Genomic DNA, 576,716 nt, shown 5'->3' with positions numbered 1-576,716 from the left:
GGATGAGGACGGAGCTCACAGGAATGGGGCAGGGACAGGAAAAGATGGGATGGGAGGGGAAAATGAGTTCCTGTGGGGAGGGGGAAAAATTTGTCCCTGTGCCATTCTCTATTTGGGAGAACAGTACAGAAAATTGAATAAATAGTGTGAAAAGTTTCAGCCTCTGATAACCAGAGCTGGCATTGTGATGTCATAATGCCTCTTTCCACCAATAAGAGCCAGCCTCATCAGTGATGTCACAATGGCTTGATTGCCCTTTACTTGGCTCACTTTTACTACACTTTGATTTCTAGAGTGGTGCAATGTAAAGAACTCACGGGGACAGATGGGAAAATGAGTCCCTGTGGGGAGGGGGAAAAATTTGTCCCCATGTCATTTTCTAGTGTGTCAACATCACATTGCATCCACGCATGTGCAGAGACCCTGCAGATGCGGCTCCGAGCTCAACGCTTTTCAAAACCCGGACGGTTTTTATTTATCACCTGCTGGTGGCCTTTTGGGGTTTTTTTTTTACATTCCTAATCCAGTGGTACCTCGGAATCCGAACGCCCCAGAACTTGAATGCTTTGGAATCCGAACTTTTTTTTTGTAGTAAATTTTGCCCCAGATTCTGAATGCTGCTTTGGAATATTTGTTAATATTTTACCTTAAAATCCAGTGTATTTACTGTTAAAATTTGAGTTTGTGGGACCCAGGAACGGATTAATCCAGTTTCTATTATTTTCATTGGGAAAAAATTGTCTTGGAACTCGAACGGAGTTCTGGAACGGATTAAGTTCGGATTCCAAGGCATCACAATACTAGTGTTCAAACTCAAGGTCATAAGGACAATCAGAATCGAATATACAACTCCCTTATTAACCAATCAGCACACTCACCAAATGACATGTATGTGCTAACTAGAAAAACATTTAGTTAAATTAAAGTGGCATGAGTCTCATCGGCTTTAAAAACTAGTAAATTGTCCAAGAGGTAGTAAAAAGCCTCAGAACCCCTCCCACACTAACCAATTAGAGAGCGGAAGAAGTGCACCTCATCGGCATAAAAAAACCCCTCCTCTAATCTAATCTAATCTTTGATGTTTTTATACCAATTCATCCTAACAGGAGGGCTCGACTCGGTTAACAAAATATTGATAAAATTATACAGATTAGAGCAGAAACAATATCTTTTAGGCCAGGGTTTGATCTTTTATGATTGATTATTAGAAAAAGAAGGCTCATTAGTAAATTTCTGAAATAAATACGTCTTCAGTACTTTACGAAAAGTGGGTGGATGAGAGAGAACTCTAATTCTAGACGGAAGGTCATTCCAAACTTGTACGAATAAAAAAAGAAAATGATCGACAAAAATTGCCCATAGTTTTTATTCATTTAATAGTGGGAAAGCCAAATTTATATTTCTGACAGCTCCTAGAATTAGAGATTTCTTGTGAATTAAATGAGACAGGAGCCAAAGGAGAAAAAAATACCTCTATTGGAATAATCACCAAAAAGCCTTGTACAATGCAAGAGACAAAAGTCATCTGGTTAGAAAAAGTAAAAATCTAATACATATTTGTTAGGAGAATCCACCACACAGCGAAGATGGCCAGCGCTTTGCCTGGATTGGCTGCCTCAGGATGTGAAGATACTAGCTGTCTCCTACAGAACACAAAATAGTTAAGATCCCACTTCTCACCATGTTTCAGTTCATAGACGACAAGTCCTTGTCATTGTGAAATATACCCACAAGTGCACCCTGCATGGCGTCTTTACGGTTCCACAAAAATTGGCTGCGGGGAACTCCGCCCGTAATGTACATCTGGTAGGCGGACCGACGTCATCAGTGAATAACCAATCCTGAACTAGAAACTACCTTCCAATGAAGAACAAAATGAAAATCTTCATAAAGCTGACGTATTTCTTACAATAACAGGTGAGCCATAAATCACCAACTAGGCAAAATGTTCTAAAACTCATATTATTTCATCATACGTATAAAGAATACATAAATCTCCATGACATCCAGCCCAGTGTCACATAACCTGACTCCATTCTGTTCTCGAATTAAGGCTCAATTTGGTTCTTTACTATCAAGGATGTGTATCCAAAATAACTCCCGTTGCTATAAGCATTATATTCTGCATTCAGGTGTTTGATCAATAGCACAACATCCAAGGTCTTTAAATGTGTGATCAAATTCTAAACAATGTGTTGCTATCGGAGCCTTTAGCTTGTTGCTATGTAGACAACTTTTGTGTTCAATTATAAGTGTCTTCAATGGGCATGGACAGATTGGTAAATGTACAACCTAGGACACGGTACAAGTCGTTCTGTAAGAAACCAAAAACTTTTTGCCAGTACCGGGATGATGAAAACTCAACTCAACTCAAGATGGATCCTTATTTAAAATATCCCAGTGGTGGTATGTTATAGAAATATAGAAACATGATGGCAGATAAAGGCAAAATGGCCCATCTAGTCTACCCATCTGCAGTAACCATTAATTCTCTCTGAGAGATCCCATGTGCCTATCCCAGGCCCTCTTGAATTCAGACACAGTCTCAGTCTCTACCACCTCTTCTGGAAGACTGTTCCACGCATCTACCACCCTTTCTGTAAAAAAGTATTTCCTTAGATTACTCCGAAGCCTATTACCTCTTAACTTCATCCAAATGCCCTCTCATTGCAGAGTTTCTTTTCAAATGAAAGAGACTAGACTACCTTTCTAATTGCTGGAGAATATTGCAAAATGCAGGTTATGGCTTGTGAATCTTGTGAACTATCACTAAGAATAAACAACAAATCCCTATTTGGGATTGGTATGCCCATCATCTACCTGGGCATACCACAAAAAACAATAAAAAAACTGAGATTATTACAAAACACCGCCGTTCGTCTAATCTTCGGACTAAGAAAAAACGACCACATCAGCCCCTACTATAAAAAGTTGCATTGGCTTCCAATTGAAGCACGAATACTATTCAAATTTGCCTGCACCTGTTTCAGACAAGCCTGGGGACTAGCACCTTCATACCTACAAACCCACTTCATCCTTCACAACCCCACACGAGTGACCAGAAACAAAAACATCTTTGCATACCCAAAGATTACTGGCTGCAGATACAAATCATTCCTGGATAGAACCTTTAAGTTCCAAGCAAACAGACAGCAAGTCTGGCTGAAAAACTACATAAACAAACCCAATCTGTCTTACAGTGCATTCCGCAAATCGATCAAAACCGCCCTATTCGCAAAATTCACTGACTAAAATTGTCCCCTCCCTCTCTAGGACTCCCCTCCCTGAAAACGCCTTTCTTTCTCTCCCTCAAGAAGCTCCTCATGTACTCATATATTCGCTGTTCCTAGAACTCCAATTCAAATGGAAGTTCTAAAAAAAAAAAAATACTCAGATATTCTTTACCCTCTGAACACCAATCTGTACGTAACTTTCCCTTCTACACTATTGTATTATATTTAGACTCATTGTATGGTATTGTATTAAGACTTATCAAGACTTAAGTATTGTATTGTATTTAGATCTATTATATTGTATTGTATCTAGACTTGTTGCATTACATTGTACTGTATTGTACATAGACTCATTGTACTGTATTATATGTTGACCTATTTTACTGTATTGAGACCTCTTGTTATTCGCTGAATGTCCAGCCTTCTTGCAATGTAAACCGCCTAGAAGTCGCCTGACTATGGCGGTATAGAAAAATAAAGTTATTATTATTATTATTATTATTATTATTATTGGTGTGTTTAGCTCTGCGGTATGCTTTCTTAACCACTAATGAGGAATAGCCTCTGGTTTTCAACCACTGAGATAAAAGACGACTTTGTCTTTTGAAATCTACCATGTCAGAACATAACCTTCGATATCTGAGAAACTGAGATATCGATAGGTTCCATTTAAGAGTTAAAGGGTGGGTACTTGAAAACTTCAAAAATGTATTCCTATCCATCGGCTTGCGAAAGATGGTAGTATCAAAATGGCCTCCTTTCTTGTTTATCAAAATGTCTAGAAGCGACTCTGGATGAATGGAAATCTCAAATTGAATGCTGGCAAGTCTTGCATTTAACCATTCATGAAAATCTTGTAGTGTCTCGTATGGGCCAGTTCATGCCATGAAGATGTCTTCAATGAATCTCAACCAGAGGCTGGGAAAAAGGATTTTGCTTAATCCAAACATCCTCAAATTTTTGCATGAATAGATTAGCTATTGAGGGGGGCCATGGTTCCTAGCAACACCTGAAAGTTGTTGAAAAAAATTATTTCCAAAATAGAAATAGTTTCTTTGCATTGCCAAGGCCAAAAGTTCTATTTAAAAAAAAAAAAAAAAATCAGTGGGAATGCATCTCTTTTCCATTGTTGTATTCAGAAATTCCCCGATGACGGTAATGGCTTCATCCTGAGGAATAACAGTATATAAAGACTTCACATCAAATGTAATAAGTACAGTAATGGCAGACACTTTTTGTGTCTTCTTTCGCATACTCCTGTGGGGGAATTCTCTCCTCTTTTATTTTGTCACCTCGCATGTGCCATTTGCGTGCATCATTGGCGTCAACAATCAGCAGTGACATATCGATATGCACTAGGCATTATTCTACAAAGGTAGCACTTAAGTTCTATAGCACATGAGTGCAGAGCATAAGTAGGCCATGGGCATCTCAACAAATGATGGGATACTATCGGTGGTGTATGTTGATTGGAACACCTTGATGTAGCTACTTACACCAGCCATTAATCTGGCATAAGCGATCGTGCCTACCCACGCTCCCCTCTTCGTTGCCTGTAACTTTGTTAAAATTTTGTAAATCCATGTGTCATCGTGGATCTTAATTAACGGATGTGAACCGCTTAGAACTTATTGGGTATGGCGGTATACAAGAATAAAATTATTATTATTATTGGTACACCCTAGTAGGTTTTTGACAGTATTTTAAAATGACTTAGGCATGCCTAAGTGCCTTAATAGAATTGGTGCCCAACGTACGGGGCTTAATTTGAAGTGCCCAGTAAAAGAATTACCTCCAATGTGCCGCCGAATCTTGTAATAATACTTGCTATGCTGCTGGTGACGCCAATCCTTGCTAACAAATCTTAGGAACGTGTAAGGTAAGTAAACCAATGATTGCTCTTTGCACGTCCTGGCCATGATGGAGCACGATGCAGAAGAGCCATGCTGGTCACTCGCTCGTCAGCCTCTGGACGGGAAGGAGGAGGTGGGGGGAATCCATAGCTGTAATAAAATTAATTTTCCCTTTAATATATACAAGACTTTCTGTGAGAGAATTATGACCTGGCCTGATCAAAGTGCCCATGCTATCAGTTTCAACCCCTTAATGCCTCGCTGTCAAAACAAGATCCCAGGGAGAAGCTTTGAGGCAGATCACGTGAGCATAATGGCTTTTGAAAGGAATATCCTTAAGTACTTCATAACGTATACAGAGCGGACAATTAGACGGGCCATTGTAATTCCACTTCTGGGTTAATGTAAACATGTGTTATATGAGCAGTATACATCTTCCCCGAGGGGAACTTCTAACCTTCTTGCTTGTGCTGCCTGCTTCAGAAAGTTATTGAAGAGACACTTTTGGAACTAGGAACAGCAGATGCTGTTAGGCCTGGTTCGGCAGTTTTAAACTGCAGTGTACTGGAGACTGCTTGCAACTATAGATTGCCTAACTCTTCCCCACCTGTTGCCTCAAATCACTAATTTGGTGGCTCATCTCTCTATGTCTTGTAATCCTAGCTTTCTCTTTCTTCTCACTTGTTATTTTATTTCTGATATTCTCATCTGTGTTTTTTGCAGGAATCAACATATCTCCTCTTATGGCTTTTGGGTTTTATCTCGTACGGACTCTTTTAATAATAATAATAATAATAACAGCAATACCGTGAAGTTCTATGCGGTTTACAAAGATTAAGCAAAGGTACAAATTGATTGACTTTAAGAGGGGAGGAAGGAAGAGGGTTAATAGGACAGGAAATCCATTTTTGAGGAGAGAGTGATCAATAGAACAAGTTAATCGCTATAGAGGGGAGAGAGAAGAGAGGATCAGTTGTCTAGATACTTTTACTGAGATGCCGTAAAAAGTGGCCTTATTGCCTGCTTGCGCAGGTCTATCCCATGCACTAAAACCATTTTTACCTTGTGGGTAGAATGGCCAATTTCTCGATTTCCAGCATTAATGGCCTGCCGCCCGCTAATTATCCCATTAACTCATGGCTATTAGCATGTGAAGCCTTAACCAGCAGTGCAATAAGGGGGTAGAGGGCAGACCACCCCAGATGCCATCTTTGCAGGGGTGCCGGTGCCTCTCTTCATTAGCACACACACACACACACCCCCACCCCACCCCCCTGCGGGACCAGGATGCGATGTTAGAAGGGAGTCGGCAAGAGAGTAAAAAATGCTGCTGACGCTGGTGAACATTTCAAGAGATATGCAGGGGAGGGGGCACACGGAACGGCAGAGAGGAGTAGGGAAGTGCACAGTGTAGCAATTCTGACCGCCATCGCCCCAGGGGCCAACGTCCCTCACTGTACCACTATCCTTAACTACACCTTCTATCTGTGTTTTGTGTGTAAAGAAGACATTCAAATTTGTTTTATGGGTGGTAGTAATGGGGAGGGGGGATATTGGGGAGAGGGTGCACAGAGGAGAGGGGATCAGGGGCTCCCTCCTTAATATCTGCCCTGGGCCCCAGCATGTCTGAAACAGGCCCTGCTTACAGAATATGTCTCTATCATATCTCCCCTCTCCCACCTTTGCTCCAAAGTATACAAATTGAGATCTTTAGGTCTGTTCCCATACACCTCATGATGAAGACCACGCACCATTTTAGTAGCCTTCCTCTGGACCGACGCCATCCTTTTTATATCTTTTTGAAGGTGAGGCCTCCAGAATTGTACACAATATTCTAAATGAGGTCTCACTGGCGTCTTATAGAGGGGCATCAATACCTCCTTCTTCCTACTGGCCATACCTCTCCCTATGCAACCTAGTATCCTTCTAGCTTTCACCATCACCTTTTCAACCTGTTTGGCCACCTTAAGATCATCACATACAATCACACCCAAGTCCCACTCTTCCATTGTGCTCATAAGTTCTTCACCCCCTAAACTATACCGTTTCCTCTGTTTTTTGCAGCCCAAGTTCATGACCTTGCCAAATTTCAGACCATTTTTCAAGCTTCGCCAGGTCTTTCTTCACACCATCCGGCGTGTCTACTCTGTTGCAGATTTTGGTATCATCCTCAAAGAGGGAAATCTTACCCTACAACCCTTCAGCAATATCATTTATAAAAATGTTTAAAAGAACAGGCCCAAGCTAACCTCTTATTCCTTACCTTCTCAGCTACTACTTTTGAGAACCAAAGCGACCTTCTTTTCCTCTTACTTTTACTTACTTGCCTCAGAAAAAGGTTTGTCGCCCTTACCATCGCTCCTTTCGGTTTTGCCCACCGCATTTCCACTCCTTCCAGACGTTCCCACCCACATAACAATTCCTTGACGTAAACCCCCATCCGAACAAAGTTAGTTTTTTTAAAAGTCTAGAACCTTTGCTTTTGAATGAGCCTCTCTATACCCATCTTAATATTAAACCGTACCATGCAGTAATCACTGGATGCCAGATGATCACCCACTGTAACATCAGAAACACTTTCCCCGTTTGTAAGGACTAAGTCCAGTATGACCCCATCCCTCGTGGGTTCCGTTACCAACTCCTGGAACAGTTCTCCTTGTAGAGAATCCAGAATCTCCCTACTTCTAGAAGACCCCGCAATAGAGATAACCCAATCAACATCCGGCATGTTAAAATCACCTATTAGCAAGACTTCCCCTTTTTTTAGATATACAGTATTCTAAACGTCTATTATAAAATCTCTATCTACTTCTTCCGTCTGTATATCACATCAATGTAAATATATTCACCATTCCCTCTTTCCAGATTGATCCATAGTGCTTCTTCCTTGCCCTGCAGATCCTGTAATTGTGTGGCTTTAATATGATCTTTAACATACAACGCTACTCCCTTCTCCTTTTCTTTCCCGAACAGATTATAGCCCGGTATAACTACATCCCAGTCATGGTTTTCCGTGAACCACGTCTTCCATGATCTCCTCTACTGTATATCCAACTCATCTTCTTCCATCACAGCTTCTAGATCCAGAATCTTGTTTCCCACCTCAGTTCTGGAATGTTGCTATGAGGGGGTTCTGAAAAGTTCCGAGCCCAACCAAGAAGAGAATAACGTGGATATGGTTCAATCGATGATCTGAAACAATGTCAAAACATAGAATATCGTTTCTGCAAATTTGTACTTAACAAAATAGGATAACATTCTTTTCAGCTCCTAAGGCAAAACAACACTCAGAATTTAAGAAGTTGGTTTCTTGGCCTGAGAACTTTTCAGCACCTCCTCGTAAATGCTGGCACCCAAATACCAACTTAGGGTCTATTCTATAACAGAATCTGGGCACGCAGATGGCTTTATAAAATTCTATCATAGGGCATAGATTTCAGACACCTAATTGTTAATGGCCTTTATAGAACTCCACCCCTCACCCCACCCTGCCCTCACTAACATTTGGGGTGCTTGGGTCAATTTTAGCAGGCAATGGGAAGGGTACCAGGACTCAGTACTGGCAAGTATCTCTGAGTATGAGTATACATGCATACAAAGATTGTGTCTATTTTTACATCATATGTACATAGGTGTTCCTGAGAACACAGTTTGGGAGTATATGCATAATTTCTAAATACATTACGATTGCATGCATAGTTTATAAATCCATAATAGGTAATTTAATTAACTTTTTTCCCCAAAATAAAGACTTTTACATGCAGGAAAGATTAAAAAAAAATAAAAATAAAACTCTGGGACCGCAGATTAGGTATAGATCCCAAAAGAAGAAACGCCATACGAAGTACTTATGTACTCTTATGTGAGTTGGTGTCTTAATGGAGCCCCTGAAAGCTGAGTCATTTGTCACTCAACGCAATCAATCACCATTCAGAGTCCGTAAGACATCTCGCTCGTTTCGTATTTTAAAATAATGCAGCCCCTCGCTTTTGATCGATGACCATCCTTCGGAGAATTTTCACACTGTGAAATATGGATTTTTCCACTTGGGATTACATTAGCTCTTAAATGTTTCACAGAGCCATCCATTTAAGGCAGACATATATTTATTGTAGACTTAAGTAACGTATACAGAATTCTGGGTGTATTTTGGAATATTTACACTATAAATCTAAATAGAATAGAATACCAAATGTTGGCATTTATGAGGCTGTGGTAGAAATTAAATGAACATTGTATCTTTGTGTAATTGTGTATTAAAACACAGTTCAAATATAGTGCACATTAACAGCCCTTGTGAAAAGGTGTAATGCTTGAAGCTAAGTTTAAATAAACAGTCTTTCTGAAATAAGCCAAGTGCTAGTAAAAATTGTCAATTAAAACCTCTGGTGGGCCACAGAGAGCCGGCTCTGTGAGTGCGATTTCAATAGCCCCCTTTCTTCTAGTCTACCACTATCCTTAAACCCAGGAACGAGATCCACTCGTGCGTGAAGCACCTTTTGGAGAACCAAGAGCAAATCTCAAGGCAAAACGAGAACCAGTGCAACAGAATTCTGGTAAAATTTCTAACCGAGAAGGCTAATGTGTTTTAAATGGGGCCAGTGGAACACGGTAAGCCAGGTACGCATGACAGGAAGGCGCTGGCATTTCGGGGATGGCACACTTACCTGGCTTACTGCAGCGCTGCACATTCCCCCCCCCCCCCCTTCCAACAGAGGGCGCAGGACACGGCCATGTTGGAACAGCAGCAGTTGTGGCAGCAGACTCGAGGAGGAAGATGGCGGTCCTGGTAAGGGCAGCAATGGCAGTGGGCTTGGGGGAGGGGATCGCTGGTGCATAGAAGCATGGGCGCCAATCACCCTAGCTCTATTCCTATTTTTAAACAAATATGGGGGGAGGGGGGTAGAGGGCTTAGGCCTCTTTTTCCCTTGTAAAAAAAAGCTGAGATAGATGTATGCAAATCAGCGCACAAGTCAAAGCAGCAATTTTAGAAAGGCAGTACTTCCTTTTTTATTTTAAAAAGTATTTTGACAAAGAAAAGACAAAGTGCAATACTATATCCAGAAAAAATATAGCGAATCGAATATATATATAACTATCATCATGGAAAAAAAGTAAAATGCAATATCATACATTCATCTATAAACCCCTAGGAGTGAAGAGATCCAAAAAGAAAAGAACATTTTCCCTACAGCTAAAGAAATATTGATTTACATGGGGTATATAATATAGAAACAGAGAAACACGATAAAGGCCAAATGGCCCATCTCCTCCTCTCCCTATTGGCTAAGGCTCATAACATTTGCATCTTCTCTTCCTATTGGCTAAGGCTCTTTGCACCTTCATTGTGATGTCATTGAGCTTTATAGTTAGAAACATAGAAACATGATGGAAGATAAAGGCCAAATGGCCCATCCGCAGCATCCACTATCTCCTCCTCTCCCTATTGGCTAAGGCTCTTAACATTTGCATCTCCTCTTCCTATAGGCTAAGGCTCTTTACACCTGCAGTGTGATGTCATAGAGCTTTATGGTTATAGAAACATGATGGCAGATAAAGACCAAATGGCCCATCCGCAGCATCCACTATCTCCTCCTCTCCCTATTGGCTAAGGCTCTTAACATTTGCATCTCCTCTTCCTATTGGCTAAGGCTCTTTACACCTGCATTGTGATGTTATAGAAACATTGTAACATGATGGCAGATAAAGGCCAAGTGGACCATCCAGTCTGCGCATCCACAGTAACCCTTATCTCTTCCTCTCTCTAAGAGATCCCACGTGCCTATCCCAAGCTTTCTTCAATTCAGACACAGTCTCTGTCTCCACCACCTCTTCCAGGAGACTGATCCATGCATCTAACCCCCTCTCTGTTAAAAAGTATTTCCTTAGATATCTATTCCATGTTGCTAATGGTGGATTAATACAGTAGGGACAGAAAGAGTATGTTTTAAAGCAGATCTTAGAGTTCTAGAAGGCTCATATGGAATCAGGAGTCTAATAATAAATGCCGGCTCATTGGACTTTAAATATTTGAAAGAAGAGCAATTTTGTATGTAATTCGATAAACAATGGTTACAGTAGTCCAGGTTTTCAAGTTTTATTAAAATTTTGATTCAATCGAAATATCATAATTTCAGAGCAATTTACAAATAAATGAAGGGGTCCATCAATGAGGGTTTTGACAGTGGGCTCAGAGAGGAAGGGTCTGGTTTTTAGCAATATTGTAGAGAGATATTCTCTGATCAAGGTTCATAGCTTAACTATTCATTGAGTGAAAAATTGTTTCTTATCTCCTACTTATTTGAAAAGTATTACCATGTAACTTCATGGTGTGTCCCCCTAGTCTTTTGTACTTTTTGAAGGGAGAATAGGTGAGCAACCACATACCTCTTCCGTTCAGGATTTTATAGATCTCTTCTCTGGGCAGAAGAGACCTAGCTATAGTTAACTCGTTGATTCCAATATTCTATCTATTGCAGCTCACTGACAATGGTCAGCCCATCTCTTTTGTAAACCGCATAGAACCGAAAGGCTTTTGCAGTATATAAATAAAAATCTATGTATGTATATGTATGTACATAGATTAGCTACTAACTTGGATAGAAAAAACGACAGATGTCTTCAATTAGATACTACTTTGTTTCAGTGATTGACTAATTTCTGGTTTCCTTGCGCTCCAAGTTTTTTCTTCCCCTTATAGGACTTCACTTCTGGAACCTAAGTTTAGGCATGGGTAGAACCTAAGAATTGTAATACTGGGACAGACCGAAGGTCCTCCTGTTTCCAACAGTGATTTATAGAATAGTGCTAAATACGTTTGGGTTTTTTTTAGGGGGGTTGGGGGGGGGGTAGGCACTGAGCTTTTCAGCACCAACAACGAACATAAAAATTCTTTGACAAAAGAGTGTTTTTTTAGTCTACTTATGTTGAGGAAAGTTCCATCAAGAACATTTTTCAGCATTGGTACAATCTACAGTGCTTGCCAAGCTAGACTACTGTAATTCAGTCTATTCAGGCACAGTGGCGTACCTAGCATATGTGACACCCAGGGCCCCATCATTTTTTGGCACCCCCCCCATCTGTACAAAAAACATAATTTTTAGTAACAAGCCACATGTCACACATGAGTACCTAGGAAAAGGCAGCATCTTACATACTGCAGTGAGCAGTACAACATCAATACACCCATTGTAAAACTAAACAAGCCAGACTAGTACATATCAATCCTACACCATCAATCCTAACAGAAAACCATGTCTTTTCGAACATACAGAACACAGAAAACACCTTCGCCTAGTATGGAATATGTCATCACAAACTAACCCCTCCCTCTTTTACAAAACTGTAGTGTGGATTTTAGCCATGGTGGTAACAGCTCTGACACTCATGGAATTCTGAGCATCAGAGCTGCTACCACCACGGCTGGTGCTAAAAAACGCTCCACAGTTTTGTAAAAGGGGGGATAAAATAGAAATACATAGACAAAGGTTAAATTGAACCAGCAAGAAGCTGGACTCTGCATATAATGCAACACTACAGAAACAGTGACACATGTCTCATAAAGCAATAAATAAATAGAAAATTTTTGTTCTACCTTTGTCTTCTCTGGTTTCTGCTTTTCTCATCTTCTTGTTACTCTCTTCCTTCTATCCACTGTCTGCCATCTCTCTGCCCCTATATGGCATCCTCTCTCATTCTATGCCCCTTCCAGAAACTGTATGCCTCCCCCTTTCATCTCTCCTTTCACCTCCATTGGTCTGGCATCCCTCTCCTGTCCTTCCCTCTCCCACATCTCTCCTCTGCAATCCCTTTCCCTTTTTTCCCACATTTTCCTTTTCAATTTAAATTCTGCATCTGTCTAGATTACGTTCTTACTACCCTCTCTCAATTTCCTTTTTTACTGTCTACCTACAGCTCGCCACCTCTTTTCCTCACCCCTACAGTATTTCCCTAACTCAATCCTTTTCCCCCCATCATGTGCCCTCCTTTTATTTATCCCCTCCTTCCATCATGTGCCCTCTTTCTCTACCCCTTCCATCTAGTACCTTCTCCTCTCTCTGTCCACTTCCATCATCTGCTCCCCTCTTTCTCTCTTCCCATTTCCTTCCTGCATTTGCTCCCTTATCTCTCCCATCTGTACTTCCATCCAGCATAGGCTCCCCCTCTACCCGCCACACTACCATCCAATGTCTGCCCTTTCTCTCTCCATCCACCCCTCTTCAATCAGGATCTGCTCCCTTTCTTTCCCTCTGATCCAATTCCATCCAGTATCCTTCCCCCTTATGTCTCTCTTCCCTTTCCCTGTACATCAATTCCATCAGCACCACCCTTCCATATCACCCTGCCCCCTTTCTCTCCCTGCACCACTCTTTCATTCCAGCAGTCCTGCTCTTTTCTCGCGATGACTGTAGCTGCCAGCTGCCGGTCCACCCCACCCCGATCTACAAGCTCTGGAGCAGAGTCGGCAACCACATGCTGGAAGGTCTCGCGATGACTCCAGGCTTTTCTCCGGATGAAGTAAGTTACGTCGAAGGGGGTTGTTCCGGCAGACGCAGGGAGTTGTGGCAAGGACCCGCGATGACTGCGTCTGCCGGGTCCACCCCTTCTGACATAACTTACTTCTTCCAGAGCAAAGCTGGCAGACGAGTCATTGGGGGACCTTCCTGCACCTCAGCGCAGCTGCCGACTCTGCTCTAGAACAGTGTTTTCAAACCTTTTTGCACCCGTGGACTGGCAGAAATAAAATAATTATTTTGTGGATCGGCAAACTACTAAAACTGAAATTTAAAAACACATTTCCGCATCGTCTCTGCAAGCTCAGTCTCCATCTGATCCCATCCGCACAAATCTCAGTTATGATTTTATATTGAACATATTTTATTAAAGTATAAAAAGAAACAATATTCTGTACAATTGTCATTTTATAAATATAAATATGCAGAGCAAGGACCAACAAAACCCCTGTCTCCCCTCCCCTTCAAATATATCCCCTCTAATATCAAGAAAACTGAACAAGCCAAATTATTTTAGAATGCTACACAGAAATATCTTGCTGACAGAATACTGCAGTCACACATGACAGGAATAGTGTTAGGGGAGTGCAACTAGGGCAACTGCCCCCTGGTCCGAGAGAGCCCTAAGCCAGCTAGAAGCTAAAGAAGCACTGCCTGGGCTTTGCAGTCCCCAGTTATGTCTCTAGCAGGATATATATTTCAAATCTGATATATTCTAATGACAAAATAGAAATAAAATGATTTTTTTCTACCTTTTGTTGTCTCTGGTTTCTGCTTTTATCTTCTTTTCACTCTTTTCCTTCCAGCGTCTGCCCTGTCTCTTCAATCCAGCATCTGCCCGTTCCATCCACTGTCTGCCCCTTCCAGAAATAGTCTGTCTTCCCTGACATCTCTCCTCTAGACCCCCCCCCCCTTTGGTCTAGCATCCATCATCTGCCCTTTTCTCTCTCCCCCTTCTCTCCACTTCCATCATCTGCCCCTTCTCTCTCTTTCCCCCCACTTCTATCATCTAGAACATAAGAACATAAGAAGCGCCATCTCCGGATCAGACCTTCGGTCCATCAAGTCCGGCGATCCGCACACGCGGAGGCCCCGCCAGGTATACACCTGGTTTATTTTATAGCCACCATATCTTTATATGCCTTTCTCAAGGAGATATGCATCTAGTTTGCTTTTGAAGCCTGGGACTGTCGATTCCGCAATAATCTCCCCTGGGAGAGTATTCCAGATGTCCACCACTCTCTGTGTGAAGCAGAACTTCCTGACATTAGTCCTGAACTTGTCCCCCCTTAGCTTCATTTCATGTCCTCTTGTCCGTGTCAAATTGGACAATGTAAATAATCTTCTCTGCTCTATTTTGTCGATTCCTTTCAGTATTTTGAAAGTCTCGATCATATCCCCCCGCAGTCTCCTTTTCTCAAGGGAGAACAATCCCAGTGTTTTAAGTCGATCCTCATATACCAGTTTCTCCATACCCTTCACTAGTTTAGTTGCTCGTCTCTGCACCCTCTCCAGCAGTTTTATATCCTTCTTTAGGTAGGGAGACCAATGTTGGACGCAGTATTCCAAGTGAGGTCTGACCATTGCCCTATAAAGCGGCATTATTACTTTCTCCGATCTACTCGAGATTCCTTTCTTTATCATGCCCAACATTCTATTTGCCTTCTTTGCCGCTGCCGCGCATTGTGCCGACGGCTTCAGGGTCCTATCTATCAGTACACCCAGGTCTCTTTCTTGTTCACTTTTTCCCAGAGTTGCACCTGTCATTTTGTACTCGTATTCCTTATTCTTACTGCCTAAATGCATTACCTTGCATTTCTCCACGTTGAACCTCATTTGCCCCTTCTCTTTCTTTCCCCCCACTTCCATCATCTGCCCTCTTCTCTCTCCTCACTTCCATCATCTGCCCCTTCTCCCTCCCCCTTCTCTCCACTTCCATCATCTGCCCCTTATCCCCACTTCCATCATCTGCCCTTTTCTCTCTCCCCTTTCTCCCCACTTCCATCATCTGCCCCCTTCTCTCAATCTCTCCATCCACTACAGGCCCATCTTTCTCCCTTCCTCACCTTTCCAATTTTGGCAACAAGATCGGCAATGTCCCCCCCCCCCCCTGCGATGACACTTAAGATCAGCAACGGGCCTCCTTCTACCCCCGGCATCAACAGAACTTCAGATCGGCAACGCGGTGCTCAGTCAAAAGCGGAAACAGGAAGTTGAGTCAGAGGGAAGCTATTGACATGAGCACTAGAGAATGACACGGGGAAAATATCTGTCCCCGTCACTGCACCATCCCCTTCAACGTCCCATCACCTCATTCCCTTCACCGCCCCGTCACCGTCCCCGCAGCATCCATACAAGCCTCAGTACTGCAATATTTAGCTTATTCCTTCCTTATAAATCAAAGTTCTGGCTGCTGAACTGGAGAAAGAGATGTTCAGCTGGCAGGGCTTTGTTTATAAATTTTTATCAACACAACTAATATACTTCTTTATCCTGAAGCAAAAAAAAAAAAAATGAATAGAATTTTTTTTCTACCTTTGTTGTCTGGTTTCTGCTTTCCTCATCTTCTCATTCAATTCCTTCCATCCATTGTCTCTCTTCTCTCTGTGTCTTCCATTTGCTCTGTTACTGTGCCTCTCCCTTTCTCCCCCCTTCCAAATTGGTCTGGCACCCATCTTCTTCCCTCCTCTCCCCCCCCCCCCATAGTCTAGCATCTCTGTCTTCTTCCCTTCCAGCATCTTCTCCCCACTCTCTGTTCCCCATTTCTCTTCAGCGTCTTCTCCCCACTCTGTCATCCCCATTTCCTTTCAGCGTCCTTCTCCCCCTCTGTCTTCCCCATGTGCTTTCAGCGTCCTTCTCCCCCCTCTGTCTTCCCCATGTCCTTTCAGCGTCCTTCTCCCCCTCTGTCTTCCCCATGTGCTTTCAGCAACCTTCTCCCCCTCTGTCTTCCCCATGTGCTTTCAGCATCCTTCTCCCCCCTCTGTCTTCCCCATTTGCTTTCAGCGTCCTTCTCCCCTATGTACTTTCAGCGTCCTTCTCCCCCTCTGTCTTCCCCATGTGCTTTCAGCGTCCTTCTCCCCCCTCTGTTTAACCATTTTCCTTCAGCATCTTTTCCTCTCCACCCCACCTTTCCTCCCTTTCTCCCTCCCTACCCCTTACATTTGTGGCGCTTTCACGCCCCCCCCCCCACCCAACAGGCCCGGTCCGACAAACCTCCCTGCCCTGTGGTTGGCGATATCTAAACTGCCTTCTTACAGCAGCCGAAGCATTGTAGTTGCATATGGCTGCCGTAAAGGTTGTCTCTGATGCAACTTCTGGTTGCGTCAGAGATGACCTTTACGGCAGCCATATGCAATAAGGACCATTTAAATAGTAGTCCTAACATTGCCTGGTTAGCTATGCAATGATTGCATTAAATATATGCAGTACCAGTGCCCAGATATGGTCTATCATTCAATATCCAGATCCATTTTAGCCAGTACTGATCAGCAGGAGGAATTGGGCACTCCTCCTGCTGGGGATTGTTCGGGGGTTCCGACAGGAGGAATTGGGCACTTCTTCAGCTGGGAGTTTCTCTGGGGGGATTCCAGCATGAGGAGTTGGGCACTCCTCCTGCTGGGGGATGCTTTGTGTGGGGAGATGCTTCGTTGGGGGGTAGCAGGAGGGAGTGGGCATCCCTCCTGCTACCTGACTTCAGGGGGAGTGAGTTCCCTGCTGCAGGTGCTCAGCTGATCATGGCAGTAAGATTTCTTTACTTTCAAAACAATGGTGTCAAGTCCCAGAAAATTGTAATCACAGAATGAGAAAGGACTAGAAATCACTTAGTGTAAACACTGTAGCCCTCAGATACCTGTGCTGCACAGTGGTCCAAAAGAACACACCGGAACGCAGTTTTTATCAGGTTGGCACGTTTTCTTTCATCGGGCTAACAGTGTATTTTTTGATGTTTTTTAACTGCACTTTTTTTAAGTTAAATTTTATATTATACGTTTTATGCTCAACTTATAGTGATAGCAAACAGAAACCAAAAAGTGAAAAAATCGTGACACTTATCTTTTGAAGTTTGAATGACTGTTTGCTGAGCAATAGTGGCTTCAGCTTGAGCTAATGGCCCTTACAGAGGCAACTATTATAGTACTACCCAAACCCGGAAAATCCACTCTCTCAGTGGCCAATTATAGACCGTTATCCTTGATTAATACCGATGCCAAAATCTTTGCCAAAATTGTTGCTAATAGGCTAATAGGTCGATAGTACAGACCTAATTTCATGTCTGCTCCAGATCCTCCCGGTAGCTTGACCCATAGTGATTCTAAGCCAACAACAGTAGGGGCTGATGGCTTAGAATCACTATGGGTCAAGCTACCGGGAGGATCTGGAGCAGACATGAAATTAGGTCTGTACTATCGACCACCTGGGCAATCGGAAGAGATCGACCAGGACCTGGAAGCTGAACTGAGGCAGATAAGCAAAAGCGGAAGGGTGATGGTGATGGGGGATTTCAACTACCCTGGGATAGACTGGAGTATCGGGCACTCAAACTGCACAAGGGAGGCCAAATTCCTGGAAGCCACAAGGGACTGTTTCTTGGAACAACTGGTCATGGAACCAACATGGGGAGATGCCACTCTTGACCTAATCTTCAACGGACTAGGGGGACCCGCAAAGGAGGTGGCAGTACTAGGACCACTGGGGAACAGCGATCACAATACGATCCAGTGCAGGTTAGAAATTGTATTATCGAAGGTGAAAAGGACCGCAACAACAACACTCAACTTCAAAAAAGGGAATTATGATGCCATGAGGAAAATGGTGGGAAAGAAACTCAACAACGCAAGGAAGACAGAGTCCGTAGAAAAAGCCTCGACCCTACTCAAGGGCGTGGTACACGAAGCACAGAACCTGTGCGTCCCCAAGTTCAGGAAAGGGTGCAAAAAAAAACAGAACGAAAAACCCAGTGTGGATAACAAATGCAGTGAGGAAGGCGATAAGTGACAAGAAAGCATCGTTCAGCAAATGGAAAAAGGATCAGTCAAAGGACAACCTAAAGGAGCATAAAAAACACCAGAAAGAGTGCCACCGAGTGGTTAGGAAAGCAAAAAGAGAATATGAAGAGAAATTAGCGGGGGAAGCAACAAACTTCAAATCGTTCTTCAGATACGTTAAGGGGAAGCAACCAGCAAGGGAGGAAGTGGGACCCTTGGATGATGGAGACAGAAAGGGGGTGGTAAAAGAGGAAAAAGAGATGGCTGACAAGTTAAATGAGTTCTTCACGTCAGTCTTCACGAGAGAGGACACATCCAACATTCCGGAGTCAGAAGAGATCGTAAATGGCGATCAGGAAGATAAGCTTGCCCAACTAGAGATAAGCCAAGAGGATGTCCTCAGGCAGATAGACAGGCTAAAGAGCGACAAATCACCAGGTCCAGACGGCTTTCACCCAAGGGTACTCAAGGAACTGAGGAACGAAATAGCAGAGCCACTTCGACAAATATGCAACCTATCCTTAAAAACTGGAGAGATCCCAGAGGACTGGAAAATAGCAAATGTCATGCCAATCTTCAAGAAGGGTTCGAGGGGCGACCCGGGAAACTACAGGCCGGTGAGCTTGGCCTCGGTCCCGGGAAAGATGATGGAAGCGCTGATCAAGGACAGCATCTGTGAACACATCGAAGACAATGGAAAGCTTAAATCAAGTCAGCATGGCTTCTGCAAGGGTAGGTCATGCCTCACTAACCTATTACACTTCTTTGAAGGGGTGAACAGACAGGTGGATAAAGGGGAATCCATAGATATCATTTACCTTGACTTCCAAAAGGCCTTCGACAAGGTACCACACGAAAGACTGCTTAAGAAACTATGGAACCACGGGGTACAAGGGGAGGTCCACCGATGGATCAAAAACTGGCTGGCAGGCAGAAAACAGAGGGTTGGAGTGAAGGGTCACTATTCAGATTGGAAATGGGTCACGAGCGGGGTGCCGCAGGGGTCGGTGTTGGGACCGCTCCTTTTCAATATATTTATAAATGACCTGGAGGCGGGAACAAAATGCGAGGTCATTAAATTTGCAGACGACACCAAACTATACAGCAGGGTTGAAACAACAGAAGACTGTGAAAATCTCCAAAAGGATCTGACGACACTGGAAGAGTGGGCCAATAAGTGGCAAATGAGTTTTAACATAGGGAAGTGTAAGGTCATGCATGTAGGAAAAAAGAACCCGATGTTCAGCTACAAAATGGGGGGATCACTGCTGGGGGTAAGTAACCTTGAAAGAGACCTGGGAGTAATGGTGGATACAACACTGAAGGCATCGGCACAATGCGCCACAGCCTCAAGGAAAGCAAACAAAATGCTTGGAATCATTAAGAAGGGCATCACGGCCAGGACAAAGGAAGTCATCCTGCCACTTTATCGCGCAATGGTGCGCCCACATCTGGAGTACTGTGTCCAGTATTGGTCACCACACCTCAAGAAAGACATGGCAGTACTCGAGGGAGTCCAGAGAAGAGCAACTAAACTGATAAAGGGTATGGAAAACCTCTCATATACTGACAGACTGAAAAAGCTGGGGCTGTTCTCCCTGGAAAAGCGGAGACTTAGAGGAGACATGATAGAAACCTTCAAGATCCTGAAGGGCATAGAAAAAGTGGACAGGGACAGATTTTTCAGATTATGGGGAAGCACAAGTACAAGGGGGCACTCAGAGAAATTGAAAGGGGACAGGTTTAGAACAAACGCTAGGAAGTACTTTTTCACCCAGAGGGTGGTGGATATGTGGAACGCACTTCCAGAAGCTGTGATAGGCCAGAACAAGTTACATGGCTTCAAAGAAGGTTTGGATAGGTTCCTAGAGAACAAGGGAATTGAGGGGTACAGATAAGAATTAAGGATAGGGATAGGAGTAGAGATAGATTAGAAAAATAGTCTAGGACCACTGCTCAGGCAATGGGCCTGATGGGCCGCCGCGGGAGCGGACCGCTGGGCGCGATGGACCTCTGGTCTGACTCAGCGGAGGCAACTTCTTATGTTCTTATGGGGCTGGACGCTGAAAAAGCGTTTGATCGCATAGAATGGAATTACTTATTTCAGGTGTTAAAATGGTATGGTTTTCCATCCTATTTCCTCTCTCTTATTCACATTCTCTATTCGGCTCCTACTACTAAATTATATATAAATGACTTTTATTCTGCCCCCTTTTTTCCAACTAGGGGCACTAGGCAAGGATGTCCGCTATCCCCTTTGCTGTTCGATATTGCGTTAGAACCCTTGCTGACAGCAATACGCATGGACCCTAATATCAAAGGTCTCCTCACTCCAACTGTACATGTCAAGCTCTCAGCTTATGCTGATGACGTGTTACTATATGCATCCCCTAATTCTATACCATACATCCTTACTCTGATATCTTCATACTCATTTGTATCGGGTTACAAACTTAACCAAACTAAAACAGAAATAATGCCGATTAATTGCCCTGAAGCTAAAGATGATATTGTCAAATATGGGTTTATCTGGTCCCCTACCAAAATTAAATATCTGGGTGTTTTCTTTGGACCTACTATTGAGGACAATATGGAATTCTCACTATCTAAACTCAAAATGCTTATCTCTCGTTGGTCACCTTTAAAACTTACCTGGTGGGGTAGATTGGATACCATAAAGATGATGCTTCCACCAGTCATAAATTATACATTATCCATGCTTCCCTGTTTAATGCCGATACAAAACTATAAGAAATTATTAACATCATTTTTGTGGAATGATAAAACTCCTAGAATTAGTCTAAGTAAACTTAAATGTGCCAAACAACAAGGCGGTGTTAACTTTCCTAGTACATACGATTACCATTTGGCCTTTTTACTAAGACAAAGTAAGAGATGGATGGAACTACCGTTAGTGACCAATGTCCCCATGTGGGTTCACTTCTGAAACTTTGCTTCTAAAATATGCCCCTGCCATGCATGGTCTTACATCATTAGCACATCATCCAGTGATTCATTCCACTCTTACTGCGATCAGATTCTAGGATAAACATACTGAACATAAATGGACCAATTCTTTAGCGGCACCGCTTTGGAATAATCCTGCAATTAAAATTCAGAATAAAATGATTTCTTGGAAACTTTGGCAATCCCATGGGTTGTGGAGCATATCACCCATTTGTGATGGATTGCAATGGTTCCCCTTTGAAACTATTTGTAGGAAATTTGATCTGCCGCCCTCCCAGTTTTTTCGGTGGCTACAACTGACCCACTGTATCAAAAATATATTTTCTCTCACACCTTATGACCTAGAATTGCCTTCCTATATGACGACTTGTGCTTTGATAGCATCTTCCGGAAAAGAAGCCTCCCGATGGTATAGGTCGATACGTTCACTGGTAGATTCTCCTCCTGTTAGTTCTAGAAATTGCTGGCATGCAGACCTCTCTATTGATTTACTGGATGTTGAATGGTCAAATATCTGGTTATCTGCAAGTAAAGCTTTGCACTCTGCCTCTATGCTTCAATCCTCAAAAAAGAGGAGACTGACTCTGTAATCAAAAACAACCTAAGAGGAGGGCTCGCTATACAAAAACTGAGCTCAGAGATATAAAACTCTAAAGAGGGAGAGGTAACCCCTTCTTGGAAAAAGAGTTTATCTTCCAATCATTGCTTAATCAATAGTAAAAGCGAGACCAGCTCAAAGGTGTAGAAATATATGTTTTCAATAGAATTTATATGTCTCTTAATTGCTTAAATAAATTGCTTGATTGAAATACTGATTGAAATACTGTATGCAATTAGGTCAAAAAAGATTTCTTGCATTCAGGTTGCCATAAATACTTTAAAGCACTTAGCTGAACTTGGTCGTGAAGTGAAAACTCATCAGGGTCCCGACGCGGCCCCGTTTCGGCGTCTGCTTCAGGAGACCCCGCCAGAAAGAGATTTAATGCTGATAGAGAGTAACAACCATAACAAAGTTCAAAAGAGGTCTGAAATGCAAAAAAATGTATGTGAAAATCGCTATAGATATGGGCAATGGACCTCACAACGCCACAAATCTATGCTAAATGTAATAAGCTTAACGGCAGACATAACAAATGAGAGCACATAAAAGTACATACCATACAAAATGTAAAAAGACTTCCATGCAACAGAGAACGCCGGCACCCGCTCCGATATTTAAACCAGAGGGGGGAAGGAAACCGGACGTAATCAGCGTGATGACATCATGAAAAATGCTGACGAGAGCAAAAACTTCACAGATACACTGCTCGAGCCAGACAAGGTTAGAGAAAAGCAACCCATTCAATATCATTGTTGAGACCATGTGGGTGTAGGGTATTTAAGTCAAAAATCCACTTCTGCTCTCTCCTCCACAGCATACGCGCTGTGTCACCTCCCCTGTATACCGCATCATCTCCACGTTCGTAGAGCTCGACGCGGTTTACAGTAGGAGAAATAGGAAGGAACTACAACAGAGGGTTAGAGGTAGAAGTGTGAAGAAAATTTAGAGGACTTGGGATGCCAAGATATAAGAGTTTCCTTGATTCCTAAGTTGGAGGGAGACTTACATTTTTTGAGAAAAGCCAGGTTTTCAGATGTTTGCGGAAAACTTGGAGAGAGCTCAAGTTCCAAAGAGGGGAGGTAAGGTTGTTCCAGAGCTCAGTGATTTTGAAGTGAAGGGAGGTCCCTATATCATGAAAAAGAGCAGACATGCAGTGTCTCAGTTGCAACCATCTATAGTGTTGATGTTGAGGAAGACTATAGTGTGTCTGTAAATCAGCAAAGGGGATCCATTGAGAGTTCTTAATCAAATCTTCAAGAGACCAAATACCATGCTTCTGCCACATTTTCCAGTCGAAAGCTCTGTCCTGAATCTTAATATGATCATTATGCCATAACAATATCCGACGAGACTCATGCCACTTGATTTCCATTAGATTGTCAAAAGCCTTCAGCACTACCAGAATGGAGTAAAAGATTGGATATTTTTTGTCAGTTGGTTGTGGAGTTTTTAAAGATTTATGGAAAAATTGAAACGAACTGGAACTCCTTAAAAAAAAAAAGAGGAGATCATTCCAGAGTTGGGAGAATTTAAAAACCAAAGATTGACTGAAGATCTTGACTCCTTTAATCCCTTTTTTAGAAGGAAGGGCGAGTTTAAATTGTTGGCTATCTTTCGCAAAGGAAGGAACTGTAAACGTTCCAAAATAAAGGAATAAGAGGATTAAAGATACCATGTAGAATTTTAAAAGAAATACAAGCGCATTTCAATTGAATTCTAAAATAAACTGGGAGCCAATGAAGACTCTGAAGCAAAGGGGTCACATGGTCAAATTTACATTTTCCAAAGATCAGCTTCGCAGCAGTATTCTCAATTAATTGTAATTCAGTAAATTAGGTATTTATCTGTCTCCTGAGGCTCACTATATAAGTTTATATCTGAGGCGATGGAGGGTTAAGTGACTTACCCAAGGTCACAAGGAGTGTCAGGAGAATTTGAGCCTGGCTTCTCTGGTTCTCAGTCTGCTGCTCTAATCACTAATCTAAGTCTTAAATTTATATACCATATCATCTCCTGAAATCAGGAGCTCGACTCGGTTGACATAAAAGTTCAATATACAGGGAATCAGTTGAGAAAATAAACATAAGAGTTAATAAAAAGGAGGGAAACACTCCTTAACACTGTTACCCAAAAACTGTTGAAATAGCACCGTTTTCATCGATTTAAGAAAGATTTGAAGAGAGAAAAGAGGGTTTTTAAAAAAATATATGTTTATTGAAAGTGGAAAGGGCACAGACAAGCAAAGTACAAACTCGTGAAAAGTGCCAAAAAACAAAGCAAAACAAAAAACCAGGCTTATACAACATGGAAGCATCAAAATCAGCAAGGCCCCCCCCCCCCTCAAAAAAAAGGAACCTGCCCACTGGAAAAGACAGTACGACAGGAAGACAGAAATCAAAACACTCCCAGAATTCATCAGAAAAACAAGCAAAATGCCCCACCACAAATTTTTGTTTACCCCTACCAGGGCTGCCCAAGTCCGGTCCTCGAGATCTACTGGCAGGCCAGGTTTTCAGGATATCCACAATGAATATGCATGAGAGAGATTGGCCTGCACTGCCTTCTTGGTATGAGGCATTATGACATCACAAGCTGAGCTCTAGAATGTTGCTGTTTATGATTTTAAAGTGTTTGAGGCTTGTGCAGATGAGGACGGAGCTTAGACACTGGTGGAAAGAGGCATTATGACATCACAATCTGAGCTCTAGAATGTTGCCACTTAGGATTTTAAAGTGTTTGAGGCTTGCACGGATGAGGACGGAGCAGGCAGGAATGGGGCAGGGACAGGAAAAGAACTCACGGGGATGAGATGGGAAAATGAATTCCTGCGGGGACGTGGAAAAATTTGTCCTCGTGTCATTCTCTAGTTCATGTCTCACTAGCACTCGGAGGGGTAGACCGCTTCCACACACCAAGCTTCCCAGAAGTGGCCTAGTCAACGTCCAAGAATTTCTCCCTTAGAAATTAATGCTGTTTCTTTCCATACAGTCTGATCATTATTTTGAAGAACAGAAAAAAAAAATGGATCCCTCCAACTCCTTAACCTTCACCCTCACCATCCACTCACTTCCAAAGTTTGTGGCATCTCCCCTCCTCCCTTCCCCCACCAGGAAATCTCTCTAAGCCCTCCTGAAGCCAGCTCATTAATAACAGCTCCATGAGGGAGCGCACAGGTTTAACCAGTCACTGATGCCAGAAAGAAAAATAGCCGTCAGCAACATCCAATCCACATCTCATTTGCTTTATTATCTACATAAAATATTTGGGGTTTCTCTTTCTAGTTTCCACATCCCTGATTATAGGAATATTTTTCTGAACAAGATTAATTTTTGATGAAATAATTTTCTAGCAAGAAGTGGAAACATTTTCATGAGAGAGTGGTGAAATTTTACAAATCCCACAAAAGTTAAAAATGATAAAGAAAAAAAAACCCAACTATTCAAGGCAAATCTTGTAAAAACCACGAGGGTAAATTTTCTTGAAGTGCACAACTGGCAATAATTCACTTCTCAGCCCTCACAACCCAACATGCTAGGCATAATCAAGAAGGGTATTACAACCAGAACAAAAGAAGTTATCCTGCCGTTGTATCGGGCGATGGTGCGTCCTCATCTGGAGTACTGCGTCCAATATTGGTCGCCGTACCTTAAGAAAGATATGGCGTTACTCGAGAGGGTTCAGAGAAGAGCGACACATCTAATAAAAGGGATAGAAAACCTTTCATACGCTGAGAGATTAGAAAAACTGGGACTCTTTTCCCTGGAGAAGAGGAGACTTAGAGGGGATATGATAGAGACTTATAAGATCATGAAGGGCATAGAGAGAGAGTAGAGGGACAGATTCTTCAAACTTTCGAATAATAAAAGAACAAGAGGGCACTTGGAAAAGTTGAAAGGGGACAGATTCAAAACGAATGCTAGGAAATTCTTCTTTACCCAACGTGTGGTGGACACCTGGAATGCGCTTCCAGAGGACGTAATAGGGCAGAGTACAGTACTGGGGTTCAAGAAAGGATTGGACAATTTCCTGTTGGAAAAGGGGATAGAGGGGTATAGATAGAGGATTACAGTTCAGGTCCTGGACCTGATGGGCCACCGCGTGTGCGGACTGCTGGGCACGATGGACCTCTGGTCTAACCCAGCGGAGGCACTGCTTATGTTCTTATGTTCTTATGTTAACATGACTTTCAAACTTAACACAAGATAAGGAAAAACAGAGGAATATAGAGGCAGCTGATTTTCCAAGAAGATAGACGTCCAAAAGGCAGCATAAACCAGCATTCTCGAAACAACTTTCTAGATATCTTTCTGGTTGTTTTGTCTCTAGTGCTTCCAAATCTTAAGGGCATGTCATGGGTGGAAAAAAAAAACCAACCCAACTTTTTACTCCCCCTTTTTCCTACTATTTTTACCGTTTATGTCCTCTCCTTTACCTAATAATAATAATTGTAGTCAGCCCTTCTTTTCCTTATGTATCTGTAAGTTTGTATGTCAGTCCGTTTAACCCATATTATTTACTGATTATTTTGATGCAAATGATATTTTACTTGTTTTAATTTGTACATCGCTTAGTAAAATTTAATAAGCAATTCATTAAGTTAAAAATAAACTTGAAACTTGAACTTGGGTTTAGGGTGGGCTAAGGACTTGGACACTCCTCAGACATAATCAAACCTTTAACAAGAGGTCCTGGGCTCTTATTTAAGACGCTTGGAAAAATTTGCATAAGCAGCAATATTCTAGAGCTCTGATTGTGATGTCATAATGCCTCATTCCAAACGTGTGATGTCATAATGCCTCATTCCAACGTTGGCTCTAGCCGGAAAGCCATTAAGATAAGTGTTGTGGCTCTTGTATAAAGTACATTTTAAAAGTGTCTAAATGCTAAAAAGGTACCCAAACTGATCAGATGACTACTGGAGGGATTAAGGAATGACCCTACCTTACTCCCCCAGGGGCCACCAACCCCCCTCCCACCACCCAAAGATATGAAAAAACAGTACATTCTAGCCCAGGCCAATCGGCTTTTCAGGCTAGCCCTAATGAATAGGCATGAAGCAGATTTGCATGCCTGTCACATCCATGATATGCAAATCTACCGGTATACTGTATATATTCTCTAAAAATGTCCCCCAAAGGCATTTACAACTCCTCTAAGTGTCACGTATCTGCACACTGGATCTAGAGTCTCCACCGGTGTCAGAGAGGTCAATGGCACTTACCACCCTGCAACCTCAATTCATGTCTTTTAGGAATATGGTAAAACTTGAGTTCATGGATTGGGGTTGTGGGACGGCAGACCTAGGAGTAATGTCAGGAAATTCTTTTTCATAGAGAGGGTGGCGGATGCCTGCAATGCCCTCCTGAGGGAGGCGATAGAGAGGAAAAAGATGGCAATTCAAAAAGATATAAACAGGGTGGAGTTGGTCTTCGTCATAAGGTGTATAGGGACAGACTTAAAGATCTCAAGCTGTATACTTTGGAGGAAAGGCAGGAGAGGGGAGATATGATAGAGACGTTTTAGAGATTGTAAACAATTTTTTATTGATAGAAAACAGGCGGAACCAAAGGAAAACATTTGCATACAAAAGACAACAAACAGAGGCACTTGAATGACTCAGAACAATACAAAATCATGCGTCATTTATACATATTATAGAGACATTTGAATAAGTAGGTGGCGTAAATGCACATGAGGTAAGTCTCTTTCATGTGAAAGGAAGCTCTGGAATGAGAGGATACAGGATGAAGTTAAGAGGTGAGAGGCTCCAGAGTAATCCAAGGATGGTAGATGCCAGGAACAGTCTCCTGGAAGAGGTGGTGGAGAGAGAGACTGTGTCTGAATTCAAGAAAGTGTGGGATAGGCACGTGGGATCTCTTAGAGAGAGCTCTTCCTAATAGTTACTGCAGATGGGCCATCATGCTACTGTTTCTAAAACCATAAAGTTCTCTGACCTCACAATGCAGGTGTAAAGAGCCTTAGCCTATAGGAAGAGGAGATGCAAATGTTAAGAGCCTTAGCCAATAGGGAGAGGAGGAGATAGTGGATGCTGCGGATGGGCCATTTGGCCTTTATCTGCCATCATGTTTCTATAACCATAAAGCTCTATGACATCACAATACAGGTGTAAAGAGCCTTAGCCTATAGGAAGAGGAGATGCAAATGTTAAGAGCCTTAGACAATAGGAAGAGGAGGAGATAGTGAATGCTACGGTTCATAGACAAATCCGCGAAAGACATAGGCGCGCGCCGACAACTGAGCGCAGCGCGGAGGCGTGCGTTGAAGAAAATGACAGTTTTTAGGGGCTCCGACGGGGGGGTTTGTTGGGGAGCCCCCCCCCCCACTTTACTTAATACAGATCACGGCGGTGTTGTGGGTGGTTTGGGGGGTTGTAACCCCCCTCATTATACTGTAAACTTAACTTTTTCCCTGTTTTTAGGGAAAAAGTGAAGTTTTCAGTAAAATGTGGGGGGTTACAACCCCTCAAACCCCCCCACAATGCCCCCACAATGCTGCGCGATCTGTATAAAGTGGGGGGGTTTCCCCCCCGCGCCCCCCGTCGGAGCCCCTAAAAACAGTTATTTTCTTCAGCGCGTGCCTCCGCGCTGCTCTCAGTTGTCGGCGCGCACCTTTGTCTTCCGCAGTTTTGACCTGACACCAATGCTACGGATGGGCAGACTGGATGGGCCATTTGGCCTTTATCTGCCATCATGTTTCTATGTTTCTAGGAACACAGAGGATCTCTAATTTGAAAATGAATGATATAAAAAAGCAAAACTTACGGTAAATGGTTGCATATGTGTTTGATGGGTGAAGTGGTGCTTAGATGGAAACTTCAGCTGTAAAGAACTAAGGCCGGTACTAGCCAAACTTGCACAGTCTGGGTCCCGTCAATGGCGATTTTGCTTAGGATGGGCTTGAGTGAGCTTCGACAGAAACTCCAGTCATTTGGAATATAGGGATAGTGCCAAGCGGATTTTTACAGTCTGTGTCCGGCAAATAAGATAATAATAATAATAATTTTATTCTTATATACCGCCATGCCCATCGAGTTCTAGGCGGTTCACAATAATTACATTAGGATCCGCATTGACATGCCGATTTACAAATAATGTTTTGGGTTTACAGGCAATGTATTGGGTATACAAACAATGTATTGGATTTAGAGCACCTTCTGCCGAACATGGCTGAAGAAGAGGGAGTGGGAAGTAGAGAAGGAGGAAAGCGGTCAATAAAGGGGGGGGGAAGGGCCGAACGGGCCGATTTACCATGATTTATTGGATTTACAACAACTTTAGCCGAACTTGGCTGATGAAGAAGGAGGAGGGTAAGTGAGCTGGAAGACAGCGATCAATGAAGGGGGAAAGGGGCGGGCGTGTGGCCAGGTAATTCCGGAGAGGGGGCGTTAGGGGGCTTGTTTGTTGAATAGGTAAGTTTTGAGTGTTTTTCTGAAGTCGAGGTAAGTGGGAGCCTCGAGAATCATTTGGGCGATCCATGGGTTCATCTTGGCTGCTTGGATGGGTTGGTTAGGCTGCAGTGGACTTTGTCGGCCACTCTGGTAGCTGGAAGCTAAGGACAGAGCCAGACAGACTACTAAACGCACTTTCTCAGTTTTAAAGACAGCTTTGACTTAAAACCCACTCAGCAAGTGAAATGTGAAATGACGGCTGCCCTCTGGGACTTTCACTGAGCAGCAGAAGTCCTGTAGCTCTGTCTACCTTTAGGGATTCCCTCCCTACCCCTTAACAAGAAAACTGAAAAGTCTTGGATGCTGTTTCTTATCAGAAGTGATGGTGACCTCTGACACCAGAGCAGCTTCGGCTGTGACTGGGTTTCATCTTGGCTAATCGCCTCTGAGAGAGATTGCGATGGGAATCCAGACCTGAGCATCCACAGAGGCACACACATGTTCATACTTATACGCACATGGACCCAAGCACACGCATGCATACATACAATCACACACGCTCACTCATATGCACATACACGTACAAACACATGCAGAGATATGCATGAACCATATTAGAACACATAGCACACACACATCCTGTGACAATCCACCTCTTTTGTCACTCTGGTCACCACCAGTCACTTTGAGTACCCATGGGCTCACTTTGGCTCCCACAGGGCAAGGTCTTTGGCCACACGCTAGCCATGTCAGGATCCTTTTGGCTTGTCAAGGGTTAGGAAAATGACAGCATTTATTCCTTTAAGGATCACCTGCGAGCTCTCCCTTTCCAGGTTACTAGTCCTGGGAGTCTTGTCTTCTAACCCCTTTTCCCCTTGGGGTGAGTAGCAAGCTCCCAGGTATTTTTGCAATGTCCATATGCAAATGAGCTCCTTCAGCATTGTCTCTTCCTGGGTTTTCACCCCATAGTGTCTTCTGATAACAGCTTCCCACGAGAGATTCTCTCTTCAGGTGTGAGAATCTTGGTGACGGAGAGTATATCCCGTTACACATGCACACACATATATCAACCACACACACATACACACTTCAGTGCACATACATGTCTATACAAAACACAAAATCACTCCATTAAAGCTACACCAAAGCAGTCTCACACGCGAAAGAAAAAGCCTCAGATAACCGGAGAGCTAAACGCACACTCTGCCACTCACACATCAGAGGCAAAAAAACTTTCTCAGTGTACAGACAGCGAGGTGAAAAAATAGTCAAAAATGATTGAAAACTCTGATTCTAAGTAGTCACTCTGAACAAAGAAAGCAACTGGCTGATGGTTGTTTCTGGCAACCGTCACTGCTTCAGGGCCACCGGAGGAACACAATGATTGTTCGGTAGAAAGGCATTTCCTTTCTCTGCACCTAAGCAGATATTTTTCCTCCATTCCCTATTCTTTAGTTTTTTTTACATACATGTATACATACACACACCCCCGTGTGCACACAGCACACAAATGCACACACATATGAACACATGTATAGCCATGCATACATACACAAACATACTCTCACATCCACTCATAAGCATACACGTGCACATACGCACAGAAATACATACACAGACACACGTAAACATATGCAAATGAATGATATTGACTAAACATACATAACGAATTTGGCTGGATATTAAGCATATAAACATAAGAATAGCCATACTGGGTCAGACCAATGGTCCATCAAGCCCAGTAGCCCATTCGCACATTGGCCAATTCAGGTCACTAGTATCTGGCCAAAACCCAAAGAGTAGCAACGTTCCATACAGAATCTCAAAGAACAGCACGATTCCGGAATCCCAGAGAATAACAAGATTCTAGAATCTCAAAGAGTAACAAGATTCCGGAATCCCAGAGAGTGACAAAATTCTAGAACTCCAAAGAGTATCAACATTCCATGCTACCGATCCAGGGCAAGCGGTGGCTTCCCCCATGTCTTTCTCAATTACAGACTATGGACTTTTCCTTCAGGAACTTGTCCAAACCTTTCTTAAAACCAGCTACGCTATCCGCTCTTACCACATCCTCTGGCAACAAAAGAAGCAGAAGTGATTTTTGTATAAATGACTCCTTCTCGCTTCTTCCCTCCTGTTACTCTCCTTTTTCGTACTGAGAAAACAAGTCAGCGGTTCTTTAATTCTCCCAGTATTCTGAGGATTTCCTTAGTTTATTCAAATTTGATATATAGCCCAAACGCCCATCTGAGCCATTTACAAAATTACCTTTAAAAAATGCATTAAACAGAAAGAAAGAGAATGTTACATAATCCAATATTAGAATCTGTTGGCGTCAAGCACAGCATTCAGAAACCTCACACCCTAAATATCACAATTCCTTAAACTTAGAGGATAGCGGGACAGTGGGTTGTTCTGGAGGTCAGTGGGATGAGGTGGAAAGGAGAAGTTTGGCGGTTTACAATTATGGGAACAGGCTTTAGAGTACTTCCTGTTGACACCCTACATACCCTCCAGGAAGTCAGATCCTTCATATAACATAGTCTTCAAGTTCCTACATTTAGAGAGATCGTACATGATGCATAAGAACATAAGAACATAAGCAGTGCCTCCGCCGGGTCAGACCATAGGTCCATCCTGCCCGGCAGTCCGCTCCCGCGGCGGCCCAAACAGGTCACGAGTGGGCCTCACGACCTGTCTGAATCACCAGAAGGGGCTCCCTTGCCACCTTGGTTTCTCATTGAAGTCCTATCTAGGATGCAACTAGGCATTCCATGCTCTCAGTACTGATCTCTGGAATAAGCTGCCAGTCTTTAGTTCTCAGTACTTTGGATTATTATAACTCAGTTCATAAGAACATAAGAATTGCCGCTGCTGGATCAGACCAATGGTCCATCGTGCCCAGCAGTCCGCTCACGCGGTGGCCCTTAGGTCAAAGATCAGCACCCTAACCAAGACTAGCCCTACCAGGAACTTGTCTAACTTTGTCTTGAATCCCGGGAGGGTGTTTCCCCCTGTAACAGCCTCAGGAAGAGCGTTCCAGTTTTCCACCACTCTCTGGGTGAAGAACTTCCTTACGTTAGTACGGAATCTATCACCTTTCAACTTTAGAGAGTGCCCTCTCGTTCTCCCTACCTTGGAGAGATTGAACAACCTGTCTTTATCTACTTTGTCTTGAATCCCTGAAGGGTGTTTTCTCCTATAACAGACTCCAGACGAGCGTTCCAGTTTTCCACCACTCTCTGGGTAAAGAAGAATTTCCTTACGTTTGTACGGAATCTATCCCCTTTCAACTTTAGAGAGTGCCCTCTCGTTCTCCCTACCGTGGAGAGATTGAACAACCTGTCTTTATCTACTTTGTCTTGAATCCCTGAAGGGTGTTTTCTCCTATAACAGACTCCAGAAGAGCGTTCCAGTTTTCCACCACTCTGGGTGAAGAAGAACTTCCTTACGTTCGTACAGAATCTATCCCCTTTCAACTTTAGAGAGTGCCCTCTCGTTCTCCCTACCTTGGAGAGATTGAACAACCTGTCTTTATCTACTTTGTCTTGAATCCCTGAAGGGTGTTTTCTCCTATAACAGACTCCAGAAGAGCGTTCCAGTTTTCCACCACTCTCTGGGTGAAGAAGAACTTCCTTACGTTTGTACGGAATCTATCCCCTTTCAACTTTAGAGAGTGCCCTCTCGTTCTCCCTACCTTGGAGAGATTGAACAACCTGTCTTTATCTACTTTGTCTTGAATCCCTGAAGGGTGTTTTCTCCTATAACAGACTCCAGAAGAGCGTTCCAGTTTTCCACCACTCTCTGGGTGAAGAAGAACTTCCTTACGTTCGTACGGAATCTATCCCCTTTCAACTTTAGAGAGTGCCCTCTCGTTCTCCCTACCTTGGAGAGATTGAACAACCTGTCTTTATCTACTTTGTCTTGAATCCCTGAAGGGTGTTTTCTCCTATAACAGACTCCAGAAGAGCGTTCCAGTTTTCCACCACTCTCTGGGTGAAGAAGAACTTCCTTACGTTTGTACGGAATCTATCCCCTTTCAACTTTAGAGAGTGCCCTCTCGTTCTCCCTACCTTGGAGAGATTGAACAACCTGTCTTTATCTACTTTGTCTTGAATCCCTGAAGGGTATTTTCTCCTATAACAGACTCCAGAAGAGCGTTCCAGTTTTCCACTACTCTCTGGGTGAAGAAGAACTTCCTTACGTTTGTACGGAATCTATCCCCTTTTAACTTTAGAGAGTGCCCTAGACAGATTACACAAGATTCAAAACGTAGCTGTATGTCTGATCTTTAATTTGAGAAAGTCGGATCACGTTACTCCTTATTATAGAGAGCTGCACTGGTTGCCTTTTGAAGCCAGGGTATTATTTAAATATGGGACTTTATGTTATAAAGCCTTACACGGTCAAGCTCCCAGTTTTTTGCTGGATCAATTTCCACTCTCTAAAGTGAAATGTCCGCTGCGGATTACTTCGATGGCTGCCTATGCAAGAAATTTTCACATCGAAACGATTGAATTCTAGGCAGCCAGTCAGGATTCCGAGTTACGTCTCTTGTTTGCTTCCTCAGGCTCCTTATCTGCACTTCCAAAAACTATTGAAATGATTAAGTCCCAAATTTTGTAATTCGCCATTTTGGACAGTCTCTTGCTTATGTAAACCGCATCGATCTGGAAGGTTTGGCAGTCTATAAATGTCAAATCGCAGACATCTCTAGATCAATCTAAAGCGGATTTTAAAAAGCTCTCTCCTTAAGGAGACCTTTAAATGAGTCCCAGCTCATGCAGACATTGGGATCAGAGCAACTGAATGACCTATAGAATTCCTATGAGCGTTGGCGCAGTTACCGCGTCAATCTTTACTTTCTGTCTAGTCTATAAGCTGCCCGGATGGTATCACTGATGGGCAGGATAGTTCGTGCATAATGAGCTGGAAACTATAAGAGCAGCCTAGTAGGACAACCCAAAAAGGGAGAGAAGGGCTTTGAGGAGATAGCACCTCCCAATAGAGGGGGGGGGGGGCTGGGGGGGGTCACCTGTGTGGTTAGCGTCTCTCATAATGGAATAGAAAGGCTTTGGGGATTCACCTATGTGAAAATAGCATCTCTCAATACAGGATACAAAGGTGTTTTTTTTTTTTGGGGGGGGGAGAATTACAGTTATTTTATTTTATATACTGCACTTTACTGACAAAAGAAGTCAAATCAAAGCCCCATTCCCCCTACTCTTATTTTAATTTTTATTCTCTTTAAGTAATTTTAAATATCTTCTTTTTTTTAATTATTATTCCTATTATTGTAAACCGACTAGATACCTGTGGTGGATGGTATATCAACGGGGAATAATTAGAAACCAAAACAAACCAACAGGGACTAAGCAAAGACATGGCGCAACCAGGCGATAAGGGCAGGAAAGTTTACAAAGTCTTAAGCTAAAAACAAATAGGAATGGAACAAGAAGGGAGGTCCGTTGAGGTGGTATATCAAGAGCCATGTCAGTTGACCGTGAGGTAGAAACAGTTATCAGGAATCAGGATCAAATGCCATCAAAGTAGTAAGCTCTCGTTTGAGACTTAAATGCCTGGAAGGATTTTTCAGAACGCAAGGAAAGCAGAAGAGAGTTCCAGAGAAAAACTAGAGTCTGTAATCTGTATGTGTGTGGAGATAATTTCTTCCATAATGGGACAGAGGAGCTTTGGGGATTCACATGGGTGAAGGTAGCTCCTCCCAGTATGAGATACCAGGGCTTTTGGGGTTCACCTGTGTGGAGATAGCACCTCCCAATACAAAGGATACAGGATACAAAGGCTTTGAAGGTTCTCCGCTATAATAAAACCCTAAGCGCGTATACGCAGTTAAAACTCCGTGCGGCCGTGATCCCTGATCCGTGGCTCCGTGGCGCCGCATGCGCAGTAGGAGCCTTGGGCGGTTTGCGACATGTGCGGCCGTTTCCCCAGCAACGTTCCTGCCCCGATCTCCGACGCCGGCTGATTTCTGACGGCGCCTCACCTTCTCACCCCTGGACCAGCAGCGGGAGCAGCCGCGGGGCATTTGCTAGGCCGGCCCACTTCGATAATGCGAGGCGGGCTGGCCTAGCAAAAGCCCCGAGGCTGCCCGGCCTAGCGGATGCTGGACAGTGAGCAGGTAAGGGAGAAGAGGTACTACTGGACAGGGGGGAGGTAAAAGTAAGGGAGAAGGGAAGACAGACAGGGGGGCAGAGAGAAAGAAAGACAGACAGACAGGGGGCAGAGAGAAAGAAAGAAAGAAATGCCTAAGTCTACACATCTATTCTAGCACCTGTTAATGTAAAGGGCTAAAAAACTAGTCTCCCAATATTTATTTATTTACTCTCACATCCATAAGGATGCTGTGCTTATTCTGTTATCACTATTAGAAGTCCTTACGCTAACTCTCGCTACCCAACGCTTCCAGCAAACACTTCCCGACATTCTCATCGCCAGCTTTATTAAGTATGTAAACTTGTAAAAAATTGACTAAATAAATAAACAAACAATGCAGGATACAAAGGTTTCTGGTAGGTTCGCATGTATGGAGACAAGACCTCCCATAAGGGGGCTGAAGGGCTTTGAGAGTTCACATGCATGGAGATAGCACCTCCCACAATGGGGTATTAAGGCTTTTGAGGTTCATATGTGGGTAGGGTTTCCAGATGTCCGGATTTCTCCTTTTTGTGGACATGTCTGTGGGTCCAGAGGGCTTTTCAAAACCCGGCACTTTCTCCGGGTTTTGAAAGCTTCCTCAAAATCGCATCGGGCAGGGGGGCATCCGCGCATGCGCGAATGTCACGTCATAATATCATGCGCACAAATGCATGTGTGTGACAGCATTGCACCGCATACACGCATGCGCGGATGCCCTCCTGCCTGATGAGAGCAGGCAGCGGGGGTGGGGCATGGGCGGGGCTAGGGCAGGATTGGGGGCAGCACTGGGGCCTAACAGGGCAGGGATGGTTGAATCTGGGCAGGTCTGGGGCGGGTCTAGAGGTCTGTATTTTAAAATCTGGTAACCCTATGTGTGGGGAGATAGCACCTCCCAATGGACAATGCAAGGGCTTTTGGGTTCGGTTCATAGTTATTTGCGCGCATTTGACTTGCCACCTTTGGGTTCACATATGTGGAGATAGCATAAGAACATAAGAACATAAGAACTGCCATCTCCAGATCAGACCCATGGTCCATCGAGTCCGGCGATCCGCACACGCGGAGGCCCAGTCAGGTATACACCTGATGTAGTTTTAGTCACCCATAACCCTCTATGCCTCTCGTAAGGAGATGTGCATCTAATTTGCCTTTGAATCCTAGCACAGTGGATTCCTTAATAACCTCTTTTGGGAGACCATTCCAGGCGCCCACCACTCGCTGCGTGAAGCAGAACTTCCTGGCATTTGTCCTGGACTTGTCCCCCCTTAGCTTCAAACCATGTCCTCTTGTCCGTGTCGCATTGGACAATGTAAATAATTTATTTTCCTGCTCTATTTTATCGATGCCTTTCAGCATTTTGAACGTCTCGATCATGTCCCCTCGCAGCCTCCTCTTCTCAAGGGAGAACAGTCCCAGTTTCTTGAGTCGTTCCTCATATTCCAAGTTCTCCATACCTCTTATTAGCTTCGTTGCTCGTCTCTGCACCCTCTCCAGCAGTTTTATATCCTTCTTTAGGTTGGGAGACCAATGTTGGACACAGTATTCCAAGTGTGGTCTGACCATTGCTCTATAAAGCGGCATTATGACTTTCTCCGATCTACTCGTGATTCCTTTCTTTATCATGCCTAACATTCTGTTTGCTTTCTTTGCCGCTGCCGCGCATTGTGCCGATGGCTTCAGGGTCCTATCTATCAGTACACCCAGGTCCTTTTCTTGTTCGCTCTTACCCAGAGTTGCGCCTGATATAGGAGGATAGCACCTCCCACTCCAATTCAAAGGGACCTTTGGAACTCAGAAACATGGAAATAGCAATTCCCACTGTGAGCGAGATGGATCATTTAGTGAACAGAGGTAGAGTTTTCATGCAGACATGAAACAGAAGCATCGCAGTTTGAAAAGAAGATCCAGTTGACAAGTGGAAGAGTAATACATGAAAGAGTTAACAGCACAAGCAATGCAGGAAGTGGCCAGCCCTATAAATTAACTCCTGAAGAGACATACCCTAATCATCATTAGTCATGGATCATTGGCCTCTTTAGGCTCTTCACTGAAGTTTATCTGTTGACTGGTGACCGCTTGGCAGACATATTTCATGCTCCTAAAACATATGACCCCTGAGGTCACTAAAATGAAAGTCAGATTCAGCTGGCTTCTGAGACGCTCGTCTTGGGAATATGAAAAGTGAGGGTTGGAATAACAGACTCAGAACTTCGGCTAATCCCACCTGTCAGGATGCAACATGCCTTTACCAATATATTAAATCAGATCATATATTTGAAATATACCATATTTGGAACATTTTCTAAGCCTGAGGTTTTCAAGGTCTTTCAGCCATGCTCATGAAAGACTTTTAAATATATGGCGTCGACATTGGATGGATGTTTGTACTCTCAGTTGGGTTACGCTCATAAACTAGCCTCTTTGATAATTTTGTAGGACTGAGTGCACAAATTTTTAAAACTTAAGATCCGATCTTGAGAGTGATTTAAATGAGGAGGAGAGTTTCCCACCCATCAAAATTGCTCTAAGCAAGCTGCTGACTGATATTCAGTAGTGCCACTGAATACTGGCACTAACCAGCCATCCTGAAACTAGGCAGCAGAAGGGTGTTGCAGGAGTGGAGATGAGGCGGAACTGGTGCCCGATATATTCAATGCAAGTGCCCACCTAGCTAAGCAGGCAAAATGTCCACATTAAAGCCAGTCCTAAATATGCCCACTTAGTTAGGCTCGTGCCAGCACCTACTTAGCTTTTGGATACCAATCCGTCCCCTGTATTATTCCAACCCCCCCTCCCAGCCATAAATTACCCCTGCAAAAGGACCCACTCTTCTCTCCAGACCCCTGCCTGCTGACAGGACCTAATTCTCTCTCCTGATCCTCCCAAAAGGTTCCAATCCTCTCTTGTAACCCCCCCCCCCCCCCCCCATCACTGGACCACCACAGAACTTAAGGTATACCCAGGAAGGCCAACCAGGACTTGGGAAGGTCCTCTATACCTGGAAGGACAGTCAGGAGGTGAATCAGATTCAGACAGGGGTGAAGAGGCCTAATAGCTCCTTATATTGGACCTGGCTGATATTCAGCTGAGGCCCATATGTTTAATGAGAACTAGATATTAAATGCTTGTACCTCAGCATGGTTTAGCACTGAATACCTGGGGCTAATTTAGTCAATCAGTGCTGGCTGACTCCAAAGTTAGGAGCATAGGGGTTTCTTTGTTTATTTTTTGACAATCGGGCTTATGCGTTTTAGCCATTCTGGTTTTCAAAGGCTGTGGAATCTAGAATTCTTTTAAAATTTGCCTGTATTAGTTATAAGACAGTCTTCGGGATGTTACCAATCTACCTCGCCTCCCAGTTCCTCCTGAACTGTTCCAACACAAGCACTCGTAGAAAAACTTTATTTAACTATTCCTCCCTGAAATCATGCCAATACCGTTCTTGATAGAACGGTAACATTCCAGGCAGCCAAACTGAATATATATGGTTTGGTCAACTCATAGCTGAAGCTCCCTCTAGAGCTGATTTCAGAAAACAATTGAAGATGCATCTGTTTGACGAGTTTCAATCCTAAATCATGTCTGTGGCCATAACTTACTTGAATCTCACGATTTTATCGGTGGCCTTTCCTTAATTACCACTGTTTCATTTAAACTATGTTATCATCTTAACTTTTGATTTTAAAAGATGTATTTTTATAGATTTTATTACACTTAAGATTGTATAAACTTCTCTTCAGGTTGCATTTTAAATTGACTGTATGCACTTTTGTTGTAAACTGCTTCGAACTTCTGGTATAGCGGTATATAAGAAATTAATTATTATTATTATTATTATTAAAGAGGAAGATGGTCAGGAGTAATCGAAGCCAGACAAGACAGTTGACCCTGGTTCCTCCACAAAAGAAAACCAACCAAAACAAAAACTTGCAGAGAGGTGATGTCCAAGATGAAGGCTTTATTACAACAAATAAATAATCCCCATAAAAATGTCTAGGGCCTGAACCACTGGAAACATATGGATCCAACACGTTTTATATTTAATCTACAAGCCTGCTTTTAGGACCTACAGGGACACCTGAAGAAGACAATAGTGTCGAAACACAGACCGTGTTGGGTCCATATGTTTTCAGGCCCTAGACGTTTTTATGTGGATTATTTACTCGTTGTAATAAAGCCTTCTTCTTAGACATCACCTCGCCGCAAGATTTTTGTTTCAGGAGTTATCTAAGGAAATACTTTTTTACAGAAAGGGTGGTAGATGCGTGGAACAGTCTCCCGAAAGAAGTAGTGGAGACAGAGACTGTGTCTGAATTCAAAAGGGCCTGGGATAGGCAGTGGGATCTCTCGGAGAGAGAAAGAGATAATGGTTACTGCGGATGGGCAGACTGGATGGGCCACTTGGCCTTTATCTGCCATCATGTTTCTGCTTCTATAACCACATTGCTCTATGACCTCACAATGCAAGTGTTAAGAGTCTTAGCTTATAATTAGAATGCTCGATGACCTCACAATGCAGGTGTAAAGAGCCTTAGCCTATAGGAAGAGGAGGAGATAGTGGATACTGCAGATGGGCAGACTGGATAGGCCATTTGGTTTTTATCATGTTTCTATATTTCTGTATTTATCACAAAAATATCATCATACCTATGTTAATTGATTTAATTTAGTTTAGTTAATTTTCTATAGTTTAATTTTGTTTGAAAGTCGGGTAGGGTCATTATTTTTGAGAGTACCATGTAAAATGTATGAGCCATTGATCAGGGGCTCCGCTTAGATGGGGGTTTAAGAGAGCAACCTCCCTAAGCCCTCTAGTACAAACACTTATCTGAAGCCTGATGTCACAGGTAGCAGTTGTCAATCTCGAATTGGATATTTTGGGACATGGAAGTGCATTTCTCCTCACCATATGCATGTTTTCCAGTTTTAGACATGTACATTCCATTTTTGTAATATAGAGATTAAGATATTTTTGCAATATAAAAGTCCAAACACAAAAGTCGTGAGGAAGAGACGCCACCAACCAGGAATATGTTTTTGTCGTGATGGCGTTTTTCTGGTCCTACTTTGGTGCAATATATATAAATCTCCATGCTGGATTATGCTCACATATAACATGTGAAAGCGTTTCTCAGATAGCCACCTATGCCACTCGTTTATTCAAATAAATTAATTAGGTAAGAAAGTGTCTGACAAGTCCGACAGACTGAATGAACCGTTCAGGTCTTTATCTGCTCTCATCTACTATGTTACTAAATAAATGGGATTTAAAACCTCATTAACATATACTTAACATGGTAGCATAGTATATGACAGCACATAAAGGCCTGAACGGTCCATCCACAGTCACACTGATTATACATTCATGTTTAAATGGTCTTTTCTTTAATATTTCTGGGCAGTAGACCATAGACGTCTACCCGGTACTGTCTTTAGGTTCCCACTGCTGGACTTGCCATTGAAGCCCTGTTCAGCCTATCCTAACCATCCTGTCACTGGAGCTACCATCAAAGCCCTCCCCAGCATATCTTAAACCAAATCACCATATATGGGACGCCCAGTACCGGTCTCAGCTTGTTTTATTCCATTCATTTTCTAATTAGAGATTCTCTAGGTCAGGGGTGTCAAAGTCCCTCCTCGAGTGCCGCAATCCAGTCGGGTTTTCAGGATTTCCCCAATGAATATGCATGAGATCTATTAGCATACAATGAAAAGCAGTGCATGCAAATAGATCTCATGCATATTCATTGGAGAAATCCTGAAAACCCGACTGGATTGCGGCCCTCGATGAGGGACTTTGACAACCGCGCTCTTTTGAATTCTGTCACCGTTTTCATCTCCACCACCTCCCTCGGGAGGGCATTCCCAGGCATCCGCCACCCTCTCCATGAAAAATCATTTCCTGACATTACTCTTGAGTCTACCACCCCGCAACCTCAAATTATGCCCTCAGGTTTTACCATTTTCCTTTCTCTGGAAAATATTTGAAACATGGATGTTGGAATTCTAGTTAAAAGTGAATTCCGACAAGACAAAATTCTTCTTTGCCTCACCTCGAAAGATATCATTTGAACCTTTCCTAACCTTAAATAATATACAATATTCGATTCACTCCTCCATTAAAATCTTAGGGGTTGTTGTCTTAGATCAAAATGTAACTGTGAAGAATCAAGTTTATGCTGTGGTCCTTAAAAGTTTGCAAACACCATGGAAACTACAAACCATCTTTCGGCATTTAAATCCTTGGTCCAGTCTTTGGTATTAAGCCACTTAGACTATTGTAATATCATATACCTTGCGGGTGCTAAGAAAAATATCTCTAGATTATGGATCATTCAAAATTCTGCGGTCAGACTTATATATGGACTGAAGAAATTTGAACATGTGACCCCCCTCCTATCATGAACTACATTAGCTTCCAATAGAGGCGTGTATAATCTTTACACTGGGCTGTATATATTACAAAATCGCTACTGGTCAGGCCACATCCTCTTTCTGTCAAGGGATGCAAATCCAAAGAAATAGCCAGGCAGCTACTTACAATAAGGATTTTCAGCAACTGTTACTGACCTCTTACTCTTATCTACATTTCAGGAGACAATTAAAAACTTTTCTTTTCATTTAATTTATAGATAATTAGATCATTCCCAGTGCACTCATCTAATGATGTTTATTCATTGTTTTTAATCTTTTGTAAACCACATAGAACCCCAAGGTGGGGCTTTAGGCATCTGAGCCAATCAGGGCCTTAGGCCCCTCCCCATACATCCCAGGATGCACTGCGTTATGTAGAGCTATGGGGGTGGTTCGGGAGGTGTGGGGGTGGTTTAGGGGGGCTGGGGGGAATCTAGTGACAGGAAGGAGTGGACATCCCTCCTGCCAAATTTTGTAAAGTGCAGGGAGTGGGGGAGGGATGTCCTGACGGGAGGGGGTCGGCTCATTGGCAGGAGGGAGTAGGCATCCCTCATGTCTCTATTTTTGTTCTGGGGGTCATAGGAGGGGGGTGCCATCATCGTGGGGGGGGGGGGGGTAGGCTCTACTTTTTAATTGGACAGATATTGTATGTGTGTTATATGCACACACGTACACACACAACATTTGTGCCCATAGAAAAAATTTTTTTTAACATGTCAGACCTGTCGTTTTTTGGGGTCGGTATTAGTGATCCAACTATGGCATTGCAATGTTGGGCCATCGATCAGATTTTTTTTTTAAATCAATGACCTTATTTTAATAGGAATGAGGTCATTTGCATGCCAGAGTCGGAGAATGTACAAACACATAGAAAACCATGCGGTGAACTAGTCAAACTGGTTTAGTGACCATCGGTACATGATCGGAACATTTAGTGGATCTGGGCCACAATCTTTCCAGTCCTGAATCCCAACAGCTCCCCTCCCTCCATCCCTTATTGGCTCTTTCAATAATGATATTGGAGACTTTTCTCAAACTACTTAAAGCCAATCTCTCTTCATTACTTAGATTTTTTTTAATTTAGAAAGTGTCTATTATCCTACCCATCTAGAAATCTGGGCAGCTTACAAGTTCACATATATAATGACAATATGATATACAACATTTAACAAGGTATCATAAAATATAAGAAAGCATCTTCAGAATCACCATTTCAATATTTGTTTATTTAGGAACCAAACTGAAGACTACTTAATTGTAAGACGGAAATATCACTTAAATTTTGTAAAAGGAAATGTACTTAACTGGATACGTATATTGTTTCTAGGGGAAAAAGAGACCCGGTCTTCTTTATTTAAAAAATAATAATTTTAGCTGTAAATTGCTTATAAATCCTTCAAAAATCAATCCAGACATGTTAAAAAATTTTTTTTTAATGACATGTCTCAAAGCAGGGACAAAGATAAGCCCTTCCTAAGAATAGACTCTTCCAAAGGAGACAAGCTGCTTTAGATAAATTTACAGCCCCTGATCTTCATTCCTCTGTGAATGTGTGTGTGGTCAAGAACACTGGGATCGGCAAGAAATATCTGTTCTCGCCAATTCTTCTTCTGTATATGTTCTCTGTATTTATTTCTAAAAAAGATTTAGTACAAGGAAACATGTCATCTTTGAAGTCTCAGCAGAAAAAAAACCCCAAACTCCTTTTTTTTTTTTTTTGTCTTCATCCGCATTAGAACGTTTTGGATGGAAGAATATTTAAGAAATCTAAGGAGTGAAGATTCAGTGCCAGCGGCTTCTGTTACCTCACACTGCCCAGAACCGTTCCCCAGATTCTATATATGGTGCTCAGAATTGCACATGGAAATTTGGTCATGGAGGAGTGCCCTAGTGATTAGAGCAGCTGCCTCCGCCCCCTGAGGTTGTGAGTTCGATTCCCACGGCAGCTCCTTGTGACTCTGGGCAAATCCCTTAACAATTCATTGCTCCGCTTTGATTGTAACCACACAGAAAAAGCAATATGTCAAGTCCTTTACAATCAAGCCATTGTGACATCACTGATGAAGTTGGCTCTTATTGGTGGAATGGTGCATTATGACATCACATATCTCAGCTCTGGTTACCAGAGACTGAAACTCTTCACACTAAGGAGGGGGGGGGGGTTAGCAACATAGATCACTGAGAGTGGAGGCGTGGCCAAATAGTTAGAGCAGTTGCCTCCACCCCCTGAGGTTGTGAGTTCGATTCCCACGGCAGCTCCTTGTGACTCTGAGCAAGTTATCTAACACTTCATTGCCCAGGTACATAACAAGTACAGGCAGGGCAGGATTAATTCTTCGAGGGCCCCTAGGCACACAAGTACACTGGGCCCCCTTCCCCGTTCTGACGTGCCCCGGCGGAAACAAGAAGTTGCGTCAGAGGGAAGCTTTGGGCAAGCAGCACCATTTGGAAAATGACAGTTGGTGTTGCCTTTCTTACCCGCGTTCCTTGCTCATCTTACTTTCCGTCGATGGGGGAAGGGGGGGTCTGTTGCCGATCGGTCCGTCGATGGGGGGGCCCGCGTTGCCAATCGGGGGGCTACGTTGCCGATTGATGCTGGGGGGGGGGCTCATCGCCATTTGAAAAAAAAAAAATAATACTCTTTCATCGGGCCCCCTGATTATATCAGGCCCTAGGCATGTGCCTACTGGGCCTATTCGTTAATCCTGCCCTGAGTACAGGTCTAAAATACATAAACCCCTTTGATTAACCACCTAGAAAAAGCAGTAAATCAAGCCCCATCCCCTTTACAATTTAATTGAATAATGAACCAATTAGCAACAATAATTGAGAACTAATAATCAATTAGCAGTCCTAATTGTCAACAATTAAAATTTATGCGTATATCCTATACCCTAAGCAGTGAAATCATTTCAAGCTGGACTTCTGTTTAGACTGTTTTGAATTTATTTGTCACTTTCTTTCCAGTTTATAAATTATTTTAATTTCATTCATTGTTTTGCCCTTATTTTGTTTTATTTTATCATTTAAATTTCATCAGAATTCTATTGTTTTAACGGTTCCTCCCTACTGCTTCTATTCCTGTCTCTCCTCTTTTCAACCTTTCAACGTCCTTAGATTAATGTAGTCATGCTAGAATGTTTATAATCTTATTGTTTTCCTCCATCTCTATTTTTACTTTTTTATCATTCTACTAATTGTTTTTTTTTTCCAGGGTACTTTAGTTAGATTGTGAGCCTTCGGGACAGTAAGGGAATTTCTAAGTGCCTATCTTACGTATAATTTTATTGGACCTAATGTATATTTTCTGTAAACCGCTTCGAACCTAACGGATTAGCGGTATATAAGAAATAAATTACATTTACATATAAAGGTGGTACAAATGTTAATGTGTGTGTCTGAAAAGGCGCATGGCCATGGGAGGGGCCTAGGCAGGTCATTTCAGGAGCCTATCGTGGCCCTAGGCAGATGCCTAGGGCCACATAAACTCGCCCAAGGCCACTTCCAGGTGAAACCACGCCCAGCCTTGGGCGAGCTTAAGTGTATCTACGCGTCTCCCTCAACTGTGACGTGATAGCCTACTGCCACCTACAATCAAGATGCCGTTCAGTGCGCATTAATGTAGGCACAGCTGTGCCCAATCTTTGCCCTCAGACATGACTCTTCCAACAAAAATTTTACATTTTTTTTTTACTGCACTTTTAGCATGCGCAGCTTTGGAAATTACCACAGGATGCCTGTTTGGCTCCCGCAATATGTTATTTTAAGATGCATTAGCACCTAATACGCCTTAGAAAGAAAAGCCTCAATGTTGGGTAGCATAAATCCTTTAAATGCCGGGCCCTATAGATTTATAACAAACTTGAGAATTATTTCACTACAATACACCTATGACTCATAATCGAAACGGAAATACATCTAAAAATTGGCCTAAATCGGCACTTGGACGATCTAAAAGACAAATTGTCCAAGGGCTGTTAATCGAACCGGGTTATAAACGTATCTAAAAATGACTTAGGCCTTCACAGTGCTGCTGTACGCCCAACGCTAAAAGGGACATTTCAGGAGGAGTGTCAAGGGAGGGATTTAGGTGGGATGTGGGCCATCCTAGGTAGGGCAGGACTAACCAATAGGCCAAGTAGGCATGTGCCTAGGGCCTGAAATGGTCAGGGGGGCCCGATGAAGAAGGGCATCAACATTGTTTTTTCCAAACGACGGTAGGTCCCTCCAGCATCGATTGGCAACGCGGGCTCCCTCCGATCGGCAACGCGGGCCCCACCCTGATCGGCAACATGCCCCCCCCCCCTCGATAGAAAGTAAGACAAGCAAGCAACGCGGGTAAGAAAGGCAACGGGAACTGTAATTTTGCAAGCGGTGCTGCTTGCCCAAAGCTTCCCTCTGACGCAGCTTCATGTTTCTGCCTGGGCACATGGTGGGGTAGGGCAGGGGGCCCTCGACGAATTCAAGGTTCAAGGTTTATTAACATTTGATTTATCGCTAAATCTGTTTACAAAGCGATGTACAAAAAAAAATTAACCCTGCCCTGGTCCTAGGCTTGGTCGTACTGCATGTATAACCGAAAGATTTACAACACTGCCTAGATGAAATTTGGACATTATGACTTAGGCCATCTAAAACCATGTCTAAGTCAGAAGAAGGTATCCAAAGTGACTAGATAAGCACTGCAGACACAAAGTACAGAGCCCCACACACTACTCCAGTGATCACTGACCCCACCCCCACCCCCCTAAAATTCGTAATAACAACTTTACATATCTGCCTCCAGAACATCAGCATCTGGCAGCCTGGCATAGGAAAGCCTAGTAGAGCTGCACAGAGGTGGCTTAAGTGGTCTTGGGGGTGGGTTACTGAACCATGGAGAGGAGGACCCAGGCCCATAAGCCACTCTAATCATTGCATTAATGGTGAAACATGTGCACCCCTCAAACCCCCCCCCCCCCAAACCCTTTGTACTATCATATGTGGCACTTGCAGCCATAAGAGCTATTGGGGTGGTATATAGGTGGGTCTAGTATATAGGTGGGTCTAGTCACTTCCTGTATCTTATTGTAAACATCCTGTAACTGTTCTCTTGTTGATATCTTGAACCTTATGGTAAACACCCCAGTACCCTCTACCCCATTGTAAACATACTGTAACTGTTTTCTCGTGCTAATATCTCGTACCTTACTTGGTACTTCCGGTCTCCTATTGTAAACATCCTGTAACTGTTCTCTTGTTAATATCTTGCACCTTATTGTAAACACCCCAGTACCTGCTCACTTTGTATCACCCCGTATCCTACTGTTAACACTGTACTCTCTCTAGACACGACTCCACTGTAAACCGCTTCGAACTTAGGGTATAGCGGTATATAAGAAATAAAATTATTATTATTATTATTATTAGTAGGTTTGGGGGGTATTTTGGAGGTTTCACCATGACCTATACGGGAGTTGTAGTGAGACGTTTATGTGGCACCCTTTTTTTGAAGTTCACAGCAGTGCCCTGTAAGGTACCCCACTACTCTGGTGCAATGTCTGGGTGTCCAGTCCATCACTTTGCCGATCCCGCCCACATCCAACAGGTCTTTTTCTAGGCGTTTTTGACTTGGATGAATTTTTGGACGAAAATGGGGTATAAAGATGGACGACTTAGCGGTCTGGATGATCAGACTGCAGGACGTACAGTTAGACGATTAAAAAAAAAAAAATGTTGGATGCGTTTTTCCAAAAATGGACCTTTTCCCATGTCCGACATTGGGCGACAATCGACTTTGGTCCAAAACGGACTTAGATGTTTTCTTCTGATTATGCCCCTCCAAGTGTTTTCACAATACTGCCCTGAATTGACAAAAGGAAGCAAGTGCTTCAGTAAAAATAGGCCCTTGGGGCTAGATTTTATAAATGGTGCACTCTGCAATAAAATTAGGTCAGGCTTCTGTAGTTGTATGCAAACTCAGCTGAACCTCTCATGAACCTTCTCATCAATTCTTGGTCCAATTCAAGCAGAAACATCAAGAAACTTCTTCCGATCTTCCCATCTCCTAAAGGAATAAAGTACAAGCGCATATTTGACACACTTATCACCCTCGTATATCGGCGCAAAGACCTGGAACAGCCTCCTGACAACCATATGTGATAACAGAACCCTGTTATCTCATATTTCGAAAGAAACTACAGACTCTTCTCTACGAGACAATTTATTCCATTGACAGTCAGCAGCTTGGTCTAACTCAAAGATTTCAAACTCCTCCAATGTAAACTGCACTTCTAAGATCTGCTCAATACCTCCCTGTAGGAGACTCATCGCAGCTCCTTCTACTCCTCCTGCTTACTGTCTCCTTACTCCTTATTTCTTCTATCTTTTTGCCCAACACTCGAATTGTACGTTGCATTGAATCTATTTAGGCATAGAGCAACTCACAAATTATAGATTAGATTAGATTAGTATGGCCTGGGAGAGGTGGCATACCAAGGAGGGGGTAGGGAGAACGGTCCACCCCAGGTGCCAGCCATGAGGGGGGTGTTCCCGGCCTGGGAGTCATGGTCCGGGAACTTCCCTTCTCACGGCCCGGTACCAAGGCTCTGGATAGTCCCCGTGGCCCAGCACGTTCCCAGCCTTCTCTCCCTTTACCTTCCATGAAGCTGAAGAAGAAGTGTTGGGTAGAGAATGACACGGGGGAAAAATTTATCACCATTCACACTCCGTTCCCGCGAACTCGTCCCCGACCCTGTGAGCTCGGTCCCCGTCCCCACCTTGCAAACTGTCGGATCCCATCCGCACAAGCCTCGAATAGTTATGATTTTATATTGAACTTATTTTATTAAAGTGTAAAAAGAGACTATTCTGTACAATTGTCATTTTATAAACATAAATACAGAGCAAGGATCAACAAAACCCCTGTCTCCCCTCCCTTTCACAAATATCCCCTCCACTATTGTGAAAACTGAACAAACCAAATTACTACAGAATGCTACACAGAAAAATCAAGCTAACAGAATACTTTAGTCACATATGACAGTAATAGTGTTTAGGGGAGTGCAACTAGGGCAACTGCCCCCTGGTCAGAGAGAGAGCCCTAAGCCAGCTGGAAGCTAAAGAAGCACAGCCTGGACTTTGCGGTTTCCAGTTATGTCTAATACCAGCTCTAGCAGGATACATATTTCAAATCTGAAATATTCTAATCACAAAATATAAAATAATTTTTTTTTTCTACCTTTTGTTGTCTGGTAATTTTATTCTTCAAATCACATTGGTCTCAGGCTTTGGTTTTGGATTTCTTCTGTCTTCATCGTGGCATGGCTGGCTCCTGAAGGTAAAATAGGCGCAAGAGGAGCTGGGGAGGAGATGCTGAGTCTGACACAGGTGCAATTTTTTTTACCACAGGAACAAGGCTTTTCACTGCTCCCATGGGGCGGTAAAAGGTCTTGTCCCTATTCCTGCGGTAAACCATTTGCAAATGTCTCCATTCCTGCGGATTTACTGTGGTGACCATGGTTTACCGTGGTAAACGGTCCCCGTGTCATTCTCTAGTGTTGGGTCCCGGTTTCCAACCAATCTGAACCATTCTTTGGAATGCGACGGTTTATTACTTTCAATAAAGATCCTGAATCATTTCTGCAGTCCTCTTTCTTTTTCTTTTTTGCTTTTGATGCAGTCTAGGCACTAACATTTGCACCTGCTCTCAGGGAAGCATATTGACTTTGCCTTGAACGTAGGCATTACTGCATTTCTGCCTATGGTGGCTGTTTTAGCTCTATTCATTTTTGGGATGTCTGAAAACCAGCATGTAGACATCCAGCTTACATTGACATCCAAACCCTGATTTGCTGAAGCCAGGAGATGGATGCTTAAAACTGTAGCATGTGTCACATGACCAGGGTGTGTGGTCTGGGCATGCCTTGAGAAGAACAAGGAAAGTATCAAAATATGGATGCCCAACTCTGACCACAGAAGGGTGAATGGACATCTATGTCCGGATGTCCATATCCAGACCATCATGCATAATCATAAATACCTAAGCCATCTGTTTACCTTAAAGCAGAACATTAGCCCCAGTATTTTTGCAATGAGATTTTAATTAAAATATAAGCATTTCTAATCCAGTTATCCCAATCGGCTCAAGGTGGCGTACAATAAAGGAATTAAATATTTTAATCTAAATGCAATCATAGCTATGGGTTCCTTTTACGAAGCCGCGTTAGCGGTTGGCGTAATAGCGCACACTAATTTGCCGGCCGCGCTGGCCGCTACTGCCTCCTCTTGAGCAGGCGGTAGTTTTTCAGCTAGCGCGGGGGTTAGCAGGCGCTAAAAGGTTGCATGCGATAAAGCCGCTAACGCGGCTTCGTAAAAGGCTTAGGCTTAGGTGCGTTAGGGCCTTAACATGCAGAATAGCACGCGCTAAAATGCCCCGTGCGCTAGCCGCTACCGCCTCCTCTTGAGCTAACGCACCTTTGTAAAAGGAGCCCAAAGACTATAATCCTTAAAACAGCGTCCTGCAAACCTTTTGGCCGGAAGGCACCCGGAAGTGTGCGGACGTCGACACAATGTCGTCACCCGCAAGCGTGATGTCATCACATCGATGTCCAAGCATGCGCGGAGGCCCATCTGGCCGAGACGCTGAACCCGTCACTTCGGTGGGGCATCCTGTAGGAGGAGAGGCGCGGAGAGACGCTGCCGAGGAGAAGAGACATCGGCGCTGGCTGCCTACAGGATATGCCTCTCGCCGCGAGGCCGTATCGAGGTGGAAGAGGATCTCTTTTTCCTTAAAGGACCCTCGGCAACAAGAGGGCATCCGTTGAAAATCAGGGGTGGGAAATTTCATGGCGACACCAGAAAATATTTCTTCACCGAAAGGGTGGTTGATCGCTGGAATAATCTTCCACAACAGGTAACTGAGGCCAGCAGCGTGCCAGATTTTAAGAAAAGATGGGATTGGAATGTGGGATCTCTTCATGGAGGTAGTTAGGGGGTGGGCCATTAGGGTGGGCAGGCTAGATGGGCCGTGGCCCTTTTCTGCCGTCATGTTCTATGTTTCTATTTGGCATGTGGGATCTCTTCATGGAGGTAGTTAGGGGGTGGGCCATTAGGGTGGGCAGGCTAGATGGGCCGTGGCCCTTTTCTGCCGTCATGTTCTATGTTTCTATTTGGCATGTGGGATCTCTTCATGGAGGTAGTTAGGGGGTGGGCCATTAGGGTGGGCAGGCTAGATGGGCCGTGGCCCTTTTCTGCCATCATGTTCTATGTTTCTATTTGGCATGTGGGATCTCTTCATGGAGGTAGTTAGGGGGTGGGCCATTATGGTGGGCAGGCTAGATGGGCCGTGGCCCTTTTCTGCTGTCATGTTCTATGTTTCTATTTGGCATGTGGGATCTCTTCATGGAGGTAGTTAGGGGGTGGGCCATTAGGGTGGGCAGGCTAGATGGGCCGTGGCCCTTTTCTGCCGTCATGTTCTATGTTTCTATTTGGCATGTGGGATCTCTTCATGGAGGTAGTTAGGGGGTGGGCCATTAGGGTGGGCAGGCTAGATGGGCCGTGGTCCTTTTCTGCCGTCATTTCCTATGTTTCTATGTTTTATCCTATAATCAGTCAGCCCATGCCAGCGCCTCTCCTCCTTACCGGCATCTCGTCAGGGCACACAGTTTGCGATACACTGCCTTAAAATCATAAAATTATCGATCAACATTTTTACAAAACAGTCACACATCTTCGGCCCCCACCAAAATGCATAATGATTTGACACAGTTCTCCAGTCTTCAGGTAGGTCATTCCATGCTCCAGCTCTCCCTCTCTCCCTCCCCTTGTAACACGAACCCATCTGGCAATCTTAGATAGATTTTCTCTGATTTGGGCTCTAACATTTGCGGATGGTGCGGTTTCTTCCGTCATTCTCAAGTGACCAGCGAAATCTAATGGGCTCCTGTAGCTATGTTGTTTAATTCTATTTGCATACCTATCCCATTCCTTTCACTCTTCCGCCTCACCCTGTCGGAGAAGAATGTGAAATCTCTGAGGACATAAGTCCTTTCCAAACATAGTCAGACACCGTGCCCTCACAGCCGGTACGTCTGCACCCCCAGCTTGCAACCGAGCAGTGCTAGTGGCTCCAGTTTCTGCCCCTCCCCCCTACCGCACCTTTCAACAACTCCGCAGCCCCCTTCAACCTTTTCTGACATGTTGGCGGGTTCAGGGCTCTTCAGCCATTTTCCCAGCACTCTAATCTAATAGCTCCAGTGGGAATGTTTACAGCACAGTACCACTTGAAAAGTCTTATCACAACCCTTTAATGTCTTCCCCAGCCCAGGAACCTGATAACCGTGGTGGGCCGTATGCTCCGAGGAAGGCCCAATTTAGGAGAGGGAGCTTCCGACTCAGAGAACATCACAGTTTTGTTTTGTTTTATCAATTCTTCATTGACCCCTTCAGGCTTCTAAAGACCTTTCCATGTCCAAGTCCAGTATGCATTTAGGAAAGGCATTGTGAATTTCATGAGGCGCTCCTAGGCAGGATCTCCTTTCCAGGCCATGAACTTGTGCAGAGCAGGTTGGTTCGTTTGCCTGGTAGAGCTCCAGTCCCACTTCTAGCCTGGCCCAGCCAACGCTTCCTGTTTTATTGTCTTGCTGTTTTTATGTCCATTTGTGATTAATAGGGTTACCAGACGTCTGGATTCCTCCGGCCATGTCCTTCTGTTGGCAACGGGGATAGTGAAAGAGCACCCCCCCCCCCGCTGGCAGGACTGCAGGTGGAGGACTCCCACTCAACTTAGAGCAGGGGTGTCAAAGTCCCTCCTCGAGGGCCGCAATCCAGTCAGGTTTTCAGGATTTCCCCAATGAATATGCGCGAGATCTATTTGCATGCACTGCTTTCATGGTATGCTAATAGATCTCATGCATATTCACTGGGGAAATCCTGAAAACCCGACTGGATTCCAGCCCTCAAGGACCGGAGTTGCCCACCCCTGGTATATACCATAGTACAGGAATGTCAAAGTCCCTCCTCGAGGGCCGCAATCCAGTCAGGTTTTCAGGATTTCCCCAATGAATATGTGCGAGATCTATTTGCATGCACTGCTTTCATGGTACGCTAATAGATCTCATGCATATTCACTGGGGAAATCCTGAAAACCCGACTGGATTGCGGCCCTCGAAGAGGGACTTTGACACCCCTGCCTTAGAGGGATTAGTGGCTGAATGAGTTTTATCAAGACATTAAATTCTATTATTGGTTCATTAGTGCATGGAAAGGGACGTAACGGGATCAATGATTATAACAATGGATGATTTTTAGGCAGCCAAACAGGTAGAGAAAGCAAAGGCAATTAGTCAGAGGAATTGTCAGCGAGAGAAAGAAGACAACCGTGCCTCTGTATAAGTCGACCGCTGCTGCTCATCATTTGTATTGTGCTGCTAGACGTATGCAATTATTCACTTATTCACTTATTCACTTATTCACTTATTACCCACCTTTATCAAAATGGGTCACCAAAGTACACACATAATTTAAATTACAGACATCCATAGACGACGGACAATTGCAAAACCCTCCTTATAATCACATCATCCAACACCAATCCAGACCAAAAAATAAGTGTTCAACACATATTTTATTTTACAAAATAAATATCGTTTTAACATGCTTTTAAAAGTATTCTCTGTTGCCTAATCTATAACGGAATATTATTCCAGTTATCAGGACCAGCGCAAGAAAAGGCACCTACTCTAGTGGTTTGCAAACTCATTTGCTCACGGTTGGTGTAGACAAATCTCCACAATTGGCTGAACGTAAATTGCAAGATGTCGACCAAATATTTCGGTGCTCTCCGACGTACACACAAATATGTTAACAACAAAGACCTCTAGAAACTCTACCAGGTTATTGACTCGAGAGACTCTCGTAGCTTCCAGAGCTGAGGACTCTCTCCTACCTGTGATGGACAGTAGTAGGGAGACACCCCCTTTTGAGGGAAATTGTGTTGGTGGAATTGCCAAGCCCAGGGAGAGTTTCTTGTCTTTGGCCCTTCTCCCTGGCCAATGTACCATCAATGAGAGGGGAGATAATGACTCTTTGCACAGGAGAAGGAGAGCAGTAGCGAACAGATCAAGCCTAAGAGGAGACTGAGAAGGGTACCATCTGTGGAGATTGCAACCAACAAGGACTTTGAGCTCGAAGGCTTGGGAACACCCTATTAAAGCATAGAGAACTTAAAGAAAAGCATAATATTTATGTATCTATTAGGATCTATTAGCCGCTTTTATGAAGAGATACACTCAAGGTGGTAACGGGCCCTCAGGTAAAGCTTTGGGACGACATTATCTGGAACCTCCATCCCAAACAGGGTCCTTAAGGAAATAAAAGCTGTAGGTGCTGAATCTGTGTTTTCCCGCTAAGGTACCTCTGCCTAGAGTTGGTTAAGACTGATGTTTCACAATGTTTTTGCCTGAAGAAATCCAATTTAAGTAAACCCTTGGCTCAGAACTTCGAATTCTAGCTTGGACTGACCTACTAGATGTGAAGAGGGTGCTGAGTGGGTAGATTACTGTTTCAATTGGCCTCCCATCTTAAGTTGATCCTGGTCCTGACCTCTCAATTAAACTCTAAACTTACTTAAAGAAACCCACCCCGATGTTTACCAGACACAAAAGGGTTATATATACTTTGGAAGACAGATGGGACAGGGGGAAATAGGATACAGACATTTAACTACCTTCTTTCAAATGAAAGGAAACTCTGGAGCGAGGGGGCATAAGATGAAGGCAAAAGAAGTAAAGACGGAGGGAAATATGTCTTTATGAAAAAAAGTGGTGGATGTGTGGAACAGCTGCCAGGAGACAAGGACTGTATCTGAATTCAAGAGTATGGGACATACACATATAATATCTAAGGGAGAAGAAGGGATAGAGTGTCTATTGTTAATTGAAAGCTTCTATATGTCTACTAATGACTGGGGTGTCAATTCAGAGGGGGTTTATATGAGCTTCTGTAATGGTGCTACAATACATGAGCTTCTGTAATGGTGTTATAATACAGAGTTAGCATTTTTGAGGTGTTTTTCAAAACAAATGTGTTTATACCATAATCAGTCCTTCTACATACTATATATCAGGAGTGTCAAAGTCCCTCCTGGAGGGCCACAATCCAGTCGGGTTTTCAGGATTTCCCCAATGAATATACATGAGATCTATTAGCATACAATGAAAGCAGTACATGCAAATAGATCTCATGCATATCCATTGGGGAAATCCTGAAAACCTGACTGGATTGCGGCCCTCGAGGAGGGACTTTGACAACCCTGCTGTATATGCACACCTTTATACCATTTATACAATCATCCTACTTATTACACATATACAGTGTTCCCCTTCAATTCGCGGTATGCTCCGACCGCCTCTTCCTGTTACTAAAGTCAGGCTACACTAATCAGGAGCTGCGTGTCAAAGCAGTTCCTGATTGGTGTAGCCTGACTTTAGTAACAGGAAGAGGCGGTCGGAGCATACCGCAAATGATTTTCTGCCCTCTCCTGCCTTTTGAAATTTGCGGGTGTTTCTGGAACATTTGCTCTTGCTGGTGTCAGGCCTTCCTCTACTGCATCCTGCCTTCACAGAAGGAGGAAGTAGATGGGACCAATAGAGAGGAAGGCCCAAAGCTAGCAATAACAGTGAGTTGTGAAGGTTGCCACTGCCAATAATAACAAAGAGAGAGGTACCCATCCCAGGGGAGAGGGTTGACAAATGCTACAACGATTGGGGGGAGAGGGAAGGGTAAGGAAGAAAGCTATCCAACTGGGGGAGAGGGAGATGGAAGACTAGGGAAGAGAATGGACAGGAGAAAGATGCCAAACCATGAGGAAGGAAAGGAGGGAAGGAAGGAGAAGAGATGCCAGATCATGGAGGGGGAGGGAGAGGAAGATATGTAAGGGAAGTAGAGGGGAAAGATGCCAGGGCATGAGGAGGAAAGAGAAGGAGACAGAGATGCCAGACCAAGGGGAAAGGAAGGAGAGGAGATGTCAGAGCATAGAGGGGGAGGAGAAAGGGAGATGGAAGGGAAAGGAAAGGAAAGGAAAGGAAGGAGTGGAGATGCCAGAGGATGGAGGGGGAGGAGAGAGGGAGATGGAAGGGAAGGAGAAAAGAGAGATGCCAGGGCATGGGGAGGGAAAGGAAGGAGACAGGGATTCCAGACCAGGGGGAAAGGAAAGACGGAGGAAAAGGAAGAAGAGCAGATACCAGAGCATGAAGGGGGAGGGGAGGGAGAGATGGAATGGAAGGAGAGAAGAGAAATGCCAGGGCATGGGGGAGGGAAAAGGAGACAGAGATGCCAGATGATGGGGTGGGTGGGTGGGATTGGAATGAAGGAATAGAGAAACGATAGATGCTAGAGCATGGGGAGGAGTTAGAGACAAAGAGATAAAATGGAGTGCGGTGAAGCTGAAATGAATCATGTGTAAAGGAGAGAAGGGTCACAGGATAGGCAGTTTATGGAAGGGGCATAGAAAGAGGGAAGCTGCCATATGGAAGGGAGAGAGAGGGCAGACATTGGGTGGAAGGGGCAAAGGGAGAGAGATGGGGGATGGACACTGGATGGAAGGGGCAGAGAAAGAGGGCAGATGTTGCATGGAAGGAAAAGAGCGAAGAAAAGATGAGGAAAGCAGAAACCAGAGATGACAAAAGGTAGAAAAAAAATGTGTTGCTTTAGAATAAAGTAGCTGTATTGATAAACATTTATAAATAGAAAATGGAAATAAATAATCTTTTTATTGAACTACTAACTTTCAGAGACCAAAACCCCCTTCTTTATATTTTGCACAGAGTTAGGAGACATGTGTCACCGTTTCTGTGGTATTGCATTGTTCAAGGGACCGCTGAAAAGTTCTCAGCCCAGCCAAGAAGAGAATGATGTGGAACCATGAAACTTGCAAGTTATTCCACACTTTTCTTGACACTTTATTTCAGTAAGGCAAATGCATCTAGTACATGGGCACAAGTATAGTGAGCAAAAGCATTGTGACATCACCAAGGAGGTTGGCTCTTGGCATTGGTGGAATGAGGCATTATGACATCACAATGCTGAAAAGTTCTCAGCCCAGCCAAGAAGAGAACGATGTGGAACCATGAAACCTGCAAGTTATTCCACACTTTTCTTGGCACGATTCATTTCATATCATTGAAAGATTTTCAGCAGCCCTTCGTATGCAGAGTCTGGCTTCTTGGCAGTACAGTTTAACTTATGTCTACATATTTATACTTTTAGTTAATGATTACTTATTCCATATTGTGTTCTTTGTGTGCATGAAAAGGACATGGATTTCTGTTAGCATTGACTGTGCTGGATCGATCTGTATTAATCACAAAAATAAAGTTATTATTATTATTATTATTAATCTGGCTCGTTTAGTTTTGCAATGGGTATATTGATGTTCGAGTGCTGCCTTTGTGAATTATGGATTATTACTAAAAATAATTTTTTATAGACAGGAGGTATGCCACTATTGTTCACACCAAGTGAAACTGTTGTGTTTGTTGGGCATGACTTAATGCCTTTTATAGGCTGCTACTACCACATTAATCCCCTCCACCCCTTTTATCAAGCCGTGTTAGGGGTTTTTATTGCAGGACAATTTCTAGGAACATCAGAGCTTTACCACAGCAGCCTATAAAAAGATGAAAAAATGTTCATATGAATTATCATTATTATGGGTCTACTTTGATTAGTACAAATGTTCTTTTTTTAAAAAATTTTTTAAATCTTTATTCATTTTATTTCTTTCAACAAGTGTACAATATTATTACAAATGATTCACATAACTCACTTGACATTCTTAAACAACGTTATTATACATATTTTAATTCCCCCCCCCCACCCACCTCCCATCCCTCCCCATAATTATTACCACAGGTTTATGTTCTTTTATAAAACCAGCCCCTTTCTTTTAATCTTTGAAATGATTTTCGCAAAACTCAGATCAAGGGAAATGTGTTCCAATGAACAAAGACACGTCTATTTTTGAGCATAACATGTTTATTTTCAGGGCTATTATATGCTGAGTCTCATTCGCTTCCCATTTCTTCTCCTTCTCTGCTTAAAAGTCCTTTTCTAGCTGTATCCTGAGCGAAACCACATGGAGTCGGTAGCACTGACCTCCCTCGCAAACGCCAACGCCCCGCTCATTCACAGAGGTTCAACTTTCTCATTGGCACAACATCAGGCTTACAGCTCACGAAGCAAATCATTTTTCACAGTCAGGAACCTCCTGGTGCAAAATATAATAAAAAAGATATTACAGCATGGATGAAGACATTTTAATTCATAAGATAAAGAGGATGTATCTGCTAATGGATAAGCACAAAACGCTCCCTCTACCCCCCCACCATGTTATGGGCTGTATCGAAGACAAAACAACAAAATCCAAAGAGCACCAGAAGGTTCCAGAAAGGAAATGAAGCAGCAACACAACAAAACGATTGTGGAACAGCGAATCGGATGTACCAGTTTGTAGCTTAATAAGCATCCAAATAACTTAAAAACAATCCACAAAGGGTTTATATAGTCACAAGTGACCCACAGGATAGAAACCAAATAATGTATACAATAAAAATGACCCAACACGGGCCGTGTTTCAGCAAAATAAAAATGCCTTCCTCAGGGGTCTTATGGGGTCCTTGGCTGAGTTAAATAGAATTCCCCAGTTAATGCATTTACAATAGTGAATAGTAACTAGCGAGGGTGCACTTAGGGCCTGATTCTGTATAGTTTGCTCGGTTTCAGCAGCCACCTAAGTGGCTTTTGAGAATTGCACTCGGGCCTCCTATACAGATGCCTAACCCAGCTTAACCACCCCGATTCTCTAACTGGCGAACATGTCACAGGAGATGTTTAGAGAATCGCATTGCCACTTAGCTGATCACGGCAAGGGAATCTCCCTGCCGTGATCAACTGAGCAGTAGTAGCAGGGAACCCTCGAAACCCACCGCAAGTCAGCCAGCAGAAGTCTTAGGCCACTTCTAGTGCATCCCAGAATGCACTGGGAAGGAGGTCTAAGACTCCAGTTGGCCTAGGTGTCTAAAGTCCCTCCTATGGGAGTGGCCTTAGGTACCTGGGCCAATCAGGGCCTTAGGCCCCTCCCCAGTGCATTTCAGGTTGCACCAGACAGGGGAAGTCCCACCATTCTGAATAGGCAGGTCTGTCCCTCCATCCGGCTTTGCTTATAAAGGTATGGGGGGTGTAGGTGGGCTTTTTGGGGTGGGGGTCATATGTTTGTGGGGGTGCCAGCAGGAAGGAGTGGACATCCTTCCTGCCGGGGATGTTGGGGGGGGTGCCGGCAGCAGGGAGTGGGCAACCCTCCTTCGGGGGATGTTGGAGGGGGGTCAGCAGGAGGGAATGGGCATCCTTCCTGCCGGGGATGTTGGGGGGGGGGGTACTGGCAGGATGGAGTGGGCATCCCTCCTGCCAGACAGCTTGTGGTGGGGTTTGGGGGTTCCCAGCCGCAGCCACTCAGCTGATTGCAGCAGGGAGATTTCCATGCCGCAATCAGTTTAGAAGCCACGTCTATTTGAAATGTAAGCCAGTATTTTGCTGGCCTACATTTCAGGTGTCTATCGTGGCTCTAGGGAGACGCTGAGGGCAGCTTAAGCTCACCTAAGGCCACTTCCAGGTGAATCCACGCCCATGCCCAGCCTTGGGTGAGCTTAAGCATCCCTAGGCGCCTTCCTGCACCCATGACAGATGCTTACAGTGTAGGCGGCTTGCCTCGGGTTACATATTTTAGAAAACGTACGTCCCGATTGGCTGGTTAGATAATGGTAGGATGCTTACTACCACCTACAATCGGAATGCCATTTATAGAATTTGGTTCATAGTGCACAGTCATTTATTGCTAATGGAGAAATGAGCATGGGGTCTGCAATAATAAGAAACCATTGGCACCTTAACCATGGACTTAGCGTGTGCTAGAATCCTGCATTACAATGCATTAAGTCCATATTTTAAAACATGGAGCCTTTATTGGTTGCCAAATTGATTGAACTGAGCTAAGCATCTTAGTTTGCCTTAATTATCAGTTATGTGCCTTAAATTGATTTTGCATGCACTAAAAAATTCCTATTAAAATGAATGTTCAAAATTAATACCCAAAAACATCTTTAAAAAATAGCCACTTTTTTTGCCTGTGCACGTCCCTAGCATAAAAATTTTGTAAGTCTATATTTTCACGGGTGGCTGTTGCTCAAATCTCTGACCTCCTGGGTCCCCGAGTTTAAACCCCAGGGCTGGCCCGAAGTCTCCTACTAGAAAGCGGGTCACTCGGTGGCTGTCTCGTTCCTAAACAAGACCTCATGAAGCTCAAAGGGCTTTGTTCTGCATTTCCCTCTGACTCCTGGAAGGCGAATGAGCAGAGCTTCAGGACTAATTGTCTCTTTCAGGTTCACTCCACACTGCACATGGCTTCAAAACAGAACAAAGCTGATGTATCCCTTCCAGGCAAGCAAAGCTCTCCGCACCACGTTCTGGAGCCAGCTCTAATGAGAGCAAATTTGTTTTCTCCAAATATCCAAAGCAATGAGATACAGCCTCTCACTGCTACCTGCTGAGAGCGATATTATTACCCAGTCAGCTCTAGTTAGGGAAGGAACACCCGGGCCATGGGCACTGCTTTAACCAAATGTGACAGCGGCTCCAGCTTTGCAGAATGGAATTAAGAGAAATGAAGGGGATCTCTGGGGAATTCATCCCCGCAGAATCCATCAATAAACTGGGTTGATCGACCTGCTACTGAGTGGACTTCTTACTACACATTAACGTGGAATAGAAAGGGCAGCGTTTGTTTGGAACTCATTCGAAATCTAGCTTACTCTATTATAGTCTGGGTTGTGCCGAGCTATAGATATGTCTTGTGCACCTCACCCCCCCCCCCCCCCACCCGTTTCGTTGTGCCAGTGAGAGTTGACAGTGGGCTGCGAACAATATCTACAGCTGCGCCTGGGCACGGGGCCGATGCACTCCAATAGCTTTATAACACCGGGCTGCAAAATTTGTGCAATGTTCCTTTTAAGGAATTCCATATTTTAGATTCTGTTGCATTCTAATCTAATCTAATCTAATCCTTAGGTTTGTATACCGCATCATCTCCACGTTCGTAGAGCTCGACACGGTTTACAGTAGGAGAAATAGGAAGGAACTACAACAGAGGGTTAGAGGTAGAAGTGTGAAGAAAATTTAGAGGACTTGGGATGCCAAGATATAAGAGTTTCCTTAATTCCTAAGTTGGAGGGAGACTTACATTTTTTGAGAAAAGCCAGGTTTTCAGATGTTTGCGGAAAACTTGGAGAGAGCTCAAGTTCCGAAGAGGGGAGGTAAGGTTGTTCCAGAGCTCAGTGATTTTGAAGTGGAGAGAGGTCCCTAGCTTTCCTGTGTGGGAAATGCCTTTTAGCGAGGGGAAGGATAGTTTTAATTTGTGGGAGGATCTGGTGGTATTAGGGTTTGAGGAATTCCAAGAAAGAGGGATAAAGGGAGGGAGGATACCATATAGGATTTTGAAAGTTAAACAGGCGCATTTATAGTGGACCCTGGCGATTATCGGAAGCCAGTGGAGCTTGGCCAGGAGCGGGGAGACATGGTCAAATTTACTTTTAGCGAAGATGAGCTTGGCCGCGGCATTCTGAATCTGTTGGAGTCTGTGGAGGTTTTTCTTAGTTAGGCTTAAGTAGATAGAGTTGCAATAGTCCAATCTGGAGAGGATGATGGATTGGACAAGGAGGGTAAAATTCTACAGCTAAATTCATGCACCTGTCCCTCTAGTCTTAGCTCTCCTGTTTGACTTTGGTCAAAAATGGTGTCTCTGCCACTAGAAACATAGAGCCCAAAACTTCGATGGCACCGAATGAAGTCTTTATTCTATCCAGTCCTATCTGTTACATATCCATACTAATCATCTGGATCTGGATTGTATGTACTTTTAGCATTCATATATTCTCTCAAAGGAAGCCTCAGCCCCACCACTCCACCGCTATGTCATTTTCAAACTGTGGGAAGCTTTACATGGTGCCTCATCATTGGCTGTCCCCAAAGATTAACTTTAGTGAAGCAAATAGATATTTTCTATGAATATAATACTTATTCTTGTTTCTTTAATAAATATACGTTTGCAACGATTTCAACTCATTTCTTCATATAAATAGTGGTTATAAAGTGCTTATGTACTTAGCTGTGTCTCAGCCAAAACCTGGGAGTCTGACCCGACATGTTTCGCACCAAATGTGCTGTATCAAGGGCCTCCCTGCATAATAAGGAAAAGACACTGTGAGAAACCGTTCATATCCAGCTACCTTTCCTACTATCATTCCCCCCCAACTTTAACTTATCTTATATGGTAAAACTCACCAAGGTTGCTGTCGCCATCCGACTCCAAGTTATGCGTAAGAGAAAAATGGCGGCGGCGTTCCCCCGGTATTTAAATCCCCATCAATGTTGTTATCACTCCCTCCGCCTGTGTCTCATTGGTTCAACTGTCGGCCAATAGCCGAAACCCATTCTATATCTCCATTCAACCCTCGTGGTTCCACCGTATCGAGCATAAAGATGTATCTCTGTTCCCTCTCGTTTAACCTTCTCTAATCTTTCCCACCATCCCTCCCAGTGACCTTAGTGATGACCCGCCATCTGATCTCCTCTACGGTATGGTTATATGCAATCCAGTGCTCAACTAAGGGGGCTCGAGTGACCTTATTCACGATGCGCGATTTATGTTCCGTCAGTCTAACTCGTATTTTTCTATTAGTCCGTCCTATGTACAATAAGTCACACGAGCAGACAATCACATAAACTACATCCTGTGAATTACAATCCGTATCTGTTCTAGCAGTCAGTATAACGTCTCTACCTGGAACCCTCCACGAATCCTCTTGGATAGTGGAGGAGCACCATTGGCACTTGCCACATTGAACATGTCGGCCCCCCCGTTACACTTGGCCGTACTCCGTACTTTTAAAAATTACATTTCTGTCCCAATGTCGCGCCCCTAGAGTACGCTATCCTAGGGAAATTTTGTAAGGAACGATGATTCTGTACTATGTACCAATGTTGTCTCATAAGTGTCACCACTGTATTTGTTACTTTAGAAAACGGCAACACACACGTCAAAATCTCATTTACTGTGTGGTCCGATCCCTCTGGTTCCTTTAAAAGAAGGTCCCTTTGGGCAAATCGAGCCCTTAGATAGGCTTGTTTTATTGATCTCTCAGGATACCCTCTCTTCCTAAGTCTACCCGAGAGAAGAGTCGCCTGCCTCTTATAATCTTCCACGGATGAGCACACCCTACGGACGTGTAAAAATTGGCCTATAGGTAAATTAAACCATAATTTAAAGGGATGAAAACTATCAAAATGGAGTACTGTATTACGTGTAACCGGTTTCCTATATAAGGAAGTATGAATTTTTCCTTCCTGTATCGAAATGGCGATGTCCAAGAATTCAATCTGTGTTTGCTGACATGTCATAGTAAATTTTATATTAGAATCCACAGTATTCAAATAGTGAAAAAAATGTTCAAGCTGTTCTCTCGTGTCCTGCCAAATTAAAAAGATGTCATCCAAAAATCGGCCCCAAAACAAAATTTGTGAATACCATGGTGTCCCATACACCAGTTCCTCCTCGAACTTTGCCATATATAAGGAGGCTACCGAAGGGGCCAAAGTGGCCCCCATTGCCACCCCCTGAATTTGTTGGAAAAATTGTTGTTGATATTGGCAGGTGGAACCCAAGCACAGTACTGGGTAGAGCTTTGGATTCTTGCCCAGAAATAGCTAAGAAGAAGAAGAAAAAAAAAAAAACCCAATAAATTTGTAGATTGAATCAGGTTAGGCAGACTAGATGGACCATTCGGGTTGTTATCTGCTGTCATCTACTATGCTACTATGTATGTTTCTATAACCATAAAGCCCTATGACATAACAATGCAGGTATAAAGATCCTTAGCCTATAGGAAGAGGAGATGCAAATGTTAAGAGCCTTAGCCAATAGGGAGAGGAGGAGTTAGTGGATGCTGTGGATGGGCCATTTGGCCTTTATCTGCCATCATGTTTCTCTGTTTCTATAAAAAATAACCAACAAATATTCAGAATAAAGCTGCTAATAGTGGAAGGAAACAGGCTGAAAGGCAAGTAACTAACATGGAGAAAAAGACCTCAGTGTTTCAAGGAAACAACCAAGAAACTATATGTTCAGTTATAAACTGCCATACAAAACACATCCCAGGTCAAAAAACTCCATGGAAAAAATTCATAAAGATACAGTTTAAAATACACAAGCTAAACTGCAAAAAAACCAGCAAAAAACTGTAAAAACTTGCACTTATCTTCCATTCATCTCCCACAAGCAGGGGAAATAAATATCCGTTGCTCCAATACGGAACCAGACACACTTTTCAAAGAATGAACTCAGTATTCTATGTTTCTATAACCATAAAGCTCTATGACCTCACAATGCAGGTGTAAAGAGCCTTAGCCAATAGGAAGAGGAGATGTAAATGTTAAGAGCCTTAGCCAATAGGGAGAGGAGGAGTTAGTGGATGCTGTGGATGGGCCATTTGGCCTTTATCTGCCACCATGTTTCTATGTTTCTATAACCATAAAGCTCTATGACCTCACAATGCAGGTGTAAAGAGCCTTAGCCAATAGGAAGAGGAGATGTAAATGTTAAGAGTCTTAGCCAATAGGGAGAGGAGGAGTTAGTGGATGCTGTGGATGGGCCATTTGGCCTTTATCTGCCACCATGTTTCTATGTTTCTATAACCATAAAGCTCTATGACCTCACAATGCAGGTGTAAAGAGCCTTAGCCAATAGGAAGAGGAGATGTAAATGTTAAGAGTCTTAGCCAATAGGGAGAGGAGGAGTTAGTGGATGCTGTGGATGGGCCATTTGGCCTTTATCTGCCACCATGTTTCTATGTTTCTATAACCATAAAGCTCTATGACCTCACAATGCAGGTGTAAAGAGCCTTAGCCAATAGGAAGAGGGAGATGCAAATGTTAAGAGTCTTAGCCAATAGGGAGAGGAGATAGTGGATGCTGCAGATGGGCAGACTAGATGGATCATTCGGGTCGTTATCTGCCGTCATCTACTATGTTAGTATGTTACCTACGTCACCTACTCTAACCAGATGCCGCTTAATGTATATGTTTTACGGTCATGTCTATATTGTAAATTATGTTATCTCTGAACTGTCTCGATTATATTGTGTATGTACGTTTGTAACCTGTTCTGGGCTCCTTTGGGAGGACGGGCTGAATAAATAATTAAATAAATGAATACATTTTCTCGTATTACTTAATGACACAATCTCGCATTATAGATATACCCTTTTGTTATATCTCTCAGGCTTCTCATGATGTGCTCACGTTACATTCTCATCTTATTTCCACCTAGAGCAGGGGTGTCAAAGTCCCTCCTCGAGGGCCGCAATCCAGTCGGGTTTTCAGGATTTCCCCAATGAATATGCATGAGATCTATTTGCATGCGCTGCTTTCATTGTATGCTAATAGATCTCATGCATATTCGTTGGGGAAATCCTGAAAACCCGACTGGATTGCGGTCCTCCAGGAGGGAGTTTGACACCCCTGACCTAGAGGGAGTGGCTTATGTGTCTCACTCTCCGTTCTCAGTCAGTGACTCCATTGCTTGGTTTTTTTCTACTGGTTGGAACTTTTCATGTTCCTTTTACCATTCGTTTAGAGATTCACAGTTCTCTCTATTTCTTTCACACGCATACTCTGTTTACCTAATACTTGTAAGCAAAACCAAGGTGGAAATGTCCAATCAGAATGGTGCACAAAAAGTGTCTTTCAACTCATCTGATTAATCCAATATCTTTATTCATCCAAAGTAACTCATTGACTCGACATGTACATGTTTCGGCATCTTGAAAGTCTTTGGGGATACAATGGGATATGAGATCTTATACCAGCCACTCAAAACGTTGTTACTTAGTGCTACGAAGATTCGAAGCAACGTTTTGAGTGGCTGGTATAAGATCTCATATCCCATTGTATCCCCAAAGACTTTCAAGATGCCGAAACATGTACATGTCGAGTCAATGAGTTACTTTGGATGAATAAAGATATTGGATTAATCAGATGAGTTGAAAGACACTTTTTGTGCCCCATTCTGATTGGACATTTCCACCTTGGTTTTGCTCTCTTGTATTTTGTGGATTTGTTTCCCCTGTTCCTGTGTACCTAATACTTGTATACTTTGCCCCTTGGGATCTGATTAGATTTCATGCTATGCAACTCACATGGCTAATTTAACGCTCTCGCCTATTGATGTGACAATGTAAATGGACTCAAGAATCCCATCAAAAGAAAAAAAAAATGTTCTAATTCACGTTAAGAAGTTAGCGCCTAGTATAATTACGCCGGGTTTTGAAAAGCCATCCGGACCCCCGGACGCGTCCTCAAAAGGATGTCTGGGAACCCCGCTTAAAACCCTGGCCTACATTTCAGGCGCCTAAGATTTCATATTCGGGCCTCAAGCTGCGATTCTGTAAACAATGGAGCTGGCCCCATTTTTCTAAGCGCTGGCCGATTTATGCACCGTTTATAGAATCAGCTTAGAGCTAAACCCTCAGCATACTCCCTGTGACCCTGGGCAAGTCACTTAATCCTCCAGGTACATTAGACAGATTGTGAGTCCACAGGGACAGATAGGGAAAATGCTTGAAGGACCTGTATGTAAACCACTTTGAATGTGGTTGAACAACTATAAAAAGGCAGTATACAAGTCCCAATCCCTTTCCCTGATGTCATAATGCCTGGCAGAATCCCAAAGAGTAGCAACATTCCAGAGCTGAGATTGTGATGTCATAATGCCTCATTCCACCAATAAGAGCCAACCTCATCAGTGATGTCACAATGGCTTCTGATATTCTATACTCGGCTCACTTCTAATATTCTATTGGAGGAGAGTGTATTGGAGGAGGAGCTACGGCCTCAGCACCCTGAGATTGTGGGTTCAAACCCCACCTTGCTTCCTTTGATCCTGGGCAATCACTTAATCCTCCACTGTCCCAGGTACATTAGATAGATTGTTAGCCCACCGGGACAGAGAGGGAAAATGCTTGAAGAACCTGTATGTAAACCACTTTGAGTGTGGTTGAACAACTATAAAAAGGCGGTATACAAGTCCCAATCCCTTTCCCTGATGTCATCATGCCTGGCAGAATCCCAAAGAGTAGCAACATTCCAGAGCTGAGATTGTGATGTCATAATGCCTCATTCCACCAAAGCCAAAGAGCCAACCTCATCAGTGATGTCACAGTGGCTTCATTGTTCTATACTTGGCTCACTTCTGATATTGTATTGGAGGAGAGTGTGGCAGAGTGGTTAGTCTCTGCACCCTGAGGTTGTAGGTTCAAATCCTGTGCTGCTCCCTGTGACCCTGGACAAGTCACTTAATCTTCCACTGTCCCAGGTACATTAGATAGATTGTTAGCCCACCGGGCCAGACAGGGAAAATGCTTGAAGTACTGTACCTGTGTGTAAACCGCTTTGAGTGTGATTGTAAAACCAGAAAAAGGCAGTATACAAGTCCCAATCCCTTTCCCTTGAACGGAATCATTCCTGTCTTAAGCACAAAGGAGATGAGGCAGGAGCTACAACCCCAACAATCTGCTAGAAGCTGCATCAGGAGATATCTTGTGAAATCCCCTGAGGTCTTTGATTTCTGAGTTTGAGTCAACCATCCCTTGACCCACGATGCAGCCTGGTTCGGTGAAACATGACCACATTGGTTGTTCCTTCCATAAAATTTGGGAACCTCATCATTTGGACCGTCTGATGCTATTTTCTCGTCTCCATCTGTCCAGTCATTTAAGAACATAAGAATAGCCACAGTGGCCAATGGCCAATCCAGGTTAAAAGTGCCTGGCAAAACCCCAAATAGTAGCAACGTTGCATGCTACCAATCCCAGGGCAAGCAGTAGCTTCTCCCATGTCTGTCTCAATACTTTTCTTCATTTCTTAATCCTTATTTGATAATTATGCAGACTACACAGGTGCCTGGCAGCATCTGATCCACAGAGGACACCAACTTCTACCAACCAGAGATGACTCTATGGACCAGACGCGATGCCAAAGTTTAACAAATTGAAAGAGAAGCTGTGCTTTTTGGCAGCAGTCTTTGGAGGGGGCTGTCTTTCCTCCCCTACATTCCTTGGGATGGATGGAGGAGGATCCTCCCCCTCCCTGTCTAGAGACATCAAAACTGAACATCCATCCCTGCCAACGAGACAATTCACCATAGTATGAATGCAGAGCTCTTGTCCTTTCTCATTCACTCTTCACCCATCGTAATGTGATTTGGGGGCACATTTGAGTGTTTGTGAGAGTCTGTTACTAGGAAATCTAACCCAAGATGGAAGATTTAACAGGAGTTTCCAAGTACAATTAAAGCCAGAGCTCCATGGTGAAAGTAAGAGATACTTGGCTTTCGCATATTTATTTAAGCAAATTAAAACAAACAAGTGTCAGGCCCTTATTTATAAGGGCTTTGTTACGAGAACATTGTGTTCATATAAACAACTTCTCAATGTCCCAGTAGACTCTTGTGTGGAAGTAATTCTTGGCACGTAAAATTGATATTATAAATACGTTTTAATGTAGTCCTGAGGGGGGCTCTTCATCGTTCTTTTATATAAATATCAATTAGTTAAGGGAAGCAAGGCACCTAATTGGCTGATACTGCTAAACATTTAATTTAATTTCTGGAATTTATAATCTGCTTTTATAGTTATTACACGAAATAAATCTGAATGCATCCTCAAACATATACTGCAATCCCCCAACCCAACAAAGCCTATCTACGGTAGATTGCCTTCGGGCTCCTTTTATTAAGCCGTGGGAAAGGTTTTTTTTCGCAGTCCGGCGAGGTAACTGCTCTGATGCTCATAGGAGGTTGACCCGTCCTAACCGCGAGGAATAAATGCACACCAACAATGGTGTGCTGACAATCGCGCGCAAGACTTATGCAAGATTAAAACAGTTACTGTAAGTGCTCTGCGGGGGAGGAGGGAGACACCCTCCCCCACTAAACTTAGAAATGTCTGCTCTTCCATGGTGGGGGGGGGAACCCCATTGCAGAGGAAATTGCCGATTACCCCCAAACGAGGTAAAACGGCAGTTTCCTCTGTAATGGGGGGGGGGGTCACCCCCTCCATCACCCCCCAAAGGGAGCGCAAACACTTCTAAGTTTAATTGAAGGGTTCCCTCCTTCTCTCCCCCCCCCTCAGAGCACTTACTGTAATTGTTTTAATCTGGTGCGCATAAGTCCCACACGTCATTGTCGGCGCACTTTTGTCCCATGCTTTGTGGTGTAGTGATTAGAGCTTCAGCCTCTGCACCCTGAGGTTGTGGGTTCAAACCCTGCACTGCTCTCTGTGACCCTAGGTAAGTCACTTAATCCTCCCCTGCCCCAGGTACATTAGATAGATTGTGAGGCCACCGGGACAGATATGCAAATGCTTGAAGTATCTGTATGTAAACCACTTTGAATAGCAGTATATAAGGTCTGCATGGAAACGGAGATCGCGGGAATCCTGCGGGTCCCTCGGGGGAACCGTGGGAATCCCCCCTAACCCACGGGAATCCCACGGGGACCCCCCTCTGGCCCACGGGACTCCCACGGGGATGGAAGGCTTTGGAAGCAGGGTTCGTTCATATAATATAATGGACACGTCAGCCTTAGTAAAAGAGGGGGGTTATAAGTTAATTACCTGAACAGAAAACAAAAAAAAGGGTTCCACCAAAGAGATTCCACAAGGAAAACAGCAAAAGAAACTGTGGAATTGATGATCCTGTCAGAAGTAATTGCTGCTTTTTATGGGGACGGGCGGGGATGGAGGTAATTTCTTGTGGGGATGGGTGGGGACGGAGAGGATCCTGGCGGGGACAGGTGGGGATGGAGAGGATCCTGACGGGGACGGGTGGGGACGGAGAGGATCCTGTCAGGGACGGGTGGGGACGGAGAGGATCCTGACGGGGACAGGTGGGGACGGAGAGGATCCTGACGGGGACGGGTGGGGACGGAGAGGATCCTGACGGGGACGGGTGGGGACGGAGAGGATCCAGGCAGGGACAGAGAGGATCCTGATGGGGACGGATGGGGACAGAGAGGATCCTGGTGGGGATGGGTGGGGACGGAGAGGATCCTGGCGGGGACGGGTGGGGATGGGTGGGATTTCTGTCCCTGCGCAACTCTCTAGTCCCAATCCCTAAGAATTCTATGATCACTAGAGCAGTTATCTCGCTGGGACATGATCGAAGCCTCTACTGTGGCCAGATTTAGTGACTCCTTCATCATCCTCTCTTGGTATTCCTGAGTCCTGACATCTACCAGGTCAGTCCATTCGCTTTGGCCCTAGCATCAATCTATCATAAAAATGAAAAAAAAATCAGGCCTCCAATAAGTTGCTTAAGCTCTCTTAATCGCATGCATCTATAAGGAGGGCCTCGCGTAAAAGGTTCCAGTCCATTTGAGCCTATGAAGAATTGAATATTAAGCTTCGCGGTTTCAGTTATTCACGGTTTTTAGCTTGCTTGCTCCTCCCCCCCAAATTACATCAGCTTGTATAGAGAAATCGCTGATTCCCAGCACTTTCTTCACCGTGTTTTGCCTCTCCTTCAGGAACAGACCAAGTTTCCCACCGTATTCGCGGTTTCACCATGTTCACGATGGTTTTTAATAGAAAACAGCAAATAACATATGAAAAAGTTATTTGTGGTTTTTCAGTATTTGCGGGTCTGTTAATTCCCTCTCACAGCAAATACAGAGGGAGAAGTGTTGGGATCTAATACCAATATACTTAGTACACTTCTCCCTCCGTATTCGCTGTGAGAGGGGATTAACAGACCCGCGGATAACTTTTTTATATGAGTAAATGAATGAATGAGCGAGTCAGATGACAGCGGTAATGAGTGGATCCCTGACGAAGCTAAGGCAAAACATGTCGGGTCAAATTATGAATAAGGGTGACTATTATCAAGTTAAGTGAAAATTTAAAAACTTAAAAGTTTAAAGAAGTATAGCAATTTATGAAGCTAAACATTGAGGACTTATAAAAAATAAAATAAAAAATTGATAAACTTGAGAAGCCTTGACCAGTGAGGATTTACACGGCATGCTCCCCGGAAAATAGTACCTCAAAGGACGGAGGAGTGGTGGTAGTTCTGAGGTCTTTGGCAAGACAGCTGATATGACTGTGGTATACGAGAGATGAAAGAAGTAGGATGAGAAGGTGATACCTTAGAGCACAGGTGTCGAAGTCGGTCCTCGAGGGCCGCAATCCAGTCGGGTTTTCAGAATTTCCCCAATGAATATGCATTGAAAGCAGTGCATGCACATAGATCTCATGCATATTCATTGGGGAAATCTTGAAAACCCGACTGGATTGCGGCCCTCGAGGATCGACTTTGACACCCCTGCCTTAGAGTATTATTTGAAAAGTTGCTGTGTAAACTCTAAGTGAATATTTAAGCCATTGACTTGTATTATTGACCTATCCAGGGAAAGCAGGTTTTGGAAAGCTTCCCGTCAAAATCACATCGGGCAGGGGCCTCCGTACATGCACGGACGCATCACAGTGAAATCACGTCCGCGCATGCGCAGATGCCTAGGCGTGGGGCTGGGGGGTGGAATGGGTGTGACACAGGCAGAATGGGGCGTGGCCAGGGGGGGTCCAGATTTTCCTTTGGCAAAACCTGGTAACCCTACCCACTCCCTATGACACAGAGGGGGCAGGGTGAGCAGAAACGGGATCATGCACACAGGTTCCAGTACCCTGTGCTGCTCTTTATTTTTATGTCTGTTGCAAACCCTGGAGCAGCATCAGTAACAATGAAGAAAATGGATTGGGGGGGGAGAGAGAGAAATGGACTGGTGATGTTGCATGGGGCAAGGAAAGAGGGAGATTCTGAACTTGGCTGAAAGATGGAAGGGAAGAGAGAGGGAGGTGCTGGACAATTTTGGGGAGAAGATAAGAGGAGAGATTCTGCGGGGCAGGAGGGCAGGAAGTGACGAGAATGAAGAGCCACTGGGCATAGAGGATAGAAAGAGGGAGAGATGCTAGACATGGAAGAAGGAAGAGATGCTAGACATGGAAGAAGGAAGAGCCACTGGGCACAGAGGATAGAAAGAGGGAGAGATGCTAGACATGGAAGAAGGAAGAGATGCTAGACATGGAAGAAGGAAGAGATGCTAGACATGGAAGAAGGAAGAGCCACTGGGCACAGAGGATAGAAAGAGAGAGAGATGCTAGACATGGAAGAAGGAAGAGATGCTAGACATGGAAGAAGGAAGAGATGCTAGACATGGAAGAAGGAAGAGCCACTGGGCACAGAGGATAGAAAGAGGGAGAGATGGTAGACATGGAAGAAGGAAGGGAAGACAGAGGGAAGATACTAGGCATGGATAGTGATAGAAACATAGAATAAGACGGCAGAAAAGGGCCTTCGACCCAACAAGTCTGCCCACTCAAATAACCCTCCCCCCTAAGTTCTTCTGTGAAGTGAACTTGGGAGTAAAAATAGAGGGCAGATACGGGAAATGAAGTGAGGGAAAGTGGAAAGAGACAGGGAGAAGAGAAGGCAAAAGAGCAAGAGATTCTGATGGGAAGGGGGTGGGAAGGGAAGGGCAAATACCGTTAATGCTTGCTATTAGCAAATAACTTTAGAAAATCTAGCTCAGAATTTTCATGTGAGGGTTAAGTGACTTTCCCCAAGGTCACAAAGAGCAACGGCAGGATATGAGCTCTGGCACTGCATCTATCACTTTTGTTAGTCTCACATGCTACGGGTCGCCTGTTTCCCCTCTCCCTCACTGCTAATGAGATGACGCAGCCCTTTCACATCGCTTTAGGGTGGCGACTGGTTTCCCCCATGAGTTTATTTAATGTAGACAGCTGGTGTGCCTAAATTTCTTTGAAGATTATGAGCTTTAATGTGCCTGAAAAGTGTATTTATTTTTTATTAATGACAGTCAAACATCTCCTTCTTCTTTATCTTTTAAATATGTTTCTCTGCACTCAGAAACGCAGTATTTCTCTTAACCTGGGATATGGATGTGTCTGTGCCCCAAGGGCCGGTCTTTGCATCATTCGTCAGCTTAAATGTATTAGTCTCTGCCTCTCAGCTAGTATTTTGGGCGAATTTCAGAGTCGTGACTCACGCTGCTGTGGAAAAATTAATGCCCTCTCTCCTTCCACAAAAGTCTAATTTCGTTCTGTTCCCTCTTTGTATGTCAGTGTTTGTTGTGAAGACTTTGAGAGCACATGGGAGTTCTTCCTTAATCTGAAAACAAGATTATTGGACATGTTCTGGCTGTTGGGGGGGGAGGGAGAATAAACGATGGACACAAGTAATCAATTTAGCCTTCTTTTGCTTCCTTCTTGCTTTAAGAGAGCAATTTTTAAAGTGTAAAAATCTCCCATCATCCACCCACCCCTGCAGGCAAAATAATAGCCACCTATTAAAACTTGGCAGCTCTACGTTGTCTTTCCAAGAGGAAGCATTACGGCAGGTTTCTGAAATTCTATGCAAGCCCGTAGCAAGCTAGTATACATTTTGAACCAGATTCCATAAACAGTGCCTATGCGAGCCTACAATGTAGGAGCCGCTTGGCACACTTGTCAATCAGCCCACTAGGCCCCGCTTATAGAATCCCACCTAGCGAATCCTAGGCATCGCTAGGGCGAATTTCAGAGATGATGGTATATTCGGCCAGGTTTTACATGGCCTAACTCGGATGCCTAGCGATGCCTAAGTCAACCATGCTTATTCTCCGCCCCCCTAACCACGCCTACTTTTCAGATAGATGTCATAAGGCATCGGAGGGTGTCTCTACTTAGGCATCGCTAGGTGGGATTCTATAAGCGGGGCCTAGTGGGCTGTTTTAAAACTTGGCCTAATTTACCAGAGCCTAACTCGGATGCCTAGCGATGCCTAAGTCAACCATGCTTATTCTCTGCCCCCTAACCACACCTACTTTTCAGATAGATGTCATAAGTCATCGGAGGGTGTCTCTACTTAGGCATCGCTAGGTGGGATTCTATAAGCGGGGCCTAGTGGGCTGTTTTAAAACTTGGCCTAATTTACCAGAGCCTAACTCGGATGCCTAGCGATGCCTAAGTCAACCATGCTTATTCTCCGCCCCCTAACCACACCTACTTTTCAGATAGATGTCATAAGGCATCGGAGGGTGTCTCTACTTAGGCATCGCTAGGTGGGATTCTATAAGCGGGGCCTAGTGGGCTGTTTTAAAACTTGGCCTAATTTACCAGAGCCTAACTCGGATGCCTAGCGATGCCTAAGTCAACCATGCTTATTCTCCGCCCCCTAACCATGTCTACTTTTCAGGTAGGTGTCGTTAGGCATCTGAGGGATTAGCTGAAAACTGGCACAGTCAATTAGGATGCCAATTAAAAAAAAAATAATTGATTGCAAATTCTGAAGTTAAGCATCACTGGCCATCCTCGATTAGGTTACCAAATGGCTCTAACATAGGCACCCTAGGCAGAATGTGGTCCTTTTATCTTACCAAATAAATATACCCCCCCACCACCACCACCAGATGTTCAGCAATTTTAAAAGCACTGTCTCTGGTAGGCTGGATTAAACCAGAATATTCAGTACTGGGCTGAATTTGGGTTCCAGCACTGAATACCTGGATGTTTGGAACATTTGCAAATCGGGCGTCCAGTGTCAGTATCCCTGGGCCACCAGCACCTTCCCCCTCCCTTCCGCACCCCTCCCTCAGCTTTTGTGCTTGCATGCATTGCTAAGACTGACCAAGTGATGTAGGCCAGCAGGGGCTGGTGGAGGCTGCGGCTTGAAGAAAATACCAGCAGCTGCCCAGGTTGCAAGGGCTCCAGCTGAGAGAAGGTCTTCAGCTGACAGGGCTTAGGGAGGGGCTATGAATTTTGGGCCCACCCACTTTGAGCTCCAGCCCACCCTAGAATCAGCCATCTGACTAAGCCACTGCCTGGAGGCACAGCTGATATATCAGAGCCAGATTTAGCAATTGCATTAATCTGTACAGTTCCCCCCTGATTTAAGATTTCAAATGATGCAATGGGAGGGGTTTAGAACATCAGTGCTGGGGAGCACAATTGTCAAGGGGGAGGGTTTGGAGAGAGAAAGGGACAGAGAGAGGTGGAGATGGAAAAGGACAAGAGCTGCCAGTTGCAAAGCTGACTCAGTTAAGCCTGGGGGCCTCTCCTCGTTAAGTCTGCTCTACGTGATATTCACTGATGGACCTAGATATCTATAAGAACATAAGAGCTGCCATACATGGACAGACCAAAAGCCCAATATCCTGTTTCCAACAGTGGCCAACCCAGGTCCCAAATACCTAGCTAGATCCCAAGGAGCAAAACAGATTTTATGCTGTTTATCCTAGGAATAAGTAGTGGATGTCCCCAAGCCATCTTGATTATGGCCTATCAACTTCTCTTTTAGGAAATTCCAAACATTTTTTTAAACTCCGCTAAGCTAACTGATTTCACCACAGTCTCTGGCAACGAGTTCCAGAGTTCAATTACACGTTGTGTGAAGAAATATTTTCTCCAATTTGTTTTAAATCTACTGCTTAGTAGCTTCATCGCATGTCCCCTAGACCTCAATCATATCCCCCCTGAGCCGCCTCTTCTCCAAGCTAAAAAGCCCTAGCCGGACGTAGAACAGCATTTTGGACTAAATTCTGTAAATGGTGCCCAAATTTAGGTGCTGAAAAATGTCCTCACCCCCTTTTACAAAACCGTAGTATGGTTCTGAGCATCCAAGCTGTTACCACCACGGCCGGCGCTAAAAAAAATGCTCGACAGTTTTGTAAAAGGGGGGATAAAATAGAAATATGTAGACAAAGGTTAATTTGAACCACCAAGAAGCTGTACTCTGCATACAATGCAACATCACAGAAACAGCGATGCATCTCCCCTAAAGCAAAAAAATTTATAAATAGAAAAAAATTTTCTACCTTTGTCTTCTCTGGTTTCTGCTCGCCTCATCTTCTTGTTACTCCCTTCCTTTCATCTTCTGTCCTTCTATGTCACTTCTAGAAACTGTATGCCTCCCCCTTCCATCTTTCCCTTCATTCCCATTGGTCTGGCATCCCACTGGTCTCTCCTCTCCTCTTCTTCCCTTCCCTCTCCCACACCCACACCCCCATGAACTGGCATTTCACTTTATCCTCTCCCTTCCTCCCACTTCCATCAGCATCAGCCCCCTTTCTTTCCCTTCAACCCAATTCCATCCAGTATCCTTCCCCCTTATGTCTTCCCCTTTTCCCTGCACACCAAATTCATCAGCATCAGCCCCTTCTTTCCCTCCAACCCAATTCCATCCAGTATCCTTCCCCCTTATGTCTTCCCCCCTTTCCCTATACACCAATTTCATCAGCCCCTTCTTTCCCTCCAACTCAATTCCATCCAGTATCCTTCCCCCTTATGTCTTCCCCCCTTTCCCTGCACACCAATTCCATCAACATCTGCCCCTTTCTTTCCCTCCAACCCAATTCCATCCAGTATCCTTCCCTCTTATGTTTTCCCCCTTTCCTTGCACACCAATTCCATCAACATCTGCCCCCTTTCTTTCCTTTCAACCTAAATCCATCCAGTCTCCTTTCCCTGCATACCAATTCCATCAGCATCTACCCCCTTTCTCTCCCTCCACCACCCTTTCCACACGGCAACGAAAACACCTCCCCAGAAACGGCAACGGGCCCCACACAGCAACGGGCCCCTACCCAGCATTGACGACAATGACAACAACACTGGCCCTGCCCCCCCCACCCCCCGGCATCGACAGCAATGCGGCCGGCTCAGCTCCATGAAGATCCCTGATGGCTGCGTCTGCCGGAAGAAGTAAGTGATATAGGAGGGGGATGGACTGGCAGATGCATTCATCATGGGACCTTCTTCATTGGCCGCGTTGCTGTTGATGCCGGCAGAAGGCTACATTGCCGTCCATCAATGAAGGGTGGGGGGGGGACGGCCAGTGTTGTCGTCGTTGTCGGGTGGGGGGTCCGTTGCCATGGAGGGGGGGCCCATTGTCGTCTGAGTATTTTGGGCCCTAGACACGTGCCTACTGGGCCTATCCATTAATCTGGCCCTGCTCACATACATACACATATGCATACATAAGAACATAAGAAGTTGCCTCCGCTGGGTCAGACCAGAGGTCCATCGCGCCCAGCAGTCCGCTCCCGTGGCGGCCCATCACCTGTAAGGTGATCGGAGTCTAAGCCCTTTTAATCCCCTTATCCTTCTCTGTAAGCCCTTTCATAACTTATCTCTACCTCTATCTGTATCCCTCAACCCCCGCGTCCTTCAGGAATTTATCCAATCCTTCCTTGAAGCCCGATAGGGTACTCTGTCCTATTATAACCTCTGGAAGCGTGTTCCAGGTGTCCACCACCCTTTGAGTGAAAAAGAATTTCCTAGCATTGGTTCTAAACCTGTCCCCTTTCAATTTCTCCGAGTGCCCCATTGTCCTTGTGGTTCCCAATAGGTTGAAGAATCTGTCCCTTTCTACCTTCTCTATACCTTTCATGATCTTGAAAGTCTCTATCATGTTTCCGCTTTTCCAGGGAGAAGAGCCCCAGCCTTTCCAAACTGTCTGCGTAGGAAAGGTTCTCCATCCCTTTTACCATTTTTGTTGCTCTCCTCTGAACCCTCTCAAGCATTGCCATGTCCTTCTTGAGGTATGGTGACCAAAATTGGGCACAGTACTCCAGATGTGGGCGCACCACTGCGCGATACAGCACAATGATGACTTCCTTCGTCCTGGTCATAATTCCCCTCTTAATAATACCCAACATTCTGTTCGCTTTCTTTGAGGCTGCTGCACATTGTGCCGTTGATTTCATTGTTGTATCCACCAGCACACCCAAATCTTTTCAAGGTTACTTTCCCCTAGCACTGATCCCCCCCATTTTGTAACTGAACATCGGGTTCTTCTTCCCTATATGCATGACTTTGCATTTCTCTATATTGAAGTTCATTTGCCATTTATTTGCCTTGAGGTCCCTTTGTAGGTCTTCGCATTCTTCCGCAGTTCTAACCCTGCTACAGAGTTTGTGTCATCCGCAAACTTTATAACTTCACACTTTGTCCCCGTTTCCAGGTCCGAGCACCGACCCCTGCGGACAGGGCTGCCATCAGAAATTTCTGGGCCCCTTACTGAGCAATCCTATTGGGCCCCCCACGCACCCCTTCCCCCCCCGACACCCCCCCCCCCTTCTTCCATGGGTCGAATACACACATACTTTTCTGCTAATGCTCTACCTAAGCCAGTCCCGTAAAATCTTCTCACGTCCATTGGGTGATTTGGCATAGAGGAGATATTCATAAAAAGAACGTCCGTCAAGATCTTTACTCATAGACTGTGCCATTTGCTTTAAATCATCTTCCATCATTAATCCAAATTGCACAATTCTTTCTCTGTCTTTGTCCTGAATGGCATCTGGCCACATTGCTGGATCCTTCCAGTCAACAAATTTATGAGCAGGCGCAGAGAACGCATTTTTAAACAAATGTAGTTTATCCTTGTACTCCTTATGTAATTTTAATCATCTATGGATATGTTTGTATGTTTATTGTTCAAATGGTTTTATTTATTTCCCCAAATTTATTTTTGTTATACGCATTGAAAATATTTGATACTAGTGTTTAAGCCCGTTAGATTAACGGGTGCTAGATGACCGCCTCTCCTACTTTTGAACCTGGGCAGGGGCAGAGGCAGAGCCGAGGCAGGAGGGAGTGACGGTGGGAGAGCAATTTCAAAGCCTCGGCAGCGGCGGCTCCTTGACCAATCCGCGCTTACAACGTCCCCACACTCGCGGTCTGGCTGGCTCCCCCACCAAAGCCCTTCGCAGCGGCAGCCCCTCCCGCATCCGTCCCCGCGTCCCAAGCCTCTCCGAAGGCCGGCTCCCACAAAAATGGTACCCCTCTGTCCAAAGCCGCGGCGGAAGCCTCCCTCAAGACACATTTCAAATCTGACATATTGTAATCACAAAACAGAAAATAAAATTATTTTTCTTACCTTTTGTTGTCTGGTCATTATTCATACCATGTAGGGGTCCCAGGCTATGGTTGGCTTTTGATAACTCGCTTGCCAGGGCCCCTTCTTTCTTCTTCCCTCCCTCCATCCCTGCAGCTGAAGACAGGCACCCCCCCCCCCCCCAGTGGTCTGAGACAGGAGGGAGCAGTTAGGAGAGGGTCTGAGGGCAAAGAGGGGCTCAACAGCGCACAACCACCTTTCCTTCCCTCCCTCCATCAGGTGCAGTGTAGCTCCACCAATGTTAAAAGGAGCCGCGTCGAAATCGGAGGCCTGCCACTGCCGTAGCACTTTCCCCTCTGCCTTGGTCCCGCCCCTTCTCTGATATATGGGACCGCGGCAGAGGGAACGTGTTACGGTGGCGGCAGGGCTCCAATTTCAAAGCAGCTCCTTTTAACATAGGCGAAGCTGAACTGTACCTGATGGAGGAAGGGAAGGAACGGTGGGGCAAATTTCGGCAACGGCAGGAATTGTTTGGCGGGCCAAGCACCATGAAACTTTGTTTCTTTAGGCAGCTCCAGTTGTTTACTTGGATTCAATGTGGTTCGAGAAAGGAGTCGTGGCGGCGGCTTGAGCATAAGCGCCATTGTTGTCCCCCTACCTAGCTGCGAGGCTGCGGCGGCCTTCCTCACCCGGCTCTCACGGCTGGCGGCCGGCGAACCCTAATGCTGACATTGAATCCAAGTAAACAACCGGGGCTGCCTAAAGAAACATGGTAATCATATTATGTCCTGAAAGCCCCCGCCGCAGCTCCTCTCTCGATCCTGCTGCAGTTCGAGAGAGGAGCCGTGGCGGCAGCTTGAGCATAGTGCACAGTGAGAGCCAGGGGCACGCATGCGCACTCGTTTTTCCGCGACGGATCGGGGAACATGACTTTTGAGTGCGCATGCGCGGCCTAGCATTTTATTATATTAGATTGCGTTTAAATCAAAATCTCAATAAACTTGAAACGAGTGCCCGTGAGATTGTGGGAGGGTTAAATACTCAAAACTTAGAAGAATAACAATTTACTTAAAGTTTTTGCTACGCCAGCTTTCTGGTATCTTTACATACAGTGGCGTACCTAGCATATGTAACACCCGGGGCCCATCATTTTTTGGCACCCCCCCATCTGTAAGAAAAACATGATTTTTAGTAACAAACCACACGTCACACATGAGTATCTAGGAAAAGGCAGCATCTTACATATTGCAGTGAGCAGTACATCAATACACCCATTGAAAAACTAAACAAGCCAGACCAGCACAGATCAATCCTACACTGTCAATCCTAACAGAAAACCATGTCTTTCGAACACATAGAACACAGAAAACACCTTCGCCTAGTATGGAATATGTCATCACAAACTAACCCCTCCCCCTTTTACAAAACTGTAGTGTGGATTTTAGCCACGGTGGTAACAGCCCTGACGCTCATAGAATTCTGAACATCAGAGCTGCTACCATCACGGCTGGCGCTAAAAAACGCTCCACAGTTTTGTAAAAGGGGGGATAAAATAGAAATACACAGTTTCAACGCTCTAGCTCAGAGGTGCCCAAACTTTTTGGGCTTGCGAGCTACTTTAAAATGACCAAGTCAAAATGATCTACCAACAATAAAATTAAAAAACACAAAGCACACTATACGCTGAGAAAATGTTAATTTTCATTCCTATTCTGGGTTTTTTTCAAAGAGGTCAAGGCAGATGACTCTATGCATTGTCACCTCAGTAACAACCATACAAAAATAGACAAATATACCCTCCATCTTTTTTATTAAACCACAATAGCAGTTTTTAGCGCAGGGAGCTGCGCTGAATGCCCAGCGCTGCTCTTGACGCTCATAGGCTCCCTGCACTAAAAACCACTATTGCGGTTTAGTAAAAGGGGACTGTATTGTAAAATATAGACAGCAGATATAAATTCAGAACTGTGCATAGTAAGTGAAGGGAAGTTTTCATCTCTGGGAATTTACCCAGTTAACTATTAAGTTATTTGGGCAAATTCCTTTGAAAACTGGTAATACTGCCTCCACTTTGCTAAATTTAAAATAAAATCATTTTTCCTACCTTGTCTGGTGATTTCTGGTTGCACTTTCTTCTTCTGACTGTGCATCCAATCTTTCTTCCCTTCTATCAGCCTGTATGCTTTCTCTCCTCCACACCTCATTCCCTCCCCCAACTTTTTCTTCCTCTCTCCCTGACCTTTCTTTCTTTTTTTCTGTTTCTCTTCTTTCCTTCTGTTTCCCTGCCTGCCCCCTTTCTTTCTTTCTCCCTGCCATTCCCCAAGCCACTGCCGCTGCCATCGGGGAACAGGACCCACCAATGGATAACAGGCCCCAAAGCCGACGCCGACGCATGCTCTCCCTGCTTCGGGCCGATCAGTCTTCCTCTCCCCGACGTCAATTCTGCCGTCGGAGAGGAAGTTCCACCCAGTAAAGGCAGCGATTGGCTGGCCCGAACTTCCTCTCCGACGGCAGAATTGACGTCGGGGAGAGGAAGACTGATCGGCCCGATAGATTAGATCGCCAAGACAAAGTGAGTCCTGGGTGATCGACTCACTTTGCCTTGGCGAGCTACTGGCGCCCCTGCCTTAGAACACTGCCTATGACCCTGGGGGAGCCCGGGCCCCCTGTCAGCTCCGGGCCCCTGAATGCAGGACTGGTAGTACTGCCCTGATGGCAGTCCTGCCTGCGGAACACCGCTCGTGACCCTTCTCCAGCCCGAGTAGTGGCCACACCCTCTCTCCTGCTTCAGGAGATGATACAGTCTATAAATCTAAAGATTAGATTAAATTGGATTAGAAGATGTTGTAAATTTTCACGTGATATTAGTCTCATCTCTCTCTATTACGAGCTGGTGTCATTAGCTCCCTCTGGTACAAACCTCTACAGCTTTCATTTATCACTCGCAGGTATGACTTTAGTAAGCCTCTCTTCCTTTCCAATCTCCTTCTCTCATACCAGATCATGCACGATTCCCCTCTCCTTTCATTCTTTTGTTCGGGTTTGTGGCATACCACTAAGTCTACGATGATAAATGAATAATTGATATAACCCAGATTTGGAAGCAGTCTATAAGGATACCCTACGCTGCCAGCCCTCGTATTACAAGCCTGTGATATTTCTTAGCTTAAAGAGAGATTAATTTAGCTGATTCAAAACAGCCTGCTTCAAAAGAAACCAATAACATAATAATAATAATAACAGTTTCTATACCGCAGGCCCATGAAGTTCTATGCGGTTTACAATGATTAGAAGATGTTACAGATTGAGCAGAATTAACAAAGTTAAGGTGTTAGTGATTAACAGTTCTGGGGATCAGTTGTTGTGGACTAAGATTAAGAACATAAGAAGTTGCCTCCGCTGAGGCAGACCAGAGGTCCATCTCGCCCAGCGGTCCGCTCCCGTGGCGGCCCATCAGGCCTAATTGCCTGAACAGTGTCCCTGTCTAATTTTGTAACTGCCTCTAAACCTCTAATCCTATCCCTATAACCTACCTCTACTCCTATCTGTACCCCTCAATCCCTTTGTCTTCCAGGTACCTATCCAAACCTTCTTTGAAGCCCTATAGCGTGCTCCTGCTTATCACATCCTCCGGTAGCGCGTTCCATGTATCCACCACCCTCTGGGTGAAAAAGAACTTCCTGGCGTTTGTTCTAAACCTACCCTCTTTCAATTTCTCTGAGTGCCCCCTTGTGCTTGTGGTTCCCCATAATTTGAAAAATCTATCCCTGTCTACCCTTTCTATGCCCTTCATGATCTTGAAGGTTTCTATCATGTCTCCTCTAAGTCTCCGCTTCTCCAGGGAGAAAAGCCCCAGCTTTTTCAGTCTGTCAGTATATGAGAGGTCCTCCATACCCTTTATTAGCTTAGTTGCTCTTCTCTGGACTCTCTCTAGTACCGCCATGTCCTTCTTGAGGTACGGCGACCAGTACTGGACACAGTACTCCAGGTGCGGGCGCACCATTGCACGATACAGTGGCAGGATGACTTCCTTCGTCCTGGTCGTGATACCCTTTTTAATGATTCCCAACATTCTGTTCGCCTTCCTTGAGGCTGTGGTGCACTGCGCTGACGCCTTCAATGATGTGTCTACCATCACTCCCAGGTTTCTTTCAAGGTTACTCACCTCTAGCGGCGAACCCCCCATTTTGTAAGTGAACATCGGGTTCTTTTTCCCTACATGCATGACCTTGCATTTCCCTATGTTGAAGCTCATTTGCCACTTTTTGGCCCACTCTTCCAGTGTTGTCAGATCTTTTTGGAGGTCTTCGCAGTCTTCCGTGTTATCAACCCTGCTGTATAGTTTGGTGTCATCCACAAATTTAATAACCTCACATTTTGTTCCTGCCTCCAGGTCGTTAATAAATATATTGAACAGGAGCGGTCCCAGCACCGACCCCTGTGGAACTCCGCTCGTGACCCATTGCCAGTCTGAGTAATGGCCCTTTATTCCAACCCTTTGTTTCCTGTCCTCCAGCCAGTTTTTGATCCATCGGTGTACCTCCCCTTGCACCCCGTGGTTCCATAGCTTCCTTAGCAGTCTTTCGTGTGGTACCTTGTCGAAGGCTTTATGGAAGTCAAGGTAAATGATGTCTATAGATTCCCCTTTATCCACCTGGCTGTTTACCCCCTCAAAGAAGTATAGTAAGTTTGTGAGGCATGACCTGCCCTTGCAGAAGCCATGCTGGCTCGGCTTTAGCTGCCCAGTGTTTTCGATGTGTTCCCAGATGCTGTCTTTAATCAGCGCTTCCATCATCTTTCACGGGACCGAGGTTAAGCTCACCGGCCTGTAGTTTCCTGGGTCTCCCCTTGAGCCTTTCTTGAAGATGGGCGTGACATTTGCTATTTTCCAGTCTTCTGGAATCTCTCCAGTTTTTAAGGATAGGTTGCATATTTGTCGAAGTGGCTCAGCTATTTCGTTCCTTAGTTCCTTGAGTACCTTTGGATGGATGCCGTCCGGACCTGGCGATTTGTCGCTCTTTAGCCTGTCTATCTGCCTGAGGACATCCGCCTTGCTCACCTCTAGTTGGACCAGATTTTCATCCTGGTCTCCTTTTATGATCTCCATGGGTTCCGGAATGTTGGTTGTGTCCTCCTTCAAGAACAGATATGTTTTTAGCACTGTACATCTTCGGACGCAGAAAATAATTTATTTATTTCGTTTTCTAGCCCCCAAAGAGCCCAGAAGAGGTTACAGATTTAGCATACATAATTTTGTCGCCTGAAATCCACATGGGAGCCATTTTGGAATTCTTTGACCTCCTTTGCCAGATTCTTTCGGACTGTTGTATGGGGGGGGGGGGGTGAAAGAGATAATAACTGAAAACTGTATTGTTCCGTGGATTTGTTGTACCTTGATTATGGCAGGGTTCTTTTTTCTCTCTCTCTTCTATGCTGTTCATTGTATTGCTCTGCCAATTTTTCAATAAATATGTTTATTTAAAGAAAAAAAAAATACATAATTTTTGTACCAGTTTATGATACAAGTTTTTATCCTAACTTGATATATGCCAGGGGCTAATAATAATATACAATTTACTGGTTACAATTTGCTATGGTTGTCCTTACGGGGTACAAGGTTTCCAGTACAAGTTATACCTAATTCATCACACAGAAAGTTAGTGTATGATACAAGTTATCCTTATGTGACTTACTGGTTCTGCTACCAATATACATCTCTTTGTAGTCTATCGGTCAAGGGTAGGGATTTAGGTGAAGATGAATGTTTTGATTGCTTTTCAAAAGCTCAAGAGTCCCTCAAGGGATCTGATCTGGGGGGGGGGGGGGGGCGCAATCGATTCCTGTGGCTCAGTATGAAGTGGGAGTAGGACCGTCGCTTTGCGGTTTGCAGTTGAAGAGCACGACCGGGGGGGCGTTTTGAGGCGCATTTCATCCTGGGAATGGAGGGACCGGTTCATCGCATAATTCTTACGGTAATTGATGGCTGACTGTGAGCTTTGTATCTGGATATTGCGTACTTCGGGGGTAATCTCACTCTTTGATGGGTCTATGAGGATAGCAGTAAGGAGCTGAACCAGGGCAGACTTTTTATTACAAATAGCAGTGATTTTGAACTCTTTTCTTTTTGAAACTTGAAATTGTTTTAATTGAAAATAATGAGATAAGTGATTTTGATTTCTAATGACATTTTTTTTCCAAGTTTATTTATTACTTATCGAATCGAACCTGTGGAGGCTCTAGGTGACTTACAGTGAGCAGGAAGAGAGAGGGGAAGGAGGGGGCAGGGGAGGGGCATGGGAAGGCCTTGAAGGAGGGGCCTAAATAGTGGGAAGAGAGATAAAAAGAAGAAAATAGCATCTATACCAACTTTCATATGGCACAGGGGTGTAAAACTCAATCACATAAGGGGCCGAAATCTAAAATACAGGCTAAGTCGCGGGCTGAACTTTTCATTAAGATACTTAGGGGTCCTTTTATTAAGATGCGCCAACCAATTTAGCACGTGCTAAATGATATTCCTATGGGCATGGAAGTTCTTCTTCACCCAGAGAGTGGTGGAGAGCTGAACGCTCTTCCGGAGTCTGTTGTAGGGGAAAACACCCTCCAGGGTTTCAAGACTAAGCTGGACAAGTTCCCGCTAAACTGGGACGCACGCAGGTGAGGCTGGACTCATTTAGAGCACTGGTCTTTGACCCGGTGGCTGCCACGTGAGCAGACTGCTGGGCAGGATGGACTGACCCAGCAGCAGCAATTCTTATGTTCTGCCATTGTATCGGGCGATGGTGCATCCACATCTGGAGTACTGCGTCCAATATTGGTCGCCGTACCTTAAGAAGGACATGGCGATACTCGAGAGGGTTCAGAGGAGAGCAACATGTCTGATAAAAGGGATGGAAAACCTCTCATACGCTGAGAGATTGGAGAAACTGGGTCTCTTTTCCCTGGAGAAGAGGAGACTTAGAGGGGATATGATAGAGACTTACATGATCATGAAGGGCATAGAGAGAGTAGAGAGGGACAGAAAGAGAGAGAGAAAAGGAGAGAGACAGATAGCGAAAGATTGGAGAAACTGGGGCTCTTTTCTCTGGAGAAGAGGAGACTTAGAGGGGACATGATAGAGACTTAAAAGAGCATGAAGGGCATAGAGAGAGTAGAAAGGGACAGAAAGAGAGAGAGAAAGGGAGAGAGAGAGAGAGAGAGAGAGAGAGAGAGAGAAAGATTGGAGAAACTGGGGCTCTTTTCCCTGGAGAAGAGGAGACTTAGAGGGGATATGATAGAGACTTACAATATCATGAAGGGCATAGAGAGAGTAGAGAGGGACAGAAAGAGAGAGAGAAAGGGAGAGAGACAGATAGCGAAAGATTGGAGAAACTGGGGCTCTTTTCCCTGGAGAAGAGGAGACTTAGAGGGGACATGATAGAGACTTAAAAGAGCATGAAGGGCATAGAGAGAGTGGAAAGGGACAGAAAGAGAGAGAGAAAGGGAGAGAGAGAGAGATAGAGAAAGATTGGAGAAACTGGGGCTCTTTTCCCTGGAGAAGAGGAGACTTAGAGGGGACATGATAGAGACTTACAAGATCATGAAGGGCATAGAGAGAGTGGAGAGGGACAGAAAGAGAGAGAGAAAGGGAGAGAGAGAGAGAGAGAAAGAAAGATTGGAGAAACTGGGGAAGAGGAGACTTAGAAGGGACATGATAGAGACTTACAAGATCATGAAAGGCATAGAGAGCGTGGAGAGGGACAGAAAGAGAGAGAGAAAGAGAGAGAAAGATTGGAGAAACTGGGGTTCTTTTCCCTGGAGAAGAGGAGACTTAGAAGGGATATGATAGAGACTTACAAGATCATGAAGGGCATAGAGAGAGTAGAGAGGGACAGATTCTTCAAACTTTCAAATAATAAAACAAGAGGGCATTCGGAAAAGTTGAAAGGGGACAGATTCAAAACGAATGCTAGGAAGTTCTTCTTCACCCAAAAGGTGGTGGACACCTGGATTGCACTTCCAGAGGGCGTAATAGGGCAGAGTACGGTATTGGGGTTTAAGAAGGAATTGGATAATTTTCTGAAGGAAAAGGGGATAGAGGGGTATAGATAGAGGACTACTACACAGGTCCTGGACCTGTTGGGCCGCCGCACAAGCGGACTGCTGAGCACGATGGACCTCTGGTCTGACCCAGCGGAGGCACTGCTTATGTTCTTATGTTCTAATGATACAACTTCCTGTTTTCGCCCAGGTGGACCATGGCAGACAGAAAGCAGGAAGGTGAGCTTCGGACAATGTGGCTGAATCACTGCCGAGGCTGGCAAATTTTTCAACGTGACGGCGACATCGGACTGGCGCGGGAGGGAAGACATGCTGGGCTGCGAGAAGGGGAAGTTCTGAGGGAATTGCTGCGGGCCACATAAAATGGCCGCCACAGGCCTTGTCTTTGACACATGTGATATAGCATATACCAACTATCTTTAATTAAGGGTGGGGAGAGTTATCAATGAGTGTTACTATTACGATGTGCTATTTTACTGTTAACCTTAGTTACTGCTTATATTACTATATATTATTTCTATAGTGCTACCAAACGCACGCAGATCCGTTCTTAGTAACTAGGTCTCATTCTATAAAATGGGACCCGTGATGAAACAGCCTGATTTAGTGGTGAAATAACACGTCTTAACAGTATCTCATGTTGATATCTTCTGTCCCCTTTATGGGCTGCATAGGCGTCTGGAATATGACTCTCCTGTGTGTAGCTGCTGGTGCTTATCCATGGAAGTGATTAAAATCGGCATTTCCGTGTACAGTTGCTAGCACTTATATAAGCAATGCCTCTGCTGGGTCAGACCCGAGGTCCGTCGTACCCAGCAGTCCGCTCACGCGGCGGCCCAACAGGTCCAGGACCTGTGCAGTAATCCTCTATCTATACCCCTCTATCCCCTTTTCCAGCAGGAAATTGTCCAATCCTTTCTTAAACCCCAGTACCGTACTCTGCCCTATTACTTCCTCTGAAAGCGCATTCCAGGTGTCCACCACACATTGGGTAAAGAAGAACATCCTAGCTTTCGTTTTGAATCTGTCCCCTTTCAACTTTTCCGAGTTCCCTCTTGTTCTTTTATTATTTGAAAGTTTGAAGAATCTGTCCCTCTCTACTCTCTCTATGCCCTTCATGATCTTATAAGTCTCTATCATATCCCCTCTAAGTCTCCTCTTCTCCAGGGAAAAGAGTCCCAGTTTCTCCAATCTTTCTCTATCTCTCTATTTCTGTCTCCCTTTCTCTCTCTCTCTTTTTTCTATCTCTCTCTATATATATTTCTCTCTGTCTCCCTTTCTCTCTCTCTTTCTGTCCCTCTCTACTCTCTCTATGCCCTTCATGATCTTGTAAGTCTCTATCATATCCCCTCTAAGTCTCCTCTTCTCCAGGGAAAAGAGTCCCAGTTTCTCCAGTCTTTCTCTATCTCTCTCTATTTCTGTCTCTCTCCCTTTCTTTCTATCTCTCTCTCTCTCTCTCTATTTCTCTCTGTCTTTGTCTCTCTTTCTCTCTCTCTTTTCCTCTTCTCCAGGGAAAAGAGTCCCAGTTTCTCCAATCTTTCTCTATCTATCTCTCTCTATTTCTGTCTCTCTCTCTTTCTTTCTATCTCTCTCTATCTATTTCTCTCTGTCTCCCTTTCTCTCTCTCCGTCCCTCTCTACTCTCTCTATGCCCTTCATGATCTTATAAGTCTCTATCATATCCCCTCTAAGTCTCCTCTTCTCCAGGGAAAAGAGCCCCAGTTTCTCCAAATCTCTCAACGTATGAAAGGTTTTCCATCCCTTTTATCAGACGTGTCGCTCTCCTCTGAACCCTCTCGAGTAATGCCATGTCCTTCTTAAGGTACGGCGACCAGTATTACATGTGGAGGATGTCCAGTGATCCCCTCTTCATCTGCATATTTAGGTTTATATCGCCACTCTGTGTGCCACAGAGAATACACCTGCATTCCTGCGTGTCCTCCTTCATATATGACAAGCGATTCTGCATATGACAGAGCCTTTTATAAAGTACTGGAGGAACTCTGAGCATTCCAACCTGGACATCCTATCACAATGAATGAATGGATGGATTATGCCACCACGCACAGTGAGGAATCCACCCCCTGATGTTTCAAAACAGCTTATCTCCGTCTTTAGCGAGGTTTCGAGCAGCCTCCGACACTGACATGCAAATGGGCTCTTCAACATTGAAATGAGCACTCCGGTGGATTCTTAACAATCACCGAGCCATTTTCTAAGAGCGGCATCGGCTTTTGGCGACAAAAATCAACAACTGGTCCAGGGGTGCCAGTAAAGTGACAGCACTGTTTAAAACCCCGGCATGGCAATGTCTGGGACTGCTAGAAAGCTAACTAACCCCCCCCCCCACCCTCCTCCCCAGCAGTGGGAGAGATGCCCACTCTCTCTCACCACAACCCACCCCCTTGCAGCAGTTACCCCCCCCCTCCCCCAGCAGCAGGACAGATGCTCACTCTCTCCTACCGAATTATCAATAAACATCTTGGTAAATGATTAGAGCACTCGAGACTATCCAATCCTTAAGTTTATATACCGAGTCATCCCCAAAAACTGGGGCTCGATTCGGTTAACATTATATTATAAAAGGACAATAATAGGACACAGAAGGAATGAAATCTATTTGCTTGGCATAATACTAGATAAGATCAGTTTTATATTCATCTATGGCTTGTTGGAAAAAATAGGTTTTCACTGATTTCCTGAATAGATGAAGTGAGACAAAAGATCTGATTTCGTAAAGGAATACACTTCCCCCTCAATATTCGCGGGGGTTGGGGGCAGAGCCGGCCCGCAAATATTAAAAGACCACAAATAACTTTTAGGGCCTATTCTGACCCACTCCCACCTCTCTCCCGCCTCCCGGACCTTTCTACAGCTTACCTGGTGGTCTAGCGGTGAAGCGAGCCAGCAGCGCTCTTTCTACACTCCTGCCCCATGCAGAACCATCCACAAAAATGACCGCTGTGAGTTCCCGCTGTGGTCTCGTGAGACCACGGGAACTCACAGCAGTCATTTTTGTGGATGGCTCTGCATGGGGCAGGTGCATAGGGAGAGCGCTGCTGCCCCGCTTCACCGCTAGACCACCAGGTAAGCTGTAGAAAGGTCCGGGAGGCGGGAGAGAGGTAGAACATAGAATCACATACAAAATTCTTTTACTAACCTTTAAAACTAGACAAAATAGTCAACCAGAATTTATCAATAACCTTCTTATTCTCTATAGTTCTTCTAAGACTCTAAGATCTTCTTCTAAAAATCTTTTATCTCTTCCATCTCTGAAGTTTATCAACACAATGAGGTCTGTCAGCGCTCCATCTCTTTGGAATAATATTCCGGTCCCCTTACGGGAAGAATCAACTCTTCACCATTTTAAGAAAAATTTTAAAACATTTCTTTTTCGTGATGCTTTTTTTTTTTTTTTTTTTTTTTAAATATTCTTTATTCATTTTCAAAATTATATTAAGTGTAAAATATATTCATTCACAGTAACAATAAATATATCACTTATAAACAATCATTGGTACATTATATAAATTTTTATCCCTTCCCCTTTCCCATCCCTCCCATCCATATCTTCCATTATTATATAATATATGTAATAATAAAAATACCCCCCTCCCTATATCCTGAACTGATAATTAAAAGGGAAATAATTTTACTTAATCCTTACAATATTTTGTTAATGGTTTCCACACATCCTGAAATTTCTTAAAGTATCCCCTTTGTAAAGCAATAAATCTTTCCATTTTATAGATATGGCATAAAGAATTCTACCAAAAGTTATAATTTAATCTCTTCCAATCCTTTCAATTATATGTAATTTGCTGAATGGCAACCCCAGTCATTATTAGTAGTAATTTATTGTTATTCGCAGAAATCTGACTTTTTGCTCTCATTTCCATACCAAATATCGCAGTATCATAGGATAATGCCACTGGGTTATCTAATAAATTATTAATTTGGTCCCAAATTGATTTCCAAAAATTCATAACACATGGGCAATGAAACAATAAATGATCTAAAGTTCCTACTTCTAGATGACAATGCCAACATCTATTAGACAAAGAACTATCTAATTTTTGCAACCTAACAGGGGCCACGAATTTGGTCTTGGAGGATGAAATGTACGGTGTCTGCATCTATGAGACAAACTTGGTTTTTTCTGTTACATAGAGCATTATGGATTTCTTGATGCTTTTGAGACCTAAATGCCCTTTTTAGGGCTACATAGTTTTATTCCCTCCCTTATTGTTCTTTCCCTATATGTTCTCTCTTTTCACTTGATAAATTGTAGTTCTATCCTTCTTGCCTTTTTTCTTCCTGTTTGTTTTGGTATTGTTTTTAAATGTTTTAAATAATGATTATTGTTTTAAAGGATGTATAGTTCCCCCATATATGTTTTTTAACATAATGTTCACCGCCTAGAAGGACGATTGGACGGTTTATAAAATTTTTGAATAAATTTGAAACTTGAAACTTAACACCCTTAACAGAAGAGAAAGAAAGCGTAAACATTTGGGACATTTGCATGTAAAATCTTAGCGAGGCTGGTGAGTAAATATGTCCGTTGTGCAAACAGATCGGTGGAGGCTGGGATCAAAAGGTCCCTGCCATGAAACTACAGTTCAACAGCAATGAAGAGGCCGAGGAGGAAGAAGGATGAGGATGTGTGGCTGAGATAACTAGGAAAACGTATGACCTCATCATCACCATCGCCGAGAAAGGGAAGAGGGATGGATAGGAAGGAGCTTAGGGAACGTGCGGCCAGCAGAAAGAAAATAAATAATTCCATTATCTCGGATTCATTTTTGTCTTTGATCTTTGTTTGTCGCTCATCACGCTCTTCCCGCTTTCTTTTGCTTCTCTGTCCCCTCCTTTTTTATCCTTTCCAACCCCATTGGACGTTGGAAAGAATGACAGAAAAGAGGTTGAGAACGTCTGTCTGTCTGTCTGTCTGTCTGGGTGAAAATAGTTCTGGAATGAGGGAAAACAATGCAATGATATAAGTTTGAAAATGGGCCAGAGCAGACTAGGGGCTCCTTTTACTAGCGTTTTTAGCGCACGCAGGAAATTACCACGCGCTACACCCTGCACTACGCTTCTAGAACTAACGCCAGCTCAATGCTGGCGTTAAGGTCTAGCGTACACAGAAATACAGCACGCGCTATTCCGCATGTTAAACTCCTAGCACACCTTAGTAAAAGGAGCCCTAGGGGTTCCAGAGAAATAGGGGCTCCCCCCACCCCCAAAAAAAGTCCCAATGCATTTTTAATGGAAGGCAATCCAGTTTCTTTTCTTTCTTTTTTAAATAAATTTTGAATATTTACAATATCCAATAATACAAAAGAAAAAAAGGTAATTTCGTAAACGGTACCTAATCAATCATACACAATCCCTTTTCAAGCCCACATAAATGGGGAGACATGATACATTTCTGCAAAACAACAATATAAGAAAAGATAGAAACATAGAAACATAGAAATAGACGGCAGATAATGGCCAAGGCCCATCTAGTCTGCCCACCTTAATGTCCCTCCCCTACCTTCGCCCTATGAATAGATCCCTCCCCTACCTTCGCCCTGTGAATAGATCCCATGTGACGATCCCATTTGGCCTTAAAATCAGGCACGCTGCTGGCCTCGATCACATGCATTGGAAGACTATTCCAGCGATCAACCACCCTTTCTGTGAAAAAGAATTTCCTGGTGTCAGCTCGTAGTTTCCCTCCCCTAATTTTCCACGGATGCCCTCTTGTTGTCGTGGGACCCTTGAAAAGGAAGATATCTTCCTCCGTCTCTATGCGGCCCGAGAGATACTTGAACGTCTCGATCATGTCCCCCCCTCTCTCTGCGCTCCTCGAATGAGTATAGCTGCAATTTGTTTAGCCGTTCCTCGTATGGGAGATCCTTGAGTCCCGAGACCATCCGGGTGGCCATTCTCTGAACCGACTCCAGTCTCAGCACATCCTTGCGATAATGCGGCCTCCAGAATTGCACACAGTATTCCAGATGGGGCCTCACCATGGATCTATACAGTGGCATAATGACTTCCGGCTTTCGGCTGACGAAACCCCTGCGTATGCAACCTATGACTTGTCTTGCTTTGGATGAAGCTTGCTCCACTTGATTGGCAGCCTTCATGTCCTCACTGACGATCACCCTTAGGTCACGTTCTGCTTCAGTTCTTGTTAGGATCTCTTCATTTAGGGTGTAAGTCTTGCATGGATTTTGGTTGCCCAGGTGCATAACTTTGCATTTTTTGGCATTGAAGTTGAGTTGCCAGGACCTAGACCAGCGCTCCAGTAGGAGTAGGTCGTGCATCATGTTGTTGGGCATTGAAACATCATCTATTGTGCATTTGCCCACTACATTACTTAGTTTGGCGTCATCGGCGAATAATGTTATTTTACCCCGAAGGCCTTCTGCCAAGTCCCTTATAAAGATGTTGAATAGGATTGGGCCCAAGACCGAGCCCTGTGGCACTCCACTGATCACCTCCGTCATTTCGGAGGGTGTGCCGTTCACCACCACCCTTTGAAGCCTACCTCCAAGCCAGTTCCCAACCCATTTCGTCAATGTGTCACCTAATCCTATAGAACTCATCTTGCTCAGCAACCTGCGGTGTGGTACGCTATCGAATGCTTTGCTAAAGTCCAGGTACACGATGTCCAGGGACTCCCCAATATCTAGCTTCCCCATCACCCAGTCAAAGAAGCTGATCAGGTTGGATTGGCATGATCTCCCCTTAGTAAATCCATGTTGACGGGGATCCCGTAGATTCTCCTCATCCAGGATCTTATCCAATTGGTGTTTGATTAGAGTTTCCATTAGTTTGCTATCGATGTTAGACTCACTGGTCTGTAGTTTGCTGTCTCCATCTTGGAGCCTTTCTTGTGGAGTGGAATGACGTTCTTCTCGACTCACCCACCGTGAGTCTGAAACCTTTCCTTACTTTAAAGGGATTCTTAATTTTTTCCTCATAGACTCAGCTCTGAAACTTAAAAGGAAAATAATTCATTTCTGTTCTCGAGTAATTAAAAATTGTTGTAGTTGAATGGGATCCCAAAAGACATAGTCAATGTCTTGTCATTTAACAAGATATTTGCATGGAAATTTTAGGTAGAAATTATTTTCTTCCACGACTCCAGCTCTTCCCCCGCCTACCCTTCATGTTCCTGTAGGTTTGGTAGGTCTGGGCAGTTCTCTGGCTGGTCTCCACGACGTAATTGAACTATGAGGATAAGTGCCTGACGCATATTCACTATTATTGAATGAAATGAGAGTTGACTTTTGGGCGGAGTTTTCTGAGAGACCGATGACTGTAACCACTCCCACATTGTGGAATACTTTACCTCTTACCCCGAGACAAGACAAGAATCTCAATAATTTTAAATCTTTTTTTTTTGTTTAAATCTTTATTGATTTTTGAACTTTACAATACAATTGATAAATCCTAAATACTGCATAAAAAGCACTAGCTATACAATTATTACACTAAACAACCATTTACTCCCATCCTCATCTGAATTACTAACACAATAATTAATAATAATAATTTTAAATCTAATCTCAAAACATTTCTTTTCAGAGATGCTTTTGAGATCTAGACCTAGGGCTCCTTTCACAAAGGTGCGTTAGGGCACGTGCTAGCCGCTACGCAGGCGGTAATTTTTTGGCTAGCGCGCGCTAATCTTGTTCGTGCGCTAAAAACGCCAGCGCACCTTAGCAAAAGGAGCCCTTCAGGCCTTACATCAAAGACTCCCCCCTCCCCTTTCTTTTATTCTGCGCAATGTATCCTCCCTATTTGCCCAATTGTATTGCAATTGTTTATGTGTTCCCTTTATGTTATATTTTTTATATTTTAAACTTTTTAACACTTTGTATTAATTGGAAACCGCTTTGATTATAAAAGCGGTAGATCAAGACTTTAAAACACTTGAAACTATGGGCTCCTTTTACTAAGGTGCGCTGGCGTTTTTAGCGCGGGCAAACCCCCGCGCCACGTGGAAAAACTAACGCCGGCTCAATGCTGGCATTAGCGTTTAGCGCACACGGCAATTCTGCGTGCACTGAAACTGCTATCGCGCCTTCGTAAAAAGAGCCCTATAACTCCTTTACTGGACTTGAATGTACTGAACATTTGGCGCTTATACGTTTTTCTGAGGTCTCTTTTTCTTGGTCTTTATAAGCTGTTTGGAAGAATATGCGGCGATTGCAACTGGTTCAGAATTCAGCGGTTATAACCCCCTCCCACCAAAAACTTCACTGGCTGCCCCTGGAAGCAAGAATACTGTTGAAATTTGCCTGTCTATGTTTCAAATCCATTCAAGGCTTAGCCCCCATTTATCTGGTTTCCCACTTCAACTTGGACTGCTCCACCAGGCCTACTCGCAGGGTACACAGGTTTAGCCACCCAACATTAAAGGCCTGCGGAACTCTTGCCTACCAGGAAGGCCAACAGAACGATTGGTTGGGTGACATCATTAAGCATGCCTCATCCAATTAGTATGTAAGGTTCCTATTGAGACTTATTGTTATTCGCTGACTGTCCAGCCTTCTTACAATGTGAACCGCCTAGAAGTCGCTTGCCTATGGCGGTAAAGAAAAATAAAGTTATTATTATTATTATCTTAACTTTAGAAAACTAGTTAAAACAAACCTGTTCAACCGATTTGTAACCAAGATCTCTTAATGCCTTACCATGTACGTTTCCTACATCTACGCGACACCTCTCTCTGTGTCTTTCACTCTCTTACTCCCACTCAACTTGTATCCTCCCTCTCCACTTGTACTTGATGATAATTATTCTTCGCCGATTGTCCGGCTCTTCTTGTTGTAAACCGCCTTGAACTACCGTGGCTTTGGCGGGATATAAGAATAAAAATTATTATTAATTATTAATACTTTGTGGACTGAAGAAGTTTGATCACATGAAACCTTCCTACCGACGTCTGCACTGGCTGCCGATGGAGGTTGTTTTTGCTTCACGGTACTTTACGGCTTAGCCCCTAAATATATAACAGACCTTTTCTCCTTCACAACCAACAGATTCAGGAGAACCTCACATCCAAACTTTGTTTCTCCACCGGTTAGAGGTTGTAAATTGAAAAGTCATCACCAACATCTTCTCTCACATCAAGCAGCATTATGGGGTAAAGACATGGAACAACTGCTCGTGCCTACTACCTATAGGGAATTCAGGAAACGCCTAAAAACACATCTGTTCCTGAAGTACTTAGGGAACTGACCTATACAATCCTAGTCCTCAACAAATGATCTTTGGAACTGTTATTCACCGACTCTGAACTTTGTTTATTCCACTCGATCTGTAATACCTTTTAATCATTGTAAACCGCATAGAACTTCACGGTCCTGCGGTATATAAACTGTTATTATTATTATTGATCAGAATTCTTGGATAAATCTACTATATTGCTGTCAGTGTCATTTTTATCGCAGGCACCATGTGCTAAATCAAACATTAGATCATAGCCTGCAAAATAAAAAAATAGAAAAAGCTTGAAAATAAAGGCACAGTAAATCTGGGTTTAGCATCAGGAAAGGCCCCTTACCCTTATGTTCTTTCAACCAAATGCACACCCTTAGACAACAGCGCGATGAATTAATTTTACATTTGCGTCAGATTTATGCTTCATGCCAAATATCCATTGTTTTGCAAAATGTTTTTAAAACGCTAAATGCTTTTAACCTGCACATTTTGGAAACAATGCAAAGTTAGGCAAGGCACAGCAATTTGGGGCTAGATTCACTAAACTCACCCATCGTGTCCCAACCGGTTTTGCGATCGTTTCCCGACCCCGACCCGATTCACTAACCTTCTGCCCGATCCATCTCCCACCCGATCCGATCCGCCCATGCAAATGAGGGGAAATGGCATGCATAAGTAGGAAGGCATCGATTCAGTAAGCAGAAGAAGGAACACCGATTGGGTTTGCCGATCCGAAATGAAGCGACTGCTGAGGACCAGTCGCTTTCTGTCCTTGCCGACTCTCCTGCTCTCTGCCGCCCTGAAATCCCAGTATTGAGGTTACAAAACAACCCTCAAAATAAAATAAAACTGTACATATGCATACAAACTCCCTTTTTATTCCGCAAAAAGCGCAGTGCGAGGCCGTGGTTTTAGCCCGCGAGTTTCAAGCATGTTCTGTTCCATAATCTGGCTGCACGAATTGAAATGATTCCTTTTAAAATTCCTTTTAAAATGTCCACTCGTAGGACCAGCAAGTAAACTGCAGCCACCCCTCCCCCTTTATTTTGAGCTCGCCTCTACGAGGAGCAAGCGCATGCGCAAATGGCATCTACAACCAACAAGGATAATCTGCGCATGCGTCTCGATCGCTCTACAGCGATCCATGGAATCACTTGTGGGCATGCATCCGATCAGATCATTTGCATGCGGAATCTGCAGTGAATCGAACGCTCGGCTAAACTCGCCCTTCAATCGTCCAACACCAATCCAGATCGGTGAGTTTAGTGAATGTAGGCCTTGGTATGTGGGAAATGTTATACTAAAAAACTGTCTTACTAGTTTGGGACTGGTTATGCTTCATCTACAGATGTCTGGGGTGGTTCCTTGTTGAATAGTTCACCGAGGGGCCCCCGTCTCTGTGGGCAAGCATGAGAGAACACAGCAAGCGATTGTACAGAAAGGCACTTATCTTTGCCCAAAACATAAGAGATTCCCCAACTTGCTGCCTTGGATGCGGCCTGACAAGTTTGTACATTAGCACGTTTTTAAAATGTGATGTCCACTTCTGAAATGGTAGCTGTCCAAAGAGTGGTCACTTGCCTTGATGAATGCCAGCGAAGACAGCTGGGTGCGTTTTTACAAAATCCAGCCCTCCTGCCTCTCTCTCCTCCCTTTCTGTCCTTTCAGAGAGAGAAAGCAGAAATAGAAAGACTGTCTCTCTGGCCCAACTCAGGACATAACCTGCCGTGCTCTCTGTCTCTGCGTACACATATAGGGCTGGATCCTGTAAACGGAGTCCAACCTTTGGCATCGAAAAATGTCCATTAAGCATCAGCCCTATATACGGAGCTCTGAGTTAGATGCCGTTAATAGAATAGTAGCAAAAAAGTAAACAAAACTAGGTTGGTATATTCAAAAGTGAATAGTTTTTCTGAAATACCTCAGCCCCACCACTCCACCGCTATGTTTGCTTCAAAACCGCGGGAGATTTACGTGGCAACTCATCATAGGTATTAAATTTATCTAAATGCTGTGGCAATTTTTCAATATTATTATCATTTTTGTAAACTAAAATAATGTATTTTTAATATAGTATATATACTTAGCTTTTAACCACACAGCTGGACCTGGGAGTCTGACCCGACATGTTTCGCACAAACAGTGCTGTTTCAAGGGTCTCCCTATGTGAAAGCAAAAAGAACAATCCTTAGGGAACCGGCAGTAAAGACTTTCCCTACATACCTCCCCCCCCATATAAGTTAATTCAAGATCACTTAGTCAAACGCTTACCGAGGCCGCCGTTGTCATCCGACTCACAAGTACAACTTCTGTGAAAGATGGCGTCGGCATTCTCAGGCTGCTTTTAAATACAAACCGGTGATGGCCACTCCCCCCTGAAATCCCATTGGGTCATTCATCCACCAATCAACGTAACCCAGTCAATCTCTCCATTCAGTCCCCCTGGTTCTACTGTGTCTAAAGTGAAAATCAGCCTTTGTTCTGCCTCATTTAGCCTCCGTAAATCCTTCCCACCGTCCCTCCCCGTAATCCTTTTGATCACTCGCCACCTAATCTGATCAACCCCGTGGTTATATCTCCGCCAGTGGGCAACCAGAGGTGCCTGAATAACATTATTAACGATACGCGATTTGTGTTCAGTGAGTCTAGTTCTAATCTTACGATTAGTCCTGCCTATATACACCATTTCACATGGGCATATGATCGCATATATTACATCCTGTGAAGCGCAGTCTGTAACCGCATTAGAATAGAGACTCACTGATCTTGCCGGAACCCTCCATGATTCACCACTAATGGTGGAGAGGCACCACTGACATTTACCACATGGGCTATGATAACCACTCCCCCTCTCTTCCCTCTTACCATACTTCAAGGGATCACATCTCTGCCCTAAAGTCTTACCCCTGGAATATGCTATCCGGGGGAAATCATCAAAAATTGAGTGGAGTTGTACTATATGCCAGTGTTCTCTCAAGTAACCCACCATTAGTTTAGTTGCCTTTGAATATGGAAGCACACATGTGAGTGGCTCGTTAACTTCCTTATCAGAATGCCCCGGCTCACCTAAGAGTAAATCCCTCTGGGCAAACTTTGCTCGCAGATATGCTTGGCGAATAGATTTCTCCGGATATCCTCTCATCCGGAACCTATCTGCTAATAGGCCTGCCTGCTTTTTATATTCGCTCAGCGAAGAGCAAAGTCTACGAGCCCATAATAGTGGCTCCCACGCTGCTCCCTGTGACCCTGGGCAAGTCACTTAATCCTCCACTGCTCCAGGTACGTTAGATTGTTCAAGTTTATTAAAATTTGATGCAAATGCTTATAATATTATTTCAAAGCGAAAAGATTGTGAGCCCACCGGGACAGATATGGAAAATTAAAAAGAGGAGGAAGAATTCAGAACTAATGCTAGGAAGTTCTTCTTCACCCAAAGGGTGGTGGACACCTGGAATGCGTTTCCAGAGGGCGTGATAGGACAGAGTACGATATTGGAGTTCATAAAGGGATTGGACAATTTCCTGAAGGAAAAGGGGATAGAAGGGGATAGATAGAGGATTATTATACAGATCCTGGACCTGTTGGGCCACCACGTGAGCGGACTGCTGGGCATGATGGACCTCTGGTCTGACCCAGCAGAGGCAACTCTTATGTTCTTGAAGTACCTGTAAAAAAGATGTGTAAACCACTGAGATCTCTGTAAGATCAGTTATTGGCATGAGGATTTACAACAACTGAACCCTAGTGGAAAGCCTTGTGCCTACATTCGGAACGGATCTGCCCTATTCTATAACACTGCACACAAGTTCTAGAAATGCCCCTGACCCACACATGCCCCTCCCCTGGCCATGTAAATTCTAATTGGTGCCAATTACCACCAATAATTGATTGTTAGCACCCAATTGGCTCTTTGATCAATTAAATTGCTTATGCAATTTGGGTGCCTGCTGAAATTTGCATCCACAATTTTGAGCACCATATATAGAATTTGGGAGATAACCCCCCACACACATATAGATTGCCTCCGGATAAAATAGCTGGGTTTAAAAATAGGTTCAGACAAGTTCCTGAAGGAAAAGTCCATAGTCAAGCCATTGCTTGCCCTGGGATCAGTAGCATGGAATGTTGCTACTATTTGGGTCTCTGCCAGGTACTGTGACCTGTATCGGCCACTGTGGAAACAGGATACTGGGCCATTGGTCTATCTATGGCTGTTCTTATGTAAGCCATGTATAAGACAGTCAAGCCATTGTGACATCACTGATGAGGTTGGCTCTTAGGCATTGGTGGAATGAGGCATTATGACATCACAATCTCAGCTCTGGAATGTTGCTACTCTTTGGGTTTCTGCCATTGTGACATCACTGCTGAGGTTGGCTCTCAGGCATTGGTGGAATGAGGCATTATGACATCACAATCTCAGCTCTGGGATGTTGCTACTCTTTGAGTTTCTGCCAGGTACTTCTGAACTGGGTTGGCCACAATTGGAAACAGGATACTCGGCTTAATGGACCATTGGTCTGACCCAGTATGGCTATTCTTATGTTCTTATGTGAGCCAAGTATAGGGCAATCAAGCCATTGTGACATCACTGCTGAGGTTGGCTCTTAGGCATTGGTGGAATGAGGCATTATGACATCACAATCTCAGCTCTGGAATGTTGCTACTCTTTGGGTTTCTATCAGGTACTTGGGACCTGGGTTGGCCACTGTTGGAAGCGGGATACTGGGCTTGATGGACCTTCAGACTGTCCCAGTACGTGAGGTTTCAAAAAACCAAAACAACTACCAATAAAAAAGATAACTGAACCAAAACAATTGGCAGTGGCTTTAGACTCCTGGTAAGAATAAACACCAGTGAGCTCAACCAATCCTTCGATCCGCATTTAGCCCCGGGCAGGTGCTCATTGGTGACTAGCACCAGACAGTAAAGTCTAAATAGACCCTGCCTGTACATCATAGCATCCTAAAGATTTTTTAAGATATAAATATCAGTGAAAAAATAATAACTGAAGAGACACTCGATGTAAATTCAAAGCGGGAGAAAAAAAAGACTGGAGAGCGCTTTAAACTCCCCATCTCAAAAAAAATCAACTCAATAAGGATTAGTTGAATAATACAAAAAAATAATTGAAGCAAACTTTGACCAATAATAGCTGAGTCCCATCAAATTCACATTGCCACTCTACCAACACTCGACAGAGCCCCGTTTCGGGAATCTTCATCAGGAGCAGGGATGCGTAAAGGCTGGAGAGACGAGGAAGCAACCAGTCCATTCCGTAAAGGCAAGGAACAATAAATCCTGCAGACGACAGCTTACCGCAATCACACTGACGCTGAAGGCCATGCGATGATGTCACGCGTACGTGCATCTGTGTGTGATGTCATCGCATCTCATCCGACGAAAGCAGGCAGCGGGGGCGGGGCTAGGGCGGGATTGGGGACGGGGCATGATGGGGTGGGGTGAGGATGGGTGGGCCTGGGGCGGGTCTAGGAGTCCATATTTTCCAAACAGAAAATCTGGAAACTCTTTATGTGGTGTCATTAGACATGATTCTTTAAATGGCGCCTACGTGTGATTGACATGAGGACAGCGCTGTTTTTCTAGGCAGCTTCCAATTTAGGCGCTGTTTACAGAATCTGGCCCGAAAGGTATCGGTGAAGTCCAAGCTATTCAGCCCCCTTTTCAGGTGAATCTCTTAGGTAGCCTCCAAAGTGTACCCCACTGAAATGTTTCCCCTACTGAGCTGTATTTGCAGTTCAGAAGGTTTAAAAAGTCCTGCGGCCGTGCTCATCACCATCCCCCCACTAAAATCTCCCTTTCCTGGTCAATTTGTAAATGGAAACATTTATTTTCATATATTCACAGTAGCCTAGTGTCCGAAGCACCAGATACGATCCAGGTGCGGTTGTTTCAAATGTCGCCTCTGCCCTTGTAGTCTTGGGCAAACCACTTGACTTTCCATTATCTCAGGTGCAAAATTAGATTATGAAGTCCCCTAGGGACAGGAAAATATCGAGTGTGGGGGTACTTAATAACCAAATGTGTCACCAAGGACAATGTGGTACAATGTAACAGCCAAAAAGAGTCCTCAATAATTATTAATTCAAATACAATGTAACATGGTTTTTTGTTTTTTTTAGTGCGGAGCTCCTTTTTCAATCACAGCCCAAACATGACTTTGCATTTGATAAGTTTTCAATAACTTGCTAGTTATATCTTGCATTAGTTACAAAAAAAACAAACAAAAAACCAAACTTATTTGCGTTGGACCGCAGCAAAGGCTTAGGCAGGTCTTGACGCATCCAGCTGCTTCAGAAAACCCGACACAGACTTTATTGGTGCTGGTCTCATGATCTGTTGCTTCTCTTCACTTCTCACAGATCATGACGGTTTTTCTGAGACAGCTGGATGCAACACGCGTCAAGACCCGCCTAAGCCTTTGCTCTGCTCCAGCGCAAATAAGTTTGTTGTTTTTTTTAATAACTAATACAAGATTTAACTAGCAAGATGTTGGAAAACTTATCCCAAATGCAAAGCCGTGTTATATGCTGCGATTGAAAATGGAGAGTTTTTCCTGCTGCTGGAGGTCCGTTCTAAAACCCCCTTTTATTAAACTGCGATAGCGTTTTTTAGCACAGGGAGCCGCGCTGAATGGCCTGCGCTGCTCCCGACACTCGTAGGAACTCTATGAGCATCAGGAGCAGCGCCGGTCATTCAGCGCGGTTCCCTGCGCTAAAAACTGCTATCGCAGTTTAATAAAAGGGGGCCTAAGTTTGGTTTCTCGCAAACGTTTTTTCTGAGCACTCAAAAAAAAAAAAAGTGATATTGTACCTGAATTTAACTCACCTTCAGCTACTACTGAGAAAAGTGTGAACACATTGAAGAAAAACTTAGATATCTTGTTAACAGGGGGAGTGTGTGGTGTGAGTTTCTATCTCCAGATGCAACTCATTAGATTCTCATGCGCCGTGGTCTCCACAGTAGCCCCAGACCTCAGCGCGAGAATTTTTTTTCTTGAAAGATTTCTTATCTAAAGCCCTAAAATATGTCTGGACTGTATGATCAGAACATAATCCATAAATTAAGTTTGTGGTTTCACTCAGAGGAGCTCTAGTGACATCTTGTGGTGAGAATCGATTCTTTCCGTAAACTCACATCGCACAACAGAAAGGGCACATTTCTATCACTTATCACTGACAGGTCGCGAGCCCTCTTGGAAAGTGGCCTGCCAACTGCACCCTGGGCTCAGATTTAGAAATCTCTAACATAAATCCAAAGCCCTTAGGGTTGCCATAGGGCTCCAGAAAAAGGAGGATGGATTGAGACATCCGGGTAGTACTTCCATTGCTTTCACTGGAAGTAAACCCCGGATGTCTCAATCCATCCTCTTTTATCTGGAGCCACATGGTAACCCTAGCTTACAGTATATGTGCGGTATGTTAGTGTGTTTCTCCCCACTCTGTGTATGTGTGTGTCTCTCTTTTTGTATCTGTGTTTGAGAAAGAGAGTTTGTCTGTCTGCAGAGGTCAGTTCACATGTTTTTTTTAACACACTGGTTAAAAAAAAACAAAAAAGAACATAAATTGTGCCTTTTATTTATTTATTCATTCAATTTTCTATACCATTCACCCAGGAGAGCTCAGAATGGTTTACATGAAATTATTCAGGTACTCAAGCATTTTGCCCTATCTCACAATCTATCTAATGTATCTGGGGCATTGGGGGGATTAAGTGACTTGCCCAGGGTTTGAACCCACAACCTAAGGGTGCTGAGGCTGGAACTTTAACCACTGTGCCACACACTCCCTTTACAGTGACCAAATTTGCAAATACAGTAAAACCTTGGTTTGCGAGCAGAATGTGTTCCAAAAACATGCTGGTAATCCAAAACACTCATATATCAAAGCAAATTTCTCCGTATGAAATAATGGAAATTCAGACGATTCGTTCTACAACCCTCAAAAACTTTAATACAAAATACTATATGTATTGCAAGACTTTCCTTGTTTAGAACAGTCACTACACTCCCGCAGCGTCAGAGAGAGAAGAACCATCGGCTCAGTTGTGATGATGTAATGCATGTATACTGTATGTACCGTATTTGCCGGCGTATAAGACGACTGGGCGTATAAGACGACCCCCCAACTTTTAGTTAAAATATAGAGTTTTGTTATATACTCGCCGTATAAGACTACCCCTTCTTCCGCACACCTTCTCTACCGCCCCGGGTGCAGCACAGCCGGCCAGGTCCCCTTACTTTTGTGGCACTTCCCCGACCGACCGACAACAGCCCCGGTCCGACAAACCTCCCTGCCCTTAACCGCGAATCTAAATTACCTTCTTACAGCTGCTGTAAGAAGGTAATTTAGATTCGCGGCTACAGGGCAGGGAGGATTGTCGGACCCGGGCTGTTATCGGTCGGTCGGGGAAGTGCCACAAAAGTAAGGGGACCTGGCCGGCTGTGCTGCAACCGGGGCGGGGCGGCCGCCCCTCTCTCTTGGTAGCCACTCGAACCGCGAGGCTACTCTCCTTCTCCTTATCTGCCTTGCCTGCAGCACAGAGCCGAACGGAAGTCTTCCCGACGTCAGCGCTGACGTCGGAGGGAGGGAGGGCTTTGTTTAAGCTTTGTTTAAGCCCTCCCTCCCCTCCGACGTCAGCGCTGACGTCGGGAAGACTTCCGTTCGGCTCTGTGCTGCAAGCAGAGAAGGTAGGGAGAAGAAGAGCCGCGTACATCCAGAAGACTGAGCATCCAGCCCCGCAGGAGCCCCGCGACCCTCGGAGGCGTCCCCATGGGATCCCCGCGACCCTAGGGGGCGTCCCTGTGCAGCTCTCTAAACAGTACCCGGCGTATAAGACGACCCCCGACTTTGGGGAGGATTTTAAGGTACTGAAAAGTCATCTTATACGCTGGCAAATACGGTACTCGTATTGCAAGACCTCGCTCTTTAGAACAGTCACTACACTCCCGCAGCGTCAGAGAGAGAAGAGCCATCGGCTCAGTTGTGATGATGTGATGTGTGTATACTGTATGTATTTGTATTGCAAGACATTGCTTGTATATCAAGTAAAAAAATTTTTGCTTGTCTGGCAAAACACTTGCAATCCAAGATTTTACTGTACTGAAAAGTTCTCAGCCCAACCAAGAAGGGAATGACGTGGAGTTCTGAGACTTACAAGTTATTCCACGTATTCACCCTTGAATTCAACACACTTGGCACATCGTGTCTGAAGTTTCTGTAACCCTTCCAAAAAATACTCTGATGTCTGGGCACTGAACTACTGCTTTGGTGCTGCAATCACCTCTGAGTCTGAAGCGCTCAAAAATTGTCACCCTGGAGCAAGATCTGGTGAGTAGGGTGGATGGTCTATGCGCTGAAACCCCAACTGCGTCAAAACATCCTTCGTTTTGCCAGCCTTGTGAGCAGGTGCCTTGTCTTGCAAAAAGAGAACCCCTTTCCACAGCTTCCCTCTCCTTTTTTCTTTCAATGTTCCTTTAATCGGCTCATCAAGTTACCGCAGTATTCTGCATTAACTGTTTGGCCCCTTGGAAGAGAGTCGGTCATTACAATACCCTCCTGATCCCAAAACACTGTGGCCATGACTTTTCCTGCTGACTTTTGGGTCTTGAATTTCCTTGGCCTTGGAGAACCTGAGTGTCGCCATTGCAAGGACCGTTGTTTTGTCTCAGGATCCTAGTGGTGTTTCATCAAGAGTAACGAGCTGTTCCGAAAAGCTAGCACCAGCTTGCTAAAAATGCTTCAAATCAACTTGGAAGTGTCCACTTGGCGTCATTTCTCATCAGCATTCAAACATTTGCGCTCCCATTTGGCTGACCGCTTCTGCACCCATGTTCCCTGGATATCTGTAGTACCTTAGCAATGGTTTTAACTGATATTTGCCAATCTGCCAAAATCAGGTCATGGGCATGGTCAACAATTTCAAGAGTTGTCACCATTTGAGGTCTCCCAGACCTTGCTGCATCTTCGGTCTCATAATTTCCACACAGAAAGTTTGCACGCCACTTCTTCACTGTGGAGTATGATGGGCGCTTGTCAATCAATGTTTGCATCATGCATTCACGGATTTCCTTTGGAGTTTTCTTCTGCAGGAATAGGAACTTCATGACGACTTGAAGTTCCACACTCGAAAATTCCAAACTCTATGTTGACATGGTTCAATCGATGATCTGAGACAATGTCAAAACATAGTATTATGATTCTGCAAATTGGCTCTTTGCAAAATAAAATAACACTCTTTTTCAGCTACAGTGGCAAAAAAATGCATAGAGGGGCATAATTGAAAGGGACGTCTAAGTCCGTTTACGTCCATCTCGCAAGTCGTCCAAACAGCTTAACACACATTTTCGAAAGATACGTCCAACTTTTTTTCGTTTCAAAAATCGTCTAATTATACGTCCTGCCGATCTGATCGTCCAAGCCACTAAATCGTCTATATACCACATTTTTGTCCAACTTTCCGTCCAAGTCCAATGTGCCTAGAACAAGCCCTGTTGGACGTGGGAGGGGTCTGCAAAGTGATGGACTGCACACCCAGACATGCCACCTAAACAGTGGGGTACCTTACAGGGCACCGCTGTGAACTTCACAAAAAGGATGCCATGGCTTCTCCTCACTACAGCTCCCTTATAGGTGATGGTGAGCCCCCCAAACCACCTCCAGAATCCCCTAGACCCACTTATCTACCACCCCAATAGCCCTTATGGCTGCAGGAGCCACTTATATGCCAGTCAAAAAGGGTTTTGGGGGTGTATAGGGGAGTGCACATGTTTCAATATCAATGCAGTGATTACAGGGCCTTATGGGCATGGGTCCTCCTCTCTAGGGGTCCCTAACCCACCCCCAAGACAACTTAAGCTGCCTCTGGGCTGGACGACTAGGCTTTTCTATGCCAGGCGGCCAGGTGATGATGGTCTGGAGGCTGAAATTTAAGTTGTGAATAAAATTTTTATGGGGGTGGGGGGGTTGGTGATCACTGGGGTAGTGTGTGGGGGTCTGTGTTATGTGTTTTCAGTGCTTATCTGATGACTTTAGGTGGATTTTTGTGACTTAGACCATGTTTTACATGGTCTAAGTCACAACGTCCAAGTTCCGTCTAGGCTCTGTTGTTAAACTTTCGGTTTTACATGCTGTACGACTAAGTCTAAGCCGGCCCACGTCCCGCCCAACTCCCGCCCTCGACACGCCTCCCGAAACGCCCCGTTTAGCTTTGGTCATTCAGCGGCACTATGAAGGCCTGGGTCGTTTAGAAATACGCCCAAAACCCGTTTTTATTATCGGCACTTGGACGTTTTTCTCTTTCGATTATGAGCCCCTTAGAATTTAGGAAGCTCATAATTTTGGGCTGAGAACTTTTCAGCACACACCCCCCCCCCCCTTAAGCTGTGCAAGAAATGAACACTAACATGGGACGCACGAACACACACTGGTCTGTGTTTTACACACAGAAAATCTGCACGCTGGGCTATATTTGTTTATTCTGCTTCATTTTCCTTCCTCCCTGAAAGCTCAGAACGGGTTACAAGTTAAAATACATGACTTGCACATCCTAGTGGGAGTTTAAAGGTAGTTCTGTATACGGAATTTACACATGCATTATTCTGTGCAAACAGTTTTTCGAGCATCAGTATTTATGTCCACAGCACGATGCCATATCGGCACCTATACAGATATATGCAGAAGAAAACCTGAGAGCGGACAAATGGTTTGCATATGCCAACAGTCCAGATCTTTCTTCTATGCTCAGCATGCTTCCTTCTCAGCATCTCATTCCTCTTTCATTTTCTTTTTCTTTTTTTCACCCATCAAAGAAGCCAGAAAAAGTTATGGTTCCTGAATGCTCGTAGTAAAGAGAAGAAACAGGCATGAAATCCTCACGGCAGAAAAATCCTCACACTCGCCCAGCGCCATCCCTACTTAGGAAAAGGCAGCCCCGCAAATATTCCATCAGGATCTAGAATTTCAACGTATCTTCTACTGTGAAAACAGACTAAGCAGGACTGCAACACATGTATTCATTTAAAAAAATGTTTATCCCGCTACATTCAACATTTCTGAGCGGGTAACAACCAAGGCAGAATTAACCAATAGGCCAAGTAGGGCCCGAAATGGCCAGGGGGGCCCGATGAAGGAAGGCATCAACACTGTTTTTCCAAACGGCGATGGGCCCCTCCAGCATCGATTGGCAATGCGGCCCCCTCCCCCACATCGACGGAAAGTAAGACAAGCAAGCAACGCGGGGTAGAAAGGCAACAGGAACTGTAATTGTGCAAGCGGTGCTGCTTGCCCAAAGCTTCCCTCTGGCGCAGCTTCCTGTTTCCACCAGCTTCCTGTTTCCTCTTCCTGCTTCCTGTTTCCGCCTGCAGCTTCCTGTTTCCGCCTGTTTCCTTCCTGTTTCCACCTGGGCCCATGGTGGGGTGGGGCGGGGCAGGGGGCCCAGTGTACTTGTGTGTCTAGGGGCCCTCGATGAATTAATCCTGCCCTGGTAACAACCAAACACGCATCATAACATAACTGACAAAGAGCATGCGACATTAAAAAAATCACTGGTAATATTTCAATTTAAAGCACAATTCAATGCACCTTTTACGAAGGCACGCTAGCGGTTTTACAATGCCACACGTGCTAGATGCTAACGTCTCCATTGAGCTGGCATTAGGTTTCCGCGTAGAATGGGGGTTAGGACGCGCTAATCAGCAGCGTGCACTAAAAACGCTACCACAGCTTAGTAAAAGCAGCCCTAAATGCTAACGCGTCTATAGAATTTTTTTTTCTGAGCTTGTTTTTATTTTATTATCTTGCCAATTTATCCTGAATTTTAGGACCCTCCTGCCTTTATTTAATTGGACCTTTATTTCACTTTAGTTTAATTCTCTCTATTTTTAAATTTCTAACTTGCTTAAATGTACTTTATTTTTAAAGCCGTTTTTGTTTTTGTTTCCATCCGTAATGATTACTTGTTAGGCTACGTCTATATCTGGAATCTTTTCTATCTGAATATGTTGAATGGAGTTATTTCTGTTTTTAACGGTTACATTGTAGATCAAATTCTGAACAAAACATAAACACCCCCTCTTTTACGAAGGCAGAGCGCGGGTTTTAGTGCCGGCAGTGGCGGTAACTGCTCCGACATTCATAGAATTCCTATCAGCGGAGCAGTTGCCGCTGCTGACGGCGCTAAAACCCGCGCTCTGCCTTCGTAAAAGAGGGGGACAATTACTTCTAATTACAAAATTCAAAATAAAATACTCGACCTTTGTTGCCGGAACATTTTATTTTTCCTTTCATGTACAGTAGGTCCCAGTCTGTCTTTTTTCTTCCCTCCGGCTGTTGTCTCCTAATTCTTTCCATTTTTCCTCTCCCAGTTTTTCTGCATTCCTCCCTTAAATGTCTTTGGTATCGATCTCTCCCTTTCGACACTTTCCCCACAGCTTTCTTCTCTGCCTATCAACTCCTTGCCAATCCCCACTCAAGGGCCTCTCTCATGTTTCCAGCATGATGGCATCTCACTTTTTCTCTCCGACTCCCACAGTCCAGCATCTCCTCTCACTTCCCCAGCAACTCCCCTTCGTGGTCTAGCTTTTCCTTTCTCCACATTTCCCCACCATCTACCTTAACCTCTCTCATCTTCCCCCACCAGACCAGCATCTTCCCTCTGTCTATCCCCCCAACAGTCCAGAATCTCCCTTCTCTCTATCTCCCATCAGTCCAGCATCTTCCCTCTCTATCTCCCAACAGTCCAGCATCTCCCCTCTCTCTATCTCCCATCAGTCCAGCATCTCCCCTCTGTCTATTCCCCCATCAGTCCAGCATCTCCCCTCTCTCTATACCCCCAACAGTCCAGCATCTCCCTTCTCTCTATCCCCCAACAGTCTAGCATCTCCCTTCTCTCTATCTCCCAACAGTCCAGCATCTCCCCTCTCTCTATCCCCCCAACAGTCCAGCATCTCCTTTCTCTCTATCTCCCATCAGTCCAGCATCTCCCCTCTGTCTATCTCCCAACAGTCCAGCTCTCCCCTCTATCTATCCCCCCAAAAATGTTGCATCTCCGTTGTCACTATCACCCCCCCCCCACACACACACACACACACACAAAACCGTCTCCTCAACCATCTAATAGTGCACCACCTCCCCACTCCAATGGGGCAGAAGAAAAGGCAGCACCAGCCCTGGTATTTTTCTCTAATTAGATCCCAGCTGTGCTCTTCAGCTGAGATACGAAGAAAGTCTTGTGTTTCCTTTTCACAAATTTGAGGTAGCACCAGAAAGTTAATAAGAAGCACCGCTTTGTTGCTGTGACCTGGCAAAGGATGACAGGTAGGATCTAACTGCAGAAAAAATGGGGGCTAGCGCGGCCCCTCCCACCACCAGGCTTTCCTAGCGTTGCTGCCCCTCCCATGCCGCATGCTGTTGCCATCCCTTCAGAGTCACCAGTGTGATGGATCACATTGAAGGGGTTTGAGCCTGTACCCCTCCATGTCCTCCGGTGGCAATACCGCTAGTTCATCCTTTGGGTCTTCTGCATCTGCATGGAATAGCTAATCCCTTCATTCCTACGAGATTTCAATCAGTTCTCTGCTGATGTCTACTGGAGGGTTTCTACGTTGAGGATATATTGAAACCCTTTGCGGCTAAGAAAGCAAATAGAATGTTAGGAATGATCAGGAAAGGTTTGGAAAACAAAGTTGAAAATGTTATAGTGCCCTTGTATCGCTCCATGGCACGGCCGCACCGCGAATACTGTGTGCAAAAAAGATATAGAATTAGAAAAGATACAGAAAAGGGCAACGGAAATGATAAAAGGGATGGCATGAGTTTCCTAAGAGGAAAGACTAAAGGGGGCTTGGAGAAGAGACAGCTGAAGGGAGACATGATAGCGGTCTATAAAAAACCTGAGTGGAGTGGAAAGGGTAACTCAAACTTTTGGAGTACCCCAAGGCTCAATTTTGTCTCCTTTACTTTTTAATATCTTCTTATCCCTTCTTCTCTCTCTAGCCCAATCAATAGGATTTTCAATTTTCGCTTACGCAGACGATATACAGCTGCTCTATCCAATCAATACATCAAACCCTTCAGATATTATAGATCTAAATATCAAATTAGATATTCTAAGTGATTGGCTCCTTTCTAACAAACTTTCACTCAATATTGAAAAATCTTGTGGTCTTCTTCTCCCGATTAAAACCTCTGAATCACTACCAGGAACTATCTACATTAAATCTATCCCATTACTTATGAAAACTCATATAAAACTATTAGGTGTCATTTTTGACAGTACGCTTTCTTATCATGACCACATAAGTTCTGTCGTTAAAACCTGCTTCTTCAAATTACGTATCATCCGCTCTCTCAGTTCTATTTTAAATACAGACTCAATTAATATTCTAATCCACTCCTTAGTCATTTCACATTTAGACTATTGTAACTCTCTTCTTAACGGTCTACCTCAAAAAGAAATTCGACGTTTACAACTCATACAACATACAGCAATCAAATTAATAAATAAAAAAGGCAAATTCGAACATGTCACTCCGCTCCTTAAAGAGGCTCACTGGCTTCCTATCACTCACCGTATAACTTATAAAATTATTCTCCTCTCTTTCAAAATTAAAAACTCTCACTTACCTTCATTTCTTGATAAATTATTAATACCCCAAAGTTCACCTCGCTCTTTAAGATCTACTGATCAAAAACTTCTATATATACCATCCTTAAAAGAATCCTATTACACTAGAAAAACTAATTTCGCAATAACAGCACCCACCTTATGGAACTCTCTCCCTCAATATCTTCGTGATGAATTACAACAACAAAAATTTAAAATCAGTCTCAAAACTTTTCTTTTTCAAGATGCATACGACAAACCCTAATCTCAAAATCATCTTTTTTTTTTTTTTGGAAACAGTCCACCTTCTTCTTTATTATGCCCCCACCCCTTATGTGTCATCCCCTTTCCCCTCTATATCCTTTCTTCTTCTTTAATTATGTAACTTTTTCCCACCTCCCCATCTTTCCTCACTTTCTAGTTTGTCTGTAAATGTCATACTCGTTCACTCTATCTACTCGTTTACACTCTTTTTTATTTCTCTCTATTGTTTTTTCTTTTAATTTTCTTTATTTATAATTGTAAACCGGTCAGATATTCATTTTATGATCGGGATATTAAAAACTAATAAACTTGGAAACTTGGAAGGGTAGATGTGAATCGCTTGTTTACTCTTTCCAAAAATACAAGGACTAGAAGGCATGCGATGAAGCTACTAAGTAGTAGCTTTTGAACAAACCAGAGAAAATATTTCTTCACACAACATGTAATTAAACTCTGGAATTCATTGCCGGAGAATGTGGTAAGAACAGTTAGCTTAGCAGGGATTTAAAAAAGTTTGGAAAATTTCCTAAAACAAAAGATGGACTTGGGGAAGTCCAGTGCTTATTCCTAGGATAAGCAGCATAAAATCTGTTTTACTCTTCTGGGATCTTGCCACCTCCTTGTGACCTGGATTGGCTACAATTGGGAGCAGGATACTGGACCAGATGCACCTTTGGTCTCTCCCAGTACGGCAACTCTTATATTCTTATGTTCTACTATAAGCACCCACGGAGATGCAACATTGGAGGAAGCTGTGCACAAAGCAACGCTCCCTTTATTACATCAGCCCCCACAATGTGAATAGAGAGCGGCCGAAAATGAAGGGAAGGCAAGACATTGGCCCTCTTTAACAAAGGCGCGCTGTTTTAGCGTGGATTTAGCACACACTAAATCAACGCGTGTGCTAACCGCTAACGCGTCCTTAAGATAACTTGCACGCGTTAGCGTTTAGCGCTAAAAAGCTTAGCGCGCCTTTGCAAAAGAGGGGGATTGTTTAACATAACAGTCATTATGGATGCTTTAATATTCTTCTGCTATTCAGATTTTCCTTCCTCTTTTAAAGATGTTCCGTAAACGACAACAGTTGTAAATTAATCTAATCTAATCTAATCTAAACCTTAAGTTTATATACCGCATCATCTCCATGAGAATGGAGCTCGACACGGTTTACAAGAACTTAAAATAGTGGGTAGAGAAGAAGAAAAAGGATTACATGAACTTATGTGTAGAAGGGGGGAGAGAAAGGGGGGAAGGATAGAGCTACAATTTGCTGAAAAGCCAGGTTTTCAGTTGTTTGCAGAATAACTGAAGGGAGCTCAATTTCCGCAGCGGGGTGGTGAGGTCGTTCCAAAGACCTGTGATTTTGAAGAGAAGGGATTTTCCCAGTTTGCCTGAATAGTGGATGCCGCGTGGAGAGGGGAAAGCTAGTTTAAGCCTTTGGGCAGTTCTGGAGGAGTCGGGACTGGAGGAGTTGAAAGACAGTGGGATAAGAGGAGGCAGGATTCCGTGAATGATCTTGAAAGCCAGGCAGGAACATTTGAAATGGATTCTGGAGATTATTGGGAGCCAATGAAGTTTGGCAAGGAGTGGGGAGGCATGGTCAGACTTGAGTTTTGAGAAGATCAGTTTGGCTGCAGTATTCTGGATTAGCTGGAGTCTTAGAATACTTTTTTAAGGGGTCTGGGGAGAACCTGAGCATAGGCATGATGCATTTCAAGTGTCAAATTCGTTTAAACCTCCTGAAGCGATTTCCTCTACGTCTACTTGCGTGCTCCTACCTTCTGATAAATATATAATTGGTGTCAGGTCAAAAGCGCGCCGGGACAAAGGCGCGCCCAGACAATTGAGCGCAGCGCGGAGGCATGCGCCGCTCAAAATTAATGTTTTTAGGGCTCCGACGGGGGGGGGCGTGGGGGGAACCCCCCACTTTACTTAATAGACATCGCGCCGCGTCATGGGGGCATTGTGGGGGGTGGGGGGTGTTGTAACCCCCCACATTTTACTGAAAACTTCACTTTTTCCCTGTTTTTAGGGAAAAAGTTAAGTTTACAGTAAAATGTGGAGGGTTACAACCCCCCATAACGCCGGCGCGATGTCTATTAAGTAAAGTGGGGGAGTTCCCCAACAAAACCCCCCGTCGGAGCCCCTAAAAACAGTAATTTTGAGCGGGGCGCGCCTCCGCACTGCGCTCAATTGTCTGGGCGCGCCTTTGTCTTTCGCGCCGTTTTCTATGAACCATATAATTACGTTACACGCATGTTTGTTTCCTCTTACTTCATGCTCATGATGTAATTCGCTGCACTCAAGCAGCCTCTCTTGTTGTAAACCCTCTTGAACTGAAAGGTTTGACGGGATATAAATAAAGCTATTATTGTTACTATTATATTCAAAGCGCTGGAAACTTCTAGAATGCTGATTAGTTGCCTAACAAAGAAGGTGGATAATGCCAGTCATGGCGCAGCTTGGAGCCATCTCACGTCATGGAATCATTTGACCATACGTGTGCCATGCTGTTCTCCTACATGGCAAGCAACTGGCTCCGTGTGTCTCTCGCTGCTCAATCCCAGTGCTCAGGAAGCTTTGAGATAAGATTATTACAAAGTTTGGCAGTCAGTTATGATCCTAAAAACTGCCTACCCCTAGTAAACACTTGATAGGGTTTTAACTCTTACCGTGCTGAGTTCCACAAGTCTGTAATTACGAGGCAACTGAAAAGGGAATGATTTAGAAAGAGAGATGCAAGGTGCCTCGGCCAGGCAGCTGTAAACTGTACATTGTAGAGGTCCAGCATTTGTCTCACAGTTGCTCCTGCTTTATAATAATTTATTTGGTTTTAGCATTTCCTTTTCACTGGTAACTCAAGAGAAGTGGGGGGTACAGAGAGGGCAAAAGAATAAATAAGTTTATAAAACCTATCACAATAGTAAAATCTAATCTAATCCACAATTTATTAATTGCACTATTCCAATATGGTTCAAGGCGATTTACATTCAAAGAGGCCGTAAAATCTACAGGAAAAAAAAAAAATCAATAATCATCATCATAAAATATCATCATAAAAATAAAATATCATCAAAAAAATAAAATATCATCATAGCATGAATATTACAACATGTCATATAAAAAAGTTTTCAGATTTTTACGAAACCTTAAGTAATTGATATCCATCCTAATATAAACAAGAAGATTATTCCAAATTGTAATGGCAGCATAAGCAAAAGAGGAGTTAAGCTGTCATTTGTACCGTACTCCTCTAATCTGTGGAAAATGTAGTAACAAAGTATTACATAATCTGGTGGAAGAATAATGCAAATGAGAAACAAAGCAAAATCAGATTATCTGAATTCAGTCTGTAATAAACGATGATCTATGCAAGCTAATTTGCCTCTCAATTGATAACTAATGAAGATTTTTATATGCCAATGCAACACTTTCACATCTTTTTAGACCAAAAATTAATCTAACCACAGTATTCTGGAGCAACTGCATTTTTTTCATCAGTTTTGATGTTAAGTTCAAATATAAAGAATTACAGTAATCAAGTTGAGCCAACACCAACATCTGAACCAACAGTGCAAAATGATGATCAAAAAAGCACAACTTCACAAGCCTAATATCCTCATAATATATAAAATCTTCCTCCTAAATTAGAAATTTGGTCTTCAAATGTAAGAGAAGGATCTAAAAGAATACCCAAAACTTAGACGTTTTATCTACTTGCAGGGTAGAACCGGATTGTAGAATAAGAAATGAAGAAACAGAAGATAGTGAATTGTGAGGAAGAGGAGAGGGACCTTGGGGTTATAGTGTCCGAAGATCTAAAGGCGAAAAAACAGCTGCTGCCAGAAGGATTCTGGGCTGTATAAAGAGAGGCGTAGTCAGTAGAAGGAAGAAGGTGTTGATGCCCCTGTACAGGTCATTGGTGAGGCTCCACTTGGAGTATTGTGTTCAGTTTTGGAGACCGTATCTGGCAAAGGACGTAAGAGGACTTGAGGCGGTCCAGAGGAGGGCAACGAAAATGATAGGAGGCTTGCGCCAGAAGACGTATGAGGAGAGACTGGAAGCCCTGAATATGTATACCCTAGAGGAAAGGAGAGACAGGGGAGATATGATTCAGACGTTCAAATACTTGAAGGGTATTAACGTAGAACAAAATCTTTTCCAGAGAAAGGAAAATGGTAAAACCAGAGGGCATAATTTGAGGTTGAGGGGTGGTAGACTCAAGAGCAGTGTTAGGAAATAATTATTTACGGAGAGGGTGGTGGATGCCTGGAATGCGCTCCCGAGAGAGGTGGTGGAGAGTAAAACTGTGTCTGAGTTCAAAGAAGCGTGGGATGAACACAGAAGATTTAGAATCAGAAAATAATATTAAATATTGAACTAAGCCAGTACTGGGCAGACTTGCACAGTCTGTGTCTGTGTATGGCTGTTTGGTGGAGGATGGGCTGGGGAGGGCTTCAATGGCTGGGAGGGTGTAGATGGGCTGGAGTAAGTCTTAACAGAGATTTCGGCAGTTGGAACCCAAGCACAGTACCGGGTAAAGCTTTGGATTCTTGTCCAGAAATAGCTAAGAAGAAAAAAAATTTTAAAAAAAAATATTTAAATTGAATCAGGTTGGGCAGACTGGATGGACCATTCGGGTCTTTATCTGCCGTCATCTACTATGTTACTATGTGAACCCAAAGAACCTTAATCTTACTTGCATTCAATTTCAACTTATTAGTAGAAGCCCAATCTCCAATTCTATTCACGCAGTCGGTGATATTAGCTGAAATGTCCTCATTGTTTGAATTTAATGGAATTAATAAAAAGATCTTCAAAAGCCCACCAAAATATACAGCATACCTCTAAGTCAGGGGTGTCAAAGTCCCTCCTCGAGGGTCGCAATCCAGTCGGGTTTTCAGGATTTCCCCAATGAATTTGCATGAGATCTATGTGCATACAATGAAAGCAGTGCATGCAAATAGATCTAATGCATAGTCATTGGGGAAATCATGAAAACCCAACTGGATTGTGGCACTCGAGGAGGACTTTGACAGCCCTGCTCTAAGTACATGGACATCAAACCCAGAGAACACCAACATGATCTCAGTACCTAATTCAATTGTCACTGTCCATAAATGGATAGGGAAGAGGGGGCTGTGAACCAGAGTACCATAGCCCTACAGCTACAAGGAACAGGTTTCTTTTGGGCTCAGGTATTTGGTGATTAGGCATTTGTCCACTTTGTCAATTCTCTTTGGCTACTGAAAAGCAGAGTCATTGACTCTTACCATCATCCCAACAGGAAGGATACAAGATACAATTTATTCTCATTTGTTCCAAAGTTTTCTTAATTAATTTTCAAGTATAGTTGGTGGAAATCATGCTATGGAAGATTATGGTAACCTGTGGATGTGTAGAACAGCCAACCAGCAGATGTGGTGAAGATGAGGATCATAGCTTACTTCAAGAAAACATAGCACAAAGACAGAGGATCTCTGACGGAGAGGAAGGGATTGTAGAGCTTATTAGCTGGTCTGGATGGCAGACTGGATAGGCCATCTCTCTCTATCTATAGGTTTCTATACATCCTAGCAAATAGCTCAACTGAAATTTTTTTTTAACATCTTATTTTACGAGGGGAATCCAATAATTTATCTACCTACGTAGGAAGCAGGTTGAAACAAGTCTATGCTATGTTGTGACATGTCTCAAAGTTACTCATGCTCAGTGTGAGTCTAACATTCCAAGAGACAGGATGTCAGGAGAGTCCTCATTGCAAATCAAGTAAGAAACTGCTAGATTTGGAGCACTGTTCAGTGATAAAATGTCTCACAAAAGAAGGGAGAAAGCCAAAAGAGATCCACAAACGCATGACTGCAGTTTATGGTGAGTCGGCCCCATCATCCTACAAAGTAAAATTATGGAGCAAGAAGTTTAAGAATCCATTGAAGATGACCCACACACTGGATGGCCTGTGGAAGCAACTTCCACAGAAATGTGCAAGAAAGTCGAAGATTTAATTTTGTCAGACAGACAAATTAAGGTTTCCCGAATAGCTGAAGAAATGGGTATCTCGGGAGGTACAGCGAAAGATTAGAGAAACAGGGCCTCTTCTCCCTCGAACAGAGGAGATTGAGAGGGTACATGATCGAAACATTCAAGGTACTGAAGGGAATAGACTTAGTAGATAAGGACAGGTTGTTCACCCTCTCCAAGGTAGGGAGAACGAGAGGGCACTCTCTAAAATTGAAAGGGGATGGTTCTTCTTCACCCAGAGAGTGGTAGAAAACTGTAATGCTCTTCCAGAGTCTGTCATAGGGGAAAACACCCTCCAGGAATTCAAGACAAAGTTGGACAAGTTCCTGCTGAACAAGGACGTATGCTGATAGGGCTGGTCTCAGTTAGGGCGCTGGTCTTTGACCAGAGGGCTGCTGCGTGAGCGGACTGCTGGGCATGATGGACCATGGGTTTGACCCAGCAGCGCCAATTCTTATGTTCTTATGTACAGTTTGGAAAATAATTCATGAAAAGTTGGGCATGTCTAAGGTTAGTGCAAAATGGGTTCCAAAAATGCTGACACCGTGTCAGAAGGCCACAAGGCTCCAGTGCTGTCAAGAGAACTTGGAGATGCTCCGTGAAGACCAAGTGAATTTTTTTCATCATTTGGTAACTGGAGATGAGACTTGGGTCTATCACAGAGATCCTGAGTCCAAAATGGAGTCAATGCGGTGGAAGCACAAGCCATCCCCCACCCCAAAAAAGTTCAAGACAGAAAAGTCTGCAGGCAAAGTCATGACAACTGTCTTCGGGGATGATGAAGGACTTTTGCTTCTGGAGTTCATGCCACACAAGACAACCATAACCAGGAAGAGTTACACCAATACAATGATCACTTTGCAGGAGTCAATCAAGAAGAAAAGATGAGGAAAATTCACAACTGGTGTACTGCTTCTTCACAACAATGTGCTGGTGTATATGTCATGACAATCACTGGCTGCCATCCGAGAATGTGGGTTTCAGCAGCTGAACCATCCACCCTACAGTCCTGACCCGGCTCCCTCGGGTTATTTCCTGTTCTGAGTTTTGAAGAAATCTCTCCGTGGACAGTGGTTTTCAAGTGATGAAGACATTGAGGAGGCTGTGTCATGCTGGTTTGAAAGTCAAAGAGAAGAATTCTTTTCAAAGGGGTTATAGTCATGGCAGGAAAAGTGGATGAAGTGTATGGAGCTATCAGGGGACTCTACTCTTTTCTTTCCTAATGACATAGATAAATTATTGAACTCCCCCCTCCTAGCAACATTCCATGCTATCGATCCCAAGGCAAGCAATGGCTTCCTCCATTTCTATCTCAATAGCATACTATGGACTTTTCCTCCAGGAACTTGTTCAAATCTTTTTTTTAAACCCAGCTATGCTAAGCACTGTTACCACATACTCTGGCAATGAGCTCCGGAGCTTAACTATTCTTCGGGTAAAAAAATATTTCCTCCTATTTGTTTTAAAAGTATTCCCATGTAATTTTATTGAATGCTCCCTGGTTTTTGTTCTTTTTTGAAAGGGTGAAAAATCGATTCACTCTTACCCACCACAGATATTTTACATTGAGGTAGGTTGTATTTAATTATTGTTTATCCATTTAATTTTTTAATCTACTTTGATATTAAATCATGAAGGAGAAACATCAATAATCAGACCAGAGATTCGCTGTTCTTTATGGGGAGTTATTTGACTAATGGCATTCAGTAATGCCAGTAACATACATTGGGACCCTCTTACTAAAAGGCATCAGGCCCTTAACAATATGTTAAATGCTCAAGATCATGATGGCATGTCTTGCATGGGGAGCGGTCATTCCCATGTTATCCAGATTGTGCTAACTGGACAACGTACAGCCGCATAACAGCCTGTTCAAGTACCTTTATGCATGGAGTATGGTTAGATCACGTAGCTTTCTTATTGGAATAAGTTATACTTTTAGCCTCCATGTTTTTTGCATGTATAATTTATATGCGTTATTGTCTTATTGTTTTTTTTAAAACGCATGCAGATTGTGAAAAATTGCAGGCAGACCTTAGGAAACTGGAAGACTGGGCATCCAAATTGCAGATGAAATTTAATGTGGACAAATGCAAAGTGATGCATGTTGGGAAGAATAACCTGAATCACAGTTACCGGATGTGAGGGTCCACCTTGGGGATTAGCGCCCAAGAAAAGGATCTGGGTGTCACTATAGACATTACGATGAAACCTTCCGCCCAAAGTGCGGCAGTGGCCAAAAAAGCAAACAGGATGCTGGGAATTATTAAAAAAAGGGATGGTTAACAAGACTAAGAATGTCATAATGCCCCTGTATCGCTCCATGAAGCGACCTCACCTGGAGTATTGCGTTCAATTCTGGCCTCCTTATCTCAAGAAAGATATAGTGGCGCTAGAAAAGGTTCAAAGAAGAACGACCAAGATGATAAAGGGGATGGAACTCCTCTCGTGTGAGAAAAGAGAAAAAGGTTAGGGTTCTTCAGCTTGGAAAAGAGACGACTGAGGGGAGATAGGATTGAAGTCTACAAAATCCTGAGTGGACTAGAACAGGTACAAGTGGATCGATTTTTCACTCCATCAAAAATTACAAAGACTAGGGGACACTCGATGAAGTTACAGGGAAATACTTTTAAAATCAATTGGAGGAAACATTTTTTCACTCAGAGAATAGTTAAGCTCTGGAACGCGTTGCCAGAGGATATGGTAAGAGTGGATAGCGTAGCTGGTTTTAAGAAAGGTTTGGACAAGTTCCTGGAGGAAAAGTCTATAGTCTGTTATTGAGAAAGAAATGGGGAAGTCACTGCTTGCCCTGTATTGGTAACAATTCAAACAGAACCCTCTAACAGGGGAGGAAAAATGTTGCAAACCAAGAATAATCTCCCCTGCCCCTACTCCACACCTCTGGTAACTAATGATTCTATGGACATGCCAGACTTTATTTCATATGATGTGCATCCACTACCTCTTGATATGGGGAATGAGACATTTCAAAAGCTGCTGAATTTTACTGAACTCCATGACTACATTGAACAACTTAAGAAAACCTCCAAAGAAGTGAATCATACCATCACTTTTGAAAATGGACAGATTGCACAAATGGTTGAAAATTTGCTACAAGACGCTCATGTCTCAGTTTGGGAACTTTTCTTTGGGTATTCGCCCACTGCAACCACATATTTAATGTTTTAATTCACCCTATTATTATCTTAATTATTGTACAAATTTTGTTATGTATTGTTATGATTTTCCTTTGCTGTAAAATGAAACACATGTACACTTCTTTACAACGCATATCCCACAAAGTTCCTTCTAGCTTTTAAGACAGTTATACATGAATTTCCAGCATCTTCTCTGACATTGGCTAATTTGGTTCTAATTTGGTTAATTTGGCATGGCCTATTGCATTGCATACCAGGGTCAGACATAATATATGATCTCATATCCCATACTCTCTCATGACATCTTGGTACCTTTATGCCTGAACCTCCTGAGAAAGATTCCTGCATCCCTTATGCACCGTTCATTCGCTCAACGACGGGTAATATATAGCATCTTGGGTTTCCTCGCCCAGATAACTATACAACCTAAGACAGAGGTTTGAACTCATAATGGGAACTGTTTATCTTCATAGCTTGGAGATTCTGCAGGACAGGGGACGTGAATGTTGGAGGTAAGCGAGGCATCTGCGAAGTGCAGACTGGCTGTTTAAGGGTTCCATAAGCTTGCCGTCATTTCAAAGAATAAAAATTAAAAAAAAGTATGGGAGATGTCAGCCTAGCATTGGGTTAGCCTAACCAATGTCAGCAAAGGCCTATGGGAAATTATATCAATCTGACTCTGGAATGTTGATGCAGAATTCTGGGCTCCTGCACAGAATTCACATCCATTAAGCATCCAGCCAGACTGGATTGTTTATCAAGAAGATAGGCTGCTTGAATGGGACAAAGAAGCCAGAGACTAATCCCACCTACCATGCCTGCAAGCATCACACCTTTGTTTCAAACAGTTTACAAATTATAAACAGAAAGATATAGACTGGGAAATAGAATAGTTTCTATATTCAGAATAAGATTCCAAGCTATAAAAGCCTCCTCTCTTGCTCTCTATCTCTGGAATCGGAAGCTTGGAACATCACCCACCCCCCTTTCTCTCTACCTCTCTGTCCTCACAGCACCTACTCTCCCTCATTCACACGAGCACAGAAGGAGTCTCTGTAATTGTAAAACTTATATCTCTCATTAATTGCAATGCTTAATTGTAACTTTTATGAATCTTGCTTTCTCTGCACAATATATCTATTCTTTATGCAAACACTGTTAGTGGTCTTTGTGAGTGATTTTACTTCCTGGCGAATCTTCTGTGAGGGTATTGAACTCGGGACCGCGGATTGTAAGGCTTACATTTTTTTTTGGGGGGGGGGGGTCCAACCATACAGAATGAATTACAGCTTTATATTTAAACACGTTGTTTCTAAAATCCCAGCCTAATCTACACGACCATCTACGTGGCGTGGTTTGATGGCGCAGTCATGCTTAAAATCTAATTTTGATTCTTGTAGAGAATGACACGGTGATGTTCCCGTCCCTCCGGGATCTATCTTCATCCTCGTCCTGTTCCCGTGAGTTCTGCCCCTGCCCCACCCCAGCAAACTCCGTCCTCATCTGCACAAACCTTGAACACTCTAAAATCATAAATATTTGATGCTTGTGCAGATGAGGACGGAGCTTGCAGGGTTGAGACAGGGATGGAGATAAATCCCAGCTCAGCTCTGTTCTTCGGGTACACCGACAAATCCACGGAGGACAATTCCGCGCAGGACAATTGCAGCCCGTGAAGGATGCCTGGAAGGCCGTGATTTGCTGAGACTCCTCAGGCCGCGTCCTTTGGGAGGGACTTGAGGCGCCTAAAGCCCCTCCCAGGGGACGGGGCCTGAAGAGTCTCAGCTAATCAAGGCCTTCCAGATATCCACTAAAAGGATTCCCATAATCATGCTGTAAACCTAACCCTAACACTTGATAGGAAGTGAATCCTTTAAATGTGTGTGTGTGGGGGGGGGGGCGTCCCCCCTGACCCCCCACCTCAAAAAGGGGTGCTCTCCACCTCAAAAAAGTATCCTGTCGGGGCAGACCTCTCGTGCACATATGTCGTACGTGCAAATGTCACGGCACAATTGTCAACATGCATTTGTCCTGTGTGCATTTGACAGGTCGAGCCACCCAGGACTTGGGGTATTGTGGAGATAGCACAGATGGACCCTGAGGGAAAGGGCTGGGTAGTTAGTGATCCCAAACATCACTTGAGAGCAGCATCTATTTACAGGCTGTCTACAAGGGAGTCACAGGCGATGGCTGAACTCCGACAGAGGAGGAGAGGGAGGGAAAAGGCAAGAAAGTCAAGGTCGATGCGATCGCTTGGATTGGATTGGATGACCAAAGGACGAAGAGAAGGCTGTGAAATAAAGGTACAGGGGGATTCTCTGCTCGTCTTCCTTAAAGCCAGTCACTCCTCAGGATTGCCCTTTTGACCTTTCCTATGGTTCAAATTAAGACGAACTTCTGTCAAGTCTGGAGTTGAGCACATAGGATGTCGCTGGGTTTCATTTCACTTCCGAGGGTCTCTGAATTTCATTTGGTTTCATTGCTAGGATGCATTACCAAGGGGGTGCTGAAAGGTTCTCAGCTCAGCCAACCAACTTCCTAAATTTTGAGCATTCTTTTGTCACTGGAGCTAAAGAGTGTTATCTTATTCTGCTAAGTGCCAATTTGCAGAAATGAAATTCTATGTTTTGTCATTGTTTCAGATCATTGATTGACCCATCTCCAGGTCCTTCTCTTCTTGGCTGGGATTAGAACTTTTCAGCATCCCCTTGTAACAACATTCCAGAGCTGAGATGGTGATGTCATCATGCCTCCTTCCACCAATAAGAGCCAACTTCACCAGTGATGTCACAATGGCTTGATTGTCCTAGACTTGGCTCACTTTTACTACACTTTGATTTCTAGAGTGGTGCAGTGGTTAAAGCTAAAGCCTCAGCACCCTGAGGTTGTGGGTTCAAATCCCCTGCTGTTCTTTGTGACCCAGGGCAAGTCACCTAATCCCCCCATTGTGCCAGGCACGTTAGATAGATTGTGAGCCCACCAGGTCAGACAGTGAAAAAGGCTTGAGCGTCTGCATGTAAACCACTTAGGCAGTAGGGGTGAACGTTTTCTGAGGTCTCTTTTTCTGCACAATTTTTATGTCATCAAGGCTCCCTTTTACGATGCCGTGTTAGGCTTTTTTTTTTTCATGTCCAGCCACATTAGAATGGAATGGTAAGATCTTATTTTTCCATAATTGTTTATTTGAGAAAGGTATGATAGGATAGAACTTTATCTTATTCAGGTTCCAAATATCCCCTCTTCGGGCACCACCAAGTTCCAATAATACACATTCCTCTTCCGATACCAGCTAATTATTTTTCCTGTGTAAGATGCCTTATAAGATACCTTAACGAAATTACAACATCTTAATAAGAAACCAGCAAAATTGCACCATTTTCACCCCTCGTCTCCCTCCCTTTCCATCATCTTTTAAAGGGGATGGCATCATTAATATTAAAAAGCGCCCCCATGTCATCTTCCAAAGATAAAGCCTCATACTCTAGGTCTTCGCTCCCCTAACTCCATGTCAAAAGCCACCCTCCCCACCTAGGGTTGCCATAGGGCTCCAGAAAAAAAGAGGACAGATTGAGATATCCAGGCTTTCCGTCCATTGCTTTCAGTGGAAGTAAAACACAGATTTCTCAATCCGTCCTCCTTTTTCTGGAGCATTTAGTAACCCTATCTCCACCCCTTCTGGAGACCTTAAATCAGTGATGGTCAGTGGCCCTAGAAATGCTTTCCCAGCATAGGGTTTAAGGTGCAAAAAAGGTTCCCCAAGCTCTTCTCCCTTTGAAAATAATCAAAAGTTTCTGGATCAGAGCCCCCACCCCCATCGCATCCTAGTTTTAAAAAACCCCCAAACCATTGTCCTTGCAAGCACATTTGCAGCGCCAAACTCCCCCAAAGAGGCCCTTTGAAAATGGAAGGGCTGACCTCACCCTGGGTCCTCCACAGTTTGCCTAGGGATTTTAAACTGAAAGCCCCCATGGGGACTGATTGGCTTCATGCTTCCCTCACCCCGAGACCTGCCCGGTTGAGAGGGGCAGAGGGTATTATCAGCCCCTTCCCCGTTCTAACCTAGTAAAAATGCCTGAACTTTGCTCTGAGCGTGTGTGCAACCCTGGAAGAGTGACAGCGAGGGCCCGAGTCAGGTTCAAACAGATCTGAGAAAATGCCAGGAAGGGAGACTTCGGCAGGGAGGGCTGGATCATGCTTCAACATGCTGTAGTCACCGAACAGCTTCTTTTGCTCTCGCCTCATTTAAGCCTCTGCTGTAGCTGTGTCCCTGGCTGTTCCTGTCATTGGGGGGGGGGGAATAAAACCTTGCCACGTTCTTCCCATAACTAGCGAAGAAAAGAGAGAGGTTGTCTCTCATGTTCTCCTTCTCCCCACCCTTCCAGATTTGCAAGATCCAAGACAGGACTGTTCAGGAATCATTCTGTTCAGGTAGGTGAGAAGGTTTCCACCCTTCTGTCGCTCTCCCATGACTGATGATGCACTCCACAGCCAAAGCAGGTTAAACCTGCTCAAGTCCATTCTTCCCACCACCATCAAGAGCCAGTCAACACACCGGGGAACCTGCTTTCACCAAGATTGATGTCCTAGGAGGACTTTTTTTTTTTTTTTTTTTTGCTTCTTGAAAAAAATATATTTACATATTTGCTTTGAACTTGTGAGAGAAAGTAGCTGAAAAAAAGAACCTGTCCTCATTATCAGGACGTGGTTCTTCATTTCATTCTTGCCCTGCGGACACCGAAGAGCGAGAGGGTTCTCTGCATTACGTGTGCTATGAGTTTAGCGGCCAGTGTCTGTCTGTTTTGAGAGATTGCCAGTTTGGCAATGACAACAACGGCTTTAAGATCCTCCCAAATCATTTTTCTTAAATGTTTATTCCTGAGAAGACGTTACAATATGAAATCGACTGCGCTATTTGCCCCTTAGCTGCGCCCAGAGTTAGGAATCCAGCCCACCCCACCCCCGTGCAGGAATCACCTTGATTACATGCAAAGTAAGAGCGCCTGCAACAGAAACATGGAAAAGAATAAGGTCAGAATGATAAGAAATGGAGCCTATTGGGAGAAAAAGGGAATAAAGACCCCAAAGAGAAACACGGCAGAATGGAAAATGAGACTGAAGATTCCACTTGTTATAAGGGAAACTCCCCCACCCCCACCCCCTGCGCTTTAAGCACAGATGCATTCAAAGGCCATTTTCAAAGCCATTTTTCACACCTAAAGCAGAAACTTTTGTGGGTTTTTAGCAAAATGTCCACCCTTTGTGCAGGTAACTAGACAATGATACGGGGACAAATTTGTCCCCGTCCCCACAGGAACTCAATTTCGCCGTCCTGTCCCCATGAGTTTTGTCGCTCTCCCTGCCCCATTTCTGTAAGCTTTTCCTTAACCACTCAAGCCTCTAACACTTATTGTTTTAAAGGGTTTGAGGCTTGTGCAGATGAGGACGGAGCTTAGGCATTGGTGGAATGAGACATTATGACATCACAATCTGAGCTCTAGAATGTTGCCACTTAGGATTTTAAAGCGTTTGAGGCTTGTGCAGATGAGGACGGAGCTTAGGCATTGGTGGAATGTGGCATTATGACATCACAATCTGAGCTCTAGAATGTTGCCACTTATGACTTTAAAGCGTTTGAGGCTTGTGCAGATGAGGACGGAGCTTAGGCATTGGTGCAATGAGGCATTATGACATCACAATCTGAGCTCTAGAATGTTGCCACTTAGGATTTTAAAGGGTTTGAGGCTTGTGCAGATGAGGACGGAGCTTAGGCATTGGTGGAATGTGGCATTATGACATCACAATCTGAGCTCTAGAATGTTGCCACTTATGACTTTAAAGCGTTTGAGGCTTGTGCAGATGAGGACGGAGCTTAGGCATTGGTGCAATGAGGCATTATGACATCACAATCTGAGCTCTAGAATGTTGCCACTTATGACTTTAAAGCGTTTGAGGCTTGTGCAGATGAGGACGGAGCTTAGGCATTGGTGCAATGAGGCATTATGACATCACAATCTGAGCTCTAGAATGTTGCCACTTATGACTTTAAAGCGTTTGAGGCTTGTGCAGATGAGGACGGAGCTTAGGCATTGGTGGAATGAGGCATTATGACATCACAATCTGAGCTCTAGAATGTTGCCACTTATGACTTTAAAGCGTTTGAGGCTTGTGCAGATGAGGACGGAGCTTAGGCATTGGTGCAATGAGGCATTATGACATCACAATCTGAGCTCTAGAATGTTGCTACTTAGGATTTTAAAGCGTTTGAGGCTTGTGCAGATGAGGACGGAGCTTAGGCATTGGTGGAATGAGGCATTATGACATCACAATCTGAGCTCTAGAATGTTGCCACTTATGACTTTAAAGCGTTTGAGGCTTGTGCAGATGAGGACGGAGCTTAGGCATTGGTGCAATGAGGCATTATGACATCACAATCTGAGCTCTAGAATGTTGCCACTTAGGATTTTAAAGCGTTTGAGGCTTGTGCAGATGAGGACGGAGCTTAGGCATTGGTGGAATGAGGCATTATGACAACACAATCTGAGCTCTAGAATGTTGCCACTTAGGATTTGAAAGCGTTTGAGGCTTGTGCAGATGAGGACGGAGCTTAGGCATTGGTGGAATGAGGCATTATGACATCACAATCTGAGCTCTAGAATGTTGCCACTTATGACTTTAAAGCGTTTGAGGCTTGTGCAGATGAGGACGGAGCTTAGGCATTGGTGGAATGAGGCATTATGACATCACAATCTGAGCTCTAGAATGTTGCCACTTATGACTTTAAAGCGTTTGAGGCTTGTGCAGATGAGGACGGAGCTTAGGCATTGGTGCAATGAGGCATTATGACATCACAATCTGAGCTCTAGAATGTTGCCACTTAGGATTTTAAAGCGTTTGAGGCTTGTGCAGATGAGGACGGAGCTTAGGCATTGGTGGAATGAGGCATTATGACAACACAATCTGAGCTCTAGAATGTTGCCACTTAGGATTTGAAAGCGTTTGAGGCTTGTGCAGATGAGGACGGAGCTTAGGCATTGGTGGAATGAGGCATTATGACATCACAATCTGAGCTCTAGAATGTTGCCACTTAGGATTTGAAAGTGTTTGAGGCTTGTGCAGATGAGGATGGAGCTTGCAGGAATGGGGTAGGCACAGGAAAAGAATTTGTGGGGACGGGAAGGGAAAATGAGTTCCCGCGGGGACGGAGAAAAATTTGTCCCGATGTCATTCTCTACAGGTGACCTTACATGTGTACCATATGCTGAGAGGGAGTTCCTGAAAGCAAAGTTTAGAAATACACATATGTACTTAAATATTGTCAAAAGTAAATGTATATGTTACCCAGAAAAATTATGCACTTTACACAGCAGGGGTATAAAAGTGTGTGTGCAGGTTTCCTACCTTAATTTACAAGTTGTCAAGTTTGTGTGCCTTTGCTTTGAAAATCCCCAGAGTCTATGGACATGTCTGCTTTTCTCTAACTTAAGCCAGCTGTAAAATTACCCCCCTAAGGCAACAACAGAATTGTGCAACAATAATTTCTGTACTAAATATTATCCTCCAGTCCCAGTGACATGACGTGGGCTTCTGACGATGTCAGCCACAGTGTGCAGTATATTGACGTACCATAAGTAAGGATTTGCAGCCGGAAAAACCAGCTGACTTGGAAAGGCTGAGCTCTTCCTCCTGTCGTGAATGCCGAGCCCTAGAGCGAAGATGGAAAAAAATCGAAATCCCCTTCAGATAGGCAATCCTGGAGAGAAAACATCAAATCCTACAACTCCGTACTAAAAAAAGCCAGGAAGATCTTCTATAGAGATAAAATCTCCAGATCAAAAAACCAAAACAGTACGCTCTTCCACATCTGGCGAAACCTAACTTCTAAAAACGACTCCTCCCCCTCCCCCACCCTCCCATCTCCAAATGACTTAGCCAATTTTTTCAACGAGAAGATCACTACCATAAAGAGTTCGTTCCCCCCAGCTATCTCTTACAACTCTCTTCCACTGAAAGACTCCGACCCTATCCCTGCTGACAGATCATGGACTACTTTCGAACCTGTATCCGAACCCCAGATCTCTAAACTCTGTCTGAAACTTAAATCCTGCAAGTGCATCCTAGATCCTTTCCCATCTTACCTCTACGAAAACATCCCAGCGCAGGCCATCTCTTCCCTTACAAACCTTATAAACAAAGCTTTACTATCGGGCCTGTTCTCCTCAGAAACTTTACTATCGGGCCTGTTCTCCTCAGAAATGGGTCACATTGTCTTATCCCCTTTTCTGAAAAAAGCTGATCTTGACCCTTCCTTACCATCGAACTACCGCCCCATAGCCAACATCCCTCTTTTAACAAAACTTCTGGAGACCATAGTCGCTACCCAGTTCTCCTCTTACCTAGAGAGATTCTCCATCCTCCAATACTACCAATTCGGATTTAGGCCCAACTTCAGCACCGAGTCCCTCCTAGTTTCCTTAATCTCAAAGGTGCAACAACTACACGCCCGAAACAAATTTGCTGTTCTCCTACAGTTCGATCTCTCCGCAGCTTTCGACGTCGTGCACCACGACATACTAATCTACCAACTTTCCGAGATAGGAATAGACTCCTTTGTCCTAAAGTGGTTCTCAAACTTCCTTCGGGCACGTTCCTACATTGTCAACGCAAATGGCTCCAAATCCGCTTCGTGGACACCATCCTGCGGGGTCCCACAGGGTTCTCCCCTATCCCCTATCCTCTTCAACATGTATATGACCTCCCTGAAGCTTCTCAAACTATCCCCCTTTGAAACAATATACACATATGCAGACGATATCCTTATCCTCCTCGAAACAGACCAGAACCTTACAAACCTCCAAGAGAACATCACCTCATGCATAATGAGACTTCATGCCTGGTCCCTCTCTGTTCAGATGAAATTAAATGAATCAAAGACAAAACTACTCTGGCTCGGCCCAAAGTTAGTACACCTGCCCACCCTCTTCACTCTACCCACAGGTCCCGCTCTTCACCTTGAGTTCTCAAGCAAGGTCCTCGGCATCATTATCGATTCCTCCCTCTCCCTCAACGATCACCTGAACTCCTTGGCAAAATCATGTTTTTTCAGCCTCCACATGCTGAGGAAAGTTAGATCCTATTTCCACCAAAAACACTTTACCGTCCTGGTACAATCCATCATCTTATCCAAACTCGATTACTGTAATGCCATTTACCTATGCCTAACAAAAAAAAGTCTTCACAGACTCCAGCTCATCCAGAATACTGCAGCCAAACTGATTTTTGCTAAACGCAAATTTGATCACGTCTCCCCCTTACTTACCAATCTTCACTGGCTCCCGGTACTTTCCAGAATTCACTTCAAATGCTCCTGTCTGGCTTTCAAGATAATTCATGGCATCCTTCCGCCACTAATCCCTCTATCCTTCCTCACCCAAACGCCTGCTACCACCAGATCCGCCCACAGACATAAACTATCCTTCCCCTCTCTACATGGCATCCCCCACGCAGGCAAACTGGGAAGATCCCTCCTCTCCAAAATCACGGGCCTCTGGAACGATCTCACTATCCCGCTGCGGAACCTGGGCTCCCTCCAACTGTTCCGAAAACAACTGAAAACCTGGCTTTTCTCTAATACATAACATCTCCTGCTTACTTCCCCTCTTTTTCATATGCTCTTGTAAACTCTCTCTCCCCTCTCTTCTTGTATTTTTAAGCTTTGTAAACCGTGTCGAGCTCCGCTTCCGTGGAGATGATGCGGTATATAAACTTAAGGCTTAGTTTAGTTTAGTTTAGTTTAGAATGTGCGTTGGGTGTAGATCCCGATGACAACCTCTGCTGGGTTTCTTCCAAAGGGAGACAAGATACACGAGTCATGGCCCGTGAACAAAATGGGTCTATCACTAAGGCCAGAACTCTCAATAATCCGCATTGCAAAGTGACGATCCGCTAACGCAGCCGTTTTGATAGCGAATCTAAAAAAACTATCAATGCTGTTTGAAGGGATGCCAGAGGGGAGCGCATGTGCATTTTCTTTTTTTTTAAGTTTAACTATTATATTTTATTTTATTCATTTTTTTAAAATTTTCAATCTTTGACAGTGTATTACAATTAATGTAACTTTAACAGATTGCATAAAATACACCACATTACACACATATAAAGAAAACATCCATTTCTCCTTCCCAGTTATTAATATATTAAATCATATTATTTATTACATTATATTTAAATATTTTTAAATTTTTCCAAATACTTTCCCTTCCCCTCCCCCCACCCTGGATGTGTCAGGAAATCTAAGAAATAAAAGATATCTCTCTATTATTGTATGTTAACCAATGCAGTGAATGGGCTCCATATTTTATTAAATGTATTTGCTAAGACCCAAGCGTTCCCCATTCATTCTTTCACACTTGCCCACCAGAATGTGTCGTTAAGTCTGTCCTTGTAATCATTTGGATGGCTATTCCTGCCTTGATCAATAAAAGACGGCTCTTGTATTTATCCAAAACAGGTTTTACCTGTAACAACATACCACAAATTATGGTTTCATAAGATAAAGGAATAGATGATTCAAGAATAATATTTATCTGTCCCCCAAATTGACCTCCAGAAATTAAGTATCAGTGGACAAAAATATAACATATGATCAAGAGTCCCAATATTCATATGACAATACCAGCATCTATTAGACTTAGAATTATCTATTTTTTGTAATCCTATGTAATAAAAATAACCATGTTTGTCTCATAGATGCTGACGCTGTACATTTCAACCTCCAAGTCCAAATCCGTGGCCATCGAGATACAGAAATGTGCATGTGCATTTTCAACATAAGAATAGCTATACTGGGTCCGACCAATGGTCCACCTAGCCCAGTATCCAGGTCACAAGTACCAGGCAAGACGCGCCCCTCCCCGCCCTCTCCTCTGCCCCCCAGCTCCTTCTCTGCCCCTCTTCTGTACACACACACCCTTTCCCTACCACGTACCTCTTTTAACTCCCCTAGTGCGAGCGGCATCACCAACTCGCTGCCATGTCGGCATCGCCAATCCCTCTCACTTCACTTCTTGGCGCAGGACAAGGAAGTGGCGTCAGAGGAAGAGCCGACACTGGTGCGAGCGTCAGGTTGGAGATGCTACGCCTGAAAAGGGGGGGTGGGGAAGTGAAGGCGCATGAGTGGCGGGGAGGAGTGGGGAGGAGCAGGGGATGGAGAGGTGGAGGGATGCCGGCACCCTCACCAAGACAGCGCCAGGGGCGGAACACCAAATAGTGTATAGTAAGGCCTTATGCATATATCAACCCTATGAGGCAGTAATGCAAACAAAATAAATGAAGGGAAGATCATTCAATAATTATATGGAATGATTAAATCGTTAACTCTAACAACATTCCTAATTGAAATCAAAGCCATAATAGCATCTAATACATCAAATCTAAATAAAAAAAATTTTAAAAAAAAATCTTCATAAATATTAAGATTTAAAAATTAGATCGTAATCCTTATTGAGTATTTAAAGAAAACAGTGGTGGGCATATCATAAATTATACAGACTTCAGTCTTTGGAACCTCTTATGATGTCTACCATTCCAAGTTCCTGTCTTATATATTGTTGATATCATCTTCTATATAAATATTTAAATAGATTAGTATCGGGAGTTTGGTTTTGTAGGCAAGTAATAATATTTTATATGTAATGCGATGAGTGATCGGAAGCCAGGGAGATTTTATTAGGAGAGGGGTAACATTTTTTTTTTTGCATTATGGATTAGTTTTACCACGGTGTTTCGAATAATCTGTAGTCTTCTTATTTCTTTTTGGATGATTCCTTGATATAAGGAATTACAGTAATCGAGTTGCGATATTACCAAGGAGTGTAATAAGATATTTAGAGATGAGGGCTCAGGTAAGTTCATAATACATCGAATCATTCTAAGTTTATAGAAACATCTCCTGATTACTAATCTAATCTAATCTAATCCTTAGGTTTGTATACCGCATCATCTCCACGTTCGTAGAGCTCGACGCGGTTTACAGTAGGAGAAATAGGAAGGAACTACAACAGAGGGTTAGAGGTAGAAGCGTGAAGAAAATTTAGAGGACTTGGGATGCCAAGATATAAGAGTTTCCTTGATTCCTAAGTTGGAGGGAGACTTACATATTTTGAGAAAAGCCAGGTTTTCAGATGTTTGCGGAAAACTTGGAGAGAGCTCAAGTTCCGAAGAGGGGAGGTAAGGTTGTTCCAGAGCTCAGTGATTTTGAAGTGGAGGGAGGTCCCTAGCTTTCCTGTGTGGGAAATGCCTTTTAGCGAGGGGAAGGATAGTTTTAATTTGTGGGAGGATCTGGTGGTATTAGGGTTTGAGGAATTCCAAGAAAGAGGGATAAAGGGAGGGAGGATACCATATAGGATTTTGAAAGTTAAACAGGCGCATTTATAGTGGACCCTGGCGATTATCGGAAGCCAGTGGAGCTTGGTCAGGAGCGGGGAGACATGGTCAAATTTACTTTTAGCGAAGATGAGCTTGGCCGCGGCATTCTGAATCCGTTGGAGTCTGTGGAGGTTTTTCTTAGTTAGGCTTAAGTAGATAGAGTTGCAATAATCCAATCTGGAGAGGATGATAGATTGGACAAGGAGGGTAAAATGTTTTTGATGGACTACTGTGCTTATATGTTGGTGAAAGGAAAGTTCGTCATCGATGATAACACCGAGAATCTTTGTATCATTAGTGATTTGAAGTGGGATAGATTTTAAGAGGATGGGGGAAATTGGGGGTGCCAGCACCTCGCAGAAGAGCACGCCCGGGGCAGACCGCCCCCCCTTGCACCCCCATTTCTATGCCACTGCGCAAATGTATCTATTTATGTGTGCTGATGCTTTTAAAATAAGGTCCGTTATTGTGTAACATGAACAGAAAACAACATGAAAAATAGCAAAAACTAAATAAAAAATATACATGATATGAAAAGATAAGGAAAGAGCAATGAATCTACTGCTTTAAGAAATATTCTGCCTTCCCACTCCAGGAGTTGACTACTTATGTCACAATATTAGACATACAATGGAAATAAGGATTAATCTCCCACTGGCGGTGTCAGAAATAAATGATTAATCTGCCAGCAGTTCAAAGGAAACGTCAGCGACCAATGAATTCGATAGAATGGGGATTCGCCTTCCAGTCTTCTGAGGGAAGCTCCGAAGCTAAGGGAAGGGAAACGAGAACTGTCCTCAGATTGCCAAGAGGGAAAGAGAAGGCAATCACTTACTCAGAAAATAATCCACCGTCCATTCATAAGTCGTGGCAACTCCTTTTTTTTCTCTTGAAAACGTGCCAACCTTGGAAATCTAATATATGCACTTCTTGACATTGCCACCAGATGAGAGATGGGTTTTTGCCAGGTACTTGTGACTTGGATTGGCCCCTGCGAAGATGGGATACTAGGCTAGATGGACAATTCTTATGTTCTTAAGTGAGCAGCAAAGCATAGGACAGTCAAGCCATTGTGACATCACTGGTGAGGTTGGCTCTTAGGCATTATGACATCACAATCTCAGCTCTCATTGGGTTTCTGGATGCTGGACCATTTGTCTGACCTAGTAAAGCTATTCTTATGTGTGCAGTGGTCTTTGGTAGGCGAAAAGCAAAAAATATGACATTTGAAATCATCGTTTTATTAACAAGTAATAAATGTTGACAGAACATCCTTCAGTGTTGTCCTGTAGGATTATGGTACTGTGCAACAGTTCTGGATGTTTCTACTGCAGGTGGTACTGCAGAAATGTGTCTCTCACGAACTGGATGACACACGAGACCACCTGGGAGACTCCTTTGAAGGATGTCAACAGTTAAACAGTTTGTACACTGCGGCCCTGATTCTATAAAGGGTGCCTAACTTACCCCTCCCCCCCTTTTACAAATCCGCAGAAGTGGTTTTTAGCGCAGGCCGGCGCGCTGAATGCTCATAGGGACTCTGTGAGTGTTGGACACAGCACGCCGGCCTGCGCTAAAAATCGCTTTTGTGGTCGTGTAAAAAGGAGGGATTAATTGTCAATAACTGTAATCGTGCGATAGTCGCCTATTTGATTCTATAAAAGATAGTTGCCTACTGTACGGTGTTTACTGGTGCCTGACACCTATGGACGGAGCGTAACTTAGACACCACCAAGTGGAGGTGTCTGTCTCAAACAGTGAATTTAAAATGAAATAAATATAGTTTCCATATTCAGCTGTCTGGCCGCCACGTAAAGAAGAGCGCATGCCATCCATTTATCTTTTTGCCTGATGTTCAATATATGTGCTCTTCAACTTAAATTAGTTATCTCTTAAGTTAGAACTGCTATTTGCGCTGTCATGCTAAAATCTAGAGAGGCTGGAGCCACTAGGGGCAGCAGTGAGTGGGGTTCACTCCTACCTCCATCGCCCCACTGGACCACCAGGAAATAAGGTAAGTCCAGGGGCAGCTTGTTCAAATAGGAGGGGGGAGGGGGATCTGCCACTGTGTCTGGGGGGAGGGGAGGTCCACAGGAGGAAGGGGAAGTTCGGACTGCTTTTTAGGTGGTCCTACATACAATACGAGTTCTTGTATCCCACAGTTTTCTAAATGGAATCGAGGCAGCTCACAGCAAGAGAGTTTTACACTAATGACTCAAGGTTTAGAGATAACCGATAGATAAGGACGGAAATGACGTCTGTGAACAGCGTTTAGTAGTTACAGTGGGAAAAAGAATGTGGTGGCTACGTTACCAGATTTTCCAAATGGAAAATCCGGACCCCCCCTAGACCCGCCCCCCAAGCCCGCACAGTTCCACCCATCCCTGCCCTGTTACGCCCCAGTCCTGCCCCCAATCCTGCCCTAGGGGCGGGTCTAAGGGGTCTGGATTTTACGAATGTAAAATCTGGCAACCCTACACAGCCATGTCCGGGGAAATCCGGACGTCTGGTATCCCTAGGCACAAGCAATTTAAACAAAAGTTCCAAAAGTTTGGAAGGAAAGAGGAGGTGCTGCTTTTGGGAGATTTCAACCTGCCAGATGTTCCGTCTGCGGAATCGGAAAGAAGTAGGGAGATTGTGGATGCCTTTCAGGAGGCTCTGCTCAGACAAATGGTGATGGAACCCACGAGAGAAAAAGCGATATTGGATTTGGTCTCTAATGTTCGAGTGGGTGCTCACCTGGGAAGTAGCGATCATCAAACGGTTTGGTTTGATATAACGGCTAAAGTGGAGAGCGGCCGCACGATACTTAAAGTCCTAGATTTCAAACGTACGGACTTTAATGCAATGGGAAAGTACCTGAAGAAAGAGCTGTTAGGATGGGAGGACATAAGAGAAGTGGAAAGACAGTGGTCTAAGCTGAAAGGAGCGATAAAATTGGCTACGGACCTTTATGTGAAGAAAATCAATAAAAACAAGAGAAAAAGGAAGCCGATATGGTTCTCCAACCTAGTGGCTGAGAAAATAAAGGCGAAAGAGTTGGCGTTCATGAAATATAAAAAAACCCAAGAAGAGGAGAGCAGAAAGGACTACAGGGTGAAACTGAAAGAAGCCAAGAGAGAGATACGTTTGGCGAAGGCACAGGCGGAAGAACAAATGGCTAAAAATGTAAAAAAGGGAGATAAAAATTTTTTCAGATATATTAGTGAAAGGAGGAAGATAAAAAATGGAATTGCTAGGCTAAAAGATGCTGGGAACAAATATGTGGAGAGTGATGAGGAGAAAGCAAATGTGCTAAACAAATACTTCTGTTCTGTGTTCACAGAAGAAAATCCTGGAGAAGGACCGAGATTGTCTGGCAAAGTTACACGAGAAAATGGAGTAGATTCTGTGCCGTTCACAGAGGAGGGTGTTTATGAGCAACTTGAAAAACTGAAGGTGGACAAAGCGATGGGACCAGACGGGATCCATCCCAGGATACTAAGGGAGCTCAGAGAGGTTCTGGCGAGTCCTATTAAAGACTTGTTCAACAAATCTCTGGAGACGGGAGTGATTCCTGGGGATTGGAGGAGAGCGGATGTGGTCCCTATTCATAAAAGTGGTCACAGGGATGAAGCAGGAAACTACATGCTGGTGATTGGGTGACCATAGAGCTGGATTGAGGACATATGCTAGATGTAATTTACTTGGATTTCAGCAAAGCCTTTGATACAGTTCCTCATAGGAGGCTGTTGAACAAACTTGAAGGGCTGAAGTTAGGACCCAAAGTGGTGAACTGGGTCAGAAACTGGCTGTCGGACAGACGCCAGAGGGTGGTGGTTAATGGAAGTCGCTCGGAGGAAGGAAAGGTGAGTAGTGGAGTCCCTCAGGGTTCCGTGCTGGGGCCGATCCTGTTCAATATGTTTGTGAGTGACATTGCTGAAGGGTTAGAAGGAAAAGTGTGCCTTTTTGCAGATGATACCAAGATTTGTAACAGAGTAGACACTGAAGAAGGAGTGGGAAATATGAAAAAGGATCTGCAAAAGTTAGAGGAATGGTCTAATGCCTGGCAACTAAAATTCAATGCAAAGAAATGCAGATTAATGCATTTGGGGATTAATAATATGAAGGAACCATATATGCTGGGAGGAGAGAAGCTGATATGCACGGACGGGGAGAGGGACCTTGGGGTGATAGTGTCCGAAGATCTAAAGGTGAAAAAAACAGTGTGACAAGGCAATGGCTGCTGCCAGAAGGATTCTGGGCTGTATAAAGAGAGGTGGAGTCAGTAGAAGGAAGAAGGTGTGATGCCCCTGTACAGGTCATTGGTAAGGCCCCACTTGGCGTATTGTGTTCAGTTTTGGAGACCGTATCTGGCGAAGGACGTAAGAAGACTTGAGGCGGTCCAGAGGAGAGTGACGAAAATGATAGGAGGTTTGTGCCAAAAAACGTATGAGGAGAGACTGGAAGCCCTGAATATGTCTACCCTAGAGGAAAGGAGAGACAGGGGAGATATGATTCAGATGTTCAAATACTTGAAGGGCATTAACGTAGAACAAAATCTTTTTCAGAGAAAGGAAAATGGTAAAACCAGAGGACATAATTTGAGGTTGAGGGGTGGTAGATTCAAAGGCAATGTTAGGAAATTCTACTTTACAGAGAGAGTGGTGGATGCCTGGAATGCGCTCCTGAGAGAGGTGGTGGAGAGGAAAACAGTGACTGAGTTCAAAGAAGCGTGGGATGAACAGAGAGGATCTAGAATCAGAAAATAAGATTAAATATTGAACTAAGGCCAGTACTGGGCAGACTTGCACGGTCTGTGTCTGTGTATGGCCGTTTGGTGGAGGAGGGCTGGGGAGGGCTTCAATGGCTGGGAGGGTGTAGATGGGCTGGAGTAGGTTTTAACAGAGATTTCGGCAGTAGGAACCCAAACACAGTACCGGGTAGAGCTTTGGATTCTTGCCCAGAAATAGCTAAGAAGAAAAAAAATTAAAAAATTTAAATTGAATCAGGTTGGGCAGACTGGATGGACCATTCGGGTCTTTATCTGCCATCATCTACTATGTTACTATGTTAGGCAGGATAGTAAACAGGCAGGATAGAGCCTGAGATGGGGCTTACATGATTATGCATTTGAGTGAAGCTGTCTGCTCACTAGTCCAGGCTCCTACCAGCATTTGAACAGGTTTGCTTTTCTCAGCCAGACCAAGAAAGCAGCTAACACATGACAGTCTAAATGGAACAGTGCCATCTGGTGGTTGCATCTTCAATATATAGCAGTAACTTAAGCTTTATAATTTGGCTTCTATGTCAACAAATTCTGCAGCACCCCCAAAAGGGAGAAATTTAAAAGTAGCCTAAAATGCTTGTTTTTAAAGATGCTTTTAACTGATTTTACTTCCGTACACACCTATTTTCTTATGAATTAAATCATTCCCCTTCCCTATTTTAATTTCCTTATTTGTATTCTTTTTTAAAAAAAAATAATTGTAGTTCTCCTATTTTTTTCCCAGTGTTTTCATGTTACCAGTATGTTTGTTCATGTTTATTATCTAAAATGTTTGTTCCCCAGCTATTTTTTAATTATTTTGTACAACGCTTTGTACCTTTGGATAAGCATTTAATCAAAATTTAAATAAACTATGAAACTGTCATTCTCTGTCTTAAAATTTACACGTAGTCCATTCTTACATGGGATGTGGATGAATGTGGATGAATCGGTGAAACTTGGTCACAGAACTAGGAGATGATGGAAATGTGCTAGTTCTTCAGGTGGCTCCATGTCAGATGCCTGTGACTGCCCATAAAATGGCCACAGATCCCTGCTGATGTCAAGAACAAATGACACACAGCTATTACGATCACAAGGCATCGTCACTGTCCAGCAACTGAGAAGCAAAGAGGAATTGGGAATTACTGGTCACCAAACAAGCATCCCTTGGAAGTCATAAAGGTAGGGTTACCAGATGGCCGGACATGTCCAGGGGTCCAGATGGCTTTTCAAAACCTGACACTTTGTCGTCAGGCAGGGGGGCATTTGCGCATTCATGGATGCCACGTGATGACATCATGTGCAAATGCATGATGTCATCGTGTCACATCCACGCATGCATGGATGCCCTTCTGCCCGATGAGAGCAGGCTGCGGGAGGGGGCAGGGCTAGGGTGGGATTGGGGGCGGGACTGGGGCATAATGGGTGGAACTGGGAGGGCCTGGGGAGTGGGTCTAGGGGTCAGGAGAGTGGTGAGCCCTGGAGGAATAAGTGACTTGCCCCGGATCACAAGTAGCAGCACCGGGATTTGAAATCACCACCTCTGGGTGCAAAGGCAGCAACTCTTCCAGTTGAGCCATAGCCCTTCCTGGGTCTAATTTAGACATAAATGAAACTGCACAATTACTAAAACTTCTCGTTATGAATATTATTACAAGGAACTTCATTGGTTGCCCGTTGTTTGGAGCAGGGGTAAGCAATTCCAGTCCCCGAGAGCCGGAGCCAGGTCAGGTTTTCAGGATATCCACAATAAATATGCATGAGATAAATTTGCATCTCAAGGAGGCAGTGCATGCAAATCCATCTCGTACATATTCATGGGGGAGATCATGAAAACCTGACCTGGCTCCGGCTCTCGAGGACCGGAATTTGCCTACCCATGGTTTGGAGAATTTGCTTTAATATTTTTGTTTTGATTTATAAAACGTTGAATGACGACACCCCGCTTTATCCTGCTACTTCTCTGAAAATATATCAATCAGTGCTTTTAAGAGGTTTGTTTTTTTTTTTAAATGGTTGTGACCTCATGATTGTGGCCAAATAAAATTGGGTGACCCACCGGAGTTGCGGAATAATGATGCACTTATGGAAAGCTCACCTAGATAGGCGGTAGAACGCGCTTCACCGCCACCTAACTGACCAATCTCAGTGCACGTTTTTTGAAAAAAGTTAGATGCGCCATTCTAAGGCGCCGGTCTCGCACCTACGGAGGTGCGCAGCGATGACTATGGATGCGTAAAGCAGGCAGAGGCGTGGTTTGTGCCAGAAGTTGTCTTATGTGTCCATACACGCTGCTATGCGCCTCCATAGGTGCGAGAACGGCACTTTAAATGTAAGCCTTTAAAGTGCTGGCCTACATGTAAGGAGCTTACACAAAATTATAGGCCCGATTCTATAACACGTCTAGCATATAGATTCACTAAGGTGCGGTTTGTAGAATCAGGGCCTTTGTGACCACATTTGGAGTTGCAACCCTCAGTTTGGGAAGCTGTGTGCTAGAACAGGGTTCTTCAACCGCCAGTCCACGGTGCGATCGATACGGCGTTATCTTCGAGCCAGATCCCTCTTCCTAACTGACTTAGTGCACAAAGCCACGGCAGTGGCTCCTACGGGCATCCTGCGCCTGAACCGGAAGCCTTCTCTCTGACGTTGCAACGTCAAGATGAGGCAAGGGACGTGCAAGTTGAAATTAGTACAATTATGTGGGCTGGGTTTGGGGTGGACATTGGGTAGAGATGGGGGGGGGGGGTCTGGCCCACGACTTAGCCCAGTGTTCTTCAACCGCCGGTCCACGGACCGATGCCAGTCCACAGAATAATTATTTTATTTCTGCCGGTCCATAGGTATAAAAAGGTTGAAAAACACTGTGCTAGAGCATTACATTCTGTTGAAAAGGGGCTTCTGGGTGTCCCTTCTTTGTGACAGATTAGATTAGATGAGAATCAGGCAGCTCTTTTTACGGTTAAAAGCCCAATTCTGTGAAATGCTTTGACTCTACAAATACACTTAGTACCATCTTAACTCTTTTCAGAAACCTTTAAAATAGGGTTACCAGATTTTATTATTGTAAAATCTGGACCCATGGCCCCTCCCCCAGGCTTGCCCAGTTCTGCCCTGCCACGCCCCCAGCCCTGCCCCCCTCAACCTGTTCTAGTGCTTGGAGTCGCATCAAGAGAGAATCTGTGCATGCTCAACTGTGATGTGATGATGTCACACGTATGACGAGCGAGGTGATTAAATTTGCAGACGATACGAAGTTATTCAGAGTAGTGAAGGCGCAGGAGGATTGCGAAGACCTGCAATGGGACATAAACACGCTCGAGAAATGGGCCCCGACTGAGGTTTAATGTGGATAAGTGTAAGGTGATGCATGTTGGTAGCAAAAATCTTATACACGAATACAGAATGTCCAGTGCAGTACTTGGAGAAACCCCCCAGGAAAGAGAGTTGGGAGTACTGGTCGACAAGTCAATGAAGCCATCCGCGCAATGCGCGGTGGCGGTGAAAAGGGTGAACAGAATGCTAGGAATGATTAAGAAGGGGATCAAGAACAGATCGGAGAAGGTTATCATGATGCTGTACTGGGCCATGGTACGCCCTCACCTGGAATACTGCGTCCAGCACTGGTCGCCGTACATGAAGAAGGACACGGTACTACTCAAGAGGGTCCAGAGAAGAGCAACTAAAATGGTTAAGGGGCTGGAGGAGTTGTCGTACAGTGAGAGATTAGAGAAACTGGGCCTCTTCTCCCTTGAACAGAGGAGACTGAGAGGGGACATGATCGAAACATTCAAGATAATGAAGGGAATAGACTTAGTAGATAAGGACAGGTTGTTCACCTTCTCCAAGGTAGAGAGAATGAGAGGGCACTCCCTAAAGTTGAAAGGGAATCGATTCCGTACAAACGTAAGGAAGTTCTTCTTCATCCAGAGAGTGGTGGAGAGCTGGAACGTTCTTCCGGAGTCTGTCGTAGGGGAAAACACCCTCCAGGGATTTAACTAGGGGGAAACACCCTCCAGGGACTCAAGACAAAGTTAGACAAGTTCCTGCTGAACCAGAACATACGCAGGTAAGGCTAGACTCAGTTAGGGCGCTGGTCTTTGACCTAAGGGCCGCCGCAAGTACGGACTGCTGGGCACGATGGACCACTGGTCTGACCCAGCAGCAGCAATTCTTATGTCATTATGCATATAACTTCACCGTTTTGCATCCACACATGCGCAGATGCCCTCCCGACGCAGTTCCAAGCTGGAAACTTTTCAAAACACAGACAAAAAGCTGGGTTTTGAAAAGCTGTCCAGACACCGAGACACATCCAGGTAAATCCAGACGTCTGGTAACCCTAAATTCAAAGCATACTTTTTTCATCCAGCTTTTCCTTTTGGGTATTCTAAACCAGTGGTTCCCAACCCTGTCCTGGAGGAACACCAGGCCAATTGGGTTTTCAGGCTAGCCCTAATGAATATGCATGAAGCAAATTTGCATGCCTATCACTTCCATCATATGCAAATCTCTCTCATGCATATTCATTAGGGCAGTGGTTCCCAACCCTGTCCTGGAGGAACACCAGGCCAATTGGGTTTTCAGGCTAGCCCTAATGAATATGCATGAAGCAAATTTGCATGCCTATCACTTCCATCATATGCAAATCTCTCTCATGCATATTCATTAGGGCAGTGGTTCCCAACCCTGTCCTGGAGGAACACCAGGCCAATTGGGTTTTCAGGCTAGCCCTAATGAATATGCATGAAGCAAATTTGCATGCCTATCACTTCCATCATATGAAAATCTCTCTCATGCATATTCATTAGGGCTAGCCTGAAAACCCGATTGGCCTGGTGTTCCTCCAGGACAGGGTTGGGAATCACTGGTCTAAACGATGCTTTATTTTCCAGCTGACGGTTTCATGTCATGTCATGTTTATGTTTCATCTTGGCTCTTGTTTTATGAGTGTTTTTGTGATTATAATATGTATTAGATTACTGGATTATGTGTGTCCTTTTTTTTTTTTTTTTTTAACTGCTCAGATTTGTAGATGGACAGGATGTAATATTTAAAAATTAAGAAAGAAAGGAGAGTAGCTTCACTGTGTCACCAAAAGGTAGAAAGAAAAAGCAGGAATGAGTTGCAAAAGCAGTAACTGAAGGTTGTGCATTGCATAAAGTCACCCTTAAACATCTTTAACTCACGAAGATCACTTTAAATCCATTTCTGCCCAATGTCCTTAGCACCTATGCGTCCCAAACTGTCTTGGGGACATGAAAGCCCTTTGTGTGCCCTCATTCGGATTCCAAACTAGCATCTTCCTTCATTCGCTTTCCCAGGGCTGGACGATAATTTCTGTCTCCACGAACAACTCATTATCAGGCAGCAACGCAGGGAAATGACCTCTAATCCGCCTGGCTTTTCCTTCACTGAACCCTTATCAGTCCATTTGCAACACACAAGGCCTGACGTTGGGCCCTGGATCACTGGAGCCAAACAAAAAGTCTTTCCTTGTGCAGGGATGCACTATGCATGGCTAGCTAAAGTACTGAGTGGTGATGTCTCCATTACTGTTTAAAATTTGTGACTTTGGGATTATCCCTCCTAGATAAAGGAAAACCATTTACAGGGGCTGGCTGATAACAGCAAAAGCGTCCAAGTGCCGGCAGGAGCAGTGAATGGTGAACAAACAGCCTTACTGAAATCCATAATCATGTAAGTCCTATCTCAGGCTTGTCCTTATGGACCAGGGTCACACTCAGTACCGGGGCCAAGTCTTTTGTCCAGTACAAAGGGGAAAGCAGGGGGTGAAACTCCAGAGCATCTTATCTTCTACTTAAAACATAACCCAACGAGGATAATTCTATTAAGCAGGGGGGCAAATATTTGCATGCCAGTTATGGGCATAAATCTGCCCATGCTGTCACCTCCTTTTTTTTTTTTTTTTTTTGCACATTTGTGAGATTTTGAGTAAAGGCAAGCCCCGGGTTAAGAACGAGTTACGTTTTTAAAGCTGTTCTTAAGTCGGCTTTGCATTATCTTTCCCCTCGTTAAAAGGCTATATTGTAAAATTAGGGAAATCTCTTTACTTTAAAATGACTTTGGAATAATTTTCCTATCCAGATGCGTAACTTGGGCTCTTTCCAATTACAGTATTTCGAAAACATCTGAAAATGTGACTATTTTCAAAAATGTAAATTCCGCTGCTCTCTATATAACCACTAATTCTTATATTTTTTTTTCTTAAACTCTTGTAAACCGTGTCAAGTTCTATCCTTATAGAGAAGATGCGGTATTTAAGCTTAAGATTTAGTTTAGTTTTAAGTTGGGTGTCTGTAACTCAGGGACTGCCTGTATACATTTACATACTTGCCCCTAGTCCTTTGAATATCGGGCCCTTAATTTCTCTGTTTGTGCTCCCATTAAGGGGGGGAGGAGTTATTAAGTTATTGCTGCACCTTATGGGAGTGACTAACCTTTGGTATCTCATTACCACTAGTTTATCAGTCCTGCGGTGCACGAATAATGCAGAAGATTGCTGACTGCCAAAATTCTTTCTACCCCCCACCCCCCTAAAACTGAACACCGGACAATGAAAAATTCATATCAAGAAACTGGAGTAGGGGGCGATTAGATCCAAGATGGCGGCTGTCTAGCTTAGCTGAATGCCACGCATCAGAGAGCTCTCTCTAGATCTGACCTTTTCCTCTTTCCTTACCTTAAAATTTGACATGCCAAAGCGGAAAGGAAGGAGTTCTGTTGCGACCTCGCAGAACACTGGAGCGGCTGCTTTGGGGAATATTGAGGAGTTCCTGCGGCGAATGCAGGGTATCTCACAGGCATTAGTGATTTCCCTGCTGGGGACACTCTGGACGAGCGGTCTCTATGGGCTTGAAACCACCCTCAGTCCCGCTATTAGGACGCCACTCCTTCATCCTTGGATTACCAGCTCCCCGTGGGTGGAGGAGCTCCCGGAAGTAGGAACTCAACTAACTCTGGAGGCCGGAAGAAATGCCGAGGGGAGCTTGGAGTTGGACTCCCTGCAATTGCAGGAGAGTTCACGTGTGGAGAACGACGACGTGACAGCGTTTGGGGCTGGTCGAAGCCAGGAGGGTGAGCAGCGAGGGGGAAAAAACCAGCTGGTGAGGACACAGATTCTAAGATTCATTCACTTCAATTACAGCAGTGATAAGATATCCCTTATGAATATGCATGAGAGAGATTTGCACATAATGGAAGTGACAGGCATGCAAATCTCTCTCATGCATATTCATTAGGGATATCTTGAAAACCCAACTGGCAGGGGGGTCCCCAGGACAGGGTTGAGAACCACTGAATTACAGAAACCCCGAGAGGTTACATTAGATGCAATTTGGGACCTTATTGCAAATTTTCCTTACTCTATTAATCCTCATTTTCAACAGACAGAAGAGAAAATAAAAATACAGACCAATGAAATTGAGAATTTAAAGACTGAATTAACTGGTTCTGAAACTGTTATAGATAATTTTAATCAGGAAATAAAAACGGCTAAGAAAGTGGAGCAGGAGCTTTGCAGATGTGCTCTTTCATCTAGACCCCTGCGTAGTTACACGGATACCCTCCCCCTTCACCCCCACCCCCTTTCTCTCTCTCAAATACCTGGTTTGTCCCAATAGGCTGCAATGGCGGGATGCTAGGAGTTAGTCAAAAACTTGCAGAATACAAATGGCCGGATCAAATTTTAACAAACATGGGTTAGGCAGTGGGGTTTGGGGTTGTTGTTTTTTTTTTTTTGTAAACAGCTGGAGTGATTCAGGTTCTTCTTCCCAACCTGCATCACTTTGCATTTGTCCACATTAAATTTCATCTGCCACTTGGACGCCCAGTCTTCCAATTTCCTAAGGTCCGCCTGCAATTTCTCACAATCCACATGCGTTCTAACAACTTTGAAGTTTAGTGTCATCTGCAAATTCAGTCACCTCACCGTCAGCCTGGGAGTTTTTGCGGATATAAGCTTAGAAAAACACTTGGGGGACACTCAAAAAAGACCTTATTATCAGCTCTGTAGGCCTCATTCCTTCTCGTTCAATATATCGATACAGAAAGATATGTAAAAGCTAGCACAGGAGAGGTAAGCAAGTCTAACTATAGGAGATGGGGCAGGATATAAACATGTTTCAGTTTACGCTCACATACAGAAACTGTTCTGCAGGGTCCTACGTCAGGGCATTATATATAACAGGACTTATAAATGAGGAGACTTATAATGGGTAGGGACGGTACGCCCATCCAGTCTCTTCTGTCTCCAGGCAACAGACCATTCATCACCTTCTCCCACTTTCCCCTTGGTCTCAGGGGAGGGCCAAGCAACAGCTGGCTTTGATCAGATCAACATCTGGGCAACTCCATAGTGGAAGAACACTGGCTAGTGATCAAAGGTGGATATCCTTTTGACAGCCAACTTTTGACAAAAGTCCGGTCACGTTAACTAGACGGAGCAAGGGGAAGAATTTAGAATAACCCCACCGGCGGGCAAATCCTACCTCTCGGAAGGATAACTTCCACCCCCACTTTGTTTATTGTTTGCTGTCAATGTACCTGTGAGAGAAGGAGGCGGGGCTTTTTACAAGGTGCCTGAGCTCAAAATCACCGAGGCGTAAAGTGTACTGAGATAAATTGGGGACATGAAGGGCCTGATTCTGGGAATGGCGCCTGCAAAACAAGCGTCGACCGCATGTTAATCACCAGTAGGTGCTGTTTCCAGAATCACGCCTATTTTCTTCTACGGACGCCATAAATGTAGACCAGTATTTTACTCGCGCCTACGAGAAGTGGCTAGGCACGCCTGTGGCTGCCCAAGGCCACTTCTGGCGCAAACCACGCCTATGCCGGCCTTAGGCATCCGTAGGCATGCATAGACACCTCCGTGCATGCGCAAACAACACCTACATTGTAGGCGTCCTTCGCCCCCATCGATTTTTTTTTTGTTAACTTGCTTCCCGATTGGTCCATTAGACAGCGGTAGAACACCTCCCGCCGCCTACAATCAGGACACCGTTTTTAGAATCAGGCCCAAAAAGTCTAAGCTAAATTCCATTAGAGTAGAAAACCTGCAATCCTCACGGACAACAGTATGCACAGGTTTACAGGACGTCCCTAATCAATATGCATGAAAAAGATTTGCATGCATGTTGTTTCATCCATGTGCTGTTCTCTCTCATGCATAAGGGTTACCGGATTTTTCCCAAAGGAAAATCCGGACCCATGGCCACGCCCCCCCCCCTGTTCTGCTTGTGTCATGCCCTGTTCCGCCCCCCCAAACCCACCCCCAGACAGCATCCACGCATGCGTGGACCAGACGCAGTGACCTCATGCGCGCGTGCGCGTGACGTCACCACATTGTGCCTGACGCAATTTCGAGGGAAGCTTTTCAAAACCCAGACAAAGTGCCAGGCTTTGAAAAGCCATCCGGACATGTCCGGGTAAATCCGGACATCTGCTAACCCTATTTATTAGGAAGATATGTTCTTTGGCTAAGTCTCTCTTGCCTGTACCCTTCTCCTCCACTGCCAGCTCCCAAGTCCGCCCCTTCTGCCTTGCTGCACCATATGCCTGGAACAACCTGCCTGAATCAGAATACCAGGCTCCATCTCTGGCGATATTCACATCCAGGCTTCCAATTTCCAATACACTATATCTGTTTCTCTTTACCTCTTCATCCCTTTGTATCCCTCTTCATGAACAGCATACCAAGTTTCCAAGTTTATTAGTTATTAATATCTCGATCATAAAACAAATGTCTGACCGGTTAACAATAAAATTTTAAAAATAGAAAGAAATGTATGGAGTGAACATAATTGACATAGACTGACAAACTGGAAAGTGAGGATAAGAAGGGGAGGGAGGGAAAAGTTACATAATTTAAATGAAATGAGGAAGAAGGGTAGGGATAGGACGAGAAGGGTAGGGACGCATTGTTGAGGTAAATATTTGTTCAAGAAGAAAAAAGAAAAAAAAAATATTATGACCTATCGAAGGCTTGTTGAAATAAGAAAGTTTTAAGGCTAGTCTTAAATTTGGGTAATTGTTGTTCGTCACGGAGATATTGTGGAAGAGAGTTCCATAATGTGGGTGCAGTTATTGCAAAGTTGGTTTTCCGAGTATAATAGGATTCTTTTAGGGGTGGAATGAAAAGAAGTTTTTGGTCCGTTGATCTTAGAGTACGGGGGGAACATTGTGGTATTAAAAGTTTATCAAGAAATGAAGGCAGGTGAGAGAGTTTGATTTTAAAGGAGAGTAGGATAATTTTGTAGATGATGCGGTGGGTGATAGGGAGCCAGTGAGCCTCTTTGAGAAGAGGAGTGACGTGCTCGAATTTACCTTTTTTGTGGATAAGTTTTATTGCCGTGTTTTGTATAAGTTGTAATCGTCGTAGTTCTTTTTGGGGTAGTCCATTGAAGAGAGAGTTGCAGTAGTCTAAATGGGAGATAACCAAGGAATGAATCAGAATATTGATTGAGTCGGTATCCAGAATAGAGCTGAGTGAACGAATAATGCGTAGTTTGAAGAAGCAAATTTTTACGACTGAACTTATGTGGTCGTGGAAAGTAAGCTCTCTATCGAAGATAACGCCGAGTAGTTTTCGTTTTTTTTTTCCAATTGTTTCTACTCTTGACTGTCAATTTTTTAAATCTAATGTAAACCGTCCAGATATTTGCTTGATGGTCGGTATATTAAAATCTAATAAACTTGAAACTTGAAACTTTAATTTTAGTTTCCATTTGTAGTGGTAGAGATTTAATAGAAATTGTTCCTAATAGTGATTCGGATGTTTTGATAGGAAGAAGGAGTCCACAGGATTTATCGATATTGAGTGAAAGTTTATTTAAGAAGAGCCAGTCGCTTATAATATCCAATTATTGTTTATTTCTTTTACGTCTGAGATGTTTGTAGTATTGATTGGATGGAGAAGTTGTATATCGTCTGCATAGGCGAAAATTGTAAATCCTATTGATTGGGCTAAAGTAAGAAGAGGAGATAGGAAGATATTAAATAATAACGGAGATAGAACTGAACCTTGAGGTACTCCAAAAGTTTGTGATATGGTTGAGGAAGTTTCGTTTTTTACATGAACTTTAGAACTGCGTTCATGAAAGTAAGATATAAACCAGTTAAAAGCGTGACCTGTAATACCGCAGTCTTTTAATCTGGATAGTAGAAGAGAGTGGTCTATGGTATCAAAGGCTGCAGATAGGTCAAGAGAAATTAGTAAAACGGACTTTAGATGGTCATGATAATATTGTATAGTTGTAATAAGGCTGAGTAATGATAATTCTGTAGAATGTGAAGCACGAAAGCCGGTTTGATATGGATGTAAAGCGTGAATTTGATCGAAAAATTCTGCTAGTTGAGAATGAATAATTTTTTCTGTAAGTTTAGAGATTAGAGGTAAATTAGCAATAGGACGGTAGTTGTTGGTTAAAGAGGAATCTGTATTGTATTGTTTGAGTTTTGGAAAAACAAGAGCTGTTTTCCAAGCGATAGGGACAACGCTGTCAGAAAAAGATTTGGAAATCATTTCCCATATATATGGGCCGAAGAAGGAGAAAATTTTTTTAAGAAGTATTGGGGGAATGCTTTCCAAAAGGTTATTGGGGGAGTTTAAGAATTGTAAAATAAGGAATAGATGAGATAGTGAAGGCATTTTGAAATTAGTATAGGAGCTGAAAGGTAGTTGAGTAGATTCGTTGTTAGGTTGGGCAGAAAAGATAGGTAATGAAGGTCCGAGGTGTGATCTTATAGTTTTGATTTTTGCGTCGAAGAATTGAGATAATTCATCTGCAGATGGTAAGGTTGAGACAGAAAGGTTTTTTTTTTTTTTTTAGAATATTTTGAAAGAGACTGAGCGATACTGAAGAGAGTAGAAGAATTACGAGTGGAAGAGATAAGTTTAGAATAATAATCTTTTTTAGTCTGTTGAATAGTTTTTTTTATAAAGACAGGCTTTTTCTTTATAGAGGAGGAGATGGCTGTTTTGGTGTGTTTTACGCCATTTGTTTTCAGCAGACCGAAGTTGTCGGCGGAGAAGAACCAGATTTTCGTTGTACCAGGGTTGTTGTTTCTTTGAGGATTGATTAGAGATGGGTTTTTGGGGTTTTTTTTTCAGATTTAGGTGCTAGAGAGTTTAATAGGGATTTTGTGGATGTTTCCCAAAGAGAAAATTGTTCAGTGACGGAAAGGGAGGAGAAATCTTTAAGATTTAAGTCAAAGGAAGACTGGAGAGCTGAAAGCGTTATATTATTGATATTAGTGAAAGGGACATTATTTGTTTGTTGGACATGGTTAGAATGTGTTGAAAGATCTAGTTGCCAAGTAATCAAGGTATGGTCTGACCATGGTATAGAAAGAAAATTGAAATTATGAAAAAGATGGTTAATAGCAGTTGGACATAGAACCATGTCAAGAGTATTTCCAGCGGAATGTGTAGGCATATGAATGAGAGGGGATAGTGATAGGTCAGTGAACAAGGTTAGGAGTTCGGAGGTATTATAGTGATTGGGAGAGTTAAAGTGAATATTGAAATCTCCGAGGATTATGGAGTCAGGATAGGCGATATTAAAATCAGATATGGTGGAAATAAGGGAAGAAAGTGAGGTTTTAGATACTGGCGGGGGTAGGTAGATAAGAAGAAAGTTAAGAGAGGAGGAGTGTTTTATTGAGAATTGGAGAGTTTCAACGGGAGCATAAGAGAATGAATTAGAGGTATTTGGTTGAAGAGGGATTGAGGAATGATATATAACGGCTAAACCGCCTCCTTTTTTGTTTGGGCGGGGTTGAAAAATTGCTTTGTAGTTGAGAGGACAGGCTTGAGTGATATAGGCTTCTTCTCCCTGAGTTAACCAGATTTCAGTGATACATAAGATTTGGAAATTATGTTGAGTAATGATGTCATGGATTAAATGATATTTATTTTTTGTGGAACGTACATTTATTAGACCTAAAAAGGTGTTGATGCCCCTGTATAGGTCGTTGGTAAGGCCGCACTCAGAGTATTTTGTTCAGTTTTGGAGGCCGTATCTGGCGAAGGATATAAAAAGACTTGAAGCAGTCCAGGTAATTTTCGACGGAGTGAAAAATCAATCCACTTGTACCCAATTCTTCTCCACATAGGATTTTGTAGACTTCAATCCTATCTCCCCTCAGCCGTCTCTTTTCCAAGCTGAAGAGCCCTAACCGTTTTAGTCTTTCCTCATACAAGAGGAGTTCCATCCCCTTTACCATCTTGGTTGCTCTTCTTTGAACCTTTTCTAGCGCCACTATATCTTTCATGAGATAAGGAGACCAGAATTGAATGCAATAATCCAGATGAGGCCACACCATGGAGCGATACAGGGGCATTATAACATTCTTAGTCTTGTTAACCATAGAAACATAGAATATGACGGCAGAAAAGGGCCTAAGGCCCAACAAGTCTGCCCACTCAAATAACCCTCCCCTCTAAGTTCCTCTTTGAAGTGAGCCCATCCCTTCTTCAATAATTACTAGCATCCTGTTTGCCTTCTGGCTGCTGCCGCACATTGGGCCCCTGACGCAGCCCTTGCGTGGGCGAAATGCAGCCTAGGTTGGGTCTTATTATTTAAAGTTACTTTGATATTTCATTTCGGCTGTTTTGACCTCCAACTTGGATTTTCCAGGCCACCTGCCCTGTTGTTTTCTGCACATTTAACTTATGGATATTCATTAGGGATATTCTAAAAAACCTGACTGGTTCACTGCCCTCTCCTAGAATCTGAGTTGCAGCCATGGTGGAAATGGCCCTGTCTGATACCAGTCTTCAGTGCTTATCTGTGGGATATTTGTAACTTTGCTTAAGTACTTGTCTGTATTTCTCTTTCTCTTTTTCTTTCTTTCTTTCTCTCTCTCTATCTTTCTCGCTTTCTCTTTCTTTCTCTCTCTATCTTTCTCTCTTTCTTTCTTTCTTTCTCTCTCTCTCTCTATCTTTCTCTCTTTCTTTCTTTCTTTCTCTCTCTCTATCTTTCTCGCTTTCTCTTTCTTTCTTTCTCTCTCTCTATCTTTCTCTCTTTCTTTCTTTCTTTCTTTCTCTCTCTCTCTCTTTCTCGCTTTCTCTTTCTTTCTCTCTCTCTATCTTTCTCTCTTTCTTTCTTTCTTTCTTTCTCTCTCTCTATCTTTCTCTCTTTCTTTCTTTCTCTCTCTCTATCTTTCTCGCTTTCTCTTTCTTTCTCTCTCTCTATCTTTCTCTCTTTCTTTCTTTCTCTCTCTCTATCTTTCTCTTTCTTTCTTTCTCTCTCTCTATCTTTCTCGCTTTCTCTTTCTTTCTCTCTCTCTATCTTTCTCTCTTTCTTTCTTTCTCTCTCTCTCTCTCTCTCTTTCTCTCTTTCTTTCTTTCTTTCTCTCTCTCTATCTTTCTCGCTTTCTCTTTCTTTCTCTCTCTCTATCTTTCTCTCTTTCTTTCTCTCTCTCTATCTTTCTCTCTTTCTTTCTTTCTTTCTCTCTCTCTATCTTTTTCGCTTTCTCTTTCTTTCTCTCTCTCTATCTTTCTCTCTTTCTTTCTTTCTCTCTCTCTCTCTCTCTTTCTCTCTTTCTTTCTCTCTCTCTATCTTTCTCGCTTTCTCTTTCTTTCTTTCTTTCTCTCTCGCTACCTGCCTATCATGGCTCTTCCCTCAAGCAGCAAGGTGGGTGGCAGGGAGAGATTAACAAAATCTGTGCTGTCCTAACACCTTTATCACGCCAGTAAGGATGAGGAGAAGGTGAAGGGTCACTTGCTATAAAAATAATCTACAACCAAAGAGGAAAAGCTCAGATCAATTAGCCCCCGTCCTTCCAGAAAGAAGGGGTTGCATGAATTGTCAAAAGTGGCCAAGGGGAGGGAACTGGATTTCTCCAAGTGACTGCCAGAAGGCATCATTAACTCTTCATGGGCTATATCTGAAACACGCCACTGACAAAGCCTCGGTATAGCCAATGGCCGTTCTGCACTGTGTGTAGAGAATGATAAAATCCTCACCTAACAAATGCTACCAGAAAACAAGAAGATAATTATAATAATAATAATAGCTTTATTTATAACCCATCATACCTTTCAGTTCAAGAGAGGCTGCAGGAGTGCAGCGAAGTTACATCAAGAGCATGAAGTAGGAGGAAACAAACAGGCGTGCAGCATAATTATATAGATCAGAAGGCAGGAGCACGCAAGTAGACGTAGAGGAAATCGTTTGAGGAAGTTTAAACAAATTTGTCAAATAAATGGGTTTTCAGTGATCTTCTGAATGATTGGTATGACAACAAGTTAAGGAGTAAGTCACGTTAGAGTATTGTTCCACCTTCCTGCTTGGAAGGAAAGTGTCTTGTCGAGGAATCTTTTGAATCGGCATCCTTTGGGAGTCGGAAAGGCAAATAGTAATGTTCTGCGTGAGAAGTGGAGTTTGTCTTGGAGAACAAAGTGTTTCAGAAGGTAGGTGGGTGCAGGGCCGAATAGTGTTTTGAAGCATAGGCAACAGAATTTGAAAATTATTCTGGCCTTGAATGGTAGCCGGTGCAGTTTTTTTGAAATATGGAGTGATGTGGTAGGATTTTTTCAGGTCACAAATCAGTCGTATGGCTGTGTTTTGGATTGTTCTCAAACTTTTGGTAGTTTTTTTTGTAGGATCCTAGGTAAATGATGTTGCAGCAGTCCAGCGAGTTTAGGATTAGTGATTGTACTAATAGTCTGAATGATGCCAAGTCGAAGTATGGTTTTATCGTACGTAGTTTCCATTGTAGGCAGAAGCATTTTTTTTTACTAAGATTTCGGTGTGGGCGTCGAATGTCAAGGTGTTGGTCTAAGGTCACTCCTAGGATTTTTATACTGGGGTTAATAGGAAAGTTTCTCTCTTGTAAGCTGATTGATGGTACTTTGTAATTGTTCGTTGGGGTGGCCATGAATATTTTGGTTTTGTCGGGGTTAAGTTTTAGTTTGAAGTTTTTTGTCCATTGTTCTAAGTGCTCAAAGATACCGAAATTTTCCCACTTAGGTTGGGCACCACCAGTCTGAGTACAAATGATTTCCAAGCACATCTTGAAACGTTGCTAGCATACAGAAAGTTTAGATTAGATTAGACAGAGGCACTCTTTAGAACAGTACAGGTGTTCATATGAGGTCTAGGATAATTCATTGAGGGCCCTTTAAGAACCACCAGCTCAAAGCAGCCCTACCATTACCACCAATTAAGAGCCGCCAGATCAGCTTTCATTGTGGGACTATTCAGTGCAGCCCTTTCAATGGTCCATCTAGCCCAGTAGCCCATCTTCATGGTGGTCAATCCAGGTCCCACGTACCTGGCAGAAACCCAAAGAGTAGCAGTAGAGCTGAGATTGTGATGTCATAATGCCTCATTCTACCAATTCCTAAGAGCCAACCTCATCAGTGATATAATAATAGTGGATTGACCTATACTTGGCTCACATAAGAATAGACTTACTGGGTCAGACCAATGTTTCCATCAAGCCCAGTATCCTATTTCCACAGTGGCCAATCCAGGTCGCAGTACCTGGCAAAAACCCAAAGAGTAGCAGCATTCTATGCTACCGATCCAGGGCAAGCAGTGGCTTCCCCATGTCTGTCTGAATAGCAGCGTTACAGATTTGGAGCAACGGTATGATCGTTTTACTTTAGACTATTTGTTACTCAAAGACCACTTGATACCCAAAGACTCCTAAGACTCCTGATGCAGGCCGGATGGCCGAAACATGATCATGTCGAGTCATTGAGTTGCTTTGGATGTATGAATAGTTTGGGATGAATAAAGACCATTGGATTTATCAGATGAGTTGAAAGACACACTTTTTTGTGCACCATTCTGATTGGACATTTCCACTTTGCTCTTGCTTGTCTGAATAGCAGACCATGGACTTTTCCTCCAGGAATTTCTCCAACCCTTTTTTAAACCCAGCTATGCTCACCGCTGTTACCAATTCGTTCCAGAGCTTAACTAATCTCAGAGTGAAAAAATATTCTCTCCTACAAATATCAACCTGTATTCCACAAAATTACCCTAACGGTTCAATAGTGCTACGTGCGTCTGGTAGCGCCATAGAAATAATTAATAGTAGTAGTAATTACAAAAATAATTAGCCTAGTTGTTTCTAGAATAGACAAAGGAAAAGTAGAATTAATAAGAAACGGTGTGGAGTTGCCTATTGGTTAGTGCAGCGGCCTATGACTCTAGGGAACTGGATTCAATTCTCATGGTGACATGGGCATGTCAAAACCCTCCATTGTACCAGGTACTGAACTAGATTGTGAGTCCACTAGGGACAGGGAACTTCCCAGCATATACTTCTCCCTCCGTATTTGCAGTGATAGGGGATTAACAGAACCGCAAACACAGAAAAACAGTGAATAACTTTTTCATATGTCATTTGCGGTTTTCTATTAAAAACCATCGTGAATATGGTGAAACCGCCAACGTTGTTCCTCTACATAAAAAGGGTTGTAAGGCTGAGGCTGCGAACTATAGACCAGTAAGCCTCACCTCAATAGTGTGTAAACTCATGGAAACGCTAATTAAGTATAAATTAGATACGATCCTGAACGAGGGAAATCTCCGGGATCCCAGTCAACATGGATTCACCAAGGGCAGATCATGCCAGTCCAATCTTATCAGCTTCTTTGACTGGGTAACAGAAAGACTGGACTCAGGAGAGTCCTTGGACGTCGTGTACCTGGACTTCAGCAAAGCGTTTGACAGCGTCCCACACCGCAGGCTGCTGAACAAGATGAAATCGATGGGATTAGGAGAGACTCTAACTGCATGGATTAAAGATTGGCTTAGTGGCAGACATCAGAGGGTGGTGGTTAACGGTACCCTCTCTAAAATGTCGGAGGTGACTAGCGGAGTGCCGCAGGGTTCGATCCTGGGCCCACTCCTCTTCAACATATTCATTGGGGATCTGACTCAAGGGCTTCAAGGCAAGGTAACCTTATTCGCTGATGACGCCAAACTATGCAATATAGTAAACGGCTATAATCTACAGGATGCTATGGAGCAAGACCTGCGTACTTTAGAAAGTTGGTCCTCGATCTGGCAGCTGGACTTTAACGCCAAGAAATGTAAGGTCATGCATCTCGGTAACGGAAATCCTTGCAGAACTTACACCCTGAATGGAGAAACTTTAACCAGCACTACGGCAGAACGAGACTTAGGAGTAATCATCAGTGCTGACATGAAAGCAGCCACTCAAGTGGAGAAGGCTTCAACTAAAGTACGGCAGATGATAGGTTGTATCAAGAGAAGCTTCGTCAACAGGAAGCCTGAAGTCATGATGCCATTGTACAGAACCATGGTGAGACCTCATCTGGAGTACTGTGTGCAATTTTGGAGGCCACGTTACCGTAAAGATGTGCTCAGAATTGAATTGGTTCAGCGGATGGCCACCAGGATGGTCTCGGGGCTAAAGGATCTCCCGTACGAAGAAAGACTGAGCAAATTGCAGCTCTATACTCTCAAGGAGCGTAGGGAGAGGGGAGACATGATTGAGACATTTAAGTACATCACAGGACGGGTCGAGGTGGAAGATGATATCTTTCTTCTGAAGGGACCCTCGACCACAAGAGGTCATTCGCTCAAACTCAGGGGAGGGAAGTTTCGTGGTGACGCCAGGAAGTACTTCTTCACGGAGAGAGTGATTGAGCATTGGAACAAGCTTCCAGTGCAGGTGATCGAGGCACACAGCATCTCAGACTTCAAGAATAAATGGGATACCTATGTGGGATCCCTACGAGGTCATGCCAAGGGATAGGGTCTCTAGGGTACAGACTTGAAAGAGCGGGTCAGTAGAGTGGCAGTATAATTACAATTATACTTAAGGGGTTCATTAGACTTAATAGGGAGGGTCAATAGTGTGGGCAGACTTGATGGGCTATAGCCCTTACCTGCCGTCATCTTTCTATGTTTCTATGTAACATGGTGGGAGACCTGGCCTGTTCCTGAAGGAGAGGCAAAACATGGTGAAGAAAATTTTGGGAATCGGAGATTTTCTCTGTAAACACTTGGAATCCGCGGTTTCTCTATGCAAGCTGATGTAAATGGAGGGGAGGAGCCAGCAAGCTTTAAACCGCGAATAATCGAAACCGAGATTGCTGAAACCGCGAATACGGATGGAGAAGTGTATAACGTATGTAAATTGCTTTGGCTGACCCACAGAAAGGTGGTATATCAAATCTATGACCCATTTACCATGAGATTCTACAAGGGATATCCAAATTAGGCGCAATCCTGAGTTGCATGAAGCTAAAATACTTAATGAGCATTTCCACTCAGTAATTCGCTGCTAACGATACATTAATTGAATTGAAAAGGGGGACCACAAACTAGGTACTCTGTATCAGTGGTATTCAACCCAGTCCTCAGGGACCACCTGGCCAGTCGGGTTTTCAAAGTCTCTGTCATCCATATTCATTGTGGATATTCTGAAAACCCGACTGGCCAGGTGGTCCCTGAGGACTGGGTTGAATACCACTGCTCTACACTGTGTGAGTGATCAAAAGAGATATGGGAAATCTGATACAAAATCACTGTGCTGTGTTCAGATGTTACTTTTACAAATCATATCAACTTATAATGAAACACTAGTCTTTAAGCCCGTTACATTAACGGGTGCTAGAATAGATGTGTCTGTCTGTCTATGTTTCTTTATCTCTCTCTCCTTGGCCGCTGTCTGTATCCTTCTGTCTCCCCCTCCCTCCGAGCAAAGCTGTCTGCCCCCAGCACCCACCTCCCCCCCAAATGTCTCTCCATGGCCCTCTTCTGTCTTCCCCCCCCCCAGAGCAAAGCTGTCTGTCCCCTTTCTCTATCTCTCCATGGCCCCATCTGTCTCCCCCCAGCACACCCCTCCCCCCAAAGCAGCCCCCTATCCCTCTCCCTGTCTCTCCATGGCCCCTTCTGTCTCCCCCCAGCACACCCCTCCCCCCAAAGCAGCCCCCTTTCCCTCTCCCTGTCTCTCCATGGCCCCTTCTGTCTTCCCTCCCAAAGAAAAGCTGTTTGCCCCAAGCACACCCCTCCCCCCAAAGCAGCCCTCTTTCCCTCTCCCTGTCTCTCCATGGCCCCTTCTGTCTTCCCCCCCAGAGCAAAGTTGTTTGCCCCAAGCACACCCCTCCCCCCAAAGCAGCCCCCTTTCCTTCTCCCGCTGACTCTCTCTCTGGCCCCCTTTCTCTGTCTGTCTTTCTGTCCCTCTCCCTGCCCCTGTGTCTTTCTTTCTTTCTGTCTCCCTCCCTCCCGCTGTCTGTCTGTCATTTTTCCCCATTTCCCTGTGCAGCAGCATAAGGGGTTAGGGAGTTTCTCAGGCTGGCAAACTGTCCTCTCCTCTGCCTCTCTAATGCTCCTCCTATGTTTTCCTTTTCTTTTCTGTTCTCTTCCTCCTTCCCCATCCCCTCCTCTTTGTCCTCTCTCTCTCTCTCTGCTTCTTTCCTCCTCTCCTATTTTCTTCTTCCACCTTGCCTCTCCTCCACCCTCTGATGCTCGTCTCTCCTGATTCCCCCCTCTGGTGCTGCCCCACCAGTGGTTGGCACCCATTGGCTGCTGCGCGTGAAACCTGCCAGCGGCCGGATCCAATGGGAAGCAGCCATCTGTTGGAGGCTGGAGTCGGGAGTCAGAGCCAGGAGCTTTAACGGCTGGTGGTGCCGCGTAGAAAGAATCCCGCGGCTCTTTGAAAACTGTCACGCCGCTGGAGCTGGGAGGCAACGGAGAGGGCAGGGGGTGCTAGCGGCTGGCAGCCGCCGCTCCGCAGGTGTAGAGCAGGGAAGGGCGCGCATGCGCACTTGTCTTGCCTCACGTGAGGCCAGACCGTAAGCTGCGCATGCGCACTTCCTAGCTACAGCTCACGGAAAACGGACGCACGCATAGGAAGTGCGCATGCACGGCTTACCATTTTATTATATTAGATATGCTCAGAAACATGGAGGCAAAAACAAGGGGCGAATCCCAAGAATGTCGCCTCACCACCCAATCATCACATATTCAATATATTATTCAATATGCTGTGTGACCACAGTCTATCATGTTCTCATAAGGTTAGAAGTTCCAAAATAACAAACTTATCTTATATTGCAGGTTACGATGTGGCCCGTTTCGATCCGGAACCAAATCCTTGATTCAAAACGTTATATCAAAGGTGGTGTTGTCTCAAAAAGTTCCAAATCATTTAAAGATGTAACCAACAGGTTTCCTTCCTTCACCAGTTTTAACGGCAAAAGCAACACCGTGGGTCTCTTTCAAAAACCAGCTGATGGACCAAAGTCACCTCATAGGTGAAATATATTGAATATGCAATGATTCTTGGGGTTCGCCCCTTGTTTTTGCCTCCATGTCTCTGAGCACATGTTTCATTATAAGTCGATTTGATTTCTAAAAGTAACATCTGAACACAGCAGAGTAATTTTGTATCAGATTTAACGACGTGTTAATTGGCACTACACGTCTTCCTCCGTATTCACTGTGATAGGGGATTAACAGAACCGCAAATACAGAAAAACCACAAATAACTTTTTCATATGTTATTCACTGTTTTCTATTAAAAACCATCGTGAATATGGTGAAACCGCGAATAACACGGTGGGAGAACTGGTCTGTTCCTGAAGGAGAGACAAAGCACGGTGAAGAAAGGGCTGAGAATCAGCGATTTTCTCTGTAAACGCTTGGAATTGGCGATTTCTCGATGCAAGCTGATGTAATTTGGGGGGAGGAGCCAGCAAGCTAAAAACCATTTAATAATTGAAACCGCGAATGTTGAAACCGCGAATACGGAGGGAGAAGTGTACTAAGTATATTGGTATTAGATCCCAACACTTCTCCCTCCGTATTCGCTGTGAGAGGGGATTAACAGACCCACAAATAACTTTTTCCTATGTTATTTGATCTTTTCTGTTAAAAACCATCGTGAATATGGTGAAACCGCGAATAACACGGTGGGAGACCTGTCCTGTTCCTGAAGGAGAGGCAAAACACGGTGAAGAAAGTGCCGGGAATCAGCGATTTTCTCTGTAAACACTTGGAATTGGCGATTTCTCGATGCAAGCTGATGTAATTTGGGGGGAGGAGCCAGCAAGCTAAAAACCACGAATAATCGAAACCGCGATTGCTGAAACCCCGAATACGGAAGGAGAAGTGTACATTGAAGTTGCACATGCTTATGTAGAGTTCTACTGTATAAAGAACCGTGTCAAAAATCACCTTGTGTGCAACCCAAAAGGAGGCGTAGCCACATGAAGACCACAGGCAGGTCACGAGTATTCCAGAAAGTTCCACGCAGTCTTACTGAGCTAGGGGGTTGTAAGCCTAACTTGCACACCAAGATTCACAGCAGGTTTCAGTTAGTGTGCAAAGTTGGGCGTGGGAATCCCGCACTAAACGATATCCTATGAATCCAGAGCACTCTTTATATAATTCGAGGGGTTGCTGAAAAGCGCTCAGCCCAACCAACTTCGTAAATTCTGAGCATTATTTTGCCACTTCAGCTGAAAAGAGTATTTTATTTTGCAAAGTGCCAATTTGCAGAATCATAATGCTACGTTTTGACATTGTTTCAGATCATTGATTGAACCGTGTTCATGAAAAATGTGGAATTTTCAAGTGTGGAACTCCGAGACATTATGAACTTCCTATTCCTGCAGAAGAAAACTCCAAAGGAAATCCATGAATGTATGATGCAAACATTGAGAGCTAGATGCACTACACAGAATCAGTAAAGACCGCTTGGGTCTGCTCTGAGCTGATTTTTGGCCGATTGTAAAAGAGCTATTAATGCACTAAAAATTTTGCATGCAAATGATTTGTGTGAAGGTTCATCATAATCCCCTTCTCTCCCATCACATATGCGCAGAGCCAGCAGGGGAAGCCCAAACAGCTGAGAGGCAGGGGAAGCCCCAAAACAGCCTCCTGCCATACAGCTGTTCAGGGCAGGAAACCTTTTTTTTTTTTTTGTAATAGGCACAGATGCTATGTGTGTGTTCCACATGCACAATATCTGCCCCATAAAAAAAAGAAGAAACACCCTCTCTCCCACCAATAACGGCCCTCCCCAACATCCCCTTCATGAACCGGCACCAGGGACCAAACTCCCCCCCCACACACACACACACACACACACCAGTAAAAATAAGCAAGAGGGATGCCCACTCCCTCCTGCCAATGGAGGCCCCCGGTGCAAGGTGCCACTCCCGAACCATCCTTTACCCTCTCCCTCTTCCTCCCAAAAAAGGAAGGAGGGATGCCCACTCCCTCCTGTCACAAATGCTCCCTGAACCTCCCCTCACCACACCTCCCCAATACCTTTGTGTGAAGACAGCAGGAGAGAGACTCAGGCTGTACAGCTCTATAGGCCACCAATCCAAAATGGCAGGCCTTCACCTCTTTGGTGCATCAGGTGATGCATGTGGAGAGGCCTAAGGCACTGATTGGCTCAGATGCCTAATGCCCCTCCCAAGGGGCGGAGCTTTAGGCATCTGAGCCAATCAGGGCCTTAGGTTCCTCCCTCTGTGCCCATTAAAAAAAGTGTGAGTAAGACAGGTAAGTGACTGGTCTTGACCAGTCGCTTTTTAAAAATTGCTTTCTGTAATCGCTTTTTTTGTGCATAAATCATTTGGGTAGTTTGCATAGGGTTTTAATATTAAATAGCTAGTTTGGATGGCCGGATTGGACAGTGGGCGATCGAGGGGAAAAAACACACAGTGAGCCATTTTGTGCATCAGGTGGGCAATTGCGAACATCGCTGAAGCAGCAGATTAATTTTGTTGGATTTAAAGTATAAATGTGTTGCCTGAACCAAGATATGAGTGAATTTTGTTGGATTTAAAATAAAGTGTATTTCTGACTTTGACTTCTGAGAAACTCCAGCCATCTGCTGTAAGTTAAGCATCTATTCAGTGGAGAATAAAGGATGGCAGGGTGTGTGTGCCAGTTTCCCCTCATACCACATTCAACTAAGGACAGTGTGAACCACCCCCACTCTGCAAGGGCAATCCTCAGCATTGGGACACAATCCATAGCGGGCTATAAACAAACAACCCATACACCATAATCCATTAAGTGCTGAATATAACGGCTATGTTTTTGCTGGCTCGAGCCCAGACATGGCCCATCATTGAAAACTCTGAGGCGACAGTAAACTGCTGAGCAGGCTGGCCAAATAACTACTCCATGGCTTTCAGGATATCTACAGTGAGCATTTGGGAAGAATATTTGTATGTGCTTCTTCTGTGAATCAGATTGGTGTGGATATTTTGATTATCTGATAAAGACATCTGTTTAGACATCTAAACTAAACTAAACCTTAAGCTTATATACCTAAGGTGATCATACGTCCCGTTTTGAACGGGACCGTCCTGTTTTTAAATCCCCTGTCCCGTTGTCCCCGCACACAGCTTCGGGATGCCGAAATGTCCCGTTTTCAGGGACAGCGTCCCGAAGCTGTGTGCGGGGACAACAAGAGAGGCGATCGCTTCCCCTCCCTCCAGCGCTCGATTCACCCCCCCCCCCCCGGGTCTGCCACTACTGCTTTCCAGCCTCTCTTCTTACCTTCCTCCAGTGCCGATTCAACCCTTCCCCCCCTGTCTGCCGTAGCTGCTGCTGCTTGCCATCCAGAAGCCTTCTTCCCAACATCAATTCTGACGTCGGAGAGGAAATTCCTGGGCCAATTGCTGCCTGGCTGGCCTGGAACTTCCTCTCCTACGTCAGAATTGATGTCGGGAAGAAGGCTTCTGGGCGGCATGCAGTGGCGGTGGACCGGGGGGAGGGGTTGAATGTATGCTGGAGGGAGGTAAGGAGAGAGGCTGGCAATCAGTGGCGGCTGACCCGGGGGGGGGGGATGTTTGAATCGTGCGATGGAGGGAGGGAAGGCTGGCTTTGGTGCGGCAGGTAGGGAAGGAGGTAGTCAGGCAGGCTTCGTGGGAGGGGGTGGGACAAAGGCTGGAAGGCAGTGAGGGGGACATAGGAAGGAGGCACTGAGGGCACTAAGGATATAGGAAGGGACACTAAGGACATAGGAAGGAGGCACTGGGGGCACTAAAGACATAGGAAGGAAGGAGGGAGGGAATAGAAAGGGACAATTGTTGGGCCTGAGTGCAGATAGAAAGGAATGAAAGAAAGGATGCACAGTCAGAAAGAAACGCAACCAGAGACTCATGAAATCACCAGACAGCAAAAGTAGGAAAAATGATTTTATTTTCAGTTTGGTGATCAAAATGTGTCAATTTTGAGAATTTATATCTGCTGTCTATATTTTGCACTATATTTTTCTATAGTTACTGAGGTGACAGTGCATATTTTAAAGTCATCTTTGAAAAAATGAATATAAATGATCATTAACATTTTCTCTGCGTATAGTGTGCTTTGTGGGTTTTTAATTTTATGGTTACCATTATGAATTAATAAGATATTATGTGTACATGAAAAATGAATGGAAGAAATTGGGGGCGGGACTGACAATTAATAGATGTCCCGTTTTGATGAAAAAAATAAATGGTAACATATAGTATAGTAACATATAGTAGATGACGGCAGATAAAGACCCGAATGGTCCATCCAGTCTGCCCAACCTGATTCAATTTAAATTATTATTATTATTTTTTTTTCTTCTTAGCTATTTCTGGGCGAGAATCCAAAGCTTTACCCGGTACTGTGCTTGGGTCCAACTGCCGAAATCTCTGTTAAGACTTACTCCAGCCCATCTACACCCTCCCAGCCATTGAAGTCCTCCCCTGCCCATCCTCCTCCAAACGGCCATGCACAGACACAGACCGTACAAGTCTGCCCAGTAACTGGCTTAGTTCAATCTTTAATATTATTTTCTGATTCTAAATCTTCTGTGTTCATCCCACGCTTCTTTGAACTCAGTCACAGTTTTACTCTCCACCACCTCTCTCGGGAGCGCATTCCAGGCATCCACCACCCTCTCCGTAAAGTAGAATTTCCTAACATTGCCTAACATAACGTTATATATACCGCATCTTCTCTATAAATATACAGCTCGACACGGTTTACAAAAATTAAAAGGGAAGTCCAGTGGGAGTGGAGGTAGGGGGAAGCAGAAATTTACATTTTTGAAAATAGCCAAGTTTTCAGGTGTCTTCGGAATAGTTGGAAAGAGCCCAGGTTGCGTAGCTGGGCAGGGAAATTATTCCAAAGCTCTGTCGTTTTGAAGTGAAGAGATTTCCCTAATTTTCCAATGTAGGTAACGTCTTTTAGTGAGGGGGAAAGATCATTTGAGCTTTTGGATCGATCTGGTGATGTCAGGTCTCGCAACATTCCAAGATAGAGGAATTAAAGGGGGGAAGAATTTCATGCAGGATCTTGAAAGTTAGACAGGCCAATTTAAAGTAGACCCTGGTAGCCAGGGGAGTTGTAGATCTCCATCTCCAAAGCTGGTTTCTGATCCTGTCTAAATCCACAGGCTGGGCTTTTCCTGGGTTCCCCCTTAGGATGTTCATTGGAGCCGGGCAATAGTTTGCGTATTTATCCTAGGGGGGGGGAAGAGGGCGCATTATCCTCAGATTCTACACAGATTGCCCAAAGTTGAGCAAATGTATGCGCAAATTAATTGAGGCATCAAGAATTGGTTTTAATTGGTTTTGGAGTTATGTTAAATGATATACCAGTTCCACAAGTTACATCAACTCGAATATAATTTTGGATTCAACTCTTTCATATGTGGCTCAGATATCATTGGTAATACGGAACTGTGTATATAATTTACGTTGTATATGTTCTGTTCATCCACTTCTACAACCTTCAGCCATTAATGCATTGGTCCATGCTCTCGTTATTAGCTGTTTAGATTACACTAATTCATTATATAAAGGTATACAGCTAAAAGACGTTAAAAGGATTAGAACTACACTTCTCCCTCCGTATTCGCTGTGAGAGGGGATTAACAGACCCGCAAATAACTTTTTCCTATGTTATTTGATCTTTTCTGTTAAAAACCATCGTGAATATGGTGAAACCGCGAATAACACGGTGGGAGACCTGTCCTGTTCCTGAAGGAGAGGCAAAACACGGTGAAGAAAGTGCCGGGAATCAGCGATTTTCTCTGTAAACGCTTGGAATCAGCGATTTCTCTATGAAAGCTGATGTAATTTGGGGGGAGGAGCCAGCAAGCTAAAAACCGTGAATATTCGAAACCGCGAATACGGAGGGAGAAGTGTAGTTCACAATACTGCCCATTGGCTACCTTTATCGCATTCTATTACTTATAAAATTATCTTACTAGTTTTTAAAATTCATTCTACGGATGTTCCTCTTTTTCTAAGCAAATATTTGACAGTCCTTACACTCCTCTTGAACAGTCAGGGCTCCTTTTACGAGGTGTACTAAGCGTTTTAGAGCACACATCGGATTAGCATGTGCTATAGCGCACGCTAGCTGAAAATCTACCACCTGCTCAAAAGGAGGCGGTAGCGGCTAGCGAGCGGGCGGCTATTCCGCGCATTAAGGCCCTAGAGCGGCTTTGTAAAAGGAGCCCTCAAATCTCTTCATCGCAACCGTCTGATCGTTCCTTCATTCTTTCCTTTCGCAGTTCCATTGTTCTGTTCAGGGACCTGAATTATGGAACTTGCTTCTAAATCATCTCAGATTACAAACTTCATTTAACCTTTTTTTTTTTTTAAAAAAAAGATCCTAAAACATTTTTATTCACTGATGCATATCTTTAAGATTTTACACTTAACTGTCATCTTATCAGTACTCCCCAGTTCTCCTGTTGGAGCCTATCGACCTGACCTTTTGTGCTATCAGACACACACACTTTCTATCAAAGATTCTAGCTCTTCCCCTTTTTCCTTTAATGTTATGTCTTGTATATTTATTTTATACTAGTCTTTAAGCCCGTTACATTAACGGGTGCTAGAATGTGTGTGTGTGTGTCTGTATTTCTTTTTTTTTCTCTCTCTCTCTCCTTAGCCTGTTTCTGTATTTCTGTATTCCTTTCTTTCTGTCTTTCTTTTTCCTCGGCAGTCCACCACCACCCCTTGCCTGCTCCCCCTGTCCATTCTCCCTTCCTTTTTCTTCCCCTGTGTCCACCACCACCCCTTCACTGCTCCCCTTATCCAGCAGCAGCCCTTCTCCTTTTGTTTTACCTCCCCCCCTGTCTAGCAGTAGGCTTCCCTTCCTTTTCCTGTCTCCCTTGTCCAGCAGCACCTCTTTTCTACTCCCCCTGTTCAGCAGTAGACCTCCCTTCCTTTTTTTGCCCCCCCCTGTCCATCAGCACCTCTTCCCCTGTCCAGCAGTACCTCTTTTCTATTCCCCTGTCCAGCAGTAGGCTTCCCTTCCTTTTTCTGCCCCCCCCAGTCCAGCAGTACCTCTTTTCCCCCTGTCCAGCAGTAGGCCTCCCTTCCTTTTTTTGCCCCCCTCCCCGTCCATCAGTACCTCTTCCCATGTCCAGCAGCAACCCTTACCTCCACTGACATCCGCCTGAAGCCGACACCGACAACTCTGCCCTCCACCGACATCCGCCTGAAGCCACCGCAGCACCGACAGCCTCTGCGGCCTGCTCTGACTCCCTCCTCGCCGTCGCTTGCCGTTCCCCCCCCCCCACCTTCGGGGAAGCTTCATGCGTTTCGGCAGCCTCCTGTCTGAGGGCCGCTCGGTGGGTGGGTGAGCAGGCAAGAGGGAGGAGGGTGAGAAGTAGATGCTGGCAGGTGCGCCTGTGCCCCCCTCCCTCCAAATCAGCGGCAGCAGTGAGGCGGCACTCTGGTGGTGAGTGACGGCGAGGGGGGAGTTGCTCCGTGTTCTGGCCTGCCTCCGTGTTCGAAAATCGAATTCGGCACGGAGGCACACCTCACGGCGCCAGGAATCACGAAGTTTCAAAAGCACATGCACGCTCTAGGGTTTTATTATTATAGATTCATTTTGTATTCCCAATATTAATTTGTACTGTAAGCCACTTAGATATTATTGGATTTGCGATGGGGAGTGTGTGGTGCAGTAGTTATAGCTCCAGCCTCAGCACCCTGGGGTTGTGGGTTCAAACCCATGCTGCTCCTTGTGACCCTGGGCAAGTCACTTAATCCCCCCATTGCCCCAGGTACATTAGAGAGATTGTGAGACCGCCGGGACAGACAGGGGAAAATGCTTGAGTACCTGAATACATTCATGTGAATCGTTCTGAGCTCTTCTGGGAGAATGGAAGAAAATATTAAATAGTGTGAAAAGTTTCAGCCTCTGATAACCAGAGATGCTATTGTGATGTCATAATATCTCATTCCACCAATAAGAGCCATCCTCATCAGTGATGTCACAATGGCTAGATTGTCCTAGACTTGGCTCACTTGTACTACATTGTGATTTCTAGAGTGGTGTAGTGGTTAAAACTACAGCCTCAGCACCCCAAGGTTGTGGGTTCAATCCCACGCTGCTCCTTGTGACCCTGGGCAAGTCACTTAATCCCCCCATTACCCCAGGTACATTAGATAAATTGTGGACAGACAGGGAAATATGCTTTAGTACCTGAACAAATTCATGTAAATTGTTCTGGGCTTCCTCGGGAGAACGGTATAGAAAATTGAATAAATAAAAAATATCACAACTTAAACACATCTAAAAACCCGCCCAAGTCGGCACTTGGATGACCTAAAAGACAGGTCGTGTAAGTGCTGACAATCAAATTGATTTTCTGGATGTGTCACAGTATTTTTTTAGGCCTCGGAATCCCGCTGTGCACCCAAAGCTGAAAGGGACATATCTGGAGGCGTGGCTAGGGCAGTATGTGGGCGGGATGGGGGTGGACCTAGACTTAGTCATCCTGCAGGGATAATCAAATGTTTTATTAGACATCCTGGACGAAACTTAAATGTGATGTAGACGATGTAAAAACAGGTATAAGTGCCATAAAGGTATCCTAAGTGACCAGTTAACCACTACAGAGACAAAGTAAAGACCCCCCCCACACACTCCCCCAGTGTTCACTGACCCCCTCACACCCCTACAAAGATCAGAATAAAAAAGTACATACCTGTCTCCAGAACATCAGCACCTGGTATAGGAAAGCCTAGTAGAACTGCATATAGGTGGGCTAGTGAACCATAGAGTGGAGGATCCAGGCCCATAAGCCCCTCTAACCACTACATTTATGGTGGAACATTTGCGCCCACCAAAACCCTACTCTACTGCCATATAGAACATAAGAACATAAGAACTTCCGCTGCTGGGTCAGACCGGTGGTCCATCCTGCCCAGTAGTCCACACACATGGTGGCCCCCAGGTCAAAGACCAGTGCTCTAAATGAGTCCAGCCTCACATGCGCACATTCCAGTTCAGCAGGAACCTATCCAGCTTTGTCTTGAATCCCTGGGGGGTGTTTTCCTCTGTAACAGACTCCAGAGGTGCGTTCCAGGTTTATCTATTGGGGTTGTAGATAGGTGCGCGTAGTGGGTTTTGGGGGGCTCACCATAACCTGGTGAGATGTTTATCTGGCACCCTTTTTGTGAAGTTCACAACTGTGCCCTGTAAGGTGCCCCACTGTTCTGTTGCTATGTCTGGGTGGCCAGCCAATTACAAGATTGGCCCCTCCCACGCCCAAATGGTCTTGTTTTGGACGTTTGGGAGTTGGATGAAATTTTGGTCGAAAATGTGGTATAAAGATAGATGTCCTGGCGGCCTGGACGTCCGGATAGACCAATTTCGGGGAAAAAAAAAATTCTAGACGTATTTTTCGAAAATGGGCATTTTCCCACTTCTGAATTTGGTTGTCGAGCGCCATACGCCCGAATCGGACTTAGACGTATTTTTTGATTACGCCCCTCCGTGCATACATCTGCCTCATAATTATTCTGTAGACCACAACATACCAAAACATACCTCTTCACTTAACTCCCCTGCGGATGGATTACAAAGAAATGCATATTGGTACCAAATCCCTGTACACTGGGAAAATCTTGCATTGTAACTATGGAAAATTGTAACCTGTAAACTGTATATCACACTTCTTGCTCCGTATTTGTGGTTTCAGCACTCGGGGTTTCGCTTATTCACGATTTTTCACATGCTGACTCCTCCCCCCCCAAATTACATCATGAGTAAAGGACCCGTACTGTACCGATAAAAAAGTTTGGCGCCTACCAGCATTCACTCAGAAAATTGCTGCTCAAAATCCTTCACCCTCAAAATCGCTGCTTCCCAGCATGCACGGAGAAAATCGCTGCTTGCCCGCTCTCAGCCTGAAAATCGCTGAAAAGTTATTTGCGGTTTCAATAGTAAAAATGGGTGGCTGTTAAAAAAAAAAAAATCCGTCAATAACATATAAAAAGTTATTCGTGGTTTTTCCGTATTCGAGGCTATGTTCAGCCCGCAACCACCGCGAATACGGAGGGAGAAGTGCAGTATGGGTCAAGTTAGCATAAAATCTTGTATCGTAAACTTGTACTGAAATCCAGAGCATATCGTAACCTGGTAACTCTATATTACGCATGTTTAACCTGTAACCCGTTCTGAGCTCTTTGGGCGCTAGGGGTTAAAAAACGAATTTAATTAATTAACTAACTAACTCCATAACAATCCCTAACACACCACCCCCGCTATTACCGCCGGGGCAAGCGCTACAAACCGCACTACGGTTTTGTAAAAGTGTGTGTGTGTGTGTGGGGGGGGGGGCGCTAAATCCAAGGGAGAATCTTCTTCTATATTGCTGGTGGAGGTTCAGTACCTCTTACTAGATAAAAGTGTTATCCCATGCAGATTGGGGGGAGGTGGAATAATTGCTGTTTCCCATATACCCTGGCCCTCCGCCCAGGCGATGAAGACGCCAACCTGGGCCTCTGGCAGCACTTCAACCCATAGTGCCAGAGCGTGCAAATGTAGCATCAGCTAGAAGGCAATCGAGGTCAATGACCCACCCTCCGGAGAGGAATCCAGGTTAAAGTTACCAGGCTCCTGATAAGCCTTAGGGAATGTTGTCTTGTGATCCCATTAACCCCCTCTTGTGCTTCCCCTGATAAGCTCTTGGCGCCCTGGGAGAGAGGGGAGTGGGATGCAAGGACGGGAAGGGTCAGATGTCTTTAATTATTGAAGCTACTGTTCTTTTGATGAAGGAGGAAGTTACAGGACGGTGGAGGAGGTGAAGAAGAAAGTGGGGGCCATTATTCCTATATCAGACAGAGGTCCGGGACCTGACCGGAGAAATGTTGCAAACATTTTGCTTCCTCACTCGGCATACGCTGATTAGTTTCCGATCCCCACCACCACCACCACTACCACCCATCTCACATTTAAACACACCTCTGGTAATCAACAGGAAGGAGCTGAGGCCAGTTTCCAGAGAAATCCTCTTGAAGTTTCTAGCTCAAAAACTTCATACAATAAGAACATAAGGGTCAGACCAATGGTCCATCAAGCCCAGTAGCCCGTTCTCACGGTGGCCAATACAGGTCACTAGTGCCTGGCCAAAACCCAAAGAGTAGCAACATTGCAGAATCCCAAAGAGTAACAAAAGATTCTAGAACCCCAAAGAGTAGCAACATTCCATATAGAATCCCAAAGAATAGCAAGATCCCAGAATCCCAAAGAGTAACAAGATTCTTGAATCCCAAATAGTAGCAACATTCCATGCTACCATTCCAGGGCAAGCAGTAGCTTCCCCCACGTCTTTCTCAATAACAGACTATGCCATTTATTCCAAACAGGTCCTGCCGGAAATGACCTACTAAAATATACATCTTATATTTTGCTCAGCAAATTGTATTTCTATACTATTGCCTCTTAAGGTCTCTGCTCTCTGTATTTCCTCTGAATATCTGCATATTGTATTTCGCTGTATGTCCAGCTCTCCTGATTGTAAACTGCCTAGAAGTCGCAAGATTGTGGCAGTATAGAAGTATAAAGTTATTATTATTATTATGGACTTTTCCTCCAGGAAATTGTCCAAACCTTTCTTAAAACCAGCTATGCTATCCGCTCTTACCACAACCTCTGGCAATGCGATCCATAATACACATAAATTTGTTCTCACAGTATAACTATAATCACCTCCTCTTGCCTAATACACCACAAACCCCAGCTCTTTCTGGACTAAGATGACAATTGTGCACTTCCTCAATAACAGACTATGGACTTTTCCTCCGGGAACTTGTCCAAACCTTTCTTAAAACCAGCTACGCTATCCCCTCTTACCACAACTTCTAGCAAAGCGTTCCAGAGCTTAACTATTCTCGGAGTGAAAAAAAAATTCCCTCCTATTTGTTTTAAGAGTATTTCCCTGTAACTTCATCGAGGGTCCCCAATGATGACAGTGTCTACACAGGAGAGTTTGGGACACAATTGTAGGAAAATAAGTCTGGGGAGATTTTTTTTCATGCCAGCCGAGAGGGTCTCCAACTATAGAAAATCAAAACAACACCCCCCCCCTTCTTTTATGAAGCCGCGTTAAAAGCTTTTATATCGCCGGCCCTGGCGCTAAAAGCTCCAAATCTTATAGAATTCCTATCGAACGTAGAATTACTTATAAAATCCTCTTCCTAACGTTTAAAACCAGAGTTAACACTCAACTGAAATTCATCAATAGACTTCTCATACCTTACACCTCCCCCCCCCCCCCTCAGAACCCTTCGTTCCATTACACAACATTTTCTCAATATCCCCTTTTTTTAAAAAAACCATTAACACGATGCACTCAAATATTTTTTTTCCGTTACTGCGCCTTCCCTTTGGAACTCTGCATCAAACTACATAAGAGAAGAAACAAACCTAAGTCATTTAAAGATGCTGTTGAATCGCAGCTGTCTTGACGTTCCTCTCCTTGGATTTCTCCCCTTCCATGTTGCAGTTCACCCCCTTTTTCCCTTTTGTGCAAGTTTGTCTTGTAAAACATTCCCCAATCATCTTTATTTTTATCAACTTAATTGTTTTCACTGATTGGTGCACAGTGTTCCCCCGCAAATTTGCGGTTCGCGAATCACGGACTCGCTCATTCGCGGTCTGCTCCGACCGCCTCTTCCTGTAGTAAAGTCAGGCTACACCAATCAGGAGCTGCGTGTCAAAGCCCGACTTTACTACAGGAAGAGGCGGTCGGAACAGACTGCGTGTGATTTTCCTCACCCGCCGGCGCTCCAGCTGCCCTCTCCAGCCTTTTGGCAGGCGAAAAACTGCATTTGTGGTTTTTCAAAATTCACGGGGATTCCTGGAATGGAACCCCACAAATTTCAGGGGAGCACTGTACACCACCTAGAAACCTGAATAGGCAGCTAATGCCGTCACGGCCGGTGATTAAAAAAAAAAGCCTAACACGGCTTCATAAAAGGAGGCCAAAAAGATTTCATTAAACCCTCTCTAAGCATCTGTCCAACTCGTTCGGTACAGCATGCGCCCCAGTGACCTGCGGCATATGCTGGTCTTCACCTTCCCCCTGTGCCATTGAGCTTATTTGCTTTCAGGCCTTCATCATCCACTCTGTGAACCCTATTCCCCCCCCCTTCCACCTCTGGCTTCCAATTCTTGACCCCAAAGCCGAACCCCACCCTGTCCCTATTTTTTATTTTTTTCAGTTCTGCAGTTTTATTAGTTATCATACTTATGCTATTATGTTAGTGTTTGTCCAAAGGCGAATGGGCATCTAATGCTGTCCCATCTAATAATAAAGAGACCCTTCTGCTAAGCTGAGTTAAATTGTTAACGAGGTGTTATCGGCGCGGTAGACAGCAGCGCACGATATAAAAGGGGCCTTGTATGCGGCCTATTTTCTAAGCAGTTTCCAAACAGTAAATATTCATAAATATAACTTGAAAAACATCTTACAACGTACAGGATTTTCTGCAACCTATATAACATACAATAAGAAGCAGCTGGAGTAGGAACTGACATATGGAACTTATTACAGCCCCTACATACAGTATAGGCGTCAACAAACAGCTGAGTTTTTCATAATCTAATCTAATACTTGGCTTTATATACTGAGTTTTCGTTCTAAGAAAGCTCAACTCGGTTTACAATAGTTAACTTAAAAAATAAGAACCATAAAAGAAAGATATCGAAAAGAATTAATTTCCAAAGTGTTTGGTGAATAAAGTAGTTTTCAAAAACTTATAAGAACATAAGAAGTTGCCTCCGCTGGGTCAGACCAGAGGTCCATGCTGCCCAGCAGTCCGCTCCCGCCGCGGCCCATCAGGCCTATCACCTGTGCAGTGGTCCCTGACTATTCCTATAACCTACCTCTACTCCTATCTGTACCCCTCAATTCCTTTATCCTCTAGGAACCTATCCAAACCTTCTTTGAAGCCTTGTAACGTGATCCGGCCTATCACAGCCTCCGGAAGCGCATTCCATGTGTCCACCACCCTCTGGGTAAAAAAGAACTTCCTAGCGTTTGTTCTAAACCTGTCCCCTTTTAATTTCTCCGAGTGCCCCCTTGTACTTGTGGTTCCCCACAGTCTGAAGAATCTGTCCCTGTCTACCTTCTCTATGCCCTTCAGGATTTTGAAGGTTTCTATCATGACTCCTCTAAGTCTCCGCATTTCCAGGGAGAATAGCCCCAGCTTTTCCAACCTGTCAGCGCATGAAAAGTTTTCCATACCTTTTATCAGTTTAGAATAAGAGAGAGCCAGAACTTCTTAAAAGGAGCGGAAGATCGTTCCAAAACTGGGAGAGCTTAAAAATCAAAGATTGGCCAAAATCTTAACTCCTCTAGTCCCTTTTCTGGAAGGCAGAGATAATTTGTATTGCTGATTGGCCCTTGCAAAAGAGAATCTGTAAAGATTCCAGGATAAAGGAACTAGAGGAGTGGAGGCGTCAACAAACAGCTGAGTTTTTCATCATGCCTTAATTGACCAGCCAGAGCGTTCCACAAATTCACTCCGGCGACTGAAAACATTTTGTGGCCACACAGCGTACTCCTCTTTCCAAGGCAGCTGTTAATTTCGTGGCTCCCGTTGATCTCGAAGCTCTTTCAGGCTCGTAAACCTCCCACCGTGATGGAAACCAAACCGATGCAATCCCATATAACACCTGGTGCGCTAATCATAACACCTTGTGTTGCCTCCGCTCTTTTATTGGCAACCAATGTGGCTGTTTTAACTTTGGAGTAACGTGAGCCGTTTTTCATAATGTGCGAGTCGCCCAGCTCTGGGCGTGACAGGGGAGGGAGGGAGGCTAGTGCGCAGATCTTCACCATCCGTTAGCTGCTCCAACTGCCTATCGCAGATAGTCTTTGGGCTCCTTTTACGAAGGTACGCTAGGGCCTTAACGCACGGAATAGCGCGTGATAAATTGCCATGCGCACTAGCCGCTACCGCCTTCTTTTGAGCTAATCCAGTGCGTGCGCTAAAAATGCTAGCGCACTTTCGTAAGAGGAGCCATTTATCTCCACCACTTCCACTGGGAAGATGTTCTATGTATCCATCGCCTTTTCCATAAAGGAATTTTCACTCAACAAATAGTTAAACTCTGGCAGTGGCGAGGTAAAGAGGGTACGGGGAGGAAGGTCCGCCCTGGGCGCAGTCTTCCTCAGGGCACTGGCACACCTCCTGCTCTCCGCCCTCCCCTCCCCACTCCTCCCCAGGCTGCGCGCGCACGTGACCCTTCCCTTCCCCCGCGTATCTTTTAAACATCGGCGTGAGCAGCCACGAACTGGCTACTCGCGTCGGCTTCGGCGCTCTCTCTGATGCCACTTCCAGGAAGGAAGTGACATCAGAGAAAGCGCCGAAGCCGACGCGGGCAGCCAGTTCATGGCTGCTCACACCGAAGATAAAAAAGTATGGGCGGAAGGGAAGGGGCACATGCGCACGTGCGGCACTGCTTACCCTTACTACGCCACTGAGCTCTGGAACTCATTGCCAAAGGATGTGGTAACAGTAATTAGTGTTGCTGGTTTTAAGAAAGTTTGGACAAGTTTCTGGAGGAAAAGTCCATAGTCTGTTATTGAGAAAGACATGGGGGAAGCCACAGCTTGCCCTGGATCGGTAGCATGAAATGTTGCTACTCTTTGGGATTCTAGAATCTTGTTGCTCTTTGGGGTTCCAGAATCTTTTGTTACTCTTTGGGATTCCGGAATCTTGCTATTCTTTGAGATTCTGTATGGAATATTGCTACTATTTAGGGTTCCGGAATCTTGATATTCTTTGAGATTCTGTATGGAATGTTGCTACTATTTGGGGTTCCAGAATCTTGCTATTCTTTGAGATTCTGTATGGAATATTGCTACTATTTGGGGTTCCGGAATCTTGCTATTCTTTGAGATTCTGTATGGAATATTGCTACTATTTGGGGTTCCGGAATCTTGATATTCTTTGAGATTCTGTATGGAATGTTGCTACTATTTGGGTTTCCGGAATCTTGCTATTCTTTGAGATTCTGTATGGAATGTTGCTACTATTTGGGGTTCCGGAATCTTGCTATTCTTTGAGATTCTGTATGGAATGTTGCTACCATTTGGGGTTCCGGAATCTTGCTATTCTTTGAGATTCTGTATGGAATGTTGCTACTATTTGGGGTTCCGGAATCTTGCTATTCTTTGAGATTCTGCATGGAATGTTTCTACTATTTGGGGTTCCGGAATCTTGCTATTCTTTGAGATTCTGTATGGAATGTTGCTACTATTTGGGTTTCCGGAATCTTGCTATTCTTTGAGATTCTGCATGGAATGTTTCTACTATTTGGGGTTCCGGAATCTTGCTATTCTTTGAGATTCTGTATGGAATGTTGCTACTATTTGGGTTTCCGGAATCTTGCTATTCTTTGAGATTCTGTATGGAATGTTGCTACTATTTGGGGTTCCGGAATCTTGCTATTCTTTGAGATTCTGTATGGGATGTTGCTACTATTTGGGGTTCCGGAATCTTGCTATTCTTTAAGATTCTGCATGGAATGTTGCTACTATTTGGGGTTCCGGAATCTTGCTATTCTTTGAGATTCTGTATGGAATGTTGCTACTATTTGGGGTTCCGGAATCTTGCTATTCTTTGAGATTCTGTATGGAATGTTGCTACTATTTGGGGTTCCGGAATCTTGCTATTCTTTGAGATTCTGTATGGAATGTTGCTACTCTTTGGGATTCTGGAATGTTGCTACTCTTTGGGGTTCCGGAATCTTTTGTTTCTCTTTGGGATTCCGGAATCTTGCTATTCTTTGAGATTCTGTATGGAATGTTGCTACTCTTTGGGATTCTGGAATGTTGCTACTCTTTGGGGTTCCGGAATCTTTTGTTTCTCTTTGGGATTCCGGAATCTTGCTATTCTTTGAGATTCTGTATGGAATGTTGCTACTCTTTGGGATTCTGGAATGTTGCTACTCTTTGGGGTTCCGGAATCTTTTGTTTCTCTTTGGGATTCCGGAATCTTGCTATTCTTTGAGATTCTGTATGGAATGTTGCTACTCTTTGGGATTCTGGAATGTTGCTACTCTTTGGGGTTCCGGAATCTTTTGTTTCTCTTTGGGATTCCGGAATCTTGCTATTCTTTGAGATTCTGTATGGAATGTTGCTACTCTTTGGGATTCTGGAATGTTGCTACTCTTTGGGGTTCCGGAATCTTTTGTTTCTCTTTGGGATTCCGGAATCTTGCTATTCTTTGAGATTCTGTATGGAATGTTGCTACTCTTTGGGATTCTGGAATGTTGCTACTCTTTGGGGTTCCGGAATCTTTTGTTTCTCTTTGGGATTCCGGAATCTTGCTATTCTTTGAGATTCTGTATGGAATGTTGCTACTCTTTGGGATTCTGGAATGTTGCTACTCTTTGGGGTTCCGGAATCTTTTGTTTCTCTTTGGGATTCCGGAATCTTGCTATTCTTTGAGATTCTGTATGGAATGTTGCTACTCTTTGCGTTTTGGCTAGGTACTTGTGACCTGAATTGGCTACTGTGTAAACAAGAAGCTGGTCTTGATGGCCATTGGTCTGACCCAGTATGGCTGTTCTTATGTAATACTTCCTTAGAAATATTTCCCGAGTCTATCCCTGTCACCTTCTTCCTATGTCCCCTTGTTGCAGAGCTTCCCAACTTCCAAAACTCCCCAAACTTAGGGGTCCTTTTACTAAGGCGGGCTAGACGTTTTAGCGTGCACTAAACGCTAACACGTCCATTAGAGTCTATGGGCGCATTAGCGTTTAGCGCGCCTTAGTGAAAGGACCCTTTATTTATTTATTTTGATTTATATCCGGTCGTCCCAGAAGAGCACAAAACCATCAACACCAGACCTCTATTCAACTTGGATCCCCAGTGAAGTGTATGTTAAAATTATTGCTGAAAATCCCACAATACAGTAGGGCAGGGCTATCCGAAATCCAGGACTGAGCTAAACTTTTCCTGCTGGACCTAAGAACATAAGTTAAATCAGATCCTACTCAGTGCCAGGTTCAACCAGCCCAGCACTCTGTTTCCAATATTGCCCAGTCTGGGTCACAAGTATCCTGCGGACCTGAAAAATGAACGGGTCAGCATTTTTTTTGATGGCGTTTAAGTAAATTCCATACATTCAATGCCACTATCAAGTTAGTGAGTGATACTTTTCAATATTGATCCAGACCTTACGGCAGTCTCAGTCCTTGTGGCTGCTTCATAATTTGTATATGTTATGTTAGATCCTGTCAAACCATTGCGGGTTATAAAATCATGTGATCTGTACTGGCTACTGCTGGAGACTTAAGAACATAAGAATAGTCTTACTGGGTCAGACCAAAGGTCCATCAAGCCTAGTAGCCTGTTCTCACAGTGGCCAATCCAGGTCCCTAGTACCTGGCCAAAAGCCCAAGAGTAGCAACATTCCAGAATCCCAGAGAGTAACAAGATTCTAGAATCCCAAAGTGTAGCAAGATTCCGGAATACTAAAGAGCAACAAGATTCTAGAACTCCAAAGAGTAGCAACATTCTAGAATCCCAAAGAGTAACAGATTCTAGAACCCCAAAGAGTAATAACATTCCATTCTACCGATCCAGGGCAAGCAGTGGTTTCCTCCATGTCTTTCTCAATAACAGACTATGAACTTTTCCTCCAGGAACTTGTCCAAACCTTTCTTAAAACCAGCTATGCTATCTGTTCTTACCACAACCTCTGGCAAGGCGTTCTGGAGCTTAACTATTCTCTGAGTGAACAAATATTTCCTCCTATTGGTTTTAAAAGTATTTCCCCATAACTTCATTGAGTGCCCCCTAGTCTTTGTAATTTTTGACGGAGTGAAGAATCGATCCACTTGTACCGTTCCACTCCACTCAGGATTTTGTAGACTTCCATCCTATCTCCCCTCAGCCGTCTCTTTTCCAAGCTGAAGAGCCCTAACCTTTTTAGTCTTTCCTCATACGAGAGGAGTTCCATCCCTTTGACCATCTTGGTCGCTCTTCTTTGAACCTTTTCTAGTGCCACTATATCTTTCTTGAGATAAGGAGACCAGAATTGAACGCAATACTCCAGGTGAGGTCGCACCGTGGAGTGATACAGGGGCCTTGTAACATTCTTAGTCTTGTTTTAATAATTCCCAGCATCCTGTTTGCTTTTTGGCTGCTGCCGCACATTGGGCGGAAGGTTTCATCGTATTGTCTACAATGATACCCAGATCCTTTTCTTGGACACTAACCCCCAAGGTGGACCCTAGCATCCGGTAACTGTGATTCAGGTTATTCTTCCCGAAGTGCATCACTTTGCATTTGTCAACATTAAATTTAATCTGCCATTTGGAGGCTCAGTCTTCCAATTTCCTAACGTCCGCCTGCAATTTCTCACAATCCGTATGCGTTTTAACAACTTTGAACAGTTTAGTGTCATCTGCAAATTTAATCACCTCACTCATCGTTCCAATTTCCAGATCATTTATAAATAAGTTAAATAGCGCCGGTCCCATTACAGCACTGGTCCCAGTACAGACCCCTGCGGCACTCCACTGTTTACCCTCCTCCATTGAAATAAATGGCCTTCCCTCTGTTTTCTATCCGATAATCTAATCTAATCTTCTATTTGTGCATCGTTCATAACTATACAGGCTCAAGGTGACTGTAAACAGAGGTAAGCGGGGAGAGAAAGAGGAGGTGGATCGGTAAGAAAGAGAGAAAGAAGAATGGGATAGAAAAAGAGGGGAGAGAGGAGGAAGGGAGGAAGGGAAAGAGAAAGAAGAGAGGGTAAAGGAGATGAACGGCCTCTTTTACAAAGCTGCGCTAATGGCCCCGAAGCCCTTTAAATCTCTATGGGCTTCGGGGCCATTAGCGCAGCGCAGCCGCTAGCGTGACTTTGTAAAAGAGGCCGTAAGTATCGAACAGATGGGTTTTCAGTTTTCTTCCTCATCCACAACTGAACATTGCATCCTATCAGGATATAAGAAAAAATGGACTTGTGACCATGTCTCACCAGACTTTCTGTTGCATTTTCAGCTATTGTAAATTACTTTGGGTGAATGTCTTCAAATTAAGGTCTGCTAAATCCTGATAAATACATTTAGTAATTAATCATGCTACAACCAATACACATGAGACTTGTGTTAGTCCCCCCCCCCCTCCCCATCTGAGGAGCGGAGGAATAGCACAAAGATTAAAGGACCAGGCTAAGAACCAGGAAAGCCCAGTTCAAATCCCTCTGCTGTTTCCTGTGATCTGGGTCAGTCACTTGACCCTTAATTCCCTCAGGTACAATTTTCAATTGTAAATGTGGAATTACAGAAGCAAGTTATATACTGTTGGAAATACTTTTTGTTTAAATATATAGTGTTCCATATTTAATTGCTTATATGTGGGTTGGTATGATATTGCCAACCAGTGTATAATGATAAAGGAGAATTACCTGCACAAAGTGGTGGGTTATTGGCTAGATTAGTCCCCGGTATTCGGTGCTAGGGCATATGCAGGCACCAGCAATGAAGGTCTGGGGCTAATTTCTCTGGAGCTGGCTACCTGGTTGGTACAGAGTGTGTTGTAATTCCTCCAGGGACAGAAAAATGCCGACTATGTCCAACTGAAAATAAGACACAAGTTAAATCCAAATCCCCTTCTCTTCTCCAATCATAGTAACATAGTAAATGACGGCAGGTAAAGACTGAACGGTCCATCCAGTCTGCCCATAAGTTATACCCATTAAAAAATAGATGATTAGATTAACTCGTCTCTTCTTTGATATTTCTGGGTCATTGACTGTAAAGTCTACCTGGTATTGTCCTAGGTTCCAAATGCTGAAGTTGTCATCTAATCAAGCCTTTGTGACATCACTGATAAGGTTGGCTCTTAGGCATTGGTGGAATGAGGCATTATGACATCACAATCTCAGCTCTGGAATGTTGCTACTCTTTGGGTTTCTGCCAGGTAACATACAGCAGATAAAGACCTGAACGGTCCATCCAGTCTCCCATTAGTTATACCCATTAAAAAATACATGATTAGATTAACTCGTCTCTTCTTTGCTATTTCTGGGCCGTAGACTGTAAAGCCTGGTATTGTCCTAGGTTCCAAATGCCGTCCAAGCTCACTCCAACCTGTCCAACCATCCCATTTTTTACAGGACACCTACCGTAAAGTCTGACCAGTAACATCATCATATTCCATATTAATGGAGTTCCCGTTGCTGCCCACCCCAGCTCATCCCACACCAAATCGCCATATATGGGACACAGACTGTGTAGGTCTTTCCAATACCGGCCTTAGTTCTTTACTTTACATCCTTTGTTTTCTAATTAGAGATCCTCTATTTGTATCCCACGCTTTTTTAATTTCCATCACCGCTTTCCTCTCCACCACTTCCCTCGGGAGGGCATTCCAGGCACCTACTACCCTCTCCGTGAAGAAGAATTTTCTAACATTGCTCCTAAGTCTTCCTCTCTGTAACCTCATCTGTCCAAGTATCTTTATTAAATTTCAGTTTAAAAAGAGAACAAATTAACCATCAAAAACAATGGCAAAGGAAGACATTGCATAAATTCTGCTGAAAAAGAAAATTGAATAAAGCAATAGGATCTTAAAATATTTTCAAATATTGTTCAATGGACATTCTTCTCCACCTGTTCAAACATCTGCTGTGCCTGTTGGAGATTCAAAAATAAGGCTGGAGCTCCATCTCCTGGCCATAGTGTATAACTGCAACAGGCCTGTTCTGGACATCCTGCTGATGGAACTTACATCAATTTAAGCCTCAAGGGATCCTTATCGTCACCAGGAGATGAAGTCATTCCAATAGGATTGTAAAGGACACACCTGTGGGGGAGAGGAGAAGGAAAGAAAGGCTAGCAGTGTTGCGGGAGGGAGGGTGATTTACACATTCAAGGGTCACATGGAAGATGGGGCTGTAATTTTCAGATTTTGGATGTCACAGCAGTCTCACCTGATATGACCAAGCAATGTCATGACTAGTGAAAACCAAAAAAACTCTGTGGAGTGATGATGTTCCCAAATGGACTTTATTAGAAAGTGTCAAAGTTCCAAAGGTACACTGAAATCATCCACATAAAATACAGTGGTACCTCGGTTTACGAGTGCACCGGTTTGCGAGTGTTTTGCAAGACGAGCAAAACATTTGCAAAATCGGCGCCTCGGAAACCGAACATGGCTCGATTTATGAGCGCCCCCTGTGATCCGGCACCCTCCCCTCGCGATCCGGCACCCCCCGACGTGATCTGGCCCCCCCCCCCCGATGCAATTGGGCACCCCCCCCCCCCCGCCACTTCTTACCGTCATCTGGGCACCGGCATGTCCTGTGCGTTGGTGCCGGTGCCCGAAGATCGGCCTCCTCTTCTGCTGGGCCTTGAGCATCTGCGCATGCTCAAGGCCTGCGAGTTCACGTTGGAGAGAACGTGAACTCGCAGGCCTTGAGCATGCGCAGATGCTCAAGGCCCAGCAGAAGAGGAGGCCGGTCTTCGGGCACCGGCACCAACGCATAGGACATGCCGGTGCTGGTTCTCAGATGACGGTAAGAAGCAGCGGGGGGGTTGTCCAATCGCGGCGGTGGAGTGCCGGATCGCGGCGGGGGGGATGCCCAATTGCGGGGGAGGGCCTTCAGGGGGAGCAATGCTGGTTCTCGTGGGGAGAGGAAACGTATCAAAGCGAGTTTCCATTATTTCCTATGCGGAAACTAGCTTTGATAAACGAGCATTTTGGATTACGAGCATGCTCCTGGAACGGATTATACTCGTAATCCAAGGTACCACTGTAATTCCATCCACATAAAAATAAATCAGCAGCAGCCTCGAAGAAAGCAAACTGAATGTTGGGTATTATTAAGAAGGGTATTACAACAAGGACGAAGGAAGTCATCATGCCGCTGTATCGCGCGATGGTGTGCCCGCATCTGGAGTATTGTGCCCAATATTGGTCACCGTACCTCAAGAAAGACATGGCGATACTTGAGAGGGTTCAGAGAAGAGTGATGAAAATGATAAAAGGTATGGAAAACCTTTCATACGCAGACAGGTTGGAAAGGCTGGGGCTCTTCTCCCTGGAAAAGCAGAGACTCAGAGGAGACATGATAGAAACCTTCAAGATCATGAAGGGCATAGAGAAGGTAGAAAGGGACAGATTATTTAGCCTACTGGGAACCACTAGAACAAAGGGGCACTCAGAGAAATTGAAAGGGGACAGGTTTAGAACCAATGCTAGGAAATTCTTTTTCACTCAGAGGGTGGTGGACACCTGGAGTGCGCTCCCGGAGGTTGTGATAGGACAGAGTACACTACCGGGTTTCAAAGAAGGATTGGATAAATTCCTGAAGGATAAGGGGATTGAGGGATACAAATAGAGGTAGAGATAAATTACGATAGGGTATAGATAGAAGCACAAGGGGGATTAAATGATTTAGAGAAGGATCACCTTACAGGTCATGGACCTGATGGGCCGCCGCGGGAGCGGATTGCTGGGCGCAATGAACCTCTGGTCTGACCCAGTGGAGGCAACTTCTTATGTTCTTATATATATATATATATATATATATATTCTGTTATCTTCATCTTATCGTAATTTTACATTGCTATTTATTCCCAACAGGTCCTGTCGGACATTATCTACTAAAATGTACATCCTATATTTTTGCTCTGCAAATTGTATTTCTATACTATTGCCTCTTAAGGTCTCTGCTCTCTATTTATCCTCTGAATATCTGCATATTGTATTTCACTGAATGTCCAGCTCTCTTGATTGTAAACCGCCTAGAAGTCGCAAGATTGTGGCGGTATGGAAGAATAAAGTTATTATTATTATTATTATAAGAGCCTTAAAGGACCTAGTCCGCTAGGGATACAGGACCCAACATGGTCCGTGTTTCGACAAAAAGTCTTCTTCAGGGGTCCCTGGGGGTCCTATAAAGGTGAGTACGTGGGAACCAATTGTGTGGTGAGCCAGAAGTAAGACACTGAACTGGTTTCTAAGTGGTGTCTGTTGGACTCATATTTATCCTGTGTCTTGAGTGGGATCTCTGTTGGTCTCATCCCTGCCGCTCAAAGGCATTGCTTAAAAGATCTGGGCAACAGACCCATAGGTCCCCATACCCCTCTCAGGTTTGGAAAATTTTAAACAAATCACATATCACCTCCTCCCTTCCAGCACAATCCTACGAGAACACATTCATTACATATAATACCATTTTATTCCATCCTTCAGAATATCTGCAAGAGATCCTAAGCCTCCTGGAGACCCTACTACAAATCATGAGAATCTAGAACAGGGGTGTCAAAGTCCCTCCTGGAGGGCCACAATCCAGTCGGGTTTTTAGGATTTCCCCAATGAATATGCATGAGATCTATTAGCATACAATGAAAGCAGTGCATGCAAATAGATCTCATGCATATTCATTGGGGAAATCCTGAAAACCCGACTGGATTGCGGCCCTCCAGGAGGGACTTTGACACCCCTGATCTAGAAAAAACAAAACAAAACCAGAGGTTATGATTTGCCAGAAAAAGCTCCAGCACAGATGCCATTTTCTTAAATAACCAAGAAAAGCATATCCATTGCATCTGTGACCTTTTTAAACCGGTTAGAAAGACAGCACAGGGGCACTTCTATATTTAAGTGTCTAGAGCGGTGCCTATTCTGTAAAGAAAGGTATCATCTATTTTCGGGGTATAAATATATCTATGTGGTTAGGCGCAAGCAGGGGAGTAGCTAAACCTCAGGGTTTGGGGTTTTTATTGGGGAGGACATGAGCCACCAGAGAAAGCCCACATTCCATGTATGCTTGGTTTTTATACTCAGTTTCACAATAAACGGTTCATAGACAATGGCGCGAAAGACAAAAGCGTGCGCGGAGGTGCGCGCCGCACAAAATTACAGTTTTTAGGGGCTCTGACGGGGGTTTTTGTTGGGGAACCCCCCCAATTTACTTAATAGACATCGCGCCGGCGTTATGGAGGGTTTGGGGGGTTGTAACCCTCCACATTTTACTGTAAACTGAACTTTTTCCCTAAAAACAGGGAAAAAGTTAAGTTTTCAGCAAAATGTGGGGGGTTACAACCCCCCACACACCCCCCAACGCCCCCACAACGCAGCACGATGTCTATTAAGTAAAGTGGGGGGTTCCCCCCCATGCCCCCCCCGTCGGAGCCCTAAAAACAGTAATTTAGAGCGGCGCGCGCCTCCGCGCTGCGCTCAATTGTCTGGGCGCGCCTTTGTCCCGGCGCGCTTTTGACTTGACACCCAATAAACAAGCAAGTGCCAGGGGAGCCATCATGGCAGTGACCTAAGAAATGGGGCAGGCTTGGGGATCCCCAACGGCCAAAGCAGAAGAAAGCACCTCAATTAGGGGGGTTCCAGGCCACCCAGGTCCCCCCCTGGTTGCAAGCACTTACGTCAGCTATAGAACTGGTAAGCCTAGATGCTGGAGGTACTTGTGTATACTTTCTATACATTACTCAAGTAAATGTAAGACACCCCCCCCCCCATGCAAATCCCCACCTATCACATATACACTAGGAGGTGGAGTTTGCAAAGGATATCCACACTGGAACTGAGACAGCTCAAGTTCCACTAGTATTTTGGAACGGGATCTGCCAACACGGATAAATGGAAGTTTAATTTGCAGCGTGAGATTCAAGTTTATTTAAAATTTGATATACCACTTATCAAATGTCTAAGTCAGGTGTAGGGAACTCCGCTCCTGGAGAATGAAGGGGTAATAAAATCTGAAAGGAAATAATTGAAGAAAATAGTGAGGTCAGTCATTTTTGGCCACAACCAGCCTCAACCTGGATATTCAATGCCGGGCCATGTCTGAGCTGGTCAGGTTTTCCAGTATCTCTGCCTAGACTCTCCTAAACCACAGCAGAAAATGCAGCACCGACAGCTTTTGAAGGTGAAATGAAACTGGTTATTCTGCTCCCCCAACCTGAGCCTTGTTACATCACAAGTGCGGGAACAAAATAAACCCTCAGTTCCCCAGGGCTCTACTTCAGCCCACAGCTAGGGAAGTTTCTCTCTCTGTCTCTCTCCCCTCCAGGAACTTGTCCAAACCTTTAACCAGCTACGCTATCCGCTCTTACCACATCCTCTGGCAACGCGTTCCCAGACCTTAGCTATTACTGAGTGAAAAAATATTTCCTCCTATTGGTTTTAAAAGTATTTCCCTGTAACTTCATCGACTGTCCCCTAGTCTTTGTAATTTTTGATCGATCCACTTGTACCCGTTCTACTCCACTCAGGATTTTGTAGACTTCAATCCTATCTCCCCTCAGCCGTCTCTTTTCCAAGCTGAAGAGCCCTAACCGTTTTCATCTTTCCTCAGACGATATCATTGATCAGTTAATGGAATCAACACATATATGTTGAAATCTACACGTGTAGAGTATTTCTGAAACCGTAATTTACATATGTACTGAATGTGCCAGAATATATATGATTATGTCAGCTATTTCAGAAACATATATGTGTATTTTTTTCTGAAGCTCATTATCCATTGCCAGTTTGCTTTTGAGGGAAAGGAGACTTCCGTCACTACTGTATTATTGGGGTGTCCTTGCCTAATCCAGTATCTAATGCACCATTTGGTCCAGTTTGTCTGTCTTGACTAGATTGTAAGCTCTTTAGAGCAGGGACTCTTCTGTGTTTCGATCTACAGCGCTGCGATCTACAGCGCTGCTATCGAAATGATTAGTAGTAGTAGAATGGAATGTTGCTACTCTGAGATTCTGGAATCTTGCTGCTCTTTTTGGGGTTCCAAATAACATCAACATTCCAGAACCTCAAAGAACGTTAACATTCCGGAATCCTGACTCGAAACGTCAGGCTCCATCTCTGGCAGTCTTCAAATCCAGACTCGAAGCCCACCTCTTTGAAGATGCTTTCAATTCCAAACTCCAGCCCCCCCTGCTAGGCGCCAACATCTATCTTACCGTTCCCTCTGTAATTCCTCCACCTGAGCCCTGTGTATTGATGCACCTTCTTGTCCAGTTTGTCTGTCTTGCCTACATTGTAAGCTCGTTTGAGAAGGGACTCTTCTGTGTTTCGATCTATAGCGCTGAGTATGTCTAGTAGCGCTATCGAAATGATTAGTAGTAGAATGGAATGTTGCTACTCTGAGATTCTGGAATCTTGCTGCTCTTTTTGGGGTTCCAAATAACATCAACATTCCAGAACCTCAAAGAACAATAACATTCCGGAATCCTGACTCGATACGTCAGGCTCCATCTCTGGCAGTCTTCAAATCCATGCTCAAAGCTCCCTCCTTTGAAACCGCTTCCAATTCCAAACTCCAATCCACTTTCTAAGCACCAATCTCTGTCTTACCGTTCCCTCTGTAATTCCCCCACCTGAGCACCTTCTTGCCCAGTTTGTCTGTCTTGACTAGATTGTAAGCTCTTTTGATCAGGGACTGTCTCCTCTATGTTTCGATGTACAACACTGCATATTTCTAGTACAGCCAACCTCATCAGGGATGTCAGAATGATTTCATTGACCTATCTTGGTTCACTTTTATTACCTAATAGCAGGAATTTCCATTTGAAAATACATTTTGGTTTTTCTTTAATTAAGTGAGAAGTTATCAACATGGACCAGCCTTAAGATGAGTTATTTCACTGTAAGTCCCAGCTATTATTTATTAATAATTAGATCTCATTGCATAAAATGGGATCCGTGTCAAAATAACATGTCTTAAAGGTAGCGCCTGGGGTTCACTGACTTGGCGTGCTGACGTGAGAGCTATGAGGAGGACCACTGTCCACGTGAGGGACCGCTCCTGTTCAATATATTTATTAACGACCTGTAGGCGGGAACAAAATGTGAGGTTATTAAATTTGCGGATGACACTAAATTATACAGCAGGTTCATAACCATGGAGGACTGCGAAGACCTCCAAAAAGATCTGGCAACGCTGAAGGAGTGTGCCAAAAAGTGGCAAATGAGCTTCAACATAGGGAAATGCAAGGTCATGCATATTGGGAAAAAGAACCCGATGTTCACTTACAAGATGGGGGGATCACCGCTAGGGGTGAGCAACCTTGAAAGAGACCTGGGAGTGATGGTGGACACAACATTGAAGGCGTCGGCGCAGTGCGCCACAGCCTCAAGGAAAGCGAACAGAATGTTGGGTATCATTAAGAAAGGTATCACAACCAGGACGAAGGAAGTCATCCTGCCACTGTATCGTGCAATGGTGCGCCCGCACCTGGAGTACTGTGTCCAGTACTGGTCGCCATACCTCAAGAAAGACATGGCGGTACTTGAGAGAGTCCAGAGAAGAGCAACTAAGCTAATAAAGGATATGGGGAACCTCTCATATACTGACAAACTGAAGAAGCTGGGGCTTTTCTCCCTGGAAAAGCGACGACTCAGGGGAGACATGATAGAAACCTTCAAGATCATGAAGGGCATAGAAAAAGTGGATAGGGACAGATTTTTCAAACTAAGGGGAACCACAGGTACAAGGGGGCACTCAGAGAAATTGAAAGGGGAGAGGTTTAGAACAAACGCCAGGAAGTTCTTTTTCACCCAGAGGGTGGTGGATACATGGAACGCGCTACCGGAGGATGTGATAAACAGGAGCACGCTACAGGGCTTCAAAGAGGGTCTGGACAGGTACCTAGAGGACAAAGGGATTGAGGGGTACAGATAGGAGTAGAGGTAAGGTTATAGGGACAGGATTAGAGGTAAATGGTAAAATTAGTCAGAGACCACTGTTCAGGCAGTGGGCCTGATGGGCCGCCGCGGGAGCGGACCGCTGGGCAGGATGGACCTCTGGTCTGCCCCAGCGGAGGCAACTTCTTATGTTCTTATGTTCTTAAATGGGGGCTTCAAGAGTGCCAATAGTACCACGTGGAGGTCCCAAGCTGCCGTGGGAGGTTTTAGAGGTCGCTTGATATTGTAAAGGCCTTTCATAAATCTGGAGATCAGAGGATGAGTTGCTAAGGGTTGGTTGTGTCGAAGTGTGTGAAAAACATTTCTAGCACTGAGAAAGACACGTGGGAAGCCAGCACTGGTAGCATGGAATGTTGCTACTCTTTGGGATTCTAGAATCTTGTTGCTCTTTGGGATTCTGGAATGTTGCTAATCTTTGGGTTTTGGCCAGGAACTAGTGACCTGGATTGGCCAATGTGAGAATGGGCTACTGGCAGGGCCGGATTTTCCTACAGGCTAACTAGGCTTCAGCCTAGGGCCTCAAGATCCATGTCACATTTTTTATAAAGGTTAGTACCAATAATAACATGTTTCATTTAACATATTGATATATATCACAGTAATGATGTATTTTATTATCTCTCATGTAATTTACAAACTTAAAAATGGAAGGTGAAAGGGCCTCATAAGTGGAATAGCCTAGGGCCTCTTTTCATCTAAATCCAGCCCTGGCTACTGGGTTTGATGGACCATTGGTCTGACCCAGTAAAGCTATTCTTATGTTCTTATAAACTCTCACTGAATTAGTTTTTGTGTACAGTGGCGTAGCGGGGGTAGGAGGCGCCTGGGGCGATGGCGCCCCCTTGCACCCTCTTCGCCGCCTCCTGCTCCTTCCGTGCCACACTCGTGCCCTCCCTTCCCCCCGCTGTACCTTTAAATCTTTGCCAGCGTGAGCAGTTTCTCTGGCATGCTGCCCGCGCTAGCTTTTCCTCTGACATTACTTCCTGGTCCCGCGACCCAGAAGTGATTTCAGAGGGAGCCAGGCCAGCGTGAGCAGGAAGTTAGAGTAGTTGCTCAAACTGACAAAGATTTTAAAAAGGTACAGGAGAGGGGGGACGTGAGGGCATGGGCGTGGGGGGGGGGGGCAGAGAGGTGCCGGCATCCCCAGCAAGTTGGTCCGGCGGAAATAAAATAATTATTTTGTGAACCGGCAGTTGAAGAACACTGGGCTAAGTCGTGGGCCAGACCCCGCCCATCTCCACCCGATCTCCATCCCAGACCCCGCCCCCATAATAGTACCATTTTTTCCATTCATTTTTCATATATTCATACTCACAATATAATTGTATTAACAACACATAATGGTTTCAAGTTTCAAGTTTATTAAATTGTTTGATTGAACGCCTTTCCAATTTCAAAGCGTTTTACATAAAATAAAACAAAATTTAAAATGGACTCACTTATACTTAATATTCTACTAAACGAACAAGGGTTACGTCCTTTAGACAAGAAGAAAAGTGGAAACAATGGGAAAGCGGGGAAGAAATACAATATTTGTTAAAAGAATACATAAAAGGGAATACATAAAAGGGTTAACCACAAAATTAAACTACACAAAGCACACTGTATGCTTTTTAACAATCCTTCCTACCAGAAAACAGATAACCCCATGCAAATGCAGGACCAAAAACTAAAAGTCCTAATATTCACAAACAAACCTTAAGATGCAAGACTCTGCATGCAGAACCACCCCAGAGGAAAAGGAACAAATGCATTTCTTCCTGAGCAGATAAATCAATCACTAAATAAAAACATAAAAGCATTCCCCCTACCGTTGTCTCTCTCCCTCCATGCTGTGCCTTGCTTTCTGGCCCCCCTCCCCCCCCCCCTCGGTGTTATCTTCGGGCCTGAACATGGTACGATCAACGCGGCGTCTTTGGGCTGGCTCCCTCTTCCTGAGTGCTGACGTGCATAACGCTGTGCGCAACGACTCCTCGCACGCGTCCCGTGCCTCATCTGGAAACCTTCCCTTTGACGTTACGACGTCAGAGAGAAGACTTCTGGTTCAGGCACAGGACAAGCGTAGGAGCGTTTTCCCAACGGCTTTGTGCACTGCAGCACTCAGAGAGCCCTGGCTGGAAGACGCCGCGCTGATTACACCGTGGACCGGTGGCTGAAGGACACTGTCTTGGGCCCGATGGACATGCTGGCCCTGTGGACCGGCAGAAAATTTCTGCAGACCAGCACTGGTCCACGGACCGACGGTTGAAGAACATTGTACTAGATGAACCCTAAACATCAATCCCCCTCGTAACATCACCACATACCTGAACTTGCAAACTGTTAACCCAACCCCCAATCACTAAATATGAACACTCTATTCAACTTACGGAACATTTCTACTTCTGTGTAAACAACTTGGCACTTCCTGGCCTTGCAACACACAAACTGACGTTGACATAATTAATGTTATCAGATGTACACTGCAATACTCTTTAATTCGTTGTACATAAAGTTTCTCTTTATTTTTATTGTATTTACAGTTTCTTGTATTGTAAACAGCTTCTTTTATTGTAAACCGCCTAGAAGTCGCAAGATTGTTGGCGGTATATAAAAATAAAGTTATTATTATTATTATTATTAAAGATATAGGACTCAATTTGGTTTATAATAAAAATATGTTTACAAAGACAAAAAAGAGTTTGGCAATAACTATAGAAAGAGCCCCCCCCCCCCCCACACACACACACTATATAAGCTAAAATGGGGAGAGCTTCTGCAAAGTGAAATGAATAAAGAAAGTGCAAAAAGAACAATAAAGAAAGAGACTAAAATGGTTCAATCAACTCGAAGTATAACCCCGGGCAGACCGATCTTTAGACTATAACCTAAATGACTTCGCCCCGAGCATCATTCGGTCTCCTCTATCGTAAAATATAGTCATCGTGAAAAAATGTCTTCCAATGTGGTCTCCTCATTTCGAAAATTACAAGTTTCTTTAAAACTACCGTCCTCTGTTTTCTTTTGCTGCTCAAAACAAAAATGCCATAAAATTGTATGTGAAAATTTAAACTTATCTGCCCGACAGAGCTCCGTTTCGCTAACTTCTTCAGGAGCAGGAACCCATTTATCCTTCTTAAACAATGGCAGGTTATAGTCCATCTTTCCAAAGCAACAAATGACTTGCCATAAATAACGTGAGTGAAGAGTTTGAATATAACTTTTTCTCCCCCACCCCCTGTCTACAATAAAGTTAACAAGAGCAATGGTGGCCGAAAAAATCAGATGCGATTAAAAGTCCTGCGTACGACATGGGGGAAGCCTCTGCTTGCCCTGGGTCGGGAGCATGGAATGTTGCTACTCTTTGGAGTTCTAGAATCTTGCTTCTCTTTGGGATTCTGGAATCTTGCTATTCTTTGGAATTCTGTATGGAATGTTGCTACTCTTTGGGGTTCTAGAATCTTGCTTCTCTTTGGGATTCTGGAATCTTGCTATTCTTTGGAATTCTGTATGGAATGTTGCTACTCTTTGGGGTTCTAGAATCTTGCTTCTCTTTGGGATTCTGGAATCTTGCTATTCTTTGGAATTCTGTATGGAATGTTGCTACTCTTTGGGATTCTAGAATCTTGCTTCTCTTTGGGATTCTGGAATCTTGCTATTCTTTGGAATTCTGTATGGAATGTTGCTACTCTTTGGGGTTCTAGAATCTTGCTTCTCTTTGGGATTCTGGAATCTTGCTATTCTTTGGAATTCTGTATGGAATGTTGCTACTCTTTGGGATTCTAGAATCTTGCTTCTCTTTGGGATTCTGGAATCTTGCTATTCTTTGGAATTCTGTATGGAATGTTGCTACTCTTTGGAGTTCTAGAATCTTGCTTCTCTTTGGGATTCTGGAATCTTGCTATTCTTTGGAATTCTGTATGGAATGTTGCTACTCTTTGGGGTTCTAGAATCTTGCTTCTCTTTGGGATTCTAGAATCTTGTTGCTCTTTGGGATTCTATGTGGAATGTTGCTACTTTGGGGGTTTTGACCAGTTACTAGGACCTGGATTGACCACCGTGACTATGGGCTATTGGGCTTGATGGACCATTGGTCTGACCCAGTAAGTCTATTCTTATGTGGAATGCAAAAGTTATGTTATCTTGAGCTTCAACTGAAAAAGTGTGAGCTAAGACATGAGTGTATGAACAAGGCAAGGCAAGGAAAATAATTTATATTTGGCATCATTTCTTTGCTCTGTTTATATTTTGATCTTGCTCTTCATGTGGCTGGACAGACTGGATGGACCATCTGACCTGTATCTGTCATGTCTCTATTTATGTTACTAAAACTGGTTTTTCTCTTCACATAGAAGAATGAAGGCAGATAAAGACCATCTGGCCCATCTAGTCTGCCCTCCTATGCCATCTACTACCCCCTCCTCTCCCTTAGAGATCCAACATACTTGATCCAAGCTCAATTCAGATACATATTTTATCTCCACCACCTCCACTCAAAACTGTTCCATGCATTCAACACTCTTTCCGTGAAAAAGTATTTTCTGAGGTTACCTCTGAATCTATCTCCTTTCACCTTCACCCTATGCCCCCCTCTTTCCAGAGCTTCCTCTCAATTGAAGAGACTCACCTCATGCGCATTTATGTCATGTAGGTATGTAAATCATATATCCCCTCTCCCGCCTTTCCTCCAGAGTATACAAATTGAGATTTTTAATAACTTAATAATAAATAATAACTTTATTTTTTCTATACCGCCATAATCTTGCGACTTCTAGGCGGTTTACAGTGAAGAGAGCTGTCCCCATACGCCTTATGACGAAGACCACACACCATTTTAGTAGCCTTCCTCTGGACCGACTCCATCCTGTTTATTACATTACACTACATTAGAGATTTTTATTCCGCCATCACCTGGCGGTTTAAGGCGGATTACAGAAGAGGATTTCTGGACATGTCCAGAGGCGTTACAGAGTAGAGCGGGTTGCTTCAGAGGATTGAAATGTTTCATACGGTGTTAATTAGTCTTCATGGATTTCTTGAATAGCAGGGTTTATATTTCTTTTCTGAAAGTTTTGTAGTCTGGGGTCGCGATTGGAGAGTTGATGGTCTAGTTTTGCTGCCTGTGTGGCTAGAAGGCCATCGTACAGTTTTTTCCGTTTGATGTCTCTGATTGGAGGGTATGTGAATGGTGTCTGGGTTCTCCTGTGTCTGGTTGTGGTGGTTTGGATTAGGCGGTTGTTCAAGTAGGCTGGGCTTTCACCATTTATGGAATTAAATAATAGACAGTAGAATTTAAATAGTATTCTTGCTTGAATTGGGAGCCAGTGTGAGTCGAGGTAAGCCTCGGTGATGTGGTCGTGTTTTCTTAGTGAATAGATTAGTCTCAGGGCTGTGTTTCGTACTGTTTGTAGTTGTTTTATCATAGTTGCGGGGCAGGGGAGATATAGGATGTTGCAGTAGTTGAGGAGACCTAGGACTAGGGACTGGACCTTGAGCTGGAATTGTTTTCTGTCGAAGAATTTTCGATCTTGCCTTAGGTTTCTCATGAACATAAGAACATAAGCCGTGCCTCTTCTGGGTCAGACCAGAGGTCCATCATGCCCAGCAGTCCGCTCACGCGGCAGCCCATCAGGTCCAGGACCTGTATATTAATCCTCTATCTATACCCTTCTATCCCCTTTTCCTTTAAATTATCCAATCCCTTCTTGAACCTCAATACTGTACTCTGTCCTATCACACCCTCTGGAAGCACATTCCAGGTGTCCACCACCCTCTGGGTGAAGAACTTCCTAGCATTGGTTCTAAATCTGTCCCCTCTTAATTTTTCCGAATGCCCTCTCGTTCTTGTAGTTTTTGAAAGTTTGAAGAATCTGTCCCTCTCCACTTTCTCTAGGCCCTTCATGAGCTTGTAAGTCTCTATCATGTCCCCTCTAAGTCTCCGCTTCTCCAGGGAAAAGAGCCCCAGTTTCTCTAATCTTTCAGCATGTAAAAGGTTTTCCATACCTTTTATCAATCGCGTCACTCTTTTCTGAACCCTCTGGAGTATTGCCATATCCGCAAATGATTTCTGTATTGTTTTGTTGATTTGTGGTTGCATGGTGCAGTATCTGTCTATCGTCATTCCCAGAAGTTTTAGAGTGGGTTGAATAGGGTATGTGATTGAGTTTATTACTAGGTTTGTTATGGTTGGGGTTTTATGTTTTTTTTCCGAGACGTATGAATTTTGTTTTGTCTGGGTTCAGTTTTACTTTGTGGTCTTTCATCCATGTTGCCACTGTTTCTAGAGTTCTGTGTAGTGTGTCTGTCATGGTGGGCGTTCGTTGTTCAAAAGGAATTGTACACAATATCCTAAACGAAGTCTCACAAGTCTTATACAGGGGCATCAATACCTCCTTTTTCCTACTGGCCATACCTCTCCCTAGGCAACCTAGCATCCTTGTAGCTTTCGCCATCACCTTTTCAAACTGCTTGGTCCCTTATCGCTTACTATCACACAGAAGTCCTGCCTCTGTTTCATGCACAAAAGTTCTTCACCCCCTAAACTTCACCTTTTTATTTCGACCCTAGCCTGCTAACCCCCCCCCCCCCTCTCATTCCTAGTGCCATCAGTCTACTCCAGGGCTGTGCTAGACAGCCTTATACCATCTCTCATTTCTGCATCTCTTTGGAGTATAGTCTTTCAGGAAATCTCATAGCCTGCTCCAAGATGTTCTGAATTTCTCTGTTCTGTAAATAAAGCTCTGTATTCCTCTGAGCCTGGAAAAATAAAAGGATTTAACTAAAGCCAGAAGAAAGCTCGCAGCTCTTACGTTACATGACTTGGCGATATCATTTCATTGGATGGAGGGCTTTAGGGATCCAGGAGAGATTTAGTGCACAGGCTGCAGGAAAGGGAGGAAGACAAGCCCGGGAGATAACAGAGACTCCTGTGGTAATGAAAGCCAAGAACTTGACCTGCACTTTACTCCGGTCCTGCTTTTGACATTCAGCCAAAGACAAAAAAAGACCTGAACCAGCAGACCTGAGACAGCACTGAGCCAGTAACACCGAGAATACGAAGACAGAAATGCATCGCTTCTTGCGCTGTGCCCAACACAATGATCTTTTCAATGGTTCTTAAACCTGTCCTGGGGGGGGCCCCCAGCCAGTCGAGTTTTCAAGATACGCTTAATGAATATGCCTAGGGTTGCCAGATGTCCAGACTTTAGAGGACATGTCCGGGCATCCGGACGGCTTTTCAGAACCCGGCACTATGTCGGGACCACGTCAGGGGGGCATCTGTGCACGCGGTTTTGCGTGTGATATCATTGTGTCCTACCTGCCCATAGGCAGATGCCCTCCCGACGCGGCTCTGAGCTTGAGAACAGATTGAGGAGGGCGAGGCTGGGACAGAATGGGGTGGGGCTGGGGGCGGGGGCATGGGTCCAGATTTTACAAGAGTAAAATCTGGTAACCCTAAATATGCATGGGGCAAATTTACATGCCTCTCACCTATATTATGTGTAAATTTGCCTCATAATCATATTCACTAGGGATATCTTGAAAATCCGTCTGGCTGGGGGCCCCCCAGGACAGGCTTAGGAACCACTGGTCTATGAAATGCATATTAGAGAATGACATGGGGACAAATTTTTCCCCTTCCTCAAAGGAACTCAATTTCACCGTCCCCATGAGTTTTGTCCCTGTACTCTTTGTGTAAGCTCTGCCTTAACCACACAAGCCTTGAACACTTATGATTATAAAGCGTTTGAGGCTTGTGCAGATGAGGGCGGAGCTTAGGCATTAGTAGAATTAGACATTATGACATCACAATCAGCTCTAGAATGTTGCCACTTAGGATTTTCAAGTGTTTGAGGCTTGTGCAGATGAGGACGGAGCTTAGACATTGGTGGAATGAGGCATTATGACATCACAATCTGAGCTCTAGAATGTTGCCACTTAGGATTTTCAAGTGTTTGAGGCTTGTGCAGATGAGGACGGAGCTTAGGCATTGGTGGAATGAGGCATTATGACATCACAATCTGAGCTCTAGAATGTTGCTACTTAGGATTTTAAAGTGTTTGAGGCTTGTGCAGATGAGGACGGAGCTTGCAGGAATGGGGCAAGGACAGGAAAAGAACTCACAGGGACGGGATGGGAAAATGAGTTCCCGCGGGGACGGGGAAAAATTTGTCCCCGTGTCATTCTCTACTTAGAGTCTTTCAAAGCTAGGATGTCAAGGGTCTTATCCTGGTCGGGGCCTATCAATGCAGCAAAGATCAGTTCTCTATTACCTTTGCAAAAATTTCAGCCAGTCCAGTCTATTGAATGGAATTTGAAAGCATATTTTCTTTATCATTGCACAGTATCAGACATTGTTCAAAATACAGTATTCTTTGAATTTTAGCCACTTCTTCAGATCTAATGGTACCCAGTGCCATAATTAGTTTTATTGCAGGTATCATTGCTTTAATTGCTTCCTGTAAATGGATATTAAGAGCGCAGGAGGGGATCATATCGCTATCAAATTTCAGGTTTCACATGTAAATCCAGCTGAATCCTGAGCTAGAATCAATAGCCTACTGCTTTGCAAATGCCAAATCCAACATTTTCTCTGTAAACTGACTTAGACAACCTCTCTCTCTCCCTCCCTTCCCCCATCCTCCATCATATCAGCCCTACCCCTCCCTAATTTTCTATCCACTGCTGTTCTTCCATCCCAGTCCTGCACAACTTTGGCCCTCGCCAGGCCAGGTTTTCAGGATTTCCCAAATGAATATGCATGAGATCAATATGCATACAATGGAAGCAGTGCAGGCAAATAGATCTCATGCAAATTCCCTGGGGAAATCCCGAAAACCCGACTGGATTCGGCTCTCGAGGTCCAGAGTGGTGCAGGCCTGTTCTATCCTATTTTCAATTTTAGTTCAGCCCTCCCTTCCTTTTGCTTCTGTACGTCGTGTTTTGATTTGTGTCTTCGTTTTATTCCCCCAAATTATATTTTTTATACGTTTTATATTGTAACCTTGTACACCGCTTAGACAGCTATTATAAGCGGATACAACCATGAAAGCATCGGCACAATGCGCGACAGCTTCAAAAAAAGCAAACAGAATGCTGGGTATCATCAAGAAGGGTATCACGACCAGGACGAAGGAAGTCATCATGCCACTGTATCATGCAATGGTACGCCCGCATCTGGAGTACTGTGTCCAGTAGTGGTCGCCGTACCTCAAGAAGGACATGGCAATACTTGAAGGGGTCCAGAGAAGAGTGACGAAAATGATAAGAGGTATGGAAAACTTTTCAAATGCCGACAGGCTAGAAAAGCTGGGGCTGTTCTCCCTGGAAAAGCGGAGACTTAGAGGAGACATGATAGAAATCTTCAAAATCCTGAAAGGCAAAGACAAGGTAGACAGGGACAGATTCTTCAGACTGTGGTGAACCACAAGTACAAGGGGGCACTCGGAGAAACTGAAAGGGGACAGGTTTAGAACCAATGCCAGGAAGTTCCTCTTCACCCAGAGAGTGGTGGATACATGGAACGCACTCCCGGAGGTTGTGATAGGGCAGAAGACACTACAGGGATTCAAAGAAGGTTTGGATAAATTCCTGAAGGATAAGGGGATTATGGGGTACAGATAGAAGTAGCGATAGGTTATAGGAAGAGACGGGGACCACTTGACAGGTCATGGACCTGATGGGCCGCTGCGAGTGCGGAGTGCCGGGTGCGATGGACCTCTGGTCTGACCCAGTGGAGGCAACGTCTTATGTTCTTATATCAAATTTGAATAAACTTGGAATCCTTTTTCTTTTCCAGTGGAAACTCAGAAGGCCCTTGGGAGCTGCAGGAAGGAGGTCCTGCGTGCAAGTTTAACAAGAACATGGACCTGGAGACAAGATAGGAGCATCCATCCATCATTGCCTCTGTCTTGACATCCCCCATTGATTTCTGCCACTAGGAAACCTCAGTCATTTCTGGGGAGACGTCAGCAGAGACATCAAACCATCCCTAGGAGCCTGCCAAACAAGTCAGGCAAATAGAAATAACATGAGAAGGGAAAGGGATGTTTGATTTGGACCTGTAGTTCAAAATGTGCTACATTCAGAAACAGTAGGTGTTCTCCTGTCGCCAGAAGGAATACACTTCTCCCTCCGAATTCACGGTTTCAGCAATCGCGGTTTCAATTATTTGCGTTTTTTAGCTTGCTGGCTCCTCCCCCCAAATTACATCAGCTTGCATTGAGAAATTGCTGATTCCAAGCATTTACAGAAAAAAATCGCCGATTCCCAGCACTTTCTTCACCGTGTTTTGCCTCTCCTTCAGGAACAGACCAAGTCTCCCACCGTATTCGCGGTTTCACCATATTCACGATGGTTTTTAATGGAACACAGCGAATAACATATGAAAAAGTTATTTGCAGGTCTGTTAATCTCCTATCACTGCGAATACGGAAGGAGACGTGTACAGTCTACGTTTGTACCTGACACAATAGAGGCTTGTGACTTGCCCAAGGTCACATGCAGCAGCAACAGGAGAATTTGAATTAGACAATGACATAAGGACAAATTTTTCCTCAACCCTGCGGGAACTTATTTTCCCATCCCATCTCGGTGAGTTCTTTCTCTGTCCCTGCCCCATTCCTGAAAGCTCTATCTTTCTCAGTACAACCCTCAAACACTTTAAAATCCTAAGCAGCAACGTTCTAGAGCTCAGATTGTGATGTCATAATGCCTCATTCCACCAATGCCTAAGCTCCGTCCTCATCTGCACAAGCCTCAAACACTTTCAAATCCTAAGTAGCAACATTCTAGAGCTCAGATTGTGATGTCATAATGCCTCATTCCACCAATGCCTAAGCTCCGTCCTCATCTGCACAAGCCTCAAACACTTTCAAATCCTAAGTAGCAACATTCTAGAGCTGAGATTGTGATGTCATAATGCCTCATTCCACCAATGCCTAAGCTCCGTCCTCATCTGCACAAGCCTCAAACACTTTCAAATCCTAAGTAGCAACATTCTAGAGCTCAGATTGTGGTGTCATAATGCCTCATTCCACCAATGCCGAAGCTCCATCCTCATCTGCACAAGCCTCAAACTGTTTAAAATCCTAAGTAGCAACATTCTAGAGCTCAGATTGTGATGTCATAATGCCTCATTCCACCAATGCCTAAGCTCCGTCCTCATCTGCACAAGCCTCAAACACTTTCAAATCCTAAGTAGCAACATTCTAGAGCTGAGATTGTGATGTCATAATGCCTCATTCCACCAATGCCTAAGCTCCGTCCTCATCTGCACAAGCCTCAAACGCTTTCAAATCCTAAGTGGCAACATTCTAGAGCTGAGATTGTGATGTCATAATGCCTCATTCCACCAATGCCTAAGCTCCGTCCTCATCTGCACAAGCCTCAAACGCTTTAAAATCCTAAGTAGTAACATTCTAGAGCTGAGATTGTGATGTCATAATGCCTCATTCCACCAATGCCGAAGCTCCATCCTCATCTGCACAAGCCTCAAACTGTTTAAAATCCTAAGTAGCAACATTCTAGAGCTGAGATTGTGATGTCATAATGCCTCATTCCACCAATGCCCAAGCTCCGTCCTCATCTGCACAAGCCTCAAACTGTTTAAAATCCTAAGTAGCAACATTCTAGAGCTGAGATTGTGATGTCATAATGCCTCATTCCACCAATGCCCAAGCTCCGTCCTCATCTGCACAAGCCTCAAACACTTTCAAATCATACGTGTTTCAGAGCTTACAGCAATGGGGTAGGGACAGGGATAGTGGCAAAACTCGCAGGGACGGGTGAGAAAATTGAGTTCCTACGGGGACAAATTTTTCCCCGTGTCATTCTCTAATGTAGAGGACTAGGAAAACAGAAGAGAGATGCTAGACGGTGGGGAGGGGGGTGGGGAACATATAGACATTCAGATTAGATTAGCACCATGTCTACTGTTTTCTGGTCACCCACTAATACCAAATGGCAGATGGGGAGAACAGAAATAGGTATCCCCAGTGCTATATTATGCCTGTGGCCAAAACCCAAAGCTCCTGGCTAAATAGCCACGTGCAGACACTGATATAGGGGCAGGGGAGAAAAAGGTTTGCTGCAGCACCTAAGCAAGGGAAGAAAGCATTTAGAATATTGGGTACAATTCTGGGGGCCACATTTTCTCAAAGGGCTCCTTTTACTAAGGCGGGCTAGGGCTTTAACGCGCGGAATAGCGCACGCAAGACCTTAACGCCAGCATTGAGCTGGCGTTAGCTCTAGAAGCGTAGCACGCGGTGTAGCGCGCGGTAATTTCATGCGGGTGCTAAAAACGCTAGCGTACCTTAGGAAAAGGAGCCCAAAGATATAAAAAGGAAGGCTAGTAAAACGGTGAGCGGTCTTTCTCATAAGGTGTATGTGGACAGACTTAAAGATCTCAATCTTTGGAGGAAAGGCGGGAGAGGGGAGACATGATAGAGACGTTGAAATCAAAAATGCATAAAATGTCGCTCACCAGCAGTGCGTTACCAGAATAAGATCTCACATTAAGATTTAAAAGCCTCAAAAACTTATCTCACGCAGCAATCTTTGATGATTTTCAGCTGGCGTTCTTATTGTCATTGGCAAAAAACTCACACCCGTAAGGCAACGGTGAAAGATTGCTGCGTGAGATAAGTTTTTGAGGCTTTTTCTCCACCTATTTTAAATCTTAATGTGAGATCTTATTGTGGTAACCCACTGCTGGTGAGACATTTTTTGAATTTTTGGTTTAATTGTCATTACAATAGTGTTCTTGAGAGACGTTTAAATACCTACGTAATGTAAATGCGCATGAGTCGAGTCTCTTCCATTTGAAAGGAAACTCTGCAATGAGACGGCTTAGGATGAAGTTAAGAGGCTCCAGAATAATCTAAGGAAATACTTTTTTATGGAAAGGGTGGTAGATGTGAAGGAAACAGAGACTGTCTGAATTCAAGAGGGCCTGGGATAGGCACTTGGGATCTCTTAGAGAGAGAAAGAGATAATGGTTACTGTGGATGGGCCATTTGGCCTTTATCTGCCATCATGTTTATATAACCATAAAGCTCTATGACATCACAATGCAGGTGTAAAGAGCCTTAGCCAATAGGAAGAGGAGATGCAAATGTTAAGAGCCTTAGCCAATAGGGAGAGGAGGAGACAGTGGATGCTGTGGATGGGCCATTTGGCCTTTATCTGCCATCATGTTACTATGTTTAACCATAAAGTTCTATGACATCACAATGCAGGTGTAAAGAGCCTTAGCCAATAGGAAGAGGAGATGCAAATGTTAAGAGCCTTAGCCAATAGGGAGAGGAGGAGACATTGGATGCTGTGGATGGGCCATTTGGCCTTTATCTGCCATCATGTTACTATGTTTCTATAATCATAAAGTTCTATGACATCACAATGCAGGTGTAAAGAGCCTTAGCCAATAGGAAGAGGAGATGCAAATGTTAAGAGCCTTAGCCAATAGAGAGAGGAGGAGAGAGTGGATGCTACGGATGGACTATTTGGCCTTTATCTGCCATCATGTTTCTATGATTATGTCCCAGGAGAGGGCAGGAACTCTGTACGAGAGCTACCATATAAGTCTGAAGTTTATTAGGACTTGATATACTAGTTTTAAAATGCAAAGCGGTTTACAATTATACAGAGAATTAAAAAATACTTTAAAAAATATTAAAAAGTGGGGAACGGACTGACATAAACAATACAGAAGTAACATGCTACATAAGGGAAAATGGGAAGGATAAGAACATAAGAATAGCCCCACTGGGTCAGACCAATGGTCCATCAAGCCCAGCAGCCCGTTCTCACGGTGGCCAATTCAGGTCACTAGTACCTTGCCAAAACCAAGGAGTAGCAACATTCCAGGGCAAGCAGTGGCTTCCCCCTTGTCTTTCTCAATAACAGACTATGGACTTTTCCTCCAGGAACTTGTCCAAACCTTTCTTAAAACCAGCTACGCTATCCGCTCTTACCACAACCTCTGGCAACGCTTTCCAGAGCTTAACTATTCTCTGAGTGAAAAAATATTTCCTCCTATTGGTTTTAAAAGTATTTCCCTGTAACTTCATCGAGGGTCCCCTAGTCTTTGTCATTTTTGATGGAGTGAAAAATCGATCCACTTGTACCCGTTCTACTCCACTCAGGATTTTGTAGACTTCAATCATATCTCTCCTCAGCCGTCTCTTTTCCAAGCTGAAGAGCCCTAATCTCTTTAGTCTTTCCTCATACGAGAGGAGTTCCATCCCCTATTCCGCCTTAGTCGCTCTTCTTTGAATCTTTTCTAGCTCCACTATATCTTTCTTGAGATAAGGAGACCAGAATTGAACGCAATACTCCAGATAAGGTTGCACCTTGGAGAGATACAGGGGCATTATAACATTCTTGGGGCCTCTTCTATTAAACTGTGCTATCAGTTTTTAGCACGGGGAGCCGCACTGAATGGCCCGCGCTGCTCCCGAGGCTCATAGAGTTCCTATGAGCGTCGGGCGCTGCGCGACTCTCTGCGCCAAAAACTGCTAGCGCACTTTAAGAGAAGAGGGGGTTAGTCTTTTTAACCATGAAACTAATAAAAAGGGGACAGAAAGGACGGAAGGGGTAAAGGGAGTCTTTAATGTTAAGCCAATAGTCTGGCTCCGTCAGTCCTTCTGTCTGCTCTCTTTTCTGACTGTGCCTTTCGCATTGTTGTTTGCTTTTCTTCACTTTCCTCTGCTAGAAACAGACAGGGAGGTTAAGAAAATAGATCATCTTTTATACTTTTTCTCTCCCCTCCCTACCATCCTGCTTCTTTCTTACTGTGAAATATTAGTTCCTCTGGCTCGTGCGGATGTTGAATTTGACAGGCTGGGGGTGCTGCTTTGGATAATTATATCAGGAGCTGAAGGATTAGGCCTGCTTGTCCAACATCATATGTAATCCAAGATGCACCGGTGGCTATGGGAGAGGAGGGGTATCGATTGATGGCCACTGCCGCTTCTGCTCTACCGTGGATTCAATTTCTGGTAATGTAGCAGCGGGCGGGGGGGAGGGGGGGACGAGACGGGGGGATGGGGGGGGAGTTTGACCGTGCAGTCGGCAGACTCCGTCTATAATTCTGCAACTCACAATCACATCAAGTTTCAAGTTGAATAAAAATTTGATTTGATCGCAAAATCTTCGTTGAATGTGATTTACAAGTACTAGTAAAACTGGGGTAAAAACCAAAACAAAACATATTGCTCAAACAAGACAATTAAGACAACTGTGGAACGGACAAACACAAGAAGGGACAAATAAAAAAGGATTAAATACAATTTAAAAATCAATTCAAAAAGGGTAAGGTATGAAACCAAAGGACAGGGGAAAGGTTATCCGCTCAAGTTTTGCTCAACAGAAAAGGAAAACAAGCATTAGCTGCAGTCTGAATGTGAACGGGCAATTCAGGGTGACAGACGGATTGGAATTTGATTTGGGGTTTTATCTCATCTGGCCATTAATATTGTACCAAGGCCTGTGTTCAGCTACCAGAACTCCCATTATTAAGATTTCAGCTTTTATTGGCCCAGCAGTTTCCTTCTCAACTTGTTCCCATTAGTGCCAGTTGTCAGTAGTTCCTTCTGACAAACACAGGACTTTCCTCCCTCTGTTATATCTTTCTTTCAAGTGGCCTAACCTAATCAATATAGAGATGGTATTCAGCTGGAGATGAGCCAGGCTAGGTTTGGGGGCTCTAACTGGCCATAAAGCAGTGGTCTCACACTCAAACCCTTTGCAGGGCCACATTTTGGATTTGTAGGTCCTTGGAGGGCCGCAGAAAAAATAGTTAATGTCTTATTAAAGAAATGACAACTTTGCATGAGGTAAAACTCGTTATAGTAACTATAACGAGTTTTACCTCATGCAAAGTTTTCATATAGTTCATAAATCTTTTCTTAATTGCTTCTGATAATTTCAGCTATGCACAGCTAAAAGCAGGGCAACATGCGGAAAGTGAAAAACTATCAACGTATCAACTGCAATAAACAAGATTTTGGACCAACTATTTTGAGGCCCTCGGTATTATAAAGAATGATTCTTTATGGAAAACTTGTGCCTTAAGTGTCCGGCGGTCGCATCCGCAACAGCCTTCAGCTCTCACCTCCTCCAGCATCGGACACACGCACAAGCTGCACTGCCTCCAAGGGTTACCTTATAGAAACATAAACATAGAAACATAGAAACAGACGGCAGATAAGGGCCACGGCCCAACTAGTCTGCCCACCCCAATGACCCTCCCCTACCTTTCTCTGTGAATAGATCCTACGTGTCTATCCCATTTGGCCTTAAAATCAGGCACGCTGCTGGCCTCAATAACCTGAAGTGGAAGACTATTCCAGCGATCAACCACCCTTTCAGTGAAAAAGAATTTCCTGGTGTCCTCGTGCAATTTCCCGCCCCTGATTTTCCACGGATGCCCCCTTGTTGCCACGGGACCCTTGAAAAAGAAGATATTTTCTTCCACCTCGATGCGGCCCGTGAGATACTTGAATGTCTCGATCATGTCACCCCTCTCTCTGTGTTCCTCGAGTGAGTACAGCTGCAACCTATCCAGCCGTTCCTCGTACGGGAGATCCTTGAGTCCCGAGACCATCCGAGTGGCCATTCTCTGGACGGACTCCAGTCTCAGCACATCCTTACGGTAATGCAGCCTCCAGAATTGCACACAGTATTCCAGGTGGGGCCTCACCATGGATCTATACAATGGCATAATGACTTCAGGCTTACGGCTGACGAAACTCCTGCGTATGCAACCTATGATTTGCCTTGCCTTGGATGAAGCTTGCTCCACTTGATTGGCAGTCTTCATGTTCTCACTGACGATCACCCCTATGTCTCGTTCTGCTTCAGTTCTTGTTAGGATCTCGCCATTAAGGGTGTAAGTCTTGCATGGATTTTTGCTGCCCAGGTGCATGACTTTGCATTTTTTGGCATTGAAGCTGAGTTGCCAGGACCTAGACCAGTGCTCCAGTAGGAGTAGGTCGTGCATCATGTTGTCGGACATTGAATTTATGTCTGTTGTGCTTTTGCCCACTACATTGCTTAGTTTGGCGTCATCGGCGAATAATGTTTACCTCGCAGCCCTTCTGCCAAGTCTCTTATAAAGATGTTAAATAGGATTGGGCCCAGGACCGAGCCCTTCGGCACTCCACTGATTACCTCCGTCATTTCGGAGGGGGTGCCGTTCACCACTAACCTCTGAAGCCTACCTCCAAGCTAGTTCCCAACCCATTATGTTCTGGCGTTGCCCGCCTCACTGCTGTAACCTCACGCAAACGTTTTCCTGCGTCTGCACGTGATTGGACTCCACCTCACAATTGCGTAAAGACGCAGAAAAGTGCTTGCGTGAAGTTACGACTGCCGGACACTTAAGGCACAAGTTTTCCATAAAGAATCATTCTTTATAATACTGAGGGCCTCAAAATAGTACCTGGCGGGCCGCGAGTTTGAAACCACTGCCATAAAGAGAATAATTTTATAAAGCTTATTCTGGGTGTATAGTCTGTATTACACATGAATCTGGGCTCTTACAAAACTTGGTGACTACATATGTGGATAAAATGTGTACACGTAGAAAGTATTGTCTGTATACCAAACATGCCCCAATGTGGAATTAGAAGAGGTACAGATAATAGAATTTATTTATAAGACTAATTCTCTACACAGAGAAAAATATATTTTATAAAGAGATTTTAGTCTGGGGAAAAGTCCTGCCTGTTTAAAACTTAGCTCTGTATTATATATATATTATATATATAATATATATATATATATAATATATATTATGTATATAATATATATTATATACATAATATATATTATATATATATATAAAATATATATTATATATATATATATATATATATATATAATAATAAAATGCTAAGCGCGCATGTGCACTCTTACCCCGTGTTCCCTGAGATCTGATCTGTCGGGCTGTGGCTGTAGGAGTGCGCATGCACGCTTACCAGTATATCTCTCTCTCTCGCAGCGGGCTTGAACACTTGCAATTACCTGACAAAGTTCATTTTTTAGCTCAAAGCTGCCGCGGTGGCTCCTCTCTCGAACCGCACCAGGCGGGGATCGAGAAAGGAGCCGCGGCGTCGGCTTTGAACTAAAAAATGAACTTTGTCATCTGGAGCCGGCAAATAGGACATCGGGAAAGCTACAGCTTTCCAGCCCCCATTTTCACATCTGTAGAGGGAGAGTACCTTTTACTTTCAGCCACACCTCCAGTTCTTTTCTACTCCCCAGCTTTCAAGCCCCTTCTCTCACACTTAAGATATATTTACAGAGCTGGGGGGGAGGCGCGAGGCTGCGGCGGCCTTCCTCCACCGGCTCTCCCACAGTGCGGCTGAGCGCTGTCAGCCAGAGATCCTCTTCCAAGATTTGCTCAAAATTGAGCATTCACTCCTTTTTAAAATCTGCCCCATAGACCCTACTATGATACATAAATTCTACCTCAAAGCCGCCACCGCAGCTCCTCTCTCGAACCGCACCAGGCATGGATCGAGAGAGGAGCCGCGGCATCGGCTTTGAACTAAAAAATGAACTTTGTCATCCAGAGCCGGCAATTAGGACATCGGGAAAGCTACAGGAAGTCTAAAAAAAAACGTTGCCAAAGTTCAACGGAACTTGCGGATCTGTACTGAACGATCTCAAACATAAAGCAACCGTGGCATGTATTTTTTAAACAACGATTTACTAAAAACAACTTACTCTGTGCAACTTCCGTTATTACAAAAAAAAAAAAAAAAAAAAGGTAGGTGAGAGACATCTCCACACACAGAAAATACACACACAGAAGGAGAAGGGGGCTACAGATACAGATTCAAAAAGACAGACACCAAAAGAAAGACAGACAGACAGACAATGGACAAGGAGACACAGAAAAAAAAAAAAAATACTGGAGAGACAGACAAACAGGGGGGAAAAAAACCACACACAGGACAAAGGAGAGAGAGACACATAGAAAAAAAACACACACATAAAGCAGCCAAAGAGACAAACACCAAAACAAACACAGAGAGACCAAAAGTAAGAAATACAGACAGCAGCCAAAGAGATAGACAGAAGGTGATAGTAAAAAAAAAAACCACACAGAACAGGGGTCTAAAGAGATAGATTTAAAGAAAAAAAAACAACTTTGGACAAGGAGAGAGAGACAAACAGAAAAAAAAGACACACACAGAAGGACAGGGGGCTACAGATACAGATTCAAAGAGACAGACACCAAAACAAAGACAGACAGGGAAGTGTGGGGGGGGGGGGAAAATGCTGCACAGGGAAGTTGGGTGGGAGGGAAATGCTGCTGCACAGGGAAATGGAGGGGGAGAGAATGCTGATGTGGCTATTGCACAAGGAAGTGGAGGGGGGGGAGAGAAATGCTGCATAGGGGGCAGGAGGAGAGACAGATAGTGGGAGGGAGGGAGACAGAAAAAAAAAAGAGACAGGGGCAGGGAGAGAGACAGAAAGAAAGAAAGACAGCGGCAGAGAGAGACAGAAATAAAGAAAGACAGACAAACATATATTCTAGCACCCTTTATTTCCAGCAATAATTTTATATTCACTAAATCCATCAAAATTCAATCATTTCTTGGCTCAGGCAATACATTTATACATTCAAATCTGACAAAAAATGATAAAGGGGGTAAGATGACTTCTTTGTGAGGAAAAACTAAAGGTTGGAGAAGGGATTGTTCAGGAGAGATATGATTAAGAGCACTATAAAATACTAAATTTAGTGGAGAGATAGATATGATTCACATGTTTACTCTTTCCAAAAATACTAGGACTAGGGGGAATGCAATGAGGCTAAGTAGTACATTTAAAACAAACCAGAGAAAATATTTCTTTACTTAATATGTAATTATACTTTGGAATTAATTTGCAGGGAATGGGTGGTGTTTTGCTTATCAGGGTTTAAAAAATGTTTGGCTAATTTCCTAAAAGGGAAGTCCATAAGTCATTAATTAGATGGACCTGGGGAAAACTGCTGCTTATTTCTAGAATAAGCAGCATAAAATCTGTCATGTACTTGTGACCTGGGTTGGCCACCATTGGAAAAGATACTGGACTTGATAGACCTTCGGCATTGCTTATGTTCCAGATTCCCTTAGCAAAAGTGAGAAGCAGACAATGAACAATATTTACCCATTGGTACTGGTAAACTAGGCAATACTTTCAGGGGCTGCATTTTGATTAACAATTTTTAATCACAATTAAAGCAGGGCATAGTCAGTGGTCCATAGGTAAGGGGTGGACAGAAGGGGTCACACATCCTCTCTTCCTCCTGCCGACATTAGGTATCATATCTTTGCTAGTGGGGATCTAATCTAATCTAATCTCCTATTTCTGCTTCGCTCTTACCTAGGCTCAAGGTGCCTTAAAGAGGGGGATGAGGAAGGAGAAGGGGGAGGAGAGTTGGGAGAAGAGGAGGGTAGGAGGGGGTAGGGAGAGGAGTGGAGAGGGGAGGAGAGGATACAGGTGATTAAGTGTCAAATAGATGAGTTTTCAGTTTCTTCCGGAATATGGTGTAGTTAGGTTCCGTCCTGGTCATTTCAGGAAGGTAATTCTAAGTTTTTATGCCTAGAAAGGTGAGCATGGAGTAGAAAACACGTTTGTATTGCAGATTTTTTGTGGAAGGGAAATTTAGAAATATTCTGTTGAGGGTTTTGTGGGAAGTAGACCATGCCTTGGAGAAGAATTGGATGAGAGAAGCCGCGGAGTTTCCGTAAAGTACACGGTGAATGATGCATGCAGTTTTGAAGGTTATTCGTGATGGGATAGGTAGCCAGTTCAGTTGCCTGATGAAGTCTATAATTGAGTCATATTTTCTCAGGTTCCAGATTAGTCTGACAGTGGTGTTTTGGATGAGTTGCATTAGATGCCATAGTTCAGCAAAGAAATTATTCCTAAAGCTCCTTCCTCCTTGTGCTGCCACAAGACCGAGAAATTACAGGGTACCTCCCGCTGACATTATCTGAGCATACATAGTTCATAGATGAACTCAGCATGCTTGGGGTGTGCAAGTGTTAGTGGCTGGAGGCATGCTGCTCACTTCTCCATTCCTGTGGTGGTAGGAGGAAAAGGGGAGACTCGGGCAGCAGATTTCTTTGGTTAACACCACCAGCTATTGAACACATACTGCAGCTTTGAAGAGGGCTGAGAGGAAGAGGAGTTTCATCTTCCTTTCTCCTCCCTCCCCCCCCCCCCTAGGTCCCTCTCTTCCCCTTCCAGCCCCAGGGTACATTTCTCTCTCTCTGCCTTCCTCTCTTGTTCCTTACCTCATGCCCATTTTTCTCCCTCCCCTCTCTCACTGCTCCATGCCCATATCTCTCACTCCTCTCTCCCTCCCTCCCCCAGCTCCAACTCTCTGTCTCACCCATTCAGTTCCCTCCCTATACCCCTAGCTCCCAGGTCCCACTCTGTTAATTCTTTCCCTCCCCGCATGATCTGGTATCTCTCCTTCCTGGATCTGACTGCTGATCGTGACCCTTCACCAGCACCCTTTAGCTTTGCAAATGAATCTTTGGCCCTGCAGCCGGCAGCAGCCCTGTTAAAAGACTGTCTACAGTCTGCACCAGGCCCTCCCTATGACCTGACCCACCCTCTTCTGACATAACTTCCTGTTTTGAAAAGAAGGCAGGCTGGGTTAGAAGGAGGGATGAAGGGTGCAAGCCACAGGCAGTCTTTCAATAGGGCTGTCGCTGGCTGCAAATTAATTTGCAAAGGTAAAAGGCGCGGGGTAGGGGGTTCAGGATCAGCAATCAGAACTGGGTCTGGGAAGGAGAGATGCCAGAGTATGCTGAGGGAGGAAAGAGAAAGGGGGCAAGGTCAGGCAGAAGGACTGTATGGGATTAATTATTGTGATTTTTCTTTTTTTGATTGTGATTAATAGTTAATGGATTAATCACAATTAAAATGCAGCCCTAATGCTTTCACTAAGCTCCTAATCTTCCTGACTATCATTCTGAAATCTAAAAAGTTCTAAAATTCAAATAAGTTAAGACAGTGATTCCCAACCCTGTCCTGGAGGAACACCAGGCCAATCGGGTTTTCAGGCTAGCCCTAATGAATATGCATGAGAGAGATTTGCATATGATGGAAGTGATAGGCATGCAAATTTGCTTCATGCATATTCATTAGGGCTAGCCTGAAAACCCAATTGGCCTGGTGTTCCTCCAGGACAGGGTTGGGAACCACTGGGACCGTGCATGTACCCAGGGACAGGGACACAGCGTAGGTACTAGGGATGCCAATCATCCAGATTTGCCTGGACCGATTGGTTTTGAAATTAGGAGACTGCAATTGGCAGGATGAAAGAAAACTGGCCAAAGTTAACCTCCTGTTTTCTTCTAACTGCTGAACCCAAAAAACCACAGCTAAAAATCCATGCTGCAAAACTAGAACTGGGTGAGCCGGTTCAGTTGACTTGGCATGAGCTGTCAACCTAGGAAGGGGTAGGAGCACTGGGGGATACACGTGGGCAACATGATCCGTCCCCCAGATTCCACTGTACATGTGATCATGGAACTGGAGGAATCCAAGAACTGATGCACTTGATGCAGGAACTTTATTTGAATTGATAAAACGTTGTATAAAAGTGGTCCACTTTGTTATTAGAATAGTCATTATGATAGCATATTCCACACAGCCCTCTGGTTCATCCTAATGGCACCGATGTCCACGAACCACTTTTCTTTTCTTTTTTTTTAATTCTTTATTTTAATAATTTTACAAAAAAAAATTGCAATAATCTCAATACACAATATAGATTACATTAACATAAGTAGCATAATTCATAGATAAGTACATTTTGAAATAATACATCTTAGTCTTCAAACATTAAAAATACCCCCCAACCCTTACCCCCCCCCCCCCCTCAGGAGACCAGGTATCTCTTTTCATAAGGATAGAATAATAGACAACTCAGATCTTTCAAAAATCTTTTTTTTCCAATTCAATATATTTTTCCCATATATCTGTAAACTTTGCCCATTGATTTGCTAAAAGGGCCGACAATCTCTATTTTTCACATACCATTCCTAAGCGGTCTCTTATATCTCTTATAGTGGGTAAATTTGGGGTATGTCATTGCTGGGCCAATGTTGAGCTATGAATGCCAAGTCCATGAGTTTAAGTTGAGAGGATGATAGACCCTCTACTCCGATTCCTAACAATGCCTTGTCAGCACTCATGTCGATAGGAATCTGGATTAATTTACTCGCATAGCAAAATACTTACTCCCAATATTTCTGGATCTTTTGACATTCCCACCACATATGATAGAATGTACCTTTTTCTCCACATCCCTTCCAACAATTGTTTTTCTCCTTTGTACATTTACTAATTAGAACCAGAGTAATATACCATAAGAACATAAGAATTGCCGCTGTTGGGTCAGACCTGTGGTCCATTGTACCCTAACTTAGACCAGCCCTACCTGCATACGTTCTGGTTCAACAGGAACTTGTCTAACTTTGTCTTGAATCTCTGGAGGGTGTTTCCCCCCTATAATAGCCTCCGGAAGAGCGTTCCAGATTTCCACCAGTCTCTGGGTGAAGAAGAACTTCCTTACGTTTGTACGGAATCTATCCCCTTTTAACTTTAGAGAGTGCCCTCTCGTTCTCTCTACCTTGGAGAGGGTGAACAACCTGTCTTTATCTACTTTGTCTTGAGTCCCTGGAGGGTGTTTTCCCCTATGACAGACTCCGGAAGAGCGTTTCAGATTTCCACCACTCTCTGGGTGAAGAAGAACTTCCTTACGTTTGTACGGAATCTATCCCCTTTCAATTTTAGAGAGTTCCCTCTCGTTCTCTCTACCTTGGAGAGGGTGAACAACCTGTCTTTATCTACTTTGTCTTGAGTCCCTGGAGGGTGTTTTCCCCTATGACAGACTCCGGAAGAGCGTTTCAGATTTCCACCACTCTCTGGGTGAAGAAGAACTTCCTTACGTTTGTACGGAATCTATCCCCTTTCAATTTTAGAGAGTTCCCTCTCGTTCTCTCTACCTTGGAGAGGGTGAACAACCTGTCTTTATCTACTTTGTCTTGAGTCCCTGGAGGGTGTTTTCCCCTATTTGAATCCCTGGAGGGTGTTTTCCCCTATGACAGACTCCGGAAGAGCATTCCAGTTTTCCACCACTCTCTGGGTGAAGAATAAATTCCTTACGTTTGTACGGAATCTATCCCCTTTTAACTTTAGAGAGTGCCCTCTCGTTCTCTCTACCATGAAGAGGGTGAACAACCTGTCTCTATCTACTAAGTCTATTCCCTTCATTATCTTGAATGTTTCGATCATGTCCCCTCTGTCTCCTCTTTTCAAGGGAGAAGAGGCCCAGTTTCTCTAACCTCTCGGAGTACGGCAAATTCTCCAGCCCCTTAACCATTTTAGTCGCTCTTCTTGCTAGAAGTTTAATAGCATTTTCCACCATAGCAGCTGCTCTAGCTATATGAAAGAGATGAGATATAATCATTCCCCACTCATCAATTGACCATTCCTTCCCCAAATCTTTTTCCCATGCTTTCATATAAGATGTTTTCATATATTCTTATCCTTATGTATAATTTTATATAGCCAGGAGATACATCCTTTAGCAACTGGTCTCCCCAAACCCTTTTCAAATTCAGATTTCCCTAAAACTTCTTTTCCTGTCCCCTTACATGTCATAATATAATTCTTCACCTATAAATAGGGGAAAAGATCTCTTGCTTCCAGATGATATTGATTCTGGAGATCTGCGAATACTTTAATCTCCCCATCCTCCATAAATTGGCTAAAACATCTCAGTCGTTTTATCTCCCACTTTTTAAAAATTCCTCCCTCCCTTCCAGGTTTAAAATCTTGTGCATATAATATAGGAGAGTAATAAATACTTTTTTCTTTTTGTAAAAGTTTTTTCCTCACACTTTTCCATATTCCCATAGAACATCTACTAAAGGGATTACTTATATTCATTATTTCTTTATCCCTCCAAACCCATGGCAGATATTTCAAATCCCTAATACCCTCTATTCCATCTATTCCATCTATTCCCTGTTTCTACCCTTACCCATAATTTAGGTGGGTTTGAATGCCATTCAACTATCACTCTCAATTGAGTCGCTCTATAATAATTTTCCAAAGAAGGTAAGCTTAATCCTCCTTCCGCCTTAAACACTGCATATCTTCCTACCCTTGGCTTCTTTCCTCCCCCAATAAATCTCATTATCATATTATTCCACTTTTGAAAGTACATTTTTTTAATTTCTATCGGTAATACTTGAAATAGATACAAAAATCTGGGAAGGATGATCATCTTAAACAATTCCATACGTCCTAGCCAGGAGATAAACATCTTATTCCACCTTTCTAAATCCCTCTGGATACCCATTACCAATGATATATAATTCTGCTCCCAATATTATTCCTAGATAGCCAGAATGTCATCAGCAAAGATCAAGGGGGACAACGGGCACCCCTGCCTTGTCCCTCTCTGAAGTTCAAATGTAGGGGACTATTGTATAATGGAAATATCCAATTTACGTATCTTTTCCCAAATCCCATATATCTTAACACTGCCTCCATAAATGTCCATTCTACTCGGTTGAATGCTTTTTCAGCATCGACCAATACTACCATCCATTCTGTTCCCATCTGGGCAGAAAAAATAAAGATCACAAGTATAGTATGTCAGGTGTAACTCTGAGAAAGACCGAACAGGAAAAGGACCTGGGTGTACTGATAGATAGGACCCTGAAGCCATTGGCGCAATGTGCGGAGGCAGCAAAAAAAGCAAATAGAATGCTAGGCATGATAAAGAAGGGAATTACGAGTAGATCAGAGAAAGTTATAATACCACTCTACAGAGCCATGATCAGACTGCACCTGGAATACTGCGTCCAGCATTGGTCCCCATACCTAAAGAAGGATATAAAACTGCTGGAGAGGGTGCAGAGACGAGCAATGAAGCTAGTGAAAGGTATGAAGAACCTGAACTATGAGGAACGACTTAGGAGACTGGGATTGTTCTCCCTCGAGAAGAGGAGACTGCGAGGGGATCTGATTGAGACTTTCAAAATACTGAAAGGATTCGACATAATAGAGCAGGGAAAGCAGCTATTTACAATGTCCAATGTGACACGGACAAGAGGACACGGACTGAAGCTGAGGGGGTCGGGTCCAGGACGAATATCAGGAAGTTCTGTTTCACACAGAGAGTGGTAGACGCCTGGAATGCTCTCCCAGAGGAAGTAATTGCAGAATCCACTGTTCTAGGATTTAAGAGTAAATTAGATGCACATCTCCTTAGGAGTGGCATAGAGTGACATGGGTAAGGGTATATTAGGTGCACATCTCCCTTGGGAAGCATACAGTGACTTGGGCACACCTGGCATAATCTATGCCAGGGCACACCTGGCGGGGCCTCCGCGTGTGCGGATCACTGGACTTGATGGACCCAGGGTCTGATCCGGAGATGGCAACTCTTATGTTCTTATGTTCTCTTTAGCCTTCCAAACCAGATCTAATACCTTCCTTATCCCATCAGACGCTTGTCTCCCGCTTGATCTGGGTGAATACGTGTTGGCATATGCGGTGAAAGTCTATCAGCAAGAATTCTGGCCATAATTTTTATAGCTATTCTCAATAACGAGATAGATACAATGCGTGCTAGTTATAGACCTATCTATGAAAGCGGGGGCATTAGTCTTTTGAAAGTCAATAAGGCGATTTCATATGAAATTCGATGCAGAATGGGTAACCAGTGGGTATTCTTTTGCAATGGAGTAACATGATCAAATCTTTTCAAGTTCGTCATAATTTTAATGGCCGTATTTTGAATGAGTTGGAGACGCCTAATATCTTTTTGACACAGCCCTTTATAAAGTGAATTGCTGCTCACTTACATTGACCTGGTGGTGTGACAAAGGTGGCAAGATGAGATTGGGGGAGAGAAAGTACAAAGATTTCATCTGGAAATCCCCGTGCACATTTTCAATTCATGCTTTTGCAACTCACTCAAAGCAGATACAGCATACCATGTTTCAGGGCTGACTTGAATTTTCACAGGCAAATTCTGTGGGAGTTCCCCTTGGAAAATTAGGTGGTAGGTCCACAGGTTCAATATGCTGGTAGGTAAGCAGACCTTATAGTTTATAGCCCATCTTTATCAAAGTGGGTCACCAAAGTACACACATAATTTAAATTACAGACATCCATAAATAACAGACAAGTGCAAAACTCTCCCCTTAATCACATCATCAAGCACCAAACAAACAAAAAAAAAAGTGTTCAACACTCATATTTCATTTTACAAAATGTGTGATAACTACAGGGGGAGTTCTTGGCATTTAAGGGAAGGCAGCTGTGCAGCTAATGCAGCCCTAAAGATCACTATACAATATAAACTGCGTTGGATCCCGTTAGGGACCACTGTGCCCTCCAGATCAAACATACACAAAGGTTGGAAAGAATGCTATAAACCACGCTCCACATGATTTCCCCATTTGGTATATAAGGGAATGAATAAAGGGAATATTTCATAACATAAGAATTGCCGCTGCTGGGTCAGACCAGTGGTCCATCCTGCCCCCGAGCAGTCCGCTCACGCAGCAGCCCTCTGGTCAAAGACCAGCACCCTAACCGAGACTAGCCCTACCAGCACCCATTCTTGTTCAACAGGAACTTGTCTAACTTTGGCTTGAATCCTTGGAGGGTGTTTTCCCCTATGACAGACTCCGGAAGAGCGTTCCAGTTTCCCATCACTCTCTGGGTGAAGAAGAACTTTCTTACATTCGTACGGAATCTATCCCCTTTCAACTTTAGAGAGTGCCCTCTCGTTCTCCCTACCTTGGAGAGGGTGAACAACCTGTCCTTATGTACTAAGTCTATCCCCTTCGGTATCATGAATGTTTTGATCATGTCCCCTCTCCGTCTCCTCTGTTCGAGGGAGAAGAGGCCCAGTTTCTCTAATCTTTCGCTGTCAAGTGTTTCAAATGGAAAAGATGTATTTATTAGGATTTATTAACCACCTTTATGAAGAGTTTCACCCCTCACACTGGTCCACTTGCTTAAAAAAAAGCACTGTAGAATAATCAAATAACAAAAATATGATGTCAGTACAAGTAATACAAGAACTTTCAAATAAAACAGATAAGATGTGCTTTCAGTTTTTGCAATGACCAAATGAATGTCAGAAAAGGATTTTAGGTTTCACAATAGAGCAAGCTTTTCCCCCTAATAATAACAAGTCCTCCCAAATTTTTGTAATCCAATTTAATTTCACAGAACCTTTTTATTTCCTCCCCTTTCGAGCCTCCTGCTAACCCTCTTACACCGAGAGCTGGAGTTGCCAATGTTCCACTTTGTACGTTACTTCACACCCTTCCTCCTCACGACGTCACTATGTCCTGGGAGTTCATTGGACATGGACCTCGAATGTGGGTCTCCTGTGCTGCAACGCTAAAGCCAAGCTATGCATAAAATAACAGGCATTATAACTTGCTTCCGTGGCAACCAAATTAAGACGTACGATCTTGATTCCAGGAATTCATCCAGAATATGATAGCTGTTCAGATATCGGCTTTCATGCCTGAAACCTGGATTCCAGCCCTCTTGGAAAATACTGGTAACATCTGCTGCTTCTCCTCCACATGCCACTGCCCCCCCCCAATACAAGCTTTTAATGACGAGAAGTTCTTACTACCTCTTAAAGGACTGCTCTACTGTAACAGCAGGGCTGTGGAGTTGGTAGATAAATCCTTCGACTCCGACTCCTCAGTTTCTGGTACCCACGACTCTGACTCCAGGTACCCAAAATTGTCTCCGATTCCTTGACTCCACAGCCTTATGAGTCCAGCTGGAACTGAGCTTGAAGCACAGGAAATGCTCGAATGGACTCCCCCCTCCAGGAATTGGTCAAAGTACTGCAATCCTTTTGGTTCCCATCTCCAAAATATCCCCCCCCTTCCCTGCTCGGTACAAAATCAGGGGCAAACCTCAAAGGTAGATGATGTAGCCCCTTAACCTTACCCAATAACTGTCGTGCATCCCCTTTCCAGACTCACAGAGTCCACCTAGCAAACCAATTAGGTACAGCCAGGAGGTCCTTTTCACCCATGTCCGGCTGTGGATAAAGCCTTCGACTCCAGGTACCCAAAATTGTCTCCGACTCCATAGCCCTGCATAACAGTACTGCAGTATCCACAGTATTTTTATATGATTTGGAGTAAAGTTTACCAGTTACTATAGGTTTCTGGAATTTGACTTAGGAAATGATATCAGAGACAAGGTACAGTCGCATGGACAAATGCGTGTACCTTTCTTGTACTGAGCAATACAATGTCTTAGGACTCAAAAAAAAAAAAAAAAAAAAAAGCATGATATAGGAGTGTATTACTTCACCTATGAAATATTTTTTTCAGTTTTATAAAGTTAATAAACAGCCATTTGCAGCAAGAGGCCTTTTTCTGCAGCTCCCTACTGCCCTCTGCTGTCCTTTATTCATTTAATATTTTTATCACTCGTAATACAGTGCTGTGTATCAAAATAATCCATCCAACCCCTAAGATTCCAGTTTTTTATTTCTCAGTTTTGCAGACATACATGTCTGGATGGAGGATGGGCAGGGGAGGACTTCAATGGCTGGGAGGGCGTAGATGGGCTGGAGTAAGTCTTAACAGAGATTTCGGCAGTTGGAACCCAAGCACAGTACCGGGTAAAGCTTTGGATTCTCGCCCAGAAATAGCTAAGAAGAAGAAAAAAAAAAAAAAAATAATAATAATAATAATTTAAATTGAATCAGGTTGGGCAGGCTGGATGGACCATTCGGGTCTTTATCTGCCGTCATCTACTATGTTACTATGTTTATTCTTCATGGTTTACAATTTTACTAAGCCATACCATACCATATAAGAACATAAGAATTGCCGCTGCTGGGTCAGACCAGTGGTCCATCAAGCCCAGCAGTCCGCTCCCGTGGTGGCCTTTAGGTCAAAGACCAGTGCCCTGAGTCTAGCCCTACCCTGCGTATGTTCTGGTTCAGCAGGAACTTATCTAACCTTTTCTTGAATCCCTTGAGGGTGCTTTCCCCTATAACAGCCTCCGGAAGAGCGTTCCAGTTTTCTATCACTCTCTGGGTGAAAAAGAACTTCCTTACGTTTGTACGGAATCTATCCCCTTTTAACTTTAGAGTGCCCTCTCGTTCTCTCTACCTTGGAGAGGGTGAACAACCTGTCTTTATCTACTAAGTCTATTCCCTTCATTATCTTGAAGGTTTCAATCATGTCCCCTCTCAATCTCCTCTGTTTGAGAGAGAAGAGGCCCATTTTCTCTAATCTCTCACTGTATGGCAACTCCTCCAGTCCCTTAACTATGGATTGTCTTATGTGCTCTTCCACCAAATCCAGCACTTCTAAACATGCTCTCATCTCTCACACGAATGCCTCAGATAGTGACATAATAAGCGGGGGAGAGGGGGTTGAACCATCCCAGGTGCCATCTTGGTGGGAGATGCTGGCACCTCTCTGCCTCCCCCCTCCCCATTCCACACTTGTGCCCTCCCTTCCCCACCCCTTGTACCACTTTAAATCTTCACCAGCGCAAGCAACTTCTCTGGCCTGCTGCTTGGCTCCCCTCTGAAATCACTTCCTGGTTGTGAGGCCAGGAAGTAACATCAGAGGGAAAGCCAATGCTGGCATGATCCAACGTGAAAGCTGCTCACACCGACGGAGATTTAAGGAGATGTGAAGGGGGGGAGGGGGCACCACCGCCCTGAGTACCTACATTTGCTACGCCACCAGCCTCAAACATATCCTGTATCTCTTTCTATAATGCCTATCATCATTTCTTCCCTTAAGTGCATTCTCTATAATCTACTTATTTATCCTTAAGAAACTAAAAAGCCATAAGATAAACTGTAATGTCTTGTTGTGAATGAGAATGGATTGAAAGATAGAAAAGAGATGGGCCAATATTCAAAGAAATTTAACTGGCCCGTTAAATTGCTTTTTTTTTTTTTTGGGGGGGGGGGGGATAACCGGTCATATTCAATGGCACTTTAAAAGGACAGTGCAGCTGAAAATGCCCAATGAGTGCCCAATTCAAAGCTGGTTATTTGGGGGCATTCCAGGGGCAGTTAGCACTTAACTGGCTAAGGCAACCAATGTTCTCTCATCAACCTATACTCTGTAATTCGCTGTCTCTACAGCTTTTCTTCATTGTGAACCACCTAGAAGTTGCAAGATTATGGCGGTATAGAAAAATAAAGTTATTATTATTATATAAACAGGAGCACATAAAAGCCAGTCCTATCTTTGTGCAGTTCGCCTTAGCCGGTTAAGTGTTGCATATTATAATAAGTTTACTGCGTAAATTTAAATTTTTATTGTCTTTTTAGCTAATATTCTTTTTTTTTTTTAGTTAATATGCTGTATTCTGATTTTAATATTTTGTACTTCGCTGATTGTTCAGTCTTTATTCTTTTATGTAAACTGCCTAGAATTCTTTTGATTGTGGCCGTATGGAGATGGATGAAGACATCTTTTTCCTTACAGGACCTACGACGACAAGAGGGCATCTGCTAAAAATCAGGGGTGGGAGATTTCAAATGGTAGTAGGAAGTATTTCTTCACCGAAAGGGTGGTTGATCATTGGAATAATCTTCCACTCCAGGTAGTAAAGGCCAGCAACGTGCTCGATTTTAAGAATAAATGGGATAAACATATGGGGTCACTTCGAGGAAGTGCTTAGGGGGGTGGGTTATTTGAGTGGGCAAACTTGTTGGGCCGTCGGCCCTTTTCTGCCGTCATGCTCTATGTTTCTATGTGGTGGTATACAAAAATAAAGTTATGTCATGTTAACTGGCATAAATATTCACTGGTCAAGACAATGCAACTGCAAGGTATATATTCACAAAAAATGTAACATGCAAATACCCCCATTATTATTAGGTTTTTTTTTTATACCGCCTATCAAGGTTATCTAAGCGGTTTTACAATCAGAACGAGATTTAGGAGTAATCATCAGTGCAGACATGAAAACTGCCAATCAAGTGGAGAAGGCTTCATCTAAGGCAAGGCAGATATTGGGTTGTATCAATAGAAGTTTCGTCAGCCAAAAAACTGAAGTCATAATGCCGTTGTACAGGGCCATGGTGAGACCTCATCTGGAATACTGTGTGCAATTCTGGAGACCACATTACTGTAAAGATGTGCGCAGAATTGAATCGGTTCAGCGGACGGCCATCAGGATGATCTCGGGGCTCAAGGGTCTCTCGTACGAAGAGAGAATGAACAAATTGCAGCTCTACACTCTCGAGGAATGTAGGGAGATGGGATATATGATTGAAACATTTAAGTATATCACTGGACGTGTTGAGGTGGAGGATGATATTTTCATTCTCAAAGGACCCTCGGCCACAAGAGGGCACCCGCTCAAACTCAGGGGCGGAAAATTTCATGGCGACACCAGAAAGTATTCCTTCACAGAGAGAGTGGTTGATCATTGGAACAAGCTTCCAGTGCAGGTGATCGAGGCAGACAGCGTGCCAGACTTCAAGAATAAATGGGATGCCCATGTGGGATCCCTACGAGGGTCAAGATAAGGAAATTGGGTCATTAGGGCATAGACAGGGGGTGGGTAAGCAGAGAGGGCAGACTTGATGGGCTGTAGCCCTTTTCTGCCGTCATCTTCTATGATGGGTCATTTGGCCTTTATCTGCCATCATGTTTCTATGTTTCTATAATCAGAAAGTTCTATGACATCACAATGCAGGTGTAAAGAGCCTTAGCCTATAGGAAGAGGAGATGCAAATGTTAAGAGCCTTAGCCAATAGGGAGAGGAGGAGGGAGTGGCTGCTGCAGACACCAGAAAGTATTTCTTCACAGAGAGAGTGGTTGATCATTGGAACAAGCTTCCAGTGCAGGTGATCGAGGCAGACAGCGTGCCAGACTTTAAGAATAAATGGGATGCCCATGTGGGATCCCTACGAGGGTCAAGATAAGGAAATTGGGTCATTAGACAGGGGGTGGGTAAGCAGAGTGGGCAGACTTGATGGGCTGTAGCCCTTTTCTGCCGTCATCTTCTATGTTTCTATGATGGGTCATTTGGCCTTTATCTGCCATCATGTTTCTATGTTTCTATAATCAGAAAGTTCTATGACATCACAATGCAGGTGTAAAGAGCCTTAGCCTATAGGAAGAGGAGATGCAAATGTTAAGCGCCTTAGCCAATAGGGAGAGGAGGAGAGAATGGCTGCTGCAGACACCAGAAAGTATTTCTTCACAGAGAGAGTGGTTGATCATTGGAACAAGCTTCCAGTGCAGGTGATCGAGGCAGACAGCGTGCCAGACTTCAAGAATAAATGGGATGCCCATGTGGGATCCCTACGAGGGTCAAGATAAGGAAATTGGGTCATTAGGGCATAGACAGGGGGTGGGTAAGCAGAGTGGGCAGACTTGATGGGCTGTAGCCCTTTTCTGCCGTCATCTTCTATGTTTCTATGATGGGTCATTTGGCCTTTATCTGCCATCATGTTTCTATGTTTCTATAATCAGAAAGTTCTATGACATCACAATGCAGGTGTAAAGAGCCTTAGCCTATAGGAAGAGGAGATGCAAATGTTAAGAGCCTTAGCCAATAGGGAGAGGAGGAGAGAGTGGCTGCTGCAGACACCAGAAAGTATTTCTTCACAGAGAGAGTGGTTGATCATTGGAACAAGCTTCCAGTGCAGGTGATCGAGGCAGACAGCGTGCCAGACTTTAAGAAGAAATGGGATACCCATGTGGGATCCCTACGAGGGTCAAGATAAGGAAATTGGGTCATTAGGGCATAGACAGGGGGTGGGTAAGCAGAGTGGGCAGATTTGATGGGCTGTAGCCCTTTTCTGCCCTCATCTTCTATGTTTCTATGATGGGTCATTTGGCCTTTATCTGCCATCATGTTTCTATGTTTCTATAATCAGAAAGTTCTATGACATCACAATGCAGGTGTAAAGAGCCTTAGCCTATAGGAAGAGGAGATGCAAATGTTAAGAGCCTTAGCCAATAGGGAGAGGAGGAGAGAGTGGCTGCTGCAGACACCAGAAAGTATTTCTTCACAGAGAGAGTGGTTGATCATTGGAACAAGCTTCCAGTGCAGGTGATCGAGGCAGACAGCGTGCCAGACTTTAAGAATAAATGGGATGCCCATGTGGGATCCCTACGAGGGTCAAGATAAGGAAATTGGGTCATTAGGGCATAGACAGGGGGTGGGTAAGCAGAGTGGGCAGATTTGATGGGCTGTAGCCCTTTTCTGCCCTCATCTTCTATGTTTCTATGTACTCAAGCATTTTCCCTATCTGTCCTGGTGGGCTCACAATCTTATCTAACTTACCTGGGGCTATGGAGGATTAAGTGACTTGCCCAGGGTCAAAGGGAGCAGCGCGGGGTTTGAACCCACAACCCCAGGGTGCTGAGGCTGTAGCTCCAACCACTGCACCACACACTCCTCCAAAATGATTCAAACCAGTTCATTCTATCAAGGCATGAAAAGACCTCAGAGACCTTTAAAAAGCCACAATGCTGCTTTAAGTTAGCAAGTGAAGCAGGTCATGTCTCAATCACTGGTCAAAACCCCATGTGATACTTACCCCCTCTTTCACGAAGGCGCACCAGCCGATTCAGCGTCTGCTATGCACTAACGCGGCCATAGAATATAAGGGGCGCGTTAGCATTTAGCGCGTGCTCAATCGGCTAGCACGCCTTAGTAAAAGTGCAAAATGCAGAATAAATTTTCAACAATAAATTAGTTTAAATGCAAAAAGATAGCGCAAAGCTTTAAGAACAGCCCTTGTGTAGTAAATGCCACAGTGCTGGCCATTTTTCTCACTGAAAAGTAGGACAAAGCACAAGAGCACTTTCCCTGAAGGAGCCTGGGTTATGCTGGTGAAACGGAGGCCACGGAGGGCTTGAAGAGCAGTGCTGCCGTTTCACTGTGGTGTTCACTACTCAAGGTAAGTGCTTTTTGCATTTAAACTAATTTAATTTAATTTCATGCAGAGCTCCACTTCCGTGGAGAGGATGCGGTCTATAAACTTAAGGTTTAGTTTAGTATTGAAAATTTATACTGCATTTTGCACTTTTCCCATTAAGGGCTTCTTTTACAAAGTTGCGTTAGGGCCTTAATGCGTGGAATAGCAAGTGTGACCATATGGCTCCAGAAAAAAGGGGACGGATTGAGACATCCGGGCTTTACTTCCATTGAAAGCAACCAAGATGTCTCAATTTGTTCTCCTTACTTCCATTGCTTTCAATGGAAGTAAAACCCGGATGTCTCAATCCGTCCCCTTTTTTTTGGAGCCATATGGTCACACTAGGACAGGGGTTTCAAAGTCCCTCCTTGAGGGCCGCAATCCAGTTGGGTTTTCAGGATTTCCCCCAATGAATATGAATGAGATCGATTTGCATGCACTGCTTTCAATGCATATTCATTGGGGAAATCCTGAAAACCATACTGGATTACGGCCCTCAAGGAGGGACTTTGAGATCCCTGCACTAGGAATAGCACACGCTAGCCCCTATCGCCTCCTCTTGAGCAGGCGGTAGTTTTTCAGCTAGCGCGCGCTAATTCGGTGTGCTAAAAACGCTAGCGCACCTTTGTAAAAGGAGCCCTATCACAGTGATCGAAACGTCACCTGCTGTGTTGTGGCTTTTTAAAGGTCTCTGGGATCTTTTCATCCACGTTTATTTCATCTTTGAGATACTGTTTATAAAAAACACCTTTACAATTATCAAATCCCCTGATAGATTGAAGTGGTTTGAATCATCTTATGGGTGTGTTTCTATGTTGCACTTTTTGTAAGTTCTCACCTGTCCCATAAACCCACAATTCAATGTCAGAGCCCAGACATGGCCTGGTGCTAAATTCACAGGCATAACACCACAGGCCAGAGGTCCCCAAAGTCCCTCCTTGAGGGCCGAATCCAGTCGGGTTTTCAGGATTTCCCCAATGACTATGCATGAGATCTAAGTGCATGCACTGCTTTCAATGCATATTCATTGGGGAAATCCTGAAAACCCGACTGGATTGCGGCCCTCAAGGAGGGACTTTGAGATCCCTGCTATAGGCTAAGTTTCTTTACACCTAAATTGTGATGTCATTGAGCTTTATGGATATAGAAACATGATGGCAGATAAAGGCCAAATGGCCCATACACAGCATCCATGGTCTCCTCCTCTCCCTATTGGCTAAGGCTCTTAACATTTGCATCTCCTCTCCCTATAGGCTAAGGCTCTTTACACCTGCATTGTGATGTCATAGAACTTTATGGTTAAACATAGAAACATGATGGCAGATAAAGGCCAAATGGCCCATCCGTAGCATCCACTATCTCCACCTCTCCCTATTGGCTAAGACTCTTAACATTTGCATCTCCTCTCCCTATCCAGGGGTCTCAAAGTCCCTCCTTGAGGGCCGCAATCCAGTCGGGGTTTCCCCAATGAATATGCATGAGATCTATGTGCATGCACTGCTTTCAATGCATATTCATTGGGGAAATCCTGAAAACCCGACTGGATTCGGCCCTCAAGGAGGGACTTTGGGGACCCCTGCCATAGGCAGTCAGCAAAACACCAAATGCCACTGACTGAATATTCGATCTGATTCTCTCAAAAAAGAAATGTTAATAATGGAGCATCGGCAGGATTTGTATTGAGACTGCTGATTTTTTTAACATATTTATAAAATGTTTGGAAACGGAAATGATGATTCTCTTAGGCTTCCGCGGCTGGCGTCATGATTGTAGCAGGTTTCCGGGTCTCGCAGCATCTGTGTACAAAGAACCAACGTTTCAGCCATCATGCTGTGGCTTTCTTCAGGGTGATGAGTGAGATCCAATCAGATATTTTTTCCTATGAACGTCTTAGTAGTTTCACAGCGTGCCCTGTAGTCTTTGTTCTTCTCGAAAAAGTAAACAGTTGATGCAGATTTACTCATTATGCTCCACTTAGGATTTTATAGACTTTTATCATATCTCTCCTCATCCTTCTCTTCTCCAACCTGAAGATCTCATTTTCCTTAGCCTTTCCTTTTTAATAATTTTGCTTATACTTCTGTGTAGCATTTCTAATTCTGTTGTATATTTTCTGAGATGAGAACTGTGTGCAATTCTGGTTACCACAAGTTGCAGTGACACCATGGAATAATAGAGAAGCATTATATTTTGTGGATTATTCTCTATTCCTTTCCTAAAAATTTGGTGTGGTGCAGTGGTTGAAGCTACAGCCTCAGCACCCTGAGGTTGTGGGTTCAAACCCCGCACTGCTCCTTGTGACCCTGGGCAAGTCACTAAATCCTCCATAGCCCCATAGATAGATTGTGATCCCACCGGGACAGATAGGGAAAATACTTGAGTACCTGACTGTAAAACCGCTTAGATAACCTTGATAGGCGGTATATAAAATCCTAATCAAACTTGAAAAACTTGTCCAGAATGACACCTAAATGCTTTTCTCACAGTCTGCATGCGTTTTAATATGTGAATAATTTTATGGGACATGCTATAAAGTTACTAAGATGTACATAGAAGAAAATAATTTTTCACTCGGTGCATTGTTACTTTGGAATTTGTTGCTTGAAAATGTGCTAAAGCACCCCCCCCCTCCTAATAATAGCTGGATTTTAAAAAGATTTAAACAAATTCTTAAAGAACCCCCATAAACCATTAAGGCAGACCTAGGAAAAGCTGCTGCTTATCCTTGTAGGTAAGAAACATAGAAGCTTACCAGATTTTGAGATTCTGCCATGTACTCTGCTGCACGACTGATTTTATAGCAACCTCGCTACACTCATGTCACCCCTCTCCTTAGACACTTCGCTAGCTCCCTCTCCGCCATCACATACAGTTCAAGCTCCTATTGCTGACTTACAAATGTGTGCATTCTGCTGCCCCTCAATATCTCTCCTGGCTTCTCTCTCATTATATACCTCCCAGCGAACTCTGTTCCTCAGATAAGCTGCTCTTAGCTGCACCTTTCTCCTCCACTGCCAATTCCAGACTTTGTTCCTTTCATCTAGCTGCCCCCTATGCCTGTAATAAATTATTAGTTTGTTCATCAAGCCCCTTCTTTTTGTTTAAAAGCAGACTGAAAACCCACCTTTTTGATATAGCCTTCAATCTTTAACCATACTCCTCTGCTCTCCAACCCAGCCAGCAGATTAACCGTTCCCCTTAACTGTATCCATGATATCCTGGCTCTTTCGAGCAGGGATTGTCTTCTTTATGACTCTGTGCAGCGCTGCATGCATCTGTTAGCGTTTTAGAAATAATTAATAATAGCAGTATTTGTGATCTGCACTAGTCACTATTTGAAAAAAGGATGCTGTGCTAGATGGATCTTTGGTGTTACCCAATATGGCACTTATGGCCTTATGTTATTAAAAGTAACACCATAAAAGAATGGAAAAAAAGTGGATCGATTTTTCACTCTGTCAAAAATGACACAGACTAGGGAACACTCGATGAAGTTACAGGAAAATAATTTTAAAAGCAGTAGAAGGAATTTTTTTTTCACTCAGCGAATAGTTAAGCTCTGGAACGCCGTTGCCAGAGGATGTGATAAGAGCGGAGAGTGTAGCTGGTTTTAAGAAAGGTTTGGACAAGTTCCTGGAGAAAAAGTCCATAGTCTGTTATTGAAAAAGACATGGGGGAAGCCACTGCTTGCCCTGGATCAGTAGCACAAAACGCCGCTACTCCTTGGGATTCTAGAATCTTGTTATTCTAAACTAAACTAAAAACTTAACCTTATATACTGGGTCTTCAACCAAAGGAAGCTCGAAGCGGTTAACAAGAAGTTAAAAGATAAGCTAAAATACAAGAGAATTAGTTTTCAAAACGTTTAGTGAATAAAAAAAGTCTTTAAAGATTTACAAAAAGATTGGAAAGAGCTGGGACACCTCAAAATTAGAAGAAGTTCATTCCATAATTGGGATTCTGGAACCTTGCTTCCTCCTTGAGATGCTGGAATGTTGCTACACCTTGGGTTTGGGGCAGGTACTAGTGACCTGGATTGGCCACCGTGAGAACAGGCTACTGGGATTGATGGACTGTTCTTATGTGAGCCAAGTAAAGGACAATCAAAATGACTGCTGAGGTTGGCTCTGAGGCAGTGTGAAATGAGGCATTATGACATCACAATCTCAGCTCTGGAATGTTGCTCTCTTTGGACTTCCGGAACCTTGTTTACTCCTTGAGATGCTGGAATGTTGCTACTCTTTGGGATTCTAGATTCTTGTTGCTCTTTGGGGTTCCGGAATCTTTTGTTATTCTTTGGGATTCTGGAATGTTAATACTTCTTGGGTTTTGGCCAGGTACTAGGGACCTAGATTGGCCACCATGAGAACAGGCTACTGGGCTTAATGGACCATTGGTCTGACCCAGTAAGGCTATCTTAGGTTCTTATGAAGTCACTGCTTGCCCTGGATTTGTAGCATGGAATGTTGCTATTGTTTGGAGTTCTAGAATCTTGTTGCTCTTTGGGATTCTGGAATGTTGCTACTCTTTGGAATTCTAGAATCTTCTTACTCTCTGGGATTCTGCATGGAATGTTCCTGTTCCTACTCTTTGGGATTCTATATGGAATGTTGTTACTTTTTGGATTTTGGCCAGGTACTAGGGATCTGAATTGGCCACCGTGAGAACGGACTACTGGGCTTGATGGACCATTGGTCTGACCCAGTAAGGCTATTCTTATGTTCTTATGTGAGCCAAGTATTGGACAGTTAAGCCATTGTGACATCACTGATGAGGTTGGCAATGAGGCATTATGACATCACAATCTCAGCTCTGGAATGTTACTCTCATTGGGGTTCTGGAATCTTGCTATCCTTTGAGATGCTGGAAGGTTACTACTCTTTGGGTTTTGGCCAGGTACTAAGGACCTAGATTGGCCACCGTGAGAACGGGCCACTGGGCTTGATGGACCATTGGTCTGCCCCAGTAAGGCTATTCTTAGGTTCTTAATTGTATATTATGTAACCCGTTTTGAGCTTTTTTGGGAACTAATGAATGAAGCAGGTAAGTAGGCCCTCCCCCCCCCCTTCACGCGCACGCACTCTCTCTCTCTGTCACGCAAGCGCGGCCAGGCCTAAGAGTTGCCAAGACGCGGCACTAAGGAGAGCAACGTGAGAGAAGGCGAAACCCTCCGTAGCGTTCCGTTTTGTTTTCGACTTCCTCCGCAAATCTTCCTCCCCCGTCCGTAGAACCAACCCTGGGGGCGCAGGCGCAAGGATGGCGGAACCGGAAGTTCCGATTTACAAACTGCGTCGGGCGAAGACGCCGCGCAGGCGCAGAAGCCAGCTACTCCTCCCTCTCGACCCGCGTGCGCTCATAGCGGTGAGGAAAAGTGGAGAAGAGCCCAAGAGCCACGACCTGGAGGGGGGACCCGCTGACTGGACGACGCGGCGGCTCTCGGAGGAAAGAGCAGCGGTCATGTCGCGCCTGATCGTGAAGAATCTGCCGAGCGGGGTGGGTGGCTTCGTTTCGAATCCGTTTCCTCCCCTTCACTTCCATCCTGAGCTCGCGACTCCTCACCCCCCCCCCCCCCCCCGTAGCTTGTGTCGTTTGGAGAACTCCATGAGCGCCTCTGTGGCAGCGACAAGACTTAAGACTAGAAGAGCTGCGAGATCACAAAGCGCTAGTGATGAACTTCTTCACCTGAAACACCTCAACATCCACCCTACCCCCAATGTTAGAAACACCACGGCAGATAAAGGCCATGCCCATCCACTGTCTCCTCCTCTTCCTATTGGCTAAGGCTCTTAACATTTGCATCTCCTCTTCCTATTGGCTAAGGCTCTTTACACCTGCATTGTGAGGTCATAGAACTTTATGGTTATAGCAACATGATGGCAGATGAAGGCCAAAGGCCCATCCACAACATCCACTATCTCCTCCTCTCCCTATTGGCTAAGGCGCTTAACATTTGCATCTCCTCTCCCTATTGGCTAAGGCACTTAACATTTGCATCTCCTCTTCCTATAGGCTAAGGCTCTTAACACCTGCATTGTGAGGTCATAGAGCTTTATCGTTATAGAAACATTGTAACATGATGGCAGATAAAGGCCAAATGGCCCATCCACAGCATCCACTATTTCCTCCTCTCCCTATTGGCTAAGGCTCTTTACACCTGCATTGTTATGTCATAGAACTTTATGGTTATAGCAACATGATGGCAGATAAAGGCCAAATGGTCCATCCACTATCTCCTCCTCTCCCTATTGGCTAAGGCTCTTAACATTTGCATCTCTTCTTCCTATTGGTTAAGGCTCTTTACACCTGCATTGTGATGTCATAGAGCTTTATGGTTATAGCAACATGATGGCAGATAACAGCCAAATGGCCCATCCACAGCGTCCACTATCTCCTCCTCTCCCTATTGGCTAAGGCTCTTAACATTTGCATCTCCTCTTCCTATAGGCTAAGGCTCTTAACACCTGCATTGTGAGGTCATAGAGCTTTATCGTTATAGAAACATTGTAACATGATGGCAGATAAAGGCCAAATGGCCCATCCACAGCATCCACTATTTCCTCCTCTCCCTATTGGCTAAGGCTCTTTACACCTGCATTGTTATGTCATAGAACTTTATGGTTATAGCAACATGATGGCAGATAAAGGCCAAATGGTCCATCCACTATCTCCTCCTCTCCCTATTGGCTAAGGCTCTTAACATTTGCATCTCTTCTTCCTATTGGTTAAGGCTCTTTACACCTGCATTGTGATGTCATAGAACTTTATGGTTATAGCAACATGATGGCAGATAACGGCCCAATGGCCCATCCAGTCTGCTCATCTGCTAGCATGAGAAAAGTGGAAAGGGATTCATAGGTGAGAAGGGAAAACCAGAGATGAACCGATGTGCTTCAGGAATGAAATTGTGCACAGTAGAGTGTTTATTTATTTATTTATTTTTCTGTATTCATGTAAAACTGATTTGAAGATGTGGAGATGGATTTAAATTTTGCATCATTAGAATCAAATGGTGCTTGGTAATATTTTCTCTTTGTTCCAGTTTTTACATTGTAATGTTTGATTAATATTTTGTAATATGGTTGTCAGACTATGATTAATTCATTAATGCATGGATGAACTTTTCACTTGGGCTGCTTTTTGAAATGAGCAATAGCCATGGACAAACCAAAATTAGGAGTTTATGACCCTGCATTATTTTATTTCAGACATTTAAAGAGCTTAAGTTTATAAAGGCATTGTATGTAGCTTTTACAAAATACAGTAGTTGTTTTTGGAAAGTTTAGATATCATATTATCAAATTCCCCAATGAGAAAAGATCTTTTGTTCATAGCCTCTTAAAAATATCCTGGAAATGTCCTCGTAATCTATAAATCTGCTTGTTTCTCTTGCTTTTGACACAAATTGCTGTTTTTTACCAGTGTAGGAAGAAATATTTAATGCTGAATCTTTACACCAGCTGGAGTAAAAAGATTATCTTAAGTGAAATGTAGCACTTCACCTCAGATAAAAACTTCTGGTAGCCCAAATAGGTTCTAAAATATATTCCCTGGTGGAACAAGGGGTCAGGGAGTCAGTGTCCATGTTGAGGTCTTTTTGTTTGTTTGTTTAAGAAGTATTTGGCTATTTAAAATTCATTTGCAAACCTATAATGATTTGTATGTTTTGGGGTTTTTATCGTTTGGAATGCAGTTATGATTCAGTGTAATTGAGAATGCTGATGTGGGTTTAAAATGTACATTTTGTTTTAAGCTTGATACTTTTCATTCTAAATTTTCTAATCTGTTTTATTGCATCCAAAATCAATAAAACTTTTGAATTAAAAAAAAAAATCATCCTGACTTTTGGCACAATGATACTACTGTATTCATTTCAATTGATTTACATATTAAACTTTATAATTTTTGAAACAGAAGGTTGCATGTCTTCCATTAGCTCTAACCTACAGTGATGTTTTGATACTAAATATATGTTTTTAGGATTGTAATGGAGCAACAATTACAACTAACCAATTTATTGGACAGACTGGATGATAAAATAGTAAAACGGTTTCTAAATCAATGTTTCTCATAAATGCGGTTTTAATTTCTTCATCCAGCTGAAGGAGCAGCGCTTCCGTAAGCTGTTTGCCGATTTTGGGACCTTGACAGATTGCAGCCTGAAGTTTACCAAGGATGGGAAATTCCGTAAATTCGGATTTATTGGCTTCAGCTCTGAAGAGGAAGCTCAGACAGCCCTGAGCCATTTCAATAAGAGCTTCATTGACACAACAAGGATCACAGTGAGTTTGTGTTAAGGAGGATTGCTCAGTGGGTCATTAGCTTTTGCAGTATAGCTGGGAGCCTGGGTTTTTGTCTCGGCTCAGACATTTTCATGACGATGAGAGCTGGCTATGGAAGATATAATGAATATTAATTGTTAATAAGCAGCCAGTTTTTAGCACAGGCTGTGGCGGTAACAGGTCCGATGCTCCTTTGAGCGTCACGATTCTCTGCTATGTAATTTTTTTGGAAAAATCCAGATATCTTATAATTGAATCCTCTACCACACCATGTAAAGTACCGTATTTGCTGGCGTATAGGACGACTGGGCGTATAAGACGACCCCCCAACTTTTAGTTAAAAAATAGAGTTTTGTGTTATACTCGCCGTATAAGACTACCCCTTCTTCCGCACACCTTCTCTACCGCCCCGGGTGCAGCACAGCCGGCCAGGTTCCCTTACTTTTGTGGCACTTCCCCTGCTGCTGTAAGAAGGTATTTAGATTCGCGGCTACAGGGCAGGGAGGATTGTCGGACCCGGGCTGTTATCGGTCGGTCGGGGAAGTGCCACAAAAGTAAGGGAACCTGGCCGGCTGTGCTGCAACCGGGGCGGGGCGGCCGCCCCTCTCTCTTGGTAGCCACTCGAACCGCGAGGCTACTCTCCTTCTCCTTACCTGCCATGCCTGCAGCACAGAGCCGAACGGAAGTCTTCCCGACGTCAGCGCTGACGTCGGAGGGAAGGAGGGCTTTGTTTAAGCTTTGTTTAAGCCCTCCCTCCCCTCCGACGTCAGCGCTGACGTCGGGAAGACTTCCGTTCGGCTCTGTGCTGCAAGCAGAGAAGGTAGGGAGAAGAAGAGCCGCGCGACTGAGTACATCCAGCCCCGCAAGTAAGGGCATGTAAACTGTACCCGGCGTATAAGACGACCCCCGACTTTGGGGAGGATTTTAAGGTACTGAAAAGTCGTCTTATACGCCGGCAAATACGGTACATGAATCACTGTTACGTAATTCTCTCGGTAATGTCCAGATCTTTTCTAATTTGTAATCCGCCTAGAACCGCAAGGCACAGGCGGGATAGAAATCACTAATGTAATGTAATGTTACTTCTATGGCTGTCGCTAAAAGCCGCGCTATGGTTTTGTAAAAGGGAGGGGAATAGTGTTTTATGTATAGAAAACAGGTCGCTGTTAAAGCTCAGTTGACTTATAGGGCTCCTTTTACGAAGCCGCGTTAGCGGTTTAACGCATGCTAAACCGCTGGACGCGCTAGCTGCTACCGCCTCCTCTTGAGTAGGCGGTGATTTTTCTGCTAGCGCAGGGGTTAGCGCATGATTAAAAGTCGTGCGGGCTAAAGCCACTAACGCGTAAAAGGAGCCCATAATGTTAAAACATCATCAAAGGGCAAAAAGTTACAATATAATTCAATACATTGTAGAGGCACAGTTAATTAGAATGAATTGTATTTGGAAAATTTAAGTTTTAAAGGTTTAAAAAATTATTGGAACAAATGGCTAAAATAAACTAAGGGGTCCTTTTATCAAGCTGTGGTAGGGGTTTAACTCGCGTAATACTGCGCGTTAAACCGCCTGCCGCGCTAGCCGCTAACGCCTGCATCGAGCAGGTGTTGGTTTTTTAGCCGGCTGCGGGGGTTAGCGCGTGATGAAATGTCCGACGCGCTAACCCCGCTAGCGCGGCTTGATAAAAGGAGCCCTAAGTCCCTTTTTAATACAGTAGTGCACACTCGTAAATGTTAATGAAAAAAGTTATTTTGGTGTTTTGCTGCTTGAAACTCAGCCCAGTGTCTATAAGGTGGAGACCATCGGCGACGCTTATATGGTGGCACCGGGGTTGCCCAAGCGCAATGGGAACCGCCACGCAGCCGAGATCGCTAATATGTCTCTGGACATCCTCAGCTCTATACTTATTTTTATCTCTATTTTTAGTTACTTTAATTATTATTTTAATTCTATCTTTAACTTATTTATTCATTACTTGTTGGAATATTCATTCCTATCTCTATCTCTACCTCTGTCTTTATATTTTTATCTTTAGTTTAGTTAGATTGTAAGCCTTTGGGACAGTTGGGGAATTTCCAAGTACCTATCTTATTTATTTTTATTTATTGTATCTTTTAATGCATCATTTTTGTAAACCGCTTAGAAACCTCACGGTTATTAGCGGTATACAAGAATTTAATTAAATTATCGCAGATTTTTGTTGAGGAAGTGGGATTTGAACCCTGGATTTCCTGGTTATCAGCCCTTAGTCTAACCATTACTTCACTCTCACTGATGCCAAAATCTGAACTTTTGCTCGACACAGTAGGCCCTGTGGGATACTGTATTTCTGTTAAGAGGAAATTTCTAATGTTCTTTCTTGCCTTAATATTTTAAATATGCATTAGAATATAAAATGAACACACTGGTACTAGATTAGCTTACCTTTTAGATGGCTTAGGCTTTCCTCATGATCTTTTTATCCATCATTTGGGTAATTCCTTCCATCCACAGGCTGCAGCATCGCTAAATGAAGACCAGCTAAGAAAGTGCAGAACCTTTATAGCATCAGGCACCTGACCTGTCACAAAGGCACCTCAGTTATTACATCATGCAGCTGTGACATCACAGATGCCAGGATACATGGTCCATAGCAGTGGTACTGATGGCTTAAAGCAGCAGCACCAACCAATCCACTCCCACAAGGAGAACCAACAGAGACAAAAAGGAGCGGAAACGACTCAGGAAAATGGACCAGCAAGTGTGTTTATGCTCAACGCTTGATATTATTTTCAAAAAAGGACTTGTCACTGCCATCCCAGTCTATTTTCCTGTAGTCATTCTCACTTTTTTTTTTGTCTCTTGTTAAAACTGCAGCAAACGCTCATTAAAGCCAGTTTCATGTACTCTATTTTTCGCTCCATAAGACGCACCCTAGATTTAGAGTAAGAAAACAAGAAAAAAAACATTCTGAACAAAATTGTGCCCCCAGCCTCCCTCAGTCCTTGCCAGGCTCTGCACCCTGTCCCACCGCCCTGCCCTGTACCCTCTCCTCATCTGCTTCTTGCACAGTCCTATCTTCCTTGCAGTTGCACTAATCCTCTCTTTCATCCCATCTTCAACCTGTACTTTCATTACCGGAAAGATGTGCTGAGACTGGAGTCGGTCCAGCGAATGGCCACCCGGATGGTCTCAGGACTCAAGGACCTCCCATACGAGGAACGGCTGGATAAGTTGCGGCTATACTCACTCGAGGAACGCAGAGAGAGGGGAGACATGATCGAGACGTTCAAATATCTCACGGGCCGCATCGAGGTGGAAGAAGATATCTTCTTTTTCAAAGGTCCCACGGCTACAAGAGGGCATCCGTGGAAAATCAGAGGAGGGAAGCTGCACGGTGACACCAGAAAATACTTTTTCACCGAAAGAGTGGTAGATGTATACCCTAGAGGAAAGGAGAGACAGGGGAGATATGATTCAGACGTTCAAATACTTAAAGGGTATTAACGTAGAACAAAATCTTTTCCAGAGAAAGGAAAATGGTAAAACCAGAGGACATAATTTGAGGTTGAGGGGTGATAGATTCAGGGGCAATGTTAGGAAATTCTACTTTACGGAGAGGGTGGTGGATGCCTGGAATGCGCTCCCGAGAGAGGTGGTGGAGAGTAAAACTGTGACTGAGTTCAAAGAAGCGTGGGATGAACACAGAAGATTTAGAATCAGAAAATAATATTAAATATTGAACTAGGCCAGTTACTGGGCAGACTTGTACGGTCTGTGTCTGTGTATGGCCGTTTGGTGGAGGATGGGCAGGGGAGGGCTTCAATGGTTGGAGGGTGTAGATGGGCTGGAGTAAGTCTTAACAGAGATTTTGGCAGTTGGAACCCAAGCACAGTACCGGGTAAAGCTTTGGATTCTCGCCCAGAAATAGCTAAGAAGAAAAAAAAAAAAAAAATTTAAATTGAATCAGGTTGGGCAGACTGGATGGACCATTCGGGTCTTTATCTGCCGTCATCTACTATGTTACTATGTTACTATGTTTATCACTGGAATGGTCTTCCACTTCAGGTGATTGAGGCCAGCAGCGTGCCTGATTTTAAGACAAAATGGGATCGTCACGTGGGTTCTCTTCACAGAGAAAGGTAGGGGTGGGTCATTAAGGTGGGCAGACTAGATGGGCCGTGGCCCTTATCTGCCGTCTATTTCTATGTTTCTATGACTTACTGAATCACTCCATCACCATCCTCTCCTTGTGCTACCCTATTCCTTGTTACGTCCTCTACACAACAGATGCATCCTGTCTCCTTACTATACCATCTTCACCCCATCACTGAACTGACCTAGCCCCGTTTTTGTGTCCCCCACCTTTCATCTTCGTGCTGAGCCCGCCCCCTCCAGCACAGTGGAGCAACCACGAGCAGGCACACGCAGCTGACAATCACACAGTGTGCTCCATGCCGCATGCTCATCCGGCTCCGTTTCCAGCAGCCGCAGTCTTCCAGAAAAGGTATTACATTACATTACATTACATTACGGATTTCTATTCCGCCTATACCTTGCAGTTCAAGGCGGATTACAAAAGAATTGACTGGACATTTCCAGAGATGTAAACATTTCAGAGGAGATTACAGGACATTTTCCAGTGAGGATGCAATTTTTTTTTTTTGGGTAACTGGAATTTTCTGGATGATGTGAGAGGTTGGTGAAGTGAGTTGGTGGTAGGTAAGGGGGTTAGGGTTTTTGGATGAATTTTTTGAAGAGCAGGGTTTTGATTTCTTTGCGGAACGTCTTGAAGTTGTCCGATGTTGTCAGCAGGTTGGTGACAGATTGGTTGAGTTTTGCTGCTTGAGTTGCCAGAAGGTTATCGAACATTTTCTTGCGATGTGTGCCCTTGAAAGGGGGGAAGGTGAAAGGGTTAGGGGTTCTTCTGTGTCTTTTTGAGGAGATCTGGTTTAGGCGGTTGGTTAAGTAGGATGGGGAAGAGCCGTGTAAAGCTTTGAATAATAGGCAGTAGAATTTGAATTGAATTCGTGCTTGTAAGGGTAGCCAGTGGGAGTCTAAGAAGGCAGCTGTTATGTGATCATATTTTCTAAGTGAGTAGATTAGTCTGAGGGCGGTGTTTTGTATGGTCTGTTTTGTATTTCCCTGGTATATGCGGTGTATGGGCCGGCAGGAGCGCGCTGCTGCCTGGGCCCGCCCCGCTTTCAGAATGGCTGTAGTCAGTTCTCACGAGTCCCGCAAGAACTGATGCAGCCATTCAGAGAGTGGGGCAGGTAGCAGCGCAGATGGCGCGCTCCTGCCAACCCATACACCGCTGGATCACCAGGCTTCGGGGGTGTTTAAAAAGGTATTGCGGGGCGGGGGGTGTTTTAAAGGAAGGGCCGGCGAGTGGGCGATGTTATTAAAGAGTACCGGGAAAGGGGGGGGTCGTCTACGCTCCATAAGATGCACCCACTTTTCCACTCCCTTTTTGGGGGTGGAAAAAGTGCATCTTATGGATCGAAAAATATGATAACTTTGATAGTTTAAAACATGAAAATCCCTAATTTTTATTTTGATGCTTGTTTCAATTTTATAGAGGCAGTTTTTTTGCTGGTGTGAATATAGATAGAGATGCTGGATGGATGCTTTTTAATTTAGGCCCCCTTTTATCAAGCTACGATAGAGCATTTTAGCACTGGCTGGCAAGGTAAATGCTCTGACACTCATGGGAATAGAATGAGCATTGGATCATTTAACTTGCTGACCAGCACTAAAACACTCCATCGTGACCATAAAAGGGAGTCTTAATCTGTATATCCAGTGCCATTATCCATATTGGTAGCAGCACTCAATATAAAGAGAGTACAGTAACTGTGCCAGCATTGTCTGTTTAGGTGCTGAATTTTTGGACTTGACCCACAACTAGGGCTGTGAAGTTGGAATGCGCATAGCGAGCACGGGAGTGAATCTCGGATTTGTAATGCGCATGGTGAGAAAATCACGGATTAACCCCATGCTCTTCTTGCGCATTGTACATTTCATATATCAATGCCAAATTTTTTTAAAAAAATCAAAAGCAAGTTTTAATGGCCAGCTATCCCTCCCCCCTTCCTTCCAGCTAGATTGTCGCGTGCATCTGACGTCACGGGGTCGCCTTTGGCTGCTTCGTGCTTCACAGCAGAAAGAGCCGCACTGCCTCCTGGGATTCGTAGGCTGTATGTAACAGCGCGTGATCCCAGCGCATTCAACTGCTGTTAACTGTTGTGCCTTCTAGCAACTTAACAGTTCTTTTTCTGAGAGTAATGCTAAGCTGTTTGGAAGTGCACAATAAACTTTGAGATCGATCCGTAAAAATAGGACGAATTCGATGAATTCCAGAGCTCGCTCACAAACCTCCGATGCTATTTCTCCTTAAACCTCGCCAACAAATTTTTCAAAAAGCTACGGTCACAGCTTAAACAGCTTGCAACAGCACTTAAGAAAAAAAGAGAGGTTGGTAAAAAATAGTTCTTATATTGCATTTTTTTACAACAACAATGCTTTGCGGTAGGCACATTCGGAGCCCGCCAATGACGTCCGCGATTAAACCCTGCCCCATTTCTATGCAGTGAAGTCCTAAAGAGCTAGCGCATGCGTTATGTGCTTCAAAACGAACAAGGATACAGTGCACACGCGCGTCGATCGATGTTACAGCGAGACTTGTGCACGAATGGGGGGCGTGTTTACGATTTGATCATTTGCACGGACAAGCTTTATTGAATTGATCGGCCAGAATGACTCGGAAACGGATAGGACACGAATCGGATCGATTTGTGGACTTTAGTGACTCTAGCTCAATGCCTCTACTGGAGAAGTTCGTAGGAATTAGCAACAAATGCAGGACGTGTTCCATTATTTCTATTCTCTGTTAGTACTTTTATGACAGTATCTCAGTATCAAACAATCTATTATCTAGACTCAAAAGTTTTAAACCTCTTTGAACATCAAAGGATAGAATATTTAACTAAAAAGAGGTCTTCAAATGTAAATTTTTTATAACAGTTTTTTATTTTCAAAACCGCAGACCTCGGAAAACCGTACTGCATGTATAGTGTCTTCAAAAAACATACAGAGTAATTACGGCAACCATGGTCGTCATAGGTCTCTAAAGCATTTTTATAAATATTTTTTGTTCTTTAGTACATTTTATTTAACTGCAAATAACAAAACTATATTATAACTTATCTTATTTAGAATATTTCTAAAAGATTTGTATCAATAAATATATTTATTTATGCAGGGGGATTCCTTGATACAGCCCATTCGGGGCGAAACATAGTCTATGTCGGAGTGCCTACCCCCGCCCGCATAGATATAAGATAAGTACTTCTTAAGTTAAATAAAATGTACTAAAGAACAAAAAATATTTATAAAAATGCTTTAGAGACCTATGACGACCATGGTTGCCGTAATTACTCTGTATGTTTTTTGAAGACACTATACATGCAGTACGGTTTTCCGAGTATCTCAGTATAGCAGGTTACTTTATATGCGAGTGGATACTCTTCCTGTCTGTTTCACATGTTCAAGGTAGCACCAACCCACATCATCTTCAGCAGTGTACTGTTAAATATACATATCAAGTTTCAAGTTTATTATCAAATTTGATTAATCGCCTATTTCAAATTCTAGGCGATGTACAAATAATTAAAATTACAGAGTTGGGGGTAACAGACACAGCTAACAAAAAACTAAAACTACTAAACATGATAAAAAACAACTTATACCAACATATTGAAACACGAGGAGAGGAGAGGAAAGAAATACAATCTGATTATAAAGAAAACAATTAAGGTTGAATACGATACGAAAGGGAAAGAAAAAGCAAAATATTTTGAGGATAAAAGAGTGCAAAAGAGTATAAGCAATTCATTTATTCATCGAATGCATCTTTAAAAAGAAAACCCTTAAGTTTGCTCTTAAATCTTTCCAAGTTTTTTTCCTCTCTTAAGTAAATTGGAAGAGAATTCCAAAGTTTGTGGTGCTGTAACGGAAAAAATGGATTGCCACCGTGTATTGATAATTTTGAGAGAGGGAATGACCAATAAGTGTTGGTCATTCGACCGCAGTAATCTGGATGTGGTAAGAGGAATCAAAAATTTATAAATAAAAGCTGGGGTTTTAAATGACAGATTTAAAGGAAGCCAGTGGGCCTTTTTAAGCAGCGGGGTGACATGATCAAATTTTTTAGCTTTCATTATAAGTTTAATAGAAGCATAATTTCCTTTAGAGCAGTGGTCTCCAAGTCAAACCCTTTGCAGGGCCACATTTGGGATTTGTAGGTCCTTGGAGGGCCTCAGAAAAAAGAGTTCATGTCTTATTAAAGAAATGACAATTTTGTATGAGGTAAAACTCTTTATAGTTCATAAATCTTTCCTTTTGGCTAAGTCTTAATCATAATATTGTCATTTATAGGTAGAGAGACATATGATGAAGATACTGTTTTATTTTACTTTTGTGATTATGATAAACATACCGAGGGCCTCAAAATAGGACCTGGCGGGCCGCTTGTGACCCCCCGGGCTGCATGTTTGAGACCACTGCTTTAGAGCTAATCCCTTAAATAGGGCATTGCAGTAATCGATTTTTGAGATGACCAGGGAATGGATTAGTATGTTCAAAGACTTTGGACATAAAAATTTAGACACCGAGCGAATCTGACGTAGTCTGTAAAAAGTTAATTTAACACCGTAGCTAATATGATCGTGAAAAGATAATTTATCGCCAAAGATAACCCCTAGAATCCTAATTCTGTTTATCAACTTAAGAAGGATGCCTTTAATAGAGATTGGAAGGGAAAGTTTATAACCATCTTTCCAGGGGAAAAGCATAATGTTTGTTTTTTTGATATTAAGGGCCAGTCTATTTGATTCAAGCCATTGATGGATCTGTTTCAGTTTTTCATTGATGGCTGATATTTCACAGGCACTATTAGGGTCCAAATGATGTATAAGCTGTATATCGTCTGCGTAGGCAAATACGGAAAAAACAATAGATTGGCAAAGAGTCATGAGAGGTGCGAGAAAAATATTAAACAGAAGAGGTGAAAGATTAGAGCCCTGCGGAATGCCATATGATGATGAGAAACTTTCTGAGGTTGTGTTGTTGAAGGAAACATATAATTGGTTATGATGAGGTGCTGAAAAATTCTTAGCCCAACCAAGAAGGGAATGACATGGAGCCATAAAACTTACAAGTTATTCCACATGTCCATTGCAACTTCCTGGGTAACAGATGTAATCCGACCGTGTCGCTGATCTACTGCTCCGCTTCTGCAATCGCCTCCGAAACACTGCGATCTCCTTATACTCTTCAGTATCACCCTTCCTTTTGTCCTTTCCCTAATTGTCTTATTTTCTCTAAACTATTGTATTTCTTACCCTCTTTCTTTATGATGCGCAAGTCTTGTCTGTCAAATATATCTTGCATGTTTTGTTCCCCCGAAAGTTATATGGATTTTAGCTATGTACAGTACCAGGGCTGTGGAGTCGGAGTCGGAGGAAATTTCGGGTACCTGGAGTCGGAGTCGGAAGTACAAAAAACTGAGGAGTCGGAGTCGGAACATTTATCTACCGACTCCACAGCCCTGTACCGAATCTTGAAAAACCGCAAATACAGTGGTGCCTCGCATAACGAACGCCTCGCACAGCGAACGCTGCGCACAACGAACTTCATGTCTTGCTTCCTACAACGAACTTCGTTTCACACAACGAAGTCGCCCGAGCTGCATCCTTCCGCGCAGGCACTGCGCTTAACTGCCCTCTCTCCGCCTGGCTCCCTGTGCAGTGGCGGACCGTCGGCTCGCAGGGGCCCGGCGCCTACTGCTGATGCGTTGGGGGGGTGCGGAGCTACTCTCGCCGCTTCCCCGATGCTAGAAAAAAAAAAAAAAAATGAACAGTTAAGTCCCAGTTTTTGCCGCTGAGACTCTGCCCTCTCTCACTGTAAAATTAGACTCTACCTAGTCTGTCTTTAAATTTAAAAAATGTGTGTTGTTTTAAAAAAACAATTATGTTTTTAGATGTATCTAAATAAAAATAATAACCAAAAATTTATCTTTTTTTATGTCATCTTAGCATATTTTATGCTACAGAACGAATTATTTTTTTTAACATGTATTGTTATGGGAAAACGCGTTTCACATAACGAACTTTTCGCATAACAAACTTGCTCCTGGAACCAATTAAGTTCGTTGTGTGAGGCACCACTGTACAGTTTTTAGTGAGGGAGACAGGAGAGGGGAGCAGGAAAGAGCAGCTGGAGTGCCGGCGAGTGAAGGAAATCACTGTGTGTCAAAGCAGCTTCTGATTGGTGTCGTGCATAAAGAGAGTTCCTTTCTGCAGCTTCCCTCTTCTTTCCTTTCAGTGCCTCCTTTAATTACATAACATAACATAACTTTATTCTTCTATATCGCCACAATCAGATGACTTCCAGGCAGTTTAAACTGGACAATCGGCGAAATAGAAAATATTTCAGAATAAAAGTACAATATGTTACCTAGAGAAATACAATATAATATTTTTGTTAAGAATAGAAACTTTGATTAAGAGATGAATTTATCAAATAGTACAGTCTTAATTTCTTTTCGAAATGCGCCGTAAGACAGCAGGGCTCCACTAATATAATTACCCAGCCAGGACTGTTGTTTACTTGCTTGAAATGCACGCATCCTATCCAAATAAGACCTGTATTTACAACCAGTGATCTTTGGGTAGGCGAATAAATTACAATTCCTGGGTTTTCCTCGCAGGGCTACATAGGACGAAGTGAGATAAAAGGTAGGTAGGGGCCAATCCCCAAACCAGCTTAAAACAAATACAAGAAAACTTGAATATTACTACTGGCAGCCAGTGCAATATTCGGTAGTAAGGATTTCTTCAACCCAAATATCAAACGGACAGCTGTATTCTGCACTATTCTCAATTTTCTCAAAATTTTCTTTGGTAATCCCAGATAAACAATGTTGCAATAGTCCAATATTGACATCACCAGTGCCTGCCCCAATAATCTAAAGGATAGAAAATCAGAATACAGTGGTATCTCGGTTTACGAGTGTACCGGTTTGCCAGTGTTGAGCAAAACATTAGCAAAATCGGTGCCTCGGAAACCGAGCGTGCCTCGACTTACGAGCGCCCCCCCCCTGCGATCCGGCACACCCCCCCCCCCGCCGCGACCTGAAATCCCCCAGACCCACCCGAACCCGCTTCTTACTTTCATTCTGGCCTCGGCACCGGCATGAGCGTGAACTCGCAGGCTTTGAGCATGCGCAGATGCTCAAGGCCCAGCACAGAAGAGGAGGCCGATCTTCGGGCACTGGCACCAAAGCACAGGACGTGCCGGTGCCGAGGCCAGATGAAAGTAAGAAGCGGGTTCAGGTGGGTCTGGGAGACTTCAGGTCGCGGCTGGAGGGAGGGTGCCGGATCGCGGGGGTGGGGCCTTCGGGGGGATAGAGAACGCCGCTGGTCTCGGGGTGTGGGAACGTATCAAAGCGAGTTTCCATTATTTCCTATGGGGAATCTCGCTTTGATATTGTGACAAACCCAGGTCTATTTCGGGTCTTACCCACAATAAACCCGGATCCGTTCCTGGTTTTGTCCCAGTGAGCAGGAATGTGCACAAGCCACCTAGGTGCAGGAGAGCGGATCAGGTGACTGACCAATTAATTAATCAAGCTGACTCTAGCTCTGACTTAGAAATGGAAATAGCAGAAACAGGGCAGGATAAGTTTGAAAGTTTCACTCTAGGCAAACCTCATCCTGACACTGTTAAATACCTCAGGAAATTTGAACAGCCAGTTAAAACCACAGCTAGAAAGTATCCCGTTTGTGAAAGCAGGAAGCAAGTCAGTGGGTGGAAAACCCTTCTCCCACAGTCTCAGAAGGGGAGTGGTTTTCCACCAGATATAATGAGCCTGCTGGGAACAGAGAGGGGGAAGCAGCCAAGGGAAACCAGACTCACAAGGCACCCGGGAGAGGAATACCCAGGAGGGTATGAAGCTGGTGAGAGCCAGACTCTCTCAGACTGGCCCATGCTAGAAGCAGATGATGCAGCCTTGGGAGCAGCCAGAGGAGGAAGCAATGGACACCCAGGCAAGCCAGGCAAGCACTGAAACTCAGCCCTTGCCTATGGAAATATAGTGAGTTTAAACCTGGATGTTTTCTCATGCTGTTCATTCCTCTGTGCTGCTAGGGAATTTGAAAGTTTAGAAACTTCAGTTTTAAAACTCTCCCTGAAAGCTTAAATACAGAAGTTTTCTTTAAAACCCTGAAATTATATAACGTGGTATGTGTGTTTGTACTTCCTGGCTGATTGCCAAGCTGAGCCAGCACGTTGTTTTCTCTCAGCTGTGGCTAATCCCAAGTGCACTATTGCAGAGAAGGGAAACGTACATGTGCTATTGAAGACTTGTGATATATCAATGATTTTTGAACATAACAATGAACTGCTTGGTCAAAAGAATATTGATTTAAAAACACTGTGGCTCTGGTGAAGAGAACTGAGACCCATAAGCTTGCAAGCCCAGAAGCAGGGACTGTTTGTAATTGCAGTGTTATTCAAGTTTTGTTTTTGGAACTGTTATGAGTTTGATGTCATGTGCTATAACTGCATACTGCACTGCAAGGCTGATGCCTGAATGCTTTTGAATTATGTTACCATTACTGAAATAAAGCTATTTTTGGTTTTTCACATTCTGACTGAAACCTGTGTTCCTTGCATGCATGCCTAAAGTAAGACCTGGAGGATCCCTTAGTAGCAAGGGACACGTAGGACTGGAGTTTTAGTCATTTTCCTGGGGCTTGCAACATCGGCAAGAACCCGGGGTGTGACAATATACGAGTATTTTGGTTTACGAGCATGCTTCTGGAACGAATTATGCTCGTAAACCAAGGTACCACTGTATTTTTTGATGGTCTTTAATTTCCATAGTGCAAAATTGGCAGAGCAAGTTGCAGTAGTATTCTGCATTAACTGTTTAGCCCCTTGGAAGATAGTCTTTCCCATACCTTTCTGATCCCCCCTTCTTCGTTTTTTTTCCTAAGGTAGAATTCTGTAAATCCTTTGGCGATCCATCAAAAGCCAAAGCTTGGAGCAAACACTCCCAGAAACCTGCACAGCCTGAGAAGTTGACAGAGAAGCCATGTCTGTCTCCAGATGCCCAGAAAGTAAGTTTTGTCTCTTTGACAATGTGATCTGAGCAATTATAACCAACCTACAGCAAGGTATCCTTCCGGGCTATAAATAATGAGACTAGTAGGTGGAAGGGATGTTCTGCTCCTTCTCCCTCTTCCCCTGTGTGTTGTGCCCCGTCTTTCTGTATTTATTTTCCCCTTGTACAGGTGGAGGTTCTTTCAAGTTGACCATAGAAGGGTTATATGGAGAATGAAACTCGTGTCTCTATCACTTTTTAGCATATTCTGAAAGTAATCTGTGCATAGCTATAGGTGGGCACAGACCTACCCACTTTGGGATCATGCCCACCCAACAGCGGCATATTGCTGCAGTAGCTGGCAGGGATCCCCAAGCCCCACCAGCTGAAATTCTCTCTGAAGGCCCCCAGAAACTCCTGTGCACAGCTTACATTACATTACATTACATTAGTGATTTCTATTCCGCTTGTGCCTTGCGGTTCTAAGCGGATTACATTAGAAGATGGCTGGACATTTCCAGGCGATGACAATACAATTATTTGTATAACTTTACAAACTTTGCAAACCTAACTTTACTTAACTTTTCGTACATAACTTTACATAACTTTACGTACATAACTTTACATAACTTTACGTGGAGTTACTTTGCGTTACTTTACATTATCCTTACCGTGCTTGCATAACTTGCATTAAGTTTACATAATTTATCTTACATAATTTATCTTATATAACTTTACAAGACTTTACGTAGAGTTATTTTATGTTATTTTACCTTATTATTCCAGTACATTGCATAACTTACATTCTTTAGCACTCTCCAGACCAGTAGAGGTTAACTTTACGATTGGGTATATATCTAATCATGACCAGCAGGTGGAGACTGAAAACAAAACTTTGGGACAGTATATCCTAGCCCCTCCTCTCTATTTCCCTCAGTCTTCTTTCAGTCTCCAGCAGGTGTTGAGTGATCTGTACCCATCTCCCTTGGTAGGGCTGTTGGAATTTGTTTAGAGGTTTATTGTCCCTGTTTTTAGCCGGACGGAGCTTGGACGGACTCTGTTTGGGGGTTCGTCCGACCTCGGGGGTGTCAAACCCGGCGGGTCACGAGCGGGGTCCCTCCCCCCACTTCCTCCACCTCCCCATATTTTTTTAGAGGAGCCTCAGCAGTAAGCCTTGCCCCCTAAATCAAGCAAGGCATATTGCTTCGAGAGCCTGTGGAGTCTGTTCTGTAAAAAAAAAAAAAAAAAAAAAAAAATCCTGAGGTAGTGCTGGTCTGGAGGGTTGTATCCCTTTAAGAAAACTGTATTTTACTGTATTTTTTCAACTAACCGGCACTTTTTTTACAGCTAGGTCGCGTATGGAGCAATGAGCACTTCTAAAGGGAAAAAGTGCTCATTGTGCTCCAGACGCGAGGCACTCGCGGCCGGCCTGTGCAAGCGGTGTTCAGGCCGGTGCGGTGGAGGAGCTCCGTCGGCAGCGGCTGCAGGCGCCCAGAGCTCCCCGCCGATGGTGCCTCGCGAGTCGGCAGGGAACGGTGGAGAAGCCCGGTCTTCTCCGTCCGCCCACGGAGGGATTCCCCGAGCCGCCGACGGTCGGGTTTTAGAGGATTCCCTCTCAGCTGATATTTTGACAGCTGATGCCGGCTTGCCTGTTTTAGCGGCTGAGACTATTCAGGTCTCTCAGCCGCTGCAGGCTATGGAGGGAGCTGTTTTGGCGGGAAAGACGCCATCTTCTCTGTCTGGCCCCTCCATTTTGTCTTCCACCTCAGGTGACCTTCCCCCTGTTTTGGCTAAGCAGGGGCAGGTTTCTGCTGGGTCCCCTGCTGTGGCAGGGAGTCCCTTGGGACCCTCGGGGGGTTTTTCCCCTGATTTTTTCTTTTCATTATGCAAAGCCTATTTTCAGGCGGCTGGGGGTCCCGGTTGCGCCCAGGGGGTCTCGGGGGGTGGGGTTTCCTCCGCGCTCCCTGCGGCTTTGCCTCTCTCGTCTGACGTGACGTCCCCTCCGCCGCCTCTCTTGTCCAAGCGTCCGCGGGTGTCGTGGGACGAGGATTTGTGGTCGGAGGAACGTGTCGGTCTGGAGGAGGACCTGGACCCTTCTGAGGAATTCCAGGACCCTCTGGAGGGGACGGAAGCTGGCGGCGGGTTGTCGGGTTTCCCGTTCTCCAGTGACGAGGCGTCCGTGGTGCGCCTTTTTCAGAGAGATGAGCTGCCTGACCTTATTCAACAGGTTTCTTCGGCTTTGCGTTTTGAGGACGCGCCGCCGGAGACTCCGCGTGTGGGGGACCCTCTGTTACGAGGGATCCGTTCCGTTTCCCGCTCTTTTCCTATGCATCAGGATATTCGGGATATTATTCTTGAGCAGTGGAAAACGCCGGAGACGCCGTTTCGGCTGGCGCGCAGCATGGCTCGCCTGTATCCCATTCCTGAAGGGGATCGGGCTACGTTAGCTTCGCCAGTCGTGGATGCGGTGGTCTCGGCTATTTCCAAGCGGCATACCGTGCCTGTTGAGGGCGGTTCTGCCTTGCGGGACTCTGAGGAGCGCAAATTGGAGACCATCCTTAAGCAAAATTTTCAAGTCTCTGCCTTTGGGGTCCAGGCGGCTATTTGTGGGGGACTGGTCGCTCGCGCCGTGTTTCGGTGGGCGGAGCGGGTCTTGGATCGAGAGTCTGACGACTGGTCTCTGGTGGATCAGGAGGTAGCGAAGATTGAGATGGCTGCCTCATTCCTCTCGGATGCTCTGTATGACTTGGTGCGGATCTCGGCTAAGTCCATGGCTTTTGGCGTGGCCGCAAGGCGTGTGTTGTGGCTGCGCGCTTGGGCGGCGGATGCTGCGTCCAAAGCTAAGCTTACTAAATTTCCCTTTCGGGGGTCGTTTTTATTTGGAGAGGACTTGGATAAGTGGATTCAGACTCTGTCGGACTCGAAAGTTCCCCGTTTGCCGGAGGACCGTGCCCGCCCGGCGTCTCGGGGTGGTGCGGCCCGGGGGCGTTTGCGGGAATTTCGCAAGTATCGCCCTGGGCGTGGGGCTGCTTCTTTCCAGTCTCCGGGGTTTTCCCGGGGTCGGTTCTTCCAGCGCATGCAGCCCTTTCGGGGGGCCCGTCGGGGGGCAGGGAATCCCTCCGCCGGTTCCCCCGCTTCCCGTCCTGCACAATGACGCCTTGCCGGCGCCCCCCTTGGTTCCGGTGGGGGCCCGGCTGCGCGACTTTTTTCCCAAATGGGCCGAGATCACGTCCGATCAGTGGGTCCTGGAGGTGGTGCGGGACGGTTATGCCCTGGAGTTCGCCCGCTCTCTGCCGGATTTTTTCCTCGCTTCTCCGTGTCAGACTCCTGGGAAGACGCTGGCGTTTCGCCAGACCCTTCAGCGCTTGCTAGATCTCAGAGCAGTAGTTCCAGTGCCCCCCCCGGAGTGGGGCACGGGCAGGTACTCCATTTACTTTGTGGTGCCCAAGAAGGAGGGGACTTTTCGGCCCATCCTCGATTTGAAAGGGGTCAACAGGGCTCTCAAGGTTCCCTCTTTCCGTATGGAAACGCTGCGGTCGGTCATTCTGGCGGTTCAGCCGGGGGAGTTTCTCACTTCTCTCGATCTGACGGAGGCCTACTTGCATGTTCCTATTCGGACCTCTCATCAGCGTTTCCTGCGCTTTGCGATCTTGGGTCGGCACTATCAGTTCTGTGCGCTTCCCTTTGGGCTGGCCACGGCTCCCCGGACGTTCACCAAGGTGATGGTGGTCGTCGCGGCAGCCTTGCGGTCGGAGGGCATCCTGGTACACCCCTACCTGGACGACTGGTTAATTCGGGCCAAGTCGTTGCAGGAAAGCTCCCGGGTTACGGCTCGGGTGGTGGAGTTTCTCCGGTCGCTGGGCTGGGTGGTCAACCTTTCCAAGAGTCGGTTGGTTCCGGCTCAGCGTCTGGAGTACCTCGGGGTGCTGTTCGACACCTCCTTGGGGAAGGTCTTCCTCCCAGAGGCCCGGGTGAGCAAATTGCAGTCTCAGATTCGCCTGCTTTTGGCGTCCCGGTGTCCTCGGGCGCGAGATTTCCTCCAGGTCCTGGGGTCGATGGCGGCGTCCCTGGACGTGGTGAGGTGGGCGCGGGCCCACATGCGTCCTCTCCAGTATGCTCTGCTCCGGAGGTGGTCTCCCCAGAGGCACGGGATGGATGTTCCGGTTCCCCTGCGAGGCTTGGCGCGCTGCAGTCTGCGTTGGTGGCTCCGGACCCCTCACCTAGTTCAGGGGGTGGGTCTGGATCTTCCGCAGTGGACGGTGCTCCTTACGGATGCGAGTCTCCTGGGTTGGGGGGCCCAGTGTCTGGGTCACTCAGCTCAGGGAACCTGGTCCACGGAGGAGGCCTCCTGGTCGATCAACGTGTTGGAGACCAGGGCGGTCCGGCTAGCGCTGTTGGCTTTCCACTCCCTTTTGTTGGGCAAGTCGGTCAGAGTCCTGTCGGACAATGCCACGGCGGTGGCTTATGTCAATCGTCAGGGGGGCACCAAGAGCACTCTGGTGGCGCAGGAGGCGGCTCGGCTCATGGTTTGGGCGGAGTCGCATCTTCTGGACCTCTCGGCCTCTCACATTGCCGGGGTAGAAAACGTTCAGGCGGACTTCCTCAGTCGTCACTTCTTGGATCCGGGAGAGTGGTGTCTCGGCGCGGAGGCGTTTCAGTTGCTAGTGCGTGCTTGGGGGCAGCCCCTGATGGATCTGATGGCTACAAGTGGCAACGCCAAAGTACCCCGCTTCTTCAGTCGTCGCAGGGACGGTCTGGCCGAGGGTCTGGATGCTCTGGTCCAACCGTGGCCAACGGAGGGGCTGTTGTATGTGTTCCCTCCTTGGCCATTAGTAGGCAGAGTACTGCTTCGCATTGTTCGCCATCCGGGGCTGGTGGTCTTGGTGGCTCCGGATTGGCCTCGTCGTCCGTGGTATGCGGATCTGGTGAGGCATCTGGTGGCGGATCCTCTTCCTCTGCCTCTCGAGTGCGATCTTCTGACGCAGGGTCCCATTCCCATGTTCGACCCGTCTCCCTTTTGTCTTACGGCTTGGCTCTTGAAAGGGGCCGCCTGAGTAAGAAGGGATATTCCGACAAGGTGATCTCTACACTTTTGGGGTCCCGGAGGCTTTCTACCTCTCGGGCTTATGTACGGGTTTGGCGTCTTTTTGAGGAATGGTGCCGAGCGCGGGGAGTGGTCTCCTTTCGCGCTTCTCTGCCTAACATTCTAGAGTTTTTGCAGGATGGCCTGGATAGGGGCCTGGCCTGGTCTTCTCTTCGGGTTCATCTGGCGGCCCTGTCGGCTTTTCGGGGGCTGGTGACAGGTCAGCGTTTGTCAGCCATTCCTGATGTGATTCGCTTTCTTAGGGCGGCCAAGTTGATCAGGCCTCCCATAAGGCCCTCGATTCCCTCTTGGGATCTCAATCTGGTTCTCTCTGTTCTAGTGCGCCCTCCTTTCGAGCCGTTGGATGGCTGTTCGTTGAAGGACCTTACGCTGAAGTCGGTCTTTTTGGTGGCCATTACTTCCGCTAGACGGGTGTCTGAGCTACAGGCTTTCTCTTGTAGGGCTCCCTTCCTGGAGTTTTCGAAGGAGCGGGTTGTTTTGCGGCCTGTTCCTTCCTTTCTGCCGAAGGTAGTTTCTCCTTTTCATGTCAATCAATCGGTGGTCCTCCCGGTCTTGGGTAGTCGGGAGGGTTCTTCTGAGCAACGACAGCTGCGCAAGTTGGATGTCGGTCGGGTCCTCCATGCTTATGTGCAGCGGACCCGGGATTTTCGGAGCTCCGATCATCTCTTTGTGCTTCTGGCGGGTCCTCGTCGGGGGGCTGGCGCTTCTAAGGCTACTATTGCGCGTTGGATCAAGGAGATGATTGCTTCCGCTTATCTTCTGAGTCAGAAGCCGGTTCCGGAGTTTCTCAAGGCTCATTCCACTAGGGGTCAGGCGGCTTCTTGGGCTGAGTCGTCGCTCGTGCCTCCGGTGGATATTTGTAAGGCTGCGGTTTGGTCCTCCTTGCATTCATTTGTTCGGCATTATCGGGTAGATGGTCAGGCGCGTCGGGACGCGGTGTTCGGTGAGCGTGTTCTGGTATCGGCCCTTCGGGGGTCCCGCCCGTGAGAGGGACTGCTTTGGTACGTCCCAATCGTAAAGTTAACCTCTACTGGTCTGGAGAGTGCTAAAGAAGGAGAAATTAGGTTCTTACCTGCTAATTTACTTTCTTTTAGCTTCTCCAGACCAGTAGAGGTCCCCACCCTGTCTGTTGTTGTTGTTGTTGGGGCTGTTGCGCGGGCAGTTTTTGGTTTTTGCTGCGGGTTCTAGTATTTTTCTAGGGCCGGGGAGAATTGAAGAACAGCGGCTGTGGCTCGGCTGGCTTAGCTGGCGAGCTGTGGGGACCTTCTTCCTTCGGGAATTTCTCCTCTGCATTTTCCAACAGCATTTTTGGGTATGTTATTTGTTACTCCCTTCGGAGTATTGTTTTTTCTCTCTGTTGTTTTCCAGTTCTTGGTTCTGCTTGGCTATTCGGCAGACTGAGGGAAATAGAGAGGAGGGGCTAGGATATACTGTCCCAAAGTTTTGTTTTCAGTCTCCACCTGCTGGTCATGATTAGATATATACCCAATCGTAAAGTTAACCTCTACTGGTCTGGAGAAGCTAAAAGAAAGTAAATTAGCAGGTAAGAACCTAATTTCTCCTTACATGATATTACATAGCATAACCTTATGTTATATTACAACGCATAACCTTATGTTACTTTACATAATATTACAACGCATAATCTTATGTTACCAAAAAATCGTCTGTTCCTAGGTTGCTATATCTGATTTTTTCGGTATTTGGGGAGACTGTGTTTCTAGATATGAATTGGCTTTACGCCCGATGCAGCTAGATTAGATGTTGCCTATGGGGACGAAGTTGCAGTTGGTTGTGAGTTGCAGTAGGTTATGAAGGGAGAGAAGATGATGGTAGATTATCTCAGCTCAGCAGGCAACACTGGTGTTCTATATATGCTGCTCATTGGTGAGTTGTGCACAGGAGTTTCTGCATGCTATGCTCCCTAAGCTACCCAAGTCCCCTCCCCCAAAACTATGTATGCCCTTTGTCCCTCCTGGTCCCCCTCTGTACATGATACCATGTTAGCCTCACCTTGTACTTAGATCCACTGCCTATGGAATATGTACCTTTCTTGATGATAATTTGTTAGCCTTTAATATTGTACCTAGGTTCCCTCTGTTCTCTGTAACCCCACCAGTCTGCGCACTGAGGCCGGTCTTACCACAGCTGGAAAATGACTGATTTTTCATTTTCTGAATTAATGACAATACGCTAATGTTGCCATTACCAAAAATTATCATGTGAACGTTTACTGTCACCTATTTTGATAGCGAGTTGTGCAGGGAGAGAAATCCCACCCATCCTCGCCCGTCCCCGCCAGGATCCTCTCTGTCCCCACCCGTCCCCGCCAGGATCCTCTCTGTCCCCACCCGTCCCCGTCAGGATCCTCTCCATCCCTCTCCGTCCCCGTCAGGATCCTCTCCATCCCTCTCCGTCCCCACCCGTCCCCGCCAGGTTCCTCTCCGTCCCCACCCATCCCCCATCAGGATCCTCTCCATCCCTCTCCGTCCCCCGCCAGGATCCTCTCCGTCCCCACCCGTCCCCGTCAGAATCCTCTCCATCCCCACCCATCCCCGCAAGGAATTACCTCCATCCCTGCCCGTCCCCATAAAAAGCAGCAATTACTTCTGATAGATCATCAATTCCACAGTTAAGTCTAGAAGCCTGGACCAATCAGGCCTTAGGCATAGAGGGTCCGCCCATCCCCACTAACCCTAAGGTGTGATTGGCCCAGGCTCATAGGCAACTGGGCCAATCAAGCCTTAGGATTAGTGGGGATGGGCAGACCTGCTATGCCTAAGGCCTGATTGGTCCAGACTTCTAGAGCCTGGGCCAATCAGGCCTTAGACTTAGCGGGGAAGGAGCGGGCCCATCTCATTTCGACGAGGCGGGCCTGTCGGCTGGACGGCAGCAAGACCCGTCCAGCCGACCAACATTTAAAGGTTAGTTGGGGGGGGTGAGGTTAGGGGAGTCATGGGGGGGAAGTCGTTAGCATGGGAAGTCCAGAGGGGGTCCGGCTTTCCGGCAGGAGGGGTTGGGCACCCTCCTGCCGGCGATTGTAAGTTTGGGGGGGCCGCGTTCCGGCAGGAGGGGTTGGGCATCCTCCTGCCAGCGATTGTGTGTTTGGGGGGGGGTCGGCTTTCCGGCAGGAGGGGTTCGGCACCCTCCTGCCAGTGATCGGACAGGCGGCCGTGGCCGCTATACTTATTGCGGCAGGGAGATCCCTTGCCGCGATAAGTATAGCGGCTGCGTCTACTTACAATGTAGGCCAGCATTTCAAGCGTCTCTTCCTCTACTAGGGAGACGCGTAGGGCCGCTTAGGTTCGCCTAAGGCCCTTAGGCGAGCTTAGGGCATCTTGCGGGCATCCCTAGGCTCCCTGAGGCGCCTTCAATATAGGTGGCCTGCCTGGGGAGCATTTTTTTAAAAAAACGTGCATCCTACAGCTGCCTAAAATCGGGACGGCACTTTTCAGAATCAGGGCCTAAGTCTGTACTTTGTTTATTCCATTCAATCTGTAACATTTCTAATCATTGTAAACCGCATAGAACTTCACGGTCCTGTGGTATATAAATTGTTATTATTATTATTATTTCCACAGTAATTATAAAATGGTTTTAAGTGGTCCAACCATGTTTTCCTTTTTCAGAAGAGAGAGAAGACAAAAGCATTGGGCGACCTGCAAGAGGTAAGTGTCTTGCAGCCCAACTCGAGCAAATACAGTAAGGATAATCTCTACTTCAAGGCTGGTGTTGGGGCAGGTGGCTGATGCGTTGAGTTTTGCCTGTGCCAAAGGATTCTTGTGCCTGCTTTTCTGAACATGTGATTTCAGAGCAGAAGGAAATATTCGATGAGCTAAAGTACGAAATGCTGTTAGGAAAAAAGCCACTGCTGATGTTCAGACTGTCTTTTTTTAAAAAAAAAACTTTATTGAGTTTCTAAAGCCAACAAAAATGCAATACAGTATCCACACAAACAATATCAATCATATATGCATTTACAATCAATCAAAATCCATACAAAATTACCCCCCCCCCCACCCAGCCAATATTTCACAAGGGAATCAAGCATTACTGAAATACCCCACCCGCCCTCCCTCCCCCTGGTTGTGTGTGCATTATACCAACAGAAATAAAGGAAAAGACAACTATAATGAATCTATAAAAGACGTCAAAGGGCCCCCAATTAACTTCAATTCCTTAGTATGTCCCAGCATATCCGCGTTCATTTTTTCAAATGAATAAAGATTTGGGGGAAAAAAAAAAAAATCTATAACTTAAACTTGCCCACCAAAAATTAAAGTTAGGGCGATCCCAGTGTTCAGACTGTCTTTATGAAATCACAGGAGGGAGTGGGGAAAAGGAGGAAGGAAAGATGGGATCTGGTATTCGGATGTTTGGCCTGTCCAGATTGCGGCTGGCAGTCATAGGAAAGCAGAAGTGAAATGGACGAACGTTGTTTGACGTTTCAATGGATCTATTTAGCATTACAATAAGACATTTTCACTCGCAAGCTGAAAATGCTCGATGTGTTTATTCTGTCAACCAGTCAAGAAAAGGAAGCTTCTTCCTACCCTCCTTATGTACTTCCCTTTTAGGTACTTTTTCTTTAAAATTGTATTTCCTCCCCTCTTTCCTACTGTTTCCCGTGGTTTTAAAAAGCAAATACCCAAGTATGTCTGGTAACGAATTATGTACCGTATTTGCCAGCGTATAAGACGACTGGGCGTATAAGACGACCCCCCAACTTTTACAGTTAAAATATAGAGTTTGTTATATACTCGCCGTATAAGACTACCCCTTCTTCCGCACACCTTCTCTACCGCCCCGGGTGCAGCACAGCCGGCCAGGTCCCCTTACTTTTGTGGCACTTCCCCGACCGACCGACAACAGCCCCGGTCCGACAAACCTCCCTGCCCTTAACCGCGAATCTAAATTACCTTCTTACAGCTGCTGTAAGAAGGTAATTTAGATTCGCGGCTACAGGGCAGGGAGGATTGTCGGACCCGGGCTGTTATCGGTCGGTCGGGGAAGTGCCACAAAAGTAAGGGAACCTGGCCGGCTGTGCTGCAACCGGGGCGGGGCGGCCGCCCCTCTCTCTTGGTACCGCGAGGCTACTCTCCTCCTTATCTGCCCTGCCTGCAGCACAGAGCCGAACGGAAGTCTTCCCGACGCAGCGCTGACGTCGGAGGGAGGGAGGGCTTTGTTTAAGCTTTGTTTAAGCCCTCCCTCCCCTCCGACGTCAGCGCTGACGTCGGGAAGACTTCCGTTCGGCTCTGTGCTGCAAGCAGAGAAGGTAGGGAGAAGAAGAGCCGCGTACATCCAGAAGACTGAGTACATCCAGCCCCGCGACCCTCGGAGGCGTCCCCATGGGATCCCCGCGACCCTAGGGGGCGTCCCCACGGGATCCCCGCGACCCTAGGGGCGTCCCCGTGCAGCTCTCTAATGTAAAGTAAGAGCATGTAAACAGTACCCGGCGTATAAGACGACCCCCGACTTTGGGGAGGATTTTAAGGTACTGAAAAGTCGTCTTATACGCCGGCAAATACGGTATATATGATTTTTCTAAAATCATATTTTTACCTTTTGTACAACGCTTTGTATTTTGGTAAAGCGTTCAATCAAATAATATGAATTATTAATGGCGCAAATGGGGACCGATAATACAAAACTCCAGGGAAACCCAGATCAAATCCAGGTGCTATTTCGTGTGGACATGGCCGGTCACAGGTACAAACGTAGAGCCCCTTTTACAAAGCCACAGAAGCGATGCTGCCGCGGTAAATGCATTTGAAGCCCATAGGAATTGAATGAGCTTCGGTATACAGCTCTCCCTCCGGATTCATGGTTTCCATATTTGCAAATTCGATTATTCGCAATTTTTTTTGTCTAATTTTTCTTCTATTTTTAGGCTATCCGAACCTCCCCGGACCTTACCTAGTGGTCTAGCGGTGACGCGGGGCAGGAGTGATCGTCCTATGCTCCTACCCTGTGCAGAGCCGTCATCAAAATGGCTGCCGTGCGTTCTCGTTGTAGTCTCGGAGGGAGAGCTGTATTTACAGTGGCAGCATCGCTACCGCAGCTTTGTAAAAGAACCTGTTAGATTGTGAACCTTCTGGGAACAGGAAAATACCTCCAATACCTGAATGTCACTCACCTTAAACGACTACTGAAAGAGGCATAAGCTAATTCCAGATGCTTTTAGGCAAGTATATTCCACAACCCAACTCAAGTAAATGTAATCCAATTGAATACATTTATTTGGATTTATCTTGCCTGTTATCATTGGTGGCTGAAGGTGAGTTATGTTCAGATACAGTAGATATTTCTCTGTGCCTCAAGGTATCACAGTCTGTACCTGAGGCAGTGGAAGGTTAAGTCAGAAGGCGCTTCAGCGGTCCAGGTTGCATCCAAACATCCTCATCCTTTGAGTTATCCCAGGACAAGCAGGCAGCATATTCTCACTGATGGGTGACGTTACCGACGGAGCCCCGGTACGGACCACTTTAAAAGTACATCGCCACTTTAAGAATTCAAAAAGTTTGCGATAGCCCGAATTGCGCATGCATGAGTGCCTTCCCGCCCGATGAGAGCACGCGGTCCTTCTTTTGTCTGTTTCTAGTCTCGAGTTTTATCTCTCAGACTTCTTTCAAGTTCTATTGCAAGTTTTCCCTTTGTCAGTCGAGGGTCAACCTCTTCCTGTTTGTTCTCTGGTTTCCAGGTTCATGACAGGGGTTTTTAATGTGTAATCACACCTCATGTTTTCCTCTGTCATTTGGGTCCTATTATAGCCTTTTTCACTTGGTTTCCAGGCTTATGATAGGGTTTTTTCCCCTAGTCCCTTCATGTCGTTGGGACCTTCCTGTAGTTCCTCTTTAGTTATTGCATGGCAACTGTTTTTCCTTATTGCTCTCACCTCTACCCGAAGGGTCGGTAAGTTACCTGTATTAGTAGCAGGTTCATCTTTCGCAGTTTTTCATCATGCCAAGGTGGTTCTGCGTACATGTCCAAAGTTTCTTCTACAAGTTGTCACTTTTCTTTTCACTCAGTCACTTCTTCTGCCTGTGTTTTCTTTCTACACCTCATTCTCCTACTGGAGAACCTGCCTTGCATATTTTGGACTGTAACTGGGTTTTTGGTCTGCTACTTTGACCGTTCAAAGTCTCAGCAAATTTTTCTCTAAGTTTTCTTTTGATCCACACAAGTTAGGGCATCTTGTATTTCAGAGAACGATTTATGCCTGGCTAGCTGTCTGCATCTCGTTCTGCTCTATTCAGTCTGGCCTGACACGAGAAAGTCGTGTCACAGCATTCAGAGTTAAAGCTATGGAAGCTTTTCTTGTTTTCCTTAGCTCTATACCATTTAGGACCTCTTACAGCTGCCATATGGTCCTCAGTTCATACCTTCACTTCTCCAGACGAGATGGGCACTTCGGCCATTATGTATTTTCAATTGTATTTTCAATTATATTTCCTTTGACCAACTCTCCCACCGTTCCATCTCTGTTGGCTTGGAGGTCACCCATCAGTGAGACTATGCTGCCTGCTTGTCCTGGGATAAAGTACATTTATTTACCGTAACAGGTGTTATCCAGGGACAGCAGGCAGATATTCTCACAACCCTCCCACCTCCCTGGGTTGACTTCTTAGTTGGGGTATTTTTAACTGAAGGACTGCATGCCCTCATCGAGCAGGAAAGCACTCGCACATGCGCAGTTCGGGCTATCGCAAACTTTTAGAATTCTTAAAGTGGCGATGCACTTTTAAAGTGGTCCGTACCAGGGCTCTGTCGGTAACGTCACCCATCAGTGAGAATATCTGTCTGCTGTCCCTGGATAACACCTGTTACGGTAAGTAACTGTGCTTTATGAAGTTTGGCTTCCCTAGTTCTCAGCTTGTTTTTCTAGTCAGTAGATTACTGCACTGAATAGGAGAGGAGGGGGCAAAATTTTTTATTATTTTTTTTACGTTTATTCTTTCCAGGCTTCTCACTCTTAGTGTTAACTATTTTCCACCCACCCGCAATCTCCAAATCCCACACTAGTCAATCAGTTACAAGCTGTTAACATTTGTTCTTTTTTTTTTTCCTTTTCCTGTAACAGCTGGAAAAAGAGCGTGATTTCAAAGAGTTTCTGGCCGTGCACCAGAACCGCAGTCAGGTGGCCATTTGGACTAATGACAGTGTGGCAGATGAGTCCAAAAAGAGCAAAAGGAATCCGCAGAATGATTATTTGAACTTTGATTCTGACTCGGAAGAAGGGAGTGAGAACGAGGAAGGCATCGATTCTGAAACATTAAAAAGTAATTCTGCCATTTTGTTTTTTTGATAAAATATTGAATTAAACATTACCCCCCCCCCCCGCATGGTGTTACTCAAACCTCTGTTAGTGGCAACCCCAGCTAGTCAGGTTTTCACAACTGCCACAGTAAAGCTGCATAAAATAAATTTTTGCATGATAAAACCTCCAGCAGAAGGTTTAAAAGCACAAGTCCATAGTGTATCTGGATTTTCAGAAAGCATTTGACAAAGTACCTCATAGTTGTCTTTTATCTTTGATATTTCGGGGCCATAGACCATAAAGTCCGCCTGGTACTGTCCTTGGGTTCCAACTACTGCAGTCTAAGCTCATCTTGTCATTTGTGGGATACAGACCATAGACGTCTGCCCTGCACTGTTTTCATGTTCCAAATTACTGGAGTTCCCGTCAAAGCCCTCCCCAGTCCATCCTAACATGGCATAAATGTGCATGAGCCAAGTCTCTTTCATTTGAAAGGAAGCTCTGGTATAGGAGGGCATAAGATATCTCGTTTATCTACAAATTTGGTGCGAAATAAATCACCTTGGTCATTCTTAGATTCATATGTTCATTCTGCCTTGTAGACACTTCTGCCTCTCTCTCTTTCTCTCTCTCTTTCTTTATCTCTCTTTTTTCTTTTTTATTTCAATTCATCTTCTCTGCTTTTCTATCCTTTCTATTTCTTTTCTTAGCAGTTTCAAATACTCTGAATTCTTCTTACTAATCTACTATATGCAAATAACAGCAATTATGGTTTCTTTTGTTTCTACATCACTATTTCTTATTCAATTTTTATGTATTTGAACTGCTTTCTGTATATTACTTATAATATTCAATAAAATTAATGAACTAGAGAAAATTGTAAAAAAAAAAAAAAAAAAAAAAAAGGAGGGCATAAGATGAAGTTATAAGTTCAGGAGTAATCTAAGGAAATACTTTTTCCCAGAAAGGGTGGTAGGTGCATGGAATAGTTTCCCGGTAGAGGTGGTGGAGACAGAGACTGTGTCTGAATTCAAGAAAGCATGAGAAAGGTATGTGGGATCTCTTCGGCCATATATGGGACATAGTCCGTGCAAGTCTGCCCAGTACCGGCCTTAATTCTTCAATTCATATCCTTCATTTTCTGATTAGAGATCCTCTGTGTTCAAAAATGGGTGAGATGAATTCCATCACCATTTTCCTCTCCACCACCTCCCTCGGGAGGGCATTCAGGCATCAACCACTGAGTATCACCCCAGAACCTCAATTTGTGCCCTCTAGTTCTACTTTCTCTTGGTTCTGTATTAATACTTTTCAAATATTTCAGTGTCTGTATCATATCTCCCCTGTCCCTCCTGTCTAGAGTATACATATTCAGGTCTTCTGTTACATAAACATAGGAGATGAATAGCCTCTATTCATGAACTGTTACAGAAGAATGCCAGTCACATCTTTCAACTCCTCCACAAGTGGAGTATAGCACTTTCTCCAGTTTTTCCTTTTGAAAGCAAACTGAGAAGCTGTGTTTTGATCTGCTCCTTTCGTGTTTTATTATTTTGGGATAATTTATCTGTTTCGAGAGGCTTCAGTGCCTAGAGGTCCCCAATTTGAGGGAAGACGCAGATTCCGCATGGGCGATCTGATGCTCACAGGGCAACCCCCAGGTGCACCTGTTGAGCCAGCCTGCTTGGTGCAATTTGGAAGCTTGTGGACCTTTCCCCTGGGAGCTAGCTCATCTTTTGATTTATCAGAGACTCGAGTGTAGGTTGTGGGGTCCCTGTGTGAGTCCCTTAGGGCTTCAGGGAGCTGGCTGCATTTTTCACTCCCCCCCCATCGCGGTGCAAAGATATGTGGGGATTGAAGTCTCAGTTGGGGCCAGTTTTAGATTCATTCTGGAAGGGATTTGAGGCAGAAAATCTTCTCCCATTAGTCAGGTTGCAGAAAAGCCGACGAGGCAGGCACCAGCACAGCACAGTGAGTACAGCCCATTATGCCCTATAGGCAAGTTCAAGGTTGAGGTAGGAATGCCGAAAGGAAAGAGAACCATAGCAACAACTTTTAATTTCAGGAAAGGAAACTACGAAGCAATGAGGGGAATGGTAAAGAAGAAACTTAGGAACACTTCCAAAAAATGGCAATCGGTAGAACATGCCTGGTCTTTTTTCAAGGACACGGTGTGCGAGGCACAAAATCTGTATATCCCCAGTTTCAGAAAAGGGTGCAACAAGAGTCGAACAAAAGACTCGGCGTGAATAACTAAAATAGTGAAGGAAGCGATAGGCAATAAGAGAAATTCATTCAGAAAATGGAAAATAGACAAAACTGAGGAAAACTGGAAAGTGCACAGGAGGTATCAAAAAGAATGTCACCGGGTGGTTCGAAAAGCCAAGAAAGAATATGAAGAGAGACTAGCCAGGGAAGCACGAAATTTCAAACCGTTCTTTAGATATGTTAAAGGAAAGCAGCCGGCCAGGGAGGAGGTGGGACCGCTAGACGACGGAGACAGGAAGGGAGTGGTGAAGGAGGAAAAAGAGGTCGCAGAAAGACTTAATATGTTCTTTTCGTCTGTATTTACAAGCGAGGACACAACAAACATACCGGAACCAGAGCAAATCTTCAGTGGAAATCAAGCACAAAAGTTAACATCCATGGAAGTGTGCCTTGACGATGTGCACAAGCAGATAGAAAAACTAAAAATTGACAAATCCCCGGGTCCGGATGGAATCCATCCATGGGTTCTGAAGGAACTAAAGGAGGAAATAGCGGAACTACTGCAGCAAACTTGCAATCTATCCCTGAAAACAGGCGAGATCCCAGAGGATTGGAAGATAGCCAACGTTACGCCCATCTTTAAAAAGGGATCAAGAGGTGATCCGGGAAACTACAGACCGGTGAGTCTGACCTTGGTTCCAGGCAAAATGGCGGAAGCACTGATAAAAGAACACATCGATGAACATTTTGAAAAAAATAAACTTCTGATAACCAGCCAACATGGATTCTGCAAGGGGAGATCATGCCTTACTAACTTATTGCACTTCTTTGAGGGAATTAACAAACAAATGGACAGAGGAGACCCCATAGACATCATATACCTAGATTTCCAGAAAGCCTTCGATAAGGTGCCTCATGAACGTCTACTCCGGAAACTGAAGAACCATGAGGTGGATGGAGACGTGCATAGATGGATCAGAAACTGGTTAGAGGGTAGGAAACAGAGGGTAGGGGTGAAGGGCCACTACTCGGACTGGAGGAAGGTCACAAGTGGTATTCCGCAGGGCTCGGTGCTCGGGCCGATGCTATTTAATATATTTATAAATGATCTAGAAATAGGGACAAAGTGTGAGATAATAAAATTTGCAGATGACACTAAACTATTTAATGGAGCTCGGACAAAGGAGGACTGCGAAGAATTGCAAAGGGACTTGGACAAACTAGGGGAATGGGCGACAAGATGGCAGATGAAGTTCAACGTTGAGAAGTGTAAAGTATTGCATGTAGGAAGCAGAAACCCGAGGTTCAATTACACGATGGGAGGGATGTTATTGAATGAGAGTACCCAAGAAAGGGACTTGGGGGTAATGGTGGACATGACAATGAAGGCGATGGCACAGTGCGGAGCGGCCGCTAAGAGGGCGAATAGAATGCTAGGTATAATCAAGAAGGGTATTACAACCAGGATGAAAGAAGTCATCCTGCCGTTGTATCGGGTGATGGTGCGTCCGCATTTGGAATACTGCGTCCAATATTGGTCGCCGTACCTTAAGAAGGACATAGCGTTACTCGAGAGAGTTCAGAGGAGAGCGACGCGTCTGATTAAAGGGATGGAAAACCTTTCATACGCTGAGAGATTGGAGAAACTGGGACTCTTTTTCCTGGAGAAGAGGAGACTTAGAGGGGATATGATAGAGACTTATAAGATCATGAGGGGCATAGAGAGAGTAGAGAGGGACAGATTCTTCAAACTTTCGAATAATAAAAGAACAAGAGGGCATTCGGAAAAGTTGAAAGGGGACAGATTCAAAACGAACGCTAGGAAGTTCTTCTTTACCCAACGTGTGGTGGACACCTGGAATGCGCTTCCAGAGCATGTAATAGGCAGAGTACGGTACTAGAGTTCAAGAAAGGATTGGACAATTTCCTGCTGGAAAAGGGGATAGAGGGGTATAGATAGAGGATTACTACACAGGTCCTGGACCTGTTGGGCTGCCGCGTGAGCGGACTGTTGGGCACGATGGACCTCAGGTCTGACCCAGCAGAGGCATTGCTTATGTTCTTATAGGGAGGGGGGGTCCAAAAAATTTGATTTTTGAGGGTTTCTAGGCACAGAGTTACAGAACCCCCCTCTCCATTTCCAAAACCTCTTTTCCTGAGTTTTTTGAACTTCAGGGGAGCCCCCACAGAATATTTTTGGTGCAAATTCACTGGTGGTGGCCATCTTGGATTTTAAACTATGGGCTCCTTTTACGAAGCCGCATTAGCGCGCTAATTTGCTGGCCGCACTAGCCGCTATCGCCTTCTCTTGAGCAGGCGGTAGTTTTTCTTCTAGCGCGGGGGTTAGCGTGCGCTAAACTAAACTGAACCTTAGGTTTGTATACCGCGTCCTCTCCACAATCGTAGAGCTCGGCACGGTTTACAAGAGTAGGGAGAGAAAGGAACTCCAATGAAGGTTAAAGGATATAGTGAGAAGAATATTTGGAGGGCTTAGGATGCCAGAGAAGGAGTAAGTGTTACATTTTTGGGAATAGCCAGGTTTTCAGATGTTTGCGGAAGAGTTGGAGAGAGCTCAGGATCCGAAGGGGGGAGGTAAGGTTGTTCCAGAGCTCAGTGAATCTGAAGGGGAGGGAGGTCCCTAGTTTTCCTGCACGGGAAATGCCTTTTCATGAAGGAAAGGATAGTTTTAGTTTGTGAGTGGGTCTGGTGGTATTAAGATTTAAGGAGTTCCAGGAGGGAGGATGCCGTGAAGGATTTTGAAAGTTAGACAGGTGCATTTAAAGTGGACCCTGACATTTATCGGAAGCCAGTGAAGCTTGGACAGGAGCAGTGAGACATGGTTGAATTTACTTTTTGCGAAGATAAGCTTAGCTGCGGCATTCTGAATCCGCTGAAGTCTGTGAAGGTTTTTCTTGGTAAGGCTTAGGTAGATTGAGTTGCAATAGTCCAATCTGGACAGGATGATGGATTGGACGAGGACAGTAAAGTGATTTTGATGGAAATAGAATCTTACTTTCCTCAGCATGTGAAGGCTGAAAAAGCATTTTTTTGCCAAGGAATTGAGGTGGTCGTTGAAAGACAAAGTAGAATGTGCGTGTGATAAAGCCGTTAACGCGGCCTCGTAAAAGGAGCCCTATGTTTTTTTTTCTCTGTAGCCTTCATCTGCCTCAAAACTCATTAATTGGGATGAATTCCTCAGGCTGTTCTACCTCCATATCGTTAGTATTCAAACTCAGAATATGTGAAAAATCCAAAATATATCAACAATAAACACTTTCACAAACATATAGTGGAAGGAAAAAATACTTCCATATGAGCCAAAAAGCCCCCACGGGGAGGAAAAGCCTCAGACAAAGCCCTCCCACTGCCACCGCAGTGGCCAGGGTGTTTAGGCGGAGAACCTCTTCGGCATAAAAACCTCCTGTGGAGACCACTGTGGCTCTATATTGTGTCGTAAATAAATGGTGAAGTTAATGGCTAAACAGTCACACTCTTAAAATTGTAAGGACTCAAAAAGTCAGCTAGAGTCACGGGGGAGCTTACGAACAAAAGATAAATTTTAAGTCACTCTAGGTGACTTTTTGAGTAAAATTATTTATCCCAGGACAAGCAGGCAGCATATTCTTTACGCATGGGTGACGTCACCGACGGAGCCCTCGGTACGGACCTTTTTAACTAGAAAGTTCTAGTTGGCCGCACCGTGCGTGCGCGAGTGCCTTCCCGCCCGACGGAGGAGTGCGTGGTCCCCAGTTTCTTCGTTTCCGCGGAGCGAAGAAGACGTGTGTTTTTCAACGTCGTTGAAATCCTCCTTTTGCCTTCCCGCTCGCGTTATTTTTTCGTTTTATTCACCTTCGGGTGCTTTTTTCTTTCAATTTACAAAAAAAAAAAAAAAAAAAAAATTTTCTTTTTGCTTTATTTTTCGTTCCTGCCCCGGCGGGGCCTGTTGTCACTATCCAGGCCTCGGGGTTTGATTTTGCGGAGGCCGTGTTCCCATTCATGCCCCCGCAGCCTGGTTTTAAGAAGTGCCAGCGGTGTGCACGCCCGATCTCCCTCACTGACCCACACAATTGGTGTTTACAGTGCTTGGGACCGGAGCATCGGGCGGACTCCTGCACCCGCTGTGCCACTCTTAAGAAACGCACTCTGAAGAATCGTCAAATCCAACAAAATCTGCTTTTCGGCACCGGCCCGACTATGGACTCGACTTCTTCACCTGCGGCACCGTCGAAATCGGCACCGACCACTTCGACACCGCCTGAAACCACATCGGCGCCACCGGCGCCAGGTAAGCCGGCTAAGAAGCCTTCCACCCTTGAGCGCCCTCCCACCTCGGTGGCGACACCAGTCCTTTCGGCTCCACGCCGACCCAAAAAACGCTCCGCCCTGATATCGGTGAGTGCCTCGTCATCGGCCTCCTCATCGCCGGGGCGTAGAGCGGCACCCATGGAACCAAAGCAGAAAAAAGTGGTTCCGGTGCCACCCCTGGATGACCGCATTGCGGCCATCCTCCAGGATAAGTTGCAGGAACAACTCCAACAGCAACTTAAGCAGCTCTTGCCCTCTATCTTGGCACCGCTGCTTTCGGTACCAGACCGGCCCGAGCCCCGCACCGTCCAACCGGTATCCACTCCATCGGTACCTATGGACTCCTCCATGCCCATTCTCTCGGCGTCGCATCTCCATACCCATGCCGAGACTATCGCCTTGACGACGACCGATCCTCCTCGGGACCGAACAGGGCACCGGTCTTTCCGCGACCCTGACCGGCACCGTTCTTCCCGGGACCGAGACAGACACAGGTCTTCATCCCCCGGTACCGTCTCGGTACGCTCAGGCAAGTCTCTGTCTAAAACTCACCATACCGAGCCTTCCACTCCGGTCTCTCGACACGCGCACACCGATGTCAGAGACCCGGACCTATGGGAAGAATCCCCTCCCGGTACCGAGGAGGATGCATCGTCGTCAGACGAAGAGCCTTCGGCCCCCGATACCACATCTAAACCTGAACAATCTTCCTTTTCTAAATTCCTCAGGGAGTTGTCGGGGGCCTTATCTTTGCCTCTGGAATCTGACTCTAAGAAGTCACAAGCTTTCCTAGAGGCATTGGATTTCGATCAACCTCCCAAAGAATTCCTAAAGTTGCCCGTGCATGACATCCTACGGGAAACTTTTTATAAAAATTGGGAGAACCCACTGACTGTCCCTGGGGCCCCCTGTAAACTGGATAGCCTCTACAGGGTTATACCAATCCCGGGATTTGATAAACCTCAGCTGCCTCATGAATCTCTCCTGGTGGAGTCCACCTTAAAAAAGTGTTTATGCCTCTACCCCTCCTGGCAGAGAAGGCAAAACAATGGACAAGTTTGGCAAGCGACTTTACCAGAATGTCATGCTTGCCAACAGAGCGAACAACTACTCATTCCATTTCTCATTCTACCTGAAACATCTGGTCATGCAACTCTCCGCCATGCAGAAGTACTTGCCGGAACACAAGGTTCCATTATTCCAGCAGCATATCTCCAGCCTGCTCCAACTGAGAAAATTTATGGTGCGCTCTATCTATGATTCTTTTGAGCTCACCTCCCGTGCATCTGCCATCGCTGTGGCTATGCGCCGTCTGGCCTGGCTCAGGGTCTCTGATTTGGACGTCAACCATCAAGACCGACTAGCCAACGCCCCATGTCTTGGAGATGAATTATTCGGAGAGTCCCTGGATACCACCACGCAGAAACTCTCAGCCCATGAGACTAGATGGGACATTCTCATAAAACCTAAGAAAAAGGCTCCACCTGCTCGTCCTTAAAGACCACAGGCCTCATATCAGCGCAGATTCTCCGCTAGGCCACTCAACCCACCTTCACAGCAACCTAGGCGGGCCCGTCAACACCAGCACACCCAGGCTCGTGCCCAGTCTAATCAACCGGCCAAGCCTCTTCCTCCTGCCAAACCTTCTCAGCCCTTTTGACTCCTCTCTCCAGGGCTTAGCCAGTCTTCCACCCTCATTGCCTCTTCCTCAGCCAATCGGAGGCAGACTACACATCTTCCTCAGCCGTTGGGAGGTCATCACATCGGACCAGTGGGTCCTCAACATCATCCGCCACGGCTACTCTCTCAACTTCCAGACTCTTCCACCAGACAATCCTCCCGTAGAGTCTGCTTCTCATTCAACTCAAACCCCCCTCCTCCTGAGGGAGGTCCAATCCCTCCTTCTTCTCAATGCCATCGAAGAAGTGCCTCCGGAACAAAGAGGCCGGGGATTCTACTCCCGTTACTTCCTAGTTCCAAAGAAGACAGGAGACCTCCGTCCCATTCTCGATCTCAGGGACCTCAACAAGTGTCTAGTCAGGGAGAAATTCAGAATGCTCTCCCTTGCCACGCTTTACCCTCTTCTCTCTCAACACGACTGGCTATGTTCCCTGGACCTCAAAGAGGCCTACACTCACATCCCAATCAATCCAACTTCACGTCGCTACCTGCGATTCCAGGTACACCACCGCCATTATCAGTACAAAGTGCTACCTTTTGGCCTCGCTTCATCACCCAGGGTGTTCACCAAATGCCTCATTGTGGTGGCGGCCTTTCTCAGGTCTCACAACCTCCAGGTGTTCCCCTACTTGGACGATTGGTTAGTGAAAGCACCTACGTCTCCACTTGTGCTACAAGCCACTCATCATACCATCTCTCTCCTCCATCTTCTGGGGTTCGAGATCAACTACCCCAAGTCGCATCTGCTTCCCACACAGCGCCTTCAGTTCATTGGAGCAGTTCTCGACACCACACTAATGAGGGCGTTTCTCCCCTCCTACCGTCAACGGACTCTGCTCCACCTTTGTCGTCAGGTGCTCCTTCATCACTCCATTTCTGCCAGACAGATGATGGTCCTCCTGGGCCACATGGCCTCGACGGTGCATGTGCTTCCCCTGGCACGACTCCACCTCAGGACACCTCAATGGACTCTGGCCAACCAGTGGTCACAGACCTCGAATCTTCTTTCTCATCCCATCTCTGTGACATCGTCTCTTCAGCGATCTCTACAATGGTGGTTGAACGCCTCAAATCTTTCCAGGGGCCTTCTTTTTCATCTGCCCCCTCATTCCATGATCATCACCACGGATGCCTCCCCTTATGCATGGGGAGCTCACCTGGGAGATCTACGCACCCAAGGTCTTTGGACCCCGCAGGAGCGTCTTCATCACATCAATTTCCTAGAACTGAGAGCCATGTTCTACGCTCTCAAGGCCTTCCAGCACCTTCTCTGCCCTCAGGTTCTTCTCCTGTGCACAGACAATCAAGTCGCCATGTACTACATAAACAAGCAAGGCGGCACCGGATCTCGCCTCCTTTGTCAGGAGGCTCTCCGCATTTGGACCTGGGCCACGGCCCGCAGTCTCTTCCTCAAGGCTGTCTATATCCAGGGCGAACAGAACTCCCTGGCCGACAATCTCAGCCGCATCCTTCAACCTCACGAATGGACTTTGGATCCCCCCACGCTCCTCTCCATCTTTGCTCGCTGGGGCACTCCACAGGTGGACCTATTTGCAGCTCCTCACAACCATCAGCTGCCCCAGTTCTGCTCCAGACTCTTCTCTCCTCACCGTCTGGCCCCGGATGCATTCCTGCTCGACTGGACGGATCGGTTCCTCTATGCCTTTCCTCCACTACCTCTGATGTTGCGGACTTTATCCAAACTCCGCAGGGACAGGGCCACCATGATCCTCATCGCTCCTCGGTGGCCTCGCCAACACTGGTTTCCTCTCCTGCTTCAGCTCAGCGTCAGGGAGCCCATTCCTCTTCCTGTGTTTCCTACTCTACTTACGCAACAACGTCAGTCTCTGCTACATCCCAATCTGTCTTCGCTCCACCTGACAGCTTGGTTTCTCTCGGGCTGACCTCTCCAGGAAATCTGTCTCAGCCTGTCCGTCTCATTTTGGACGCCTCCAGGAAACCGGCCACCCTCCAATGTTACCATCAGAAGTGGACCAGGTTCTCCTCTTGGTGCCTCCGTCATCATCACAACCCCACCTCTTTAGCGGTGGAAACTGTGCTGGACTACTTGCTCTCCCTGTCCAACGCAGGCCTCAAGTCTACCTCAATCAGAGTCCATCTCAGTGCCATCACAGCGTTTCATGAGCCTATCCTAGGAAAACCTCTCACGGCTCACCCTCTGGTTTCCTGATTTATGAGGGGCCTCTTCAATGTCAAACCACCTCTGAAGCCTCCTCCGGTCGTCTGGGACCTGAATGTGGTTTTATCAGCCCTCATGAAACCTCCTTTTGAGCCTCTTGCCACAACTTCGCTCAAACTTCTGACATGGAAGGTGCTTTTCCTCATTGCCATCACCTCTGCCAGGAGGGTTAGTGAGCTACATGCACTGGTCGCCGATCCACCGTTCACTGTTTTTCACCATGACAAGGTGGTTCTGCGTACCCATCCTAAGTTCCTTCCCAAGGTTGTTTCGGCTTTTCACCTCAACCAGTCTATTGTGTTGCCTGTTTTTTTCCCGAAACCTCATTCACATCCCGGGGAACAGGCATTGCACAGTCTTGATTGCAAGCGTGCCCTGGCTTACTATCTTGATCGTACAAGGGCTCACCGCTTGTCCCCTCAGCTCTTCCTGACCTTCGATCCTAATCGTCTGGGTCGACCGGTCTCTAAACGGACGCTATCCAACTGGCTTGCAGCTTGCATCGCGTTCTGTTATGCTCGGGCCGGTCTGTCACTGGACGGTGCTGTCACGGCCCACAGGGTGAGAGCTATGGCCGCTTCTGTGGCTTTCCTCCGTTCCACACCCATTGAGGAAATCTGCAAGGCGGCCACCTGGTCCTCAGTTCACACATTCACTACTCACTACTGTCTGGATGCTTTCTCCAGACGGGATGGGCACTTCGGCCAATCTGTACTTCAGAATTTATTTTCCTGATGGCCAACCATCCCTCCTCCCTCTTTGTTAGCTTGGAGGTCACCCATGCGTAAAGAATATGCTGCCTGCTTGTCCTGGGATAAAGCACAGTTACTTACCGTAACAGGTGTTATCCAGGGACAGCAGGCAGATATTCTTACGTCCCACCCACCTCCCCGGGTTGGCTTCTTAGCTGGCTTATCCTAACTGGGGACCACGCACTCCTCCGTCGGGCGGGAAGGCACTCGCGCACGCGCGGTGCGGCCAACTAGAACTTTCTAGTTAAAAAGGTCCGTACCGAGGGCTCCGTCGGTGACGTCACCCATGCGTAAAGAATATCTGCCTGCTGTCCCTGGATAACACCTGTTACGGTAAGTAACTGTGCTTTATAGGTTGCCTTCGTCTTTATTAATAGTGAGATGATTACTGCACCAATTGAATCAATTATGTTAAGTGGTGGTAAGACGCCTGTTGCCGCCTAACTAACATGCCATTTTGAGAATCTGGGCCAGAGTGACTCTCCTGAGATTTATTTCCTGGTATCCCTGATTCTCTGCTCTAAGCATTAGGCCACTCTGGAGATGGTGTTCAAGAGATGGTGCTTTTGCAGTCCTAAGTGGGTTTTTTTTGTAATTTTATTAAAAAATATATATACAGTGGTACCTTGGATTACGAGCATAATCCGTTCCAGGAGCATGCTTGTAATCCAAAATGCTCGTTTATCAAAGCGAGTTTCCCCATAGAAAATAATGGAAACTCGCTTTGATATGTTCTCACCCCCCCCCCACCAATAACTGGCATTGCTCTCCCCCGCTTGCAAAGGCCCCCTCGCTCCAACTGGCACCCCCCCCACGCGAACCGGCACCCCTGCCCGAACAACTTAAACTAACCCCCCCCCCCCGCTTACCCTCCCCCTCCCCGTCTAGCGCAGGCACAGATCGTATGCCTAGAAGATCTTCCGCTTCTGCCTGCCTGCCTGCCTTGAGCATGCATCTGCGCATGCTCAAGGACTTCTAATTCTCCCTCTCGCCGAGAATCTTGGCGAGAGGGAGAATTAAAAGTCCTTGAGCATGCGCAGATGCATGCTCAAGGCAGGCAGGCAGAAGCGGAAGCCGGAAGATCTTCTAGGCACACGATCTGTGCCTGCGCTAGACGGCGGGGGGGGGAGGGGGGGTTAAGTTTAAGTTGTTTCGGGCAGGGTGGCCGGTTTGCACAGGGAGGGGTGCTCGCTAACCGAGTCAACACTCGGTTTGCGAGTCAAAAGTTTGCTGAGTGTTTTGCTTGTCTTGCAAAACCCTCGCAAACCGGGTTACTCGCAAACCGAGGTTTGACTGTACATACCATTTGCTCATGGGAAATGGATATCTGGAGAGGTTTACAAATAAAACCCCCCAAATATAACAAAGCAAAATACAACTTTTGTCAAGAATCATAATACTGTCATGTGCCTTTCCTTGTATTTGACTTCCTTACACATCCAGTGGGGTGGGTGGGGGGAGGGGAATGTATTATTGTTTGCTATACTTAATTATCTATATTATTGAAATTAAATATATACGTCTATTAATTATGGGGAGGAGGGGGGAGAAAATGATTGTTTTTTAAAATTATTTGTGTATTTAAAGTGCGTTCTGTGTAGTGTTTATGTTTAAATTCATGGTATAGCACTGTTAACATTTGAAAATTAATAAAAATGTATTAAAAAAAAAAAATCATAATACTCATGGAGAATTCAGCAGCAATTTTAATATCCTCTTGCGCAATAATCACCTGTATCTGTTACGTTTGCTTGTTGGAAGCTCTATAAATCAATTCTGAAATAACAACTCTGTTCTTGGTTGATTTTAAGGTCTCCAGTTCCAAGGGGGTGGGGGGGGGGGTCACACTTTGATAAGACTCTGCAAGTGGCAGGGATGGGTTGAGGTCAAAATACATTCTCAGAAAAATTAAAATAGAAGATATTAACCTTAAGTTAAAATTGGTCTGAAATATACTAACATTTTTTTTCAAGTTAAAGCTAATTTTGACTTGCAAATCCAGCTTAGCACTATGCTTTCACTTTAGCTCATTCAATATGATATACTGGTCTATAAAGGCATTTCCTTTCTCACACTTTTTTATTACGGAAATGATGTTCAGTTTATTAAAGGTTTCTGCGTTTTCTTCCCTAACAGCTAATAAGAGCAGCACCATTAAAGCTGATGTCACCTCTCGCCTCTCTGATATGGATTACCTGAAATCTAAGGTTGTGAAGCATTCATCCTCCTCCTCCCCAAATGAGGAGGATGACGAAAGTGATGAGGAAGAAAGAGCCGGCACACCACACCTAGATAACACGTGTATAGAGCCAGATCCAGGAGTGAGAAGCCAGCAAACGAAAGAGGGGAGAGGAGGCATATCGGAGGTAGGTTTTGACAGAGCAAATGCCCACTGGGAAACCAAGGAGAAACTGCAGATGTGATGTAGAAAGTACGAAAACTTTATTGGAGAAAATGCAATGTAGCAATCAAGTTTATTTAAAAATGTGATTTGATCGCAAAATCTAAATCCAATGCGATTTACACATAGCTATAAAATCAGGGTAAAAAGAAAAAGTCATATTAATTGAATCAGACAATTGGTACAATTTTAACAAAACAATACATGAGAAAAAGGGGAGAAAAAAAAAAAGAAAGGATTAAATACAATTCATAAACAAATAAAAAAAGGGATAGGTAGTGATACAAGAGGTTGGGAAAGGTTACCTGCTTAATTTTTGCTTACCTGCACTATTAGTCCGCTGTAAAGTTTCCTAATTTAATAGAATTTGAATGACTCAGTTAAAGATGTCCTTAAAAAGCCGGCTTTTCAGAAGACTTTTAAACTTACTAAGTAATTTTTTTTCTCTTATATTAATCAGGAGCGAGTTCCAAATTTGAGGAGCCGTAACAGAAAATATTGTATCCCTTCTTAAATAAATGAATTTTAATGAAGGGACTAAAAGGAAAGATTTTTCTTCAAATCTTAGAGATTTTATGGGAGTATAAGGAATTAGAATCCTTTCTAGGAATGCAGGAGCTTTATTCATTAGTGTTTTATGTGTGAGTAATGCTATTTTATATGTAATTCTGTGATTTACAGGTAACCAGTGCTTTTCCTTTAAAAGGGGAGTTACAATAATGGTTCTCATATGTGAAGACACAGGACCCGACGTGGTCTGTGTTTTGGAAAACACGCCTTCCTCAGGGGTCCTATGGGGAGATGGAATGGGATGTGATATGGGTGCAGATAGTGTACACACTAAAAGGTGAATGTGAAGATGAAGGATTTATCATGAGTGATAGTGAATAAGTGAGATGTGGTTCCATTGTGAGTTTGAAGTGTGATAAAATCTACTCCCATGGAAAAAACACAGCAACTACCCTATGTGTACAATGAACATATGCGAGAATGAGATCAAATATGCTACTGTAAAAAAAACAGAAGAAAGAAGAATAAAAAGGTACTATATGGAGTTTATACCTAACATGACCATTTATTTTGTTTAGTCAAAATGGGCAGGATCCTCTCCCCCACCCCCCCCACCCCCCAGGTACCTTTTTTTAATCCTGGCAGCTGCCTCCTGTCCTATTATCTTCCGGCAGCGGCAGAGCGGTACGCCTGCCTGGTCACGCACCACTGCGAGAATTGACGGCAGCCATTCAGTGAGCGGCGTGGGACCAGGCAGGCGCACCGCTCTGCCGCTGCTAGAAGACAGGACAGGAGGCAGCCGCCGGGATTAAAAAAAGGTACCGGGGGGGGGGGGGGGATGTTTCTTCAATGGGCCCCTGAAAATGGGACATTTCTGTGTCCCGAAGCTGTGCCTTGGGACAACGGGACAGGGTACCTAAAAACGGGATGGTCCCATTCAAAACGGGATGTATGGTCAAGTTATTCATACCAAGTGTACATTTCTTATCTGCAGGGTCTGGGGATTGGTGAGGCCCAACTTTAGTGCAGGAAGAGGCGGTCGGAGCTTACCGCGAATGATTTCCTTCACTCGCCGGCGCTCCGGCTGCCCTCTCCTGTCTCCCCTGCTGAAAACCGTATTCATGGTTTTTCAAGATTCGCTAGTTAATGGCTTGGTGTGTATCAGAAATGCACATATACCAGGCTGTATGTTTTTGTCATAACTATGGAACTAGAGAATATTTCCTTTTTGCCCAGGCAATCCAACCAATGCTGTCCCCAGAATCTTTAAGATGGCTATACCACCTGGCTGATCGTACTGACCTCTCGGCTTTGTAAAGATTTCTGGGGATATAGGGACTTGGACTTCCAGAACAAGGCAGTGCAGTTATGGGCCAGCTCTTAATTCCATCTGCAAGGCCACAGGAACTAAGTCTGGAGTCTCTCCAGGATCAGAATAGATGTCATGTAGGACACCAGTCCATTCATACTAGGAAGGTCACCAGGGAGCTGATGCAGGAATAATAAATCTCTTAACAGTGTCTTTTGGGTGCTATGAGTTTTTTTCATCTTCTGTTCCAGGGTTCATGTAATCTGAATGAAGCCACCACACCTTATACTGTGAAGCTCCGTGGTGCCCCATTTAATATTACTGAGGTAATTAACTTTTCTTTTATATCAGAATATAAAGTTAGTGCCACACCAGCCAGAGGTTGAATTAGCAGAAGGAGTTTTGGAGAGCATGGATACACTGTCTTTCCTGGGCCATACTTGTATTGTGGCCAATTAACTTGTGTGTTGGGACTTTTTGATAGTCAGTGTGCAGTGGGATATGGGTGTGAAGATGCCATGGCAGCAGCATATTTCTGCCATCTGTTTCCTAATGATGATTGAGAGATAAAAGGACAGCGTGTCATTATGCATGTTATAAAGCACCCTCCTCCCTGACCTTGATCTCACATGCTTATGCTTATTACAATTCCGCAAAATCTTTCACAAGTTCTCAGTGGATTACATAAAAGTACAAATACATGTTAAAATAAATTGCATCTAAATGAAAAAATAAAATAAAAGGAACTCCATTATGGATAGAAAAGACCTAAACTCATTCACACCCAAGATATACTTGTGTCCAATCTCCTTGCTTTTGTAAACCGATTGGATCTTTACTGTTATGCAGTATAGAAGAAGGGGGAGATATGATAGAGATGTTTAAATACCTACGTGGCATAAATGCGCATGAGGAAAATCTTTCATTTGAAAGGTAGCTCCGGAATGAGAGGGCATAGGATGAAGGTTTTAAATTCTTTATTCATTTTTGCATATTACAACAAGTGTATTAGATAAAATCATATGAACTTATAAATACACACTTGATTAACTCTCATATAACACGTTAAATACAACATTTCATTACATATTTATATTCTATAATATCTTGAATATTATGTAAATACACCTAATATCTAAACAATTATTATTAAATATAAAACCCTCCCATCCCATCCTTTCCCGTTACAGAATTACATACTAAGAGGTGCTAGGCTCCGGAGTCATCTAAGGAAATACTTTTTTACAGAAAGGGTGGTAGACGCTTGGAACGGAGGTGGTGGAGACAAAAACTGACTTTAAGAAAGCGTGGGACAGTCATGTGGGATTTCTTAGAGAGAGGAAGAGATAGTGGATGTTGTGAATGGGCAAACTGGATGGACCATTTGGCCTTTATCTGCCATCATGTTTCTATTATTACCAACGAGCCCAAATTTCCTTCTGGCTGTTGGCAGTAATGAGAGATCGGATGAGGCTAAAAGTAGGCGTTGTCATTAACACCGTTCCATGGCATCTTCAAATATTTTTTTCACATGCAGGGTTATAGATGCACAGAATGCCCTTTGAATGGCTAGAAGAGGTTAAAATGTTATTGGACACAAAGAAGGCCTGGGATAAATAAGCTCCAGAGATCCTTAGTCACAAAATAACAAAGAGACGGTGTAGAATTGTTTAACTGCTGGGGCTGACTGGCAGGCTGCAGGGACAGTAATAACTGGAACACCTAGGACTCCTTTTACGAAGCCGCATTAGCGGTTTTAACGCGTGCTAAACTGCCAGCCGCGCTAGATGCTAACACCAGCATTGAGCTGGCATTAGTCCTAGCCGCATAGCACGGGTTTAGCGTACGCTAAAAAGCTGCGTGCGCTAACGCGGCTTCGTAAAAGGAGCCCCTAGTGGAAGTGCTGCCGTTCACATAGCTAGGTCAGTCTGGCAGGCTGCGTGTGCCATGCGCTGACCAGTTAGTATTGACAAAGTGCTGGAAAGGACACAGGAGTTTGTGCAAGAGCGTTGCTGTTTGAGGGTGTTTGGGTTATTGTGGGGCCTTGTATTAGAAATGGGAAAGAGGGGTACATTGGAGGAAGATGATGAAATCAGTGGTGGAGAAGGAGTACTATTTATATGTTCTTTGATGTTGTAGAAAAACGTGCAAGAATTCTTTGTGCCTCTTAAACCGGTGGCGATCAGGATAGTGAGAAACACCCATGGAAACAAGACAGGTGAGTTGGACTAATTCTGGAACTTTTAAGGTGAGAGATTTTTGGTTCAAAATATGCAGACCATTGGTCTGACACAATATAGTTATTGCTATATTCTTGTTTCAAATCTATACTTAGTTTGCCCCCCCTATACCTGATCTCCCATTTTAAATTGGGTTGTTCCACCAGGCCTACACGCAGAATACATATGTTTAGCCACCCTACAATAAAAACCCACTGATACAAAAGATTCCTTGACAGAACTCTTGCTTTCCAAGCAAGTCAACAGAACGGCAACATCATCAAACACTCCTCATCCTATCTCAACTTCAGAAAATTAGTCAAAACCAACCTGTCTAACTGATTTGTAACCAAGATCTCTTAAAGCCTTATCCCTGTATTCTACTTACATGTACTCGATGCTCCTACATTGTGACTTTTACTCTGTCTCTATCCCTCCCTACAAATACTCATGTATTCAAAGACTTCATTGTTATTTTTTCACTGACTGTCTAGCTCTTCTTATTGTAAACCGCCTCAAACTACTATGGCTTTGGCAGCATATAGAAATAAAATAATTATTATTATTATAGTCCTTCATAGGTCATATTATCACGTACTGCATTTTATTAGCTTTTCCTCTAAAACTTTGTACAGACACAACTACTTGTTTATTACAGAGAAGGTCTGTTTAAAAATTTGCTCTCTCCAGCTTTTCTTATGGTTTAACTGTCTGGTCGCTGCATGGGCCACAAGTAAGGCTGAGCAGAGCAGCACCTTTTCATAAATCACTAATGATTATTCTAGAACAGGTAGGCAATTCCGGTCCTCGAGAACCGGAGCCAGGTCAGGTTTTCAGGATCTCCACCATGAATATGTATGAGATGGATTTGCATGCACTGTCTCCTTGAGATGCAAATCTATCTCATGCATATTTATTGTGGATATCCTGAAAACTTGAAACGCCTGTGGCTCTCGAGGACCGGAATTGCCTGCTCCTCTTCTAGAACATAAGCACTATTGATTTACACATGTATGGTTTATGGTTTATTGCGCTTTATATAATGCCTTTTACAACAGTAACAAAGCGGTTAACAATATATTCTTTAGCACTCTCCAGACCAGTAGAGGTTAACTTTACGAATGGGTATATATCTAATCATGACCAGCAGGTGGAGACTGAAAACAAAAACTTTGGGACAGTATATCCTAGCCCCTCCTCTCTATTTCCCTCAGTCTTCTTTCAGTCTCCAGCAGGTGTTGAGTGATCTGTACCCATCTCCCTTGGTAGGGCTGTTGGAATTTGTTTAGGGGGTTTATTGTCCCTGTTTTTAGCCGGACGGAGCTTGGGCGGACTCTGTTTGGGGGTTCGTCCGACCTCGGGGGTGTCAAACCCGGCGGGTCACGAGCGGGGTCCCTCCCCCCACTTCCTCCACCTCCCCACATTTTTTTAGAGGAGCCTCAGCAGTAAGCCTTGCCCCCTAAATCAAGCAAGGCATATTGCTTTGAGAGCCTGTGGAGTCTGTTCTGTAAAAAAAAAATAAAAAAAAAAATCCTGAGGTAGTGCTGGTCTGGAGGGTTGTATCCCTTTAAGAAAACTGTATTTTACTGTATTTTTTCAACTAACCGGCACTTTTTTGCAGCTAGGTCGCGTATGGAGCAATGAGCACTTCTAAAGGGAAAAAGTGCTCATTGTGCTCCAGACGCGAGGCACTCGCGGCCGGCCTGTGCAAGCGGTGTTCAGGCCGGTGCGGTGGAGGAGCTCCGTCGGCAGCGGCTGCAGGCGCCCAGAGCTCCCCGCCGATGGTGCCTCGCGAGTCGGCAGGGAACGGTGGGGAAGCCCGGTCTTCTCCGTCCGCCCACGGAGGGATTCCCCAAACCGCCGACGGTCGGGTTTTAGAGGATTCCCTCTCAGCTGATTTTTTGACAGCTGATGCCGGCTTGCCTGCTTTAGCGGCTGAGACTATTCAGGTCTCTCAGCCGCTTCAGGCTATGGAGGGAGCTTTTTTGGCGGGAAAACCGCCATCTTCTCTGTCTGGCCCCTCCATTTTGTCTTCCACCTCAGGTGACCTTCCCCCTGTTTTGACTATGCAGGGGCAAGGTTCTGCTGGGTCCCCTGCTGTGGCAGGGAGTCCCTTGGGACCCTCGGGGGGTTTTTCTCCTGAATTTTTCTTTTCTTTATGCAGAGCCTATTTTCAGGCGGCTGGGGGTCCCGGTTGCGCCCAGGGGGTTTCGGGGGGTGGGTTTTCCTCCGCGCTCCCTGCGGCTTTGCCTCTTTCGTCTGGCGTGACGTCCCCTCCGCCGCCTCCCTTGTCCAAGCGTCCGCGGGTGTCGTGGGACGAGAATTTGTGGTCGGAGGAACGGGTCGGTCTGGAGGAGGACCTGGACCCTTCTGAGGAGTTCCAGGACTCTCTGGAGGGGACGGAAGCTGGCGGCGGGTTGTCGGATTTCCCGTTCTCCAGTGACGAGGCGTCCGTGGTGCGCCTTTTTCAGAAAGATGAGCTGCCTGACCTTATTCAACAGGTTTCTTCGGTTTTGCGTTTTGAGGACGCGCCGCCGGAGACTCCGCGTGTGGGGGACCCCCTGTTACGGGGGATCCGTTCCGTTTCCCGCTCTTTTCCTATGCATCAGGATATTCGGGATATTATTCTGGAGCAGTGGAAAACGCCGGAGACGCCGTTTCGGCTGGCGCGCAGCATGGCGCGCCTGTATCCCATTCCTGAAGGGGATCGGGCTACGTTAGCTTCGCCAGTCGTGGATGCGGTGGTCTCGGCAATTTCCAAGCGGCATACCGTGCCTGTTGAGGGCGGTTCTGCCTTGCGGGACTCTGAGGAGCGCAAATTGGAGAGCATCCTTAAGCAAAATTTTCAGGTCTCTGCCTTTGGGGTCCAGGCGGCTATTTGTGGGGGACTGGTCGCTCGCGCCGTGTTTCGGTGGGCGGAGCGGGTCTTGGATCGAGAGTCTGATGACTGGTCTCTGGTGGATCAGGAGGTAGCGAAGATTGAGATGGCGGCCTCATTCCTCTCAGATGCTCTATATGACTTGGTCCGGATCTCGGCTAAGTCTATGGCTTTTGGCGTGGCCGCAAGGCGTGTGTTGTGGCTGCGCGCTTGGGCGGCGGATGCTGCGTCCAAAGCTAAGCTTACTAAATTTCCCTTTCGGGGGTCGTTTTTGTTTGGAGAGGACTTGGATAAGTTGATTCAGACTCTGTCGGACTCGAAAGTTCCCCGTCTGCCGGAGGACCGTGCCCGCCCGGCGTCTCGGGGGGGTGCGGCCCGGGGGCGTTTGCGGGACTTTCGCAAGTATCGCCCTGGGCGTGGGGCTGCTTCTTTCCAGTCTCCGGGATTTTCCCGGGGTCGGTTCTTCCAGCGCATGCAGCCCTTTCGGGGGGCCCGTCGGGGGGCAGGGAATCCCTCCGCCGGTTCCCCCGCTTCCCGTCCTGCACAATGACGCCTTGCCGGCGCCCCCTTTGGTTCCGGTGGGGGCCCGGCTGCGCGAATTTTTCCCCAAATGGGCCGAGATCACGTCCGATCAGTGGGTCCTGGAGGTGGTGCGGGACGGTTATGCCCTGGAGTTCGCCCGCTCTCTGCCGGATTTTTTCCTCGCTTCTCCATGTCAGACTCCGGGGAAGACGCAGGCTTTTCGCCAGACCCTTCAGCGCTTGCTAGATCTCAGGGCAGTTGTTCCGGTGCCCCCTCCGGAGTGGGGCACGGGCAGGTACTCCATTTACTTTGTGGTGCCCAAGAAGGAGGGGACCTTTCGGCCCATCCTCGATTTGAAAGGGGTCAACAGGGCTCTCAAGATTCCCTCTTTCCGTATGGAAACTCTGCGGTCGGTCATTCTGGCGGTTCAGCAGGGGGAGTTTCTCACTTCTCTCGATCTGACGGAGGCCTACTTGCATGTTCCCATTCGGGCCTCTCATCAGCGTTTCCTGCGCTTTGCGATCTTGGGTCGGCACTTTCAGTTCTGTGCGCTTCCCTTTGGGCTGGCCACGGCTCCTCGGACGTTCACCAAGGTGATGGTGGTCGTCGCGGCAGCCTTGCGGTCGGAGGGCATCCTGGTACACCCCTACCTGGACGACTGGTTAATTCGGGCAAAGTCGTTGCAGGAAAGCTCCCGGGTTACTGCTCGGGTGGTGGAGTTTCTCCGGTCGCTGGGCTGGGTGGTCAACCTTTCCAAGAGTCGGTTGGTCCCGGCTCAGCGTCTGGAGTACCTAGGGGTGCTGTTCGACACCTCCTTGGGGAAGGTCTTCCTCCCAGAGGGCCGGGTGAGCAAATTGCAATCTCAGATTCGCCTGCTTTTGGCGTCCCGGTGTCCTCGGGCGCGAGATTTCCTCCAGGTCTTGGGGTCGATGGCGGCGTCCCTGGACGTGGTGAGGTGGGCGCGGGCCCACATGCGTCCTCTCCAGTATGCTCTGCTCCGGAGGTGGTCTCCCCAGAGGCACGGGATGGATGTTCCGGTCCCCCTGCGAGGCTTGGCGCGCTGCAGTCTGCGTTGGTGGCTCCAGACCCCTCACCTCGTTCAGGGGGTGGGTCTGGATCTCCCGCAGTGGACGGTGCTCCTGACGGATGCGAGTCTCCTGGGTTGGGGGGCTCAGTGTTTGGGTCACTCAGCTCAGGGCACCTGGTCCGCGGAGGAGGCCGCCTGGTCGATCAACGTGTTGGAGACCAGAGCGGTCCGTCTGGCGCTGTTGGCTTTCCACTCCCTGTTGCTGGGCAAGTCGGTCAGAGTACTGTCGGACAATGCCACGGCGGTGGCTTATGTCAATCGTCAGGGGGGCACCAAGAGCACTCAGGTGGCGCAGGAGGCGGCTCTGCTCATGGTTTGGGCGGAATCCCATCTGCTGGACCTCTCGGCCTCTCATATAGCCGGAGTAGAAAATGTTCAGGCAGACTTCCTCAGTCGTCACTTCCTAGATCCAGGAGAGTGGTGTCTCGGCGCCGAGGCGTTTCAGTTGATAGTGCAGGCTTGGGGGCAGCCCCTGATGGACCTGATGGCCACGGGTGGCAACGCCAAAGTGCCCCGCTTCTTCAGTCGTCGCAGGGACGGTCTGGCCGAGGGTCTGGATGCTCTGGTCCAGCAGTGGCCAACGGAGGGGCTGTTGTATGTGTTCCCTCCTTGGCCGCTGGTGGGCAGAGTGCTTCTTCGCATTGTTCACCATCCGGGTTTGGTGGTGCTGGTGGCACCGGATTGGCCTCTCCGTCCGTGGTATGCGGATCTGGTGAGGCACCTGGTAGCGGATCCTCTTCCTCTGCCTCTCTCGGACGACCTTCTGATGCAGGGTCCCATTCCCATGTTCGACCCGTCTCCCTTCTGTCTTACGGCGTGGCTCTTGAAAGGGGTCGCCTTAGCAAGAAGGGATATTCAGACAAGGTGATCTCTACACTGTTGGGGTCCCGGAGGCTTTCTACCTCTCGGGCTTATGTGCGGGTTTGGCGTCTCTTTGAGGAATGGTGTCGGGCGCGGGGAGTGACCTCTTTTCGCGCTTCTCTGCCTAACATTCTGGAGTTCTTGCAGGATGGCCTGGATAGAGGCCTGGCTTGGTCTTCTCTCCGGGTTCATCTTGCGGCCCTGTCGGCCTTTCGGGGGTTGGTGTCAGGTCAGCGTTTATCGGCTCTTCCTGATGTGATTCGGTTTTTGCGGGCGGCCAAGTTGCTTAGGCCTCCCCTACGGCCCTCGGTTCCCTCTTGGGATCTTAATCTGGTTCTCTCTGTTTTGGTGCGTCCGCCTTTCGAGCCCTTGGACGACTGTTCTTTGAAGGACCTTACTTTGAAGGCGGTCTTTTTGGTGGCCATTACTTCTGCTAGGCGTGTTTCTGAGCTGCAGGCTTTCTCTTGTAGGGCTCCCTTCTTGGAGTTTTCTAGGGAGCGGGTCGTCTTGCGGCCTGTTCCTTCCTTTCTGCCGAAGGTTGTTTCTCCTTTTCATGTCAATCAATCGGTGGTTCTCCCGGTCTTGGGTGGTCGGGAGGGCTCTTCTGAGCAACGGCAGCTGCGCAAGTTGGATGTCGGTCGGGTCCTTCGCTCTTATGTGCAGCGGACCCAGGAATTCCGGAAGTCCGATCATCTCTTTGTCCTCCTGGCGGGTCCTCGTCGGGGAGCGGGCGCTTCTAAGGCTACTATTGCGCGCTGGATCAAGGAGACGATTGCTTCCGCTTATCTTCTGAAACAGCAGCCTGTTCCGGAGTTTCTCAAGGCTCATTCCACTCGGGGTCAGGCGGCTTCTTGGGCTGAGTCGTCGCTCGTGCCTCCAGTGGATATTTGTAAGGCTGCGGTTTGGTCCTCTTTGCATTCCTTTGTTCGTCATTATCGGGTTGATGTGCAGGCGCGTCGGGACGCGGTGTTCGGTGAGCGTGTACTGGTATCGGCCCTTCGGGGGTCCCGCCCGTGAGAGGGACTGCTTTGGTACGTCCCATTCGTAAAGTTAACCTCTACTGGTCTGGAGAGTGCTAAAGAAGGAGAAATTAGGTTCTTACCTGCTAATTTACTTTCTTTTAGCTTCTCCAGACCAGTAGAGGTCCCCACCCTGTCTGTCTGTTGTTGTTGTTGGGGCTGTTGCGCGGGCAGTTTTTGGTTTTTGCTGCGGGTTCTAGTATTTTTCTAGGGCCGGGGAGAATTGAAGAACAGCGGCTGTGGCTCGGCTGGCTTAGCTGGCGAGCTGTGGGGACATTCTTCCTTCGGGAATTTCTCCTCTGCATTTTCCAACAGCATTTTGGGTATGTTATTTGTTACTCCTTTCGGAGTATTGTTTTTTCTCTCTGTTGTTTTCCAGTTCTTGGTTCTGCTTGGCTATTCGGCAGACTGAGGGAAATAGAGAGGAGGGGCTAGGATATACTGTCCCAAAGTTTTTGTTTTCAGTCTCCACCTGCTGGTCATGATTAGATATATACCCATTCGTAAAGTTAACCTCTACTGGTCTGGAGAAGCTAAAAGAAAGTAAATTAGCAGGTAAGAACCTAATTTCTCCATCTCTTACGTCAGCGCAGGAGTTATCCATCTATTGTCGCAAACTATGCAGAAGGATGTCAATCACATCTTTCAGTTCCTCCCCTCATCTAGTGGAGTATAGTGCCCTCTTCAGTTTTTCCTTTTGCTAGCAAATTGAGGAGGTGTGTTCTGCTCTGCTTGGTTTTCATTTCTTATTTTCAGACATTGTTTGCTTTTTTTGCATGTCTTCGGTGCTAGGAGGTCCCCATTCTTGGGGTCTACTCCGCTTGGGAGAGGATGCAGATTCGCAAGGGCAGGCTGTTGCTTGCAGAGCAACCCTAGTTATACCTGTGGAGCCAGCCTGCTTTCTGATCCATTGAGGCTTGGGGTATGTTACCCTGGGAGCTCGTTCTCCTGCTGATTTATCAGAGGCTTGAGCGCAGGCTGTGGGTTACTGTGTAACAACCCTTTGGGTATCAGGGAGCTAGTCATGTTGTGCGGCTCCCTGGGGCTGGAGTACTCATAAAAACATAAGAATAGCCTTACTGGGCCGGATCAATTGTCCATCAAGCCCAGTAGCCTGTTCTCACAGTGGCCAATCCAAGTCACTAATACCTGGCCAAAACCCAAGGAGTAGCAATACTCCATGCTACCGATCCAGGGCAAGCAGTGGCTTCCTCCATGTCTTTCTCAATAACAGACTATGGACTTTTCCTCCAGGAACTTGTCCAAACCTTTCTTAAAACCAGCTACGCTATCCGCTCTTACCAGATCCTCTGGCAATGCGTTCCAGACCTTAACTATTCTCTGAGTTAATTTTTTTTTCTCCTATTGGTTTTAAAAGTATTTCCCTGTAACTTCATCGAGTGTCCCCTAGTCTTTGTAATTTCTGAAGGAGCGAAAAATCGATCCACTTGTACCCGTTCTAGTCCACTCAGGATTTTGTAGACTTCAATCCTATCTCTCCTCTGCCGTCTCTTTTCCAAGCTAAAGAACCCTAACCTTTTAAGTCTTTCCTCATACGAGAGGAGTTCCATCCCCTTTACCATCTTGGTCGCTCTTCTTTGAACCTTTTCTAATGCTACTATATCTTTCTTGAGATAAGGAGACCAGAATTGAACGCAATACTCCAGTTGAGGTTACACCATGGAATGATACAGGTGCATTATAACGCTCTTAGTCTTGTTAACCATCCCTTTTTTAATAATTCCTAGCATCCTGTTTGTTCTTTTGGCCACTGCTGCACATTGGGTGGGAGGTTTCATTGTATTGTCCGTTCTGACTGAGTGGAAAACTGTCCAGCAGGAATTTAAGGCAGAAAAGTCCTTTCGTTCAGGCAGTTGCAGCAAAGCTGACTCAGACAGGCACAACAGAAACCAGTGAGTATAGCCCATTATTCCTTATGGGTAAAAATGATGGTGGTGGGAGGAATCTAAGATAAAGTCAAATTTAAGGGTTTTGAGGGCCAGGGTTAGGTTCTCTATCTTAACAGCCCCTTTCCCTGAATTTTTAAAAAGCTTCAGTAAAGCCCCCAAGGACCTATTTTGGCACAATTCTCTGGCAGTGGCCATAATGGATTTTAAACTATATTTTTCTAAAGCCTCCATCTGCCTCAGAAACCCTTGTTTTTGTTAAAGATCACCAAAGATGGAATCCTCATGCCAGTCTGCCCCTGTATCATGCCTGGTTTGTGCACTTTTAAAGGCAGCGGAGTGGCGATGTGCAGCGGGACATGTGAGGAATGGGTGGAAGCTTTGGGCTCAGCCTCCTTTGAGTCCTCCAGGACTGGGGAACCCCATAGTGTCCACATAGCAGAAAAATAATCCCACTCGGAAGCGGCAGAGAAACTCCAGTCAAAAGTCCTGGAGGGGTCCTTAGGTCTACCTATTCAGGGATTTGCCCCAGAGTTTGTGAATCTCTAGTGGAAAGCTTATTTCACAGACCCTGGAAGCTCTACACTGCCTGTGGGCTTGCCAGCATGAGATCAGGGAGTGTTTCCTTCCCTGAGGGGTTTCCGCCGCAGGGCAAGCTATCTCCAAGAATCAGTGACCAGTCCCAGACAGTTCCTTCTGAAGAGCTCAATAGAGTGGCTACTTAGGTTACTCTCCATACTTTTACATAGTTATATAGAATAGACTTGGCTTCTCAAGAGGATGCCGCTTTTGAGTCCTCGGTTTTAAGGCAGGCTCATCTAAGTGTCATTGTAGACAATATGATGAAACCTTCTGCCCAATGTATGGTGGCGGCCAAAAAAGCAAACAAGATGCTAGGCATTATTAAAAAAGGGATGGTTAACAAGACTAAGAATATTATAATGCCTCTGTATCGCTCCATGGTGTGACCTCACCTGGAGTATTGTGTTCAATTCTGGTGTCCTTATCTCAAGAAAGATATAGTAGCATTAGGAAAGGTTCAAAGAAGAGCAACCAAGATGATAAAGGGACTGGAACTCCTCTGGTATGAGGAAAGACTGAAAAGGTTAGGGCTCTTTAGCTTGGAAAAGAGAAGGCTGAGGAGAGATATGATTGAAGTCTACAAAATCCTGAGTGTAATAGAATGGGTACAAATGGATCTTACACTGTGTCAATGGGTACAAAAGACTAGGAGTTACTCGATGAAGTTACAGGGAAATAATTTTAAAACCAATAGTAGGAAATATTTTTCACCCAGAGAATAGTTAAGCTCTGGAACGCATTGCCAGAGGTTGTGGTAAGAGCAGATAGCACAGCTGGTTTTAAGAAGGGTTTGGACAATTTCTTGGAGGAAAAGTCCATAGTCTGTTATTGAGAAAGACATAGGGGAAGCTACTGCTTACACTGGATCGGTACCATGGAATGTTGCTATTCTTTGGGTTTGGCCAGGTACTAGTGACCTGGATTGGCCACCATGAGAATGGGCTACTGGACTTGATGGACCGTTGGTCTGACCCAGTAAGACTATTCTAATATGTTCGTATGTTCGTATGGGTTTCCAAGTAAGAAGAAATTCCTATGAAAAACAATGAGTGTGTTGTGCCTCAGGGCTCTTTATATATTAGTTCTTGTTGTACACAGCAGGTTGGTACCTTGATACAGCTAAGTTGCAAGTTCATGTTAATTGTTGTTGGGGAGTTTTCATAAGTTACAGAGCAGAACAGAAATGTATGATATCTCTGGGTAGTTCGTGCTCCTCCACTTTTCTTCTGTTTCAGTGGAGCTTGATTGCTTTGGTACAAACTGAAGAGGGAACGATACTCCATGAGATGAGGGGAGGAGTTGAAAGATGTGATTGACATCCCTCTGCAGAGTTCATGACTCTATAGTTCTAAGAGTTTGTGTGACTGTGGATAACATCTAAGGTACCGACTCCTGTGTATGATTAACAGAAGATTTACTAAGTAACCTAAACTTTCAGTATGTCAAGAAATGGAAAGGAACGAGTCTAAAGCCAGAAGTCAAACTGAATGCTGCACTCTGCATAATATGAATATATTTTGTGCATGCTTGTGTTGCTGCAACTGCCATCTTGCTTGATGTTTTCCAATGACGTTTTGGTGTGGGATGGAGGCGGATGAGGCCTTACAAGCAGGTTCACAGTTAATGACTAACAAGAAGGAGAGTGACTTCCAAATGGTTCTCTTGAGTGTCTCTTACTGGTTTTAATGTTTCAAATCCGTTGTGATGGATCTGAAACATCTTTTTACAATGAGTTAGAATCTCATCTGTACATAATGCTTTTATAAGAATCACTGAAATGTTTTCTTGTATTTGTTATACTTGATTTAACAAATTAACAAAGCCATTCTTGCAGAGACTGCATTAGCACTCACAAGGCTAACCTCCCCTTGCTTGGTGTGCTGAGCTAATCCTTCTTTGTACAGTTTTTCACCCTTCTTATCTTTTTTTCTTTCTGTCTTTTAGGCTATGTCTTTGTTGATTTTAAGAGTGAAGAGGAGGTACTGAAAGCACTGAAAAGAAATAATGATTACATAGGTGGGTAATGGTGCCTTTTAAAATGTATGGAGATATGATAAGTCTGATGGATCTGTTCTGTACACTTCCCCCTCCGTATTCACAGGGGTTCGGGACAGAGACGGCCCGCGAATATGAAAAAAACATGAATAATATTCGGGCCGGTTCTGCCCCTAACCCTCGCTTTCCCCGGCTATTTTAAGCCCTGAAAGCCCCCCCCTTTAAGCCTTACCTGGTGGTCTAGCGGGTTTTCAGGCAGGAGCGATCTTCCCACGCTCCTGCCCCGTGGGGATTGCTCACAGGAAATGGCTGCCTTGAGCTCCCATAATCTCTCGAGCCATTTCCTGTGAGCGATCTGCACGGGGCAGGAGCATGGGACGATCGCTCCTGCCTGAAAACCCGCTAGACCACCAGGTAAGGCTTAAGGGGGAGCTTACAGGGCTTAAAATAGTCCAAAAAAATGAAAGTGATTTTTTTCATTTAAAACCGCGAATAAGCGAATCCGTAGATACGGAATTTGCGAATATGGAGGGGGAAGTGTGCACTCAGATCCTGCCATCCTTTAGCTCTGGCATTGCCCTGAGGTATGTTGGGAACTATTGGTGAGCTTCAGTTGTAAATGGTTCTCAGCTCAGTCCTTGGGACACAGCCAACCTTTGATGGATGCATCTACAGTGAATCTGTATGAGAGAGAGTTGCATACGCTGGTTATCCTGAAAACTTAATTGGCTGCCTATGAAGTGGAGGAATAACTAGTGTTTTAGAACAGGTAGCTGAGAACCAAAGAAATTAAGGTTCAAATCTCAAGCCACCTCCAGAGAGACTGAATGGAACCAACTGGTCAGAGCATCAGCCTCACAAATGCACTTTAGAAAACTCTTCTCGAAGTTCAACAATCCGCCCTAGGACTCCTAGGTTATGTCCTCCATTATTATCACTCCTTCCATGCTAAGTCGTAGCTCAATCACATTGGTCATCTCTACCTCGTTGTAACCCTTCTCTCTGTAAAGATCGGTTTTACTGTGTTTCCCTAAAAATAAGATGGTATCTTGCATTAATTTTGGGTCCAAAAAATGCACTGGGACTTATTTTCGGGGGATGTCTTATTTTTTTCATGTACAATGATCATCTCTCCCTTCTCTCCTCCACCCCAATTCTTCCTCTTTCCTTTCTTCCCCCCATGTGCAGCATCTTTCCTCCCCCTCACCCATCCCCCTGCACAGCATCTTTCTTTCCCTCTCTCCCATCCCCCCGTGCAGTAGAACCCCACCGCCCCTCTTGCCCATCCCTTTGCACCACATCCTTCTATCCCTCCCACCCATCCTCGTGTGCAACATCCCTCCCTCCCATCCCCCCAAGCAGAACCCCGCTGACCTTCCCACCGCGAGACCGACATGCCTCCGCTCCAAACTGCAGCAGTGGCAGCACTCTGAACAGGCCGCTTCACGGCCTTCCCCGCGAGGGCCTTCTCTCTGCCTCAGATTCTCATGGTGTCCAATGTAGCGTCTTGTAAAGTGAGTGTTCACAAAAAGTGATTATTTAAGGGTTTAGCAATAGTAAATCAAAGTAGCAATATGGTTTTTAGTAGTAGGAAAAGCCATCAGAGGAGAAAGATGAGATAAACATCACTCATGTTAGGTGCCCCAAGTTCCTTGGTGCCATCTTTGTTTCCCTCCCTCCCCCCAAATGCTTGTTCCAAGGGAAGCTAAGTACTGCCCCTCCATCTTCTGTTCAGATGTTTGATACACAAAAGTGTGCTGTTCTTTCTACAGTGCATGCACAAAGTGGTTGGCCGGTACACAAATTGATGAACTTGAGCACGATGTACACAGAACATGGCTGCCTTTTATTTGCTTAGGATATTGAAATACCTGAGAGGTTCATACAGTGAAAGCAAGGGAAATGCCAGTAGGAAAATAGATCTCTCCAAATTGGAAATGAACAGAGTGTAGCGGCAGCAACGACAAGAGAACCACCTAAATAAATGCCAATGACTCGACGATGCTTCAATAAATAAATAAATAAGTTTATCCCAGGACAAGCAGGCAGCTATTCTTGACTGATGGGTGACGGCACCGACGGAGCCCCGGTACGGACAATTTTAGAGTGATTGCACTCTAAGAACTTAGAAAGTTCTGGTAGGCCGCACCGCGCACGCGCGAGTGCCTTCCCGCCCGACAGAGGCGCGCGGTCCCCAGTTTCTTAGTTTCCGCGGAGCTAAGAAGACGCGTCTCTCTCAACGGCTGTTGTGAGAGGATTTTTTGTGAACTTCCCGCTCGCGTAAACTTTTTGAGGAATATTATTTCCTTTCCTTTTTTCTTTATTTTCTTTCTTAAAAAAAAAAAAAAAAAAACTTTTTGTTTTTTTGCCTGTTTTTCGGCCTTGCCCCGGCGGGGCCTTTAGCCACCATCGAGGCCTCGGCCTTCGATTTGGCTGAAGCCGTTTTTACATTCATGCCCCCCCAACCCGGCTTCAAAAAGTGCCAGCGGTGTGCACGACCAATTTCACTAACTGATCCTCATAATTGGTGTCTCCAGTGTCTTGGTCCCGACCATCGAGCGTCAACCTGCACCCGCTGTGCAACTTTAAAAAAGAGAACTCTCAAAAATCGAGAGATTCAACAAAAATTATTGTTTGGTGCCGAGATGTCTGATTCTACACCGGCACCGACATCGGCACCGGCGCAGTCGGCACCCACATCATCGACACCACGCGATACCGCGGCGGTGTCGACTCCAGGTAAGCCGGCTAAGAAGCCTTCCCCGTTGGAGCGTCCTCCGGTCTCGATGGCAGCGAGTCCAATTCTGTCGACCTCGAGGCGCCCACGGAAGCGCTCCGCTCCAATAGAGGTGAGCCCCTCGACATCGGGGTCCTCATCCTCGGAGCGTAGAGCGGCACCGAAGGTACCATTAAAGAAAAAGACGGTACCGGTGCCTTCCCTTGAGGAGCGTATAGCTGCTGTTCTAAAGGAACAACTTAAAGAACAGCTACAGCACCTCCTACCTCCAGCCCTGGCATCGAATTTGCCGGTACCAGTCCGGTCTGAGCCACCGGTACCGATAGTGGACCGTCCTATTTTATCGACGTCCACTCTATCGGTACCGGTACAGTCGGTTTCCTCGGTCTCCATGCCGATTCTGGCGCCGGAGCCGAGAGCTCACCATCAAGCTGTACAAACTTCGGCTCCGGTGCGTACTGTAGCATCTCCCGGTACCGAATCGGGCAGGTCAGGGAAGTCTCTTCACAAGTCCCGGCATTTAGAGCCTTCCACTCCAGAGTCTCGAGACCGGAGTTCTCAGGTTCGAGACCCTGACTTATGGGGTGACTCGGAGGATCCTCTTCTTTCGGAGGGAGAATGCTCTTCTGGTGATGAGGACCCGTCTCTTTTAGAAGCCTCCTCTAAACCAGATGTATCTTCCTTTTCTTCATTTTTGAAGGAAATGTGTAATTCTCTCTCCATTCCTTTGGAGGCTGAGTCAAAGAAATCCAAGGCTTTCCTTGATGCCTTGGACTTTGACCAGCCTCCAAAGGAATACCTTAAACTCCCTCTCCATGATATATTGAGAGAGACGTTTTATAAAAATCTGGAATCTCCTTTAACTATTCCTGGAGCGCCTAAAAAGTTGGATTCCTTGTATAAAGTCATTCCTATTCCTGGGTTTGACAAGCCCCAATTAGCTCATGAGTCCCTTTTGGTTGAGTCCACTTTGAAAAAGTCCAAAGGGGCTAGTGTATATGCCTCAGTCCCTCCTGGCAGAGAGGGCAAATCTATGGACAAGTTTGGTAAAAGGCTATACCAAAATGCTATGTTAGCAAATCGATCAGGAAATTATGCATTCCATTTCTCTTTTTATCTTAAGCACTTAATACAAAATATCACTGCTTTTGAGAAATATCTTCCTGATAGGAAAAAGTCTGCTTTTCACCACACTTGTTCATCTCTTTTACAGCTTCGAAAATTCATGGTAAGATCTATCTATGATACTTTCGAGCTGACCTCCAGAGCCACGGCCATCTCAGTGGCCATGCGAAGGCTAGCCTGGCTTCGTGTTTCAGAACTGGACGTTAATCACCAGGATAGGCTAGCCAATACACCTTGCTTAGGGGATGAGCTGTTTGGAGATTCCATGGACTCCACTACCCAGAAATTATCAGCTCATGAGACCAGATGGGACACGCTTCTTAAAACTAAGAAGCCTCCACCAACTAGGCCCTTTCGTCCACAATCAACCTACCAACGTAGATTTGTGGCTCGCCCTCTGCCTCAAACTGCTCAACAACCTAGGCGTCAGAGGCAACAGCGTCCAGCTGCTAGACAACCTCAGCAACAACAGCAGGTAAAATCTACTCCTGCACAAAAGTCTACTCAACCCTTTTGACTTGGTTCTCCAGAACATAGCCAGTCTTCTCCCTTCTACTCAACTTCCACAGCCTATAGGAGGACGTCTTTCTTATTTCATAAGCCGTTGGGAACTTATCACGTCAGATCAGTGGGTTCTGAACATCATCCACCACGGCTACTCTCTCAACTTTCAAACTCTACCTCCTCCAAGTCAACCAAAGGAGTCTGCTTCGCACAATCAGTCTTTCCTTCTTCTCCAGGAGGTTCAATCCCTTCTCCTTTTGAACGCCATAGAGGAGGTTCCTCTAGATCAAAATGGACAGGGATTCTACTCCCGTTACTTTTTAGTCCCCAAAAAAACAGGAGATCTCAGACCAATTCTAGATCTCCGCGATCTCAACAAATGTTTGGTCAAAGAAAAGTTCAAAATGCTCTCTCTAGCCACTCTTTATCCTCTTCTAAATCAAGGCGACTGGCTATGTTCTCTCGATCTCAAAGAAGCATACACTCATATACCGGTCAATCTGGCCTCCAGACAATACCTACGCTTCATGATCAATCGTTGTCATTACCAATACAAGGTGCTACCCTTCGGTCTTGCCTCCTCTCCGAGAGTATTCACCAAATGTCTGATTGTGGTGGCTGCCTTCCTGCGATCTCACCACTTTCAGGTCTTTCCTTACCTGGACGATTGGTTGATAAAGGCCAATTCATCTCAGACTGTTCTCCTGGCCACCAACCAAACCATCAGGTTTCTTCAACTTCTGGGGTTCGAGATCAATCTACCCAAATCTCATCTCATCCCCACTCAGAGACTTCAATTCATAGGAGCTGTCTTGGACACAATCCTCATGAGAGCGTTCCTGCCGTCCAATCGTCTTCAAACGCTTCACTCTCTATGTCAGCAGGTGCTTCCACAGCGTTCCATCACAGCAAAGCAAATGATGATTCTCTTGGGTCACATGGCCTCCACAGTTCATGTCACGCCTCTTGCACGTCTTCACCTGCGCACTCCTCAATGGACACTAGCTACCCAGTGGTCCCAAGCGACGGATCCTTGCTCACGTCACATATCTGTGACATCATCTCTTCGTCAGTCTCTACAATGGTGGTTGGTATCCTCAAATCTGTCCAGAGGTCTGCTGTTCCATCAACCTCCTCATCAACTAGTCATCACCACCGATGCCTCCCCTTATGCATGGGGAGCTCATTTGAACGAGTTCCAAACTCAAGGTCTTTGGACTGCCCAGGAAAAGAAGCGTCACATCAATTTCCTGGAACTCAGAGCGATGTTTTATGCCCTCAAGGCCTTCCAACATCTTCTTTTTCCTCAAGTTGTCCTGTTGTGCACAGACAATCAAGTTGCGATGTACTACATCAACAAACAGGGTGGGACGGGCTCTCGCCTCTTATGCCAGGAAGCCCAAAAGATCTGGACTTGGGCCATAAATCACCATCTATTCCTGAAAGCTATTTACATTCAGGGAGAGGAGAATTCCTTAGCGGACAAGCTCAGCAGAGTTCTCCAACCTCACGAATGGACAATCGATCCGGTAACTCTACAATCCATCTTCGCTCAATGGGGCACCCCTCAGATAGACCTCTTTGCAGCTCCGCACAATCATCAGCTGCCCCTATTCTGCTCCAGACTCTACTCACCTCACCGTCTGGCAGCGGATGCTTTTCTCCTCGATTGGTCCAATCTGTTCCTGTACGCTTTCCCTCCTCTGCCTCTCATGTTGAGAACATTATTCAAGCTCAAGAGGGATCAAGCAACCATGATTCTGATTGCTCCGAGGTGGCCCAGGCAACATTGGTTCTCCCTTCTACTTCAACTCAGTTCCAGGGAACCTTTTCTTCTGCCTCTGTATCCTTCTCTGCTTACTCAGCATCAGGAAACCCTTCTACATCCCAACCTCCAGTCTCTGCACCTGACAGCTTGGTATCTCTCGGGCTGACATCTCATGATACTCTTTTATCTCAGCCTGTTCGTTCCATTCTGAATGCCTCCAGGAAACCGGCCACTCTTCAATGTTACCATCAGAAGTGGACACGGTTTTCTTCATGGTGTTTTCTCCATCATTATGATCCCACTTCCTTTGCAGTGGAGACATTGTTGGATTATCTCCTTTCTTTGTCAGACTCTGGCCTCAAGTCCACTTCAATCAGAGTCCATCTTAGTGCTATAGCAGCTTTTCATGAGCCAGTCCATGGAAAACTCCTCTCAGCTCATCCCTTAGTGTCCAGGTTCATGCGGGGTCTTTTTAATGTGAAACCACCTCTTAAAGCCCCTCCTGTTATCTGGGATCTTAATGTAGTTCTTTCCGCTTTAATGAAGCCTCCATTTGAACCCTTGGCTACTGCTTCTTTCAAGTTTCTCACTTGGAAGGTGCTTTTTCTTATTGCTCTTACCTCTGCCAGGAGGGTCAGTGAGCTCCATGCACTAGTGTCGGATCCACCTTTTACAGTCTTTCATCATGACAAGGTGGTTCTGCGTACTCATCCAAAGTTTCTCCCGAAGGTTGTCTCTGAATTCCATCTCAACCAATCCATTGTTCTGCCTGTCTTTTTTCCAAAACCTCACTCTCATTCTGGTGAACAGGCTTTACATACTTTGGACTGTAAGAGGGCTCTGGCTTACTATTTAGACCGTACTAAGCCTCACAGATCATTCCCTCAACTCTTTCTGTCCTTTGATCCAAATAAATTGGGACGTCCTGTTTCGAAACGTACGTTGTCTAATTGGCTAGCAGCGTGCATTTCATTCTGTTATGCTCAGACCGGACTGACACTGGAAGGTTCTGTCACAGCCCATAAAGTCCGAGCTATGGCAGCATCTGTAGCTTTCCTCCGATCCACGCCCATTGAGGAAATCTGCAAAGCTGCCACTTGGTCCTCAGTTCATACTTTTACATCTCATTATTGTCTGGACACATTTTCCAGACGGGATGGACACTTCGGCCAATCTGTTTTGCAAAATTTGTTTTCCTAATGGCCAACCTTCCCTCCATCCCTCTTTTATTAGCTTGGAGGTCACCCATCAGTCAAGAATAGCTGCCTGCTTGTCCTGGGATAAAGCACAGTTACTTACCGTAACAGGTGTTATCCAGGGACAGCAGGCAGATATTCTTGCGTCCCTCCCTCCTCCCCGGGTTGGCTTCTTAGCTGGCTTATCATAACTGGGGACCGCGCGCCTCTGTCGGGCGGGAAGGCACTCGCGCGTGCGCGGTGCGGCCTACCAGAACTTTCTAAGTTCTTAGAGTGCAATCACTCTAAAATTGTCCGTACCGGGGCTCCGTCGGTGCCGTCACCCATCAGTCAAGAATATCTGCCTGCTGTCCCTGGATAACACCTGTTACGGTAAGTAACTGTGCTATTTGAATGGTGGGGTGGACCCTCAGTTGACACAACTTCACAACGGGGGGGGGGGGGGGGGGCAAGAAAGTTGTCACAAAACGAAACCCAGAAGGGTAACCTATGCTACATCCCCAGGTCCTAACCCACCAAGTCAAAGTGCAAAAATAATAAGGTAAGTCAAAAATCGTTACTGTCACTAGACTCAAACAGCGACTAACTCAATAAAACAGTCACTGCCGAAGCAGAGCAAAATCAGGACCAAAACGATACTTATCTTCAGGTAAAGTAAATGTCCCGGACACCGAGAAACGCTGAGCCTTAAAGTTCAACGGACTCCTCAGGAATCAAGAGCGGCTTAACCAGGCTGTTTAAGCCGCTCTTGGTTCCTGAGCGTTTCTTGGTGTCCAGGACATTTACTTTACTGGATACCCGACGATAAGTACCGTTTTGGTCCTGATTTTGCTCTGCTTCAACAGTGACTGTTTTATTAAGTTAGTCGCTGTTTGAGTCTAGCGACAGTAACGATTTTTGACTTACCTTATTATTTTTGCACTTTGACTTGGTGGGTTAGGACCCGGGGATGTAGCACAGGTTACCCTTCTGGGTTTCATTTTGTGACAACTTTCTTGGTCCCCCTTTGTGAAGTTGTGTCAACTGAGGGTCCACCCCACCATTCAAATACTTATTTATTTATTGAAGCATCGTCGAGTCATTGGTATTTATTTAGGTGGTTCTCTTGTCGTTGCTGCCTCTACATTTTGTTAATTTCCACTTTGCAGAGATTTATTTTCCTATGATTAGTCATTTCTCCTATTGGGTTATTTTTTGATATAGAATAGAAAAAAAGTGACGGACCAAAGGAATAGAATATGAGGCAGAAGGGTGGATTCAGGAGTAGCGACAAGTGTGCTCTATACAGGTATATTCTGTAGAGATGGAAGGGGCGAAACTGGCAGTCAAGTTTCAAGTTCATTAGAGTCCTGATATACCCCTTTTATAGTCAAAGCGGTTTCCAATTTATACAAAGAATTAAAAAGTTTAAAATATAAAATAAAGGGAACAGATTCACAGTTACAATACAGATGCAACATAATACAGGCGAGATGGGGAGGATACATTGCAACACCATGGGGTGTGCACAGAGATCCTCACCAGTTAGGAAATAAGGTAGAGATCTTTATCTGTTGTTTGCTTTTATGTTTTAAAGGTGATCGATATACTCATGTTAGAGTTCAATGCACTATTTGGCTCCATCCAATCTGAGGTTGTAAATAGGGAATATTGTGTGAACATAAGAATTGCCGCTGCTGGGTCAGACCAGTGGTCCATCATGCCCAACAGTCCGCTCACGCGGCGGCCCTTAGGTCAAAGACCAGTCTTGCCCTTCCTGTGTACGTTGTCAATCCCTGGAGGGTGTTTTCCCCTACGACAGACTCCGGAAGAGCGTTCCAGTTTTCTACCACTCTCTGGTTGAAGAAGAACTTCCTTACGTTTGTACGCAATCTATCCCCTTTCAACTTTAAAGAGTGTCCTCTCGTTCTCCCTACCTTGGAGAGGGTGAACCAACCTGTCTTTAACTACTTTGTCTTGAATTCCTGGAGGGTGTTTCCCCCTATAACAGCTTCCATAAGAGCGTTCCAGTTTTCTACCACTCTCTGGGTGAAGAAGAACTTCCTTATGCTTGTACGGACTCATTCCCCTTTTAACTTCAGAGAGTGCCCTCTCGTTCTCTCTACCTTGGAGAGGGTGAACAACCTGTCTTTATCTACTTTGTCTTGAATCCCTGGAGGGTGTTTTCCCCTACGACAGACTCCGGAAGAGCATTCCAGTTTTTTACCACTCTCTGGGTGAAGAAGAACTTCCAGACGTTAGTGTTTCTGCCAAGAGCAGGAAATTGTTTGATATCTTAATCACAATTACCCAGAAGTTAATCCTTTCCAATTGGAAAACCTCGCATCTTCTTAATACCAGTGTATGGTGGAATTCAATTCTTTTTCACCAGAGATACGAAATGGCGACAGCAGAAAAACTTGGAACATGTAGAACAGTTTACGAATATTGGTCCCTTTTATCTACATTGTATGGTCTTTCCCCAACACAACAAAATTAACCTTGCAGTCCTTATGGGACACACTGAATTCTTCTCTTTATGAAGTGGTGTGTAATCTTTTTTTTTTCTTTTATATGCACTGTGCTTCCATATTTTGTATTATTTATTGTAATATTATCTTGTACTATATGTATTTATGTTCAAATAAGTTACTGAAATATGTTGTTGTATTTCTGATCTTTAAGTTTTCTCAACTTTGGAATAATCTTCCATTTCTTTTAAGGAGTTCCGGCTCACTTCAATTTTTTCACAAATTTTTAAAACTACTTTATTTGCTAAACATTTTGAAAATTATTTTCCCAAAATTTAGTCTTATTTTTTTATGGTTTTTATTTGTTAAATTAATTATTGTAAACCGAGTCGAGCTTTCTCAGAATGATGACTCAGTATATAAAGCCAAGCCTTAGATTAGATTAGATTAGATTAGATATATTTTACAAGATTCAATTATACCTTTTGGTGGAGTTCAGTACATTATATGTATAAGATGGAAAGAGTTCTTGCTTTACAGAATGGGAATTATGATAGGTTTAGAAAGATATGGGGGCCATTGATTGAATATTCAAATGATTAGATACCTTTAAATACTTGGAATTTTATAATAAGAAGGGATATAATACATATATGAATGAATTTTATTGATATAGGGAGGGCTGGGAAGATGGGATGGGAGGGTAATTTAAAGTATTTAAGATTTATGGTTAAGAATGTACAAGTGATTTTGTATAGTATAAGATATCATATTGTATACTTGTTAATTGAAGTGAAAATGAATAAAGAATTAAAAAAAAAAAAAAAGATTAGATATATTTTTCAATAAAATATCTTGGGAGGGAAAAAAAAGACATTCCTGTAAGAATTATTTTTAGAGAGGGTAGAACATGGATCGGTTCTAGAACTGAATCGAGATCTATGAGATCATAAACAATGAGGAGCCAGGGATGACTTTTTCCGGCAGTTTCTTGATGCTCTTGGGACTCCCCCTCCCTCCTTCTTTTTCTTCAGAGGCCTTGATCCTATTGGAGTTTCCAACTTCTGTCTTGTGTGTCATAGGTGGCCGTTATATTGAGGTGTTTCGAGACGAGCGTGTGCCAGTGAAAACGCCAGCCCAAAAAAGTGAAACCAGGCCCTGGCAAGGGCGGGAGAAGGCAACTGATGAGGAAGAGGAGGATCTTGCCGACTCAGGGAGGCTATTTGTGAGGAACTTGCCCTACACCTGCTCCGAGGAGGATCTTGAGAAAATATTCTCCAAATATGGTAGGCCATGAACTGGGTAATGATTAAGAGAGCTGAAGTAAAGTATCTTAGTGGTATAGGAATGTGGATTTGGTTAATGCTAATATTCTGTAACTTATGTGCGCATTTGGCGTGTAAATGTAGCTGCTAAGTTATAGAAGAAGGGCGTAAGCTCTTGGCACAGGCAAAGTGTAGCCACATGAATTATCTCATAAGGCTCATCAGTGATGTATTTAATATAATTATTCTTGCAATCAACCGATCCCTCTTATATTTTGTATAGAGTACAGTCGTGTTTTACAGTTTAATCCCTTCAGAAACGTTCACTCGGCTACTTCTGGGGAGAAGGACTTGAAGTACATTTCTTATTCCTGGACTGAACAAATCCTTCCTGAAGAGAGAACACACAGTATTCTTAGTAATAATAATAATAACTGTGTAACCATCGAGTATATTGTAGAGAGCTGCACGGGAACGGGGATGACGGGAATCCCAAAGACCTGCGGGGATCCCGCGGGTTCCCCCTTCGGGTCGCGGGGATCCCATGGGGACGCCCCTAGAGTCACGGGGATCCTGTAGGGACGCCTCCGAGGGTCGCGGGGTTGGATGCGCGGCTCGTCTTCTCCCTACCTGCCCTGCTGCAGCACACAGCCAATCGGAATGGAAGTCTTCCACGATGTCAGCGCTGACGTCAGAGGGAGGGCTTAAGCAAAGCCCTCCCTCCCTCCGACGTCATAGAAACATAGAAGATGACGGCAGAAAAGGGCTACAGCTCATCAAGTCTGCCCCCTCTGCTTACCCACCCCCTGTCTATGCCCTAATGACCCAATTTTCTTATCTTGACCCTCGTAGGGATCCCACATGGGTATCCAATTTATTCTTAAAGTCTGGCACGCTGTCTGCCTCAATCACCTGCACTGGAAGCTTGTTCCAATGATCAACCACTCTGTGAAGAAATATTTTCTGGTGTCGCCATGAAATTTTCCGCCCCTGAGTTTGAACGGGTGCCCTCTTGTGGCCGAGGGTCCCTTGAGAAAGAAAATATCTTCCACTTCGACACGTCCCGTGAGGTACTTAAATGTTTCGATCATGTCTCCCCTCTCCCTATGTTCCTCGAGCGTGTAGAGCTGCAATTTGTTCAGTCTCTCTTCATACGAGAGACGTCAGCGCTGACATCGGGAAGACTTCCGTTCTGATCGGCTGTGTGCTGCGATCGGCAGTGGTGTACCAAGGGGGGGCGGAGAGGGCGGTCCGCCCCGGGTGCAGCCATAGGGGGAGAGGGGGTGCACAGCTGGCCAGGTCCCCTTACCTATGTGGCGCTTCCTCCTACTGACCGACAACAGGCCCAGTCCGACAAACCTCCCTGCCCTGTAGCCGCGAATCTAAATTACTTTCTTACAGGAGCTTCAATACTCCAGCTGCTGTAAGAAGGTAATTTAGATTCGCGACTACAGGGCAGGGAGGTTTGTCGGACCGGGCCTGTTCTGTTGTCAGTTGGGCAGGGTAGCGCCACAAAGGTAAGGGGCAGGGAGGGAGAAAGGGAGGAAAGGTGGAGTGGAGAGGAAAAGACGCTTAAGGTAAAACTGAGGGGGGAGAAGGACACTGAAAGCACTGGGGAAGACAAAGGGGTGGAGAAGGACGCTGAAAGGATATGGGGAAGATGGGGGGGAGAAGGATGCTGAAAGGACATGGGGAAGACAGGGGGGAGAAGGATGCTGAAAGGACATGGGGAAGACAAAGGGGGGAGAAGGATGCTGAAAGGACATGGGGAAGACGGGGGGAGAAGGATGCTGAAAGGACATGGGGAAGACGGGGGGAGAAGGACGCTGAAAGGACATGGGGAAGACAGAGGGGGGAGAAGGACACTGAAAGCACATGGGGAAGACAGAGGGAGGAGAAGGACACTGAAAGCACATGGGGTAGACAGGGGGGGAGAAGGACGCTGATAGGACATGGGGAAGATGGGGGGGAGAAGGACGCTGAAAGGACATGGGGAAGACATAGGGGGGAGAAGGATGCTGAAAGCACATGGGGAAGACAAAGGGGTGGAGAAGGACGCTGAAAGGACATGGGGAAGAAGATGGGGGGGAGAAGGATGCTGAAAGGACATGGGGAAGACAGGGGGGAGAAAGACGCTGAAAGGACATGGGGAAGACAAAGGGGGAGAAGGACATGGGGAAGACGGGGGGGGGAGAAGGACGCTGAAAGCACATGGGGAAGACAGAGGGGGGAGAAGGACACTGAAAGCACATGGGGTAGACAGGGGGGGAGAAGGACGCTGACAGGACATGGGGAAAATGGGGGGGAGAAAGACGCTGAAAGGACATGGGGAATACATAGGTGGAGAAGGACGCTGAAAGCACATGGGGAAGACAAAGGGGTGGAGAATGACGCTGAAAGGACATGGGGAAGACGGGGGGAGAAGGACGTTGAAAGGACATGGGGAAGACAGAGGGGGGAGAAGGACGCTGACAGGACATGGGGAAGATGGGGGGGAGAAGGACGCTGAAAGGAAATGGAGAAGAGAGAGTGGGGAGAAGACGCTGGTAGGGAAGAAGACAGATGGTAGACTATGGGGGGAACGGAGGGAAGAAGATGAGTGCCAGACCAATTTGGAAGGGGGGAGAAAGGGAGAGGCACAATAACAGAGCAAATGGAAGACGCAGAGAGAAGAGAGATAGTAGATGGAAGGAATTGAATGAGAACACGAGGAAAGCAGAAACCAGGCAACAGAGGTAGGAAAAAAATTATATTTCTTTTTTTTTTTTTGCTTTAGGATAAAGTAGTATATTAGTTGTGTTGATAAAAATTTATAAACATTAGAGGCTCTGGTAGAAACCCGTTTACAAAGTATGTATTCTTCCCAATTAATATTTCCAAATTAATAAAGTCTTTTTGCTTATTTGTAAATGGGTTTCTACCAGAGCCTTTAATTCAGTAGCATAATTAAATGAAATAACTATTTCTGTAGTTTATAGGGACGGGTGGGGACGGAGGGGATTCCTCGCGGGGATGGGTGGGGACGGAGGGATTCCTCGCGGGGACGGGTGGGATTTCTGTCCCCGCGCAACTCTCTAGTATATTGGCAAAATACTTTCTTACTTAGTCCTCCACTACTTATCGATGTCAGACTGGAGACAAGCCCATGTCCTGAGATGTATCCCAGTATTTGCATCAGAAAAATAACAAGGAGCCCACTCTATCCAGCAAAATAGAAATGATCCTCATGTCTGAATTAGAAACATGATCGACTCCATCCTTTTTATATCTTTTTGAAGGTGCAGCCTCCAGAACCACTAGACCTGCCCAGCATATTTTCACTATCTGTCTCCCTGCAGGATGCATCCAACCTCTTCCTAATGCTTTGTAGGCTGCTGCTACTACTTCTCAAGAGACAGGCTGTGGGGATACCCGAAGCGAGTTTGAATAGAGTGGAGGAGTAGCCTGATGGTTAGTGCAGTGGACTGTGATCCTGGGGAACCGGGTTCAATTCCCATTGCGTTGCTCCAGGGACAGATTGTGAGTCCATTAGGAATAATAATAATCAGTTTATATACCGCAGGGCCGTAAAGTTCTATGCGGTTTACAAAAAATTTAAAAAAATTACAATTAAGAGAAAAGTTAGATAAAATTAGAAAAAGTTAGATAACCAAATAATTAAAATAGTACTATAATGATCTAGATCAGGCGTGTCCAACCTGCGACCTGAAGGCCGCATGCGGCCCTGTGAAGTATTTTGTGTGGCCCTGGTCGAGGGTGATATAGTGTTTTCCTCTACTGCCCCCGGGTGTTTACCGTCTTGCCGGCTCCCTCCTTTGTCTTGCTGCAGCGTTTGCGCGGCCCCAGAAACATTTTTTTCGGCCAATGCGGCCGAACCCTTGATCTAGATGGTTCTTTACAAAGTCCTTACCAATTAACTGCCTAAGTGTTTTGTGAACAAATATGTCTTTAAATGTCTCCTAAATTCCACATAGGACTCAGAAAGCATAATCAGATGTTCCAAATCCTTACCCCATAACGCTGCTTGATATGACAAAAGATATTGATGATGTTTTTTAAATTTACAGCCTCTAACAGGTGGAAAAACAAAATTCAAATGCTAATTTCTCTTATGTCTATTGGTTGCAAAAGAGAAGAGCTCAATAATTCATTTGGGAGATAAACCAAACAGAGCCTTGAAGCAGAAGCAACCAAACTTGAATTTCACCTGCGCCTCCATTGGCAACCAATACAGTATTCGATAGGAGGGTGTTATGTGATCATATTTCTTCAACTCAAAGTACAGCGATGCCTTGGAATCTGAACTTAATAAGAACCCCGTTCCAGTTCCAAGACAATTTTTCCCATTGAAAATAATAGAAACTGGATTAATCCGTTCCTGGGTCCCACAAACTCAAATTTTAACAGTAAATATTAACAAATATTCCAAAGCAGAGTTCGGATTCTGGGGCAAAATTTACTACAAAAAAAGTTTGGATTCCAAAACGTTTGAGTTCTGGGGCGTTCGGATTCCAAGGTACCACTGTACCTGCATTTAATAATAAATAATAATAATAACAATTTATATACCGCAGGACCGTGAAGTTCTATGCGGTTTACAATGATTAGAAATGTTACAGATTGAATGGAATAAACAGACTTAGTGATTGATAGTTCTAAAGATCATTTGTTGAGGACTAAGATTGTATAGGTTGGTTTCCTAAGTATTTCAGGAACAGATGTGTTTTTAGGCGTTTCCTGAATTTCCTATAGGTAGTAGGCACGAGTAATTGTTCTAGGTCTTTACCCCATAGTGCTGCTTGATGTGAGAAAAGATATTGGTGATGACTTTTAAATTTACAACCTCTAACCGGTGGAGAAACAAAGTTCGGGTGAGAGCTTCGCTTGTGTCTGTTGGCTATGAAAGAGAAAAGGTCTGTTATATATTTAGGGGCTAAGCCATAAAGTACCTTGAAGCAAAAAACACCAAACTTGAATTTCACACGTGTCTCCATCGGCAGCCAGTGTAGAAGTCGGTAGGAGGGTGTTACGTGATCATACTTCTTCAGTCCACAAAGTAGTCTAACCGCTGCATTTTGAACTACAGTGGTACCTCGGTTTACGAGTGCACCAGTTTGCGAGTGTTTTGCAAGACGAGCAAAACATTCGCAAACTTGGTGCCTTGTAAACCGAGCTTGCCTCGCTGTACGAGCGCCCCCCCGGCGATCCGGCATCCCCCCCCCCGCTCGCATTGCCCCCCCCTCCACCGTGATCCTACTTCCCCCCCCCCCCCGAGCAGTCAATGACACCCTTTACCGACTTGGCACCAGTGCCGGTGCCCGAAGATCCTCCCTCTTCTGGCGCGGCCTGGGCTGGGCAGTGCATTGGAGATCCTCCTTCTTCTGGTCTGGGCTGGGCTGGACTGGCTTTGAGCATTTGCCCATGCTCAAAGCCTTCTGGTCTCGCTCTCAATCTTGGAGAGAGCGAGACCAGAAGGCTTTGAGCATGCGCAAATGCTCAAAGCCAGTCCAGCCCAGCCCAGCCCAGAAGAAGGAGGATCTCCGACGCATCGCCCAGCCGCGCCAGAAGAGGGAGGATCTTCGGGCACCGGCACTGGTGCCAAGTCAGGTAAAGGGTGTCATTGACTGCTCGGGAGGGGGGAAAGTAGGATCGCGGTGGAGGGGGGGCAACGCGAGCGGGGGGGATGCCGGTTCGCAGGGGGGGGAAGCTGGATTGCGGGGAGGGGTTTGGAACAGCGTCGGATTCCTCAAGGGGAGGGAGAATGGAGCAGCGCCGGTAGCCTCGTGGAGGGGGGGGAGGAGGTGGAACCAATCAAAGCAGTTTCCCTTACTTCCTATGGGGAAACTTGCTTTGATAAACGAGCAATTTGGTTTACGAGCATGCCTCTGGAACGAATTATGCTCGTAAACCAAGGTTCCACTGTAGTTGCAATCACCGCATATTCTTCTGGGGGACTGCCAAATAGGCTATGTTACAATAATTGAGTTGACTCAGGATAAGGGATTGTACCAGAATTCGAAATGATGAGACATCGAAGTAAGCTCTGATGGACCGAAGCTTCCAGAGGGTGAGAAAGACTTTTCTAATCAAGGAGTCTACCTGGTCTTTCATGGTCAGGCTCCGGTCCAGTGTTACTCACAATAATGTGTACAGTGCTGTGTGCATTTAATAGCGCTATAGAAATGATTAATAGTAGTAATAGAAGACTAGATGTACTACCCAAAGGATTTTTCTGACCTCCCGACTGACTTAACAGTTTCCCACCTTCACTGGCTAGGAAGAATTTTGAAGTACTTTCTGGAAAATCCTTCTCTTTTCCAGGCCCAATCTCAGAGATCCATCTCCCCGTTGATGGCCTAACGAAGAGGCCTAAGGGTTTTGCTTTTGTGACCTTTATGATGCCAGAGCATGCTGTGAAAGCCTTTGCTGAGGCGGATGGACAAGTGTTTCAGGTAAAGAAGTTGGGATGGAATTTCATAAAACAAGTTTGCCATTTCATCACTAGTGGTTTGATATCTTGTAACGGTTATACTAGTCAAGTCTCATTTCCCTACCTGTGACTTTCTGTTTTTATTTATTTTTAATTTATTATAAATAGCCTTGATTATTCATTAGAATAAATTAAAAATGGCCCCCACACATCCTTAAATTTATTATAGTAACCTTTTTGAACTGCCAACGCTCTTTCCATTTTAAACATGACATACTGAATTCCACCATTCTTACATGTGGATGGGGGGGGGGTTTGGATTTCTATTAATAATATATATGAATGATAAGATATTATATTCATGTGGTATATTTTTTTTGTTGTATTTGGAAGCGGGAGAGGGTGGGGGTTATATATTTTTGTTGTATGATATGGTAGATTTTCAAGTGATATTGTATTCTAATTGTTTGATATTTACTGTACACTTGTTGTGAATTATAAAATGAATAAAGAATTTAAACAGAAAAAAAAATAAAATAAACAGCCTTGATTGCACCTCAACAAAGGCGGTAGATCAAGTTCAATAAATGATAAATGCTTTGCAGAAGAATGCAGCTCCAAACTCGAGCTCTTATGTATTTTTGCAGGAGTGGGAAAGTGTTTAGAAAAGTAAGCACCAGAGGGGGCGTCACGTGCCTGCAAATAAGATGGCCGCTTAGTGCTTCGTCTCCGCTGCAGCCTCGCCGATTTAACATTTTTTCAGCCCGAAAAAGCGCACGTTGCAACCACAAATCACTACCGGTACGTTCAGAGATGGCCAGCAAATCTAGCAAGACCGACTCCGCTCCCACCACGAGCTCAGCCACGACGCACCCGGCTCCCAAACGGTCCAAACATGAACCGCCGTCTCCCGGTAAGGCCCCGACCTCTGACTCCGCTGATAATGGAGCCTCGATCGCGCGCGACTTGCAAGTCCTGCGCGAACTTATGCAGGAAAACCTGGCTGCAACCGCAGACATTAAGTCTGAAATGACCACTATAGTTGTGCAGTTAAAACAACACAATGCCCGATTAGAACTCGTTGAAGAACGTTTGGCAGCCCATGATTCCCAGTACAGGGACATTAACCGAGACCTGCAAAAACTCACTGTTCTTCAATCAGATATGGAGGATTTATCTAATCGTATGCGCCGAAGCAATGTGCGCCTCATAGGCCTCCCTGAATCTAAAGAGGGGAAAGATATGCTTCAATTTTTACATTCTTTCATTCCTGACATCCTTAACCTCCATTTCTCTCCCCCTCTGGAAATTGAAAGAGCGCACAGGGTCCCATCAGGTCCTCCATCACCCTCTAAACCTCCACGTCCCATTGTTTTCAAGCTTCTACGGTACCCACAAGCCCTTCAAATATTACAAGCTGCAAAATCTGCTCAGAATCTTTCAGTGGATGGTAAAAGGATCCTATTTGTCCCTGACGTCTCCAAAGCCACCGCTCAAAGAAGAAAGGCCTTCCTATCTATGCGACCTCAGCTCAGGAGCATTGGAGCACAATATGGGCTCTATTACCCCGCCAGGATGCGTATAACCTACCATAACACTACTAAAAATTTTGATTCTCCGACGGATCTCCAAAAATACCTTGATGACTCAGTGGGAGCTATGTCTTGATTCATAGGCTCTACCTTTCTCTGTATGCGCAGGCTCTGAAAGGGCTGAATCTGATTCTTTTCATGGTTTTCTAGGGGCGAGCGATGGAGCGGTTCACTGAGCTCCTCTTAACAGCATGCGACCCCATTTCTTGTGCTTTGTTTGTTTTATCATACTAGTTCATTGCAAACATGAGTCCGTCACTTCCCCCTTACACTCTCTCCCTCACTTGGCTCATTGGTGTGATTACCTTTCTCCTTTTCTGCATATATTGAACTTGACCGCTCTCAGCTTATTATGGTCTACACTCAGGTCCTTCTCTATACATGGCTAACCTGAATATTATATCTCTGAATGTTAAAGGGATAAATAACCCAATTAAAAGGAAGAAAATTCTGCACTACCTTAAGCATCTCAATGCTGATATTTGTATGCTCCAAGAAACTCATCTCTCCTCCGAAGAGGCACAGAAGATGTCTGGTGGCTGGGTCCAACATTGCTTTTCTGCACCGGCTCAAGGAAAGAAAAATGGTGTTATTACCCTCTTGAAAAGATCTCTAAATTTCCAGCTTTCGTCTCATAAATTTGATCCTGCTGGCAGATGGTCCTATGTTGAGGGCTCTATAGCAGGTCAACCTCTGAATCTCTTCAACATCTACGCCCCCAACACTGATGACTCCGCGTTCTTCCAATCATTTCATACGATCAGCACAACTTCACTGTCATCCCACACCATATTTGCAGGGGATTTCAATTTCCCCATCGACCCCTTCATTGACAGATCCTCCACCTGCCGCCCAGCTAAACTGGGAGTCCGCTCTGCGCTTCGCCGATTAATGGATTCATTTGGATGGATTGACTTCTGGAGAATTTTACATCCTACTACTAGGGACTATACCTTTTACTCTGCTCCTCATAAATCTCACTCAAGGATTGATTACATATTGGGCTCTAAAGACCTGATGAGTCTAGTTTCTTCTGCAAAAATACATGACATCACTATATCGGATCATGCAGCTGTATCCTGTACTATTCAATGGTCTGCTTATCCTTCTTCTCGTCACTGGCGCCTCAACAATTTTCTTTTACAAGACGAGACTTTCCTCTCACACATCAGGACTGAATCGCAAGCTTTCTTCGACACAAATACTTCTTCAGTTTCGGACTTTTCCCTTGTTTGGGAATCCTATAAAGCCTGGCTCAGAGGAGAAATCATCAGCTACTCAGCCTTTCAACTCAAACAACGCAAATCTACTTTGAACCAATTGGAATCAGACATTCATACATACGAGACACAGCTTTACCATCGCCATGATCCTTCCCTATACAAAACACTGCAATCACTGAAGTTCCAGTACAACGAAATCTTCAGCTCAATGGCCTCAGCATCCATATTTAGAAGATCCGCTACTTACTATTCTTCTTCTAATAAATCGGGCCGTCTCCTTGCTAATTATCTCAAAGGTCGGCGCACCAAACAAAGGATCTCTCACATCAAATCCCCTAATGGTCTCCTGCGCACCTCTACCCAAGATATCCTTGAGGAATTCCGCATTTTCTACAATCAACTCTACTCCTCTGAGTCTTCCTCTGATGATAACTCCATATCGGACTTTCTTTGCTCTCTCAAATTACCCACCCTCTCAGCTCTTCAACAACAACCCTTACAACAGCCAATATCTACAGAAGAAATTCTCCATGCCATCTCCTCCATGCCCTCTGCTAAGACTCCCGGTCCTGATGGCTTGACTTCTGAATTCTTCAAATCGTTCTCCTCCTTCCTGTCACCATATCTACTATCATACTATCATGGTCTGATGTCCACCTCAGCTAACCTTCATCGATTTCTTGAAGCCAACATTATTGTTCTGCCCAAACCAGACAGAGACCCCCAGCTCGTTAAGAACTATCGTCCTATTTCCCTACTCAACCTGGACTATAAAATCTTCACCAAAATATTAGTGTTTCGACTAGAGAAAGTTATGCCTGCTTTGATTCACAGGGACCAAGTTGGTTTTATGAAGGGTCGATATGGGGCAGATAATACCAGATTGTTATGTCATGTGCTCCATTCCACCTCGTCAAACCCTGACCCAACCATTCTCGTTTCTCTTGATGCCGAGAAGGCGTTCGACAGGGTGGAATGGAAATACTTATTTGCTGTTCTGTCTGCATTTGGATTACCTCCTATGTTTATCCACATGATCTCCCTTCTCTACAATAACCCTACTGCTAGACTAATTGTTAATGATACTGCCTCCTCCCCCTTTACACTACACAGAGGCACAAGACAAGGATGCCCCATATCCCCTTTATTGTTTAATCTAGCCTTGGAGCCCCTTCTTGTAGCTATTAGGCAATCCTTAGATATCAAGGGAGTATCTATATCCAACAACGAATTCAAAATCTCCGCTTATGCTGACGACGTCCTATTATATCTCTCTGACCCAGAACCCTCCTTAACTTCCCTAATTCGCTTGATCTCCTCCTTCTCTCTGATCTCGGGATACAAAATCAACTGGGACAAAACGGAAATTATGCCTCTTAATGATTCGTGTATCCCTTTCAATATCTCCTCTCAGCCCTTCAAGTGGGTCCCCTCTGGAATTAAATACTTAGGTTTACCATTTGATAGAGATCTTCGATCATCTATGCAATTAATCTCCTCTAAACTATTTACACAACTAACCACCACTCTCTCTAAATGGTCTCCCCTACACCTCTCATGGTGGGGTCGATTGGACACTTTAAAAATGATGGTAGTCCCTAAAATTACTTATATTTTCAACATGTTCCCATTATTGTTCCCACCGTCTACATACAAACATTTGGAATCAAAAATGTCTCACTTCCTGTGGAATAACAAACCCCACAGAATCTCACTTCAAAAATTAAAAGCTTCTTCTCAACAGGGTGGTGTTAACTTCCCAGATCTTCACTGCTACCATAAGGCCTTTCTCTTGAGGCAGGGTGCTGAGTGGCTTTCCTCCCCTCTATCTTCGGACATACCCAACTGGTTAAGACTTGAATCCTCTCTCATGAGCCCCTTCCCTCTTTTTCGCTTGATGGGCACTAGGAACATACCCAACCTTCTTAACCATCCCATCATATCCACGACCCACAAAGTCCTTGCTGACCTTGACGCACGACTTGATATCCCCTGGAATCAATCCTCACTTTGTCCTATTTGGCATAATAAGCTGATTTTAATAGATAAGAAGCATATATCATGGCCCTCCTGGTTTCATCTAGGTATCTGGGATATCGGTTCCTTATGTCAACCAAATGGATCCTTACTCACGTTCCAAGAGCTGATGAGTTCCTTCTCTGTCAATGCTTCCCACTTTTACAGATGGCTTCAACTTCGATCCTCACTCAAAAAATCAGGTCTATATCCGATCTTACACACTACTGCTCCCTCCCTATTCACTCTCTCACACCAATTTCTATCCCTAGGTCACTCTGCCTCACACTTTTACAAATTACTTAAATCGTTCCTACCTGTCCCCCTAACTCAATTACAATCCTCATGGGAGAATGACCTGGGTACCCCCATATCCGAAGAAGCTTGGTCTCACATATATTTTTCCACTTCTCACACATCTCGTTCAGCCTCGAATCTTCAACATATGTTCTTCCTACTTCATAGAGCGCCCTGGACTCCACTCAAATCCCATAAGATTAACCCCGCTTATTCTGACCAGTGCTGGACTTGCCACTCAGAGGTGGGCTCTCTCAAGCATCTTCTCTTCTCTTGTCCAACTATTTCCTCATTTTGGTCCTCCCTCTGGGATACTGTATGTTCCATCTTCCACATAAATATCCCTCTGACATATCAAATGTTACTTTTGAAATCCTTTTCTGTTTCCACCCTAATCTCTGACTCAGATGCTTTTCTATTTGACTTGTTGCTATCCCTAGCCTTGAAAGTTCTTCTTACATGCTGGAAGGACCTGTCTCAAGCCTCTTGCTCTCAATGGTGGAACCTAGTATGTCTTACGTACCGAACTGAAGCCTATTTGGCCAAAACTTCTAACAAATCTCTGAATTTTCAGCAGAAATGGTCCTTATTAAGGTCCTATTTACATACCACTTCTCACCAATAGGACAGCTACTTGCTTCCACCATTCACACCATCCACATATACTTTCCTGTTTCTCACTTCTTACTCCTCCTCCCTCCCTCCTCCCCTTGTCATTACATTCTTTTCCACTGTTCTCATGCTTGCACACACATGGATGGACATCCAATTTTGTTATACACAATTTGTTTGGATGATTGATATTATTAATTGTTTAATTGCGCTCACTATGCTGAACCACTTAGAAAGCTAATTGTTTAACGTTGAGCATATCTAATGCTATTCACTTCATGTGTTTGTTCCTTCCTTGTTCTGTATTTTATAAAAAACTAATAAACAAACCTTGACTAAAAAAAAAAAAAGAAAAGTAAGCACCAGCTACAATCTTGAGGATCTGTGGCAAAAAAATAAGGTTTTCCTTTATCATCTTTTATTTCCTCTCTTGATGGGTTGTTTTTTTTAACCTTTGTCCTCTATCAGTTGTGGGACCATTGACATGGAGGTGGTATTGCCTGTTGTCAGGCCCGGGCTGAGATCAGGTGTCGGGTTTTAGATAAGTAGAGAAAGTGGCACCTGTGAGTATTTCACTCCTGACTGAACATCCTTCATCACCTCAGGGAGATTCTGGTAATAACCTACAAAGTACAGAAAAGAACTATTCATTTAAATTTTTCCCTTTGAGGATAAAGTTTCATTGGAACTTACTTACAAGTTGACTTCTTTCAGGGGCAAAGGAACTTCTTATAAGTTTGGGGGAGGTGATAAGATAGGCTGCAGATATTATCATATACACACAAATTCTCGCAATAAGCAAAAGGCAGCTCACATAAAAATAACATTGTACAGCATATTGGGCTACAAAGGATAGCATTCATATGAAATAGCAAGCTGATGTTCTTTTGGGTCTGACTCCTCTCCTCTCTTCTCTTCTCTTATGCCATCCGGCATGTCACTTATATACTTTATTTCGGTAGCCTAGAGTACCTCCTAGTTACTCACTTCTCATTGGTTTGTCACATATGCCATTTTTATCCCAGGACAAGCAGGCAGCATATTCTTAACACATGGGTGACGTCACCGACGGAGCCCTCGGTACGGACCTTTTTAACTAGAAGTTTCTAGTTGGCCGCACCGCGCGTGCGCGAGTGCCTTCCCGCCCGACGGAGGAGTGCGTGGTCCCCAGTTTCTTCGTTTCCGCGGAGCGAAGAAGACGCGTGTGTTTTTTCAACGACCGTTGAAACCACTTTTTTGCCTTCCCGCTCGCGCTTTTTTTCCTTATTTTTTCTTCCTTATCTTCGGGTTTATTTTTTCTTTGATTTGCAAAAAAAAAAAAAAAAAAACTTTGCTTTTTCCCTTTTTCTTTCGTTTTGCCCCGGCGGGGCCTGTTGCCAGTATACAGGCCTCGGGCTTCGATTTTGCGGAGGCTATCTTCCCCTTCATGCCCCCGCAGGTCGGTTTTAAGAAGTGCCAGCGGTGTGCACGCCCGATCTCCTTAACTGACCCACACAATTGGTGTTTGCAGTGTCTGGGTCCGGAGCATCGGGCGGATTCCTGCACCCGCTGTGCCACTCTTAAAAAGAGAACTCTTAAAAACCGAAGAATCCAACAAACTCTTCTCTTCGGTACCGAGTCGGCGATGGACTCCTCACCTTCAACGGCGGTACCTCAAAAATCGGCACCGTCGACCTCGACACCGACCGACCCCGCATCGGCGCCGCTGGCGCCAGGTAAGCCGGCTAAGAAGCCTTCCTCTTCCCTCGAGCGCCCTCCAGCTACGGTGGCGACACCGTCCTTACCGGCATCACACCGGTCCCGCAAACGCTCCGCCCCGATCTCGGTGAGTGCCTCTTCATCGGCCTCCTCATCGCCGGGGCGTGGAGCGGCATCTAAGGAACCGAAGAAAAAGAAAGCGGTTCCGATGCCACCCCTCGATGACCGTATTTCGGCCATCTTAAAGGCTCAACTCCAGGAGCAGTTGAAGAAGCAACTTGAACAACTGTTGCCCACTATCCTGGCACCGCTCCTTCCGGTACCAGACCGGCCCGAGCCCCGTACCGAGCCCCCGGTGTCCACCCCTTCGGTACCGGTGAACACCTCCATGCCGATCCTTTCGGCCCAACAACTTCAGGGCGATCCGGTGGTTCATTCTCAGGCCACATTGGACCCTCCTCGGCACCAGGCGGTACGGCACTCTTCTCGGGACCGAGATAGACGCCGGTCTTCCTCCCCTGGTACCGTTTCGGTGCGCTCTGGAAAGTCTTTGTCCAAGACTCGCCATACCGCGCCCTCCACCCCGGTGTCTCGACATGCACCAGAGGTCAGGGACCCTGACTTATGGGAGGACACTCCTCTCGGTACCGAGGAGGATCCCTCCTCATCTGACGAGGAACCATCGGCACCCGATGCCACCTCCAAACCAGAGCAGTCCTCTTTTTCTAAATTTCTGAGAGAAATGTCTGCTGCCCTGTCACTTCCTCTAGAATCTGACTCAAAAAAGTCTCAAGCCTTTCTAGAGGCCTTAGACTTTGAGCAACCTCCTAAGGAGTTCCTCAAGCTTCCCGTGCATGACATCCTACGGGAAACGTTCTATAAAAACTTGGAGAATCCCCTCACGGTACCGGGAGCCCCCCGTAAACTGGACAACCTTTACCGTGTCATTCCTATTCCTGGATTCGACAAATCCCAATTGCCCCATGAGTCCCTTCTGGTGGAATCCACCTTAAAGAAGACTCAGGGCTCCAGTGTCTATGCCTCTACCCCTCCTGGCAGAGAAGGTAAGACCATGGACAAGTTTGGCAAGAGACTTTACCAGAATGCCATGCTTGCCAACAGGGCAAACAACTATTCCTTCCATTTTTCTTTCTATCTGAAACATTTGGTCCAACAACTGTCTGCCCTCCAGAAGTACCTTCCTGAGCGCAAGGTCCCGTTATTCCAACAACACATCTCTGGTCTCCTCCAGATGCGAAAATATATGGTCCGCTCAATATACGACTCCTTCGAGCTCACCTCTCGGGCCTCTGCCATGGCCGTAGCCATGCGTCGATTAGCCTGGCTCAGAGTCTCCGACCTGGACATCAACCACCAGGATCGTTTGGCAAACGCCCCCTGTCTCGGGGATGAACTCTTTGGAGAGTCACTGGATTCCACCACCCAGAAACTCTCGGCCCATGAGACCAGGTGGGACACCCTAATCAAGCCGAAAAAGAAGGCTCCGCCTGCTCGACCCTATCGGCCTCAATCATCTTACCAACGGAGGTTCTCAGCCAGGCCACTCAATCCGCCTCCTCAACAATCTCGACGGCCCCGGCAACAGCAGCACCATGCCCAGGCTCGATCTCAGGCCACTCAACCCTCTAAGCCTTCTCAGCCTGCTAAACAATCTCAGCCCTTTTGACTCTTCTCTCCAGGGCATAGCCAGTCATCCACCCTCGCTGCCTCTTCCACAGCCTATAGGGGGTCGTCTCACCATTTTCTCAAGCCGTTGGGAAGTCATCACGTCAGACCAGTGGGTCCTCAACATCATCCGCCACGGCTACTCTCTCAACTTCCAGACTCTTCCACCAGACAACCTTCCCGTAGAGTCTGCTTCTCACTCCTCTCAAACCCCCCTCCTCCTGAGGGAGGTTCAATCCCTCCTCCTTCTCAATGCCATCGAAGAAGTACCTCCAGATCAAAGGGGTCAGGGATTCTACTCCCGCTACTTCCTTGTACCCAAAAAGACGGGAGACCTCCGTCCCATTCTCGATCTCAGGGACCTCAACAAGTGTCTGGTCAAGGAAAAGTTCAGGATGCTCTCCCTTGCCACACTTTACCCTCTTCTTTCTCAAAACGACTGGCTATGTTCCCTGGACCTCAAAGAGGCCTACACTCACATCTCCATCCATCAGAACTCTCGCCGCTACCTGCGGTTCCAGGTACTACACCACCACTACCAGTACAAAGTACTACCATTTGGCCTCGCTTCCTCCCCCAGAGTCTTCACCAAATGCCTGATAGTGGTGGCGGCCTTCCTCAGGTCTCACAACCTCCAGGTGTTCCCCTACTTGGACGATTGGTTGGTGAAAGCACCTTCATCTCAACTCGTGCTACAAGCTACTCATCACACCATCTCTCTCCTCCACCTCCTGGGGTTCGAGATCAACTACCCCAAGTCGCACCTGCTTCCCACCCAGCGACTTCAATTCATCGGAGCAGTCCTGGACACCACGCTGATGAGGGCCTTTCTCCCCTCAGATCGCAAGCAGACCCTGCTCCATCTCTGCCGTCAGGTACTCATGCATCCCTCCATTCCTGCCCGCCAGATGATGGTCCTCCTGGGTCACATGGCCTCGACGGTGCATGTCCTTCCTCTGGCGCGACTCCACCTCAGGACACCTCAATGGACTCTCGCCAACCAATGGTCACAGACTACAGATCTTCTTTCTCATCCCATCTCTGTGACATCATCTCTTCAGCAATCTCTCCAATGGTGGTTGAACTCCTCAAATCTTTCCAGGGGTCTACTCTTTCATCTGCCCCCTCACTCTATGATCATCACCACCGATGCGTCCCCCTACGCATGGGGAGCTCACCTAGGCGACCTACGCACCCAGGGACTTTGGACCCCACAGGAGCGTCGTCATCACATAAATTTCCTGGAACTCAGAGCCATGTTCTACGCCCTCAAGGCTTTCCAACATCTTCTCTGCCCTCAAGTCCTCCTCCTGTGCACAGACAATCAAGTCGCCATGTACTACATAAACAAGCAGGGCGGCACCGGATCTCGCCCCCTTTGTTTGGAGGCTCTGCGCATCTGGACCTGGGCCACGGCCCGCAATCTCTTCCTCAGGGCGGTCTATATCCAGGGCGAACAGAACTCTCTGGCCGACAATCTCAGCCGCATCCTTCAACCTCACGAGTGGACGTTGGACCCTCCGACTCTGCTCTCCATCTTTGCTCGATGGGGCACTCCGCAGGTGGACCTCTTTGCAGCACCTCACAACCATCAGCTGCCCCACTTCTGTTCCAGAATCTTTTCTCCTCACCGTCTGGCACCGGATGCATTCCTGCTCGACTGGAGGAATCGGTTCCTCTATGCCTTCCCTCCACTTCCTCTGATGTTGCGGACCTTGTCCAAACTCCGCAAGGACAACGCCACCATGATTCTCATCGCCCCTCGGTGGCCTCGTCAACACTGGTTCTCCCTCCTGCTCCAACTCAGCTCCAGGGAGCCCATTCCTCTTCCTGTGTTTCCTACTCTGCTTACACAGCAGCATCAGTCTCTACTGCATCCCAATCTGTCTTCCCTCCACCTGACAGCTTGGTTTCTCTCGGGCTGACCTCTCCGGAGAATCTATCTCAACCGGTCCGCCTCATTTTGGACGCCTCCAGGAAACCGGCCACTCTCCAATGTTACCATCAGAAGTGGACCAGATTCTCCTCGTGGTGTCTCCGGCATCATCAAGAACCCACCTCTTTGGCGGTGGAAACTGTCTTGGAATATTTGCTCTCGCTGTCCAACGCTGGCCTCAAAACCACCTCCATCAGAGTCCACCTCAGCGCCATCACTGCGTTTCACGAGCCTATTCTCGGAAAACCCCTCACGGCTCATCCTCTGGTTTCCAGATTTATGAGAGGGCTCTTCAACATCAAACCGCCTCTCAAGCCTCCTCCTGTCGTCTGGGACCTGAATGTGGTTCTCTCAGCTCTCATGAAACCTCCGTTTGAGCCTCTTGCCACAACTTCACTCAGGCTTCTTACCTGGAAGGTGCTTTTCCTAATTGCCATCACCTCTGCCAGGAGGGTTAGCGAACTGCATGCACTGGTTGCCGACCCACCTTTCACTGTTTTTCACCATGACAAGGTTGTTCTGCGTACCCACCCTAAATTCCTTCCCAAGGTGGTCTCAGCTTTTCACCTCAACCAGTCCATTGTGCTGCCCGTCTTCTTCCCTAAGCCTCACTCGCATCCTGGGGAACAGGCATTGCACACGCTGGATTGTAAGCGTGCCCTTGCTTACTATCTTGATCGTACCAGAGCTCACCGAACAGCCCCTCAGCTCTTTTTGTCTTTCGACCCCAACCGTTTGGGTCGTCCTGTCTCCAAACGGACACTTTCAAATTGGCTTGCTGCCTGTATTGCTTTCTGCTACGCTCGGGCCGGTCTCTCACTGGAAGGTGCTGTCACGGCCCACAGGGTCAGAGCTATGGCTGCTTCTGTGGCTTTCCTCCGTTCCACACCCATAGAGGAAATCTGCAAGGCTGCCACTTGGTCCTCAGTTCACACGTTCACTACTCACTACTGTCTGGATGCGTTCTCCAGACGGGATGGACACTTCGGCCAATCTGTGTTACAAAATTTATTTTCCTAATGGCCAACCATCCCCCCTCCCTCTTTGTTAGCTTGGAGGTCACCCATGTGTTAAGAATATGCTGCCTGCTTGTCCTGGGATAAAGCATAGTTACTTACCGTAACAGGTGTTATCCAGGGACAGCAGGCAGATATTCTTACGTCCCACCCACCTCCCCGGGTTGGCTTCTTAGCTGGCTTATACTAACTGGGGACCACGCACTCCTCCGTCGGGCGGGAAGGCACTCGCGCACGCGCGGTGCGGCCAACTAGAAACTTCTAGTTAAAAAGGTCCGTACCGAGGGCTCCGTCGGTGACGTCACCCATGTGTTAAGAATATCTGCCTGCTGTCCCTGGATAACACCTGTTACGGTAAGTAACTGTGCTTTATTGGCTGAATGGTCTATACACTTATCATGGAGCCATGCTGAAACGTGGCATCATCTAGTGCCAAAACTGACTTTTACTAATTCCCCTGACACTGCATTCCTAATACTAAGGCAATAATTTCTGAGAACAGAACACCCCTCCTTTCCTGAGCCAAATCGTAGTTCTGTTTGTTCTTTGGTAGTACGTTCTATCTTGGTGCTTGAGTTTATCAATGATGTCACAGTCAGCAGACCTCTGCCAGTCACTAGAGCAAAGGTGAATCTCTCGCAGACAAAGAGAAATATGAATGTCCAGAAGCATGAATTCATAAGCACAATGTCTCATTTAGAAATATAACTTTTTGGGGTCTCATGGGGGTGTCTTCCGCCTACAATATATGCAGGTCTCAGGGGTCTCTGCCTACATTTTCATGCAGGTCTTATCTAGATTCTCCTAAGAAGGGACAAAAAAACAAGCTCCACCTCTTGCCTCCAAGCTGTGTAGGATGAAATATTGGTGGGGCCAAGCCTTGGTGGTGCTCGCTGTTCCACTGACCAATGCCTACCTTAGAATGATTGCATTAAATGCTGAAATCTAGTTTGTATGGAAACTGTCTCAGTGTATCAGGTGAAATGTACATGTAAAATCTTGGGAAAAAAACATGTTGTAAATGGAAAAAAGTATAGCTATTTTACATTGAAAACTTTTGATCACAATTAATGAATTGCCTCATAAAAAATTTTGACTGCAGTTATTGCTTGATCCTTTTCATCCCCATAGGGCAGAATGCTTCATTTATTGCCCTCCACAATAAAGAAAGAAATGGAGGAGAAGGAACCTAATCTTCTGGGATGTTCTGACTTCAAGAAACAGAAGATGGCCAAGGACAAAGCGAAAAGCAGCAGGTATAGACAAAAGAGGGCTTTGGACAGGGCAGAAGGTTGTATGCTCTTTGTTCTGTGATTTGGGATTGTTCTTTGTTTCTGGGGCTCTGCTCTTACATCAGAAAGTCCACACACCAGTGAGGGAGTGTTAATTTTATGGTACAGGAGGTTCCTGAGTTACAGATGCTCGACTTAAGTACGGCTCGTACTTAAGAATGCAGTTGCGGCTTCATTTGAGTTCACTGAGCAGTATTTCCAGTGGCCTAGACTCCTATACTTCTCCTGTAGCAGATTCAGGAATGACGCATGGCCACATTAAGGACAGTGTGTGGTTGTGCATGCTGTACCTGAGGGAACACTGGTAGGGACAGTTGGCCCTTTTGTCAGCTGGGAGCAGAATCTTAAAATCTACAAGTACTGCGTTAACATGCAAATCCGACTTAAGAACGGTTTTAAAAACGTAATTCGTTCTTAACCCAGGGACCGCATGTATAGGAATAATCAAGCCATTGTGACATCACTGCTGAGGTTGGCTCTTAGGCATTGGTGGAATGAGACATTGTGACATCACAATAAGCTCTGGAATGTTGCTACTCCTTGGGATCTTGCCTGGGTTAGCCACTGTTAGAAACAGGCAACTCTTTTGTGAGTCAAATACAGGCAGTTCCTGAGTTACAGACGTCCAACTTCAGTATGACTCGTACTCAGGAACACGGTTGCGACTATTTGAGTTCACTGAGCAGTATTTCCGGTGGCCTAGGCTCCTATACTTCTCCTGTAGCAGATTCAGAAATGTTGCATAGCCACATTAAGAATAGTGTGTGGTTGTTTATGCTGTACCTTAGAGGGAACCCTGGTAGGGATAGTTGGCCCTTTTCGTCTGCTGGGAGCAGAATCTTAAAATCTACAAGTTCTGAGTTACATACAAATCCGACTTAAGAACAGCTTTAAAAACATGACTCATTCTTATCCCAAGGACTGTGGCTGTACATTTGAGGTGCCAGACCCATTTTTGCTGTTGAGAGTGCTGCTTAAATTTTGCTCACTGTCCCCAGGTGAGCCAGAACCAAGATGGCGCCACCTGAGAAGCAGCGTGGGCTGAAACTCTCAGGAGCTTCTCCCGGGCTGATCAACTGGAGGCCACCATCAAGGCTGACCTCTTAACTAGGAGTAAAAGAGGGAAGACATGGAAAGTATTTGGGATGAAAGCAGAACAGGACACGCAGGCAAATAGTGTCTGTGCATGGGAGCTGAAAACGTTAGGAGTTAGTACAGGTTCTGCTGTTGAGACTGTTTATTCCTTCAGTAGCTCCATAATGGCTGAGGGAGAGAGTTACGGTAAGAGTGACTGAGACTCTATGGGGGATTGAGAAAATAAATACCCCCCTCCCTGTTTTACTAAGCTGCTGTAGAGGTTTCTACTGCAGCTCGGAGTGCTAAATGCTCTGTTTAGATGCTCATAGGGATTCTGTGAATGTCGGAGCCTGTTCCCACAAGATTTAAGGTTCCAGACAATTGATATATACTTTTTTTTAACTTTCTTCCTTTTTCAGCTCCCATAACTGGAACACACTTTTCATGGGAACCAATGCTGTGGCAGATGCGATAGCACAGAGGTACAGCACAACCAAAAGCCAAGTGCTGGATCACGTGAGTACTGCGAGATCTGCTCTCGGTCTAGGTTTACTGCGCAATATGTTTCGAACAAAAAATGCGTCCCTATGTGGTTCCAATCTGCGCCCTTACCTGTGAGATTGCACTGTATACATAAAGACAGAGTCATTTTGGAAAAATCCATTTCTACTGGCAATTCACTGGAAATGGATTTTCAAATCTAATTGGAAACATCCTAAAATCATATTTTTCCATGGACACAAGCCAGTGAAGACACACTGGTTACTTCAGCCGCAGGCCGCTGACCCAGAGCTGCCCTCTCAAGCTCATGCATGCCGTTCTCTAGCCCATTAGATGTGATGGTGTCGCATCACTGAGCGTGAGCGTACCTCTTCAGTTTTTCAATTTAACTAAACTAAACTAAATCTTAGGTTTGTATACCGCGCCATCTCCGCAAGCGCAGAGCTCGGCACGGTTTACAGAAGTTAAGAGGAAAGGAACTACAATGAAGGGATAAAGGAGAGGGACTAAGAAGATAGAGAGGGACCGGATGCTAGAGAACGGGAGGTAATTAGATTTTTGAAAAGAGCCAAGTTTTCAAGTGTTTGCGGAAGGATTGGAAGGAGCTTGAATTTCTGAGCGGGGGTGTGAGGTTGTTCCAGAGTTCTGTGGTTCTAAAGAGGAGGGATGTTCCAAGTTTTCCTGCGCGGGATATACCTTTTATAGAGGGGAAAGACAGTTTCAGTTTTTGTGAGGGTCTAGTGGGGTGTGGGTTTGAGGAGTTCCAAAAGAGTGGGATAATGGGATTTACTGCTCGTCGCGGCGAACGTAGCCCCCTGTCTTCTTCAGAAAATTCTCACATCGTCAAAAAATTTCTACAATCGTGGAAGGAAAAAGTGCCGACCCAGAGGGCTCTCAGACAGCACCCATGATACAAAGTGCTCCGGTTCACTTCCTCCAGTGAAACCCCAGCACAACAATAAGCTGCTTATAGTCACTTAAAAATCACCAATTCCAAAAAAGAGAAAATAAGAACACCAGGCTCATTCCTCCAATTGTAAGTTACTTAAGATTTCTAGAGCAGACCCACATGACTGTAGTGACAGAGGAAGCTCTTCTTCAACACTCACCAACACAAGTCTACTCCTTCACCTTCAGTAGTTTAACAGCAAATCCTTCAGCAAACCACTAAGAGAGAGAAAAAAAACTACAAAACCTAAAACCACTTCAATGCAGCATTCTCTCATTTCTCAAACTTCTCCTAATCTTAAAACTTCAAGTAACAGGAAGCAACATTACTCATCATGCAACTTTTCCAAAAGATTTTACAACAATCTTCTCTTCCTCATTCCTCAATACAGCCTGCCTCCTACAGGGCACAACCACAAGCTCCAGGCTCTTTCCTACCTTCGCCTCACACCCCATCACCAAACATTATTGCTTAGATATTGCTTCCAGGACTGACAGCAGATCTGTGCAGTCTCTGTCTTCCTAATGATTCTGCCTCCACCCTTCAGCAAGCTCGAGCTGATACTGTTCCAGTGGGTTCTTTATTCTACAGCCCTCTGTTAGGGAGTCACCAGTGTGTCTGCATTGGCCTGTGTCTGCGGAGAAAGCAGAGTTTCTTACTTGTAAATGGCTGTTCTCCATGGACATCAGGACATGCAAGCATACTTTCCTTCTCCATCCCCTCAACTTTATAACGACAGCTACTGGAAACAACTGAAGAGCTACGCTCAATGCAAAAGGACACCATCGCATCTATTGTCTAGAAAACAGCATGCGTGAGCTTGAGAGGGCGGGTCCAGATTGGCGGCCTGCGGCTGAAATAACCAGTGTGCCTGCATTGTCCTGATAAGAACATAAGAATTGCCACTGCTGAGTCAGACCAGTGGTCCATCATGCCCAGCGGTCTGCTCACGCGGCAGCCCTCTGGTCCAAGACCAGCACCCTAACTGAGACTAGCCCCACCAGCGCACGTTCCTGTTCAGCAGAAACTTGTCTAACTTTGTCTTGAATCCTTGGAGGGTGTTTTCCACCACTCTCTGGGTGAAGAAGAACTTCCTTACGTTTGTACGGAATCTAGCCCCTTTCAACTTTAGAGAGTGCCCTCTCGTTCTCTCTACCTTGGAGAGGGTGAACAACCTGTTCTTATCTACTAAGTCTATCCCCTTCAGTACCTTGAATGTTTCGATCATGTGCCCTCTCAATCTCCTCTGTTCGAGGGAGAAGAGGCCCAGTTTCTCTAATCTTTCGCTGTACGGCAGCTCCTCCAGCCCCTTAATCATCTTAGTCACTCTTCTCTGGACCCTTTCGAGTAGTACCGTGTCCTTCTTCATGTACGGAGTCCAGTGCTGGACGCAGTACTCCAGGTGAGGGTGTACCATGGCCCGGTACAGCAGCATGATAACCTTCTCTGATCTGTTCGTGATCCCCTTCTTTATCATTCCTAGCATTCTGTTTGCCCTTTTTGCTGCCGCCGCACATTGTATGGATGGCTTCATCGACGTGTCGATCAGAACTCCCAAGTCCCTTTCCTGGGGGGTCTATCCAAGTACCGCCCCGGACATCCTGTATTCGTGCATGAGATTTTTGTTACCGACATGCATCACTTTACACTTATCCACGTTGAACCTCATCTGCCATGTCGATGCCCATTCCTCGAGCTTGATTATGTCACGTTGCAGATCTTCGCAATCCCCCTGCGTCTTTACTACTCTGAATAACTTCGTATCATCCGCAAATTTAATCACCTCGCTCATCGTACCAATGTCCAGATCATTTATAAAGATGTTAAAGAGCACGGGTCAAAGCACCGAGCCCTGCCGCACCCCACTGGTGACGCTCTTCCAGTCCGAGTATTGTCCATTTACCCCCACTCTCTGTTTCCTGTGCTCCAGCCAATTTTTAATCCACGTGAGTATTTCACCCTCAATTCCATGGCTTGCAATTTTCCAAAGTAGTCGTTCATGCGGAACCTTGTCATTAGCACTCAGACTTCATGGGGTGGGTCAGAAGAGTGGGCAGACTTGATGGGCTGTAGCCCTTTTCTGCCGTCATCTTTCTATGTTTCTATGAACGCCTTCTGAAAATCCAGATATACAATGTCGACCGGATCGCCCTTGTCTATCTGTCTGTTTACTCCCTCAAAGAAGTTCAGCAAGTTCGTCAAACACGATCTGCCTTTGCTAAAACTGTGCTGACTGGTCCTCATTAGCCCGTGTCCGTCAAGGTGATCAATGATGCTGTCCTTTATCAGTGACTCTACCATCTTTCCCGGTTCCGATGTCAGACTCACCGGTCTGTAGTTCCCTTCGAACCTTTCTTGAAGATCGGTGTAACATTCGCCACTTCCCAGTCTTCCGGAATCTTTCCTGATTTGATCGACAGCTTGGCTATTAGTTGAAGCAGTTCAGCTATGGTTCCTTTCAGTTCCTTGACCATCCGGTCCCGGGGATTTATCGCTCTTAAGCCTATCAATCTGCCTACATACCTCCTCTAGACTGACCGTCAATCCTGTCAGCTTTCCGTTTTCACTTCCAGCATATAGCCTGATGGGTTCCGGTATGCTGCGTATATCCTCTTTGGTAAATACAGATGCAAAAAACGTGTTCAGTTTGTCGGCGATTGCTTTGTCCTCCTTTAGTGCTACCTTTATTCCATGGTCATCCGTCAGTCCCACCGCTTCCTTCCTGGGTCGTTTCCCCTTAATATATCGAAAGAGCGGCTTGAAGTTTTTCGCCTCCTTGGCTATTTTTTCCTTGTAGCCTCTTTTAGCCCCTTTTACCGCTTTATGGCACCTGCGTTGATGCTGTTTGTGCTTATTCCAGTTTTCGTCAGTTTTTGACCTTTTCCATTCCTTAAATGAAGTTTTCTTGTCTCTGATTGCTTCCTTCACCTCTACAGTGAGCCACGCCGGTTCTTTGTTCTTTTTCCTCTTGGATCCTTTGTTGATTAGCGGTTTATATAGATTTTGCGCCTCGGTAACTGTTTCCTTAAAAAGCGACCAAGCTTGCTCTAGTGTTTTTACAGTGCTTATCCTCTTCTTAATCTTCTTCCCCACCATGAGTCTCATCCCTTCGTAATTCCCTTTTCGGAAGTTCAGTGCCGTGGCTGTCGTTCTGGACTGATGTCAAAGCGGATCATGTTGTAATCGCTGTTTCCCAATGTCCCTTCTACTTCTACACCTTGTGCCGGTCCCCGTAGTCCATTTAGAATTAAATCCAGAATTGCATTTCCTCTAGTATTTTCCTTGACAAGTTGTTCCAGGAAGCAATCGCCTACAGCATCCAAGAACTTGGTCTCTCTAATGCAGCCGGAGGTGCCTAGGTTCCAGTCTATCCCCGGATAGTTGAACTCACCCATGATAACTGCGTTACCTCCCTTACAGTTGCGTTTAATCTCGTCCGTCATTTCTCCATCAATTTCTTCGGACTGCCCTGGGGGTCGGTAGTAGATGCGATCTTCGTTTCCGTTCCATTTGTTCCCGGAATTTTGACCCATAGAAACTCTAACTTATCCGTCTGTTGTGGCGTGTTCTCTCCAGTAGATGACCACAGAGAACACCCATTACAGGTAAGAAACTCTGCTTCTTTTTTGTTTGTTTTAGCCATGGCAAGTGTTACTGAAACCATGCTCTGGGAAGTCCCCTTTCTTTCAATGAGTGGAATCCCTTAGACTACTGCTTTTAAGGGCAAAGTTTAGAAAGGCCATTCAAGTCTGTGCATTGCATAAGGATGTCCATTTCTCATGTATTTTAGAATAAGGTCTGTCCACATACAGCCTGTTTTAAACCGTCCCTTCAGATGTTCCGGGGAGAAAAAGTAGCATAGGAATATCCATGTTATTAAATGACCACGTACTCGAGATGTCCATGTAGAGCAGTGGTCTCAAACATGCGGCCCAGGGGCCACATGCGGCCCGCCAGGTACTATTTTGAGGCCCTCGGCATTTTATCATAATCACAAAAGTAATATAAAAAACAGTTTCTTGATCATATGTCTCTTTAGCTATAAATGACAATATTATTATTAAGACTTAGCCATAAGGAAAGATTTATAAACTATAAAGAGTTTTACCTCATGCAAATCGTCATTTCTTTAATAAGACATGAACTATTTTTTCTGAGGCCCTCCAAATCCAAAATGTGGCCCTGCAAAGGGTTTGAGTTGGAGACCACTGATGTAGAGGAATAACCTAGCGGTTAGAGCAGCCAAAGGAACCATTGCAGCTTCTTGTGAATTTCTTATTTCTTTGTTCTATTGTGACTTTTCTTAAGCCCTCCAGTGGAGAAATGCTGTAACCTGAAAGTGCCGAGTGCCAGGTCTAAATGCAGATGTCCATCTTTTTGTACACACATGTCCCTTCACCTTGTGACATCAGAGTTAGATATTTTGGCCCTTGCCTGATTCCATCCAAAGCATGCCCAGACTGCACTCCCTTGCCAAACAGTTTTAGAAGTCCTTAGTCTGTCTTTATAAAATCAATTGACACACTGTAATTAGTTGGGTAAAACCAGAATTTTAGTAGATAATAAATTAAATTACCGTATTTGCCGGCGTATAAGACGACTGGGCGTATAAGACGACCCCTCAACTTTTAGTTAAAATATAGAGTTTTGTTATATACTCGCCGTATAAGACGACCCCTTCTTCCGCACACCTTCTCTACCGCCCCGGGTGCAGCACAGCCGGCCAGGTCCCCTTACTTTTGTGGCACTTCCCTGACCGACCGACAACAGCCCCGGTCCGACAAACCTCCCTGCCCTTAACCGCGAATCTAAATTACCTTCTTACAGCTGCTGTAAGAAGGTAATTTAGATTCGCGGCTACAGGGCAGGGAGGATTGTCGGACCCGGGCTGTTATCGGTCGGTCGGGGAAGTGCCACAAAAGTAAGGGAACCTGGCCGGCTGTGCTGCAACCGGGGCGGGGCGGCCGCCCCTCTCTCTTGGTAGCCACTCGAACCGCGAGGCTACTCTCCTTCTCCTTATCTGCCCTGCCTGCAGCACAGAGCCGAACGGAAGTCTTCCCGACGTCAGCGCTGACGTCGGAGGGAGTGAGGGCTTTGTTTAAGCTTTGTTTAAGCCCTCCCTCCCCTCCGACGTCAGCGCTGACGTCGGGAAGACTTCCGTTCGGCTCTGTGCTGCAAGCAGAGAAGGTAGGGAGAAGAAGAGCCACGTACATCCAGAAGACTGAGCATCCAGCCCCGCAGGAGCCCCGCGACCCTCGGAGGCGTCCCCATGGGATCCCCGCGACCCTAGGGGGCGTCCCCACGGGATCCCCGCGACCCTAGGGGCGTCCCGTGCAGTTCTCTAAACAGTACCCGGCGTATAAGACGACCCCCGACTTTGGGGAGGATTTTAAGGTACTGAAAAGTCGTCTTATACGCCAGCAAATACGGTATATAGCTTTGTGTTCATATAGGTGAGCTGTGTTGGTCCTACTAACTATATTTTTAAAGTTGAGCCAGTGCTAGACATGCTATGGCCCGTGTAGAAATTAGGGAGAGTTTCCACTGGCAGACTGCACCTTCAGCTTCAGGCAGTCTTGGGGCCCCATGTAGAATAGAGCTCAGTGCAATGCCATGTTTTTACGCCCCCCCCCCCCCCCCACACACACACACACACACACTTCGATTCTGTTGGTATTTCTCTGCTACATGTCTGTGGTTGGTGCCTTTCCTGCCTGCCATAAGAAACCACTCTGAATCCTGGGATCGGTCTGTGTTGTATTTTGGCTTATGGCTGTGCTGTCTTTCCATGCAGGAAGAGAAAGGCAGCATGGCCGTGAGGGTCGCTCTGGGAGAGACGCAGCTTGTGCAGGATGTTCGACAGTTTCTTCTCCATAATGGTGTCAGTTTGGATTCCTTCAGTCAGGTAAGATCTCGTCAGTAGATTCAAGGATAGAATGGCCATGATAACTTTGCTTACAGAGGAAGGCTACTAAAATGGTGTGTGGTCTTCGTGATGAGGTGTTTGGGGGACAGACTTAAAGATCTCAATCTGTATACTTTGGAGGAAAGGCGGGAGAGGGGAGATAATGATAGAAATGTTTAAATACCTACATGGCCTAAATGCACATGAGTCGAGTCTCTTTCATTTGAAAGGAAACTCTGCAATGAGAGGGCATAGGATGAAGTTAAGAGTTGAGAGGCTCCGGAGTAATCTGAGGAAATAAGAGAAAGAGATAATGCTTACTGCGGATGGGCAGACTAGATGGGCTATTTGGCCTTTATCTGTCATCATGTTTCTATACATCGGTAGGGATCTCCCGTGCCAAATAACTTATGTGTCTTGTCTTGAACTTGTATTTGCAAAGGCAAGTAATATGAAATTGTATTTATTTCTAATGGAAACCATCATAAGAGTTTGAATTTTGCGCTTTAGACCAATGGTCCATCAAGCCCAGTAGCCCGTTCTCATGGTGGCCAATGCAGGTCACTAGTACCAAAACCCAATGCCGATCCAGGGCAAGCAGTGGCTTCCCCCCAAGTCTTTCTCAGTAACAGACTATGGACTTTTCCTCCAGTAACTTGTCCAAACTTTCCTTAAAACTAGCTATGCTGTCTGCTCTTATAATTAGCATGTTTCCATTAGTGATTGGCTTTAAGCATTGCTCTAATAAGCCAAATCATTTTTTGAAAGGGGAAGAGAGATGGGATATGATATACTGCCTTTCAAGGCCCTCTGGGGATTTGAGTCCACAGAGCACACTCTGCTTATACATCTTAATCACCTGCTTGATCATCTGTATCCTCTCCTCCCCCTTCCACCCCTCTCCCTCTGCCCTCCTCCTCACCTTTTCTCTTCTCCCACCCCTCCTCCCCCTTCTCCTTCCTCACCCTCCCCTCTTGAGCCTACCTAAGTATGAGCGACACAGAAATAGAAGATTAGATTAGATCTTAGCATAAACTAAGGCCAGGACTGGGCAGACTTGCACAGTCTGTGTCTGTATATGGCCGTTTGGTTGAGGAAGGGCTGGGGAGGGCTTCAATGGCTGGGAGGGTGTAGATGGGCTGGAGGGAGCTTTGACGGAGACTTCAGTAGTTGGAACCTAAGAATAGGACCGGGTAGAGCTTTGGATTCTTGCCCAGAAATAGCTAAGAAGAAGAAGGGGAAAAACCCCCAACAAATTTTTAGATTGAATCAGGTTGGGCAGACTAGATGGACCATTCGGGTCTTTTTCTGCCGTCATCTACTATGTTACTATGTTTCTGTGGTTATGATCAAAGCAATTTGCATATTCTATTCAGGTTGACCACATTTATTATGCATATGCATATTGAATATGCGCATCCAAAGTGGGGGGAGGAGGGGGTATTTTGGTTCTCTTATTAATGCAAATAATGTGGGAAGGGGGGGTTATTTTATTTGTTCTTATATTTGAAGAAGGTTATTGATTATGGGGGAGGGAGGGATATGTGATAGGAATTCGATTTTAATAAGATATTAAGGGCTCCTTTTACAAAGCTGCGGTAGCGGCTTTATTGCACGCAACTTTTTATCCCGCACTAGCCGAAAAACTACCGCCTGCTCAAGAGGAGACGGTAGCGGCTAGCGCGGCCGGCAGTTTAGCGTGCGTTAAACCGCTAATGCGGCTTCGTAAAAGGAGCCCTAAGTGATGTATTTAAGTATAAATTGATGTTATATGCTATTGCACTTATTGTAAGTTTTAAAAATGAATAAAGAATATTAAAAAAAAAACCCAAAAACATTTATTACGCAAGTAGTAACTGGTAGAAGGTTGGAGTAGATTATCAATTTAATTTAATCTGTCTGTATCACTCTGCTCCAACAAATTACAGCAATGCAACATCAGAATTTGAATATAATTCAATTATAAAATACAGTCAAATACATTAAAAGCCTAATAGAGGCCTATGTTAGAAGGGTGCCAGGATACATGACTTTGTAAGGATAAGGCTGCTTTAATATAACAGAGAGAGAATCCATAAGAACAGGTCCATGAAGCCCAGTATTCTGTTTCCAGCAGTGGCCAACCCAGGCCACAGGCACCTGGCAAGATCCCAAGGAGGAAAAAGTGTAGTTACTTACCTGTAACGTAGGTTCTCCGTGGACAGCAGGATGGGGGAGATCTCTCAATCTGAGGGCGAAAACCCCGATCTGCTGACTGCAGAGGCTGGCTTTACACGGCAGCATGCAGTGACTCCTGGAGAGATCTCTCGGTCTGGTGAGACTCCTATCGGCTGCCCTGCAGAGGCTGGCTGTAAGTGGCAACATGCAGGAACTCCGGGAGATATTTCTCTACCGGGCCGAGTGCAGGCGGGGGGATTAGCTGAGCCAGGGCATCCTGGAGGCTCCTTGCCGCTGTAGCTTGTGGATCCCCCGCTGCTGCATTCCGATGAGGATGGCTGCTGGAGGAAGATTCTCGGGCCTCACTTCTCTTCATGAAGCCTCTCAGTGCCCTCTTCCTTAGCTTGCGTGCACGTGGTGACATGTGCGCACAATGCAAGCAACACGGAAACCTCGAGCGCCGGATCCAATCAGTGGGTGCACAATTCATGAGGATCCAGTGTGTTCATCCTCCTCCTGCATCCCAGTTGTTTCTTTAGATGATTCAGGCATCTTCAAGTTGAGTAGAAAAGTTGTAATGGAGAGCTGTAGAAAAATCCGACCGATGGGAACGGGCGGAAACTAAAGACTGGGGATTATGGGGAAGCAGGGGTTAATGGGTAGGGCTCGGGCATGCCCAGTGGGGCCCGGGCACTGCACGTGCTCAGAGAAAAAAAAAAAAAAAATCTCTCTGAGCTATTGGAGAGCTTATCCGCAAATTGGGAGCTGTTGGGACAACACCCATATGTGGCTGACTCATCCTGCTTGTCCTAGGAGAACAGATTTTATGCTGCTTATTTTAGGAATAAGAAGTGGGTTTCCCCAAGCCATCGCAATAATGGCCTATGCACGTCTCTTTTAGGAAATTATTCTAACTTTTTTAAAGCCCTGCTAAGCCAAGATCTGATTTGTAATGATTTGACATCCTGTCTAGATCTGTTTAGAATTATATGGCAGAAAGCAAGGTGGATTTTCCAGTATGTTTCTTTCTGTCAGTGGAGAAGGGCAACACATTTTTACAATTAAAAGGACGTAAGAATGATTCAGCGTTGTTTGAATGAGGTCTAGGTAATAAATGAATCGGGTTGTAATCATTTTTTACTATTTTGTATTTCACTGATTGTCCAGTTTTTCTCTTTTGTGGAAACAGCCTAGAATTCTTTTGATTAAGGCGGTATAGAAAAATAAAGTTATGTTATAAAGTTTTGGGTGAGTATTGGAGACTGTTTTTGGAAGTAACGTCTTATATATACCCCAAAATCATCCTGCTGTACAATGGTTTATTTGCTGGTGTTTGCAGTTATGCTCTTCTTCTAGAGGTGACTAGGATTAGGAATTGCTTGCTAAGGATAAGTTTCTGGACTTGCAAGTAAGCTTGACTACCTGCTAGTGAAGTGGCTTACACTTCAAGTTTCAAGTTTATTAGGATTTTATATGCCGTCTATCAAGGTTATCTAAGCGGTTTTACAATCAGGTAGTTGAGCATTTTCCCTGTCTGTCCCGGTGGGCTCACAATCTATCTAATGTACCTGGGGCTATGGAGGATTGAGTGACTTGCCCAAGGTCACAAGGAGCAGCATGGGTTTGAATCCACAACCTCAGGGTGCTGAGGCTGTAGCTTTAACCACTGCCCCACTCTAGAAATCAAAGTGTAGTATAAGTGAGCCAAAGTCTAGGACAATCAAGCCATTGTGACATCACTGATGAGGTTGGCTCTTATTGGTGGAATGAGGCATTATGATGTCACAATACCAGCTCTGCTTATCAGAGGCTGAAACTTTTCACACTATTTATTCAGTGTTCTATACTGTTCTCTCAGGGGAGCTCAGAATGGTTTACATGGATTTATTAAGGTGCTCAAGCATTTTTCTGTCTGTTCTGGTTGGCTCACAATTTAATGTACCTGGGGCAATGGGGGGATTAAGTGACTTGCCCAGGGTCACAAGGAGCAGGGTGGGTTTGAACCCACAACCTCAGGGTGCTGAGGCTGTAGCTTTAACCACTGCCCCACTCTAGAAATCAAAGTGTAGTATAAGTGAGCCAAAGTCTAGGACAATCAAGCCATTGTGACATCACTGCTGAGGTTGGTCGTTATTGGTGGAAGGAGGCATTATGACGTCACAATAACAGCTCTGGTTAACAGAGGCTGAAACTTTTCACACTATTTATTCAATGTTCTATACTGTTCTCCCAGGAGAGCTCAGAACCATTTACATGGATTTGTTCAGGTGCTCAAGCATTTTCCCCGTCTGTCCCAGTGTGTTCACCAGGGGCTATGGGGGGATTAAGTGACTTGCCCAGGGTCACAAGGAGCAGCATGGGTTTGAACCCACAACCCCAGGGTGCTGAGGCTGTAGCTTCAACCACCGCGCCACACACTCCTCCGTTTGATTTTCATTCTTGATACGGGAAAAGAGGTTTGGGAAAATGAGTGTAAAAACACTTAGGTCTCCTTTTACGAAGGCGCGTTAGGGCCTTAACGCGCGGAATAGCAAGCGCTGGCCGCTACTGCCTCCTCTTGAGCAGGCGGTAGTTTTTCGGCTTGCGTTCGCCAATCCGGTGCGTGCGTAAAAGGAGCCTTTAGCTAAAAGGATAGCGCAGTCAGCAAGCAAAATGCTTCCAAAATTTCCTTTCCCCTGGTGACCCAGCGTACTGCATCCTTATAGTGGGGGTCAGTCTGGTGGCACCTAACCCCAGTGTCCTGCACGGTGTCAGGCACCATTCTTTTGAAGATGGCAGTGCGGAGGCAGGCGCAAGCACACTTTGCTCCTGCCGCTTGGAGATGCTTTTGTGTTTGTGGGGCAGCATCCAATGAGGAAAATATTCCATAATTCATAGGATATAAATGCAGAAATGGGGCTGGGGGGAGGTGGAAGTGAAGAAATATATGGCCATGGAGATGTCTTTGGGAGGCGCTGTTTAGAATTTGTATGGTAGAAATAGACTGGGAGCCAGGAAACAAGGGCTGAAATCTTATTTTTCCTACCAGAGGTCTTGGGTCAGATATTTAAATTTCTGTTGCTTCGGTGACCATCTTAGACTGTAAGCAGGTTGGGGTAGAGATTTGTGCTTGTAGGTAAATTGTTATAGAGTACCATGGTCTAGACCAGTGTTCTTCAACCGCCGGTCCGCAAAAATCTCCCACCGGTCCGCGAAGGACCAGTGTCCCCCGCAAGCACCGAGTTAAAAAAGTGGCTCACTGCAAACGCCTCATGGACCACCCAGGCAAAAACACCAGTGCAGCCATCCTCCAATACCTCCAGGCAGCGCCAGGGCCGCCAACGGGGAGCTCGCACGAACCCGGTGCAGTGGCCGATGGGCAACTCTGGGTCAAAGGCCACTGGAGAACTGGAGGCACGCGAAGCGGGCGCCCCGTGGCGAGTCTGCAGACCATGCTGCCCGAAGGCATCCACTGTGCATGCACAGAAAGCCACCGCCTCCCCAGCCTGCGCTCTCCTCTTGGTCCTCCCTAGAAGGAGCATAAGCTCCCCTCGCTTCCAGACCCAGCCAAAAGGAATGAAGGTCCCGCTGCTGCAACACGCAGCACGGAACCGGAGCAGCAAGACAGAGGTTTTTTGATCAATGAAAGATACCCACGCCACATTTCCATAACTGGATGATATTATTATGATCCTGGGAGTGGCAAGTCTGAGATCTTTTCCTTCATTTTGATTGATATCATCTGATTAGATGGTTTTTTGCTCAATAGATTAACCTTTTGTGGATCAAATTAATATTTAGACCACAAATAGAACATAGAAACATGATGGCAGATAAGGACCAAATGTTCCACCCACCTCCTCTCTCTAAAAGATCCCACGGACATGCAGAGCTGGATTAAAGGATAGGCATGTGCCTCGGGCCCGAGGAGGTCAAGAGGCGCAGTGTGCTTAGGGTTATGATTCAGCACTGATCTTTCTTCCTCTCTCCCTCCCACTTTCCGTGTGTCAGAAGATTAGTGGGGGAACATTTGACAACTGTCGATAGATAGGCTGTCAGATTGACTGGATTTAGAGCACTTTCTGGGAACTGTTGAGGCAGCATTTTAGTCCCTGTCCAGTCTCGCTGACACCTTGTTTTTCAGGATTCATCAAAACATCGTACCTTTCCTGAACTGTACCAGTGAAGCACTTTTCTGAACATAAAACTGCTGATTTAATGTCTGTCTTTGGCCTTCAGAAAATCATTTGCAATTTTAACTAGGCTTTGTGGCTGGTGTACACTCTTGTTTCTTTGCAGGCGGCAGGGGAACGGAGTAAGACTGTGATCCTCGTGAAGAACCTCCCTGCCGGCACTAAAACAACAGAGCTGGAGGAAGCCTTTGGCAGATACGGGGACCTCGGGCGTGTGCTGCTGCCAGAAGGTGGAATCACAGCCATCGTGGAGTTCCTTGAGCCCACAGAGGCTAAACATGCATTTACCAAACTGGCATATACCAAGGTAATGAGGCTGAGTGATTTGTTGCTCTCATGGCAGGGTATTTACTTGAAATGGTGCTGGAGTGACTAATATGATTTTCTGATATACACAGAGGCCGATTACAACCAATATGATACATGAGAACAAACAGAATACTTAATATGCACAACATCAAGTGATATAAACACAGAGAAGAGAACAAGATATAGGAGGCAGTTCTGTAAAGTGCATAAAAATTTAGATGCCAAACTTGAAGCGTACTGAGCACAAATTTTGGAGGGTATCCCGATTCAGTTATAGAATACGAGCATAAGTCAGCATTAGTGAATGCCCACTTGCTATTTATACAGCGGGCATAATTGCAGACACCCCAATGTAATACACTTCGCCCGCCGTATTTGCGAGAGATGTGGGCAGAACATAGCCATGAATACTGAAAAATCGCGAATAACTTTTTGTATGTTATTTGCGGTTTTTCGGTAAAATAGAACTGAAAAAGATAATAAACTGTGAATAACCCGACCTGCGATTTGCTCCGTACAGCGCCGGCAGCAGCGATTTCCAACGTGAAACGCCGGGTTCAGTGATGAAAATTAGGGGGCGGAGTCAGCAGCTGAAAAATCGCGAATCCGCACATACGGAAACCACGGATACGGAGGGAGAAGTGTATTCATGCGCATTAAGCGCTAGTATTCTAAAATCTTGGTGCGCAAATGGCGTTTGCATTTAGGTTGTAAGGTTACAGAAGGAGGGGGAGAGGCATGTCCTCTGCCAGAAACAATTCCTTGCCCTAAAATGCTGAATTTGCATATATTCTTATGAGCTCTGCCCCCCTAATCCAGAGATCCCAAATAAGTGTTAGCCAGTGTTTCTGCAGATGGTGTGACATAGTGGTTAAAGCTACAGCCTCAGCACCCTGAGGTTGTGGGGTCAAACCCCACATTGCTTCCTGTGACCCAGGGCAAGTCACTTAATCCATCACTGCCCCAGGTACATTAGATAGACTGTGAGCCTGCCAGGACAGACAGGGAAAATGCTTGAAGTACCTGTATGTTAACCGCTTTGAGTGTGGTTGTACAACTACAAAAAGGCGGTATACAAATCCAAATCCCTTTCCCTAACCACAGGTCTCATATGCTACTGTAAATGATGACTTTTCAGTGTTTTTTAAAGGAAGCAGTTCCACCCTGTAGTTAATGTGCACAGGGAAGATATTCCATGCCCAGTGCCCAGCTATAGAAAAGGCACAATTCTTTAGCATCTCTCCAGACCGGTACAGTTCACTGATGGGTAATAAATCATCATGACCAGCAGGTGGAGACTGAGACAACTTTTGGTTGTAGTACTAATAGCTGTGGCAGTTTTCCCTTGGTTAGAGTAGGGCTGTTAGATTTTGGGTAGTACTCCTTGTCCCAGTCTGGTGCCGGACTGAGTTGGAGGGACCCTTTCAGGGGTTCGTCTGTCTGACCTCGGGGTGTCACACTCAAAGAGTCATGATTTGAGTCCCTCCCCCCTTTTCCTCCACCTCCCCAATATTTTGTAGAGGTGCCTCAGCTGTAAGCCTTGCCACTGATACCGGCAAGGAACTAAGGAATGAAATAGCTGAGCCACTTAGACAAATATGCAACCTATCCTTAAAAACTGGAGAGATTCCGGAAGACTGGAAAATAGCAAATGTCACGCCCATCTTCAAGAAAGGCTCAAGGGGAGACCCAGGAAACTACAGGCCGGTGAGTTTGACCTCGGTCCCGGGAAAGATGATGGAAGCGCTGATTAAAGACTGCATCTGGGAGCACATCGAAAACACTAGGCAGCTAAAGCCGAGCCAGCATGGCTTCTGCAAGGGCAGGTCATGCCTCACTAACTTATTATACTTCTTTGAGGGGGTAAACAGCCAGGTGGATAAAGGGGAATCTATAGACATCATTTACCTTGACTTCCAAAAAGCCTTCGACAAAGTACCACATGAAAGACTACTAAGGAAGCTATGGAACCACGGGGTGCAAGGGGAGGTCCACCGATGGATCAAAAACTGGCTGGCGGACAGGAAACAGAGGGTTGGAATAAAGGGCCATTACTCAGACTGGCAATGGGTCACGAGCGGAGTTCCGCAGGGGTCGGTGCTGGGACCGCTCCTGTTCAATATATTCATTAACGACCTGGAAACAGGAACAAAATGTGAGGTTATTAAATTTGCGGATGACACCAAATTATACAGCAGGGTTGAAAGCAAGGAGGACTGCAAAAATATCCAAAAAGATCTGACAGCGCTGGAAGAGTGGGCCAAAAAGTGGCAAATGAGCTTCAACATAGGGAAATGCAAGGTCATGGGAAAAAGAACCCGATGTTCACTTACAAAATGGGGGGATCACCGCTAGGGGTGAGTAACCTTGAAAGAGACCTGGGAGTGGTGGTAGACACATCATTGAAGGCGTCGGCGCAGTGCGCCACAGCCTCAAGGAAGGCAAACAGAATGTTGGGCATCATTAAGGGTATCACGACCAGGACGAAGGAAGTCATCCTGCCACTGTATCGTGCAATGGTGCGCCCGCACCTGGAGTACTGTGTCCAGTACTGGTCGCCGTACCTCAAGAAGGACATGGCGGTACTTGAGAGAGTCCAGAGAAGAGCAACTAAGCTAATAAAGGGTATGGAAGACCTCTCATATAGTGACAGACTGAAGAAGCTGGGGCTTTTCTCCCTGGAAAAGCAGAGACTTAGAGGAGACATGATAGAAACCTTCAAGATCATGAAGGGCATAGAAAGAGTAGACAGGGACAGATTTTTCAAATTACGGGGAACCACAAGTTCAAGGGGGCACTCAGAGAAATTGAAAGGGGAAAGGTTTAGAACAAACGCCAGGAAGTTCTTCCTCACTCAGAGGGTGGTAGATACATGGAACGCGCTACCGGAGGATGTGATAAGCAGGAGCACGTTACAGGGCTTCAAAGAGGGTCTGGACAGGTACCTGGAGGACAAAGGGATTGAGGGGTACAGATAGAAGTAGAGGAAGGTATTAGGGATAGGATTAGAGGCAGTTACAAAATTAGTCAGGGGCACTGTTCAGGCAATTAGGCCTGATCGGCCGCCGCGAGAGCGGACCATTGGGCAGGATGGACCTCTGGTCTGCTCCAGCGGAGGCAACTTCTTATGTTCTTATATGGCTTAGAGAGCCAGTGGAGTCTGTTCTGAAAAAAAAAAAAATTCCTGTCTGAAGAGGGCCCTTTTCTTTTAGCTAGGTCACGTGTTGCACAATGAGCACTTTTTAAGGGAAAAGTCAGGGAAATAAGGTTTCCCTTCGCCGAAGCTGCTAGGGACTCCCTTACCGGTGCTGCCGGTTTGCCTACTTTAGCGGCTGGGAAGATTCAGGCTTCACAGCCACTACAGGCCTTGGAGGCGTGCTTTGCTCCGCTTTTGATGGGAAGCGCCTCCATTTTGTGTACGGCCTCAGGTGACCTTGGAGACAGGGGCAGGTTTCTGCTGGGTCCTCTGCTTTGGCAGTGAGTCCCATTGGGCCACCAGGGTTTTTTTCCCCTGATTTTGTTTTCACCTTCTGTAAGGCTTATCTTCAGGCAGCTGGGGGTCCTGCTTCCATCTTGGGAGAGGGTCCTCTGCATCCACTCTGGTTCAGCCCCCCCTTAGCACCAGTTTCATCTCCTCTTCTTTTGTCCAAGCGGCCGAGGGTCTCTTGGGACAGTGATTTTGGGTATGAGGAGCAGTGGGGATGAGGACCTAAACCCTTTAGGAGACCTCCAGGATCCTCTCGGGGGACGGTTGCCGCTGGCAGCAGTTTTTCAGGTCTGTCAGCTGGTGAGGATGCCTCGGTAGTGCACATCTTTCATTGGGAAGAGCTCCAGGAGCTTATTCTTCAGGTCTCCTCGGTGTTGCGTTTCGAGGAAGACGCGAAGGAGCTTCTGCGTGTGCTGCACCCTCTGCTTCGGAGGATCCACTCAGCTTCCCGCTCTTTTCCTGTGAATCAGGATATTTGGGATATTGTGCTTGTGCAGTTGAAAGCACTAGAGACGCCCTTTCGTTTTGCACGCTCTATGGCTCGCCTCTATCCCATCCCAGAGGGGGATAGGGATACCTTGAAGTCACCGGTGGTCTCAGCCATCGCGAAACAGCATTCGGTGGCCGTTGAGGGCGGCTCAGCCTTGAGGGATTCTGAGGAGCGTAGGTTAGAGTCCCTCCTTAAGCAGAATTTTGATGTCACTGCCCTAGCGGTCTAGGCGGCGATGTGTGACGGACCGGTAGCTTGGGATTGTTTTCGGTGGATCGAGCGTGTCCTTGATCGTGAGTCTGTTGACTGGTACTTGAAGGAACAGGAAGTAGCCAAAATTGAGATGGGCTCTCAGGGTGGACACTCGTCGAACATTGTGGCTCTATGCTTGTCGGATGTGGCATCTAAGGCTAAATGACAAAATTTCCCTTTCAGGGTCGTTTTTGTTTGGCGAGGATTTGGACAAGTTGGTTCTGACCTTAACAGACTCTAAGGTGCCCCGTCTTTCCTGAAGACCGTCCCGGCCCGCCTGCGCGGGGTGGCGTTGCTCAGGGGCGTTTGCGTGATTTCCTCAGATATCACCCTGGTCGAGGGGCTGCTTCTTTTCCTGCATCTGGGTCTCCCCAGCGCCATTTCATTCAGTGCGTACAGTCCTTTCAAGGGGCCTGTCATGGAGGACGTGATTCCTCTGCCTGTGACCCTGCCGCCCGTCCTACACAATGACTCCTCGCTGGCTCCTGATTCTGGTGGGTGCTCGGTTGCAAGATTTTTACCAGGGGTGACCTGAGATCACAACGGATCAGTGGGTCCTGGAGGTGATTCGGGACGGTTATGCTCTGGAGTTTTCCTGATTCTTGCCAGATCACTTCCTCGCTTCTCCTTGCCAGGCAGCATGGAAGAAGTGGGCCTTTTGCCAAACGCTTCAAAGGCTGCTCGATCTTAAAGCTGTAGTTCTAGTACCTCCTCGGGAGTTTTGCACCAGCCGGTATTCCATTTACATCATGGTGCCCAAGAAAGAGGAGACTTTTCGGTCCATCTTGGACCTGAAATGGGTCAACAGGGCTCTATGAGCTCCGTCTTTTTGCCTGGAGACCCTGAGATCTGTCATTCTGGCAGTTCAGCCGGAGGAATTTCTGACCTTTCTCGATCTGACGGAGGCCTACTTGCATGTTCTGATTTCGCGCCTCCCATCAGCGGTTCTTTTGCTTTACGATCTTGGGATGGCACTATCAGTTTTGTGCGCTTCCTTTTGGTATGGCCACGGCTCCACAGACATTCACCAAGATTATGGTGGTCGTGGTGTTAGCCTTGCGCAAGGAAGGCATTCTGGTTCACCCCTATCTGGATGACTGGTTGATCTGAGCAAAGTCTTTTCAAGAGAGCTCCCGAATTACGGCTCGGGTTGTGGAGTTCCTGCAGTCACTGAAATGGGTAGTCAACCTGTCCAAGAGCCGATTGGCTCCATCTCAGCGCTTGGAGAACCTTGGGGTTCTTTTCGACACCAGTTTGGGGAAGGTCTTCCTGCCAGAAGCCCGAGTAGTCAAGTTGCAGTCGCAGATTTATTTCTGATGGCTTCCTGGTGTTCTCGGGCGCAGGTTTTCCTCCAGGTTTTGGGGTCGATGGCGGTTTCCCTGTATGTAGTTCGGTGGGCCCAGGCTCACATGTGCCCACTTCAGCATGCTCTGCTTCAGTGGTGGTCACCCCAGGTACACAATTTGGATTCTCCCGTTCCTCTTCAGGTGTTAGTTCGTTGCAGTCTCCATTGGTAGCTACAGTCTTCCAATCTGATGCAGGGCGTGAGTCTTGATTAGCCCTACTGGACAGTGCTTTGCACAGATGCCAGTCTCCTTGGTTAGGGAGCTCAGTGTTTACGTTGCTCAGCTCAGGGAAGCTGGTCTCTGGAGGAGGCGTCTTGGTCGATCAATATTCTGGAGACCAAAGCCATCTGGCTGGCGTTGCTAGCATTCTGGACATTGTTGACAGGCAAGTCTGTTTGGGTTCTCTTAGTCAATGCCATGGCGGATCTGGTTTGTCTTTTCATGGCAGATCCTCTTCCACTGCCCCTCTCGCCCAACCTGACTCAGGGCCCCATTCCAATGTTCGATCCAGGTCCCTTTTGCCTTATGGCTTGGCTCTTGAGAGGGAACGCCTAGGTAAAAAAGGTTATTCAGATAAAGTAATCTCCACTCTTGGGGTCACGGAGGCTTTTCACTTCTTGGGCTTATGTGCGGGTTTGGTGGATTTTTGAAGAGTGGTGTGCCTTACATGGAGTGGTTTCCTTTTGCGCCTCTTTGCCTCACATCTTGGAGTTCTTGCAGGATGGCCTGGATAGGGGCCTGGCCTGATCTTCTCTCCGGGTTCAGCTTGCAGCTTTGTCTCCGTTTTGTGGTTTGCTGCAGGGTAAGCATTTAACATTTTTTCCAGGCATGGTTTGCTTTTTGAGGGCGGCTAAATTGCTTTGGCCTCCAGTGCAGCCTCCAGTTCCAGCCTGGGATCTCAATCTGGTCCTGTCCGTGCTAGTGCGCCCTCCCTTTGAGCCCTTGGGTTCCTGCTTGTTGAAGGACCTTGCTCTCAAGACGGTTTTCCTAATGGCCATTACTTCTGCGAGACGTATTTCTGAGTTGCAGTCTTTCTCTTGTAGGACTCCCTTCCTGGAGTTTTCTAGGAGCGGGTGGTGCTATGGCTGTTCCTTCCTTTCTGTTGAAGGTGGTCTTGCCTTTTCATGTCAATCAGTCCGTGGTCCTCTTAGTCTTAGGTAGTCGGGAGGGCTCTTTAGAACAGAGGCAGTTGCTCAAGTTGGATGTCTGTCAGGTCCTGTCTTATATTCAGCGGATCCAGGAGTTCCAGAAGTCGGACCATCTTTTTGCCATCTTTGCGAGTCCTCGTAAGGGGGACAATGCTTCCAAGGCTACCATTGCGCACTGGATCAGACTATTGCTTCCACCTATCTTCTTCAGAAGAAGCCTACTCCGGATTTTCTCAAGGCTCATTCCACTTGGGGTCAGGCAGCTTCTTGGGATGAGTCTTCTCTGGTGCCTCCAGTGGATATTTGTAAGGCCGCGGTTTGGGCTTCTCTGCATCCATTTGTGTGACACTACCGTGTGGACATCCAGGCACATCGGCGAGCGTGTTCTGGTGGCAGCCCTCTGGGGGTCCCACCCATGATGGGTACTGCTTTGGTACGTCTCATCAGTGAACTGTAGCAGTCTGGAGAGATGCTAAAGAAGGAGAAATTAAGTTCTTAACCTGCTAATTTTCCTTTAGACTCTCCAGGCCACTACAGTCCCCACCCTGTCTGTCTGTTGTTCTTACGGGATTCACATGAAGAGGGTGTTTTCTTCTGCGGCTTCTAGTATTTTTATAGGGTTAGGGAGATCAAAAGAACAGCTGACGAGCTATGGGGACATTTTGCTGAAGGGGCTTCTTCTATGCAATTTCCAACAGTATTGCTCTGTTAGTTTTTACTCCTGTTAGGAGTAGTGTTACTGTTATAATTAGCACTTATTAGTTCAGCTTGGCTATTTGGCAGACTGGTTACACTAGAGGGAAGCACAGCTGTTAGTATTACAGGCAAAGTTTTGTCTCAGACTCCTCCTGCTGGTCATGATGAGCTATTACCCATTATTAGTGAACTGTACCGGTCTGGAGAGTCTAGAAGAGAGAAAATTAGCAGGCAAGAACCTAATTTCTCCTTCCTTCAGGTGCTCTCCCATTTTACTAAAGTCCGTATGTTTGAAATCTAGGACTTTGTGTTTTGTGTGGCCACCCTCCACTTTAGCTGATTGCTACTTTCCAGGTGGGCACCAAGCATGAATATCTTCAATGCCACAGGCAGAAAGAGTATAGGGCATTTTGTCCCTGATTCTATAAAACTTGGGTGCCCATTATAGAATCACGCTTACCAGTGCCTAAGTGTGCCTAGGTGGCACTCAGCATCCTAACATTTAGGCGTACCATAATTAATAAGAATTGACATACTGGGACTGACCAAAGATCCATCTAGCCCAGTATTCTGTTTCTAATAGTCAACCCATGTCCCAAGTATCTATCTAGATCCCAAGTAGTAAAACAGATTTTATGCTGCGTAGATTTCCCCAAGCCATATGGCCTATGGACTTCTCTTTTAGGAAATTATCCAAACCTTTTTTAAACCCTGCTAAGCTAATTGATTTTACCACATTCTCTGACGACGAATTCCAGAGTTTAATTATTTGTTGTGTGAAGAAATATTTTCTCCGTTTGTTTAAAGTCTACTACTTAGTAGCTTCATCGCATGCTCCCTAGTCCTAGTATTTTTGGAAAGAGTAAACAGACCAAACGATTCGCACTTACTCCACTCCTGGGTTTTTTTCGCCTAAAGTTAGGCACTGATATCAGAACCTAATGGCACCTAATTCACAAAGAGGCATCTAACTCAAAAACATGCTCACGATCCGCCCCCTAACCACATTTAGTATGGGCACTGGGCTATATGCCAACTTTTTTTTTTTTTTTTAATCGAGTTTTTTTGAGTTAGGCGCCTAATGTTCAATTATGTCCAATTGAAATCGATTTTGAGTTGCTGAGCGCCAATATCGGCACCGATTAAGCCTATGGCTCAAGTAAATCGGGCGCCGATATTGGCGCCTAACTTTAGGCAGACTTTTTAGAATCGAGGTCTTTGTGTCATAGAAACATAGAAGATGACGGCAGAAAAGGGCCACGGCCCAACAAGTCTGCCCACCCTAAATTCTTCCCTGAAGTGATCCCACATGCTTATCCCATTTTCTCTTAAAGTCCAGCGTGCTGCTGGCCTGAAATTACCTGCAGTGGAAGATCATTCCAATTGGCAACCACTCTTTCGGTGAAGAAGTACTTCCCGGTGTCACTATGAAATCTCCCACCCCTGAGTTTCAACGGATGTCTTCTTGTCGCCGTAGGTTCTTTAAGAAAAAAGATATCCTCTTCTACCTCAATACGGCTCTTGTGTGTTAATAGCAAGATGTCTTGCTGGTGCCCCTATTTTTCTCCTTGATCCTCTCATAACCCTCTGTGCCCTGCATCCATTTCGTCTTTCTTTCTAGCTCTTTGTCTCTCAGTTTCAGCACGTCCCTCTGTATCTGGAATGGGCCCCTATGGGGGTCTTCAACCATCCCCCTTCCAAGAAGAAACAGAGTTCCGACTTGGAAGCCACAGAAGAAAGTCAAACAGAGCCTGGAGAAGGTAATGACCTTGAAAGGGGGGGGGGGGGGGGGTGGTATAGAAGAGAGCATAGACCGCGTTCATTTTGTTCCTATGTAGTTTGTGTGTGTGTGAAAACGGATGGTATTTCACTTCAAAATACGATATTTAATATCTAGAGTATTATATATATATATACATACATCTTGTTTGCTTTTTTGACCACGACCGCACTTTGGGCAGAAGGTTTCAGCATATTATGTACAATGTCACCCTACAACCTCAATTTATGCCTTCTAGTTTTAAAAAACAAAAGGAATTGACCCCAAAATATCCACAAAGACGAAAATCCAGAGAAAACCAAAAAACCTCTGTGGAGTGACGATGTTCCTAAATGGTCTTTATTTGAAAGTGTCAAAGTTCCAAAGGTACACTGAAATCATCCACATAAAATAATTCCATCCACATAAAAATAAATCATCCACATAAAATAATTCCATCCACATAAAAATAAATCATCCACATAAAATAATTCCATCCACATAAAAATAAATCATCCACATAAAAGCCTTATGTGGATGATTTCAGTGTACCTTTGGAACTTTGACACTTTCAAATAAAGACCATTTAGGAACATCGTCACTCCACAGAGTTTTTTTGGATGCCTTCTAGTTTTACCATTTCCCTGTCTCTGGAAAAGACCTGTTTATATATTAATATCTTTCAAGTCTGTATCATATCACCCTTATTTCTCCTTTCCTCTAGACCAGGGGTGCCCACACTTTTTTTGGCTTGCGAGCTACTTTTAAAATAACCGGGCCAAAATGATCTACCAACAATAAAATTTTAAAAAACACAAAGCACACTGTATACAGAGAAAATGTGAATTATCATTTGTATTTGGGTTTTTTTTTTCAGAGGTCAAGGCAGATGACTTTAAAATACGCAATGTCACCTTGCTTGGGGGGGGGGGCAGGGAGAGAGAAAGAAAGAAAGAAACTATACAAAATACACAAATATACCCCCTCCCCTATTATTAAATCGCGATAGTGTTTTTTAGCGCAGGGAGCTGCGCTGAATGCCCTACGCTGCTCCCGACGCTCATAGGCTCCCTGCACTAAAAAAACCGCTATCGCGGTTTAGTAACCAGCAGGCAGATTCTGGGTCATATTGGAATAAGGGGAGGAACCAGCTAGCAAAAGCTAGTCACAAACCTATTAAGTTGGCCCAATGTCACCTACATGAGACTGGGATATATGAAAGCCTCTCGGGACCCACTGCCTTAAAATGTCATGCTTAAGTAAGGTGCTCTTTTCTTGTATCCAGAGAAAGGGATATATACTTTTCAAGGAAGTAGTTTAGGCGGAAAGGAAACTCAGGAGCCAACTTTTCTAACTTATGTAAATGGCTTGTTATCCCAGGACAAGCAGGCAGGTATTCTCACTAGTGGGTGATGTCATCCGACAAAGCCCCGATACGGACGTCTCACAAGCATGTCTTGCTTGAAGAAACTCAGAAGTTTCGAGATGCCCGCACCGCGCATGCGCCAGTGCCTTCCCGCCCGATGGACCGGGCGTGTCTCCTCAGTTCTTTTTCTTCCGCGGAGCTGAGAAGTTTACTTCAATTCTGCGCCCATTGAATCTGTTTTTTTGCCTTCTGTATTGCCGCGGGTTGGGTTTTTTTGGCTCTCCCGTGCATTTATTTCTTTCTTTGATTTCTTTTTTCAAAAAAAAAAAAAAAAAAATTTTTTCTTCCGACACCGGGTCGGCCGCGTGGCTGGGGCCCCGCGCCTTCGACCTTGCGGCGGAGCTTTTCCGGCCTATGTCCCGGCCGATCACCGGTTTTAAAAAGTGCAGCAAGTGCCAGCGCGCGATTTCGCTCACGAACCCACATCGACGCTGCCTACAGTGTCTGGGTCCGGATCACTTTCCGAAATCGTGCCTCAGCGAGCCTCCCTATCCTCTGTGTTGGACTATCTTCTACACTTGTCTCAGTCTGGTCTCAAGTCGACCTCTATTCGAGTCCACCTGAGCGCTATTGCGGCTTTCCATCAGCCTCTACAAGGGAAACCTCTCTCCTCTCATCCTGTGGTTTCCAGATTTATGAAAGGACTTTTTCATGTCAATCCTCCTCTCAAACCGCCTCCAGTGGTTTGGGATCTCAATGTTGTCCTTTCTCAGCTTATGAAACCTCCTTTTGAGCCTCTGAGCAAGGCTCCACTAAAGTTTCTCACTTGGAAAGTGGTTTTTCTGGTGGCCTTCACATCTGCTCGCAGGGTCAGTGAGCTTCAGGCCTTGGTGGCGGACCCACCTTTCACAGTTTTCCATCATGACAAGGTGGTACTCCGCACTCATCCGAAATTCCTACCTAAGGTGGTCTCTGAATTTCATCTCAACCAATCCATTGTGCTTCCAGTGTTTTTTCCAAAGCCTCATTCTCATCCTGGAGAATCAGCTCTACACACTCTGGACTGTAAACGTGCTTTGGCTTTCTACTTGAATCGCACCAAACCACACAGAACTGCTCCCCAACTTTTCGTCTCCTTTGATCCAAACAAGTTGGGACGACCTGTATCAAAGCGCACCATCTCCAACTGGATGGCGGCTTGTATCTCTTTCTGCTATGCCCAGGCTGGATTACCCCTTCCCTGTAAGGTCACAGCCCATAAGGTCAGAGCAATGGCAGCCTCTGTAGCCTTCCTCAGATCGACACCGATTGAGGAGATTTGTAAGGCTGCCACTTGGTCCTCGGTTCATACATTCACCTCTCATTATTGTCTGGATACTTTCTCCAGAAGGGATGGACAGTTTGGCCAAACAGTGTTACAAAATTTATTCTCCTAAGTTGCCAACTCTCCCACCATCCCATTGAGGTTAGCTTGGAGGTCACCCACTAGTGAGAATACCTGCCTGCTTGTCCTGGGATAAAGCAATGTTACTTACAGTAACAGTTGTTATCCAGGGACAGCAGGCAGCTATTCTCACCCACCTCCCCTGGGTTGGCTTCTCTGCTAGCTACCTGAACTGAGGAGACACGCCCGGTCCAGCGGGCGGGAAGGCACTGGCGCATGCGCGGTGCGGGCATCTCGAAACTTCTGAGTTTCTTCAAGCAAGACATGCTTGTGAGACGTCCGTATCGGGGCTCTGTCGGATGACATCACCCACTAGTGAGAATAGCTGCCTGCTGTCCCTGGATAACAACTGATACGGTAAGTAACATTGCTTCATGGGACATAATCAAGGAACTGGTTCAATTTTGGCTCCTCTGGATGTAAATGACCTCGACTTCTGCTACGGCAGGAGAAAAAGGGCGGCGATGCAGCGTCATGGAATTGGGGCCGTGGTGGGATTTGAACTTGAACTGCAGCCACTCACCAGGCATCCGGGCTTCCTACGCTCCTGCCCTATGCAGATTGCCATGAGGAAATGGCTACTTGGGAGTTCCCGTAGTCTTTCGAGACTACGTCGGGAACTCCCTACAGCCATTTCCTGATGGCGATCTGCACGGGGCAGGAGCGTAGGAAGATCGCTCCTGCCCCGAAAACCCTCTAGGCCACCAGGTAAGGCCGGGAAGGCGGCAGGGAGGTGGGGGTGGGTCAGAGCCGGATAATCGCGGTTTTTCGGCATTGGCGGTCCAGCTCTGCCCCTATCCCCCCACGAATGACGAGGGAGAAGTGTACTAGCATAAGAAACGTGGTTCGGAGTTAACTGATATACAGGCGTCTAATATATTAAGCTCTCATTTCTTATCCTTCTCTAAGGAAAACAAAGAGAGAAAGGCCGTTAGTTGATATGGCTCAAAGAAAACATATTTCTGAGAATTATATTGTATTATACACTTGCATGGGTGACGAAGGTAAAAAAGTTGCCCCAAGAGCTAATACTCCAGGTTTTAATAATAGGAATTCTCTTCTATTGCCTTATATTTCCCGGCTCTCCTTCCTCTGCCCATGCCTGGAATTTACAGCTTTTGTCATATCGGGTACAGAAGTGCTGATCGCTGAGCCCAAGTGCAGGCTCCCTCAGGCTTTAATGGGAGGATGTAAAGGCACTGAACAGGAGAAAAGGACAGCTGATCCCCAGGCCAGTGAATGGGGCCTGCTCTGTGTATTAATTTCAAGGCCCAGTGAACTCCTTATGCAGGGTGAATTCCCAGTGTGCTTATTTCTAGGACATGACCTTACCTTCCCCAGCCTGCCACATCTCCCTTTTCACCCTCTCGCCTCCTTTACGGTCCCTCATGCGTGTCGCACTCCTGCAGCATCAATTTTTCTTCTTAATAACGGGGGCGTTTTGAGAATATTCCCCCCTCCCCTTCCTCAAGCAGTCTTTGAAAGATGAAGGCATAAAAATGAAAAGCTTTCTCCTTTCCCGCTTTGTGTAAGTGGGGGTTGCAAAAGAAGGGAGGCTGCTTTTATCTCCCCCTAACTGAAAGATAAGGAGCTTTAGCTTAGAGGTGGGGAGGGGGGGGAATAACTGCTTGAACCTGATAACATGTTCTGCTGGCATCCCCATGTGTTTGGGGTTGGGGAGTGGAAGAGAATTAATTCAGTCCCATGTGTTTTCTTGTGATAACTGCTCATGGAAGCATATTTCCCACCTATCTTTTTGTTTTTCTGATTTTTATTTTCTTTCCATTTTTCTCATTGTCTTTTTTAAATCTTATTTTTTTCTTCCTTTCTCGTACTCTGTTGTGCTTTTCCTGTTCTGTACTCTGCAGAGGAACAACTTCCTTTTCTCTATATTCTTTCATTTCACTTCTTCCTCCTCTCCGCATATTTGCTTTCCCTCTTTCTTTCAGGCATGCGCAGATGGGCCCACATCGCAACAGTTAAGTAAAGAAAAATTAAAATCTAAGCAATGCTCGAAGCGAATGATATTTAAATTTTGTGCATGGTCAAATCGCACTGTTAAACAGGAAGTGGAGGGGGATATGTGCCAGACCCATGTGCACAAAGGTTTTGTGGCAAACGCTGCTTTTGGGCATTTGCCCAGAGAGAAACGGAAGTGCCAGCACACATTGGCGCTTTTTCTTCAGGAATCTTACTAGCACATGGAATTTTGCATGGCTCATATTAAGGTGCAGAACAGGCCTGGATATCAGTGTCCTCTCTAAGCAAAGACTGAACTGATGGGAGCAAAAATTTTCTATTACATTACCCTTATGGAATAAACTAAACTAAACCTTAAGTTTGTATACTGTATCATCTCCACAAAAGTAGAGCTCGACACGGTTTACAGGAATTGATATTGAAAGGAACTCCAATGAAGAGGGGAAGGACTTAGTAAAGAGGAAGATAGAGGGACTTGGCATATCGAAGATGAGGAGAGTAGTTACATTTTAGAAAAAAGCCAGGTTTTCAAATGTTTTCGGAAGCGTTGGAGGGAGGTCGTACTCCGAAGCGGGGCAGAAAAGCCGTTCCACAGCTCGGTGATCCTGAAGAGGAGGGATGTCCCTATACACCCTGTACATTTATATATACACTTCCCCCTCCGTATTCGCGGGAGTTAGGGGCAGAGCCAGCCTGAGAATATTAAAAAACCGTGAATAATATTCAGGCCGGTTCTGCCCCTAACCCCCGCTTCCCCCAGCTATTTTAAGCTCTGAAAGCCCCCCCTTAAGCCTTACCTGGTGGTCTAGCGGGTTTTCAGGCAGAAGCGATCTTCCCACGCTCCTGTCCCGTGCAGATCGCTCACAGGAAATGGCTGCCTTGAGCTCCTGTAGTCTTTCGAGCCATTTCCTGTGAGCGATCTGCACGGGGAAAGAGCGTGGGAAGATCGCTCCTGCCTGAAAACCCGCTAGACCACCAGGTAAGGCTTAAGGGAGGGCTTAAAATAGCCTGAGAAATGAAAATGCATTTTTTGTTTTAAAACCGCGAATAGGCGAATCCATAGATACAGAATTTGTGAATCTGGAGGGAGAAGTGTAGATTAAAAAATGGAAAGTAAGATAATAATAATAATAATAACTTTATTTTTCTATACCGCCATAATCTTGCGACTTATAGGCGGTTCACAAAGATGAAGAGCTGTACAATCAGCGAATTACAGTACATGAATGCAAGCAAGGTGGTTGAAAGGAAAATTATACATAGGTTGAATTATAAGAAATTAACTATTTTACATTTTACATTGAAAATAGTCGGACACCAGCGAGTATCAGGATACAATTATGAAGAGGGAATTTTAGCAGACAGGGAATGTGGATACCTAATGTGAGGAAGAAATTCAAGGTAAGGTGTGGAAGTTATGTTCGCGGGAGAGTGTCTGGCTAGGACAAGAATTTCTTAAACAAAGTGGTCTTTAGTTCTTTCCGGAAGATGCTGTAGGTCAGCCTAGCGGTATCGATGAAATAGCCTAGCCATGATTGCTGTCTACCAGCTTGAAACTTGAAAGTTCTGTCCAGGAAGGTTCGATATCTGCAGCCAGCGATTTTCGGGTATGCAAACAGGTTGTGGTTTCTGGTAGATCTAATGGGGGAATAGAATTCGAAGTGAGGTAGAAGGTAATTGGGGGCCATTCCCCAGATTAATTTATAGCAAAAGCAGGAGAACTTGAATATAATTCTTTCTTCGATTGGTAACCAGTGCAGCCGTTTGTAGAAGGGACTAACGTGATCACTTTTCTTTAGTCCGAATATTAAGCGGACGACCGTGTTTTGAACTATTCGCAGTTTTCTTACGGTTTTTTTAGGTATCCCCAAGTAGATGATGTTAAAATAGTCCAGGGTGGATAGAATCAGCGACTGAACCAGTAATCTGAAGGATAGAGGGTCGAAATATTTTTTTATGGTTTTCAGTTTCCAAAGAGTGGAGAAGCATTTTTTTGTCACCGAGTTTGTGTGATAGGTCATAGTTAGTTGGGTATCTAGAGTGACTCCTAGTATTCTTATAGTTTTTAATATTGGGTGGTTGTGGCCGTTTATTTGTATTGCTGTTGTGGTGATTTTTTTCCTTTGGGCTAGCCAGGAAAATTTTTGTTTTTTCTGAGTTTAATTTCAATTTAAATATTTTATTTTATAGATGATATTTTATTGAAAGGACTTAAAACTTTTTTCAGTCTTAGAGGTTTTGGTTTCTGACATTTGATCAAAAATATATTAAAATTAGTCCAATGAAAAATATCATCTTAATTCTGTTTTTTATTTATATTTATTAACTTTTATAAACACAGGTACCACACTACTTTATCCTGAATTAAAAATAAATTATTTTTCTACCTTTGTTTAATGGCCATTTACTTCTCGGGTTTCTGCTTTCCTCTGTCTTCTTGCAAGGGTTTTTTTTTTAATGGTCTAGCTGCAACTTTCCATTCTTTCCCTTACCCTGGCTCTCCTATTTTACTTCACCTTATTCCCAGTTTTTCACTAACTCTGCCCTCTTTCTTGCCCCCTTCTATACAATGTCTGCCCCTATATCTCCCCTTCCATCATTATTTCCTTATCTCTTTTCCCCCAAATATCTTCTCATTTCTCTCTCATCCAACATCTACCTCCTCTCTCTCCCTTTCCATTCATCATCTTCACACTTTCTCTCCCATTCTGTCATTATCTCCCTCTGTCTCTCCCCCCTTCCATACAGTCTGCCCCCTCTCTCCCCTTTCACTTCCCCCTTCCATCATCTCCTTCCTGTCTCTCTCCTCTTCATCTAGGCTTCTTTTTTCCTTCTTCTATATAGCTTATTCCCCCCTATCCTTTCCATCCATCATCTCCCCTCTCTTACATCAATATTTCCCTCCTCTTTGTATCTCTCCCCTTCTATACATCTGCCCCTTCTCTCTTCCTCATCTTTCCATCCAGCATCTGTTCTTTCACTTCGTCTGTTCCATCATCTCCCTCCTTTTTGTAACCCACCCCTCAACATCTGTCCTCTCTCTCCCCTGTTCAATTTAAAATCTGTCTTCCTACTTCTATACAGAATCTGCCCCCTTCCTCTCCCCTTCCATCCAGTGCCAGCTACCTCTCTCTCTCCCCCACACACACACTTCTATACAGCATCTTCCCCCCTCTTCTTTCAGTCCAGCATCTTCCTTTTCACTTCCCCCCTTTTATCACCTTCTGCCTCTTTCTCTCCCCTCTTCCATACAGCATCTTCCCACCTCTCTCCCGTAATATGTCTGCATCCGTCCCCTCTCTCCCTTTCCATCAATATGTCATTGTGTCTCACCACTCTCTCCATCCAGCATCTGCCTTTCACTCGCCTCCTCTGCCCTTCCCTCACATATCCCTCCTGTCTGTTCTTTTCCACTGCCACACACCAAAAGTAGGCCTTCCCTACTTTCCTCCCATCCACCCCTCCCTCCCGGTCACCGATACTACTTCTTCAAACGAGCAGTGGTGGCAGAGGAGGCAAAATGGCCCCCCTCACTCTCACATAGGGATGCAGTCTCGACGTCCTCTTCTGGTTCCAGGCAGAGCCCGGCATATGAGCACACAGAGTCTGAGAGTGTCACTATTGCTGCTCATTTGGAAAAGCTGTAGTGGTGGCGGGAAGGAAGTGGGGAAGTTCTGCTTTTGGTGCACAGCGCCAAAAACTGCTGCACTGGGTTCTGCAAAAAAGTGCACAGCCGTGCAGGTTAAAGTTTTAAGGACAGAGCAAAACCAAAAGTAAAAGTACATATCATATCTATTAGATATGTACTTTTACTTTTGGTTTTGCTCTGTCCTTAAAACTTTCAGGATCCTCCTTCCGCTTGTGAAAGAAGACAAAGCTAGTAATTAATCTGAGCAATTGACAAAAATCTCTCCTCAAAGCCTTCTACATTGCTCCGTTTTGGCATTACAGGCTATCATTTATTTCTGTGCATTCATTCTAGTGCTCCCATCTTTGCATTGCAGAGAAATACTTACTGATCTTATTGCCATACAATTTAATACAATTTGTAGCCATCTTTACCATGCAAATTAACACCGCTGGCCAAACCCTCTGAGCATTCTGCAAACCCTGTGTTAACTGCATGTTTATTTATTTATCACATTTCTAGCCTTATTTAAAAGAATCTAATGGAGTTACAAGAATATGTACATAAAATAAAATACATTTAGAAACATGATGGCAGATAAAGGCCAAATGGCCCATCCAGTCTGCCCATCCGCAGCATCCACTATCTCCTCCTCTCCCTATTGGCTAAGGTTCTTAACATTTGCATCTCCTTTTCCTATAGGCTAAGGCTCTTAACACCTGCATTGTGAAGTCATAGAGCTTTATGGTTATAGAAACATGATGGCAGATAAAGGCCAAATGGCCCATCCAGTCTGCCCATCCGTAGTAACTATTATCTCTTCCTTTTTCTAAGAGATCCCATGTGCATGTCCCACGCTTTCTTGAATTGAGACATGTCTCTATCTCCACCACCTCTACTGGGAGACAATAAACATATACAGTATCAGACATTCCTGTCCTCTATTGTTAAAGCATACCCAGCTAATAACCTTAAGATAAAAAAGCTTGGTTAAACTGTTGTCATTTAGGAAATAGGTAAAAGCACATCTGATTTATATGTCTTATTTCTAAAGACAATTCATTCCACATAGACGGGTCAGCTATAAAACATTGTTGCTCTAATTTGACTTGTTGAAATGAGGGAATCTTCCAAAAGACATGTACCCTGAGAATGGAATGTTCTTGAAGCCCATAGGCATGACCCCTAGCACTTACACATCAACCCAGTGGCTTATAAATAAATCAAATTTAAAGAAAAGAATGCCAGAATAAAAAAGGTAAAAAGCTCAATAACTCATAATCTAAAATAACTACGTTTGCAATTACAGTTGCAGTCCTCCAGCTGCTACAAGATGGAACCGACAATAGTCATTTGTCTATGGATATAGTAAAGGCTTTTTGAAAATAAAATGCCTTTAATAATGATTTAAACCAGGGGTGTCCAATCTTTTGGCTTCCCTGGGCCGCACTGGCCGAAAAAATGTTTCCGGGGCCGCACAAACGCTGCAGCAAGACAGAGGAAAGAGCCGGCAAGATGGCAAACACCCGGGGGCAGCAGAGGTAAACACGGCATCACCCTCAACCGGGGCCACACAAAATACTTCATGGGGCTGCAGGTTGGACACCTCTGCTCTAAACCTTGGAAATGCAAGTTCTGAACGAATATTCGATGGGAGGTTGTTCCAATAAAACGGAGAAATAAAAAAATAAGCACAAGCATTGAGTAGATTCATAGTGAGCTAATTTGTTGCAGTCAAGAGAACGTAATGTTTGTGATGGGGTGTAAGGAATACGAGCAAAAGTGGTGAAATTGCACCTAAACTGCAGGTGTAGACATAGGGCTCCTTTTACAAAGGTACGCTAAGCGTTTTGGCGTGGGTTTAGCGCACACTAAATCAACGCGTGCTGTACGCGTAGGATAACATGCACGCGTTAGCGTTCAGCGCGTGTTTAGCTTGTGATAATATTTATCGCGCACTAAAAAGCATAGCGCACCTTTCTAAAAGAGGGGGCTAGTGTATGTTATAATCTGCATGCCTGCTTGTGAACTCCGCTCACGCTCTGCCCAAACTCTTCCCCATCAATATAATTTTTCATGAACTTTCCATCAATCTACTTTCAAGATCTTATACAATCCATCCAACGATTAAAATTTTAGGAATCGTAGTGGATCAACATCTTACGATGAACACCCAGATAGATGCTGTTGTACGTAAAAGTTATTTTACTTTATGGAGACTACGAACAATTAGACCCTATTTTGAATTTTCAGCCTTTAAATTATTGGTCCAGTCTCCTTGACTATTGCAATATTACTTATTTATCAGTTACTAAGAAGTTAGATTGATTTACAGATTGAAGAAATACGATCAGCTCGGATATTGTTCAAGTTAGACTGTTTTTGTTACAAGGTTTTATAGGGTGCAGCCCCTACTTATCTGGCTAATAGTTTTTCCATAATTACACACAAATGCAGTAAAAAAAAACCTCATGCTCTGTTCAATTTCCCTTCTGTAAAAGGTTGTAAAAGCAAGAAATTCCTAAATCACTCTTTAGCATCTCAGACAGCTTCTCATGAAAAAGAATTTCGATCACTGTTGCTCACAGCTGTTTCTTACAGACATTTTAGAAAACAGCTAAAAACCTATCTTTTCTGCAAGTACCTGACTAGCTGACTCATTCAAATAGACGATTATGTTTATAATTTTTTGTAAACCGCATAGAACTTTTTGGTAACGCGGTCTATAATGTTATGTGTGCATGCCTGCTGGCTACCTGTCGTGGCATGTACTTATACGCTGGTCTCTTCCTTATACACATAGAAATGACACAGTACAGATCCATGGTGAGACCTCATCTCGAGTATTGTGTTCAATTCTGGAGACCACACTACCGAAAAGATGTGTTGAGAATTGAGTCGGTTCAGCGAATGGCTACCAGGATGGTCTTGGGGCTCAGGGATCTCACGTATGAAGAAAGACTAAAAAAACTGCGGATGTACTCACTGGAGGAGCGAAGAGAGAGGGGAGACATGATTGAGACCTTTAAGTATATCACGGGGCGTATAGAGTTGAAAGATGATATCTTCAGTCTTACAGGGCCCTCGGTAACCAGAGGACACTCGCTGAAAATCAGGGGCGGGAAATTTCAAGGTGATGCTAGAAAGTACTTCTTCACCGAAAGGGTGGTCGATCATTGGAACGAGCTGCCTCAGCAGGTGATTGAGGCCAACAGCGTGTCAGATTTTAAGAGAAAATGGGATATTCACGTGGGATCTACAGGGGAGTAAAAGTCAGGGAGTGGGTCATTGGTGTGGGCAGACTCGATGGGCTATGGCCCTTTTCTGCCGTCAATTTCTATGTTTCTATGACTGTAAAATTACCTCCTTAAGGCTGATTTAGCTGAAGCTTCCATTAGACCCAGAGGGCCAGATTTTTATAAAGGATGCCTACGTTAGGCGCCTTAATTGCAGCTGCCTAGCTATGCCTAACTTTGAGATCTGCGTACAGATGTTTTTTAATTGACTTAATCAGCTTGGTAATTGACTGCACCGGTTTTCAGTCAATCCCCCCCCCAAAAAAAAAAAATTTTAAATTACCAGTCGCTGAACTCTTAGGATGCCTAATAACGCCTATCTGAAAAGTAGGCATGGTTAGGGGCAGATTATAGGTGTGGTTGATTAGGTGTCCAATGTAGGAGCCAGTAAATTAGGTCTGGTAAAACCTGGCCTAATATACAGGACGCCTAGATGCCACTAGGCGGTATTATATAAACTACGCCTAGCAGTTGATTGACAACCACGCTGAGCAGTGCCTACGTTGTGGGCGTGCTGAGGAGCTGTTTATAGAATCTGGCCCAGAGGGCCTAATTCCTCTGACCTTAAGGGACTCATTTTCAAAGCACTTAGCCACACAAACTACCATAGGTTTGTGCGTCTAAAAATGAGTCCCTAAAGATCCTCAAGTCCCAACATCTTGATTATAGTGGTGAGCTACAGAGACTTCAGGGAGACACCAGCTTCTTCACTCTTAAGTAGACGATAGTTTAAGATCTTCGTGATAGAGAAAATTCTTTTTATCCCTCTGCTCTTCTCTTCTAGGCAAAATGGCCGGAGCTCTGAAGGACAATAATGAGGTCATTGTGGACGAGGAAGAGGAAGACAGTATTCCTGGTTGCACTCTCTTCATCAAAAACCTCAAGTTCACTACTACAGAGGAGGCACTGCAGGCAGTAAGTAAGCTGGTGTCATTGAAGGACATATGTAATGGTTTGACTGTTATTTGGGGATGGGTGAGGTTTCTGTTGGCCAGGGCAAGTTTGTGTAATTAGGTGAACTCACCAGAGTAGTCCAGAATCAGTGGGTTGTGCTCTACGATCAGATGGAGACGGAGACTAAAAGCTTCACCATAGCACCACATTCTCCTCTGTAGATTCTGACTTTAGAAGATGGTGGAGGAATCTACCATGAATTGTTCATCTTCTACTGGTTGGGCTGGCTCCTGGACCCAGTTGGAAACCTGGTTACTTGTTGAGCCCAAGCAGGCAGATGGTTCTAGAGTCTTCTGTCCTAGTCCTAAGGAGTATCTGAAGGAGTCCAGTCTCCCTTTACATCCCCCCCCTTCCTCCAAGAAGAAGAAGCTTATGTTGTTGTTGCCTTTAGAGGAAAATGGGGACTGGAAACGGCAGCTCCAGCAGTTTGACTGCAAAATGTGAGAGACAGATCCCTCCAATTGGGCGCTAAGAGTGACCGGTTTATACCAGACATAAGTTCAAAACACCTGGTGTGGGGTGTCATTGCTTGCTTGGACATAAGGGTGTAGATGCAGGTTCTGCTTTTACTGCAGTAGCTGCCAGGGCAATTCAGGTTTGTGCTATGAGGAAGCAAGGGGGGGCATTCTGTCCTCTAAGAGCAGGAATTGGGGGTCCAAGCAAACTCAAGAGAGATGGCCTGTTGAGTCTGCCGATTCCATGCGCTAGTCACGTGTTTCTTGAACTCGGATACAGTCCTTGTTTTCATTATCTCCACTGGGAAGCCAGGCAGTTTCATGCATTCACCACCCTTTCCTTAAAGTATTTCCTTAAGTTACTCCTGAGTCTGTTTTTCTTTCCCCTTCATCATTCTAGAGCCTCCTTTCAGTTGAAAGAGATTTGCCTCTTGTGCATTTATGTCATGGAGTTATTTAAATGTCTGTATCATATCTCCCCTCTCCTGCCGTTCTTCCAAAATATGCCGTACATACTTAGATCTCTGGGCAGTGAATGTATTTGCTAGGACGGCAAACTATAACACTGTCTTTCATGCCCAGAGATGGACGGGGGGTCGGGGGGGGAACTTCTTCTCCCCAGATGAGCAGATGTAGGGCCAGCTTTTCTATATATTTATTTTATTTTAGTTACTAGGTTTTATTAGCAGCATTTATAAGGTGATTCACCCAAGGTGGTGTACAGACAGGTCCAGCTTGACATGACTTACATCTTGGTAACAGCACAGCAATGCTAAAATGACCAAATGTAAATGTAAAGATGCAATTGGTGAGGTCAGTTTGGAGATAGGGCTTGGGAGGGCCGGATTTAATTTGCCTGACTCCCCATTTCAATCCTAGTCTTGTCTTCTTCTGGGTCCACTTATAGCCCAAGAGTCCCTGTTCTCCTACATCAGGGGTGTCAAAGTCCGTCCTGGAGGGCTGCAATCCAGTCGGGTTTTCAGGATTCCCCCAATGAATATGCATGAGATCTATTAGCATACAATGAAAGCAGCGCATGCAAATCCTGGGGAAATCCTGAAAACCCGACTGGATTGCGGCCCTCGAGGAGGGACTTTGACACCCCTGTCCTCCATCCTCGTGTCCGCAATATCTCCTTCTCTTTCCTCAGCACCCGTCCATGTGCCCTGCCCTCTCCATCTTCTCCTCCTCCTTTTCCTGGTCACCCCTGAACATTAGCCCCTTTCTCTGACCCTCCCCAGCCCTCCCTCACTTCCAGTACCAACCCCCCTCATCTCAGCATGACATTTACCATCAACCCCCGTCCGTTCCCTGCTCCCCAGCCCCAGCATCGACTCCCTACCAGCCAGCTTCCGTCTCCTCCCACCCGACGTATTCCTTTAGGAAGTGGTGAGGCTTCTCCCACCACGTCTTCGGATCTGGGTATTTTCTGTTTCATGTGAGAACAGGAAAGGGCTTTTGTTGTGCAGAAGAACACAGCAGCGTTGTGAAGGGTGAATCAGTGAGGCAGGTTTCAGCGTGCTTGAAGGCCAGAACAGGAAGCCGCTATGTGAATGCTGATACTAGTCATCAGCAAGTCATTTCTCAAACTGTTTTTCATGCAACGTCACCTATGTGCATGCTTTCCCTTTGAAAATTGCCTCTGAAAAAGCGCCCAGCAAGATTTGTATCTGATGTTCCCCTCGAGTCCTTTGTTTATTTATTTTCTATACCGTTCTTACAGAGAGCTCAGAACGGTTTACATGAATTTATTCGGGTGCTCAAGCATTTTCCCCGTCTGTCCCGGTGTGTTCACCAGGGGCAATGGGGGGATTAAGTGACTTGCCCAGGGTCACAAGGAGCAGCGTGGGTTTGAACCCACAACCGCAGGGTACTGAGGCTACAGCTTTAACCACTGCCCCACTCTAGAGATCAAAATGTAGCAAAAGTGAGCCAAGTATAGAACAATCAAGTCATTGTGACATCACTGCTGAGGTTGGCCCTTATTGGTGGAATGAGGTATTATGACATCACAATACCAACTCTGGTTATCAGAGGCTGAAACTTGTCACACTATTTATTTCTTCAGTTTTCTATACTGTTCTCCCAGGGGAGCTCAGAATGGTTTACATGAATTTATTCGGGTGGTCAAGCATTTTCCCCGTCTGTCCCGGTGTGTTCACCAGGGGCAATGGGGGGGATTAAGTGACTTGCCCAGGGTCACAAGAAGCAGCGTGGGTTTGAACCCACAACTTCAGGGTGCTGAGGCTGTAGCTTTAACCACTGCCCCACTCTAGAAATCAAAGTGTAGTAAAAGTGAGTTAAGTCTAGGACAATCAAGCCATTGTGACATCACTGAGGAGGTTGGCTCTTATTGGTGGAAGGAGGCATGATGATGTCACAATAGCAGCTCTGGTTAACAGAGGCTGAAACTTTGCACACTATTTACTTATTCTGTTTTCTACACTGTTCTCCCAGGAGAGCTCAGAACGGTTTACATGAATTTGTTCAGGTACTGAAGCATGTTTCCTGTCTGTCTTGGTGGGCTCACAATCCATCTAATGTACCTGGGGCAATGGGGGGATTAAGTGACTTGGAGCAGCGTGGGTTTCGTCCTACAACCCAGGGTGCTGAAGTTGTCGCTTTAACCACGGCGCCACCCCCTACCTCCGAAAACCGATTGTATGCCTGGCTGCCCTGCCGGCAAAAAAGTGTGTGTTGGTGAAATGCCATGCATGCTGCTGTCGGCAAAGAGGGCTGACCGTTTTCAGAAAGCCCTTTCCCCCGGCCTCTATCCATCTATGTACAGAAAGGAATTTTTGAAGAATGCTTTTACTGTGTTTGTACGGTTCATAGTCAAACGCGATGAAGACAAAAGCGCGGACAACTGTGAAGACCACTGAGCGCAAGACATCTAAGCACAAGACAACTGAGCGTGAAGACATCTGAGCGCAAGACATCTAAGCACAAGACAACTGAGCGTGAAGACAACTGAGCACAAAGACAATAGCACGCAGGACTTTATATCACAAAATAATAATACGCAACAGAAGAGGCTAGGTAAAAAAATAGTAATTAAAAATGCACTTGCAAAACACAGTCACGTATGACAGTGATGTACCTTATATCCTTACGTGAACGTCTTGTGAGTGATTGTGTTGTTAGCATTTCCTGCACATGTTTTGTAGTTCGCTGCACGCAATTGTCTTGAGCTAAGTTGTCTTGCGCTCAATTGTCTTGCTCTAACTTGTCTGCGTGCAATTGTCTGCGCGCTTTTGTCTTGTGCGCATTTGACTTGCCGCCGTTTGTACAGAGCTAGCTTTTCAATTCCTTCACAATAAATACTCATGAACTACTTTTTAACCATATACATTCTCAAAAGTTTGTGTTTAGAAAGTTATTTTTGGCGCTTTAATAGTTCTCTTAGTCTCCCACAACTTTTAAGCTTGCTTTGCGATTCTTAAGCGAAGGAATGGATATGAAACACCTCTGAGCAGCTTAAGAGTGATACAAGTAGCGGCACGCTTATGCATAACTGTATGGAGTGGAGGTGTCTTGGAGTTAAATTAATTAGTTTTTTTTATTTTGAAAGTACTCCACTTCACTTCTTGGGTTTGAGGAAGAGCTGAAATTATGAGAGCACTTACGATGCAAGAAAAAAAGGTGAAGGGGCCTAGAATTGTTTGTAAAAAGGGTTGCTCACATTCTTGAAGAAAAGAAGTGGAATTTAAATTTTTTTTAAAAAATCTTTATTTCAGGTTTTCTCTAAAGTTGGAGCTGTGAAGAGCTGCAGCATTTCCAAGAAGAAGGACAAATCAGGTAGGATTTTGGGGTGTGACGTGGCCTTTACAAAAGACATCTTTAAAAGCTTTTACACAGATAAATATATTTGCTCGCATGAAACAGTGTCTGGAAAATTGCTCATAATAAATGTAACTTAAATCTTGCTCACTTTTAGCAGTGGTGCAAAGGGGCAGGGGTTGTTTTCAACGGAACAGGCAGGCATGGCACAACAGAGGGAGAGGTAAAGGGGGCTGCTTTGGGGGGATGGGTGTGCTGGGGCCAGACAGAAATCATGCTTTGCTCTGGGGGGGGGGGGGGAAGAAGGGGGCCACGGAGCAGGCAGGCATGGCACAACAGGAGGCCAGGGGGAGAGGGAAAGGGGAATGACAAACAGACAGGGGGCCAGAGAAACAGACTGAAAGGAAGACAGATAGACAGACAGCCAGCGTCCAAGGAGAGAGAAACAAAGAAAAAAAAAAGACAGACAACCAGCATCCAAGGAGAGAGAAACAAAGAAAAAAAAAGACAGAGACAGACAGCGGCCAAGGAGAGAGAGAGAAAGAAATAAAGAAAGACACACATCTGTTCTAGCACCCGTTAATGTAACGGTCTTAAAGACTAGTAATAATAATAGCTTTATTTTTATATACCACTATACCACAAACAGTTCTAAGTGGTTTACAAGGGAAGAGACTGTCTACAAACAGCGACATTACAGAGAACTTTCAAAATTACATTGGCATGTTAAGCTTAGTCAGGTTTATCTGGAAGTGTTTTGGAAGTACATCAGGTTGAAGTGGGATCAGACAAATTTGTCAAAGAGATAAGTTTTAATTGACTTCCTAAACGTTTGGCACGAAAGTGCATTTGAGATGAAGTTGGTTAAACATTTGTTCCATTTGCTTCTTGGAATGATAGTGTTCTATCAAGGTATCTCTTGTAGGTGCAGCCCTTTAGGGATGGAAAAGCGAACAAGTAGGTACTGCGTGTATTAGTTGTGCCTGGGAATTCGAATTGGTGAGACAGATAGGATGGGGATGAACCTGTCATGGTTTTGAAGCAAAGGCAAGCAAACTTAAAAAAGACCCTTGCTTCCACAGGCAGCCAGTGTAGTTTTTTGTAATATGGGCTTACATGGTCTGATTTCTTGAGGCGATAAATGAGACGGACTGCAGCATTTAGGACGATTCTCAGTCGTTTGATGGTTTTCTTGAGAGATCCCAAGTATATAATATTGCAGTAATCTAAGGTACTTAAAAACAGGGATTGAACCAGCAGTCAAAAGGAAAAGAAATCAAAGTAATGTTTAATTGTACGAAGTTTCCATAAAGTGAGAAAGTACAGTTACAAAAGAATCTTATTTCCCTACCAATCATGAAACTCTACTCCCCGGCCTAGAGTCCCTGTGTCTTTTTCTTTGTAAGTGGCAGGGTCTCTCTTGGTAGACACAAATGATCTTTTAAAACCATGCTACCATGTTTCCCCGAAAATAAGACAGGGTCTTATAATAATTTGTGCTCCAAAATATGCACTAGGGCTTATTTTCGGAGAAACATGGTTTCTACCCTTGACACTTGCCGTGTTATACCAATCCCTCCCATCCCTTTGTGTACCGGAGCACCACCAACATCACTGATGACATCATCAGTGATGCAGCAGAGGGAAGGCCCCGGTGGGGAAGGCCGCGAAGCAGTCTAATGGGTTACAAATTCCCTTCCACTTTGCATTGCTTGTTTGAAATTTTGAAACTTACCGGTACATAAATAAGATTTTTTTTTTTTTTTTTTAAATCCCCCTTCCCTTCTGGCTAAAGTCTGCCAGAATAATTGCTGTGAGAACATGTGTAGCTGCAAAATAAAAGGACTGGGGGTTTAAGTGGCTGAATTTTTCTCCTTAAGCACAGCTCTAATTCAAATCTGTTAGCTGTGGCTGAGTATCCAGATAAGTTAACAGGCTGAAGTTGTTCCTGATAGAATTCTGCTTGACTGCGCAATGCAGAATTTCCGCAGAATTGCACAGTTGCACAGAATTTCCTTTTCCCGCAGAGAATCTCAATGATGTCAGCTTCTGTGGGCCACGGTATCAGCACCAATTCCCATATGCTGCTTGCCGCTAACCTGGAAGTCTCTGCGGCAGGCAGCATTTCAGAATTGCTGCCAATACTGTGACCCAAAGAAGCAAGCCTTAGAGTACAGGAGAGAGGAGGAAGGAAAGATGCTGGGGAGGGGAGGGGTGAGAGGAAGGAAAGTTGGTGGCACAGGGGGAAGGGAGGGAGACATGCATGGTGAGGAGAGAGGATGAAATTGCCCATGATAATGGAGGGGAGGAAGGGAGAGATGGTGCATGGAGGGGATAGAGAGGTTTGACCCAGGACACAAGGGAGGGAGAGAGAGAAGTGTTGGATATGGGGGGGGTGGATGAGAGAGAGGGAGATACACAGGAGGGGGAGAAGAAGGGAGATGTTGGATCCAGGAGCAGATTGGCATGATGGAGAAATGTCTGGCAATGGGGGTGAGGGAAGAGAGTGGGAGAAATGCTGGACCATGTGGGAGAGTGCAGGAGGTAAGAGAGGGAAATTTCAGGCTATGAGGGTGGGGAGCGAAGGAAGAGGGAGCAGATGCTGGTCTATAAGAGTGGAGGAAGAAAGACGCTGAGAATAGTAGAACCCTGATGGAGGATAGATATTACTGAGGGTAGAAATATGGTAATGGGGGTACATTGAAGATGAAAGGGAAAGGAGGGCTGTGGAAGAAATGAGATGGGAAATGGGAGAGAAGCCCAAAACTTGAAAGGTAGCTGAAAAGTGAAAGAGGAGAAGGGTAAGAAAGAGGCAGAATGGAGTTAAAAAGGAATGATCAATTTAGTAAGGGAATGGACAGGGGAGAGGAGAAAAGCAGCCGCTTGAAGGAGAATTAGCAGATGATAGGAAAGCAGAAAAGAGAAACTGGAACCAACATGATAGAAAAAGAAAGCATCCACACAACAAAGGTAGAAGAAAAACATTTTATTTTAAATGTTTGAAATGGAATTAGCCAAAAAATTTTGACCAATCAACTTGCAGACTTTGCTAATTTTGTACGCAGAATTCCACCAGGAATATAAAGTGAGCTTTTCTTCTCAGTGACTCTTTGAAGATCTTCAGCATTTAATCCGTCCTGCCTGTTTTTCACCTGCTGCTTCTGCATTTGTGGATTATTGTTCTCTTTCCTTTTCCCTGTTCAGGAGCGCTCCTGTCCATGGGCTTTGGGTTTGTGGAGTATAAGAAGCCAGAGCATGCACAGAAAGCTCTCCGGCAGCTTCAGGTAAAATTGCCTAAGAAGAATGCGACACCACCTTTGTCCTAAAACGGAAATACAGTACTCCCCCGATATTCATGGGGGTTCCGTTTCAGGAACCCCCACGAATACGGTTTTCAGCAGGGGAGACAGGAGAGGGCAGCCGGAGAACCAGCAAGTGAAGGGAATCACTTGTGGTCTGCTCCGACCGTCTCTTCCTGTACTAAAGTCAGGCCTCACCAATCAGGAACTGCTTTGACACACAGCTCCTGATTGGTGAGGCCCGATTTTAGTACAGGAAGAGGCAGTCGGAACAGACCGCGAGTAATTTCCTTCACTCGCCGGCTGCCCTCTCCTGCCCAGTCATTCGCGGTCGGAAAATACCGCGAATGACCGGGACTGCGAATCAAGGACTGCGAATTTGCAGGGAAGCACTGTCCTTGCTGTAATACAGTTCTTTTTCAATTACTTAACCATGCAAGTCTGCTAAACTTGTAGGAGCAGCAGCCGCCACAAATTACCTCTCTTAAGCGTCTCCCCCCCCCCCCCCCCCCCCCCCCCCCCGTTTTGGAAATAATTTTATAACTCTGCTCTTGAAAAAGGCGCACATATTTTTTTCAACAAAAGTAGGATATTTATAACGTCCTCCTGCTATCGCTATAAAAGTTGGATGTTTCATGATAAATATTAGAGTTGCCACTTATTGATCTCCCCCTGTGGCTTCAGTGAGTTGGTTGAACACAAGTTATGTGTGTAACTTTGAAAATTATCCCTGGAAATATATTCACCTATATTTACAGCTACTCTTCATCATGCACAGATTGTTTCTTTTTCGTTTTATTTGCATGCTTGTGTATGTAGTTTTAGAAGTCCGTGTATGTGTGTTTGCAAGCCTCAGGAACATCTCCACTCAGCCTGTGTAAAGATTAACAAGGTGCATCATTTTACAAAAGTCTGCTTGTGCATTTGAAGCACTAATCTTGTGATTTTATAAACTTTTTGTATGTAAAACGGTGCAGAAATAGGCATCTGTAAAATTGGGGTTTGTACATGCATCGGACCATTTTGCAGAAGTATTCTGAGGCCTGAGATGCGAGCTCTTTGTGGAAAAAGTATACTTGGATGTTCTTACCTTTGTTGTATTGCATTTCTGGCTGTACATTTTTTTTATTTTCTTAAATGACTAGCAATATGTGATGATAAATTTAAAATTCACTAAAATAAAGAGTAATGGAAAAAAAAAAAGCTCTCACCATCTGAATGTAAATTCTTTTCTGGGAAATAGCAACTTAAACTTTTGTCCAACAGATATCACGGGCCAAAATCATATAAATACTTTAAAAGGGAGGGTCTGAGCTTTAAAATGAGCTTTGTTAAAAGGAAGCCAATGTAATTGGGCTAAAATGGGAGAAGCATGCTTCCTAACTCCCATCTGTATTAATTTTGCATTTTCTAGGAATGTCAGTGTTGGTTTTTAAAGATTTATGGAATGTGATTTGCTTTTCAGCATTGCATGGTAGACGAGCATCAGCTGGAACTGAAACTGTCGGAAAGGGCTGCCAGGTGAGTTGCTCACTTTTCTCTTAGGGCTCCTTTTAGCGTTTTTAGCGCACCCAGGAAATTACCCCGCGCTACCCTTCTGGAACTAACGCCAGCTCAATGCGTGCGTTAAAGCAGGTTAATAAAAGGAGCCCTTCATTTTGCTTTTTCCTTGCTCATCTGATAACTTGGCTATAATAATAAAGCCCAAGTCCACAGCAGGTGAGGCTGGTCTCAGTTGGGTCGCTGGTCTTTGACCAGAGGGCCGCCGCGTGAGCGGACTGTTGGGCGCGATGGACCACTGGTCTGACCCAGCAGCAGCAATTCTTATGTCCTTAACTCTCTGGTTTTTTCCATATAGAGGGTGAGGTTCATTGCTGCCTTGGCAGGTACACAACAGATTCTGGAGATCCTGAAAATAGAAGAGTGAAATGGTTTGGGAAAGGTCTTTCAAGTTTCTTTATTTTTGATATACTGTCTATCAAAATACATGTCTAGACGGTGTACATTTTAAAAGATTATAGGAAACAATAATTTATCAAATATTAAAAATACTGGACAAATTCAGATTAACATACATTAAACGAAAGGAAAGTAGGGGAGGGAGAGGTTGTTTGAAATACATTGAAGTAAAATTAATAAAAAAGGATGGCAAGTGAGCAGCGGTAAAGACATTAGGGGGGGGAATCATTTCAAAAGAAGTTTTAGATGTTTCAAAGCTACACATGAATCAGGGAATTAAGAGGCAGAGGCTGATGCTCAAGAGTAAAAGCATCTTTAAAGCGGAAAGTTTTAAGTTTGGTTTTATATTTTCCGAGTAAGTTCTCTAATCGAATGTGTAGTGGAAGGGCATTCCGCAGAGAGGGGGAGGTCACTGAAAAGATGGATTTGCGCGTAGTATCGTAAAACAATTCCTGTATTGACAGGATAAAGAATAAATGTGTGAATTTCCTAGCTGAAAACCGATCCAGGAAGAGAGATTATAGAAGATATTGAAATTCTGTTGTGGTCAAATTTTTTTTTTTTTTTTTTTGTTTCAGTTCAAAATACAAATAATTAATACAAACATTAACTACATGAAACAGTCCAGTTGTACAGACCTTAAGTAATATACAGGAAAAGAGTAACCTCTTGTTTCGTTACCTATCCCTTTTTATTTGTTTATGAATTGTATTTATCCTCTTTTTTTTTCTCCTCCTTTTTCAAGCGTATTATTTTATTAAAATTAGTACTACCGTATTTTCACTCATATACCGCGCACCCGTGTAAAACGCGCACACGGGTATATAGCGCGGGAAACTGTAATTTATGTAAATAAATTTTTATATACCGCACACACCCGTATACCGCACATGCCGCCCTGACTCTCCCGTCGCCGCCCGACTCTCCTTTCGGCCGCCCCGACTTTCCTCTCCCTCTTGAAGTCCTGTCCCCACCCTGAAAGCCTGATGCCCCCCCCCCCGACGTCCGATTCACCCCCCCCCCCATCATCATGTAGAAGCTCCTACCGTTGTCCTGCTGCTTCCTCTTCCGGCGGTCCCGGCCCTTCTGTGAGCCCTGCGTCTGCGCTGCTTCCTCTTCCGGCGGTCCCGCCCTTTCTCTGACGTCAGAGCAAGGGTGGGACCGCCGGAAGAGGAATCAGCGCAGACACAGGGCTCAGAGAAGGGGCGGGACCGCCGGCAGAGGAAGCAGCAGGACAACGGTAGGCAGCTTCTCCATGATGGGGGGGGGGTGGGGAGGCTGTGGGGGTGCGAGCGGTCCTTCGGGGTGGGGGTGCGGGTGCAAGTGCGAGCGGTCCTTTGGGGTGGGGGTGCGAGCGGTCCTGCGGGGGGGTGAATTGGATGTCGGGGGGGGGCATCAGGCTTTCAGGGTGGGGACAGGACTTCAAGGGGGACAGGAGAGTCGGGGCGGGCGAAAGGAAAGTCGGGGCAGCCAGAGGAGAGTCGGGGCGGGCGAAAGGAGAGTCGGGGCGGGCGAAAGGAGAGTCAGGGTGGCCAAAGGAGAGTCAGAGCGGGCGAAAGGAGAGTCGGGGCGGCCAGAGGAGAGTCAGGGCGGGCGAAAGGAGAGTCGGGGCGGCCAAAGGAGAGTTGGGGCAGGCGAAAGGAGAATCGGGGCGGGCGAAAGGAGAGTCGGAGTGGCCAGAGGAGAGTCGGGGCGGGCAACAGGAGAGTCGGGGCGGCATGCGCGGTATACGGGTGTGCGCGGTATATAAAAATTTCTTTACATAAATTACAGTATCCCGCGTGCTATACCCGTGTGCGCTTTTTACACGGGTGCGCAGTATATGAGTGAAAATACGGTACAGAGGTGCCTTAGAACGCCTAAGGGTGGTTTCCAGCATTAACCATGTCTACTTTATCCTTAGGCGTTCTAAGGCGCCTCTGTAGATGCAATTTTTTTAAACAATGTTTAAAACCTTTTAAATTACTTTTACCAATTAAGTTAGGCGCATAACTTAAGGTGCTGTTTATAGAACATGGTCTTGCATGTATAAGAGTTTTGACTTCTTTTTTTGTGGAGCTAAATTAAACCTTTTCTGTAGTAGCACATCAGATTGGTCAAGACGCTTGAGTTAGCCGCTGCAGAAGCTGGGCTGAGTGGTCAACTTTCAGAAAAGCCACCTGGAGCCGATGCAGATCTTGGAGTATCTAGTCATCTGGTTTGACACAAGGGAAAACAAAGTGTTTGTCCCAGAAGCCCACGAAGAGAAGCTTCTGCATTAGATACGGGAGTTTTGGAGGGAGTCTGCTCCGATGGCCTGGCAGGTGCTGGGATCAGTGGCTGTGACCATTATGCGAGTCCCCTGGGCATGGGGTGCACTTGCTCCCTCTCCAGGATGCGCTCTGCTCCTGATGGTGCCCGCAGAAGGATGCACTTTGCCAGCAGCTGCCTTGGAAAGCAGAAGCACATCACAATCGGACCTGCTGGTTGGAACCCCAGTCTCTCACCAGAGGAATTCTCCTTTGCATCGCTGCATGGCTGTTTCTCACAACAGACGCCAGCCTGTAAGGTTGGGGGACACATTGCGAGGGGCGTCCATTTCAGGGATGCTAGTCCCCTTCCCAGAGGAAGTGGTCGATCAACCGCTTGGAACTTCGAGTCATCCGCCTGGTGCTTCAGGCATTCTAGAGCATGCTGCAGAGCAAAAACGATAGTTTTCTCAGACAATGCAATAGAAGTGGCCTATGTCCATCGCCAGGGGAGCATCAAGAGTGCTGCTCTATGTTTGGAAGCCCAGATCCTGTTTCAGTGGTGGCAGGAGTGGACATTATGCAAGCGTATTTCCTCAGCCAAAAGACCCTGCATCCTGGGAAGTGGTCACTGTCTCAGGAAGCCTTCACCAGCCTTGGTGGGGGTGCCCGACATTCGATCTAATGGCATTGGCAGCAAAGTTTCAAGTTTATTTAAAATTTCTTATACCGCCCAATCAGTCTTCTAGGCGGTGTACAAATTTGTAAAAACAAAGGACAAAATTTATCTAAAATAAAAGTTTGAAGTGACACTACGTCACCAAACTCTAACTATAAAAACTATTAAAAACGCAGACAAACAAGAACATAGGGTAAAAGAAGACGCGCTCGGTTTTTCAGCCAAAGATACAAGACAAGAAGTAAAGGCCTAGACACTTTGATGCAATTCTGGCCAAGTTGTCTTTATGCCTTCTTTCTGTGGCCCATGATAGGCAGACTTCTGTGCAGGATCAAGGCGCACCAGGGACTGGCGATTTTAGTGGCACCAGACTGGCCATGGCCAAGGCAACCGTGGTATGCAGACCTGGTCTTCCTGCAAAGCGATCAGTCTCAAACTTCCATGTCATCCCCAGCTGCTCACACAGGGTCCAGCTACCCTGCAGGATTCAGAACACTTTGGTCTTATGGCATGGCTTTTGAGTTTGTGGTGTTAGCACGTAAAGGCCGTTCAGATGGAGTGGTCTCCACCCTTCCAAGATGTAGGAAGAAAGCGACCATAACAATATATACAAAAGCCTGGAAGCGCTTCCAATCTTGGTGCGCTCAGAGGAGTGAGGACCCAAGCTCGGCACCGATCTCTGTGGTGGTCGCCTTCCCGCAGGAAGGTCTGGAAAAAGGCCTAGCGGTTGGTTCCCTGAAAGTTCAGATTGTGAAGCTCTCCTGTTTTGGGCCTAGGATTAATAAGAGCACTGTAGCCATGCAACCAGATAGGGCTAGGTTTTTGAGGAGCACGTCATGCCTCCGTCCTCTGGTGCCGACAGCCTTTTCTAGCATGGAGGGTTAATCTGGTCCTCCAAACGCTGGCTGGAGCAACCTACAAACCTTTGAAGCCAGCTCCTCTGATGGACCTTTTTAGTGTCGGCCCGATGAGTGTCAGAACTTCAGGCTTTGTCGTGCAGAGATCCATTCCTCAGAATTTTGGATTCAGGTGTGATCTTAAGCGTAGCCTTAGGGTGAAACTTGACCATGTCAGGCGCTGGATTTAAATAAACCACACACATCCTATTTCTGTGAGTTAAGTGGGTACATGCATAATAGCTCTTAGGTACCCTGCTAGCCCTTATGCAGGTCTGTGTGCACACATGCACATAATGCTAGTATTCTAAGCATTTGTGCGATGTGGAATTGCTTTTAACCGGATATTGCTGCAGTGGTTGGAGGGATTTTCTCTAACACTGCATATTGCCACTGAAAGACATAAGAACATAAGCAATGCCTCTGCTGGGTCAGACCTGAGCAGTAATCCTCTATTTATACCCTTCTATTCCCTTTTCCAGCAGAAAAATGTCCAATCCTCTCTTAAATCCCAGTACTGTATTCTGCCCTATAACGTCCTCTGGAAGCGCATTCCAGGTGTCCACCACACCTTGGGTAAAGAAGAACTTCCTAGCATTCATTTTCAATCTGTCCCCTTTCAACTTTTCCGAGTTCCCTCTTGTTCTTTTATTATTCGAAAGTTTGAAGAATCTGTCCCTCTCTACTCTCTCTATGCCCTTCATGATCTTGTAAGTCTCTATCATATCCCCTCTAAGTCTCCTCTTCTCCAGGGAAAAGAATCCCAGTTTCTCCAATCTTTCTCTCTCTCTCTCTGTCTTCCTTTCTCTCTCTCTCTCTCTCTCTCTCTCTCTATTTCTCTCTGTCTCCCTTTCTCTCTCTCTTTCTGTCCCTCTCTACTCTCTCTATGCCCTTCATGATCTTGTAAGTCTCTATCATATCCCCTCTAAGTCTCCTCTTCTCCAGGGAAAAGAGTCCCAGTTTCTCCAATCTTTCTCTATCTATCTCTATTTCTGTCTCTCTCCCTTTCTCTCTCTCTCTCTATTTCTCTCTGTCTCCCTTTCTCTCTCTCTTTCTGTCCCTCTCTACTCTCTCTATGCCCTTCATGATCTTGTAAGTCTATCATATCCCCTCTAAGTCTCCTCTTCTCCAGGGAAAAGAGTCCCAGTTTCTCCAATCTTTCTCTATCTATCTCTCTCTCTTTCTCTCTCTCTCGCTCTCTATTTCTGTCTCTCTCCATTTCTCTCTCTTTCTTTCTAGCTCTCTCTCTCTATTTCTCTCTGTCTCCCTTTCTCTCTCTCTTTCTGTCCCTCTCTACTCTCTCTATGCCCTTCATGATCTTGTAAGTCTCTATCATATCCCCTCTAAGTCTCCTCTTCTCCAGGGAAAAGAGACCCAGTTTCTCCAATCTCTCAGCGTATGAAAGGTTTTCCATCCCTTTTATCAGACGTGTCGCTCTTCTCTGAACTCTCTCGAGTAACGCCATATCCTTCTTAAGGTATGGTGACCAAAACTGGACACAGTATTCCAGGTGTGGGCGCACCATCGCCCAATACAGCGGCAGGATAACTTCTTTTGTCCTGGTTGTAATACCCTTCTTGATTATACCTAGCATTCTATTCGCTCTCTTAGCAGCTGCTGCGCACTGTGCCGTCGGCTTCATTGACCTGTCCACCATTACCCCCAAGTCCCTCTCTTGGGTACTCTCATTCAATAACATCCCTCCCATCGTATAGTTGTACCTTGGGTTTCTGCTTCCCACATGCAATACTTTACCACACACAGAGGACACGTATGTTTCATAGCTGCCCCCAGACATACAAGTTCATGTCCACTACTGCTCTTCAGCTTATCCAGCACATTGGAGTGGCAGACTGCATTTAGTGTTGCGCATGGCAAGATTGGCTTCAGCTGAACAACTACTTATCACTTATATAGCACTGAAAGGCATATGCAGCGCTGTACATTTGACATTTATAGACAGTCCCTGCTTGAAAGAGCTTACAATCTAATGTGGACAGACAGACAACATATATATAGTTCTAGTTCATTTTGGATGTGATCACATAATTCAGCATAAAATTGTTAGAGTAGCTTAAGTAGTCGGTTGATACCATATAGTACTCAAGATATACTGACTTTTTCCTGAAAATTTAGACTGTCATATTAACCTTTGGGAAAACAGTGACCTCACAGACAGTGATACACTTTGCACTTATCTTTGAGCAGTAGAATTCTTTTCCATCCTGGTCAATAGTTTGCACTATTGATTTTTTTAATAAGTCAGTATGTTTGTTTTGCATAGGGCTGCATTTTGATTAAAACATTGTTAATAGTGATTAATAATTGGTAATTGTGTGATTAATCGTGCTATTAAAAGACCAATATCAGAAGGAAGCAGAGAGATACATTGCAAAATTTGGCCTTCCAATACAAAATTGAGAATAAAACACTTTTTATATCCCAGGAGAAGCAGGCATGTCACATGTGGGTGACGTCATCTACGGAGCCCCGATGCGGACAGCTTTTTCAAGCAAACTTGATTGAAGATTTAAGTTTGCTCTGCTGCTCCACGCATGCATGCCTTCCTGCTCCACTAGAGGGCGCATCCCCTCCTCGTGGTCTCCAGTTCAAATTTTTCCGCTGAGCCTAGAAGTCGTGTATTTTTAGGCTCTGCCCCAACTGCCTTCTAGCACCGCGATTTTTTCCTTTTTTTATCGATTAAGTTGCTGTGCGCGTTTTTTTTCTTGTTTTATTATTTGTTCCTGCTTCGTTTTGACCGACCTGGAGGCTTCCGGGTCGCCGTGGCTACTTCGGCCGCGGCCAGTTTCGTTTTCTATGTCCCGGCCTTTGACCGGCTTTAAAAAGTGCACCCGGTGCGAGCAGCTTCTTTTCATCACAGACCCACATCGCCGGTGCATCCTCTGCCTGGGGGCCGCCCATCCAACCGATTCTTGCCCCCAGTGTGCTACTTTTCAGAACCGGGCCCTCCGTCGAAGGAAAGCCCGCATGGCGGATCTTTTCACCACCGACCAGACCGCTACCTCGGCCTCGAGGTTGGCCTCGGCCCCGAATACCTCGGCACCGCCTCAAGACTCGACCCCAAAGTCCTCGGGTACGCAGAAAGCCTCGGCTCCGGGTAAGTCTCCTCTTCCTTCTTCAGGTTCCGTGCCGGCGAAGAAGCCAGCCTCGGGGACACCGATGGCGCATGGTGGAAATTCCATGCCTTCGGCCCCAGCGAAGTCCTCCAAGCCCTCGGGACGTGCCTCCACCACCCAGGAATACTCAAAATCGAGGTCGCCCTCGGTGGAGTGCACTGCGGCATCGGACATGCCCTCGATGCTGTCCGTGCCCGTTTTCCAGGACATGCTCCGGGCGATGATCTCGTCGGAGCTGTCCGCTGCACTGGCCCATCTACAACCGGCCCCGACCTCGACCTCGCGTGCGCCGGACCAGCCTGAGCCTCGCGTCGAGCCCCCTCGGGGCAAGGTGCGCCAGCCTCGCCGCATCCCATCCTCCTCGGATTCCTCGCCGAGGCACTTGAGACGCTCGCCCTCCACGGACCGCCGCGGGGCGAAGCGTCGCTCCAAAATGATCGATACCTCGAACCGCTGTACCTCTAAGAAGGCCCGGAGTTCTCCCATTCTATGGGGTCGTTCCCCGACGCCTCGTGCGGGACCGCTGAAGGTGGTGGAGTTATCACTCTCCAACCCTCAGATTATCCTAACTCCCCCTCGGTCCGGGGCTCCGAACCGAGGTCCCAGGCTTTCGCCAAGGGAGCCCGGGTCCAGGTCGCCGATTCAACATCGATCGGTACCTCATACCCCTGCATCGTCTCCGAGGGGCTCCTCGAGACGACGCAGGTCCTCGACCCCGGAACACTTCCGCAGTGTCTCCCCGGTCTCGGAGCGCGGGTCGGAGCTTGAACCTCGATACTCGAGGGAAGCCTCCCCGTCCTCTGCCCGACGGAGGTCTCGTTCACCGTCCCCACACGGGGCTCCGGGAACGTCCCGCCCCTCCTTCACTCGCTTTGTCCAGGACATGGGCCACGCTCTGGACTTAGACCTCCAGTCCGACTCAAGATACTCTAAGGAGTACCTTGCGGAGCTGGATATGCTGTCACCGCCCAGAGAGTCCCTTCGCCTACCACTCAACCCGGTACTCCAACAGGCTTTCATCAGGAATCTGGAGACCCCTATATGGTAACGGCTGTCCCCTCCAAAATGGAGTCCAAGTACCGTACAGTACCCTACCCGGGATTCGAGCACCCACAGCTCTCCCACCAATCGCTGTTGGTAGAATCTTCCTTAAAAAAGGCTCACCCATCCCGGGTCTCAGCGGCGGTCCCCCCAGGTCGAGAGGGTCGGACCCTTGACAAGTTCGGCAGGAGACTGTACCAGAACTCTGTGATGGCCTCTAGGGTGCAAAATTACACCTTCACCTTCACGTCCTACCTGAAACACCTCATTGGACTGCTGGGAGCCTTTGCGACTGATTTGCCGGCCTCCCGCCAAGGAGCCTTTGGTCTGCTTTTGGAGGTTTTCTCCAACCTACGCCTCCATTTATTCCATGCGGCCTATAATGGCTTTAAACTTTCCTCCAGGGTGGCAGCCTTTGCTATCGCCATGTGCCGCCTAGCTTGGTTGCGCCTGGTAGACATGGACCCCAACTTACAGGACCGGTTGGCTAACCTCCCCTGTGTGGGCAAAGAACTTTTTGACGATACCATCGAGGCAGCTACGAAACGCCTTTCTGAACACGAACGCTCGTTTGCCTCCCTCGTCCGGCCTAAGCCTAAACCTTCCGCGTCCAGGCCGTTCAGGGCCCCTCTGCGCCGCTTACCCACAAAAATCTACTCCTGCTTTCTCGCGGCCTCCACCCTGACGTCCGCAAGCTCACCATCGGGCTCCACCCAAGTCCCAACCGCCTGCGACTGCTAAACCATCCCCGTCCTTTTGACGGGATACGCGGATGGGGGCTGGCCCCCTCCGCCACATTCCCAGGCCTCCTTCCCATCGTGGGTCGCCTCAGAGCCTTTTACCCTCGCTGGGAACAAATCACGTTGGACGCATGGGTCCTTGGCGTGATCTCATCAGGATACTCTCTCAACTTTCGGGACATTCCTCCAGACAGCCCTCCAAGGGTGTGCCCTCCCAATCGGGCTCAGTTACCCCTCCTTCTCTCAGAAGCTCGAGACCTGCTTCGCCTGCGGGCAGTGGAGGAGGTTCCCCCCGACCAACGGGGGAAAGGGTTCTACTCCCGTTAATTCCTGGTGCCGAAGAAGACGGGAGACCTGCGCCCAATTCTAGACTTGAGACGACTCAACAAATTTCTGGTGCGGGAAAAGTTTCGGATGCTTTCCCTACCGATTCTCTACCCTCTGATCGACGAGGACGATTGGCTCCGCTCCCTCGATCTGAAGGAAGCCTACACACATGTTCCAGTGCATCCCGCTCACCGCAGGTTCCTTCGTTTTCAGGTGGGAAAGCTGCATCTACAATACCGAGTCCTCCCCTTTGGCCTGGCATCATCATCTCGAGTCTTCACGAAGTGCCTCGTGGTGGTCGCAGCTGCCTTACGCTCTCAGGGTTTTCAGGTATTCCCCTACCTGGACGATTGGCTGATCAAAGCCCCGTCCAGGGAGGGGGTTATCTCAGCGACCCGATAGACTATTATTTACCTTCAGGGTCTGGGGTTCGAGGTAAACTTTCCAAAATCCCAGCTGCGCCCCTCTCATTCCTTACAGTTCATCGGGGCCGTGCTGGACACGGTTCGCCTCCGTTCCTTCCTCCCCGCTCTGCGTCTAGAGGCGTTAGTAAGTCTGAGTCGAAGGATTTCGCTGCTGACCTCGGTATCAGCACGGCAGATGATGACTCTTCTGGGCCACATGGCCTCTACCGTCCACGTCATACCCTTCGCCCGTCTCCACCTGAGGATTCCTCAATGGACCCTGGCCTCTCAATGGCGTCAGGACCGCGACCTGATCGATCGTCCTGTGACAGTGACTCCTTCCTTGCAACGATCGCTCCATTGGTGGGCCGACTCTTCCAGTCTTTCCAAAGGTTTGCTCTTCCTCGCCCCCCCACACAGCAAGGTACTCACCACGGACTCGTCAGAGTACGCTTGGGGAGCTCATCTGGATGGCCTACGCACTCAGGGAGAGTGGTCAGCAGAGGACCGTCGCTATCACATCAACGTGCTGGAACTTCGGGCCATCTATCTCGCCGCTGTGGCTTTCCAACATCTGCTCCACGACCGGGTGGTTCTCGTCCGAACCGACAACCAGGTGGCAATGTACTACGTAAACAAACAAGGGGGGACGGGGTCTTGGTCCCTCTGTCGGGAAGCTCTGCGCCTCTGGAAATGGGCGATCTCCAACAACATCTTCCTTCGAGCGGTGTACATACAGGGAGAACGGAATTGTCTGGTGGACAGACTCAGCCGCCTCCTCCAGCCACACGAGTGGTCACTGCACTCTCAGATCTTGCGACAGGTGTTCGAAAAGTGGGGGACCCCTCAGATAGATCTGTTCGCCTCCCCCCTCAATCACAAACTGCCTCACTTCTGCTCCCGGATGTATTCCCTGAACCGTCTCGAGGCCGACGCCTTCCTCCTGGATTGGGAGGGAAGGTTTCTGTACGCGTTTCCGCCTTTTCCTCTGATTCTGCGGACGCTGGTCCATCTCAAATTGGTGCGAGCCACTCTGATCTCGATTGCTTCTCGGTGGCTGCGCCAGCCTTGGTTTTCTCTTCTACTTCAACTCTGTGCCAGGGAGCCGCTGCTTCTGCCTCTGTTTCCCTCTCTGCTATCGCAGAGTCAGGGTTCGCTGTTACATCCCAATCTTCAGTCTCTTCATCTGACTGCGTGGTTTCTTTCCCCCTGACTTCTCTTCCGGTGTCTAAATCAGTCCGGGACATATTGGAGGCCTCGAGGAAGGCCTCGACTAGAATCTGCTATTCCCAGAAGTGGACCAGATTCTCGTCCTGGTGCTCCTCTCACCACCAGGATCCGATGTCGGTCCCGGTGTCGCTGGTCCTGGAGTATTTGCTTCATTTATCTCACTCCGGCCTGAAGACCAACTCCATTCGAGTACATCTTAGTGCGATTGCTGCCTTTCATCAGCCCCTAGAGGGGAAGGCCCTTTCACTCCATCCCTTAGTTTCTCGTTTCATGAAGGGCCTTTTGAATGTTCATCCTTCTCTCAAACCTCCCCCGGTGGTTTGGGATCTTAATATGGTTCTGGTTCAACTCATGAAACCTCCGTTTGAGCCTCTAGACAAGTGCCAGCTTAAGTTTCTCACTTGGAAGGTGATTTTCCTGCTTGCCCTCACTTCCGCTCGGCGGGTTAGTGAGCTGCAGGCCCTAGTGGCGGACCCGCCTTTCACAGTATTCCATCATGACAAGGTGGTTCTCCGCACTCATCCTAAGTTCTTGCCGAAAGTGGTGTCTGATTTCCATCTCAATCAGTCCATTGTTTTGCTCGTGTTTTTTCCCAAGCCCCACTCTCATCCTGGAGAGATGGCACTCCACACTCTTGACTGTAAGAGAGCGTTGGCCTTTTACCTTCAACGCACTCAGTCTCATCGGACAGTTCCACAATTGTTTTTGTCCTTCGACCCTAATCGGTTGGGTCGCCTAGTTTCCAAGCGCACCTTGTCCAACTGGTTGGCTGCTTGTATTTCTTTTTGCTACGCTCAGGCTGGTCTCGCGCTGCATGGTCGAGTAACGGGACATAGGTTCCGAGCGATGGCAGCTTCTGTAGCTTTCCTCCGGTCCACACCCTTTGAGGAAATCTGCAAGGCTGCCAAGTGGTCCTCGGTTCATACTTTCACCTCCCACTACTGCCTGGATACATTGTCTAGGAGCGATGGCCGTTTTGGCCAATCGGTATTGCGTAATCTATTTTCTTAAATTGCCAACTTCCCTCCATCCCTTTTCAGTTAGCTTGGAGGTCACCCACATGTGAGAATATCATGCCTGCTTGTCCTGGGATAAAGCACAGTTACTTACCGTAACAGGTGTTATCCAGGGACAGCAGGCAGATATTCTCACAACCCGTCCGCCTCCCCGAGGTTGGCTTCTTTGCTGGTTATATGAACTGGAGACCACGAGGAGGGGATGCGCCCTCTAGTGGAGCAGGAAGGCACGCATGCGTGGAGCAGCAGAGCAAACTTAAATCTTCAATCAAGTTTGCTTGAAAAAGCTGTCCGCATCGGGGCTCCGTAGATGACGTCACCCACATGTGAGAATATATGCCTGCTGTCCCTGGATAACACCTGTTATGGTAAGTAACTGTGCTTTTTAAACTACCTTTTTAAAATACTTAGTTTGTCACATGCTCTGCTTTCTATTCATTTTTCTAAATTCTGTTTCCAGGGTCTCCTGTCTGTGATGGGGTTTTTTTTGTTCTCTCTCCCTCCTTTCCATGTCCAATATCACTCCTTCTCCCCTCCGCACATCAGATCCAACATCTATTCTTCTCTCTCCTTTCTGTTCAATTCCCAGCATCATATTTCGGCCTGTGTCCATCTCTCCCTTACTCTGACCACCACCCCCCTGTCCAACATCACTTCTTCTCTCCCTCCAACTCCGGTACTTTCTTAAGCTGCCTTAACAGCAGTGATAGCACAACAGTTTCTATACCTGCTCCAGAAGCTCCCTATGACCCATTCCACCCACCAGTAACACAGTTTTCTGTTGTCTCAGGGGTGGGTTGGGTCAAAGGGAGCCTCTGGAGCAAGCAGCATAGAGATGCTGCTGTATTGCCACTCCTGTCTAAACAATTTGGAAGATATCAAGTTTATTCAAGTTTATTCATGGCTTAATATACCGACCATCACATGTATCTGGACGGTTTACAATATTAAAAATTAGAAAGGTCTAATATAATTTTTGATTTAGGTGGGATAAAATAAAAAGAGGGTGGTGGTAATAATTATAATAATAATTTTATTTTTATATACCGCCTAACTAAAAAATGATTCTAGGCGGTTTACAACAAATTAGCACAAGTCATACAGTGGAGAGTAATTTTAAAAGGAAAAAATAATTCAAAACAAAATACAATAAATAAGAATTGGTCCTACAGTAGAAAATATGATTCAAAAGCAAAATGCAATTTAAAAGAATGGTTCTAAGCAGATTACAACAAATAAGAACCGACCATACAGTAAAAATACAATTTAAAAGAAGACAAATTGAGACTGAATTGAAATGAGAGGTTTTGGGGGGATAGGGAAGTTTTAATTACAACGATAAATAAAAATAAAAGGGAGGGTAGAGGGATGGGGAGTAATGAGAGGGAAACAGGGATATCGCTTCTTAAAAGATATGGGGGTGCCTGCGAGAAAGGGAAGTGCAGGGTGGGGGGCAATTAATTTTATTAGCCATGACCAATTTTTTTATTCACAACTAATAAATAAAAGATTATTCTATGTTAACAGTGATAAAATTGCAGGCCTAGTTCTTGTACAGTCCCACTCTTTTCCTGGACAACTGGATAGTCAATCCCATCTTGCGAGATCCCTTCTTGTCATGTTAGTCTCCCTTGGTCTTGTAATCCCCTCTTTTTTCTGTAAATTTTAATTGGTTATACTGTATTTTTGTTTTAATACTTTTTATTGATTGTAAACCATCTAGATACTTTTTGTTGACAGACGGTATATCAAAGACATAATAAACTTGGAAACTTGTAGGAAGCTTCATTCACATATTTTTGACCCTCCCTTCTTACCTCAGGACTGCCCTCTGGCTTCTAGTTATCTTCCTACAAGCAAGTCAGTAGGAGATAGTATTTCTGCTCATGCTTGTTTTTTCTCTAACTTCAGTGTTTTTGCAGCTTCCCATGTTTGTGCTGCAGAGGTTCCCTTCAGGGACAGCTCTAGTTGTGGACTTTACTGTCCAAGTTTGCTTCCAGGGAGTTGGGTGTTCTTAAGTTCTCCCAGCTGGACAGCCTGCATTCACAGATCGTGGCTCAGGGACCGTTCCTTTGGGAGCGTTACCCCAGGTTCAACCGCTAGTGGGTTTGAGTGTAGGCTTTGTGGTGGTGTATCCAGGATCGGGGCTGACTGCGTTCGCCAACCATTCACTTGCACGATGTTTCCAGGTGAAGTGGAGGTCTTCCACCGGTGTCTTGGGTCATAGATTCAGTCAGAAGACTAGCAGTCCAGGATCCAAAGCTTGTTGGGGCAGAGAATCTCCCTGTAAGCTATTTCAGCTTCCATCTTGCAGCTCCCAGAACACAGCATGGCACAGTAATAGGCTGATAGCCTGTTAAATCAATTTTGGAGGGGGGGGTGTCTCCAGATTCAGATTTTAAGTGGTTTGGAAGTTAGCCCTGGGTCCCCTACCCCAAAAATCCTAACATCGCCTTGTTTTAGGGGTTGTTGTAGTTTTTCCGGGCACTTTTATTAGTAAAATTGCCCCCATGGTGGCCATCTTGGATTTTCCAGATCTGAATTTAAAGCTATTTTCTGCCTCTGCAAGCTTCATTATTGCAAGAAAACATGTCAGATGGACTCTTGAGGGCAGATACTTTGGATTTATGCCTCATTTGTGGCAGATGGCTGACAGGTGAGCATCCATGTTCCATGTGCCATGCAGCATGTGAGGGGGTGAAGTGGCATTGGCTTTAGCCCTCTCTGCCCCTTCGGTGGGGTTCTACCAATCACTCCATCCAAGGCCAGTCCAAAAAGACAAAAATGGGCCCGGAGGCAGCGCAAATGCGTTTTCAGCTAAACACAGCTGCAATTTCACGTCTAAAGCCCCGCAAATACTCCAAGAAGGTCTCAGGAGGCGGCTGTCCCTCAGGATCAGGGTTTTCCCCCCGAGTTTATTAACATGCTCTTTTAATCATGATTGCTCTACAGTTTTATGATATGAGCAAATTAGACTTGTTTCTCGGAGAGTGTTCCCATATCCCTTCCCTATCAGTGTCTTAAACAGGAATGACAGTCTGCTTTTGTACCAACTGGAAGTCAGAGGGAAGTCCTGAGGTAAGAGGGGAAGGTCAAAGTATGTAAATGAAGCTTCCTACATGTGATCTTGCTAGATGGGATTGATTACCCACTTGTCCAGGAATAGAGTGTGGATTTACAAGAAAGAAGATTAGCAAAGGTAAGAACCTAATCTTTCGTTTTGCTGATTTTTTTTTTCTTTCATACATTTTTCTGATTGCTTTACTTTTCTTTCCAGACCAGCTGTGACCTCCACTCGTAAGAAACAAACCAATAAAAAGCAAAACAGTTCAAAGATCTTGGTTCGAAATATTCCATTCCAGGCTACCGTGAGGGAGGTTCGAGAGCTGTTCAGGTGAGCACCACTTGTTATCTGTCTGCGGTGTCTGTGATCAGTCTCGCCATTTGTTCTCTAAATTGAGAAACTGTATTCCTCAGTTTGCTCCTGCAGTAACTCTGTCTTCATTGTTTTGTGCTGAAGTGTAAAGAGTGAAGACATCGTTAGAAGCAATCTAGTGCCAGAAAAGCAAGTGAATAGCTCAGGTTAGGAATGAGGTTTATTGGTAGTCATGTGTACTAGGACAGCACAAGTTGCTATACATATTGTATATATGATTACCAATCTATTTGTTAATATTGACAGAACTCTGTGTGTCTCAGATCTGAAATAGCTGGAGATCCCCTGAACTGTATTTATTTATTTGTTCAATTTTCTATACCATTCTCCCCAGGGAGCTCAGAACGGTTTTGCATTAATTTTTATTTTTTTATTTTTTTTTCCTTTTTGTTCATTAGTTTTTATTGAATATTATAAGAAATTTACAGAAAGCAGTTCAAACACACAAAATCTGAATAAGACACAATGGTGTAGAAAAAGTCTATGTCTACAATCATTTACATACAACCAGATTAATAAAAAGGATCCAGGGTATTTGTAACTGCTAATAGAAGATATATGAAAGGCAGAAAAGCATTAATTTATTCAGGTACTCGAGCATGTTTCCCTGTCTGTCCCAGTGGGCTCACAATCGATCTAATGTGCCTGGGGCAATGAGGGGATTAAGTGACTTGCCCAGGGTCACAAAGGAGCAGCGTGGGTTTGAACCCACAACCTCAGGGTGCTGAGGCTTTAGCTTTAATCACTTTGCTACTATGAGCTATGAGACTCAAGGGTTAGCAGGGGCTGAAGCTTGGCGAGAGTGAGTGAAACAAACAGAGCCAGAGTAGCAGAGTTTAAAATAGTCTAGAGGGGACATGATAGAGACTTACAAGATCATGAAGGGCCTAGAGAAAGTGGAGAGGGACAGATTCTTCAAACTTTCAAGAACTACAAGAACGAGAGGGCATTCAGAAAAATTAAGAGGGGACAGATTCAGAATCAATGCTAGGAAGTTCTTCACCCAAAAGGTGGTGGACGCCTGGAATGCGCTTCCGGAGGGTGTGATAGGACAGAGTACAGTATTGGGGTTCAAGAAGGGATTGGATAATTTAAAGGAAAAGGGGATAGAAGGGTATAGATAGAGGATTAATATACAAGTCCTGGACCTGATGGACCGCCGTGTGAGACCTCTGGTCTGACCCAGCAGAGGCACTGCTTATGTTCATAGTCGTATAAGAGAGTTTCCTACTGGAACAATGGGGTCTATAGGTGAGGTACTATGAAAGATTAAGGGCTCCTTTTACAAAGGTGCACGCTCAAAAGGAGGCAGAAGCGGTTAGCGTGCACTATTCCGTGCGTTAAGACCTTAGCGCGCCTTTGTCAAAGGAGCCCTAAGTTGCTTGCCAGTTCTGCGCTTACTCGGTTGGATTATTGCAATGCTGTTTATACGGGGCTTCTATGCATTTTATTGTTTGCATTTTTGCATTGTGCTGTTAATAGTGTCTTGTATTGTTTGTGCATTTATTGTCGATTTTGTATGTAATTTTGTAACCCGCCCTAGGTAAGTTACAGCAAGCACCGAATGTTGCTGCTCATATAATCCTACACCAAAATAGCTGTAATTTTTCAGCTATTACATCCGATCCTTGTAAGATCCTCAGCGGCATCACTTAGGGCTCAACATCTCTCATTGCCCTAAGCTTGTCACTGGATCTGATTTTCGAATCTTCTTAGTCTTCTTTAAAAGCTTACTTTTACTTAATACATTCATTTAATTTTTAGCTTTTATTTATTCATATTTTATTAATATTTGTTACATCAATAAAAAAAATTCAGGAAAAGCAAAAGAAACAGCACTTACAATTTCAAATTAAGACTTACGCCAAGGTAAAAATTTATATAAGAAACAATATATAATCATCCTTTGCATGCAAATGTCCTTAAACTTCGTCAACATTTACATTAGTATCTAAAACTTTCAGTGAAACATTATCAATCAAGAAATTCTCCACTTGTGACAGATCTACAAAAACAAATTTATCTGCTTTAAAGTTAACGATACACTTTCAAGGGAATTAAAAAAAAATAAATAAAAATAAAATGGCTCCTACAGCTATAACTTTAGGTTTAGTCCAAAACAAGACTTCTTTGGCTCGGTCCAAAACTAGATCACCTACCCACCTCCATCCCACTACCCTCTGGCTCCTCGCTGAAGCTTGAATTCTCGAGCAAGGTCTTGGGCATCATCATTGATTCCACATTGTCCTTCAATGACCACCTCCAATTCTTGGTAAAAAAATGCTTTTTCAGCCTTCACATGCTGAGGAAAGTTAGATCCTGCTTCCATCAAAAACATTTTACCCTCCTTGTCCAATCCATCATCCTCTCCAGATTGGACTATTGCAACTCTTCTCCTATGTTGTGTCTGTCTGGACACCTCAGAAAAAATCATTAGTTGTTGTCCACAAAACAAGGCCTGTTTATTCACAAAATACAATTTAAGTATAGGTTGTTTTTCAATTTCTGAATAAATTTGTAATTTACTTATAATTTTTAGCTTTTGTTAATTTTTGTTATAAGCAAATACTTAGCTTAAACTGAGTGGCCTCTGGTTAGGGATTCTGATGCCGACACGTTTCGCATAAACAGCTTTCTCAAGGCTTGACCCCTAACAGATAAACCACCAGTAACTGCGACCACTAAATCTTCAGCTGCTGATTGAGTTACCCCTCTGTTATATGCATTGCATTGGTTATCTAGCCCTTTCAGGACCAAGGGACCTATTTGTCCCATAACTTTAAAATCCTATAAATTTTGATTGGGATAGTCTACAGTTCTAAATTTGATATGTACGGATTCCATATGATACTGCCTTTATGTAAACAAACTGGTTCCGACATTCATTCATTAGCGTCGTTGCCAGATTGACGAGAAGATTCACTTGCCACACTGTCCATAAGCCAGAAGTGTGATTTTTTTAAATAAAAATAATGATATTTCACAAAAAAAATCAATTTTTTGGCATCTGCAAGCCCTTTTTACCATAAAAATGTCGTCAAAACCACAAAAATTGGCCTACGATCCTTATGGTCCTGAAAGGGCTAGAAAGCTTCACATTCAGTTGAAACCATTATTTGAAGGGACTCTTTCATCTCAATGAGCCAGGCTGCCAGTTGCAGTCTGCTGGTCAGGGAAATTTCACGTTTTCACTTGGTACGGACATAGGAATCATGCTTTACAGACTCATACAACACAAATTCTATTGCCCTAAATGGAAATGGGCCAAGCTATCTGAACAACCGCCTAATTTGGAAAAACACATCCAGATCAAGGAGAACTCAAGCACACTTTACCCCCCCCCCCTCCAACCAAAGGCATGCAAAGCAAAAAAATACATGACGGCCTACTAGCCACCAGAGCAGCAAAAATAGACCACCACCTCTCAAATCTGCTGACCACGACGACGAACTGAAAACCATCCTATTCAAGAAATTTGTCAAATGATCTAACCATACCGTATCGATCCTTCCCAGATCCCCACGCATACTATAGCTATCAACCTTGTAATCTCCCTGGGAATGTCCAGGCTAATTTCTTGTTGTAAACCGCCTAGAACTGAAAGGTATTGGCGGGATAGAACACCTCAATGTAATGTAATGTTGCATCTGGTCTGTGAAATAAGTTATTAGAGGAATTGAAGGTTTTCAGGTTTGGGTTTTTTGGAAACTATTGGAGAGTTGGCTCTTTATTTCTGTGTTAGGGAGGAGTGCTTTTTTTTTTGGGGGGGGGGCATAGTTGGATGAAAGGGAAGGTTTTGAGAGTGGGTCGCAATTTGCTGTTTTTTGTTTTGAATGTTTAATTATATCTCACACTGTACATTTTTTTTCAAAGTTAGCGGGTTATAAGAATTTGAATTAAATTAATTACTGGAACAAAATATTCTGAAAGAGTAATGAGAGAGAAATGGCCTAATTATTTGGACCGGATAAGGAAAATTTGTTAGGGTGAGTGGAGGAAGAATTAGCTTTCATTTAATCAGAAAAGAGCGACTAAGATGGTTAAGGGGCTGGAGGAGTTGCCGTACAGCAAAAGATTAGGGAAGCTGGGCCTGTCCTTCCTTGAAAAGAGGAGACTGAGAGGGGACATGATCGAAACATTCAAAATACTGAAGGGAATAGACTTAGTAGATAAGGCCAGTTGTTCACCATCTCCAAGATAGGGAGAACGAGAGGACACTCTCTAAAGTTGAAAGGGGATAGATTCCGTACAAACGTAAGGAAGTTCTTCTTCACTCAGAGAGTGGTAGAAAACTGGAACACTCTTCCGGAGTCTGTCGTAGGGGAAAACACCCTCCAGGGATTCAAGACAAAGTAGATAAAGACAGGTTGTTCACCCTCTCCAAGGTAGAGAGAACGAGAGGGCACTCTCTGAAGTTGAAAGGGGATAGATTCCGTACAAACGTAAGGAAGTTCTTCTTCATCCAGAAAGTGGTGGAAAACTGGAACGCTCGCCTGGAGGCTGTTATAGGGGAAAACACCCTCCAGGGATTCAAGACAAAGTTGGACAAGTTCCTGTTGAACCAGAACATACGCAGGTAGGGCTAGTCTCAGTTAGGGCTGGTCTTTGACCTGGGGGCCGCCGCGTGAGTGGACCGCTGGGCACGATGGACCACTGGTCTGACCCAGCAGCAGCAATTCTTATGTTCTTATGACTCCTTTCTACCGTGAGTTGCATTGGCTTCCAATGGAGGTGCGTGTTTGGTTTAAGCTGGGTTGTCTTTGTTACAAAGTTGCATATGGTATTGCTCCAAATTATATGACCGATAGATTTCTCGTAGCATTCCATAAACATAGGAGAGAATCGCATGCATTGTTTAATTTTCCGTCTGCTCCAGGTTGTAAGAGCAAGAAATCCTTGGAACATACACTAGCATTTCATGCTGCTTTCTATCACGGGGAATTTAGGCCACTGTTGCGTAGTGCTTGCTCTTACAAGCACTCAGTTGAAAACTCATCTTTTTTCAAAATATTCAACAAACTAATTTAAATCATCCTTAGGTTAGGTTATTTTTAATCTTTTGTTCACCGCATTGAACTTACAGTAATGCGGTTTATAAGTACAATGTTATGTTATTGAAGGGGAGAAAGAAGGTTTAGTGGAAGACCTGTGAGAAGCAATTTGCAGTAATCTAGTCGAGAAGTGATAGGCGTGTGGGTGAGGGTTTTGGTAGTGTGCTCAGTAAGGAAAGGTTGGATTTTTGGTGACGTTATAGAGAAAGAAATGAGAGATTTGAGCAGGAAAAGAAAGGAATCAGATAGTACCGAGGTTGTAAAGTGACAATTCAGTAGTTTTCCAGGATAAAGCTGACATCCATTGGTGGGGGCAGCGTTTGTCAGCCATGCTGGACCATGAGGCCCCCCCTGGTTTAAGAATAAAGGGAAATAGTTCTCCATGGAGAAGGTGGGTGCATGCAATGGTACCCACCTCCCGGCGAATGGCAGATGCAGAAACCATAATAGAAGAAATCACGGTGTGAACACGGAAGGATTTTCTTTACAAAGGCAGAGACGAAGAAGGGTCTATACCATTATAATGGGATGTACAGATTAGATGTGGTTAATGGTCCTTAGCTGCCCTCATATTCCGTTGCTCATTGTGAACCATAATAGTCCTTAAAACAATAATCTGAGCACAACTTATGAAGGATATGGTTGTCAGCACTATAAATGGTTTGATATTAGCCTTGTATCCCTACTTTTGTTAAGTTTTTCAGAAATTTGTATGTTTTTTCATTTTAGACGAAAGCATATAAATGATAGTAGACCGAAATACGCCCTCCCCCACCTCTTACCAGAGTTTTTGTTTAAAAAAACAACATTTCAACAGATTTGAGGGTTTTGATTGTAGCTAAGAGTAGGTCCCTGGTTGCACAGCAGGGGGTGCTCTAGGCCTTTTTTTCCTTCAAAATGGAAGGTAAGACGTATAAAGAGATGAGTTCTGTATTGTACCATGCTCAAGCATCAATGCTGCTGTGATAGTTTTCATTATTGCCATTTGCAATCAGCAGTTTTTAAGATTCTTCCAAAAACTGATTCGATAACTAGTGCAAAAGTGCTTCGGCCAAGGAACTAGCTTGCTGGCTGAGTATGGCCACGTGGAAGACCAGCGCTTAATTTTTCACTGGGATCGTCCCTAGAAGCCAACCCACGAGGGGAAGCACTTGAAAGGAGAGCCCGCCGAGTGCCGCTTGTTAGTACGTTCTGATGGGAGATTCCGAAAGCCATTAGATGAGTTTTGAAGGGAGGCTCCATCTTTCTTAATTCAGCCAGAGGAAGGGGGCACCTGTGGTGATTAATTAAAAAGGCAAAGGTGGAGTTGAGTACAGATGCCACAAATCAGAGAGAGGTTTTGTGGGAAAGAGGAGAAACAGTGATATAGCTGGAAGCACAAAATGGCCCCTTCCTCTACCAGCTCTGCTTTACCTCGCCAGGGAGCATCAGTCCCAATCTCCTCACCACCTCTTTGTTTGTACAGGTACAAGATCCTTTATCCAAAATCATTTTAAGGGCGACTTAGAATGATTTTATTTTTTATTTACCCTCCTACCCTTAAATTGTTTTCTTATATCTTTAAAATTGTATTTCTTACCTATTATCCTCTTGTTTCCACCTGTTATGGTTTTATGTCTCCAAAAGTCTGTCGCCCCCCTGTCTTTTTAAATTTGTATTTTAACTATTGTTTTCTTTTATGATTTTGTACACCGCCTAGAAGGCTGATTAGGCGGTATAAGACATTTTAATTAAACTTGAAACTATTTCTGTTTTTGGAATGATAATGTGAAATCAGCCCTGCAACATTTTCTGATTCTCACTGTCACCCTGAGTGGAATTGGCAGCTCTTCTTTGGCACTTCCCAGCCCTCCAACCTGAATTGCACAGGGGTCAGGAGAAAACCAGGCACTTGTGTTGGTTTCACTGTATCGTGTCGGGGAAATTGACTACTTCCGGTTCACATCAAATTTCGGGTTTTGAAGCTTTTCAGTTTTCGGCATTTGGATAAAGGATCTGTACCTGTATTCAGACTTTTGTACAGATACAAGTAAAGATCCCATTTGGATAAAGGATCTCATTTGGATAAAGAATCCCATTTGGATAAAGAATCTGTACCTGTATTCAGATTTTTGTACAGATACAGGTACAGATCCCAAATACAATTGTATTCAGAATTTAGAGAACCAACCTAGGACTGTGGAGTTGATACCTATCTCAGAGAGTTGGTAAACAAGAATATCATGGTGAACAACGTCGAAAGCAGCGGAAAGGTCAAATTGTAGGAGGACAGCGAACTTGTTTCGAGAGTGAAGTTGTTGAACCCTTGAAATCAGGGAAGACAGTAGGGATTCGGTGCTGAAGTTAGGACGAAAGCCATATTGATAGGGTAAAAGAATAGAGAATCTCTCTAAGTATGATGAGAGTTGGGAAGAAATGATGGACTCTAGCATCTTGGTTAGGAGAGGGATATTTGCAATTGGGCGATAGCTGGATGGTATGGAAGGGTCAAGGTCAGATTTTTTCAGTAGTGGGGTCAAGGCGATATGACCCATTTCTGGGGAGAAATGGCCCGACTGAAGGGCGGAGTTTATGAGAATGGTGATAGAAGAAATAGCCTGAGCAGGAATGTTCTCGTATAGGTAGGAGGGGAATGGGTCCAAGGAGCAATTATAGGATTTCAGTTTGAGGCAGAGATTGAGGACCAGGGATTCAGATACGCGCTCAAAGGTAGTCCAGGATCTGTCAGCTGGGATAGGGTTCGAGACCATTAGGGTGGGAGTGGAATCAGTGGGCACTAGGGAGTTGTAAGAGACTGAAGGAGGGAAAGAGCATCTCAAGGAAGAAACCTTATCATTGAAGAATTTTGCTAGAACATCGGCTGAGGGAGAGGAGGGGAGCAAGGTGGGGTCTCTTTTGGAGGTTAGGGAGCACCAGATGTTGAATAGAGTACTGCTTTGATTGTTGGACCTGGATATTTTGTCACCATAGAAGTTCTTTCTTGCTTTTTTTAGTGCTGTGTTGTACAGCTTGATATTGACTCTCCAGGACTGTCTGTCTATTTTGATTTTTTCCATATGCGCACCAGAGCTCGACATTTCTGTTTTAGCTCTCTGTGATATGGGAGGAACCAAGGGGCCTTGCGGGGATAGGAGATGGATTTAGTGGAAAGGGGGGCGAGAGAAAGATAGGTGGATTTGGAGAGAGCGACCCAGTTATGCCAATTAGTACCTGAATCTGCAGGCTTAGGGGCAGAGGAGAATAGATTGAGAAATTTAAACCAGAACAGGTCGCTTGTGATTTTTTTGCGGAATGTAATGGGGTTGGAAATACGGGGTGGAGCCCCAAGGTGCGACATAAAGATGGGGAGACAGAAAGCCCCTAGGAAGTGGTCAGACCAGGGAACATGTTCCCAGCGAGTGTCGTCAATTGACGTCTTGTGAGCGGTAAGGTCGAGGAAGCTAATGAGGTCTAGTGTGTGCCCCTTTTCGTGGGTTGGGGATGGTGCAGGGGGGGTGAGGCCAAGGGAGGTGAGGAAGCTAATAAGTTCAATCGTATCCTTTCTGGTGATGTCGTCTAGGTGGAGATTGATGTCTCCGATGATCAATAATCTTTGGAACTTGAGGAAGGCGTTTGTTATAGTCTCAAGGACGAGTTCGGAGGAGTTGTTCCAAGGGGTAGGTGGGCGGTATAGGAGCAGGATGCCCAGTGGGTGAGGGTGAAGTTCTTCGTTGACGGAAGCAAGCATGTATTCTAGTGAGGTGTGGCAACCCCTTTCGAGGAGCTGAACATAAAAATAAATAAATAAAGTAAATAAATATAAATTTCATAATTAAGGCTTTAGTTTTCATTAGTGATCTAACCATAATAACCCAACAAATGGTGGCAGGTAGTCACATCTGACATACTACTTTTTTTTTTTTTTTTAATGAAATCATTTTTATTAAATTTTTCAAAGATAGAAATACAAAGCACAACAAACCAACAGCCACTAACAAAGGAAATGCAGAAACAACCGGGTCTTTTGCATCAGTCCTTCACGAAGACCCACAGAAACCAAACCCCCCCAGCAGAACCCTTCCCTCAACCCCCCTCCCCCTTGCACTCCAGTGTCAAAAGTTCAATAAAGAACTGCGAGCTCTAGGGGACAATCCCTCCCAAATTGGAGCCCAAATTCTCCTAAATTTCCTCCAAGGCCCAAGACCTCTCCTCCGGACATCCAGGTATTCAAATTTCAACAGAGTAAGCAGTTCATTCCTCCACATAGTAAGGGTTGGCACTTCAGCTTGACGCCACAACAAAAGTATACACTTTTGGGCCAACAGAGAGGCCTTTTGTAATAACATATTGCCCCCTCTGGACAAATCCAAATGAACCTCCTGAGAAAAGAGCAGAACATCCACTCTCAAAGGAATCTGCTTGCGCAAAGCAGACTGCAGGTACAAAGCTACAAAGGACCAAAATGTTTGAATGCGCTCACAAGACCAAAACATGTGAAGTAAGCCTGCAGGGGCAGGCTGGCACCGAGGACACCGAGCATTAGAGACGTATCCAGAAACATAGGCCCGGAATGGGGAGACATGCAGCCGCAATAGAAATTTGAAGTGTTGTTCTTGGAGTACCACAGATCGAGTCATCCTAGGAAGATGTTTCATAAGAAGACGAACTCCAGAGCCCGTGATACGGTCTGACATACTACTTTAAAACCAATCAATTTTTGTAATTAATCAGGGTAAAAGAGAACCAATATATTTCCCTTGGTGATTCACTAAACATTTACAAGGAACTTTTAGAAAGAAAGTAGCTCCAGTTGCCCAGAATCGTAGCATTCAACTGTAGGAAGCCCTTTCTGCACAACGGGGTAGCACTAGCCCCCCTGGCAGACTAGACCAGCTGCACTCCAGACCGATGTCACCATTGACTCAACGCAGGTTCTCCTCTTCTTTCCCAGAATCTTACTACCAATAACGCCTTCTTCAGATTTCTACATCCAAATGCATTATTCTGTTGTTCATGAATTAATTCATTCAGTTTATTCCTCGTAAGCCCTCCAGATGCTTGGGTTATGCATGCCTACCAGCAGTTGGAGGCTGAGAGCATGTAAAACTTGAGACTGTATATTAGTTCTGCGCAGCACTTAACCATCCAATATGTTCTCAGTCTCCCTCAGATGGTAGACAGTGTGGTCTGGATGGTCTGGTAGACCTGATTTCCGCATTTGCCTTGATTGGGGTCTAAATCTATAAAGAATTATTTGGCTATTCTCTTTATGTGCCTTTTTTTGGGGCCACTGGAAGTGTCACACTCTGGCAGTCAGGTCTCTCCTCCTTGAGGAACCGATGAGTCTCAGCTGTGGTGTGTTCCAACTTTCTGTAACAGACCTCACTGGTAAAGCGTGAAGGGCAGGACAAAGGTATTTGAGTCTCTTTGGTGCCTAGTAGTTTGTGATCCTGCACAATACTAGTTGCTGGGAAGCAGATAAGCAGCTTTAGCTTTGGGGCCCCGCATTTGTGTCGAGAAATGTGACATGTCATCAGAGCGACTGCGCAGCTGTAGGGCATGCAGCCACAAGGGTGTGGAGGCCCCCAGGGCTCCTTGCAGACAGGGAGCTCACGTGCAGAGCATTGTAATTGTTGGGCTCAGAGGGGAGCATTTGTTTTGTCTGCTACTTCTGAGCTGTGGGTTTGTTGCAGGAAGACCCCCCTTCCTGGAACCTCTACCATGTCATGTTTGGTTTTACACAGCGTTTCATCAGGACCCTGTATTGTGCCTGGAAGGCAGATGTCCTTCTGGAAGGGGGTCAGGCTCTGCTGACTCCTAAGAGGCCTTGGGCAGACTGGGAAGAAGATTTGGAACAACTTGCCTCCATTGTATCCAGAGGGAGATGGTACCCCTATAAAGGATCTGGGCAAAGTTCCACTGACTCTTGGGAAGGATACTTCAGGATGAGTTGGCAGAGCTTATCGCTCAGGTCCTCAATGTGCTTAATTTTGAGGAGGAGGAACCACTTATGGAGGGCAGCTCTAAGAAAGTGAATCTCTTGGTGAAGGGTATTAGGAGCCTTTCAAGTTGTTTCCTATGAATCAGGACCTCGGGGATATTTTCCATATGGAGTGGAGGGGCCAGGCATATGAAAAAACATCATTCATCCTTTCCCTGGTGAGGATATGGAATCTTTAAGACCCCTATGGTGGATACTCTGGTCACAGCAGTTACTAGGAAAACTACTATCCCAGTGGACAGGGGTGCTGCACCCAAGGATCCTTAAGATCGTAAGATGGATACACTTGCTAGAGGACAAGCCCAAAGGTTTGGGTGGGGGAATTAAGGCTCACCATTATCATCCAATACTTATTTTAGAGAATTCAGTCCTTTTGTAGCAGGTGCAGGGGAGATAGGAAGTCTTTCTCCGTCGGCACCAGTCAGGGGCGAGGTTCACAATTAAGATGTCGGAATCTATCTACTGGTAGTTTTGGGCCTCTATGACTTGCTGAGCAGTTACTTCCCATCACTTCACCACCAGGCTTTTCTAGATGCACTATCCCAGCCAATCTGGCCACCACAGATCATGCCAACATAAATCACTCTAACCATCATTGGACTTCTGGGTCTTCTGGCTGCTTCTGGTACCATTACTAGTCTCTCTGCTGGTTGCCACCAGTCCCTCTGGTCCCACCACAATCACTCGCCAGTTACCATCAGCCAAGGACCTCTTGCTTCCCTCTAGTTTTTCTGGCTGCTTCCAGTACCCTTACCAGTCTCTCCGCTGGTTGCCACTGGTCTCTCCAGTCCTACTGCTGGTCACTCACCAGTCACCATCAACCAAGATACCACTGGTACACTGGGCCCCACGTATTTTCCTGTCCCTAGTCACTCTGATATTCTCCCGGAGCACTCTGGTTCCTCTGGACGCTCCAGTCACTCAGATATTCTCCCTGACCACCCTGGTCCTTCTGGATGCTCAGGTCACTAGATAATTAGGCTTGCTGAGAATTAGGCTTTTGCTAGCATTCTTCCCCTCAAGGGTCATCTGAACTCTAAAGGGAGATATACTTTTCCAGGTTTTGTATTCTGGAAGTCTTGTTTTCTAACTCCTTTTTCACTCTGGGTGAGTAGAGAGCTCCCAGGTATCTTTGCAGTATCCATATGCAAATGAGCTCCTTCTGCTACTGAGCCTTCCCTCTGCTGGCCGGTGATGAGACATACACCCCATCACAGCCTCACATAACGCGCTTTCGTAAAAGGAGCCCTAAGTGCTGCACAGGACTATTACACAGTCTCCAGTTTAAGTGTTCTCAGTCTCCCTCTGCTGGTAGGTGTGCATAACCCAAGTGTCGGTGTCTAGACTAGTTTGGAGGGCCTAAAGGAAAGAAAATTAGTAGGTAAGACCTAATTAGCAAGTTTATGAATTTTAAAGACAAAACAGAAAACAAATATAGGAGACATCTTCAAGCAAATGACATCACTCTTCCACATAATCACCCTGTTTGTGATACATTTTTCCCAGTGTCCTACTAACACACCCTCTTACCACTTTTCCTGCCCCAACCATTTCCCGCAAAAATATGAAAGTGGAAACTTTTTGAAGAACCCTAGTAAAAAGAATAGTATCACGTACAATTCAAATACCTTCATTTTTGCATAAAAGATTACTTAAATACTAAGTTATTAATCACTGCTTGACAATTATTTTAAAACAGGAAGAAATAATGTTACGTTTCCTGCCAAAAGTTAAGCAATTTTATTTTTGCTGCTGTTCCCAGCTATAACCCAAATTTGTCTGCACATTTTAGAAAGGTGTGTAGCAGCAATAAAGGAGATAACGAAGAAATCTCTTTGGCCAACCATCTGTTAGGTTTATACGAACAAACTGATTTTAGATCAGAGTTCAATTGTCCATTTTTTGCTTTGCGTGCACTAACAGAATTTGCACGTGTTAAATGCTAAAAAGCCCATCGGTATGGTGGTTCCTGGCTCCATCTTTGGGCTTGATGAGTCCTGCAACCTTTTTGACTGCAGCCTCGAACTGTCCACTGAAGGGCCAAACAGCTTATTGGACCTTTAAAAGGACAGGATGCATCAGTGCCATGGTTCTAATCATTAGAAAAATCTAAAATGATAGGATCAGTGGCATAGTAAGGGAAGGGAGGGGGGGCACACCGTCCCGGGTACTGTCTTGATGGGGGCATCAGCACCTCTCCGAACCCCCCCCCCCCCACCTCCACATCCATGCTCAGGTCCTCTCTTCCCCTCTCCCCATAATTCTTTAAATCTTGGCTAGCACAAGCAACTTCTGTGCCCTGCTGCTTGCACCAGTCTGGCTCCCCTCTGAAATCACTTCCGGGTCACAGGGCCAAGAACTGACGTCAGAGGGAAAGCTAGCGCTGGAGCAAGAAGCAGCCTGGAGAAGCTTGCTCGTGCTGGCAAAGATTAAAAGAGGTATGAGGGGGGGAGAGGCGCAAACCCTTGCTCCACCACTGGATAGTATGTAGGAGACAGTTCTTGCGGTGACGGGTCAAAAGCGCGTGAGCCAAACGTGCGCCGACATTTGAGAGCAGACAATTCAGCGCAAGACTTCAGTACGCCGCTCTAAAACCTTATTTTAAAGGGCTCCGACGGGGTGTGTGTGGGGGAATCCCCACTTTATTTAATACCGTTTGCGCTGCGTGTTGGGAGTGTATGTGGGGTGTAACCCCCCACATTATACAAAAAACTTAACTTTTTACATATTTTTTCAGGGAAAAGTTAAGTTTTCTATATAATGTGGGGGTTACAACCCCCCAAAACCACCCACAATGGTAGCACCAACACTACTAAGAAAAGTGGGGGTGTTCATCCCACACCCCCTGTCGGATCCCTTTAAAATAAGCTTTTAGAGCGGCGCGCTGAAGTTTTGCGCTCAATTGTCCGCTCTCAAATGTCGGCGCACATTTGGCTCACGTGCTTATGACTGTGAACCTTTCTTGCTCAGCAGAGATGATCATTTTACCTGTCACGAGTCCTAAGCAGGTGCACAGGCCAAGTAGATCGAAGACACCGAACTGAGGTTGCTCAGCTAGAAGACTGGAAAGATCTAAACTTGTCTAAAGGCCAACCGAATAGACCAGTGATTCCCAACCCTGTCCTGGAGGAACACCAGGCCAATTGGGTTTTCAGGCTAGCCCTAATGAATATGCATGAAGCAAATTTGCATGCCTATCACTTCCATCATATGCAAATCTCTCTCATGCATATTCATTAGGGCTAGCCTGAAAACCCGATTGGCCTGGTGTTCCTCCAGGACAGGGTTGGGAATCACTGGAATAGACAACCATGGACTAGATAATTTGGGGACACGACACATTGGATGAAATTTCTAGCACTTCCATGCATGACTTCTTGGAAGGGTGGAGACATCCTGGAATCTAAAATTTGAGACTGCCCTTATAACTTTCCCCCTCAAAAAAGTGCAAAATGGAATGGGTCAACGTAGCAATTTCCCCAAAGTCTCTGTGTTTACCCCCTTCTACTATAACTGCATATTATTTATCTGTTGAATGACGAGTAATAGGCACTGGAAAAAAGTCCAGATATTTTATTCTTATACACTTCCCCCTTTATTTGCGGTTTCAATGTTTGCGATTTTGATTATCCGCAGTTTTTTCCCCAGGCCCCCCCCCATAGAACTTGGAGGGAGGCGATCAGAGGCGGCGGGGGGTGGGCAATCAGAGGCAGAGGGAGGCAATCTGAGGTGGCGGGGTAATCGGAGGTGGCGGGGGGGGGGGGGGGGCGATCAGAGCATGGACCTGACCTGATGGTCTAGCGGTGACGCGGGGCAGGAGCGATCTTCCAACACTCCTGCCCCGTGCAGAGCCATGCTGTGAGTTCCCGTGGTCTAACGAGACTACAACAGGGAGTTCCTGTCTCGTAGGACCACAGGAACTCAGCAGCATGGCTCTGCATGGGGCAGGAGTGTTGGAAGATCGCTCCTGCCCTGCGTCACCGCTAGACCACCAGGTCAGGTCCGGGGGTGGGTCAGAGCCGGCTAAAAGTTTTTCGCGATTTTTCCCTATTCGCGGGCCGGCTCTGCCCCTAACCCCCACGAATAGGGAGGGAGAAAATAATGTATCAAATCAACAGGAAATAAAAGGTGCTGAAATTGTAGAGGAGCTGGACAAGCTTTAAGCAAAATTGGGCACCTTGAACCACCCTTGGTAATAATAGATGGAAGAGTTGTCTAATGATAGACCAGTAAGCTGTGAACCAAGAAAACAACGGTTGGATTTCCGCTTCTCGTACTGACATTCTAAGGGGGGCCTTTTGCTAAAATGTGTTGGATGTTAGTTACTTCAGCTTAATCCAAAACTTCACATGAGGTAAGTGCAAAACGAACTTAGGTATGGCCCTGGTAGTTGCCATCATGTCTTTGTGATCTTCCTGCTTTAAATGTCTATTAGTTCAGATGCCTGCAGTTTTTTGGTTTGGTTTTTTTTTTTAAAAATAATTTATATACCGCCTATCAAGGTTATCTAAGCGGTTTTACAATCAGGTTTTACAATCAGGCTCCCAATTAGCCAGCGCTGTGCTTTCAAGGCCCTAGCAGTAGCCCACAAGAGAATTTATGCCACCACCCCCTCCTACATAAAATCTAAGCTTCCCATCTACACCCCCACTCGCACCCTCCGCTCAAAATCGGAAATACGCCTATGCATTCCCCCTGGAAGGTCCCTCCTCTCAGAAACTGCCCGCAAACGATCCTACAGCCACTTCATCCCACATCTCTGGAATAAACTCCCCCCCCCAACTCAGGCAACAGAACTCTTTATTGACATTCCGAAAAATGGTAAAGACCCTCCTCTTCAACTAAAGGTCTCCCTCAGTCTACACCCCCCTTAAACCCCACCTCTCTCTTCTCTCCCCTATTTAACTTCTCCTAAATTTCAGTATAGTCCTCTCTTAGTCTGTACTCTGAAAAATTGTCTGTAGCCTGATAAATACTGCACAATCTTATATGTCCAAGCATCTAAACCAATTGTACATCTTATTTGCCTAATTACTTCTACTGTGTATGTTTACTTGTAGACCGTTCTGAGCTACCGGGAGAACGGGATATAAATCTAAATAAATAAATAAGGTACTCAAGTATTTTCCCTATCTGTCCCGGTGGGATCACAATCTATCTAACATACCTGGGGCTATGGAGGATTAAGTGACTTGCCCAGGGTCACAAGGAGCAGCGGCGGGAGTTGAACCCACCACCTCAGGGTGCCGAGGCTGTCGCTCTAACCATTGCACCACACACTCCCAGTTTGCTCTCTTCGCTCCCTAACACACAACAGTTTTAACATGTGAATTTGTTAATGCTAACTGCTATTCCAATAAAGACACAGCGACTGCACTAATTTGTGAATTAACCATCTTAGGTGACCTTGGGCTAATCAGTTAGAGGGTCATTTGCTGATGGAGCACTAGCAACAAAAAAAAAAAAAAAAAACCCCAGTATACATTAAATCTGGAATGTATTTTTTAATTTAAGATCATGTTATCTGCAGCAAGGCCTTTGATATATAATGAGCCCCGTCCTATGTAATACATGGTAGCGGACTTGGTTCCTGCTGTTGGTAAATAACCCCTTTTAATCATATATTGCCTCAGGTGCAGACTTTGATTGCAAGTCCCCTTGAGTAAAGAAATGTTTACCGAACCTGATTATGTGCTGGAAAGATGGGAATTAAATTTATAGCCACTGGCCCTGTACACTTTTCACTGGTATGCAGAAGGACATAATGTATACAGTCACTTGGCGAGCAGGCGTTTGCTGAAACTACTCTGGGAACAGAACCATCACTTATTACAAGGTTAGACAATTCCGGTCCTCGAGAGCCACAACGCAGTCGGGTTTTCAAGATTTCCGCAATGAATATGCACAAGATTAATTTGCATGGACTGCTTCCATTGTATGCAAATCGGATCTCATGCATATTCATTGTGGAAATCTTGAAAACTCGACCGGGTTGTGACTCTCGAGGACCGGAATTGTCTGCCCCTGACTTATTACAAAAACCAGCCTAGGAACCATCGAGCAAAGACACAAGCCCTTCTTAGTCAATAAGCCAAAATTGGCTCCAAAGTAGTTAAATCACAGGCTCCTCTAACCGGTGGAGAGAGCCTGGATCCAATTTTGGCTTCTTGACTAAGCAGGGCTTGTGTCTTTGCTCGATGGTTCCTAGGCTCGTTTTTGTAATAAGTGATGGGTCTGTTCCCGGAGTAGTCATTTGTGCGGAAGGACATGCCATGTATCATAAGAACATAACATAAGCAGTGCCTCTGCTGGGTCAGACCAAAGGTCCATCATGCCCAGCAGTCTGTTCACACGGCGGCCCAACAGGTCCAGGACCTGTATAGTAATCCTCTATCTATACCCTTCTATCCCCTTTTCCTTCAGGAAATCATCTAATCCCTTCTTGAACCCCGATACCGTACTCTGTCCTATCACACCTTCTGGAAGCGCATTCCAGGCGTCCACCACCTTTTGGGTGAAGAAGAACTTCCTAGCATTGGTTCTGAATCTGTTCCCTCTTAATTTTTCTGAATGCTCTCTCATCCTTGTAGTTCTTGAAAGGTATCGTACTTCTAACGTCCACTTTCTGACTTGTTTTGATCATGTTCAGACCGGCAGGCTGGATAGACCATGCAGGTCTTTATCTGCTAACACTATACCTACAGAATTAATGGCAATAACCAACTTCCCTTATAAAAAATGATGAATTAGAGAAATAGTTTTCTCTTACTTTCTTTTATACTTTTTTTATTTTCTCGTTTACTTTTTCTTTTCTCTTATGCTAATACAATTTAGGGCCTCTTTTACAAAGCCGCGCTAGCGGCTCTGAAGCCCATCGAGATTTAAAGGGCTTCGGGGCTGATGCCGTGCGGTTTTGTAAAAGAGGCAGTTAATCACTGGGGTTACGTAAACCTCAAGCACTCGTGGCTGTCTGATTATAAGAACGTGTCTATGTCAGAACTGCCTCTTGCGAGCTCTCATAGGTTTCTTCAATCCACCTATGCTGACTACACTATCACTATATTTTATTTTTCTTAAAATTATAGTACTGTATTTTCACACCTATACCGCGCACCCATGTAAAACGTGCACACGGGTATAGCGCGCGGGAAACCGAAATTTATGTAAATAAATTAATATATAGCGCGCACACGCGTATACCGCGCATGCTGCTCCTTGAATTAAAACCTCCTTCTGCCATCCTGACTCTCCTCTCGCAGCTCTGCCCCGAATCGTGGCCCTGCTCCTGCCTTGACGTCCCGACTCTCCTCTCACCACCCTGCCCTCTGCCACGACTCTGCCTGTCCCCCCTTAAAGGTCTGCCTGTCCCCCTTGAAGTCCTGTCCCCACCCTGAAAGCCTGATGCCCCACCCCGAAGGACTGCTGGCCCCCCCCATCCTGAAGGACTGCTCGCACCCCCACCCTGAAGGACCGCTCGCACCCCCCCCCCGACGTCCCATTCATCCCCCAGCCCCCCCCCCCGCACGAAGAAGCAGCCTACCGTTGGTTCCCGATGCCAGTGAGCCCTGCTGCTTCCTCTGCCGGCGGTCCCGCCCCTTCTCTGAGCCCTGCGCTGCTTCCTCTGATGTCAGAGAAGGGGCGGGACCGCCGGCAGAGGAAGCAGCAGTGCTCACTGGCATCGGGAACCAACGGTAGGCTGCTTCTCCGTGCGGGGGGGGGGGTCTGGGGGATGAATCGGACGTCGGGGGGGGGGTGCGAGCGGTCCTTCAGGGTGGGGCATCAGGCTTTCAGGGCTGGGGGATGAATCGGACGTCGTGGGGGGGGAGGGAACTATGTAAAAAAAAAATTGTACTACACGCTCACGCATATAACGCGCATGGTTATGCTCGGTTTGTAAAATCGTGTATAACGCGCGCGTTATAGCGTGAAAATACGGTACTTCAAGTGTTAGTCATTATCTCAAAATTATAATCTTAGATTGCCAATTGGCCACCAAAACTTTCTAACGTTCCTATGTAACTTATTAGCGATGGTGCTTCGTACTTCCAAGTAGAATGGGCAGATGTTTAGGTGTTCCGGATTGCTTAAATGGTGACAGGCTCTACGCAGCATCTCCGTTTCGCTCGAAACCGAGCTTCATCAGGAGGTCATCCAAAAGGATGTTACTTTAACCAACCGGCACTAGCGGCGATCCTCTGCAGGCTGCTGTAATTAGCTTTAAAGTGAGGCCAGGGGGGAAGCCAGAGGACGCTAGAGAGAAGAAGGAAACATGCACGCCTTCGGCGAATCGGGTGGCGCTGTACTCCTTCTCGCCCTTAGCCGGGGCTCCACCAGCCTCTTCCCCTCTCCTTCTACTGACATTTACTGAGGAGCATAAGCTAAATGCTAAGAAGCCTATTTTCTATTTATGTACTAAGAACACACGCTAAATTTGCTAGTAAAAATATCCCCATGCTACTATTTTTCTTGTCATTCTTATAGACCAGGGGTAGAGATCTCCAGTCCTCGAGAGCCGTATTCCAGTCGGGTTTTCAGGATTTCCCCAATGAATCTGCATGAGATCTATTTGCTTGCACTGCTTTCAATGCATATTCATTGGGGAAATCTTGAAAACCCGACTGGATTCCGGCCCTCGAGGACCAGAGTTGCCCACTCTTTCTATAGACCAGGGATCCCCAAAGTCCATCCTTGAGGGCCGAATCCAGTCGGGTTTTCAGGATTTCCCCAATGAATATGCATGAGATCTATTTGCATGCACTGCTTTCAATGCATATTCATTGGGGAAATCTTGAAAACCTGACTGGATTCCGGCCCTCGAGGACCGGAGTTGCTCATCCCTGCTCTAGATTTCACCAATGAATATGCATGAGATCTATTTGCATGCACTGCTTTCAATGCATATTCATTGGGGAAATCTTGAAAACCTGACTGGATTCCGGCCCTCGAGGACCAGAGTTGCCCACTCTTTCTATAGACCAGGGATCCCCAAAGTCCATCCTTGAGGGCCGAATCCAGTCGGGTTTTCAGGATTTCCCCAATGAATATGCATGAGATCTATTTGCATGCACTGCTTTCAATGCATATTCATTGGGGAAATCTTGAAAACCTGACTGGATTCCGGCCCTCGAGGACCGGAGTTGCTCATCCCTGCTCTAGATTTCACCAATGAATATGCATGAGATCTATTTGCATGCACTGCTTTCAATGCATATTCATTGGGGAAATCTTGAAAACCTGACTGGATTCCGGCCCTCGAGGACCGGAGTTGCTCATCCCTGCTCTAGATTTCACCAATGAATATGCATGAGATCTATTTGCATGCACTGCTTTCAATGCATATTCATTGGGGAAATCTTGAAAACCCGACTGGATTCTGGCCCTCGAGGACCGGAGTTGTTCATCTCTGCTCTAGATTTCCCCAATGAATATGCATGAGATCTATTTGCATGCACTGCTTTCAATGCATATTCATTGGGGAAATCTTGAAAACCCGACTGGATTCTGGCCCTCGAGGACCGGAGTTGCCCACTCTTTCTATAGACCATGGATCCCCAAAGTCCCTCCTTGAGGGCCGAATCCAGTCGGGTTTTCAGGATTTCCCCAATGAATATGCATGAGATCTATTTGCATGCACTGCTTTCAATGCATATTCATTGGGGAAATCCTGAAAACCCGACTGGAATACAGCTCTCGAGGACCGGAGTTCCCTACCCCTGTTATAGACTTTCCTCTGCATTTCGTCTTTTCACTGACATTTATGAAATGTTTTCCCACCCCTGCTGTGGAGCAAGATTGCATATCTGGCCTACTCCAAAACTTACTGTTGTCAATACTGATGACATCAAGAAAGGCTTGAAAAATATTTGCTTTTTGGTGCGTTGAAATGCATGCGCCTCCAAAGGCAGACATTTGGGACCTTCAGTGGTAGCGTCACCAGGATAATTGAGCTTAGAAGCACACCTGCACTGCCAAAGGAGAAGTCAAGTGTCACGTGGTGGAAGACAAAGTAATTAAGAGGATGCTGGTTCTGGCTGAAAACGGAGAAAGCTAGGATTTAGGGGAAGCCATCATGGTTCCCAGTGTGGCCTTCATGCCAAAATGTTTCTTTGCTGCAGTCCTACAGCCTAGGTCAGGGCTGCCCAAATCTGGTCCTCGAGCTCTATATCCACAATGAATATGCATGAGAGAAATTTGCATATCAAGAAGGCAGTACAGGCAAATCTTTCTCATACATGTTCATTGTTGATATCCTGAAAATCTGGCCTGTCAGTAGATCTCGAGAACCGGACTTGGGTAGCCCTGGCCTAGGTGTTTGTGTCTTCTGTTCACACCTTACCACTCTCACTCATTTTTTTGCTTCTCTGTGATTTTATAGATATCATTTTCTGTACTATGATTTTGTTAGAGGTTTCTTTGAATGTTAATCTTTTACCCTTATCTGCATATTTTCTATTTAAGTCAGGGGTGTCAAAGTCCTTCCTCGAGGGCCGCAATCCAGTCGTTTTTTCAGGATTTCCTCCATGAATATGCAGGAGATCTATTAGCATACAATGAAAGCAGTGCATGCAAATAGATCTCATGAGTATTCATTGGGGAAGTCCTGAAAACCCGACTGGATTGCGGCCCTCGAGGAGGGGACATTGACACCCTTGATTTAAGTGGACACTTCAAAAATGGCAGCCTTTAGTTTAACCCAGGGGTAGGCAATTCCAGTCCTCAAGAGCTGGAGCCAAGTCAAGTTTTCAGGATATCCACCATGAATATGTAGGAGATAGATTTGCATGCACTGCCTCTTTGAGATGCCAATCTATCTCGTGCATATTTATTATGGATATCCTGGAGGACCGGAATTGCCTACCCCTGGTTTAACCCACTATTCTTATCATAGAAACATAGAAATAGACGGCAGATAAGGGCCCACGGCCCATCCAGTCTGCCCACCTTAATGTCCCTCCCCTGTGAATAGATCCCATGTGCCGATCCCATTTGGCCTTAAAATCAGGCACGCTGCTGGCCTCAATCACCTGTAGTGGAAGACTATTCCAGCGATCAACCACTCTTTCAGTGAAAAAGAATTTCCTGGTGTCACCTCGTAGTTTCCCGCCCCTGATTTTCAACGGATGCCCTCTTGTTGTCGTGGGACCCTTGAAAAAGAAGATATCTTCCTCCGCCTCGATGCGGCCCGTAAGATACTTGAACGTCTCGATCATGTCCCCCCTCTCTCTGCGCTCCTCGAGCGAGTATAGCTGTAATTTGTCAAGCCGTTTTTCGTATGGTAGATCCTTGAGTCCCGAGACCATCCGGGTGGCCGTTCTTTGCACCGACTCACAGTTTTGTCATTATACCCTCAGAAAGAGGTGCCAAGCATTTACACAGTGTAACCTCTAAGAAGAAATCTGAAACTGTATAGAGACAATCCTAAAACAGTCATGAGCACAGAATAAGCAGTAACTCTCCTTTCTTCTTAGCTCTTTCCGTGTATCTTTGAACATCGTTTTCTCTGTCTCAGTCAGCTGTAATGGCTTCTCTCTCTCCATCGCAGAGATCGCTCAACAAAATTTTTAAAATAAGCTAAACAAAATGCCCCATTTAGCCCATAACTATAAAATAGGATGTGCATCATTTAGCAGGCAGTAATTCCGTTAGCATGCCCTAAGGCTTAAGCTTTAGTAAAAGGGCCCCAAATTTGTTATTCTTGTATAGAGCAGTAACCCCAAAGTAGATCCCAATAAAACACCAAGAAATTAGAATATTAAAGGTGCCGTATGATAAAATAGCATATTCCAGAATACTGTCATAGAAGTAATCTTCCAAATTCTATAAATGGCAGCGAAAGTTGGGGGCGCAATTGTGCGCCCAGTTATAGAATATGGCATAACAGTTATAGAACTATAGCGTAACATAATTAATTGGCGCTAATTAGCAGTTGTATGCACAACTGATTTAGGGCTAGATTCACAAAGCAAACCGATCGTTTTATCGATCAATTTGCGACCCCTTTGCGACCAGATTTCCCTCCGGCTCGATTCACTTACCTCTCTGCCGATCCGCGCATGCAAATGAGGGGAACGGCATGCAAAGTAGGCAGGGACGCGATTCACCAAACAAATTTCCCGATGCGACTAAGCAGGCCGATCAACCCAAGAAGCGACTGCTGGGGTCTAGTCGCAAACGTTTTTCCGACCCTCCAGCTCCATTGAAGCCCTGCTCTCTGCTGCTCCAAATCTCTCCTGCCTGCTCTGTCCCGAATCGCCACCCTGCTCGTCCTCGCATTTCTCCTGCCTGCTGCCCTAAATCTCTTCTGCCTGCTCTGTCCCGAATCGCCACCCTGTTCATCCCCGGATCTCTCCTGCCTGATGCCCTAAATCTCTCCTGCCCTTCCCCACACTGCGAGCCCGTGGTTTTAACCTGCGAGTTTAAAGCGGGTTAAAACCACGGGCTTGCTGGGCTAAAAGTAAAAAAGTTTTTTTTTAAAAAAAGTTGCAGCTCAGACGGGCATGCGCAGACCACTTCAGATGATCTGCGCATGCGTCGGGATCGCACACCAGAGATCTGTGCCGGCAGATGGGGGTGTTCCTCCGATCGCCTCCCATCTGCATATTCGAGGTTGAAGAATTCATCGGACTTGCCCAGATCGGACACGGATCAGTCCCGATTGGGCAGGTTCGTGAATCTAGCCCTTATTCTGTAAGCTGAGCACCTAAGTTCTGCAGATTGCAATTGCAAAGGAGGCGTTAATGTGGGAGTGGCATGGGCGTGTCAGGGGCATTCCAGCTATCCTTGCGTGCACTTTTTTAGAATAGTAGTAATTACACTTAAAAGACAATCTAAGCCTGGATGACATTGGGAACATGGCACATGGGAAGAAATTTCTAACATTTAGGTGCAAGACTTCTTGGAAGGATGGAGACATCATGGAATTTGAAACTGAGACTGCTCTTATGACTCTCCATTAAAAAAGTGCACAATGGAATGGTGCAACACAGAAATTTCTTTATTAGCAATTGCATGTACGCGAGCCATGGGCATGATGTAAATGGTCACATCTAAATCTTGGCCTGTAACAGAGTCCTCTATAATAAAACCCTAAGTGTGCATGCGCACTTACAACACCGTAATCCCTGCCTCCGTGATGTGTGACTCCGTGGCCATGTTTGATTTGCATCGCATGCGTGCAGCGGTTTGAGTGGCGGCAAGAGCAACATCAGGAGGGTGTCCTTCGGCCTGGTGCAGGTGCTGCGAGGCGTCCGGCTGCTACTGCTGCACAGGGAAGTGGAGGGGGAGAGGGAAAGGGGGCTGCTTTGGGGAGAGGGGTGTGCTGGGGACAGGCAGCAATCTTGGTTTACTCAGGGGGATAGACAGAAGGGGGCCATGGAGAGACAGGCAGGCATGGCGCAACAGAGAGAGATAGGCAGGCAGGTGGCCAGGGAGAGAGAGAGACAGAAAGAAAGACAGACAAGGAGCCAGGGAGAGACACAGACAGAAAGAATGACAAACAGGCAGGGGACCAGAGAGACAGACAGCGACCAGAGAGAGAGACAAAAAGAAAAAGACAGAGGCCAAGGAGAGAGAGAGAGAAAGAAAGACAGTCAGTCAGGGTCCAGAGAGAGACACAGACAGAAATAATGCCAGAGAGACAGACAGACAACAGCCAAGGAGAAAGAGAGAGAGAAAGAAAGACAGACAGAAAGTGGCCATGGAGAGAGGGAGAAAGAAAATGAAAGACAGACAGACAGACATCTATTCTAGCACCCGTTAATGTAACGGGCTTAAAGACTAGTATTCTATAAAAGGTTTGGTGTGCAACCTTGTCATAGAATGCTAGCTCAGTGTCCAGGTTTTTTTTTTTATTGGCATGTAACCTTTAGTGCTAGTTGTAGAATAAGTCCCTCTAACATCATGCTCTTCAGGGGGAAATTTGGAGAGACTCGTTCTCCTTTCTGAACATCCACATTTTCCCCCCTTCCTTTCAAAACAGTACAGCTCACTTGTGGCATTGTTCAAGTTTCTTCAAAATTTTGATAAAACGCAAATCAAGACTTCTAAGCATTTTACAATTCATATTGAAAAAGGGAGAGACAAACAGGTAGATATCCACAGGACACTACTTGACCAACATAAACAATAGGAAAATTGGGAGAACTACAAATTATGAGTAAAGAGTGCATAAAAGGTAAACCACAATAGGGAAAATAGGGAATAAGAATTATTTTTATTATTTTTTTATATATAAATCTTTATTGAGTTTCAAAACCAACAAAAATGCAATACAGTATCTATACAAATAATATTAATCATATAAGCATTTATAATCAATCAAAATCCATACAACAATAAAAAAAATCACCCAACCAACATTTCATAATAGAACCATACAAAGAAATACCCCCCTCCCGCCCTCCCTCCCCCTGGGTATGTGCGCAATATACCAACAGGAGCAAAGGAAAAGACAACTACAATGAATCCATAAGAATTATTGATCCTCTCTGGCTGTAACATCTTGGAAAATGTAACTCTTTAGAATTCCCTTAAATTGATGAAAATTTTATTTCTGCCTGGATGTAAAGAGGTAAAGAATTCCATATCGTAGGTGCCTTAATTGCGAATGAGGTGGCCCGGTGTACGCTAATGATTTTCATAGATGGTGTATGAAGAAGGTGCTGGGAAGAGGATCTTAGGACTCTTGTAGGTTCAAGTGGGATAAGGAGCTTGTGGATAAAGGCCAGTTCTTTAGTGTTCCTGGAATAAGATGTTCTAGGACACTGTTCTTCAACCGCCGGTGCCGGTCCGCAGGAAATTTCTGCCGGTCCGCGCAGGGGTGGCAAGATTAAGGTGACCATAGGTCCGTTTTCAGACCTCCTGTCCCGTTGTCCCCACACACAGCTTCGGGACAACGAGACAGGCGATCATTTCCTGTCCCTCCCTCCCTCCCTCCTTCCTTTCTCCAGGTCCCCTTCTCTTACCGCCCTGCCACTGCTGCTAAAGCCGACAGGAAGTCTTCTTTCTGACGTCAATTCTGACGTCGCAGAGGACGTTCTGGGCCAGCCAATCGCTGCCTGGCTGGCCCAGAACGTCCTCTCCGACTTCAGAATTGACGCCAGAAAGAAGACTTCCTGTAGGCTTTAGAAGCAGCAGCAGGGCGGTAAGAGCTGGGGAAAGGAAGGAGGGAGGCTTTTTTTTTTTTTGCACGACAGGGAGGGAAGGAGGTAGGCAGCCAAGCAGGCTGGCTTTGGCCAGGGAGGGAGAGAGGTAGAAAGGCAGGCAGGCTGGCTTCAGGGGTGGGGGTGGGACAAAGTGTGGAAGGCAGTGAGAGGGACATAGGAAGGAGGCACTGGGGGCACTAAAGAGATATGAAGGAGGCACTGGGGGCACTAAAGACAGGAAGGGGCACTAAGGACATGGGAAGGAGGCACTGGGGGCACTAAAGACAGGAAGGGGCACTAAGGACATGGGAAGGAGGCACTGGGTGCACTAAGGACATGGGAAGGAGGCACTGGGGGCACTAAGGACATGGGAAGGAGGCACTGGGGGCACGAAAGACATGGGAAGGAAGCACTGGAGGCTCTAAGGACATGGTAATGAGGCACTGGGGGCACTAAGGACATGGGAAGGAAAGAGGGAGGGGATAGAAAGGGACAATTGTTGGGTCTGAGTGCAGAAAGAAAGGATACACAGACAGAAGGAAACGCAACTAGAGACTCATGAAATCACCAGACAGCAAAGGTAGGAAAAATGATTTTATTTTCAATTTAGTGATCAAAACGTGTCAGTTTTGAGAATTTATATCTGCTGTCTATATTTTCCACTATATTTGTCTATTTTCGGAAACGGGGTTTTTAAATTTTAATCCTAGTAGTTTGCCGGTCCACAAAATAATTCTTTTATTTCTGCCGGTCCACGGGTGTAAAAAGGTTGAAAAACACTATTCTAGGATGTAGATTTATATGAAAGACACCAGGTGAAAATAAATATTGTATTGTTTTGAGAGAAGAGATGCTGGTGATCCAGTTAACTTTGTAAGATCTGCAGAAGGAAGGGGAGAAAGAATTTTTATTTTTTTCCCTGTTTATACAGGTGCCTACTCGAACCAGTGGTGACATTGTCCCTCATCAGCTTTTGATCATTTATTCTGTAGTGTCAGATTAACCTTGTCCTGTTAATGCTTTATATAACACCACCTACCTGTACCTTCTCTGCCACAACCCCCCCCCCCCCCCCCAACACCACTCGCCATAGTTCAGTATGGCCTCGAAGACGGAAGTAAGGCATGTGACTTTGAGAGGTCAATTGGTGCTTTTCTTCCTTTTTCCTGGCTTTCTATCATATTCTCACTCACGTTCTCTTTTGTCTGTACTCACTGAGGATCAAAAAGTGTTGCTGAATTGTGTCAGGCTGGATGAATGGATGTAGAGAAAAGGAGACGTTTTACCACCTCGACATGTTTGGAATCTGATTGTTTGCATAAAGGGTATATGGCCATGTCAGAGACCCCCCCTGCTGTTCCCAAACATCGCCCGCTCTGCATTTTCCCCTGACATTCATATTTCATACTCGCTCATTTTTTTCATAGTCTTATGTTTTTTTTATTTTAGAATGTAATGCTGTAATTCCTGGGTATTAGAAGCATGATGGCAAATAAAGGCCGTATGGCCCATCCAGTCTGCCCATCCACTGTCTCCTCTCCCTAAGAGATCCCACGTGACTATCCAAGGCCCTTTTGAATTCAGACACAGTCTCTGTCTCCACCACCCTTTCTGTAAAAAAGTATTTCCTTAGATTACTCCGGAGCCTGTCACCTCTTAACTTCATCCTATGCCTTCTCATTCCAGAGCTTCCTTTCAAATGAAAGAGACTCGTCTTGTGTGCATTGCCAGTTCTTTTTTTGAGGGGGGGGGAAATCACATTGAACTCCTATTGGGGCATATTAGCAATTTATAAATATGGATATAAATGTACCATATATACTTGAATATAAAATGATCCAAATATAAACTGAGGTAACCTTTTTTTCTCCTTAAAAAAAGGGGGGGGGGGGAGGGAGGCTAACTTGAATAGTAACTGAGAGTTTATATTCAGGTGCCTTGCCAGGTTCTGCACCCAGCCCCTCTCCCTCCCTCCCCTGATACATTTCAGACCTAGGCCTTTCTTTGGACCTGCCATAAGCTCTGGTGGTCTAGTGGTGAGCCGGTTCAGGAGGGATGCCTCCTCTCCCAGCCTACTCTAAAACATCCCACCTCCCTCCTACCTCTAGAAAGCCTACCTTGAAAACCCTGGTGGTCCAGCAGTGAGCTGGAGCGAGCCGCTATCTAAAATAGCTGCTAAGCGGAAAATCAAATTGTCCAGCTGCAGGCTGCAAATTATGGTACTATCATAAAAGCCTCTATTACTTCCACCTTTAACACCACCTTTCAAGTTTACAAAGACCACCCAAAGTGGGCTCCATCTGGAAAATACAGCTGAAGTTGTGGCCATATTGGGTCAGACCAAAGGTCCATTGAGAATACTGGCCAACTATACTTTAACCAATTCACTATAGGACATTGCCTCCTATCCTGTGCCTCTGTCAAAAGATTTATTTATTTACTTCAAACATTGTTAATCCGCCTTTATCCAAGGCGGCTCACAAATTTCCATACATAATAAAAGTAACATTTTAAAAGGAGAGATGCGTTAAATGGAGGAAAATACAAAGTCACATTATTATATCATCGTGTCCTCAATAAGAATGCATTCAAACTAATTAAACAAGTAACACCATTCTTCAATTTAATACACTGTTTTTCATTAAAGACGTAACTAAAAAATATGTTTTATATTCACTTAGAGAAGGCCTGAACAAACGAATGGGTTTTAAGCAACTTCCTGAAATGCAGGAGATTTCGACAAATCCAGATCGACTGACTTACCTTTATCCAAGGTTTATTCACACCTTCAAAACATGTAGCAGATTGTATAATATAATAGATGACAGTAGATGAGGACTGACTGGTGCATCTGGTCCGTAAGCTGTCTTTCCTTCTAGTTTGCAACCCCTCACACCCCTCCATGTCTTTCATCCGGGCTGTCCTCAATAGCTGTCAAATTCATTACAGTATTTGGGGGTCTGTCTCTATTCTTAACAGGGCTTTAGTACTGAAAAAAAAGGCTGTATTGTGACTGTAAGGAATCCAGTATTGGTTCAGTATTGGTCACCGTACCTTAACCCTTTCAGGACCAAGGGACATATTTGTCCCATAACTTTAAAATCCTATAAATTTTGATTGGGATAGTCTACAGTTCTAAATTTGATATGTACGGATTCCATATGATACTGCCTTTATGTAAACAAACTGGTTCCGACATTCATTCATTAGCGTCGTCGCTAGATTGACGAGAAGATTCACTTGCCACACTGTCCATAAGCCAGAAGTGTGATTTTTTTAAATAAAAATAATGATATTTCACAAAAAAAATCAATTTTTTGGCATCTGCAAGCCCTTTTTACCATAAAAATGTCGTCAAAACCACAAAAATTGGCCTACGATCCTTATGGTCCTGAAAGGGTTAAGAAGGATATGGCAATACTTGAGAGGGTCCAGAGGAGAGCGACACGAGTGATTAAGGGCATGGAAAACCTTTCATACACTGAAAGATTGGAGAGGCTGGGGCTCTTCTCCCTGGAGAAGAGGATACTTAGAGGGGATATGATAGAGACTTACAAGATCATGAAAGGCATAGAGAGAGTAGAGAGAGACAGAAAGAGAGAGAGGGACAGAAAGAGAGAGAGAGAGATAGAAAGAAAGAGAGAGAGAGATAGAGAAAGATTGGAGAAACTGGGTCTCTTTTCCCTGGAGAAGAGGAGACTTAGAGGGGATATGTTAGAGACTTACAAGATCATGAAGGGCATAGAGAAAGTAGAGAGGGACAGATTCTTCAAACTTTCAAATAATAAAAGAACGAGAGGGCATTCAGAAAAGTTGAAAGGGGACAGATTCAAAACGAATGCTAGGAAGTTCTTCTTTACCCAACGTGTGGTGGACACCTGGAATGCGCTTCCAGAGGGCGTAATAGGGCAGAGTACGGTACTGGGGTTCAAGAAAGGATTAGACAATTACCTACTGGAAAAGGGGATAGAGGGGTATAGATAGAGGATTACTGCACAGGTCCTGGACCTGTTGGGCCGCCGCGTGAACAGACTGCTGGACATTGCTTATGTTCTTGATGATAAATTCACTTTCTATTTTGTGATGGTTTGGGCCGCTTTTGAAATTTATTGGCAGTGTAATATATATACTATATGTTAGGTTTTACATTGGGCCCTTGGTTTATAACATTGGGGCTTAGCAAGGAAAAGTGTAGAGTCTTAGGGCTCCTTTTACGAAGCCGCGTTAGCGGCTTCAGCGCACACGACTTTTCATCACACACTAACCCCCGCGCTAGCCAAAAAAACTACCATCTGCTCAAGAGGAGGCGGTAGCGGCTGGCGGTTTAGCGCGCGCTAAATCTCTAATGCGGTTTCGTAAAAGGAGCCCTTAACCTCATAGTAGGTAGAATCGTGAAGGAAGGAAACTTTTGAAAAGCAAATTTAGTGACCTACAAGGAAAAAAAAGGTGATAGTGCCTCTGTATAAGTCTCTGGTAAGATCTCATTTGGAAGGGTAGCTTCCAGAATGCTCTATAGCAGGGGTGTCCAACCTTTTGGCTTCCCTGGGCCGCATTGGCCGAAAAAAAATGTTTCTGGGGCCGCGCACACGCTGCAGCAAGACAGAGGAGGGCGCCGGCAAGACGGTAAACACCCGGGGGCAGCCGAGGAAAACACTGCATCGACCGGGGCCACACAAAATACTTCACGGGGCCACATGCGGCCCTCAGGCCGCAGGTTGGACACCCCTGCTCTAAAGTTTTCATCATAAAGCTTACGAGGATAGTTGTAAAGATATAAGCATGTAGCGCAGGAGGAAAGACAAGATCGGGGAGATAGTTACACATTTAAACAATGTCTGAATTCAAGAAAGAATATGATAAGCCCAGAGGATCTGTGAGGAAGAGGAAGGACAGGTGAACAAACTGCATCTACTTCAATGAAAGGAGATATGTACAGCCCTGCAAATCATAGGGCAACAGATAAGAGATGACCTTTTTTTTCTGGGTTTGGTAAATTGAGAGAACCTGCACGGCATAGGGTAGAATTCTAATAGGCCTAGCAGTCTCGAGGAAAACTGTGTAGTCTGTGTGACTTTATATTGGGCCAATGAAAAAGATGCAAGAGTGTAGGATCCTTGGAGACCACATAGACCCCTTTGTCTGATCTGTGTGGTCTCAAAAGTTTTCTTGATTTAATACTCGCATTCTGCAAGAGAAAGTTGGGACTGAGCTGAAAATAGACGGCAGATAAGGGCCCACGGCCCATCTAGTCTGCCCACATTAATGTCCCTCCCCTACCTTTGCCCTGTGAAGAGATCCCATGTGCCGATCCCATTTGGCCTTAAAATCAGGCACGCTGCTGGCCTCAATCACCTGTAGTGGAAGACTATTCCAGCGATCAACCACTCTTTCAGTGAAAAAGAATTTCCTGGTGTCACCTCGTAGTTTCCCGCTCCTGATTTTCAACGGATGCCCTCTTGTTGTCGTGGGACCCTTGAAAAAGAAGATATCTTCCTCCGCCTCGATGCGGCCCGTAAGATACTTGAACGTCTCGATCATGTCCCCCCTCTCTCTGCGCTCCTCGAGCGAGTATAGCTGTAATTTGTCAAGCCGTTTTTCGTATGGTAGATCCTTGAGTCCCGAGACCATCCGGGTGGCCATTCTTTGCACCGACTCCAGTCTCAGCACATCCTTGCGATAATGCGGCCTCCAGAATTGCACACAGTATTCCAGGTGGGGCCTCACCATGGATCTATACAATGGCATAATGACTTCCGCCTTACGACTGACGAAACCCCTTCGTATGCAGCCCATGATTTGTCTTGCCTTGGACGAAGCCTGTTCCACTTGATTGGCAGACTTCATGTCCTCACTGACGATTACCCCCAAGTCTCGTTCTGCTACCGTTTTTGCTAGGATCTCGCCATTAAGGGTATAAGACTTGCATGGATTCTGGCTGCATAACTTTGCATTTTTTGGCATTGAAGTTGAGTTGCCATGTCCTAGACCATCGCTCCAGTAGGAGTAGGTCGTGCATCATGTTGTCGGGCACTGAATCTTCGTCTGTTGTGCATTTGCCCACTACATTACTCAGTTTGGCGTCATCGGCGAATAATGTTATTTTACCTCGAAGCCTTTCTGCCAAGTCTCTTATAAAGATGTTGAATAGGATTGGGCCCAAGACTGAGCCCTGTGGTACTCCACTAATCACCTCCGTCATTTCGGAGGGGGTGCCGTTCACCACCACCCTTTGGAGCCTACCTCCAAGCCAGCTCCCAACCCATTTCGTCAATGTGTTACCTAATCCTATAGAACTCATCTTGCTCAGTAACCTGCGGTGTGGTACGCTATCGAATGCTTTGCTAAAGTCCAGGTACACGATGTCCAGGGACTCCCCAATATCCAGCTTCCCCGTTACCCAGTCAAAGAAGCTGATCAGGTTGGATTGGCAGGATCTCCCCTTAGTAAATCCATGTTGTCGGGGATCCCGTAGATTCTCTTCATCCAGGATCTTATCTAATTGGTGTTTGATTAGAGTTTCCATTAGTTTGCTCACTATCGATGTTAGACTCACTGGTCTGTAGTTTGCTGTCTCCATCTTTGAGCCTTTCTTGTGGAGTGGAATGACGTTAGCCGTCCTCCAGTCCAACGGGACGCTGCCTGTACTAAGGGAGAGGTTGAAGAGCGCGGACAGTGGCTCCGCCAAGACATCACTCAGCTCCCTAAGCACCCTGGGGTGCAGGTTGTCCGGCCCCATTGCTTTGTTAACCTTGAGCTTTGACAGCTCACCGTAGACACTGCTGGGCGTAAACTCAAAGTTACTAAACGGGTCAACTGAGCCAACCCTTGTCTGTAGCTGAGGGCCGAGCCCTGGCGCTTCTTGGGTGAAGACTGAGCAGAAGTATTCATTTAATAGTTGGGCTTTTTCCGAATCCTTTTCCACATAGTCTCCGTCTGGTTTCCTAAGACGTACAATCCCGCCTGAGTTTTTTCTTCTATCACTGATATACCTGAAGAAGGAGTTATCTCCCTTCTGGATGTTCTTTGCTAGAGACTCCTCCATGAGGAATTTAGCCTCCCTGACTGCTGTTTTGACGGCTTTTGATTTGGCCAGGTAGTCTGCTCTAGAGTCCTGCTTCCCTGATTGTTTGTAAGAGATGAATGCTTTTTTCTTCTTGATCAGGTCTGAGATCTCCGCAGTAAACCACTGTGGCTTATTGTTCCTTCGCCGTTTACTTACTGATTTTACATAGCGGTTTGTTGCTTCTTGTATGGTTGCTTTCAAAGTCGACCACATGTCTTCCACGTTATCGGTTTCTTCTTGGCTTTGTAGCGCCTGGTGAACGAAGTCTCCCATTTCTTTGAAATTTGTGTCCTTGAATTTGAGGACTTTGGTTAGTGTAGTAGATTTAGTGAAACCTTTCCTGATATTGAACCATACCATGTTGTGGTCACTGGAGGCCAATGTGTCGCCCACCGAGACCTCTGTGACACTTTCTCCATTGGTAAGTATCAGGTCCAATATTGCCTGATCCCTTGTCGGTTCCAACACCAGTTTCCTGAGGCTTGCTCCTTTCATAGAGTTTAATAGCCTCCTGCTGCTGCCGGAAGCAGAGGTAAGTGTAACCCAATCCACATCAGGCATGTTGAAGTCACCTAGCAATACTGTGTCCCCACGCAAGGTGATATTTTCTATATCTTCGATTATTTCCATATCCAGGTCATCCTGTTGTCTTGGGGGTCTGTAAATTACACCAAGATACAAGCATTTGTCCTTCCCTCTGGCCAAATTAACCCAAAGGGATTCCCCAGTATACTGGACATCTGAGATTCTCGTGACCTTAATGTCATCTTTAGTATATAATGCTACACCCCCTCCCTTCCTACCCTCTCTGTCCCGGCGAAGCAAGTTGTAACCCGGTATGACCATGTCCCACCCGTGGGAGTCTGTGAGCCAGGTTTCGGATATCGCCACCACATCCAGGTCGGCATTCCTTATTTCTGTTTCCATTCCAGGATCTTGTTTCCTAAACTGTGTGCCTTGACGTACATAGCCCTCCATGTTATATTTTTGTTATGTCTCAGTGGGGATATTCCTGTTTGAGCTATTTGAACACTTTTAGCATTGTTTGTGTTATTTGTGCTTTCCTGAGGCTCAGAACCACAATGTGTACTCCCCATATACCCAGAACTACAGTGTGTACTCCCCCTAGACCCGGAATTACAATGTGACCCATAAATATGATGTGACCCTACTCCCGACTCAAAAGTGTGTGCACTCACCCCTGACCCAGAATTTCGGTGTCTACTTTCCTCAGCCTCATAAATGTATTGGCATTTTAGTTCGCCTGGTATGTTGTTTGTGCCTGTACCCTCCCCCGACTTACCTAGTTTAAAGCCCTGTGGAATAGGCGGGCTAGGCGGTGTCCAAGGACATTCTTCCCTCTTCTGGTTAGGTGTAGCCCGTCGTGTCCCTGTAGTCCTTGCAATGCTTCTCCATGGTGCAGAAACCCGAAGTTCATCTCCTTGCACCATCCTCGCAGCCAGTCGTTCGCCCTTTGTATTCGATCCTCTCTGGCTCTGCCCTTGCCCCTCACTGGGAGAATCGAGGAGAAGACTACCTGCGCATCCATCCTCCTCAGCTTCTCCCCCAGGGCCCTGAAGTCTTCAGGTATGCTGTCCGGGCTGCTCCTTGCGGTGTCGTTGGTTCCGACGTGGATTAGAACCATGGGGAAGTGGTTTCGGGGCTTGATGATTCTGTCAATGCAAGCAGTGACATCCCGGATCCTGGCCCCTGGCAAACAGCAGACCTCTCTTGATTGTAGGTCTGGTCTGCAGATTGGTCCCTCGGTGCCCCTCAGCAGCGAATCTCCGATGACCACCACTCTGCGCTTCTTAGGGGTGGGCTGTACTGTTGATTCCGGAGTTGGAACCATCTGCTGAACAACTACTTGTAGCTCTTTCTCCGGATCTTCCTGTAGCAGCTGATATCTGTTCCTCAGGGCGATATGAGGTGTCGATGTTGAGCTGTCCTGTATGGGGGAAAAAGAGACAGAGTTAGGTCCTCTGCATTTTCTTGTGGAGGAAGTCACCAACTGCCAAGAGTCAGCGTCTCCAACCACTTCCTGTCTCAAGGTGGCCGTTTTGGATGCTATGGGTGTTCAGCGATCTGAGACAGCTCCTGGATGACTCCATCGATGAAGGTCTCGTCGTCTCGGATGCTCCTTAAGCGCTGAACCTCCTCTCTCAGGCTCTTTAGCTCCATCAAAAGGCTTTCGTCCGGTTGAACCATTACTTCTGTCTGCATTGAGACTGTAGACATCTTTGAGGGGATGGCCTCGGTCTGTACAGAGACCTCTGCCCTCCGTCCTGGTTCTCCTTCCATCTGTACTCGGACCATAGCCATCCCCTGGGTGCTCTTGGTGACTGAACTGCCTGTTTTGATTGAAGTCTTGCTGCTTCTAGTCCTACCTGCCATTACAAAGGTTTATTGTTATTATTTCTTAATTTTAATTATTATTATTATTTTTTTTTTTAGGATGTTTATTAGGGTGGGGGCTGTTAGGTGTTGGTCAGTAAGTGTTGAGGGAGGGATAGAGGTAGTTAGTTAGTTCTTGGTCTGAGGGATGGAGTAGTTAGTTAGTTAGTTAGTAGTAGTAGTTAGTTAGTTAACAGTTAATTGTCAGTTAAGAACGTCTGTTTGTTAGTGTGCCTGTTTAGTGAGAAAGATTTAGTAGCTTGTTGGTGAGATAGAAAGTTGTAAGATTGAGAGTTAAAGACTTGGTAGAAAGTTGTAAGATTGAAAGTTAAAGACTTGGTAGAAAGTTGTAGATTGATAGTTAAAGACTTGGTAGAACGCTAAAGAAAGACTGAAGACAATTGATTAGTTAGCTAGTCTTATAAGTTGGGAGTCCGGCTATAGTTGATAGCCCTTTCTTGATGCCCTTCTTGAGGCCCTTCGCAAAGGCGCTCTCGCTAAGGCGAGCGCCTTTGCCGCTCGCCTTTGCCACGCACCGAACGGCTGCGCGCCGTTGGCTCGTCCCCTTTTATGGGGGGAGTTTGGCTGGTGATGTCAGGGGTGGGCGGAGTTAGCTCTCGCCTCTTCCCCTGCTAGCACCGCCTTCTCTGCTCCTCTCTCTGCTTCTTCCTGCTAGCACACTCTCCGCTCACTGTTCTGCCATGTGCTCAGAACTCTGCTACCATGTGCTCAGGACTAGGCACAGCTCCTGCAGTCTCCCTTCGGCTGGCCTTGCACTGTGAACTCTCTGCTGTTGGCTCGTCCCCTTTTATGGGGGGAGTTTGGCTGGTGATGTCAGGGGTGGGCGGAGTTAGCTCTCGCCTCTTCCCCTGCTAGCACCGCCTTCTCTGCTCCTCTCTCTGCTTCTTCCTGCTAGCACACTCTCCGCTCACTGTTCTGCCATGTGCTCAGAACTCTGCTACCATGTGCTCAGGACTAGGCACAGCTCCTGCAGTCTCCCTTCGGCTGGCCTTGCACTGTGAACTCTCTGCTGTTGGCTCGTCCCCTTTTATGGGGGGAGTTTGGCTGGTGATGTCAGGGGTGGGCGGAGTTAGCTCTCGCCTCTTCCCCTGCTAGCACCGCCTTCTCTGCTCCTCTCTCTGCTTCTTCCTGCTAGCACACTCTCCGCTCACTGTTCTGCCATGTGCTCAGAACTCTGCTACCATGTGCTCAGGACTAGGCACAGCTCCTGCAGTCTCCCTTCGGCTGGCCTTGCACTGTGAACTCTCTGCTGTTGGCTCGTCCCCTTTTATGGGGGGAGTTTGGCTGGTGATGTCAGGGGTGGGCGGAGTTAGCTCTCGCCTCTTCCCCTGCTAGCACCGCCTTCTCTGCTCCTCTCTCTGCTTCTTCCTGCTAGCACACTCTCCGCTCACTGTTCTGCCATGTGCTCAGAACTCTGCTACCATGTGCTCAGGACTAGGCAAAGCTCCTGCAGTCTCCCTTCGGCTGGCCTTGCACTGTGAACTCTGCCATTTTCCTGCTTCCTAGCCCTCAATTGAGCACGAACCTTGTATTCAGTGCTGGAGGATTTCCAGTTGGCTGAAAATGGGCGCAGACACGTAGAGGATTTGTGAGGGAGCCCAAACGAAAAGCCAGAGGTCTTGTGTCCTAGTCCCCTTTCCGTTACAGATCTTATTGTGTAGTACTGTACATAGCAATTGCCGCTTGAAGGCCAAGTTGAGGGGAAGTGTTGGTGATGGAAGGTCTTTTCTTTGAAGCGGCTCATTTGAAGTCTTGGTCCATTGAATGTCAAATGACGAAACGACATCACTTCTCAGTGAAACTCCTCTTTTTCCCATCCTATGCTCTTATTTATTGCTTTCTAAAGCAGGATGTGTTGGCTGTGAAATTTTTGCCTACCTCAGGCAGATGAATAACAACTTTTATTAAAAAAAAAAAAGATTCCTCACTTCATTTGCAAGTCCCGGCACTGTGTGCGTTACTAATGACCACTTTAATTGTGATATTACACGCTTCTTCCAGTTCTAAGATGGCTTTCATCTGCGCTATTTTGACATCTCGGCAGATTGCCACAGATTTGAAATTTTGTTGAGAGGGTGAGGGAAGAAGGTGTGGGTAGGTGGTGGAAGAGTGAAAAGAGAAAAAGGGATGACTCAGGGACTGAAGCACAAAATGTTTTCTTTGCTAGCCTGCAACACCTGCCACATATATAGCTGTGTTTTGCTTGATGGCTTGCCTTTTGCTTTCTGTTCACGCTCCCATATTTGCACACCCCCCTTTCCTTCCTTGTGGATTCATTTAAAACTGACTGTTACTTTAATCAGGAGGAGCGGCCTAATGGTTTACAAATTACAATCTCAGTTTTTGTACCTAAACCAGTGGAGGGTTAAGTGACTTGCCCAGGGCTAACATAAGCATAAGAACATAAGCAATGCCTCTGCTGCGTCAGACCTGAGGTCCATCATGCCCAGCAGTCCGCTCACGCGGCGGCCCAACAGGTCCAGGACCTGTGCAGAAATTCTCTATTTATACCCCTCTATCCCCTTTCCAAGCAGGAAATTGTCCAATCCTTTCTTGAACCCCAGTACCGTACTCTGCGCTATTACGCTCTTTGGAAATGCATTCCAGGTGTCCACCACACGTTGGGTAAAGAAGAACTTCCTAGCATTTGTTTTAAATCTGTCCCCTTTCAACTTTTCCGAATGGCCTCTTGTTCTTTTATTATTTGACAGTTTGAAGAACCTTTCCTTCTCTACTCTCTCTATGCCCTTCATGATCTTATAAGTCTCTATCATATCCCCTCTAAGTCTCCTCTTCTCCAGGGAAAAGAGACCCAGTTTCTCCAATCTCTCAGCGTATGAAAGGTTTTCCATCCCTTTTATCAGACATGTCGCTCTCCTCTGAACCCTCTCGAGTATCGCCATATCCTTCTTAAGCTACGGTGACCAATATTGGACGCAGTATTCCAGATGCGGGTGCACCATCGCCCGATACAATGGCAGGATAACTTCTTTCGTCCTGGTTGTGATACCCTTCTTCAAGGAGAATTAGTGGGAATCAACCCCACTGGGCACAGACCGCCTTGATTTGTGTCTTGAGTCCAAATGCCACATCTGTAGTTGTGCCTCGTTTGAAAAGGTGATGTCCATTCGGTTGTCAAGACCTTCACAAGCAGAAGGAAAAGCTGTCTGGTCCATCCGAGTCTAAATGGAAATCCTCAGAATCATTGATAATACTGAACTAATTCTAGAATTCCATTGACATCAAGAAAACTTTAGTTTCCTTTGATGCCGAACACTGTTAGAGACAATCAAGATAGACCATCATTAAAATCTGATCTGATGCATAAAATAATTCTGCTGCATTGATACTGACATCAAGATATTGTTATCTGGCCAAGCGGTCATCACCTCCAGGCACTTCTTTCCCACTCACACGCTTCTGATACTTGTAAAATACCAGCCAATGTAACCATCAGGCGGTATAGGCACTGCCTAAAGATTTAAAGTAGAAACATTATGGCAGGGGAGGAGTCTGAACAGCCCAAGGAAATCAGTCTTTATTCAAAAATACAGTCCCAAGATTTAAAGTGACAGGGCACTTTGGTAGTGTCCGTACCGGGTTCCGTGGATGACTTCACCCACAGAGGTAGATTGGAATGGCAGTTCTTTGGTGGTCGTTTAAGTTTCTTTAGAACTCTAAAAAGAATGCCATCAGATCCTAGTGATTTGCAATTTCCTGTTCCCTAAACTAACTAAACTAAACTAAACCTCAAGTTTGTATACCGCATCATCTCCACAATCGTAGAGCTTGGTACGGTTTACAGGAACTCCAAAGTAAGGGTTACAGGAACTTAGTATAAAGAAGGTTTAGAGGGACTTAGTATAAAGATGAAATACCATAGAGGGAAGGAAGTATTACATTTTAGAGAATAGCCAAGTTTTCAGATGTTTTCGGAATAGTTGGAGGGAGACCAGATTCCGAAGTGGGGTAGTAAGGTTATTCCAAAGGTCTGTGATTCTGAAGTAGAGGGATGCCCCTAGTTTTCCTGAATGGGATACGCCTTTTAACTAGGGGAAGGATAGTTTGAAATTTGGGGTGGATCTGGTGGTATCAGGATTCGATGAATTCCAAGATAGTGGAATTAGGGGAGGAAGGATGCCCTGTCCGGCAGGAACTTGATGCTCCTTGATTGCACTTTCTCACCTGGTCATGAGAATTGGTATCTCCAGCTGAGTAACCCTAGATCAGCAGCTGCATTTATTGACTTGTGTTCTCCTAGCGACTGATTAGGAAGAGCGAAGGAGAACATTTAGGCCTCTCCTTTCCCTCCATTCATTCCATGCCAAGCTGTGCACTTCGGTGGCTCTCCATTTAACACAATTTGCAGCAACCTGGAAAAACAGGAGCATCTTCTTTGCACCAAAATCTCTCTTGAAAAGCCCCAAGTTGTTATAAGGCAGCTGAACCTTGTACTCGTGGCAAAATTTAAATTTGCCCGTAAACTACAGCAATAATGACAAACTATCTTTCCTGTTGTAATAAAAGACAGTTACCGTATTTTCACGGATATAACGCGCACCCGTGTAAAACGCGCACATGGGTATAGCGCGCAGAAACCACAATATTATGTATAAAAACTTTTGTATACCGCGCTCACGGGTATAACGCGCATGCTGCCCGACTGTCCTTTCGCCCGCCCCGACTCTCCTCTGGCCACCCCGACTCTGCTTTCGCCCGCCCCGACTCTCCTCTGGCCACCCCGACTCTCCTTTCGCCCTCCCCGACTCTCCGTGCGCTGTCCCTCCTGGCCCGATATTGTCGGGAAGTCGGCGGTCCTTTGGGGTGGGGGTGCGAGTGGTCCTGCCGGGGGGGGATGTATCGGACGTCGGGGAGTCGGCCGGGCAAGAGGGCTTGGGCTCCCTCTTGCTCCGATCGTGGATGCGGGTGCGGGTGGGAGCGCGTGCGAGCGGTCGTTCGGGGTGGGGGTGCGAGCGGTCCTGCTGGGGGGGTGAATCGGGCGTCGGGCGGGGTGGGAACTATGTTTAAAAACTTTTGTATACCGCGCTCAGGCATATAACGCGCGAGGGGTATGCGCGGTAGGTAAAAACGCGTATAACGCGCGCGTTATATCCGCGAAAATACGGTAAGAAGAGAGCTGACAGGCTAGCTTAATACTCAAAGCCTTAAGCTCTGAAACCTAAGCGAGTTTGCAATCCCGTCACTATGTGACCTTGAGCAACTCAATTAACCTCTGGTCAGCAGCGAATTGCGACTCTCTTTGGGAGCGTAGACAGTGCAACATAACTGATCCTGTACAGTGCTGTGTACATAAGCTGTTGCCTTACGAGCAACAGCTTTATAAGCAGCATCTGTCTGCGCGTTACGATACGGAAATGAATTTGTTAGAAGAAAAATCTTTCATTTGGTTTTTGACCACTGTGCAGCGTTGGAGCCGTGTCTGGACAGATGACAGATAGAGAATCTTTTGTTTTCCAAGTAACGAGGTCAGCTATTTCACAGGATTCCCCTCACTTTCATAATCAAAAACATGGGAGCTAATCAAAGACCTTTAAAAATAATCATAAATAAAGCCTTTATTACAGGGAAGATTTTATGGCTGACAGGACCAACAATAAAATTGGTCGGATTTGTACCGGATTAAGTTCAGACCTCTCAGGCTTTAGGCTGCAAGGGTGGGGGGGGCCGTTGTCTTCTCCTCCCACTGCGATAACCCCACGAGAGAGAGCTAAACTAGTCTCAAAGCACCAGCATTTGGATATCCAAATTCCTGGAACGATTTCATTAACTTGAATTAGGCATGTTATTTAGGTGTAACAGGATTTACACTATACAAGTAATTTGAGGGCTGGGACGGTTGGTTGAGGGGGGGGGAGACAAGGCAAAAGGAAAGGAGAGAACACTTTCCAGCAGTTTCTTAGTAATTGTCATGAATGAAGTTCCTTGACACAGCAGGATATGAGTGCCAGAGGTGAAGCTCCCGAAGATCTTTGGCCTTTTGTCAATCTGCATTCTGCAGGATATTGTCCTCTTGGGTATCTCAGGGCTTCCTGTCTTTTTCTTTGTTGCAACTTTATCCGAGCTTTGGCGTCCCAAGCATACGAGACAACTTCCTTTGAACAGGGCCAGCAGTAGCAGTTGGCACCCTTTGCAAGCAGGAGAAAGCGGTGCTGCTTGTTTCTTTGATTTACCGATACTTTCTCTACTGACTTTAACTGCTCTATTGCAAATCAAACTACAAAAAGTGCTCCTACAACATCCCAGTTCTGTTCAGTGAGTCCTGAAGCAGTAGTGCCATGCTGTCTTTGGCTAGAAGAGTTGCCTTCCCTAGAATGCTGTGGTGATAAGAACATAAGCAGTGCCTCCGCCGGGTCAGACCATAGGTCCATCCTGCCCAGCAGTCCGCTCCCACGGCGGCCCAAACAGGTCACGACCTGTCTGAATCACCCCTTTAAAACTGCCACAGCACCATTGAAGGGTTGACACACTGTACAGTCATAAGAACATAAGAAATGCCTCCGCTGGGTCAGACCTGAGGTCCATCGCGCCCAGCAGTCCGCTCACTCGGCGGCCCAACAGGTCCAGGACCTGTGCAGTAATCCTCTGTCTATACCCCTCTATCCCCTTTTCCAGCAGGAAATTGTCCAATCCTTTCTTGAACCCCAGTACCGTACTCTGCCCTATAATGTCCTCTGGAAGTGCATTCCAGGTGTCCACCACATGCTGTGTAAAGAAGAACTTCCTAGCATTTGTTTTGAATTTGTCCCCTTTCAACTTTTCCGAATGCCCTCAGCATTACCGTATTTCCCCATGTATAGGCCGCAGGAAACGCCGATTTAAGTTCTAAAAGTCTTAGATAAGCCGCCCCATAAATCATCGCCCCATACCTCCCAGTACTTTTAAGTTTAAATCTTTTTTTATTAGAAATTCAAAATCGTAGAATACAAAGAATGCAAGAATATATTAAATCATCCAGCAGAGGTTACAGGAAGTACCCCAATCCCATCCCACCTACCCCCTTCTCCCTCTGTTATGATCAAACAATTTGTATTAAGAACATAAGAAGTGCCGCTGCTGGGTCAGACCAGTGGTCCATCCTGCCCGGCAGTCCGCTCACGCGGCAGCCCCCAGGTCAAAGACCAGTGCTCTAAATGAGTCCAGACTCACCTGCGTACATCCCAGTTTAGCAGGAACTTGTCCAGCTTAGTCTTGAAACCCTGGAGGGTGTTTTCCCCTACAACAGAATCCGGAAGAGCGTTACAGTCTTCTACCACTCTCTGGGTGAAGAAGAACTTCCTTACATTTGTACGGAATCTATCCCCATTTAACTTTCAAGAGTACCCTCTCGTTTTCCCTGCCTTGGAGAGTGGACCATTTGGGTCTTTATCTGCCGTCATCTACTATGTTGCTATGTTACTGTGTGAACAGTCTGTCTTTATCTACTAAGTCTATTCCCTTCAGTATTTTGAATGTTTTGATCATGTCTCCTCTTTTCAAGAGAGAAGAGGTCCAGTTTCTCCAATCTCTCACTGTACGGCAACTCCTCCAGCCCCTTAACCATTTTAGTCGCTCTTCTCAGGAGAAAAATTACAAGCAGAACAGTATACAAAATACACAACACTGGTAACAAGATCAGAAAAGTGACAATCATAATATCATCAAATATTTACAATGTTACATTATCTCCCACCCCCCAAAAGCAACAGCCCCCCAAATCCATCCCCCACCCCCCAATGTCAATAACACATCCATGTGGCATCAGTGCTGGAACTAGCCAAGGCTCTGGTTCCTAAGAGACCCCAGGCCTCGGGGGAGGAAATGAGAGGTATTGAAACCCTAGACACAAACAAAGGGGGGAAAACAAAAGGAAGAAAGGTCCGTCTTTCACACTGGCAGCCCCGACCATAGGACGGGCAGAAAAATCTTTCATCTCTGGTTCTCCGGTCCCCCCCGTACCTTTCCACAGTGGCAGCCTGAAAAATCTTTCATCTCCGGCTCCCCCAGTACTTTTTTTAAATAGACGGCTGTCTTATCCTATTTCCGCAGCGCACAGCTCAGGAGCGAGCTTTCGGCGCTCCTTCCTGGCCCCTCACTGCAATCTGAATGGCTGCCGTGAGCTCTGGCGAGTCCTGCGAAAACTCACGGCAGCCATTCAGATAGTGGGGCAGGCCCAAGCGGGAGCACGGAAAACTTGCGCCTGACCTGTACGCAACTAGGGAGGGTGGGATACACACTGGACCACCAGGTACTGTACTACGATGGAGGTGGCGCGGGCCTACCGGCGGGTGTTTTAAAAAAGGAAAAGAGGGGAGGCGGCGGGTGTTTTAAAACGGTGCGGGGGGAGGTTAAAAATTGTATTTTCGCTCCATAAGACACACCAAGATTGTCACCCACTTTTGGGTGGAAAAAAAGTGCGTCTTCTGAAGCGAAAAATACGTTAACTCTGGAGAAGAGAAGACTTAGAGGGGATATGATAGAGACTTACAAGATCATGAAGGGCATAGAGAGAGTAGAGAGGGACAGATTCTTCAAACTTTCAGAACATAAAAAAACAAGAGGGCATTCGGAAAAGTTGAAAGGGGACAGATTCAAAACAAATGCTAGGAAGTTCTTCTTTACCCAACGTGTGGTGGACACCTGGAATGCGCTTCCAGAGGATGTAATAGGGCAGAGTACGGTACTGGGGTTTAAGAAAGGATTGGACAATTTCCTGCTGGAAAAGGGGATAGAGGGGTATAGATAAAAGATTACTGCACAGGTCCTGGACCTGATGGGCCGCCGCGTGAGCGGACTGCTGGGCGCGATGGACCTTAGGTCTGACCCAGCGGAGGCATTTCTTATGTTCTTATGCTCTTATTTGAAGACTAAAATTGGTGATTGCATTTGGGTTTTGATGATATAAATCCCTATTGTTGCTTACGATGTCTAGGAGGAATTAAGCTATTGAGGTCAGGACATGCATTTTATAAAAACCTTGCTGAAAATGAAGCCTTTTGTAAAATATGTGTAAACAGCCCCAAAATTTAGGCATAGGTAATTCAAGCAAAAACCTTTGGTGCTAAAAAATTTCTAAGCACTGGAGAGTTGCTGCTATTGCTATACTTATCAGACTAAGCCGTAGATCAGACATGAGCAACTCCGGTCCTCGAGGGCCGGAATCCCAGTCGGGTTTTCAGGATTTCCCCAATGAATATGCATGCACTGCTTTCATTGTATACTAATAGATCTCATGCATATTCATTGGGGAAATCCTGAAAATCCGATTGGATTGCGGCCCTCAAGGAGGGACTTTGAGACCCCTGCCATACTTCCTTCCTGCTTCCATCTTCGAAAAAAGGTATAGGTGTGGGGCTGGGGGTGGGGTCCGGGAGAGCATCCAGTGGCAGGAGGGAGGGGTATCCCTCCTGCCTTTTATGGCGGTGGGAAAGAAGGGAGGATAGGAGATGGTTTGGGGGTGGCACCTGGAGTGGGAGTGGGCCTACGGTGGCTGCAGGAAGTAGGCATCCCTCCTGCCATTTCACTGCCGCAGGGGGAGGTGGTCAGCATGGTAGGAGGGAATGGGGTGGGGGGGATTCCCAGTACCACGTTCATCAGGGCTTATCAGAAAGGGCAGTCGTCAGCAAGGGGGGGGGTCTTTTTTTTTCTTTTGTTTTTTTTTTTTAATAGGGCAGCTATTGTGTGTATGTAATATGCACCATTCTCACAGGGATGAATCGGACAATTGAGTCAGGAATTACGACAAATTTCCGCATGAATCATTTGCATGCAAACTTTTTAGTGCATGAATTACTCTTTTTGAATCGGCCAAAAATTGGATCGGAGCAAACCCACACGGTCTTTACCGATCCTCTTTAGTGCATCTGGGCCCTGGTCCTTCTCTACAGGTGTCATGCAGAGTTGTGTGATCTGATTTATCCAGTTAACGTAGGTGATTAAGTAGTGGAAATTGCATGCGTAAGTGCCAACTTTATCCCTGACCACCCACAAAATAGCCGGGTTTTAGTTTTAACAGTGCCAACACTGCGGCACTAAGGACCTGATTCTGGAAGCGGTGCCTGCCATATGTCAATCGCTGGTAGGCGTCGTGTCCAGAATCGCTTCTTAACATAGGCACCTTAAATCTAGACCAGCATTTTAAAGGCTTACGTTTAAGGTTTCAGTCTCACACCTAAAAGGCACATAGGGAACCCTAAGGCCACTTCCAGGGCAAACCATGTCCACACCGGCCTTAGGCGTCCTAAGGCATCCTTGCATTTTATTTTTTAATACATGCGTCCTTATTGGGTCGTTATACAGCAGTTGGACACCTACCAACGTTTAATTTCAAGATGCCGTTTGGAGAATTTAGCCCTAACTGGTTAAATGCCGCTGAATATCAACAGATAGCCCCACACAAGCAATTTAACTGGTCAGGAGTAGAGGTCTGCACGGGAACAGGGATCGCGGGACTCCCTCGGGTCCCGCAGGAATGCCCCCCTAACCCACGGGACTCCAATGGGGACCCCCCTCTGGCCCACGGGACTCCCACGGGGACCCCTCTCTGGCCCACAGGACTCCCACGGGGATGGAAGGCTTTGGAAGCAGGGTTCGTCCATATAATATAATGGACACGTCAGCCTTAGTAAAAGAGGGGGTTTATAAGTTTACCTGAACAGAAAAAAAAAAAAGTTCCACCAAAGAGATACCACAAGGAAAACAGCAGCGCAAACACAAAAGAAACTGTGGAATTGATGATCCTGTCAGAAGTAATTGCTGCTTTTTATGAGGACGGGTGGGGATGGAGGTAATTCCTTGCGGGGACGGGTGGGGACGGAGAGGATCCTGGCGGGGACGGGTGGGGACGGAGAGGATCCTGGTGGGGACGGAGAGGATCCTGGCAGGGACGGGTGGGGACGGAGAGGATCCTGGCGGGGGACGGGGGACGGACGGAGAGAATCCTGGCGGGGGACGGGGGACGGACGGAGAGAATCCTGGCGGGGACGGAGAGGATCCTGGCGGGGATGGATGGGATTTCTGTCCCTGCACAACTCTCTAGTCAGGAGCCTCTCTTACCTTGTTAAATCTCTTTGAATATCAACTCCCTGTAGTCGAATGAGTAGTGTAACCGGCAGCCTCAGGGCAAAGTGTCTTGGGCCACCGGTACAAGAAAAACCTCTTGTGAGCCGCTGCGGGCAGCACAAGGAAAATAATATAGCGTTTAGATAAGGACACCACCACACCAGGTAAGTTCTTTTCAAAATAAACTTGAGCTTTAATTCTTAAAGTAAAAATAAATATCAAACTTTGTCAGGATGATTCTGTTCATAACTCAGACTCAATGTCCATAAGGCAAAACTAAATAAGTTGCCAAAGTTCACAAACTCATTGTCCATCAGCATGTATCCAAAAGAAAAGAAAAACTCAAAATACACAATCTTCAGAGTTGTATCAATTCCAAATAAGTCAGTGTAATTACACTGGCTTCCTCAGCATCAGAGTGCTGGCCAGACAGAGTGCTCCGTGTGGTGTTAAACTGCCATGAAAATTGGCCCTCTATCCCACCACTATGAACACGGGGCTACCCCTCTGTCTGGGACTGAGAACTGTTCACTTCTCCCAAAAAAGGAAAACAAGTTCCAACAATTCAGTCCTTTACAAAGCTCAAAAGATAATTTATTTTGTTCTTCAGCTGACTTAGAGTAGCCAGCACAGGCAAGCAATTAACAAAACAAACTTTCAAAAACATTCAAAAGTCAGTCACTTGCCTCTCACACAGCATATTTCCATATCTTCACTAGGCAATTCAATAATGGACTCAGCATTGGCTTCCAGTTCCATATCCTGTGTCTCCTCCAGCAGATTAAGAGACATGTCCTCACCAGCCTCTGTTAGCTCCATGGCTTCTGGAGTTTGGCTGGCATTCAGAGCTCTCAGCCCTGAGCGCTGGAACCTGTCCTCTACAAGTCCCTGCTGCTTCTGATTCTCCAGTAACTGGGATTTCAGGTTAAGGAGTCTGCAGCCCCACCCCAAGCCCTCAGGAGGAAGTGATTTCCTGTTAATCAGCCTAGGCTTGTGTGGAGGATGGGAATCCTGCAGTTCTTCCCTCCTACTCCCTCTACAGGACACAGAAGGAAACTCATCCCCTGACTGAAATGGGGTTTTAAAAGTAGGTAATTGTGTGGGGCCTAAACCTGACTTGTGCACTGCTCCTGGAACATTCCTAGCAGGCATAGTCTGCTTACCACAGTAGGCAGGAACGACTTCCAGTTGCTCCTTCCCAGTTGAGCCCTTGGTTCAAAATGGCATCATTCAATCCCTAGTGGTATATTAAATGTAGGGCTTGATTGCTCCATCCTGTCACTTGATACAAGTGTATTAAAAATTTGATATCCAGCCAAATCAGGCTTCAAGGCAGTTTACATATTAAAACAAATGGGGATACATAAAAGAATTAAAAGAAGGAAAGGGTACATCAAGGAAGATAAACAAATTGCTGACAAACTAAATTCCTTCTTTGCGTCCGTCTTTACGGAGGAGGATACCGCTAAAATACCAGAAGCAGTGAAAGTGTTTAGTGGAGTAATAGAAGACAGCCTCACCACAGTTGAAGTGGAGTTGGACCAGATATACTACCAGATAGACAAACTTAAAAGTGACAAATCCCCTGGACCGGATGGAATTCACCCGAGAGTTTTAAAGGAATTGAAGGTTGAAATCGGAGAGCTATTGCAGAAACTTGCCAATCTGACAATCAGAACTGGACAGATACCAGAAGACTGGAAGATAGCGAATGTCACGCCAATTTTCAAAAAAGGATCGAGAGGGGAACCGGGCAACTACAGACCTGTGAGTCTTACGTCTGTCCCTGGAAAGATGGTTGAAGCACTGATCAAGGATAGCATAGTCCGGCACCTAGATACACACGACTTGATGAAACCCAGTCAACATGGGTTCAGGAAAGGGAAATCATGTTTGACGAATTTACTTCAATTCTTCGAGACCGTGAACAAGCAAATTGATAGTGGAATGCCGGTGGACATAATATATTTGGACTTCCAGAAAGCATTCGACAAAGTTCCACATGAAAGGCTTCTCAAGAAACTACAAAGCCATGGAATAGAGGGAGATATACAAAGGTGGATAGGCAAATGGTTGGAAAACAGAAAGCAGAGAGTGGGCATAAATGGAAAGTTCTCAGACTGGGAGAAAGTGACTAGTGGTGTGCCCCAGGGCTCCGTGCTTGGGCCGATCCTATTTAATATTTATATCAATGACCTGGAAGACGGAATATCCAGTGAGATCATTAAGTTTGCAGACGACACAAAGCTATGCCGGGCAATCAGATCGCAGGAGGATAGCGAGGAACTCCAGAGCGACTTGTATCAGTTAGAGAAATGGGCAGATCAATGGCAGATGAAGATCAACGTGGAGAAATGCAAAGTAATGCATTTAGGTAGTAAGAATAAGGAATACGAGTATAGAATGTCAGGCGCAACTCTGGGTAAGAGCGAACAAGAAAAGGACCTGGGTGTACTGATAGATAGGACCCTGAAGCCGTCGGCACAATGCGCGGCAGCGGCAAAGAAAGCAAACAGAATGTTAGGCATGATAAAGAAAGGAATCACGAGTAGATCGGAGAAAGTCATAATACCGCTTTATAGAGCAATGGTCAGACCACACTTGGAATACTGTGTCCAACATTGGTCTCCCAACCTAAAGAAGGATATAAAACTGTTAGAGAAGGTGCAGAGACGAGCAACGAAGTTAATAAGAGGTATGGAGAACTTGGAATATGAGGAACGACTCAAGAAACTAGGACTGTTCTCCCTTGAGAAGAGAAGGCTGCGAGGGGACATGATCGAGACGTTCAAAATGCTGAAAGGCATCGATAAAATAGAGCAGGAAAATAAATTATTTACATTGTCCAACGCGACACGGACAAGAGGACATGGTTTGAAGCTAAGGGGGGACAAGTCCAGGACAAATGTCAGGAAGTTCTGTTTTACGCAGCGAGTGGTAGACGCCTGGAATGCTCTCCCAAAGGAGGTTATCAAGGAATCCACTGTGCTGGGATTCAAAGGCAAATTAGATGCACATCTCCTTATGAGAGGCATAGAGGGATATGGGTGACTAAAACTACATCAGGTGTATACCTGACTGGGCCTCCGCGTGTGCGGATCGCCGGACTTGATGGACCATGGGTCTGATCCGGAGATGGCAGTTCTTATGTTCTTAAACAAACATACGCATTACAAATAAACACGAAAGACACAGAAAAACTCAAATTTAAGGATTCTCAATTTTCCGATTGCCAAGTTTATGTCTCCACAGGAACTCTTTAAGAATTTTATGCTGACAGTCTTAAAGATATCGGAAGCAAGCTTCCCCCCCCCCCCAATGCAGAAAATGTACTGTTTAAAACAAATGCAAAAAGAAAAAGCTGTAGTAGCTGAAAATACACAATTGGATGTTTCTGCTATTTTGCAATCTTCTGATATTGAAATTCAGAGTCGGGCGACTTCATTGGTCTCTCGTGTGTTTTTACTAAAGAAAGAAATGTTGTTGAAATTATACTTTAATTTAAAACAGGCCACCTATTTAGGTGAAAGGGTATCTAGGTTTCCAGACGTCTCAAAGTGGACACAATCCAGGAGGAAAGAATTTTTAAGATTTCGTCCAAAAGTGATGGCTTCCAATTGAGATTTCCCTGTAAATGTTTTGTTTCATATCAAGGGAGTAAATATGTTTTCTTTGAACCTGCCCAATTAGGTTTTTTCCTTAGAGGGTAAAGGAGTCTCGACCCAGCCAGAATGAAACAGGTTATAATGCGATATTTAATTAATGGATAGGTTAATATCTTAATACTGTTCTATTTCTTTTTTCTTATTTTCTTAGTATATTCATCTCCTTTTCCCCCAGGGGTTTTCTCATTTTGCCTCCTCTCTTTAGATTGTGGACTGTATTGGATAAATATGTAGTTGTGTTATTTTCTGGTAGTTAGTCTGTACAACTAAGTGAGTTTTTATTTTGTACAGTGGTGCCTCACACAACGAACGCCTCGCACAGCGAACGCTGCACACAACGAACTTCATGTCTTGATTCATACAACGAACTTCGTTTCACACAACGAAGTCGCCCGAGCTGCCGATGTATTGCATCCTTCCGCGCAGGCACTGCAGGCAGTCGTTAGTCACTGCGCTTAACTGCCCTCTCTCACAGCCCTTCGCCTGGCTCCCTGTGCAGTGGCGGACCGTCGGCTCGCCTCCTTTTATGGAGGGGCCCGGCGCCTACTGCTGATGCGTTGGGGGGGGCGGAGCTACTCTCGCCGCTTCCCCGATGCTAGAAAAAAAAAAAAAAGAAAAGTTAAGTCCCAGTTTTTGCCGCTGAGACTCTGCCCTCTCTCACTGTATACAGTCGTCCTTTTAAGATAAACTCAATATTTTTTATATATCATGGCTTCTAAAAAAAGCAGGAAAGTGATTTCTGTTGAAATGAAACGGGAAATAATTAGAAGGAGTGAATGTGGGGTAAAACAGTGTGACCTCGTCAAAGAGTTTGGCCTCAGCAAGACCACCATTTTCACCATTTTGACAAATTTATCTTTTTTTATGTCATCTTAGCATATTATATGCTGCAGAACGAATTATTTTTTTTAACATGTATTGTTATGGGAAAACGCGTTTCACATAACGAACTTTTCGCATAACAAACTTGCTCCTGGAACAAATTAAGTTCGTTGTGTGAGGCACCACTGTATTGCCTCGGACATGTATAATGGATGTTTTGAAACAAATAAAAATATAATAATAAAAAAAAGAAACATACAGACTAGAACAGGAACGAAAGGGGAAGAACTACAATATTTGGATAGAAAAAAAAGGAAGGGAAGAACGAAAGGGAGGGGAAACTTAAAGGCCGGCGTTGTTGCCGGGAAAAAAGTATGCACAGTGTCTTTAAAAGGACAATCATAGGTCAAAGGCGTCTTTGACCAGGAATATTTTTAAATTAGATTTGAGGGTGTTTAGTGAAGTACTTTCTCTTTGGTAGTTTGGGACTAAGGCCACGGATCGGATCAGCCGGGGGGGTTGATTCACGAATCGCCCTCATGCAAATGAGTGCGATCAAAATCATGCCGCCAGCCGACTGCCTGGATCGCTCTACAGCGATACCGATGCATGCGCAGACCATTTGTAGATGGTCTGCGCATGCGCTGGCCCTCTGGGCCCGGCAGAGCAGGAAACTACTTTTTTTTTTTCCTTCGCAAGCCCGTGGTTTTAACTCGCTTTAAAACCCGCAGGTTAAAACCAAGGCTTGCACTACGGAGAAGGGCAGGAGATCGGGGCAGAAGGCAGGGCAGTCGGAATGCAGCGGCTGCTTATTTTTGGATCAGTCAGCCCAGTCGGTGTCCTTCATGTTTTTTTTAGTGAATCGCTGTCTGCCATTCCCTTTCATTTGCATGCGCGGATCGGAGGATGATCGGGTCGGAGGGAAATCGGGTCGCTAACTTGATCGGTGGGCTTAGTGAATCTAGTCCCAAGTTCCACAACATATGGGCGGTCACAGAGAAAATGTTAGTTCGCCTAGTGTTAATGTGTTTTAAAGATGAGACTGAAAGCAAATGGGGGAAACTCCCAGTAGGTGCCGAGGAGGGGTGACGTAAATTTTGTCTGGGGGGTAGGGGGTGAGTTTTGTAGTGAGTCAAGGGTGGGTTGTTTGTTTTTTAAAGTGGTAAGACTCTTTGAAGAGCAACCTTGAAAGAGACCTGGGAGTGATGGTAGACACAACATTGAAGGCGTCGGCGCAGTGCGCCACAGCCTCAAGGAAAGCGAACAAAATGTTGGGTATCATTAAGAAAGGTATCACGACCAGGACGAAGGAAGTCATCCTGCCACTGTATCGTGCAATGGTGCGCCCACACTTGGAGTACTGTGTCCAGTACTGGTCGCCGTACCTCAAGAAGGACATGGCGGTACTTGAGAGAGTCCAGAGAAGAGCAACTAAGCTAATAAAGGGTATGGGGGACCTCTCATATACTGACAGACTGAAAAAGCTGGGGCTTTTCTCGCAGGAAAAGCGACGACTTAGAGGAGACATGATAGAAACCTTCAAGATCATGAAGGGCATAGAAAAAGTGGACAGGGACAGATTTTTCAAACTATGGGGAACCACAAGTACAAGGGGGCACTCAGAGAAATTGAAAGGGGAAAGGTTTAGAACAAACGCCAGGAAGTTCTTTTTCACCCAGAGGGTGGTGGATACATGGAACGCGCTTCCGGAAGCTGTGGTAAGCAGGAGCACGCTACAGGGCTTCAAAGAAGGTCTGGACAAAGGGATTGAGGGGTACAGATAAGAGTAGAGGTAAGGTTATAGGGATAGGATTAGAGGTAAATGGTAAAATTAGTCAGAGACCGCTGTTCAGGCAGTGGGCCTGATGGGCTGCCGCGAAAGCGTACCGCTGGGCGAGATGGACCTCTGGTCTGCCTCAGCGGAGGCAACTTCTTATGTTCTTATGTTCAGAAGCAAAGGTCCATGTGATAGTGGCCCAATGCTTCTAGGAGGAGAAGCAAAGAAAATGCCCATTCAAACTAGTCATTATCTTTCCATGATTACCACCATCTCGCAAAGTTAAATGCAAATGGCATGATTCAGCTTGCATAATAATGAGGTGCTTGTCGTACGTACGCATGCTTTACTTCTGGCTTTGTGCAAAAAAGGGCACAATTGACATTCATTCTTTCCTTAACGCTTGTTAGTAACTACCCCTCCGAAACGGTAAAAAGAAAGTGGTTTTCAACCTGACCCAATCAGTGTGCTTTTCATGCTATAGGCTGTGAATGTGTTTGAGATCTTGTTTGCATATTTATTGTGGATACTCTGAAAACCTTGAATGATCCAAAGATCTCTGCGGATTAGAGTGAAAATCACTGAAAAAAGAGACCAGGACACAGAAAAATAATGAAATAGAGAGAATAAGGTAAAAGCAGACACGGGAAGGTGTGGAAAACAGTTTTTCATTTTGATTATAATTTTGTGACTTTGTCTTGTACTCTTATTTTATTCAGCTTGTGTTTTTTTGACTCTTACAGGGGTTGGCCTGGTTTCATTTGCTTATCAAGTTTCAAGTTTATTGTATTTTGATTAAACGCTTAATCCAAATTCTAAGCGATTTACAAATTACTAAAATTACAAATTTGAGGGAAAAATACATTAAAAGACAGACAATACATTAAAAAACAAGATACGTGAGGAAAAATATGGGGAAGAGTTACAATATATTTAAAGAGTAAGGAACAAATAAGGGAAGCACAAAAGGGGAAAGGGAAAGAATTAAAGCTTCGATGAAGCTTATGAGTAAATAATATACTGTGATAAAAAATTAGATGGTTAATTAGCAAAAACATCGTTAAAGAGAAAACTCTTCAGTTTACCTTTGAATTTTTCTATATTGGATTCTTCCCTAAAATAGATAGGGAGAGAATTCCAAAGTTGGGGAGCTGATACAGAGAAAATTACCTGCCGACGGGTGCTTATGATTTTTAGAGATGGGATTGATAATAAATGTTGTTCTGTGGATCTTAATGTTCGGTTGGTGGAGTATGGAATCAAATATTTATAGATAAATGCAGGAGTTTTGAAGAAAAGAGTCTTAAATGTAAGCAAACAAATTTTATAAATTACCCGATGTGTAACTGGTAGCCAATGAGCATCCCTATGTAGTGGTGTAACATGGTCGAACTTCTTTGCTTTAGAAATTAATTTAATAGATGTATTCTGTATAATCTGAAGTCGTTTGATTTCCTTTTGAGCAATACCATTATACAGAGCGTTACAACTTCTGCCATTTAGAAACATAGAAACTTGATGGCAGATAAAGGCCAAGTGGCCCATCCAGTCTGCCCATCCGCAGTAACCATTATCTCTTTCCGAGAGATCCCACGTACCTATCCCAGGCTTATGGACCGACTCCCTTTGTAGAACCAAAGGACAGTATTTTAATGATCAGATAAACAGGCCTGTTTCTATTTTAATTTGCATGGGGAACATGAAGCGTGTCGCATTTGTGCTTCAGTGAGCTCAGTATTTTTGTGTGTATGTCAGACATGAAATTTTATTTTCTTGCGATGTCTTCCAATTAAATGCCAGAGGTTTCTGTTTCCCGATTCTGCCTCCTACCCTTGCTTCACGTGGCTCCCTGTCTCTCACATAAAGCACTAACTGAGAGATTTTAAGTGCATTGCAACAGTGGCGTGAGTTAGACAAAACTATTTTGAGCCAGTACAAGAAAAGCTGTCGCTAAATATGACGACAGTTCTTAAATAATAAGTTTGAAGAGTTTGAGCAGAAATGTTAAAAGGAATATGCGATATGACTGTATAAAACTGATTGTCTGGGATATTCCCTTTCATGATTTTTTTTTTTTCCTTTTTATTATGAGGAAACTGATTTGTCAGTCCTTAACAGGTTGAGACCCTTAAATGATGCCTGCATCCGTTACAGAAACATTTTGTTCTCCAACCCTGGGTAAAATGTAATATCTATCATTCAGCTACAAAAACTCTCCCAAGTCATGCAAACCAACTGAAAAGACCCCAGGGAACCAAGATAGGCTCAAATTCAGTTCTTCAACCTTGCTTCAGTTTCTCCAGGGCTCTGGTAGAGGATCCCTGATTACCAGTAGGTGTTATTTGGGTGCAAGAGTTGCTATGATTCACTACCAGGTCTGGCTTTTGCTGTCTAATGTTCCAAATCATTCTTGGGGCTTAAGAGCCTGTTGATTCAGTGAGGATTGGAGGACTCCACTCTCAGACTACATTGAGAAAAGACAGTTCCTGGAAGAAAAGTTCATAGTCTGTTATTTAGAAAGACACGGGGGAAGCCATTGCTTGCCTTGGATCGGTCGCATGGAATGTTGCTACTCTTTGGGGATTGTGCATGGAATATTGCACTCTTTGGGGGTTCCGGAATCTTGCTTACTCTGAGATAATGGAATGTTGCTACTCTTTGGGATTCTAGAATCTTGTGACTCTCTGGGATTCCGGAATCTTGCTATTCTTTGGGGATTCCGCATGGAATGTTGCAGTCTTTGGGGTTCCGGAATCTTGCTTACTCTGAGATAATGGAATGTTGCTACTCTTTGGGATTCTAGAATCTTGTGACTCTCTGGGATTCTGGAATCTTGCTATTCTTTGGGGATTCCGCATGGAATGTTGCAGCCTTTGGGGTTCCAGAATTTTGCTTACTCTGAGATAATGGAATGTTGCTACTCTTTGGGATTCTAGAATCTTGTGACTCTCTGGGATTCCGGAATCTTGTTATTCTTTGAGATTCTGTATGGAATGTTGCTACTCTTTGTGTTTTGGTCAAGTACTAGTGACCTGGATTGGCCACCGTGAGAACGGGCTACTGGGCTTGATGGGCCATTGGTCTGACCCAGTTAGGCTATTCTTGTGTTCTTATTTGAAAATTGACTTGTTATTCTTAGATGAGTGTATCCTTCATTCGTTCTGAGCCCTTCAGATTGATTTTAGGGCTTTGCTGAAATTTAGTGCAACTCCTGTACATTCGTACACTCATCCTTAGCCCTGCCGAGTCACCTATGGGGTCTACATACTCTGAGCACCAGACCTGCCAGCGATTGTGAAGCTTGGGAGGAGAGAGGGGTAGTGACTGCTCTAAAAACTCATAATCCTCTCCTGGCAGGAGGTAAGAAAAAAAAACACCCCACACTGCAGAGTGAGAAAGTCTTAGCTTAAAAAAGTGCTATCTTATCTTGCATCAAGCACAGATACTGTCTGCAGTGTTCAAGCCAGCCTTACACTTAAGGATAGATATTAAGGTTGTGCCTTGAAAATTTTGTGTGAATGTGTGATTGGATGAGTTAACCCCTCAGCCTTTCATCCCCATTTTGTCACCCACATAGGAGTATGCTGAAACAGGAGGGGTTTATTTTCGCAGACCCCCTCACCTTCACTCTGCATCTACCATGAGGTCTGCTAGTCTGCTCCCCCCCCCCTTCCCACCCCCAGAGCACTATCCCAAGGGGAGAAGGGAGAAACGGTCTGGAGGAAGCAGACAAGCGTGCACTTTTATTTTCTGGATTCATAATGCTACGTTTACACATCGCTCTGCCTGAAGGAAATTGCCGAGATGAATGGTTGGTCATGCTGACAGGACAGTGGGTTAACTCTCTAGATTTAGCTTATATCATTTCCTGAGAGCATTTTATGGCCTTTCGCGTGTTTATTCCTGCTTCGGTTTCTTGGCCCTAGAGCATTGTAACACCCTGTGTGTGTCTCCATGTGCAGGTTTTCCAATGAAATGATACAGGAATTCATAGCCACGGCGTACATTAAATATTTACAGCCAGCAAATGGTGGGGGAGGGGTTGATAAATGGCTTCGAAGGAGGAAAACGACTGGAAGGCAGATAGGAAGCAGACATTCCTCCCGGAATGTCCCAAACGGGAGGGGTGAAGGGAGTGGAGGGTAACAGGGCTCACGGTCTGGTTAGTCTTCTCTTTCCTCTTTTGTTCCTTTCATTCTTTTTTCAATTTATATATCACATGATAAATCCCATCAAAGATCCGGAAGTCATAGGGCTCCTTTTACAAAGGTGCGTTAGGACCGTAAGGCGCGGAATAGCACGCGCTAGTCGCTACCGCCTCCTTTTAAACAGGCAGTAATTTTTAGGCTACTGCGCGCGCTAAAAACACTAGCGTACCTTGGTTAAAGGAGCCCATAGTCCACGCGTAGATTGTAGTGATTTTTTGAAGGGCTCCACGGTTGGAGATAGGGTGGGAGAAGGGGCATCAAAATATAGGAGTCGCATCTCTCTGCTCACTGCACCGGTGTCCAGCCACATTCACAACTAAAATGTCCACACGATGGATAGAGACTTTTTATTGTATTTACACCAAAGCACATGAGGACGTAAGATTGGAGTTGGGTGAGGCAAAATCGGCTGTAATCATGGAAGACATGGTATTCTTTATGAGTTGCTTTGCATTTTGACTCACTGAGCGAAAAAGTACTAAACGTGACTCTGGTTATTTTTATTTGATATACTGCCTTTCCTTCATGGATATCCACCCAGTTTACAATACATCAAATAGTAATCAGGAACTCTTTAAGTACAGTCAAACCTCGGTTGGCGAGTGTTTTGCAAGACGAACAAAACATTCCCGCAAATCGTGCCTCGCAAACTGAGCATTCACTCGATTTGCGAGCCCCCTCCCCTACGATCCGGCATCTTCCCCCCTCCACCTGCGATCTGGCATCCCCCACCCACCCACCCAAACACAATTTCTTACCCCGATCTGGCACCAGTACCAGATCAGGGTAAGAGATTGTGTTTGGGTGAGTGGGGGATGCCAGATCACAGCGGGGTGGGAGGCGATATGAGCGGGGGGGGGATGCCGGATTGCAGGGGGGTGGAGCAGCGCCAGTGGCCTCCGGTGTGGGGGGTAAGGTGGAGCAGCACCGGTGGCCTCGTGGGGGGGGGGTTGTGGAACGAATCAAGCGAGTTTCTTTTACTTCCTGAGGGGAAACTCGCTTTGAAATATTAGTAAATTCATTTACGAGCATGCTTTTGGAACGAATTATGCTCGTAAACCAAAGTTCCACTGTATTTTCCTGTCCAATTGGACTCATAATCTGACTGGTTCCTGGGTCAATGGAAGGTTAAGTGACTTGCCCAGGATCACAGGGGCAGTGCTGGGATCGAACCTGCAACCTGAAGTTGCTGAGGCATCAACTCTAACCAGTAGGCCACTCCTCCATGTCTTGGTATGTGACTTACTTACTCCACAGGATAGAGGGATTAAACTGTATAATCCTGCCAAATTTTGGCCTCAGGTATGGACAAATTTTGTCTTTAAATAATGAGGAAAGTTTATCAATAAAAAAGTAATTGACCCCAGAAATCACTGCAGTTTTTAGGCTGTAGAACGTGACAAACGTCAAAGTTGTGAAAAAGTTGCCCAGTCCCATTTTCTGATCCTAAAGTATACAAAACTTAAAAAAAAAAAAGTGGCCCCCTCCAACTTTTATAGTCTTTCGTTTGTCGCACTGCTTTGGAACATTTTCTCTCAACGGTTCACAATCAATTTCCTGTCCCAGCCAACTCTTAAGTACTTTTACCTCCCTGGTGTACCTTTTAAATCGAGTTCAAGTTTAATAAAATTTGATAAAATCGCTTATCTGGGTTTACTGTCATACAGCGAAAGATTAGAGAAACTGGGCCTCTTCTCTCTTGAAAAGAGGAGACTGAGAGGGGACATGATCGAAACATTCAAGATAATGAAGGGAATAGACTTAGTAGATAAAGACAGGTTGTTCACCCTCTCCAAGGTAGAGAGAACGAGAGGGCACTCTCTAAAGTTGAAAGGGGACAGATTCCGTACAAACGCAAGGAAGTTCTTCTTCACCCAGAGAGTAGTGGAAAACTGGAACGCTCTTATGGAGGCTGTTATAGGGGAAAACACCCTCCAGGGATTCAAATAGGGGAAAACACCCTCCAGGGATTCAAGACAAAATAGATAAAGACAGGTTGTTCACCCTCTCCAAGGTAGGGAGAACAAAAGGGCACTCTCTAAAGCTGAAAGGGGATTGATTCCGTACAAACGCAAGGAAGTTCTTCTTCACCCAGAGAGTAGTGGAAAACTGGAACGCTCTTATGGAGGCTGTTATAGGGGAAAACACCCTCCAGGGATTCAAATAGGGGAAAACACCCTCCAGGGATTCAAGACAAAATAGATAAAGACAGGTTGTTCACCCTCTCCAAGGTAGGGAGAACAAAAGGGCACTCTCTAAAGCTGAAAGGGGATTGATTCCGTACAAACGCAAGGAAGTTCTTCTTCACCCAGAGAGTAGTGGAAAACTGGAACGCTCTTATGGAGGCTGTTATAGGGGAAAACACCCTCCAGGGATTCAAATAGGGGGAAACACCCTCCAGGGATTCAAGACAAAGTAGATAAAGACAGGTTGTTCTCCCTCTCCAAGGTAGGGAGAACGAGAGGGCATTCTCTAAAGTTGAAAGGGGACAGATTCCGTACGAACGCAAGGAAGTTCTTCTTCACCCAGAGAGTAGTGGAAAACTGGAACGCTCTTCTGGAGGCTGAACCGGAACGTCCACAGGTAAGGCTAGACTCAGTTAGGGCACTGGTCTTTGACCTAAGGGCCGCCACAAGAGCGGACTGCTGTGCATGATGGACCACTGGTTTGACCCAGCAGCGGCAATTCTTATGTTCTTATAAAATAGACACAAATAACGGAGAGACATGACAAATCAGTACAATAGGTCAATAAAGGGAGAAATGCAATCTTTATAAGAAAAGAGTACATACAGTATACACGCATCACATCATCATAACTGAGCCGATGGTTCTTCTCTCTCTGACGCTGCGGGAGTCTAGTGACTGTTCTAAATGAGTGAGGTCTTGCAATACGAGTACATACAGTATTTTGTATTAAAGTTTTTGGGTTGTGGAATGAATCGTCTGAGTTTCTATTATTTCCTACGGGGAAATTTGCTTTGATATACGAGTGCTTTGGATTAGAAGCATGCTTCTGGAGCCAAGGTTTGACTGTATATGGATAGTGAACATCTGTTCAGTTTAGGCCTGCTGCTTGTCAGTGATTCTGACCCCAGGTATTTTGGTTTCCAGGAAGTCCTCAATGAATATGCTTAAGATTTGTATATAATAAAGGCAGTACATGCAAACCTCTTTCACGCATATCCTGGATATCCTGAAATCTAGATACTGAATGAGGAAACCATGATTTAAAGTAATCAGATGAAAACATTCCCCACTTACTTGTACCTCCTTCCCCCCCCCCTATCCATCACCACCACCATGGCCAACTTTACCCAGCATCCCTCTTCCCACACAGCAGCATTCATCTCTCTTCCTTGTAAGAACTTTCCTCACAGCCTGAAACAGTGTCAAGTGATCCCTGCCTCCCCCCTCCCTCGCCTAGGGTTACCAGATTTGTTAAAGCAAAAAAGAGGACACCTGGCCTTGTTCTGCCCCCCTCCCCCCACCTCATCTTTTCTCCCTACCTGAGCTCGGGGCTGCATCTAGAGGGCCACCGAACATGCGCAGATGTGATGCGATGACATCACAGGCATGTGCACCTGCACGTGACATCGTCATGTCGCATGCTCGGATGCCCTCCAGACGCAGCCCCGAACTCTTGTCAAAGCCAGGGCCTTCCTAAACCCAGAGAAACTGTTGGGCTTTTAAAATCCATCCAAACACCCGGACAGTCCTCTAAAAAGAGGACATATTGAGGTAAATCTGGATGTCTGGTAACGCTGCCCCCAACTATTCTTCCTTTCCAGTAACATTCCTCTTTTGTCTTATATTCCCCCACCCCCACCCCCTCCCCAAAGCTGCCAGCAACATTCTTTGTTCTGCTAACTCTCCGCATCCCCTGAAATATTTTATTTTTCTCTTCTCCCAAGGTGCCCCCGCTTCCCCCAATCTGGAATAGTGTGTCTCTGCTTTCTCTTCCCTGTTCCGCCTTCCCCCCCCCCCAGACCAGTACACCAAGTTGCCCTCCTTACCTGGGCTTGAACAGGAAATTTCCCTCCAGTCTTTGTCGGTGCTCTGGTTCAGCAACAGCAGCAGAAAGAACGTGCTCAGCCTCTGAAATACCTAAAATGACGCTTTTCCCGCTGGCTTCTCTGTGCAAGGCACGTTAGGATTGAGATGTAGCATGCTATAGAGCAGTGGTTCCCAACCCCGTCCTGGAGGAACACCAGGCCAATTGGGTTTTCAGGCTAGCCCTAATGAATATGCATGAAGCAAATTTGCATGCCTATCACTTCCATCATATGCAAATCTCTCTCATGCATATTCATTAGGGCTAGCCTGAAAACCCGATTGGCCTGGTGTTCCTCCAGGACAGGGTTGGGAATCACTGCTATAGAGGAAAGTGCAGGGTAGCCCTGAAACAGCTTCTGTATCCCGTCTCTACTCTCTTGAGCCTTCTTGCTTTAATAACACCCAAAAGATAAGCCAGTAGCGTACGAGGCAGAGCATTTTGGTGCCCTATATCTTGAGTGATCTGAGCCCATCCTCACCTGTCCAGGGCTAGCTCTACCTAGAAACTTTGTACCAGGTTCAAAGTGAAAGTCCTGCATCTCCTTTTCTGCAGGTGCTTTACCCAACAAAAAACACTTTGATATTATCAGAAATACAAGGGTCATTTCATAAATAATGCACACTATTTTTTTTTTTAAATTATTTACATGTTTTTTTGGGGGGGGGTTCAAATATTTCTTTACAGTCCTTCAATATAGTCTCCCTACTTTGCAATGATCAAGTCCCAACGTCCGGGAAGCTTCATTATTCCATCCAAGATACTGTATTTGTTCAGTTGCCGAATGGCTCGGGTACCGGCGGAAAAAAGCTCTTCCAGAGATGCAAAACGATGTCCACGCATTGTTTCAACTTTGGAAAAAGATCAAAGTCTGGTGGACTCATGTCTGGACTGTAGGGAGCATGAGGTAACATCTCCCACCGTATCCTCGTAGTTTTTCAATGACGAGTGGAGGGCTCCATCTTCCCCACGGCCAAAAAAATTTCGACGAGCTCAATCAAAAGTCAAAAAATAATGATTTTTGCTTCTGATCATGAAGGCATCATCATCACAGACAAAGTTCCTTGAGGAAGAAGTGTCACAGCAGTGTATTATCATGATTTTTTGTGAAAAAATGGACAGAAAAATGCACAAAACCCGACCTCAGTTGCTCTTGGCTAGGCCACTCATTCTTCATGACAATGCTCGCCCACATATAGGGAATTTGTCATTGAAAAACTACACAAATACGGCTGGCAGGTGTTACTTCATGCACAGTCCACTGCTTGCTCTGGATCGGTAGCATGGAATATTGCTACTCAAGCCATTGTGACATCACTGATGAGGTTGGCTCTTATTGGTGGAATGAGGCATTATGACATCACAATCTCAGCTCTGGAATGTTGCTCTCATTGGGGTTCCAGAATGTTGCTACTCTTTGGGTTTTTTGCCAGGTATTAATGACCTGGATTGGCCACCGTGAGAACGGACTACTGGGCTTGATGGGCCATTGGTCTGACCCAGTACCTAAATTTAAGCACAAACATTTACAAGTCTGTGGCATGCTATGGAACCCACACAGATCAGGTCGCTAGACTCACTAATGACCTTCCGCAGAGCAGTAAAGACTTACCTCTTCCGCCAATCGGGCCATTAAAAACTGCCTCCTCAATATACTTCAAGGTTTCAAGGTTTATTAATTATTTGATGAATCGCTATATCTTTATACAAAGCGATGTACATAGTAAAAAAATACAATTAAGTTAAAACACATACAGTATATATAAACAATAGAAATCCAACATTACCAACAACAATTGGGAGGGAAGGGGGGTTAAAGTTACATCTATTATGTTGGGAAGTACATTTAAAGGAAAAAACATTGGGGAATAAGGGGATTTTAAAAGCAAAATTAAAAATAAAATAAATTTTAGATATTAAAAGCCTGTTTAAAAAGAAAGGTTTTTAGGGATTTTTTGAAAGATAAAATGTCTTTTTCAATTTTTATGTATTGGGGCAATGAATTCCACCATTGGGGGCCAACTACAGAGAACATATCTAATCGTCGAGTGCCTATTATTTTTAAAGAGGGAACAACTAATAGGTTTTGGGAAGATGATCTAAGTGTGCGTGTGGAACTATAAGGAATTAACATTTTAGAAAAGCATTGGGGTTGATTGAATATCAGATTTTTAAATATAAGTAACAAGACCTTAAATTCTATGCGCTGGCAAATAGGGAGCCAATGTGATTCGATGAAGAGAGGAGTTACATGATCAAATTTTTTGGCGTCATGGATTAATTTAATAGCAGTATTTTGAACAATTTGCAGTTGTCGTTTTTCTTTTTGAGTAATATTAAGTAACAAAGAGTTACAATAGTCTAATTTTGCTATTACAAGAGAATGAAGTAGGATATTGCGGGATTTGGATTCTCTTAGTACTTCTCTTAGTACTCTTCGTTAAGACCTGTCTGGTCTATAGAATTAGCTCTGTTATTGTCTACTGTAACCTATTTGTTGTCATGACTAGTCTGTTTTCAAACGATTGTGAATGTCAACTTGTAACCCGTTCTGAGCTTCTGGGAGAACGGGATAAAAATCAAAATAAATAAATGTTACCACCTAAATGTGTATCTTACAGTATTCTGTAAGTTGGGCATGTAAATATCATCCACGCCCAGTACAGCGCTGCTCAACCCAGTCTTCAGGACACACTTCAGCCAGTTGGGTTTTCAGGATATCCAAAGTGAATATGCAACTGATTTGCATGCTGCACTGCCTCCTTGGTATTCAAATCTATCTCATGTATATTCACTGTCAATATCCTGAAAACCTGACTAGCTGGGCATGTCCCAAGGCCTGAGGTGCTAGTAGGTGTTCCTGGGGACAGAGCGGGGTTGCAGGTGTGGTGGCGTGTGCATACACAAATTTGCTCCTCCTTCAAAGCGATCACCTGACCTAGAACAACACATCCAGACCTAGGAGAACAGAGGCACCCTTTACTCACCCCCCAATCAAAGGCATACAATGGCCTACTTGCCACCCAAGCAGCAAAACTAGACCACCAGCTGTCCGAAACCTTCAGGAAACCATTTTATTCAGGAAATTTGTCAAATCTAGCTAAATGATCCACCTGACCTTTTCAGTCTATCCCCAGATCCTAATGCCTTATCTAATAATCTATCTTGTAATTTTACTGGATACCCTCTTTTGTAATCCACCTAGAGCCTCAAGGTATTGGCGGAATAAAAGACACTAATGTAATGTAAATTTGTGCATGTGTATAGAGGAGTGTGTGGCGCAGTGGTTGAAGCTACAGCCTCAGCATCTTTGGGTTGTGGGTTCAAATCCTGCGCTGCTCCTTGTGACCCTGGGCAAGTCACTCAGTCCTCCATAGCCCCAGGTATGTTAGATAGTGGGAAAATGCTTGAGTACCTGAGTGTAAAAAACCGCTTAGATAACCTTGATAGGCGGTATATAAAATCCTAAGGAAACTTGAACAACACTTAGAAGACTTACATGCTGGCTAATTTCAGATAGTCTGCAAGGTTGTATATTAACTACGGTATGTTAGCTGGGGTAAGGAGATGGGGAGGGAGTAGGGCTGACGGCTTTGTTTTATCATTGGTATTAAAGTCTATTGCATATTGCAATGCACTGTGCACCCAGGTGCAAATATTAATGTGAACTTCCCATGCAGATGCATCAAATCTTTTTATATATATTTCATATCGTGCAGTTTCTCTTTTTTCCTACACTGCCTGTAGAGAGAGAGCATTTTCTCCCCTCTGTCTTTGGTAAGCTTGGTTATTTTCTTCTCTGCAGCACCTTCGGAGAGCTGAAGACTGTCCGGCTGCCAAAAAAGATGAGTGGCACGGGGTCCCACCGAGGCTTTGGCTTTGTGGATTTTGTTACCAAACAGGACTCAAAGGTAAGAACCCTAGTGCTTCTCATCCCGGCCACCCACAGGCCCACATGTCCTTACCCCCTAGTTGCGCATATCATTTAATGAAATAATGGCCATTAATTGGCACCCATTCCTCAGTTGGGTTCTATAAATTCATTATTGGTATGAACAGTGATTTTCTCCAATCGGTTGGCCATGTATTTTCCTTCCAAATCTGTTGACACAGTTGAGTGATGGTCATAATAGCACCTTCTGAGCCTTTTATTAATTCAATTAGAATACTGTCAATACCAGATGACTTGTTTTTAGATCAAGCTTTAATCGCTTCTATGACTTCTTTTAAAATACCTGGGTTTTCTTCGGTTCAGTTTCCAGTTCAATTTCCCTAATGTTATCCTTATTGCCTTGTTTGTATAAATTTTCCATATATTCTTTCCATCTCTTTTTAATGCTGTCTGGATTATTCAATATCATTCCATTGGCGTCTTTAAGCATCCCCAGTCGAGGTTGGAATTTCTGCCACAATCTCTTAATCTCCTGAAATCTAATCTGGTTTTTCCATTTCCATGTTCTGATTCAATTTTCTGACAAATATCCTTGAGATATCGTTCTTTGTCTTGACAAACTTGACGTTGAAACACTCGGTTTCAAAAACTACGTCTTACTGTTACTAGCGAGCGGTGGGATAACATATAGAGATTAACATTCAATAATAAAAAGTGGAGAATTTATCGGCAGCAATCCGCATGAATTACAGACATAAATAAACCTCCACCTGCATATTCAGTTTAAGATGGCAGTGAGACATCCAAGCAGCAATGTCGGAGAGGCAGGCTGAGATTAAGGCCTAAATTCTTGTAGAGTTATCTGGTGTGGAGAGGTAGATTTGGGAGTCATCAGCATAGATGACTCAGCATTGAAAACCATTGGAGGAGATCAGTGTACCGAGAGAGAGGATATATAAGGAAAAGAGGAGAGGGCCCAGGACAGAGCCTTGAGGGAGAGTGGGATGGCAGTGGAGGAGGATCCACCGTAACATACACTGAAAGTACAATGGGAGAGATAGGCAGAAAACCAGGAGAGAACAGAACCCCGGAATCCCGATGAGGACAGCGTGTTGAGAAGGAGGTGGTGATCAACCGTGTCGAAGGTAGCAGACAGATCAAGAAGGATGAGGATAGAGTAGAGGCTTGTAAAAGAGTTTAGCAAGGGACAGTTTCCATAGAATGGAGAGGGTGAAAGCCTGATTGAAGCGAGTCAAGAATATCATGAGAAGAAAGGAAATCCAAGCAATGATGGTGAACAGCACATTCCAGAATTTTGCTAACCTTAGGCTCCAGGACGGATACTGGCATGAATGTGAAGCCAAAAACTGTAAAGGAGGTTATGACAAGAAGATAGTGATGTTAAGCGTTTTCTGCCCTCAGGCAGCTGGACCTGTGGAAATCCATCAGATCAGAACACACAGGAACAGCTCTCAAGAAAATGATCACTCCAATGCACTATTTAACAAGCTTCCTTTTTTTATTTTGGGGGGGGGGGATGAGGGCAAGGACTTGACCATTTTCTTCTTAGAATGCTGCTTTTACTAGGGATATAGTGTGAAAAACGCTCATTCACACTAACTTATTTCTCCCTCACTTTTAGCCACCTTCTCTTCCCCATACTGCAAAATTCTGTCTAGCCCACTCTTTATAGCAATAGGTGCAGCAGGCACGGTACTGTGCTGGTTTACAGATTTCCTCATGAACAGAGAATACACCGTCAAAAAAGGCGGCATTTACTCCAACACCTGGAGGGCCTTCTTTGGAGTTCCGCAGGGATCACCGCTCTCACCTATTCTTTTCAACCTGTTCATGGGTTCACTCGGAAACATCCAACTTGAAGACTAGAGCATTATGTCATATGCGGCTGATATCTTACTCCTCATACCGTGGAAGTAAATCAAGCTAATACCCCCGAGAAAATATCTGATAATATAGAAAAAATCCAAGCATGGGCAACTGCTCAAAAGCTAAAATTAAACACTGTCAAAACCAAGGTCCTCTATTTCCACAATGCCCAACAAACAGTTCCAACAAACATCACGCTCCAATCGGGCAGCGTACTTACTGTAGAAAAACCCTCTAATATTCTAGGCTGCACACTAGACTCCACATTATCCATGGAACCTCAAGTATCCCAGCTTCGAAAGAAAGCCCTCTTCACCATGAAACAACTAAGACTCATCAGGCCATACTTACACCAGCACCACTTTGCCACCATTGTCCAGATGATGATTCTATCCCAACTGGATTACTGCAACTCTGCCTACCGGGAATCAATACCACCCTCACCCACAAAATGCAACTTATTCAAAACACTGCGGTGAGACTCATCTTCGGTCTGAAAAAATACGACTCCATCTCAACCCACCGCAAACAACTCCACTGGCTACCCATCAATAAAATTCAAAACAGCTAGCATCATGCATCGAATCATCTACGGCAACTCAGCGGTCCCACTCATCAAACTTTTAACCGACGCGTGGTCCAGCTCACGCAGAATTCTCAACAGCATCCAACTGAACCTCCCCTCGACAAAAAATCTCAAATACAGAAGAATCTTCCAGTCCATGTTCACTTTCCTCGGAGTCAAAATTTGGAATGATCTCACAGAGACTATAAGAACAGAAACCAACCATACCCTATTCCGAAAGAAACTGAAAACTTCACTCTTTGACAGTTAATTCTTCTAAGACCATCCTAAGCACCTAACCTTTTAAGTTTGTCTAAGTTTTATGCTTCCTGTCCCCCTCCGCTCCTTCCCCCTAACCTCTTCCCCTTCCTTCCTTCCCTCAAGTCGCCTAGAGCCTGTTTAAGCATGCACAACTCACAAATACTAGACTAGATTAGATTAGCAATATCCTCTGGCCAGGGCCTACAGAACAGTTTCCTCTATTGCTGCTAGTTAATTTAATAGTTCTACCTCCTTAAGTCCAATTCAATCCTGAGACTAGGAAAATATTAATGTGGGGGAAGACATTGTGATGTCTTGAAACACACATCCTTTCCCATTAACTCCGTGGGATCCTGGATCAGTTGTACCCCAGTTAACCAATGATGGCAATGTTCCTTTCTCTTTTTAGGAATAATTGCTTGTCTTTCCATTTGGAAATTATCATATGGTCCAGGTAGACAACATTTTCTAGTAGACCAGGCAGCACAGAATTGGCTGCTCTTGAAATATTACATTGAGAGCCTCCTTGAATGAAAGGCGCTCTTATTTTTATTATTTTTTTTGTCTACCTATCTCTAACTTAACTTATTTCAGCCAAGCTGTGCAGCATTCATGATTGATAGGGAGAGTGTGACGCAGTGGTTAACCCTTTCAGGACCATAAGGATCGTAGGCCAATTTTTGTGGTTTTGACGACATTTTTATGGTAAAAAGGGCTTGCAGATGCCAAAAAATTGATTTTTTTTGTGAAATATCATTATTTTTTAAAAAAAAAAATCACACTTCTGGCTTATGGACAGTGTGGCAAGTGAATCTTCTCGTCAATCTGGCAACGACGCTAATGAATGAATGTCGGAACCAGTTTGTTTACATAAAGGCAGTATCATATGGAATCCGTACATATCAAATTTAGAACTGTAGACTATCCCAATCAAAATGTATAGGATTTTAAAGTTATGGGACAAATATGTCCCTTGGTCCTGAAAGGGTTAAAGCTACAGCCTCAGTACCCTGAGGTTGTGGGTGCAAACCCACACTGCTCCTTGTGACCCTGGGCAAGTCACTTAATCCCCCCATTGCCCCAGGTACGATAGATAGATTGTGAGCCCACCAGGACAGACAGAAAAATGCTTGAGTACCTGAATATTATAAGTGGTATATAAATGCTAAAAATAAATAAAATAATGTGGGGGGGGGGAAACAGAAATGCCATAGAACTTATGCCACCTCAACCATGGGCATTTCCCTTAGGCAAACCTCTGCTGTAATATTAAGAACATAAGAATAGCCTTACTGGATCAGACCTATGGCCCATCTTCATGGAGGCCAATCCAAGTCACAAGTACCCGAAAAAAACCCAAATTGTAGCAACATTCCATGCCGATCCAGGGCTGATTGTAACTGCTTACAGATTTTATTACCAACATATCCATAAATGCTGTGCCGTCAGTGTTGATGTAGTGAAGCCTCTGAGATTCCCATTCAGGGGCTCCCAGGGTTGATATCCAGGGTCGGACTGGAGGAAGGTCACGAGTGGGGTCCCACAGGGCTCAGTACTAGGGCCGCTGCTATTTAATGTATTCATAAATGATCTGGAAACAGGGACGAAGTGTGAGATAATAAAATTTGCAGATGACACTAAACTATTTAGTAGAGCTCGGACTAAAGAAGACTGTGAAAAACTGCAAAGGGACTTGAACAAACTAGGGGAATGGGCAACGAGATGGCAGATGAAGTTCAATGTTGAGAAATGTAAAGTATTATATGTGGGAAACAGAAACCCGAGGTACAACTATACGATGGGAGGGATGTTTTTAAATGAGAGTACCCAAGAAAGGGACCTGGGGGTGATGGTGGACTTGACAATGAAGCCGTCGGCACAGTGCGCAGCGGCTGCTAAGAAGGCAAATAGAATGCTAGGCATCATCAAAAAGGGTATTACAACCAGAACGAAAGAAGTTATCTTGCCATTGTATCGAGCAATGGTGCGTCCGCATCTGGAGTACTGCGTCCAATATTGGTCGCCGTACCTTAAGAAGGATATGGCAATACTCGAGAGGGTTCAGAGGAGAGCGACACGTCTGATAAAAGGGATGGAAAACCTTTCATACGCTGAGAGATTGGAAAAACTGGGACTTTTTTCCCTGGAGAAGAGAAGACTTAGAGGGGATATGATAGAGACTTACAAGATCATGAAGGGCATAGAGAGAGTAGAGAGGGACAGATTCTTCACACTTTCAAAAAATAAAAGAACAAGAGGGCATTCAGAAAAGTTGAAAGGGGACAGATTCAGAACGAATGCTAGGAAGTTCTTCTTTACCCAGCGTGTGGTGGACACCTGGAATGCGCTTCCAGAGGGCGTGATAGGGCAGAGTACGGTACTGGGGTTCAAGAGGGAATTGGACAACTTTCTGCTGGAAAAGGGAATAGAGGGGTATAGATAGAGGATTACTGCACAGGTCCTGGACCTGTTGGGCCGCCGCGTGAGCGGACTGCTGGGCACGATGGACCTCAGGTCTGACCCAGTAGAGGCATTTCTTATGTTCTTATGTTATGTTCTTATGATATGAACATAAGAACCATAGTGGGTCAGACAAAGGATCCATCTAGCCCAGTTTCTTGTTTCCAGCATTGGCCAATCCAGGTCATAAGGGCCTGGCAGAAACCCAAATAGTAGCAACATTCTAGAGCTGAGATGGTGATGTCATAATGCCTCATTCCATCAGTGTCCAAGAGCCAACCTCATCAGTGATGTCATAATGGCTTGACAGTCCTGAAACTGGCTCACATAAGAACAGCCATACTGGGTCCATCTAGCCCAGTTTCCTGTTTCCAACAGTCAATCTAGGTCACAAGTACCTGGCCAAACCACAAAGAGTAGCAATATATATTTATTTATTCCCAAAGGAGCCCAGAACGGGTTACAAGATTACATTCACAGTATAAGAAAGACAAACTTTGGTGGAAAAACTGATCCCAAGGCAAGCAGTGGCTTCCCCCATGTCTGTCTCAATAGGAGACTATGAACCTTTCCTCCAGTAACTTGTCCAAACCTTTTTTAAACCCAGCTATGCTAATCGCTGTTACCACATGCTCTGGCAATGAGTTCCAGAGCTCAACTATTTGCTGAGTGACAAAAATCATTTCCTCCTATTTGTTTTAAAAGGATTCCCATCCTCAAAATTGTTAGCTTGAGGGGCAAGAATTGTACCTGAAAAATGAATCTATCTCTCACACCTGACACTCTGGAACATTGCTTTTGCTGGGTCATAGAGCCAGTGTTCCATATACAGTGAAACCTTGGTTTATGAGCATAATTCGTTCCAGAAGCGTGCTCGTAAACCAAATTACTCGTATATCAAAGCGAGTTTCCCCATAGGAAGTAAGGGAAACTCGCTTGATTGGTTTCGTCATCTCCCCCCTCCCCCCCCCCCCCCCCCCCCCGCGGCCACTAGCGCTGCTCCACCCTACTCCACCACATCCCCAAAAGACCCCCTCCCCACCCCCAAGGCCACTGGTGCTCTTCCACATCCCCTCAGCGAACCGGCATCGCCCCTCCCCCAGCTCGCAAACGCCGCCGCGGCCCCCCCCCCGCGAACCAGCATCGCCCCCCTCGCAAACGCCCCGCCCAAACTGAAGCCTTACCCCCCCCCCATCTGGCACTGGCACGCAGCACCAACCCACAGGAGGTGCCGGTGCCCGAAGATCATGCAGCTTGCCAGACTGGGCCTTGAGCATCAGCGCATGCTCAAGGCCTTCTGACTCCCGCCTCTCTCCCGAGACTCTCAGAGAGATCGAGAGCCAGAAGGCCTTGAGCATGCACAGATGCTCAAGGCCTAGTCCGGTAAGCAGCACAATCTTCCGGCATCTCCTGTGGGTTGATGCTGCGCGCCGGTGCCAGATGGGGGGGTAAAGCGGGCATTTGAGGGGGGTGATGCCGGTTCGCGGGCGAGGGGACTCGCAAATCAAGTCAACACTCAGTCACGATTTGCAAAAATGTTTTGCTTGTCTTGCAAACCGCGTTACTCACAAACCGAGGTTTGACTGTAGAACCAAATAGCATTTTCCTTCCTGATCTGTCATTAGAGCGACCTTTTGCTTAAGAGTTGATTTACTTCACGGGACTTGCCTTGTGCGTCCTGGGTAAACATGTTCAGAACCACTTGTGTAGCAGCAATGACCAGAATTATTAAATCCTACAGCAGGTCTTCTCAAACCTGTCAGGTTCTCAGGATACTGACAGTGACATGGGATCGAATTGCATGCATTGGAGACCCGGCATATGCAAACTGTGCTCCTGCATATCCATAGTGGATATCTTGACAACCACGTTGGCTGTGGGGTCCCCTGGATGGGCTTGAATAGGTCTGCCTTTCAGCATTGCTTACCGCAGCTTCTCTGTTGAGATTTTCTTCATGACCAAGAATCATAAGCCCCGTCTTTTATTTGCCTTTCCTTCCTCTTACCACTAGGTGGAGCTGAATGCACACTTGTAGAATGAGATGAAACTAAGGTCTCTGTAGAATATTGTATATGTATATCTGGTATTGCCGGTCTTGTCCAGATAGCATTTTTGAAATCTAAAATCAGATGCTTTAGTTTTATTCTTTCATTGGTCTGGATTAAGCCAAATCAGAAGCCATTAAATTGTGAGCAGGCAAAGAGTTAACTGGGGGGTGGGGGGTAAACGTGTCAGTATATTCACAATGGGAAAAAAATCTAGGTCTCATTTATGGACAATTCAAGGAAATCTGCTCCGTGTACTGCAGTGTCCAAAAAGCAGACAGAATGCCTCGGTATTGCTCCATGGTGCAACTTCACCTTTAGCATTGCATTCCTTGCCATCGCATGTCAAAAAAAGGTATAACAGATTGAGAAAAGGTGCAGAGGATTAAGGTGCAAAGTGATTAAGGGGATGGAGCTGCTCTCGTGTTAGGAAAGGCAAAAGAGGTTAGACCTCTTCAGTTTGGAGAAGGGACAGTGGAGGCGGGATGTGATAGAGGTCTGTAAAATCCCGAGTGGAATCAAAAAGTAGGGGACAAGCCCTGAAGTTATGTGGTAATGCATTTAATACAAACAAGAGAGAATATTTTTTCACTCAATACCTAGCTAATCTGTGGCAAAAGCAGTTATTTTTGCTGGCTTTAAAAAAAAGATTTAGACAAATTTCTGGAGGTAAAGTCGATAACCCTTTATTAAGATAGACCTGGAGAAAGCCACTGCTTATCTCTGGGGCTAAAAAGCCTGGAATCATGTTACTTTTGGGGATCTGGATTAGCCACCATTAGAAATGGTGCACTGGCTAGATGGGCCTTTGGTCTGACCCAGTAGGGCAATTTCTTGTATTCTCATCCATCGGAATTACTATTTGATGGAGAAGAAAGATTAAAACCTTAAATGCAGTGCAGAGGTTGTGCTATTTATGAGAACATATCCAGGCTCATTTTATAAAGAAATGAAGATGTATTAATATTTTAAATCCGTGGCTATTATACAGACCAGGATAGCTATAGCAAGTTCCTGCCTTAAGAAACCACATGATTGAACTTGTTTTATTCTTTCTTGTTCTCCGTTCTGTGTATAAATGTATATGTTTGTGAATCCCTTTTTTCAGAGGCCTCCTTCCCACCCTCTCCAGAGAGACACCTTTCTCTACATATAACAATGAGAACAGTCTCTTGCAGATATCTCCTTCCCCGCCCTGTTCAGGGACACTTTTCTGTACATGTAACAGTGAGATAAGTCTCTTGTAGAAACCTCCATTCTGCTCTTTCTAGGGACCTCAGGTTCTTCTAGCAGGAGTTGATTAGTATTACTCATTGCTATTGAATTTAACTTCAGGCCTGTGTGTAAATTCATAAGAACTTTTTCTGTGATCAGCTGGCTTCGGAATCAAGTCAATTTCCAGTGGTTTATGAGAGCATTGAGTCAGTCCCGGCTCAGAGATTGTGTGCATGCACGAATTGAATGGAAGGTGAAGGGGAAATAGACTTCACTCTGTTTTCTGCAGCTCTCATCTCCTGGAAGCTAATTTATAGCAGCTTGAGTGGGAGAAGTTCTGAAGAGGCATCAGAGCCTTCTGGAGCACAGTTGGCCTGATGAAAGAGGGTTGTCTCCTATGCATTCACAAAGCTCCTCTTGTGCAGGGGCCTAGAGAGAGACAAACCATCTCGTTGTCCAGCCTCCTTCATTCCGTGGCTTAACTCATCTGTCCCAGTGCCGAGCCATTTCCACATTTTTTCTCCCTTTTTTCTTTTTCGCTCTCTGCCTGACCTTCATTTCTCCTTCTTATCTTTAGGTTTTAATTTTATTCTTTCGCCTTTCTATTTTCAGGGTTTTTTTTGGCTTCATATTTGGTTTCTTGTGTTCTTTACTTTTCTTGCCATTTGACTTTTTCTCATATTTTTCTTTTTCACCTCTTTCTTCATTCTACTTTAACTACCTCTCCTTTCTCTACCAATACTAAACGTAACACATAAGAGACCAATCCTTGCTTTGTAGAGTTTACAGTCTACTAGGCAAATAGGAGGTTTCAGGAGAGTATTCATTACCATCAGTGTATAGCCTGAGGTTTATCATATTCTCTCCTTGGAGGAGAAAACATATAACGGCAGCAGGCGGTTTTAAAAAAACAAAACCCTGGTTTGTGCATATTTGAATAAAGATCCTCTACCTATGGGTAAGGCAGGCATGTGTACAAAATGCAGACAGTGCAACAAAGAAATGTAAGGCCTGGTGACCCGACTGAAACAACAACATGAAAAGTGCTTTGAATGAGATGACAAAAGGAACATGTTTGAACAGGCAGGATCTTCAGGTTGATAAATGTTTTGATTTCATCATATTTTTTAAATACTTCCTTGAAGAATTGTCATATTTGAGCAAAAATATATTATCACTGCATGTTACTATCATTTTGATACAGTTGTTATGAAGACATAAAGAGTTCAAACAAGCAAATATTCCTTTTTGGGGAGCAGAACTAACTGAGTGTTAGTGAATACAAGAGAAAACCATAATTTAAAACAAGTCTTTCTGACTAGTGATTTAAATCAAATCCACCCTGGTTAAAGACAAGAAGGCCATGATCAGAGATCAGCCAAAGCTGGTGAACATACCGTGTTTCCCCGATGGTAAGACACTGTCTTATTTTTTTTGGAAGGCCAAAATATGCACTAGGGCTTATTTTCGGGGGGATGCCTTATTTACCCTTTCAATGTCTTTCCACCCTCCCTCCCTCCCTCCTTTTGTTTCCCTCCCCTCTCTCTTCTCCTCCCTCACCCACGAGTCCTGCATCTGGCCCTCTCCCTTCTACCTGCACCTGGCAACACCCCCCTGCTCCGCGGCTCTCTTCAGCAACTCGTCAGCAGCGGTGATCAAGACAAGCTGCCGACATCGAGGCCTTCCCTCTACGAGTCCCGCCTTTGTGGAAAAAGGAAGTTGAAACAAGCGGGACTCGCAGAGGGTAGGCCCCGACGTCAGAAGCTTGTGTCGATCGCTGCTGCTGAGTTGCCGAAGAGAGCCGCGGAGCAGGGGATGTGGCCGGAAGCAGGTAGAAGGGAGAGGGAGATAGGAAGGCTGTAGATCTCCGGAGCATGACACCGACCCCGGCCAGGATGATTTCTTTTTCAGGCATGCAACTTACAAGTCTGGCGTCGCGGCGGGAAATAGCCATGCTGAGCAGTGAGCTCAGCATGGCTATTTCCCGCCGCGACGCCGGACTTGTAAGTTGCATGCCTGCGTGACACACTACCGGAGCCACGGCAAAGGTGGAAAAGAGCCGCATGCGGCTCTGGAGCCGCGGGTTGCCGACCCCTGCGGTAGACGGAGGGACCACACGGAGTCACCCACCGTACCACCCGATTCGGGTAAGCGCAGGTATCGGTGGGTGGCTTATTTGCGGGGGGGGGGTGCCTTATTTTACATTTTTTTCTAAAAAGGGGGGGCTGTCTTATTTGATGGCCCTGCCTTATCATCGGGGAAACACGGTATAATTCCCTATCCATAGATTTTCAAAATGTATACTGGAGAAGTAGTGGGTAGAACTGCTGCTTCAGCACCCTGAGGTTGCAGGTTTAATCCCTGTGTTGTTCCCTGTAACCCTTTAATCCTCCATTGCCCCAGGTGCCATATATTGTCCAGGTGGGTTCACAATCTGATAGGGAGAATGCTTAGAGTACCTGAATGTAAAAAAAAACACCTTGATGGTATTGTAACGGGTGGTATATTAGTACCTTAATAAACAACAACAAAAAAAGTATTGGACTGAATTTACGACTGAAAGTCTTGGTACTATCTGTGAAGAAGAAGCAGGGCAGGGGCAGTCTAAAATATTTTCCAACGATATTCAGCTGCTGAACAGATAATTTGTCCTCTGATTGCCTTCCAGCTGCCTTTATTTTTCAATGAAAAGAAGACATAAAAATTATAACATGTAGCGATTTATGCAAGTCCGTCCATTCCATTTTAAAATTGTTCCCTTTCTTAGATGGTTGTCAGCAGAATTCCCTGCTACATTGCATAGAGTTTATTTGGTCATATGGCCTCTTCCACAAATAACATACTTCCAGAACCTCAGTTAAGTGCATGTGTCTTTTCTTTTATTTAACATCTTGAATGGGACATTTGTGCGTTACTGAGATCTTGAAGGATGTCTTGATGCAGCTATGCAAAACACTGGCTGCTTTCGGTTTGGATTAGAATTTTAGACACTCAAGACCTTGCTTGACTCGTAAGATAAGCAATTTAATTAGATGAAGTTTGAAAATAAGACTAAGGGGGAATTCTTCAAAGGGCATTAAGGCCTGGATTTTGTATAAGACGCATGTGACGGGCCTACACCCGCCCAAACTAAACCCGATACTATAACAGACATCCGTGTTACAGACGCCGGTTACAGAACCGGGTTACTTTAGGCCCGGCCACTATACTTAATCGCTTCAAGAGATCTTCCTGCCGCGATTAGTATAGTGGCTGCGGCTGCCAGTCTCCCCCCTCCCCCTAAACGAGCGAGACGGGAGGGATGCCCAATCCTTCCTGCTGAAAAAAACCCCACCCGCCCCCGATGATCACCGGCAGGAGGGTGTTTAAACCCTCCTGCCGGTAGGCCCCTTCCACCACCAGTGATCGCGGCAGGAGAGTGCCCAACCCCTCCTCCTGGTAGGACCCCCACCCTTTCCCAAAGATCACTGGCAGGAGGGTGTCCAATCCCCCAAAGAACAACCCCCCCCCATTCCTGACCCCTTCCCATTGGAGGGGCCTTAGGCTCCTGGGCCAATCAGGCCCTAGGCTCCTGTGGGTTGGGCAGGGGAGGGACAGGCCCACCTCATTTGGACAGAAGCGAGCCTGCTGGCCGGACAGTGCGAGGACCCGTCCGGTGGCCAACTTGCTAGTTGAGCCCGGGAGGGGTTCCAGAAATGGTGGGTGTTTTGTTGGGGGGTCTGGGGGGGGGGAGGGTTGGGGGGTTTCATTGCAAGGGGGTTCATTGGGGGATCTGGTAGGAGGGATTGGGCACCCTCTTTCCGACGATCATCGGGGCGGGTGGGGGGGTCTTTCAGCAGGAGGGATTGGGCATCCCTCCTGCCTCGTTCATTTAGGAGGAGGGGGAGGGGGGAGACTGGCAGCCACTATACTAATCACATCAGGGAGATCCCTTGCTGCGATTAAGTATAGCGGCCATGTCTGCTTACAATATAGGCCAGCATTTTTCTGGCCTACATTGTAAGCATCTCCCCCTCTACTAGGGAGACTCGCAGGGCCACTTAGGTTCGCCTAAGGCTACCGCCTAACAATAGGCAGGCTTGCGGGCCTCCCTAGGCTCCCGGAGACATCTTCAAGATAGGCTGCCTGTTTGGGGATCTTTTTTTTTTTTTTTAAACTTGCGTCCCAATTGGATGATTAGACAGCTATAGGACTCCTGCAGCTGCCTACAATCTTGACGCAGTTTACAGAATCTGGGCCTAAGTGTGTTAGCACACAATAAATAGCCACTAAAGACACCCATTATATTCCTATAGGTGTCTTTAGCAGTTAGCGTGTGGTAATGCGCTTAGCACCCTTTATTGAATTCCCCCTTAAGAGTGCTAAACAAAAAATGGAAAATAATAGATATTAAGGAATGGGAGGTTTATTTATATGACTGATCTGTTTTCAATAATAAATAACTAAAGCTTTACTTGGAATTATTTGGAGGTCTTTTTCTTCCATTTTAAGTTTTGTTTGGCATGTATAAGAAATCTGAGTGGAAGACTTTTGTGAGTTTGCATTTAAATGAAATGCAGATGATTCTAAATTACTAGTATTAACTATGAGACAGGTTGTGATTATACGTGAATTGTCTTTTTCAAATGCCAGAAGTCTAAAAAAATTATATTGGAGAATTAGAAATATAGTGGGGAGTGTATGGCGCAGTGGTTAAAGCTACAGACTCAGCATCCTGGGGTTGTGGGTTCAAACCCTGGGCAAGTCACTTAATCCCCCCATTGCCCCAGGTACATTAGATAGATTGTGAGATAGGGAAAACTGCTTGAGTACCTGAATAAATCCAAAATAGTGTGAAAAGTTTCAGCCTCTGATAACCAGAGCTGGTATTGTGATGTCATAATGCCTCATTCCACCAATAAGAGCCAACCTTATCAGTGATGTCACAATGGCTTGATTGTCCTATACTTGGCTCACTTTACTACACTTTGAATTCTAGAGTGGTGCAGTGGTTAAAGCTACAGCCTCAGCAGCCTGAGGTTGTGGGTTCAAACCCTAGGCAAGTCACTTAATCCCCCCCTTGCCCCAGGTACATTAGATAGATTGTGAGATAGGGAAAACTGCTTGAGTACCTGAATAAATGCATGTAAACCGTTCTGAATAAATAAATAAATAGTATTAAACAGTAATAGTCAATAGGCATCTCAGAGATTTGGAAGAAGGGGGATAAGCAATAGCACACTGATACCAAGGTACCAATTGCATCAAAATGATAGGGCAGATAGACCAGTGTATCTCAACTTCTTCAAGCCAAGTACCCCCTAAGTACCACCGCAGACCCCCCACCCCCATAATAATATTAATAATTATAATGCAATTTCTTCCATTCATTTTTCTTATACACACAATATAATCTTATTAATACATAATGGTAACCACAAAATAAAAAAACACAAAGCACACTATATGCAGAAAAAATGGTTATTTATATTCGGTTTTTTTCAAAGAGGTCAAGGCAGATGGTTTTAACATATGCAATCAGTAACAACTATAGAAAAATAGACAAATACAGTGCAAAATATAGACAACAGATATAAATTCTCAAAACGGACACATTTCGATCACTAAATTGAAAATAAAATCATTTTTCCTACTTTTGTTGTCTGGTGATTTCATGAGTCTCTGGTTGTACTTCCTTCTGACTGTGCATCCAGTATTTCTTTCTTTCTGCCTCCTCCTGCATGCTTCCTCTCCTCTGGACCTCATTCCCTCCTCCAACCAACATCTCTCTCTGACCCTCCATGAGTCCAACTTTTCTTCCTCTCTCCTCCACCCATATTGGCAACATGTCTTGCTCTCTCTCTCTCTCACTGTCCATTTGTCTTTCTCTCCTTCTCTCCCTCCCAATGCCCTCTACTGCCATATCCAACATTTCTCTCCCTCTCGTTCCTCGAATCATGTGCAGTATTTTTCACCACTGCCCAACAGCCCCATGCCCATTTCTCCTTCTATCACCCCTCTCTAGCACCATGCCACATCTCCTCTCCCTGCATCACTATGTCCAACATTCCTCCCCCTTGTATCCCCTTCAATATGTCCCTCTGTTTCCTCTTCACCACCATATCCAACATTTTTCCCCCTCATCCTTTTATTCCCCATGCATTCTACCTCATTCCTTTCTCTCAATGCCCAATTTTCCTCTTTCTTCCTTTCCCCATGTGCACCATCTCTTTCCCTCTTATTCACACACTCATGCCCAACAATTTTCCCTTTCTATTCCCTCCCTATCTTCTGTGTCCCACGTTAATGCCCCCTCCTTCCTTCTATGTCCCGAATTTGTGCTCCCCTCCATGTCTTCCAGCCTTTGTCCCAGATTTGTGCCCCTCCCATGTCCCAGTGCGCTCCTTCCCCTTTCCTTTTTCCCTTTCTTCCACAATCAATATTTCCTCTCTCCTTTACTTGCTCACTCCAGGGCCACGCACACTCCCTTCAGTGCTGCTGTCCAGCTGGGCTGGACAGAGACGCGGGCAGCGACTCTTACACGCTGCACGTGGCTGACCCATAAGCCCTTCCCTTTGTAATGGAGGAGTGAAGTTCAGGAATCTCAGGATGCTGTTATGATATAAAATGTTCTTTTCTAGCATCCTCACGTAGCCAAGTGGTGGTGACCACATCCTTTATGGCACGTGCCATTCATGCTGGCCTGCATAATGTATTGTCTGTGGAGGTGCATGCATGTCCTCCACTGGTGCTGGTTGGTGTGGCTGCGATGCCGGACGTCCTTTATTATCTCATTTGGGTTCTCAGTACATTTTCTGCTGAAAGCCAAACTCTTTGGATACATGCCTAATTTTAGGCACAAGGATTTACTCCAACTGAAACATGGTGTAAATCTTCGTATCTAAACTAGGTGCAGGTCTCCTCGAGGTAGCGTCATCATCCACAGACAATCCAAAGAGTTTGGCTCTGATTCTGCACCAACAGAAAAGGTACTGAGGGGAGGGAGAATCGCGAGAACTGACGGCAGCCATTCAGGGAGGGGCGCGGGACCAGGCAGGAACGTGAAAAGCTCGCGCCTGCCTTGTGCGCTGCTCCCCCACAACTGATGAAGAGGCAGCCGTCCAGCGAGGGAGGGGTAAGAGTGCCTGCCTGTCTGCCGATTCAATGCTGGTAAAAAAAAAAAAAAAGGTACCGGGAGACCTGCCTGCCCAGACTACCATTAGACCACCAGAGGGGAGACAGGGTATACCATTTGGTTCAGAATTTTTTTTTTCTTGTTTTTTTCTCCTCTACACTAGGTGAGTCTTATGGTCAGGTGCATCTTATAGAGCGAAAAATACAGTAGTTACAAATTTAAGTAGGTCATTGTTGGCTCATCATTATGTCCCAGGAGTTGCATTAGATGGTTTAGAAATGGGCTTTTACAATTACCATTTCAGTTACTTCAGGACTAGCTTCCTGTCTGAACTTGTGAATAGTGATCACAAGATTATAATGTAAGTGGTAGTTGGTTCCAGCATTTCGTTAATTGATATTGGATGGATAAGGTAATTTGCCTGGTAGACTTTATATTGTTGCATGCTGGGAATTTTAGGTGGAAAAGATTTCTGGTGGAATATCTGTTGGAGGCTCCCTGGAGTAGGATGGCCAACTCCGCTAGGTAGTCGGGGGCATTACCTGTCCGAATCTTAAAGACAGTGATGCCTAATTTAAACTTGATCCTTGCAGTTATGGGCAACCAATGTAGTTTTCCTATAGTAGGGCTGTAGGTGTTTGATATTCATAGTCCGTCTATGAGTCTTACTGCTGCATTTTGAACTAGTAGACATGATAGAGCAAAGAACTAGTTTTACATTTTAGTGGTCTAGTCAAGATGGGATTAGGGATTGCACTAAAATTCAGAAAACCTCTGTTTTGAAGTATTTTCTGATGGATCTTAGGTCTTTCCTTGTGATGAGAAAGCTATTTAGACATTTTGGCCCTTATTGTGTCTTATCTTTTTTGGCCATTTTCAAATATGAAAACATTCAAGTGAAAGATGCCCAAAAACCAAGCCTTGGGGCATCCAAACAGCCAGCATTCTTAGCAAACTGAACACACAGACAGCTAAGCAGAGGAGCACTCTAGGGGGTACTGCCCTCCAAAACCCACCCAAAACTTACTGTACCTACCTATACACTAGGACAATAACCCTTATGCCTGCAGGTGTCATCTTTATGTAGATACAGTAGGTTTTGAAGAGCTCACTATACAATAGAAGCAGGTTATAGTGACGTGTGTACCTGGGACTTTTTTATGTAACATTCACTGCAATACCCCGCTGAACTGTAACTGTGCTGCCATCTGAAGATGGAATACAGGCGGGAATGTTTTTTTCACCTTTGGGTAGTGGGAGGGGGTGGGTCATCTGATCAGTTTGAGCACCTTTTTGACCCTTATTTGTTTTTAAAGCAGGCCTAGCCTCAAACATCTAATTGTGAAATGTTTGATTATGCCTGCAGAATGTCCAAGGCTTAAGCTCGCCAGAAATACACTTCTAACATGCTCCCTTAAGACTTACATACACTAAAGGCAAAACAAGCAGAAAAAGGTCCAGAAAGTCCGTTTCGAAAATGGCCACTTGGACATTTTGACTAGTATTACGTCCAAGTGCCAGTTTATGCCGTCTTTTGGACATCTATTTTTTTATTTTAAATGAGCTCCATAGTGTTTAGTGAGAAAAATGCTCTCTTTCACGTGAATCATTGAAGTGTGATTTTCTTAACCTGGATTCTGACATCTAGGAGAAGTTTTGGATTTCCTTTCACAAGATATAGAAGGAGCTCATGTTGCACTAAGATTCATAAGTATTCATTATGAATTGCAAAAGTTGGTCAGTCAAGCTCGGAGTGCTTGAGAATATACATGGGTGTTAACAGCATAGCACCAATTTACATGGGATCCTATTGGGTATTTGTGACCTGGATTGAACATGGTCAGCTTGATGAACTTTTGGTCTGAAGCATTATGGCCTTTCTTATCTTCAACATTTCTGATATCTTGAAACTCTGTATAGGCCAGGAGTGTCAAAGTCCCTCCTTGAGGGCCGCAATCCAGTTGGGTTTTCAGGATTTCCCCAGTGAATATGCATGAGATCTATTTGCCTCCACTGCTTTCATTGTATGCTAATAGATCTCATGCATATTCATTGGGGAAATCCTGAAAACCCAACTGGATTGTGGCCCTCAAGGAGGGCCTTTGATACCCCTGATCTAGGGTGCCTTAGCTGATACACTAGACCAGGGATCTCAAAGTCCCTCCTTGAGGGCCGCAATCCAGTCGGGTTTTCAGGATTTCCCCAATGAATATGCATGAGATCTGTGTGCATGCGCTGCTTTCAATGTATATTCATTGAGGAAATCCTGAAAACCCGACTGGATTGCGGCCCTCGAGGAGGGACTTTGAGATCCCTACACTAGACCAGGAGTGGGTAGCTTCGGTCTTCAAGGGCCACAATCTAGTCGGTTTTTCAGGATTTCCTCAATGAATTTGCATGAGATCTATTTGCCTTCACTGCTTTCATTGTATGCTAATAGATCTCATGCATATTCATTGGGGAAATCCTGAAAACTCGACTGGATTGCAGCCCTCGAGGAGGGACTTTGACACCCCTGGTACAGGCAATCTATCAGATTTTTAATAAAATTTGAATCCTGAATCCATTGGTATAATTCACCTGATTATTCTCTGTTCCCTTTACTGTGCTTGCTGGGATATGTTGGACATGTTGGACCTTCCTCATGATCAAATGAGGATATTCATACCTATTCTTCATGCAGCTCAACGTGCAGTAGCATACTTTGGGAAATAACTCCCCCTCCCGGTGGAGTGCTGGCAGCAACATGTGGCTAAGAAAACACCTTTTCCAAAGTTGTCCATAAGTGTCAAGAGCAAACTGGGTAATTACAGCTTAAGTCTAAGGTTGGGGGTGAGCTCAAAGCCTTAAGGATAAGACACGAAATATGTACTAGGATTTATTTGCATGTTCATTGAATTTGCATTAGCCTCCTCTGTTATAAACAAGTTTAAAAACAAAAGGTTACCCAAGTAAATTGACCTGGCTCTCTTACCCTCTCAACATGTTGATAAATATACAGTACAGTGGTACCTCGGTTTACGAGTGCACCGGTTTGCGAGTGCTTTGCAAGACGAGCAAAACATTCGCTAAATCGGCGCCTCGGAAACTATGGGGAAACCGAGCATTTTGGATTACGAGCATGCTCCTGGAACGGATTATGCTCGTAATCCAAGGTACCACTGTCTATCTTTTTTTCCATCCACACACAGTAAAGTTGTGAGATTTGTTCCCGGAGAGGGTGTTTAATGACGGTAGTGTAGCTGGGCTTAAATAAAGTTTGAACGAGTTTCTATAAGAGAAGTCTATTAACAGATAAATATAGACCTTTTACAAAGGTGCGCCAGCGTTTTTAGCGCGCGCAACCCAAGAAACCACCACCTGCTCAAGAGGAGGCGGTAGAGGCTAGCGCACACGGCATTTTAGTGCGCACTATTCCGGGCAGGTCCAGCACGAAACATTTCTTTTGTCAAAGCAGCTTGCAAAAGGACAGAGTGACTTTAAAAAGGCCTAATTCTATATGTTAAAGAAGTCAGCCTCTGCAGACTTCTTTGGGGACATTTAATGACATTTTTAAGGTGTCCTCATGCCTTCATATTATTATTATTACATTTAACACCAGACTTTGTTACAAATAACATTTACAGATCAGAGAGTTATAATCTTGCTTACTAAGGGTACGGCACCCAAGGACTTGAAACTGCACCCCGGTTCGGTGTTGCTTTGGTTTTTCACATTCTTTGTAACGCTGTGAGGAGCTAAATGTAGTGATTATAAGAATGCCTGAACATCTAAAAAAAAGAGTAAATTGACTTCTTTTTGTACTCTTTTTAATTGCAACTTTGACTCCTCCCCCCATCAACTCACATCCCCATTTCATGACCTCTTATCTTTCCACTACACCTGATTATACTAAGTTCTAATTAGACTTGGTAGAATAGTAATTTGTGTATAAAACGAAATCAAATTCTTGGGCTGAATCAGTTGGCTGAATACTCTTTGGTGTTTTCCACCTATTTCAAAGGCAACCCCAGGGTGTCTCTGGGCTGCTCAAGAATGTGACCTCACATGGTCTGAGCCGGGACCACATTCTTTCATTTGATCTCTGCTTGCTACCTCCCCTCCTTCCTCATACTTTTTCTCTTATCATGGATAGACACATTGGGTGGAATTCTAAAATGACACTCAAAAATCAGTGCTTGAAAAAAATTGCCACTTAGAGATTACTCCCCCTCCCAGCAAGAAAGGTTTGGACAATTTCCTAGAGGAAGTCATGGGGGAAGTCATGGGGGAAGTTGCTACTCCTTGGATTTTGACCTGGATTGGCCACCAAGAGAACGGGCTACTGGGCTTGATGGACCTTTGGTCTGACCAGTAAGGCTATTCTTATGTGAGCCAAGTATAGGGCAATCAAGCCACTGTGACATCACTGATGAGGTTCGCTTTGAGGCACTGTGGAATGAGGCATTATGACATCACAATTTCAGCGCTGGAATGTTGCTCTCATTGGGGTTCCGGAATCTTGCTATTCTTTGAGATGCTGGAATGTTGCTATTCCTTGGGTTTTGGCCAGGTACTAGGGACCTGGATTGGCCATCATGAGAACAGGCTACTGGGCATGATGGACCATTGGTATGACCCAGCATGGCTGTTCTTATGCTCATAAATGTGCCAAGTATAGGGAACCAAAGCCATTGTGATATCATTGATGAGGTTGGCTCTTAGGCATTATGACATCACAATCTCAGCTCTGAAATGTTGCTCTCATTGGGGTTCTGGAATCTTGCTGCTATTTGAGATCCTGGAATGTTGCTACTCCTTGGGTTTTGGCCAGTGACCTGGATTGGCCTCCGTGAGAATGGGCTACTGGGCTTGATGGGCCTTTGGTCTGACCCAGTAAGTCTAATCTTATGATGTAAAACTGCAAGCAAATATTTGGTACGCCTCTGACCCGCCCTTACCCTCCTCTGGCAATGCCTCTTTTGATATGCACACAATGGGATTTACATGCCTATTATAGCTTGCAGGCGTGCACAAAACCAACAAGGAAGAAGTTCCTTGTTCCTATTCGCTAACAATTTAGCGCTTGCTAAACACTTAATATATGGAATATATAAGGAATATAATGGGCATCGTTAGCAATTAGTGCATGCTAATTGTTGACGCGTTAATGCAGTAGCGCCTTTTGATGACTTTCTCCCTTAACTTCAATAATTGATTGTTAAGGTCAATTTAAGAACATAAGAATAGCCTTACTGGGTCAGACCAATGGTCCATCAAGCCCAGAAGCCCAGGCCAAAACCCAAGGAGTAGCAACATTCCAGCATCTCAAAGAATAGCAAGATTCTGGAACCCCAATGCGAGCAACATTCCAGAGCTGAGATTGTGATGTCATAATGCCTCATTGCCAACCTCATCGGTGATGTCACAATGGCTTGATTGCCCTATATTTGGCACACATAAGAGCATAAGAACAGCCATATTGGGTCAGACCAATGGTCCATCAAGCCCAGTAGCCTGTTCTCACTAGTGCTGCCCCATTTCCGATTCGAATCAACTTACTGATTCACTAAGACAGAATCGATTTTTTTTATCGGCCTCCCAATTTGGTTACTGACCCTCCCCATCTCGCCCCTTAAAGCAGGAGTGGCAGCACTGCTTCTTGCTGGCCAGCCGCTGCCGCTCCTGCTTTAGGGGGCGAGGGGGAATGGTCAGTCAGGAAGTGCTATAATGTCCCCCGGCTACCCTCCTGGCCTCCCGCTTTTACATTTACACAATTACAGCAGCGGAGCAGCCTGCAGAGAGGATGGCCGGTACTGTAGCAATCCTTGCAGGCTGCCATCGGCCTCCGGAGCTGTTGTTTCCTCTGCTGTGAGCCTGCCCCGGATGTCAGAGGAGAGGCGGGATCGCAGAAGAGGGAACGACAGCTGCGGAGGCCGATGGCAGCCTGCAAGATTCGCTATAGTACCGGCAATCCTCTCTGCAGGCTGCTCCACTGCTGTGATTAAGTAAAAGTAAGATGGCGGGGGGCCTGGTATAGAAGTACACGGAGGGAAGGGGGGGTTCAAAGAGACGTGCATATGCCGGACTGGGGGGAAAGAAATAATGGGTCTAAAAACAGGAGAGGGAGAGAGATGGTGAACAATGAGATTTAGGGAGGGAAAGAACAGAAAGGGAGAGAAGTTGGACACAAGGGATGGCGTAGAGGGGTGGGATAGAGATACTGGATAGGAGGGTAGTTGGGAAGAGAAAGGGAGACCTCGTAGACCCTGGGGTGGTGGGGAAGGAGGGAGAGATGCTGGATGAAAGGGTAGTTAAGAAAAGGAGAGATGGTGGATCTGGGGATGGTGGGGGTCCATCGCTGCAGCTGCGGGGATAGAGATGAAAAAAAGGAAAGATGCCAGACCTCTGGGGGAGGGAAGGGAAATGGAAGGGGAGGACAGAGATAGAAGATGGATGGTTAGCACGGAGAAAAAAGAAAGGAGACCCTGGCAAGCGAGTTATCAGAAGACAACCAGAGCCTGGGACCATTATGATTTGAATAATGACCGGACAACAAAAGGTAAAAAACCAAATTTTATTTTCTGTTTTGTGATTAAAATATGTCAGATTTGAAATGTGTATTCTGCCAGAGTTGGTGGTGTTAGACCGCAAACGTGAGCTAGGATTTAACAGAGAGAGGAAAAGTCTTTTTTGTTTGTTTACACCACAGCGCCAGTCTGGTTAGGAGAAGGCAAGGAGGTGAAGAGGCTATAAAATAAACCCACCAGAGTGTTTAAAAAAAACACCCAATTGGGCAGGAAAATCGAATTGAATCGAAAAACCAATTCAATAGGCTGAATAGAATTGAAATTTTTTTTCCTGAATCGGGCAGCACTAGTTCTCACAGTGGTCAATCCAGGTCCCTAGGCCAAAACCCAAGGAGTAGCAACATTCCATACAGAATCTCAAAGAATTGCAAGATTCCAGAATCCCAAAGAGTAGCAACATTCCATGCTTTCAATACAGGGTAAGCAGTGGCTTCCCCCATGTCTTTCTCAATAACAGACTATGGACTTTTCCTCCAAGAACTTGTCCAAACCTTTCTTAAAACCAGCTACGCTATCCTCTCTTACCACAACCTCTGGCAATGCGTTCCAGAGCTTAACTATTCTCCGAGTGAAAAAAAATTTCCTCCTATTGGTTTTAAAAGTAGTTCCCTGTAACTTCATCGAGTGTCCCCTAGTCTTTGTAATTGTTAGTTAACGGCTCTATAACCAGTTTGCATGCATATCTTGGACCCACACCAAAATCTCAGCACTCAGATTTGAGGGCTGTATAAAGAATCTGCATAGAATGCCACTGGGGACCCATATTTTTCTTCTTTTCACCCCGCAACAAGCCAGGAATACTCATAAGTATTGAACTTTGGAAAATGGAAGAAAAATAAATAAAAGTCAGACATGGTCTGCTATTGCTGATTTTTCTGGTGGACTCGTCTGGTACTGTGTGATTTTAACTGCCGTCATTCTTTGTGTAAGTGTCATTGCAGAAGAGTTGTTTGGGGGTTTTTTCCTCCTCCTTTCTTCCTCTCTTAAAGATCTATTTTCACAAGGAATGTTATCCAATTAGCAAAGCAATGTGTCGGCTTAAATAAACACGCAGGGAGCCAACAGCAGGGAGAATGTGGCGGCTGTTTACATTGGCACGCAGAGCGATTCGAAGCGTGGTAAACAACTGCAGCTCTAATTGCAGGGTCTCCTCTGCTAATTTATACTTTTTAATTTCTCACTTCTAGCAGCATTTGTTAAAGACAGAGGGGAGGAATATCTACCCTGATCCTCCTCCCCCCATCCCATCAACTTCTATTCCAGCAGTTTCTGATTCCCCTTCCTGTCTTGGTCTGTGGTGTAAGTGGTTGTATCTGGGGACAAAGAAAATAGTTGCTGATCTCAATGCCATGGTTTGACCTCTGTCTAGTGAAGACATCTCAAATATCACTTTTGAAGTGTGTTCCATTATGGTAGATTTCACTGATAAAGCCCTGTGCTTCAACAGAAGACAGTTCAGAAAGGGAACCTGGTTCTCCGTCTTAGATTAGGTTGTAATGCCCAAACTAATTCCAATTCATCCAAACTCTTCGATCTGTGGAAACAATGCAATAACAGAATTTCCCCTTTTTATGCTAAAAGATATGGGAGGGAGCACTAGAAGAGGAACTTCCTTGACAAACTTGCTGCACTTTTTCAAGGGAGTTAACAGGCAGATAGACAAAGGTGTCCCGGTCGACATTGTATATCTGGATTTTCAGAAGGCGTTTGACAAGGTCCCGCATGAACGACTACTTCAAAAAATTGCGAGCCATGGGATTGAGGGTGAAATACACACATGGATCAAAAACTGGTTAGCGGATAGAAACAGAGAGTGGGGGTAAATGGGCAATACTCAGACTGCAAAAGTGTCACCAGTGGAGTGCCACAGGGTTCGGTGCTTGGGCCTGTGCTCTTTAACATATTTATAAACTTTACTTCGGCTGCCCAGCCTCGGAGGAGCCATCTTGCAGCCGTTGCTGCCTTTGCCTCGCGCCTCGGAGCCTGCCTACCTGCCGGGAGAACTTTTCTTCGGCAGCTGCCTGCCTCGGTTCCAGCCCCAGCAGCCTCACCCAACGCCTTCCTTACTGCTGGGCCGGGCGTGCGAGCTTGCTCCGCCCCCCAGCCACTGCTAAGGAGAGGAGCGTGGGAGCCCTGCTCCGTCCCCTCCCGACACAGGAGAGCCGCTCCTCAAAGCAGCCATACCGGAGGAGACTGCCTTTTCCTCAGGCCCCTCTACGCCAAGGAGAGGAGTGTGTGAGCCCCGCGCTGCCCCCCTCCCTTACAAGACAGTATCCAGCTTCTTGACATCATCCAGTTGCCTATTTACCCAATTTTTAACTTGATCTCCAGTTGTTCTGATTTTTTGTTTCTCATTGCCACTTATTACCCCTACGTGTTAATATCCTGCTACCAAGTTTGATTCATTGTTTCTCATTGCCACTTATTACCCCTTACGGATTTTCTTCAGCCCTTCTCTTAGAGCCCCTGCTTCCTCCAGCCACCGGGGATCGCCGACTCAGCCTGACTTTAGCGTCAGATTTTCTTCAGCCCTTGAGGGCCACCGAAAACCTCTCCCCCCCAGCGACATCCTAGGCCGAGGAAGGAGGAAGTTTCTGCCATCTTGTCCCTCCTTCCTCCGCCCGACGCCGTTCAAGTAGGAGGACTCTGCTCTCTTAGAGCCCCTGCTTCCTCCAGCCACCGGGGATCGCCGAAAGCCTCCTGCCAGTGCAGGTCTCTTATCTGGCTGCCTCTGCCCAACTTTAACTGGGTGTTGTGAGCCAGTTCTGTCCCCCCCCCCAGGTCACCGAAACCATGCGGATCTCAACTAGAGAAGGGCTACTGGCCGATTCTCAACTGTCCTCAGTTCCAGCTCTCCCACAGCTCTCCTCTTTTGCTCCTGCATTGAACCTTCCAGTCACTCTCCAGCCGCTAACCAACAACATGTCACCCCCCACTACCAAACTCCTATGCACCCTATTACTTCTCTCCCTACTCTCAACAAACTGGAGAACAGTAGGCCACCACTTTTCGCCAATACCAATAGTGACAACAACATACAGGCAGACACAATCACCCAAGAAACTTCACCAGACAAGAAACCTGATAGAATGCACAACAGCCTCACAAGAAAGCATCCCACCCATATGGGGACGAAAACCACCCCCCAACACAAAGAAGTCGGGTCACAAACTCCCCCATACACCCAAGAACATCCTTCACCCACAGATTAGCCCCAACTACCACAAACATCGTTTCTCAATCCCCTGTGCGTACATGAACATAAGATCAATCAGCCCAAAGGCAGACCTAATAAAAGACTGGATAGTTAACGAACAGTTAGGCTGCCTTTTCCTATCCGAAACCTGGCTATCCTCCTACTCAGACCCAAGCATTACAGAATTTTGCCCCAAGGGATACAAACTTGAATTAGTCTGCCGAGAAAAAAAGCGAGGGGGCGGTCTGGCCATCCTAGTAAAAAACAACCTTACCATCACTGTCCTAGACAAACACTCCACCCCACAATCAGACCTGCTTGCCGTCCAACTTTCCAGTAACTCACTCAAAGACACCCTAACCTGCATCCTCTGCTACATAGCTCCAGAAAAATGGAACACCACAAAACACGATCTTGAAGATTTCATCTTCCAGAATTCATTAACCTCAACACACAACCTGCTCCTCGGAGACATAAATCTCCACCTAGAAGACACCTCCTCCAAACAAGCTACTGGCATAATCTCATACCTCAATGCACTCTCCTACCAAATTCTGTATCCTCAACCCACTCATGAAAAAGGCCACCAACTTGATATTGCAGCTTACATGTCCCAACACCCCCACGCACCAAACATTCATATATCCAATGGGGCCTGGCACCCCTCCCTCTGGTCAGACCACTTCAAATTCACCTTCAACATCAACTGGACTCAAAGCACAAACAAGCATGAAACCCACAAAACCTCATTCAAAACCCGACCAAAAATCGACCCTTCTACATTCTGGACCACAGTAGACCCCTCAATCGCCTCCATAGACCACAATGTATTCATTCTCCAGTGGCGCTCCCTGAGCGAAACAACCTTGAACGGACTAGCCCCAGAAAAGACAAAACACAAACTCTGCAGATCTTCAGACAAATGGTTCGACACAGAACTTCTTCAACTAAAAAGACACTGCAGACAACTCGAAAGAGCATGGCAAAAAAAGAACCAAGAACCAACCAAAGTAGCTTGGAGAAACCTAATAAAACAATACAAGATCAAACTTAAGGAAAAACGAAGAGCTTATTACTCCAAACTAATAGGCACAGAATCCTTAGACACAAAGAAACTCTTCCAACTTGTGAAGAACCTCACCGACACTCAACCATTCCTAACCACTCAAGGAATCCACCCTCCAACGGCCACCCAACTAGCAGACCATTTCAAGAACAAGATCGCCAATATTAGAGCCTCCTTCAACAACTCACCAACCCTCCTAGACGAGATCATAATAAACCCTACAACAGAAGAAGCCACTGCAGCTGACAGGCACTGGTCCAACTTTACAAAGGTGCAATGGTTGGACATGAACCGACTCTACAGAAAATACAGTCGAGCGTCATGCGACCTGAACAATTGCCCCTCATATTTACTGATAAATGCATCCCCCAAATTTAGAGCTTGCCTCTTGCAATGGATCCAAACAACTCTTACGGAAGGCCAATTCCCACAAGACCTAGGGGAAATCATAATCACCCCAATACTGAAAGATCCCAAAGGACCAATAGACACCCCCTCCAACTACCGACCCATCGCCTCAATTTCATTATATGTTAAACTAATAGAAGGTCTGGTTGCCAAATACCTCACCAACTACCTTAAAGACCACAACCTACTCCACCCAACTCAATCGGGGTTCAGATCGAACCACAGCACTGAGACACTGCTAGTTTCCCTTCTAGATATAGCCAGACAGCACCTTAGCAAAGGAAGAAGGATGCTGATAATTCAACTCGACCTCTCAGCCGCATTTGACCTGGTCGACCACACTATACTTCTTCAGATATTAGAAGCAATAGGGATCTCAGGCAAAGTATACAACTGGTTTCAAGGATTCCTTAAAACAAGAACATACAGAGTAAAAACAAAGGATCTTATATCGGAAACCTGGACCAATCCCTGCGGAGTACCCCAAGGTTCCCCACTGTCACCCATGCTCTTCAATCTTTACATTTCCTCCCTCGGTACCCTGTTAGACAAACTCAAAGTAACTTCATTCAGCTATGCAGACGATATCGCCATACTCCTCCCCTTTGACACACAAGACCCCACCAAATCAGGCATCATGGAAAAAACTCTAGAAGCAGTGGAAAAATGGATGACAGAACACAAACTGAAGCTCAACCCAGATAAAACTAAATTTCTACTGCTTGAAAAGGACAAAACCCCTTCTATAACTGAGCTAGAAATAAAAACCACCAAATATCCCTTACAACCCACTCTCAAACTCCTTGGAGTAACAGTAGACAGAGGTTGCATTCTTCAGGTGCAAATCAACAAAATCACACAAAAAGCATTCTTCACTATGCGCAACCTTCGCAAAATCAGAAAATTCTTTGAAAAAGAACAATTCAGACTCATAGTCCAATACCTAGTCCTAAGTCTATTGGATTATTGCAATATCCTCTACCTTTCCTGTCCCACCTACCTAATAAAACAACTACAGACCGTGCAGAACACTGCCCTCAGAATGATCTATTCCCTTGGAAAATTTGACCACATCACCAACGCCTTCCTAGACTCACACTGGCTTCCAATACAAGCCCGCATCCAATTCAAACTATACTGCATGTTATTCAAAACGTTAAACAGAACGGCACCCACCCACCTAAACATCCGTCTAAACAGGAACCTCTCAACCAGACAGAGGAGAACCCAATCCCCTTTCTCCTACCCCCCTTTTAAAGGAACTAAACGCAAAAAGATGTATGACAACTTACTAGCAACACATGCAGCTAAATTGGATCCCACCATCACCAACCTACTGACAGCTTCAACTGACCTCAAGGCTTTCCACAAAGAAATCAAGACCCTACTATTCAAGAAATTCACCCAAACATCCTAATCCCTCCCTTTTCCCCTCTCACCCCCTCTTAGAATCATCTCATCAAAATTGCTTTAGACCTTACGCCTTCAATTGTATTCCTTTTACTGGAAAAGTCCAGCTATCTTTCTTGTTGTACTAGGTCCAACTTCTTTAATTGTATCTCTCTTCCTGGAAATGTCCAGCTATCTTTCTGATGTAATCCGCTTAGAACTGCAAGGTACAGGCGGAATATAAGCCAGTAATTTAATGTAATAAACGACGAGCGAGGTGATTCAATTTGCAGACGATACGAAGTTATTCAGACGCAGGAGGATTGTGAAGACCTGCAACAGGACATAAGAACATAAGAAGTTGCCTCCGCTGAGACAGACCAGAGGTCCATCTTGCCCAGCGGTCCGCTCCCGCGGCGGCCCATCAGGCTTATTGCCTGAACAGTGGTCCCCGACTAATTTTATAACTTACCTCTAATAAACACGCTCGAGAAATGGGCCGCGACATGGCAAATGAAGTTTTAACATGGACAACTGTAAGGTGATGCATGTTAGTAACAAAAATTTTGTACACGAATACAGGATTTCAGATGCAGTACTCGGAGAGACCCCCAGGAAAGAGACTTGGGAGTACTGGTTGACAAGTTGATGAAGCCGTCCGTGCAATGCGCGGAGGCGGTGAATAGGGTGAACAGAATGCTTAGAATGATTAAGAAGGGGATCACAAACAGATCAGAGAAGGTTATTATGCCGCTGTACCAGACCATGGTGCGACCCCACTTGGAATACTGCGTCCATCACTGGTCACCGTACTTGAAGAAGGACATATGGTACTACTCGAAAGGGTCCAGAGAACAGTGACTAAAATGGTTAAGGGGCTGGAGGAGTTGTCATACAGCGAGAGATTAGAGAAACTGGGCCTCTTCTCCCTAGAAAAGAGGAGACTGAGAGGGGACATGATTGAAACATTCAACATAATGAAGGGAATAGACTTAGTAGATAAAGACAGGTTGTTCACCCTCTCCAAGGTAGGGAGAACGAGAGAGCACTCTCTAAAGTTTAAAGGGAATAGATTCCATACAAACGTAAGAAAGTTCTTTTTCACCCAGAGAGTGGTTGACTGGAACGTTCTTCCAGAGGCTGTTATAGGGGAAAACACCCTCCAGGGATTCAAGACAAAGTTAAATGAGAACATACGCAGGTAAGGCTGGTCTCAGTTAGGGCACTGGTCTTTGACCTAAGAGCCAGCGCGGGAGCAGACTGCTGGGCACAATAGACCACTGGTCTGACCCAACAGCGGCAATGCTTATGTTCTTAACTCGTATTTCAGCAAGGCTTTTGATATGGTTCTGCATAGGTGACTAAGCACATTGGATGTGGTCTTACAAACTGATCAAGTGGCAAAGGCAGTTCACTCTGAAGAAGGTGTTGCAGGGGCCGATTCTTCCCCCTGTTCTTTTCAGCATTTTTTTCTATAACTGATATTGTGGAATGACTATCAGGAAAGGTTTAACAAAGAAAAGCAAAAGAGGCAAAGGAACCATGGTGACGCAGTGATGGTTCCCTCTCAGAACGGTCTAAGAAACATAAAGGCCAAATGGCCCATCCACAGCATCCACTGTCTCCTCCTCTCCCTATTGGCTAAGGCTCTTAACATTTGCATCTCCTCTTCCTATTGGCTAAGGCTCTTTACACCTGCATTTTGATGTCATAGAACTTTATGATTATAGAAATATAGTAACATGATGGCAGATAAAGGCCAAATGGCCCATCCACAGCATCCAATGTCTCCTCCTCTCCCTATTGGCTAAGGCTCTTAACATTTGCATCTCCTCTTCCTATTGGCTAAGGCTCTTTACACCTGCATTGTGATGTCATAGAACTTTATGATTATAGAAACATAGAAACATGATGGCAGATAAAGGCCAAATGGCCCATCCACAGTAACCATTATCTCTTTCTCTCTCTGAGAGATCCCACGTGCCTATCCCAGGCCCTCTTGAATTCATACACGGTCTCTGTTTCAACCACCTCTTCCGGGAGACTGTCCCACTTTTCTACCACCCTTTCCATAAAATAGTATTTCCTCAGATTACTCCAGAGCCTATCACCTCTTAACTTCATCTTAAGCCCTCTCATTCCAGAGTTTCCTTTCAAATGAAAGAGACTCGACTCATGCATATTTATATTATGTAGGTATTTAAACATCTCTATCATATCTCAGCTCTCCCACCTTTCCTCCAAAGTATACAGATTGAGATATTTAAGTCTATCCCCATACGCCTTATGATGAAGACCACACACCATCCTCTGGACTGACTCCATCCTTTTTATATCTTTTTGAAGGTGTGGTCTCCAGAATTGTACACAATATTCTAAATGAGGTCTCATGAGAGTCTTATACAGAAGCATCAGTACCTCCTTTTTCCTACTGGTCATACCTCTCCCTATGCAACCTAGCACCCTTCTAGGTTTCACCATCACCTTTTCAACCTGATCATCACATATAATCACACCCACGTTCCGCTCTTCCGTCGTGCACATAAGTTCTTCACCCCCTAAACTATACCGTTCCCTCTGGTTTTTGCAACCCAAATGCATGACCTTGCATTTCTTAGCATTAAATTTTAGCTACCAAATTTCAGACCATTCTTCAAGCTTCGCCAGGTCTTTCTTCATGTTATTCACATCATCCGGCGTATCTACTCTATTGCAGATTTTGTTATCATCTGCAAAGAGGCAAATCTTACCTGACAATCCTTCAGCAATATCATTTATAAAAATGTTAAAAAGAACAGGCCCAAGAACAGAACCTTGAGGCACATCCCTTTCCTCAGAGAGATCTCCATTGATCACTACCCTTTGTTGCCTTCCACTCAACCAGTTCCTGGCCCATCTCATCACTTTGGGACTCATCCCAAGGGCACTCAGTTTATTTATTAGATGTCTGTCATTTTAAACTGATTTTCAAGATGCCTAAAGAAACAGCACAAGAATTATGCCTCCCTCAGCAATTTATGGCACCTAATACCACTGTAGGCGTGGCTAATGCCGGAAGTGGCATTAGGTGATGTAAAGCGCCTATGGAGGCGTGGCTATTCACGTCAACTGTAGGCCTTGAAAACCTTGGCCTATATTTCTGGCATCTACTTTTGCCGTATGCTCAATTCTTTAAATGTCTCCATCGCATGATTGACACATATTTTATCTTCCCTTCTTATCTTTCTCCTCTCCCTTGGTCATCCATTTATCTCTCTTCCCCTACCCGTTTCCAAGGTCTGACATCTCTCCTTCCTTTCCCCCTCTTCCCATAGTCTGGCATTTCTCCTCTCCTTCCCGCAGTCTGGCATCTCTCTCACCCCCCCCCCCCTCCTTCTCTTTCATTCCTTGGTCTGGCCCATCCAGCTTTTCAGTCTGCCCTCTCCCCCTTCTCCTGAGTGTGACATTTCTTCTTCCCTCCTTTCTGTCCTCCCCATCCAACATCTCTCTCTCTCTCTCTCCATGAGTCCAACACTTTCTGCCTCCTGCACACACACTCTGTCTCCTCACCCCTTCCCTCGTGTGTGACATCCTTCTTTCCCACCCTCCAATCCATCTCTCCCCAACCCCACTCACAATTAATATACTCTCTCCCCATGCATCATTTCTCCGTACCCTCCACTCCTTGTCCAATTCTCTCTCATCACTCACCCCTCTTGCAACAATTTTCTTTCCTCCCCCAACCCTACTCACAACTGATATGCTTTCTCCCCATGCATCATTTGACCCTCCCCTCCAGCATACAGCACCTCTCCCTTCCCTCTCCTCCTTCAAGTTCAGCAGCATCTTTCCCTTCTGCCAGGGCCAGCAGCACCTTTTCTCCCTTCCCTGCCCCCCCCCTCACCGGGTCCATCAGCAACTTTCCCTCTCCCTTCCCCATGTCCAGCAGTACCTCTTGTCCCTTTTTCCTCCTCCCCTATCCAGCAGCACCTATCCCTTCCCCATGTCCAATGAAACCTCTTCTCCCTTCCCTTTCCCTCCTCCACTATCCAGCAGCACCTCTCCTTTCCCCTTGTCCAATGAAACCTCTTCCATCCTCCCCTGTCCAGCAATACCTCTCTTCCCCCTTGCAGCAGCTCACTGTGTGCTTTTAACTTCCCCATACACCTGCCACTAACATTAGTTTAGCCAAGGTTCTATCAGGCAGCCTTTGGGGCCTTTGCTAGGCCGTCCCGCCTCCGATGATGCAACTTCCTCTCTCGTTGGAGCTGACCAACCTAGCAAAGGCCCTGAAGCTGCCTGATAGAATTGCCGGCTAAACTAACGCTAGCAGCAGTTGTGTGAGAATGTTAAAAGCACACAGCTGCAGCTGCTTGTCCAGGGGAGGGGGGAGGCTGGAGAAAGAAAATGAGATATGTGACGCCAAAAGAAGTCATACAGCGCCGTAGGGTACGCGTACTGCATGTTGATAACCTCTGAGCTAGAGCCTTTACAGTACTTTGGGTTAAGTGTCTGGTTGATTTACAGCATGACTTGGGAAACTAACATTCTCGTATTCAAGAAAAAGGCAAAGGCTTTCTTCCAGATGATGGATAATTTTTAGGGAATTTTCCTTGGCTCCAAACCTGAGCCAGAGATGGTTGTGGTGAGAATTGGTTCATTTTAATGGGTCAAATGGCTGCATAGTCCAGGATGGTTGGTTGTGATTGGTTTTATTGTTTGGTTTTCGTAATTTGGAATTATCAACTCACTTTGTGATCTTTGGCTAACGGAGGGGAAAGGGAGGAAGAGTGAATTTCTTTTCGCTCACACTTTTCTCAGAGGTTCAAGATAAGTTACATTCAGATAGAGTAGGTATTTTCCTGTGCCTGGAGGGATTAAATCTAAGTTTGTACTTCAGGCAATGGGAGGGTGAAGTGATTTGCCCAAGGTCACAAGGAGCTGCACAGGGATTTGAACGCTGGCTTCCAGGCTGTAATAGGAGAAAACATCCTCCAGGGATTCAAGATAAAGTTAGACAAGTTCCTGCTGAACCAGAACGTACGCAGGTAAGGCTAGACTCAGTTAGGGCGCTGGTCTTTGACCAAAGGGCTGCCGCTTGAGTGGACTGCTGGGCACGATGGACTGACCCAGCAGCGGCAATTCTTACGTTCTTATGATGATACTAGTCGTTAAGCCCGTTACATTAACGGGTGCTAGAATTTATGTCTGTCTGTATTTTTCTTTCTGTCTCTTTCCTCCCTCCATTTCCCTGTGTAGCGCTGTCTCTGCTTTCTTCCTCAGTCTGCACTCTCAAGCTGTAACATTACTGCTTAGCTTTTTCTCCCTGCAAGCATCTCTGCTCTCTTTCTCATCCCCAGTCTCTTTGCTATTTTTCTCTTCTTGCAGGGGTCTCTGCTCTCCTTTCTCTATATGTTCCTGATTCCTGCAAACTTCTGTTTTCTCTGTATGCTCTTGATCCTGTTTCCCTGTAGGTGTCTTTTCCCTTTTTTTTATTCCTTCTTCATGTATGGTTGATTTATTAAAAGTTTTTTTATTTTTCCTATTTGTTGCATGCCTGTCTCCTTGGCCGCTGTATGTTTCTAATTTTTTGCTTTGTGTGTTTGTTTGTGGTTTTTTTTGCTGATTGTCTACTTGGTCGCTGTCAGTCTGTCTGTCTCATTGGCTGCTGTATGTCTGTATGCCTTTTTTTCAGTCTAACTCCTTGGCCACTGTATGTCTGGAAGGTTTTTTTTCCTGAATTTATCCTTGGGCATTGTAATTTTTATTTTTTTCTGTTTGTCTCCTTGGCTGTTTGTATTTTTTTGCTGTCTCTCTGTCTGTCTACTTGGACGCTGTATGTAAGTATGTCTGTCTCCTTGGCTGCTGTATGTCTGTTTGTCATTTTTTTTCCTGTGTCTCTCTCTCCTTGTCCTCTGTGTTTTGTTACACGTTTTTTTTAGTGCGCATGCGCGTCCTACCATTTTATTATATTAGATACCGCCAATCAGTCATCAAGGCGCAGTTTACATTAAATTGTTCAAAATTGCATTGCTGTAAAAGAGAGAGAGACTAGGTAGACCGGGAGAAGGAGATGCAGGAGAAATGGGGAAAACTGGGGAGAACTTCCCAGCTTCTCAGCTTACTGCTGTAATCTCTAGTCATAAATAAGCAGGTTTCCTCATCTGCTAGCGTTCAACCAAGTGCTAGACAACCAAGTGTTAAGTGTTTCAAAGAACTCAAAATGTACAATTGGTTGTCAGTGGATCACAGGGTTCCCTTTCAGTTGTTAAAAGTATACCATCTAAAAGTTTTACTCACCAATAACTAGATACATTTTCGGAAGACCATGCCTTACTATCCCAGTTGGTGTCTCTCCATAGTCTATCAGAATACAAAGTCTCAACTTTCATTTGATAATTCACATCTCTTCCTTTATTAAGGCTTGTTTTTCTTCTACTTTAGATCATATTTGGACTGTTCATACTTAGAATTGATGATTTACACTCTTGCACTATCTTTAAGCAGTTGCAATCCATACAGAACGTGGCCGTTCGGGTCTTAACCCATGCTGGTCAGTTTGATCACATCATTACCTTTATCCCAGGACAAGCAGGCAGCATATTCTTGACTGATGGGTGACGGCACCGACGGAGCCCCGGTACGGACACTTTTAGAGTGATTGCACTCTAAGAACTTGGAAAGTTCTAGAGACCGCACCGCGCATGCGCGAGTGCCCTCCCGCCCGACCCTGACGCGCGGTCCCTCAGTTTCTTAGTTTCCGCGGAGCTAAGAAGTCGCATTTTCAACGGCTGTTGAAATATTTTTTTCATTCGCCTTCTTTTTGGGTTCTTTTTGCCCTTCCCTTTTTTCTTTAAAAAAAAAAAACAAAAACATTTTCTCTCGTTTTTGTCAAGTTTATTGATTTGACCCGGCGGGGCCTACTGCCATCATCGAGGCCTCGTCCTTCGATTTGGCAGAAGCCGTTTTTACGTTCATGCCCCCCCAGCCCGGGTTCAAGAAGTGCCAGCGGTGTGCACGGCCTATTTCCCTGACAGACCCGCACAACTGGTGCCTTCAGTGTCTGGGTCCGGAACATCAGGCCTCTACCTGCACCCGCTGCGCCACTTTGAAAAAGCGGACTCTCAAAAATCGAGAGATACAGCAGAGACTGCTTTTCGGCACCGACATGTCCGACCCCGCGTCTTCGGCGCCGGTCTCGGTACCTGTTTCGTCGGCACCCACCTCATCGACGCCACGCGATACCGCGTCGACGTCGCAGCATGCAGGTAAGCCGGCTAAGAAGCCTTCCCCGCTGGAACGTCCTCCGGTCTCCATTGCAGAGAGCCCAATCCTGCCGACCGTGAGGCGCCAGCGGAAGCGCTCCGCCCCTATTGAGGTGAGTCCCTCGACATCGGGCTCCTCATCTCCGGGGCGTCGAGCGGCACCGCAGGTACCGCAGAAGAAAAAAGCGGTACCGGTGCCCTCACTTGATGATCGCATTGCGGCCATCTTGCAGGTACAGCTGAAGGAACAGCTCAAACAACTCCTTCCAGCTCTCCTGACACCGAGCCCTCCGGTATCGGTCCCCACTGAGCAACCGGTACCGATCGTGGAACAGTCTGTAGTGTCACCATCCACTCCTTCGGTACCGGTACACTTGACCTCATCGGCATCGATGCCTGTCCTCGCACCGGAGCCTAGGTCTCATCACCAATCGGTACAGACATCGGCTCCGGTGCGACCGATAACATCGCCCGGTACCGCGTCGGTGAGGTCGGGTAAGTCGGTACAGAAGTCCCGACACCGAGAACCATCCACCCCTGAGTCTCGGGACCGTGGTCCCCATGTTCGAGACCCTGATCTGTGGGGCGACTCTGAAGAACCTCTTCAGTCAGAAGGGGAGTGTTCATCAGAGGAAGACGAGCCTGTTCTGCAGGATATTTCCTCCAAACCTGATTCCACCTCTTTCTCTTCTTTTTTAAGAGATATGTGTGAATCTCTTTCTATTCCTTTGGAGGCTGAGTCTAAAAAGTCCAAAGCTTTTTTGGACGCTCTTGATTTTGACCAGCCTCCAAAGGAATTCTTGAAACTCCCTTTACATGACATCCTGAGGGAGACCTTTTACAAGAATCTGGAGACTCCTCTTACTATCCCGGGAGCCCCTCGCAAATTGGATTCCCTTTATAAAGTAATCCCTATTCCTGGTTTTGATAAACCACAGCTCTCTCATGAGTCTCTTCTTGTAGAATCCACCCTCAAGAAGTCCTTAGGAGCTAGTGTCTATGCCTCTGTCCCTCCTGGCAGAGAGGGTAAAGCCATGGACAAATTCGGTAAGCGACTTTACCAGAATGCGATGCTTGCTAATCGTTCTGGTAACTATGCTTTTCATTTTTCGTTTTATTTAAAGCATCTCCTTACCACCATGGCTTCCTTTGAGCAGTACCTTCCTGTGGGGAATCGTGAGGCTTTTCATCAGTGCTCTTCAGCTCTTTTCCAGCTCAGGAAATTCATGGTAAGATCTATATATGACACTTTTGAGCTTACCTCTAGAGCAACAGCCATATCTGTAGCCATGCGCCGTTTGGCTTGGCTCAGAGTCTCTGAGCTTGATGTTAATCATCAAGACCGGTTGGCTAATGCCCCATGTTTAGGGGATGAGCTGTTCGGAGATTCTATGGACTCAACGACCCAGAAGCTCTCGGCTCATGAAACCCGCTGGGATACCCTTCTTAAGACCAAGAAGAAACCTCCACCTTCTCGGCCATTCAGACAGCAAACGGCCTATCAGCGGCGTTTTGTGGCTCGCCCCTTGCAGCCTTCCACTCAGCAACCTAGGAGGCAGCGTCAACAGCAGCGGCAAACACCTAGGCCTCAGCAGCAACAACCAGCTAAGCAGCCTCCTCCACAAAAATCGACCCAGTCATTTTGACTTGATACTCGAGGGCATAGCCAGCGTTCAACCATCTCCTCTCCTCCCTCAACCGATAGGAGGACGACTGTCTTTCTTTCTCAGCCGGTGGGAAGTTATCACTTCGGACCAGTGGGTCCTCAACATCATCCGCCACGGCTACTCTCTCAACTTTCACACCCTTCCGGGCCAAAGTCTACCAAAAGAGTCTGCTTTGCACACTCCTCAATCTGCCCTCCTTTGTCAGGAGGTTCAGTCCCTCCTACTTCTGAACGCCATAGAGGAAGTTCCTCTGGACCAAAGAGGGCAAGGATTCTACTCCCGGTATTTTCTAGTCCCCAAGAAAACAGGAGACCTCAGACCAATTCTAGATCTGCGAGATCTCAACAAATGTTTGGTCAAAGAAAAATTCAAGATGCTATCTCTAGCTACGCTTTATCCTCTCCTCGATCACAACGACTGGCTATGCTCTCTCGATCTCAAAGAGGCCTACACTCACATTCCAATTCATCCGGCCTCCAGACAGTACCTTCGCTTCATGATAAATCACTGTCATTACCAATACAGAGTGCTCCCCTTCGGTCTTGCCTCCTCTCCAAGAGTGTTCACAAAATGTCTGGTAGTGGTGGCAGCGTTTCTACGCTCCCACCACCTTCAGGTTTTTCCCTACCTGGACGATTGGTTAATCAAGGCCATTTCATCTCAGACTGTTCTTCTGGCCACCAACCAGACCATCTTTTTTCTACAACTACTGGGGTTCGAAATCAATATACCCAAGTCTCACCTTCTGCCTACGCAGAGACTTCAATTCATTGGAGCGGTACTGGACACGGTCCAGATGAGAGCCTTCTTGCCGGACAACCGTCTTCACAACCTCCAATCGCTCTGTCAGCAGGTGCTCTCCCAGCACTCCATTTCGGCAAAGCAGATGATGATTCTCTTGGGTCACATGGCCTCCACAGTTCATGTCACACCCCTGGCACGGCTTCACCTGCGCACTCCCCAATGGACCCTGGCTCTCCAGTGGTCTCAAGCGACAGACTCTTGCTCACGACACATATCTGTGACATCGTCTCTTCGTCAGTCTCTGCAATGGTGGTTGATATCCTCAAATCTCTCCAGGGGCCTTCTGTTCCATCTGCCTCCTCATCATCTGGTCATCACCACCGACGCCTCCCCTTATGCATGGGGAGCCCATCTGAACGAGTTCCAAACTCAGGGCCTTTGGACTCCCCAGGAAAAGAAGCATCACATCAATTTCCTGGAACTCAGGGCAATGTTCTATGCCCTCAAGGCCTTCCAACACCTTCTATTTCCTCAAGTCCTTCTACTTTGCACAGACAACCAAGTGGCCATGTACTACATCAACAAGCAAGGGGGAACGGGCTCTCGCCTCTTATGCCAGGAAGCCCAGAGAATCTGGTCTTGGGCATCCTCGCGCCGCTTGTTCCTGAAAGCGATTTATATTCAAGGAGAACAGAACTTCCTAGCGGACAAGCTCAGCAGAGTTCTCCAACCCCACGAATGGACTCTCGACCCATCGACTCTACAGTCCATCTTTGCACAATGGGGCACTCCTCAGGTGGACCTTTTTGCAGCTCCTCACAATCATCAGTTGCCCCAATTCTGCTCCAGACTTTACTCTCCTCACCGTCTGGCAGCGGATGCATTTCTTCTGGATTGGTCCAATCTGTTCCTTTATGCTTTCCCTCCTCTGCCTCTCATGCTTCGGACCTTGTTCAAACTAAAGAGGGAACGGGCCACCATGATCCTGATTGCTCCACGGTGGCCCAGACAACATTGGTTCTCCCTTCTACTTCAACTCAGTTCCAGGGATCCATTTCTACTTCCACTGTTTCCATCTCTGCTTACACAGGATCAGGAAACCCTCCTCCATCCCAACCTGCAGTCTCTACACCTGACAGCTTGGTATCTCTCGGGCTGACTTCAACTGATCTTTTGCTGTCTCAGCCTGTTCGCTCCATCCTGGACGCCTCCAGGAAACCAGCCACTCTACAATGTTACCATCAAAAGTGGACGAGATTTTCTTCTTGGTGTCTCCTACATCATCATGACCCCAAGTCTCTTGCAGTGGAACCTCTATTGGATTATCTGCTTTCTCTGTCTACTTCTGGTCTCAAGTCTACTTCCATCAGAGTTCATCTCAGTGCCATTACGGCCTTTCATGAGCCGGTCCAGGGGAAACTCCTTTCAGCTCATCCCCTGGTCTCCAGATTCATGCGAGGTCTTTTCAATCTGAAACCACCTCTCAAAGCACCTCCGGTGATCTGGGATCTGAACGTGGTTCTCTCCGCCTTGATGAAGCCTCCATTTGAACCCTTGGCTACTACCTCTTTCAAGTTTCTCACTTGGAAGGTACTTTTTCTTATTGCTCTCACCTCTGCCAGGAGGGTCAGTGAGCTCCATGCACTAGTTTCTGATCCACCTTTCACTGTCTTTCATCACGACAAGGTGGTTCTACGTACACATCCAAAGTTTCTCCCTAAGGTTGTTTCTGAGTTCCATCTCAACCAATCTATTGTTCTACCTGTTTTTTTCCCTAAACCTCACTCCCATCCCGGAGAACAGGCTCTTCATACTTTGGACTGTAAGCGGGCTTTAGCTTTCTATTTAGACCGCACTAAGCCCCACAGATCATCTCCCCAACTTTTTCTGTCCTTTGATCCGAATAAATTGGGACATCCTGTTTCTAAGCGTACGCTATCTAATTGGCTTGCTGCGTGCATTTCATACTGCTATGCTCAGTCCGGACTGACACTGGAAGGTTCTGTCACGGCACATAGAATTAGAGCTATGGCAGCATCTGTAGCTTTCCTTCGTTCCACGCCCATTGAGGAAATCTGCAAAGCTGCTACGTGGTCCTCAGTCCATACTTTTACATCTCATTACTGTCTGGATGCTTTCTCCAGACGGGATGGACATTTCGGGCAATCTGTTTTACAAAATTTGTTTTCCTAATGGCCAACCTTCCCTCCATCCCTCTTTTTGTTAGCTTGGAGGTCACCCATCAGTCAAGAATATGCTGCCTGCTTGTCCTGGGATAAAGCACAGTTACTTACCGTAACAGGTGTTATCCAGGGACAGCAGGCAGATATTCTTGCGTCCCACCCACCTCCCCGGGTTGGCTTCTTAGCTGGCTTATCTTAACTGAGGGACCGCGCGTCAGGGTCGGGCGGGAGGGCACTCGCGCATGCGCGGTGCGGTCTCTAGAACTTTCCAAGTTCTTAGAGTGCAATCACTCTAAAAGTGTCCGTACCGGGGCTCCGTCGGTGCCGTCACCCATCAGTCAAGAATATCTGCCTGCTGTCCCTGGATAACACCTGTTACGGTAAGTAACTGTGCTTTTTCAAGGGTCCCACGACAACAAGAGGGCATCCGTTGAAAATCAGGGGCGGGAAACTACGAGGTGTGTTCCCGCTAAGCTGCGCTGGGGTGCGCTGACGCACAAAATATTACCTCGCAGCGCACAAGTTTCTCGTCACAGCGCACACAGTGTAGAGCACAGTTCTTCAACCGCCGGTCCGCAAACAAAATCTTGCCGGTCCGCGAAGGATTCGGTCCCCGCCGCAACGAAAGGCCGGCGTCAGCTGACTTGCAACTTCCTGTTGCAGTCGCTGTGCCGGGACTCCTGCCTTCGCCGGGACTCCTGCCTTCCACCGCGTTTGCCTCCTGCCTTGTCTCCGCACCTCCAGACCAGCAGCGGCAGCTGTGTATGCTTTTAACTTCGGCACAGAGCTGCCCCTAATCAATAGTTTAGCGCGGTTTCATAAGGCAGCCTCGGGGCCTTTGCTAGGCCGGCCCACATCGCATCATCGAAGCGGGCCGGCTATCAAAGGCCCCGAGGCTGCCTCATGAAACCGCGCTAAACTATTGATTAGGGGCAGCTCTGTGCCGAAGTTAAAAGCATACAGAGCTGCCGCTGCTGGTCTGAACTCTTGGGCCGCTGAAGGAGGGCAAAAAGCAGCTGTCCTGGAGGTTTCCCTTCCTCTCGCCTTTACAGGTTCCTTTTTTCCACCTTTTTTTTTTTCCTTCAAACGGCAACGGGCCCCAGCATCGACATCAATCAAGTAAGTTCCACTGTCAATCAAGCGGTTCTGCTCGGCCAAAGCTTCCCCTGTGACATGAGCCACCCTCAGGGGAAAGAAAGTGACCCACAAAGGTGAGGGGAAGGGGGGCAGATGATGGAAGTTGGGGGGGGGAGAGAGAGAGAGAGAGAGAAGGGGCAGATGATGGAATGGAGGAGATGAGAGAGAGAGAGAAGGGGACAGATGATGGAAGTGAGAAGAAGGGAGAGAGAGCAGAAGGCAGATGGATGTCAGTTGAGAAGGGAGAGCAGATGCTGAATGGAAGTGGGGAAAGAACACATACTGGATGGAAGGAGGAGATAAATAAAGGGGGAAGAAAATAGTAAGATAATGGAGGGGTGAGGGAAAGGGGTGACAAGCTGTGTGTAGACACAGTGAAAAGAGGGAAACGGGACTAAATAGTAAGAAAGAATTTAATTTAGATGGAGGCAGAAAATAGAGAAGGAAGACCAGAGAAGAAAAGGGAAGAGAGAGCAGAGAATGATCAGATCTGAGTGGAGGAAATGAGAAGAGAGATATGCTAAAAACCACAGGGGGGAGGGAAGGATAGAGATGCCAGACCATGAGGGGAACAGAAGGAAGATGATGGATGCTAGACCAAATTGGGGGGTGGGGGGGGGGCAGGAGGAGAGATGGCAGGGAAAGACAGACAGTGAATGGAAGGGGCAGATGCTGGACTGAAGAGACAGAGAAGGTTATCATGCTGCTGTACCGGGCCATGGTACGCCCTCACCTGGAGTACTGCGTCCAGCACTGGTACTTTAAGAAGGACACGGTACTACTCGAAAGGATCCAGAGAAGAGCAACTAAAATGGTTAAGGGGCTGGAGGAGTTGCCGTACAGCGAAAGATTAGAGAAACTGGGCCTCTTTTCCCTTGAGCAGAGGAGATTGAGAGGGGACATGATAGAAACATTCAAGGTACTGAAGGGAATAGACTTAGTAGCTAAGGCAGGGAGAACGAGAGGGCACTCTCTAAAGTTGAAAGGGGATAGATTCCATACAAACGTAAGGAAGTTCTGTGGTAGAAAGCAACATATTTATTTGGCTCATAACTTGCTGGCGCCCGATATTTTTAGCTCACAGTGAAAAAAGTTTGCTCACAACACCCGCCCGCTTAGAGGGAACACTGGAGGTGACACCAGGAAATTCTTTTTCACTGAAAGAGTGGTTGATCGCTGGAATAGTCTTCCACTACAGGTGATTGAGGCCAGCAGCGTGCCTGATTTTAAGGCCAAATGGGATCGGCACATGGGATCTATTCACAGGGCAAAGGTAGGGGAGGGACATTAAGGTGGGCAGACTAGATGGGCCGTGGGCCCTTATCTGCCGTCTATTTCTATGTTTCTACCTTTCTCCTACGTATCCACTAATCCTTTGTTTCAGGTACAAGATTTTGAAACTCCCCCACAAGGCTTTTTACACTAGAACGCTTCCATATCTGACTTTATTGATTCTTTCTATAATCCCTTGAGATTTCTCCACTCTGTTAGCACATTGTCTTTCAATTGCTCTGGTTCCTTATTCAAGCCTTGATTCAACACTGTGCCTTCCCTTTGAAACTCTCTTCCTGCAGGCCTTCAGGTTGAACCTTCTCTAAAATTTAGATTGGCCTCAATTGATTACTCACAATTGGAAGAATTGGGATCACCTTAGTTTTCCTTTTTGATGGGCGAGCTTATGTTTAACTTATAAATATGAGAAAATGAATGCTGACATGCTGGGGCATAATAAGGTATTGAAATTAGTTTGAGGTCCATTGACATCTTTTGTAGATTTGCTATAGTTGTCCTTTATCTTTATTTTCCGTTGTTTTATCACCCACACATCTTGGGGGGGGGGGGAGCAGGAGGGGGGTATATCTTTTGTTTTGGTATTATTCCTGATGGTAATGATGGATGGAGGAGGGAATTTTTATCTTTTGTATAGATACTGATTGATTATAAGTGCTTGGTTGATTATCATTATTTGTATATATATTGTATTGCACTTTTTGTTGGCATTAAAAACTAAATAAAGTTTAAAAAAACCAAAACAAAAGATTGGCCTCGATTACACATCTGAGTTTTTTTCTCAAGCCCTTTGAGGTTTCACTAGCCTTGCTGTACGATGGGAAAGTGGGCACAGAGGCTGTGTTCTTTCCTTTACTTTCTTTTTGGTTTCTATTCTTTCTTGTCAATTATCGTTTTAAAGTTGTAAATCGCTTTGCTTTTTCCCACTGAAAGGCGATGGCATAGCAGCTATCGTTAAACATTAATATTTTCTTCTTTTTACTGCAGAAAGCTTTCAGTGCCCTGTGTCACAGCACACATTTGTATGGGAGGAGGCTGGTCCTGGAATGGGCTGATTCGGAAGAAACAGTGGAGGCCCTACGGAGGAAAACCGCGGAACATTTTCATGGTGAGACACTGAGAGTCTACCAGTCTGGCTAAATAATGAGAAAATGTGAAGCTGGGACTGGAATATGTATGGCAGCTTCTCCCAGGTGGCTGCTGGCGTAATTCTCAGCCAGAACCATTGCTATTAGATCTGTAGTCTTTGAGTTCTGTTCCCAATTTGATCATTTTAGCTAACTTCTGTAGTACATAAAAAGAGAATTCATCATAAGTATGTACACTCTGCCATGTTTGTTCCAAAAGGCTTTGCAGAAAACAGGACCAGCCAGCACAGTTTCAGCAAAGGAAGATCTTGTTTGACAAACTTGCTGCACTTCTTCGAGGGAGTAAACAGGCAGATAGACAAGGGTGACCCGGTCGACATTGTATATCTGGACTTTCAGAAGGCGCTCGACAAGGTTCCGCATGAACCACTACTTCAGAAAATTGCGAGCCATGGAATCGAGGATGAAATACTCCCATGGATTAAAAACTGGTTGGAGCATAGGAAATGGAGAGTGGGGGGTAAATGGACAATACTCAGACTGGAAGAGCGTCACCAGTGGGGTGCAGCAGGGCTCGGTGCTTGGACCAGTGCTCTTCAACATCTTTACAAACGATCTGGACATAGGTACAACAAACAAGGTTATTAAATTTGCGGACGATACAAAGTTATTCAGAGTAGTGAAGACACAGGGGGATTGCGAAGATCTGCAATGTGACATAATCAGGCTCGAGGAATGGGCATCAACATGGCAGATGAAGTTCAACGAGGACAAGTGTAAAGTGATGCATGTCGGTAACAAAAATCTCTTGCACGAATACAGGATACTTGGAGAGATCTCCCAGGAAAGAGACTTGGGAGTTCTGATCGACAAATCGATGAAGCCGTCCACGCAATGTGCGGCAGCATCGAAAAGGGCGAACAGAATGCTAGCAATGATAAAGAAGGGGATCTCGACCAGATTGTAGAAGGTTATCATGCCGCTGTACCGGGCCATGGTGCACCCTCATCTGGAGTACTGCGTCCAGCACTGGTTGCCATACATGAAGAAGGACATGGTACTACTCGAAATGGTCCAGAGAAGAGGGACTAGGATGGTTAAGGGGTTGGAGGAGCTGCAGTACAATGAAAGATTACAGAAACTGGGCCTCTTCTTCCTCAAACAGAGGAGATAGAGAGGGGACATGATCGAAACATTCAAGGTACTGAAGGGGATAGACTTAGTAGATAAGGACAGGTTGTTCACCCTCTCCAAGGTAGGGAGAATGAGAGGGCACTCTCTAAAATTGAAAGGGGATAGATTCCATACAAACGTAAGGAAGTTCTTTTTTACCCAGAGAGTAGTAGAAAACTGGAACGCTATTCTGGAATCTGTTATAGGTGAAAACACCCTCCAGGGATTCAAGACAAAGTTGGACAAGTTCATGCTGAACCAGAACGTACGCAGGTAGGGCTAGTCTTAGTTAGGGCACTGGTCTTTGACCAGAGGTCCGCCGCGTGAGCGGGCTGCTGGGCACGATGGACCATTGGTCTTACCCAGCAGCGGCAATTCTTATGTTCTTCAGATATATAAGCATGTCCATTTTAAAGTGAGTTTAGGAAAAGGCCAAGAGACACTGGCAAAAAAAGATGTCCCCGAAGAGATGCTCTTTTTGTGCTTTATTGACACTCATTGACAAGTAGAAATGTTCTCGCAGACAAACATTTGTGCAAGAATCTCTCCTGGGCTCGGTCTGGAGATCAATGGCCCCTTCCAGTTTCCTATAGCCATCCCTAAGCTCTCTGTCCACAAAAGGCCTGACCTAAGCAGTTCCAGTTTTGCGACTGAAGCACTGTAATTGCAAGCTGAGCTACAGAAAAGTGCTTCTGCTTGACCCGTCAGCTGCTTCCTCAGACCCCTGCAAATGGATGGGAAAGCATGTGCTAAGCTTAGGACCGCTCTTAGAGTCTTCCAGGGTCAATAGGGTTGACATCAGTTTTGGTTTAATGCCATATATTTTTATGTCAGTGTCTCTCCTATACAGTTTAAGCCACCCTTCCAGATTTCATAGTATTAATAGTAATTACCAGCATGTAGTTTATGTTCCTATACTTTAAATCAGGGGCGCCCAAAAGGTCGATTGTGATCGACCAGTAGGATCCGCAAGTGCAACACGAGTCGATCGCGGAGCCCATCCCGGGCTCCACAATAGACTCGCGTTGCCTTTGTGTTCTCCCCGATCCCGCAAAAGCCGTGCAGCCAATGCACAAGCGCCAGGCCCACAAGCCTCCCCACCATCGACATCAATTCTGACGTCGGAGAGGAAGTTCTGGGCCAGCCTGGATTGACGTGTTGGGGGAGGGGGGGAAAGGCTTGTGGGCCCGGCGCTTGTGCAGTGGCTGCACGGGCCTAGCTTTTGCGGCATTGGGGAAGCAGGGATAAATCGGCACCGGTGGCTTCAGGGGGGGTGCAGGGAGACAGAAAAAAATAAAGGGGGGCAGGGAGAGAAAGAAAGACAGAAAGTAAGGAAGGGCAGGAAAAGAGAAAGAAAGAAAGACAGAAGGAAAGGTGGGGCAGGGAGAGAAAGAAAGACAGAAAGAAAGAAGGGCAGGGAAAAAGAGAAAGAAAGGGGAGGGGGCAGGGAGACAGGAAGAAAATGTTGGACTCATGGAGGGACAGAGAGAGATGTTGGTTGGGGAATGGAATGAGATCTGGAGGAGAGGAAGCATGCAGGAGGCAGAAAGAAGGGAAGAAATATTGGATGCAAAGTCAGAAAGAAGATGGTCCGTGTGGTCGGTGTGGGATGTGCCTCCGATCCTCTTAATTTGCATGAGGACGCATTGTAAATCGGTCGCCCGGCCACAGATCGCCCAACAAGGTGAGCGTTAATGAATTTAGATTCTAGCCCTTAGTCTTTCCTCATATGTGTCCTTCCTGCTTGTGACTCAGTCATAAACATTGTCTTTTAAACGTGAAACTTTGATTCTTTGTTAATTTTAATTGATCTCTAGTTAAGATTAGGTGTGGCTCTTGAGCTTCAGGTTCGGTATTGCTACTGCAGGTAGTCTCAGTATAGTGTTTTCTAAAAGTCTCCCGTCTCTTCGTTCACAGTCTGTCAGTCAGTCATGCTTCTTGTTTAGTTTGTGTCTTTGAAGACATTGGGGGAGGGGGGTTGTATCTTGTTAAGCAGAGAGTCTAATTTTGCAGATAAAGAACAGACCTTTTTGTGCAGACAGCACTTGAGTGTTCAGAATGGGGTTGTGCAGGCCAAGCCGAGATTGCCATCCAGACACCACCTGAACCCACTCCTTCCTGATGAGACGCTTTCACCTCCTGTGTTGTAAGGAAAACACTTGGGAAGGAGAACAGGCTTCCATATTTGTAGCTGGGGCTTCATATGCAAGGTATTTGTCTGGTGAATATATCTGAGGACTAGGAACCAACTAAACCAAGCATCCAACCCGAAATATTAACTGTTCAGCAGGATTATCCTCCCTTGGCACTTTGTGACCTGAGAGGGGATACGATAGAGATTTACAAAATCGTGAGTGACACGGGACAAATAAAAAGGGAACTGTATCAGGACATTCCAAAACAAAATTAGTGGAAGCATTTTTTTTCATCTAGCAATCAAGATAGAAAAGTTTGTCCAAATTCCTAGAGAAGTCCATAAATGCTGCTTCTTATGGGATGGGGGTAGGGATTGTAAGAAATGGATTTGTATTCTTTGAGATCTGTAAGGTACTTCCTGGTAGCTCAGAAAAGTCACTATTAGTGACAGGGTGCTGGGCTTATGGACCTTTAGGTCTAGAGCAGGGGTGGCCAATACGTCGATCGCAATCGACCGGTAAATCACGAAGGAGCCCATCCTGGGCTCCGTGATACACTCAAGTTGCCTTCGCGATCTACCGGGCCGATCAGCCTTCCTCTCCCTGACGTCATTTCTGCCATCGGAGAGGAAGTTCCTGGCCAGCCAATCGCTGCCTGGCTGGACCGGAACTTCCTCTCCGACAGCAGAATTGACGTCGGGGAGAGGAAGGCTGGTCGGCCCGACGCTTCTAATCTGCAGGGAGAGCTTGGGGCAGCGGTGGCTTGGGGGCCTGTTCCCCGATGGCAGTGGCTTGGGGAAGGGCAGGGAGCCTATGAGCGTCGAGAGCAGCGCAGGGCATTCAGCGCAACTCCCTGCGCTAAAAACTGCTATCGCAGTTTAGTAAAAAGGGAGGGAGGTATATTTGTCTATTTTTGTATGGTTGTTACTGAGGTGACATTGCATAGACCTCTTTGAAAAAAACCCAGGAATATAAATGATAATTAACATTTTCTCAGCGTACAGTGGGCTTTGTGTTTTTTTTTAATTTTATTGTTGGTAGATCATTTTGACTTGGTCATTTTAAAAGTAGCTCGCAAGCCCAAAAAGTGTGGGCACCCCTGGTCTAGGGTTACCATATTTTCCCGAAGGAAAGTCTGGACGCATGGCCATGCCCACAGACCACACCCAGGTCTGCACCCTGCCCCAGACAGCCTCCGTGCATGTGCAGACGTGATGCAATGATGGCTCGTGAGCATGACCTCACCGCGTTGCATCTACCCATGCGCGGATGCCGTTCCCGACGCAATTTTGACAGGAAGCTTTTCAAAACCTGGACAAACTGCCAGGTTTTGAAAAGCCGTCCGGAACCCTGGACATGTCCTTGAAAAGGAGGACACGTCCGGGGAAATCCAGACCCTGTTTAGCTCTGACTCAGACTCGTGTATCTTCTCTTCTTATGTTAATATAGAAATGTAGAATCTGAAGGTCCCTTTAATCTACATAAAATGGAGGCGGCCTGGTGGCATGTTGGGCAACCATGGTTCTCAAGAACCACAATCCAGTTGAGTTTTCAAGGTTTCCACAATGAGTATGCATGAGATCTCTTTGCATAGAATGGAATCAGTGCAGCTTCAAAATCATTCTTAGTAAAAAATCAAGGCAGTATGTCAGCGACTTTCACCTATGGCTGAGAGGGTGGTGGCTGTATGTTGGTGTAGAAATATTCCTTTAGTTGACCTTGTTTGCTTCCTAATACAATGCTATACACCAAAGGATATTCCTCAAGATGCCTCCTCTGGATAGGCACATTAAGGGACATCACCACAGACTTATCCCAGATAACCTTATATCTCGACAATCTAGAACGGTGGTTCCCAACCCTCTCCTGGAGGACCACCAGGCCAGTCGGGTTTTCAGGATAGCCCTAATGAATATGCAAGGAGCAGATTTGCATGCCTGGCACCTCCATTATATGCAGATCTCTCTCATTCCTATTCATTAGGGCTAGCCTGAAAACCCGATTGGTCTGGTGGTCCTCCAGGATAGGGTTGGGAACCACTGATCTAGAGAACTCAATCAGACCGAGCAAACTAGTCAATGATCCTACACCCAGTCATCTGCAAATGTCAACAACTTGCATTGTGCTGCTCCCACCTGCACCCCCACACCGCTGCTCGCCTCTCTCACAGCATTTGCTAAAGGCTCCAACACTAAATTGAATAACAAGGGGGATAATGGACAGCCTTGCTTGGCTGCTGCTACTTCTATTATTAATCATTTCTATAGAGCTAAGTGGTTGCCCTAAGTAAAACACTTTACCACACGGAGCGGTATATAAGAGCGGAACCATCCTCCATCCTGAAACATCTAAGCACCCTGAACAAATAATCCCCCTCTGTTCTATCAAATGCCTTTTCTGCATCAATGGGCAACACAGCCAAAGGATCAGATGCAATTGCCAAAACATTCCTAAAAGTCCGCGAATTATCAGATGATGATCAAACCCTCTCTGATCTCCACGCACCAATAGATGCTTTAGAACCTACCTCCTATTCAAATCCTAATTCACTCTTTGATCATTTCACATATAGATTACTGTAACTCACTCTATCATGGAGTAACCCAAAAAGAAACTCGCTGAATACAACTACCGTATTTTCACGCATATAACGCGCACATTATACACGATTTTACAAACCGTGCATAACCATGCGCGTTATATGCGTGAGCGCATTGTACAAATTTTTTTTACATAGTTCCCCCCTCCCCGACGTCCGATTCATCCCCCTGCCCCACCCCCACCCCGACGTCCGATTCATCCCCCAGCACCCCCTCCTCTGACATCAGAGAAAGGGCGGGACTGCCGGCAGAGGAAGCAGCGCAGGGCTCAGAGAAGGGGCGGGACCACCGGCAGAGGAAACAGCAGGGCTCACTGGCATCGAGAACCAACGGTAGGCAGCTTCTCCGTGCAGGGGGGGGCGCTGGGGGATGAATCGGACGTCGGGGGGGTGCGAGCGGTCCTTCGGGGTGGGGGTGCAAGCGGTCCTTCGGGTTGGGGGGGCTAGCGGTCCTTCGGGGTGGGGCATCAGGCTTTCGGGGGGGGACAGGACTTCAAGGGGGGACAGGACTTCAAGGGGTGGGGGGGCCAGTGTGGTTAGAAAACTGAGCGGCAAGCATGCTCAGACCATCTTCTTTGTCTGTAGATGGTCTGCGCATGCTTACAGAGCTGGGAGCAGGTCAGGGCGGCGAAAGGAGAGTTGGGACGAGAGGAGACTCGGGGCAGAGGGCAGGGCGGCGAGAGGAGAGTCGGGACGGCAGAAGGAGAATTAAATTCATGGATCAGCATGCGCAGTATACACGTGTGCGCGGTATATAATAATTTCTTTACATAAATTTAGGTTTCCCGCGCACTATACTCGTGTGCGTGTTTTACACGGGTGCGCGGTATATGCGTGAAAATACGGTAATTCAAAATACAGCGATTAAACTCAGTCATCTCATTGGTTACCAGTCTCTCATAGAACAACTTATAAAATTCTTCTCTTAGCCTTTAGGATCAAGACTTCTCATCAGCCTGCCTTCCTTGATAAATATCTCATCCCACATACCCCTTCCAGGGACCTCAGGTCCACTAACCAGAACTTACTAACAGCCCCGTCAATCAAGGATTTATACTATACCAGAAATACAATTGTCTCTTTTGTCGCGCCCTCCCTTTGGAATGCAATGCCATCGAACCTTCGCTCTGAAAATTCCTTAAACAAGTTTAAAATACTCCTTAAGACATTCCTCTTTAAAGACACTTATCAAAATTCCAATGGAGTCCCCAGATAAAAAACGCTTCCAGGAAGCGATACCCCATTTTCTCCTCTTGTTTTCTCCTCCCCTCCTCCGCTCATTTTATTTTCATTTGTACAATGTAATTTAAAAGCTCTCCCTTCCCTTTTCTTCCCTTTTGTCTCATACCCTTCGTATTCAAGTCTTTGTTTCGACCTCATCCCCCCTATTTTCATTTAGATTTTTTATTTTCTTTCTTCTTTTTTTTAATTTATAACTTTTTTATAATTTTTAATCTTTTATTATTGTAAACCGACCAGATACTTGTGATGGTCGGTATATCAAATTATTAATAAACTTGAAATTTAAATGCTGAAAACCTCATAAAGATATAGGCCTATAGTTACCCACATCTACAACCCCACTCGCACCCTCCGCTCAAAGTCAGAGATACGCCTATGCACCCCCCCCCCCCCCCCCGGAAGATCCCTGCTCCCAGAAACTGCCCACAAACGATCCTACAGCCACTTCATTCCACACCTCTGGAACCAACTCCCCCCCCCAACTTAGACAACAGAACTCATTATTAACATTCCGTAAATCGGTAAAGACCCTCCTCTTCAACTAAAGATCTCCTCTGTCTTCTCCCCCCCTTAGGCCCCACCCTCCACTCTCCTATCTCCTTCCCGAAATTCCAGTATGACCCTCTCTTACTCTATCCACTAACAAATTGTACCTAAACGCTTATAACTTTCCTTAAACTAAACTACTGTATTTCCCCCTTCTCTCTTTCTGCTTACTCTCCCTGTATTTAATTCTCTCCAAAAACTATAAATCCAATCACTAAACCTGTTGTACTACTTATATGTCTAGTTACTCCCCACTGTGTATGTTCATTTGTAAACCGTTCTGAGCTATTGGGAGGACGGGATAAAAATCTAAATAAATAAATAAATAAATAAATAGTACGGTCACATCTTGGCTTAGTGACCCCCTAAAGACTCTGCCCCCTCTTTCTGCAATAAAGCAAAATAATAGAGTCAAACCTCGGTTTGCGAGTGTTTTGCAAGACGAGCAAAACATTCTCGCAAATCGTGACTCATAAACCACCCTCTCCCCCCAAAACTGAAAGCTTACCCCCCCCCCCAATGCGGCATTTGCATGCATCACCAACCCACAGGAGATGCCTGTGCCCGAAGATTGTGCCTCTTCTCTGACTGGGCCTTGAGCATCTGCGCATGCTCAAGGCCTTCTGGTTCCTGCCTCTCTCCGAGATTCTCGGAGAGAACGAGAGCCAGAAGGCCTTGAGCATGTGCAGATGCTCAAGGCCCAGTCATAGGAGAGGCACGATCTTCGGGCACCGGCATCACCTGTGGGTTGGTGCTGCGTGCCGGTGCCACATTGGTGGGGTTAAGCTTTCAGTTTGGGTGGGCGGGGGATGCCAAATCGCATGGGGAGGCAGGCATTCATGAGAGGGGGGTGATGCTGGTTCGCGGGCGGGGGGGGCCATGCCGGTTCACGGGGGGGGGGGGGAGATGTGGAAGCGCACTAGTGGTCTCGGGGGTGGGGGGGTCTTTTAGGGATGTGGTGGGGTGGGGTGGAGCAGCGCCAGTGGCTGGGGGGAATGGGAAGTGGAACGAATCAAGCGAGTTTCCCTTACTTTCTATGGGGAAATTCACTTTCATATACGAGTAAATTGGTTTACGAGCATGCTTCTGGAACGAATTATGCTCGTAAACCAAGGTTCCACTGTACTCCACTATCAAAGGTGCTATAAGCACGACAAAACAATCTGTGTATCCTGGGGATCCAGAAGTGCAGGAGGCATTTAAGTTCTTGGAAATGTTGTTGCCAACGCTGCTAGGTTTTAAACCAGAGAGACCTTTTCCACCTGAGAATGCACATGGTTCGATGGCTACACGATCTGTTGGTTCCCGATATCCCTGGCCTGTTGTGCTGCAGGTGTTGCGATATTTGCATGTGGTAGAGATTTTACAACGAGCCCCTTGTACAGTATGATTTTTCTGGATCTCAGTAAACAAGCGTAACGGAGAAAGAAAAGATTCATAGTGCTTTGTGAACGTCTGAGAAATCTGGGCGCACGGTTTGGGTCTGATTCAGCTAAGGATTACTTTATTCAACTCAACTAGAACAGGAGCACTCATTTTCCAAGCCGTACTCTGTTCTTTCTGAACGTTTAATCGCAGTGATTATCTGAGACCTCGTCTCCTCCTTGTTTTGTTTAGTAATCACCTCTCATGCAGCCTTTTTTTTTTCAGTCCAGATACATTTCGGCATTTGTTTTTTCCATTTGATTCAGCCCCCTCCCCTCAGCTTCCTACCTCTTTCCACATATGCACGCACACAAACACGTCTCCTGGGAACTGCAGTCCGTGCATAGAAGGTCCCAGCGCTTCAGCATTACTATTGACTTGTGTTTCCTGATCTCAACAAAACATTTCACTCGATTGTCACCAGCAGGGCTAGCTGGTCTCCTGCTGGGGGGGACACAGGACAACAGCATCGTAGACCCTTCTTCCTATTCCCCCATCGATCAAGGCGTTAACTGAGAGAAGTGACATTTCATACAGACTGGCACATTTTGGCAAAGAGGGAGGAAAACGGTGATTCAGTGATGGGGAGGGAAAGATGGAGGAGGTCAGCTTCCTGGGATGTTTCAAAGCAAGAAGAGCCAAGGAATAAAAATGGACGAGTTCATAAGCGACCATCAATCCACTTGGGAAGAAATAACATCCATCTTTGCTCCAACAATTTAAATATTAACGGATGGAATTTAAAATTCTGGCTGATCCTACAACCTTTTTTCATCTTAAACACTTGTGTCTTATGAAAAGGGAGTGGAAAGTTTACAAGACTACAAAATATGGAATAGAGGTAGTGAAGTCTTTTAGGCACGTCACCTGGCGTGAAGGAAATATGTATTTAGAAAGACATGGAGAATTCGAAGGAACGATGACAAACTGTATCAAAAATTAAAACAGGAGAGGAAGAGAAATTGAATAGGGAAAATTAATGATTATGGAAAAGAAAGAGAAATAAATGAGAAATGTGGGTTAGAACAAGCAAGCATTCATTTGTATACTTATGTGTTACAAGAATGCATTTACCTTCAAATGTAGGTCTTTTCCCACCCAATCTAGGTATACGCAGAATGGCTACGCCAGCCTGTGACGTGTCTAAAAGCTTGTTTATTGAAGCTGAGGAGTTCAGATCAGGTTATTCTCGGTTCCCCCTCTATTTGAGCAACACAGAGCTACTTGTAAAATGCACATGAGGATGTGCAGGAGGGCTTGGGCGTTTGCTGGCAGATTCAGCGAGAGCAGTCATTTGCAAATATGTCCATGGCCAAGATCACAAGGAGTCACTGTGGGGTTAATGGTTGTGCTGTGGTCTGAGAACCAGAGGAACCACTACAGCTCCTTGTAACTGGGGGCAAGTCACTTTTAACCCCCCCCCCCAATTGCCCCAGATAAAAAATAAATGCCTGTATATAGTTTGTAAACCGCTTTGATTGTAACCGCTTTTCCCTCTGGAACGCCATGCCGTCACACCTTCTCCTTGAAAACTGCCTTGACAAATTCAAAATTAAACATAAAACCTTTCTATTCTAAGACGCCTACCAAAATACAAGTCAGACCTTTCTCCAGCCCTTTTCTGCATTTATTAAGAACCGCTTTTAAGAAGTGACCGCCCCTCCACGCTTGTTCCTTCCCCTCCCCATCCTTTTAACCTTTTTTTTTTTTAACTTCGATGTCTTTTTTGAACTCTCCCTTCCCTCAGCACCTTCTGTATCAACCCCCTCTTCCCGTTGTCTTTGTCCTGTCGACGTACACCCCATTTTATTTTAAAATATTTTAAACTCATATTTTAATATTGTAAACCAACCAGATACCTGCTGATGGTCTATCAAACTGTAAATAAACTTTGAAAATAAACTTGGATATCTTTTCCTTTAGCCCTTATTTCTCCAGCCCATTGTAAGATGGGGATTATGTGTATAAATTTTTACCCTCCTCAAACCATCCATACCACATCCTCTTGAAATCTTTGCATTCTGAGGATCTCAAAATGTGAATAGCTTTTTGAAATACCATTTCCAGTGTAATAGGTGAAAAATTCTAGACGATAGGGTTATTTTCCCATAGCCGCGTGCTGCTGCAGAAGGAATCCACTCCGGATTTTTCACTCTGCCTCAGTTGTACTTCACCGGGCTCTCTAGCTCCACCTTCATCTCTTTCCTCGTACCTGCAGGAGTGTTTGCTCTGCTCTCCCCATGTTATAATATTTAATTCAATGTAATTTCGTCCCTGTTTTGGGTAATTTGGTGCTCAGAGCAAATTGTATTGGTATCGGTCATGTTATCCTTGGCCAGTGACTCAGTCACCGAATCAGGAGGCCGATTTTTGGAAAAAAGAATCGATTTGAATCGATTCACCCGATGTGAATCGATTCGAATTGGAAATCAGACCGCACTAGTTCCTACTGTCTAAAACGTTTCACCTATTGCACTGGAAAAAGAGATTATGTACTTACCCTGGTAAGCTCTTTTCCAGTAAATAGGTGTGACATTCTAGACTCCTGCCCTGTCCTTCCTGCGTCTGCTTAGTTTTCAGTCTGTTTATGCTTCTCCGAGCTGATTCTTGGATGCCTGTCAGCCCTTGAGGGCTAGGAAGAATTTGTATATATGTTTCATTTTATTGGGGATTCATTTCTGAGCTCCTTTTAAGCCTGTATTGGCGATTAATGGTACTGTTTAGATACTTTTTAAACAGAACAATTTGTTTACGCCTGTTGCTACAGGTGTCTCTACTTCACATATGTTGGGTGGCTCTATGTGCTTGGGTACGAACTGAAGGTGGAGCTAGAGAGCCCAGTGACGTACAACAAAAGCAGAGTGAAAAATCCAGAGTGGATTCCATCTGCAGCAGCACACGGCTATGGGGAAATAACCCTATTGTCTAGAATGTCTCACCTATCTACTGGAAAAGAGCTTACCAAGGTAGGTACATAATCTCTTTTTACCCATTATATAATCTGCACACAAAATTGCTTCTATTTGCATGGGAAGATGCTTTAAAATTACCTTTGTACAGCACACAGAGCTTCTAGTCTGCAAAATCACTTCAGTGAGTCCATCACTCAACTCAACTACCCTATCCAGCCCACCATGAAGATATTAGGCATAATTCTAGACCAATGCCTAACAATGAAGGAACAAGTGGATTCCCTATTCAAAAAGGGTTTTCTTATTCTCTGGAAGCTCAGAACCATTAAATCATACTTCGATACGTCAACATTCAGAATCCTAGTGCAATCCCTCATACTGAGTCAACTTGACTATTGCAACATCGCCTACCTAGCAATCTCATCAAAAAATATGAGACGTCTCCAAATAATGCAAAATGCTGCGGTCAGACTTATCTTCGGGCTGAAGAAATTCGACCATGTGACACCCTACTATCGTCAACGGCATTGGCTACCAATGGAAGCCCGAGTAAGGTTTAAATTTGCCTGCCTCTGCTACAAAGTACTATACGGCCTTACCCCCCAAGTACATAACGGACCTTTTCTCATTTTCTAATAACAAACTCAAGAGAAACACACACTCAAAACTCATTTCCCCTCCAGTCAGAGGCTGCAAAATGAAAAAACACCATGAACACCTTCTCTCTCACCAAGCAGCCCTATGGGGCAAAGACCTAGACCAACTACTCTCGCCCACTACTTACGGAAAATTTAGAAACGCCTAAAAACATACCTGTTCCAGAAATACCTAAACAATTGACCCGATCTCCCCCCTCTCCCCCTCCATAATCCACCTAAATTTACTGCACTGTTATAAATATAATATGTTATCTTCATCTTGTCTTAATTCTACGTTGCCATTTATTCCAAACAGGTCCTATCGGAAATTACCTACCAAAATGTATATCTTATATTTTGCTCAGCAAATTGCATTTCTGTACTATTGCCTCTTAAGGTCTCTGCTCTCTGTATTTCCTCTATATATCTGCATATTGTATTTCGCTGTATATCCAGCTCTCCTTACTGTAAACCGCCTAGAAGTTGCAAGATTGTGGCGGTATAGAAGAATAAAGTTATTATTATTATTATCAGTACAAAAATCTAAAATATATTGCTCTCCCCTGTCAGCTGACACTGACTGTGATTTTGGCAGTCGACAAATACAATTCGAAGAGAAGGTTAAAACCAAAAAACAGGCTGACCTGACATCCAGATTAGGAAGAAAATATATTTAGGCTTCATAATCAATAAATGCTTTTAAGCTGAGATTTATTTTTTTTTTTTTTCCTGAATGAAAAATACTCTGCTACCAAAGCCCAGATGTATTTTTATATTGATCTCTCACCTTTAATGGAAAGAGTATTGTTAGCATCCTTAATAGTTAGAACACCCGAAGAATGTGCAGGCAGCCACTTCTGGAATGGAAAACCATGCACGCTGCTTGATGGCTTCTTAATGGAAGAGAGCTGTGCTTTAACTGGAGTCGTCTGCCCTAATGGGGTAGAGGGAACTTGTGTAAGGAAGCAAAGAGGTGGCATCTGAGCTGGGAAGGCAGATAAAGACCATATGGCATATCTAGTCTGCCTAACCATGCCATCTACCGTCTCCTCCTATCCTTAGAGACCCAACATACTTGTCCCAAGATTTCTTGAATTCAGATACACTTTTTGTCTCAATCATCTCCAGTGTAAGGCCATTCTAAGCATTCACCACCCTTTCCATGAAAAAGTATTTTCTGAGGTTACTTCTGAATCTGTTCTCTTTCACCTTCACCCTATGCCCCCATCATTCCAGAGTTTCCTTTCAGTTAAGAGACTTGTCTCGTGTATTTATGCCACATAAGTATTTAAATGCCTCTATCATATTCCCCCCTCCCGCCTTTCCTCCAAAGTATACATATTGAGATCTTTGTCCCCCATAAGTCTTATGACGAAAACCTCCTTTTTCCCACTGGCTATTCCTTTCCCTATTCACTCAAACATCCTTCTAGCTTTTGCCGTTACCTTTTCAACCTGTTTGGTCACCTTAAGATCATCGCATACTATCACACCCAAGTCCCACTCCTCTTTCATGCACAAAACTTCTTCACCCCCTGTACCATTTCCTCAGTTTTTGCAGCCGAAATGTATGGCCTTGCATTTCAGCATTAAATCTTAGCTGCCAAATTCCAGCCCATTCTTCAAGCTTCGCAAGGTCCTTCCTCATGTTCTTCACATCAGGGGTGTCTACTCTATTACAGATTTTGATATCATCAGCAAAGAGGCAAATCTTACCTGACAGTCCTTCTGCAATATCGCTTGCAAAAATGTTAAAAAGAACACTTGTAACATCCCTATCCCCAGAGCGATCTTCATTGACCACTACCATCTGTCACCTTTCAGTTAATCAGCTCTTGGCCCAGTCTATCACTTTGGGGCCCATCACGAGGACACTCAGTATATTTATTAGATGCCTGTGTAACGGCATTGCTAAAATCTAAATACAGTACTCCCCCGATATTCGGGGGGGGGGGGGTTCGTTCCAGGAACCCCCACAAATCTTGAAAAACATATGGTTTATAGTGGGGAAGATAGGAGAGGGCAGCTGGAGAGGCAGGAGAGAGCAGCCGGAGCACCGGCAAGTGAAGGCAAATCACTCGCGGTATGCTCCGATCGCCTCTTCATGCGCTAAAGCTGCATGCGGCCCAGTGAAGTATTTTGTGCGGCCCCGGTCGAGGGCGATGCAGTGTTTTCCTCTGCTGCCCCCGGGTGTTTACCGTCTCGCTGGCTCCCTCCTCGGTCTTGCTGCAGCGTTTGTGCGGCCCCAGAAACATTTTTTTCGGCCAATGCGGTCCAGGGAATTCAAAAGGTTGGACATCCCTGCTCTAATCAATCAAACTAGGGCATGTAGCTCTTGTGTTTTCTAGGGCACCAATTTATGCTCTTCTCTCTTTCAGTTAGTCTCTAAACTCTTTGGCAATTACCTTAATATGGTTTATGAAACGTGATATCTCACACTTGCTAAGGAAACATAATAGACTGGTGTAGAAGAAAGGAAGTCCATTTAAAATCTAGGCTAGAGAAAGACAGGACAAGTACCCTGGCCCCCCACTATCCACTGACCACCTAATTGCCTTTCAATTTCACGTTCCATATGCAAAGTCAAGGGAAGAGAATTCCAAAGAAGTTGATTCAAGGTGAGGTTGACAGGGAAGAGGTATGTGCAGGTGACCATCATATAGAGGCCCTGGGTATGTTGATCTTATGTCTCTTTAGCTATAAATGACAATATTATTATTAAACACACTCAGCTACAGATTCAGTACAATTGCCGCAACAGGTACTTAATTGTTATCCACTGGGAGATTAACAGAGGTCCTTAGGGGTATCAGACAGCCCTCCAAACAGCATAGTTTGAATGGGTAAATTCTTCATTTGCCCCGTGGTACCTCCTCCTTACTTTTTTTCGTTATATAAATATTATTTTAAGAATTTTTTTATTATTTATTTGTGTTTATATTATAACTTTAGTTGTTTAACTTATTCATATTAAATGTACTTACCTTTCAACTTAGCATTCAGCTGCAAACTGTTTCCCCGAATGCCAACGCATTTCGAGTTCTTTGTCAAGGCGACATGGGGAACTGAAAGCAAAGAAGAACACAAACAAAGCGCATAATTAAAAGACTGAAAATGGGAATAGGAAAAATATCTCAAAACTTTCCCCCAAAGTTATTTTTTTTTTTTTTTGAGTTCAATAAGTTTTATTGAGTTTCAATAAAAAGTACAAACGCAAAAGCAATAAGAAAGAACAACGTGAAAAATGAACATAGAAGTGCAATTGACAATGCACAGCATACCATCTACCCGTATCGTAAAAGAGCAGCGGCTAACTGACTCTGAAGCTTTAAATAATCCCTCCCCTATGACGACATATCCGGGGAAAATGCTGACACTACCTAAAAAGTTTTTAAAGGGAACTGACACTTCCTACAAATCGGCTTGAGCATTTAAGCCCTTTGGAGACATTGAATTTAATTTAAACATCCATCGGAGCTCACAACGATTTAGTCTTCTGACAATATTGCCACCCTCCCACCCTACTACAATGCGATCTAAGACTCGCCATTTAAGATCTTTTAAAGTGTGCCCACAAGTAATCCAATGACGGACTAAGGGAGAAGATTCATTTTGAGTGTGGACACGTGATTTGTGCTCTGTTAAACGGACACGAATGGGGCGAGTAGTATGTCCCACGTACAACATGGGGCAAGGACATTGGATCACATATATGACATTATCCGAATTGCAGGTGGTATTATGTTTAGTAACAAAATCTTCCCCCGTAATCGGGTGAGTCCACATTTCGCCTGGTATAGTGTAAACGCACCATTGGCATTGGCCACAAGGGCAGTGATTACTACAACTCGAGGGAGTATATTCCTGCAGTTTGTTATGATTTAAATATTCACCAATATTTCTTCTATGCCTGTACGAGCATAAAGGATGATCTTCCAGGGTAGGAATAGCCAATTTTGGGATATGCCAATGTTTCTTAATAACCTGAGAAATACGGTGGGCAAGAGTGGAGTAGTCCTGGACAAAAGCCACCGTCTCCAAAGAGTTAATATCATTAGCTGTGTCTTGAAGTAACCATTCCCTATGAGCATATTTTGCTCTCTTGTAAGCACTTTTTACTACCTCATAGGGGTACCCACGTTGATAAAATCGATTTTTCATGATTTTGGCTTGGGCTAAGTCTTAATATTATTATTAAGACTTAGCAAAAAGGAAGAGTTTTGCCTCAAGCAAAATTGTCATTTCTTTAATAAGACATCAACTCTTTTTTCTGCGGCCCTCCAAGTACCTTCAAATCCAAAAGGTGGCCCTGCAAAGGGTTTGCCTTTGAGACCACTGATATAGAGAATGTGAAATTATAGCAGAGGAAAGATGATAAGGTGGGTCACTGTACAATACTTTGAACATAAGAAAAGTCATACTAGGTCAGACCAGTGGTCTATCTAGCCCCAGTATCCTGTTTCCAAAGTGGCCAATCTAGGTCACAAGTACCAGGCTGAAACCCAAAGAATAGCAACATTCCAGAGCTGAGATTGTGATGTCATAATGCTTCATTCCACCAATGCCTAAGAGCCACCTCATCAGTGATGTCACAACGGCTTCACATAAGAGTTGCCATACTGGGACAGACCGAAGGTCCCTCAAGCCCAGTTTCCTGTTTCCAAAGTGGCCAATCTAGGTCCCAAGTACCTGGCAGAAACGCTGAGATTGTGATGTCATAATGCTTCATTCCACCAATGCCTAAGAGCCACCTCAGCAGTGATGTCACAATGGCTTGACTGTCCTATATTTGACTCACATAAGAACAGCTATACCGGGTCAGACCAGTGGCCCAGTATCCTGTTCTCACAGTGGCCAATACAGGTCACAGTACCTGGCAGAAACCCAAAGAGTTGCAATATTCCAGAGCTGAGATTGTGATGTCATAATGCCTCATTCCACCAATGCCTAAGATCCAACCTCATCAGTGATGTCACATTATCTTGACTGTCCTATAATTGTCTCAGATAAGACCAATTGTCCATGTAGCCCAGTCTCCTGTTTCCACAGTGGCCAACCCAGGTCACAAGTACTGGATGGAATCTCAGATAGTACCAAGATTCCAAAACCCAGATAGTAGCAATATTCCATGCTTCCAATCCCAGGGCAAGCAGTAGCGTTCCTCATGTCTGTCTCAATAGCAGACTATGGACTTTTCCTCCAGGAACATGTCCAAACCCAGATACGTTAACCACTCTTTATCACATCCTCCAGCAACAAGTTCCAGAGCTTGACTGTTAAGCGTTCAAATCTTATGCTGAATACAAAATTGTACTGGAAGCCAATGATGTAATTTAAGCTGCGGAATAAAAGAGTCGTGTCATTTGATGAGAGAGAAAATTCTAATCACCAGAATAAACAATATTATAGCAATAGTTTTCCATAGTGCACAAGGAGGCATTCCCAGAGGTGTGTTCAGGACAGGAGACTTAAAAAGCAGATATGCATCAACTATTCACAAATCTCTGCACTATTTGGTCTCTTAGCCACTCACACAAAGGGTCACATTGAAATCACGTAGCCACTTGTAGCATGCACATTTTATGCTAATGTTTAGAAATCTTACCTCCTTTGAAACGTAGCATAAAGTGTGTGTACAAAAAGCAGCCGCATGCTTGACAATTATGTGGGCTGTTTGAAAATTGCTCCCAGTGTATCTGACACTTCTCTTGTGTCCTTTTCCCACCTAAGTCGTTGTGCAGCCACTGTGAAGAGCACTTAGAGATCTCATACTTTCTTAGTAACTCTCATCAATGAGGGGGAACAACCAGGTAGACCTTAAAGGGGCACACAATTTTTGACACCATGGAAAAGAAACTGAAGGTATCATTAAGAATGGGGGGGCTTTCCAGGACTCTGACAGTTTTGCACATGTAGCCCAGGGGTGCCCACAATTTCTAGGCTTGCGAGCTATTTTTAAAATGACCAAGTCAAAATGATCTACCAACAATAAAATTTTAAAAAACACAAAGCACACGGTACGCAGAGAAAATGTTAATTATCATTTGTATTCGGGGTTTTTTTTTCAGAGGTCAAGGCAGACGACTTTAAAATATGCAATGTCACCTCAGTAACAACTATATAAAAATAGACAAATATACCTCCTCCCCTTTTACTAAACCGTGATAACGGTTTTTAGCGCAGGGAGCTGCGCTGAATGCCCCTCGCAGCTCTCAATGCTATAAGCCATTATCGCGGTTTAGGAAAAGGCCATAGTGCAAAATGTAGACAGCAGATATCATTTCTCAAAACGGACACATTTTGATCACTAAATGAAAATAAAATCATTTTTCCTACCTTTTTGTCTGGTGATTTCATGAGTCTCTGGTTGCACTTCCTTCTGACTGTGCATCCAATATTTCTTTCTGTCCCCTCCCTTTTTCTTTCTGTCTCTCTTTCTATCTTTCTCCCCCTGCCCCCTCTTTATTTCTGTCTTTCTTTCTCTCTCCCCCTGCCCCCCAGCCATCGCGCTGATTTCTCCACTTCCCCGATTCTTTCTCTCTTCCTGCCGCCCCACCAAGCCGCCCTCCAAGCCACCACACCAATTTCTCCCTGCTTCCTCAAGCCTGGCCTGGCACGTACAAGCGCCGGGCCCACAAGCCTTCACCTCCGACGTCAATTCAGACGTTGGAGAGGAAGTTCCAGGCCAGCCAGGCAATTGACGTGAGAGGTGAAGTTTTGTGGGTCCGGCGCTTGTACGCGCCTGGCCTGGCTCAGGGAGACAGGAAGGAAAAGATTGCAAAGGCAGTAAACACAGTATCCTCTGCAAAAGATCAGTAGTTTTTTTACTATTATCTGGTTTATCATTCTTTGCATTGCACAGAGTCATTTTGAATTTTTCAAAAAGAAGGTTTTTATGCGCATGAGTTTTTGTTGGGACAGGCCTTGAGCCGTTGCGGTGGCTGGCTTGTGCTGCATTTTCTGAGGCTTTTTCCTCCTTTTATTTGCATTTAAAGTTATTCATGCAGGCTAAGCTGGATTTGTTTATGACTATTAGAGTCTAGTGAAGTTTCCATTTATTGCTCCATATTTGGTAAAAGTGTTATGTTGTGACTTTAGAGCATGTCGCCAGAAAGCTTCACTCTTCCAGCTGTGCTGTCCGTGGCAGGCAGGTGGGTTATCACCATATCAGCAGACAAAGAGGGACCAGATGTTTGTTAAATGCTTCTTCAGATGCATCTGGCATCGGGCGCCTCCCCGGGTTTGCAGACGTGTAGTGTAATGCCACTCACTGTGCTGAGAAAACACTTAAAAACAACTGGAGTACGATGAAATAAAATGACATCCCAGTGATAGAGAAGCAAATGTTGCAGGACTGCGAGTGAGGAAATTAATTCAAGCAAATGTAGTTTTGCCTCTTCCTTTCTACTCTCTTCCAAGACCGGCAGTTTTGAAGTTGCTTCTTGTACTTGCTCTTATTCCCCTCCTCTTCCTCATTTTCACAGATTTGCCCCATCCCACCTCGAAAAGAAAACCCAAAATATAAAGCAAATCCTTTTTTATCGATTGTTCTGATTTTCTTCTACATCCTCAGAGTTCTGGTCTGCAGCACTTCGGTGAATAGGGCCAGAACCCTTCTGTTGTGAGAATCATCATTCTGTCCTGCGAGGTGGGACACTGCCCCTGTACTGGTAGATAATTCAAAAGGGAAGAGAAAGGGTTGAGGAGACATGTGTGTGGTGCAGGGGTGTCAAAGTCCCTCCTCAAGGGCCGCAATCCAGTCGGGTTTTCAGGATTTTCCCAATGAATATGCATTGAAAGCAGTGCATGCAAATAGATCTCATGCATATTCATTGGGGAAATCCTGAAAACCCAACTGGATTCGGCCCTCAAGGAGGGGTTTGGGGACCCCTGGTCTACAGAAAGGGTGGGCAACTCCGGTCCTCGAGGGCCGGAATCCAGTCGGGTTTTCAGGATTTCCCCAATGAATATGCATTGAAAGCAGTGCATGCAAATAGATCTCATGCATATTCATTGGGGAAATCCTGAAAACCCAACTGGATTCGGCCCTCAAGGAGGGGTTTGGGGACCCCTGGTCTACAGAAAGGGTGGGCAACTCCGGTCCTCAAGGGCCAGAATCCAGTCGGGTTTTCAGGATTTCCCCCATGAATATGCATTGAAAGGAGTGCATGCAAATAGATCTCATGCATATTCATGGGGGAAATCCTGAAAACCCAACTGGATTCGGCCCTCAAGGAGGGGTTTGGGGACCCCTGGTCTACAGAAAGGGTGGGCAACTCCGGTCCTCGAGGGCCAGAATCCAGTCGGGTTTTCAGGATTTCCCCCATGAATATGCATTGAAAGGAGTGCATGCAAATAGATCTCATGCATATTCATGGAGGAAATCCTGAAAACCTGACTGGATTGCGGCCCTCGAGGAGGGACTTTGACACCCCTGGGTTAGAGCTACAACCTCAGCACCCTGAAGTTGTGGGTTCAAATCCCTCACTGCTCCTTGTGACCCTGGGCAAGTCACTTAATCCCCTCATTGCCCCAGGTACACTAGATAGAGTTTGAGCCCGCTGAGATTGATAGGGAAATATGATAAAAGTACCTAAATATAAACCATTTGATATATAAGTGGTATATAAATAAATAAAGGTTTCTATTTAATCATATCTGATTTTTTTTTGTTTCTTGGATTGAAGGATATAAGCTATGAATTGAAAATAATCTATTTGTAGACATCAATAAAGCTTGGGTTGATGGCTTTCTGTCTTGTTTGTTTTCTTACCGTTTGTCTCTTTCTCTTTCTGAACGGGAACAGAGTCCCCCAAGAAGAAGAAACGCTCCGTAGCTTTAAATGACATTATGGAACAGCTGGAAAAGGAGGAAGACGAGGACTAGATATGAAGCCGGACTTCTGTAGCATCACAGAGGTAGGTGAAGCACTTTATCTCTCAGAAAAGCACCGGTGCTTCCAACGTAGCTTCAGATGCCTCTTTTTCTTTATCGCAACAAAAACACGCTGTAATAATCACAGTTTTCAGGCACACACATACATGGTTCAGCGCATGTGTGCACTTTACATATGTTAATGTATAAACACTCAAAATACACCAAAACAGCTTCTAAATTTAAGTGCAGATATGTCTAGCCTGGCAGAGATAGTCGCAAAAAGTACAGAAAAAGATCTCAGCTACTGGGCAGCAGAACAAACAACTTGCAACAAGTGAAACCTATTAAAAAAAAATAAAAAATGCCATCATAGATCAGGAGAAACCCCCCACCCACACACACACACCCAATTCAGTTGTCATATCAGGAAAATTCTGAACTTGTAAACAGAAACCATCCATTCTAATGTGTTGGCAAAACTCTTTCAAAAACACCAAAAAAGGAAAACGGTGGCGGAATTCAAAAAAGCGTGGGATAAAAATAGAGGATCTCTAATTAGAAAGCAAAGGATGTAAATTAAAGAACTAAGACCGGTATTGGACAGATCTGCACGTTCTTTGTCCCACATATGGCGATTTGGTGTAGGATGGACAGGGGAGGGCATCGATGGGAACTCCATTAACTTGGAACAGGACGATGTTACTGGCCAGACTTTATGGTAGATATCCTGCAAACAACAGGATGGTTGGACAGGCTGGAGTGAGCTTGGATGGCAACTTCAGCGTTTGGGACCTAGGACAAAACCAGGTGGACTTTACAGTCTATATCCCAGAAGTATCAAAGAAGAGACAAGTCAATCAAATCATGTATTTTTTAAAAGAGTATCACTAATGGGCAGACTGGATGGGCCGTTCAGGTCTTTATCTACCGTCATTTACTATGTTACTATGTAAAATCCTTTAGCCACAGTTAAATAACGGAGAAAAACCAACAGGGAATTTCTATTTTGCTTCGGCTGCATCAGGGGAATGATTCCTGTTCCATGGTCTCAGCAGAGGCAAATGGCTGTTTTGGAACAAGAGTCATTCCCCTGGTTTAGTGTTTTTGCAAGAAACTTGCCAGCATGATTGAATTGATACTTCCTGTGTATATGTACAGATTTTTTTTCCTGGAGTTGTTATTTTCTGACCTTGATGGTGGGTTTTTTAATGGTTCCAACTTGTTGCAAGCTGTTTTTGGGTACCTGGTAGCTGAGGTCTTTTTTTATCTCCACTTTCTGTTATCTCAGCACTTACGTTTAGAAGCTTTAAAAACATAGAAATATGACGGCCGATAAAGGCCAAACAGCCTTCCAGTCTGCCCATCTACAGCATCCACTATCTCCTCTTCTCCCTATAGGCTAAGGCGCTTTACACCTTCATTGTTAGGTCATAAGAGTTTTATGGTTATAGAAAATCTTCCCGTGGAAGATTTTTTGAAACAGTTGCTCTCTTTCTAAAGATATTCCCCTGACGCAGCCACTTGGCGAAACAGGGCCTGTCGGGAATACTGAGTTCATTCTTTGAAAAGTGTGTCTGGTTCCGTATTGGAGCAACGGATATTTATTTCCACTGCTTGTGGGAGATGAATGGAAGATAAGTGCAAGTTTTTACAGTTTTTTGCTGTTTTTTTTTTGCAGTTTAGCTTGTGTATTTTAAACTGTATCTTTATGAATTTTTTCCATGGAGTTTTTTGACCTGGGATGTGTTTTGTATGGCAGTTTATAACTGAACATATAGTTTCTTGGTTGTTTCCTTGAAACACTGAGGTCTTTTTCTCCATGTTAGTTACTTGCCTTTCAGCCTGTTTCCTTCCACTATTAGCAGCTTTATTCTGAATATTTGTTGGTTATTTTTTTTTTATAGAAACAGAGAAACATGATGACAGATAAAGGCCAAATGGCCCATCTGCAGCATCCACTATCTCCTCTTCTCTCTAAAAGATCCCATGTGCTTTTCCCACATTTTCTTGAATTCAGACAGTCTTGGTCTCCACCACCTCTACTGGGAGACTGACTATTCCTTGCATCTACTAATCTTTTGCGAAAAATGTATTTCCTTAGATTACTCCTGAGCCTAGCACCTGTTAACGTCATCCCATGCCCTCTCACTCTGGAGCTTCCTTTCAACTGAAAGAGCCTCATCTCATGCATATTTAAACGTCTTTATCATATCTCTCTTCTCCCACCTTTCCTCCAAAGCTGTTTTGGTGTATCTTGATCAGTTAAGTTTCTGACTCGCGTGTACTTTGGAATGTGTAAACAATGTCGTATGAACATTTTCACTCTGCTTTTGTAGGTACCCATTTGCACGAACACATAGAAGATATGCACATGAATCTCAGTCTCTTTGTTTGTTATATTGTCACAGGGAGGACCCTGTGAGCTCAAAGGAACTCCTGCCGTACCGGGGGGCAGATGCCAAAGGAAGTGAGTTGGCACAGGTTTCCAACATACAAGTCACTGTGCACAACCTAGGACACTGCAGGGAAAGAAAACCCTTTTGAGAAGAAGACCTCAGACTGGGTCTGAGTCCCCAAAGACCTGCTTATTATTTCCTAGACCACAAACTAAAGAAGTAAGAACATAAGAATTGACGCTGCTGGGTCAGACCGGTGGTCCATCATGCCCAGCAGTCCGCTCCCGCGGTGGCCCTTAGATCAAAGACCAGTGCCCTAACTGAGTCTAGCCTTACCTGCATACGTTCTGATTCAGCACGAACTTGTCTAACTTTGTCTTGAATCCCTGGAGGGTGTTCTCTCCTATGACAGACTCCGGAAGAGCGTTCCAGTCTTCTACCACTCTCCAGATGGATTTTCGAGTCCCCTATAAGTTGTTGTCGGTAGTCTGTCAGAGTCTGCATGGGTTGGCCCCCAAATACCTAACTGGTTGTCTTTCGTATCCTACTGCGCTTCCCAAGTTGCGTTCCTCTGACCATTGGGACTTGAGGATCCCAGCTGGAAAGGAGCTAATAGTGCAAACGTCCAGGGCGGGAGTATTTTCCTGCGTTGGGCCATAGGAATGGAACAGGCTTCTGCAATATCTACGGCCGCAGGGGAATCTGATGACATCCAAAGGACTGCTAAAATGCCATCTTTTTGTGAAATGAAATATGGCTAAAGCATTGAACGATTGTTATGAATACTGATGATGACTGTTGTCAACTGCCCTGTGTTTAATGTTTTTGAGATTGTATTTTGTATGGTTTTATGTTTGTTTACTTTGCTTTGTTTCAGGTCAGGGGTGTCCAATGTCGGTCCTCGAGGGCCGCAATCCAGTCGGGTTTTCAGGATTTCCCCAATGAATATGCATGAGATCTATTAGCATACAATGAAAGCAGTGCATGCAAATAGACCTCATGTATATTCATTGGGGAAATCCTGAAAATCCGACTGGACTGCGGCCCTCGAGGACCGACATTGGACACCCCTGTTTCAGGTGAATAATAAATAAACACAATACAACACAAGTCCCAACTAGGCAGGGGCAGGTCAAATCTAAACCCAGGGCTGGAGCAGCTCCAGCCAGCATTAGACTTAGGACTAGTTTAAACCAGTCCAGCAAACCACAGAAGCAACCAGGGTTAGGAACACACTTGCACCCAGAACTAATTAACCAGCTGCAGGGAGAGAAAAGTGTGGATCCCTTAGCAAGAGGCAGCCACAGAACTGGAGCGCTCTCGGCAAGTATGAGGAGTACAAACCTCGCCAGCTAAACCCAGAGGAGCAACATGGACCACCACAATATAAGGAACAGGTAGGAACCCAGGATTGGGAGGCTCTAGGGCAGGGGTGTCAAATATTGGTCCTCGAGGGCCGCAATCCAGTCGGGTTTTCAGGATTTCCCCAATGAATATGCATGAGATCTATTAGCACACAATGAAAGCAGTGCATGCAAATAGATCTCATGCATATTCATTGGGTAAATCCGGAAAACCCGACTGGATTGCGGTTGACACCCCTGCTCTAGGGGATACCATAACTGTTTGTCCAGAGGAGGTAGAAATGGAAAAGTGAAAATGGTGATTATCCAGTGACTCCAGGCTAAGGGGGTGGAGCATAGGTTCAGAAAAGTTGTGGATTTCTGCAACACCCAGACTGCGGGTTGGGATTGAATACCTAGCGTATGGAATCCTCTAGTGACTAACAGAAAGAAGATTATCGAAGGTATAAACCTAATCTTCCATTCCTGTTTGCAAGGTACTGAGTGATAGCGCTGGTCTGGTACCGCTAACTAAGGCCAGATTGAAGCCTGCAGATAGAATACTTAGGCATCAAAGAAGAATATGTTTGTGGCATTTAAAACTTGCTGGAAAGTTCAGATTGTGTTTGGTAGTGATTTAATTTATTTGCCTAAGGGAAAAGTCCCTGCGTTTGTTTGACTGTTCACTGGAGTTTTTCAAAGTTTTTTCCACTTACCTGAGTGGTGAACTAAATAAAAGCAAGATTTTTGTAGTGTGTCTGAATTTTTGAATTGTTTGTGCTTAAACCTGTTTGCAGCAACCCATACTTCCAACTCCCTCATCTATGCTTGGTCGGGGTTGTGTGACCTGGTCCCTGGACTCTTCCAGTACAGCCACGCTTGGTCACAATATGTACCTGGAGAAGGAGAGACACATAATATGTAACTTATTCTGTATGTAAAATATCAGTTTCACAATCTGAAGTGGGCAAATTTTCAACCCAGGTGCTAAATCCTTAGGTGCTTTGCACCCACTGGTCATAATTATCCACAGGAACAACTAGCATGTGTGTTTTGCAGGTGTTTGTTGTGTGAACTAAATTTGGCTGGAAAAACGCAGTGTTTCTTCCATTTATTCGAAACATGCCCAAACATCCTCCCCTTCGCAGGTGAAAGTACACACGCTGTGCAATCCTGTGTATGCTTTTAACCAGGTTAATGGTGAGCAATCTTTAGCTGCCACAGGCATTATGCTCAAATAGTCAATGGGCCGTATCTGGGCTCTGACATTGAATATCCAGCTTTATGCGGCCAGCTGTGTCTTACTTGGTTAAGTGCAGTATTCAAGACTTAAATGAAACTGGATAAAGATGGGACTGTGCTAATTTGTCTAGTAATGGTTACTGTGGATGGGACGACTAGGTGGGCCATTTGGCCCTTATCTGCCATCACGTTTCTACTATTCATTATTTCTAGAACGCTACCAGATGTACGCGGAGACTATCCCTGCTCGAAAGAACTTACAATCTAAACAGGATGCTAGGGTGGGATGGTTAATCTGCCAACTTTGCCCACAGACCACCGACAAAATAACTGGTTTTCAGTTTGGCAATTAATGCTAACATTTAACTGTCCAGGCCTGCTTTAATTGTTTTGAATGTTTTTTTTTTTTTCTTTATTCAATATAAATAATAATAATATTTTTTATTCTTATATACCGCCAAAGCCATAGAAGTTCGAAGAGACTGAGATAAGACCAAACATATGGACCAAACCACAGAGGAGAAGCTTTTTTAAGTGGACGTTGTTAGAATCAGTTAAACAGTGTCCGACTGTGTTTTATTTTTGATAACTAGGCCTCAAGACAGAGACATCCAATGTCAGAGTACTCACCAACTTTATTCAAAGGACTGACCGTGGACCCCATTTCAACTAAACAGCCTGTGTCGGTGGTCATCTATATATTACGCTCAAAAGTCTCTCTTCATCCAGTGATTTGGATGACGGGATGGATGGTTTTGTTTTTAAGCTCCAGTGCAAGATGTATGGGCGGTTTTTTGATGCTTGACTGAATCAGACTTTTTCAAATCGAAACCTGTGGCTGAACAATACTGACTATGATATTGAAGTTTGCCATTTATTTGAATTGAATTAGATTTTCCATCATCCTTACCACTGGATTAGTCGACCGCTTTGGGTGCACCTTACGATCAACCCCTGTCGCAGGCTGGGTCCGTAATCAGGTCCTTGGAATGAAACTGGTGTGAATTCTGCTGTTCAACATCCTTTTCTTGAAGGCTGTTTATCACAAAAGGCTCTGTGTCACAATTTCTCAATACCAAATCTTTAAACACCCTCATTCACTCACTTGTTATTTCAAAAATCGACTACTGCAATGCCTTGCTCATAGGAACAGCACAAAAAGAAATTAAACGATTACAGATTATTCAAAACACATCCATCAAACTTATTTGTAAAGCCAAAAAATTTGATCATGTAACACCTCTTCTCAAAGAAGCCCATTGGCTGCCAGTTGCCCATAGAATATTATACAAAATTGGCCTTCTTACCTTCAAATCTCTTTTCTTTAAAACTCCGGCTTTCATTCACAAATTGTTAATCCCTTATTCTACCAACAGAACATTAAGATCTACAGATCAACATCTGTTATCAATCCCGTCTTTAAAAATTATAAATACGCGCCGTCAGTTTATGTTCTCTGTTATTGCTCCCCAAACCTGGAACTCTTTCCCCAGCCATCTAAGGGAAGAAGCTAATGCCGGAAAATTTAAAAGCAAATTGAAAACTTTTCTCTTCAATGATGCATTCTCAAATTAATCATAACTTTTTTCTCTCTCTCTTATTCTTCAGTCTACCCACCCTTATGTATTTTCCCTTTATGTATCCCCACACTTTTACTATAATGTAACTTCTCCCTACGAATTCCATATGTCTCTAGTATTGTCGTATTTGTCTCAAGTCAAGATTGTTTTACCTATTGTTGTATTACTTTTAGTAACTTATTTTATTAATATGTACATCGCTTTGAATTCAGATAAAGCGATTAATCAAATTTTTTATTAAACTTGAAACTATCACCTTTTCTGTGTACTTGTGGTTTTTATTTCATTGCGGTTTGTTAGTTTGTGTTCTGGTTTTACCATTTTTGCCCGTTGCAAGCAGGATTTCATAAAGCTTAACAAAACTGATCTTTTCCTTATGGAAAAAATGTGACATCAAACAGCCGTATTAGGCCGCAGTGAACATGGACCTACCATTCTGTAAGGCAGACGTGTCAAACTCTGGCCCGCGGTGTCATACAATTTGGCCCACCAGACAATTAAACATTTGCAATTAAGCTGGCCCACCAGGAGGACGAGGCAGCCGGGAGGACTAGGCGGACCTGAGCATAGCCAGCAGCTGGGAGAGTGCAGGCAACCGCGAGCGGCAGTAGAGATTGTCCTTTTATTAAGGTGCACATTTATTGCGTGCTAAATCAGCGTACCTTCATAAAAGGAGCCCTAAGTATCTTAATTATAAATTCGGCCCACGACTTAGCCTTTTTTTCAGATTTCGGCCCCTTATGTGATTGAGTTTGACACCCCTGCTATAAGGAGTCTTTTCACAGCTTATATTTGATGGCTGAACATTTAGGTCACATTTTTAGATGCACAAGTCATCCTAATCAAAGTGCTGATTACATATGAACAGTTTTAAGATTTTATCAAAAAAAAAAAAAAAAAAAAAGATCTTGCTCTGGGAGCACAAGACGAGATTTTGCTTTCACCATATCCCGGAAACATATTACAGTCCTCATCAAATCCATTTGAGCTGCACACCCATCGATGCAAGCGTTTGAAACTCAAGTGGAATTCATTTTCAATTCATAGGAGGATCATTTTACAGCAGCAAATTAAAGAAATGTATGAAGTTGGACAAAAATAGAATGCTTTTTTAACATTTTTGTAATGCTACCGGGCGTTTGCAGTGCTGTTTAACAATGGAAATTGTCCTGATAACTGCGTCTCTTTCCCAAAGAGCTTATGATAGGCCACTTATGTAAAACATCTGAAAAGACACCTGCTTTACAAAGGGGCCATAGCTATCTGTGTGCCTTTATGAAATGAAACCGAAAAATGGAGGCAGATAAAGACCATATGGCCTATTTAGTCTGCCTACCACGCCATCTACTACTCCCTTAGAGATCCAACATACTTGTCCCAAGCTTTCTTGAATTCAGATACACTTTTTATCGCAGTTCCAACCATTCACCACCCTTTCCATGAAAAAGTATTTATCCTTGGACAAGCAGGCTGCATATTCTCACAGATGAGTGACATTGTCCACGGAGCCCGGTACGGACAGCGCTAAAGTGTACTCTCACTTTAAGCTTTAGAAAGCTTTGAGACTGCCCGCACCGCGCATGGTCGAGTGTCTTCCTGTCCAACGCCAGCTTGCGAGGTCATTAGTTTTCCGCAGAGTGAAGAAGACGTATCTGGACTTGCCTTCCCGCTTCATTTTCATTATTTTTTTTGTCTTAGTTGTTTTTTCTTTTAAACTTATTTCCAAACAAAAATGTCTTTATGTTCACCACTGAGGCCTGTAGGCAATTTTAAAGCCTTTTTCCCCTACCAATAGTGTCAACGGCTTTTCGGCCTACTTTTTACTCCTTAATTTTGCCTCTTTGGTTGGAACTGTTCCCAATCTTTCAAAGCTAAAAAAATAACAACAAAGCATCACTCTAACTCTAAAATGTTTTGTTTTTGTTCTTTCATATTTCATTTTAGAAGATGACGTTGGGCCTGATGTCGGGTACCCAGCAACTTGGACTTCTATGCAGTACTGACCCTATCAGTACCGATGGACATTAACATCATCATCGATAGCATCACAGCATCTACTTCTCATATTCTCATGGGACATTGAAACATGATTGTAGAAAAAGGCCAAATGGCCCATCCAGTCTGCCCATCCGCAGTAACCATTATTTCTTTCTCTCTCTGAGAGATCCCAGGTGCCTATCCCAGGCCCTTTTGAATTCAGACACAGTCTCTGTCTCCACCACCTCTTCTGGGAGACTGTTCCATGCATCTACCACCCTTTCTGTAAAAAAGTATTTCCTCAGATTACTCCGGAACCTATCGCTTTCGAGCTTGCAGGTGATGTATTCTAGGTCAGGTTGAGAGCTTGAGTCTGTCTCGACAATGGTGTATGACTTTTTGTAAATTATTGCCAGGCCGCCTCCTCATTTGAGCTTTCTGGGAAGATGAAGAATGTTGTGACCCTGTGGGCAAAGGTTTGGGAGTTCAGGGCTTTCGAGGTCTTTCGGCCATGTTTCTGTAATGACTGTCAGAGCTATGTCATTGGATGTGATTAGGTCATTTAGGATGAAAAGCTTGTTTACCACTGATCAAGCGTTAACATATATTCAGGGGATGGTGATTTCATTTGGTTTTGTTGAGCATTTTGTAGGTGGTGGGTTGTTGAGGGGTTTAGGATTCATTTGTTTTCGGTGTTTGTTGTGATTGTGTTTGTTCCAGAGTATGGGAAGAATATGCCGAGATTGTCCAATGTGTTCCGTCGATTGGTTTGAGTTTCTGATGGACTGGGTCTTTGCTTGTAGTTCCATGGGGGATTGGTGTTATTGTTGGGGGATGGGTTGTGTGAGGGTGGAGAGGCATAGGAGGGGGCTTCATCATGAGGGTAGGAGTGTTACTGATTGGGTGAGACTTAAGGCGTTGAGTGTCTCTTATATCTTGTGATATTTGATACTTTGAGTTTGTATGGTGTGAATGTGAGGCTGTTTGACTTCTTTTGGTTTTGTACTACTGTGTTAAGTATTTTTTGCGGATGTTCTTGTCTGTATGTTCTCTTTGTCTATATTTGTTGGCTGTTTGTTTTGTCTGTTTTTTGTTAGTTGTTTTTGTTGTCTTGAGTGTGTTTGTTGGCTGTTTGTTGTTTTGTCTGTATTGCTGCTTGTATTCCTGACTTTTTAAACTCGTTTTGGTTTTGTTTGTCAGGTGGAAGAACTCATCTCCCACACTCTTCCCTTCTGCCTCCCCTGCAGTCACTGGTTTGGGCTGGGGCAGCTCGCTGGCAACAACGGAGCTGCCCTGAAGAACATAGAAAATCAAAAGTTGGTGCTGTAAGGGGCATAGCTTGTCTCCCACGCTCTTCCCTTCTGCCTCCCTGCAGCTGCTGGGCTGGGCTAGGGCAGCTCCCGTCAACAACAGAGCTGCCCAGAAGAATGTGGAAAAACAGAAGTTAGCACTGCAAGGGGCGTTGGGAGGCGGAGCTCGTCTCCCACGCTCTTCTTTCTGCCTCTCCTGAAGCAGCTGGTCTGGGCTAGGCGGGGGCAGCTCCCGACAAAAACGGAGCTGCCCTAAAGAATGGGGAGAATCAAAAGTTTCCGCTGCAAGGGGCGTCGAGGAGGTGGAGCCCATCTCCCACGCTCTTCCCTTCTGTCTCCCATGCAGCTGCTGGGCTGGGCTAGCTTTCAGTAACAATGGAGCTGCCCTGAAGAGTGTGGAAAGTCAAAGGAGAAGCGATGCCCCCACTACCACACTTTAAACCCACTGCCAGTTCAATAAAACTGTACAGAGGCAAGCCCCAGGAACCACCCACAGGGCCCAAGAGCCAACAGGAAAGTCAGAGTCGCTTGGAAAGCATGTTCTCCCCTGGGCGGAAGGCTCACGGACGGCATCCCCCTGGCGTTGAGCGCCACAGTCTCCTCAGTGGCGGCTCTCTGGATGCTTCCGTGTCTCGAGCGCTCTCCCCTGCTTGGCTCCTGTCCGAGGCCCTCGCCCCGCTTTCTCACGGCACCCTTCCCCAGTGGTCTGCCATCTCTCCATGTTCCAGCGTGTTTTCTCCACTTCTCGCAGTTCGCAGTCCACTACCCCTCCCTCAATGTACCAATCCCTCCAGTCCTACCTTCAAACTTGTGTCTGAGGTCCTTTGTAACCAACCACCCCCTCCCCCCTACTCCCCCCCAAAAAAAATATACAGTACACAGGTACTTAGTTTATACATAGAAACATAGAAGATGACGGTAGAAAAGGGCTACAGCCCATCAAGTCTGCCCACTCTGCTTACCCACCCCCTGTCTATGCCCTAATGACCCAATTTCCTTATCTTGACCCTCGTAGGGATCCCACATGGGCATCCCATTTATTCTTGAAGTCTGGCACGCTGTCTGCCTCGATCACCTGCACTGGAAGCTTGTTCCAATGATCAACCACTCTCTCTGTGAAGAAATACTTTTTGGTGTCGCCATGAAATTTTCCGCCCCTGAGTTTGAACGGGTGCCCTCTTGTGGCCGAGGGTCCCTTGAGAAAGAAAATATCATCTTCCACTTCGACACGTCCCATGAGGTACTTAAATGTTTCGATCATGTCTCCCTCTCCCTACGTTCCTCGAGAGTGTAGAGCTGCAGTTTGTTCAGTCTCTCTTCGTACGAGAGACCCTTGAGCCCCGAGATCATCCTGGTGGCCGTCCGCTGAACCGATTCAATTCTGCGCACATCTTTACTGTAATGTGGCCTCCAGAATTGCACACTGTACTCCAGATAAGGTCTCACCATGGCCCTGTACAACGGCATTATGACTTCAGGCTTTCGGCTGACGAAACTTCTATTGATACAACCCAATATCTGCCTTGCCTTAGATGAAGCCTTCTCCACTTGATTGGCAATGGAGGATTAAGTGATTTATCCAGGGTTACAAGGAGCAGCGCTGGGATTCAATCCCACAACCTCAGGCTGTTGAGGCAGCAGCTCTACCACTAGGCCATTCCTCACCTTAATTTACTTTATAAAAGTAGAATATAACAAGAGAGATAAGGAAAGCATGCATAGCATGGCTCAAAATTCTTTCCAACTCCCCTGGGTGCAGGTATGTGTGTTCATATGTGCACATGCTCACACATCTGTCTTTGTATCTGCATTGTGTCTAGTGGTCCTGAACGCTAGGGTCTTTTATGTGAACTGGCAAGTTGCTTGCAGAAAATTAAGAATCCTATTTTTACTCCATCTCCTTCCCAGGGAGCTGCTCTTGCCCCCTCAGATTATTTTCTACAAGCGAGTTGCTCAGAAGTGTTTTTGATCTGCTCTGCGGTTTTATTATTTTCGGGTATGTTTTTTTCAGCATTCTTTGGAGGCTCTGCCTGGGAGAAGACACAGACTCATACTGTGGAAGTCTGCTGCTAGCAGGATCAGCCCTTAGGGACACCTAGCTAGCCATTCTGCTTTTATATTTTTGAGCTCATGGACCATCCCCTGCGTAACTGCTTGCATCATACAGTCTGATTTAAGTCTGTATATCGGCAGGTCATGTGAGTAGCTAAGAGCTCTATACTTAATTGGTCACAGCTGCACAAGTTTAGATGTTATAATGTTATTTCCTATGTTTGTTACAGAGCAGAACAAAATTGTAGTGTTGGGGATTTCCCCCATTTAACTCCTTCCTGTTATATATTTTATTCCAGTGCCACTTGATTGCTTTTGTACAAACTGAGGGGCAGGAGCAGCTTCCTAGGAAGGAGGTAGAGTGAAAACATGATTGACGGTTTTCTACAAGCAACTTGCTAGTTCAGATACAAGGCCTTAGCGTTCAGGACCACTAGACACATCTACAAGAAAGAAGATTACTGAGGTAAGAACTTAATCTTTTTTTGTCTGTGATTTCCAAGTGTGATGTATGTAGATCTCTCTTATATGTGTCTGCTTTCTTTGTGTAAGTGGGTGAGCGTGAGCCTGTGCAATTGTGTGTGGGTGTGTATCAGTGTTGGTTTTCTGCGATCAGGAGAGGCGATGGGAAGGGGGAGGGCAATAAGAGACGGAAACGGGATGGGACTTGTATACCACCTTTTTGTTATTACACATTCAAAGCGATTTACGTATATGCAGGTCCTTATTTTGTACCTGGGACAAGGGAAGATTAAGCGACTTGCCTAGGGTCACATGGAGCAGTTCTAGGATCAATCCCAGAACCTCAGGGCGCTGAGGCAGTCACTCTGCCATTAGACCACTCCTCACCTCCACTATGTTAATGTGAATGAGTGACTGTATGATGCAGCTGTTGGAACTTCTTCAAATGTATGGTGGCTTTTTTGACTGGGGTGGGGGGGGATTATATGTCTTTTCAGTCCCTCTCACCCCCCACCACATGCAGTATCTTCACTTCCACAGAGCAGGATCTTCCTTCAGCTCAGTAGCTCCCTTCCAGTGCTATGCTGGGCCATATGCACAGACTCTACCACTTGAGACGCTGGAAGCGGTCAGGGCCGGCTCGCTCGTACCGGGGATGGAGGATGGAATTAGAGAACTGCAGATGGAGGTCGTTTTTGCTCTGTGTCCCTTAGAAATCTAAGTTGAAAATAAAAATTTGAGCAAAAATGTGTTAATGCAAAATTCTGTTGAATCTTGAAAAATAGGCAAACGGCTGACATGATAACCTTTTTTAAGTCCTGAATAGAGAATGACATGGAGACAAAGTTTGTGTCGTCCTTGCGGGCCATGTCTCCATCCCTGCCCTGTCTCCGCAGCCTCTGTCTCCATCCTCGAACCCACCCCATTCCCACAAGCTCTGTCCCGTCCCCATGGACTCTGTCCTCATTTCAAACTGTTATGATTTTATATTTAAATCTTTTTAGTAAAATATAAAAAGGGACAATATTCTGTACAACTCATTTGCCGAATTTTTACATCATCTGGGAAGGTAATTGGATTATACATGTCTTAAATGTTGGAAATGCTCTTTTGATTCCAGCAATGATGGATGAATCTATTGCAGTAACAGTAAGATGCTTGAGCTGTTGGGCACACGATGGAAGGAGTCTGATCAGCAGACAAGACTCTTGTTGCTACATCAAAGGCAGACAAGGCACAAATGATGCCATTTAACAGTAGTTAAGTGAAATTTAAAAGCAGCTTGTGCAGTTTTTTTAAATTATTGAATTCAGTTGCCAGTTGACTAAGATGATATGTTAAGTGGGAGTGTGTGGTGCAGTGGTTAGAGCTACAGCCTCGGCACACTGAGGTTGTGGGTTCAAATCCTGCACTGCTCCTTGTGTCCCTGAGCAAGTCACTTAATCCCCCAGTGCCCCAGATACGTTAGATAGAGAGGAAGCCCGCGGGGACAGTTAGGGAAAAATGCTTGAGTACCTGAATAATTTGTAATCCGCAGAGAATTGTAGGATATGCGGAATATAAATTATTTAAAATAAATATATATTGATACTAGTCTCAAGTTTAAATTAGAGAATGGCATGAGGACAATGTTTGTCCCTGTCCCCACCACATCCCCCCAAATTCTGTCCTTGTCCCCTCAGGCTCTGTCCCTGCCCCGCGGGTACCCACCCCTGTGTCATTCTCTAGTCCTGAGCACATATCACAGGGCCTAAATATTTGGAGCCAAAGTATGAGCATAGATTGCCAGTGCTTTCATCTGTCCCTGCCCACAGCAACATGATAACTGGGAGTGCGCATGGCCACCAGTAAGAAAACTGTGTTCAGGTAAGCAGTTTCCCCACAGAATTAACAATAACAAAATAAAATGTTCATGAGAATGACGACAGCAATAGGGAATTATTCACAATCCCTGAGTTGGGGGGAGGGGGTCGTCTATAGGGGAGTTCACTGGGGCAGGTGTTAATTTTGGTGGATGGGAGAATTCGGGGCAGTTGTTGAGGAAAATTTGGGTGGATTCTTTTCAACTATTTATTAAGTGCTTATTTTAAATATTGCAGATAATAATGGCCACTTATAAAGTTCAATCTTTATCCAGCCAAAAAGGATAGCGATCAATCATCAACTCTTATAAATCGACTGGATATCACCTTGGTGCTTGTATTCATATAATTTATAGAGAAAACGCCTCAGCCCCACCACTCCACCGCACAAACTTCAGTTTAAATCGCGGGAAGCAACGTGTGGTGCTTCATCATTGGCTGTCTTCACTATTTTACTGTATGTATGTAATTCTTCTAACAATCTTTTTTAATTTTATCAATAAAACTTGGTTATCAACCTTCATTTCTTGTTGGTAATTCAATATATTAGATAATACTTATCTCAGCCAACCAGGGGAGCCAGACCCGACATGTTTCGCACATATAACGTGCTTTCTCAAGGGTCTCCCGAGGTACGCCGCCGTCATCCGACTCCTAAAGTTTGAAGAGCAAAAGATTTAAACTGAAGTTTGTGCGGTGGAGTGGTGGGGCTGAGGCGTTTTCTCTATAAATTATATGAATACAAGCACCAAGGTGATATCCAGTCGATTTATAAGAGTTGATATTTTAAATATTGTGCATGTAAATTATGTAAACCATTTAGTGTTAAATGGTGTACAAATTTTTAAAAATAAATAAAGAAAGCACTTTCTGAAGCTTAAAGTAAACCAGCTTGTTGAAGGACAACTCAAATCTATAAAGTTGGGAGCAAGCAGGAAAACAATATTACAACCCATTGGAAATACCGTCAGACCTTGGATAGCAAGTAACACGGTTTGCGAGTGTTTTGCAAGACGAGCAAAACACTTTCTTAATTTTTAACTCGTTAAACAAGCATCTCGCCAAACGAGCGCGTACGTGCTCGTCACGCACACACGTCGATCAGCGCAATCCTACCCGGATCCTGACTCGGCTCGGCAGATTCCCCCCCCCCCAACTCCCCCCTAAAGCCGTCGCCTGTAGTAAAATCTCAGTTTGGGAGAAGGAGAGCTGGGGGGAGGAGGGCTGCTGATGGCAGCGCGTTGTTAACTCATTGCTGGATTGACACCAGGCTGGCTGGCAAGACATTGGGAGCGCATTGGCTGCTAACGAGTTAATGAAGCAGCAGAGCCCCACGTGGGCTGCAGGCTCTAAATAGTACACGCACAATATTAAGAACATAAGCAGTGCCTCCGCCGGGTCAGACCATAGGTCCATCCTGCCCAGCAGTCCGCTCCCACGGCGGCCCAAACAGGTCACGACCTGTCTGAATCACCAGAAGGGGCTCCCTTGCCACCTTGGTTTCTCATTGAAGTCCTGTCTTCCTGTCGAAGTCCTAACCCTCCGGTCTTGCACATGCACGACCTGATTGGGTTTCTATACTTATTACCTGGTTGGCTTTCTATACTTATTGCCTGATTAGCTTTCTATACTTCTGTTACATCCCAGCTCCTCCCTCAGTATCCCACGATCCCTTTATCCCTCAGGAATCCATCCAATCCCTGTTTGAATCCCTGTACCGTACTCTGCCTGATCACTTCCTCCGGTAGCGCATTCCAAGTGTCCACGACCCTTTGGGTGAAGAAAAACTTCCTTGCATTTGTTTTGAACCTATCTCCCTTCAGTTTCTCCGAATGCCCCCTCGTACTTGTTGTCCCCTTCAGTCTGAAGAATCTGTCCCTATCCACCCTCTCTATGCCCCTCATGATCTTGAAGGTCTCTATCATATCTCCCCTGAGCCTCCTTTTTTCCAGAGAGAAGAGCCCCAGCCTTTCCAACCTCTCGGCGTATGGGCAGTGTTCCAGCCCTCTTACCAGTTTCGTTGCTCTCCTTTGGACTCTCTCAAGTACCGCCATGTCTTTCTTGAGGTATTATTGAGCCCAAAAAGCAGTCGTACAACTTCTCCCTCACACCAGCCAGTTTTTGGGAAGTGGAACGAATCGTCCGTGTTTCCATTACTTCCTATGGGGAAATTCGCTTTGATATACGAGAGCTTTGGATTACAAGCATGCTTCTGGAATGAATTATGCTCGCAAACCAAGGTACCATTGTGTAATAGACATAGGACTGTTAAAATTTAAATGTGGATATTGAAATGTTGCATTAACCCTCTGTCTTAAGGGAGCCAGTGAAGTAAACTAAAAATAAGAGTAACACGATTCCTTGATTTTGCAGCACTGTTCTGAGAAGCTAATACATAAAGCTACCGTAAGCCTAATTGCACAGTTACCGCGGGTATGCACACGCTACTGACTGAGCAATGCAGAGCAGCATTAAGCACCGGTGTTAATTCACTCAGAAGACACGGGCACACACAGTCTTAAAATGAATGATAATGAGGCCATTAAGAATTCCACTGCAATACACAGAAGGAAACGGTGGCTTTTGATGCCTGCACAGCGCAAGAAATTTTTCAACAGGTCTACAGCAGCGTAGAAGGGTTGATTTGAGAAGATTTCATGCCCTTTTGAGATTTAAAATGGCTTGTTTTTCTTTTGTTCTTTAGCCAGAACAGTATCTGCAACAGACAGGAGGTAACAGCTTTAATGTGTATATGTCTGAGCAAAACTGAAAATGCCAGCACACATCTGCGGATGTTGTCCCACCCATAAATGTCTGCTGGCATTTTCATTGGTCATGCACATAAGAAGCTGCACTTACCACTGAACTTTTGTGCACGCGTGTTAGCAGGCATCCTCTGATTAGTGCACAATATCTATGCATAAAATTAACTTTCCGTATGGTGCGGTTTTAAGCTCGCTAGAAGCTGACCAAAACCAGAGATTTTGGTTCTGGCCGAAATCGAATCCACAGACGAAATCTGTCGCGTCTTAAACCCAAACCACGGCCATGCTGCCATTGTAATCCCCTTCTCCCCCTCACCGGTAGGCCCTCTCCGGACCTGCCTTCTAAAAACCCAGGTGGTCTAGTGGCCTTTTCAGAGCAGAAGCATCCCAAGTTGCTCCTGTTCCCACTGGCTGTGTTGTTAAAATAGTTGCCATTTTGGAACTGGGAGTGATATGACCAGAGTGACATCAGGACAGAACAAAGAGAGTTTATCACTAATAATAAAACCCTAAGCGCGCATGCGCACTTCAAACTTCGTGTTCCCTGTGTCCATGATCTGTAACTCCGTGCCAGTAAAATGCTACTGCATGTGGAGTTCGGTGACCATGGACACAGAGAACACGCCGGCGACTCCCCCCTCCCGCCCGCCAGACAACAAACCGCTGCTGCTCTTCGTGTCTGCCCTCTTCAAAGCAGCCTGCTGAGGATCACCAGCCAGCTGTAGCAAACCTCACAGGCCGCTCTCCACCTCAGTAGCACGTTCCCTCTGACGCGATCCCGTACGTCAGAGGAGGGGCGGGATCGCGTCACAGGGAACGTGCTACTGAGGTGGAGAGCGGCCTGCGAGGTTTGCTACAGCCAGTCGGTGATCCTCAGGCTGCTTGGAAGAAGAGGGCAGACGCAACAAAGAGCAGCGGCAGCGGTTCGTGCCAGTGGGCCAGGAAGCCAGGATGGAGGGAGGGTAAGAACGGTGGTTTGGGAGCAATACAGGCAGGCAGGGGGCCAGGGAGAGACACAGACAGAAAGAATGACAGACAGACAGGGGGGCCAGAGAGACAGACACAAAAAAAGACAGACAGACAGCGGCCAAGGAGAGAGAGACCAAGAAAAAGAGAGAGACCAAGAAAAAAAGACAGACAGCGGCCAAGGAGAGAGAGACAAAGAAAGAAAAACAGACACACATCTATTTTAGCACCCATTAATGTAACGGGCTTAAAGACTAGTAAGCTATAAAGCAGCTGAGAGAACATAACTAAGACATAATTCCTGCTCAGTTGTTAGTTGAAAAACTCCTCAGCCTTTCTTTTTGAAATGTTCTTGAAAACTTTTATTAATAACTATGACTCTTTTTCAAGTAATTCCTCAAATTAAGTCTTGGCCTGTCTTATTAAGATGTCGCATCTAATTTGCCTAATTTCTTCATGAAGACTATTTCTAGGTGAGACGGTCACTAGAGTAAACATTTCTACAGATTTTCCGTTACATTTGTCCTGGCTGTGTGTTGATTATTTCTCTGATGACATCATATTCTGTGATATGTATGGGTGATGTCATCCATGGAACCCAGATTTAAAGTGACAGCACACTTGGCTGTGCCCATACCACTCATGTGCCAGTGCCTTCCCACCCAACATTGGCTTTCATTCTTAGTTTTCCACGGATCCGAGAAGCTGTACCTTCGCTTTCTCCTCAGTGTGTCAAACATCAAAAATCATTTTATGTGCTTCCTAATATTAATTTTTGTCTTTTTCCTCATAATTCATCTTTTTTTTTTTTTTTTTTGCATTTTCCTTGTTGTTCGGTTCAGTTTGGTCAGTTTTTCATTTTTTGGCCTTCGGGCCACTTCAAGGCCTTTCTCACTCCAAGGAGCTTCCAATCTTTTCTTAGTATACTTTTCATGCTCGAGCTCCCAGGGCCATGGAGCCCTTTGACTTTGCATCGACCATTTTTTCCCTTCATGTCAAAGAAAGTGCCAAGCAGCTTCAAAAAATGTACTCAAAGTAATTCGACCATTTCAGGCTCTTATCCCCATAACTGATGTGTTCATTGTCTAGGTCTTGACCATCAGGACATTCACTGTACCCTCTTGTCTCCATATGCAAAAGAGGACCCTGATAGCCCAACAATTTTAGTGTGAAAAATTTTTTGGTTCAGTATCAACATCAAACATGGCAGGAGATTTGGGACCCAACGCACAACCTGTATCAACACTGGTGTTGTTATCAACTCCAAGTATCTTTGCTTGCCTCAGCCCAGCCCAAGGATACATCAAGGCGTCGATCAAGGAAGAAGTAACACACCCATGCTTAATGTTGAGCATTGGGGTTGGCACGGACCCATTCAACGCATGTGTCGTCATCGGCAGAGGAAGTCTTTCCTGGGTCAGATCATTGATGCACCTTGACGCATAGTCTGTGCACACTCCCTGGTTCAGATATCTCTAACCACTCAGATGAGGATTTACCAGATTATTCAGCAGAAGAATCCTATAGTATACCCTCTGATCCTTCTCCTCGAAAGGCATATGTCTCCGCTAAAGAGCATATCCTTTAATGGCTTTGTACAGCAAACGGATCAAGCTCCTCCCATCAAAATGGAGGCAGAGGAAGAATCTCATTCAGAACTTTTTAAGCTTCTTGACTATGATTCACCAACAAATGTCTGTATCAAAGTGCCTTTACATAGGGTCATGAGAGATACTCTATTTAAGAACTGAGAGGCCCCTCTTTCAGTCCAGGTAGCTCCTAAAAAATTGACACAGTGTACAGAATATAAAAGTGTCCAGGGGTTGAGAGAACACAATTTCAACATCACTCTAGTCCAAAGGGCAAGACCTTGTACTGAAAGGTTGCCATGTTCTGTTTGAACAATCAAGGAGGCATAGGGTCTTATCCCCTTTGTATGGAGGCAGTTGAGATTTGGAATTGGGCCACTGCTCATGGGATACGACTCCAGGGTGGTTTATTTGGCAGGGTAGCAAAATGTATCGGTCGACAGGTCTTTCAGTCCAGGTAGCTCCTAAAAAATTGACACAGTGTACAGAATATAAAAGTGTCCAGGGGTTGAGAGAACACAATTTCAACATCACTCTAGTCCAAAGGGCAAGACCTTGTACTGAAAGGTTGCCATGTTCTGTTTGAACAATCAAGGAGGCATAGGGTCTTATCCCCTTTGTATGGAGGCAGTTGAGATTTGGAATTGGGCCACTGCTCATGGGATACAACTCCAGGGCGGTTTATTTGGCAGGGTAGCAAAATGTATCGGTCGACAGGTTGAGCAGATGTCTCCAACAGTGTTCTCCAAGGACAGCAGGTATACAGTATATTCTCACAACCCTCCTGCCTCTCCTAGTTGGCTTATTAGCTTTGTTACTGAAGTGATGGACCCTTGAGCTGGCATCGGGTGGAAAGACACTGGCTCACACATGGTATGGGCACTGCCTAAAGATTTAAACTGACAGTGAATTTGGCAGTGTCTGTACTGGGTTCTGTGGATTATGTCACCCACATTTGAGAAAATATGCTTGCTGTCCTCGGAGAACACCTGCTACATGTGGGTGAGTGAGTGGGTACTTAATACAAGCAGTGTAATACTGAGCTGAAAATGGTCAGTATTTCTCTAAGTGCTGACTACTACTGAATGATTTAAACCCGAAATACTTGGTGCTGGGTCATTTGTAGACACCTGCACAAAATATCTTGGTTGGCAAGAATGGCGGATATTCAGTGCCATTCTCACGTAACTCACCATGCAATCAATATTGGGGCTACCTTTCCTATGGTCCAATTTGCCTTATATAACTCCATTCAGGATCTACTCCAGCAATAACCAGTAAGAGGGGGAGTATTCAGCAGTATTGCTTGGTTTAAATGTTTCTCTTTAGTTCTTTTTTTTTTCTTGCATTTCCACAAATGTACAGTTCATGCAGAAATCACCACAATTTCCAATACTCTGCAAAGAAAATCTTATGCAGAAGGACCCACCACTGCTGCTAATCCATTTTCTTATATTGGTTATGTCCAGCCATAAATTAGGTGTTCCGCAAAAGCCAGTGCCAAATAAGTATATAAAGATACCTGTTAAAAGATTTGCAAATTAAGCTTCATGGCTTTCACCCAGTTCTTAAATCTGGGCTTTATAGACTTCACAAATCATGTATTCAACTGAAATAAATCCATAGGCAGTATATGCGCTCTAGAAAAAAACACATTTTCTTAAGTAATGTCAGTCGTTTTCATGTCCGATTTTCCTTAACTCAAAATGAGAGCTATGTCATAGATCAAAATAACTAGGGTAGATGGATGCTGAAGATGTCATTTGCATAACAGGATGAGCAATGGCCGACAGCAGCTGAGCAACCAGTGAATTATAGGAAATGCCTGAACTGAAATTCCCCAGCAGCCAGATCAGTAGTAGATAAGTTTTTTGTGGGGTTATTTTTAATAAAATTGTACGTTATTAGGTTTAATCAACATTGGAAACTGTTAGCTGGATTCTTGTTTTATGTGAAATTTTAGCATCTTTCTCAGTGTGGGCAACTACTCGGACAATGCGAGCATCATAACACAACACTGTGTTTCGTATGTGCAGAATCTATTGTCAGATATTAAGTAAGAGGTGGTTCTTTTCTTCCAAGCTATATCTAAACTCCTGTCTCTAAATAGATTACCCTCACTCTAGTCCCCTTTCATTTTCCCTCACACTAGAAAAAAGTGATCCTTCCAGTGTCTGTAGATAACCATAAAAAAGAGAACTTTAGTTCCCTTTGTTAATATAAGTTGGCATTAGAGATTGGCCAAAACTATATCTAATGGCTGAAATTTGCTGCCTGTTTTTGGTTGAAATCAAAACTGGTTCAGCCCCCTCATACCCTCCTTTGTCCAGTTTCTCTTCTGTGTAAACCACCTAGAAGTTGTTTGATTGTTGGTGGTATAGAAGAATAAATTTATGTTATCTTATGTTCCCCTCCCACAACCAAACAGAGCCTCCTTTCAGGATCCACCCATAAGCAACCTCAGACTTACCTTAAACCCTGGTGGTCTCTTGGCCTAACCAGAACAGGAGTGATCCCTAGTCTCTTCTGGCTTTGCCATTTCCTCCATCATAATGGCTGCCAAGACCTTTGGCGGTCTCGGCAGCCATTTTGTCAGAGAAGAGAGGGGCAGATGCTGTACTGGCGGGGGGATGGAGAACAGGTGGAAGAGAGAGTTACAGACCAAGACCTGTTCCAAAGGGGAGATTGAAGAGAGAGATGGAGAAGGAGGAAGAAGGGGGGGGGCAGATGTTGGATGGGGAGGGGGGAGAGGGGTAGACACACTGAATTAATGGAGGATGATGGAGGATGTGGGAATACAGAGGTAGGGAAGAGAAAGGAGAAAAGCAGGGACAATGAGATCATGGCTGTGAAAGAAGTATAGGGACACAGAGGAGAGAGGATAGAGAATTTGACGGGGATACAGAGGTGAGACACCGAACAGAATGGAAAGGGACACCCAGGAAAGATAGATGGTGGACATAGAGAGGGTAAAGAAAAAAAAAAACCCCAAGAAGAAAGCAGATGAGATACATTAGGACCAAAGTATTGTTCAGATAACAAAGGTAGAAAAAACCCCAAAGCAGTTTAGTTAAGGCAGACATCTCATGCCCCACCCCTTTGCTATATCTTCACCCTCCTCTCCTTTGCTCCTCACCTTCTGTCTTTGGCTAACGGTTTGGTGTTATCCTTCATTCCTCCACTGGATGTGGTTTCAAAAGAGAGCCAAACATGGATTTTTGTCTTCATTGTTCAGTGAACGAAGGCAACTATGAGAATTCATATTTCTTCAGAGGAATGGGTTGGTTTCTGAATCAATCAGACCATGCACTGTTAATTCCTTGAGGTGTTCTTTAATTGCTGACTATGTGGTATTTAATCAGAGTGATTTCACGTTCAAAAATGACTGAAAATTGGGAAATGATTGTTATGACATCTAATGCATTTTTCATTTCTGATCTGTAAAAGACTTCCAACAACTAGTCAAAAATGTATCTTCTTCTTTTCTTTTCCTTTTTGCTTTGTTTTATTTCTATTTACAAGTACTACTTTTAAAAGTGGACTAACACAACTACTCCACCATTTTATCCAAGAAAATATTTGAAACCGCAAAAAAAATTAAGCTTGAAGAATTGAGAAGGTAGCTCTTGAGACAATACAGTTGATGGCTAAGTGAGGGCAGGGCAGAGCTCCATCAGATCCTTGATGAGCCGCTGAGACTTGTTTGGAAGAATTAAGCTTCTTGGACTAGAAATGTGGATTATTGGTTTTCATTGCACTGGGCTCATGAAAGCCAAGAGGTAGTTTCCTGCCCCTCCCCAGCTGCTTACCAAGTGATCTTGAATCATCCACTTCCTTTATAATGAGCAGTGAAGAATGAATCCTGCATCTAGCAGGTACTCAAATAGACATAGTGTATGACAGAAAGCCTTATAATGACATCACACGCACTACAACAGCCATGGACTTGCCAAGTTGGGACTTGGATAGATAGAAACATGATGGCAGATAAAGGCCAAATGGCCCATCCGGTCTGTCCATTCGCAGTAACCATTATCTCTTCCTCTCTCTCGTCTCCACCACCTCTTCCGGAAGACTGATCCACAAATCTACCACTGTTTCTGTAAAAAAGTATTTCTTTAGATTACTCCGGAGTCTGTCATTTCTTAACTTCATCCTATGCCCTCTCATTCCAGAGCTTCCTTTCAAATGAAAGAGACTCGACTCATGCACGTTTATGCTATATAGATATTTAAATGTCTCTATTACCGTGTTTCCCCGAAAATAAGACACTGTCATTAATTTTGGGTCCAAAAAACACACTAGGGCTTGTTTTTGAGGATGTCTTACTTTTTTTCATCCACAACAATCCTTTCCTTTCTCCTCTACCCCAATTCTTCCTCTTTCTTTTCTCCCTCCCCCCTCCCCATGTGCAGCATCATTCCTCCCCTCTCACCCATTCCCTTGTGCAGCAGAACCCCACCGACCCTCCCACCATGAGAATCCGAGGCCTCCTAAAGCAGCAGGGGTAGGAGTTGCTGAATTGCCGAGTCCGATTTTTTCAGAAAATCAGGCAGCACTAGTTTTGGGGATGGAGTCGGGGAGTGTCAGGGACTTCGGGGGTCAATCTTAACTAGGGCTTATTTTGGGGGTTGGGCTTATATTTGGAGCATCTTTAAAAATTGTGTTAGGGCTTATTTTTGGGATAGGTTTTATTTGGGGGAAAACAGGGTATATCTCCCCTCTCCTGCCTTTCCTCTAAAGTATACATTTTGAGATTTTTTTTTTTTTCTTTACTGCCCATTTTGAGATTTTTACGTCTGTCCCCATATGATTAAGACCACATACTATTTTAGTAGCCTTCCTCTGGACCAACTCCATCCTTTTTATATCTTTATGAAGATGTTGCCTCCAAAATTATACACAATATTCTAAATGAGGTCTCACCAGAGTCTTATACAGGGGCATCAATACCTCCTTTTTCCTACTGACCATACCTCTCCCTATGCACCTTAGCATCCTTCTAGCTTTTGCCGTCACCTTTTCAACCTGTTTGGCCACCTTAAGATCATCACATGCAGTCACACCCAAGTCCCGCTCTTCCGTCGTGCACATAAGTTCTTCATCCACTAAACTGTTACCGTTCTTTCAGGTTTTTGCAGCCCAAATTCTTGACCTTGTATTTCTTAGCATTAAATTTTAGCTTCCAAATTTCAGACCATTCTTCAAGCTTCGCCAGGTCTTTCTTCATGTTGTTCATACCCATTTTGCTTTAATTAGTTAATAAATCTAAATAAATATAGATAGAAATATATTTATTTAGTTATTCCAATTTTTATCCCATCCTCCCAAAAGCTCAGAATGGGTTACAATAAGACACTCAGCAAATTAAGGACATGACAATATGAAAAAAAGAGTTATGTAGTAGGCTGGGGAGGAGGGGATATATGGAGGAGTCAGTCTACTGGTGTCAGTTTAGCTGAAAGGGAGGGTCTTCACTGCTCTTTGGAAGGCCATTATTGAGTCCAGTGATCTTATCTGTGCCGGGAGTTGGTTCCATAGTCGTGGGAGAAAGTGGCTGTAGGAGTTTTTACATGCATTTTCCATCTAGAGAGTTCTTCTTAGGGGAATGCACAGTTGTTTCTCCGTTTTGGAGCAGAGGGGGTTTTTGGGGGTGTACAGATGCAGTTTGGAGGTAATATAGGTGGGGGTAGTGTGAAGTCTTTTCTGAGCTATTACAAGGCCTTGGATATGTAGCGCTTGTTGGCAGGTAGCCAGTGTTCTGCATGGAGAGCTGGTGAGATGGGGTTGTGGTATTTGTGGCTGCATAGGAGGCGGATCGCTGAGTTTTGAACTCGCTGGAGGCGTTTGAGTTCTTTTGTGGTTTTGGCGGGAGAAGGAAGGAACAAGATGGAGGATTTCTTGTTCCTTCCCCTGCCTGTTTATTGGGATTTATTAACTGATTAAAGCAAAATGGATTTGAACAGGTGAATAAGAGGTTGAAATGTTCTCTTAGGCTTCCGTGGCTGGTGTCACGATTCTTGCACTTGTCACATCTGAATAAGTGGAATTGACGTTTCAGGCATCTTGCTGAGGCTTTCTTCAGGGTATACTGTGAGGTCTGCAATTTGTTGTTATATATAGTGGGTTCTCAAATCTGGTTTGCTGGGGATCCGGGATAGGTATTTTACATAAGAATAATCATACTGGGTCGGACCAATGGTCCCATCAAGCCTAGTGTTCTGTATGCACAGTGACCAATCCAGGTCACAAGTACCTGGCAGAAACCCAAAGAGTAGCAACGTTCCATGCCACCGATCCAGGGCAAGCAGTGGCCTCCCCAATGTCTGTCTCAATAACAGACTATGGACTTTTTAAACCTTTTTTAAACCAATCTATGTTAACCTCTGTTACCACATCCTCTGGCAATGCATTCAAGAGCTTAACTATTTTCTGAGTGAAAAAATATTTCCTTCTATAGGTCTTAAAAGTTTTTCAGGAAGGCAGGTTTCAGTGAGAAATTGAGGTAGGCAAGTCTTTTGGTCACAAATCTGAAGTTTGGAGGGAAATTTGGTTGATCGCAATTTTAAATTATGGCAGGAAATGAGGCTGGAAATTCTACTACTGCTAATTTATTATTTCTATAGCACTACACATTAAACGCACAAGAAGAGAGAGTCCCTGCTCGAAAGAGCTTACAATCTAATTATGACAGACAAACAGGAAAAAAAGGATGAATCTATATAAGTTACTCAGGTAGGGAATGATGAAGTAGATATAGGGGACTATGGAGGGAATGACAAACCAAAATGGATGCTTTACAAGTGGGTTGGGGTTAGGGCTTAAATGCATCTTCAGAAAAGTGGGCTTTCACCCTGGATTTTTCAGTGTTGCCGGAGACGGAGCCTGATATATTGAGTCAGGCAGTTTGAGATATAGGGCGCAGCAAAGCAGAAGGGACGGGGTCGAGAGTTGGCAGTAGAGGAGGAGGGTACAGGCGAGAGACTTACCCGATGAACGGGTCGTATAACAGGGGTGCCCCACTTTTTTAGCTTGCGAGCTACTTTTAAAATGACCAAGTCAAACCACAAATCTTCTTTACCCAACGTGTGGTGGACACCTGGAATGCGCTTCCAGAGGACGTTATAGGGCAGAATACGGTACTGGGGTTTAAGAAAGGATTGGACAATTTCCTGTTGGAAAAGGGGATAAACGGGTATAGATAGAGGATTACTGCACAGGTCCTGGACCTGTTGGGCCGCCGCATGAGCAGACTGCTGGGCATGATGGACCTCAGGTCTGACCCAGCGGAGGCATTGCTTATGTTCTTATGAGTTCCCGGGGCAGAGTACAGGGAGAGATAAGGTATGCAGTAGCATTCTGAACTGGTCTGACTCTGGCTGGGAGAGGAATTGGCCCTTTGTCTCCACTGAAGTTATTAAAGTGGCTTGTGATCTTGATTGCCTCTTGATTCTTCTTGGTCATCACCAACCTTCTGTCTCCAAGATATTTGTGTCCTCAAATCGAATCATTTGACCAGTTGCCTTAGCGTGAAGATCCGCAGCGGTCTTTCCATGTTGCAGAGCTTGTGGTGTCTCTTAGGCTCTTGTAGCTTTTCCTCAACCATGTGTCCAGTGCCTCTTTTAGAGGGGGTGAGTTTTGGGGCTTCTTTTCTCAAATATTTAAGACATCTAATTGCATAAGAACATATGCTGTTTCTCTATTGTTGTAGATTTTATTGATTTCCTGTGATATAGGGACATTGTTTGGAAATCCAGAATGGATAACATTTTGCTAGTCTAAGGATGCATAAGTTCCGTTTCCCCTCCCCCCCTCCCCCCCAGGCCATGTTTTTTTTATATACTTGTATACCAGGGGTGGCCCACTTTTTTAGCTTGCGAGCTACTTTTAAAATGACCAAGTCAAAATGATCTACCACCAATAAAATTTTAAAAAACACGAAGCACATTGTACGCAGAGAAAAGGTTAATTATCATTTATATTCTGGGGTTTTTTTTCAAAGAGATCAAGGCAGATGACTTTTAAATATGCAATGTCTCCTCAGTAACAACTATACAAAAATAGACAAATAGACCCCCAGCCCTTTTACTAAACCGCGATAGTGTTTTTTAGCGCAGGAAGCTACACTGAATGCCCTGAGCTGCTCTCGATGCTCATAGGCTCCCTGCACTAAAAACCGCTATTGTGGTTTAGTAAAAGGGGGCCATGGTGCAAAATTTAGACAGCAGATATAAATTCTCAAAATGGACACATTTTGATCACTAAACTGAAAATAAAATCATTTTTCCTACCTTTTTATCTGGTGATTTCATGAATCTGGTTGCACTTCCTTCTTCTGTAAAGCCAATATTTCTTTATTTCTGCCTTTCTTTCTCTCCCCCCGGCCCCCCTTTTCTTTCTGTCATTCGTTCTCTCTCTCCCTGGTCCCCCCTCTTTATTTCTGCCTTTCTTTCTCCTCTGCCTGTCTTTCTTTCTCTCTCCCCCTGCCCCCTCCCTAAGCCATCGTGCCAATTTCTCCACTTCCACGATTCTTTCCCTACCCCCACCCACAAGCCACCAATGCGATTTCTCCCTGCTGCTTCCCCGAGCCAGGCCTGGCGCGTACAAGCGTCGGACCCACAAGACATCACCTCCAACGTCAATTCTAACGGGGAGGAAGTTCCAGGCCAGCCAGGTAGCGATTGGCTGGCCCAGAACTTCCTCTCCGACATCGGAGGTGAAGTCTTGTGAGTCCGGCGCTTGTAAACGCCAGGCTTGGCTCGGGGAAGCAGCAGGGAGAAAAAGATCGCAAAGGCAACACGATTGACTCGCATCGCCTTTGCGATCTACTGGTCGATCGCGATCGACCATTTGGGCAACCCTGTCTTCTGGCTTGAAATGGTCTTTTGTGTACAGCATCTCCACTCAAAAGTTTTTACTTGGTTGTATATGAAAGTATAATACAGCATGTTTAAATTTAACAAGAGAATGAGCCCTGACAAAGACAAACTAAAGGACACAGGGAAAAACTTGTGCCCACAAGATACTGTAGCATAGCCTATAGGAAGCTCTCTAATTCCTTTTTTTTTTCCTTTCCACTTATTGCTCTGTGATAGTCTGCCCCATGCCCTCCTTCCCTTTCTCTAATAGAATCAGAGAGAAGAGCACAAAACACAGACTGAGATTTCAGATTTCTCTATTCATGAATAATAATCAGCTGAGGTAATTCACTGCAAATGAGGATCCAAATTGGCTAATAAAGAAAACAATGAGGCCAGCTTCACCCCCAAAGAGTCAGCAGCCGAGAGAGAGAGCGAAGAAGAGCGAGAAATCAACAAACATAGACAACAGCATCTGTGCGCCCCATGTGACTGGACTCGGCAAAACCCTGCAAATTAGCAGGGTACAAAAATCATGAAAAATGCACTGAGTAGAAGCTGCACAATCTGGGGAGGGTGGCTGTGGTCATTGGTAAGGAGCTGCATTAATTGCTCACTAGTATCCCAGTGACTGGAAGCACCGAGAACAGGAGAAGATAAGCATGGGTTTGCTGCTTTTCGCCAGACTACACACAGTGCTGAGTCTTCCTACCACTGATTATTGAGGTTTGCCATGCTTCCATCTTCTCCAGGAAGATAAGAGCAGTTGCAGGACAAATATACTTCTTGAAATGTTGATGAGGGCAGATGACAAACCGATATCTTTGACGTGTGTTCTGGTTCTTGCAAAGATTCGAATATGCTCATGCCTGCAAAATGATTAGTTTGGTTGAAGGAAGTTATCGACCATTCCATCAAATGAAATCGTCAAACCACAGTTTTAAGCAATTATTTTGACACAGTCAGCTGAGGAAAACTAGAATTCCTGTGGAATGTGAACAAAGCACACCACCCAGATTTTAACTTCCTCCTGGGGAGAGGCTATTTATGAACCGAGACAGATTTTCCTGTAGACAGAGTAGGCAGCTGCCTTGCTATCAGGAATCCACCGCTATGAGCGTATGTGTTAATCCTGCACAGCTCCTTATTTTAGGATGACTCATGTAGGAGACCCCTCTGGGATGCTCTAACTCATGATTTTGAAGGGTAACCCTGCCTCTCCAGCTCTGTGGTGAAGCCAGCTATGTCGATGCCTAGGGGCATCCAAATGATTAAATTTGTCACCAGAAATGAATGTTCTCTGGGACTTTCCTGTTGGTAGATCTAATACGACCAGTCCCTACCTAAACCCCACCTACCCACTCTACACCCTTAATAAACTCTAATATGCTTCTAACTACCCAACTAATGCTAAAATGCCTCCATTTACCCAACACTTACCACCTTAAGATCTCGACAACTCTTTGGTAATTCTTATTACCCAACATTTATCACCTTAAGATCTCGACAACTCTTTGGTAATTCTTATTACCCAACACTTATCACCTTACGATCACAACAACTCTTTGGCAATTCTTATGTAACCCTTATGCTATCTCTTATGCTATTCCTGTAAACTTTTATGTAAACTTTTATGTAATCTCTGAAAACTTTTATGTAATCCACCTTGAATCGCAAGGTATTGGCGGAATAGAAATCACTAATATAATGTAAATGAGGCTTAGAGAGAGACTGCCTTTCTCTTAAGTATGTGTGAATATCAGATATGGAGAATATCTTATATGCATTTGTGTTTCTGTAGACTGGAATTAAACTGAGAAGATGGGATGGCCCAGTAGGTTCTTACGGGATCGGTTCTATAAAATGCACCTGTTCTTTAAAGGAATATAGGCGCTTAAGAGCTGATTCTGTAAACGGCGCCTAAATAGAAAATGACGCTTGGGTGCCATTTACAGAATCACGTTTAATGGTGCCTAACGTAGGCCAGGGTTTTAAAGGTCTACATTTCAAACGCCTAAGTTTTTGGAGAATCACACTTAGCGCACTCCTAAATCGCACTCTGCCCATAGAAATACCTACTTAGGCATTGGGTGCCACTAAGCGCCATGCAATAGGCATCTAATTGGATAGATGCCAATCACTCAATTAAATTTTTTTTGCAATTATTGAGGTTATTAAGAGTATTTTCCCAATTAGCCCCCACTTTTATAAAGCTGCGTTAGTGTTTTTTATTGGAGGCCATGGCAGTAAAAGTTCCAACGCAAATAGGAATTCTGTGGCATCGAAGTTGCCAGCGATAAAAAATGCTAATGTGGCATCATAAAAGGGGGGTAAGATAGGCGCCATTTATAGAATCGGCCCCTTAGTGAAACAGGTAAAATAAATACCTATGTGCTAGGCGCAAGCTGATGTAAATGCTCACACCTAAATGCAGAAGATATATGTTTGCACGTGCAGATTTGGGTACATGCCCAATTTAAACTAAACTAAACCTTAAGTTTGTATACCCCATCATCTCCATAAAGATAGAGCTCGGCAGAGTTTACAGGTAAATTCAATAAATGAGGGAAGGACATAATAAGAAATTAGAGGTTAAGAAGAGGATATCTAGCTTTACATTTTAAATAGATAGCTTTATGTTTTGGAGAAAAGCCAGATTTTCAGATGCTTTCGGAATAATTGGAATGAGCCTAGATTCCGCCTAGGGGCAGAGAGGTTATTCCAAAGCTCAGTGAATTTGAAGAAAAGGGCTTTCCCTAATTTCCCTGCATACATGACACCTTTTAATGAGAAAGAAAAAGAGAGAAAAAAAGAAGAGGGAGAGAGAGAGAAAAAAAGAGGGAGAGAGAAAAAAGAGATAAAGAAAGAGACACAAAGAGAGAGAGAGCCAAAAAAGAGAGGGAAAAAAAGAGAAGAGAGAGAAAAAAGAGAGAAAAAAAGAGAAAAAAGAGGAAGCGAGAGAAAAGAGAGAGAGAGGGGGAGAGAGAAAAAAAAGAGAGAGAGGAAAAGAGAGAGGAAGATGAAGAGAGAGAAAAAAGTGAAAAGAGGAAGAGAGAGAAAAAAGAGAGAGGAAGAGAGAGAGAAGGAAAAAAAAAAAGAGAGGAAGAGAAACTAAACTAAACCTTAAGTTTGTATACCCCATCATCTCCATAAAGATAGAGCTCGGCAGTGTTTACAGGTAAATTCAATAAATGAGGGAAGGACATAATAAGAAATTAGAGGTTATGAAGAGGATAGCTAGCTTTACATTTTAAATAGATAGCTTTACGTTTTGGAGAAAAGCCAGGTTTTCAGATGCTTTCGGAATAATTGGAATGAGCCGAGGTTCTGCAGCAGGGCAGGGAGGTTGTTCCAAAGCTCAGTGAATTTGAAGAAAAGGGATTTCCCTACATAATGACGCCTTTTAACGAGGGGAAAGATAGTTTGAGTATGTGGGCGGATCTGGTAGTGTCAGGTCTCGAAGAATTCCAGGATAGTGGGATTAGGGGAGGAAGAATGCCATGTAGGATCTTGAAAATTAGGCAGGTACATTTAAAGTGAATCCTAGAAATCACTGGAAGCCAGTGAAGTTTTGACAGAAGCAGAGAAACATGATCAAATTTACTTTTTGCGAAGATCAACCTAGCCGCAGTGTTCTGGATCCGCTGAAGTCTTACACATGTAATTTAATTACCAATGGGCCAACTAACTCACATAATTACGCATTAACAATCAATTATTGCTGTGAATGGTAACAATTTGGATTGCAAATCCTTTAGCGTGTAATTGAAAAGGCCATGGGAGGGTCAGGAGTTTTCACTTAAGTTGCAGACAGTATTATAGACTTTGGGGGATCTGCGTCTATTATAGGTGTGAGGATTTACACCAGATTCCAGTAGGTGTAAGTCCGCACTCCCAAAAGTTGGGGTTTGTCCTGGCACTATATGCTCTTTTTAGGGTTGTCCAGAAAAAACTAAAGTTGGAAAAACTGTGCGAATTGAAGTTTTTCCCATGAATTTGATTATGCTTGATCAGAAAATAATTTTTTATTGGAATTATATGTAACAATACAGAAAAAGAAAACAATACTTATGTGTCAGCAATGATCAAATACAGCATAGCTAGTATGAAGCATCAACAAGGAAAAAGCAGGATTCCAAACTCAACAGAGCTATACCATAAACATAGCTTCAATCAGGAGAAGGTGTGCTATAGCACTGCAGATGTTCTAATGTATTGTAAAAAAATTCTATAATTGGAAAGGAATTGCTTCCAAATGGTATAAGTTAATACAAGTTCATTCTTTTGGCAATCCTGAGCTGACTGAGTCAGTTTGGACTGCAAATTTCAACACGACTATTGATTCTGACAGTTAGAAAATAATTTTTTAAAGCCCATCCTGGAGTTGCTCAAAGCCACTGATTGCATAAAGTTCAGTTTTTCTTAAAATTTGCTGTTATTTTTGCTGAATGGAGCAAAGGCTTGAGGCCTTCTTGCAAGGAGTTGAACAGCATCACAGACTTTATCCTGATTATCTCAAGAAGACATCGAATGCTTGAGTGTTTGGAACGCCATTAGCAGATGACTACATCAAAGTGTACGTGTTTAGCTATTAAGATTAGAGAAACTGGGCCTCTTCTCCCTCGAACAGAGGAGATTGAGAGGGGACATGTTCGAAACATTCAAGGTACTGAAGGGAATAGACTTAGTAGATAAGGACAGGTTGTTCACCCTCACCAAGGGAGAACGAGCGGGCACTCTCTAAAGTTGAAAGGGGATAGATTCCGTACAAACGTAAGGAAGTTCTTCTTCACCCAGAGAGTGGTAGAAAACTGGAACGCTCTTCTGGAGGTTGTTATAGGGGGAAACACCCTCCAGGGATTCAAATAGGGGAAAACACCCTCCAGGGATTCAAGACAAAGTAGATAAAGGCAGGTTGTTCACCCTCTCCAAGGTAGGGAGAACAAGAGGGCACTCTCTAAAGCTGAAAGGGGATAGATTCCGTTCAAACGTAAGGAAGTTCTTTTTCACCCAGAGACTAATAGACAATTGGAACGCTCTTCCGGAAGCTGTTATAGGGGAAAACACGCTTCAGGGATTCAAGGCAAAGTTAGACAAGTTCCTGCTGAACCGGATCGTACGCTGATAGGGCTAGTCTCAGGGCGCTGGTCTTTGACCAGAGAGCCATCGCGTGAGCGGACTGCTGGGCATGATGAACCACTGGTCTGACCCAGCAACGGCAATTTTTATGTTCTTTTTTTAAAAATATATTTTATTAACATTTGTTACATCAATAACAAAAATCCTGAAAAGCAAAAGAAACATTTCAAAGAGACAATTTAAGATTCACAGATAAGACTTACGCCAAGTCCACATTAACAGGGGCCACTCAATACAGAAAGTAAAAAAATTTTTTTTAGGAAACTATATATAAAATCATCGTCTGCGTGCAAAATAACCAAATCCAACATATCCTTAAACTTCTTCTTCAACAACTACATTAGTATCTGAAACTTTCAGTGAAATTTTATCAATCAAAAAATTCTCCAATTGTGGCGGATCTACAAAAACAAATTTATGAGCTTTAAAGTTAACGATACACTTGCAAGGGAATTTTAAAAAGAAAGTAGCTCCCACCGCTATAAGTTTAGGTTTAAGCTGTAGAAACTGTTTTCTCCTATGTTGTGTCTGTCTGGACACCTCAGGAAAAATCATTAGACAAAAGTAGACAGGGGCAGATTTTTCAAATTAAGGGGCGCCACAAGTACAAGGGGGCACTCGGAGAAATTGAAAGGGGACAAGTTTAGAACAAACGCTAGGAAGTTCTTTTTCACTCAGAGGGTGGTGGATACATGGAACGCGCTTCCAGAGGCTGTTGTAGACAAGAAAACATTAAATGGTTTCAAAGAAGGTTTGGATAGATTCCTAGAAGAAAAAGGGATTGAGGGGTATAGATAGGTATAGACCATTGCTCAGGCAATGGGCCTTATGGGCCACCGCGGGAGCGGACCGCTGAGCAGGATGGACCTAGGGTCTGCCTCAGCGGAGGCAACTTCTTATGTTCTTATTAGTTGTCCACAAAAGAAGGCCTGTTTGTTCACAAAATACAATTTAAGGATGAGTTTTTCAATTTCTGTTTTAAATGTTACCAACAAGGGTTGCTCATTTAGTAATCACATCCTTAGAAGATTCTAGAAACTGGCTAATATTTAAAATATCTGGAAACATAATCTTCACCAGTTTCTTTAGCACTCCTGGGGATGTGTTCTTATGTTCTAACAAAGAATGTTAAATTTGTGTTATTTTCTCCAATAAAGTACAGATATTGACGGTTCATTTGATAAGGACTGTTAGATTTTTTTTGCACTTCAGGTGATTGAGGCCAGCAGCGTGCCTGATTTTAAGGCCAAACGGGATAGACACGTGAGATCTATTCACAGAGAAAGGTAGGGGAGGGTCATTGGGGTGGGCAGACTAGATGGGCCGTGGCCCTTATCTGCCGTCTATTTCTATGTTTCTATGTAAAATGACTTTTTATCATTATTGATGACTGGAGAATGTTTTCCTATGCTTTTGTGGTAGTAACATAGCATTAGTGGGGTTCTATGTAATCCGACTCCACTTGTTATAATAACCATGTTGAAGACTGTATTATTATTTATTTTATAACCCACTGTACTGTAACAGTTCAGAGCGGTTTACAACAAAGAGAATCTGTCAGATGCAGATGAAATAGAATTCTATAACCCAGTGTTCTTCAACCACCGGTCCATGGACCAGTGCCGGTCCACAGAAATTTCCTGCCGGTCCACAGGGCCAGCACGTGCATTAGGCCCAAAACAGTGTTCTTCAGCCGCCGGTCCACGGTGCGATCGATGCGGCGTTATCTTCGAGCCAGCTCCCTCTTCCTAACTGATTCAGTGCACAAAGCCACGGGCAGTGGCTCCTACGGACATCCTGCGCATGAACCGGAAGCCTTCTCTCCGTTGCAACTTCAGAGGGAAGGCTTCCAGATGAGGCACGGGACGTACAAGATGCAATTAGTACTATTATGGGGTGGGGTCTGCGGTGGACATTAGGTAGAGATGGGCGGGGTCTGGATCACAACTTAGCCCAGTGTTCTTCAACCGCCGGTCCACAGACCGATGCCGGTCCACAGAATAATTCTTTTATTTTTGCTGGTCCATAGGTGTAAAAAGGTTGAAAAACACTGATATAACCTGCATGGTTGGATTTCTTTAGCCAAAATTGTGATAGAGGTATCGTTAAATATTTAGCAAGGGAAAAATTCACAAAAGAGGATTCTCAAAGAAATTTGTCATACAAATAAGATTTCACAGATTTCCTAAACATTTGATAAGACAATGAATAGGGCGCTTAGAGGGGCATAATCAAAAGAAACATCTAAGTCCCTTTTGGGCCTAAGGTGCGCTAGCGTTTTTAGCGCACGCACAAGATTAGCGCGTGCGCACGCTAGCGTAAAAATTACCGCCTGCGTAAAAGGAGGCGGTAGCGGCTAGCACGCACGGCATTATAGCGCACGCTAAAACCGCTAGCACACCTTTGTAAAAGGTAAGTGTAAAGTGTTGTTTCAGTTCTTTTTCAATAACACGTCATAAAATAATGTATCATTGCCGAGTATAAAAACCTAAATGTTATAGCTATAATACCAGGAAATTTGCTCCATTAAACAAAAAGAACAATTTTTTTTTTTGTTTCTTTAAATCTTTATTGATTTTTGAACTTTGATAACGCAATACAATTGGTAAATCATAAATACTGCATGGAACACACTAATAACTATACAATTATTCCATTAAACAATGATTTACTCCCATCCCCATCTTAATTGTTAATACAATAATACATATGATGTGATTTCAATATTATAATTAAATATTTTAACTCCTCAACGTACATTTCCCTCTCTGGATGTGTAAAGAAATCTAAGGGAAAAGGGAAGAAACATGACCCTTACTGTAATGCAACAAAAGTAGTCAATAGACTCCAGACATCATTAAAAGACTTCCTAGTCCCCAAACGTTCCACCATCATTCTTTCATACTTATATGTGGTACACACATTTACCCACCAAAAAGTGTAAGTAGCCCTTTCAGGACCAAGGGACCTATTTGTCCCATAACTTTAAAATCCTATAAATTTTGATTGGGATAGTCTACAGTTCTAAATTTGATATGTACGGATTCCATAGGATACTGCCTTTATGTAAACAAACTGGTTCCGACATTCATTCATTAGCGTCGTTGCTAGATTGACGAGAAGATTCACTTGCCACACTGTCCATAAGCCAGAAGTATGATTTTTTAAAAAAAAATAATGATATTTCACAAAAAAAATCAATTTTTTGGCATCTGCAAGCCCTTTTTACCATAAAAATGTCGTCAAAACCACAAAAATTGGCCTACGATCCTTATGGTCCTGAAAGGGTTAATCCTGTCATGGTTCTTCCAATTATGTGTGATCAATTGAATACCTATTACCTATAACAAATTTTAAGAAAAAAAACAGCTTTTATGTAAGTAGTGACTTTGAGGGACCCCAGAATGGGCTTCAACATTTTATTTGTAGTTTTTTAAATTCTTTATTCATTTTCAAAACTTCAATTGTGCACAAAAGATGATGCATTTACATAAAATATTATCATTACAGCACAATATACTTAATAGAATAAAGACAAGACTTATTTCCCTCCCCCCCCCCATTTCCAATTAACCAACACTTCATAAAAATACCTGTAAACAACCCATCTAGACCTCTTAACCAGTGCCAAAACATACCCCCCTCCCCAGATGTGCATGTTTTCCTCAGTTATATAAATAAATCAATCCTTACAATATTTAATGGTTCCCAAACTTCCATAAATTTTTTATAAATGATTTTCTGATCAAGCGCATTCAAATTCGTGGAAATAACTTCACTTCGCAGAGTTTTTCCGGACACCCCTAATGCTTTTCATTTGGAGCGCGCTCCTTTTTGTTGCCCAAATGTGTCGGCCATTCAGGGCTCCTTTCACAAAGGTGCGCCAGCCGCTACCGCCTCCTTTTAAGCAGACGGTAGTTTTTCGGCTAGCGTGCACTATAGCGGGCGCTAATCTTGTGCGTGCGCTAAAAACGCAAGCGCCCCTTTATAAAAGGAGCCCTTAGAGCAGGGGTGTTCAACCTGCGGCCCTGGTCGAGGGCGATACAGTGTTTTCCTCCGCTGCCCCGGGTGTTTACCGTCTTGCCGGCTCCCTCCTCTGTCTTGCTGCAGCGTTTCAGCTGCCCCAGAAACATTTTTTTCGGCCAATGCGGCCCAGGGAAGCCAAAAGGTTGGACACCCCTGCCTTAGAGTCTAGTTTTATATGCCTAAATGTGTGTAAACATCCATAAGAACATAAGAAGTTGCCTCCACTGGGTCAGACCAGAGGTCCATCGCGCCCAGTGGTCCGCTCCCGCGGCGGCCCATCAGGTCCATGACCTGTGAAGTGGTTCCTGACCATTTCTATAACCTACCTCTACTTCTATCTGTACCCCTCAATCCCCTTATCCTTTAGGAACCTATCTAAACCTTCCTTGAACCCCTGTAATGTGCTCTGGCTTATCACAACCTCCGGAAGCGCGTTCCATGTGTTCGCCACCCTCTGGGTAAAAAAGAACTTCCTAGCATTTGTTCTAAACTTGTCCCCTTTCTGTTTCTCCGAGTAACCCCTAGTACTTGTGATTCCCCACAGTCTGAAGAATTTGTCCCTGTCCACCTTCTCTATGCCCTTCAGGATTTTGAAGGTTTCTATCATGTCTCCTCTAAGTCTCCGCTTTTCCAGGGAGAACAACCCCAGCATGTTCAACCTTTTATCAGTTTAGTCGCTCTTCTCTGGACCCCCTCAAGTACTGCCATGTCCTTCTTGAGGTACGGCGACCAGTACTGGACACAGTATTCCAGATGTGGGCGCACCATTGCACGATACAGCGGCATGATGACTTCCTTCGTTCTGGTTGTAATACCCTTTTTAATGATACCCAACATTCTGTTTGCTTTCTTTGAGGCTGTTGCACACTGTGCCGATGCTTTCAATGTTGAGTCCACCATCACCCCCAGGTCTCTTTCAAGGTTGCTCACCCCTAGCAATGATCCCCCCATTTTGTAGCTGAACATCGGGTTCTTTTTCCCTACATGCATGACCTTGCATTTCTCTATGTTAAAACTCATTTGCCACTTTTTTGCCCATTCTTCCAGTCTCGTTAGGTCCCTTTGCAGGTCTCACAGTTTACCGAGCTTCTAACCCTGCTGCAGAGTTTGGTGTCATCAGCAAATTTAATAACCTCACTTTCCACTTATGCCAGGGGTGGGCAATGAGGTCCAGAATCCAGTCGGGTTTTCAGGATTTCCCCAATGAATATGCATGAGATCCATTTGCATACAATGGGAGACAGTGCATACAAATAGATCTCATGCATATTCATTGGGGAAATCCTGAAAACCCAATTGGATTCCGGCCCTCGTTGCCCACCCCTGACATGCCCTATAGGAGATATGTATGTAGTTATAGGTTAGCAAGTCTCTGGGTCTGTTGTATAATATGCAGATAAACACTGGCATTCTGTAACTTGCATGCGTGTGTGGTGCTTCATGTAAGCTGCCTTGTTTATTGGATTGTTCCCTGTCTGCCAGCGTCCCTTCTGTTTCCTATTCTGTGATCTTCTGGAGAAGAGACACTTAAGACAGTTTGTGACCTTCCTCTTGAAAGTTAAACTAAAACCTTTCTCGTTTTCCTGGCCTCTAGGCAAAAAAGGTCCCAGGTCTCCTCTGTGTGCCTGCACTCTGCTTCCCCCCCCCCCCCCCAACATCCCCAGGCTAACTCTGCTTGATCTGCTCTGAAAACGACAGATGGAATGAGGGGAAATGGTCAACAGTTTGAGAAATCTGCAGATTTCACTCATGGCAAAATGCCCAGGCTAGAGATGTGCTCTTGGCGCACAGGCCTGGATAAATCGATGCATAAGGAAGTTCATGCCATTCCTTTTCTGTGCAAACAAACACAGCGTCTTTTCCATTAGAACAGGGTTCGCTCGGAAAGTAAAAAAAACAAAAGAAAAAGTACTCATTTTAATCTGATAATCGTCAGCCATAGTTCGCGTGCGCTGTGTATCTTTGCAGCCACCTCACCAGTGGCAACAATTTCCTGGAGCATCTATGTGATTGCTTTTAATAATGAAACCAGGTAACTGAACCATAAGGCATACTGAGGGCATTAAAAAAAAAAAGGTACCTAGAATTAAACACCTGTTAGGAACCTGTTTTATATAGGAAAATGTTTTGTGCAAGAATGGCCTAGTGGTTAGAGCAGTTGCCTCCACATCCTGAGTTTGTAAGTTTGACTCCTGCTGTATAAGTCACTTTATACCCCATTGCCCTAGGTACAAAGTAAGTACCTCTCTCAAATATGTTAACTGCTTTGATTGTAACCACACAGATAAAGCAGTATAGCAAGTCCCATCCCCTTCAACCGTATTTTCCTTTATAGAGTAGTAGATTAGGCTTGAGCGCTTATGCTGGCCATAGAACTGGTGAAAATGTTCCACCTAAGTGCCAGAGACGCTCACATAGTTTAAAGTACCGTATATACTTGAATATAGGATGAGATTTTCGGGCCCAAAAATGGGGGTCTCGTCCTATATTCGGGTCATCACCCAATGACTACCGACACCCTCCCAGACTCACTGCAGACCTGCCGTTAGGCTGGTACAAGAGGGACCCCTCCCGCCCAATACTAACAATTTTTTACACCCTCCCTCCCTCGTGTACCTTTTCCCTGGTGGTTCAGCGGTGTATCGCGCGCTGAGCCCCTCCTGCCAATCTCGCAGCCAGCGGCGCACCCGGGCCAGCATACAGGAGCGAGCTTTTCAAGCTCCACCTGGCCCCTGTGCCCCTCCCTGAAAGGCTGCTGCCAGTTCTCGCAATTCTCAGGGCAGCCAGTCAGGGAGCGATGCAGGGCCGGGCTGGAGCTCGAAAAGCTCACTCCTGCGTGCCGGCCTTGGTGCACTGCTGGCTGCGACATCAGAAGGAGGGGCTCAGCGTGGGCTACAACGCTGGACCACCAAGGAAAAGGTACATGGGGAGGAGGGTGTAAAAAAATGGTTAGTATTGGACGTCCCGGCCTACCACTAGACAACTAGAGGGGGATGAGGGGACAGGGAAGGAATGGGGGACAGGAGGAAGAGCCTGGCAGGGAGGGAAGGGGGCTGAGTTCAGAGCCAGGCCGTGGTAGAAATCTCTTCCATGGCTTACTAAAAAAGGGAGGGGGGCTAGTGCCTTATAAAGTTACCCCAAAGTGAGTTTCACAAAATGATTAAGAAAAAACGATGGAATATTGCTAATTTTTGATGCTAAAAAAGCAGGACTCTGTGCCTCCACTTTTGAAAGCCGAGCTTTGGCTTCTTATTGATTAACCTATATAAAATTTTGGCTCTTGTTTACCAAGTCCATTCTCTAGGTCTGCCTCAATTTCTGTGCCCTAATGCGGTTTCTATGCTCCCCCTATCATCACTTCACATTGTTCAACAAAACCTGCTCAAAGTTCCTTCATTTCACGTGATTTTTCTGGACATTTTTCATGAGTAATAGTAATATAGGGCTCCTTTTATGAAGGCGCGCTAGGGCCTTAACGCACGCAATAGCGTGTGCTAAAATGCCCCGCGTGCTAGCCGCTACCGCCTCCTCTTGAGCAGGTGGTAGTTTTTCGGCTAGCGCGTGCTAATTTTGTGCGCGCACTAAAAACGCTAGCACGCCTTCGTAAAAGGACACCATAGTTTGTCCAATCATGTCAACTCATGATTTGCCCCAAAATGAATGTGATATAAAAAGGGTGGATTTAAATCTCTAGTCAGAAAGACTCGATTTAAATCATGGCCGTGACATTATGAATGGATTAATGGAACTCATTTACCCAAAAATGTAAACTTTGCATTAATATACAGCCTCATGCTACATAATTAAGAACTAATCCTTATTTGTGATGAATAACATTTTGGACTATAAAGTTTCTTAAATAGAAAACTATGTTTAGATAGATTTTTCCTCAAAAAAGCATTTTATTTTTAAAAAATCCAATTTAAATTTTAAAAAATGTGATTTAATTTTTAAAAATCTTAAAAAAAAAATTTTTTTTAATCATTGATTTTTTTTTTTTTTTTTAAATCCACCCTGATATAAAATACTTGATCGTGGACTTTCTTTGGTATTTCTGGGACATAGACCTTAGTGGTCCACCTGGCACTGTCCTTGCGTTCCAACTACCCCAGCATTTCACACGGAACTTTTGTCATGAAGTTTTAAAAGTTCATTGAAGACATATATGAAAAACACACACCCCATTCACACACCCTTCAATCAAAGAAGTTAAACAGAAAAAACTATACGATGGCCTCCTAGCCTCTCAAGCAGCAAAACTAGATAACCAAATCTCCAATCTACTGATAACATCCCCAAACTAGAAGACATTTAGAAAAGAAATAGACTATACTCTTCAAGAAATCCCTGAAAAAGTCTTAACACCTGAGTAGCTTCCTTCTTCCCATCTTCTTCCTGACTCACCGATACTACCTGATCTACTCTTTACCTCAGTAGAAATGACCAGTGATCTTTTGTGACCCACCTTCTATATCTTTTGTAATCCGCCTTGAATCGCAAGGTAATGACAAGCTAATGGCGGCATCTTAATACTTTCTGCGTTAGTTCTTAATATTATTAGTTTCTTAAATTTCAACCCTACTCTTCAAAAAAATACATAAAACCTTTTTAACATGACCAGATCCCAAGCCTCACCTACTATACTATCTACTCCTTATCAAATCTAAAATGTTCAAATTGCACATTATGTATTACCTAATTTCATGACAATTCTTATGTAATCCGCCTCGATCTGCAAGGTAATGGCGGAATAGAAATCACTAATGTAATGTAAGGTTATTTCATTTTTCATATTTGCATTAGCTTGGCCTGTTAGGTTGGTATTTTAAATGCATTCTTTTTAACTGTCAATAAGTTTCTCTTATTTTAATCTGACGTATTTTATCTGCATTGTATTGTAAATGCATTCTGCTTTTATTGCTCATAAGCTTCTATCATTCCAATCTGCATTGTATGTACTAGCTCAGCTTGTTGTGAACTGCCTAGAACTTTTTTGGTATGGAGGTATACAAGAATAAAATTATTATTAATGTAATGTATATACAGTGGTGCCTCGCATAACGAACGCCTCGCACAACAAACGCTGCACACAACGAACTTCATGTCTTGATTCACACAACGAACTTCGTTTCACACAACGAACTTTGTTTCACACAACGAACTTCGTTTCACACAACGAAGTCGCCCGAGCTGCCGATGTATTGCATCCTTCCGCGCAGGCACTGCAGGCAGTCGTTAGTCACTGCGCTTAACTGCCCTCTCTCACAGCCCTTCGCCTGGCTCCCTGTGCAGTGGCGGACCGTCGGCTCGCCTCCTTTTATGGAGGGGCCCGGCGCCTACTGCTGATGCGTTGGGGGGGCGGAGCTACTCTCGCCGCTTCCCCGATGCTAGAAAAAAAAAAAGTTAAGTCCCAGTTTTTGCCGCTGAGACTCTGCCCTCTCTCACTGTATACAGTCGTCCTTTTAAGATAAACTCAATATTTTTTATAGATCATGGCTTCTAAAAAAAGCAGGAAGGTGATTTCTGTTGAAATGAAACGGGAAATAATTAGAAAGAGTGAATGTGGGGTAAAACAGTGTGACCTCGTCAAAGAGTTTGGCCTCAGCAAGACCACCATTTTCACCATTTTGACAAATTTATCTTTTTTTAGGTCATCTTAGCATATTTTATGCTGCAGAACGAATTATTTTTTTTAACATGTATTGTTATGGGAAAACGCGTTTCACATAACGAACTTTTCGCATAACAAACTTGCTCCTGGAACCAATTAAGTTCGTTGTGTGAGGCACCACTGTATATTCCAGAAATAGTTTTAGTACCTAATCTTGGTTTCGTCAATGTTTTTGGCTTTTTATGTAGTGGGTCGCGGGCACTGGGAGTCTGGAGACGCAGCAGACAGGGGATGTTTTGAATCTCTTTCCTTTTCTTTATGTCGTTATTTTCCGATTACTTGTAGAGGGCTCCTTTTATTAAGGTGCGCTAACCCGACTTAGCGCGCGCTAAGACGCCCATAGGAATAGAATAGATGTCTTAGCATTTAGGGCTCCTTTTACAAAGGTGCGCTAGCGGTTTAATGCGCCTCCTCTTGAGCAGATGGTAGTCACACGCATTAACCCCGCTAGCGCGGCTAAATAAAAGGACCCCAAAATATCGTAAACCTTGAATCTTTGATTTCTTTGCGTTGGCACACCATCTCTTCATCTAGGATTGCTTCTTGATTTATACATTTATTTTTTGGCTTGATAAGTACTTCCAACAGTGATATTTTGCATTTTTTCAAATCTTTTATTTTTCCAGTAAAGACTGGATTACTGAGAAGTATGTTTGGGAAACCCATCGTGTCATTCACCAGGAGGACTGAAAATCCTTCCGCATAAAAATAATCATGGAGGGCATTCGGTCCTGGTACTTAGAATGAGGTCTGGGCAATGCACTCCCTTCATTTGCAGATGTCTTTTTGCCAAATCTGTTATTGACCTGTACTGTCATTTACCTATCTGTGAAAGAACTACAAAACCTTCAGAAAAGAAATAACAATTTCCCTGCTATTCAAGAAATCCATCAAAACAAATTGACACCGCCTCTGTATCTCTTCTGGAAATGTCCAGATAACCTCTTCTGTAATCCGCCTTGAACCACAAGGTAATGGCGGAATAAAAGTCACTAATGTAATGTAACTAGTCATTAAGCCCGTTACATTAACGGGTGCTAGAATATATGTCTGTCTGTCTTTCTGTCTCTCTCCCTCCCACTGTCTCTCTCTCTCCCTGGCCCCCTTTCTGTCCCTCTCCCTGCCCCTGTGTCTTTCCTCCTTTCTTTCTGTCTCCCTCCCTCCTGCTGTCTGTCATTCTTTCCCTGCATTTCCCTGTGCAGCTGCAACAGCATTTCCCTCCCCCTTCTCTTCCCTGTGCAGCAGTAGCAGTATTTTCCCCCACCCCCCTTCCCTACTCTTACCACGATGTGGCCTGCTCCTTTTGGCCCCTCCCGCGGTCTAGCCTGCTAATGTAATAGTGAAGTGAAGTACCGACTTCTGCTTGTATGGCTGCTTTACATGACTTTCCAATTCAGTTACCCAAACTTCACAGCTCAAATTTAATCATTTTAGCCCAAAAAACTATTCTCTCCTTTGAACCTCCTGTCTAGCTTTGGCAATCTGCTTCTTTTCCCAGTTTTCTAATTTTGACCATTCTTCTCTTTTTCAAAACTAAGAACGTTCTTAATTTTAGGGCCATATTCAATTTGATTCAGCCCCAAATATGTTGTTCCTGTTTGGCCAGATAGTGACTTAGGGCTCCTTTTATCAAGCCGCGCTAGCGGGGTTAATGCGTACGACATTTCATCACGCGTTAACCCCCGCGCTGGCCTAGAAACTAATGCCTGCTTAAGGGAGGCGTTAGATTCTAGCGGTTTAGTGCGTGGTATTATGCGCGTTAAACCTCTAGCGTGGCTTGATAAAAGGAGCCCTTAAATTCAAATACAAATAATCTGGGGCTCTAATGTGCTAAATCCTGCTGAAATAAACATTTGATCTCTGACTTCCCTACGCCGCTCCCTCTCTCTCAATCCTCCTCCTCCCTCCTTCCTTCCCATGCTCCCCTTGTTCCCCCTCTTCTCTCTACAAATGCCTGCAAATTTTGTCTTGTATTTAACTGTGAATGTCAATTATAACCTGAGCTCCCGGGAGAGCGAGATAGAAATCCAAATAAATAAATAAATTTGTTATGTTAAAGCTCATAAGAACAGCATTACTGGGTCAGACCAATGGTCCATCAAGCCCGGTGGCCAATCCAGGTCCCTAGTACCTGGCCAAAACCCAAAGAGCAGCAACATTCCATACAGAATCCCAAAGAATAGTAAGATTCCGGAATCCCAGAGAGTAACAAGATTCTAGAATATCAAAGAGTAACAAGATTCCGGAATCCCAGAGAGTAACAACATTCCAGAATCCTAGAGAGTAACACGATTCTAGAATCTCAAAAAGTAACAAGATTCCGGAATCCCAGAGAGTAACAAGATTCTAGAATCTCAAAGAGTAACAAGATTCCGGAATCCCAGAGAGTAACAACATTCCAGAATCCCAGAGAGTAACACGATTCCAGAATATCAAAGAGTAACAAGATTCCGGAATCCCAGAGAGTAACAAGATTCTAGAATCTCAAAGAGTAACAAGATTCCGGAATCCCAGAGAGTAACAAAATTCTAGAATATCAAAGAGTAACAAGATTCCGGAATCCCAGAGAGTAACAAGATTCTAGAATCTCAAAGAGTAACAAGATTCCGGAATCCCAGAGAGTAACAACATTCCAGAATCCCAGAGAGTAACACGATTCTAGAATCTCAAAAAGTAACAAGATTCTGGAATCCCAGAGAGTAACAAGATTCTAGAATCTCAAAGAGTAACAAGATTCCGGAATCCCAGAGAGTAACAACATTCCAGAATCCCAGAGAGTAACACGATTCCAGAATATCAAAGAGTAACAAGATTCCGGAATCCCAGAGAGTAACAAGATTCTAGAATCTCAAAGAGTAACAAGATTCCGGAATCCCAGAGAGTAACAAAATTCTAGAATATCAAAGAGTAACAAGATTCTAGAATCTCAAAGAGTGACAAGATTCCGGAATCCCAGAGAGTAACAACATTCCAGAATCCCAGAGAGTAACACGATTCTAGAATCTCAAAGAGTAACAAGATTCCGGAATCCCAGAGAGTAACAAAATTCTAGAATCTCAAAGAGTAACAAGATTCCGGAATCCCAGAGAGTAACAAAATTCTAGAATATCAAAGAGTAACAAGATTCCGGAATCCCAGAGAGTAACAAGATTCTAGAATCTTAAAGAGTAACAAGATTCCGGAATCCCAGAGAGTAACAACATTCCAGAATCCCAGAGAGTAACACGATTCTAGAATCTCAAAGAGTAACAAGATTCCGGAATCCCAGAGAGTAACAAGATTCTAGAATCTCAAAGAGTAACAAGATTCCGGAATCCCAGAGAGTAACAACATTCCAGAATCCCAGAGAGTAACACGATTCTAGAATATCAAAGAGTAACAAGATTCCGGAATCCCAGAGAGTAACAAGATTCTAGAATATCAAAGAGTAACAAGATTCCGGAATCCCAGAGAGTAACAAGATTCTAGAATATCAAAGAGTAACAAGATTCCGGAATCCCAGAGAGTAACAACATTCCAGAATCCCAGAGAGTAACACAATTCTAGAATCTCAAAGAGTAACAACATTCCAGAATCCCAGAGAGTAACACGATTCTAGAATCTCAAAGAGTAACAAGATTCCGGAATCCCAGAGAGTAACACGATTCTAGAATCTCAAGGAGTAACAAGATTCCGGAATCCCAGAGAGTAACACGATTCTAGAATCTCAAAGAGTAACAAGATTCCGGAATCCCAGAGAGTAACACGATTCTAGAATCTCGAAGAGTAACAACATTCCAGAATCCCAGAGAGTAACACGATTCTAGAATCTCAAAGAGTAACAAGATTCCGAAATCCCAGAGAGTAACAAGATTCTAGAATCTCAAAGAGTAGCAACATTCCATTCTACCGATCCAGGGCAAGCAGTGGCTTTCCCCCATGTCTTTCCTGATATTGAACAAACTTGAAGGGCTGAAGTTAGGACCCAAAGTGGTGAACTGGGTCAGAAACTGGCTATCGGACAGACGCCAGAGGGTGGTGGTTAATGGAAGTCGCTCGAAGGAAGGAAAGGTGACTAGTGGAGTCCCTCAGGGTTCGGTGCTGGGGCCAATCCTGTTCAATATGTATGTAAGTGACATTGCTGAAGGGCTAGAAGGAAAAGTGTGCCTTTTTGCAGATGATACCAAGATTTGTAACAGAGTAGACACCGAAGAGGGAGTGGAAAATATGAAAAAGGATCTGCAAAAGTTAGAGGAATGGTCTAATGCCTGGCAACTAAAATTCAATGCAAAGAAATGCAGAGTAATGCATTTGGGGATTAATAATAGGAAGGAACCGTATATGCTGGGAGGAGAGAAGCTGATATGCACGGACGGAGAGAGGGACCTTGGGGTGATAGTGTCCGAAGATCTAAAGGCGAAAAAACAGTGTGATAAGGCAGTGGCTGCTGCCAGAAGGATTCTGGGCTGTATAAAGAGAGGCGTAGTCAGTAGAAGGAAGAAGGTGTTGATGCCCCTGTACAGGTCATTGGTGAGGCCCCACTTGGAGCATTGTGTTCAGTTTTGGAGACCGTATCTGGCGAAAGACATAAGAAGACTTGAGGCGGTCCAGAGGAGGGCGACGAAAATGATAGGAGGCTTGCGCCAGAAGACGTATGAGGAGAGACTGGAAGACCTGAATATGTATACCCTAGAGGAAAGGAGAGACAGGGGAGATATGATTCAGACGTTCAAATACTTAAAGGGTATTAACGTAGAACAAAATCTTTTCCAGAGAAAGGAAAATGGTAAAACCAGAGGACATAATTTGAGGTTGAGGGGTGGTAGATTCAGGGGCAATGTTAGGAAATTCTACTTTACGGAGAGGGTGGTGGATGCCTGGAATGCGCTCCCGAGAGAGGTGGTGGAGAGTAAAACTGTGACTGAGTTCAAAGAAGCGTGGGATGAACACAGAGGATTTAGAATCAGAAAATAATATTAAATATTGAACTAGGCCAGTTACTGGGCAGACTTGCACGGTCTGTGTCGGTGTATGGCCGTTTGGTGGAGGATGGGCTGGGGAGGGCTTCAATGGCTGGGAGGGTGTAGATGGGCTGGAGTGGGTCTTGACGGAGATTTTGGCAGTTGGAACTCAGGCACAGTACCGGGTAGAGCTTTGGATTCTCGCCCAGAAATAGCTAAGAAGGAAAAAAAAAAAAAAAAAAAAAATTTTAATTGAATCAGGTTGGGCAGACTGGATGGACCATTCGGGTCTTTATCTGCCGTCATCTACTATGTTACTATGTTATATGTGCTATTCGCTACAATTCACTTCTACGTCTTTTTGTTGCCTTACACCACAGTTTTTTATAGTCTCTAACCTTCTTCCTCTTCTGGATTTCTTGTCCTAGTTTTTATGACTTTTTCTCATCCAAACTACTTCCTGTGTCCTTAAACCAATTTCTTGATTATGTTTTCATGTTTTTCCTCCCTCATTTATCTTCTTCATGTGCCTGATAACGCAGTGGCTATACTGCATATTGTCAGGTGGAGGCTTTTGATTCATTTCCTGAGTCTGGTTTTCTACTTCTGGGTCATGTGTAAAGGCTGTGGAGATGACCCCTTGAGGTGGGAAGGAGAGTCGAGTGGAGGGGTCGAAGAGGTAGCCCAACAGAAGCCCGATTTAACTGAGCTGGAGGAGACTGCCAAGCAAAAATAGTTTGCAGAGAATTCTGCCTCAATTATTTTTACTGGATCTCTGTATCTAGTGTTTGCCCTGGTCATTGCGCTGAGACTGGCACATGCTTTGTGTTTTAAATGCACTCCACTTGGATGAATATTGGATTTATTGATTTATTTACAAAAATTTGCTTGACAGCCTTTCCAAGAAAACCTATCAAGGCAGTTTACAAAGGTAAAAATGCAAACAAAGGAAACTTAACACCAAAAATTACAGTAAAAATCAAATAGAGCCATATCACATATGTGTCTGCGGGAAAACTCATCACCCACACTAATCTGCAAAGTCCTGATTAAAACTAGTATGAACCTTCAGTCTTCATTTCGAGCTAAATAGGGTAAAGGTAAAAATTCAAACTAACAGAAAGCAAGAAAACTGGGACTGCACTAGTTCAATCGCTTCAAGTCTTTTTCCCTACCCGTGAGAGAATCTTTTGTGAAGGCATTTTTTTGTATGAGGATAGTCTTTTCATAGGATTTTGGATTTCCATTACGTTTTCAGGAAAGCCATCTCATTAAGTACCCAAGTGATTGCATGAAGATATCTCTAGCTATTTATCCAATGTCTTGTGTGTCAACAGAAGAATTTTGAAGTGCTGGAAGCAAAGGCTATATGGTTAAGAGGAAAACTTTGTGGGCTGCCATTAGCAACTGGACTGCAGCATTCTGAATTAATTATAAGTATGAAAATAACGGTTTTGGGAGACCATCAATATATTGCTTTCCCAGTGATCAAGCTTGGATAAGACCAATGCGGGCAAACAAGCATTCAGATCTGCTTGCACTAAGAAACTTTATATTGACCAAAATCTGTGAAGCGTGATAACTAATGAATTGATTGTAGAAGATATCTGTGTTTTAAGGTCGATGCAGAATCAAACTGCCAGTTGAAGACTACCTTCTCCAGTCTGGCAGCCAGTGATTTCCAAGCTCTGCAGTTAGCAGCAGTGTCACTGAGCTGCCACCAGCTGCAGAGCTCGAAGAGTTCTGTCTCCGAACTAGAGGAAGAGATCTTCAGCCAGCAGGGCTTTGAGAAGCCCACCAACTTGGGTATTTATATTTTGCATTTGGGTAGGAGAAAATGTAGTGCTCGCCATTTTATTGGACTAATACATTTCTCAATTAGCTTTCAGAGGTCAAAACCTCTTTCTTCAGGTCAGTAAAGTAAACTGCTGTTACAGTATCCCTGTCCTGACCCAAGGAAGGGGGTTTTGGTCTCTGAATTAGTAAAAAAAAAAAAGTATTAAAGTTAGTCCAATAAAAAGGATCACCTTAGTTCCATTTTCTATTTATAAGCATTTATCAATACAGCTACAATATTACTTTATCCTAAAGCAAAAAGAGAAAAAAAAAATTCTACCTTTGTCTGATTTCTTCTTTCCTCATCTTCTCATCATTCTCTTCCTTCCATCCACTGTCTGCCCTCTCTCTGCCTCTTCCATATGACATCTGCTCTCTTCTTATGCCTCTTCCAGAAACTGTCTTTCCCTCCTCCCTCCCCAATTGGTCTGGCATCCATCTTCTTCTCCCTCCCCCCTATTGGTGTGACATCTGTCTTTTTCCCTTCCCTTTCTCCCCTGTGGATTTTAGTATCTCTCTTTCCTCCCCCCAGATATGGTATATGTGTCCTCCCCTCCCCCCCACCCCGTCATGCTCTGGCATCTCTCTGTCTCCTCTCCCTACCCCTTCCTTTTCTTCCCTGGTCTTCCCTCTCAATTTATTTTCTGCTTCTGTCTAGATTAAATTCTTTCTTACTATCCAGTCCTCAATTTTCCTCTTTTCATTGTATCTACCTACAGATTGCCACCTCTTTCCTTCACCCCTTGCAGTATCTAACTCTATCCTCTTCCTCCAATCCAGCATGTGCCCTTTTTTCTCTTTCCTCACCACTTCCATTCAGCATCTGCTTTCATCCCTACTTCCTTCCAGTGTTTGCTCCCCTCTCAACCCCCCCTCCCTGAACCACTTCCATTCAGCATCTGTCCCCCTCTTTCTCCACACAAAAACCCTAAAGCACCACTCAACCTCTTCCCCTTGTCAAGCTATCTCCCTCCCCCTCACCGCGGACACTTTTCCAAACCAAAGTTTTCTCAGAGGGGCCTGACGTGGCAACCGTTATCACCAATTGCAAACAGCTGCTCTAAAGCTTCTCCTCTAATACAACTTCCTGTTTCCACTGGATCGCATTAAATGAGAAGCTTTGGGGCAGCTGCTTGCAATTAGTGAAAATGGCTGTCGTGTCAGGGCCCCTCTGAGAGAGAAAACTTTGGTTTGGGAAAGCGCCATGAAGTTGAGGGACGAGATGCCTGGACGGCAGGACTCCCTGGAGCTGTGGGCACCAGAGCAGCTGCCTTGTTTGCTCTCCCCTAAAGCTAGCCCTGTTCAAGTATATGGAGGTCTGGGTGAAAAAACAAAAGAGGTGCCTCCAGTAGATGGAACAGAGGTCCATGAAATCGCATTGGTTCAGATCTGTAAACAATCGGTCCTAGTTTATGTCAAGCCACTTGGCTACCATGGTTTATAGGAGTAAAGAGTTTGGATGTCCTGGATGCTGGTTTAGAGAGAGCACAGGAGCAACAATGATATTAAAGAGCAATGGGGCCACAGATCTAAAGAAGATATTCAACTAGTACATCAGTACAGTAGACATTAGCTGAACCAACCATTCAGCTACGAAGTAAATCGTTCCAATGTCATACAAACAGCGTAAGAGCAAGGCCTACTCAGAAGGAAGATCAAGAGGGCTATTTTCAATATGACATCTAAGTCCAAATTTGGATGTTTTCAGCATTACATCCAAATATTGGTTAGAGAAAATGTCAATTTTTGAAACGGCAAAACGTCTTATCTTGTTTTATTTGAAAATGACCATTTCTAGCTGTGTTTACCGTTGGTGCATCTATTTTGACCATTTTTGAAAACCAGAATATCCAAATGCAAAATGCATAATATAAGCCATTGGGAGGTAGGAGGGGGGCCAACATTTTTAGTAGACTGACCACATGGACATCTTAGCTGCGCAGTGGGGCACTGCAGCAAACTTCACATAAAAGGTCCCAGGTCCACATCTCACCATAACATCCTTCCATTGTAAGTGGAGCCCTCCAAAACTTACCCAAATCCTACTGAATCCACCTTTCTACCACCCCAATAGCCCTTATGCCTGCAGGTGTCGCCTATATGTCGGTACAGAAGGGATTGGTGGGCATAAACTTTCCATCACAAGTGTACTAGTTAGGGTGGGATATGAACCTGGATCCCCTTCACTGACTACAAGGTTACTTTAGACACCTGCTTGCTGCTCAGTTACCAGGACTTGACATAATATCTGCAGCTGTATGTACTGTTTCTGCCACATCTTTGGGAGGGGGGGGGGAGGGCGCCATGCCTCGAGTAGTCATCTGGTCAGTTTGGGCAGCTTATGGCACTGATTTGTTTTTAAAATAGGTCTAGCCCCAAACGTCTAAATGACATAAGAACATAAGCAATGCCTCTGCTGGGTCAGACCTGAGGTCCATCGTGCCCAGCAGTCAGCTCACACGGCGACCCAACAGGTCCAGGACCTGTGCAGTAATCCTCTATCTATACCCCTTTATCCCCTTTTCCAGCAGGAAATTGTCCAATCCTTTCTTGAACTCCAGTACTGTACTCTGCCCTATTACGCCCTCTGAAAGCGCATTCCAGGTGTCCACCACACGTGTAAAGAAGAATTTCCTAGCATTCGTTTTGAATCTGTCCCCTTTCAACTTTTCCGAATGCCCTCTTGTTCTTCTATTATTCGAAAGTTTGAAGAATCTTTCCCTCTCTACAAAACCTTAGCCTACCAGACCACCAAACTAAACCCATGGATAGCCCAATTAATCCTCGATGCTCCCACCTACCTCAGTTTCAGAAAATTACTCAAAACACACCTCTTCCAAGGCCAGGACACTTAACTACCCCCCCCTCAAAGAACCTAATCCTCCTCCCGCCCTTTATTACGCCTCCACCCCCCCCCCCCTCCGATCCACTCTTTCCTGCCCCCCAACCCCACCTACTTCGTTGCCTGCAACTCTGTTCAATTAATACTTAACTGTATGTAACTATGTTTAAATTAATGTGAACCGCCTAGAACTCACAGGGTATGGCGGTATACAAAAATAAAGTTATTATTATTATTATTACTCTCTCTATGCCCTTCATGATCTTGTAAGTCTCTATCATATCCCCCCTAAGTCTCCTCTTCTCCAGGGAAAAGAGTTCCAGTTTCTACAAACTTTCTCTCTCTCTCTTTCTCTCTCTCTCTCTCTATTTCTCTCTGTTTCCCTTTCTCTCTCTCTTTCTATCCCTCTCTACTCTCTCTATGCCCTTCATGATCTTGTAAGTCTCTATCATATCCCCTCTAAGTCTCCTCTTCTCCAGGGAAAAGAGTCCCAGTTTCTCCAAACTTTCTCTCTCTCTCTTTCTCTCTCTCTCTCTCTCTCTATTTCTCTCTGTTTCCCTTTCTCTCTCTTTTTCTATCCCTCTCTACTCTCTCTATGCCCTTCATGATCTTGTAAGTCTCTATCATATCCCCCCTAAGTCTCCTCTTCTCCAGGGAAAAGAGTTCCAGTTTCTACAAACTTTCTCTCTCTCTCTTTCTTTCTCTCTCTCTCTCTCTATTTCCCTTTCTCTCTCTCTTTCTATCCCTCCCTACTCTCTCTATGCCCTTCATGATCTTGTAAGTCTCTATCATATCCCCTCTAAGTCTCCTCTTCTCCAGGGAAAAGAGTCCCAGTTTCTCCAAACTTTCTCTCTCTCTCTTTCTCTCTCTCTCTCTCTCTCTATTTCTCTCTGTTTCCCTTTCTCTCTCTCTTTCTATCCCTCTCTACTCTCTCTATGCCCTTCATGATCTTGTAAGTCTCTATCATATCCCCTCTAAGTCTCCTCTTCTCCAGGGAAAAGAGTCCCAGTTTCTCCAAACTTTCTCTCTCTCTCCCTTTCTCTCTCTCTCTCTTTATTTCTCTCTGTTTCCCTTTCTCTCTCTCTTTCTATCCCTCTCTACTCTCTCTATGCCCTTCATGATCTTGTAAGTCTCTATCATATCCCCTCTAAGTCTCCTCTTTTCCAGGGAAAAGAGTCCCAGTTTCTCCAAACTTTCTCTCTCTCCCTTTCTCTCTCTCTCTCTCTATTTCTGTCTCTCTCCCTTTTTCTCTCTCTTTCTTTCTCTCTCTCTCTTTCTCTCTGTTTCCCTTTCTCTCTCTCGTTCTATCCCTCTCTACTCTCTCTATGCCCTTCATGATCTTGTAAGTCTCTAGCATATCCCCTCTAAGTCTCCTCTTCTCCAGGGAAAAGAGTCCCAGTTTCTCCAATCTTTCTCTCTCTCTCTCTCCCTTTCCCTCTCTCTCTCTATTTCTGTCTCTCTCCCTTTCTATCTCTCTCTCTCTATTTCTCTCTGTCTCCCTTTCTCTCTCTCTCTTTCTATCCCTCTCTACTCTCTCTATGCCCTTCATGATCTTGTAAGTCTCTATCATATCCCCTCTAAGTCTCCTCTTCTCCAGGGAAAAGAGTCCCAGTTTCTCCAATCTTTCTCTATCTCTATCTCTCTATTTCTGTCTCCCTTTCTCTCTCTCTCTTTCTTTCTATCTCTCTCTATCTCTCTCTCTCTCTGACTCCCTTTCTCTCTCTCTTTCTATCCCTCTCTACTCTCTCTATACCCTTCATGATCTTGTAAGTCTCTATCATATCCCCTCTAAGTCTTCTCCCTGGATGTTTTGTAAAATGTTTTATTATTGCTGCAAAATGTCCAAGTGCTAAGCCTCTAACACCTCTAACATGCCCCCATGAAATTTAAATACACTGCTGAGAAACAGCATAGATAACTGTAAAGTTTGTTTCAAAAATGGTGATTTAGACGTTTTGGCGTTTATGATGTCTATTGGACGTGTTCCTTTTTTGAAAATGTGTCGCCAGGCATCATTAATGTTACATCTGCCTGAAATCCATACAAAATTAACTAGTCAATAGTGATTCCATACTATGGCCTTCCAAAATCCAACCTGTGTAAGATGTAAGGCTAATGTGTTATCCTGTACTATCTAGTTGTTTTCTTAGATAAGTTTCTCTTCAATTTGGCAACAAAAGAAAGGTGTGAAATAGGTTGAAAATTGGAATGAGAGACCCTTGATCTGGATTGGAGTTTTTCAAAAGAGTGGAAAAAACATCTGCCTGATTCTATTGCAGGGCGAATGTACCTATAAGAAAACTTGATTTTATAATGGAGAAAAGTTAGAGGATGCAAAACTAAGGCAAGTTTTTTAACCAGGAAAGTAAGGTGTCGATCTAGGAAGGAAGACGTAGGCCTTAATGAAGAGACAATGTCATAACTTGGGAAATTTACACCAGATGGCACAAAAAAAGCATATGTGACCTCTCGTTATCAAAGTCTCTCAAGTCCAGAAGTAAGGATGGGAATGATGCATGTAACCTAGGAGTTTTCTCATTTAAATGCAACTAAACTAAAGAATGAGTTATTTCTGAGTCCTGAAGACAGTGCTTTAGAGTCAAGGATATTATACAGGGTTTTGGGTCAAGAAGTAGCTCCGTGAAGAAGTTAGTTTACTAATTCTAAACTCTTCTCAATGGCATGGATCCTCCTGGAAATGTCCTAGATGGCCTTACAATGGATCCCACACAAAAAAGGAATAAAACAACCATACGTGTAAAATGTAGACAGAAGGTAAGAGACACAGTCAACCCCTGAGGAAGGCTGTTCCAGCCGAAACACGGACTTGCTATATATGTTACATATGTTGTACTTTTAAGATATTGATTGTTCTCACTGTAGGTTGACTTCTACTTTTGGCCTTACAATGGAGACACGCATCTTAGAAGAGGGAAGCAAGCACAGACTGACGTTAAAGGAACGTGTTGGTAAGGCTCCAGAAAAGAGGAAGATGCAAGTCAGAACCCTCAAGAGACCTCCGCCATATGCTTGACTCTGCCATCCTTAGGCCAGCTTTTTTCTGTGATGGCATAGCAGATGGTGGCACCTAGGACATGTGGTGATGTATGGAGTATACAAGCAAAAGAGGAAACATTGGTAGGTCTTCCTTCTTCATCACCCCAGCTCCACAAGTCAGATAAGCGAGAGAAGAGGCAGTTGACTGGAAAGGAAAGAGAAATGTAGAGGGAGGAGAAGCAGGCGGGCAGAAGACGGTTCAACATTCCATGCTCACAAAAGCTGTGTTTAGTTGTTTTTGCAGTTAATTACCCGGTGCCTGAATTTGATGAGTGGAACTTTTCCCATTACAGTAAACAACAGATGTGTGAGAAGAAAGGGGGGGAGGAGGAGGAGGGAGAGAGAAGCACCATCCTGATAGCAGGCTGTGCTTCTACCTTTAGCAGCATGTCCCAGGGTTGCTGGCATGTTTACCAACAAAGACGAGTGTGCTGTTGCCCTGATGCTAAACATTGAACTCCAGACTGAGCGTCTGCTACGTGTCGGCTCCCACGCAATATGGAGTAAATCTGTCGGGGAAACTATCAGTGAAAGAGGAAAAGGAGTTTTCTTTTTCTGTGAAATATGTCTATAAAGCGATAGCATAAGCAAAGTCAAAATCAAAGACATAAAAAAGATCGAGTAGGAGAACACTCGGATCCGATGACGATTTGACACGTAAAGCGTAGAGCAATGAGATATATCGAGCTCTAAGTGGTGCCGCTGATGATTCCAATAAAATGGATATAACTTTACAAAGGGGTTGTGGACAAAGTAGTTGAAAATTTGACAGCTATTTTGATGATTAATTGTATAAAGCGATAGCAGCACAGAATACGAATAGTTGACCGATGCTGGAGGAAACGGGTGCTTTGGGAGTAATGGGTCTCTGGGATGTTGACCTTCAGAAGCTGCTACGGTTAGAGGCCAGGTCTGCGGGATATACATAGGTTTTTCAGGACAGAAACCTGAATGTCGTGCTATAGATTTCGACTATTTGGAACCTATGGGAATATATAGAGCTCTTAAAACTGGAGTCCAGGATATATAAACCACCTCAGCGATTTAGCAGTCCTGAGATAGATCAGCTTCCAGTAGAGCTGCCAAAGCCCCAAGAGTCTGCCTCATATCTTTAAGGTCCAGCAGTGAGATCTTCATAAATTTTAGAAATTCCTTCAAGCAGGGAGAGTGGGGTTCAAAAGTCCACTTGTCATTCCTGCTTCATATGTGTGGGTGTATGTGTACCTCGACATCTGTTTCTAGAGAATTAGTGCCAAGGCCTGGTAAGGGGCTTCTGATAGCTAATTCCAGTGGACGAAATATTCAGCTGGCGGCCGTCAGCATTTTTAGGGCTGGCACAAAATTATTCCCAGATATTCAATGGCAGGCCATGTCTGAATACCAGCGTGCAATATTCAGCACTTAATGGCATAAAGATAGGTCTTCGTTTTAGGCAGTCAAGCACTAAATATGAACACTAAGGACCAGTTGTTCATCCTCTCTAAAATTGAAAGGGGACAGATTCTGTACGAACATTAGGAAGTTCTTCTTCACCCGGAGAGTGATAGAAAACTGGAACGCTCTTCCGGAGTTTGTCATAGGGGAAAACACCCTCCGGGGATTCAAGACAAAGTTAGACAAGTTCCTGCTGAACCAGAACGTATGCAGGTAGGCTGGTCTCAGTTGGGGCGCTGGTCTTTGACCTAAGGGCCGCCGTGGGAGCGACTGCTGGGCACGATGGACCACTGGTCTGACCCAGCAGTGGAAATTCTTATGCTCTTATGTTCTTAACCACATAAGTGCCAACTCTGTCCCTGGATGGCCCACAAATTGGCCGGTTTCAACTTAAGCGCTAAGACCCATATTCTATAAATGGCGCCTTAGCTTAGGCGCCCTATCAGCACCTAAGTTACATGAAGACGCTGTTTAAAAGACATTTTTAAATTATTTTCCAGGTGCCAACTGGTACCTTTAAAAAAAACGCGCCAGAATTGCGCCTAATGCCGCTGTAAGCATGGCTAACGTTGGACGTGGCATTAGATTCCAGAAAGAGCCTCCCGAGGCACAATTCACACCAAAGGTTGGTGCCAGAAATGTCGGCCTTGAAAACCCTGGTCTACATTTCTGGTGCCTACCTTTGCTGGAGGCCCAATTGTCTAAACAGCAACAGTGGCGCCATTTGGAGAATCTGGGCTTTAGTGTGGCTTTTCAATGGTATTAACCAGATAAAGAGTCACTGAATATGTTTCTAACAAGATGGCAGCCGATTAAGTCACCATTTGTGCTGTCTCCCTTTGCTCTCTTTTATTTATGGTTTTTCTTTCCTGCTGTTTTCTGTTTTATTTATTTAATTTATTTACTATTATCTTTCTTGATCATTTTTTGTATTCCTTTTTTGTTTTTATTCCGGTTATCATTCCATCTATTGATTCTGACTTGAGAGTTCAGATTTGACCGTTATTCCTTGCTCTACCAATAAGGCCTCATTCTCACCTGGTGTTCCTGCACTGTCGGCGATCCTGAGTTGTGCCTGTTTTCTCTCCTGATGTTTGCTGGCGATCCTGTGTTGTGCCTGGCAACCGATCCATGACGAGTGGCGTTGGGATGAGTTTGGAGAGGGAGTGCTGCCGAGGTCGGCGGTGGATGACTGGGTCGCCGAGCAGAGGCGGTTGACGAGGCGGAGGCGTCGTGGCTGGGATGATGGGCGTGAACTGTGATCTCCCTGCAGCTAGACGTGCTCGGATCCCCTACTGGCAATGCGACACCAGCAGGATGGGAGGTCTGGAGAATGGCCGTTTTGTCATGCCGGAGTGTTGCAGCGTCGGATGTCCCACAGCCGACTGGATCATTGTTTGTGTGTTGCGATGTCTTCGGGGGCTGGGTGAACTGCTCTGTCTTGACCGGATAGCAGAGAATCGAAGCCGGAAGATCTGTGAGCTGTTGAATTTGATGAACAGCAGTCCAGAGGGTCGGGAAATGCTTCTTTCTGCTTTGAAGAGTGATCCCAGGGCTGATGTACAAAGCTCGATGATGGCGGTTGCCCAGTGGAAACAGCTATAGCTCCAGAGTCGATAATCATTGATGACTGAGGGAAATAAAATCAAGCCCTTCCTGACTTTTGTCCTATTTATATACTATTTTTATTTATTTTGCTTAGTTTTTCTTTTAATTAATTTTGTTCTTCAATAGTTTAATATTGAGAGCTCTATGTATTCTTGGTAGGATGTTTTGTATCTCATTTCCGCTATCTTTATTTTCTTATCTAATATTTGCTAATTTTGCTTGTCTTGGTACTTTAGTTAGATTGTGAGCCTTCGGGACAGTTAGGGAATTTCAAAGTACCCATTTCTTATTCAATTCATTTTAACATCTCTTCTCTTTGTTTCTTCCCCTCTTTTCAAATGCTCTTGTAATTCTTTCTCCTCTCTCCTCCTATATTTAAGATTTGTAAACCGTGCCGAGCTCCACTTTTGTGGAGATGATGCGGTATATAAACTTAAGGCTTAAATTAAATTAAATTAATTAAATGAATATCCACAGTTAACCATGGACTTGTGATTTAAAAGGCCAGGAGCCTCTCCTGCCATTTAAATTGCTTTGAATATCGACCCCAGTGTGATTGTGAGTTTCCCCATCACTTTCCTTCCATCTCCACCCATCACACCTTGCAATTTTCTGCCTTTGTCCTGCGCACTTTACCAGATTCAGAATAGTCCAATAAGTTTATTTTCCAAGGACCTGCACAGACAAAAGATAATGGAAGACAAGAACAAACTCTAGTGAGGACTGTGTGAAAGCAGCAGCTTGTTCCAGCCATCTCAAACATCCTGGATGTAAAAAAAAAAGATACGTTTCTTGCATAACAAAATGTCAGAATGACCTGCATAGCAGAGAACAGTTCCCGCTGCCTGCTTTCCATTCTCCCTGTTACATTGCGTGTGCTATTTCACTCCTTGTTTTCATTGGCAGCTTGATTGATGCCTTGGTCTTTTCATGCAAGTCTGGGCCAGCATTTGCCATTTTCTAGATGATGAATTATGGAGGAACCCAAAATTTAGGGCACTGTGTATTCCTTCCCTCCCCACAACGGTTTTGTACTGAATGTGACCAAAAATCATGAGAGTTCAGATAGTAGGTAGCAAATAATGATTAGGGGTCACCTTGAGAGTGTCCACTGAAAGGCCTATAAGACCTTTATGGCGAAACTACACTTGGGAAAGCTGTCCTCAGAAGCACTGCTACCAAAGTCGTATCCTCTCCAAGGTAGGGAGAATGAGAGGGCACTCTCTAAAATTGAAAGGGGATAGATTCCGTATGAATGTAAGTCCTCGAGGGCCGCAATCCAGTCGGGTTTTCAGGATTTCCCCAATGAATATGCATGAGATCTATTAGCATACAATGAAAGCAGTGCATGCAAATAGACCTCATGTATATTCATTGGGGAAATCCTGAAAATCCGACTGGACTGCGGCCCTCGAGGACCGACATTGGACACCCCTGACCTAGAGAGTGGTGGAAAACTTGAACACTCTTCGGGAGTTTGTTATAGGGGAAAACACCCTCCAGGGATTCAAATAGGGGAAAACACCCTCCAGGGATTCAAGACAAAGTTAGACAAGTTCATAATAAACAAGGACGTATGCTGATAGGGCTAGTCTCGGTAAGGGTGCTGGTCTTTGCCCTAAGGGCCGCCGCATGAGCGAACTGCTGGGCATGATGGACCACGGGTCTGACCCAGCAGTGGCAATTCTTATGTTCTCTGCCTGAGAAGTTTTGTTGTATCGCTAATTCATAGTTGTGTAGCATACCTGAGAATCACTCTTTTTGGTTACTTCTTGCTTATAAAACAAAGGAACTTAGATAGATATCAAACTAATATTACTACTACTATTCATTCAGTTGTATCCAACCCTTGGATACTCTAGGCCAGCCCTTGCCATGCTTCCCTGTTTTCCACAGCTTCTTTCAATTGCTTGATGTCCATTCCCGTCTCATTCTTAATGGTATCCAGCCAACGGGCCTTTGGTCTCCCCTGTTTCCTTTTACCACTGACCGTTCCGAGTAGCACCTCCTTTTCTAGTGAATTTGCCCTCATCACTTGTCCAAAATAGGTCAGTTTCTGTCTGGTAATCTTGCCTTCCAGGGACAACGATGGGTTTATACGATCAAGAACGTCTTCGTTGGTGATCCTAGCTATCCATGGGATTTGTAGATGTCTTCTCCAATATTAGTCACTTTTATCCCTTAAGTAAAATGTTTGCAATTGACATGAAAACATTGCATTTGGGGGCAGTGATTCCAAATGAGTGAGTTGTGCACTCAACATAACAGCGATGAAGCTCACTCCTATGCCTATTTTTCTAATGTAGGTAGACTTCCTTTGCTACTGACGGGGGAGGCACCGAAGGAAGGTCTTAAGTTTTGTGATTGTGTAAAGGTGTGTATTAGGAATATTTTCATGTTATGGAGTACCTGCCGAAATCTGTCCCCAAAACAAAATGTTAACACAGCATTGGAGTGGAAATAGTAGGTTTACATGTTATATACAGCTACTTAATTTGTGCCTGGGGCAGTGGGAGGGTTAAGGGACTGGCGCAGAGTCACAGGAAGCTAGAGTGGGAACTGAATCCAGTTCCCCTGGTTTTCATCCCACTCCACTAACCATTAAGGTGTTCCTCCACCCCAGCCCATAGATTTCAATGGCATTTGTGGTTCTCTCAGGAGCCCCTTGTTGTGTTCCTTTTGAGATTTTATAAAAGGAAGGAAGGGGAAGAGGCATTTGTTAAGTTTTTCCGTTTGCAGTTTCTGTCTCTCAAATGGTCTCAACCAGTTCAGCAGATACTTCAAAATGAATTAAACTTGTTTGAAGTGCAGGTAACCATGGAACATTCAAGAGGATTTTCTTCCGTAGCTGGTGCCAAGAATGGCTTTGCTTAGACAGAAGTACCCAAGCTTTTCCAACATATTTCACTGACTCTACACCATGTTTCCATCCTAGCATCCAGTTTGCTTCAGCTGTGAGGGAGTCAAAGTAATTGTCCAGTACACGCACACCTTGGTGATGGGATGCATGGTAAGTCCTGTGGAGCAAGGACTTTGCGTACAGCATTGTGTACATGCAGTAGCATTGCAAAAATAAGTGACCAATAATAAACTGAATGAACTTTCTTGAAATGTTCTGGCTGTAATACAGCTGACGGACAGAGCCTGGAAGTATTAACATAGCAGTATCTGTTCCACCAGAATGTCGGTCGTAGGTGACATGAAGACTTTCGAATTGGCCACTATAGATATAAGCTTACTAAGATATAGATATATATGTCAGGGCTGCAGAAAACTGATTTCTTTTTATATCCGTAATTCATCAAGTAGCCAGGATTCGAGCATGAATCAATGGCACCTAACAACATCAAGAAAGGGTGGGAGGGGGGATTATTTCTGCCATAATTTGATTTTTTAAGTATTTACACTTAGGATGGGTGGGAGGATGGAAGGATATGGCTAATAGGGTAAGATTCTTGGGGATAGCTATGTTTTTGTGTTTTATTAAATTATCATTAGGTGGGTGGGGGGAGAAATTGATTGGTTATGTACATTTGAAAGTTAAATGCGCTTATATTGACTTATTATATATGATATATTTACGTATTGCACTATTGAAGATTGGAAAATCAAGAAAGATTTTTTTTTAAACAAAAGAAAGGCTGAACATTTAACCCGTTATTAATATGATTGACACATTACATTTTTAACGTGCTTCAAGAATTTTAATGCAGTTAGTTGAAGGTCTTTCTCACCCGCCCTGGAACCCTCCAGCTGCTCAGCTTCCCTCCCACCCCACCCATATTAAAAAGAATTAGGCAGAGTTCCTGAGGTGGTGTGGGGAAGGCGGAGTGGTATATCTGTGACTGGGAGGTGACCGTGGCGGTACAAGCTCGCAGCACTCGGGGGTGAGGCAGAAGAGGCTCTGGGCAACAGCGTTGAGACCCCCCGAACCAGGTGGCCTGTTGGGTTGAAAAGCCATAAGGGCAGATTGTGCTGAGCACACCCGTGACCCTAGAGGGGCCTGACCAGCCAACTATAATGGCAGAAGACACTGGGGACCCAGGCAAGGTATGTGCCTGTAGGGGCATAAAATTTTTATTTTTTTTTCCTTTACTTCTTTATTTTCATTTTCCTATTTGATCTCAATTATGCATTTTTTTTTCTGTTGTTTTTATTTTCACTCTTTTTACTCGTGTACTTTACAGTTATAAGGGGCTCCTTTTACAAAGCTGGCGTTAGTTCTAGCCCCCTAGAGCGGGTTTAGCGTGCGCTAAAAACGCTATCGCAGCTTAGCAAAAGGAGTCCATAGTTTTATCCAAGTGATTTAGCTAGATTTGAGCCTGTTGGACAGATTGGGAAGTTTCCAAGCACCTAATATTAGATATTTGTTTGTTAACCGCCTTGATTTGACTATAATTGTTAAGAAATGCAGTATATCAAATTAACTAACTGTACTGAAGGGCTTTGCTTCTGGTTCTGACTGTGAGCAGCGTTGATCTAATATGGGGTATAAGTATTGAAAATAAAACCAGAAACTTGTATAGGAGATGGGCTGGGTGCAGCATTGTTCAGCGTAACGAGGGAGGGGGGAGGGGGAGAAGAAACAGTGCCATGCTGAATATGGGAGGAGAAGAGGCAATGCTAGATGGTTGGCAGAGATGGGGGCAATGTGGGATGATGAGTTTATTTGGGGGGAGGGGAGGAGTCATACAGGATGGTTTGGGGGTACAGTCAGCAAGGAGCTGAAAGGGAGAGAGCAGAAGCTGCGTTGCAGTGAGGGAGGAACTAGAAGCAATTATTTATTGAATCTTTATTAACTAATAAATCATTTAAACCTCTGTTTGTACATGGAAATTTATTCAACACTCAAAATTTGGGCGACGCAATTAATCTTGCACTTAAAAATTTTAATCGTGTTTCCGAGGTTAAAATTTTTAACTGATGTGTATAAAAATGGGAAAAAAAATGAATTTGAAAATACAAATGACTCTTCCTACTTTTTTTGCAGGCAGTGGATTAGATTTCGCAAGTGTTTTCGCCCATTCATTGAAGGAACCATTGATAAATCAGGCACAAAGTGGGTTTTTTCCCCATAAAGATGCTTTGTAATCCTTTGCCACTGTGTTTTTTTGTAATATTTTAGGGCCCCTTTTATCAAGTCGCGCAAGATGTTTTTAGTGCGGGCCGGCGTGGGAAATGCTCCGATGCAGCTTGATAAAAGGGGAGTTAGTTTGTTTTACTGTTTTGGCCTGTATTCAAATAAATCCCACCTAGGTACACCCCACACCCCTTCCTCGCCCATGTTCACTTGAAAAGTCAAACTTTACATCTTAGGGAGGGAGGGATAGTAGAAAAAGTAGTATCTAGGGAACTGAATGGATAACTTGTTATGAAAGGGGCATAAAGCAGCTTCCATGGATATGTGTGTGTGGTGGGATGGGATTTTGCTCTAGCTATTATGAGAAGACCCAACGCTGAGAAAGGTAAAGTATTACATGTAGGAAACAGAAACCCCAGGTACAACTACACGAGGGAGGGATGTTATTAAATGAGAGTACCCAAGAAAGGGACTTGGGGTAATGGTGGACATGACAATGAAGCCGACAGCACAGTGCGCAGCGGCCACAAAGAGAGCGAATAGAATGCTAGGTATAATCAAGAAGGGTATTACAACCAGGACGAAAGAAGTTATCCTGCCGCTGTATCGGGCGATGGTGCGCCCGCATCTGGAATACTGCGTCCAATATTGGTCGCCGTACCTTAAGAAGGATATGGCGTTACTCGAGAGGGTTCAGAGGAGAGCGACGCGTCTGATAAAAGGGATGGAAAACCTTTCATACGCTGAGAGATTGGAGAAACTGGGTCTCTTTTAACTGGAGAAGAGGAGACTTAGAGGGGATATGATAGAGACTTATAAGATCATGAGGGGCATAGAGAGGGACAGATTCTTCAAACTTTTGAAAAATAAAAGAACAAGAGGGCATTCGGAAAAATTGGAAGGGGACAGATTCAAAACAAATGCTAGGAAGTTTTTCTTTACCCAGCGTGTGGTGGACACCTGGAATGCATTTCCAGAGGGCGTAATAGGGCAGAGTACGGTACTGGGGATCAAGAAAGGATTGGACAATTTCCTGCTGGAAAAGGGGATTGAGGGGTAGAGATAGAGGATTACTGCACAGGTCCTGGACCTGTTGGGCCGCCGCATGAGCGGACTGCTGGGCAAGATGGACCTCAGGTCTGACCCAGCAGAGGCATTGCTTATGTTCTTATGGGAGAGGAGGAGATAGTGGATGCTGCGGATAGACCATTTGGCCTTTATCTGCCATCATGTTTCTATGTTACTAAAGTTCTGTGACATCACAATGCAGGTGCAAAGAGCCTTAGCCTATAGGAAGAGGAGATGCAAATGTTAAGAGCCTTAGCCAATGTGCTTCCAGAGCGTAATAGGGCAGAGTACGGTACTGGGGTTCAAGAAAGGATTGGACAATTTCCTGCTGGAAAAGGGGATAGAGGGGTACAGATAGAGGATTACTGCACAGGTCCTGGACCTGTTGGGCCGCCACGTGAGCAGACTGTTGGGCCCAATAGACCTCAGGTCTGACCCAGCAGAGGCATTGCTTATGTTCTTATGTTTTTCAATGGAAAGTGAGAGTAAAGAGCATGTGTGTGCCTGTCTCTGCTTGCCTACCTTGGGCGAGGCTTGTCCTGCTCATGCATTAGATGAAAGAGCTGCTGGCAGACAGGATGGCTGAAGGCAATACGTTGAGTTAGTTAGAATTCAGCCGCTGGATCCTTTCCCTTTCCTCTGATGACTGAGCGTGATTGACGCTTACAAATTACCCAGCCGAAAGTGTCGAGTCTCTGACCCCTGAGTAACATCTTCGGCAAGACTCAGATTTGCCAGCATTTTGTCATCTAATTACTACAAATCCCTAGAAAATTCACTGGCTGGTGAATTTTTAATACAGGGCAATTTCAATGTAATGCATAGCCCAGATGGGCCCTTTCCTTCCTCTCTTTTTCAACTTAACCTTTTTTCCTCTTCCCTTCTCTTTGTCTCTTTCTAACTTTTGCCCATTTTCCCCTCATATTCATCTGATCTTTAATTCTTTAACTGTAGCATACCTGTATCTTCCTCCCCCTGTATTTTTTCTTTCTAATTTTCTATTAAATATTGTTTTACTTATCATCTTCTGTGTATTCTTTCTTTTTTCTTGCCCTTTTATTTTCCACTTGATATTCTCTCCCGCTTTTCTTATGAAAAGCTCATCTTTCCAGCTATTTTGTAGTAAATCTGTCATGCAGCCTGAACCCACCCAGATAACTTGCCTCCGGGTTGTTCACTGTACGATTGCTTTTATTTTTGAAGTGTTGCAAGTATAAAGCATTTTCTGATCTCTTGGAAGTTAAAAGCAGTATACTTCAGGATTCTTATATCAGAGGAAGGCATTATTAACTTCATTGTCTTACCTGTTTTAGGAGCCAGAGACTTCTGTTCACTAAATCAATCTTAGAATATTAGTTTGGAATGATTTAATGTTGATTTTGAGCTAAATCCCCTTTGTTGAGCGATAAAACAGCCATAAGTTAAAGCCTACTATGTTGAAGGCTGCAGACTGTTCTAAAACCATTAGATGGCACTGTTCTGTTTAACCTACTGTGCACAGATTGCTTTCTGTTCAGTTGCTGTTTTCACTGATCCTTTTCTTGGCAGAGATGCTTTTTATTTCCTGTATCAAGCTGTAGGAAGATGAAAGTTCTATATGAATTTCCTGCTAGGTCTGGTATTTGAGTATGTGGAATAATCTCACTGTTTAGGGCTCCTTTTACGAAGATGCGTTAGCCATTTAATGCACGTAATAGCACGCACTAATTTGCTAGCCGCTACCGCCTCCTCTTGAGCAGGCGGTAGTTTTTCGGCTAGTGCGGGGGTTATCGCGCGCTAAAAAGGTGCGTGTGATAAAGCCACTAACGCGGTTTCGTAAAAGGAGCCCTTAGTATCCATCCAAGTTATAGTAAATGAGATAAGTTTGTGATTTACATTTGCTGTCTAAACCATTAGTTCCCAAAACTGTCCTGGGGGACCATCCACCACTCAGGTTTTCAGGATATCCCTAATGAATACTCATGACATAGATATGCATGCCTGTCACCTCCATTACATGCAAATCTTTCTCATGCATATTCATTAGGGATATTCTGAAAACCCAACTGACTGGTGGTCCCCCAGGACAGGTTTGAGGATCACTGGTCTAGATTATGTCAAGTGTAAGACAGGGAGGGGGCTTCTAAACCGGAACAGTTAATGTTTTAAGTGCACCAAGAATGTGCATAGCACATGTAAATTTTCTCTTTCCCAATTAGTT

General features: G+C 44.9%; 1 protein-coding gene across 2 annotated transcripts; it reads left to right on the top strand.

Moving 5' to 3' along the window:
- Nucleotides 1-228,894: 228,894 nt before the first annotated feature.
- Nucleotides 228,895-513,909, top strand: RBM19 (RNA binding motif protein 19). Of its 2 annotated transcripts, none has more exons than XM_033955717.1 (26): nucleotides 228,895-229,105; nucleotides 231,709-231,891; nucleotides 244,924-245,046; nucleotides 253,764-253,802; nucleotides 258,215-258,413; nucleotides 271,673-271,902; nucleotides 274,008-274,082; nucleotides 275,896-275,974; nucleotides 286,776-286,847; nucleotides 297,689-297,892; nucleotides 304,193-304,323; nucleotides 317,509-317,633; nucleotides 319,166-319,262; nucleotides 325,991-326,101; nucleotides 332,537-332,737; nucleotides 341,795-341,918; nucleotides 354,416-354,546; nucleotides 358,778-358,838; nucleotides 362,025-362,104; nucleotides 363,585-363,640; nucleotides 379,054-379,170; nucleotides 444,253-444,358; nucleotides 487,767-487,887; nucleotides 509,343-509,454; nucleotides 511,750-512,686; nucleotides 512,889-513,909. In XM_033955717.1, exons 1-24 carry the CDS (start codon nucleotides 229,070-229,072, stop codon nucleotides 509,420-509,422), a joined length of 2,781 nt encoding a protein of 926 aa, XP_033811608.1. In that variant the 5' UTR covers nucleotides 228,895-229,069; the 3' UTR covers nucleotides 509,423-509,454; nucleotides 511,750-512,686; nucleotides 512,889-513,909. The 2 variants fall into 2 exon arrangements, with proteins under 2 accessions (XP_033811608.1, XP_033811609.1); XM_033955718.1 differs by having other exon boundaries at nucleotides 228,896-229,105; nucleotides 511,822-512,686.
- Nucleotides 513,910-576,716: the final 62,807 nt, after the last annotated feature.

This window comes from Geotrypetes seraphini, chromosome 8, assembly GCF_902459505.1.
Source record: "Geotrypetes seraphini chromosome 8, aGeoSer1.1, whole genome shotgun sequence".
Classification (NCBI taxonomy): domain Eukaryota; kingdom Metazoa; phylum Chordata; class Amphibia; order Gymnophiona; family Dermophiidae; genus Geotrypetes; species Geotrypetes seraphini.
The sequence above is the reverse complement of the archived record's forward strand: the minus strand, read 5'-3'. Positions and strand labels throughout refer to the sequence as shown.

Coding starts and splice junctions, on each gene's coding strand:
- RBM19 (XM_033955717.1), top strand. CDS start 229,070: ATGTCGCGCCTGATCGTGAAGAATCTGCCGAGCGGG. Junction 274,083..275,895: donor CCCCATTTAATATTACTGAG/GTAATTAACTTT, acceptor TTGATGTTGTAG/AAAAACGTGCAAGAATTCTT. Junction 379,171..444,252: donor GAGGTTCGAGAGCTGTTCAG/GTGAGCACCACT, acceptor TCTTCTCTGCAG/CACCTTCGGAGAGCTGAAGA.